The sequence below is a fragment of the Onychomys torridus genome, chromosome 11 (assembly GCF_903995425.1).
Source record: "Onychomys torridus chromosome 11, mOncTor1.1, whole genome shotgun sequence".
Lineage (NCBI taxonomy): Eukaryota > Metazoa > Chordata > Mammalia > Rodentia > Cricetidae > Onychomys > Onychomys torridus.
The window spans coordinates 35877924-36454639 of record NC_050453.1 but is presented as its reverse complement, the minus strand read 5'-3'; the positions used below and the strand labels follow the sequence as shown (position 1 = coordinate 36454639).

At 41.5% G+C, this 576716-nt stretch overlaps 2 protein-coding genes across 5 annotated transcripts; one reads left to right on the top strand and one right to left on the bottom strand.

Moving 5' to 3' along the window:
• Positions 1 to 116280: 116280 nt before the first annotated feature.
• On the bottom strand, positions 116281 to 219166 carry Brinp2 (BMP/retinoic acid inducible neural specific 2). 2 transcript variants are annotated; one of them, XM_036202181.1, is made up of 8 exons: positions 218350 to 219166; positions 164570 to 164914; positions 138455 to 138645; positions 137136 to 137344; positions 125852 to 125957; positions 121972 to 122208; positions 120013 to 120235; positions 116281 to 118366 (listed from the first exon to the last, which is right to left on the bottom strand). In XM_036202181.1, exons 2-8 carry the CDS (start codon positions 164836 to 164838, stop codon positions 117250 to 117252), a joined length of 2352 nt encoding a protein of 783 aa, XP_036058074.1. In that variant the 5' UTR covers positions 164839 to 164914; positions 218350 to 219166; the 3' UTR covers positions 116281 to 117249. The 2 variants fall into 2 exon arrangements, with proteins under 2 accessions (XP_036058074.1, XP_036058076.1); XM_036202183.1 differs by having other exon boundaries at positions 218829 to 219166.
• A 5592-nt stretch (positions 219167 to 224758) lies between these two features.
• On the top strand, positions 224759 to 556033 carry Astn1 (astrotactin 1). Of its 3 annotated transcripts, none has more exons than XM_036202074.1 (23): positions 224759 to 225516; positions 345807 to 345994; positions 375481 to 375874; positions 377769 to 377915; positions 378902 to 379009; positions 383024 to 383173; positions 384359 to 384550; positions 394540 to 394624; positions 452667 to 452741; positions 459852 to 459989; positions 460482 to 460632; positions 469380 to 469546; positions 472547 to 472741; positions 474104 to 474231; positions 480563 to 480667; positions 483302 to 483490; positions 522060 to 522328; positions 528802 to 528935; positions 532187 to 532338; positions 533358 to 533493; positions 538469 to 538569; positions 547457 to 547640; positions 552626 to 556033. In XM_036202074.1, exons 1-23 carry the CDS (start codon positions 225234 to 225236, stop codon positions 552861 to 552863), a joined length of 3909 nt encoding a protein of 1302 aa, XP_036057967.1. In that variant the 5' UTR covers positions 224759 to 225233; the 3' UTR covers positions 552864 to 556033. The 3 variants fall into 3 exon arrangements, with proteins under 3 accessions (XP_036057967.1, XP_036057968.1, XP_036057969.1); XM_036202075.1 differs by having other exon boundaries at positions 224760 to 225516; positions 384359 to 384526; XM_036202076.1 differs by lacking the exon at positions 224759 to 225516 and adding an exon at positions 337710 to 337752.
• Positions 556034 to 576716: the final 20683 nt, after the last annotated feature.

Below are 576716 nucleotides of genomic sequence, written 5' to 3'. Positions count from 1 at the left end.
CTAAAAATAAGTAGAATGTCACCAAAAATAGGTAGTGGGAAAACTGCTTTCAGGCTGGGAGTAACAGCCAACTCCTGCCTTGGTCAGAAGCGTTTTAATGTATTTCAGAACTTAAGGAATCTTAAAAGATTTTCTTTTCCCTTCTAGAGCAAATAGTTCTCCCATGCCTGCCAAGCAATCACCTTAAACATGCACTATTTACTTTCTTGCTTACTACTTCCTGGCTCTGATCTAAGAGATGTGAGCAAGGAAATAGGGATTCTGCGTGTATCTCCAGTACTAGTTTCTCCTCCGAACATCAGATGTATCTATTTTCTTACTCAGTGCCTTCAGACTTAGCTCGTAGTCATCTTAAGCTCAGCACATATCCCAAACTGGCCTTTCTTCATTTTGTCCTCAAGATTCTCATGGTTCCAGTCACTATAAATGATGCATGGTCTATCTGTCTACACAAGCACCAAATCTCCGAGTCATTTTATTTTCCTTCTACTCCAATGATCATTTTGGATCTGTCTCACTCTTCTCTCAGGATGCCCGAACAAGTCCTGGCATTCTACCCTGATGGTTAGACGGATGCTTCCTCTCATGAACTCTTTCTTGTTCACTTGGGAATGGAGTCTTCACAGTCTTAGCACAGGCTTGAAGAGCCTCTATGCTGGAATCTTAAACTGGGATTCTCACTCAATACCTTGTTCCTCTCTAATCCATTCAAGAATGCAGTCATGGTGGCTCATCCTGACTTGTATTGTGCTGAAGGCCAAATCTGGTCTGGTACTTGATGCCTCCAGCACCATCTGTCCTTTCTCGACCCCACTAACACCACTGCCCCCTAGCATGCCACCTAACATCACACACTTTTGTCCTCTGTGTCTTTTCCTTTCTTTCTTCCTGCCTTTTCCTTCACAACTTCCTTCATGGAGCCAGTGTTCACTTTCAAGGCAGTTTCTCGGGGAGGCTTTCTGAACCCACTGCCTAGGCTAAAGAAACCTCATTTCTGCTATGATGGCTCCCTGTGTAAATGCCCAACATCATTTCTTTAAATTGCTTGGCTGCAAGCTTCTAAAAATATCTCTTTATTTTCCCACCGTCTCCTAGCTCTGAGCCAAGAGGGTGGCATGTTTTAGCTATTCCATAAATGTTTGCTAGTCTTCAAGACTCATTATTGAAGCTGAAAGTTCAATCTAGATGTGGTGATAGATTGAATAATATCAAAATATTCCTATGTGACAACATGAAAGTGCCTACACTTTCTTGTCATCAAGTTCCTGAAGTTTTAAATCTTGGGTTGAGAAAAGCCTCTAGCATAATTTCTCATTTGCCCATAGCAATGTGCAGAGGACTTAGTGTGGACTGAACTGCAATTATATGCTATCTCTCAACTGTTTGCTCTGTGGTTAAACAGATTCTAAATAAGATAGATGATAATACAGGTCTCCCAGGCCAAGGTAAACTTCCCCATAGTGTCACACCTATAGTTAGTAAGTAGCAGAGACTCCGTTGTGCTATAGCTACCATAGGGTATCCACTTGGAAGCAAGACTTGGGTCTTATTTATCCTCAAACTGCCAGGGTGGTTTTTTGTTTTTTTTTTTTGCCACAGTGTCCCACATAGCATGTGGCCTCCATAGATGTACACTGGGTGGAATTGAGGCTACAAAGTAGAGAGAAGCTACTTTGCGATGCCACTTTTATTTGTGCTAACCACGAAAAAGTGGGTAATGGCCATTTTTTTTCTCTTTGCCGAAGAACTCTTGTCAAACGCCTCTTTAAGAAGCAAGTGAAGATAATTGCAAGTCAGCTGCAAATGCTGCCAAGATAGGACCTCCAAGAAGAGTGGGAAGACAAATGATATGCAGACTGCTACTGTGCAGCGTCTCCGGGATTCAAAATAAAGATCCAATTTGAAATTAAGATGAGCAAAGCCATCAAACACCTATAGTCACAGCACAAAGTATTGTCATCCACGTCCTGGGAGAGATGGAGACACCTCCTCCTTTTTCAGCCTCCCTGCTTGTCCTGTCAGTCTCCAGCTCCCAAGCTCTGAGCCTTTCCTCGAGGATAGTCCCTAAGCAAAGCACAGTGTCTCCACTACACTTTGTGTTCCGGTGGTGCTAATCTTTTCCAAGTCATTCATTTATTTGGTCAAAAGGTAGCCATCAAATGCAAAGCATAAATGCCAAGTTGAGGAATTTGTGGCCAATAATCCTCATGAACTTTCCCATGGATTGTTGACAAGCACCTGAAGCATACAATGGGGATGTTAATGTAGAAAACAGGACAAGCAATTAAACTGGGGAGAAAGTGATTCTGAGTTTGGAAGTCCTCATTTTCCCATAGTCTCCAGAGCGCTCTTAAAAACCTCTGGAAATTTTATGTGTAGACAGTGAGTTAATTTACTCTCGCTTTTGAGTAGGAGATTCTCTCCATATTTTAGTAGAGATTATTGTGGGAAATACAGCATAGAAGGAATTCTGAAACAACCAAAACCACATTTCTATACATAGCAAAGACAATTGGTGGGCATATGCCTCTGAAGGACTCGGAAACCATGCCCACCATTACAGCCTTGCTATTGAAGGCACAAGGAGTTCTTTTATTCCTGTAGTAAAATGAAAAAGGAGCTTCATATGGAACCAGAAGGCAGATTTCATTGATTACTCTTACCTAAATGCTGACATTAGGAAATACTTAACTTCTCCTAACCGCAGGTTCTAATCTGTAAAATGGGATTCTAAAAATGTATCTCATGAAGGAATGATGAGGATTGAACAAAGTAAAAAGAAATTGTTGGTGTTTAATGCGATAATTTGAGCTTGTTTTTGTCTCCCTAAATTCATGTGCCAGAGACCTAATACCCAGGATACTGCTGCTGAAAAGCAATGAGAACTCTTGGGGTCAATTAGGTCTTTGCAGGTCTACCCTAACAAAAGATGTGGTCTTTGGGTGGCTCTGACCTTCCAGGAGAGCAGGGGGCTATGGGACAGCACCCCCCTTTCCTTACCCCTTCTTCCTCATGTGACAACTGTCACTCTTGTCCACAGTCCTGTCTTCAATCTGATGACAGCATCTAACACTCATAGGATGCAGCCGTCTGCTTGAACTTTCCAGTCTTCAGAACAGCAGCTAAGCTGAGCCTTTCTTCTTTGACCATGCCCACTATGGCAATAAAAGTTAAAGTTGAATTTAAAAAAAAAGAAAAGAAATAATCCAATATCAAATATTCTGTTGTAGCTGTGGAAAATGGACTAAGGCATTTGGTACCTAAAACTCATTTGGTCTGGTTATCAATAAAACTCATTAAGATGCAGTGTTCAGAGATCTTCAGCATTGTTATTGTTGCCAATTACTGATGATTGCATTGTGGAATGGAGGAAAATATCTATATATCTATAGATCTTCAGCACAACTGTTCTCGTGAAAGGCAAGGAAAGACCGGTGCTGCCTAAGCCCGCAGGGCTTCTCATAGCAAACAGCAAAAACACCTACTACCCACAGCAGGCATTCTGGGCCCTGCATTGGAGCATATATATATATTTTTAATCATCATCCTCTTCCCTGCTCTGAAGCATGATCTCTAGAAGACGAGGCTTCCCTACACAGCACCACAGCCCCCAGTAGAGGTTACACATATGGACCCAATAGGCCATGGCAGCCTTCTTTATAAACCTAAGTGTGGTATCCTAAGTCTGGACCCAGAAGAATGCTAATTAACAAGCAATCTGGGTTTCTATATACTTATTTTCCTTTAATTTTTAAAAACTCTCTCTCTCTCTCTTCTCTCTCTCTCTCTCTCTCTCTCTCTCTCTCTCTCTCTCTATCTGCTAAGCATCAAAAGAGGAGCCCCTCTATCTTTCCTGTGGCTCTTTTGCAGTTTTCTTGATAGGTTTCTGAACTCAGGCTTGTTTATCTCAGAAGGTCTCAGGCCCAGGCCTTTGGTTCTGCTATCCTCAGTGCAAACTGCACCAGAGTTGCTCCGTTGCCTCTTCTTTCTGGAGAAGAGCTCTTGGAAGGCAGGGGAATTAGTTCTTCTGTATTCTGCCATGATAACAGCTGCTGCAGGGTGAGGGGTGGGGGCAGTTCCTTCCCCCACTTTCCTTAGGATAGTGATTCCCAGTCCAGGAGTCACCTCTGGAATCCCAGATGCCTTTTCCCAGTCCCTTCCAATGAAATCTGAATTTGTGAGAACAGGAACAAAGCCCTAGTCTGCTAAAATCCCCCAAGTGACCCTAATATATAGATTCACAGCATTTGTGCATATGTCCTCATTCCTCTTCATCACACCCTTGTTCTAATGAATTCTCAGTAGCTGAGTCTTCTTCTCTGTCTCCTGCCTGGCACAGCTGGCCTGCAAAAAGCCTACTAGTCTGCTAGCTAGACCTTAGGAGAAGTGTCTGAGCTCTGTGCCCCATAGTCCTCAAGTGCTCTCTGTCTGGGTAAGGGGACATGTTTAGTGCTAGACTTCATCCTTTAAAAAACATTCTTACTGAAACCAAACCTCATTCTCCAGTAGTTGTTTTCAATAAGCAAGTTGACATTTGTATTTCCATAGACCTGACACCCCTCCAGTTGATTTAGAGTTTGGATAGAGGGAGACTTATTATCTTCCCCAAACTCAACAGCATCCTTCTTGTGTGCCCAGGCCATGAGAGGTGCTCAGGAAAGATTTGCTAAGTAGTGAGTTCCCAGTCCACTTCATAGAACACCTTTTCTCTGCTGCAGCCCCTCTCTCCCTGTCTCTCTCTCTTCCTTCACGGGCTACAGATGGTTTAAGTGTTGCAGTCCTTGTGTAGACCGAAAAAGCAGCCAGACAGATGTGTTGTTCATCGCTCCCTAGCCAGGCATAACTAAACATTTACATTTATTACCAATTAGAGGGGAAACAGACTGTAGTTTTATGCACTGTATGTGGTTGGATATATTTCTTTTTGAGATCTCACTAAAATTTTCAAAATGTATCAATGGATCTCACTCTCTCACCAGCTCAAATCTCATTGGAAATGTCACTTATATGGAAGGCTACCAATGACAGGGTAGATTTTCTTGTTATTCTTCTGCCTAAGCACAGAATACCATGAAAGTGGGGGAAAAAGGTCACAGAAGGGAAGTAGACCAAGTGCAATTGATTTGAACCGACTTCTCTCAGACTTTTAGCACATGAAGGATTGATGGAGTCATGGAGGGCTTTGCTGAAGGCTAGGCACAAAGATCTATGCAATTGTTGATGGAACTAGGTATACGGCAATGCATGTGAACACAGAGCTTTATTGTGTGAGGTCCCCTTTTTCATCCAAAGTAAAGAAGAATGAATAAAGTTAGTTCTAAAGTGACTTTGAAATCACTGGCCCTGTATAGCATCAGATGCATGCTTTTCCTTTTGCTGAGTTTCAATCACTCTTCTGTACATCTGCCATGTAAACACTGACTCAAATTTATCAAAACAATGAAGAAAATGCCTGGCTGAGGTTTAGACAACCTGAGTCCTGGCCCCAGCTCTTGATAACTCTGTATCTTCCCTGGCAGAATCAGACCTCAGCTTTCAGAAACTTTTGACAAAGAACAATGAAATTTAATTAATGATTTATATATTGTATAAGGATTTCATTACATGGTTATTTATAGTTGAAACTATTTCAAAGCAACCTGAATGCTGACAATAGGGTACAGATTGATTAGTACATTGTAGGAAAACTAGATGAATCATACATAACCATTAAAAAACATCACGGCTTGTGGGGCTGGAGAGATTACTCAGTCATTAAGAGCACTTGTTGCTCTTGCAGAGGACCCATGTTTAGTTCCTAATACTCACATGACTGACAGCCATCCATAACTTCAGTTCCAGGGGATCCAATGTCCCCTTCTGACCTTTGTGGTGGCCAAGCACACACATGCAGGTAAAATACTCATATACATAAAAAAAAAAAAAAAAAACTAAGAAGAAAACGTGTTTTAATCACAATGCAGTACCACTTCTCACTCACCACAGTAGAAGAAATGGGCTTCTATAATGGATGAAAACAAACCAAAGTTAACAAGTGCTGGTGAGGATGTGGAGAAATCAGAACCATCACACACTGTTTGTGGGGATGGAAATGACCCAGCAGCCATGGAACAGCTTGGCAGTGCCTCCAAATGTTAAACAGGGAACCACTGCAGGATTCTACAGCACCACTCTGGGTACACACTCAAACAGACTGAAAGCAGGCACTCAAACATGTTCATACTTAAAAAGGAAGAAACAGCCCAAAGTCCACTAATGGATGACTAGAGACAAATGGTGACATACATAAATGATGGAGTGCACTTCAGCCATAAAGAATAAAGTTCTAACACTTGCAACAATGAAGAAGAAGCTCAAAAAGCATGCTAAGAGAATCAGGCACAAGAGATCACATATTCTGTGATTTCATCATATGAAATACCCAGAATAAGTAAATGCAGAGATAGGATACAAATTGATCATTTCTAGCTGCTCAGTGGTGGTGGTGGGTGGAGGTGGAGAATGAGGAAAGTTTGCAAAATGGATTTTGGGTTTTCTCTAAAAGTTACAGAATTGTTTGAAACTGGATAAGAAGGGAGGCTGACAATATCATGAATATATTAAATGCAACTGAATTAGTCACAAAATGATTAATCTGATGCTATGTGAATTTTAATTTACAGTCTTTTTTTTTTCTGTGTGGTTTTTAAAGGCTATTAATCTAAATAAGAAATTTTACAACATGTACCTCTTGTTATAAGCTGAACTTACCTTATAATCTGAATTGTATAAAATAAAAATGTGTGGCATCATATGCCCACGCATTCTTATGCACAAATGTATGAATTATTTATATGCATATTCATCATCCTTCCTTCCAAAAACACTGAACAGAAATTCTGAACTCTTACAATGACATTACAGATTGTAAAATTCCATGTTTTTTTTCAAGGAAACACAGGTTAATTTTATAATATCAGGGGTGAAATAATCCTATTAAATAATAGGCCATAAAGGATCATGAGATACAGATTAAATCCATAGAGCAGGCATGGTAGAAATTATCATTGACATCAGGTGGGCAATACCAGAGCCCAGACACTATGCAGTCAAAGCAGTTGGACAGTCCTCATCACACTGCTCATAGGTGAAACCTGCAGCCAACACAGAGTCATCACCAAACTCCACAGCCAGCTCCGATGGCTCCTGGAAGCATGAGACCTCCACCACACCACTCCTGGTTCTTCTGCAGACTCTGTCCATACCACCTGCATCCCACAATCTAACAAATGCCTCCTTCATCTTAGCTGACTTCCTGTTCGTTAAAAGAAATTGAATTGCTCAGTTTTGCACTTCTTTCTTTTAAATAACAACATTCTTCATTTCATGTAGTCCAGCAGGTAGCTTCCTGAAACAATCATCTCCCGTTTGGCCTAGAGAGGCCTGAAGGTTTTGCTCTCCTTAATGCTACTTCCTTCTCCCACTTTCCAAATCAATGTGACTGACTGAGAAACTGAGAGTTTGGAAGGAGAATTTGAGTTAATGTCCACCTGCCTGATCATCTGAAACTTCAATCACCAATATCTTTTATTTATTTATTTTTTTAACTATTTTATCATCTTTGGGGATTGGTTTGCAACCTCTACCTTCATGGATCAAGAATCCCCAGGCTTTTCCTCATTATTTAGATGAGCAGATATCAAAATGACCTGGATTGTTCAAACATGTGTGCCGAAAGGATCATGGAGGGATTATTTCTACTAGTGGAAAGTCCCTGGAATGTGGAGGGAGCAAGCATGCTTCTGGATCCAAAAGAAGTGCAAAGCCTCATTCAAGGTTTCCAACAAAGAGAAGATTCATAAAGAAAATAAACACAGGGGCTGTTTCAGAAAAACTGTGAGTCAAATGTACAAAGTCACTTTGAGCAGATGATGCAGGAAGGTGAACACCAGAATACATAGACGTGGTAGGCATTAACTGTTCTCACACCCAGGAATGAGGAGGTTCTGAGAAATTCCAGGGACAGAATCCAGGGACATGTGCAAGCTGAGTTTTAAGAGGATGAGAGGTGAGCCATCTTAATCTGAAATAAGCACAAACTCTATAAAGATAAGACAGAGGAGCTGGTCCCCTCTATCACTAAGAAGACTGAGGATCACAGCTCTTACATCTTCCTAAAGAAAAGCATGGAATGAGAAATGGAGACGTTATCACAAGCCTGACTTAGGTTTCAGCTTCCTGGGTACCAAACTCAAACAAATAAACCTACCGTTATTGACCTGGATATAGTTGCACCTCAAATGAGCTCCACACAGAAGGATAGCCTGTGCCCTGCAAATGTCTCAGTATGTGTATTTTCTAAAGCTGGGAGCCAGTGCTTCTGGGTTAAAAGCATGTCTGGGGATTTTAGAAAAGACTGCATCCCTATCTAAGTCCTCCCTTGGGTGAAAGCTTTGTGTTGAATTGTAAAGCCCTGGGCCCTCAATTGATAACCTGACACACTGATTACTGTTTTTCTGTCTCTTTCTTTGAAAGGACACTAATCCAGCCTCAGGGGAAATAAACAGCCCTGGGATTAAAGAACAAAAAGATACTCCCTCCTCCACCTTGACCTAGATGTCCAGAGGAGGTCAGCATGTGTCAGGTTGCTGCTGTGCATCTCAGCCAGCAGGGCAGAGCACTGGCATGATTTGCCTGGTCCCACTCCAAAGCTGTTAGTGCTCACATGCATTGTTTTCTCTGGATTTTTTTTTTTTTGCCCTAAATAACACCTTACAGTTGTCTGCATTAAATTGTGCTTTCCTGTGTCCAGCCTTAAGTCATCAAAAAGGAACATAATAATAATAATCCCTCGGATCCAACACATGGGACCTAATTAGCTGCTCTATTGGCAAGTTTAGTTTACCAAGAGAAAGATTTAATGCATTCTAACTGATGTTCGTCCAGCATCATTTCCATGTGCAGGTTTGTAAGCACCTGTAAGAATGGCGTTTTGAGAGCCATAAGCAACATGGATATGGGCCTGTGTTGTCTCTTGCAGTGTAACAGATGGTCTGCTTTGGTTGCATTACTCAGAAATCTTCACTGATCTATAGAATATCATGATCAGGTAAAGAGATAGGACTCAGCATCAGTCATGACAGTCTGGAATGGACATTGCCTCTGTGTTAACAAAACCTCCCAATTCCCATTATTTCTTTCAGTTAATAATGCCAGGATATTTTCCTGTTTCAAAGAGTGTTGGTATTAGAGGACAAATGGGGCTTCCCCACATAGGAACATGACACTCCACCCCTCTCTTCACACAGTATGTGTTCTGTTCTGTTCTTAGTAGTTAGAATTGGTTTAAGTTAGAGCCAAACACACACTGTCCCATTATGAACACCATGACCAGTGTTCTCAGATGGTTGGCTGGAATAAGAATAATATCACTAGAAGAAATAGCAGCTGTCAAACCCAGTATTATAGAGAACTGAGATCTAATACCGATAGTGTAGGAGCACCAGGGCACATTCCAAAGAATCAGAAGACTTTGAGTCCTGTAAATGATACAGAAGACAAAGTCAATAAACAACATTGCGATACATGGCTGAAGTCAAGGTGCTCCTAGGCTATATCTCAAAAAGAAGAGGAAGAGGGGGAGGAGGACGAAGACAAGGATGAGGAGGAGAAGAAGCAAGCAAGAAATAAAGGAAAGAAGGAAGGAAGGAAGGAAGGAAGGAAGGAAGGAAGGAAGGAAGGAAGGAAGGAAGGAAGGAAGGAAAGAAAGGGGGAAAGGAAATAAGAGGGAAAATAAAAAATATAATTAAATAGTGAATGGGCAGGGCGGGGGGTGGGGGAGCAAGGTGCATTGCAAGTTAAATCAAATCAGTTTCCAGAAATTAATAGGAACAAAATTCGGGAGTGAGAATCAGGAGATAGAATTGGGAGAACAAAGGAAGAAAAACAAGGAGGCCTCTGGCAAACAGGACCAAAGAGCTCCAAATAGTTCTAATCTACCATGTCTTCTTGGTGCAGAGCTGTTTTACATAGGAATGATCCAATCTGGCTACTTCTAAGTTTTAAAATAATTTTTATTTATTCTTTGTTTCCTCCATGTATATAATACATTTTTTAAATCAGAATTATTCCCCACTTCCCCCTCTTATCCCCTACAAAGTCCCTCTGGAAACTTCTTCCCATAATGCCTCATTCCTACTTCCATGCCTTTTACTTTTTAAACCCACTGAGCATTATTAGGGTTGCTGGCATGTGTATGAGTATGGGTTATTTAGTGGATCCTGAGCAACTTACCAGTGGCTACACTTCTGAAGAAAAATAATTTCCCCTTCCTCAGCAGCCATGAGCTGCTAATAAGTCTTCATCCAGGGCTAGAGCTCATGCCCCTCATCCACGTGGAAATGTTGATGGCTGGATCTTTTGTGGGCCATGTGTAGGTAACCATATCTTTTGTGAGTTCATGAATGCAAGGTCTCTAGCATGTCAGAAGACAGCGTTTCATAATACTCCTCTTCTTTCCCCAGCTCATACAATCTTCTCTCCTCTCTTCTGCAGTGTTTCCTGACATGTGGTTGGGGAGGTGATATAGATAGCCTGTTGAGAGCTGAGCACCTATTGTCACTTGGCCTCAGCATTTTAACAAGTTGTGAGTCTCTGCCTTAGCTGATGCCCAGGGCAAAAAGAAGCTTCTATGACAAAGATTGAAAGGAGCACCAATCTATGGGTATGAACATAAATATTTAGAAGGCAGAAGGCAGTTTGACAATATTTAGCAAAACAGCATTAGTAAGTTTCCACCAAGGACCTATGATTTCTCCAGCTCTTGGCTTTGACTGTATTTACAACATGAGGCATGAATTCCCTCCTGTAAGAAGGCTTCAAATCCAACTGGAAAGTAGTCTATTATCCTCTATAACATTCGTGCCATTATCACACCATTGCACACACCTTTCCTATCAGACTGGTATGTAGAATACAACACTGGGTAAGACCATTGACGACTCTTCTCTTTTAGTAGTCTACATAGTATCTTTCCATACTATGAAGCCAGGAGTGAGGAAGTTTTCAGGTCAGTTGCAACTTAATTTCTCTGTGTCCTACAACCATGGTTTGTAGTGGGTTTGATAGTCAAGGTTTTCTAGAGGAAGAAAATTGATTGAATGAACACACACATACACACACACACACACACACACACACACATACTTACTCAATACCTATATGTTATCTATATATTTCTATCTTCTATCTACCTATCTATCTATCTATCTGTCTGTCTGTCTGTCTGTCTGTCTATCTGTCTGTCTATCTATCTACCTATCTATCTGGATTTATTATTTATTAAATATGGAATAGAGTTATAAAGGTCTGACAACAGCTGCCTCCTGTACCCAAAAGTCCAAGAACTCATTAGTTGTTAAATCCATGAGGCTGGATACCAAAACAGTTTCAGTTTGGCACCAAAGGTTTGGAAAGTTCTTGGAGAATCATTGGTGCTTAATACAGATTGAAAATCCAGAAAAGCTGGTTCTAATATCCCCAAAGGTAAATTAACTTGACAAAAAGAGGGTAAGCCACGCAATCTTCCTTCTTCCCTGTCTTTTTTTTTTTTTTTTTAAAATCTGGGATGCTACCATCAAATAATGCTGCAAACATTTGGGATTGCCTTTCTCACAGCAGTTAATGCAATCAGGAGAATCCCCATATACATACCCACAGGCCAATCTACTGTAGAAAATTTCTCAATGAGGCTTCCTGTTAAAAGGATTCTAATCAAGCTGGGGACTCCACAGCCTTTGGTTCATAATTCATGTGCTTCCATTCGTTTGGCTATTTGTCCCTATGCCTCTCCAATCTTGGTCTCAACACTTTGCTCAGCCTGGAAGGAGGGGACTGGACCTGCCTGTACTGAATCCACCAGTTTTAAATGAATCCCCAGGGGTGTCTTGGCCCTGGAGGAGATGGGAATGGAGGGGAGGGGATGGGGGAAGGGGGGGTTAGGGGATGGGAGTGGGAAGGACGGGGAACCCATGGCTGATGTGTAAAATTAAAACACAAATATAATAAATTTTTAAAAAGGAAAAAAAAAAGATTCTAAGTCATAAGAATGGCAACTTCCATCCAAGCAGGGTACCTCCATTCAAACACCATCTTTACATTATATTTTTAATTAGCTTACAAAGTAGTGGGTTTTCATAAGGCTTCCTCTAATCCTTAGTTTTAGTTAATTATCTTCCATACCCCTCTCTTGGCCTATCTGTTATTTATTTATTTGTAATTAGAGGTACTGTGGCTACACTTACTCCTGTGAGCTGTTTGGGAAGGTTGTGGAACCGTTAAGAGCTAGTGTCTTATAGAAGAAATGAGTCACTTGGGGTGGGCCTTGAGGACTTATAGCCTTGCCCACTTCTTTCTCTTCCTGACAGCGGATGCTATGTGACTGGATGGCCCTTTCTCCCACTGCCATCCATGTCTTTCTCAATTGACTGGTCCTTTTGAACTGTAAGCCAGAACAAACCTTCCTTTAACGTGATTTAGTTGTGGTCATTTTGTGGCCATCATGGGGGAAAGTAACTGATAAAGGGGCAACAGTGAAAGTCACAGTAGGAAGTCACCCCTCCATCATGGTCCGTATTGGATACCAGACACCAGCATTCTTTTACAGAGCTGATGAGCATTGTAGAGTGGAAACAGGGAAGAGGAGACATCAACACTCTTGTTACCTGCAGGAACTGAGAGGATTAATTATGTCTTGCACCTATCTAGAGAATCTATGCTCCTATTCCCATCCTAGGTAAAGTGAAAACTGAGCCTGATATTGTAACAGAATTATCCATAAATTCTGCAGGGCCAATGTAGACACAGTAGCACATATCAGGAGATTTCGTCTGCACTGTACAGAGGGAAAGGTTGTAGCCCTCCCAGGCCAGTGTTCAGAAGCTGGAGAGTTCACTCTCTCTGTCAGACCTTCTCCTCTTATCTCTCTTCTGCACAGCCTTGCTCTTTCTGTTGATTCTTCACCCTGTTTCTCAAAAGCTCTAAGTTTACATTCAAGTTTGAGCTTTATCATAATCTTATATCTTTCATCTTCTATGTTTTAATCTTACCTTGATAGCTCTGATCATTTTGTTTTCTAATCAGTTGTATTCCTCTGCCTCCTTTTTCTTTATTCTTACCTTTTTATGAAATGGTACTCAAGATGTTAAGCCCGCATTTTAACCCTTTCCTTGTCCAATTCTTCTTAGTATCTGCAACTCATTTTAATGCTTTCTGGCTGTGTGTTTATTTTCAACTCTGTTATTATTTTTAAAAGTTCTCTTTGATCTCCTGCTGTCTTTTTCTGTTTTAGTTGTCTTGATCTTTGATATGCTATATCCTGACTGAACAGCATGGAACATTGGAGGAATTGATATACAGTCCAGGAAGAACCCATCTCCAAAGGGGAAACAGAGGTCTTCTCACACCCAGCTGCCCTATCTATACATGTTTTCCATTTCTCTCAACGGATTCCTTAGCTGGGCTGAAGATGAGTTTGCAAAGAATCTTGCTCCAGGAGACTTGGGAAATGACTTATGGGTAGAATCTCCCAAGAACCTGCATCCTGCTGTTCAGACAGCCTGGTTTATTTTAGTGAGTGTTAGTTACAGCTCACACATCATACGCATATTTGGAAAAGCTGTGTTTTGAAATATACACTCTCCAAAGTTTACATTGGTCTGTGACCAAATCATCCATCCAGTGTTCTTCCCTGGTCAGGTTGAATAGGGAACAGAGAGGTATATCACAAGAAGTTCTTGGGCCTGTCTGGATAAGGAGTCTGGCAGACAGAGTGGAGAGGGCTGGGGAGGGGGTCTGGTAGCTATATCTCTTTGTTTCTCTCTTTCCTGGAGGGGCTTGTGGGAAGAACCTATCTGAATATGAATATTGCAACCTCTCCTCTTTCCTTGTCATGAGAACCAAGAGATGATGTCTATAGTAGAGATGATTATAGATATAGTTTCTTAATGGGACCAAATATACTCCCACAGAGGTCCTTTTTGTTCAAGCTTTTTTTTTTTTTTCAGGTCTACACTCCCCCAAGAGGCCTGCCAGAAGCTGTTGTCTCTGGGTTCCTTCTTTTTAGGATTTGATAGATTTCACAGCTTTCACTACTTCCCAATCTCCTGAAATCTACAGAGTGTAATAATAGTATGGTTGAGGGTAGAAAGGTTTAATTCTCTGCTTGAGTATTCAAGGACAAACAGGATGATTGAATCCCCTAACAAGTGCACACTAGTACCACCTTCTTGTCACCTGAGTCAGTGGACCAGTGGCATAGCCATCCTGAGGGCTACTATTTTCCTCTTAGTTTGACAACTGCGACACATCAAAATGGGATTCTCTCTAGCAGCAGCTGATGGCATTTTAGTATCCATTATGTGCAGACTTGAGCTATTGAGGTACAAGGAGGCCATACAGTGTGTGAAGTTTAATGTCTATCTTTTGGAAACATTATAATATAGCTAGTAATACAAGAACTATGAGTAAAATAGTAACACAATTCACAAGATCCTTGCCTCCCAAGACACCCCCACTCCTCCTTCATTTCACTGAAGGACCACTCATCCTCAGGTAATGCTTCTAGTTGACTGTATCTCAAGGCAATCTGGCCTTGCTGGATCCGCTGTCCCCTTCACTGAAGTTCCAGCCTTTCTTGGCCATCATTTTTGTCTTTTGCAATTGCTTCTTATTCTACTTCCTTCATTAGGTATCAAGCTATTGAAGAAGAGAAATAAATAAAGGTAAATTCCTTGCTTTATTGTCAGAGAGAAGGCATAGATGCTTAACAAATCTTTAATTAATGGCTCAGTGCACAATAGAGATAACATATGTTACACGCTAAAAGCATAAAAGCTAATTCTGAAGGCATTTAAGAGGAAATAATGAGAATGCTTCCTAACCATGCAGTAGAACTGTGAAACTGGCAAGGTAGGAGTGACCTGGCAACCTTAGGTATCTGGTTCATACACTTCTACATTTCTTTCAGTATCATGTCGTCATGGAAAGTATGGGGTGTCTTAATCATAGGAAATTGATATGGGCTCACTAACATTCCTCTGAAAGAGGCAGTGCTGGAGTTCTCTCTCATCTGTATCTCTGTCTTTCTGTCTCTGTCCCTGTCTCTTTCTCTGCATGTCTGTGTGTCAGTGTGACAGTAGTAGTTGACCAGTTGACTGCTTCCAGCCCGTCTCTGCTGCCATTTCCTAAAAGCAACTTCAGGCAGCTGCCTATGAGCAACAGACAAGAGCTAATTATCACAATTCCCCAGTTTATGTTTGGTGAAAGAGCCCTGACATACCTACATGTGTGTGTGTGTGTGTGTGTGTGTGTGTGTGTGTGTGTGTGTGTGTGTGTAAATATTGAGTGTAAGTGACATGGAGAAATCTTCATAAACAAGCACAGTACAAAAGAGAAACAACACAGTCAGTGGACAGCTAGTTCAGACTGAATAAACAGACCACACTGAAGGGAGTGAGAAAAGTGGTGAGAGGTAGCAGGACTCAGTGAGCCACAGTACTAGTCTATGCATATTACTTTTTCATTATTTTTTGTTTAAGAAAATTTTCCACTCATTCTATGTATCAACCACAGATCACCCTCCCATCCCTTTTCCACTCCCCTGCCCCTCATCCAGGCCAGTCAAAGAGAGGGAAGAGAGAATACATGAGCATGAACAAGGAGGGGGTGGCTCAAGATCATGATGGGGAAATCTACAGAGGCAACTGAATCAAGTTCATAGGAACTCATGAACTTTAGACGGACAGCTGTGGAACCTGCATGGGACCAGAATAGACCCTCTGCATACAGGAGACAGTTCTGTAGCTTGGTCTGTTTGAGGGGCCCCTGACATTGGGATCAGAATCTATCCATGCTGCATGAGCTGGCTTTTTGGAGCCCATTACCTATGATGGGATGCCTTGCTCAGCCTTGATGCAGGGATGAGGGGCTTGGTCCTGCCTCAACTGAATGTACCGGGCTTTGTTGACTCCCTATGGGAGCCCTTACCCTTTTGGAGGAGGGCATATTACTTTTTATGATGAACTATATTGAAACACATACCATGTAGGTCCTTTGGAATCTAAAACAAGCACTGCTGTGGTTTGGGTGTTGGATGTCCCCTAGAAGCCCAGTGTAGAAGGCTCTATCTCCAGGGTGATGGTCCTGGGAAGTGGTTGAATCTTCAAGGCACTGCAGGAGGTCAGTCCTTGTGCCATTGAAGACTTGCCCTTGAAAGCCATTCTCTTCCTCTTTTTAATTTTTTTTTTCAAGCTATGAGGTTACAGATTTGCTTTACAGTATTCTCTCTGCCATTGCTATCAGGCACCCTCTCACTGGCCAGTCATGAACAGGAAACTAAAACCACGGGCCAGCATAAACCTCCTCTCTTGATAAATTAATTCTCTCAAGCATTGCACGATGACAGATATCTGTCTAGCATTGGCACACAATAATATGCTAATCTCTGAAAAGAACCCGTTTGTGAATATTCCACATGGAAAAGGGACAACAGGAGCATCTAGTGGGGCTCATGCTGAAGAAGACCACAGGCACAGTCCCAAGTACAAGGACGTTTTAGTGTGTGTGTGGTGAAAAGGATTGAACGACTGCTTCTTGCATGTCAGGCAGCTGCTCTGACACTGAGCTATCCCTCAGCCCAAGATCTGGGTTTTGAGGAAGGCTGGGGACTGTGATTCTGTGCAAGTATGGAAGAGCTCAGGGGGAAGGCAGCTGAATGGTTTCCATCCCAGACTCATTCCCTAGGGACCTTTAGGAGCCATCAGTAGAAGGAGCACAGAATAAAAGCAGTGCATATGGTCCCACTCCCAGCTGCTGGACCTTGGGAGAAATCACTTTACCTTAGCTTATTCATCTTAAGAGGCTATTCCAGCCCTAATTGGCCTATGATTTTCAATAGTACATTGGTAAGAAAATGTACAATGGAAGACATAAATTAATGATATGCTAAATTATACTATTGATGGCAATAATAGTTGAGATTTGTGCATTGCTTTATACTTCTCGAAATGTTTTTGCATGCATTATTTAATTTGATCCTTACTAAAGCCACTGAGATAAATATAATTAATTTATTCATATTTTATAAATGAGGAAACAGTGACTTAGAGCCTTGTCCTGAAGCCAGCAGGAGAGTATGTGGCACAGCAAATACTCAGCCCTCCCTCAGCATTCTTGGCTTCTTTGCTAAGTGAGGACTTAAGGACTCATTTACTTATTATCAGCTTCAAATTCTTGTTGTATCTGAGACAGGATAGAGTTTCTGTTACTCAGCTATTATTGTTCAGGACATTTCTTTAGTATGTTGTCTGTGGTGATACATTGTGTACCCTAATAAAATTTGCCTGAAGATCACAGAACAGAACAAGATAGTAGATTAAACATAGAGGTCAGGCAATGGTGGCACAAACCTTTAATCTTAGCACTCCAGACAGATATCTGTGAGTTCAAAGCCAGCCACCCTGGACTACATGAGATTGATTCAGTCTAGGAAAGAAAACAGAGCCAGGCAGTGGCTAGTACTGAGAAACACACATGCCTTTAATCCCAGGAAGTGATGGTTGGGTAGAGAAAGGTATATAAGGTGTGAGGAGAGAGGAACTAAAGGCTTTTCAGCCGAAGAACCCCTTTTGGGTAGAGGTCTTTCAGCTAGAAAGCCTTTTCAGACTGAGGAGTTGGTGAGGTAAGAGATGGTGACTGTGACCTGTTTTGTCTCTCAGCATTTACCCCAATATCTGGTGCTGAGATATTTTAAAAGACCTATTAGAATTCATGTAAGAGTGGTCTACTCCTTCATCCTATATTAATGATTGCTCACCCACCATGTGCAAGCATAAGGCCAGGCACAGGGATGAATACCATATGGATTTTACTAAGAATACAGTGTAAAGAAGCAAGAACCACATACAACAGAGTGGCCTGTGATGGTTACTCTCAGCTGTCAGTTTGATGAGATCTAGAATCTCATGGCACCATCCTCTGAGCTGTGGGGTCCGAGACTGAATAAGAAGGAGAAAGTAAACCGAGAACAAACATCATACCTCTTCCTGGTTCCTGAGTGAGATGTGATGTGACCAGGCTCTTCAACACCCCATTGCCTTGAGTCCCTCCCCACCCCCCATCATGGACTATAACTTTGACCTATGAGACAAAATACAGCTGTACCCTTTATCAGGGTTTCTTATCATAGCACCAGGAAAAGAAACTAATACTTGCCAAGTCCTATCTCTGAAGCATAAAGGCAGGAATATTGTGAAATCTTAAGTGTCTGAGGCTGTTTCATCTGGGGCTGGCATCAGCTCTTTCTATTCCCATATCTAACCACTGTTAAGCAGGCCAAAGACAACCCTGAGCCAAAGGCTCCAACTTCATGACACTGTACCCTCAGAATCAGAACACACTCTCCTCCCCATCATCATCTATGGTGACTTAAGTTTCATTTTCTGTTCGTTCACTGATTGTGTACTGCATGCATTTTATATGCGTCTTTCAGCTGAAGCACTGTAATGGATACACAATCTTATCAAGCGAGTACCACAGGCAACATTTGTTATTCATTTGCAGCACTAGATCTCAACATGGTAGGCAGTCAATAAACATTTGTTTGATTGATTAAGATTCCCAGATGGAGAATCCACATGGTTGGGAGGTACCAGAATGAATCTCCTACAAGTTCTCCCATTAAACAAGGAAAGCAAATTCAAGAGCACTGTCACTGCTTCCTTAGTGTGTTTCTATTTGATAAATGCAGCCAGTCTTCAGGCTTACCTTGTGTCCCCTCAGTCACAGGATCTTAGGGCTTTAGCAACTGTGTGCCAAGTGTACCTGCCTACTGTTCTTGGGGTAAACAGAATAATTTGACTCTTCAAAGTTGTTTTGTGCAATGTGTCTAGATCCAGTGGAGAAGATGTTAAGGTACAATTTAAAAAAAAAAAAGATAAACATTAATTGTTGTTATTTTTACCTGCATCCTGTTTCTGGCTGTACGACTTCCTTCTGAAGGGGCCTTGGCACATATGTTGCTTGTGAGTGCCAGTTTTCCCATCTGTAAAATAATCCCATCCTTGATCCTCCACTCACTGGGGTGTTTAGAAGCCCAGGGAGATAATGTCTGTGCTGTGCATGCTGCGTCTGGACAAAAAGCATTGTACAAATAAAGGCAGTACCTCCTATTTATAGTGTACACAGTATCAGAAGTGTGTTTCATGCCCTGTCCCCTTTCTTGTCACTCCTAACCCCAAAGTCTCCCCTCTACTTGGACCCAGAAGAACAATGGTTCAGATCTACCTGTAGTTGGATTAATTGCCCAGACCCCTGTGAAAATCTCATCTAGTTTTGCAGCCTGCCTGTCTTTTAGGGCTTTTGCAAGCTCTTCTCTTTATTGAGAAAAAGACATCACTCAGAATAGCAATTCGTGGGCTCTTTTATTAGGTCAGCCTTTTCCTAAAGGGTCTCCTTGTCCCTTAAGCCATCTCCTCATCTGAAACTCACTTCACACTGTGATAGCTGGATGTAGAGACTCTCTTGCTCAGTTGCCTTGGCAACAATTTCTGTTTGCTTAGAGTGAAGTTTACTGTTTGGTTGTCATTGTTTCCCCCTCTGCCTCGTAGTCTAAGAGAGGCGAATAAACTCTGAGGACGAGGCAAAAGAAAGGCAATGATCCAGAGTGACAGGAGGAGAACGGGAACAGAGCAGAGCATAGGAAACCTCTGAAAAGGCTGCTGTTGGGTCTTTGGGACCTACAAACAATTATATATGCTAAGAAAGCTCTGAAAATCTAGACACAATTCTTCCATAATGATTGACAGGCAAATAAGTAGATGTTGGCATGACAAACCACTCCCTATGAGTGACACAGTACCTGAGGACTACCCAGCCTCCCGGTATCTCCTTAGGTAGGCCAAACAACCACACCCAGCCCAGTAGTCACTGACATTTTCCAAGGACTCACAGCACATTCTGGAACAAACTGTCCCAGGTGTTGTATGTATCATATATATCCTTAAAGAGAAAACATGATTCAGATGACTTTGTGTAATCATAGTATGCTTCTATTTCTGTTCCCCCCCCCTTTGAGTTTGAAAGGTTGAAGTGTTCCATCTCTTTCAACTCCTAGGCCACAACTCCTATACATGTGACTATTTATTCTTTGTGTTGCATTCTAGTATAACTCTCACACCACAGTAAGAGAACTACAGTGGGGATGATTTTGTTGGCACATCAACTGCATTTCTAAAAGATTACATCACAGTTTTTTCCCCTTGCCACTTCATTCATCAAGTCTTTGTTGGACTCTGATTATTTTTGGAGTGTTGCGATAGACACTAGGGTTCACTAGTGAAGAAAGCAATAGGCAATTTCTGCCTCATGGATGCTGGCTTCTCTTTGTCCTGTGGTCAATATAGTGCTTACATGAGTGCTTCTCCTAATAGCAGAAACGAGATGGAGCCTACAATTACCACATCCAAGATTTACTATACATCACCCTACTGTCAGGTAGGGCCTTTAGAAGCCATTATATTTAACCATTCATTTAAAGTGCCAGTTTCTCTCTTAAACTTTCCTTAAGGTAGTCTCTACTTGCCATTGATTCTTCAGCTGTCCCTTGTGATCTAGCAACAGCTTTACTTCCAGAACATTCTTCAAATCTACCCACCCACATCTCTCACCTGTCTTACTCCATAATGGTCTCCTAGCTGTTCTTTCCACTTCCATTCTTTTCCCCTTTGCTAATCCATTCTCCACTCCACTGACAGAGTGATCTTTTAAAAATGCAAATTGGATGATGTCTTCCCCACTTAACACCCTCCAAAGGCTACTCTGCACTTGGATTAAAATCATAACTCTCCACCCTCCCCTATAAATCCCTGACAAGTTTTAGCCCCCTCCCACCTCTCTGGCCTCGCTTCCTTGACATCACAGAGACAAAACGTTTGCTTATTCTGATCAGTGCTCCAACTACTGCAAGCACACTAAGAACTGAGCTCCTTGATAACCATCTTTTGTCCATTTTGTTAGCTTTTTCTTATAAAAGTATCTTGCAGAGTAGGCATGTGTAATCCTTAATTGAATTTTTATAAACTAACAGAGATTGGGGATGTAATGGTAGAGCACTTATGTAGCTTGTACAAAGTCCTGGGTTCAATTCACAGTGCAGACAAAAAAAAAATAGTCATCATCCTATACCTCCTTGAATGAAAATTATCTGTACTATAAAGGCCTCTATTGTACACAGTATTTTAAGCATTTGTTTATAGTCTTTTGATGTTGTGCAAATTTTCCTTTCCCTTCATACTTACTCACTAGATTGGGTTCTGTCTCATGACATTGACCCATCTCCTACTTTGTAAGCTCTTCAATGTTACATGGAGCTCTTACATCTCACCACTTCTGTTTCTAGGCGAGAACACTCACAATTAGTTTAACCATTTGACCTATGCTGGTTTTCAAATACTTTTCTCTCTTGCTTTCTTTTCTCTCAAAAACAAACAAACAAACAAAAACCCAAACACAAAAAAACTACATGTTTATCTAATTTCTTCTTAAAACATAGTGACTGGTTTAGTTATATATCACAGCCAGCTAGGAAAGACAGGATGGGTCAATTAACAGAAAACATTTGGCTGGTGAGGAGAAAACTTGATCCAATGTTATAAAATGTTCATTGACCACTTACATGAAACTAGTTTAATGTCTGACCAATTAAACCTAATTAAAGGCTCTGTTTGGCCAAGCCAAGAACACCTTTCCCTGGATTGTATGGAATGAACCCATGTACATATTAGTGAGAGAAGTTTGCAATGGAGTCTGTATTCCTGACTGTTCCTAGTGTGAGCTAGTGCTCAATAAATATGGCATCAAAAATAATTATAATAAAATTATGCAAAAATATAAGATCAGGTAATTAATGAAGAAGTATTTGAACTGTCAGTCGTGTCTTGAGCCCTAAAGGGAAAAAATAATAACCTGACAATATAAGTGAAATATGAGATCAACCAATTAATTAGCAGAATAATTTAATCTGATGCTCTGAAAGTAGGCCAATTAAAATGCACTGTTGCTATTTAACATTGATTAAGCAAGGTGCTAGATTCGGAACACAGTTTGAAAATAGACCTTATCCCTACCCTCAGGGAACTTAAAGCTAATTTGAGCAGCTGGATATAAAAGGACAAAGGAGCAGAAGGTGTGGTGTTGATTCACTTCTGAAGCTCCTCTCTGAGGGCCCGAAAAGAGTAGGGAAGGGCTGTTCCCACCACTGTTCCATTCCAACCTTCTCAGCTCATTTGTGAGCCTTGTCACCCTCACAACTTTAGTAGAGGAGTATGGGTCAAGTTAGGGCAGAAGAAATGACTACAAAAAGAAAAAAAAAAACTTTCCTGAAATATGAACTTTTCTACATTTGAGCTACTTAATGGGAAGGAAAATCCCCATTATCATTAGTATCATCAATAATTTGTTAGGAATAATTCATCATTTGCAAATGAAACAACAGTAACAATAATAAACACAAAAACAAGCAAAGCTGTCTTGCTTCCTAGCACACTTAAGGGAATGCCTGTACCCACTCTCAAACTTAATGATGATATAAGGATAAATCTCAATGTAGCCCATTAGCTGCTCATTTGGCTTGAAGGAATTCTGACCCTAGACATAAATAATAATAATAATAATTTAAATGTAGTTATAATTTCAAAAAGTGTTCCTTAACCTCTCACCAGCCTTCTCCTTGTGAAATAATTAAGTTTTGTGGTCTCTGTTTCATTACCCATCTTCTCAGTGCTTCCTGGCTTTTTGATCAATGTGCTGATGCCTTTGCTCTGTCCCCGAAAAGAACCCATGTTCACTAGAGTGAAATGCAAGAGAGAGACCTCCCTCTTTCTTCTGGATTTGATGTAAGCTGTTGGGGTGACTTTTGAGCTATGTGGCTAAAAGTTGAGGAGGCTACATAGAGATTTCCTTTCTCTGTTCTTCAAAGGGACCCGTAGAGCTCATGAAGAAGATGCTAGGGAGAGCTGATTATGCTCAAGTCTTAGCACAGATAAACATCATGCTTTCATTAGCACACTTGGTCATATAAAGGGCCAAGTTAAGGATGGAGAGGTGGCTCAGCATTTAAGAGCACTTACTGCTCTTGGTGAGGAACCAGGTTCAGTTCTCAGCACACACATGATGGCTTATAACTGTCTGTAATTCTAGCTCCATGGGATTTGATGTTCTCTTCTGGTCTCTGCCAGCACCAGGGAAGATAAGATGCATGCACATACATGTAAGAAAATACTTGTATACATAAGAGAGAAAATAACTTTTTTTTAAAGGGAAAAATAGATTATCATTTTTAATAAACATATTGTGGGATGTACTGACACATGAAACTAAAGAGCTGGGTGTGGTAGTACACACCTGTAATCACATTAGGGAGGCTGAGGCATGCGGATCCTGAATTTGAGGTTAGTCTGAGCTACATAGTGAGAGCCTGTCTCACAAAACTAAATAGAGTAAAATAAAATACTCTGTTAATAATAAAATAATACATTATTGTATGTAAACTCAAAACAGTGTTAAACTCATCTACCAAAACTATTACTTCCTTCAAAGCAACATACAGCAATATTTGACTTCTACTTGTGTGTCCATTACTCTTAAGTTTAGAAATGTATCTGCCTACACCAACGACCCATCCCGTAGTTTGATTTGATGATGGCACTAATAAAAACTATGAGTGTGGTAGTTCTCCTTCTCCATGAAGGATGCCTTCCTTCTCAACCCCTCACTGGATGCTTTAAACTGCCACTCTAAATATTCTACAGTGCTGTGTTTTGCCTGTTTGCCTTGCAGGGTCACCACATTGTACAGAGGGAGCTCCTCTGTCCTTCCAGGGTTTATGTCCTAATATAACGTTTGCATCTCTATTGTGTTTGATCCTATTCAGTAAAAGAAGAATGAGATGAACATAATCATTCCAATAACCATAGTAATAGATCTGATTACCATAACTGAGGATAAGTGACTAAAGAGTAGGGAACCAATACAGTGTGGACGTGGTAGACAAAGGGATGAATTATTTCCTAGACTGGTAAAGTGGGATGATGTGAGATTTTTATCATATTGGTCATAACAACCCTAAACTGAAAATGTATTGTTTCTTTTACAAATAAATGTTCCATTTGATATTTTCAGACCCTGTTTGACTATGTATACTTAAAACAGTGATTAAAGACTATCTTACAGAGCTAATTTTTTCCCATGTGTATTATTTCCCTTTATTGTTGTGACCAAATCCATGACAAGAGCAACTGAAGAGTGGCAGAATTGGTTTTGGCTTACAGTTGGAGGGGATAAGGTCTATCATGGAGGTAAAGCATGGCAGCAAAAGCATGGAGCAGCTGGTCACATGGCATCTGAAATCAGGAAGCAGAGAGAAATGAATGCTGGTGCTCAGATTGCTTCCTCCTCATTTTTAATTAATAGTGTATAGGCACGGGTGAAGAGATGCACACATGTGTGTACATGTGCATCTGGAGGTGAGAGGTAGATATTGGGAGTCATTATTCACTAACTTATTTGTTGAGATAGGGTCTCTCACTGAACCTGGAGCTCACCAATTCATCAAGACTAGTTTACCTCCGAACCTTAGAAATCCAGCCATCTCTAAATGTCCAGCACTGAGCTTACAGGTACTTTTTGTGTGGATCCCAGATATCCTTAACTCAGCTCTTCATGACTGCACAACAGGTACTTTGCTGGCTTCACCAGACCCCTGTTTCCTGTGTTGTTTTATTCAGTCCTTTACCCTAGCCAGTGAAGGTTGCCACCCACAGTCAAAGTTGATCTCCTTTCCAGAGATGTATTTCCTGGGTGATTCTGATCCAGTTAACTTGACAATGAAAATAGACCATCACACCATGTGTTATTTCACAAATGCTCACAACCTACAGGGTAGGCCTTAAATTTACACTTTATAGCAATAAATTGAACCCTAAAAATTAAGTAACAAAATAATTGGCTCAAGTCTGGTAAAAACTTAATGGCATGGTTCCTTTATCCTCTACTGTCTCCTTGGTGATAATGTCAGGGTATAAAGGTTATTATGCCCAGTGGTTGCTTGGACATCTTCCTAAAGTCACATTAGTTCACATAGCCCTTGTGTGCACTAGCTTTATCTTTCTTTACATGTATTGTATATATTTATGATGTTATAACAATTTTCTGAAACTTGGGGTATTAGTATTTCCATGGTGACCACTCTTCCCTGTCTGTGCTCACATCTGCACTGTTGTAATCACCTAATTAACTGGGTTTATTTATTTACCATTTTGTATTATTTTCCTTGTCAACTCAGTCTTAATAACAGTGTGTGTCCCCCATATCTTCTGGGAAAGAAGAAATATAGGAAAAAATAGAGTAGGGTTCTTTTTTTTTTTTTTTTTTTGACAGTTGCAATGTATCACTTTCTTTGTCCTGAGGGCTGAAACAATATTTGAAATTGCAGCAAATTGGGATCCCTGGGCCAAATCAATCTTTCTCTGTAGAGCCTTCTCCTGTTTCTTAGAATTCCTTGGGGTCTCTCATTATTTAGTGTTGCTAATACAATGCCTGGTTCCTTCAAGTAAAACATATAGCAATCTCTCTTGAACTCAGGTCCCTAGCCCAGCAATTGTGGACCAAACAGCATTAGAGAAACTTATGTTGGTTAAATTTTTATTTACCACTTCTGACTTTAATATTTACTACTTGAATGGGAAGGTCTAAGACACAAATGACAAGGAACATGAATGTAATAATGTTCTGTGTCCCTTGGGGTAGAATGATGACATTGTTTTTGGTGTTAGTGAGGAAGTAGTTTTGCATACATTGATCAAGAACTTTTCTCTTGGTTTTAACCTTGGTTCCTTTGGCCATTTTAACCTGGGATATTTTAGGGATTGAAAAGAAGGCCTGCTTAAATATCATGGCAGAGCTGGTCACCTATAAGAGTCAGGTCAGAAACATGTCCTACTGACTCTTGCTCATCCTCTCTTGTTCTTCTCAGCATACTTACACTCTGAGCTAAATGACTGAGCTCAATAACTTTAAAATTTAATATTCTTTCTAACTCTATCTTTTCCCAACCTAAACAAACACCAGAGGAAGATAGGTGATGATCTAGAACAGCTGGCACGTCTGTCCACAGAGCAGGTGATAGACAACTCAAAAGGAAAGTACACCTGGCTTGAGGAAGAGCCAGGTGCATCATGCTGACTGCCATGGGCACACTCCTCCATGGTCTGTAGAGTTTGATAGTCAATGAAGCAGAGCAACATGGGAATTACTTCAGTTATGCAAATAGATGACCAATTTTAGAACTCCCTTTTGTACACAGAGTCCCAGCATTCACAAGGCAGTTTTACCTGGTCTCATTAACACTGAAATGCATCTTCACCCAACTAATGGAATAGCTTGGTCTCTGCAAATGGAATTTCTTCCAAATGTGTAAGAGCCTCTAAGTTGTTTAAAAAGTTTAAAAACCTTATATATAGACTGTTGATTGGTAATAGAATTTCCAAAAAGTAGATGTCAGCAGAGAGGGCCAATAAAGTACAGATAGGACAATTGATTGCAGCCTGACTCTGTCTTTGATTATGATTGCTGTCCCCTTGTCAAGTTGGAGGTGGTTGGAGAAGGCTGTGCTGTAGTCTAGATTCTTTGGTATGGTAGTAGAGAAGGGGAAGACTCTAAGCCATATCTTTATCACTAGAACAATACATGAAGTTGAATGATGCTATTATTATTATTATTAAGTAAGGCTTCATTATTCAAAAATAATGCTTGACCATATATTTGGGCCTTGATGTGGTCATTTGTCTCTGGCTTTCTCTTCAACTCTTTACTTCTCACCCACCTTCATAGCTTTTGTCCTAAATGTAATTTTATGAATAAAATTTGAAAATAACATGAAGGCTGTTGATTGTCAAGGAAGGCAGTTGCCTCTGCTTCTCTTATCTTAAAGTTATGTTAATAAAACACCAATGAGCTTTTTCATCTTAAATAACCAGTGAGAAATGTGCAGATGTAAAGAAATGGATTACTTGTCAGATAGGGAATATAAAATGATCATACGACTATTATATTAAAATGTATGTAGTTCAAATATATAACATACTTGATGCTTTTTATTTAAATGTATATTATTTGGAAAACAGCTACATACTTTAGAAAATTGGATGGTAACTTTTGAAAGGCCTATAATGATAGTCCCTATGGTATATTTCAGAAGGTTAATTTTCTCCACAGACTATGGTAATTTTAACAAGAGTATCCTAATATTACTCAGATGCTCACAGACAACTTCCATATATTGAAAATTTGGTCTGAAATAGGATTCTGGACTGTCATTTTCATAAATTAGATGAATGCTATGCATGTAGTTCCATTTTTAATAATTTTAAATCTGAATGAATAATAGAACCCCACTGAAATTTTTTTCAGGAAAAAGACATTGCTTATCTTCACCTGCTTGCTTCACCCCAGCCCGCAGGCTTCATCCAGGTACCCTATCTTGGTAGTAGCCATATTGCTGTTCTTCCTTAATGCACTTTTTCTAAAGACAACAAAACGAAGCATAGAGATGGGATTCAGGCTGGATGTGGAAACATGTAACTGTCTGGAAAGTCTCATCTTGTTTTTTGAAACATCATAATTATTTTTTATAAAATGTAGGAAGCTTGCTTTTATACATCTTTATTAATATGTGAATTTTTAAGAGAGGTCAAATACTTGTTTGTGAGGTTTCGGCTGAGATCACAGAACTGCTAAGTGGGGAGATGAATATTCTCCAAGACAGAGCTGCCATCAGTCCCTATGTAAATCAAACAAGGAAGAATATAAAGAAGATAATATATCTTGAAGAAGACATTTATACTAGGTAAACTTTGAAGTCTTTGCTTTAACTTCATAGGCAATTATTTCATTGAATAAAATGGCCAGAGGGCTTATAAAGTATATACATTGTGGCATCACTTCCTTGGGTAGCCTTCCCTGGGGAAAATTGAATTCTTCACACCTTCTGGGTACATGTGCTTTTGGATGCATGGCCTCAAACAAAACAAATTTCTATATTATGTGCATATATAATGTACATACTATACTCATTAAATCAAACTTATACTTCCTTGTAGATGTCACATGATTTCTGCTTGACTATTCAATACAATTACTCTGGTAGATTTTAAATAAGGTGTTTTTTTTTCCCTTTTCTATTTTGGAAGGCCATTTATTTGGTTAACATCTCAAATAGTTTTGAAGCTTGTATAAAGCCTGAGGATCCTGTTAGGTGGCTTGTCAGACATTAGCAGGCTTTGAGGCTGTGTAGGATGGATATCTCCCTCATACTAAGCTTTGGACCTCACCTCCTGTTTCCCTGGTAACACACTAATTTTAAGGAAAGAGGAGGAACCACAATTTCCTCTTTTGAAGTGAAATATGATGATAAAGGATGAAGGAAAGATTGTGTTTTCCCCTCTTTAGCATTTCAAATGCCACATGAAGGGGAGGAGGGTGAAGGTGGCAAAGCTTTGTTGAAAACCATGGAAGAAGGCTGTTGTTTCCTAGTGAATCACAGCTGTTTTATAAGTTAATTTTTTTCTGCAATTCTTTTTAATTTTTTTTAGCTGAGGATCGAACCCAGGGCCTTGTGCTTGCTAGGCAAGCACTCTACCACTGAGCTAAATCCCCAACCCAACAATTCTTTTAATCTATTCTGTTACATGATTTTTGGTTCAAAGAATGGTACCTGAGTTGTAACTCTGGCCCTAGAAAGAGATAGGACATTCTAAACCTCCAAAAATATTGTATAAGTTTACAAAACAAAACAAAAAGCCATTGTCTCTTGCCTTAAGACTTACTCCAAAGGCACCTGTCAATCAAGTGGATCATTAACTGTTCCCTAGCAAAGTTTCCAGTTCCAGAAACATAATACAGGGCTGGAGAGATTGCCTATGGGTAAAGGTGCCACCAAGCCTGACTGAGTTAGATCCCTAGGACCCACACAGTGGAAGGAGAGAACCAACTCACAGAAGTTTTCTTTCCTCTGACCTCCAAGTAAGTACGTATACACACACACACACACACACACACACACACACACACACACACACACACCTACCATCATCACCACTAACAACCAATCAACCAATAATTGTAATTCAAGAAAACCTGGTACATGGTACATCTGATGGTATGTTAAGAAGATGAGAAGAATAATTATTCCCTTAGATGTGTGTGAGATACACATATCTACCAGAAGCCTCTCACTTGACAGTGGCTTTTAGGTCCTTGCTGCCATGCCAGGCTGCCCCCTGATGTAGTAAGAATGACATTTCTTGCCCTGCTTTCTGACTCCTATTTTTTCATATACTGGCCCAGATCCTAAGCCTGCTTCACCTGATAACTCCTAGCACTTTCTCTCTCTTTCTCTGAAGACACTCTCTCTCCCACCACATATAAGCAACTATTACAGACTTCTGTTGCTTAGCCAGCCTGCTTTCTAGACCTCTACCCCAGAAAGCATGACTTTGTCTTCCTCTTATCCATCCTCTTCCTCTGTGAAGCTCTACAGTCTCCAACTTGTTCTGTTGTTTGTTTTTGCTCAAACTCTAATGTAATTGTCTCTGTGTTTTCTTCTGTCTGTTTTAAATTATTCTATCTATAAGATTAAGAACCTATGAAAGAAACCCTGTGTTCTATGGCAACAGATTTTATACACTAAGCCTAAAGGTTTCCATTTCTTTCCTATTGGAGGAGAGAAGTATTATTTATACTGATTGAAGCTGATCACTTCCTTTATGCCTTCAATATTAGCCCTGGGGCCCAGATAATAGGACCGAATCTGGTGAAAATGTAAAGTGAGAATACCATGCTTTGAATACCTCTGAGAAGTCATTTCTCAGAGGCAATCACACTTAAAATGAGCATCACAGGTGAATTGGAATCAACTAGTTGTTAAGAGGAAGGTAGAGTTGGCATCTCCAAGAAGAAAACAGCTTTTGCAAAAACCCAACTTTCTCTAAGATACTGTTCTATGAAATATCCATACTTCCTTCAAAGATATTAGAGACTATGTTATAATTTTTACCTCTTTTAAAATTAGTTTTTAGCTAAAATATAATTACATTACTTCCCCCTTTACTTTCCTTACTCCATCCCATCCCATGTCCCCTTCACCTCATTCCCTTTCAAATTGATAGGACTATTTCACTTTAATATTGTTATATATAAATGTATATACATACAACCTACAGAGTCTATTTAGTATAGCTTCTGTGTATATGATCTCAAAGATGATAACGTTCTATCAGATAACCAATTAGAGGGCTCATCTCTGGACTAGAGCAATTTTCCCTCCCTTTCAGAAGTCACTAGTTGCCTGTAATTCTTTGTCTACTGATGGGATCCCATGAGATTTCCACCTTCTGTGTTAGCATGTCTAAGTCTTCTGTGAGATAGTATTGCCTTCAAATACATTCATGATACCTTGACAGATTGGTTACCTAAACAAGATCTGAACAGTGATAGTATGGTGTTAATTTTAAGTGACAACTGGACTGGGTTAAAGATATGCATGGCTGTGAGGCATCATTTCTGGTTATGGAGGCTGTTTCTGAATGGGATTAGCATTTTAATCCATGGACTGAGTACAAAATATTAACTGTCAGCCAATGCATGTGGGTACTGTCAATTGCCTGAGAACCTGGACAGACCAGGAAGGCATGTAAACGCAGAATCCTTCCTCCATTCTAGAGCTGGGACATTTCCCCTCTGTCCCTTGAGTATTAATACTCCTGCCTTTGAACTCCAGGACTTGCAATAGTGGCCCCCTGTGGTTCTTAGGCCTTTGGACTTGGACAGAGCTAAGTTTGGTTCTCCTATTTCTCTCACCTGTAGGTGACATACTATGGGACTTCCTTGCTTCCATAATTACATAGGCTGATTTTCCTGATGAGTCTTTTCTCATATGTCTATACCTGTATCTATTTCAATTTCTAGTGATATCTATGTCTATCTGCCTATTAATACCTGTTAGTATATCCATATTCTTTCAGTTGGTGAATTTTTTCCATGTGGAGAACTCGAATGACTTTGGAGATGTTGGACCAGTTTTTTCTTCCTCACCTCTTAGTTGTCTCTTTCTCACCTATTATTTATTCTTGTCAGCCACATGAAATTGGATGGCACCCTCCAGGGTCAGTCTTCTCTGATTCTTCTCCTTCTTTTTCTGTTGTTTTCTATAACTCACAGGGCTTTTCAAGGCTTCCTCCCATCACTCTGTGTAGAGCCCTCTCCTTAACCTCTGGAGTCAAACTCTTTTCTAAACTCAATGTTGTTTCCCCCTTTAAATCTACTAAATTAAATATATCAGTTCTTCCAAGAAATTGGCTCTTTGTTCGGCTCTTTATTAAGCTTGATACCAAAAGAGTTTTCTTGAAGCCTTTAGATTTTGACTATAAAGCCATGCTTGAATTTTTTCTCACTTAATGCATCTCACTGATTGTCTCTCCTGTAAATACCTTTGTCTTTCACTTCATTTTCACTGAAATGGCATTAGAGCTCGTCTCTCAACCCCTGTTCTCACCACGACAGACTAAAATTACAGAGTGCTCTTTGCCAACCCCAGGACTCCTCCTCAAAGACATAAAGACACACGTTATCTGACAAATAAGGTTCCCAATGTTCCAGTTTACTGGAGGCCTCTTACCATCCGCTTTTCCAGTGTTAAAACAAATACTTTTATATGCACTTTGCCCCATTACAGTAGACTCCATCATTCTACCTTCAACTCTGCATGTTGTTGAAAAGGAATTTTCCCTCTTATGAATTTACACTTAATTTTTTAATTAGCCAAGTTTTCTGTATTTCTATTTATAATCCCATGTCACTTTATCAATGGCTCTTAGGGCAATTACTGCACTTTGCATTGATTCCAGAGATGTTTCTTCATAAATATCTGGTGGATGAGTGAGCACAGCCTTTATAGATTTTCTTCCTCTAACAAGTGTACTTTCATATCTCAAAGTCAATTGAAAGAATATTACACATGGGCTGAATTTATGTTTGCTTGCAACAAGTTATTTTAAAAGATAATTTGAAAGGGTGCTTATTTTTAGTGTGGAATTGCAATTCATTATATAACTGTAAAAAGATAAATTAAGCTGAAGGATAGGATCATTTTTATGATATCTTCTTGGAGGATATTTGAGTCAAAATTTTGTATAATCAAGCAAAGGATATGCCATAGTCAACTCATAGCAATGACAACAATAATAATTTAATAATTGTCTATTATTAATTTGGGGACCAAAAATATCCCAGACACTATTTCATATAATACATACAGCCATTCTACCCTCACATTTTACAGTTGCAAATTGAGGTTCAGAGAGATTAACTTCAATTATCTAAGCACTCAGGCTTAATATTTGAAAATCATGCTTCAATTTTATTTCTCTAGATCAGAATGTACTTGCCAAAGTATTTCCAGTTATTCACACTTTGTGTGATTCCAGGAGCCTTCATTCTCCCTCTTGAACCTATTTAACTTTTGGACTGCCCACAATTTGACCTGTTTGTACAACTACCATGGAGCCCCAATGGTCCCCTTCCCAGACTTTGTGATATCAGTTTCCAGAAAGCCAAGAGGATGAAGTTATTGGCTTATAACCTACCAGTCAGGGATTTCTGTCATGATGACTCACTATAGGCTGCTGCCTAGCAGTGCCTTCATGGGAAGGTACTGTGTATTTGCACAGCTCTGTCTGAACCCAGTGAACTAGGTGAGGCTTTGTTGTAGTTGTTGTTGTTAATGTTGATTGATACAATTTAGATGAAAGAAAACAGTTGTTAGAAATCTGTCATTGTGTAGGACAAAATGTCTGCATTTATCTGTTGTAATAATGGACATGCCATTAGATCCACTTCTTGAAATTATGGAAGAATGTGAGGTGCTCAGGAGCCATGTGAACACTCAGTGTCACAGTTTCCACATTTGTGTGATGGGTGGGAAGGGCAAGAACTCCTCTTCTAAAGAATAATATGAAGGTTCGAGAATACCCGTGCTCAACAGGGTCCATCATTCTTATAATTAGTATCTCAAGAAATGTCTTTACTAGGTCAGAAAGAAGTCTTGTGACTACTGTAAAACACTAGCACAACCTGGATGGCTTAAAACGACACAACTGGTTCTTATCCAGTACCTGCGTTGACGGTGTCACGCTGCCTCCTGCTCTTCTGTCTGTGTGACTGTCCTCCTTCCTTCTTATAGGACTCTTGTCCTTAGATGTAGGGCCCAGTGGGACAGCTCAGAATGTTCACCTCACCTTAGTGTCCTTCACACAACTACATCTGGAAAGATCTTTCTTTCAAACCAAAGGGCATTGGCAGGCTCTGAAGATTATAGTGTGGACATGTTTGGAGAAGAAGCAAAATTCAGCCCAGAACTGTCCTGAAGAGTTGAATAAGCTTTTGTTTGAGTGGGTAGAAAGTACAAAGCTTCAAGAATTACTGATGGGATTGTGCAGTAATGACACTGACAGCCAGGGGGCAGAATATGAAATGAAAATAGATGCCAAAGTCAAGAGGTAGGCAGACACATTCAGAGAAACTGCCTGAAATAAAAAAGGGAGAGGCAAGAGACACGAATGTGGAAAGAACTAGGTTCTACAGACAGCATTGTCCCAATTCACAGTGCAAGACAGGAAAGGCTACCCCCCCCCCATGGCCTATACAGATAAAATACTGGACCAGCTCATGAGCTTTAAATTGATTCTAAGACAAACACAGCCTATCCAAATGTTTTATTTGTGTTTCTTTTTATTATTACTTTTGTTTGTTTGTTTGTTTTTTGTTTTTCTTGGAACCTGTCCTGGATCTCACTTTGTAGACCAGGCTGACCCTGAACTCATAGAGATCCACCTGCCCCTGCTTCCGGAGTGCTGGGCTTAAAGGCGTGTGTCACCATCGCCCAGCATGTTTCTTTTTTAAAAATGGCAAATATTTAAAAACTGGTAGACATCAGAAGTGAGTATATCTCTCCTTGAATATCAGATGCAGCATGCACTGGGCACCTAGTGTCTTAATGCTAACAGTGGGTTTTAGGGTGAGTGACCAACATTGGTTGGCTACAAATCCCCCCAGGTCACACATTCCCCACATCATCTATTGTGTTGTGGCCTGGAGGCTGGCTGTCAGCAGCCTTTTGTCATCCTCTTCCATTGCAGATTCCCAGTAGAAAGAACAGTTTGTGCCCATGTGTCTGTGAGTAGCATGACCCAGGTAAATGACATTTCCTTCACCTGATTGGGTTTTCTCACTCACATGACTGGCTTGAGCCCTTAGAATTTGACTTTCGTGAACTTGAATCAAAAGTTTAAGATCTCTGACCAGAGATTCGCTGCCAGAAGGAAAGAGTGGGGGAGTGGCATATTGTAGACATAAGTAACCTGTGTCTGCCAAAACTCTTCTTATGCGCATCCCCGCACATGGAGCCATCCAGTTCCTGGATGTGTTATGGGACTCCAGGATTTAGAAGGCAGGGTTGTGGCCACCCTTCTGCCTCTGCTCCCATCTTCTTCAGTCTCCGGGTTTCCACCCACATCTTTGTCTACACAGCTTCAAAGCATTCCACTCTTCGGTTCCCGTCACCAGGGCCCCTTCCTGCAGGTTTTGGCAGCATCCTCTAGTACTGATGCCAGCAGCTTCCTGTTCTCCCAGACTGTCCTGCTCTCTCCTGCATGATGTGATTTAATTCCGCAGAGCCCTTTAAGGAAAGAGAACTGCACAGGAAGAGAACTAGGGAGCTAGCTGTCTTCAATCTGCTTCCTCTCACAAGGGGGTCTATGCTATTATTTTTTTTTTCTGCTGTGATATGACAGCAATGGCCCATCTGAGAAGACAGTCTCTCTCTCAGTGGGAGCTTCCTGTGACATAGGAGAGTGTCATGTGCTCATTGGTCAGGGCCGAATGTGCCTGTATTCTCTTCAGGAAAGCTGCCCACACCAATCCCCACTGGTCTCTGACCTTACTGTGATATATATATTGTATATTCCAGAGTCCCGAAGGGTGCAGAGTGATGCTGCCCATGTCTTCTCCCCAACAATTTTTAAACTACTAAGGACTTAAAGCTCACTTGGGAGATAGATGAGTTGGATGAAAAAAAATGCTAGTAGAGGAATAAGGTCTCTCGGAAGCATAGGCTGCAGCTCTTATTTGTACTTAGGTCTCTATTTATGTTTATTTCTTGGAGTTCCTATTGGGTATCATGCTAAGAGACTTGGTTTGTTTGCTTTTAAATATACCGTCTACTGAAATCAGTCTTCCTTTGTATCTTCAGCTTGTGAAGTTCAAGTCAACAAACGGCTGGTGGTGTCTCCTTGGTGCCTTGGCTGCACTTACATTGTTTAACAACAACAGAGCCTGGACTTACGCCTGTGTTATAGTGAGGTACACAGGAGCAGTGGGGAGTCTTGCAGGGCTCTGAGAGGGGGAGAGAGGGAAGGACAACACCCTTAGAAGAAGGCAGAAGTAGAAGCAGGAAAGCGTGAGGCTGGCAGAAATGACATTCCCCCTGGTGATGATGTCACTCCTAAGGCTTTGAAAGATACTAAGGACGGGGACTTCTGCCCTCCTTACCCACCCCCATCTCTCTTTCCCTCTCTTATTTTTATGACAGTCTCCCTCTGTAGCTGAGGCTGGCCTTAAACCCGTGATCCTCTTGCCTAAGCTTCCAATGGTTGGGAATACAAACACAGGACACAATGCCTAGCTCCAGATTCCTCTTTCAAAAAATGGTCATGTCAAATTAAACCCTGTTGTTCCTGGTTTTCTTTTTTGAGTCTGCATGTTAGTGAGGCCACACTTAACCCAACTGCTTGAACCAGAAGTTCAGATCCCTCCCTGTGACGGCTGTCTTCCTGTCTCCCTTGCTCCTTTAGTCATTCTTAAGTGTCAGCTCTGTCCCCACATCTGCCCTACCCTGGCCTGCTTGCTTTTTCACAGACTCTTCCTGACGCTTCTCTGTCTCTAGTATTTCTCCTTTACAGCTCTCCTTTTTTTTTGTTTCTGCTACAGTTGCCAATCTGATCATATTATGAATCTCTCTGCTATCTTCAAAAGTGACTTCTCAGCTTCCTACCAATCAAAATCCCAGTCTTTAGCTTGCACAATATATATTGTATCCTAACCTCTTCTACTCTGTGACGCATACAGTAGTCCTCTGTCTCCACAGCTTTGCTTTTCATGAGTTCAGTTATCTGCTACAACACATGATCTAAAATGTTAACAAAAATTTCCCTGAAAAAAAAAATCTGTAAGTTCTAAATTATCCTGGTGGTGAAGCCAGGCCCCACCCCATTCAGTCTTACCCACTTACCCTTTGTCCAGAGTATCTACATTGTATATGTAAACTGCCCCATAGCAGTTGAATCACATCATCAACTTCCAAATGCCTGATCTTTATGAAGTCTCACCTAAGTCTTTCAGCTTGGTCCAGTGCAGGGTACTGCCCCTTGCCACAGCATCCCCAGATTTCTGCTAGCTGTCAATTACCTGTGCATTAACTACTTGCATGTAACTGGGGAAATGAAGGACGAGTCAAGAGCTCATTTATTTTATTTTCTCTTGTGTTCAACAGGTTGCCTAGAGCATAGTAGGCTTTCATCAGATGTATTCATTCATCAAGAAAATATTTCCATGTCTTCTGTGGTAGGTAATAATTAAGGCCCTGGAGTGTAGAAGTGAAAAATTATGGGCAAAAATTCTCTCCACTCTTGAAGCTTACATTGTGGCTAAGGAGCCAGAGAACAAATGAGTTAAAATGTAAGGAAATTTACCATGCTACATAGTGATAAATGCCAAGAGAGAGACAGAAGTCCACCCAGAGGAAAGGGTTGCAGAATATGTATGGAATGAATGAGCTGTTTCTTACCCTAGGGGGCATTATAAAATTCTAGGACAAGAAAAAAGAGGCATACCCTTAAGGTGAATAAATTTCAGAGAAATCCAGAGATCTAGACCCTACATATTAAATTTTTAAATTCAGTTTTTATCCATTCAGTGATATGGCATCATAAAGACCTATGGTCTATGAGCAAAAAGTCTAAGCAGATGTTTACCTATAAAAAATAAATGATTTTGCAAACTGATTTCATTGTCAAATTCTTGCATCTTACACCTGACTATTGGCATCTGAATCTGCACGTTGCTCTCTGTCTGCAGGGCTACATGTTTTGTTAGCTTTGTTCTACTCTGTCATGAACCTTTGGAACCTATTCATTATAGAATCTTTCTCCTGCCTCATACAAAATCCTATAATCTGTTCTAGGGCTGAAAAAAGTAACTCAGGACGCAGGTAACGTGGCTTGTGTTGTGACTTTTTCCAGCATCAAACACACAGGATCACATACCCTTATATGTTCTATTCACATGAAAACATACTCCCATTCATTCATACACATACACCACCCTCACTGTATTCACATGCATACACACACTCACTCATACACATTCACATATTCACTTCTCACATACATACTGTGGTGGTTTGAAAGAGAATGGCCCCCAAAGGGAGTGGCACTATTAGGTGGTATGGCCTTGTTGGAGGAAACATGTCACTGTGGGGACGGGCGTTGAGGTCTCTTTTGCTCAAACTTCCCTTGGTGTGACAGTCAGTCGACTTCCTGTTCCCTGCAAGATGTGGCACTCTCAGCCCCAGCACCATATCTGCCCGCACGCTGCCATGCTCCCTGTCATGATGATAATGGACTGAACCTCTGAAACTGTAAGCAAGCCACCCTAATTAAATGTTTGCCTTTATAAGAGTTGCATGGTCATGGTGTCTCTTCACAAAACTAGCAAACTCAACTAAGTCACATACACTCATTTACTTATTCACACTGTCACCCCTTCCCTTCATTCACGTACATATGCACTCTCATTCATTCATACCTTCACATATTCTAGTATTGTACACACACACACACACACACTCACTCACTCACTCACACACTTACATGATCTCACACGTGTATGCTGTCATTCATTCCTTGAGCAATAAACACTCTTGTTTTGACTCATTTATATTCAACAACATACTCAGAATCATCCATACTCCCAATAACATGCTCTTATAAATTTCACCTGCAACTTGCTTGTTCACATACACGATAACACACTCTTCCAATAGTGCCTCACTGATACCTGGCAGACCTTTCAGAAGAACAACTGAGGCATCCCCATCACAAAACCAGCCTTTGCAAGCATACTATCCTTTCTTGGACATTCTAGAAGGTAGTAACTTAAGGACTGATCTTGTCTCAAAGGCCAGTTTATACAAAGTCACTTTTTGGTTGCATCTGCTTTGGTTGCTTAGAAATTCAAGCCTGTGTGAGCGACCGTGATGGGTTAAATTTTGCCAGACACCCCCACAAAACTGACATACTGAAGTCCTAAGCCTGAATACCTCCAAACGTGGCTTTATTTGGAAACAGGGCCCTTAGAGAGATGGTTAGAATGAAATAGCTCATATAGAATCTATAAAAGGACTGTCCCCATAAGAGACCAGATCCTGCATGAGAAGCTACAGACAGCTGATGACTTCTGAACATTGGGGTCAGTTTTCTTTAGGGGTGTAGCTTTAGGGCCATGCCTAAGTAGATAGCCCTATACCCAGAAGTATGAGAGCAACACAGATAGGACTAAATGGGTTATTTCAAAAAAGCAGTTGGGGGGACAAAAGGATGTGAAATGGGATATATGGTGAGTTGGTAGAAGTGGCTCTGAGTGGAGTTGGGAGCAGTGCTTATGGGTTAATATGACCAAAATACATTCTATGACATTCTCAAAAAATTAATAAAAATATATAAGCAAACAAATAAAATAAATGAGAGATGGAGAGAGTTAGGAGGAGGACCAGGGCATAAAAAACATGTAAACTAAAGGACAGGGAAGAGTCCTTAGGAGGAACAAACCTTACTAACTCCTTCCATTTTGATTTCTTTCCCCTCAAATAGGAAGAAAATTAATTTATTTTGTTATCTAGCCCCCCTCCCAACACACATAAGTCTGCAATACCTTGTTATGGCTGCCTGATACAGCTGCCTGATAGCATGGCATTTCTTTCTATTTTCTTAACTGTGGCTATTTGCTCTGTTTCACAGACCCCTTTTTCCTCCTCTCTCAAAGTATCCCTGCATTCTGCAACTATGGTGTCTCACAGTCACAGAACTCCCAGATGAGTGGTTCATAGGACATCTTTCCTGTGACACTATAAAGACTTGACTCTGGAGAACGACTCTGCTCTCTTACCAAGGGATGGTTCTGTTCTTCTTGGGTGGAGTATCCATTTCCTTTCTGCCTCATCTCTGACCCATAGGGAGTGAGCAACTCTCCAAGCCTAAGAGGGCAAGAGCTGTTCTTTACTCCCCCTCCCCTTTTTTGAGGAAGAGTTTTGCTGTGTAACCAAGGATGGCTTGGAACTCACTGTCCTCCTCCCTTCAGCCCTGGAGTGCTGAATCCACTCCTGACAAAAGAGTAGTCTCCTCCTCCTCCTTCTCCTCCTCCTCCTCCTCTTCCTCCTCCTCCTCCTCCTCCTCCTCCTCTTCCTCCTCCTCCTCCTCTTCCTCCTCCTCCTCCTTTAGCCTTCTCTCCTTTTTTTCCCTCCCCTTCTCCTCCCTCTCATTCTTTGATGCTAGAGGTTGAATCCAGAGCCCTGTACATGCTAGACAAGGTGTGAGCCTCACTTCCAACCCAAGAGTTTTCTTGGTCTGACCAAGTGCCCCCCTGTCTTTGATTACCTAGTGAATCTTTGCATTGTTAGAGGTTCTATTGTCTGGTCAACTGTAAAATGAAATTACTCCAAATCAGAGAATTAATTAAAACAATTCTTACTATCATCTCCAGGATCAAAATGGGTTTGATAGGTAAGATTGTTTTGCTCCCTCTGTGTGAAAGAGCCTTTTTTCCCCCTTTCCATTATTTTTAAGCCTCAGTAAGTAGAAAAGTAGCAGGGCATTTCTGAAGAGGGCTGGGAAATTAAAAAAGAATGATAATTCATTATTCAATAATCAACTTCAACTGTGAAAGCAGCACATTCTGCAGAGAACACAGGGCTGTGGGGGAAACACAAAGTCAGGCCCTGCCTAGATCATACCCTCTAGGGTGAATCCTCTCTACAGAGACCTTATTAAGAGGAGAAAGATGGGGAGCCAGCATGGGGTACCACTGTTTGCAGCCTCTCTACCTTTGTACAGCACATTAACATGCAGAGTCCTTGTTTTATAAGCCTGTACTCTCATCTCTCCAAACCCTACTCCCAGATTAAAAATTACTGTATAATCATCTGCCTGAAGGTTCCAGAACGGGGGGCCCTCTCTGCTGGGACCTTCAAGTGCAGAGAAGGATGATGTCTTTGCAAGAGGACAAAGCATGTGGTGTAGCTTCTATGTGACTTGTCCTTCCTCTGTACTCTCCTAGTAGGTAGACTTCTAAGACTGTCCCCTAGAGTCCCAGCCCCTGCTGTACACACACCTCTCCCAGTCAGCCTGGGGACATTAATGAGGGTACAGCTGTGAGGGGATTTTCTGAGCACAGTTGAGAGTCGGCCAAATCAGTTGACTTTAAGGGAATATCCTGACTGAGACTGACCACATCCCGTGAGCCTGTAAGTGAGACTGGACTCTTCCAGAAGATTTCAAAGTGAGAGGGAATTGAGGCCATGCAAAATCTCCATAGCTGGCATAGAAGATAGAGATCTCATGTGACAAGAAATATGAGTGCTTCTAGGGTCTAATAGTCCTAACTATAGCCTGCAAGGGAGCGGGGATCTCAGTCCTTCACTATAAAGAACTGAATTCTGACACAGCCATATGGGCACAGAAAAAATGCCTGCAATCTAGATAAGAATGCAGGCTGCCTTGATTTTGACTTGAGAACCTGAGGAAAAAACCTATCTCTGACATGTCTGGACTTGGGCCTACAAAACTATGAACTGATGACAAGGTTTCTTTTCTGTCAGTTGGAGGTATTTTCTGTCTTGCTATAGTAAGATGGCAAAGCTTTTATGGATCCCTATAGCAGTCTGCAGAAGAGCTGGGCCTTACACGTAATCTGCATGGCAAAGTGTTTCCTGGTATACAGTTTTCCTCTGGTTAACCCATGTTGGAAGCCCCTTGAGGGCATGGACTATGATGCTTGAGCTTTGAAATGGACTACTATGGAGTGGGTAAGGGCACTGGAGTCTAATGGCATACATGCTACCTTGGGCACAGCCATCTATAACTTCAGTTTCTCTATTTCTATGATAAAGCTAACGATATCTATGTCTTGAAATTGTTATGAGCATTAAGTGAAACAATCAATATAAAGAATTTGGTACTGTGTTCTATCACAGAGTACATAATGAAACAATTAGTATTTTCTTCCAGTCCACAAATACAGTGAACTTTGTGTGACTTATGCCTGGCTAGGTTCTTTGTGATCTAAAGGCCAATCATATCTTACAATCTAGTTCTCAACACACCCTGGGTAATATTCTTTTCACAGAAAAGTTTGGGGCCTGAGTGGTGAGAAGCACTAAGAAGTGAACTCTGAGCAGATCTGGGCTGCATCTGGGTTCCCCAAGAGGCACTATTGGAGAATGAAAACTTGTTCTACAGCCCCAAATACATCACAGAAACTCTCTCTACAAGAACAGGACAGAAGGAAGAATCATTCCAGATCTTGTCTGCTAATGTGAACCATGGGAGATGCTAACTAAAATACATGTCCAAGGCAGGTGGAGGAGCTGGTTGCTATATCACTTCATATGCACCCCATATTGTGGCTCTGTAAAATTCTCTGTTGCTTTTCAGCAAAAATATCTCAGAATGAAGAACCTTAGGTCATCAAGACAATCTCTGAAGATTTTATTGTTCAGGAATTGGTGCTGCCATGACTGTTCATTCTGCTGTGCTGTGCTTACTGACCTTAGTGGTCTCCAGACAGCAGATGGTCTGGTCTGGAAATAGCCAAGACAGCTTTACTACACAGTCTGTCAAAAGTCAAGGCTACAGCCCACGGCTCCTAGACACAGCATTCCAGGAGACAAGGAAATAAAAACGGTCAATTTATACCTGGACCCTCAGACTAATTTAATACCAATTCCTCTGTAGTGTATGAGATAAAACAATTATAAAGTCCACACAACCAAGAAGAGGGTTAGCACACCCACTTCCCAATGAGAAGAATGCAGTATCATGTGTAATATTCCCCAGAGGCTAAGCACTGTTGGGAAATATGGTTGTGCTTTGGAGTCTTCAATAGCTAAGTTCTCCAGTCTGGACAGTTTTGGGGTGTCCTAACATAGAGTCCAATGCACCTTTTCTGTAACAGCACCAGTTCACACCTGTCACATATTCTTTCTTGTTTTGCTGGCAGCCCATTAAAAGCTATATTGAGTATTCTTAGCTTGTTGGGAGGTAGTTTGCCAACTCTTGCTCTCAAATAATCTTACATGACACACTGCCTACTCAAACTGTCATTATCTTGACAGTTTCTCAACTCCAACCTGGAAAGGACAAGGAAGTTACCAACTGTAATCTAGCTGTTCGAATAGATGTGAAAACTGAGGATTGGAGAGATTAAGGTAGACCCAAAGAGACCTCTAGGCATCTTTCTTTTAGCCTATCTAGTCTTCCCCAGGGAAGAGCACACCAACTGGTTATTCAATATCAGATGATCAGTCGTGAAAGCATACATATAAGTAGCATTAAACAGATTGAGCATCTTTATATTTATGTATTTATCAATGTGTGTGTGTGTGTGTGTGTGTGTGTGTGTGTGTGTGTGTGTAGGTAACAACAATTAATGAATAAAAGAGGTCATGAATGTGAAATAGGAGAAGAAAGCATATATAGGAGGGTTTTGGAGTTAGGAAAGGGAAGGGAAAAATGCTGGAATTATAATATCAAAAATAAGTAAATAGTTTAAAAAAAAAGACTGCATTTTGAAATGCTGTTTTTCTAGTTAGAAGTACTACCCAATGTTTGGGAGAATGAGTAAGTCACAGCAGGGGTGAAATACGCTTGGCCCCTCAGACCTCAGAGCACACATACCCTAGGCTGGGTGCTATCCATATTGCAGATGGAAACCAATCCTGCTGCAGAGCTCTTTGGTTGGTTCTGTTGCTGGTCCCTGGAAAAATTGAGTACAATCTGTCGCTCCTACTAGGACAGGTTACCAGAGCAGTAAATACACAGACCTTGTAAGGAAGGAAAGGGAGGTGTGGGGGGTTACACGTGGATGTGCACAAGGTGATATGGGATGCCAAAGCTTCCCACTAAAAAAAGCAATCAGAGCAAAGGGCAGTGGGATCACTTGTCATCTTAGCAGGTGGTGTTATTTAAGGAAGATGTTCCCTTCACTGAGGTTCTCAGAGCGCCTCTTGTAGACTAGTAGTTTCTTATATATCCCATGCTTTCTCACGTCTTCATACCATTATGTATGCTATGTATGTTATGCTTCTGTCTGGGGTACCCTCTTCCCTAGAAGCTTTTCTGGAAACTTTAAACATGACCTGCTCTGAGGAGATTGCCCAGGAATACAAAGACACATGGTTCAGGCTTTCTTTTGCTCACTTAAAAAATATTACATTTATTTATTAATTTGTGTACTTTTATTTACATGTGTGTGCCACAGTGTAGGTGTGGAAGTCAGAAGACAACTTGTACAAATCAATTATTTGCTTCTACTGTATGGAATTCAATGGCTGAACTCAGGTCAGTCCTGCTTGGCAGCAAGCATCTTTACCACTGAGTCATCTCATCTGCCTACTCACTTACTCGTTTTTTTTTTTTTTTTTTTATTGTATGTAAACAATATGGCCTCAAACTTCCTAGTGTGCTTGCTATGAGTAGTACCCATTTCTTTTATATACCTCTTTTTAATGTGTATTATCCAACTGTGTTACAATAGTTTATTTTGATGTCAATTCCTTGCTAAATTGAAGGCTACCTGGTGGCTCGGATTCCAAAGCACAACAGTGTAAATGTTTAAATAAATGTTTGAGAAGGAATACATGGATTCATGAAAGGGAATATGCCTGCAGTAATCTATAGTATGTTCCTCCTGAAATGGGTGCAGTTGCTGGATGATTCTAGCTGCAACATTTTCTTTATTACTGGCTCTGGTGAATTGGGACTAATTCAAATAGTAACCAAAATGAACTAAAAATATTTTCTTTGGGGACTTAAGTGGTAACAACATTGCTTTACAGAGTTGGTTAGACATAATGCTGTACACGTTTTCTCCCAAAGCCTTTCTTTTAAACTGTTATTTGAGTTATATTCATACCCACTCTATCCTCAGGGTCCTGACCACATATTCTGGCTCTTTATAAAGGAAAACATATAAAGTCAGCAGTTGGATTTTAATAATTTGGTTCATAAAACATTTGAGAACCTTTGCTTAATATATAATTCACACTTGGGAAAAATATAATTACCAGCTCTGGCCAGGATTCTCTTGGATGTGCCTTGGCAGCCCCAGCTACTGTTCATGTGACAGTTATTTAGTTCATAGTAACTGACACTATCTCATCATAATCTCTTTCCACATATCAAATTTTTCATATTGATTTCTGACTTTGGTCCATGTAATGCAAGCTTTTAGTAAATCCGCTCTGACCTTTTTCCAATTGTGATGCAGAGCAGGACAGCATTGTGGTTTTCCCAGTAGTTCTCCTAGAATTGACCAATTGCTTAATGCTGATATAGATTCTGGTCTCCCAGAGGAATGAGTTTTCTAAGCAAAAGCAGGATGTGCTGCTTGTCTGTCAGCAGGGAGAACGGGTATCTGGAAATGGGTACAGCCCTCCAGAGCTGCCCATCACTGCAGCCATGCTGCTATTATCATGCTGGTATGGTTAAAGATGGCTAGTTATAAGGAGAGTATGGGGTTTGTGTCGGTATCAAAGTGAGACCCTGCAAGGTGTTCAAACTTTAAGCAGAGTTCAGAAACCTCCCGTTTCTGGTTTCTTTGCAGGCTCTTTGGGCAAGGAGCATGGATGATGTGTGGAAGGCCTACAGCAGAGCAGAAAAGGAGACTTTGCATCTCTTATTTGCAGTGCATCCCTTTTGATGGTTCTGTAGTTTTGATTATTTAAGGTCTAGTCTAAGTTCTCCACCTGTTGGATTCAATAGTGGAAGGAGGTTATCCATGGGATATGGCATTCAATTAATAGACAGCTGCAATTTGGCAAGTGTTCTGGCTGTAGAAACCCAAGAATTTCCACTAGAAACAAAGAAGTAGCATGCATTCTCATAGGAGTCCTATAATAAAGACAATAGCCTGAAATAAGGGTAACACACTTAGGTTTTCTGTTATACTTGGACTTCACATCCTGATTTGGGACATATTCCCTCCTGGCTTGAACCTCAGTGTTCCCTGTAAATTAGGGGTAATATGACACTTTTCTTGGCCTCATATATGTCATTTAACTCTGGTAAATGTTACAGCTGACTGAAGTCAGGGTTGACTGGAGGCAAAAATTGGAACCCATGCTATGTTCCTAGTCCACACTCTTGGGAGTCTACTTTCAATGTCATTTCTGTGTTTGTAGGGAAAGCTTGAAAGTAGAGAGCAGCCAGGCTCTGAGCACTTTGCTCAATCTCTATGGTTGGAATGTTCCCCACAATTTGTGTGTTTGAATCCTAAATGCAAAGAGGGAGGTGAGGAGATGTTTAGGCTACAAAGGTTCTAGTCTCCTGAATGAAGTAACACAATTCTACAAAGGATTTGAGGGAGTGGCTTCTCTTCCTTTTCTGCTTCATTGCCATTGTCCCTTCTACTACATGCTGATCCCAGTAAGAAAGTTTTGTCCGGATAGTAACACCTTGATCTGAAGCTCCTCAGCCTCAAGAACTGTAAAGCAAAATTCATTTTTTATTATAAATTGCCTAGTTTCATGCATTCTGTTACAGCAGTGCAAAGACAGGTTAAGAAATCTCCCACTTCAAGTAGATTTTGTGAGATTCTTCAACAGGGAATTGGCATGGGGAGTGGGGTGTGGTGTAAAGCTGATGTCCTAAGTATATAGTTAGAGGTGTGTCTCATAAGGCTAAAACCAGGTCCTAGGAAAAATATTTTAACCCAAAGATGTAGCCTTGGCTATGACATCAAGGTATAAATCTGTTCCAGCTGCTTTATAGGCACCTGCAGGTTCCTGGGGAAAGAGTTCTGCTACTGTATCAAGAAATTTGGCCTGGTGGAAACTAATACCAGTCTCTAGAGCCCCTCTTTAACCCCATCCATCTTTGAGTCCATATTTTACAGGTCCACTCTTCCTGCCAGATATGTGTCAAAGCCAACCTGCAGGGGGCCCTCCAGCCTCTGTTATATCTTAACTCTTGTTGATATCTTTACAGGATGTATGGAGGCACTCCCCACCTCCAGAGAAACAGCAGATGTGATGGCTCAGATAGTCCTGGAACATATCATCCATCGCTTTTGTGTGCTAACCCCCTCCCCCAGCCACCGTTAAGCTCCTGGGACATCAGTGCTAGTACCATCTCTCCAGACTCAAGTGGGCACTTATCCAGAATAAATGGGCATATCTCCATTCCATTCTTACTGGCACTTTCCACTCTCCCCATGGCTAATCCTGTTCATGGGGGCCAGTGATAATAACCTATTTTTTTCTCCTGGCAACTTATCTTTTCTGCTTCCTCAAGAAACAGATCCCAGAGGTCTCCAAAAAGGCAGTTAGCCAAATGCTTCTTCACCCACACTTCCCGCCAAGCATGAACCCACAGACTCCTGACTCCCCTTCCTCATGTCATCCCATTCCAACAAGAAGTAGCCAGACTTGCACCAGTGCCCATATATACAGGAAGGTTGGGATGTTCTGTTGGAAGCTCCACCCCAGCCCCTTCCTCTCTCTCCAAATCCTGGCCCTCAGAAAAACCACCAAGTGGCAGCTTCTCTCCCAGAGCTGCTCAAGACGGTACCTACAGGGTATTTAAACTCTGGTCCATAGACCTGCCATGTGATTCTCCTCCTCCCTTACCCCAAGATCACCCAGGAGTGCTTTGCTGAGATTAAACCTGGTTTTTTACCTTCTAATTCAGCTCGATTTGTCTTACTACATTGGTGGAGAAACCTAGTACAGGGGAATAAATACTTATCATGCTGAGGTAGTGATTAGTACATATGCTTTCTTCAAAAGCTCATGCCTCTACTCTCTCTGTAGATTCCAAAAGGGTGGACTCTGGTCGTATTGTAGGAAAATGCAAAGACGTGTGGCCAGTGACAATAGTTATATGAAGGCTTTTCCCCATCCCTCTCCCTTCACTGGAACTGCATAAACAGAAGACAAGAAGCAGTTTCTTTGATGAGGGTACCCAGAAAGGCATTTTCTCTTAGGCATTTTCAAGGGGAAAGACGAGAGGCCATCACTCTCCATAACAACAAACCTGACAATCATTGGTTGTAGCATTAAGTGGAGGTCAGGCAGGAAAGAATGGAAAGGAAGAAGCTAGAAAAGGCATGTGGGGAGGAACTGATTGACAGTATATGTCTATAGTACTCTAGAAATCAAGGGGAGAGGGGTCTCAGAGTGAAGCACAACTTAAAGTTTATGCCTCTATTGTTTATGATCTGAGAAGTTTTCCATCTTAAATGTATATATATAATGTAGGGCCATGTGAAAATTCATCAGAATTTAAATATCAATGTTCATAAATAAAGTTTTGTGTTTTATCAGATCCATGCCCACTGGTTTTCTCCTGTGGAGCCTTTCATGCTATAGTGGCAGATTGAGCAATTGCAACACAGACCATATGGTCCCCATAGACAAAAATGTTTACTGTGTATCTACCCTTCACAAGCAGATTATCTACTGACCTCTGCTCTAGACAGCATCCCAAACATTGCTGTAAATACCACTTAGCTTCTTAAACTTCTCCCGAGAGAAAGCACTTAGCAACTGTTTAAAACAATTTCTCTTTTCTGATGTCTAGGGCCACAGATACAAAAACAGGTGGAGAAAGACCCTCCCTGTTATTTCCCCAGCTCTGTTTTGCCCCTTAGCCACCTGCACAATCCCTGTGCATCCTATTGCTCCTTTTGGAAGCCAGCCTATGAGTTGAACTCAACATACATGAGCATCGATTTGAGCAATCACATGGGGACTGCATCCAAATTTTTGAAATATCACAGAAAAAAAGTTATATATGGAAATATGTGTGAAATGTGTTACAATGATTTCCATATCTCTTAAACTATAAGCAGAGCACAGCCATGTTTAGATAATTGAATGAGTATTAATCACAGTGTGATAATAACAAATGTCTCATATCACATGGCTTAGATAGACTGGCTGATTAATTATACCAACTGAGTACTTCTATCACTGCATTGAACATTACTGTAGTTAACACAGCACACACCTCAGGAAGCATATACTAGGAATTCATAGATGCATATTTTACTCAATGGTATTTTTTCAATCCCATTAGCACTTGCAAAATAACTGTTGGACAAGAAACTAGCATTAGCCAGACTAGAATTGTTTTTATTCCCACTACTTTCCACAACTAGATCCATTTTAATAAGGATCCTATGTGAGCTGACATGTATACACACACACACACACACACACACACACACACACACACTTTTTTTTTTTTTTTTTGGCAGTTTGCTTACTTCTACATGACTGGCTGAATCCTGATGTATTCCCCAAGGAACTTGTTACATAATCTAAAGCCAGGTTTTAACTCGGGGGAATCTAGTTCTGTTGGGAGGACAGAAATTGAAAAGTGAGACAAAGCAATAAAATAGTTATAAGACTGCCTCAAGAAACTTCCTGCAGGAGGGTGTGGGGGTGAGCATCTGGCCACTGAGAGAGGGAGAGGTGTGAGCATTGTAGAAGGTAGGATCTAGGAAAGGAGAGGCACAAAAAACGCTTTTCTTGCATGAGAAAGGAAGAGCTAGCAGCTTCAAGGTCAGAGAGAAGAAATGGCAAATCAATGCATTTGGAAAGAATGTGCATGGGGCAAAGAAAGGCTGCGGTGTAGCTGTGATTTGACGAACCTGTGATAATTGTGTGACTCTGGTTTCTCTGGCAAGTTGGAGTCTGAGAGTGTGTGCAAGAAGGTGGGTAGGCGTTAGAGAAAGAGCCTGTGAAGGAACATTCAAGCAAAGGCAAGAGATAGAGCTGGGTTTGTATGCATGTGCTGTGTGGGTGTTGTGAAGAGAAGAAAACAGAAGGACAGGGCAACTGGGAAGGCCCTAATTGCTTGCTGCCTGTTTCTGTAACCTGACCATAGCATCGTTTCCCCATCAGGCTTTTTAATGGGCCGTTGAGGTGAGTGCATGGCTCTGTGCCATGTCAGGAGTGATGGTATTGAGGTGGACAGCCCTGGGGCTCCGCTTCTCCCCTGCAGTTCATCATGTCTGAATTAAAAAGGGAATTGTTTGGACAAGCCTGTTAAGTGAATGTTTTCCCAGCATTAGTAGGAGAGCTTAAGGAGCTCCCATTGGATGGAAACGGCATCTAAACACCTCAGGCTGTGCTGGGAGGAAAATTTATGTAACAGCATTCACACAGCATCTCTCCTTTGCTTCTTTGGTTTCCTGCATTCAGATTGGTCCAAGGCATCTGCCCAAACCTCTGCCTTGGTTGGACTCACCCTGCATTCCTCCTAAATTGCCCACTGTGTGCAAAGCCTCCCTGGGCATCTAATCAGGAGGTTCTGAGTGAGCATATGTTCGTGTGTATGTGTGTGTGTGTGTGTGTGTGTGTGTGTGTGTGTGTGTGTGTGTGTGTGTTGTGTACAAATGTTTATGAAAATAGAAAAGGCTAGTTAATGAGATTTCTTAGCAGCAATCACTATGAGAAAGACTTGAAGAAAAAGAATATGTGGTAGGTTTAAAAACGGTTCATTTTTTTCCTAGTGTATTTAGGAACTACACCAAACCACAGGAATCTCAACTTCTGGGCTAGAGATTCCCAGTAATTCCATCTTCAGTCTGTTTCCAGCTGAAAGCACCAGCCAAAAGAGAAGCATGGGGACTTGGCTATGCTTCCGTTTCACAGGAAACAGAAATAAACATTGAAGGTCTGTGAACTAGGAAGGAAAGAAGGAGGCTAGGAAAGGAGGTAAGACTAAGTTTCTCAACTGAATTGGGCAAAATCCTGAGAGTCTTTAATGACCCCAAGCCATCATTTGTGGGTGTGTCTGCACAGCCCAGCACCAGCGAGGCCGCAAGCAGCTGGAGAGGAATCTGCTCCACCAGTAGAGAGTATAGGGCCAAGGAGGAGAGCAGTCATTGTCATGGCCAAAAGCATCCCTGGGTTCTGCCTGCTCCATTAACTCTGCAGAGGGAGGGCTGCTGCCTCAGCCAGTGCAGGTGTGAACACTCAAGTCATTGCTCAGAAAATTGGGCCCTGGAGGCAGGAGTTGCCAGCTGCTCAGTGATAGACTCCAGTGCACTCCAAGTTCAGGCTATGCCCAGCATCTTTACCTGCTCCCCTTTCCAGCAGTGTGCTCAGCACCCCGCTGCTACCCCCTCCTTCCAATGCTTTGCAGTTTCCCACGTAATTTGCTTGTAACAAGCCTCATAAAGTTTCATCGCGCTTGCTAGGACTGCAGACCAGACGGACAACTGGAATGAGCTCTCGTTCGTGTTTCTAGCAGTGAGGCATTAGGGTTCATGTGCATCCCAGAGGGAGCTGCCTTCCTGGGCTTTCTCAGGAATGGGAGGCAATCTGACAACCTTCAGACTTTCAAAGTAAGGTGCTAGCAGTGGGCTATAGTGTCCTGATCTTTGAAATCTTATGGCTCATTCATCACTGGTGTTTCCCAGCTCTCAGTCCTAGTGTTGATGAATCACCAGAAAATAAAACTCCTGTTGTCACCTTATTCCCTTAAACTGTTGGGTCCCACCAGTTTTTCCACACCTCTTCCATCACTCTCTACCCTCCATACCCCCTGCATCTCCCCCTTACCATGTTCACAATCTAGCACCCCTTTCTTCTTTTCCTAGACTCTTATATCTCTTCTCCTACCTTCTCCAGCATCCTTTGCACTTTTCTGTGTCTCTGCCGTATGGCTTATTGACTTGGTATCTCAGTACATAGGCAGATGGACAGAGACCCGAGCAGCTGGGCAGGCAATTTCCCAAGGTGAACTAAAAAGCTTTGCTCTTGATTCTTCCCATCTACCCAAGGTACTTATCAACGTAATAAATATGTGCAGCTCCATTATGTACCAATGTCTCGTTAGCACTGGGGCTATCTCTACTGAATTTCTTGGAATTCCTTACCACAACCATGATATTATCACTTCTTGTTACAAACAGTATGATTGATCACTTCACTTGGTGGCTTATTATGTAATCCCTCATATATTCTTTTGAGAAAATGCCTCTCTATTGCCTAACTTCTCTGTATTGGTCATTATGTTAAGTGTTTGAGCTTTTAAAGCATCTCATAGAGGTGACAAAAACCTCCGAGCTAGCCAGGCCTACATATGCTCATTGGCCAGCCCCAGGTTGTAGAGTTGTGAATGGATAGGAAACTCATATATATATATATATATATATATATATATATATATATATATATATATATATTTTTTTTTAATTGTTAGAACTAAGGCTTTTTCCTTGACATCTGGGACTGTCTCAAAGTTCTCTGAGCTTTGGAATCACCTAAAAAAATCTAGACATAATGAGGTCTGGGTTCCTTTTCTGAAGGTTTTTATTCCACTGATACAGTATGGCTTGGGCTCAAGATATTTTAAAACTTCCCCCAAATCATTCTAAGACACAGCAAAGGAGTACTCTCCAGGGTTCTTAGAAACTGTCTTCTGCTGTTCTGGTGGTTGCTTAAACATAAAGGAACCCCGATTCCCCTGTAATTCTGAACAACTGGGTTGCCTACATTTTCAATATAATTTGTAAAGCTTGACATAATGCTGTAGGCACCAAAACTGGCACCATTATTAGTGCTTACCACTGAATAACCACAAGTAAAATTACTCAGAACACTGTGTCCGTAATTAGTGTCCAAGAAGACTAGGATGGGAATCCCCTTGCCCTCAGCAGTGGGTTTGAGCCATTGTCTTAGACCATTCCTAAAGACCACATGTGGCAGAACATCTCTCCTTTAAGTTTCCAGTGACCTCCTTATAGTATTTTATTTTTAAAGTTTTATTTTCTAGGAGATTCTCTACCCTAGGAAATTTCTCTCTCCATTTTAAAACAGTCTACTTGTAAACTACACATAGGTACTAGTTTGCTCTTCAGAAGTCTTCTGTCCATTCAAAGCCAAAACCTAGAAGTCAGACTGCCAAGCAGTCTGAAACTTCTTTGCCATGCCCGACCTCCCAGTCTGAAGGCTCATACAGCAGCTCTCACAGCTTTCAAAGGACGATGCACAGTCACACTCCCCATCCGTGCAGTGGCTGATATTTGCTCTAATGGATGCAAAGCCTCTATCTTAGTTATTTTTCTATTGCTATGATAAGACACAGTGACCAGAGCCACTTAGAAAATAAAGTGTTTAATTTGGGGGCTTACAGTTTCAGATGGTTAGTCCAAGATAGTGGGGCAAAGGCATGCAGGCAGGAAAAGCTGAGAGCTCACATCTTGTTCCAGAGGTAGGAGGCAGAGAAAGAATACTGGGAATGGTACAAGTCTTTGGTGCTAGCCTTTTGAAAACTCAAAGCCACCCTGATTGACACACCTCCTCCAACAAGACAATACCCACTAATACTTGCCAAACAGTTTTATCAACTGGGGACCAAGTACTCAAACATATGGGCCTACATTGGGGGCCATTTTCATTCAAACCACACAGCATCATTGGTAAGCAAAGCATCTCACTCCAAGTATCTTGGATGTAGGAAAATGTAAAGTATATTAGCTCCACCTTTCAAAATGCAGTTTTGAGAAAAAGAGAATAATTAAGTGTGTGATACATATACTTTAGAAATTGACCATCCATTTAACCACCCATCCAATGAATCAGCCAGTTAATGTCTACCAAGCTCTTTTGTGTATAGGCTGATACCAAGAACAGAAATAAGTAAAGCCTCTGCCTGCAGGAGATTTCAATATAATCGGGAAGAAAAACCAGCTGGATGAATGGGTGGATGGACAGACAGATAGATGGATGGATGGATAGATGGACTGAAGGATGGATGGATGAATGGATAGATAGGTGGATGGAAAACAATTCATACCTGTGTGGGCCATTGTAATGGAGTACAGAGGGGAGGTGTCTGCCCAGTTGAGGAATAAGAAAAGAGATGACTAGGAAGTGTTTTGGAAAGAAACTGAGTTGACAAGTTAGGTTTGAGGCAAGGACTGGCTAAGCAGGTGGGTACAGGAAATGCTATAGTGCTCCTACAGACCTGCAGGGGATGCATTGGCTGCAGAGTGGGAGTCAGAAAAGGCTTCATGGAACACCCAGAGAGGCCTGGGCTTAAGTTTGATGTTTCCCCCAGCCCTTATCTCAGGGAAGCGACTGTCCAGCTTTGCTTGAATGTCTTTTCTACCACTAGCCATTTGGACAATGAGGATGGCTTCAAAACAATGGTCCAGACACTAAGCCAAATGTCAGGTGATATGTGCCTATCCCCGTTAAAAGCATTCCTGTGCGGAGGGTTCAAGGATGCTTCCCCATGTTTTTGAACTTGCCAATAATAATAGTAGTAGTAGTAGTAGTAGTAGTAGTAGTAGTAGTAATAGTAATAATAATAATAATAATAATAATAATAATAATAATATAGGAAGGGGGAGAATATCCAGTTGAATGCTACACACTCTTAGATAGCTGCTATTACAGACCCACAAAAACATTTTTTAAACAAGAAGGACTGCCCAGAAAAAAAGTAGAAAGAAAAGAAAACCTGTGTTCCCAGAGGCACCTGCCACCTGCCAGATTGACTCTCTTTGGATGTCAGAGATGATTATGGATGAAATGCCCCATATGGGTTACTCTTTAAAGTACCAAGTTATTCTTCCACATGCTCCTGCATCTCCAACAGCCATTTATTTTCCCATGTCTCTTTGCCATATGGGTACAAAACCCACACGAGAGGTGGGCTCAGAAAAGACCCCACGGAATATACTCTATTTGCTTTTTTTGACATCATTACAGGCACCTCTGGAATTGCCGAGTTTTGTGTGCTGGGCTCTGGATGCTCACAAAGCTGATTTGCAGAGGCCCGGGGAATGTTGTGGCTCTTACCACCCACCTAGGATTAGACATTGCTGCCTGACTTCAGGATGGTTCTTTATAATGAGCACTCTGTTGAGAATTTTGGCAAGGTAAAAACTTGCTTATTATTCTGTGTAAGTTTTTACTAACGTGCCTTATGCCAAATACAATGGAAACTTAAGCCTCCATCACAATATGGCCATTTCCATGTAGGAGATGGAAAAGGTGACTGAGGAGCTTTAGAGTTTGTGGAAGAGAAGAACTAGGTTCAGGAAAAGTGGCAATGACCTAGAATCCCACTTCTCAGGACAGCAGGTAAAAGCATCCAATTTTCACAGGTGGGATATAGAAAATCAGACGATTTCAATCATTTGCCTAAGAGTACAGAGGTTGGTAATGGCGCTATGGCTTACCACAGGTCTGTGCATGGGGCAGCCTCCTAATTTATATCTGAGGATTTGAAATTCCATGTGAAAACTAGCTGGGAAGAGAGAGGGTCTCTCATGAGTAATTGGGAGAGTGATTGATGAGGGAAGTAAAATTTGATAAAGGGACCATTCAGTCATATTTGCACTGTGCTTTTCTTCCATATGAAGCCTGTGCCATCTCTTATCTCATGGGCTGGAAGGACCAGCGAAGTGAGCAGGGCAGAGTTTTTGTGGATTTTTTTTTTTTGGTTAGGAAGTTGCAGCTAGGCAAGTCTCTTTAATGAATTAGTGATAGACTACCGGAAGAACCTAGGCTCCTGGCATCTCCATCAAAAGCCTTAACACTACATTTGTGCTTTGCAAGAGTCGACATGCTGCAAAAGCAATACAGATTGCCAGATGCCACCCCAGATCTACCATGCCAACATTTCTGAAAATAGGTGATGGGAACTAGATTTTTGTACAAAACTGTCAAGTGATATTTTCACCCGGCAGTGTTTATGACCACTGGTACTAACTCTGTGTATATGGGCACTTTGATTTTGTGGGTTACAGGACCCACTTCCCCCTCCATAAATTTTCTCTAGTAAACTGGTATCTTCCAGTCTAAAATAATGCTCTAGAAGAGAGAATTGAAAACGCTCCCCACTTTTTTCTCAGTTCTTTCAAGCTTCATTGTTAGGGAGTCATTTTGGTATCCATTTATAGCTTTTCTTAACTTTGATTTTTATTTATTTTCTTATTTTAGTTATAAGAACATATCACCAGCACCTTACATGTATTAAAAGGAATTTTATTTTTCTTCAGAATCCTGTAGTCAGAATACTCTGTCCTCTTAGCATCATTGCCAGGAAATTATTTTAGACTACAGCAGTTCAGAGCTATAGACCCCAAGGATAACATCACAGAGAAGTTCCAAAGATTCACTTTTTCCCCAATATGACATATTTTGAGTAAATAGTGGTAAAGATTCACATTGATTTCGCTGAAGAATGGAAGCATCTATTTTCATCTTTCTCCCATTGCCCTACAACACAAATATATCCCCTAACCTGAGAGTCAGCAAGCAAACACACACCAATAGGCTTTTGAAATCACTGGTCAGGATACACTCACTGAGTATGCTAGTCAGTGACATCATCAGCCTCTTTACCCTGAATGGAGACAGCTGCTTGTCCTATGGAGAAAAGTTTGGTAGAAACCTTTTGCTTCCCCCACCTTTAACCCTTGCAGGACAGAGAGCCAGCAATAGGGAAAGAAGCTGCTCTTTTTTCCCTGGTCTTTACCACCTCCCATCAAAACAAATGCACAAACGACCCATGACTTTAGGGATTTTTTCAAATCCCTGAGGATACTTCAGGTTTGGACTCAGGCAATGCTTCATCTGTATATTTTCTCATGAGAAAACATCATAGAAATGTTCTGGAAAAGTCAAAAATGAAACAATTGGGGAGATGTGAGGAGGCTTCAGAGAAAGGGAAGGAAATCTTTGACAGATCTCTCTCCAGGCACCTGGCTGGGCATCTTAAAAAGTCTATAAATACATAGCCAGACTAGATTTAATCTCCAACCAAATTCAGTTTTACAAATGGGCAACAAAATAAATTATGGGTTAGTATTTATTAACTTTTTGTTACTTCTGCCTCTCTCTGTTTCTCTCCTAAAAACCTATACACTTAGAAATGGAAAAATCAAAATCAAAATCCAATCAAATCACTGAGGAAGGAGATAAAGTGAAATCACTTCTTTTCCCAGCCCTATGCAAGACCTTCCACAAGGTAGAAGGACTCAAAATAACCTCAGCCAGAGTACAGACAAGTCCTGCTGTGAGCACTTGGGATTGGCAGACAGAAGAATTATGTATGGGCAAGAAATATGTGCAAGCATGGTGTTTTCTGACTGGTGGAGGACAAGTTTGTCTGGACAAACTGCTGTAGATGTGAATAAGTACTAAACAAAATAGAACATTTTTGTTGTTGCTGCTGTAGATCTTTCTTTTTTTATTATTATGTGTTTTAATTTTATACATCAGCCATGGGTTCCCCTGTCCTCCCCCATCCCTCCCCCACTCCCACCTTCCCCCTAGTCCCTCCCCTCCATTCCCATGTCCTCCAGGACCAAGACACCCCTGGGGACTCATTTAAACCTGGTGGATTCAGGACAGGCAGGTCCAGTCCCCTACTTCCAGGCTGAGTATATGTCCCTGTGTAAGCCCAAGGTTCCAAACAGCCAGCTCATGCACCAAGGACAGGTCCCAGTCCCACAGCTTGGGTGCCTCCCAAGCAGATCAAGCTATTCAATTGTCTCACTTATCCAGAGGGCCTGATCCAGCTGGGGGCTCCACAGCTTTTGGTTCATAATTCATGTGCTTCCATTCGATTGGCTATTTATCCCTGTGCTTTTTGCAATCTTGGATTCAACAATTCACTCTCTTGGAGTCCCTCCTCCTTCTCGACAGTTGGATACCTGGAGCTCCACCTGGGGCCTGGCTGACCATCTCTGCATCCACTTTCATCAGTTATTGGATGAGAGTTCCAAGATGACTGCTAGGGTGTTTAATCATCTGATCACCAGACTAGGTCAGATCAGGCCCTCCCTCAACCACTGGCAGCAGTCTACAGAGGATATATCATTGTGGATTTCTGGGGACCTCTCGAGCACTCTGCCTATTCCTGTTTTCATGTGGTCTTCATTTATCATGGTCTGTTATTCCTCGTTCTCCCTTTCTATTCTTGATCCAGCTGGGATCTCCTGCTCCCCTAAGCTTTCTTTCCCTCAAACCTTGCCCTTCATTACTCCCACTGTCGTCCAGGTTGTTCATGTAGATCTCATCCATCTCTCTTTCATTGGGTGATCCCTGGGTCTTTCTTAGGGTACTGTTTTCTAGATAGCCTCCCTAGAGTTGTGTAGCAGTCTAACCATCTTTGCCTTACATCTAGTATCCTCCTATGAGTGAGTACATACCATGTTTGTCCTTCTGAGTCTGGGTTACCTCACTCAGGATGATTTTTTTCTAGATCCATCCATTTGCCTGCAAACCTCATGATGTCATTATTTTTCACTGCTGAGTAGTACTCCATTGTGTATATGTACCATATTTTCTTTATCCATTCTTCAGTTGAAGGGCATCTTGGTTGTTTCCAGGTTCTGGCTATTACAAACAATGCTGATATGAACACAGCTGAGCAAACACCCTTGTGGTATGATTGAGCATTCCTTGGGTATATACCCAAGAGTGCTATAGCTGGGTCTTGGGGGAGATTGATTCCACTCAATTTTCTAAGGAAGTGCCATATTGATTTCCAAAGTGGCTGTACAAGCTTGCATTCCCACCAGCAGTGGAGGAGAGTTCCCCTTGCTCCACATCCTCTCCAGAATAAGCTGTCTTCTATATTTTTTATCTTACCCACTCTGACAGGTGTAAGGTGGTATCTCAGAGTCGTTTTGGTTCACATTTCCCAGATAATTAGGGATGTTGAGCAATTCCTTAAATGTCTTTCAGCCATTTGAACTTCCTCTGTGGAGAATTCTCTGTTTAGTTCTATAGCCCATTTCTTAATTGGACTGCTGGGCATTTTGATGTCTAATTTCTTGAGTTCTTTATATATTCTGGATATCAGCCCTCTGTCAGATGTGGGGTTGGTGAAGACATTTTCCCATTCTGTAGGCTGTCGCTTTGTCTTGTTGACCGTGTCCTTTGCTCTACAAAAGGTTCTCAGTTTCAACAGGTCCCATTGATTGATTGTTTCTCTCAGTGTCTGTGCTACTGGTGTTATATTTAGAAAGTGATCTCCAGTGCCAATGCGTTCAAGAGTACTTCCTACTTTCTCTCCTATCAGGTTCAGAGTAACTGGATTTATGTTGAGGTCTTTGATCCACTTGGACTTAAGTTTTGTGCACGGTGACAGATATGGATCTATTTGCAGCCTTCTACACATTGACATCCAGTTATGCCAGCATCATTTGTTGAAGATGCTTTCTTTTTTCCATTGTACATTTTTGGCTTTGTTGTCAAAAATTGTATGTTCATAGGTGTGCGGGTTAATGTCAGGGTCTTCAATTCGATTCCATTGGTCCACATGTCGGTTTTTATGCCAGTACCAAGCTGTTTTTATTATGGTAGCTCTATAGTAGAACTTGAGGTCGGGGATTGTGATGCCTCCAGAGGTTGTTTTATTGTACAGGATTATTTTGGCTATCCTGGTTTTTTTTTTTTTTTTCCATATGAAGTTGAGTATTATTCTTTCCAGATCTGTGAGGAATTGTGTTGGTAATTTGATGGGGATTGCGTTGAATCTGTAGATTGCTTTTGGTAAGATCGCCATTTTTACTATGTTAATCCTGCCTGTCCATGAGCATGGGAGATCTTTCCATTTTCTGACATCTTCTTCAATTTCTTTTTCAGGGACTTAAAGTTCCTGTTATATAGGTTCTTCACATGCTTGGTTAGAGTAATCCCAAGGTATTTTATATCATTTGTGGCTATTGTAAAGAGTGATGTATCTCTGATTTCCTTCTCAGCCTGTTTGTCTATTGTATATAGGAGGGCTACTGAGTTTTTTGAGTTGATCTTGTATCCTGCCTTGTTGATGAAGGTTTTTATTAGCTATATCAGTTCCTTGGTTGAATTTTTGGGGTCACTCATGCATACTATCATGTCATCTGCAAATAGGGAAAGCTTGACTTCTTCCTTTCCAATTTGTATCCCCTTAATCTCCTTATGTTGTCTTATAGTTCTGGCTAGAACTTCAAGTACTATATTGAATAAGTATGGGGAGAGGGGACAGCCTTACCTTGTTCCTGATTTTAGTGGTATTGCTTTGAATTTCTCTCCATTTAATTTGATGTTGGCTGTTGGCTTGCTGTAGATTGCCTTTATTATGTTTAGGTATGTTCCCTGTATTCCTGATCGCTCCAAGACCTTTATCATGAAGGGGTGTTGGATTTTGTCAAATGCCTTTTCTGCATCTAGTGAGATGATCATGTGTTTTTTTTTTCTTTGAGTTTGTTTATATGGTGTATTACATTGATGGACTTTCGTATGTTGAACCACCCTTGCATCCCTGGGATGAAGCCTACTTGATCATGGTGGATAATTGTTTTGATGTGTTCTTGGAGTCTGTTCGCCAGAATTTTATTGAGTATTTTTGCATTGATGTTCATGAGGGAGACTGGTCTGTAGTTCTCTTTCTGTGTTGCATCTTTGTTTGGTTTAGGAATCAGGGTAATTGTAGCCTCATAGAAGGAATTTGGTAATATACCTTCTGCTTCTATTGTGTGGAACAATTTAAAGAGTATTGGTATTAAGTCTTCTTTGAAGATATGGTAGAATTCTGCAGTGAAACCATCTGGTCCAGGGCTTTTTTTTGTTGGGAGACTTTTAATGCCTGATTCTATCTCCTTAGGGGTTATTGGACTATTTAAATGGTTTCTCTGGTCTTGATTTAACTTAGGTATGTGGTACCTATCCAGAAAATTATCCATTTCTTTTAGATTTTCCAGTTTTGTGGAGTAGAGGTTTTTGAAGTATGACCTGATGATTCTCTGGATTTCCTCATTGTCTGTTGTTATGTCCCCCTTTTCATTTCTGATTTTGTTAATTTGGATGCTCTCTCTCTGTCTTTTGGTTAGTTTGGATAAGGGCTTGTCTATCTTGTTGATCTTCTCAAAGAACCAACTCTTTGTTTCATTAATCCTTTGTATTGTTCTCTTTGTTTCTATTTTATTGATTTCAGCTCTCAATTTGATAATTTTGTGGCGTCTGTTCCTCCTGGGAGACTTTGCTTCTTCCTGTTCAAGGGCTTTCAGGTGTGCTGTCAAGTCACTAGTGTGAGATTTCTCCAGCTTCTTTATGTGGGCATTCAGTGCTATGAACTGCTTTCATAGTATCCCATAAGTTTGGGTATGTGGTATATTCATTTTCATTGATCTCTAGGAAGTCTTTAATTTCTTTCTTTATGTCTTCCTTAACCCATTGGTGATTCAGTTGAGCATTATTCAGTTTCCATGATATTGTAGGATTTCTGTAGTTTTTCTGTTGTTGAAATCTAACTTTAAACTATGGTGGTCTGATAGAACACAGGAGGTTATTCCAATTGTTTTGTATATGTTGATATTTTTTTTGTGGCCAAGTATGTGGTTGATTTTAGAGAAGGTTCCATGGGGTGCTGAGAAGAAGATATATTCTTTTTGGTTTGGGTGGAATGTTCTGTAGATATCGACTAAGTCCATTTGAGCCATAACATCAGTTAAGTCCATTATGTCTCTGTTAAATTTCAATTTGGCTGATCTGTCCAGAGGTGAAAGTGGGATGTTGAAGTCTCCCACTATGAATATGTGGGGTTTTATATGTGATTTAAATTTTAGTAATGTTTCTTTTACATATGTGGGTGCCCTTGTGTTTGGGGCATAAATGTTCAGAACTGAGACTTCATCTTGTTGGATCTTTCCTGCAATGAGTATGTAATGTCCTTCATCATCTCTTTTGATTGATTTTAGTTTGAAGTCTATTTTGCTGGGTATTAGGATGGCTACACCAGCTTGCTTCTTAAGACCATTTGATTGGAAAGTCTTTCCCCAGCCTTTTATTCTTAGGAGGTGTCTGTCTTTGAATTTGAGGTGTGTTTCTTGTAAGCAGCAGAAAGATGGGTCCTGTTTTCGTGTCCATTCTGTTAGTCTGTGTCTTTTTATAGGTGAATTAAGTCCATTGATGTTAAGGGATATTAATGACCAGTGATTGTTTGTTCCTGTTGTTATTTTTATTTTTTCATGGTAGTGTGTATGTACTTCTCTTCTTTGGGGTTTACTGCTGTGGTATTATCTATTGCCTGTGTTTTCATGGGTGTATCTGACTTCCTTAGGTTGGAATTTTCCTTCTAGTGCTTTCTGTAGGGCTGGGTTTGTGGATAAGTATTGTTTAAATCTGGTTTTGTCTTGGAAGGTCTTGTTCACTCCATCTATGATGTTTGAAAGTTTTGCTGGGTATATTAGTCTAGGCTGGCATCCATGGTCTCTTAGTGTCTGCATTATATCTGTCTAGGTCCTTCTGGCTTTCAAAGTCTCCATTGAGAAATCGGGTGTTATTCTGATGGGTTTGCCTTTATAAGTCACTTGGCCTTTTTCCTTTGCTGCCCTTAACATTCCTTCTTTATTCTGTACATTTAGTTGTTTAATTATTATGTGGCTAGGTGACTTTTTGGGGGGGTCTAGTCTGTTTGGTGTTCTATAGGCTTCTTGTATATTCATAAGCATTTCCTTCTTTAAGTTGGGAAAGTTTTCTTCTATGATCTTGTTAAATATATTTTCTGTGCCTTTGAGTTCGTATTCTTCTCCTTCCTCTATCCCTATTATTTGTAGGTTTGGTCTTTTCATGGTGTCCCAAATTTCTTGGACATTTTGGGTCATGACTTTGTTGGTTTTAGTGTTTTCTTTGACTGATGAATCTATTTCTTCTACCGTATCTTCAACACCAGAGATCCTCTCTTCCATCTCTTGCATTCTGTTGGTTATACTTGCATCTGAAGTTCCTGTTTGTTTACTCAGATTTTCTATTTCCAGCATTCCTTCTGCTAGTGTCTTCTTCATTTTTTCTATTTCCCTCTTCAGGTCTTGGACTGTCTCTCTTGCTTTTTCATGATTTTCTTTCAAGGACTTATTATTTTCTTCTGCTTTAATTGTCCTTTCCTCTAGTTTTTTTTATATCATTCTTCCCATTTTTTGTTTGTCTGTTCCTCTACTTTATTTTTGATTTCTTCTGTATAGGGCTCTAGCCTCTTCATGATGTTACTTATAAGGTTGTTTTCTTCTTCTTCTTCCATTCCGTGATGTTCAGGTCTAGCTGTTGGAGAAGGGCTAGGTTCTGGTATTGCTCTTTATTTTGTTGTATGTACTTCTGCCTTGACGTCTGCCCATCTCCTCTTGGGTTCGTTCTTGGTCTTATCAGTGTACTTGGTCCAGAGAGAGCTGGCAGATTTAGGGAGCCTCTCTCTGGTCCAGATGGAAGCTCTGGGCCAGATGGGGGCGCTGGTCCAGATGAGAATGCTGGCCGGATAGGAGCTGGGGGGCTGGACTCTGAGTCTCAGGAAGTCCCTGGGGTCTCCTTATTTTGTCCAGATGGGAGCTCCTCTTGTCCAGATGGGAGTTCCTCTGGTCTCTTGTGCAGATGGGAGTTCCTCTGGTCTCTGGTCCAGATGGGAATTCCAGAGCAGGATGGAAGCTGGGGGCTGGTTTCTGATTCTTAGGAAGTGGCTGGGGTCTCTGGCAGATGGGTGTGGATGCAAGGTGTGGAGACTGCAGGGTCTGCCTGCAGTCTTGGAAAAGTGTAGCCTTCCCACAGGGCCCGCCAATTGGCTGGAAACTGGGACCAAGTTGGGCAGTTCCTCCAGGGATGGCTTGTGTCCAGTGGTGGGACCCAGGAGCAGTTGCCTCTCTGCTGTTGTTCTTTCTAAAAGATCATTTTCTTACCCCAGGATTGGAGCTGCCAGTGCATAAAATCTACAAAGAAAAACAAGCCATGCCTGGGAAAGATGTCAGTGGCCATACCTTCCTCTGGCCAAGAATATGTGAGCTATAAAGGAAGACAAGGCAAAGGCAGCCAAGACTGTTCTGTCATGGCCAGAAAACAAGTATGGTTTGCAGATGCCTTGGGCAGTGGCAGGCACTGGCTCAGAGCGACCTGTATCTGTTTTGCCCGCACACACTCTGATGGCAATAATCAAATATTTCTTCTTCCATCCTTCCTTGCCTTTGAGCATGTAGACCAGGAGAGGGTTTAAGCACACTTATTGAACAGAGCAGATATTCCACCTACCATAGAAAGCCTCCTGAACTTGAAGATGCCCAAATATACCTCCAACTTCAAAAGTCCTCTTTGCAAACTATGATTAAATTCTCTTGACAGAAAGAGCTGGGTAATTCAAAGGCAGTTTCTTCAAAATAAGATATCAATCAAAATCATCTAATCCACATTGCCTAGACTTTCAAATTGTATCTGGAAAACATAAGGAGAGTTTGTGCATTTCTTATATTGCAATTTGATGAGATATGATTCTCTACATCCCCAATGTATGTGCATATATGCATGTTTTAACAGAAATATGCTCAGGAGGCCTCCCCAAAGGCTGACTTAGGGATGGGACATCTTTCTTGCCTGTCTCATTTCCTTTTGAAGCATTCCTACTTTTCCCTCATCTTTCTTCTTTACCTTCCTTGTTCTTGTTCAGAAACTTACTCCCCCTGCTCAGAACTGACCTTTTCCATTCCCAATTACTGATCTCACAAAGATTAACATTTTACCTGGGTTTCTACACGCCTATCTTGAAATAAAGTGTTGATGGCTGTCAATGGCAGTTTGTGATGTCCTTTCCAGATGGCATTTGCTATCGAGTAGCTTTGCAAATGTTTATAATCTGTAGGGACATCAGTTTGGGGTGCCAAGTGTGGGTCTAAGCTCCAAAGGGCCCAAACTCCAGTCACGGGTAAGAGGTTTTGTTTCTACCACTCCTGAATAACAAGAATGCTTCAGCAGAAAGTGGTCCCCGCTTGTCATCTTTTCTTTCAAACCCAGTTTATCAATTGTGCCATTGGTAATAGAGCTATGAACTCAGCTCATGACTATAGAGAATCTAAAGTTTGTACTCCATTTTGTCTGCTTCCAATGAGGTAAAAGTGGATCTGGACAGTCACAAAACAGGACAGATCTCACTGTATTACTCAGGCCAGAAGAGGCCAGTGTGGATGGCTATTCTGGAAGGCTAAGTCTGAAGTTAGCAAGAGACAGGGAAGGGCATCATGGAAAGTGTGCTGAGCACAAGTAGAAACACGAGCTAATCTAAAGCTGTTGCTGTGAGCCATCTCTAAGCCCTAAATGAAAGGTAACCTTCTGAATGTTGGTTTTGCCCTCTTAGGGTCCTACAATTATGTGAGGGAAATGCAGCTTGCTTAGTCACAGGTCAGTGGACAATGTTAGTGGCATTACAACCTAATCTTGTAGATACTTCACATGTAAATCTGGTCAAAATGGAAAATGACATGTTTTCAAGCACTTGGCATGGCTGTAGTCAGTGCTTAATCCTTGGTGGGTCAGATACGTTTGTGTGGGAGACCTGCTCCCCCTCTTCCCTCCCCCAAGGGTGCTCTTGCATAGGGAGAAGTGGGAAATATTTAGATAGAAATATAGAGAGGAAAGAGACAGAAATATCGAATAACCTCAGGAGGGCCTGAGTCAAAACCCACCAGCCCATTCTGTCTGCTAAAGGGCTTTTAAAGGAATACCAAGGGGAGGAGCCAAAGATCTCCCCCTTGCTAGATCAAAGCATACCACGCACGGCACAGCCAAGTGCAGACCCTTCCAAACACCTGGTGACCATGCACGTGGTCAATCCACCCCCTTAGCCCTGCTGTGTAAAGCAAGTTCCCATCTCATAGGAAACCTCTGTGGACTCGACACCTTTGCCTGTTTTACTCCTGTGTGCACATTCATCTTGGGACAACCATTCTCATCTGGTTATCAGAAGCCTGAGTAAGAACACTAAAGGATTCTGAGGAGCTTGCCACACCACTTTAAACAATGCTGAAGTGGAACAGTGGCCATTGTGGTAACAATCTCAGAGGCTTTGGTACAGTATGGCATTCACCGCTAAGGGTTTGGTACAGTATGGCATTCACAATTAAGGGTTTGGTACAGTATGGCATTCACAATTAAGGGTTTGGTGCAGTATGGCATTCACAGCTAAGGGTTTGGTGCAGTATGGCATTCACAGCTAAGGGCTTTGGTGCAGTATGGTATTCACAGCTAAGGGTTTGGTGCAGTATGGCATTCACAGCTAAGGGTTTGGTGCAGTATGCAGTATGGCATTCATAGCTAAGGGTTTGGTGGAGTATGGCATTCACAGCTAAGGGTTTGGTGGAGTATGGCATTCACAGCTAAGGGTTTGGTGCAGTATGGCATTCACAGCTAAGGGCTTTAGAACAATATGGCGTTCACAGCTGTATGTTAGCAGCAGTGGTGAACTGCCTGGCTGAAACCCTAGATCCAGCCCTTCACCACAGAATTTGGATGAGTTACTACAATATCCTCACTCCTTACTTTTGATTTTTATTTAAAACTAGAGGCGTAGGGCTGGAGAGATGGCTCAGAGGTTAAGAGCACTGGCTGCTCTTCCAGAGGTCCTGAGTTCAATTCCCAGCAACCACATGGTGGCTCACAACCATCTGTAATGGGATCTGGTGCCCTCTCCTGGCCTGCAGCCATGCATGCTGTATACATAACAAATAAATAAATCTTTAAGAAAAAAAAAAAAAAAGGTAGTCTTTAAAAAAAAATACTAGAGGCATTTGTGCTAGAGCAATGGCTTAGTGGTTAAAAGCACTAGCTGCTCGTCCAGAGGACCCAGGTTTAGTTACCAGCATCCAAATGGCAGTTTACACTATCTGTAACTCAGTCCCAGGGGAACCATCACCCCGGCTGGCCTTTGTGGATACTGCATGTATATGGTGCAGATACTATAAACAGGCAAAACACCCATACACATAAGATAAATAAGGAGAAAAAAATAAAAATTAGGGATGATGGTGATGACACTGTTCTCATAGGGCTCTTGTAAGGAATACATGAGATAATGTATGTTTTAAAAGTTCGAAGAGTGTTCAGGTATGTTTAAACATATACTAAATATCAAGCCACGATGATGGTCATGGTCGCTGTTCATCCAGGACAGATCTAAAAGAAAACTAGTTAAGTACCATAATTTTACCAAAAAAAAAAAAAAGGAATCTGAATTCTCAAGGAAAGAAGTCACCTCTTGGAGGTTACTCACTAGTAAGGTGGGTCTTTGTAACTCAGATGTCAACTCACAAAGGAAACATTCATGTTTCTTTTGTTTATTTTTAAGAAAACATCTCCTGTAACCTAGAATGGCTTTACACTCTCAATGTAGGTGAGGCTAGCCTTAAACAGCTGACCTGCCTGTCTCTGCCACCCAACTACTAAGATTACAGTTACTTGCCAGCCCACCCAGCAACATTTACATTCCTGAGTTGTCTTCCCCATTAGCATAGCGCGTTTACTCATACTACCATGGGGAACAATTCTTGTTGAGTCCCGGAAAGAGGTGCTTGTGTAATATGATGAGGAAAGGGCTCACAGAGGGCACTTCCCAACAGCGGGCTGATGAATGGGAGGCCTTCTGTGCTGTGGCAAAGCAACGTTCCATTATTAATTTGATGGTGTGTTAAATTAGCCATTTTTATGAGTAGCAGAGGGAGTTCCTTCAGGGGTAGCCGCACTCACCGTGTTCTAGGAGCCCAGGTCCCCGCAGACTGTAAGAGGATGCCTGTTCCTCTTTGCTGATTGGTAGCTAGTGACTTCAGAGGCCAACACTAGGTTGGCTGCATTTCTCCTCTCCGGAATGATTCAGTCTGGCCTTCAGGAAACAATGTGTCCTTATCTCAAGCGACTCCAAACCTGTGGTTCCTTCTCCCTCTCTCCTTTCTTAATTAGCCCACCTTCTATTTGGAGGTGTCCTCTTGGCTAGTGTGTGTGCCTGTGGGGACATCAGTTCCTTTAGAAATGCTGCTTTCCTGAAGCAAGATGGAGAAAAATATTTCAGTGGAATTCCACTCTGGGAGATCAGTGTGTGCTGTCTGATAAATCATTGAGCCTGGTAGATGGGGTGGGAAATTTATGTTAGACTAAATAAAAGCCTGAGGTTAGGGACAGAAGGGCTTGGGAAAATAGAGAAATGAAAGAATAACTTTAGGGAATTCTCAAGGGGAACCATAGTGGAACTGAGAAGAGTTACAAGTAGCAAGAGCACTTGATGTGCTCTGCTGTGGGGTGTGTGGTGAAAACTTTGTGTGCCTTGTGGCTCTTCAGTAAAATATAATAACAGAACTTTCTTTAAAAAGCAAACAAACAAAAACACTGAATGGTCTAGTACTGACCTATAATCTGGTGAATTCAAAAGGACATTCTGCATGGTTGGGGAGAAAAATAGAAGCAAGATTAGACAAAGATATGTTGAGGTCATTGGACAACGCTACTTCCCTTCAGTATCTACAGCATTTGACCCTTTGTCGGACTGGGTCATCCTTAAGCATCCCTAATTTCAGAAGCATTTTTCTCTTTTCCTTTTGCTACATAGGTGTTATGAACTCAGTCATGCTCACCAAATTCATAGTTGATGCCTTCATCCCTAGTGGGAGGTTGTTTTGAGTTAGAACCCCTTTCGTGGTCATTAAGTTATGTGGGTTCATATGGGCAGAACCATAATCGAACAGGACAAGGAGGAAGGGACAGACAGCAGAGCTCTCGGGTCTTTACTCATACATTGAAAAGCCAAGCAAACAAATCAAAATCCAGTGATGACAACCTGTGAGCTAAGAAGGGAGGCCCCAGTGTAAGCTGCCCTGCGACCCTGCTCTCACTGTAAACTTGGCCTTCCTGACTCCAGAACAGCAAGAGTGCACAAGTCTGTGATCAAGCCCCCCAGTCTGTGGTCTTTCCATTTTGATAGCCCACATAGTAAAGTGTACTGCCTCATTAAAGGAACTCCCTCTTCCTCACAGTCAGGCATATGAATTTTTCTTGAATATTTTTTTAGCATAAGAATTCTGCCCAAGCCAGTGCCCACTAGCATTCAGGAGAGACAATTCCTTATGTAAAAATGCTTGCCTAGTGGAGAGAGCTGGTTTTCAAGGGTACCCCACATTTGCACCTGACAGAGGGCTCTGAGGTGGACAGCAGCCAGAAGAGGACAGATGAATATAGGCCCAGGCAGCCCCAAATCTACAGAGCAGACTGCAGGAAAGGAGGGTGTGGAGAGAAAGGGTAGCAGTTGCTTTCTCATGCTTACGACATGTGATCCTCAGCAGTGGCTGAATTGTCACAGTCTGGGGCTGCTGAGCTGTTTTCCAGTTCTCCTTCTTCTTTGTTACTTGGGATCTTTCACATTCAGAGAAAGAGTGGTCTCTCCTCGAAGACCCTTCACCTGATTAAGCCAGGATAATCCACCCAGGATAATTTTTCTTTTGATTAGCTGAAAATCAACTAATTTGGAACTTAAATTACATCTGTAAAATCCTTCACAGTAGTGCCTTCGCTAGTGTTTGATTGGATAATTGAGAGGTGTACATATATGACAAACGGCCGAAAATCCTCTGGATATTCTAGCGCTCCTAAACTCATCTCCTTCACAGTCCTTTCTAGACAGGAACGTACTAGAAGGGGAATCTGGGGAATATCACTGGGGCTAGTCAACTTGACATACCACAAAGCCATCACACCATCAAATACTTCTGATTTATTGTCATGGTTTTATTCCATAAACTATCTGGTGTTGGCCTGTCAAACACAGAGTAACAATAACAATCAGAAAATCGAATCCTCTTTTTCTTTCTATCTTTGTCCTTCGTGGGCTCAGGTTTATCCAGTCACCCTGTCAGTCTTCGGTTCTGGTCAATGGAATGCCTAGAAAAGTGGGAAGGATCAAACTTATTCTGTGTCTTACTTTGTTTGTTGTGATTCTTTCAAATATACTCTGGGACTGAATCTTTGCTTTACCATCCCTGTGCTGTGGGAAGCTGGGGAAATCTCTTACTTGTCCAAGGCTTGTGGAATAATTTCCTCCAAAGGCTCGCTCTATGGACTCAAGGAGCACATGTAAAACAACCTATGTTACCAGCATGTCACATGCGTTCAGTAAGTGATGGTGCATTCTAAAAAGTAGGATTACTTTTGTTTGTTTTTTTTTTATTTGGGTGTGGACAGGTGTGGATGGAGGTCAGAGGACAGCTTGTGGGAGCCAGTTCTCTCTTTCCACCTGCTGTTCCCTGGAATTGAACTCAGGTCATCAGGCTTGGCAGAAAGCACCTCTGCCCTCTCAGCCATCTCACCAGCCCAGGGATGCTACATCTAGATTGTTAGCAACATCAATATCATTCATAGCACTTTGTCAAGCTCTCTAAAGATAATTCCAGAAATAATTCTTTGCCCAGATCCAGAGTTACCCCAAATTAGAATTTGTATCAACTGATGTGCTCTTCACCCCAAGTTTCCAGCTATTTTAAGACATTTATTGAGGGAGGCTTCTGATGCCTGCTCTTCATCATTTTCTCAGAAGGATTGCCTACAGCATTAGCAGCAGTGATGATAAATATAACAATGGTAAAGAAAAACCCGCAAAACCTCAATGGGTGCTAAAGAAGCCAATGACAATCTGAATGGCAGGAGAGAAAGTGTCTTCTTACCAATTAATGGAAAGCCAAGTCTAATTTGCCACCCGTATGCCACTTTTGAACCTGTCAGGGGAAAAAGAAACCAGTGGTACTTCATCTTGACACTAGTCTTCATGGGGACAGCTCTGTAAAGCAAATGAAAATAGCATTCATTAAAGTAAAAAATAGAAAGCCCGTGTCAGCTCCTATGTTCTTAAATGGAAATAGAGTCCATCACTGCCAGCAAGAGGTGGCTCAAAGGGCCTTAGACCTGTGCACTCTGCAGATGCTGGAGAGTGAATGTTTTCATAAACTCTTCTGAAAAGTTTATACTGGAGTGCATGGGTTCCTCCTGTGACTTATGAGTCAAGAGATATTGAAGACATCAAAAGAGTTTGTCTACTTCAGAGTTTTAAGCCTGAGAGAATGCTCTAAAGTTGCAGGTAAATTCCAAGTAAAGAACATAAAGGTTTCCAAGCAAAATTTTCTTAGATCATCTAGAATAGCAATAAAAATATTTATACAATCCACTGTTAGCACATTCTCTTGTAAATATACACACAGAATCAAAACCAGAACAAAACAACTATATAAACTCCATTTAAATTTTTTTATTATTTTTATTTTTTAAGTGTATGTATGTTTTCTTGTACATCTGTGAACCATGTGTGCCTCTCGCGCCTGCAGAAGCCACAAAAGGGAGTTTAGTCCTCTGCCAGCTGGAGTTACAGAAGGTTATGGGCTGCCATTGAACTGGGAACTATGCTGGGAGTTGAACCTGGAGACTCTGGAAGAGCAGCAAGTGCTCTTAATCGCTGTCTCATCTCTCCAGTCCCCACAAACTCCTGCCTGATAAGGTTTAGTTGAAGTCCTTAATTGTTTCCAGTTTTACTTACTTTGCTACTTTGCTTACAATTAGGGATGTAGTCACTAGATGGCAGTGTGTAGTGGTTAATCACAAAGTTAGAAAACAGGTAGAAGGTAAAGGAAGTGCTATACCTGAGAGCCCAGCACTGGAGAGGCAGGGACAGAGGCAGGAAGCTGACTATGAATTTGAGACCAGCTTTGGCTGTATAGCAAGACCTAGTCTCAAAAACACATAAAATAGACAGACAAACAGAAGATAGCTTATTTATTCAACTTACATTTTGCAGAACTTCTCATGTGTCTAGAACATTCCAAGGTGAAACAACTTGCATACTAGAACTTTTGCCTTAAGTGAAAATAAACATCTTCATTGCCACTTTCATATAGAAACCTTATGCTATCAACTTCTAATTTATTGATGATGCTCCTAATCAGAAAGAACAAGCTCTTATAGATGGTTTCTCACAAATTACGGTAATCTAATTCTCATCTTATCCTCATTCCTTGATTAAAATTACTTCCTTCCTTTGTTGGGAACATTGATCCCCTCAGTGTGTGCTCTCCAGCGTTGGGACATCGCTTCAGCCTGTTTGCCACAGGAGCCCCTCTGGAGACTTTTCTCTACTTCCAGGGACCCAGGGAATTGTTTGTTTTCATCCTACTTATTAGCATTCTATTTGGAATTGTGAGCTGTGGTACTGGACCCACCATATGTCCTCTCTGTCTCTGCCCTCTCTTATTTCACCTTCAGCTCCATCTCAGATGAGCAGATGAGATTAATTAACCAGAGGCAAGGGTAATTCTTGGGCACTGGAGTGCTGAGAAATCCTCTTATCACTGTGGGGATATTTCTTTTGAGGTCCAGTCTTCGTTTCTTTTTCTTGTTGTTTTAAGAGAAGGCGACAGAAGCAATTAAAGAGGAAATGGTTGATTTCAGCTCACAGGATCCATCACTGTGGGGAAGTCAGCATGGTGGGAACTCAATACAGATGATTCCATCCCATTTATAGCAAGGAGCAGAGAGAGGAGAAGGATGCTTGCATGCAGCCTCCTTTCTCCTTTTCTTGCAATCCAGGAGTCAGCCCATGAAATAGTGCCACCCACAGTGGCTGATGTTCCCTCCTCAATTTAAGATAATCAGGATAATCCTCCCCAGGCATGCCCAGAGGCCCTTCTCCCAGGTGACTGTAGATTCTGTCAAGTCAACAACAGTAAGGCAACCTCTCCCAGGATTTCAGTTAAAGAGCATTTCTGCCCTGAGAACACCTGGAGCACGTGATTCAGCAAGTTCTATTCTCATTGAAGAAGTAGTCCCGAGTCTTGCCTACACATCCAGTTCTTTGTTTCTGTAGACCCAACTTGGTTTTGAAATTATAGGTCAGCTTTCATTTGTCATTTAATTCTCTGGGTCCCACTCTGCTCATTCTGAAATCTGTCTTTCTCTGCTGCAGGCTAGGATGACATCAAAAGAGTAACAGTCAGGTGACAGAGCCTTGAGATCACATCCCTGGTATTTACAGAAGTAGTCTCTGCCAGCCTCTTATCTTTGTCCTCAGAAGTCCTTCAAGTTTCTGCCTTTCTGATCAATACTGTATTTGTGATCAGTGAATTGGGTTGCCTCTAGCAACATTGTCTACTGAAGCATACCATCAGGCATGCCTTCTCCTTTTAAGAATTGTTTTCCATAGCCTGTGTCTACTACCACACAACACTCCGTGGTAACATTAATACTAAGAGGCTTAATGGGTACTAATAAATGAGAGACTGAAAGTGATTTTGCCAGGTACAACTGTCCCTAGAGAGACATTTTATTGAATCTAAGCATCTTTTATGGGATTAGTTCTTGTTCTCTCTCTCTCTCTCTCTCTCTCTCTCTCTCTCTCTCCCCCCCCCCGTGTGTGTGTGTGTGTGTGTGTGTGTGTGTGTGTGTGTCTATCTTTGTCTCTCTCTGTGTGTATGTATATATGTGTGTGTGTGCAAATGCATACATCATGGATTTAATACATGAGACAATATTTATATTGTCTTTATCTTTCTGTAATGTATAACATAATTGAACCTGTGCTCAGTTTCTAAGATACAAGAATGAGATTAAAATTAAGACAAAATAAGGGAAGATGGTCTAGTGTATTTGTCTTGCTACATTTTTTTCTTTCTTTAGAAGTGGAGTACATACTAACTCAACAGTAGTTGGGGGTTTTCCTAGTCTACTCTACCTGGGCATCACTAGATATAATATATGGGTCCATTTGTGTAGTAAGTCAGAATATTTCACACTTCCTCCATAAGTCACTGGGCTTCCAAGGTCCATCAAAGAAAGCTAGTGTATGAAGAATACTTTCCTTCAAGTCTAGAAAATGCTACTCAATTCTCTTTAGAAGGAAAGGCCAAAGAAAATATTCTAGAGGAAGTATTTTCTAATTTCAAACACTATTTATATTAGAAAGCTGCTTTATTTTATTTTATTTTCAAAGGCCCTTTACATTTGTCTCTTACATAACACAAATATACATATGAGCATGTATTCACATGTATATAGCCATATCTTTATTGATGAAATTCATCCTTAGAAATGTGTCCAATTTTGTCTCTGTGTAAGTAAAGCAGAGTGTACCCACTCAAGCCTAGGAAGTGTAGGTCAGTCAGTGTGCTCAAGAACTCAGTGAATGTAAGATGCAGGATAAGTTTGCAAACTGTTTACAGAAAATGTTTTCTATAGAAACAGTATGAGCTAAAACAATGATAAAACTGCAGTGCAGTAAGCACATAAACCAATGACATAATCATTTGTTATCATCAGCAAGCATTACATACTGTACACAGCCATATACATGATGTTTTCACATACCTGGAAATGCAATAAGATTCTTATGTGAAAATCATTACAGACACCTAAGTAGTTATGTTACAATGTTATGATGGCTATGATATAACTAGGTGACATATGTTTTTCAGCTCCATTGTAATCTTATGGGTTCATTATAATATATTTGGCCCATTGTTGACTGAAAAGTCATTATACAGTGAATGGCTGGATATGTATGAATGAGGCGTCAAGGCAAATCATCCATGCACTTCAGATACAATTTTAGAAAAGCCGAAGAATGAGCTCCCTTTAGTTTTTGTCTGTTTTGTTTTGTCCAAGAGTAATGTTGAACTACGCAGGGCTCACACAAGGACAGGTGACTTGGACAGAGTGTAAACTCTCATAGCATTTCTAAGGATTTGCCTTGTCTCTTGTACTTGCTAGAACATCTAAGACAGAGTGTCAATGAAATGTATGGCCTCTTGGAAGCCCTTGCTCATTGTGATGTAATTTCATTTATAAAGCTCTGAGAGACAGCATAGAATATCATATGACTGTAGGTAAAAACTCCTGGGTGGCCAACCAGACAGATGAGATTATTTCTAACAAAATATAAATGTAATGTTTTAATAGTTTCATGTAATGTTTTCATGACTTTTAAAGTCCTTCAAGGTATATAGTTTAACTTTTTAATGCAAAATAAAGCCACAAAAGAAAAATGCTAATGAAAAATGATTTCCAGATTGGAGGAGTTTTAGAGACAATGGTATAGATACCCTTGAGACAAAAAGATAGTGAGTTATAAAAACTAAAATTGATTGTAGATTGGAAGTGAAAAGGAAGTAATAAAATGGGAATGACCTGAGATAGATGTGAATGGACAAGACTGGGAATTAAAATGGTCACTGGGTTGTAATAGACACCAGGTTCAGTCTGCACTGAAGGCTATTACAGGGCAGAGAGAGGAGGGAGATGAAGTAAGTGTGCAGGGGGCAAGCACACCTGCTAGCCTGCAAATGGGAAGGCCCAGGGCTGTCAATATACTGTGATCAGAAGCTAACTGGTCAACAAGGAAACTAGGGCAAAATCAGCCTTTAAAGGAATAATATTAATCGAGCCACTAGCAACAAAACCATCCCATGCTTTAAAACCAGAACTAATATCCTTCAGTAGAAAAAAAAATGTTAACTTCATAAGTTGATCAAAATGTTTATCAAAGACTTACTGTGTACAAGATAGTATTTTAGGGGCTGTATAACTATATTATAGTCAGGAAAATGACAAAATCCTTATCTCCAAATGACATTCATTGTAGAGGGAAATACTACCCATGACTATGATACAGTGAACAGAGAACTGTATACAAGGATATATGCCATGAATAGTTGCATAAGGACAACAAATGGAGGATATAATTGAAAAAATGCAGAAGAGATGGGCCTCATCTAGAGGGAGTCATCAGGAAAGACCTCCCTGAGGAGGTCATATATGAATTGGGGATAGAACGGTAAGGAAACATTGCAGAACTTCTAGGCAGGGAATGAGATCCATGAAGGCCCAGTGAAGGCAGATATGGTGGCCCTAGGGTATGAAGCAGTTTGGCATGTTCTAGAAACTGCTCATAGATAGCCTATGTGGACGTGCAAGCCATACTGATGCAGTATAAAAGATAACCTACAGTCAGAGAACAAAATGTCTGCTTTATTTCTGAGAGTCAAAACAAACCACATTAAAGGACATGGCAGAAGTCTTTGGGCAAGTGGGTTTGCCTTCCCAGAGGGAGCTACTGCTAAAGTTTGGCAGCCAAATGGAGAGGCGGTGAATTAATCCTCTCAGTGAGCAAGCTGCCACTCAAAAGGAGATAAAGAAGAGACTGATCCACGTATACTCACCTCCTCACTTACAATCAGACCTGAAATTCCCCCATCATGGGCGTCATTCTACTGCACTAGAAACCTTCATTGGGAAACATGAAGCCAAGACAGAAGGTAACTCCTAAAATAGCTCCTTGGGTCTGTGCCTGGTTATGTGTTAGAAGAGGAAAGATCAGAAAGAAGAGGAAAGATACAGCAGTGGGATGGAAGCCACCTTGACGTTGATGGGAGAAATCTCCTACAATCCTTACCAGTACTTTTCCCCCTTGGATAGTGTTTTCATTAGTTCTATTGCTGTGAGGAGCCATCGTGGACCAAAGCAACCTATAGAGGAAGAATTTAATTGGGGAATTGTTTACACTTTCAGAATGTTTCAGATGTTCATGAACATTGTGGCAAAGAGTGTAGAGGCAGGCAGGCATGGTGCTGGAGCAATAGCTGAGAGATCACATCTAACCTATAGTTTTCAGGCAGGGGTGGGGGGGTGCAGGCTGGGCCTGGAGTGGGCTTTTGAAACCTTAATGCCCATCTCCAGTGACAAACATCCTCATACAAGGCCACGCCTATTCCTGTAACTGGAGTTTTCTTTCCAGGTCCCGACAAGCCCCAGCAGTCTGACAGCCCACTTATAAAATAATCACACAGAGACTTATATTACTTATAAACTGTATGGCTGTGGCAGGCTTCTTGCTAACTGTTCTTATATCTTAAATCAACCCATTTCTATTAATCTATAAGTTGCCATGTGGCTCAAGGCTTACTGGTGTCTTCATCTTCTCATGGCAGTATCTCTCTGCCTCAGCCTTCCACTTCCCAGAATTCTCTTCTCTGCGTGTCCTATCTATACTTCCTGCCTGGCTACTGGCCAGTCAGTGTTTTACTTATTAACCAATCAGAGCATCACATTTGACATACAGAACATCCCACAGCACTTCCCCTTTTCTTTTTTTCAAAAGGAAGATTTTTACTTTCACATAGTAAAATTACTGATAACAAGAGAATTATCAAGCAAGAATTACAATTATATATCTAGTCTATTTATAATAACTGGTCTATTTGGCAAAATTAAAGAAGATATCTATCCTATATTTGTGAGTCTAAGGTTTCATATCTAACTTATCATTTATCATAACTAAGGGCAATTACAACTAGTCTTCAACTACATCAAAGACCTCAGAAGGATATAATATTACCTGAGAAATGGGAAAAAGGATGCAAGTAACTTCTGGGAGTCTTGTGAGAGTGGGCAGAGACAGCTTGCAGCCTGGACAATCATCCAAAGTTCCTTTGTAAAGTTGGAGCATCTGTCTTCAGCCCATAGGACTAAAGTCTCTCAGTTACTTCTCTCTGTGTCCTGTAGAATGTCTGGCAGTTTCCTCTGCGAAGCAGGAACCTGAAGGACCATTTGCCAAGCAAAGTTCAGTGCTCATGTTTCTATGGATCCTGCATGTACAGTTGATACATTTTTTTCAAGCAGTCCAGGCAAGAACAGTTTCTTGCCCAAATGGTTATTTTTGCCAAGAAGAAGATAAACTTCATATAAAGTGTCTTTGATGCCCATCCTCCTCTCTGAAGTAAATTGGTGTTGCCAGGAGCAGACATGTCTCACTGCCGAGAAAGTCTAAATTTTTAAAACATTTTAAATTCCATATTCTGTAGGTCTTTGAAGTGCTTGAAGATTACCTATCTATCTGAAATATCTCTATGTACACCTAGAAGATTTAACTAACATGGCTGTAAGTATTATTATCATAGATGACTAATTATTAATCTATTTTTAAATTTCCATTACAATTTTAAATGAGCTATACAAACATAATACCTTAAACAAGAGTAGAAATATACATACAGTATAACAAAATTAACTTTAAATTTATATCAATAGACTAAAATCCATAGCAATATAAAACATTTTTAAACAAGTTGTTGCTGTTTAAAAGTAGGTTCAACAATCTACCCTTTTATCCTATCATATCTATATCCTATATATCTATATCATATCCCATTTTCTTCTTTATAAAGAGATCACATTTATAATCAACCTTATTTAAATACAAATATTGTTTTTTTTTCTGTCCCACACCAGAGTGCTCTTTTGATATGGGGTACAAGAATCTCTCAACCTTTTCTTTTAGCAATATGCTTTGATTTAGAGAAGGAGTAAGCCAATTTCATCTCCCAAGCCAGCTTGGTATAATTAAGAATTTGGGCGTAGCTTCTCTTTACTATTTCCTGCTCGAGGTGTGGGGGCGCTGTATCTTATGGGGACACAAAGAAAATTTTAGGATTATGGAGTAGTCCATGAGGGTGTATCAACTGTTCTGGATGTTGGATCATCTGGGCCATGGTGTCATCGGAGACCTTTTAGGAGGTCTTGGCTGGTCAAACCTGATGTATCTTAATCTGGAACAAATCCATAGCCTCTGGCTTTCTGTGAAAACAAAACCAGAGCCTCCTTTCCAAAGCAACATATTCTTAGATCCAAATTTTGAAGTCAAGGTATCTTTAAAAATATACATATTGGCTTAACTCAACAGCTTTTACAATCAAATATCTTTCTGCAGTTAAGAATATCAAACACAACCTATCCAGATTCTCTGTGTAAAATCTATCTTTACATGGCTTATTTTTTGTATTAATTTTACTGTCTCTTTAAAGACTTTAAATTTTAAAACTATGTATTTTTTATATAACTGTATATATCACCTTTTTTTGTCTCTTTCAAGCCTATGTATATTTTACACACATTGTAAACCATTTAAAGTCTTGTTCCATCTGAATCTGTCTTATTGTGACACTATTGCTTTAAACTGTAGTATTCTAAGACAGAAACAGCACTGTGGCTGATGGCTCCTCCCCCGTCAGCTTCCCAACATGGCAATGGTACAGTTTACAGCCAGCTCTGGGTCTGGAGCTATCAGAAGCAGTTCTATCAAAGCAGCGTGTAGCCCAGAAATCAACCTCTCTCTCTCTCTCTCTCTCTCTCTCTCTCTCTCTCTCTCTCTCTCTCTCTCTAACTAGCAAAGGCTAAATCCATCACACAGCAGCATAATGTGCCACTTGTAGATGCGTCATTCCCGCCATACTGTAGGTCAAGTGCAAACGCCAGGAACATGCCATAGTAGCTCAAACCTGTAGGCTGCTGCTAACTTGAGAGAGACAACTAGGAAGCTGTTTTTAGCTCCATTTTAGAATCTTCTTTCTCAGGTTTTAGGTGGAAACTCTTGCCCCACGTTGGGCACCATTTGTAGCAGGAGTTTTCTCTCCAGGTCCCTCCAAGCCCCAGCAGTACAACAGCCCACTTATAAAATAATCACACAGAGACTTATATTACTTATAAACTATATGGCCATGGCAGGCTCCTTGCTAACTGTTCTTATATCTTAAACCAACCCATTTCTATTAATCTATAAGTTGCCACATGGCTCATGGCTTACCGGCATCTTCATCTTCTCATGGCAGCAGCTGACAGTATCTCTCCACCTCAGCCTTCCACTTCCCAGAATTCTCTTCTCTGCTTGTCCTGTCTATACTTCCTACCTGGCTATTGGCCAATCAGTGTTTTATTTATTAACCAATCAGAGCATCATATTTGGCATACAGAGCATCCCACAGCATATTTCAGTAAGACTATACTTCCTAATTCTTCCTAGTTTCATTAACTGTGGACCAAGAATTCAAACATATGAGGGCCTTTCTTATTCAGACCACCACAGATGGACACAACAAACCGTATCCACCACTCATCAGTGATTGTGACAGAGATGGATGAAGTAGGGCCTGGGTCACAGTTAGACCAAATTGGATTTACAAGGGGAAACATCATCCACTCGAGGTTTAAACTAGTGTCTCAGCAACTCCCTAGCATTCCTGTCTTCTATGTCAGTATGCAAACCTCAGCAGCTGATTTCTATATCTACACCTCATATCTGTTGTTGACTTCCTGATTCATAAGATTGAGAATAAAGTAGTTGTGCAGTTCAGACCAATGAGAAAAGTTACTTCACTTCCATTTCACTCTGAACCTTCCCTAAATTGTACTGCTGCTGGGAAATAGTCTACACAGGAAAGAAAACAGTCCTGCTTAGGCTGAAAACAGCCCCCTCATTCTTCGGGAAGGCATCTAGGCTCGATCTAGTTCACACACACAGTGAAACTTTGGCTTATCCTGTTGTCTTCACTCCCCCAAGATCTGCTACACTGGCTTTTTTGGGGATTGTGGCCAGCAGAAGTGGGATCACTCAGGCCAGACAAGCTCCAGCCCACTGACAGTTGGGTTTCAGCCCAGGCAGTCTAGGTACCATTCTCTGATAAGTGGTTGGGACTAGATCCTATTCTAAAGGAGCTGAATTTGTTCAGTTACAAATAATTGTTCAGGGGTTGGAAAAACAGCTCAGTGATTAAGAGCACTAAGTGCTTTTCTAGAGGACACACCTTCTATTCCCAACATCCACAGGGGGGTCCGCAACTATCTGTAGTTCTAACCCCAGGGTATCTGGCTTCCCTGGGGGATCTGCTACCCTCTTCTGGGTCTGCCAGCACCAGGCACTCAGAACATCCATACACATAAAGTAAATGAATAACTGATTTTTAAAGTGCTGTTTAGTATACACTAGCTAATGCCTTCAGAAGATAATTATAATTCTTTTAAATTTTATTTCAATTTTGACAGGGTTTGCATAGTTCAAGAGATTCAAAGAGTCCTATGTATTTTGCAATGAAACCCTTAATACTCTATCCCAAACCTAGGTTCATATTCCACAGAGGCAATCATGTTCAATTATTTTAATCTTTCCTTTGGCAGTTACCTCAATAATTTTAAATAACATGCTTGCACAGCTAGTTTTTCAATTTTAGGTATAATCTATTGATTACCCTACTAGCATTTGGCCATCTGATGCACACACACACACACACACACACACACACACACACACACACACATACACACACACACACATTTCCCTAGTCTCATTAATCACAATTTCTTTGGGGGTGACTGTGCCTTGCTTTTGTTATTTTGAGAGTGAATGTAATGCTCGCACTACTGGGTCACAGGGAATACTGTTTTGTTTTTCTAATTCAATTTTTCCACAAAGTTAATTAATAATTTGCCAATTATTATTTTCCTTCAGAGGAGAAACTTTCTCTAAGTCACCTGCTCTATGTTCTTAGCACATCTATGTCTCGTTATTCATTCATAATACTGTACAGATATGAAGTGTTTTCATTCTAGAAACTGGGATCTACCAGGTCCTGGAATTTTTCCACAATATTTTTCCCTCCTTTATATATTTTTTGGTACTTTTTTCTGGGAGTGTGTGTAATGTTCATATATATATATATATATATATATATATATATATATATATATATATATATATTGTAAATATATATTCTTAGTTTCTCTCTGAACTACCTTCTCACTCTCTTTTTTTCAGGAGTATGTCATGTGTAACTGCAGTTTTTACTCTGAATGTTTCCTTTCCTTAGTCTGTTTGTTCTGGAGAAGGAAGATTTGCATGGTGGCTGAGGTACATTCTGAGGGAACAGCTTGCTTTGGTAAGGACTGCAGCATCAATACCTATCTCTCTCTGTGACATTCAACATTATACTTACCCCTCTGGAGCTCAGTTTTCCAACTATGAAATGGGGATAATCGCTGTGCTCAGTTCATGCAGGCTTCTTCTATGGTCTCTAATAATTTGATAGCACTCGGGGCAGACTTGCGTGGAGGAATAGGCAGCCACACTAGCTGTGATTATTATGTAGACAATATCTTCTTTCATCTTTCTGAAGAGGATAATTAGGAGAGTTTCTCTTGAAAATATTTTTCTCTTTTCTTCTTTGTCCCTGTACTTTTGGTTGTCTGTAGTTAGCTGTTTGTTTGGGGCTCTTTGCTCCATGCTAAAGGCTTCCTGAAATAATTCATGCTAGAGTAAACAGTGAAAACTTTGTTGTTCTTGTTGTTTTATTTTGTTGGAGGAAGGTTCTCACTCACATTCCAGGCTACTTTGAACTCCCTGCAGGGCTGAGGCTGACCTTGAACCTGATTCTGCTGCCTATAACTCCCAAGCACCCCTACACTTCTCCCGAGTATAGACCACAATAGGTAACAGTGAGAAGTTAAAATACTGACTGGACGCTCTGTGTTTGCCCCTGGTTTACTGACAAATAGCTCTACTTGGGGTATTTCACTTTGTATTTTGGTGTAGTATCTCAATATTTATTGTAAATTTACTGCCTATGGATATGAACCTAGTCACCAGAGTTCTCAGACAGGGAGGGGTGGGGCATGGGTGGGAGATCCTATGATTTAGAACATCACCCCCCACACACAAACCCTCTGTTCAGCAGATGCTACCACTGCCCAATCTAGAGTTCTTCAGACACTTTCTGTCTGACTTTCTACCAGCGTTGAGGCTGGCAGCCATGCCAGAAGGGCCTGCGGACTTCTATGCTTCATATATAGGTTTAACAGATCTCATTTTCAACTCCACCTGTACTCTCTTATTTAGAGGTATTTGGAGTCTATATTGCTCAGGCTTTTTTTGGCTTCTGAGGTACAGACCTGCTTACTTCTGAACTTTTCCCACTTCAGGCTTTGGTTTGAGCATGCTAAGTTCATTTCAAACATGTTCATCTGCTTCTAGCACCAAAATTCTGTGTCTATATTCCTCTTTCATTTTTAATTTGTTCTTAAAAATTCCTACTCTTTTGTTGTTGTTGTTGTTGTTGTTGTTGTTGTTGGTGGTGGTGGTGGTGGTGGTGGTGGTGGATGTTTTGCTACCCATGGTCTGGGCCAAGTGCTTCTAGATTCATATCCTCTTATTTTAAAAATTGAATTAAAGACTCACATAGATTGCAAAGTAATAAGAAAACTTTATTCAAAGCAAAACAGTAGCACAGATCAGAAACAAATACATCAGTAAGAGAGACAGTGAGCCACATGAGTGAGACTATCCAATGGCCCTGGTTATTGCTTGGGTCTCCCTTTAATGAGGTTCAAGAGAATGAGGAGTTTCGTTCTAAGGATGCACTTCTAGCATGGGTATGCCCACGTAGTGTGGGTAGTTCTCTGTTTTGATTGAAAAGTTGGAATATGTAAGATTTTGCTTACTGTGTTTGTTTCTTCCCATCATTTATCTGGTTTAATCTTATATGTGCTAAATTATGTATAGGTATAAGAAGGCAAATAGGAGATTCTCCCCCATAAATTTGTCAGAGTACACAGTTTGCCTTATTGTTGATAAACACAGAACAATTTCAGTTGGACTGGCACATCTCTTTTCTTTTTAGGATATGTTCTGAGACATGTTTGAATAGAAATAGGGTGTTGTCAAAGAATTGGTAGAGGAGTGATTTGTTTTCTTTGTTGAAACTAGGTATACATACAGCCTAATATGGGGAGGGTCCAAGGTTGCTAACAGGCTACTAGATGCAGTGTTTGGTTGGAGAGAGTTGCATGCACATACTACAAGCAGGTGATGGTTTAGGTTGCTAAGTCATTGTTAGAAGAGAGCATGTATATAGATAATGCCAAGTGGAGTTCCATGTTGCTAATTTATCTTCTATGCTTGTCAGCCTCTTTTTGTTTGCTTGTTTTAGTTTTTGAAGCAGGAGCTTGCTATGCAGCCTAGGCTAGCCTAGATAGAGCTCATTGTGTAGATCACACTAGTCTCAAGCTTATAGTAGGCCTCCTGTGTTAGGATCTCATGTGCAGGGATTCTAGGCATGTGCTACTATACTCAGCTTTTGTTTGCTTTGCAGTGCTGAGGACCCAACTCAAGGCCTCTTGGATGCTAGGTAAGCATGTTACTAAGCTACACCAGCTGCACATTGGTTAGGTTTTGTTTGTTTGTTTGTTTTTGCCAACTTGACACAAACTTTGGGAAGAAGGAACATTAACTGAAAAATTATTATATGCCTGTAGACTCTGTGGGGTATTTTCTATTTTTTATTAAAGACTGATGAGAGAGAGCACCACACACTAGGGGCCCTGCCACTTCTTGTCAGGTGGACTTTGGTAGTATAAAAAAGCAGGCTAAGCAAGCCATGGGGAACAAGCCAGCAAGAACCATCCCTCCATGGCCTCTGCTTCTAGCTGATTCCTGTTTCCTGCTGTGCTTGAGTTCCTGCCCTGACTTCCCTCAATGATGGACTGTGACCTGAAGTGTAAGCCAAAGAAACCCTTTCCTCCCCCAGGTTGCACTTGGTCAGAATGTTTTATGGCAGCCATAGAAAGCAAACTAGGACAGTTGTCTCTTCTGGAGTCTTGGGGAGGTGCAGGATGTGCAGGTGCCTTTAATCTGCCACAGTTTACAGCATACTTCTCTGCATTTCCAATACTTCTGAGTTCTCTGTGTGGTGAACCATAGATAATGGAGACCACAACCTAGATAATTAATAAAGAGAAAATGCTCTGGCAGGGTCGTCAGTCAGGGGCCTGCACTTGGGGCTAGAGGAGTACTTCCTGGATCTACCAGCAGGCTCTTAGTGTGTGACTGACAGCCAGTGAGGCTCAGATGAGCAGTGTATTTTTCCAAGATACCCGTCCATGGGCTGAATTCTTTTGGGAAGTTGAATTTTATTTCATTTTCTCCCAGGTGGAAAATTCACATCTTGATGCTTTGTTTGAAGTCCAGGCATTATAAACTGCAAGGCTCTATTCACACACAGGATATGGTTGTATTTTAGTTACTCTTCCTTTGTGGCTCCCACACATATCTGTGTCCATCTATTTCATAGTATCAAACAGATAAGGGCTGAAGTTTGTATTTTTTTCTGGCCTTCTTCCACAGCTTCTAGGCAGACATATTGCCCATCCTTTGGTACTGAAAGGAATATTGGCAATGGCACATAGTAGGTGTTCACTAAAATGTTAATGAAAGACACAGAACTACCTGGCACTAGGATTGAACCCACTATCTTGACCTCTTTAGTTGTTAATTTTAGCCAGCTACATGCCATGAAGGAAAGCTGCTTTTGTAGTTGTGATGATCCATTCTTTACAGGCTCTACATAGCCGTAAGCTGGCAATTGCTACATATATACATACAATTGCCTTACATATCCACAGGCAGACCTGAGAAATGATGGCCCACTAAGCTAGATTCTAAGTTCTGTTACCATCTCTTGGGTCATATGTTTAGCAACTTATATTTAATAAATAGAGCAGCAGAATCTGATTATACTGGGCCCGGTGATGGTTCAACTCGATTGCCAGGGAAATAGAGTTAAAATCCTGAATTGTTTTTTATGAATTGCAATGGGCAATTGGAATGCTTGTTCCATATGGCACTGACTCTGTCTGTGGGCTACACAGCCCATTCCCCTTCAGATGGTCCCATTTGGGGTCAGTGATGATTGCAGGGAACAATGTGTGGAGGCAGGTGATCCCCAAGGGGGTCCATTAGATTTCAATTCTTTCCCCTCGATTGCTGCCCCACTGCAGACCAATGGGCTCTGGCACTGTTGGGCTAGCATGCTCACATTTTTAATCGGCACACTGGTGTTTACAGGGCTGCCTCTATCTAGCGCCTTTGAAAGGCAGAAACAATGGTTGGAAGAGAATAAATGCCTCATATAAAGGTTAGTGGAGATTGTTTTCATGCTTCCAGAGGCAGAGGTGGGTTCTTTTATCTGCATCGGTTCACCTGCTTCCAGCTGTCATGGTTACGAGGAGCATCCTCAAAGCTACCCTGTGCCCAGCCAGGCGGGAGAGGCAGCCTGCTGCTCAGCTTTCAGAGTGACATTTCCCCTTCTCTGGCCACCCTGTCAACCCCCGAGAACACCTGAGAATACATCCTCTTTCCTCTTCTCTGTTCCCTGGGTAGTGTTTGCCATCCTCTGCTCCAGTGAGAGTAGGAGGTCCCCTCTCCGATCAGTTCATGGAAATTATAGAAACTTACTTAAAGCCGTTCCTTGTGGCTCACAGGTTCAGCCATTAAAAAGCAGCCCCCGGACTCTGGGGAAGAAGGTGGTGGCCTGTGTAAGCCTGAGGTTACTGAAAAAATAGACTCCATTTAGATCCCCAAAACAGACACACACCTCGAGCAATGCCCCTTGCTAAGGCTTTTGTGAATGCTTTTAGAGTCTGTTACGGGGAGCCTGGCTTTGGCACATTATGAATATCAATAGCTTCCCATGGCATTCTTCCTATCATAAAGCAGCGTTCATACAATATTCACCAGTGTGGTGGAGACAATGAGTCGGCTCCCTCTGCGGCCCCTTTCCCTTTCTTGTCATGAGGAATCAGCTCAGTGAGGAGCGTGGGCAGCCTAGCTTGAAGTAATTACTCCAAAGACCCAGACTCCTGAGCCAGCCCTTGGTGTTATGTGGTTTGGGACGTGTGCATCACTGTGCATGTGTATCACGTGTCTTTCATGGGTTCCTTCTCGAAATGTACCTCTATCATAGGGTTGTCTTTCTGTGTCACTTTCTGAGTTTCTTTTCCAAGAATTCATAGCCAGCATAACCTACCAAAGGACTTCTAAAATGTCATTGTGACCTCTTTGTTCAATTACTAGAACATAAGGTCCGTTGCCTTCCAGAGAAAAGCCACACACCACCCAGCTCAGATTGACAAATGCCTAGAAATCACAGAGCCTTCTTATTTAAAGATGAAATTAAACTTCTTTGCTTGAGTGGTAAACTCTTAACAGCCTACATAAGGCAAAGGGCAATAGAGAAGACCAAAAGCTATTCTCTAGCTGCCCATTCACGTGAAAGAGAGGTATACAGCACTGATAATAACCATAACAACAAGTAGATATTAGGGGATATTAGGGAAGAGAGCCTGGAAATGGGGATTGTAATAGTATGTGCCTCTCCCATTACTGTACTTCCATGTATGGCTCCATCAGAACAAGGTGCAATGTTCCCACCCAGATGGGAAGGCTGCTTGGCCCTTGTTCCTCTCCTATGTCATCCTCAATTCTACACAGCTGCATGGTGAAGGTGGATCCTCATGACAGGTCAAAGGAGGGGCAGAAGTCTCCTTACCATCAACTCTACTTGTCTCTTGGACTAATGAATACATTATACCACTACAGGTAAGAGGCCATTGTCCAGGTCTTGGTCATTTTACATGAGCCATCTGACTTCATGTCCAGATGGCTCTTATTCCCTGCAGAGAAGCCTGGAGGCTTTTAGTATGATTTCACATGAAAAGATTTACAGATATATTTGGTAACATGGCAGTGGCTAGGACTAGCTAATGGAATTCCCGTTGATCACCAAACAGTGATGCTACAGCATTGCCAAGATCAGCTTCTGTTTGGTCAGAATGTTATCAGAAAGCATCTTTGTCCCAAAACCAGCATCAGCAGCCCTAAAAATTAGTAAAAAATTTCCCTTAGGCATCCTTTTTCAAAGTGGATACATGTAAGTGAATTCTGTTTTGCTGTTAATAAGTCTTATGAGGGAAATACTGTTGTGGCCAAACAAGTTTGGAGAATATTGTGTTAAACAACTTCATTGTGTCTATTCCTAACCTGACTTCTCAATCTCACTATTTTTCACTTCCTCTGTCTGCTGTAAGAAATATCAACAAGCCTAATGTGGAGCTGGAAATATGGTTAAAAACCTTGCCCAGAATGCACAGAGCCCTAAGTTCAGTCTCCACCACCACATAAGCCAAGCATGGTAACACATGCCTGTAATATCAGTATATGGAGTGATTAGGAGAACCACGAGTTCAAGATCATCCTCAGCTACATGAAACTAGTTTGGGCAACATGAGATCTTGTCTCAAAAAATAATTATTCTCTCACCATCAGGTCAGGAGGTTGAAACCAGCTTCATGGGTTTAAGTCAAGGTGTAGGCAGGGCTGTACTCTTTCTAGGAGCTCCAGGGAACAGTCCGTTCTTTGTTTTGTCCAAAGAAGAGGTAGTTTTGGTAGATGTCAGCATTTTATAACATAGGGCCACATCAAACTGACCTTCAAGGCCAGCATCTTTCCAACCCTTCTCTGCTGCCTCTTTCCATAGCTTCCCTTCTGTCTGTATGCAAGCTCCTTCTGCACATGGTTTGGATCAGAAATGTCCATCAAGTATTGATTCCTTGATGCAGTGGTGTTCTGGGGTGATTGGATCATGAGGGCTCTCACTTCATTGCCATGATAATCCACTGATTAATGTTTGAATGGACCACCTGGAGGTGATGGAAGCTCTAAGGTGGTGGGGTCTAGTTGAAGGAACTAGGTCACTGGGGTCATGCTCCATGATGAGTGGAGTTTGATCAATGCAGCTGCCCTTCTCCACATGGGATCTGGGTTTTATTGCATTAGTAAAAGTGATACTTTACTCTGGAGATGTTACTACCATGCTAAAATATCAATAACTGTTAGAAATCTCATAGGATCATTTACACTACCTTTAATAGGTAAAGTATCTCTAAGGAATAGCAAAAATAGGGTAATATCACGATGTCAAAAGTTGGATTTGCTTTCTGGCTCCCCTACATGAAAGTAAGTAACCCCAGAGAAATAATTTAACTTTTACAAGAATCAGTTTCCCCATTTTTGAAGCAAGGTATCAAGGATGCCTACCTCATTGCATTGTATGAATGGTGCCTGCAAAGTGCTTTATTAAATGGAGAACATTATACAACCTAAGGATTATTTTTATTCTGTGAACCAAAGTTAAAAAAAAAAAAAAAAAAACCTTCTGGTCCACCATGGGTTTGGTGATGGATGGGTGTCTTTCTATTCAAAATCAAGTTGTTCATGCTTGGAATGGCCCAGAGAAACACACTTGAGCTTTCTTCCCCACTGCTATGATGCCAAGTAGAGGTGTAGCACATATCCATGAAGGTACAGTGAGTGAACTCTCCGTGTCCAGCTCTCTGCTCTTCTTCTGATATCTTCCCACAGTCATAAAATCTTGGGCTGGAAGAATCCTGATCATATCATCTAAACCAGTTCTCAAGCATTCATCTAAGGCATAGCAGAGGGTGGCTAACATACAAAGAAGCTGGGTGTTCATCAAACATGGTTGCTGGGCACCACGCTGGGTCTTCAGTGAGTTTAAGGTGGCACTTGGGAGTCTGGGTTGTGTTATATGGCCGGTCCCTATACTGATCTAATTTCTCCTACCATCTTACACAGAGCTACTCACAGTACATCACACCAAATGTTCTTTTTTATTAAAACAAAACAATAAAATTCCCTGGAATTCTTCACTGTAGAAGTGCTAGGTAGGTGCAGGGTGGTTATCCAAGATGGCTGTGGTTTCAAGAAACTTGTTTGACCTTTCTCTCTCTCTCTCTCTCTCTCTCTCTCTCTCTCTCTCTCTGTGTCTCTCTCTCTCCCTTTCTCTCTCCCAATAAAGCTCTAAAAGGTTAAAAAAAATAATCTTGTTTGAATGTCCGCTGCTTATACAAATATTTATGATGCACATACTTCTAATTTGCTAGTGGTCTTTCTCAGGAGATCTCTTGTCTTCACAGACTCTCTCATTTAAAAACTTCTTTTCCTCCTTTTTCCTTGAGTCAGTGGGGATTGGAATGGCTGCCCTTTCTGCCTTCTTGTTGGCTTTTTTTTTTTCCCCAAAGACTATCTCAAAAGCTAGAAGAAAGGTTTTTCTTCCCTTAAACATGAAGCACTGAATGAACATCCCAAAATCATAAACCATGCAGTGGGGAGGGGCCTTAGGGTCCCCAGCACTTGGAAGTCCATAACAGCATCATCTGTCTTCCTCAATTGCAAATAAACAAAACCAGAGTCAAAAAACTCTGAATGTTTTTCTGAATCATAAGGTGCAAGTCTCCATCTCCCATCTCCTTATTCCTTAAGTAATGTTTATTCAGAAAATCTTATTTTGAAATAATAGATGTAGATATATATGAGAGCAATGTTTTCCTACTTCAAAAACACCACCCTTCAAATATTCATCTGGCTAGCCTGAGGAATGGAATGGCTTGTTGTTTTTTGGGTTTTGTTTTCTTTTTTGGCAGAGTCCATAATTACTTATTGACATCTGATATTCACCAGTGTACACTTATAAATGAATATCACAAAGCTCCAAAGGAAGCCAGCCAATATGTACTAAGTGGCAGATGAGTAAAGTGTTTACTCTCCTTTTTCTCTAGCTGCATTAGACCTCACTTTTCTTAGAGCCTCTCGCCTGAGCCCTGCCTCTCCTGTCTGCCTGCAATCCTTTGTCAGTGATGTTCTAGTCCTCTGTCTCCAGAAGTCCCCATCTTGGCTGGATGATAGGTCCCCGGACAGTTCTGAAAGCTACTCTCTGCTCTTCAGGAGCGTGGGTACAGCTGCTAGGCATCCTGCTGCCCCTTGTCCTCTTGATTTCTACTCTTGGTATCCAAGAGTGCTGGTGACCTATAGCAAGTCGCCTGCTGTGTGTGGTGGACTCATATCTCTGATCTGTAGTCAGGAAACAGAACTGAACAGAGTTGAAGTCTTCACTGAAAGCAAAGTTCTACCCTGTCTTTATATGGTCTCCCCCCACCCACCCCTCTCAATAAAGGTCTTGCTTTCTTTAACTCATACTTGTTTGGAAGTCAAAGAAGGGATGCGTGGCATCAGAGAAGGTCTCAGAGAGAGCATATGGGGACTCCTGTTCTCAGAGAGATTATGGGAATAAAATTGACACAGTCTTCGTGAAGGCAAGGAAGAGCCAGAAAGGGCAGGATGGCCTCACTGTGTATATGTGTCATGGGACACTGTGTGTCCCAAGCACGCAGAAAGTACTTTATTTGATGAGGTTGGTGGTCGATTTTATTCTTTCTCTTTTAAATTGCTGATATTTTTGAAACCAATTAATATCATGAATTTTCATTGCTTTGACTAAGAATGTAATCATCTAAACCGGCCCCTTATGCTGTGAGCGGCTGGATGTGGAGCTCAGAGTATCCCAAGATATTAACTGTCTGAGTGGTAATAGGACAATGATGAGATGCAGGACATTCTTATTTTCTCTTTTCTAATCCTTTTCTGCTCTATCATCCAGGTAGTTGAAACAACTTGAAAAGTAGTATAGCTATCTGGTGTACAAATATTCAGTGCCTAGGTCTGTCTCCCTATTAATTTAAAATGCCCTCCTGCCTCTCTTCTCCCCAGCCACTGCCATCCCCTATTGCCTCTCTTACCCCAGGAGACCCTGGATTAGGAAGCTTTGTGCTCTATTTGCAAAACCATGAATGTGGGACTAGCCCAGCAGATCTGACACTTGGTGTTTGTCCCTAGAGCATTCAAAGGACATTTGCATATTTCCTGAGGAGAGTCAGAGGAAGTCTCCAGAGTCAGCCACTACCTCCACCCTTCTAGGATAACTGGAGTGGAAGGACAAGCCTCATTGTGTCTCAGCTTCAGATTTATTCTGAAGCTGGGGAATAGGGGTGGAAGGTACAGGGCAAAGGGAAGACAGATGAATGGCTAATGGAGGCTGAAGCCACAGATTGAGAGAAAGTCCACACTAAACAGACAGACCGATGGATTGATAGATTGAAGCAAAGATGTAAATAGGATAGTTTATTTAAGCTGTTTAGAGTCTCTCCTTGTTATCTATCCATCTATTTATCTATCTGTCTTAAGCAGGGACTGGTAAGAAAGAAGATGGATAACATGATTAGGATGAATAAACCTAAGCTGGGACTGGTAGCCTTCTGGCATGCCAGACTCCAGGACAGTCAAGAACCTTGGGATGAGGACACATGCCAGGCATTTCCCTGGGGGGATTTCCTGCCTTTCCTGTGCTCCAAATAAAAGCCTGACTGGTGTCAAGACAGAGATGATTACTTGGGCATCAGAGAGCCGGTTCACCTGCCTCCCTGCTCCAGACCCCTCCTCTAACCATCTGCAGCTGTGGTTGTTCACCCCCTATACCCCCACCAGGTGGACAGCTGCCAATCTGAGAAGGAAGCCAAGAGAGCAGGGCCTGGTGCTGGCCTATATTTTTATCTCAAAGACTTGTTTTAAATTCTAGTCAGGCTTCCAGTCTTGCAACAACAACAGGAGAAAAGAAAAGAAGGGAGGGAGGGAGGGAGGGAGGAGAGAGAGAGGGAGAGAGAGAGAGAGAGAGAGAGAGAGAGAGAGAGAGAGAGAGAGAGAATGTTCCTGCTGTTCTTGAAGGCTGTCAGCTATCAAGTCTGCTTAACTGACAACCTAGTCTCCAGATCCAGGAAGCCCAAAAGGATATGAGAGGCAGAGAAGAGGGTTGTTTTGGGTTGGGAGGTTGTGGCTGGTTACTACACAGCTATATAGGGGGCTGCCCTCAGGATCCCAGCTGGGTTTAGAGCCTGGAATAATTCAGCACACTTAAGGGGGGCATACAGCGTTTGCTGGGTCATGTCCTCTGGGTAATGAATCATCCATCCTGGGTAAGAAGGGGCAACAGGGTAGAAAGTCTGCCGTGCCATAGGGAGGTCAGAGTGACGTCTCAGATAACCCTCCCCCACTGGAATTGGAGAAACTCCTTATGGTTAGGGGAATGAAGAGAAAGGTTAGGGAGAGGTGAAGAGAGATGTTCAGAGGCTTCCTGAGCTTGGGTCAGGTGCAGTAGAACAAGGGATCCTGGCATTAGCACTTCCACACTAAGACTTTGCAGTAGATGGAGGCTAGCTAGCAGTTCCTTCAAGGAACAGTGAGTCTCACTCCTTCCATTCACACATGTTGACTTCCATGACCCATTCCTTTCACTCTTTCGGCCTTCCTCCTGCTAGTCTGTGATCCCAAGTATGCAATTCTCATGATTTTTAAAATAAAGAACCTTGCAGGCCAATTCTAAGCGCTACTGGGAAGACAGCTGAGCTTCAAAGTCCAGCCGCCACTACTCATCAGGTAACCTTGAATCCAGTCTTCATTCCTTCCTTTCATGTGATCTTGGCTACTCAATCTTATCTCTCAAAAAGGAACATAATCTTGATTCCAGAAACCAAGCAGAGCAGTGCATATGGAACCTAGAACAAATGACCCTTCTTGATTTCTCTTTATGTCTTTAACAGCCAGGACATGAAAGATAACGCTTGAGTAGGTAGTCAGCAATTCTCACACAGAAGGAAGTCCAGGAATGAGGAAGCAGGAAAGTTTCTGTTTGCCCACAGATCACCTGGGCCCCACCACAGAACTACAGAATCGGAACCCCTCCTGTGAGATCTGGGAAGTTTTTACCTAACTAGAAAGATAGAGAGCACATAATGCTTTGTGATATTATCAGATGTAGTTTGTGTATCATTACTGAACTCCTGGTGTATAAGAAAGTGTCTGACAATCCAGGAGCTGAAGCACAGGATAAACTGAGTGCTCCCTTGTGAGTTGCAATATCAGCTTGTAGAGAGGATGTGGGTGCTGAAGACTCACTCATGAATACAGCATCATTTTTACCCCCAAAACAATGGCTCAGAGATCATTTTCAGACATTGCTAAGTGCAGCCACAGATTTCTAGGCAGGATATTTTGTAACATGGAAGACCATCCAAAGAAGCAGAGCCTGAAGAGATAGGGTGAGTGAGATAAGCCAGGCATTTAAGACACATAATTCAAGTTGGTATACTCTCCTCCTTAAGCTTTGCCCCATAGTTCCTGGCCTGCTTCACCTAGAACCTGCTGGGAGAAGACAGATAAGAGAAAGGATTAGAGCAGGTCTGAAGAGGTAGATAGGAGGTGCTTCTGGGTAATTCTCAGGGAGAAAGGCATTTCCATGAGATGGGAAACATAACTGAAGCAGGAGAACTAGAAACGATGTGTACTCCAAGAATCACCCACACTAAGAGATGCCAAGAGCATAAAATTAAAAGGAGAGGATTGGAAGATGTAGGGAGACAAGAAAGGAAATCTGGAAGAGCTTACTAGTCCTGTTAAAGACTCTGGAACTTGTTCAATTGGCTATGGGAAACAGGAAGGTGACATGGACAACCAGTGCTCCAAACAGAACATATTGGTCAATCCCTGGACACCAGAAAATCTAATTCATTAGACATCGTGATTCACAAATGCAAGATCTGTGTGTAATTTTACAATTTGTAGTAGCCCCATTAAAAAAGGAAGAAGGATAAAATAGTTTAATGGTATAATTTTTGTTGAATGCAATATATTTAAAATGCCTGCATTAAAAACATTTTAAATGTAATCAATATAACATGTAGCTTACTTATTGTCTGTCCTAAGTCTTTAAAATCTATTGTGTTATTTATGATTACAACATATTTCAATTGATCTTGTCACACTCACAAGTACCCAGTGGCCACTTGTGGCTAATAGCTATGACATTGAACATTCCATGGGTAAAAGAGAGAATTCAGAGGCTAAAATGGAGGGAGGCTGGTATACATACATACATATAAACGGGTATGGTGTACATGTGAGAGTGAGAGAGAGAGAGAGAGAGAGAGAGAGAGAGAGAGAGAGTATAGGAAAGGTGGTAAATTTCTAATCCAGGGTGTTGGTGATGGGAATAAAGAGAAGAAGCTACAAATGGCCAAGAATTCCTTAGATTCTTCCTGTATGAGATCAATAGACAGCATTTCCCTACTTGGTTGATGTGATGTTTCTTCAAGCTCATGTATAGGACATAGCTAATCTAGGCTGGCTGGGGCTGAGCATTCTGCAACATTCCCTCCATTACCCATGTTGTTTGCTCTCCTTAGACATCACGTCCAGTCAGCTAGGATGAGGTAGTGTTTAAAGTGCTGAGATGGCACAGTGCAAGGCACAGACGATGGGCATTAACTAAAGGGAGTGACGGCACAGCAGCTCCACTGCAGTGCCCGAGTGACTCTTTTGATACCATGCACGTGAGGGGAGATGAGTACCTGACTGCCATAGGGAATGAGGGACAGCGAGGGGAGTCAGTCAGGAGAGGCAGAACAGAAGAATTGCTGACATTACGGGCAGCAGCCACTCTGACTATCAGCAGCCAGCAGTTGGCAGCAGCTCCAGATGATTGAGAATCGAACAGTTTAATTATAGGAGCATGAACATGTTGTGCCAGGCTGGCATGGCTAAGTGCAAGGATGTCTTCCCAGAGCCCACATTCCTTGATGGGCCCCTCCACTTGGGGAGTGCCCCCAGCCAAACTCAGTTCAACAACTTCTGTGTTTCTTGGAAGAAAAAACACCTATGCATTGTCAAGCAGATACAGGATAGAGCTCTTTGCAGAGTGTGTCACTTAGACTGAAGAGAGAGGCTAGGAGCAGATGGGGAGGGTGGATAAGTCACCCTCTGCTCCATGCAAACCCTTGTGGAGGGTGGCCAAAGAGTAACACAGAGGCAACAAATCTTACTTGAGTCAAGGGCCCCTGATCACAAGAAGTCCTGCCCATCTCTTACGCTCACCAAGGTGACTTTCAAACGAAAATTTGTTTATTTTTGAAATGATTATTCTGGATGGCTGAAGTCACTGCATAGGTGCTGAGAAGCTAACAGTATAATCAAGTAATCAGTGCCTGGAGCTGGTGAGAAGCAGAACACTCGCTGGTTCCCTTGGGTTTCCTCTGACTCATTCTTTCACTGCCTCTGTGTTAGTGTAAGCCACATGCTGCACCAGGCTGCACCAGACAATCCTGGCATTCCACAGGAGTGACATTGCAAGTGGTGGTTTACACCCCCACAGCCCGAGTGTTACAAGGATAGCTCTCTTCCAAGCAAAGATCCAAGGACTCTTATGCCTTCTATGTCATGCCTTTGACCTTGACTGATGTTCATTTCTGAGCTCCTTCCTGTCTTCCCCAGGAGAGCAGAGAGGACAGCATGTATGAGCATCCCTGATGTGGGTTTGGAAGGGTCTGGAAAATCACATTTGCTCAATTTCTTTGTCCAGAGTTCAGGCACGTGGTTCTAGCTAATGCCCGAGGAGACCGGCAAATAGAGGTTTAGTGTATGCCAAAGAGAAAGGGAGAATGTTTTGTTGAACCTTTGTCACCATCGTTCTATTATTTTCTTTCTCCCTAGTGAGAAGGGGACAGACTTTCTGTCCTATGACCTGACCCTGGAGGTGAAAGAGTCAGGAGACTACAAGACGGGGCGACATTAATTAGCAGATAATGTCCCGAAGTCCCAAAGTGATTAATCATCAGGACAATGTCATAATCAAACTTGTAATGTCAAGACAAAATTTTTCTTCTCTTTATTACAGACAAAATTTAACCAGTGCGCCTCATCAATAGCAGGTACCACCAACAGAGCAGATTCCAGGTGAATCTTATCAACATTATTTGCCACCAGGTTGTCCCTTAGGGCCCCTACTTGCTAGCTAAGTTTAAGGTGTCATTTAAAGGGGTAACACAGTAGAAGAGTGCCTTGTTTGTGTTTGCAGAAGTGACCATGAGTATCCAGGATAAGCAGTATCATCTGCAAAGTTACAAAGACTCTAGTGTGTGAGGAACAGTGAAGCAAAGGCAGTGACGTTGGTGGGAGGATGACGGAAACGGCTGTCGTAGTCACCACTCTGACAAATACCCAAAAGAAACTTCAAAGGGAGAATCAACTTGTGTCTGGCTTATAGTTTTCCAACGTCAATGCTTAGTCCCTTGGCCCTATCTTTTTAGCAGGAGCAGCTGATGCTTCTTCCCTTGTGGCAACCAGGATGCAGACATGGGGGTGTGTGAGAGACAGAGAGAAAGAGAGGGGGGGGAAGGAGAGACAGGCGAAGAGAGAGAGAGAGAGAGAGAGAGAGAGAGAGAGAGAGAGAGAGGAGAAAAAGGATCCAAAATAAATAAAATACTCTCTTCAAAGCCATTTCTTCCAGTGACCTACTTCAGCCAGGCCCAAACACATTTATGAAGTTAGTGGCTTTATAATGAAAATACCTCTCAATAATGCTACCCATAGGATAGATTTCCATACATGAGCCTGTTGAGAACTACTTCATATCTAAACCATTTAACTCCACCACTGGCTTCCCAAATGCTAATGTTAATCTCATAATACAACAATGTGTTCAGTGTTCAGGCCACATGCTGATTAATTTTTTTGTTTGTTTTGTTTTGTTTTGTTTTGTTTTGCAATTGGAAACAAACTTGTGTCAATCTCAACTGAGGAATTGCCTGCATCAGATTATTCTATAGGCATGTCTGTGGGGCATTTTCTTGATTGCTGATTGATAGAGGAGGGTCTTGGCCACTGTGGGTGGTGCCATCCCTAGGCAAATGGGCCTGGGTTGCTGAGCAAGCTAAGGGTAGGAAACCAGTAAACAGCATTCCTCCAAAGTCTATGTTTCAGGTCTTGCCTTGAGTTCCTGCCTTGGCTTCTCTTGATGACAGGCTAACTTGTAAGCCAAGTAAACCTGTCCTCTCTAACTTGCTTTTGGTCACAGTGTTTTATTACAGTAACAAAGAAGCAAACTAGAACAGTCCATTTCCAAGACTCTGTATTCCTAACAGTTCCAACGTTGTTCAAAATGTCAAGTTCAGAGTCTTTTCTGAGTGTCAATTCAAACCCTTACCTGTAAGCTAAAAAAGGCAGGGGTGTAAAAAAAGAAAAAGACAAAGGAGGAATTGGAACAAAACAAGACTGAACCTAGAGTGATAAGCATTAAATCTTGTAGGTTCTGGAAATTTTGGAGCTTCCAAAGGCTTGGGCAATCTCATCTCTACAGCCTTGCTGGTGGTGCCTGCACACATTTTCTCTTCTGGGCTGGTTCTATTCATTGCTTGTGATTTTCTACGGCAGATGTTCTCTCTTCTTGGTATCTCTAACTTGCCAGGGTCTCTGGTGCAGCATCCACTTCAGCCTTAGATTCATGTACAACCTACTCGGGAGCTGCTCACAGGGAATCTGATCTTAGGATGTGTTAACTGATCACCAAGGTCATCCATTAAAAACTGGGTGTATGCCTCTGCAGCTTTGTAACTCTTGCATTCTCTGTGTTTGAAAACCTAGCAACATGTGTGTGATGGCAGAGTTTGCTAGCAGCTCATGGGGCAGCTGGGCCCATTTTGACTGCTGAAGCAGTAGCCTCTGAACCTGGACAACTGGGTATGGTGAAATAAATTCTGGGAGCACAGGTGTCCCTGTGGTGCTCTCTTCTCAAGGGAAAGTCCTCCAAATTAGTATATGCTTTTACATTCTGGAGCCTGTGATGGCAGAAGGGTCTGGACAGTTTGAGATGCTCTCAAGTAATATTCCCTACTGTCCTATTTTTCCAGGGAACCCCTTATCCCCAAACCACAACAGAGAATATGATCCATGTGTCTGTGGCAGTGTGCCAAAGGGTGCCCTCTCCATGCTTGACCCAGGCATCCCTAGCTTCCTGGAAGATGAGCTGTTTACAGTTCATACTAACTTCTTACTAGAAATTGCCCTCAGTCACAGTGAGCTGGCTCTTCCAAAGGCATGGATGGCTCCATTTAGGGAGGCAGCCCTTACCAAGGATGGCCTGACTGATGATATAAAAGGCCTTCATCTCATTTTGGGGCAGCTCTAAAGAGTCGGCCATTCAGGCTCCATCACTGACCACAGAGTCAGCTTACATTTTAGTTTAAATGCTCTGCACAAGTTAATTTCTCCTTTAACCTAAACCTGTCCTCCACATGAATTTCTTTGCATCCAATTTCCATCTAAGAATTTCTTGATGTAAAAAGTGGTCTTACCAACCTCATTATTAAAGTAGAATTTTGTACATGTGTCTGTAGCTGGCTCTCTAGCATTGCAAACACCATTGCTTCAGTAAGTAGAGGAGAGCAGCCTTTGCATTATATCAGTGCAATTGTTAAATGCTAGGACATTATTGTGCCATCATTAACATTTTATCAATGGTAGACTGATAAGGATTATCCATGTAGATGGTCTGAAACAGTGCTACTTGTGCCTGAAAGGCATATAAGAAGTGGGAGTTATCAATATGGAGTTTGGTGACTTTGTGAGCACCAATGATTTGTAAAAGATAAACAATGGAAGGCTCAGATGATTCATTCCCATTACAAGTAAAAAATGTGAAATCCAAGAGGCCTCCTTAGCAGGATTTAAGGAAACTCTAATCTACTGCAGCCAAGTATCAAAAAAACAGTGAGCTAGGCTCAGGACCTAATCAGTAGAGTAGTGGGCCTTCAAATAGGATTGAATGGTTGGCCTCAGTAAGGCTCTTCTGCCAGGTACAGAATCCTAATAGAAAAAGACAAGACTTGAAATAGGGTTGCAGCTAAGAGCTTTGATTGGCTGGGCTTTTACAAGTCCCTGCCACATTTTGTCTTCATTGTTGGAAGACAGTGGTAAAGCACTTAAAGAGAGTACAGAAGCCACACACTTTCCAAGCCAACTTCTGCCAGTTTCAGAATCTATTTAGACTTAGTTTGCTGATAGTTAGTCAACAAGAAAGGCCAAATCACAGGACAACCAGTCTAGTAGTGTGCTGATTCTGCTGTGGAATGAGCAGTCATACACCAAAGAACCTGCAGGCCAAAGATGTTGCTAGAAGCTGGTAGTATAAGAGACCAACTTGTGGAGTGATGAGCAGGATTGGCAGAACACTAGGTTAGATAGTTAGGAGTTCCTTTATATAAGAGTAATCTCTTTAGATATGATTTGATACCATAATCAAGAGTCAGGAGATGCTACCAACAAGTCACTGGAAGGTATCTCAGAATCTTCAAAATATAAAACCACATGAAGATGTACCAGTACTGCCACAGATGATAGTGACAGCAGAGAGCAAAAGGCTCCAAGAAGTTGAACATATGAAATGTAGGACTAAAAACTTCACCACTAGAGATACTCTATGACAGAGTCTGAGTAAAGGCCATTCCCAGTGTCAAAGCAATGTGGAATGCACTGGGAGAGGGGGACCAGCTCATTGGTGACTGGTCTCTTCAGAACAGAGCTGATGACAGAAGAGACTGATAATAGCAATTAGCCTGATTTGGGAAACCTCAAAATAAAGATGTGAAGATATAGGTGGTGGCACTTGATGCTCAGGATCAACAAGATTGTGGTTGTGGTGATGAAGCACAGTAAGTACAGATATTAGAGTGTGTGAGAGCTCAAAGAGCATTTCAATGGAGCTGGTGCAGTGGTCCCTGACTTTCAGAGGCATCATTGGAGTTTGTTGTTTACAAAGAAGTGTTGGATGAACAGTCAAAGGGAATACTTTACAGTCTGCAGAAGCAAGAGATGTCAAGAGTGTATGAGAAGTCTAAAAGAATCTCTCAAATTAAAGTCCATATAACTTTGTAAGGTGTCCAGAATTGAGTCAGTTCTTACCCCTAGGACCCTCAAGGCAGAAGGAGACACTGATTCCAAATAAAAAGAAATTGTGCAAAGTCTGAAGCAATTGTAGTCAGATGAAAGTCCTCCAGGCCTTCAAAAGGCATAGCCCTTTTCTCAAGTGATAGCATTTGGGAAAAGGAATGCCAAGACTTCTGGAGGGTTGTCAGACATTGTGACAGAACTGATGTTAATACTCAACAAGAGAACCAATCTACATAATGTCCTATAAGAACAGGGCCATGTAGGGCTAAGGCATAAATGTAAACCTAGAATCTTATATCTGCCCCACAGTACATTCACTATAATTATTCTATCTGTTTTTTCCTCACATCTGATTAGCATAATTGAATACTTATTGGAATCTGCTGAAAACCTTCACATTTGTTCTTCACCCTGTATGCTAACATAATATAGAGATGGCATGGAAGTCACTGAGTCTTTGCTCCTACTCAAGCTAAGATAGTAAATAAAAAGTCATACTTGATTTATTTATTTTTTTAATCTAGGGAAATGGTGGAGATTGGTGCTGATTGCAAAGATGTAAGGAATGCAAAGGTGAAGTTCCATTCAAGCTGGACCATACAAAAAGAGAGTGAATCACAACAGAATGACTCACTACTTGAATAAATAGTGGCCCTAATTGCAGCTTTTGTGCCAGATGTTTTCACTAAAACAGATTAATGACAGACTCCAGGACATACCAACAGGTGGGCTGCTGAACAAATCCATGTCCATCTCTATCAGAGAGAAGGACCAGAAGTACTTCACATCTAGGTGAACAGTAGAAGAGTACACAACTGTTATGCGAACTGGAGAAGAGTATGCAACTGTTATGGTAACAGTTTTTCCCTGCCATAACACTGCTGAAAAGGCAATAGAGAGGCTGACTATCCATAGCACATCACATTGGTCCATTACTGTCAATGCCATGCTAAGAAGACCATAATAATAAGTTACAAATGTTATAAGTCTTACCAAAATGCATATTCTCTAGAAGGTGGGCATGGGCTCTTCAGCGTCTCAGCACACTAATGATTTTTTTTCAGGAGTGCTAGAGCACTCCAGTACATCTCTTCCAACATAAAACACACAGGATTATCTCGTATATCTCCCAATATGGATACAATAGCACAAAATAATGGTATTTTCAGATTCTGGGAGCCATGCTGAATATTATATGCTAGACAATACTACTGTAACCATTTTCTAATTAACACAAAAAGCAGGAGGCTGTGAGAATGGGAGGGAAGAGCTCAGCAGAATGACCAGGCTGTGGTGAAGTGGTCGGAAACCTTAAGCCACATAACCCAGGAGGACCAATAGTACTGAAGGCATCTGTGTTCACCGTATGTCTCATTGCTGTGCCAGACAAAGTGACCGAAGGAAGGAAGGACTTATTGTGGCTCACAGTTTGAAGGTTCTGACAAACTTGGCAGGAGTGTGAAGAAGCTAGAAAGTCACATTAAGTCTGCCATCAGGAAGCAGAGAGGTGAATGCTGCCGGCTGCTCTATCTGCTTTCTCCTCTTCATTTAGTACAGAACTCCAGCCTGTGTAACGGTGCCATTCATAACAGGGGCACATTTCCCTGCCTCAATTACAATTGTCTGGAAAAGCTTGCAAAGACACACCTAGAGATTTGCATCTTAGGTGATTCTTAATAGCATCAGGTTTACAACCAACACCTCACAGTATCTATGGTAGGAAAAGATAATTTTTCTAGTTTGTTATTGCTATGATAAATGCCATGGCCCAGAGCAACTTATGGAGGAAAAGGTTTATGTCACCTTATACTTTATAGTCTATCATTGAGCAAAACCAAGGCAGAAATTTAAGGCAAGAACCTGTTGCTTGGAACTAAAATAGAGACCACAATGGAATAGTACAGACTCTCTTGCTTAATTTTCTTATATAACCCAGGACCACCATAGTGCTTAGGTGTGGCATCACCCTCAGTGATCTGAGCCCTCCTCCATCAGTTAGCAATCAAGGAAATGCTCTATAGATAGTTCCACTAGCTAGTCTGCTTGAGGCAATTTCTCAATTGAGTTCTCTCTTTCCAGGTGGTGAAGTTGACAAGCAAGATTAGCCATGACAATAGTGCATAGAGTTTATGTAAAATCCAATAGAAGAATTTTAGTGTAGAGCATTTGTCTTCTGGAGAAACCCCAAGCTAATAACAGAGAATAATGATCCATCAACTCTTAATGTGCTACTGGACCTTGGCAAACACAGAGCTTCTGGATATGAAACCATAAGCAACCTGAGCTGCCCATTATTTGATGAGTTAGGTAAAAGCTACCAAATGATGAAATGCACCAATCCATTCTAACACAGGAATGGTACATCCAAGATTGGGAGCAGTCAGAGCTAGACAAGCAGGTAACACAGAATTCCATGTTATCTGTCACTAAAGTACTAACATTTTCCCCTGTAAATCTAATCAACAACTTAATGAGAAGACTTTAATGCCTAACAGAGAAGTAAAATGGCCAAGCTTTATTTATAAGGTGGTTTTGATGGCTAGTGATAAGTGATAAAACTTCTTTCTATTGGTCAAAGGTCTTATATGGGGTATAATTGGTCATCCACTATGTGTAGAAAGAGCAATGACCAAAGGAAAAAAATATACATGAATTTATCACACTTGTTAATACCCTGGCTTGTTAAGGACCTGGAAGAAGAATGATTCAATGATCAAAACACAAGAAAATCTGGGAAAGAGGCTTGTGGTTGGAACGATGAAGTGCACAGGACATGTCAAGATGTTTGAATTACATGTTAATGCTACCAAAGAACATTTTCATAGAAGAGGCATTAAACCAACAGCCAGTATGACTTGGTCAGGTAAAGAAAGCCAATCCCTTCCACTGGTCACCTTGGTATAAGGAATATGTAGACCAAATAGCCACAAATGCAAGTATGGAAGTTGCAAATGGGTCTTATTTACTAAAATTGATCTAATCACTGCTGCCCTACAGTGCAGTCCTTTGGAGACAGCTAAGAAAATTGAAGCCGTGCAAAACCTTTGAACAAGCACCCTGAATTACTGAGTATTCTCACAATCTTCTACATTAATGCTTGGAAACTTTTTTGTGTGTGTGTTCATGCAATGCTGGAAGTGATTTTTTTTTTTAGATGACAATCTGACTGCATAATAAAATAATTTTCTCCTAGTAAATACTTCTAGTAAAAGCCAAAGAATAAAGAACTCCTGCACTACTCTGATTCAAGGATAAGGGCACATCAGCTAAAAATGGAATACCACAAAATAAAGATGAGGGGAACACTGGCATGTATAAATGTGATACTGAATGTATAAAATTATAGCACATACATTCCTAAAAGAACAAGAAATAGCAACTTCAACAAGGTTGCTGGACATAGATCAGCATACATGAGTCAACTACAGTTCTGTACACAAACAAAATACCTGGACTGCCTTAATATTTTATAGAAACTGATAAACTGAACCTAAAATGTATATTGAAATGTAAATGACTGAGAGAATATCTAAAACATCTTGATAAGGAAAACAAAGTCAGAGCCTCTAAACTTGTGTATTTTAGAATGTACTAGACTGCTACAACAGTAATGAGTATTTTACTGGCCTGAAGATAGACACATAGATCGATGAAGCAGAATTTATCATCCAGAAGTCAAGCCATATATTTATGCTGAGTCACTTTTGACATATGTGCCAGAAAATTCCATAGGAAAATTTTAATAGATGACATTAAGAAAACTGTAAATCTACAAGCAAAATAATGAAGTTGACTCCTAGCTCACACTGTGCACTGAAAGTATCTACAAATAGATCAGAAGGTTAGAATAGACAGTTAAAACTATATTCTTGGGAAAAAAAAACATAGGCACGTATTTTTGTGACCATGGAAAAGCAACACATTTTCAGATATGAAGACAAATAACAATTTGATTGATAGGTAAATGGATTCCATCAAAATTTAAGACGTTTGTTCTCTAAATAGCAGCATTAAGAAAACAAAACTCCAATTCATTTAATGAGGGAAAATATTTGTTAATCATGTGTCTGATAAAGGAATCATATGTGGCGTATATAAGGAGCTCTTACAGCTCACCAAATTAAAATGTACTTAATTGCCTTTTAAAGATGGGAAAAATGTTTGAGTGGAGATATCTTCAAAGAAGAAATACAAATGGTCAGTGAACACATATACACTCAGCATCATTCATCATCAGGGCAATGCAAATTAAACCTACAAAGAGATACCTCTTAACATCCATTGAGATGGCTGTAATTAAGATACAGAAGCATGGGTTAGAAAGGACGTGTTGTGAGACTGTGAAAGGGTACAGCTGCTTCGAAACACAGTCTTACAGTTCCTCAAATTGCTAACTATGGAGTATATACCACAGTATATACTCAGAAGAGCTGAAATTATATGTTGGCACAAGAACGTACACAATGTTCTGGCAGAATTATTTGTTAATAACCCAAAATGCAGAAAGAATCTAAATACCTATAATCTGATGAATGAGTAAACAAAAATTGCCATAACCATTTAATGGACTATTATTTAATCTTACAAAGGAGTGACATTCTGATGTGTGTTACAACATAGATAAACCTTGAAATTACTGCATTAACTGAAAGAAATCAGCCACAAAAGACAACATTTTGTGTGAGTCCATTTACATGAAATTTTCAGAATAGTTAATTCCATTCAGGTAAAAGATAGATTAAAGGTTAATTACCTAGGGTTGAGATTGAGCCGGAATAGTGAGGGGCTGCTTATGTGTGTTGGTTGATCTTGATCAACTTGGTTAAATTAAGAAATTAGATTAGTAAAGCTCGAGTGTGGGTATGTCTATAGGGAGCTTCCAGGAAATATTAATTGAAGGCAAGAGAACTAGCCTTAATTGTAAGGCAAGCCACCTGTCTTGGTGAGTTTTAACTGTCAATTTGACACAACCTAGAAGGATCTGGGAAGAGAATTCTGTAAATCAGACTGGCCTGTGAGACACACCTGTAAGGAGATTGTCTTGATTTGTAATTGATGTGAGAGAGCCAATCTGACTGTGGGTGGTGCCATTCCCTAGGCAGATGGTCCCGAACTATATAAGAGAGGTAGGTAAACATTTGCTTCCATTAAGCAAGCTATATCTTCTGTGGTTCCAGAAGCTATGAACTGAGTTCCTTGGTCAAGTGGTAATGCTGTGTGAAATAGCAAGTGGGTCTGCTTTGAGTTCCTGCCTTAAGAGTTCCTATCTTGACTCCCCTCAAAGATGGACAGCGACCTGAAATTGTAAGTGAAATATGTTTTTTCTCCCTCAAGGCTGCTTTTGGTTGGGGTATTTGTCACAGTATCAGCTATGGAAGTAGAATTAAATCCAGGAAAAATGGAGGAAGGCAATGAATGCAGGCAAAATCTCTGTTAACTCCTTGGCTACCATGGGGCGAGCTACTCTGGCCTGTCATGTTGCCCTTGCCATGATAAACAGAAAACTTTTAAATCTTGAGCCAAAATGAATCTTTCTTCTCAGCTGATTTGCTCATAGTATATGAATAACTGTGAAACATTGCAGTGTTCACAGTTTCTTCCTTGGGTGATAGAAATGTTCTAGAGGTAGCTGGTGATAATCTGTGTAGTGTGAATTGTTAGAGGGTCTTATTAATAAAAACAAACTTGATAGCCAGATGTTGGGGTGAATGCTGAAAGGTCAGAGAAACAGAATAGGCCACAGCTAACCTCATCTTGCCAACTTCTCAGCCATTCCTGTGTCCTCAAATTGGAAGCCTCTGAGTCCTCATCAGAATGGATCTCAGCTGAACTGCTGCTCAAAAGCCTAAAAGCTTAAACAGTTCCTGGTCCCCATGCCTTACATACCTTTCTGCTTTCTGCCATCACTTCCTGGGATTAAAGGTGTGAGTCACCATGCCTGGCTGTTTCCAGTGTGGCTTTAAACTCACAGAGATCCAGATGTATCTCTGCCTCTTAAGTGATAGGATTAAAGGTGTGTGTGCCACCATTTTTTTTTCTGGCCTCTATATCTAGTGGCTGTTCTGTTCTCTGACCCCAGATAAGTTTATTAGGATGTATAATATTTTGGGGAATACAATATCACCACAGATCTGTGCATACCTTTTAAAATAAAAACTACAGTGGAGAAGAGTTCCCCTTGCTCCACATCCTCTCCAGCATAATCTGTCTTCTGTGTTTTTGATCTTAGACATTCTGACAGGTGAAAGGTGGTATCTCAGAGTCATTTTGATTTGCATTTCCAGGATAATCAGGGATGTTGAGCAAATCCTTAAATGTCTTTCAGCCATTTGAACTTCCTCTGTGGAGAATTCTTTGTTTAGTTCTACAGCCCATTTCTTAATTGGACTGTTGGGCATTTTGATGTCTAATTTCTTGAATTCTTTATATATTCTGGATATCAGCCCTCTGTCAGATGTGGGGTTGGTGAAGACATTTTCCCATTCTGTAGGCTGTTGCTTTGTCTTGTTGACCATGTCCTTTGCTCTACAAAAGCTTCTCAGTTTCAACAGGTCCCATTGATTGATTGTTTCTCTCAGTGTCTGTGCTACTGGTGTTATATTTAGAAAGTGCTCTCTGGTGCCAATGTGTTCAAGACTACTTCCTACTTTCTCTTCTAACAGGTTCAGAGTAACTGAATTTATGTTGAGGTCTTTGATCCACTTGGACTTAAGTTTTGTGCATGGTGACAGATATGGATCTATTTGCAGCCTTCTACACATTGACATCCAGTTATGCCAGCACCATTTGTTGAAGATGCTTTTTTTTTTCCCATTGTACATTTTGTCTTCTTTGTCAAAAATTGTATGTTCATAGGTGTGCGGGTTAATGTCAGGGTCTTCAATTTGATTCCATTGGTCCACATGTTGGTTTTTATGCCAGTACCAAGCTGTTTTTATTACAGTAGCTCTATAGTAGAGCTTGAGGTCGGGGATCGTGATGCCTCCAGTGTACAGCCACTTTGGAAATCAATATGGCGCTTCCTTAGAAAATTGGGAATACATCTCCCCCAAGACCCAGCTATAGCACTCTTGGGCATATACCCAATGAATGCTCAATCATACCACAAGGGCATTTGCTCAGCTATGTTCATATCAGCATTGTTTGTAATAGCCAGAAGCTGGAAACAACCTACATGCCCTTCAATTGAAGAATGGATGAAGAAAATATGGTACATATACACAATGGAGTACTACTCAGCAGAGAAAAATAATGACATCATGAGGTTTGCAGGCAAATGGATGGATCTAGAAAAAATCATCCTGAGTGAGGTAACCCAGACTCAGAAGGACAAACATGGTATGTACTCACTCATAGGAGGATACTAGATGTAAAACAAAGATGACTAGACTGCTACACAACTCCAGGGAGGCTACCTAGAAAATGGGACCCTAGGAAAGACACAGGGATCACCCAATGACAGAGAATGGATGAGATCTATATGAACAACCTGGACGACAGTGGGAGTAATGAAGGGCAAGATTTGAGGGAAAGAAAGCTTAGGGGAGCAGGAGATCCCAACTGGATCAAGAACAGAAAGGGAGAACAAGGAATAACAGACCATGATAAATGAAGACCACATGAGAACAGGAATAGGCAGAGTGCTGGAGAGGTCCCCAGAAATCCACAATGATACATCCTCTGTAGACTGCTGGCAATGGTCGAGAGAAAGCCTGATCTGACCTAGTTTGGGGCCAAATACCCTAACAGTCATGCTGGAACTCTCATCTAATAACTGATGGAAGTGGATGCAGAGATCCTTGGCCAGGCCCCAGGCGGAGCTCCAGGAGTCCAATTGTCGAGAAAGAGTAGGGACAGTAAGAGTGTGAATTGTTGAGACCAAGATTGGAAAAGCACAGGGACAAATAGCCAAACGAATGGAAGCACATGAATTATGAACCAAAGGCTGTGGAGCCCCCAGCTGGAGCAGGCCCTCTGGATAAGTGAGACAATTGAATAGCTTGAGCTGTTTGGGAGGCACCCAGGCTGTGGGACTGGGACCTGTCCTTAGTGCATGAGCTGGCTGTTTGGAACCTTGGGCTTACACAGGGACACTTTGCTCAGTCTGGAAGGAGGTGACAGGACCTGCCTGTACTGAATCCACCAGGTTTAAATGAATCCCCAGGGGAGTCTTGGCCCTGGAAGACATGGGAATGGAGGGGAGGGGATGGGGGAAGGTGGGGGTAGGGGATGGGAGTGGGAAGGACGGGGAACCCATGGCTGATGTGTAAAATTAAAACACAAATATAATAAATAACAATAAATAAATAAATAAATAAATAAATAAAACTACAAAACTATACACTGCAAGAGGATGAACTCCATGAGGTACATGTTAATGAAGCTGTCCTTTTAAAAAGAATGAAATGAAGATATGGGTTCAGGAGCTTAGTCATGGAATGTAAATTCTCAACATTTTCATTGTGTTCATGAATATTTTCCAGGGCATATGCTGCCCCCATTGCCTAGTACATTTCTCTCTATCTTTCTGTCTACTGTATCTTCTGCTTCCACTATAACTGGAATATAAACTCTGTCCCTCTCATGTCTGTATCTAGGAACCTTATGGCAGAACTGCACCCTGGTTCCCCATCAAATAATTCAGCCAGGAATTGACTGCAATTTAGTGCTTGTGAAGAGTGCACTTAAGATGCATCATTGGAAGGAGGCAGTCTAATGGACATGTTAATTAGCCATTCTCTTAGGAACTCCAAGCTCCATCATTGAAATAAGTTATATCATCAGAACAATGTCCCTGGGCCACATGACCTAGCTGGGCACAGACATTTTGGTGATGATTTATGTTGTAATAGTATATTCTCTGCTTTTATAGAGAGTCTACACAAGAAATAGCCATTTGAATGGCTAATCTGTGTCTTCTGAAAACTGTAATGAAGAGTTTTTCCATTATATTACCCAATGACCTTTATGTAAAGGCCCAGATGATAAACCCCTCTTTGTTTCCAGGAAGAAGTTTGCTTGGCAAGTGAGTCACATGAGTCTTCCCTCAATTTGTTTTTTTCCTTTCCCTTTCCTTCCCTCCAATAATAGATACCATCTAACCCAATAAAAACAACTCAAATATGTTGGGCCTGTATTGTGAGTCTGTCAATCATGTTTCATGTCAGTTGACTGGCTATCGCCATATCCTATGAATACACAGTCACTGCCCTTCTTTTATTTCTGTACAAACTGAGGCTGGAAGAGAATGAACAATATATCCAGCTTTGCACACCTTGTACAAGGTGCAGCTGGAACTGTCTGACTCTGGAAAGCAAGGTTCGTCCAGCTTCTGCCTTCCCGGAGCTGTGAGTTTCTCCCCACCTCCCCCAGTTTCATTCCCTCAGTCATCTGCAGACCTTTTGAATTAAGGAAGTATACACACTAAATCCATGTTTGCTTTATTTCCCACAGCTCCTAGCTGAAAATGCGCAATAAATAATTTTGATTGATTCATTCTTCCAAGTTCTGAGAGCCTTGAAAGAATGACCCTTCATAAATCTTGGTCGTTGTTTCTATTAATGATGCAAGAGTGGTAATCGTGCAGGTTGGAGCTGAGAAGGACAGAAATGAAAGTAAGAATAATTCATTTCATATTTTAGATTAGGTGTGTAGAAGGCTCTGGGTACATTCTAAGGTCTGAGGGCCTCTGGGTGCTCGCACACTGCTGGTGTGAGTTTAATCATCTCATCTGATATATGTTTCCACATAGTGATGGGTACTCCCTGGCTCCCTCCTCAGCAGATTGACACTGATGGGCTTGGAGGAAAGGCCTTTACTCAGTCACCATGACTCAGCCAGTCCTTGGGGCTGCTTATCTGTAAACACACATTCATAAAGCAAGTCAGCTTGGAGACCTTAGAAGTTCCATTTATTAAAGTTTCCTTTCTTTTTTATCACACCCCTCCACTCTGTCTCTTATTGGTATATATAGGTCAGACATCTAGCTCTTAAATGGAGGAGAAATGAAGGGCCAGGAGAGCACCAAGATTTTCATCTGTAAGCTCTCTGTCTCAGAGCCAGGAGTGATGGATCCTTTTATTAGTCCCTGTATTTCCCCAGAGGCTTCTGTTTTAAATTCCTGAATACAACAGGGAAAGGAGACCTGCTTTCTGATAGCATCCTTGGAAGTGTGGTTCCTGGAGCAGCAGCAGCAGCAGCAGGAGCATTTGCCCTGGGAGTTTGGTAAAAATGCAGTTGGGGGCCCACATCTTATGAATCGGAATTTTCAGATGGTGGTGGTGGGGGGGGGTTTGTTTGTTTGTTTTTTGTTTTGTTTTTGAGACAGGGTTTCTCTGTGTAATAGGCCTAGCTGTACTGGAACTCACTTTGTAGATAGGCTGGCCTTGAACTCACTGAGATCTGCCTTCCAAGTGCTGGGATTAAAGGTGTGCACCACCACTGCCCAACTCACACCACTGCATTCTTGAGGGTACTCCTGTGAAAATCTCTTAAGTGTTCCTTGGTGAATGGACGTGTACCAATGTGGTTCCTTCAGTGGGTGCTCTGCTACTGTATTTTCTGGTTTGTACTTCTAAAATGGGATCAGGTAAGATATCTGGTGATCTGGGGCACTGTTCCTGTAGTTATTAGAAGCATCACAACTACTTTATGAGTATTTCCTTATGGGGGTAGTTTTTACTTTTTCTGTGTTCTCACAGTACTCCATACTCTTCTACTGGAGAGTGAACCATTCTTGTTTGAGTGTCCTATACCGATCCCCCAATGCTCAACCTGACAAACATGTTTGTAGGGTCTTGACATCCTGGCAATTAACACAGGAAGAACCTGTCTGTAATGAGTAGACTAGACAGGATAGTTGAGATTGAGTTTTGGTGACTTGGGGGGACATGTGTATTCTGAAAGTTGAAGAGTGTAGAGCCAAAGAATGTTGGGAGGTGGGGTGATTGGAAAGAAGATGGCCCCCAAAGGGAGTGGCACTATTAGGGGGTGTGGCCTTGTGGGAGGAAGTGTGTCACTGTGGGGGTAGGCTTTGAGGTTTCCTATGCTCAGGATACTACCCAGTGAGTCAGCTGACTTCTTGTTCCCTGCAAGCCAAGATGTAGTCAGCACCATGTCTGCCTGCATGATGTCATGCTCCCGTCCATGATGATAATGGATTGAACCCCTGAAACTGTAATTCAGTGTTTTCTTTATAAGAGTTTCCCTGGTCAGTCCCAGAGAAGCTAGGTAACAAGGAGGACCCTGAGAGGAATGCATGGATCGCCCTGGGAAGGGAAAATAGATGAGATATTCTGGGGAAACTAGGGGGAAGGGATTGGGTAGAGGGGTCTGGGACAAGAACTTGAGGGATTAGGATGGTTGAGTTGGAGGAGGGATAGAGAGGGAGAACAATGAAAGAAATTTCATTGGGAAAAGAGGGGCCCATTATGGGGTTAGGGAGAAACCTGGTGCCAGGGAAACTCCCAGGAATCCACAAGACTGACTCCAGCTAAGGCTCCTGGCAACAGTAGAGAGGGTGCCTGAACTGGCCTTCTCCTGTAATCACATTGGTGACTACCCTAATTGTCATCATACAACCTTTATCCAGTAACTGATGGAAGCAGATGCAGAGATCCACAGCAAGCCCTGGGCCAAGCTCTGGGATTCCTGTTGAAGAGAGGGAGGAGGAATTATATGAGCAAGGGGGGTAAAAGTCATAATGGGGAAACCCACAGAGACAGCTGACCCCAGCTCATAAGAGCTCATTGACTCTAGACTGCCCTAGGGAGCCTGCATAGGATCAACCTAGGCCCTCAGCATGTGGGTAACAGTTACATAGCTTGGTCTGTTTGTGGGTCCCCTAGCAGTGGCACCAGGATCTGTCCCTGGTGCATGAACTGGCTCTTTGAAACCTATTCCCTATGTTGGGGTGCCTCACTCAGCCTTGATGCAGGGTGAGGAACTTGGTCCTGCCTCAACTTGATATGCCATGCTTTGTTGACTCCCTTGGGAGGCCTTACTTTCTTAGCAGTGGATGGGAGAGGGTAGAAAAGAGGTGTGGGGAGGGAATGGGAGACAAGGAAAGAGGGGAAACTGTGGTTGGTATGTAAAATAAATTTAAAATTTTAATAATAGAAGAAAAGAGTTGCTGTAGTCATGGTGTCTATTCTCAGCAATAAAAACCCTAACTAAGGCAGGAGAATGTTCATGTAAAGAAAGTAGAGATGAAGCAGTTGGGTTGTAGACAGAAGATGAAGGTCATTCAGGCTGTAAATGTGGGTCCAAGATGAGAATGCAGGTTGACTTGACTCATCGGCTTCACAGTTGGCTGTGCTCACCGCTCTTCACACTGTCAAAGGATAACTTAGAAGGACCCTCAGAACCCAAGGAGAAAAATCCAACTCCTCTTCCAAGGGGGAACAAACTGAACCCCACAGATGTAGAAAATCTTAGTGTAGTCACAGGACTGACTGGTGGCAGAACCACCATTAAAAGCCAGAATATGTGTAGTCCTAACAGAGTACCAAGAATTTCCAGCCCACCTTTCCTCCTTTGCATGTCTAATGCCTCATCTAGAGAGAAGCAAGCTATCCCAGGAGTGCAGGCTGCTTTGGTGTCATGGATGAGACACACATAAAAACTTGGTGCTTTTTTTTTTTTTGTACTAAAACCAGCCTGCACTAGGGTATCATCACTTCATGACTCTTGGGCTACTGCCCAGATCTAGTCCACAATGACAGCTCAAGGCTTTCAGTGCGAGTGGCAAACCATGCTTCTAGCCTTCAGAGGAAAAATATTATGTAGACACCAGAACACTTTAGTGATATTCAAAATATATAATAGATAATCAAGACTAATAAAACCTCACAGAAACTGAAGCAACAAACATGGAGTGTGTGTGGGTTGGAGCGAGACCCTCTGCATATAACTTATGGTTGTGTAGCTTTGTATTCCTATGGGACTGGGAGTGGGAGAGTCTCTGACTCTTTTGCCTGCACCTGGGACCCTTTTCCTCCTACTGAGTTGCCATGTCCAGCCATGATACCAGTGTTTGTGCGACTTAGTGTATCTTGTCGCTGTGTTTAGTAGATATCCATGAGAGGCCTGCTTTTTTTTTAAAGGAAAACAGAGAAGTTGATCTGGAGGAGGGAGAGTTGTGGGGGCAGAGCCTGGGAGAAGTAGATGGAGGAAAAACTGCTGTCAGGATACAATGTATGAGAGAAGAATAAAAGTTTAAAAAAAATCTGTATTAGATAGTTTACAGAAAATATAACTATTAAGAAATTAGAGGCAAGACATTGTGATTAAACACAGTGAGCTGATACAGCCATTAGGAGACTAGCAAGGCCTTTGCTCTGTCTGTGTCCTTCATAGAAACATGTCTACTCCATGCATAGTGCTTCCTAGGGATATTATTTATTCCTAGACCCAACAACAGGGAATAACACTGGGGTGCTTTCATCTCTTAGGGATCCTCTCCTTAGAATCGTGTTTTCCTTTGTCTGTTTCCACACTCCCAGATCCTGAATTGGGTCTTCCTCACCCCTGAGTCTTGGATGTCATTTACCGGCAGAGAGAAGCCAAGGAGGGAAAGACAAGACAGCTGTGTCTAGCTATGCTGACAGATACAAACCAGGCAGGCTCTTTACTCTCTCCAGTTCCCTTAGCCTCTTTCTTTATGTCAGTAATGAAGATATGAGGCTGTCTAGTCTCTACAAAACTTCCCATTCCAAGAGCACGGTCTTCTATCTTTCCATTGCTTAATTTGTAAGATTTACTTTTCCCATGGGATATTTTAGCTTCCATGCAGAACATAATGACAAAGGAAGACTTCTCTTAAAATTCAGGACAAACCCACCTGATGAAATTAGAGACTTTAGGGCAGAACATCATGGAGGCAAACTATTCTGTCTACTTGAAAGGCAGCTCTGCCTATCATGAACCACTATTTTCATACTTTTGAAAAGAAGCCAAGGACAGGATCTGAACGATATGTGATATGCAATATTGTGAGTTCATTTATGTTTTAGGCAGTTCATCACTGAGTACGTTTAAGGAGTACAGCATTATATTATTAGCAGCAGGTATTAAATATATTATTTAGTATTAGAGGTATTAGTCTCCAGCATTAGGGAAGATTAGCATTTGATGTATGACTTCTTTGAGGTTACCATTAAGACTTGAATTCCTGACTGTTATTACCCAGTGTATGGCAGTAACTGAATTTTGATTTAGCTTTAATTCCACAATGAGTTCATCAACATTGACAACCCAGTACTAATTAATGATAATCCTTTATTTGCAAATGTATCTGAGAATAGGTGGCTCACATGTTTGGTTATCATAGAATTTACAGGTGAAAACTTCAACATGGGCATCCTTTTCTTAATTAATTTCACAACCTAGTTTTATGAAAAACTCTGTTTAACTGAGTTTCAACCTTTTAAAGCTTCCTCATAAACAGTGGTTCTCAAACTTCCAAATGTTGCAACCATTAATACAGTTTCCTTGTGGTGTGGTAACCCCCAACTACAGAATTATTTAATTATTTCATTGCTAGTCCATAACTGTAAATTTGCTACTGTTGTAAATCATAATGTAAATATATGAGATGCCGGATATCTGATGTGTGACTCCCAAAGGAGTTGTGACCCACAGGTTGAGAACCACTGCTCATAGCGACCTTGCCACTAACTATGCCCCTTCCTTATTTCTTTCTGGCTTCTAGGAGCAAAATCTTTGGTCTGCGGCATTAACCCAAGCTCTTCTACACTAGGCACTCATGGTATTCCATCACAGACCTAAAACAAATGTTTAGGTAAAGTATTAAAATGTCTGTTATATTTTGTGTTCATCCAGTCCTCTATCTTTGTTTCTTGCACCTGAGATCAAAGGGGCACATATAGAACTTTTAGGAGCACTTGATACACTCACCTTCACAGTTTAAAGCTTTCAGTAGGCAAGGAATGAAATCTCGGTAATAGGTAAATACGTTCCTAAAACCATAACATCTCACAGTATCAGACTTCTTAGAGATTCCCAAGATGTCCTTCCTCTCTCAAATCAGAACGTCCTTTCTAGCAACAATGTAGCCCATTTTGATCTCTGATTCAGGGGCATAGAGCTGAGGTTATCTAGCACAATGGTGGGATTGATTCAAGGGAAACCCATATCTCCTGTGTGCTGATTCACTTCCTACAGAGGCAATCATGTCCCGCTGCTAGGCTCCACACTGCTAACTTTATGCACAGTAGATTCCCAATTTCTCTCTTACCACTCTGAGTTTTGCTATGCACAGCGGCTGACAATTTGCCACATAAAAAGTGTGCCCGTAATTTATGAGTGGAAGTTTCTGTCCACCCACTCCTACAGCATGTAGACAGGATCATTTGGAGTGCTAAAATCAGACTCCACTGTCTGCCTTACACTTCTCAAAGCCCATCTTCAGCATATATCAAAGTCTTCCTGACATTTGCAACCCTCTTCTCACCCAGAGTACCCTCCTCTGGTACTTCACAGATCTCCCATTGATGAAGATATCATCTGTTCATTCTATTTCCCACAGCTGAGAAGCTTGGTATAAACCCCACTTAGCAAGCAATGGTTTGAACTAGGACTAGCTAGCCAATAGCTGCCTTCATCCTCAATCCTCCCAGCACGCTGGATTTAAAGCCTTCAGGGAGCTTGTGTAGAAGTAACTCGGGGCACTTACCTGCCATGGATTTGTTGTTGTTGTAATTGATTATTAATGTAATTCTTCTATATGCAACAATGAACATAAAAAACTCTTGGGTAGATGGGACCATTCTATCATTGCCTCCCATTTCATTCTTTATGAACCGAGATGTACCGCAGCTATAGATTGAGATATTTAGTATTTCTGTGATTTGCTCTGCATAAAAATAGGGCTGCCATACTTACAAACTGCACTTAGAACACAAAGCACATGGACAGAGAAGTGGTTGTCTACATAATATGCTATTAGGTGATCCCTCACTGCGGTGAGGGCCACTCAGCTGAGAAGCATGTCTTGTCTGTCTAGTACGTGTGGGTTGGGGAAGTGGCAGACAGACTAGAGAAGACAGACCATAATATGTAGGCCATGGGAGAGTCTCCTGCTGCCCATAGGAGCACTGACAACAGAGCCCCTCTCAGGAGGTTTCGGGAGTAAGACTGCAGCTTCTGGTGAGACCTTCCAGTCCTCGGGCACAATAACATGATGATGGGATGTTCTGGTGCAGGGCCTGTGCTGACTCTCTAAGAGTTCAGCTCCATTTACTGTTTCTTCCTTCCTCATCCTCTCTCTCTCTCTCTCTCCCTCTCCTTTTCCCCCCTCTCCCTGTCCCCCCTCTCTCTCATACACACACACACACACACACACACACACACACACAGACGCACACACACACACACACACACACACACACACACACACACACGCATACACGCCCATGCACACGCACACTTCATACCTGAGTTAACACAGGCACAAATTAACGCATACATATACTAATGAACCATGAACCAGCCTCCCGCATCAATGTACATGATCTGTGGACACTCCTCTCAGACACAGGATAATAAATAAATAAATAATAATAATAATAATAATAATAATAATAATATAACAACAACCATTCAGACAACCCAAGGAACTATATTTCTCATTTCTCCCTCATTTTCCCACTAAAAAGGGTCTTTAAAATGCATTAAATCAAGTAAAATTTTACTCAGAGATTCATATGACTGGAGCAGATTGACAAGAAAAAACAATCACAAAATAAATATTTTTTGTTTTGTTGTTTTTTAGAAAAGAACATTTCCATATACATCGTCTCTAACTTGACAAAACTGCTTCCTTGGACAGACAAGTGCTGTGGGAAGAGGGCTCCGCATGAGCTGGGAGGGGCTCTTGGAACAAGTCAAAACTCGGAAACCGGGGAGGCCGAGGAGGTGCGGGGGGTGGGGGGTTGTGGGGGTTGTGGGGTGGGGGGGTGGGGGTGGGGTCTGGCGGGAAGGGGAAGTGAGGAGTGAGCAAAGAGGCTGTGGCCTGCCCTTCCTGTTGGCTCCTCCTCTGCCATAGCACTGCGCACACTTTCTGAGGAAGTGGCACCAAAGGCCATCAGCCCATGGCCTCCAGGGTGCAGGGAGGCAGTGTACAAAAAGTCAGAACCGATGCAGGGAGTCACACACAACAGCAACGTTTTAAGAAATCTGGTTAAAAAGAATACAAAAGTGACTCCACAGAGGGGAGGCTCCCGCCCCTCCCACACGTGTCCCTTCTCGCTATCCTGGATGGCAAGAATCACTTCGAAGCATTTTTACTCCTTTCTTTCCTGACGTAGTTGGTTCTTTCTTCTCTTCCTTGCCTCTTCTTCAAATGCATTCATTTTTGAGAGCACCAACTTTACAGATCTGAGGCTGCTGAGCTGTGGCCTCCCTGTGATTGGGGCGGGGCTGGGGTGGGGTGGGGTGGGTTGTATGCACTTGTGCATGTGTGTAGTGGCTGTTTCATTGTCTCTCGCCTGCTTCAGTCCAAGCCTTGAGCTCCCATCTCCCAGGTGCTGAAAGTCTCAGAGAAGCATCCTGTTGGCACTGAGGTGAGGGCTCCGATTATCTTTGCACCCTGAATGTGTGGATCAACTCTCTGACCAGAGCTGGGGTAGTTCCCCCATTAGCTACAGAGTTTGCCTGTCTCGTACTCCACAGGATTTGGCAGCTTGGAATTGAAAGCTCTCAGGGAGGATTGGATCCTGCCCACCTCATTGTTGGCCAGCTTGAGCCTATGCCGGAGCAAGCAGGAGAAAAGGTCAAGCCGGACTTTGCCAGGTGGAGAGAGTTGGTTCACCCTGTCTCTTAACTCAATGAGTTGTAAGAGTGCAGAGTCCTGGGAACCTTGAGTATACGGGTAGTCCAGCTGTAGAATTAAGTCTCGGATAGCATCTGGATCAAAGGGCAGGCTGTAGCCAAAGACCTGTAAGGTGTTGATTTTCATGTAGCCCAAATTCTTGGAGGGATCAGTCATCTCCAGGGGCTCATAGTAGATTGTCTCGTTGGAGCTGTCATCCAGGGATTTGATGCGGCTCCTTAGGTAAACATGGACTGTCTCAAAAAAAGTCTTCCATCTGTTCCCCAAAGTGATAGTCCAGTTTTGGCACTGGGCAGCTGCATCCACATTAGTCCTTTCCCAGTCAGGAAAGTTGCCCTCATTTACAGGCATGAACCAGCTCTCAGAGTGGCTGCCCCCAAAGGGGTTGACATAGATGGCCATGACAGGCTCCAGGGTGCTGTTCTTAGTGAGGCAGATCTGCAAGGACAGGGCCAACATCACATGCACCAGTCCAGGCTTGTACTTGTTGCTCTTCAGAGTGAGCAGCATCCGCTTCCTCCAGGAAGGGTCAAACCAGCTGCCCAGACGCATGTCATTGCTGATGAAGATAGAGTGCACCTCAATACGGCTATCTCTCTTCTGTAGCAGATACTTCAGCTCCAAGTCCTGCAGGTCTGTCTCCAACCCTAGAAAATTCTCCAGGGACTCAGCTACCTCTGGCCGGCACAGTCCCTGGGCCAACACATAACCAGGGTTACAGCTCCCACAGCGAGTACTATTGTCTGAAGCACAGTGGGCACATGCCGACCCTTCACCCAAGGCACATGGGATGGGGCCCTGGCAGGAAGATTGGTCATAGGGACAGGTGCAGCTGTGGCTCTGTTCTAGGAAGGTCCCAGGGAGGGTGCTTTCTCCACAGTAGAGAAGGGATTGGATTCGGTTCCACCAGAAAGTCAGGGATCTTGAAGAGATCAAACAAAGGAGTGAGAGTCAAAGGAAGCTGCAGGCCACTGTCCTCCCTAAGAGTATCAGGGAACTGGCTAGTCGATGGGGGTTGGGGGGAGAGGCAATAAAAAGATCAAAGCCACATTTGGCTGAGTAGTGAAAACCTTGGTGCTCCACTTTGGACCAACTGAATTAAACCTGGAACTCTATCTAGTGGACCAACCAGAGAGATTTGACAACAGGCTTGTCTTGGAAACAGCCAGGCTAAATTTCTTTCAAGTCATTCCCCTTTTCAAAACTGTAGGCTTTTCAATGTCTTGAATCAAATCCATCTTTTCAGACCTCCCTATAGCATAGCTCTTTAAACAGTTTGTATTCTTGCCAAGTTCATGCCCACCTAAGCGTCTCTCCTTATTTCCTGCTTTATCCTTCTTAGAGGAAGACTTGGAATTTTTTGTGGGTTACTTGAACTTTGGATTTCAACTCTTTGCTACCTCCTCAAATCGGCTGTTTCCAGGGTCTCCTTCAAAGGACAACTCCAGTCACTGTCTCGTCACTATGTTCTGGTTCAATCCATGGCAACTGTATGTGTGTAAAATCACTATTGCTCTATGGAGTACTTATTGATAGCTGGCTTCCCTGGAGGTGCAGTGGAAACATGGGTCCTGGGCTGTCCACTAACACATTCTCAGGGAGTGAGCTTGTGACCTGTTCATGGTGACATTTAATAATTAATTGCTAAAAAAGAAATGCACCATCTTACTAACCCTGCTGGTCTGTCTTCTCCACTCCTGCTTCCTGCCTTCCCTGAGGCCCAGTGAGTGACATGGCTGGGCTGCTGTGAGGGTAGCTACACTTCTCAAGGTATTTGTCTTACCTACACAGTCCAGGCTTTCCTACTTTTTCCTACACAAGCTGTCCAAGACTTCCTTTTCTTAGGAGGTTTTTCTCTCTAACCTCAGCCTCTTGGGAACTATCCTTTTTTTTTTGTTTTTGTTCTTTTTTTAAAAAATTTGTATCCTTTTAATTGGTGTTCTGCCCCCATTAATTTCAGTAGCTAATATAGTCAGGATTTTAAAATTTTTATGTCTTTGCATGTTTGCTAAATCTCTTCTCACCAATGGTGTCCTCTATAGCTAAATAGCAGGGCATGGAATAAAGGTATAATACAATTTTAATGGATGCATGTATGAATGAGTGAATAAATAAGTGGATTCCTATCATAGTACATTTCCACCCTATTAAGAGAGTCTAGGCCTCAGCTTTCTTCCCTCCCATGACTCAGTCAAGTGATAAGAGTCACTTGTTTGAAACAATCTAGTGCATTTATTTATCATCATTGGCAATTTGTAGATGAGCTTGAACTCAACTTTTTCCTCACTAGAAGACTTAGAAAACTGGAAAAGAACAAGTGAGAAATCTGGTGTTACTAGAATAGTATTTGAACCTACTCTAATTTGCATAAAAGTAACACAAGGCTCCCTTAACTTCTTCATACACAATTGATGAGTGAAAGGGATAAGCAAAGAGGCCAAGGTCACAGAACCAGAATGACCGAATATGTCACTACTTTCTCTTCTTCCATGTTGGCCACAGTGTTCTTGGCCTCAGCAGCTATGGCCGGGAAGTGCTGGGCTCTGGATCCGAACCCTGGATGCTCACCTCTCCTTAGGAAGGCGGAAACGAGGCTGCCGATGGCAGCGCTTGCAGAGATTGAAGAGGCGGCGGACAATCCGGTGCATCTTCTTTAACAGGACTTTCAAGCTGCCTCCCAGCTGCTGGTAGCGGTGCTGGACGTTAGTGTCCATGATCCAGTACTGCGAGATGGCTGTGGAGTTCAGGAATCGGTCACTGGGTAGCCTCTTCAGCAGGGCCTGGAATTCTTCTGTGGGCAAAAATACAGTATCTGAGCAGAAGCTATGTAGACTCCTGAGAATACAGATTGCTGGTTCCTTAGTCCCTGGAGCCCCTCACAGTCACTGCATAAGAAAGAGACTTCACATCCGCTATATTAGCTTTTTAAATTACATATGGCTTTATTGAAAATTAATTAACATATCATGAAATGTAGCTGCAGGATTCTTTTTTTAGAATTCATTCATTTTTAGATTTTTACTCATGTGTGTGTGCAAGCACGCACATGCACACTCTACATGTGTAGGTGCCCATAGAGACCAGAAGAAGGGGCAGATCTCCTAGAGCTATAATTAAAGGTTGTTACAAATGACCTAACATGCCAAATTTAGGACCTCTGCAAGAGCAAAACATGCTCTTAACCACTGAGCCATCTCTGCAGCCCCTGCTTCTGAGGTTTTGCTGCTGTTCTTCACTAAATCTTCGATATTTCAAAACTGATCTGTCACTCCTCAAATGCCTAGAAGTCCCGCTTTTACTAATAGCTTTGGGATGTGTCTCTTCCTTTTTCTTCTCCATGTAACTTACTCATAGAACAATCTTTTTTCTCTCATAACATATCCTGATTACTGTTTCCCACATCTGCTACTCCCAGTTCATCTCCTCCCCGCCTCCCCTCCTATCCTGATCCACTCCTTTTCTGTCTCTCTTTGACCAAATTTCTTGTACAATACTCTCCAGTGAAAGAGGTAAACAGGCTCAGCGACAGGCAAATGTGGGCACAGAGAAGGTACTGTACCAAGCTCAGAAATCTTAGAAATATTTAATCCCTGAGCCTCACCTCTTCCTCCACAGCCTACTCTCTGATTCTCTAAGAAATTCTTGCTTTCCTGGCCTCCTGGTCACATAGACATTCTACCCTGTAGCTAATATAGAAGCAACATCATGTCTGTTTCCAAGTTCCCAGTATGAGTTCTTTTGAATGTCCTGGGTATGATATGCTTTCTGAACTCATGCCCAAGTCCTCCTTCTCTGCTTTGCCTTGGAACCTGCCACCACCTAATCACCTGGCAGAGGTCTGTGACATTCTCCTTTATTCACCTGTAGTATCTCATAGTGGTAAAAACTAAAGTTGTATTGTAAAACATATCCTGCTACTTCTAACCCAAAGCATGGGGTTGGGGGCTGGAACTTGATTTTTTTTAAATAGCTCCTTGTACCAACCTGTTGCTATCATACCCCTTTAAAGATGAGGATATCATAGCATTGAGGAACTGAATGGTTTAAGCCAAGGAGGGAAACTTGGTCAGTATAGGGCAAGAAGCAAAACTAACTCCTTAGACTCTAGGACTTAAGATGACATTGATAATTAGCTATGTCAGCAACAAATAACAGTTGATTTAGTTTTCACTGGATACCAATTAGACCATTCTATAAATACTTCATGTATTCAGCAAATATTTATCATGTGCAAACATTATGCTAGACACCATGAAATCAGTAGCCAGCAGGACAGACAATGATATTTATGTTCTCAATGATATTTGTCTCAGCTTATTAAGTCCTTAACACATACATCTAAGTTAGGTCATTTGCATGAAGAAAAACACACTACTTAAGACTCTTGGTGACCATACAATTATTCTTTCCTTAGAAGTTCAAAAACAGTAAGTTGGGCTCCAAGTCAGCTTTCTCATGTTCTGGCCCCTCACAGCCTCTACTCTTCAGCAGGGGGTGGGGGGCACCTGGGCTAGTTGTCTTGCTTACCTGACTCTTCAAACTGCCTGTTGTGAGTGGTCCAAGAGTCTTGGATCTGCAGCAAGCTATCCTCCATGGCCTGGATATCAGCATCAGGACAGTTGCATTCTGGGAAAGTGGGACTGCACTTACACCAGCAGTCATTCTCCCTGCAGACAAGCTCACCCTCCGAGCTGCATGTGATGTAGCTAAGTGCTGCAGCCACAAAACGCTCCCGCAGGTGTTCAGGGAGCAGCACCTGCAGGCCTGGGGAAAGGATGAATCAAAGAATCACTGAGCAGAACCAGTGGGACTCAGTTTCTCACACCCAAGGCTACAAGAATCCAAACAGGGTTTTGCTGACTGGGCCTGAGAATGGTCACCCCAGGGTCTGATCCTGCTGAGCTGGTTGGGAGAGAGGGCTTTCCTAGCCCCTCTGACAGATGGGGGAGGATCTGAATATGCAGAGGAGGAGGAACATCAAAGCCCAAGGCTTAGCCAAACTCCTCACATCAGCCAAATTGAGAGAGCGTGCTTATCATGAGAACTGGATTACTGGCTACACATCAGCATTTCTGGGAGAGAAACAGGAAGTTGTTTCAGATAAAATAAGAGCTTAAGGCCTTCCATGGGGAGACAGCAAGGCTTGATGAGCTTGCTCTGCCTCCACTAGTCATCTTTCTTATAGTTTCACCCAAGTTGGCAGTAGGCATGCTTGGACATTCCCTAAATGCTATCCTTCCTGCCCCCCCCCCCATTCCAGCCTGGATAGCTGAGAATGTTCTGGTTATGAGCTAGGGATAGGCACTACAGGTTGACAGCAGCCAGGTGCTAAATCAAGTATTTTCTAGATATAGTTGGTAGTGACTCTCAGGGTCATCTCCATCCCAGAGGTGGTGATTCTGTTGTTCTATTTTGTTCCCTAAAACAAGCTAGGTTCACATTCCTCATGTTGATGATGATGGGTTCTGATCCTCCTGCATCTGCTCCACCAAGTGCTGGGATTATCAGTGTGTGTCACCACACCTAATTTCATATTGAGATTTTTTTTCTTTTAATGAGAAAATAAAAGCCAAAAGCCACAGTGACCCACTCAAGTCACAGCCCTGGTGTTGATCACTACTACCCTTCTTTCACCAGGTGGTATTGCATACTTGGGAATGGTTGCCTACCTCAGTATAATTTAACTCTTGGTTTTTTTGGTTGTTGTTGTTGTTGATTTTGTTTTTGTTTGGTTTGGGTTGGGTTTTTTGTTTTGTTTTGTTTTGTTTTTTTTGTTTTTTGTTTTTGTTTTTTGTTTTTTGTTTTTTTTTTGAGACTGGGTTTCTGTGTGTAGTCCTATAGTCCTAGCTGTCCTAGAACTTGCTCTGTAGTCCAGCCTGGCCTCTAACTCACAGAAATCCACCTGCCTCTGCCTCCTGAGTGCTGGGATTAGAGGTATGTGCCACCACTGCCCAGCTAATTTAATTCTTAAGAAAATATGAATGTAGGATGGTACACTATGCCTCAAGATGCATCAGACCATCAGGCCTGGATAGGCACTGGCTTTAAGCCACAGGTAGGATGGCTGTTGGAAACTTAGAGATAGATAGGGGTATGGATGGATTGAGTGTGTCTCAGATCTTCAGGAGGCTCTTCCAGGAGGAATATTGCTAGACCTTCTACCAGGAGAGTAAGGCATTGGACTCCTGAATATGAGGATCCTCTTTCCTCAAATATAGGCTTTTCATTTCCACATCCATGACTTTGTCTGTGGCAGAAAACTCAAAGAGTTCACAGTGTGTGTCCCAGGCTCGGCTGACCTCACACTACACCTTAGAGTTGTCAGCATCTTGGATATTTTCTGTTCTCACTACCTCCTACTCTTACTAGCTCCTAAATTTCCTGTTCTTGACGCCATGTTCACCATGGCACTTGAGAGTCCCCCTCAACACACACACCCTTTTAACATGCCTCCTTTGAACCCTTATTCTCAAGTGGTCTCCTTCCCTCTCCCATTGCCCCCCGTCCTCTTCACCAGAACATTTCCCATTGCTATAAAGTAAGTGCCCTGAGCAATGTCTACGTGCGTGTTGGGCTATAAAACTAAATGGCATAAACTATTCCAAATGAACCACCAGACATTCTGAACTTCACTCACTGCTAATTTCCAGACACAAATCCAGCTTGTATAGGGACATAGGAGAAGAGAGATATTAATTGTATTGAGTATCTATTAGTAGGTTTTCTACTTCTCTTACTGTATATTTGTTAATTCCTAAAGCAATGTTGGTTGCCTCTGTATCAGATTGCTTGAGATTTGTAATTTAGATCCTGCATGAGGGCTATTGATTTTCTGATGCTGGAATAGTAATATCTTAAACAGAGGCCGATTCAGTTAGCTCTCAGAAAGAACGGATTTTTCTACTGAATCAGTTTGCATGACTCTTCCCTTAAAACATTTGAGGAACAGATGGGATTAATTATCTCTGCTTGTCCCCCATTCTTTGGGACTACAACAGTGGCTTTTTTCTTTTTCTTTCTCTGCTTTGTCCATTCTGTCTTCAATCCACATGTTCCTGGTCATTCCTCTTGAATGCTGCTCCCAGCTTTGAAGTCATGGAAAACCAGACTGGGAAATGGAAAGCAAGAGCCCTTCTTCTCTTGTGGTTGCAGATCAGTAGACCCAAAGTTTGAGCTAGAGTGAGCCCTATTAGTGAACCCACAATTACTATTCGAAGGCCACTTGTTCCTTAGTGTGCCTTTGGTAACCAAAGCAATCACTGGGCTGAGTCCTGGGTTTACAAGGCTGTACGGTCTGATCCCAACAGCATAATAATACAGGTTTGGAAAAGCAACACAATGGAAGTATTTAGGTGTCAAGTGTCATGGGTGTGGGGCAAATCCTCAGAAGTGCTCCCCCCTACACACACACACACACACACACACACACACATACACACACACACACACACACATACACACACACACAAAAAAAAAAAAAAAAAAAAAAAAAAAAAAAAGCCCTGATGGAAATTTGCTATATGCCGGTCCTAAGGTTTGTGAAGATTCTTGTCTTGGGGACTTAGATGAGGCAGGTAAGCATAAACTTAGTAACCTGGGGCTCTACTTGTTAGGAGCTGTGTACACACTTCTATCCGAAATACAGTTGGCAGCCTAGGTCTTTTACCTGCATGTGCTTTACACACACACCCTACTCCAAGCCATGCACCTGGAACGTGTTAGCACCGTAGAACCTGCGTGCACACCCTGCTCTGAACAAAGGAGCACATTCTCTTCCTCTTTATAACTACTCAAGTTGTATTCTATTCAGTTGTAGTCCACTATGCCTGGGTATAAAGCGGTGGGAACAATGTGGCCTAGACTGGGCTTGAGCATTTGTGCAATAAGGTAAAACTGGGTCCCCAAGTAAACTGTGAGGGAGAATCCATTACTTACTATCCTATGCCTATGCATAATTGTCCCACATCTGGTTAAAATGACACGCATTATGGGAAGGAACTTTCACAGTAGAAAAAATGGTTCTGGAACTGTATCTGTGTGTCAAAGTACAGAACCATCGAAACTGTGCCCCTAGTAACCAGCTTCTCCTCTTGAACACCATAAAAGGAAGGCCTACACAATAATCTGGGTCCTTGAGCACCTTCACTTAGGTAGCCTGCTGCCAGTACTGGTCATTTCTGATCTGTACTATTGATGTGCTTTGAATAAAGTTACTTTGCTCATTTTGTAAAACATGAGTCCTTATTTCAGTACTATAAACAAGAGACCAAGAGCCTGGACACACCTATCCCAGACCCTGATCCCCAATAACATATTCAAATGAGAAAATCAAATCTTTCCTTTCTCTTCAGGGATCCAAGTTTTCCACCAGGCTTGAACAGTATGAAACCACCATGCAGCTCCTTACCCAGTAACTGAACTTTGTTCTCTGGACTCTGAACCAGGACAGAGCTGACAGAGTCCAGATTGTCATAGTTGCTGCAGCCCAGTGGACCAGTCCTGGTCTCTGTGACCTAGAGAAAAATGGATAAGATACAGACTCAGAAAACAAGAGGAAGCTTTCTCTTTGCCTTTTCCTTCTAGGCATCCACTCGGAAACTTTGTGTCCTTTCTCTGAGCAAAGGAACTGCATTTGTCTACCCTGGAAATGCAAAGTGACTTAGTTTGCTTGCTCTGGGTCAGTGAACATCATTTCTATGTGGTTGGTGGTAGAAGTTGCATGTGACCAAGAGAGCCTTTCAGATGGGAACAAACAAAATGTGTAACCAGGATGTTGAATATGGAGTGAGACCTTCAAGTTGGAGTCTGCCAACTTGAAAGAGGCAAAGGGCCAGAGATGGTCCCTGTTAGCCTGTGAATGAGCCAGTTGTATCCACTTGATGAGGTGTTCACAGGTTTTGGAGATCCAGAAGATGAAAAGCACTAGAGAAATACGGGTATTTAGGAGTATTGTTATTAGTATTAAACATTTCAGTCCACCTCAGCGCTGAGATGTCCTTAGAGAAAATCAGCTATGGGATTACTGCATATTTTAGTAAGTATATTAAATATACATAAACTCTTACAGCCACATAATATTCCAAACACTGTATTTTAAAATATTATAAAGTTGGCCCATCAGTTTTCTCTGATGTTTAAAGTATAAGATGAAAAATGGGGAGCTTGAAATTCACTGAAATAATTATGTAATAAGAATGATGGGGACCTGAGGCCCTTTCTTCTCAGGAGCTCCAAAGTCCTTGCCAACAATCAATCAACCAATCAAGGAATATTTATTGAGCAGCCTCTGTTCAATTCCACACAATTCATCAAACATTCATTGAGTGCCTTTCTGGAGTTCTTCTGGGGTTCTACCTGGCACTGCTGACCTTCTCTTGCAGCTCCAGGCACCTGTGCTTTGCAGCAGGTACATGAGCTGCAGTTCTACATCCTTTCCTGCGAGTATTTGATCCTCACCTGGTTCCCATGCTAGAGTCTCTACAGAGGTAAGCTCCTATTTATTTTGTTTGCCGTGATATCAATAGCAGCTAGCACAGAGTCTGGAATATTGTTAAATAAGCAGTGAACCTGAGAATGTCTGAGTGATGTGTTCTAGTCTTTTCAGGGAGATAGGCACAATGATATATGAGCTATATAATGAGTCATTCAAGGAGGCAGGTAGATTACAAATGACTGATAGACATTCTTATGACCAAAGAATATGTCACAAGAAGCACCTCCCTAGGCAGAGGGAAAACAAAAAGAACAGAGGAAATACCACTGACAGTTGTCTTTAAATGTAAGTAGGAAGTAGACAGTAGAGGAGTTATGGTAAATATATTGTAAGAAGAAAATCTCAAAAAGAAAGACATTGGGATCTATAGCACATGCTCCAAAGTACATAGGTACGTGCCTGGCTCCTTAAGGAACCCCAAATGCTGGGAACATCACTGAGGAACTCCTGTTTACCTAGACTTAGAAAATGAATTGAGAATAATGTTGTCAAGTGGGAGATGGGATAATACACAAACCCTGGGAAAGGAGTCAGGGCTAATCCTGGGAGCTTAAAACAGCCTTGAAAAGTGAGTAAGGAGTCAAGGGAACTTGTGAAAGTCTGGTGACTCCAGAGAAGAACAAAGAAGCAGCATCAGACATAGCAGCTGAGAGCCAGCAAGATGCAGTCCAAATGAGGAACAAGACCAGGACCAAACCAGATGAGGGTGATTCTCCAGCTCTCATACCGGTGAAACAAAATGCCATGGGTGCTCTTGGGAACAAATTGCAATCCTCCCATTCTCCCAAAAGGAAAACAGTCCAGAGAGTAGGGTGGCTGGGCTGGTGGTATCTGAGAGACAGAATATTCTTAAAGACTGACTGATGATAGATTAATTTTGAAATAGGGTCTTACTGCCAGGCTGGCCTGTAAGTTATGATATATCTCAGCCTGTATTCAAAACAATCCTCCTGTCTCAGCTTCCTAAGTACAGAGATAACAGGCCTGAACCAAAAATAATTTATTAATTATTAATTATAATTAATTAATCTAGAGCTTTCAGATTCTAGATCTGTGTCATTTCAGTTCCTAGAAAACAGGTCAAAGGGTTGCAGGAAGTAAAGTGAACTTCAGCAACCTTAAAATGTCATCACTTTCTAGACAATATTCTGAAGATTTGCCCTCCTCAGAAGGCTAACAGGGGCGGGGGTGGGGGAGGGATGTAATGATTGGAAGTTAGTATTGCTGTCTGTTAGGTCTCCCGAAGTCTCACTCAGTACCCGTGGCTCCTCCTAGCACTTCTCACCCTGCCCTCTACCCTAAAAATCTCCCTCTATGTAATTCAGCCATTTTGGTTATACGCCCTCTTGGTCCATGCACTCTCTTGGCCTCTTGGTCCTCAGTTTCCCCCTTTCTCTCTTTCCTTTGCTCTCGCCTCCCCATGGCCTGGTTCGGTCTGCTGGTCTGGTTCAATCTGGGCTCTTCCAGATGCCATTAGCTGTTTTTTTTTTACCTCACATCTACAATAAACCTTCTCCTCAAACACCCAGGAGCCATCATGTCCTCAATTTTTCATTCACTATCTTTCTATAAGAGATTAAGAAAACAAGGTCTAGATAAGTGACTAACTCCATATCATATATATTATATCCCAGGGGGCAGGATGAATTCAATATAGTCTTGCATTGCTTTATTCAGTTAGTATCAACTCACAGATGAATTTGGCAGTTCCTGCCTGTATTGCACTTGTAGACTGGTGGAAATATGTTTCTAGAATGCCAGTGTTCTTATGGATCTTCTTGGGCTGGCCTCTCTTCCCATGTGGACACTATGTGCTGAGTACTTCCTACTGAGTGAGTGGTTGGCTAGTGATCACACTAGACTGTGAAGACAGATCCAGGCTTATGTCAAGGCCAAGTCTCTTCTTTTTGTAATACTCTCCATAAGAAGAGCCACAGCTGAGAACTAGTACAATCTAGTGGAACCTGTGAGACTGGGCTGGGCGAATGGCAGGTATAAGGTGGTACACAATAGTATTGAGAAACTAGCTCATTCTTACCTCAGGGTAAGCTGGCCCCCAAAATACTGCTAAGTGTTATTCTGGATTTTTCATCTACCCACTCCTGAGTTGATGACTCACCAACTAGCTTCAGGCAAAGGATGAGATAACAAGTCATGTGTAGGGAAGGGCAGGTCAGGGAATAGCCACAATGGAGGTGTTCTGTTCTTTCTCTGACCCCCAAGCCGTTTTCCACCCAACACTCGTCCATCAACTTCCCACCGTCATTTCTCCATTCTGAGGCTGGCTATAATCTTGTAACTTTCTCTCTCTCTGCTTGTCCAAATGTCAGTTTCACAAGAAGACAATCTATCAGGAAGGTGGCTGAGAAGAGGAGCTCCCCTTTGTTGATTGTGATTCAGGATGAGAATAAAGAGGAAATTCCCTGGTATCGTACCCATGTCCTGATAGAGGGGAGAGTGGCGAGCCAGATCTTCATGAGGAAGGCTTGCTCAGACTTCATTAGACACCAAAGTCTTAATTATTTTTCTTTCTATCTGTTCTGACACTATCTCTCTCCTCCATAGGTAGGTAATGAGATAGGAAGAAGAAAGGTGCCTGGAAAGGGTCACATATAGACACTGTCAGGCACTGACTTGGGTAAACAGTGTAGGCTAATATATAGCCCTGCTCCTACCCATGTGATGAAAGCCCCTGTCTCTGAAGGGCAAGTCAACACAATCTTGTAGCTTTCTCTGTGAAGGGGCAGGCAGCGTGGGAGATTATTAAAAGGGTCCATAGAGGTAACAGAAAGTGCAGTTCACTCAGGCACACACATTTCAAAAAGTGCCTCAGATAAGCTTTCAGAAAGGGAAAATAATTGTGTGCTAATTGGTCTGTTGACAGAGACCATCCTGCCTTCAGAAAGCCCTGATGTATCTCAGGTTCATTAGCGCATCCAATTTTCCATAATACCAGACTGTGCAAACCATCATCCAGTGAGCCTACACTCCTCCCCCTGCTCTCACTTCCAGATTGCTATGCCCTACCTGGAGGGATACCTACAATGCTAACAGCAGGGGAAAATGGGCTTCTAATGGTGAGCGATAGGGCTGAGCATGAAGAGCACAGTGAAGATGTGTGTGCTTAAAAAGGCTTCAAAGTAAATTGCAGGCCACAGGCTGCTGTAGCTTTACCAAGTCTCTTTTAAGGATGGGCTGTGAGAAACTCCCATTTGCCTAGGATCTGGCTGGCTTCTGACTGGCTCTGTTCAGTTAGCTCTTGGGCTATTCAATTCCTCCTTACCAAGTCTTTCCATGTCCTTCTTGAAAGAGGTAAATTATAACTATGAAAATGATCCTATCTCTTCCTTGTGGTGCTGGTTCCTTCTAGGAAAGTACAGGCATATAAGCTTCCATACTTTGCATGGTTTTCCTGTGGATTGTATCATCTGGTGTCACCCTAACACGATAGCAGAGTAAACAGGTGTGGCAATCATCTTTATCAACATGTAGGATCCAAGTTCAGTAACTAATTGGTAGAGATGCCAGCCTTATTGTCCAGAAGGCTTCCAGAGAATTCATGAGGTACATTTGTCCTTTGGTTGCCACAAAGAAAGAGGTCCAGAGGAGCTAGAGGGGAAGAGTATCTGTGGGTAGGGCATAATGGGTGGAAGGATCTGGAAATATTTCCATGTTTTAAAAACAGGAGTAGTCATGTTAGCTGAAAGTCCTGTGTCCAGGTGTGTAAAGTGGTTGGTAGCTCAGATTATGGAGGAGACAAATGGTGTTCAATGACAGCTCAAGGTCATAGACACAGCAAGCTCTGGGGCTGAAGCCAATTCCCAAATATCCTCGATCCACTTGGTTTGCTCTCCTCTAAACTGTGTAGCCCCATTTCACCTCCCAAGCATTTTATTGAACATCCTGCCGCACGCCAGATGCTGTAAAGGGACTTGGAGCTATGTGCACACGGTAGAGTCCCTTCTGCTTTAAGGCCTACTGTCACAGTGGGTGTGGGGAGGAGGGAAACAGGCATGCAAATAGACTGAACAGAAACATGACAAAGCTGTGTGCTGATCAGGGCAAGCCTTACAACACAGAGTAATGTTTACTGGTTCCCAAAGGAACAAACCAGAGGGAGCAGGGTACCCGTTTCTCTACATTAATGCAAAGAAGTTACTAAAGAAGAGTGAAAAGGAGCCACAGGTTTCCTTAGAGAAACAATACAGGCAGATGTGCTAGAAGACTTTTCTTTCATGAAGGAAGAGCAGGTGAGCAGAGCCCTCACCCTCACCCCATTCATCCCCACCCAGTGGTATAGTAATGAATGAGATGGAGCCCAGCAAGGCTACTGCTAAGGCATGCTCAGTAGAAGGAGGCAGATGGTAAGTGCTACTGCACAGAGGATTGTTAGCTCTAAGGATGTGCTGCAGGGTGCATCCTGGTTATTGGACTATCCTATATGGGTCTATGAGTGCTAATCATTTAGAGAGAAGAGGTGGAATCTGTTGACAGCAATACTGATCAAACCTAGTGGGTGAGCAGAGCTGTGGGAAGAGAATACCAACACAGCCCTTTGATCCTTAGTCTAGCAGAATGTCCTTGAAATCCATACACCTCACTAACAACTTGGAAGGGTAGAGAAGGGAGAGAATGTGAAACCATCCCTTTTATGCATGGTTTTCTTGAGTTGAATCCTATGGGGAGACCCCATTGTGCTCCCAGAGAAAACCCCAGGGCCATTGGTGCAGAGGGGACTGGATATTCATTTCGCAGTCAATGTGTCCTTGGAAGAGTTACCAAAGAATGCTTCCAGGGATAGTGGTCCTTCCTCTGAGGAGGCAGACAGTGGCTGTAGCCCTGGGACCATCCACAGGCATTATAAGAGATGTGGCTTTGAATACTTCCTGTCTTTCACTCCTCTGTCATAGACTTAAGGGATATGTCTAGGAACCCATTGTAGCAACTCCAGGAACACTGCTGGGTATATGAGCTGAAAGTCAACTGTAAACCAGTTAGGTTTTCTGAAGATAATAGTTATATGAAGACCCAAACTATAAAAGGATTTGATTGTTGATAATTATAAAATTCAGCTAATTAATACCTAAGGATTAAGCCCATTCTTCTAGATATCAGGAACTAGGATTTGAGCATGAATGGGGCTGTGGTCCTTGCACTGATGGCAGATAAAACAAAGATAACCCCAGTCAAGGCCAGCAGCAGCTCTGCAGCAAAGAGACACTACTTGTAAGCCAAACAACAGGATTCAGAAAAGTCTAATAAACAGAGAACAGGCTAATATTTTTTTAAAGTAGAAACAAGTATCCAAACAAGAATCCAAAGGTGTATGCTGAGAATATGACCAGCCTTTCTCAAGCCACAGACATCTGGAATAAATTTAGTACCTGACCTTACAGAACTCTTAACAAACCATCTTTATACTCAAATGCCTTAAATAGACGGCTGGTTCTTTCAACTAAATGTATTCATAGGTATTTGTATGTGTGTTAGGCAGATTTTTCTAACATGTGCAAAATGGTTCCGAGACAGACAGACAGACTTCATTCATTTGATCATTCCTTCCTTCCCTCATTATATGACATTTGTTTACTCACTACCCACATGTGGCAAGCTTTGTCCTCTTCTAGGAAATGAAGGTTGAGTGAGACAAAATTTCTTCTATAAGGATCTCTTAGTTTTCTGTGTAAATAATTATGTTAGGAGCACCTATAGTTCAAATGACAAGCTCAGTAATGGAGGAATGTGCCTGGAACATTGAGAAGAAGCATTTAAGTATGCTAGGAGTCAGGAAAAGTTTCACAGGAGTCACCTTTCTGAACTGAGCGAAGAAGGCAGGAAGAGCCACTTGGGTCAACAGCTAGGCATTGGGAGTACAATAGAAAACAAGTCCTGGGGAGTGAGATGAGAGGATTAAGTGTTCTAATAACATCTGGTATTTGGGTACGCCTAGCTTACATGATGTGAGTGGAGGGTAAAAGTGGATGGATGGGCAAGGAGAAAACTGAGATGAAACTAGAAAGATAGCAGGGGCAGATGATCGATGATTTTATTTTGTTAAGAACAATCAGCCCTTTCAAGCTCCAACCGTGTTAGGCTCTGGGCAATCTGTACATTTTCTTGTTAAATATCACAGAATTTCCTCAGGGTTGAAAACTCTCCTAGTTATTTAATAATTTTAGAGAGGGGGGAAATGAAGTTTAAAGAAGTTTGGTAACTTGTTCAATACCAATCCACACACGGTGGTAGGACTCGGGTTCTTGGATGGAGCCTTCTTTCTTTCTGTTGCATACCATGGGCACCCTGCTCGGGTACACAGGCTTGCTCTGTGCACAGTCTGGAATTAGGAGATACCGGAGCGGGTGCTCCTGCTCACAGTACCAATGTAGAGTAAATCAGGGAGACGATCTGAGAGAGGAGAGTATGAAAGCATTATGAAAGAAAATCGGGTACACGTTGACAAGGATTTGGATTAGGGGAACAGAATGGGGATAAGGGGAATCCAGGGCAGGGAATAGTGGTAGTGATGGATCAGTGAATCTAAGTTAGGGGGCAAGGGGGATGGACTACTAGAAGATAATGAGATCTTTGAATTGCCTTTCATTTCCTAGTAAGAATTTTGTGCTTCTTCTCCAAGTGTGTCACAGCTCATAGGAGACTCAAGGATGAGGGGAAATTCTACAAAGTTCTAATATCTCGGTAAAACTCTCTCCAGGCTACTTAGGGACCCTTTCCATCACTTTGAGTTGCATTAGATACCAGCTTCATAAATGAAACTTTTCAGTCTGCTAATGGAAACCCATCCTCTTCTCCCAGATGCTCCCTTCAAACACTGTACCTCTGTAATCTGCTGCTTTTTCTTCCATTAATTTCCACGGTGCTCCCTGTATATCATGACTAGTCCTCAGCAATATCTCTATAACCACAAGCTCTTCTTAAGAGCCCACTTCACCTGTTTTGATTTAACCACAGCCTCACTTCCCCAGGGATGTAGTTTCCTCTGCAGCCTTCTCTAGTGGTGGCTGCTTCTTTCTCATATCTCATACACTTGAGCATGAAAATGAGGCAGATCCTTTACTGAAATTCTTCCTTATTGTCCAGCTGTCTCTGGCTCCTGGAAGCCAGAATCATCCGGCAATATGCCCCACTATCCCTGCTTGATATTTATTTTCTTGTTACACTTCTTGGCTCACTGAAGATTTATAGTAGTAGACTTCTTATTGTTACCACCAGAAGCCTGTACCATTCCTACTGACTTCTTCATCCATACACATCATCATTTAACCTTTTCTCCTCTTAGATATTTGGCTGCCTTACCTTGCCTCCTTATAGTTTGATCTCAGCTTAGTCACCACACCCATGCTATGACCTAGACTTTATTGCAAGCTGCATTTCCCCTATAACTGCAATAAAAAAAAAACAATCATATCATACTTCCTTCAGTCTCTTCCATATAACATATCGGGTCTCAACCTGGCCTTCAAACAACCCTTTCGATTGCATATCAGATATCCTGCATATCAGATATTTACAATACAATTCATAGCCATAACAAAACTATAGTTATGAAGTAGTAAGAAAAATGGTTAGATCACCACAATATGAGGGACTCTGTTGATTGTTCACAGCATTAGGAAGGCTGAGAACTACTTATCTGATTTAGACTTTCAGTCTTTGGACTTGACCTACTTTTTATAATCCTTAACTTCTTTTTTTGAATGATTAAATTAGAATACTGAATCTACAGTATATTCCTTGGTAGACAGTCTTAACTCCTCTGCCTTTTTCCTTTGCCTTGTCCACACATACATCTTGGTTAAATCCAACTTTCCATCTAGTGCATGCCTGCTGGTATGTAGAACAATGGATAGAGCTGATAAAATGCACCCAACTAGAGTGTCTCATCTCATGCTGTGCTTATGATGACTATCATGTGGGTCTCTAGTGCTGCCCCAAAGTCTACTAGGTGTTTCCACTCAAGTGACACTCCTTCCTTCCCCTGTCACACATTTTTCCACAACAGTTTCTTCTTCCTGTCAGCCAAGGCCTTTGCTTCTTGTTTAGTTGAGGATACAGAACCCAATCAGATAAAAACAAAACAAAACAAAACAAAAAAACAAAAACATTTCTTCTGACTACCACATTCCACCATTCTTCAACTGGTGTCCTTACACATTCTGCGTTGCCCCAGACACAAAGAAAGGAATGATTCTGTGCAAGGTCCATTTCTTCATTCCCACATGAAATGACAACACTTTCATTTAAAGATCATGCCCCTGAGATTATCTTCTCTCTCTACTGCTTCATCATTCTAGTACTTTCTACCAAATTAGATTTCCTACACACCAGTAAACCATAATAGCTTTCATTATGAAAAAAAACAAAACAAAACACTTTCTGGATCCCACCTCACTCTCCAATAAGTACTTATTCTTCTGATTTCCTTTACAACAAAAACATGGTTCCTAGTCACATGGTTCCTAGTTACAATGCTAACTGCCCATGTGAACACGTGTCTGTGCCATATTATGGCTCCTTTCCTGAAACCTTGGTGTTTATGTCCAATATCCTATTAGATTATTTTCCTTGGATGCCTTTCCTTTCTAACAGGAATGTCACTCCAACATGTCCATATCCAAAACCAAACTCTTCCATTGTCCTCCCTGGCTCTGTTCTTAACTCCCAATGTTATTTCTTTTTCAGTAAGAGGAATCACTATTCATTTGATTGCTCACACCAAATATCTTGCATCTAATTTTTATTTCTTTCTTCTAGTCCATTACCTCATCCTGTAGATTCTACCTCCCTACCATCAAACTGCATGTGCCACCATCTTCATCTGAGACACCATAATGTCCTACTGTACCCACCACACTGCCCTTGGGCACTACACTGGTCTTTAACACCACCCTTTCCCATCTCCATAATCAATAATGTGCTAGTGATCTGGCCCCTCAACTTCCATAGCTTTGTTTCTCATTTTACAACTTTGCTGACTCCATACAGCTACACTTCCTTCCTTAGTGCTTGGGGCCACACTGAGCACAATTCCCCTTTAAGGCATTTGTGCTTGCTCTCTAGAATACTTCTGCTCAAGAAACACAAACCACTCAACTCAAGGAGGCTCCTCCTTAAGAGACATTCCTTCAGCCCCATCACTCCCTGTCCTCTTACTCGGTTTCATATCATTCGCCATCATCTCACATTATCTTTGCATTTATTTGCAGGTCCACTATTTGAACACAAACTTCATGATGGTAGAAATTTTATGTTGTGTTCTGGGCATCTACAATAGTATCTGGTACATGCTGAGTACTCAAGAACTACTGAGTTAACCAATGAGTAAACAAAATTCCCTTGCTGTTTTCAGATGATACAGAAGTAGAAAATAACTTGGATGCCTATAGACCACTTTAACTTTATACTTAGAATTTTAAAACCCCAGAATTCCCAAAAGTGTCATTCGTCATCCATTAATCATAGGACCTTTAGTAGAAATGTTCTGCAGGTTAATTAGAGCAGGGAAGTTGGAGAGTACAGGTATTAAAGTCATAGTAACTATGGATCCCTTAAAGCATGCATGAAATCATGAGATTCTGTCATGATCCTGCTAGAACCTTTTCTCTTGCCTGGTGTTAACATTCCTTTTTGTGACCATGCCAACCAGCTCCAGCCTACTTCAGAACCCCATCTTGTATCATGTCTTCATAGTGTATCTGTTTACCTCTCTGCCCTCACAGGACTCTTCTCTGGCTTCAGCGGGCACTATGCTACTTCCTGACTTGGGGCCTTCGCACTTAGCATTGTTTTTCATTTTTAACTGAAATGGCCTTTCTCTGTTCTACACAATCAGGCTTGGCATCACTCAGGTCTCAGCCTCACAGGATCAACGTTAAAGCACCCTTCTTGACCAATCTAACTAATATTCATTGCTCCCCACCCCTGCCCTAGAAAACGTATACCTTGTCTTTAAATGGCTATCTGGAATCATCATCTCTGACTGAGTAGCTCAACCCTACTGGAATGCAGTCACACCTGTCTTTGACAACAGCAGATCTGCTGCCTAGATGTTCCTTCAGAGGATGGGTGGTGCAACCATTTGTAAGGACAAGCTGAGATGGTAGCAGAAAGCAGCTGTTTCCCTTTGCTCAGGGTGGCCTGGCTGACCTGGAGCTAGCTGAGGATTTGGCTTCCCCTGTACCTTAATAGCCCCTGTGGCTATCTGGATATGGTGCAGTCGGCGCAGTGTGCTTTCTCTGTCAATGAAGTAGGAAGCCGCCAGCTGGTGCAGGATTTCCAGGGACACAGCGGAGCTGTTCCCACTGCCCCCAACTACAGGGGTACCTCCTGATGTTTCTGACTTTCTGCTCAGTTTCCTCTTGTCCACAAAAATGGTCAGGGACTCTTCTCCTACAACAAAAACATGAGCTCATTAGTGAGGTTGTCAGCTCCAGAATCTCAGCCATTAAGAACCTGTTGCCCTCCGGCAGGGCACACCGAGCTAAGAGAGAACACTGCCCCTGCTGTGGGCCTCTCTCCATCATTTCCACTTTGATAGCTCTCTCCTCAGACTGTGCACAGGGTCACAGGCCTCCCTGCCTGGGAGGCCCTCCTTTCTCTAGCTCTTAAAGCTTCCCAAAGCTACCCCTCAGCAGCGGCTCCATTTAACATCCTCTATTGATCTCCAAAGCAGGCAATCTGCCTCCAAGGGGGAGACACAATTCTCCCCTCTCAAGTTGTTTATGAGAAGCCACATGGCTATTATTGCTTCCAGGGAAAGGGCAAAAGCTTTGAGGTTCTGCCTCTTCCCTCACCATCAAACACTTGCCACCTACCACATGCCGGCAGCCAGCCCCAACCCTGGGGGAGCTGCGTTTTGTCCCAGCCACACTTAACTAAATGTTATGATAAACCCTGCTGTCTTCTCTCCATAGCTGGGAGAACTCTGTATCTTCAGGTCTCGTGATTCTGTCCAGAGTTTCCAGCTCCATTGTGCACAGCCCGGTCCCCACCCCCATCCTACTAGAGGGAGATCCACCAAGTTGTTGGAATTGTGGTTTGGCTGGTCACCAATCTTCACAGTGAAGAAGGGGGGTGGTGGTCAGTGACTCAATGAACATCTATCTATTTCTGTGCCTATGGATCTGACATTTGCAGCCACAGTCATAATTAAGTGTAGAAGTCCCTGGGTTAAATGGCTAGTCAAAACAAAAGTAGGAGCGCCCCCTGCTGGTATATGCTTATAGAAACCGGTGTGTTTCCCCACTACCACCACGCCCAACCTCCTTACCCCGCACCCCTCCCCTAATGCTGCCACTTGCAAGAGAATAGAAATGTTCTAGGGTGGTTGTGGGTGCAGAGAGAATACACTGTTCTCTGATGCACCAAGAAGAAAATATTTCTTAAGCAATAATAAGCTAAAAAGGGGAAAAAATGCAGGGAGAATGGTATTCAACAGATCATAAAAGTTATTTTCAGCAATGGAACAACCAGTTGACTGGGGCAGAGAAGGCTGCTTACCTCCGAGAGTGGCAGAAAGTAAGAAATGAGTGCCGTACTTTTTGATGAGGTTTTCAGTAACCTGTTGTAGGTTGGGTCTTCTTCCGAGGAGGCGGATGTTGCGGACAAACTCTGGGGCGAGAGGCAGGGGCAAACTGAAGAAATCTTTCCTTTCTAGGGCCAAGTTGTTCACTTTCCATCGGGCAAACTCCCTGCAGAGAAAGCCACTGTATTTCAGAACAAGAAATATGAAGCCTGAAATAATATAAGGTCATTCCTCTGCTTGAGGCCTCCTTTCTTCAAGTCCCCTTCTCACAGGGTAGAGATTTCCAGTCTGAGAAGCTGACCTCCACCCACCCAGCTTCCCCATTGGACAGCGGTAGTTCAATGTCTTCCCAAGGTAGTCGCCATGCCTCATAGAGAAGCAGAAAAAGCACATGCTGGGCACTGGGCAGTGATTTGCAGAGTACTGATCCAGTCACAACCATCACCATCAGGTGAGTTACATCATCCATTCGAGCTTCAGTAGCTCATTGCTAAAAACCGGAAGGCCGGTCTAGAAAGAACAATGTTTTAACATTTGGGGCTCAGATCCCTTCATACTCTTGTAGATAATTACATCCCCTACTTGTTTATGCGGCTCATATCGATGGATACCACATCAGAAATTAAAACTGGGAAGATAAAAGTTATCTACCCAATACTGCATTTGAAGTTCACAGTAATACACCTAGTACATATAACCAAATCAATGCATTTTATGACAACAATTGTATGTACTGAAACATAACAAATTTGACAAGAAGAGCACACTGCTTTGTGACTTTGTAAATCTTTCATATCTGCTTAACAGGATAGTTTCATTCTCATATTTGTTTCTACATTCAGTGTGTCATCATAATTGTGGACTCTTATGCTTGGGTCCACACTAAAGAAATGGTCATTCCTTAAAAGTTAATTATATAGCATGGCATCTGAAGCCATATCAATAATCTTTGTACTCTACTGCATTGAAATCCAAAGCTTTTTTTTTTTTTTTTTAAGCACATTTTGAACAGATCTTTTATCCCACATAATCAGGTGAGAGTATGCATTGGCCATCCTGGACATATCTGTTTCCACTGAGAAATGCCACTCTTTTAACATCCTGGTACTTCATTGTATAGTACTAGAACATCAGACTAGTAAATACCACCAACAACTGCATCAGAAATACCTTTAGATACCAGGAAGCTGACTACCTCATAATAATGCATATAACTTTCATATGAAAACTGAAATTTTATTTTTGGTAATAAATAACATGTTTTCCTAGTTTTTATTTTTGCTAATAAATACCATCCACTTAAAAGCTAGCTCGCTTTTTTTTTGAGAAAATGTCTGCCAAACACTTAAGTCTAAATAACTATAGGTTGTCTGCTACTCTTGCTTTCAAGAAAAATAGGGTTCTAGGAAAATAGTTGCTTGCTCAGCTTGTAGCACGACCACATATGTATTATCCCCTGAGATCACCATAGTTCTTTAGGAGCCAAAGACATGCTCTGTGTATGCTTCCCATTTCATCACATGGAACATTAAAAAGACATGTATCCAAGGTCAATATTTAAGCCTATTAATAAATTGTAATGTTTTAGGACATTCTTAAGTGAGGCTGGCATATTCTCTTTCTCCCTCTTTCTGTTTGTGTTGTGGGATTGTGTGTTTAGTTCATTTGTATTATGAATAACACATGATTACCAGATTCATTTGGGATGAGTATTTTCATTCCAATTAACTTGTCAGTTCTCTTTGCCTCCCTGCTCCCCACATACACACTTTCAGTGCAAATGTCACATGGGTCCTGGAAGGAAACAGGAGGACCACATTTTAAGCAGCTTGTTTCAAAAGATGTCTGGGTTTCTTTACAGACACATCCAGGATTTCATTCTTCATGATTTGCTCCTCTCTGACACATTTGGATCTCAAAGGGGAAAGATTTCCAGGTGAAATCTTCGTCTTGAGCTGAAATTTAAATAGTTGTAGGAAATGAGTTTTTCACCCTCACCTCCACCCTCTATTACACTGGTAAAAACCGATTTTCCTGTCTTGGGAAGCAGTAAGATGTAAAGTCTCCATATATGCCTAACATCCCAATCCTGCTCATTGCGAAAGTGCATAACCTTGGTCTAACCTTCCCTTCAAAACCAAGGTATGCCAATGATGGAGCTGTAGAAACAAAATGAGTAAAAATAAATAAATGAAAACCCGTGCCTAATCTTAGCCTACAGGAGTCTCCCCCACTGCATTTAATTCAAAAGGCTCAGATATAAAGGAGGAGCATATGTCAAACATCACTAGCCAAACAAAGGAAAACGGTGACTAATAATTCATGGTTTCAACTTAGTCTTTCAAATTTTTCATTGTGTGGCTTTATTTATCGAACTAGGCAAGTTAATAATAATATATCATCAGTTATTTCTTTTGTGCAGGAAATGCTAAACTTTAATTAAAGTACAGGGTATTTGTCAAAAGCATTTGCTACCCCAAATCCCACTGCAGGGTGAAGAACAGTTGCCTGATCTCATTTGTAGATGGCTGGATGGGACTCAGTATCCTCTCATTGGCTAGAGGATACTTACACTGATGAATCATAAAACCAGATTACTAAAAACTGAAACAAAATATAATCAAAAGAAAAGCTCTAGGGTCATCAAACCCAGCCTCTCTGCCTTGGGATGAGCTTCACGTAGACTTCATTAACTAATACTTTCTAACATGTTCTCTTACTGCATTCAAGGATGAAGAGGAGACATTCTTCCATCCTCCATCATTTCTTACAATGGCCAAACATATCACTTTCTTGGCCATCTCATCCAGAAGGTTTCCATCCATCAGTCTCTCTCCCATTCATGCCCTCAGACTTATTACCACCTAATATCATCTATTTTCCCTCCTCCTCCTCCCATTAGAACATAAACTCTGCCAGGGTAAGATTTTCTTCCCTGCTATTTACTATCTCCTGCAGATGAGCCATATTAACCATTCTTAAAACAGAACAACAGTAGATATTTAGCATGGTTTTGTTGAGTAATTGAAGGAGACATTCTCTGTACCCTATAATATCATAGCTTTCCCAATCCACTAGTTTTCAAATTAATGGAAAATTGATTTAAAAATGGTTATAGGAAAATAACCTAAGAAGCAACAACCAATTAGTGATTGATCTGACATGAAATGAAATATTTGAAATGTGTGTATATCAGAAAGTTGTTTTGTTTACAAAAGTATATGAGCATAATTTTGTGCATTTAAAAAATACAAATCAAGCCAGGCATGGTGGCATGTATCTGTGATCTCAATACTCAGGATACAGAGGCAGAGAGAATGCTACATTAGCATGGTCTATGTAGGCCAGTCAGGATTAATGGCTGGACCCTGTCTCCAATAAGTAGTAAAACACCACCAGCAAATTCTTTTGCTTGTTCCTTTTATACTGTCTGGGTCCTCATACACTGTCTGCTGCAGACATGGACAACTTCTCATGCCTGTCTGCTGTCTACAGTCAAAGCCTGGTACCTGACAAAAATCTCTCAGCTGAGACCACTGTGCTTTACACTCATGTGAATGATCAATGGCTCTATTCCTCTACAGCGAGTCTGGTCATTTCTACCACTCAGTGTGTTAAAGATTGACCAAAGAAGCAACAAGCTCATAGTTCTGCACTTTCGCTCAGTGTGACAGTGGCCTTGGAAACTCTGTTTAATGCAAGCCAATAGCTAAAGAACATTGACATAAGTGAAGAGACTCAAGCTCAGAAAGCAAAGTAATTGCCTAATGTCATACTACTGAAAAGCATGTATTCTTTTATGCTGTTAGAAGTGGGGGGAGAGTTTGAGTATCATCTGCCGATCTTCTCCAGATCATGAGATACACTGAGGCAGAAGAATTGCCATGGATTTCAGGGCAGAATAAGCTAAAGCATCAGAGACTGTCTCAAAAAGATGGGGAAAAAGAGAGGAGAAGGAAAGCGGGGAGGGAAGGGAGGAGAGGAGAAGAGAGGAGAGAAAAGGAGAGAGGGAGAAGAAAAGAAGGAAAGAAGTAAGAGGAGGAAATATTCTCTAGAGTTCTGGGTGAGGCTGCTCAGAGCAGGGTAAATCAGAGAAACAAGCCATGCTGCCTTAGCACTTGCCCTGCTGTTCTGAGGACTGAGGAAGCCTTTGACATATCTGTGATCCATTTGTAGCAGACCCGGCTTCCAGCATGCACCTTGGCTGAGAAAACCATGAAACAAAGATGCCATAGTTTACCTAAAGAAATATAATGAGCTGGTAGCAGAACCTGAGCAAAAAGATAGCATGCTGACCTTCCCCAGGGACATTGTGACAATAGCAAGAACTGAAACCCAGAAACGTTAAGGGTCTGACTTGGATGGAGTCACACAATTAGAGGGAGGCCAAACTTAAACCTCAGTGCCAGTGGTTAAGGTCAACACTACACTGCTTTCAACAATCTTGTCTTCCTTTGTGTCCCTGAAGTATGTACTCACGGTACTCCAATCCTTTTAGAAAGTTAGCTGTCTTCTAACAAAAGCAGGTCCTTACTCAGAACATTCCATTTCTTTAATTATCTACACAAAACATGAGTATACTATATATTCAATATAGTGTACCGTTTATAATATGGCAAAAAAAATCTTTTTCGAATTAAAGTGGTTTCATGATGCTCGTTTGTAGGAGAAGAAATTGAGAAGGAAATCAAGTTCCCATGGAAGGCATCATGGGAAAAATCACAAAGACCTGACATGAGTCCAAGTTCCATGGATGCTCAGGAAATCATAACACAGAACAGTACATGACCTAGAAGAATAGTACTATCTTAGAAAGCCTTTATGAGCAAACAATAAAAAATAATGGCTAATATTTAATGAATTCTTACCATGTGCTAAGCATTCGAAGTATCTTACAAGGGTTATCTATAAAATATCCTTATAAGGAGGAAAACAAACTTATTTTCATCCTATGGATAATGAAATGGAGGCAGAATCTTTGGATTTACCCAGCTGGTAACAGCCCAGAGGCGGCAGAATTAGAGTTGAAACATTGCTTGTTTTGACAGGACATCGACCACTGTGATGTAGTACCTCTGCCTGAGAGAAGCGAAAGAGAGGTTCTAAAATTGTGAGGGGAAGTGTGGAGGCTGGAGAAGGAAGAGAGATTTGCTGGAGAAATAATGCATAATGTGGAGCATTTCACCTGAGAAGCCCACTGCATGAAGAATTCATAGAATGGGACCACATTTACAAAACAGGAAAAGCAAACAAAAGCCAAACCTGCTCCTGTCATTGTACTGATGTATTGCTATGTCTTGGGTGTGGCTTAGACCCATAGGTTTTTTTTTTTTTTTTTTAACTTGATAGTCACTGTGACAATGTTAAGAGGTAGTGGGAACTTTAAGATGTTGGTGGGGGGGAGAGAATATTAATTAAAACAATTTTCATGGGACTGTGGATAGTTTTCTGGGAAGTCTATTATACAAAAGAATGTTCTAGTCCCTCCCCTTGATGGTCCGTTCTTGTTTGGTTCAGTGATCTCTCCCTTCTAGATTAAATTACACCATGATGCCATCCATCATGCAATACAGCCACATGATTCCTTAGCGGAGGCAAACTGCCAACAGCACCTTACCCTTTATCGTCCCTAACTGTAAACTCTGTTAGCCTCTTTCCTTTGTAAAGTACCCAGCTGCAGATATTTTGTTATACTAATGGAATACTGAACATTACAGGCATCAGCTTAGAATTAGGTGCTAACTACAGAAAGGTTCATTCCAAGGCTTCAAAAAAACCAAAAAACAAAAAACAAACAAACAAACAAAAAACCCACGCATGTCTACTCCAGTCAGCCTCTTCCCAGACCTTGGGGACCTTCATTGACACAAAATAGTTGGGGAACATCTGTGAAGGGAGTAGGAGCCAGATAGTAGTACTATAGGTTCTATAAGCACACTTAGATGTGGGTTCTTTCCAGCATCTAAAAACCTCAAAAGACAATACTGGAAGGCAGCCTAAGCTACTCAAACAGCAAGTGTTCATTTCCGATTTTTTTATTTAGCAGGGTTTTTTCCCAGTAATAAAATAATCAAGGCTTTTTTCCCCAAGAAAGAAATGTTTTCTATATATCAATTATATTAACACACAGTGCCTCAATTAAGCCATCATCTTTGTTTCAATTAAGCCATCAAGTAAATCTCCATTTCAATTTAGCCATTTCTCCTAAAATCTTCTCCCACTGTGTTTGTTACATAGTAAACAGTCTGAGAAAGCAAACATTTCAAGCAGCACTATAGTCCTATGGAAAGTCCACCCCCCACCCCCCTGAAAAGCAGAGGCCACTGCAGAAAAGGTTCCTACGTTGAGTCAAAGGATGAACGGAGTTCTTGAAGGTAGACTTCATGAAAAAGGCACTCATATGCATTTCAAAAGGGTGCTTCAGTAGATGGCTATCATCAATAGAAGCTCACTGTATTTCCCATCTCCTCCTAGTGCAATCAGGGCTACCTCTAAGTAAACAATGTCTGTCAAAGGGCCAATTAATATAAACACAAAATCAATAACTATAACTAAGATACAAACCTAAGAAAAGTGGATTCCAGACAAGAAGATAGAATCCAGTGTGTCGTAACAGACACACATACCATATACAGCCATGTATTCAGTCTTGTTTAGGTATAAAGAAAAAGAGAGGCATTTGAAAGCTATCGCTATTTTTGTCACAAACTGCATCACACTCGTGACTTAGATTGCCAATAAATGATGGCTGGTTCTTCCAGTTGTACAATGATGATGGTACATGAGGTTAGGGAAAGTTGACTCACACTCATGCCAAACTTCAAACAACATAAGCCTCAGCAGGGATTTAGACTGAGTCAGCTCTGCATTTGAAACCAAAGGCAGTCTCCATTGATAATGTTCAATGGCTACAGGTTGTTCTAATTCAAACATTGTAAATAGAAAGTGGTGTCTCCAAGTCATCACTGCCCTATTGCACTGTGCCCTTTGTGACGCAAGGTCAACAGTAAATCTGCCAGCAAGAGCTTCCCTGCAGGGTCTCACAGCATCTGCAAATGAAAGATTCAGAAAGAGCACAGCTGGGGTCTTCTACCCAGGTGCTGTTTCCACTTAAGCACCACTTTTCAGGCTTGTAAACTGAGAGCATTGATCCAGCCCCATGAAGAGCCATTAATTATGAAGGTTTCCTACCTGTGAAGTCCTAAGGGAGAGACATTTAAAAATAGAATATGCTGGATAGATAGGAGGGTAGTAAGATAGATAGATAGATAGATAGATAGATAGATAGATAGATAGATAGATAAACAGATGTTTACAAGTTGAAATCTAGTAATAATAAATAATAGTTTAAGCTGTGGGTAGCTGAGACTTTATGCTAAGAGTTAGATTTTTCTGCTCCTGATTTTCTAATGGATCTTTGTCTTTCCACCTTTATTGGGAAACCATGTTCATCACATTACCAAAGTCAGCAATCCAGTTGTCACCTGGAAAGCCACATTTCACACATTCTGAGCTTGCGGCTCTCCAAGTGTGCATTCACCATGGCACCCCTGTAGGCTCGGCAGCATCCTATCATCGAGTCAGTGCACCCCTGTGTGCTAGGAGCCATTTCTTCCTTCTGAGTTAGACTCCGGCAATCATTGCTGCTTCCAGCACAGTCAACCAATCATCACCTGCTCACTCAGGCGGCAGTTCTCAGAATAGGGCTGGGACTCCCTGAGAGGTGGGGGAAGTGTTAAAACAGCCATAGAGCTCAGGATGCCTAGCACCAAGCACCATCTTGCAGCTTGAAAATGGCCCACACAAGTGGGCTGATCACAATCAGCACTATTGCATGTTTCCATTTTGGATCCTTCTAGTCTATTTTCAGTAATCTCTCTTTTGGGAGGTATCACCCAGCTTTGGATGCTCAAAGGGACTGCTATGTTGCAAGGGACTGAACTACCATTCTCCAAGTGGTTGCTATGGAATGGACCATGCCCATAAGAAAAAAAAATATGGCTGGATTTCCTTGCAAAATGAAGAAAGACACAGACTAGGTTGCTGAACAAACTATTTAAAAACTTTGGAACAATAAACAGGCCTTAGGCCAAAACCATGAATGATTTTGTCATCTTCCCTGACTTTTCTTACTCTACTTGAAGTGTCAACCAATGACCTTTCAAAGCATTTCTCACATCTCAACCAGTTCTGGATACATGCAAATATTGGGTTCTCTGAGCTCACCTTTTTCTTAAAGAGATGTTTCTCTGGTGGCTCAGCTTAAGGCTTGCTGACTGGACACAAGAGACTCAGTGAGAACCACAGAGTGTTGCATCATTGATGTTCCTTGAGCTTCTGCACAAGGCCTTCTCTTGTTCCCTGTCTCTCCCAATGTCCCACATACCCAGGGTTCAATCTGCCACACAAAAACACTATCATTTTTCTTTCTTTCTTTCTTTTTTTTTTTTTTTTTTTTGTAGGACCACAGTTTTGAGCTAAAAAAAAATCTCACAGGAATGTATAGGGGTTTTTGTTTGTTTTTCTTTCTGTTTGTTTGTTTGTCTCTTTTACTCTCTGGGGGCCCACCATCCAGATCCCAAGCAATCACACACAGGCTTATTCTTTCTAAGAAATGCCTGACTTTAGCTTGGCTTGTTTCTAGCCAACTTTTCTTAACTTAAATTACCCCATCTACCTTTTCCCTCTGGGATTTTATCTTTCTCTAATTTCTGTACCTTTCTTTACTCCTTACTCTGTGGCTAGCTGGATAGCTGAGTGGCTGGCCTCCTCCTTTCTAGCTCCTTCATCTCTCCTCCCAGATTTCTCTTCCTATTTAATCTCTCTTCCTGACAGCCCTGCCTGCTCTTTCTCCTCCCTAGCTATTGGCCATTCAGTTCTTTATTAGATCAATCAGAAATGTTTTAGACAGGCAAAGTAATACAGCTTCACAGAATTAAACAAATGCAACATAAAACAATGCAACACATCTTTGTACCATTAACCAAATATTCCACAGCATAAACAAATGTAGCCATCTTCAGCTAATATTCCACAACACAAATGGTAAAAGCCAACATGTACATTGGGAGACTGCAGCTGTTCACCTCAACTAAAAGAAACTGAGCTAAGAGAGTTTCAGATTCTCAAGCTTGATATTTTAGGGGCATCAAGATCTATAAGTGTTTTGGCTTCTATACCAAATGAAGTATTTCTAGACACATCACATTAGCAAAAGATTTCTATCTCAACAACAGATTACTATAATGTTCTTGGTTATTAGAGTTTCTACTGATATAATGAATGAGACATGATTAATCCAAGTCATAAAAAGAAATGATAATAACAACTATAATTTCTTATGTGGATATAGTGAAATCTTTTAGTATTTTTTTTTAACTGCAAACAATTTTCATGCATGTTTAGCTAATTTATTATAAGGACCTTGGAGGGGATATTATTAATCAACTATTAACCTTTTACAAGTTAACAAGTGAGGACACTGGACACTGAGAGAAATGACTGGCTCCCAGTATCAGTCGATTAGCAGTAGAGTTTGACTAGTTTCCAGGTCATGCTACTAATGATTTTATGTCTTTGTCTGGTGGCTGGGCTCAAACTCAGGTTCCAAAACCCACCTTTATCATAATTCTTAGATAATTCTGCTTTGTTCATTATTTTAGATAGGAGGAATCCCCAGGCAAGAAAGCTTTCATTTTGGCATCATTGGGTTAAATATGATCTCAGCCCCTATAGCCTTCAAGGCACAAAAGCAGACATGAGGGTGGTACTTCCTTGATGTCCTAGTGCCCTGTCCTTCTCACTGTCTGGAAGAACTCAAGAAGCCTGGCGTGGAGGTAATTTAGCAGCCTGCTGTGTTCTCAAACAAGGGCCCGTAAACAATGATTGGCCAATTTCATTCTAATCTTTTCAATTTTGCTCTAATTAAAATCAAGCTGCAGCTTTCAAACAGTTTAATTAAGGCTGATTGGAAGAGGTGGGGAGGGGAGAGTCAAGCTTAGGGGAGGAGGAAGAGATCACTGTTTGGTGACTCACACTGCCCTATTGAGCTTAGGACTGTGAAGAGGGCACCAGAAGTGACGCGTCTATGGAATCAACGCACTGGATTCCTTGCAATAAAGACCAGAAGGAACTGAACAGGATATTGAGTGCTTTCCAGGCACAGAAACCCCATCTTTGCCTTGGCCACTCAGCCTGCTCTTCTGAAGTTCATCTGTTCACCAGTGGAGAAAATGACCCTTCCTCACCATGGTTCACTTCCTGTCCTGCTTGTTTACTCAGCAAGCAGACAGTCCATGCTATCCTTCTCCCCAGTAGACTTCTTCCTAGGCTTCCCATTAGCCATTTTACTTCAAGATAATCCCCACAGGCTGTAGTTCCTTCCAATGCTCTAAAACTTTGCTCATTTTGAAACGAGGTAGGCCATCTGCTATTTAGGTATATTTGCTTTTTATACAGGATACTTTTCTTTGACCAACTATTCTTAGTTCCTATAAGAATATCCACATCTCTAGTCTTTTATGCTTGACTTTCACTTCTTGCAGTCAACCTTATCAACACATTTCTTTCTAAACACCTTTAGGTTGATGTGCAAGACAGTGAGAGAGCATTGGAGACAAGTGACAGCACACTGACCCTGCCGTCATTTTCATCATCATGCTCATGATCTTCATGAAAATTACACGGGTCCAATCCTCATTGACTCTCTATGCCACCAGTAATGGGACTGCAAATTTTATGTATTTTAAAACTTCCACGGAGATCTTATAAATGTCAGTGTGGTAGACTAACTCCTCAATCTTGCCTGTTTTAGGTCCTTGATATATGGCTCAGTAGAATCACTCACTTACCAGGGTAGACCTTGTTTCTCAACCCCATATATTCAGAATGTGGTGATCTTACTGTGCTTTGGACAGAGGAATGAAGGTGGAAGTGACATTATGACAATTCCTAGCATATTCTTCAAGAGCCATCTTTAGAAATGATACAGTCACCTCTCCCCCAGCTGTTCCTCTCTCCTCTCCAGGAAACACATAGCCTCAGGGTATGCTTCTAGTTCTGTTCTTTTAGCTTTGGCCCTAAAATAAATACCCCAATAGACAGACCTAAGGACCCTTTGCCCATCTTCAGCATGAGGCAAAGCTTTTGCAGCCACCCAAACACATGATCTGTACAAATGACCATTTAAACCTACTGAATATTGTTCTATTTTATATATGTAGTTGTGGCAATTGTTAAATAATACATATCAAGTGTTGCAGTTCAATTTCATATCTGAGCTAGCAGATATGAATTTAAGTATCTTTATCAAAGATACACAGTTTACCATGTGGTGAAGTCTGTTCTTTTGGCTCTCCACCTTCCTGTTACTCCTTCACTTGACTATTGTATTTTCTCTAAACATAAAGCATTATTGTCCAACAACATAACTGAGAAATAAGTTCTACTCTTATAAGTGAGTGAATCTACTAGCCATATCATTTGAGTATAGTTTCTAAAGATAAAGCATTATTGTGTAGCTGGTGATTTTGTGATCAGCCAGCACCCTACATCTCTTTAAAGGCCTAGCTTCTCTGTCACAAGACACACTGAAGGAAGGTCACCTATAGCCTATATTTCTGAAGCTGACACTCAACTTAAATTTAGGACTTTGCATTCCACTTTCTTACATTCCACCCTTTGTGGCAGAGATTAGAAAGTTGTTCTGTAGGCTATTTCCATTTTCTGTCTTGGACTCACAGATGGTCAAGCCTCCCTGCTCTCCACACCCACAACACAACATTCTCTTTATGTTTAGCTATGTAACTGAATTTTAGACAATAGAAGATGAGCACAGGCCTAGGGGTGAAACTCCCATCTGATTCTTCATGTGTTCTCTTTCCTCACCTACTAGGATCCAGAAGAGGGCTGGACTTCAGGCCTCAAGGGATGGCAGAGTCATCTGGACTTAGGTCAAGAGAGTCTCAGTCCAGAATGAAGTCCTGAAGCAATCTGTTTTAATCCTTCTCATGAATTATATTATAGCATGCATGAACAGAAAAGGGCAGAACATATTGCCAAGATTTGTGGGACTCTTTGTTTCAGCACTTAGCCTGCTCTAATACTATCTAAATTATATCAGTCCAATGTTCCAACCAGGTGAAATATTATTAGATCATACTGTCAACGTGGTAAGGGTCTGTTTTTATGACTTGTGTTGTGTGTGTGTGTAGTCTGCATGGTCAAACAGCTGTTCCTCTAGTTCTCAGCTCACCTGCTCTCTCTTCTAGCTTTTTGGATATACATGGTATATAGCATTGGTCTTGCGGCACTGATGTGTAGGCTATTGGATCTTGTTAGGGAAAGTCTCCACAGTGAGAGCACCATCTCTGTGAAGGATTTATTTTAAACTGTCCTATAACTATAAAATCAAAAGATTAACTCAGGCTACAGTTAAAGAGAGTAGCACATAGATTTTAAGTGATAAATTTGATTTATACAGGATTTTCATGTAGTAAAACAAGTTTGATAGACTGAGACTACCTCTCCTCTCTTTGCTCTTTCATTTTCTCCACATTTTCTGAGTAAAGCTCACCACATTTTCTCCTTACACATTTATCTAGATTTACCACTCTGATATATTCCATATTTATCTCCTTCACAAAAAATGCTAATCACCTATCTTGAAGTACAACAAATCTATTTTTAGTAATCTACAAGTAATTAAAGGATTGTTGTTCTACCAATCTCGCTGTTGAGGAAATGAAGCTCAGACATGCCAAAGTCACTTACACAATGCTACACATCTATCAGAACCACAGCAGAAATTCAGGCAGCCTGTTTGAGAGTCTAGAGTTTCAACCACTTCTGTAGGCTGCACCTAATTCAGTTCTGCACAAGCCAACTGTTACTGATGGTTTTGTTCTCTTATTCCATCTTTCTATGGTATAGTCATGGTGCTGAGACAGGAAGGTGCTATAAGACATGTTCTTTGCCCAAAAGATCTCACAGAGAATTGACAAGCAAAGATAAGTAGGAACACAAAATAGTAAGTTCTACTACAGAAATAGAGGAAGGAGATGGGGACTCTTGGGAGATGTCACCAACCCTCCGGCAAGAGTCAACGTGGATTTGTTTGGAGGGTGTGTAGGAACTCAGCAGGAAGATATGGAAAGGGCTTTGCAGGCAGAGGACATAAGACACTAAAGACATGCTGTCAAATGAGCCTCCCGTGCCTGGGCAGATCTCAAGCTGTTCATTAAGACTGGAACAATGGGAACAAGACCTCAGTGGCCTGAGTTCAGTACTCATTGACTATTGGTAAAAGTAGGGAACAAATGGATATGGACAGGAATTTTATAAGGAAAGAGATATGAGATTTATCCTTTGGGTCAGAAGGACCAACTGACAAGATAGAGTTCAAATGAAGACAAAAATACAAGTGGTCAATGCTGAATCCAGGAGAAGAGAGAAGGCTGGACTTGAAGTATATAGTTCGGATGGGGATAAGGTTAGAGTAGAGGTGGCAGTCTCGGCAGCAGCATGGCTTCTCCTATCAGGAAGGACCACAGGAGACACAGGAATGTAGTACGACAAATTTTGTTCTGGTTATTGCTTTATCACTGAGATCAAGCCCAGATATACAAAGCCAAAGCAAACTGGAAGTGGCTGGGATTCTTGGAGAAGCTGGAAAACAAAAGTCGGAACATTTTCCCTAAATTTAACTTGGAGGAAAACTATCTAGATTCTTTCCTCATTTCTCTACACATTTCTAACTCTGGCGGCTGTGATGGTTCAGTTCCTAAGATATGACCCCATGTCCTGATGTGTGCCTGTGACCTAGAGCCAGCGCATCACACCATCCGGAACTACAGAGAATGCTTTCAAGAAGAAAGGTCGGTGAGTGGGGGGGTGGGGGTGCAGAAGCTCAAAGATGGGCAACTGATCTGTGACAATTCTTAAGAACTCGGAAAAGTGAGCAAACAAGGGTAGTCCCTGGGAACCAGAATTGGTTTAAGGAGAGGATCTTGTCAAAATAAATTCCATGTGTTTCCTTTAGGTAGAACGATAAAACTCAGAGAGTTGAGGTACATTAAACAAGGACAGCTTAGGATAGGATGCCTGTGGGGAGAGGGCAGAGAAGGCAGGAGCCTCTGGCTGAGTGGTAAGAGCTGTAAGAAGTGGAATGACATAGGCTTATGCCAGAGAAGAGAAGGCAGAGCCAAGAGCAGCCAGTGACATTAAAGGGAGCAAAACAGATTCCATTTCAGAAAAATCTTCATAGTACCCGAGAGCTGAGGCACGGGACCATGAGTTTGAGTTTGAGCCTTGGCTTCACAGTGAGTTCTACTCAGCCTGGGCCGCAGTGTGGGGATCTCTCTGAGAAAGATAAAACAAGGAAGAGACGAGAACAGAAAAAGGAGAGAGGTACGGGGGGGGGGGGCAAAGGAAGAAAGGAAGGGAGGAAAGAAGGATGGGAGGAAGGGAGAGAGATCATCATAGCTTTTTTTAAGCTTCTGCTCAATGGAAATGGGCTTCAGTAAATCCCTGTTCTGGGAACTGCTCCAGCCAAGCCGTTTAAACCACCATTGTGAGACTGTAGAGCTGGTTGTCTGTGCTAGTTGGGAAATGAGTGATTTTGGAGTTTCCTTCTAATTTAGACATCCAAGTATTTCTTGTTTCTTATGATGTGCCATTTCATGTCATCAGACGTCCTTGCACACCCAGATTCTGTCTGTGCACATTTCGCTCCTTGTCTCAGACTCATAAGCCCCATGGTCCTCCGATCTAAGCTTCTGCTCTGGCTGTGACATTCAAGCACCAGAATGCAAATGGTTCTACTTTAGAGCTTGCAGAAACAACAACAACAACAACAAAAAACCATATTGTCAGCTTCCAGTCACATTTTTTTTTTCTATGAAGTCACACACACACACACACGACTTTTTCATGAACCAGGCCGACTTTGAAAGGTTCTCACAGCCTCCTTCCTTGCTGCTCCATGCCCTGCTAATCCAATTCATAATTTAGAACAGACACAGAACCAGCAAGTAAGAGCTTGGCTTCCCTGCTAAAGTTTATCTCTGTTACTAATAAACCGATGATGTAGCCCATGGCGAGGGATCATTAGGTGTTTACATGCCTCTGTGGATCCACAAGAAGTCATTCCCCAAAGAACCTTCTTTCCTGTACTTTCTTCGTCACTAGCACAGTCCCAGGTGAGGTCTAGGCTCTCCTGACACACTAGGAAAATGAGAATTCTCCCAGGCTAGGGGGTTGTAATGAAGGTTCTATCAACATTGTTTTCTTCCCCTCAGAGCCTCCTACCCAGGGGGTGGGACTTTGTGCCCACTCTGATTCACTGGCATGAAAAGCTTGTTTGCTTTTTGTGGGAGATAGAGGTAAATCTCTGGTTTGGAGGAGAGCCTGATAGGGGTAGAGTGACAGAATCATGGTGCATTGGACAAGAAGGAGAGGAAGAAATGGCTGGACAGCCCTGAGAGATTCCTTCTTCCCTAAACATGCCTTGGCTAGGCCAGCTCTAATATCCCACAGCAATGCCTACAGATTATGAAATAGGCACAGGACTCAAAGCCTAGATCCCTTTCGCTCTCTCATCTGACAGCACAGTGTAGTGTGGAAGTGATGTCAAATAGGACTGTCTGAACACATACAGAGAACCTTGTCTGTCCTTATTTAAAAACAACAATAGCCTTTTAAATTCAAATCTGCAAAATTTCCCAAACAAACTTTTACACACTTGCCATATTGTAAGTTTCTTTTGGCTTTATATAGCTAGCCCTTGAAATATGAGATGTTTCCAAATGGACATGTATATTTGTAAATCAGTGTCTACCTGCTCCTAAAAGCTAGGGCCAGGGATTTACTCAAATTTACTTAACATTGAATTTTTATAAGCCATTGCCAGGCAAGAAATAAGATCTTGTATCTGGGAAATGACATTAAATGTCCCTCCAGTAGAGGATCCGGTTTACAGAAATCCAATTTACACTGTATCCCGTGTGGAAAAACATAGTGGTGCAAAGCCCACACATACAGAATTTGCTGTGGATACACTGTTTCAGGAAAACCCAGAGCAGCTTCCTCCTGCACAGGGTTCCTCAGAGCCCGAATGCAGTGGGGAATTCTGGTGGAAAGTTAGGATTGCCGGAGCTCGAGGTAGGACGAGCCACCTTACAGCCCCTTGAGACCTGTCTTCTGTATGTCAGGAATCTACTGGGATGCTAAAAGGAAGAGAAAGTGCATGTGGATATATGGTGGGGGCATCATTTCTCTGGGAATATTAAATATCCCTAGCTCAGATGATTTTATTTTTAACTGAACAATAGTCATTGAATAGTCAGGCTTCCTATGTTGGGGGCTGAGTACTGAATCTTCCTCCTGGTTGTGAAAGGAGCCTTTAAAGTTCAAGATCTTCACCCATTATATGGGTGTACAAAGAGCACACCTTCATAGAATTCTTATTAGAAAATTTCTAAGTAGCCGGGCGGTGGTGGTGTACGCCTTTAATCCCAGCACTTGGGAGGCAGAGCCAGGCAGATCTCTGTGAGTTCGAGGCCAGCCTGGTCTACAAAGTGAGCTCCAGGAAAGGCGCAAAGCTACACAGAGAAAGCCTGTCTTGAAAAAACAAAAATAAATAAATAAATAAATAAATAAATAATTTCTAAGTAATGTAGCATGTTGAATGTTGGACTGGGGAGCTTGCTCGGTGGATAAGAGTGCCTGCTGCACAGTGTGAGGAACTGAATTCAGATCTCAGCACCCACAGAGAAAGTCAGGTGTAGCTGCATGTGGCTGTGACCGCAGGGCTGGAGGGTAATGAAAACAGGAGGATTGTTGAGGGTTATTAACCATCACCATCACCAAAAAACAGTCATTTCCAGGTACAATGGGAGATTGTATCTCAAGGAATGAGGCAGAGAACTGAGAGGATGCTCAATAACTCTGTCCACTGTGCAAGGGCACAAGGGTGTGTAAGCCCACACACAATGTGTACACATACATGTACACCGCACATATGAATGCACAAATGTTGAATGTTTCTATTAGCTCTTATTTATGAATGCCATTATTATTAGTGTAGAGAGGATTCCTTGCTTTCCTTCTCTATGTTAACAAACAGTGCAAAGCTAGAGATAGCTCAGTGATCAAGAGCACTTTCTGCTCTTGCAGAAAGAATAAGTTTGGTTCCCAGCACCCTTGTTGGATGGCATACAACATACAACTACCTGCAACTCCTGTTCTAGGGGATCTATGTCCTCTTACAGCCTCCGCAGGCACACATGTGTACACACATATGCACACACACACACACAGAGAGAGAGAGAGAGAGAGAGAGAGAGAGGGAAATGGAGACAGAGAGACTCATACACATGCCTTTAAATTAAAATAGATCTTTTAAAAATTAGAAATGAAATAATTCAACCAGCTCTGGTTGTCCTTGCAGGACCAGCAGTTTTCCTTGCCCCTCACTCATTTATCCCCACGGTAAGATCAGGAGACTGGAGACATTCTCTTCTTTGGGGTGATTCTTCAGTAGTTCAGGCTATACAGTGAGAACTCTGCTCACCAAAACCTCGTATCTTTGAGACACGCCTGCCTCAGATAGTAGACAACCCTCTGGCTCGCTCCTCCTCCTCACAGTTTACTCACTCACCCTCCTACGTATGTCATCCATGGAGACTGGCTCCCTGTCCCTGAAGACTGGGGTCAACCAGTCAGCTGAATAAGTTAGTTCCAATTGTCTTTGGCTTGGGGCAGGGATGGGAAGGTAGGGTTGATCACGCTAATGTCCAAACCATGATCTGCAAATTTGCCTTCACCATCTTGTTGTATGCTCAACTGTTCCTGATCCTGCAGAGGGAGCTGGGTAACTGACATTGGAGTCAAACGCTTCTCACAGAGCCTTTTACTGCACCGCAGACCTTGGCCACACCAATGACTGTCATTTATTTGCCTTCCCGGAGGGCTGATCTTTCTGTACCTCGACTGTCCTCCAGCATTTGTGGAGTTAGTTCATTGAGATACTAAACAGGCGCCCAATGTTCAAAGGCCTTGTTGTGGGCCACTCACTGTTCCAGGCTCTGTGTACTGAAATAATTTTCTTGTGGGAGATGTGGGAAGCTCTGAGATGGGAGAAATGTAGCAGGTGCTGAATAAAGAAACAAAAAATGAGAATCTCTGACCCAGAAAAAGCTCATCTCTTGAAGAGATGAAAAGAAGAGAAAAGCGCACATGACTAGCCAGTGTCCCTGTCTGCTTGTGTTCTGTGTCGTGACAGTTTCTGGAGGCAGTCTTCCTCACTGTACTAGAGTATCTGTAAGTAACAATTCATTCATGAATAAAATCAATTATTTTTCGAAGCAAAAATTAATCCTCTTTTTCTCTGCCTGACTGACTCAAGATCTTTCTACTAAATCTTGTCTGAAAACATAAGTGGTCTTGCTCTTCCTCCTTGGCCACCTTGGAGGCTTCCCTTACTTCTTATTAATACTTGATTTCCACCTTGTTTGAGACAGGGTCTCTTGTTGATTCCTACCATAGATTCCAGGCTACTTGGTCCAGGAGTTTCTGAGTGTTTTCTTGGAGTCCTGTGGAGGCTTGGGCATGACAGAAACACTCACTGAGCCCGCCCGGCTTTATGTGTGTTCTGGGGATTCAAAGTCAGGAGGTCCTCATGCTTGTATGGCAAGCACTGTACCACAGAGCTCTCCTCCCAAGTCTCCCTTCATTTCTTGCACATTTTGATTTTTATATTTTCTCTCTACCCTTGCAATCTTGACTCCACTTGGATATGACCCTAAAAGGGGTAAGAGTCATTGTGTTCTGGAGGAATTTGGAACTAGCATTCTAACTCAGTATCTATGAACCAAATCTCTCAACTAGACATTTGGTGTTGTCTTCCTCCTAGATTCTGAGGAGCTATGTCTCAATGTGTTTCCAGTGTCTATTCTGTTACTCAAACTGCTCCTGATTCTCTAGAAATCATTAGCATCCTATTTCTCTGTCTTTTGTATCCTGTTATAGTGCCCATGCTTTTGACAAGAAACACGCTGTATGTATTTGGGTGAAGACCTCATGAGCAAATGCATGACGTGATATGATTGCTTTCATCCATGTTTTTAAGTATACATGATGGTGAACTTGCATTTGAACCACTAGCATTCTAGAACTTTAAAGACCTGCTTACTATTTTCTCACCAGGTAAGTACTAAAAGTCCATTTTTTCAAAGTAGAAATAGGAAGAATTTCATTTGGTGTTAACTTCCTTGTGTGCTAAATAATTTAACACTTTCTCCAAATGAACTCACCTAGAAATTCAATCCAGTTGAAAACTGTGTCTCCTTATTTCATGGTTTGTTATTTCATGAAATCTAGTGAAATACCAAGCAGAGATGTCTCTCAAAAAAATGCATGTTGAAAATACCAGTTGCTCTCCTCTGAACTTTAGGGGTTTGTGTCCTTTATAACCTTGCCCCAAGAGAACAGTACACATTTTCATTTAGTCCTTTATAGACCTCAAATACCAGGATTCATATAGGTCTGCTATGCAGGTATGGTAGGTTTCCACAACAGGGGACAGGAGTTTGCATGAGGAGAAGGACATGGCAAGGCTCAACTTCTAGACATTTCTGGAATAAAATTCCTTGATACACCAAAATGCCTTATGTTGGGTCAATAAGCTAGATTAACATTTATGTGGGAGTGGCTATACGGTTAGTCAGGCACCTCACTCTTAGTTAATGCAGCTTCTAAACCATTTTGTTCGGTCTTTCTCATGTCCTCATTCCTCTAATCTGTGACTATGACTGTAAGCTCATTTTTGCCATATGCCTGCAAATGTGATCAGCTTTGGATCACAACACAGTTGATGGATATCTCTCTCCATTTTCTGTCTTAACAAGCTCCATGTAACCACAATGTAAACCCAGTAATGATTTCGGAGATCAACCAGTTTACTTGGGTCCTGGTCTTTCTCCAGAAATTTCTTTCTTGCCTATCAGTGCTCCGAGAACCATGGCTCCTTTGCGGAGTCCTGCAGAGGCATGATAACACAAGCTTTCTCTATCTCAGTTGCTGTTAGGAATGCCTAAGAAATCACTGGGATTTACCTAAGCAGACTGGGGTTGCCTTTGGTTGCCATTTATTTATGTGGATTGTGATCTCTTAATTGGAGATGGTGCCTCTCTCAGGGTTCTCTGTTTATCCAAATCAGTATTTGTTAGTCCGTGCGACGTGGTCTGGATGATAAATCAGCTCTGGTGCCCCCTCCTGTGATTGAATCCACAGCTGCTCTCTGCCTCCTCACCTCCCCATCTCCCAAGAGGCGCCCACAGGCTGCTCTGAGGCCCTGCAGCCTTTTCTGCTTTTAAAGTTTTCTCCGAACTGCTGCAACTATTCTTATGAGTTCATGTGCCTTAGTACTAATAACTCCTAAATTTAACCCCCCTTGACTGCTATTCTCTTCCACTTATTACAGTTTCTGTTCATACTCTCCATTGTGGATGCACTGTGAGGAATGCTGACTGCCCATGGCACCATTTCTCCTCATCCATCCCGAGAGGTCGGTCATCCTTTCGCTGGGTTTTGTTTTGGGTGTGAGGTCTTTGTATGCAGGCCCAAACTGGCTTTAATCTTATGATCCTCCTGCCTCAGCCTTATGATGCTGGGATGACAGGATGTGCCAGCAGGCCAGGCTCTGTCTGCACCATGCTCATTCTTGTTCTCGAAGCTCCACACTCTGAGTATGACCAGTACATTACTCCTCAAACTTCAAGGCCATGGTAGCTCATCAGAGATCTTGTTCAAATGCCAAAGACTCTGACTCTGTGGGTCTGGGGAGAGACGTGAGGGTTTGTCTTTTTAACAAACTGTCAGGAGATGCCAATGGGTCTAATCCACAGACCACAAACTCAGGAATGTACATCAAGTACTTGGTCCTTCCTGTCACCTTCTTTACATGCGACTTACTAGCAGATCTCACTTTGCATCCTGTCCAATTCCAAACAGATTGTGTTTTCTCAGGGTTAGTACCATGCTTCCTGTGGGAACCTTCCTTTGTCTTATGTGGTCAGTCACCACATGCTCAGCCTCTGCCTCTGTGTACCCTGCATGAACTTGGTTTGGAGCTGTTGTCGAGTTTTCCCAGAATACAATGTTCTCATCCGTCAATGCTATTATTTGTTTGATGGCTTGTTTCGTTTTTGGCTCAGACTTCCAATATAACCTCAGACCATTCCTTTGCAAAAAAGAATTAGGTGTGCAACAGAGGTAGTGAGGCCAACATTCTGGGGTCACACCTGGCTTTGCTTTTCTCCCAACCATCAGAGTCCATTTCACTGTTCTGTAGGATTCCCAACTTTTCCAATTTTAATGTATTCCTTCCTAGTTTTAAGTGTTTTATCATAGTGGCTTGAATTTTTTCCAATCCCATGATTATCTCTCTATTAAAACTTTAATACAAAAAGAAATAAAAAAAAAAACCAGACGGCTCATTACTTTGATTTGTAGAAGAGAGAGAATGGAACATTACTGCTAGAGTGTTTCGAGAAACCATATTTACATTTGCATCATCTCAATTTAGGGGCCTGATTAGGTTGTGCATTATGATGAAGATGCACTTAGCAGTCAAAGGGAAGTGGCATGGGCTAGAGTAATGAGCAGGAGACTTCAAGCCCGGAGTCCCGGTGCTATTTCTGGCTGTGACTGGCTACCTCTCTAACCTTGAACAACTCTATCTCAGTGTCCAAGACCCTAATAGGCTCTATCTGACTTGTAGCATGGCTGTGAGAGGTTCTGATAGTGGGTCTATGAAGTGAATCAAGGGTAAGGGCAGTTGAGGGTCACAAATGGAACTGGAGACAGGATCTCCATTCCTACAGCTTCTTCTAAGTAGCCTGTTGAGAGATAGTGTCTAAGAGGTGAGCTGATGGTTCAGATCGTGTTTCTATGGGAGAAACAAATGCTGAGAGGTTAGTCAATGGGATTTTAAAGCTTTTAGGTAAAATGCCAAGACCACCTTATTGTTCGCTGGAGCTTAACCAGACAACAGAAGCTCTATTCCTACCAGCACCACACCCAGGGATCAGGGAGCTTGCAGTGGTCAGCCTCTAGAGGACACGCCCAAGGACTGCCGCTCTGCTACCCCTGACTGCTGCAGGAGCAAGAACTAAGCCTGTGAGCCTTCAAGTTATGGCAAAAGTCACCTTGCTCTCTTTAGTAGTTCTGTGGCTACTAAGAGCATGTGTGAGAAGCATCAGCTGTTCTTCACTGGAGATCCTCTGAGATCTGCACTTGAGCCAGACTGAGGGGAAAAGATCAACGTGCTTTAAAACAACAAACAAAGGAATTCTCCCAGTCTAAATAGGTTTCTGTATGCTAAGCCCTCAGCTGACATTATAACATTCATAGCTATGGTTCCTTTCTCTTCTTACTATTTTTTCCCAGACTAATACTTACTGAAAACAATCTAATATCAATAATTAGTATTTATTAATCACTAGTCCAAGTGCCTTGTATCAACTTACTCATTTAATTATGCACCAGTCTTGAGATGGGCACTGTTATTGTCTTTACAAATTAGGACAATGGGTAATAAGGCCATTAAGTAGTTTACCAAACATTATAAAGCTGGTAAACTTCATTTCCACAACTAGAACCCAGGGCATCTTGCTCTAGCTTCTTAACCCTTAAGCACCTATACCTATAGAAAGCCAATGTAGGGGAATAAGCAGCTTTCTCTGGAAGTCCCTGGATGGAGAGACTGAAATTATTCTGGAATGACTGTCTGTCTCTTCAAATTGAGAGTTCACTCTGGTGATTAACTAAGGATACATGAGATCAGGTGGGTTAACAGGGGGACCTTGTTGTGCAAGCATCTGCAGCTAGGTGAGAAGGAAGGTCTCTTTCTTGTGGTTGAGAGAGTTGTCGAGTAGCTCTGTACTTTGTATTCTAACCCCTCAGGAAAATCTTATCCTTTGCCATCAATTGATTCTCTCTTTATATAGAGAGCACATATGGATACCATCTGATTGCTATGTACCAAAAACCTTCCTTAAAAAATAAAATGAAAGACTCATTCTTCGGGAGACACAATAGTTTTCCACAAAGTCTTTCTGATATTCTCTGTCAGCTTTTTTTTTTTTTTCCAGCCCCTCTGAATAGTAGGGGAGAAATTTGGGTATGACTCAGTGTATCTTTTATCAGTTTCCTGTGACCTGCTTTAGTCAGCATAAGCAAGGTCCTGAATTTGCCAGAGGCAATTGCCATGGGATCCAAAAAGAAAAAGGACATAAAAGAATTCCCAATGGGATAATATAGAGTCCTACCAATATCTATAAAGGCAACATTTTTGCTTAATCACTGAAGGCAAATCTCCCAGAAGGCTCCTGGAGCAGTGGTGTGTGACCATTCTCCTGTATCCCCACCAGAGTCACAAATCAGAATGCTGCCTTCCTTTCGGAATGACTGGTTACTGTTTCCCCAAGTACAGGGTCATGTGCAATAACCGACCCCAGAAAAACTGAACAGCACAGTGTAAGAGCTTGTCACATTAAATGATCAGAAAGCCATTACTACCTGATAGAGGGTGGGTGGTGCAGAGGAGATTCGGGACACCCGCTATGGGCAAGTTCTGAGCTGCCACCCAGGCCTTAACTGGCTGCAAATATATCCAGACTTGGGTCTGGGGCTTAGTGAGGGCCAAAGACTCTATCAAGAAGAGAAAAGGGAAGCAAACAGTGACTTAGCTCCTTTCTTCCCCATGGCTCTTTGAAGTTCATAGTGATATTAGGATTCCTAGCTTGACTTCCATTCCAATATACTTAATACAAATTATTTTCCTGAAGACAGTGCTTCCGTGAGACTTGAATACATCTAATCTAATCATGGAAGGTAAATTAAATCTCATTTTATTGGACTGGAAGAATTCTCTCTTAAAATGGAAGTTTTGGGGGTTTTTTGTAAGATAGATAAAAGGTTGCCCTGAATTTGCCTTATACAAAGTTTGTGGGGACATGTGCCTGGACTCTTATATACTCATTGAAAGTTGAATTAATCCCATGCTCTGGTTGTTCTATTAGTCTGCTTTTGTCTGTGCAGGTGTTAGTTCAGCCAACCTGAGTCTAAGTTATTCACCCTTTCCCTGGGTGATTCGGTATGAATCTCTGCTATGTTCTTAGAAGAAATACAAGGACTAATCCCATTTAAGCAGGGATGTGAGCTATAGTCTCTTCCAGAAGTGGGCTGGGCTAAGCACAATGTATAAATATGGCCAGCAAGGGGGATGGGAAGGTCTTTGGTGTACCAGCCTCTCAACTGTCTGATCTTGTTCTGTCTGTACCCAAGTTTGAGAGTTGTAACCTTGTGATTGGGCTCCATAAGTGTCTGTTCTCTTCTCTTCCTACACCATAATCCTCCTAAACCTTGTTTCTGATACCTCATATTAATGTAAACAGATTGCAAAGTTACTATAAATGTTAAAAATACTAGGAAAATGATATCAAATATCTCTAATTCTATCCTACAAACTCAGACTCTGGCATCTGACTGTTTGGAAGTTAAACCTGTATGTTTGTTGCAAGTTGTATGACTCCTCTGGATCTCAGTTTCCATAGCACTAAAATTTGGAGAAGGCTTAAAAGAGGGAGGTGACCTTCTTAATTTAGGGAAAGGGCTGAGATGAGGGCTGATGAAATGCTTCAGTCAACAGAGATTCTGATGACTTGAGACCCACCCTGGAGCACACAAGGTGGCTGAGTCCTGAGAGCTGTCCTCTATCTGCACATGGCACCATGTGGTATGTGAGGCTAGACACAGACACACAGACACAGACACACACACACACACAGACATACACACACACACACACACACACACACACACACACATATGCAGGCATGCACGCACACACAAAGAGAGAGTCATAAACATATACAAATTCATTAAGTGAAATTTTAAGTGCTAAGTATAGCAAGAGAACCAAAGACTTTATGCTCATAGAACTAGAAATGTGTATGTCCAAAATGTGAACACGTGTCTAGATGCTAAAGAATGAGTGATTTTGTGTTGCTGTTTCCCTTTTTGCTCTTCCACGTTTTCTTCCTACTATTCTGCATTAAAACTGATCTAGAAGCCGAACATGGTGGCACATGCCATTAATCCCAGCCCTCAGGTGGCAGAGTTCGAAGTCAGCCTGATCTACAAAGCGAGTTTTTAGACAGCCAAGGCTGTTAGACAGAGAAACCCTGTCTGGAAAAACCAAATAACAACAACAAACTAATTTAGAAAATAAATGTTTTTAAATAGAGAGGAAAAATCAGTAGAGCTCCCAGATGGCTAATCATGCTTTTAATGCTGATAAGACCAGCAAAGAGAAAATGAGAGAGATGGCGGAGGGGCAAGGATACCAAAGGACAAAGGGAAATTTGAACCCAGAGATGTGCTCATGTGAGCCCCAGCCTTGCCTGGTCAGTGGGATGAGGAGCTTTCCACTTTTGCAGTCTAGCACCCAGGAATAAGTGCTATTCCCACATCTTATAGACCAACTAGACACACCCATTTGCCTCTCATATGAGTTGTCCGAGAGATGAGCCTCTTCCCATGGCCAAAGCTAGCTGAGCATTTGGTACTGTCAAGGGTGAAGGTAGGTGACCCTAACCCTGCAGGCTCTGCAGACCCCGGAGGCAATAGGGAACCGTCCCTTCCTTCATTTGCATGGCTAAGTAATTACAACTCATAAAAATCCCTAACCCATTAGTTAAAACAAGGCCCAGCATTTGACTCTGACCTCCTACTGCAGCCTGGGCCACATGCTGTCTGCATGCCGCCTGATTTGCCCTCAATTTATAAGCAGAACAATCTATAAATAGAAACCCTTTTGCTAAGTCCCCAGGAGGCATCAGGGTTTTCTAGTTTGTATGTGTTTTCTTTCTTTAAAAAAAAAAAAAAAAAAGGCAGACTTATTTTCCTGCCTGATGTTTCCATATTTCACCTCTAGTTCACCTGACATTCTGATCAGTTTGAGCTTCATGCTTATCATACCAGCTGGACATTGCCTACCTAGGCTGTGCTCTGTAGGAGACTCCACTCACCTGTAGATCCTGTACCTGGTGGTGAACCCCTGGCGGTAACGCTCCATGAAATCAGCATACTCCTGGGCACGGTGGAAGGGGCCTCGGTCTGTGAGCAGCCAGTCCAGGGGAGTCTGGCCAGCCGAGGAGGCATGCTGTTCTGGGATCACAGCGGCCACTGTGGCAGAGACAGCCAGCACCCACCCGGGCACGCCTAGTGCCAGCAGGACTGCCCATGGGGCGGCCTCCGGCCAAAGCCCTCTAAACCGAGAGTTGCGCTGCCACCTCATGCTTCTCCCAGGCGGTTAGTGTCTTCATTCTCTCGCCACACTCTCCCGCTCAGTGCTGCTCCTCCAGGGCTCCAAACTAGAAAAGTACAAAGAGAGACTTGAGGTGGGTACCGGATCGTATCCCGTTGGAGAGCATCATACACAACTGGACCGTGAAATCCTCCCTAGTCGTGAGGCAACGCAACTGAGGCCCCAGGATATTGAGCCGAGCATTCAGTATGTATGGTTTTATTTCTTTAAACACAAACATATGAAGAAACACCATCTCAGCATCTTACAAATGAGAAAAGGGGCCTCAGGTTTTAAGACAGTGACTTATGTCCTCACAGCTGTGAAGAAGAAAGAATGAAGTTTAGGCTCAGGGAATATGTATCCCAGCTCCATTCCTACCTGGGCTCACTAAGCATCATCCGTCTCACAAACATGCTCACATATTTCTATGATTGCCTAATAGATCGAGTGCTGCCTTCTGAAGCTTGGCACTGAGCTAGGAGCAGCCTTATGCTTCAAATGGAGAATTGTGTGAGAGAAAAGTGTTTTCACTCCTTTGTTGCTTTATGGCTGAGAAAGCGTGAACAAATCACTCTCCTGTCTGGATGCAAGGTGGGTTCCAGAAATAAACAATTGACTATGCGGTAGCTAATACTTTCCTGAGGTTGAGCAGCCAATCTCTTCTTTTATTAAAGGTGGTACAGGGATGGAGTTGGAATAGGGGATAAGAGGAGATCCCCACACAAGGAGTCCATGGGAATCCTCCTCACCTTACCAGGCAAGAGAGCCCCAAACCAGGTAAGAGAGCCCCACAGGGGCCACGCTGTGTCTCTTTCTTCCATCGGTCTAGCTCAGCTACAGAGAGCATGGAGCATGCCTACAGACATCTTTCTTGAAGGAGTGAATGAGTGCATTCCCTGCTTTCTCTGGGTTGGAGGGAAGGTACCAGCAAAAAGGCTTCTTCTGTCTTTCTCCATTCCTGGCTACCTTGTAACTCATCACAGGCCTCTGATTTCCAGGGCCTGCACTTTTTCTAAGGACAACTAGTCACCTTTATCAACCTCTAGATGTAAGGAGTCATTCCGTACTGTGGGGTTTCCTGGAACTGCTGCTGCTTCTCCGATCTTTAATTTCTAGCGTGTGCTGTTCGAGCTCTGTGCATGTCCCCCGCCAATACCACTTCAGCCTGTGCCAGAACGACTTCCAACGCCCAGCACCTGTAATTCATGGTCTGACAATTGTCTCTGGCTGCCAAAGCCTAGAGATAGGATGCCTGGGGGTGAGGCAGATGTGGTAATTCTCTGAACTTTCATTCCCCTGCAAGGACAGGCAAAGAGGGCTTCAGTCCTTCATGCTTCCTTCCAGAGTCACCCCGGTGGGGGGGGGGGCACTCTGAGATGAGTCAGCTCACTAATCCAGAGAACCTAAAAGGCGTTGCTGAACATAAGTGTGAATCCTGATTATGCTGCACATGAAATACGGAGGCCTCAGCATTGGTATAGGATGCTTTTCAGAGTCCCTGTATGTAAGGATGGAAGGGCAGAAGGAAACCTGAGAATCTGGGCACTCAGACAGCTCTTCTTCTCCCTGGCAGTTACAGATTTGGAGCTGGATGCTGAGAGATCTTTAGAAGCTGCCTCCCATTATTAAAGTTTCTTATGTAGGCATCATAATTATAAAGTTATATTATGGTAGGAACCAGAGGAGTTGGGCTAGACAAACAGGCACAATGTAAACCTCTGTCTTCTGGCCAAAGAATGCTATACTGTTTAGAGAGCCAGAGTAGGGGTGAGAGAGATTGTCCCCATTTAACTAGACAAGTTGAGGTGCTGGAATAATACCGACACACCCATACCTTCAGATTATAAAATATGATAACTTTTCCATAATTAAAATAGTGATGCTAGTTCACAAAATTGGACAGATTGATCAGTGAAGTAAGAGAGTTCAGTATTAACCGGTACACAGCAGTTAGTATATAAAACCAAAGCCATCACAGACTAATTGGATAAAAATGGAATATTTTTATACATTACATTGAGAACTTAGTTCCAGATGGATTAAAAAGTTAACTATAAAAAAGCAGAACTGTAGAAGGAAAATCCCCAAGTGGGTTTTTTTTTTTTTAAATAAGCTTACATTACCAGGAAGAAAAATGATTTAAAACTAAAAAGAGGAATCATCCTTGCATGTGGAGTGAGTAGACAAATTTTATACTGAAACAATCTGATGAGGAGGCCCAAAATATTTCTCATTTAATCATTCACATATTCATCCATTGAAGAAACATAAATGGGAGCTTGTAAGTGCCAGACATTATGCTAAGAACTGACAATGCACGAGCAGGTGTTTATTGCCTTACCTGAAACTCTACCATTAGTGATTTCTTCCTTTTACAAAATATTGCTGTGCTTTTTAAAGACAAATTGATGGAGGAGTAGAAAGTTGGTTCATTTGGGAAACTGTGGTTCCTTGACAGAGGAGGTCAACACAATACACACAGTAAGATAGAAATCCACAACCATGGGTAGAAAGACACATGGAAACCATGGTTCTAAAGTGACTTCCCCAAAGCCCTATGTACTTCTGTGTATGCCTTCTATAATTCTCTTTCCTTGAGTGTGGGCAGGGCCTGTGAGTGAGAGGGTCTATCAGGCTTCATTAGTTGATGTTGAATTAAAAACTGAAGAATGTAGAGGTTGAAAGTCCAGACAGTTGCTTAGATGATGACAGACACAAAGAAAGACTTGTGGATAACTTTGAACAATATCCTAAGTGGGTCCAACCTAGTTGGGTAGCCTTTAAAATAAAATAGTGGTACAAGCTGCCAAAAGCAGAGCAAGCAGACATGTTGTGAGCTGCCCATGACAGCCATATAGTAAGGAACCAAAAGTGGCATTTAGACTTGAAAGCAACCTCCAGCCAGCAGCTAGGAGGAAAGTAGGAACTTCCATCATACAACTGTAAGGACTTTGTGTCCCACAAAGATCTGTTTCCATGTCCAGCACATTGATTTCAGCCTGGTAAAAACTGGAACAAAAGATCAACTACCTTATGCCCAGGCTCTTGAGTCACAAAGGCTATGAGCCAGGACTGTGGAGACAGCCCAGACAGTGAAGAACTTATCTTATAAGTACAAGGACCTGAGTGGTGTCCTTACAACCCACTTAAAACAGCCACACAGAAGCCCCGGATGCAATGGTATATGCTTGTAATCAGAGCACTCAGAGCACTGGTGGGACAGCCTAGCCACTTTATGAATTCCTATGAAAAACCTTGTCTCAAGAGAAAAGAAAAAGAAAGAAAAAAGAGGTGGAGGGTGCCTGACCTCTGTCCTCCACACACGTGCACATACATACAGTGGTGTGAGATAACAAATTTGTGGTACTTTAGATGATGCAAAGTTGGTTACACAGCAACAGGAAGACAAAGCAAGCACAAGAAGCTACTACAACTTCTGCTATGCTGCCGAGGGTCTGGTGCTCCATGCTCCCTGGAGGAAACCAAGATGTTGCTCTGTGGGAGAAGAGGCTACCAAGGCAGTTTCTAGAACAGAGTAATATTGGTCGTCTCCCCCAACTCTGCTCTTACACTATACCCTCCTTTGCCAAGTACACAGATTCAGCTAAGGCCATGTGTAAGTTTTCATCATCCCATTGACTGTATCATTAGTTCTCAAGCATATGTGCTGCATCAAATTTCATGTACTTCATCAAGGAATCACTGTGAGATTGTGATAAGATGTAACCTGGTCTAGCCACATGGCCTCTTGACAAGACTGTCCTCTGAGCATCCTATGCCATGGTAGCCACTACCTCAACACCCCCACCCCCACCTGCCACATGAGGGTTTCCTAAGGACAGGTGGGCAACTACTGGAAAAATTGTTTAAGAATCAGACTATGTTAAGCATGCTTCTTGTCATCACTGTTTGTAATTATGCCTTTTCAGAGCTCACAATGAGTTGGAACCTGCCTGTTACAGGAATATCAGCTTTGGAATCAAATGATTTTGATTGCTGGGCCATGTCTGCTGAGCGCAGCAAGAATGCCTGAATTCAGGGCTTGCCGTTTCTCAGAAAAACCTGGCCTGGGAATTACACACTTTCTGCTTCAGTGGTTTTCCTGGGGGATCTGAAGACATTTTGACTGAAAAGTCTCTTTTTTTAAGAAAGAAGATCCTTAAACAGATTTCAAAACTTCCTAAAAAACAAAACAAATAAAAAAAACAAAAACCCTACAACCTGTTTCTACACACACACACACACACACACACACACACACACACACACACACACACGACAAGATAATCGCTGTGTTGACAGTTGTATGAAAATCGGGCTTTTGAAGGGAAACAGCTTTTTGACCCCTTCCTATTTATTCTTCACAATATATCACTGGAAATTTTGTAACAGTAATCTATCAGGGAAATCTTGACTGTCTAAATTCTCAGTGTCTGAGGCACCATTAATAAATAGTAAAATCTAACCATTAGTGCCTTTCCTATCATGTTTCAAGTTTTTGCCTGTCCCAAAGATGACTGTCTGAGCAGGCCTCCATGTTACCTGTGAGGACAGTGACACAGGGGCCATGCTGGCCCCTTCATGAAAAGTGTTATGTATTTACCTGAGAAAACTGAATAATTTCCTTTGTCTTGCACACTTAAGGCCAATGTCACTCAGACAGATAAATTAGCTTTACTTCAAAGGTACAAGTTGAACAATCTGTAAACTTTTCCTGGCTGAGTACATAAGCTCAAATCTGTCTTTTATGCCATGAATTCGATAGGTCATAGTTCTGTCACTAGAGAAAATCAGATATAAGATGAGGCCATATGAGCAGTGGGCAGGGCAATCTTCAAAATGTAAGAATCATGTCGCCACCATTCAGGTTATTACCCAGTCGAAAAGGTCTGGGTCTCTTTTGAGTTATCTTGTTTTCAGTCACCATATCTGCTTGGCATTTCAGAATAAGGTACAATTGTGATTTGTGGCATATGCTGCTAATGTAAAGTCTTGACAAATGAAGTAGATACAGAAAGTGAATGAAAATTAGGCTGGGGCTGGAGGTATAACTCAGTGGCTGAGCACTCGCCTGGAATGTGTGAGGCTCTGTGTTAAATCCTGAGCACTAAATAGTAAATAGTAAAACAATTGCTGAAGAGGAGGGATTGCATCCTGGAGGGGCCAAGTATACAGCTAAGTCATAGGTAGAAGGGTAGTATTTTGATTAATAAAGCTGTTAATGTTAAATATGTTAATAAATACCATACAAATTAGCTACTATGTATGTGATAACTACTGCTTATGAAGCGTGAATAATAAAATCGCCTCTTTAAACAGAGGAGAGGGAGGCTAAGAGTGGCTCAGTGCAGTGTAAAAGGAGGCACGCTTCAGTTGCAGATCCAAGTCTGCCCAACTGGTAACGGCACCAGCTCCATGACTCACAGCTCCAGAGAGTAAGTTGCTTGTCACTTACAAGATAGTGCCCGTAGGCAAGGCACTTTCCTGGGGGAGCCTCACTTTAGCCATCAGTAAAGTGATTTAGTAGGAAAGACGATCCCCATAATCCTGCTCAATGCTGAAGTTCCCATAATTCTATGTACATGGGGGGGGGGGGGCGGACTCACGCACAAGGGAGCCATGTTGTAGAGAGAGTAAGGCAGAGAGAGATGAGGTATGAAGCAGAAGATTTTGCCAGCCCGAGCAGTGACATTTCATAAAGTGATTAGTCAGTGACATTAAGTAAGTTTTCAAGTCATTTAAGTGGTTAATTGGCCAACTCTATTGAGGAGTTGTTTTCTTGAATAAATCAGAGGGTGTCAGTGCTAAAAAAAAAAAAAAATCACAGAAGTGTTGTTTGTTCTTGTCATCCACAACATGTTGATGCAAAACCTGTTTATCCTAGAAGGGAAGGGTAGACAGAAGTGACAGGACCCTCCTGCAGCCAGGGCTGGAGGTTAGGATGCTATTGGCTCCCATCAAGGACTGGGTCCTCCCCTCTGGCTGACCAGTGCTGTTTTCCACAGAGGTTCAGCACAGCCCATAAAGGACCCTTGGCTGCACTTCATGGCACTCCAGTAGCTAGCTCCCAGCATCCCCTCATTTGAACCCAGGCAGATGTGATGTGTCTGTTGCCTCCTTCCTCCTGGGCTCCATGACACAACCTCCAGCTTCAGCTCCAGGACTGGCATGAACCAGGGAAGCTGCCTACATCCCCCACTAGTCAGACGGCAACTTCCACCATGAGGGTGAAGACATCCTCACTTCACAAAATCGGGTCAACAATATTAATAACTATTTATGCAGAGAGGAGCTAATCATAATTACTGTTTACTAAATGCTCTTACACTAATTTGAGACCTTCAAGAGGGGAGGCTGAGAGAGGCAAAGGGGCTCTCTGGAGGCCACTCCACAAAAGGCAGAATCAAAACTCAAAACTCAGATATTGTGACGCAGAGGCCTCTCACTCACCCCTCCTTAGTCTGCCTCACCCCTGTCTATCAGGCAGCCAATTGGTTATAAGGAACGTCTACACACAAGAACTGTACTTATTAGGGATGGGGAAAATCTGGTAGACACAGTGGCCCAGCCCTTCACTAGCCAGGAACAAAACCCAGGACTTGAGGATTGTGTACTGAGCTTTATGAGTAACCCCACCTTCACAACACTCACATGCACAGATCGTTTCAGTGACAAGTGTCCTTGTAGGCATCATCCTCTTGGGGTCCCGAGTTTATAAACTTCTCTCTGTGATGACTAGCCCTTCGTTTATCAAGGACAGAATCATCTGTCACTTACTAAGGCTTCATACTTGTCTACTGGGAGTCCTTGTCACTTTCCTTGGGCCAGCTTAGCTAACAGACAGGCTGACCTACAGCCTCACACAATAAAACTGGGGTCAGAGAGTGTGGACCAGGAAGGAAGGTTCCTGGGCACCACATCCTCTCCTGAGGTCAGGAAGGCTCACCACAGCAGAGGAAGGCATCACTGCTGATTCAGTGGATCTTCTAATGAAGAGTTGTACGTTTTGAGCCTTTAATCTCTATGCATAACCGTTTTCCTTCCTCCTCATTTAGGAAACCCTAGCACGTTCTATAACCCCCTACAAACCAATCTGCCCTCTTCTTAGGGGCTCTGAGACCCCACTGAGACCATTCCAAAGAGGAGTGGCTCCCAGAGCAGACTTTGAGAAAATAGAAGCTGGTCATGGCTGCACACACCTTTCTCCCTGGCACTTGGGAGGTAGAGGCAGACAGAGCTCTGTGAATCTGAGGCCATTTCTGGTTTACATAGGGAGTTGCAGGCCACCCGGGACTACATAATAAGACCCTGTCTCAAAAGACAAAAAGGATTGTAATATAGCAATGATACTTCATAGGATTATGGAGACTTGGAGCCCTTAAAAATATGGCCTCTCGTGGGATTTGTGGTGATGGGGGGGGGCACTCACTTATTTTTTCTATTGTATCACAAGTTATTAGTGTGAGAAAAAGTCCATATTTACCCCCTTCACTAAATATGGCTTTGTTGTTGTTGTTGTTGTTCATTTGCTACTTTTCTGGTTGTTTATAAGTGAGAAAACAGCACAGACAGGTAATCTAAACTTCGTGTCTGCATGAACAGTTAGCTGTCCCTCCCACAGTGCGTCACAGAGCTTACAGCAGAGGCCTCAAGCCTTCATCCGGGGAAGTATTGTCCTCATTCTGACGTCCCTGGAATCTGAAACTCTGGCTCTGTGCCCTGCCCCTGTGCCACTGCTGCCTGGCTTCCCGGTCAACAAGTGTCCATCATGCCTTTCAGACCTGTTTCCTCCAAGAAGTTTCTCCAGGTGAGACTCAGTGTGGATTATACACATACTTAGCCTTTCTTCTGATCCGCTGACGCTGAGCAGCCATGGATATCTATACTGTGTGTAGAAGGAAGATGTGAAGAGTGTAAGGAGTAGAGTAGAACTGTTGAAGGAAATAATCGTCATTTGTAATACACAGCATTTCAGCATGGGAACCCCTTCACATGGTTCAGCTGATGAAAACCTACGGCTACAGGAGTGGAAGGAGTACCTCAAGGCTGGACTGTTTAGGGAAAGAACCCAGGTCCAATGTTGAAAGCAGAGCTTGTTCTGTTTCTGCCTCAACTATTATTAGACGCAAAGTGACGTCTTCAAAGTCTACAGCCTGTGCATCGCAGAGCTATTACTAGAATCCCTCCATGTATGCTCATGTATTATTACTATGGCCCAGGCATGGATCTAAACATGTGTCCTATATTAACTCATCCAAAGCTCACAAATCCCTGAAGGTTAATGCTGGTTCAGATGATCTCCGACTTAACAAAGGCACAAATGACCATGTTTGACTTTCCCATGGTGCTGAGCAGCTGTAGTGAGGGGCAGCTTCCACTTAGATTTGTGATCAGGAGAGGGAACCATACTCCACCCTGAACTTAGCTGGCAAGTTGTGACATTCCTTCATTAGGTAATAATATATTACATTCATTTCCAACACTTTCAATTTACAGCAGGCTTATCTGAACATAATTCCATCAGAAGTGTTACACACATTTTACAGAGGATAGAATTCAGAAGCCCAGTGATGTTCTCCTTAGAAAACCCTAGTGCTCTCACAGTGCCTACAGACATAAAAGCTACAGACTCCATACAGGTGCTGTAGATGCAGGAGGCCAGTCTAGACATCTGTAGGTCAATGCCACTTAAAACAGTGCTCCAAGCCAAGGGATAATCTAAACTCTGTAAGGACAAAAGCAAAGGAACCTACCACTGCTCTTGCAGCTTGGCTACAAGTCCTCAATACTTCCTGCTTCTTTGAAGCTGCTGACTTCTCTTTAGATTGCCTCTTTGCATGGCCTCTGCGAAGTCAGTGGTAATTCACATAGGCTTTCTCAAAATCAGTGGCTCTCAACCTTCCTATTGCTGAGACCCTTTAACATAGTTCCTCACATTGTGGTGACTCCCAACCTCAAAATTATTTCATTGTGACTTTGTAGCTCTAATTCTGCCACTGTTATGAATTGTTATATAAATATCTGATATGCAATGCAGGATATCTGATAATGTGACCCCTGTGAGGGCCATGATCCATAGGCTGAGAACCACTGTGCAAAAACCTTAAGGTCAGGAGCTGGAGAGATTGGTCAGAGGTTAAGAGCACTTGCTGCTCTTGCAATCTCCAGATCTGGGTCTCAGCACACCATATCAGGTGATTCACAATTGCCTGTAACTCCAGTTTCAAGGAACCCAATGCACTCTAGGCTATATGGGCACTGCATACACATGGTACACAGTAACTCATGCATGTACATACACATATACATATACATTAATAAAAATAATAAACTTGTCTTTCATACTTATTTCCCTAAGCCCAACTGAGCATGTACCCACACTTTCCTGTCTCCCTGTTTCAAGTCCAATCTTAGCAAAGCTGTGCAAGGAATAAGGGGTTTAGAGTTCTTGCTGGGCCCTATGTCTCCAGTTATAAGTTCCTCTACTTCACATGTAGACAGACAGTCCTCCAATAACTACCCACGCCCTGCCTCATTCTGAGCTTCACTGGGGTTTGTCTTTCTGTATTCTGGCCGAGAGTTTAGGCTTCTTGTTACCAAGACTCCAGGAATAATGCCTTTTGACTCCCGCCTCTAGGCATGTCCAACTACCTTCCTAGTATCTGGTATATTTTAGCTACCCCCTCCACACTGCTGCCAACAGCTGATTCCATATTTCAAGGAGAAGCCTTCTCTGCAACTCACTCACTATGATTTCTTCCACAAGTGCAGATCCCATTGCTTAAGCCCAGCTTGATTTTCAGCAGAGCTTCTGTATACACATAGAGTATTTGGAAGTCTGCAAAGCCCAAATCAACTCCAGCCAGGCACAAAGAAACCTCTCATCACTATGCGGGCTGCAGTACTGAGGTGGGGCTGACTATCAACTCTCCCTTCTGACCTTCAGTCCTCCATGCGTCTCTTGCTATTGGCTTTCCGCCAGGCCTGTCATTGACTCTGAACTCTTAGCCCAGGACCTGCCCTACTTGGGCCTTGGCACTGACCAGAATGTAAAATGATAATGCCCTGAGCTGTGCCAAACAACACAGAGCTCTGAGATGTTAGAGATGCAGATGTGACCAGCAAACACATTGTTTCCGGAACTGTGTTTGTAAATATATGAGTTGCCTGACAGCTTGCAGAATTAAATATAGATGCTACATCACAAACTCGAGCTAAAATAAACTATATGCTGCTCAATGAATGTCAATAAGTACACCGAGGAAGAATCATTATCTCTTTTGGTAGCATAGTCCAAGAAACCTATGTCTAAGTCCTTTCCCCCTTTTTCCACCTTTCTCTTTTATTCCCCCACCCACCACCTCCACCATAACTCTTCACGCTCCCCTTCCTGATTGGTGCTGGTGTAAGGGGAGCTGTGGAGTAGGATGAGGAGACAAGGAAAATGCAATCAGTAGGGTTGTTGCAGAAGAAGAAGTGAATGTGCCAACAGGAATGACCTTGGGGATTTTCTAGGAAGGCTGGGACCTTGCAGTTAACCTACTCAAGCTTCTGGCCTTGAGGTACCAAGTCTAAAGCAATGTCTTGGTTACCCCTGGTAATTTGCCAACAGCTATTGATGGGAAGTAGGTCTATCTAAGCAGTGTGAGTCCCATCTTTAGTTCTGGGGCCAAAGGACTCTGCTTCCCTTAGATTAGTATTTACAGACAACCAGATCTTATCTAGGAGCCTACCTGTTAAATTAGTAATGATAAGTTAACCTGAAACTGCTGTCCATACACTAAACTCAATACCCTAGAAGAATTTCCAGGGGATCTCATTCAGTAGTCAGCTGCAAAGGCTTATTGCTGTGTAATCTTGGGTGTGGATGAAAAAACAAAAACAAACAAACAAAAGTTATTTCTTTGCCCAGATCCCAGAAACCATTGGATCAAAATGAAGAGTGTTTTATTTTTAAGACAACTTCTGTACTGTACTGAGGATTTGTGCCAGCCATTTTGAATTTATGTGATTACTGTGTTATTTCTATCTTATTTGTTGTGTTGTCCCTAGGTTTCTTTAAAAAAAAATGTGTGTGTGTGTGTGTGTGTGTATGTGTGTGTGTGTGTGTGTGTGCTCTATGTGCATTTGAGTGTGGATGCACACATGCTATGATGCACGAGTGGTATGTGGAGGTCAAAGGACACCTCTGGCAACTCAGTTCTCTCCTTCTACCATGGGTTTGCAGGATCAGATTCAGGTTACTAGACTTGAACAGCAGGTGGTTTTTTACCAGCTGAGCCATCTCAGTTCTTTACCACCAAATCCTTTCCCCATCAAAATGTGAAACAAAGACGTAGATACACTGCAGTGATTTGGGCACTACCTAGTGGCCCTTGAGCAAAACTGCTAAGAGTCCCCAATGGAGAACTGAAGTAATTCTAAAGAAATTTAACTTGGTTCTGACTCAGACTGCTACAGCTTCCCTAAACTGTTGTGACAAGTGAAACCCTTTGTAAAATGTGGCAGTCATCTTCCAATTTCCTTCCCTTTAGGGAAGTTAAAGAAATATCGACCATCCATCCAACTCATGTTTCTTTATTTATAATTATTTCTTTTATCTTTTGAGATCGTAAGTGCATCATTTCCCCTTTCCCTCTCCTCCCTCCGAGCCCTCCCGTATAATACCTCCTTGCTTTTTTTCAAATTCATGGCCTCTTCGCTCAGCTGTTAAAGGCTAGGCTCAAAACCAAATGAGAATAAATGTTTTTTTAATGAAGAACATTCCACTTAGGGAGAATGTAAACTGAAAGGAGAGAGAGGCAATAAGGACCAGGAGGTAATGCTTCCGGTTCTTTGAAAGAAGGCTGCAAGGCCCTCTCTGTACTTTTCTCCTGTCAAGTCCTATTGCCCTGAATTCTGTCAGGAAGCTTTTACACTGAGGACTTGGACATCTCACAACTCTGTGCTACTCAAGATTATCCATTTCTGAATAAGAACTAAGATTATCTTCAGACTTATTGTAAGTTATTTCTGTGAGTTTTGCCCCAGATCTCTGGAGAACTTTCATGAAGTGAAAGGCCATTGTAAGGGAATCAAGCCTCTCCCCCAGCTCTGCTAATTGTAGATTCAGTGGAAAATACTGCACTCTTCCCCCACGCCCCATACCAGAAAGTTAGCCCATCATGCCGTGCTAACAGGATGCTTGCAGGATAACCACCTGCAGTTGTGCTTGCAAGATAAATTGCTTAAGAAGAATGCTTGCAAAATAACCCCTTGCTAGATAAGCTTGGAATTCATTTACCCACCCAGACTCTGAGAAAGACCGCGGAGACATCTGGCCTCCAGATGTCTGCACTCTGGATGACCCGCTCCCCTGCCCTGATAGAACCGCCTCATAAAAGGCCTGCGAGCCTTAGACTCAGGGTCACCAGTTACTTCTCGCGCTGGTGGCCCATGAGCTCGTGCTAAATAAAGCTTCTTTTGTGACCCGATATCGGAGTGAAGCTCTCTATTTTGGACGCCGACCCTAACAGAAGTAACTGATTAGGAATTTCAAATGTACAGTCAAAGATCACACTTCTCAACTCTGTTGAAAACAGAATTAACGTAAGACAAAGCCAGCCAACCACTTGCTCCAGTGGTTCTCAATTGAGGAGCAGGGTGGGAGTTTCTGTTCCTAGGGGCCTTGGCTTATGCCTGCAGACATTTTGTTGTTGTTGTTAGACTAGGTGGAGAGTGGGGGCCACATGCAGTGGGTTAAAAGTCCTCATTTATCTCAATGAATTCTAATGAGCCTGAACTCTGAAGTATTTCTGAAAAATGCAAGGCCAACTTTTAAAGGAACTTTATTCATGCATGTCCAGGTCCTACTTTTTTTTTCAAGTCCCACTTTCTAATATACATATATAATGGTGTCCATGTCTCCAAATTCCATGTTTCCCCCATTGCTTCCTTAGAGGCCTCTAGTTACCTGCTCAAAGGGTCCTTAATATCAGCAACAAAGATAATGGAAAAATTGTACTTACTGTGCACTTACTGTCTAATAGGAACTGTGTGAAGCAATTTCTTTTCATTAAGGTATGATTAACCCTTGGGGAGAGTGAGTTGCTAAGACAGTGAGACAAGTTTTATTTTTTGTTTATTTATTTATTTTTTTTACAGCTTACTTCCCTCCCTTTATCTTTCTTATTATCTTAAGTCAGTCCATCATCGGGCTTGTGTGAGGACAAAGGACAGCTCATAAAGGATCTATCAAAAGCCACAGGAGTATGCTTGAGTGATGCAGAAGCCCAGTGGAGATAGCAACCTTATTACATATGGTGACAGTGGGCTGGAGCACGAGGCAGGGGTTGGGGGGAGGAAGGTAGGTACATGTTATCTATATGGAAGAATATTGAAGAAGTGAGAGCCAACTTCCTTGACCCAAAGGACAGTGATAATTATGGGATGAATGAGAGCTATATAAGACTTGTGGTTGAGTGTTGGGATTACAAGTATGAGCCATGGCTTTAAATATATATAGGAAATGTGGATAGATTGGCAGATAAACTGATAGATGGATATGTCAAATTGTGCATGTATTTGTTTATGGACAAAATGTAATATGGTACTCTGGATTTGATTCTGGAATAGAAAAAGGATGTTAGTAGAAAAACTTGTGAAATCTAAAACAGCTTGTACCAATGTTAATTTCCTGGTTTTTATTTTGTCTTTGAGACATACTGGTCTCAAATTTGCTATGTAGTTGAGGATAACCTTGAACTTTTGACCCTCTTTGCCTCTGCATCCTGAGTGCTGGGAGTTTCCCAGTTTCGATTGTACCATGGTTGTACAATAGGGGAAGCTGGGGGTGGGGTGGGGCACAGAAGAGCCCTATGCTCTTTCTAACTTTTCAATGAGTGTAAACATTTTCTAAAATAGATTTTTGTTAAGATTAAGGCATATGTATACATATACACACATGCACATTTGTTTCTCCCCCTTAGAGCATCCTACCACACTCACTGGTTCCAAGCTCCTGGTTTCTAAGTGCTGATCTCCACTAAAATGGATTAGAGGTCCTTAGAGAAGTGAACAGTTACAGAACAAGGCAGTTAACATATAAGAGGAACCTACAACATCTTTGTGTGACAGAAATGGTGGTATGCTGGTAAATTTTTAAACAACTAGATCTGGAGGGAAAAAGCTATTATAACATTTGCCAGTTTTCATGAGGTAAATACTCTTCCCATGCTTGATTCCAAGCTACCAACCAGATATGAATGGCTCACACATTTCCTGAAAAATTTACTACAAATTCTCTGAAGCTCCAGCTCCAGCACAGCAGTGAGAAACAAATTCTCAAAGAATAATGAGCACATGTCAAAATAACACAGAACTACCTTGAAAAGTCTGCTCCCATGACCTCTAGGACAAGAAGGGTAGGGTGCACTCCATTAAATGAGGTGTAAAACCAGAAGGCCACTCTATCTCTCAATCATCTATCTTTTCTGCCAGTTTATATGTATAGATACAGATAGGTAGATAGGTGGGAGATAGAAAAAATAGCAGATGAAGAAGAGAAACATTTTCCTTACATAACTTGCCAACTAACAGATGAAGAAAAAGTGACGGATATAGAAAAATCACTTAGCAATCATCCCAGTGACCATCCATTCTAACAAGAAACAGTCCAGTGCTAAGCCAAAGTGATAAAAGTTCATCAGGTTAATGGTGAGATGTCTCATAATTTCAAAGTATCTCCCTCATAATCCATACAGCAGCCATCATCACACTCCAGGGGACAAAGTTAACATTATCAGTAATAAGACAAACACCTTGGGCTTCCGGATAGGAGTCAGTGAGATCATTGAACTACCATGACATATCCTGACTACAATATCTTTATGAGGAATGTTTACACACTGTCCATCTTGCTGCTTTGAGCATAGAGACTTTGAATGGAGGGTGGTTCCACATGAGTGAAGGGATCAAAGGTCCTGACTCCTGACCTTCTACATCCATTTACTAGGTTATCCCATCTCCTTTAAATCATGGTGACCTCTGCTTTAGAACTTAGGTATATAAATGTGGTACACAGCAGGATGTCATCACTAGGAAAAACTTAAGACTGAGAAGCCTCAGACAAATTTTAATTAGTTAGTTATTTTTATTATACAGGTCAGAACCAGGGGACAAGAAATGTTGTTTCACAAATCTCTGCGACTTTAAACAAGTCTGAATTATTATCAGTTCTTTACTGTATTGATAATAAGAAGATGCACAGATCTCTCCCAGCTATCTTCATATATCTGCATGTCAGAATGAACCAAAACATTCCTGCAGAAGGCCAGGCACTCTATAAAGGAAAATATCATAAATGAATTTATGTGAATAATTGTTACTAAATGCTGAACTTATGGTTATTTTCTATGATTTCGTGTATTCACACATTTTCAGGAAAAATGCATTATATTTTGTGATCAGAAACAAAGGGCCTTTTACTAATTAAGAAAATAAAGAAGAGATGAGGATTAGGAATGCTTGCCAATCCTCATTTTGTAGTCTGTAGCACCCTTGGCAAGATGTGAGGCTAGCTGTCACATTGGAGAGCCTCGGCCACCAACCTGAGCAGCTGGTCAGACCCTCTTCCATCTCAACCATCACAGTGGCCTCACACTTGTTTGCTCCGCTTGTGTGAAGCAGATCTGGGTTTAGCGTAAACAAACAGAAACACTCCATCACACTCATTCACAAATGTCTCTCCCTCGGCTATCACTGGGCCCCCACAGCCTTGATGTTCTGCCAACTCTACAGCCCTGTGCTTACTCAGTCCTTGGCCAGGAGGTCCCTGGGGATACCCAGGCAGATCCTGGAAATGACACTGGTGACTCAGCGGGACATGGCTTCTGTTTCCTTCATCCATCCTTACTCTGCCCTAATGAGCTGCCCGGAGGCTGGAACTGCCCTCCTGACATCCCAGCTGGTGTGCTGGGCTTTGGGAGCAATTACACATATGCCTTCTGTGCTTGTTGTCTCCGGAAATTTCAATTAAAGATGCTCTCAATTCTTTATTTTTTTTTAAATGTCTTCACTCAGAATTCTCATTTCTGTGACAGGGACACAGCATAAGGGGGTGTAGCTTCCTTGAATGACACTAAGAGGTATCACTCACTGTAGTCTATGCGAACGGCATTTGGTATTGCTGAGATGAACAGGACCTTTAAGTACATACACGGGGCTCAGCTACTTCCTATCTTTTGTCTCCCAGTCCTGAAAATGGTAACACAGCTGTTTCTTGGTGAAGTGGTGCATTTGCAAAGAAAAGGAAACAAACACATGATAAAGAAATAATAAAGGTAAATTTGTTTGACCATGTACATATCTGGATGCCATTAGTACACCCAATATTAGAGTCCCCTGAAGAAGCAGTTTGCTGGGATTTGAACCTGTGATGGTATAATATAATAGTGGAGGAGGGTCCTGAGTGTAATATAAGGTATCCTGACTTCAGCCATAAGGTGCCATTTCTTTAAAGAGCAGTTATCAACATTTGGTGGGCAAACTGTTAGCCACTGGAGGGACAGAGAATGGGGGGGGGCAGTTGAGTAGACTTCTTCAAATACTTAGCTTTTCTTCCACCTCATTTGTTGGGTTCCCTCCCAATACAAAACCACCCCTCTCTCCCCCTAGTTACCTCTGGATATTGTTCTTGAATTTATACTTATAGAAGTCTCTGCCACCCTTCCTGCAATCCACAAGCATCATGAAGCTTGACTTCAATGAAATCAGCAGCAGCTTTCTCATCACCCAACCCTGGAGCTGTTTTACTACCTGTACATTGTGTTTACTGGGAAATACTACTTACTCACTCAGGAACTGGGGCACTAGGCATCATTCTTATGGCTTTAAATACATTGGATCTTTTGATCTTTAGTACAATCAAAGGCATTGTTTTCTGAAGTTGTTTTCATTTTATGATGAAATTGAGCTGCTCAGTGGGTAGGCTAATTACTGTGGGTATCAGTACTTTATAACCAGGGTGGACAAACCATCTAGATCAAGAATCCAGGTTGTAGCCAATAGGTTTTACTCTCCTCAGACCACTTCTCCCAAGTCACCCTATGTGGCTCTTGGCATGGCTGAACCCTGAAGGCTGAATGTTCTCTCCTCTTACTTCCGTAGTTCTGCTTTCTCTTGCCTCTATCTCCAAATTCAGCATCCTGATCCACTTGATAGCCTTATGTCTGTATTGGAAGTCTGCTCTAAATTAGTCCTGGGATTACCCCTGAGGGAGCAGAGAAAGTGAAGCACCCTAGAAAAAAATTAAATGTTGCAGAGAAACATCCCAGGAACAGAGACATCATATCTACAAGCAACCCCTGAGATTCTAGATGCAAAGACCAGGAAGGTACCTTGTTTTAGAGTCCAGCATATGGTTATAAGAATTCAGTTTCTGTAACCAAATTAACAGTGGATTTGGGATTATATTCTGTGCAAATCTTCTTCACTGTAGCACAAGGACTCTTGCTCAAACACCATTTCCTCAAAAAACAAATTCTGATTTCTAACAAATACTAAAGAGACTTATCACTCACATAGAACTTCCATGTGCCCACACTCATGTACCTATGCCTTACAGCCATGTTTATTTTCAGTAACTTCACTCTTTCCCCTTAAATGTTTCTGCATTTACCCTCCACAATCACCTTCTTTAGGCCCTAGGGTATCTTACAGTCTGTCCACACACAATATTGTTTTCTTCTAAGTCCTTAGCCACTTGGGCTCTCAGTAACATCTCTCTTCTTCTTTAGGGGCTATTTGCAGCAGGATATGAAGGCCATTAGTCAATCAATAACACTTTATTTAGAAAAGGGGTGGGGATGTAGAAACCTGGGGTTTTTAATTCAGATCTAGCAACTCCTGGGGCATGATTGGGAGCAGTCTAAAAATAAGCCTTTGAAAAACATGATGCTGCAACTGTTGGAACTTGATAGCTTCCTACCCATAAACAAGAGCAGCTTGCTGAGGGTGGGAGCGTTCACCAAATTCTCCTTCTCCTGTGCTTGTTGTGTCTTCCTCGAACTCTCTAACATCACAGGTATTAACTATTGCTTTGGGCTCTTTGTTTCTTTTGTTCCTGCCTCTTTTCTCTTTTCTCCACATGTCTCTTAGATATGGATTGAATTTCCAACCCTCTGCGTGTTTCTATCTGTCACACCAAATATATCCATCTGTGTATGAAGCCCTATATTAAGTCAATGCAGGCACACCGGGCACCTGTAATATACTTTTTTTTCTCATCTGTTTATAAAATTGTTCCCTCAGGTGTCAGCATATGCCCAAAGTCCTTTGTGCTTCCTGCCAACTTTGGAGGACTTTATCATTGCTATTTTACTACCCTTGGCCCAGTTGTCTCCACAGAGACAGTAATGACACTGCCCTTCTGGCAAGTATATGAGTGAGGCAAGGGTTGTGACGGCATAGTTTTAAAGCCAATGTTATGGCATCTGAAATAATGTAGGCAAGGTGCGGTCATATGACATCAGGATCTGCTTCTCCTTTCACCTAGCAGGGCTACAATTATTTTGACTATGAACATGAAGATCTGGCTACAAAGATGGTTGCTGACTGGTACTAGGGAAGGAAAAACATCAGTCATATGACTTTGTATTTTCAAAGCATCTACTATTCATCATAACCCACTGCTGTTTAAGAAATCATGCCAAACTCCAACAGCTGGAAGCAATAGGAAAGCCTTACTATCTTTTACACACCATCTTTGGAGTGAGGACTTTAGGAGGTCCTGGCTCTAGGTCTTTCTTGGGATTGTAGTCATGATGGGGTGCAGCCATCTGAAGATTTGATTGGGAAGAAAGGATTCATGGATGAGGTGGCATGGGGTGTGCTGGTGCCATTGGTTGATAGAAGGCCTCTGTTCCTCTTCACGTTGACATATTCCATTGGTCAGCTTGAGAATTCTCAGAAAATGGAATCTGTTTTCCCTCAGAGCAAAGTGTTACCAGAAGCAGCACTGTGGAAGCTGCGGTGATGTTTAGGATCTAGCCTTGAAGTCATACTCCTTTGTTTCTGTTCCATTTATTGTTTACAGAAACAAGTGCTGTTATACGTGAAAGGGAACTACACAATGGTGTGAATACCAGGGAGTAAGCATCACTGAAGGACATCTTGAAAGCTAGCTATCACATATGGGGATGATGTTATCAAGGGAAATATTCCCGTCTCTCTGGTCACCTAGGGATGATTGTACTGAGTCTGAAGGGACAGACCTCACCTGGCCCTGCTCATTCTAGACTTCTTTCTCTTTGATGGCTATCTGTCTGCAAAGGATGGGCATTCTGCTGGATCTCTGTTATCTAACAAACAGCACAGAAAGCTCCACCTCTGCTGTGCTGTGAAAGGTGTGCAGGGTAGCAACAGGAAGCCTCATTTGTCTGGTCCTGATTTTGTTGTGATCTAGGTCACATTCTGTGCTTGTTCTTTTTGGAGATGAAGCTCATCTTTACTTGTGTCTCATTTCTTGGGTGCATCTCCAATGTAGAGATAAAGAAAGGGGTGGTATTTGTTCACTTCCAGCATTACAAAATCTATTTATATTTTCTTAAGTGATCTTTATACTGGGGAAAGTTCAAAATAGCCTAAATGTCAAATAATAGATGACTTGAGCACATTATAATATAGTCATACAATTCAGTGCAATGCAATCATTTAAAGGTATTTTATTCAAGAATAGTCAATGATACAGAAAATCATTGAGGATATATGAATTTAAAGATACAGGTTATAAAACAGCATGTGTGCTATTATTATATTAAAAGTAATGTGTATGTAACAAATCTCTCACCACTAAAAGCTGTAAGTATGTTTAGAAAAGTGCTCTAAAAGAAAAACACACATTATTCACACACACACACACACACACACACACACACACACACATCACTTGCAATTTTTATGATTGGTAAGTATATGAAATAATTAAAATTCCCTTTATCTCAGTTAATCTGTTTCCTCCAAATTTCCAATATTTCACAGTCATTACCTTTGTTATGAGAAAAAAATTCGACATCTTTGTCTGAGGTTAAATTAAAAGTAGCTGGAGCTTCCTAACATGCTTTATTAGGGAGGGAATCACACATTTTAGCAATTGCAGCTCAACTGTATGAGTTCATTTCCCATCATTGACTATCATCTCTATTTTGAAATTTCTTTTCTCTGTTTTCTCTCCCCATACTTGCTGGTGTATGTGGGGAGGGGGTTTGGGGGTGTAGGCAATGTGTCTGGTTTCTCTATGGCTACTTCTTGTAGCCTCATACTATATCAAATCAATAAGTGTTGCTGTTCCTCAAAATTCAGCTCTTGTCTCTCACTATGAACTCTATCCTTAGGAGACATCTCTCATATGGCTTCAGAATGCAGTTAGAGTATATGAACACATGCCTTTAGCCCTGGCTTTTCCTCTGAGCTCAAATGAATTACATGTTACTTGATTGCATGCATGAAGTAGACATCTCAAAAACATCCTCAAATTTACCATATCCCAACTCAGCGTCATGACATCAAATGATTTCTTGTCATGGTGAGGGGCAAAATAATCTTTCTGTTCTTACAGTTCAAAATCTTATGAATAGACTTGATCTATTTAGAAAGATTTTTAAGTATTTTATCTCTTGGACCCTCCCCCCTCAAACATTGTGGGTTTAAACATCCAGGATAAGGGTCTGGAGTAAGTATCTTTTTAAAGCTCCCCAATGTTTCTTAACAACTGACAATATTGAGTGCCACTGGTCCACTTATTCAACAGAAACCCATTAGTATTTCTGATATCTCCCTCTTGCTTGCCCCTTAAGTGCAACTCATCACCAAGGTCCATCAATTTTTAACTCTAAAACATTGCTCACACATGTCTACATTTCTATATACCCTTGTTCTACCTTATGCTGAACTCTCATTTCTCATCAAGACTTTGAGTTGTTCTCTGCTCATTAGATCTGATCATGTCATCCTCCTTGCCCCTTCTGCCATTGATTCACTCTGAGGTGACCGCCACCCGCAAATGGCTTGACCCCATTTTTAATTCCCTATCCTTGAGTAACACATAGGAATTATAACTTGCTTCTAAACAATGCAATATGGCACAGATAACAGATGTCACTTACACTTACATTACATACCATAAGGATCTCTTTTAGCAGAGTGGAGAGACAGTGAATCTCTTATTTGCCTTGAAAAAGACAACAGCTCTGCACTGAGTATCTATGCTGAACGAGATGTAACTTGAAATTGCAAGTGGGCTGCTCTAGGACCCAAGGGAAGCCTCTGGCTGATATTCTGGAAGAAGATGGAACCCTCAAATCTATAACTAAAGGTTATAAATTCTTTCAATAACCTGAAAGAGCTTGGATATGATTCTTCCCAAGCCTTTCAGGAGTGAATGAGACCCAGTCCATACTTTGATTGCAGTCAGCCCTGTGAGTGCCTGAGCAAAGAACTAGTGAAACAATGTGTGGATTCCTGACCCATAGAAACTACAAGATAATTAATGTGTGTTGGTTCAAGTCACTAGAAGTGTGGTGATCTGTTATGCAGCCATAAGAAGTACAATCCCCACACCTATCCGTCATCTAATGACTTCCCACCACTGTATACACATTTATAAAAACCATTACAATGAATCCAGAGTTATGAATGGCCTCCCACTTGCTTACTTCTCCAGCCTTATACACTCTGCCTTGCTCTGCAAACCACCCACACAGATCTTCTTTAAGGGCCTCAGTCCTGACATTATCAATGTTCACTTGTGTCATTTGTCTCTTACTCAACCCACGGCTCTTAGTCCCATCATCACTTATTTAAGAAAGCCTCCCTTGAATCTCTCTGTCAGGGTTAAATTCTCAATTATAACCTTTGACAATATATCTCTTTTACTCATGGAGCTTGTTCGTTGTGATTTTGCATATCTGTTTGGATCATTGTTCTGTCAAAATCTTTCTTCCCTACTAGTCTGTGAGTTTTATAGAGGCTGCAACTTTGTGTGCTATAGCTCATCATTTTATTCTTAGCCCTTTAAGTATTAAATGGTACATAAGAGATGCCCTACATATTCCTTAAGTCAGTGGAAAATCAGTTAGGTGTGGTTCCTACTTCTTAGTACATACAAACTGGATCCCATCCCATCCTAGGACATCCCAATTAGAACAAGGTTGTATGGTTGATCTCCAGTTCAGAATCAAGCATGGAGCACCAGACATAGTCTAGATGTCAGTAAACACTTCTCCCATCAGGCATTCAACACTTCCTGCTCTTCAAGCAAAGCATTGTATAGTGGCAATTAATGAGGCACTTTTATATAGTTTACCTAATAGTAAAAGGGGGGTTATTTTGAGTCATCTTATAGCAAGGGGGTTGGCTGCATGATCCAGGAGAGGTGAGGTGCAGCCCTTCATGGTTCTCTGGAGAACTCTGACTTGGTCTGCAGTCCAGCATCTAGCATTCAGGATCATGAGGTAGCCAAGGATAGGGAGCATGTACACATTTCAGTTCTTAAGGGGTTCCATTCTTGGCCATGCCTGGGTGGGAGCAGGTACCTAGCAGTTACCCACTGCCTACCAGGGATGGTGCTTCAGGGATGAAGCATAGACAACCATCCCTACAGCATTGCTAGTGATTATCAGCTGCATATGAAACAGCACATTACTACTTAGGCTACCAAGAGAACAATGCAAAATCTTTGACTTCCAAAGACAAGTAAATTCATCTCACAGCCTCATGGGGAAACTGGAGAAGCATTCTACCTTCTCTTTTATTAAATAAACAGTCCTTTATAATACAACTGATGAATGTGAAATTGCCTGAAGAATCCTATTCAAGCCTATCCTAATTAAAAGAGACAGTAGGAGAAAATAAACCATAGCCATAGATGTATCATCATGAGTTTAGCTTTCTGTTTCTCTTGGATATCCAAGTTCTAGTCCATGTGGCACTGTAAATATCCTTTTTTATCTCATAGTTATTCCAAAAATGTTGAGTAATTGCTATTTGTTAAGCACTAATTAACTATCTCTTTAATTTTATAGTGCTTAAATTTTAGTGGAGGGTACACAGAGAAAACGTATCAGTAACTGAATTTGAATGCATCCAGTGGGAACAAGTGCCGTGAAAAGTAATGCAGGGCAGGGGGAGAGACGTCAATGGTAGAGGGTGCTGTCATACAGAATACTCAAATACAAGTTGGATTTGAGCAAAGACTTGAAGCAAGTGAGGTAGAGTCCCAAGAGGGCATTTGGAGGATCAGAGCATGGCAACTCAAGGTAGAACGGAATGCAAATGGAGCTGGTTCTGCTTATCTCGAGAATGGCAGAGACTGGAGCACTGAGAAGGGGAGCTGGAGAAGATGAGGTCATTTACGTAGTGGTGACCAGAATCTTTCAAGTGGTGACCCTGTAGGAATTTAAACCTAGTGACTAATCTGACTTTGACATTGTATAATAGAAGGCTGTCTCTGGCTGTTATTTTGAGAGCAGATTCTAAGATGTCTGAGGTGAAAATAGAAACCAGTTGCTGGTTCAGAACACTGGGTCAGCTAAAAGATGATGGTGTCTGGAACTGTCATGGCATCTGGGAAGATGGTAAAAGGGATTCAGTACAGATGTTACACATTGAGCCACTGGTATCTGCTGGCACAGTGCTGGGAGTATAGGCAAAGAAAGTGATGAGGGCATGCTCTAGAGTTAGGTGAATTTTTTTTTTTTTTAAGTAGACAATTTTCTTTCTCACCCTGCTTTTATAGGATATGAAAAACTTCTCAGGACATGCCTGAATCTTAAATTTCTCAACCTAAATACAATTTTAAAATTAGAATGCTAAGAAGTTCTTTACAGCTTGCCAATGTTAGCTGCCTTTTACATCTCTACTGAAGAATTTGGGGCAGGGCTTCATCTGTACCATGCTGGACTCCACCTGAATACAAAGGAGATCCACATCGGATGCTGAGCATTACTAAATATGGGGACAAATCCTTAAAATAGCCTCCATTCCAGTCGGTCCGGGCACTTGGGGGAGAAGGACTCAACCCATCGCATGCCATCTCTGAGGCTTCAGCCTCAGAAGTAGATGATGAAACAGCTGTAGATAAGCTCTCCCTATGCCATCTCGTGCTGGGCAAAGCTGCCCTTAGCAAGTCACACTACAAGTGCTCCATGTAGGTGACCAAAGCTGGAAACCAAACCTACCACTCTGCCGCAAATAGGTTACTGATTTCCCTCAAATCTGACCTACAATTGTCCTCCCTAAGAGAATTAGCATGCTGCCGCGTGTATACGCTTCTGACTACAGCATTGGGAACAATGAAGCAGAATAAGGTGAAAGACCTTCAACTATTGCCCCCTTCCCTCTGTGCATGCATGACGCGCGCGTGCACACACATCTTCTTCCTTCGGTGAGCAAAACATCTCTAAGGATTATTTTTTTCTCTTTCCTAAAATATTACCCCAGGGACAAAAATAGAATGCAACATCTATGTGAAGCCTGTTCATATGTTTGTGTAACTATGAGGCTGTATTTCTTATCAGAATTAGTAGGGAGCTATCAGATAGAAGGCATGCCTCAGAGGACAGAAAGTAAAAATAAAAATAGCCTTTCGTTCTTTTCTCTTTCATAAACCAAGAGTCCCAATTGCCAAATTCAAAGGGCATCTTGCAAGTCAACCCCCATCTTCCAGCAGCATGTGGTGCTGATGCAACTCTTTTTTTTCTGAAACATATTCTTTCACCCAACAACTGTGGAATTGTTAGGGACAGGGAAGAGAGATGCCTCTTCCCATACACCCTCTTGTCCCAGCCACAGCACAAAAATGGTCTTGGTCCTATTGCTCCTGAAGAGGAAGTAAGGCTTGAGCATAGGCAGAGCCAGCAGTCTAGGTTTCCTTTAGTAAGGAAGAAAGCAAAAACAGGAAGCAAATGCACACTCCGTTGTGGAAGGGCAGACAGAGCTGAGAGGCAATGGCAAAGGGCTGCCTCCAGGGCTTTAAACCACTCAATCACTGGTATTTTGGAATGGCGGCCAGAGCAGACCAATGCACATTTCCCCTGATTCTTTTAAGGGCAGCTTTGCCCAGCAGGAGACCGCAGAGAGGATGATTGTTTGACACTGATTGGTCATAACCCAAGGGAAGGAAGAGATGACATGACAGGAAAGAGGAGAGAGAGAACATGGATCTATCAGAACCACCAAGTGACTAGGATGGGGGAGGAGGAGGAAGGACGTGTGAGATGAGAGAGTGAAACATGAACTAAAGCTACCTTTCTGCCATGGCTGTCATCTCCTACCCTGCCCCACTGTCTTGATATTCTCTTCCCTGGAATAGGTAGAAACGTTCTTTACCCCCCAGTTCAGTCTGTTAGAGTGACATTCATTAGATGCAGGGATAATTTTAGAGGTGTAGCTACCCACAAAGTTGAGAAGCTTACCAGTGAGAAGGGCGAGGATTCCTTGCCCTTGATCTTTACTGGAAGCTCTGTGGGAACTGGTCATAACCTGCTGCAACTGACGTGGCTGTTTTTCCCAGACTCGCATCCTTCCTTTTATCCAGTCAGTTTGGCTATTTCACAGGCAGCTGCAACAACTCTTTATTTACCCTCCTCCTAGCCCTAACATTTGTTTTAACCCTGACTCACATGTGTCAGGAAGACCTGGAGAGACCATGAAGGGTCAAGGAAATGCTTCCTTGGGATCCTTCAGTGTCCTTTCTCTGGCTAACTGTTTTCTGCCATTTGCTTTCATCTGTCCATCAATCATTTGGACAGGACTAGACACCAGCCTGGCATATTCAGATTTGCTCCCTTCTTCCCAAGGTTTATGAAATCACACAGTATTCTCTGTGACCTATTCAGCAATTTCTCCCAATTTTACATTTCAGACTAAGGGCTGTGCTCACATCTGAGCTCCAGAGCTGCATGCACATGAACCAGCATTATTGAATTTGCTGAAAAATTAAATAGCACTGCATGCTCATTGCAATAAGTAAAACAATACAGAGGCTTAGGGGAGCTGTAATTATTTCTTCTTTCCGTCTCTGATTTCACTAGTCTGAATAAGGAATGTTAAGCATTTAATAAGTGTCTTTAAGCAACCTGTTCCATGCACAGGAATGCGAATGTCTGCCTACATATAATATGTATGTAAACAAGCCTATGCAAATTTCCATAGGCATCACAGTCCCAATGCATCTTAGATTTAGAACCAGACTTCTGTTACTTTAGTTCATTTTCTTTGCTTTGAACCTGGGATCACACAACAGCTTGGTAACTTATCATTCTATCTTCTCCTAAACAATATCATTGTATTCATACCCAGCTTTTACATTTACAGCTGTTGTTCTAAAATGCAAATATGAACTGTTTAAAGACCTTCATTGGCTTTATTGGCTCTTCATTGTTCATGAAAAACGTTTAGACCCTTTTTCTGTTCATAAAAAGGCTTCAAAATCTGACTTCAATGTCTCTAGCTTTAGTTCCTGTCTGACTCATCTTACACGTCCTTCTGCCTCTTCCCCCATCCTAGTCACTTGGTGGTTCTGATAGATCCATGTTCTCTCTCTCCTCTCTCCTCTTGTGTCCTCTCTTCCTTCCCTTGGGTTATGACCAATCAGTGTCAAACAATGATCCTCTCTGTGGTCTTCTGCTGGGCAAAGCTGCCCTGAAAAGAATCAGGGGAAATGTATATTGTTCTGTTCAGGCTGCCATTCCAAAATACCATAAACTGGGTGGTTTAAACAATAGAAATTAATTTTTTCATGTATCTAATGATGAAGTTCAAGGTCAGGATGCTCTTGGTTTCTGAGAGTTTATTTTTTGCAGAGGGCCATTCATGCTATCTCCTTCATATCACACAGAGGGGATAAAATATATTACTGTTTCTCTGTCTCTCTTCTTCTCTGTCTGTCTGTCTGTCTCTATCTATATACCTATCTATCTATCTACTATCAATCATTTCTGTCTATTTATCATCTATCTATCTATTCTCTATTAGATTATGGCTCCACCTTTCTGATCTCACCATTAATTACCTTCCAAAGATCCTGTCTCCAAATACCTCCTGTGATGGTTATAATGTCAACCTGACAGGATCTAGAATCTTCTAAAAGACAAAAACCTTCAAGCACATCTGTGAAGGAGCTCCTGCACTGGGTTAATTGAGGTTGGAATACCTGCTCTAAACATGAGTGGCATCATTCCACTGCTGGGGTCCCAGACTGTTTGAAAAGGAGAAAGTGGACTATGTGTCAGCATTTATTTCTGCTTCCAGACTGTGGGCATGATGTGACCAGCTGCCTCACCTTTCTGTTGCCATGGTGGGCTGTACCTTCAAAAAGTGAGTCAAAATAGCTTCTTTCCTCATGTTGCTTTCTGACAGATATTGTATCACTTCAACAAGAACAGTAACTAGTACACCTCCCATTGTGGGGTAGAGCTCCAACATATGAACCAGGTAGAGGAGGGGGAGGAAGAAGGTTAATTCAGTTCTTCTTTATCAGGGCTCCTTCTCCTCTCCCAGCACAGACTTTAAGAGTGGATACTCCAAGTCCTGTTACTCTGGTTTGAATCCTCCTTCCACTGTTTAGTCCTTGAGTGATTCTGAGCAGATCACTCTAACAATTTGCTTCAGTTTCACTTTTTGAGGGGATTTGAACCATGTGTACACATCATAAGCAACCTATGGCCTTATTGTAATTCTGAAGCCCACCCAAGGGCTGCCTAGTCAACAAGTCTGGGTTGAGGCCTGAGAATTTGCATTTCAAACAAGTTCCCAGGTGGTGGTGACGCTGTTAGAGTTACCCACATCCAGAGAACATCTTTCCTATAAGTAAATAGGAAAATACTAGCATCTATTTTATATATTTATCATTGGAATGGTTACATGGGTGCTGTGGATATCGCTCTGTATAAATAAAATGCTGTTTGGCCAGTGGCCAGGCAGGAAGTATAGGCGGGACAAGAGAGAAGAGAATTGTGGGAAGCAGAAAGCAGAGGAGAGACTGTGAGACACCACCAGCCGCCGCCATGAGAAAGAACATGTAAAGACACTGGTAAGCCATAAGCCATGTGGCAAAATATAGACTAACAGAAATGGGTTAATTTAAGATAAAAGAAGTAGATATCAAAAGGCCTGCCACGGCCATACAGTTTGTAAGCAATATAAGTTTCTGTGTGTTTACTTGGTTGGTTCTGAGTGTCTATAGGCCTCGCAGATGAGAGAGATTTGTCCTGACTGTGGGCCAGGCAGGAAAACTCTAACTACACATGGGTGTCAGGGCACAGTGATTAGGACAGGGGCTGGCTATGCTATTAATACTTGTATAGTAAGTATTAGGTGTCATTATTAGTCCCTGCTTGCAAAAATGTTGTTCATTTATCACCACTTACCTTAATTTCCAGCTTTCTGGAGCAGGCTTCTGACATTCCCTGGGAGAGTTTTCAGCCTCTCTCTTACTTTACCCTGTAAGTCTTACCAGTATAGCCATAACTTTGCATCTTATGTGCATGCTTGCATGTTCCACTGGATGAGTCATAGGAGGAAATCTTCATTATTTGTATTATATTTATGGGCAGTAGTGAATGGTTGCCCAGTGAAGATATGTTGAATGAATGAATGAGCGTACATGCAGGACTGGCTAGACACATACTGACACCATGACTGTCATTTAGATTTCACCTATATTCTAGCTTAAGATTTTCCCTTTTAAACTATGCCAGTATATAGGCCTGACCTTAGACTAATCAATGAAGAATCCTCATGCCCAGGGCAGGAGCACTAGAAGTATCAAAGTTCCTTCAGTGACTTTAAAACATATGTGTGAGGGAATACTGAGACAGGAAAATGCAGTCCACTAAAATGTGCATCCCATTCTACTTTATCAGTTGTCTGCTCTTGACCATGAATTTGTTTCTCTTATCCCACTATAAATTGCCAGCTTTGAGCAGTTTTGAAAAGGGGTAAATAGAGAAATTAGCATTTGTAGAGCACTCTACAGTTTTCAAAGCACTTTCATACTCAGTGTGTCATCAAAATCTTAAAATAACCCAGTAAGGAAGGTATCATTCTTTACAGATGCTGTGAGGCAGCAGCTCAAAGAGGGGGTCCGCCCAGCCCTTTTAAAAGAAGCATCAAATCAGCAAAATGCCATCTGCCAGGTTTTTTGTGCTCTGGCCTTTCTGTGTTGACAATGCTACCTACGGGTCATGGATGCTCTTCTAGGACATGGTCCCTGGGTGTTTTCCTCCACTCGGCTCTTGGCATGTCTGGCTCCACGGCTGGTCAATGACTTCTGTTTTGCCCTTTGGCATCCAAGATTGGCTTGGCTCTTTGCCAGCTGCTTTTCAGGAACCGATTCCCTCCTGCCTTGTGGGTGTTGGTGTTGCTTTGATTTCATTTTAAGCTTAGAGGAATTAAATTACTTGCTTACAGCCACAAAGCCAGTGAATGGCAGGCCTGGGATTCAGACCCAGATGGAGAAAGAAACAACACAAGGGGACCGAATGATTTGAGACAGAGTGGGTGCAGCAGAGGAAGGAGGACGCTGGAAAGGAAAGGAGAGCAAAGGACTCACATGTCACCCTTCTCAAGTCTGCCTGGGGCCATCGCTGAGTTGTGGGCATAACCAGAAACAGTACTTTAGGGATTGTTCTAGAATTGGAACATCTGAAAGGAAAATTGACTCTCAAAGAAGTCTCACAGGTACACTGTTTTATTCTAGGGCTAAAGCAATGACCCAATAATACTTTTGGAAGTGCCTCTAAAACCAGAAGCATATTCCTGTAAATACAGTTAATGATAGAAAATATTGTCCTTTGAGGGAATAATTTATGTTTAGATAAAAAATCACTTGGGACCAAGCATGATGAGTATAAAAGGGGACAGTGAAGATGAAAAGGGCTTTTTAGGAATGCTCTGGGCTGTAGAGTCCTCAGGGGAGCCAAGTATGCCACTTCAGAATGGTATACCCACAGACCTGTCTATATCTCTTGCCATATAGTGTATTATCACTTGGTGTTTGATGAAACACCTTGTTGAATAAGTAGAAATTGTTTTTATGATGCCCATAAGGTGAATGCTTAAAAACAAACAATAAAAAAGTTCAAAACTACTTTTTGAATGTCTTTTGAGAGAGTGTCAAGTCCTTTGATGGCACTTGAAACTATTGCAAGACCATGTGTTACCAGATAGTGCAAAGCATTGTGTGTATGATTTGCATGTATACACACCTATTCACACCACACAACTACACACACAGCATTGTCACTTTGCACTTCTACATTTCCTGTCCATATGTAAATATGTGTGAAATACTCATACATGTAAGGAAAGAGAATTAAATCTTCCTAGTCATGGGTAGCTGCTCAGGAAAAAGAGAAAAATGAAGGCTTATTGAAATCAAAAGGAGACAGCAAGAGATTAGATACACTGAGTGGTTAGATACAAGTTTTTGCCTGCAAATTGCAAATGCAACTCATCCCCATTACTGACACTAGGCAGATGAGTGATTCTTGTCTTTTTCAGTAATCTCATCCATTAAAATCAAATGTGTCTTTTTGAGGCTGAGTCTAGGACATCACACAGTCCTAGATCTAGACTTGGCTTTTCAGAAACACCTTATTGGAGAGAAGAACATCTTTATCTACCCCCCTTTGAATTGTAGGTGAAAAAATGTGAAAGTGAAATATCCTACTTATGAGAGGAACTGGGACTAATAACATCTCATAGAAAAGCATTTTAGTATTGAATTGAATAGAAAATGTGCTTTCCTACATCATACTTAAAAATGATTTTGGGAAAAACACACATGCAAAAATAAACATTAAACTTCTTCTGCTCTTGTACATTGAATGATGATAAAAGATAGAATCTGTCATTGTTACTACCTTCTGTGTGGTACAAATGATTATATATGTGCAAACATCTTGTAAGCATCATTAGCATCTTCTTCAAGCATCAATACTTTTTCTAGTCTTAATTCCAGCATATCCATGGTAATAGAAACAGGGAGAATTTGAGAGACATGGCCTGGAGCACAAGAGAGATGGGCTCTAGTTGCAACTTTCACCAATAATTAACTGTGTGGCCCTGAACAAAGCATTCCTCTAAGCAAATTGCTCTCTGAACTTCAATTCAATAAAATGAAGCTAAGTGAAAGGAGTAGATGATGGTGTAGTAGAAATAGATGTAGGAGTAGATATCTCTGTCTAACACCCATGAGCTATATACAGTTTCATAATGGGATGGGAAAGACAAGTGTAAAGACACATGATTCTGCAAAAGCTCATGGCAGGTTCTGCTATGAGGATCTCTGGTCTTTGTGAGGGTACCTGTTGGACACAGTAGACTTTGCTCTGTTGAGTTCTAACTAAGGGATACTTTAGTGGGCATGGGTTAGGTTCAGGGAAGGGCACTCATTTATTTCCTTCCTTATGTGAGGAAAGACAAATAAAAATTATGTTGAATCACCCAACAAGGGAAAAGTAAGAATTTCATGCAATTATATGGTTCCTGTGAAGGTTCTCCTAATTGAATTACCACAGACGCCTGTTGGGCATTCCTGGCCATGTCCCCTGTAATTCCATTAGTGTTACCTCTGTGTATACTGTAAATGTCATTAACATAAGGCCGATATTTGTTTTCAATAAGATAACACAGATGATTCTGTCTAATTGCCTTTCTAATCCCTCCCCCTCACAGACTGCGAAATGGCTTGAAATTGCTCAAATCCAGTCATTTATTACTGTTGATCAAAACTGCTTTGGAAACATGACAGTGCTATTGGGGATATTCAGTCACTTCCCCTTCCCCATGCTATGGCTTCAGTCTGAGGTTGGTAAAATGAATCAATGGTATTAAAATCTCCATCACTTAGACAAACAAAGGAATCTAGACAAAAACTCACCCCATTTCTTATGGTCCTGAAGACACAGCATATTATGCTTCAGAGCCCAAGGAATTTTCTACCTACAAGGTCTCTCTGTGTAGGTAGCAGTTTGTTATTGTTGGGCATTTACATCCCATGTAATAGATTCATCCTACATCCCATGCAACCTGGTCCCTATCATTGTCCAAGCCTTAGTTTTCCTTGAGTTATTAAATCTGAGTATTTCTAAATCTAGTTTTGTGTTTTGGTTTGTTTTTCAGGGAATTTCCTGATCTACTTTGTGTTTTCAATTACTTGATAACTCATTCATCCTTGCATGTAGGCTGAGCATGGTAAAACCTGATCTATTTTGCCACTGTTCATTGCTGCAATGAGATATTCATGGGAAGGCATGGGTAAAATAAGTTTTAAGTGTTCCTCAAACTTCATTTACTCATGTTCTCGTACACCACTATAAATAACCCAAAGTTGAACATGAGCTCTGGCCATTGGTTAGTGGTAGTAATATAAGTTGAAATTCAGCTGTGTGAGGGATATGAGTGATGTTATTAATAAGACTAGAGCTAATATTGGTTCTTTTCCTTTCCAGAAACCAATACATACACACAGGAAATGCAGCAATGTGGGTAGGGAGGGATAAGTTAGACTGGGTGTGGGAACAGAAAACTTACAATTGGTTTCTCTAGTGTCACCTTTATTTATGCAAATAATTTCCTTTCAGAACAATACAGAGTTTCAAGGTCCATTCATCCACCACAGAAAAATCCATTCATCCACATAGAAGTGGACCTCCACCTATACACTGAGAAGTAGGAGCTGTCTACTAAAGAGCCAGTGTTTCTTGTCTACACTGTGCAAATCCATCTTCAAGGAATTTCAAATCAGAGCAGTCTTAACTTTGGGAGTTTGGTGAAGATTCTGAGGATTCAAAGACAGGAAGTAATGAGAGGAAATGAAGTTCGCAGGAGACTCCAATTATGTCTGCTCATAGTAGAGCAATTATTGCCATAATCGCTCTATTGTGAATGTGAACTCCACACTCAAAAGTTGTTTCCCATTATTTTCATTACTCCAATTGATTGATGCCACTTTAAAACCTATTTGAAAGAAATATGGTCTTTCACTGTAATCTTTTATTCCTTAATGTAAGGTTAAATCATGATATGTATTAGGGAAAATGTAAGAAGAATGGTATATTTAATTTCTATAACACAGCAAGTAATTTGATATTTGTAGATCGATCTGATCATTGAGCATATGCAGGTAAAAATGTGAGGCTGAGAATTTTCAAAGGTTTACTGTGTCTAGTATGCATGTCTTGTGTGTATATGAGGGGTAAAAGACACATGGGTCATATTATCAAGATTTTGAAAGGGATTGATAGCATGTTGAGTCCTATGGTACTACTGAATTTTTTTCTCATTGTTGTATTTCCAAAGATTGTATGTAGTCTTAAATAATACAGTCCCCTGAAGCCTAGAACTAAGAGGCAGAGTTGGTCACTAAAAGCTTTGTGACCCTTTGAATATTCATCCCAGAAATAATCTTTGGGCAAATTATCACTTATTCCCTCATGACACAAGATTTGATAAGGCCTTTTAGCATTAGGACTTGGGGATTTATGAAGTAATGTTTTGTGAGTGAGAAGCCAATGGACACAGCAATGCTTTCCTGAGCAGGACAATGGTTTCTGGATCCTAATCAATGACACTCCCAGAACCTTATGAAGGTATTGAAGAAATTCTCTTGACTGAAAGGTAAGTTTTAATGCATTAATTTAAGAAGCTATACTAAAAACAACTAGTATTTCTGAGCCAGACAACAATGTGATGTGCAGTATTACTTCATTTAATCCTTACTATAGCACACAAGCAAGACACGATGATTATCTATGTTCTGTACATGAGGAGCTTTCAATCTCTTAAAATGACTCAGCCATGATTACAGAGCTAGTGAAGTTCAGGCCTTAAACCAGGCCATCTGACCTTACAATCTGTTCTTGCTAACTGTAGCTTTTCATCTGTCCCTATGCCTAGGTCAGGTGGCATTCTGAGACCCCAAAGTTTCCTTCCCATTCTGTGGAATGAAGGCCTACCAGAGAAGAGGAATTAACAGAAGGGTTCATTCTGCCTATACTTGCTTCAAATGGGGATCTCCACGACTTACTTTACCAACTCCTGCCAGGGGAGAAAGGGGAGGAGTGTGCCAGAGCCTGCCAACCTTGGCAGATGGGATGTAGGCTGTTTTGGAGACGGGAAGAGAGAGATTTTTGCTGGCTGACAAAGAACAAGAGAGAGAGATGAGAGAGAACTGTGACACAGGCAGAAAGAGCTGCACTTGAAATATATGCGGAAGAGAAAAAGGAAGGACAGAGACTGTTCTCGGCGACAGATGGGTAAATAGACTTGAAAAGACATTTTCTAAATGTCACATCACTTCAGTCTAGTGAGGGAAGACACAACCGGGGAGGAGAGGAACAAGATCTTTTCCATGGCACATTTGCAGCTTGTCAATAGAAAGGTTTGGGTGCTGTTGAAGGGGTGGAGTTAAGGACTATACCTAGTTTCTGAAGGGAACCTGCCTTGGCTGTGCTAATTTGGAGGCAGCCTATTAAAACACAAGGGATGAGGATGTTGTCAGTAGGTTTCAGCTTTACCAAGTCCTATGCATTGTCAACTGAGGTCCAAGAAAGAGGATAATAAGGCATGATGGGATTTCTGTTCAGTGGGATCTCATGTAACACCTGTTACCTGTTACCTCTAAGGACAACCCCAATTCTCATCTGAGAGCACACTGGTGATATGATTAGTGTCCTACATAGTATTCTCTTTTCTTTTCCCTTCTCAAGCCTATCTTAAATTATTTATGCACATGACTTAATGTTAAGATGGTTTATTCATGAGTTTGCCTTAGGAGACAGGAGATAGACAACCTGCTTTTGTGAGGGTCTCTCTAGAGAGTGACAGCTGTACAATGTGTTACTCCATCAGGCTCTTTCAGGACAAAACATCTCAATGTAGAGAGGCCTCTGTTTAAAATAATGATCAATGTTCCCTAGTTCCCAAGTGGAGAAGCATTTATATTGAAGTGATTGCTGGAGGTAAAAGATCAAAAGATTCCTCAGCATCAGACAGGGCAGGTCTGTGTGCAGGAGGAACAATTAGTATCTCTGATTGTTTGGATCCATAACTAGCCTGAAGGCAATTTACCATCCTAGAGATAATTTGCCACTGTTGACCATAGTTCTTCTTTGGAAGAGCATGTCAGCCAAATGAACGATTCTGTCACCTCCCCATGATAGTCAAGGCACATGGGCTTGGCCAGAGGAGAGATGTCCTGGAATCAATGCTGGAACATTGATTACTGACAGATGCAGTGACCTGAAGGGTGTTGTTGATCAATTGAGTTCACATTTCAGTTGACTGACTAGCAAAATGTTTTTGATCATATCATTAAAAAAAAAATCCAAATTTTCCTTCTTAATAGCTTCTTTCCTAATGGTCTTCCATGACTTCTTTGGATTTGAGGTTCAATCTACCTAGAACCATGGTTTCCTTTAAAGCCAAGTTTCAACTGCAATTTAGAACTCCATGAAGACATTTGAAACTTGCTGTGAGTGTTAGGGCTGTCTAAGAAGATCGTTTGTGTGTCTCTCCCTCACCTTCCCACATTTTGCCCTTCTTCATTTCTGCCAGAACCCTCTGGAACTGCAGATTTCTCCACAGTTAGTGTGCACTTTGACTTGGGTTAGCTTCATTGAAAATATCAAGCAAGCACAGCATAAAGGAGGTGAGTGTTCTGTAAAAGCATATGTGAAAGGGTAAGTTTTACTCTAAATGTATATACTGTAGTTGTTACTTTTAAATAATAGTTCCAGGAAATACAGGTGGATTTATTTCCCATAAGCAATGAATGAGTTCTTAACCTGCACACAGCACTAAGTTGGGAACTCTGTGAGCGAACAGAGATGGAAGATACAATGCATGCTTTAAGTTCTCAAGGAGCTTGTAGTGAGATAGAAGGAGAAAATTTCAGATGGTAAGAGGCAACATATGAGAGAAATAGACACCACAGACCATCATGGGACAGTTATTAGACAAAATCCACCAATCTGTGTGGATTTTGGACAGGGCTGTGTGGAATGTGGACAGGGCTGCATTAGAGAATTGCTTGGCTATGTGCATGGTTACTAGATGATTGGAAGGGTCTATACTTGGCTGAGCTAGGGGAAGGTCTTTGCTCCACTCCTTGGCATTCCTATAAATAGTCCTTTAGAAGAGATGGAAGGGGCCTGTTGATAAGATCCAGGACCTCCCAAGGCTATACTGGGTTTGTTTATTTCCCCTCTATCCTTCTATCTAAATATTTCTCACTTCAGCCCTCCTCAAGAGTACTCTGGGTAGTGGAATGTGGGAGCAGGTCTCCCACAGTGGAAATTCAGATCATCACATGATTTTCAAACTTCTAGTCTTTGTACAAATGTCACCGTTTTGAGAACCAACCTGAATATAGTAAAATCTTGCAGTCCTTTTTGGAGCTCCAGGCTTTTCTGTTGCCATACAATCTATTGCCTTCTAACAACAACAACAACAACAACAACAACAACAACAATAACAACAACACTTATGTATTACATGTTCTGTTCATTGCCTGTCTTCCTGCCACCATTAAAATACAAGCTTCAACAGGGCAGGAATTTTATTTTCATCTTTTTTGTTCACTTCTATTTTCCTAGCTCCTGGAACCTCAAAGGAACTCAGTATGTATTTGTTGTTTTCATTATATAAACTTGGATTGAACAATATAGCATGAATATGACTATAGAACTGAATAAGTCATGGTACTTGCTGTAAGGAACTTAGCAAATGATACTAACTACAAAGACAATAATAACTACAAGGGTCATAGTTATTATTAATCAAACATGATCTAATTATGGTGGTGCACTTGCCCCACCATCTGATTTAATTGTCACAATAACCCTCAGAGGAAGATGTTATATCCACTTAATTAATGAGATAATGAAGTCTTAGAATATATATATATTCCAGGATATATATATATAAAATCTATGATGTATATTAATGGTCCCAGGTAACAGAATGATAGTGTTTTGTTGGAACTTCAACTTAAGAGTCTATTACTCCAGGATCCATGGACTGATTTCTAATCTTTTAAAATTATTTAACCAAACATTTATTAAAATAACAAAATGATTCTGCTAATCCCCAAACATCCATCACTCAGCTCCAACCAACAGTGATAAATCCATGGCTAACCCAGCACCTGGAGTCTACAGTCTTCACCACTTAAAATGATGAGTTATGGAGAATTAGAAAATTGACCTCCCACCAGCAGAAAGAAGATAGGACCATGCATGGAAGACGTTGGGGAGCTCTTGTGAGGCTGAAATTTCTTTTTCCCTCTTTGTAACTGATGCTTTATGTTTCACAGGAAGCTAAGAGGAATGGCAAGTTCTATCCTCATTGTTTGACCTTCAGTTCAGCACGTTTAAGTGAGTTTTTATCCAAAGGGAAATATACTGAGAACTCATCTGGGTAAGTGTACCTGTTTAGTTTGAGACAGAAGAAGTTTCTGCTTGGTTTCTTCAATGTCAGAGGGCTCAGGGACCAGAGAAACAAGTTCATAGTGGGAGACAAAGTAGCCAGGACAAGATCACATGTCTCTAGTTGGACTTTAGGAGATGACAGCTGATGGTGAGTCAGCCAAGTGGATGTGCTGTAAACAGTTTCTGTTAAAGTATGGATTCAACATCCTAGAGAGTGAAACTGTTGACACAGAGGATCCACATCACTTGGGTGTAACTGTCGTGTGCTAAAAAGGCTGATTCCCCAGAGACTCAAGTACAACTGTTGAAACCTTTCTCTGAAACCCCATCATTGGAAAGTCATTTCTATTTGCCATGCAGGAAGACCTCCTGAAGTGACTGAGAATGTAGTAGATAACAAAGGCCAGGTTACTGTTGTTTTTTATCAAGGTGTCAGCAGGATGGCCAGATCTTCAACCCAGTTCGGGATTTTATAGGCATAAAATTCTGTACCTAATTGCTCTCCATGAATCATTCTTGTCAGGTTGTTTTACTGAGCATATTTTGTGTTTAAGTGCAGCAAAATCTTTTGGGGGTTTCGATGGTCATTATAATAATTTCTCTGATGAATGAAGGGCCATGATCACAGGTCTTTACCTACAGAAGTCTGTCCAGAAAGACTGAAGCATCATGGTTCCTGGATAAGTTAGGTCTACCAAGACCTGCCACTCTTTGCTGGCCATAATTTCCAGGATCTTGCTCCCAGAAAAGCAGCCTGATAAAGCAGTTAACAGGATAGGCTTTCCAGAGAGAGCTCCCCATGTTCAAGTCCCACTGAGCCATTTGGTAACTTCATGATCATTAGCATACTATTAACCATTCGGGGTCTTAGTCCCCTCTCAGTAAAATGGAGATAACAAAAGAGTCTGACTCATAAGACTGTTCTGAGAATAAAGTGAGTTAATACATAATTAAAAAGAGAGAAAGTGCCTGCAAATATCAAATGCTTAACAAATGATGGCTGCTTTCACAAACACTTCTCCAGACTGTAGGCTATCCTCCATGGCTAGTGAATCTCCCGACACTCCACACTACCTCCTCAAAGTAACTGGAGTAATATAGCTGGCTTGCAATACCACTCTCGTCCTGTAGGGGTTCCCTATTCCCTGTGGGCAATACTTTCCATATCAAATTCCTCAACATTTAAGAGGTGTTCAGCAATAAACTAAATGAAAGTTTTAAGATATACGTATATGTATACATATATGTATGAACTATTTAGTTAAAGATGTTCCTTTCTCATGGACAGCAAACCTCTGAGTGTATTTGGGACAGAATGATCTTCCTCCAACCTTTCTAATCATAGAATCCTTCCCTCTCTATATGACATCTATTAACCCATTGAGGGACACTTAGTCTATTCACCAGAGTCTGGGTACAATTTTATTCAGTTAGTCTAAAACGGTGTTTTTTAATGTGTAGTCTTTACATCATGTACGTGTTAAAATGTAGCTTTCTGCATTTCAGGTAAGACCTAGAGAATCAGAGTCCTTGGGGAAGGCGCTGGAGATACTGCATTTTAATAAGCTCCCTGGGTGCACATTAAAATTTGAGAGCCACTGCCTTACAGGAAAACCTTCCCAAATTTTACACTTCTATAAATTTGAGGTTCTGAATATTGAATACCCTCTGTAGAAAGGACACTTGGTGACTTTTCAGCAAGTCATACTTCCATGAAAATGGGTGTGGTGAGATACATAGTGAGATCTGTGCAGTGTTTGTTTTGTTCTGTTGACTTTGTGAATAACGAAGTCTTCCCAGTGACTGATATGGGGCCAGGAAGGAGGGGCTGAGCTGAGAGACAAGCCTCAACTCCTGCCTTCAGAGTGCTTTGTCTGTGACTGAGAAGGGAGGCAGCACACTGCTTAGCCCCTCCCCTTTATATCACTGTGGGGCATTGACTATGGTCACCTTCATGGTCAGGTCCACCAGAGGACAGGGGACTTATTCTGGAAGGCAAGATGAGTCAGGAAAAAATTCTCTTCTACTTGGTCTAGTCACAAATGAACCATCCAGACACTGACTGGCCTTGTTTGTTTTATGATATCCTGAGGAAGGAGAGAGGGTGGAGTGGAGGACCAGAGTAAAGAGGCACACAAAGCAAAGGATGGGAAATAAGGGCAAAAGGAAAGAAAATGTAATAACTAATGAGTTATGGGAAGAAGGAAATCCGACTGCTGACTCTGTTCAGTTGAAGGTGAGAAATAACAGGATTAGAATGTCAAACTGCTGAGTCCTGAAGACTTGACCATAAACCTCTAAGCTCTCTGCCTTGTTTTTTTTTTTCCTGCACTCACTAATTAAATCATGTCTTGAAATATATAAAATGAAATAAAATAGAATAAATGCTTTGAGTCCAGAAGACCAGACTGCACAGCATCAGCCCATAAGGGGCTGGGCTTCTAACTGAGGCACAGATTTATGAAGAACTACTTACAGGAGGACCTCACAGCACATTTAAAATAGTGTCTAGGAGCCAAACACTTACATGTTTCCAACAAGAGACATGACCAGAAAAGGCTCAGAAACCCAAATCAGGGGTTGTAACCAATTTCAAGCCCCTTGTCCTTCTCATCATGTGTACCCCCCTTTCCAGCTAACAGCTTTAAGAACTGCTCAATATCTGGCACATACAGCTTGCTGTGCAGTAGCTTCCTCTCTCTTCTCACTCAGTTTATGAAAACAGAGTGTCTGTGTTCCACTCTTGGTAGATAGTATTTTTATAGCCCAATGTCTGACTCAAGCACTGGAGGCCACCATGAGTCCATTTTCTTTATCCCTCTTCACTTATATGTTGGGCAGGTTTGCCACAAACTAGGAATTTAACTGATGAAAGTCCCAGCAGATATTCTGGCCCCGTGCTCTTCTGTTGTTTGCCTGAGCAAAATCTATCATTACTCTATATGCATATGGCATGTGTCAACTGTTTTAAAATTAGCCAATTTTCCTAAGCATAAAAATGGATTTTTGTCATATCACATGAACCATATATCACAAAAACAAACCAGGTTTTGTTATGGCTTTTTTTTTCCTTTCCAAAATGCATTAAGTCTTTCTAACTCACTGCCAAATCCATTTCACTCACTGCATTTGTGAGATACATTTAAAGAAATCAAGCAGAGGGGCAAAAAAAAAAAAAAAAAAATCTCATACAGTGCCATCATCTGGAAAGAAATCCAGTTCATTACCAAACCAACCACTCCTAGGAGGCTGGACTGCTGGTGAATCTTCTGAGTGATCAATAAATACAGCATTTGCATGCTGCTCTGCATTGGAAGCTTAAGATAGGGGGGAAATCATAAAAGTAAAAGTAAGATTAGGAACAGAACTGTCACAGAGTGGGCATTCTTCAAACACTAGCCATTATAGGTGGTAATTCTGCAATATTTCATGCCCCCAAGCAATCCTGGGCTGTTAATTTTGCTACATTTGTTTTGTAGTTGCATGCACTGAGGCTTGTGTGGTTGGTAAAGTAAGTGGGCAAGAACACATGATCATCCCCTAACAGGCTGCCAAGGATGTGTACTCCATTCGGTGGTACCTGAGCCTCTCCTCTCAATGACTAAGGTCTTTCCCATGAATGAATGAAAACTCATTAAGCATCTAGGTTTTTTGTTTTTTGTTTTTTATATCGAGACACCACTAGCTTTCTTCTTCTGATGAGGGTTATGTAGATAGGTGTTATCTTTAAGGAGTGTGCATTGGAGAAGGCCTCTGTTAAACAATTCTTTGCAAGCTTCTATACAATGCCTTCTAATGTTGCCAGAAGTGGCTGTTATCCAGGCCACTGTCTATTCTGCACATTGAGGGGCTTGTAATACTTCTGAAAAGGGGGAACCATGGGACTTTCACTTGGACTAAAATCTGTGAATTTCTCTCTTGAAATGCTCCAGTGTTAATTGGGAGGGCAGCACATTAAATCATTATTAGTCATTAATGCTTCAGTACAAATGAGTTGATCAGGATACTGCGAGGTGTGAAGGGGCCCCAGGGAAACTATCTTCTTGATGGAGGTGGTAGGAAGCTGCTGAAAGTGGCAGCCTCTGGGTTGCCAAGGGGCTCAGCAGGGGCTGAGGGAGATGCTGCCTATTGGGCACAAAGAAGCATGGCTCAGGCAGGCTCAGGCAGGCTCAGGCAGGCAGAGAAGGGACCGGACCTAATCAGCTTAGTTCTGGACAGGATTGCTTCTACAAACGTAGCCAGCCTTTCCCACTCCTCTATACCCATGCATCCAAGCGCATGCATTGGTGCCTTGGCTATGCCTTGGGAGCTTACCAGAAGTGTACTTCATGTAAGGCCTGCCACCTCTAGACAAGAACCTTCTCAGCTGGGGGGGGGGGGGGGGATTGTAACACAGGCTTTTGCCTCTAGGGGTCTCCAGAGCCCCGAGGCTTCAGGAGGATGCTGACCTTATTCTGTGATTCCTGAGTCTCAAATCCCAAAGGGCAAAGATTGTGGAAGAGGCACGGAGCTCGGGAAGTCTCTGTGGACCCACAGGAACGCTGCTCATCACCTGCGCCCGTTCCTTGTCTGACAACATATTTATAGTATGCTAAGTGGCCGGATACAGCGAAGGGGAGGCAGAAATGAGCGGACCCTGCAGTTGTTATCTACCGCCTAGGCGTTTCTATACCTTAGGGGAATTGGGAGGACTTCTCTGGATCCACACCCCACACTCTCGAAGTAACTCAACTCTCAAGGCTGAAGAAGCTTCACTGGAGTCCGTGCTCGCAGCCAGACTACCTCCAGCTCAGGATGTTACACCCTGCACGAAGCCCCCAAGTGAGGAATGGAGGTGGATACCCTCAAACCTTGGCTGCCACTGGACCTTGACCCTGATGAACAGGCTGCCCCTGAGCTAGAAGATCAAGAACCGAAGGCCAAGGAAGGGAGGGGGTCCACAGCATGGGTCTGTGAGGATAGGAAAGCCTTGTGAAAACAAAGAGGTGAAGCCCAACCTCACAACTGAAACATGTTGGTTTCCACTAGGAAACTTTGAGGTAGGCTAATATTGTTTCCATCTGATATAGAATCTTCAGGGGGTTAGTCAGACACGCTAATCCACTCTACCCACCCTTAATATCCCAACACTACCAGGCATGGTGGGGGGTGCCAGGCATACCTTTAATCTTAGCACTTAGGGAAGCTGAGACTTGGGAGAATCTCTTTGAGACCCAACCTAGTCTACTTAACAAATTCCAAGTTAGGCCAGCCAGAATTACACACCAAGACCTCGTCTAAAAACAAACAAACAAGCAAAAATTCCCAGTACCATTATTCTCCCACTGGTGAGAGCTCAGATCAGTGTCAAGCAACTCTACTTACTCGATTATTCTCATTTTCAAATTGAAAACAGTGAGATGCACTCCACAGCGGGGAGGGGTTTGGAATAAAAGGAGATTGCGCATATATCGTAGTTAGTGTCTGGTACAGTTACTGGCACACAGCAGGTGTTTATTCATAGACATTGAATTTCATGCATTTTCAAATCATTGAGAATAAGGGAGAGCAGTAATTTGTCCTAGTCTCACTGAATGTCACAGATGTGTCTGAGTTGGCAAAGGTCTTACATTTTATGATCAATTTTAATATGTCACCTATTATTTTAAACAAATGGCAAGTCTTGCCTTTTGAAAGATTTCTATAGTGCATGCTTCTCAGTGTGTTTTTCAAGGAGCCTTTAAAGCTCCAAGGAGGTGCCTTGGGGAGAACTCTTGACTGAGGAAAGAAGCATAGGATGATCCAGCTCCAGGCACCTAGGTCTGTTCCAACTAGAGCCTTCCACATGTATTGGCTGTATTAGGATTCTAGATGAAGGTTTATTTATAAAAAGTCTCTTGCTTTCCCAAAAGGTTAAAAATCTTGTGTAGTTCAGGAAACCTTTCCTCCAAGCCTAAGGATACTCATCTTTAATTTTGTTTTCAAAGCCTTCGTCTTTTGAAAAACTGTCACACACCTGTATTCAGAAATGGTGACACTTGAAATATTCAGCCCGCTGTACTAATTGCACTAGAAGCTCATTGGGGTTTTGTCTGGGTTTCGGTTCTGGTTTGTTTTGCCTGTTTTTGCACCCTCAAGTGTCCCCATTTAGGTTGTATTTTTACCATCCATCAGCCCCGGTGGGCTGCTCCTAGGAATCCTTTCAGAGTCTAAGAATGCTTCTGTCCCACTCATGAGACATCAACTCAGATATTTGAGTAGCCCTTCTTACTGTGACCACTGAGGCACCCTTTTCCTAGGACACAATGTGGGAAAAGGATATATTGCAGAGTCTACTGTTTGAGCAAATGGCTTTTGCATCTGATAGATTTAGGGTCAAGAATTCTGCCTCATCCAAACTGAGAGGCCTTGGATGGGTTATTTAATCTCTGGGAACTTCAATTGCCTTATCAGTAAACAGAAAATAGCCCATTTGAGATGGCTTGTCACATGATTAGAGGAGAAAGTACCTGGAAAGCAATAGCTTGGGAGTTGGTACTAGGGAATGATTCTTAGGGAGTACCTGATTCACAGTCCCCAACAGAAGGTGAAGGTGGTACTGGGGCTCTCATTGGCTATGTCTGGGTCCCAACTTTGCCCTCTGTGGAAGATAGCATTTTGCAAGCACTCATGTTTGGAGACACAGAAATAGCAGTGACCATTTTCTGGATGCCTATTTTGAAGCAAGTACTTTGTGGATATTTTTCATTCATTGTCTTTAATACTCGGGAGATGTTATCATTTCCATTTTGTTAGATGGAGATACTTGTAGCTTCATAAAAGTTATATAAACAAGTTGATGTCACACAGCTGGCCAGTAGCCAAAACAGGACTGAAGCTGATCTGCCCCAGAACTTGGTGGCCTCTCTTCTCCTGATGGCTCTCAGAGCTTCCCAGCATGAAAGTCAGAAAACCTGGTGCAGTAATTAGAACTTGAGTAGGTCCTTTGCACTTTACTGGTTTTGGTCTACAAAATAGGAATGGCACTCACTTCGTAAGTTAAGAATAAAAATTAAGTGAGATATTACAACCCCAAATGAGCCTGGTACTTTTTTTTTTTTTTTTTTTTTTTTTTACCATTTTAAGACGTATCTTAAAATAGTTATGAGCCTGTTCCAGCTAAGTTTTACCTGCTTTCCAAATCATTTCTTAAACTTGTAGTTTAAAAAAATGTCCCAAGGCGGGGAGGGGACAAGCAAATACATAGATATATGGTGTGGATGTACATGAAGATGGAAATCATGACCAGACTGCCACTTGGCAATCTGTGAACATCTCATACGCTGCCTTCCCTCTGTGTGCCCCACCTTGATCAAATTCCCATTTGTCCCTCTAGTCCAATTCACTTTTCATCTTGTTAAAAAATAATTTGCCTTTTCCTTTTGTGCATACCTCTGGGTTGTCTCCTGCTTTTGCTGTGCCTGTCACTTTACTGAGGTTCTGAGTGACACTTGGTTCACAGGAGAGAAGTAAAATAAAGTGGTTTATCAAAGCCATGGTGCATGTGTATGTGTGTGTGTGTGTGTGTGTGTGTGTGTGTGTGTGTGTGTGTTCATGTGTCCTCTCTTTCTACCCTTGTCAAGAGCAGCAAGCTGTACACCTTGTGAGTCATGTCTTCACCCGGAAGAACAAGAGGAAACGATGGGCTGGTGGAGGGGAGGTAGGAAGCATCTGGACTATTCACTACTCCCAAGATTACCTAGACTGAATCTGGCACTTCCAGGGTGAGGGTTAGACCACATCAACAGGAACTTCAGGTACCCTTGTTCCCTCTTTTGATGCCCAGATTCACTCCTAGTCTCCATCCAGATGCATCCCTATCTACCCTTCTTAGGACAAGTCACACCTCAAATTAAATGCTACCTCTTGTAAAAATCTTTCCCTGAACACTACCCCAGGCATGCTCCTCTACAATATCCTATTTTTTCCTATTATCACTATCTGAAATTGTCCCATTTATTTACTTGCTTGTAGGGTTATTTTTTGAAGACCATACTGAAACCTATGGACTCAAGACTGAAACTTTGTGGAATATGACCTCCCAGACATACTAGCTGTATGACCTTGAACTAGTAGTTTCCCTGCCCCCTCTCTTAATCATATTTATTTGTATTTTTTATTTATGTGTATTCATGTGTTTGCCTTTGTACATGTGTGTCATGTGTGTGCAGATGCTTAGAGAGGCCGGAGGCAGTATTAGACTCTCTAGAGCTGGAGTTACAAGCAGTTGTGAACTGCCCAACAAGGGTGCTGGGAACTGAGCTCAGGCCCTCTGGAAGAGCAGCACACACTCTTGACCACAGAGCCCTCTCTCTAACCCTACTTTTTTCATGTCTCTGAAATTCCAATTAATCTTATGAAGATGGAAAGGATGAAGTTAGTGTATAGGATCACTATGATAAGTAAATGAATTGATGCATAGAAAGTCTTCAGTGCAGGCAGGACCAGACACAAAAATGCTATAAAAGTGTTAGTCATTATCAGCAATCCCCATATGAGCCACAGTGCCATATTTTCCCTCTAGAATGGAAGCTGACAAGGCTTTGGTGACTGCTGGCCTCTGCCCAATCTCTTATGCTAGGGAACAGGGCTTGTTTTCCAATAACATGCTCCCTGTATTCAGTACTTCCTAAGAACTGTGTCTTAGAATCCAATCTCAACCCCACTGCCCGAGCCACATAAACAAATCATTACGTTGTTATGAATATAGCGAGGGAGAAGATTTGAACAAGAAGTGTAGGAGTATAAAGGAAGAGACAATTAATTCTGTCCCACAGTCTCTGAGATGCCTTTGCAGAGATCATGTTTACAGAGTCTTGAATCTCAGTCACCCCTCAGGAAGCGAAGACTAGGGCAGCAGAGGGAGGCCGCTGCCAGAAAACACCATGGCACAGCTAAGGGCCAGAGGGCCAGGGCTTCACTGCAGGCTGTGGTGCAGAAGGCTAGAGGATGGGAACACAGAGAGGCTGAGGAGCAGCTCACGAAGGAGCTCTGTTTGTCAGGCTAAGAAATTTGGATTTCATTCTGATGCTCGTGGGGAGCCACAGGAGAATTGCAATGAGAGGAGAGGCGTAATCAAATTTACCATTTTGAAATATCACTCTGGCTGCAAGGAGGAAACAGACCTGGCTAGCCCTCCAGGCAGGAAACGGGGAGAGCCAATGTAGGAAGGTCCAGGCAAGAAGAGAAGGGTGTCTGACTTCAGAAAATGGAAGGAGGGGTGACAAGGAGCACAAGGCTTCTAGAAATTACTAGAAACACCTTTTCCAGGGTTGCTGATTGGTTGGATGAAAGTGGGGAACAGTGGGAGAGAAAGTAAACGGCCAGTATAGTTAATCTTTTTTTATTTTGTTTTGTTTTGGTTATCTGTTGTTGTTGTTGTTGTGTGTGTGGTGTTGTAGGTACATGTAAAGGTAGGAGTATACAGGCTCATGTGTTCAGATGCAGAGGCCCAGAATAGGATGTCTAATATCTTCCTGGATTGCTGCCTGCCTTACTGACTTGAGATAGGGTCTCTTACTCAACCAGAAGCTTGTCACTTCAGATGGGCTGGCCAGTGTATGAGCCCTCCATATCTGCCTGTCTCCATTCCCCAACACTGCATTGACAGAGACACTTGCTGGGTTGGTTTTGGCTGCTTGTTTTTTACATGGGTTCTGGGGATTTGAACTCAGGTCCTCAAGTCTGCAAAGCAAGCTCTCTTACTCAGCAAACATCTCCCTAGCCTTTGTTTTGTGAAGCAGAGTCTTGCTAGTCTTGACTGGCCTGGAGCTCACTGTGTAGAAGAGGTTGGCCTTGGATTTTCATTACCCCTTCTGCTTTCCCCTCCTCCCTAGTGCCAAGATTACAGATGTGTTCCATTAAGTCCAACTTCACATTTCTTTACCATGTCTCTGGAGGTCTGATTGTGTCATTTGCTGAAGCAGGTATTGGGGGAAAGAAATGACTATGAGTCTAGTTTGGGATATTCAAACCATGAGAGTATCAATCTGGAGACCTTTAGCAGGAAATGGGCATAACATTTGCCGAATGTCTACAATGTATTGGAGCTATATTTGGTACTCTGCCCTATTTCTCATTGAGAACTAAGAGAGGGAACACAATTATGTTTAGAGGTGCTGAGACAAGCCTGTGAGAGGTAGTAATGCCTCTTTCTCGTGGTTCATATTTAAGAACTGCAAGCAAGACTGAATAAATAGCATATAAAGAGAAGGATTCTAAAATAGAGTCATAAGGGTAATTTGGAGATAGATCATGGAAAACATAGGAGGGAGATAATAATTGCCCCTCAGGAGTGTAGTGTGAATCAGGTAAAATACAGCTTGGGAAAATATTTTAAAAAAAATGATAGAAGGCTGGGTAAATATCACAAGTTCTAGGCATGTCCAAACCTTATCTTTTTTTTCAAACCTTATCTTAATGACTAACAATAACAGCATAATAATGATGAAGGAGCTGTAGTATTCCAACCTGCAAATAACAAATACAATTTGATCCTCTTGTCTTCCCATTTTAATTGATAATTTGATAAATAATCTTTAAAATATAGTGGTGGCTCTTCTTTCTCACTACCACACTAAAACATACCTGTTTTGAAAATTGAAAAACTCATGGGAAGGGAGGTCATGTGGTAGTAGAGATACGAGAGAAGGGGACGCTTTGGAAGGGACCCTGAAGGTCACTCACTCAATTATTTCTACCAACACCACTTTAAAAGAAAAAAAGGAAGAAAAAGAAAAAAAGGAAAAAGAAAATGGGTGAAACCATGAGGCCTCTCCCCAGCTCACTCTGGGCATGTGAGCTGAGAGCTGCATTGATTTGTAGACGCTTCCAGTGGGCTGAGTCACAGTTAGCTAGGTCCCTCCTCAAATAAATATAGGCCATGCAAGCTATTTGTGTTCCTTCCTTTTAAATTTCAGAAATCCATGTCCAGAGGCTCCCTCTGGGCTGCTCTTGACCTCACCCTCCACATTCTCTTTTTATGTCTCTGGCTCCTCCTGTCTCAAGCTTTGCCCTTTTTTCCCCTCCCATTAACCAGCCACTTCTCTGCAGGGCCTGGCCAGCACAGTCTAAAAGAAAGGCAACGCCTGCCATAGATAAATCTAACTTTCTGGTACCTGTCTTAAAAACTAAAAAAGAAATGAGCAGTACTAATAGGATGTTATTTAACCCAGCATATCATTTTAACCTAAGATAGGTGTAAAACTAGTGATACTTTTACATTGCTTTCATGTGTGCATGTGGGGTGTTTTTTTCTTTGAAACAGGGTCTCCTATATCCCTTGCAGGCCTCTGACTCTCTATACAGTTGAGGATGACCATGAACTTCTCTTCCTCCTGCCTCCACCTCCTAAGTAGTAGGATTACCAGCTGTGTATCACCGTGCCCCGTTTATGTGATGCCAGCGATAAATACCAGGACTTTGGGCATGTTAGGCAAGCACTATTATCAACTGACACACACCTAGACCCTTAGATGTTTTTTTAAAAAGTAAATCTTTCCAATCCAAGGTATATTTTATGATCCCAACACACATTTCAAGAGCTCCTGGGCTACTTGTAGAGTTCGTGGGTAGATTTTGCTTGTAATAGTTCCTCACTTTACCCAGTCCAGCAACCCAGGTGTTTCAGCATTGAAAGTGAGTTTTAGAAAAAATAAATGAGGGGACTGGATTAGCCACTGAAGATTCCTGGCTGTGGTTCTACCTCCCTCTGCCTAACAGAGTGATAATTTAAGGAGGACCAACCTGCACCAGCATGTTCAGAGAAGGCTAGCCCACTGCAGCCTGCATAACTGAGCCTTCTGCCACTTCCCTCTGAAACAGAGCAGGGTTTCCTCCAAAACTATGAACCACACATCATGTGGCCCCAAAATGGCAGTGGATGCCTCTGCAAGTAAAGGGAGAAGATGCCCTGCTCTTAAGCCAGCCTGACCACATAGTCATTAGCACAAGGCTGCTGGTAGACACAAGGATGACAGCATAGCTAAGGGTGGGAGCTTTAAGACAGAGCTAATGTCTTGGAAGATCTGGTCCCCAATTGCACTCCTAGGCCAAAGTCCAAAAAGAGCCTGGGCTCCTAGAGAATTTCCTCCAGACCTCACACCAGTCGTGGTGCGAACTGTGGCAAGCCGTTCTCTTCTCATGCCCAGGGGAGGCTTTCTGTCCTCTAGGAGTGGAGCCATTTGTGCAGTGACATGCAGCCCGCATGATGCTTCAAACCAAGAGGTGACCAAGATGGCTGTGCAGCCAGTCCTTTCACAGGACCCATGCTCCTCTTGATCTTTGCTCTGGGAGAGAGGCTGATTCCTGGAGCAAGTGTGCATAGCTAGCCGGCCGGAGCCTTCTCCTGGTAGAAAGCAGCAGCCTTGGACTTCCCTTGGTGCTGCTCAGGCTGACACTATGCCTCTCCCCTTCCTTGCTCTGCTGAACAATCACAGTACCTTGTGGTACAGCTGCGGGCAGTACCACTCCCCACCCGCTTCTGCTTTTTTTGTGGTCTCCTCCTTTGTGACTGCTACAGCATATGTTTTATTAAAAGAGGAAGAGAAGAGGAGACAAGAGGTTATGTACATGGGCATGCTCAAGAATCTTAAGATTGAAAAATCTTCTGCTCAATGCTAAATGCCTAAGGGCTTTGGCATTTTGCCGGCTCCAAGTAAACCCCAAGAGGAACATTTGGGTGGAGAAATAGGAAATGGAGGAAAATCAAAGCTCTCTCTCTTAAGAGATTCTGATTCTAAAATATAAGAAGATTTTTCTCATGTTCTCTTGAAATTTGCCTGCTTTCCCCACATCCTTATTCAAATTTTTGGATATAAAGTGGTTAGGTTCTCTGACATTGAGTAACGTTTTTCCTGTTGTGTGTAGATTACACCTGAGAGTGGGTAGAAGGCCAGGTAACTTTTTTGATGCTTAATGAGATGCCCAGTATTTCAGAGACCTCTGATTGGGGCTTGGACCAACTTCTTCTGGGCCATACATGTTTAATATAATTAACCCAGATATATAGGATTTCCAGACTGCAAGAGATGTGGCCCCAAAGAATCGTGCAAACCATGACATTTCCAACCTCTTACCTGTGCCACAGTGAGTTTCTCTATCAACTGGAACCCTTCATTTCCTCTGCCTACCCAAAAAGATTCCACCCCAACCCTCAAAGCTCAATTCTAATTCTCCTTTCTTGGAATACTGATAGCTCTTATTATCAGTGCAGATCAATGGCCGATTAATAAGGTCAGCCTTTTGACTTCTCTTGTATTGAGCTTCTGTTTAGAACTTACACCATCCATTTACCTTTGCCCAGAGATAGGCCTATTTTCCCAAGTAGACTACTTGGAGGACAAAATCATGGAGGACAAAGTTTTCTAAGGCTTTTGTCCCTCACTACCCTGACATACTGACAGAGGAGGAACCCCAGGTCACACCACAGCTTGTAAAGTATAAAGTAACCAAGTCATCGCTGAGGTGAAACTATGCCTTTGAAGAAGGCCATAGGGGCTGAGTCTGGTGAAGGAACATTAAGACCCAGACCCATCCATGACATCCCCTACTGCTGTGTGACTGAGGTAAGACAGATCTCCTCCTGAGGGTGCTATGCTCTTCCCTTTCCAAAAAGCATGCTGAAACCATGTAGCTCTACATCTTAGGGTAACCAAAGACAAATGAGACAACAAACCATGTGAGGATTAATTAGAGGATTTCTGTAAATCCTCCCAGCTCTTTAGGAAAGGAGGCCTTTATAAAATGTATGCAAAGACCTAATATTTAAGGGAAAGAATTGAACCTCCAGAAATAACACCACACTGTGTTTGTTCAAACACCAGCCAGAAACCTGAACACTGAACATTCCAGTCAGCACAAAGTGCCCACACAGTATCTCCAGTCCGTTCAGATCACCTCTTGTTTGTGAGTGGAGAGGGATTCTGGAGCACCCTCTCAGAGGGATAGTTCTTAGGTGGTGCTCCCCAGGTGCTAGCCTGTACCTTGGGGAAGGGGATCAGGAGGAGTTGATGACGCAGGGATGTTCTGTGCCCTCTGGCTCTGCTCAGTAAACAACCTGTCAGGAGGCCAGATAGGAACACTCAGAAGGGGATGATCTTGAAGTCCAAGAAGAGAAGATTGTTTCCCATCCTCATAACCAGGGCAACATAAGGAGGGTAGGGTCTGTCTGTCCTCCCCAGCTCTTCCTTCCTCAATCTTTCTTGTTTCCAACTGTAGCAAACAACACTCCATTCTGGGAGAGAAAAACCAGTTCTTTTCTTTTCTTTTCTTTCTTTCTTTTTTTTTTTTTTTTGGTGAGGAGAGAGGAGAGTCAAGAATGCTTCTGTCTTCCCCATGGCTGCAGCCCAGCTGTCAACCCCTTTAAAACCAGCTGCTTCCTAGCAGTGAAGCCTCTGGTCTGATGTTTACACTCTTACCCTCAAACACAGCATCCTGGCTCTGCATCTTTTTAAATCATATCCTTCCTCACAGAAGCAAAGCGTGCACCTTTTCCCAGAGTAGGTGGCAGCTATGGTACTGGTAAGACAGGATCACTGTGGCACCATTGCTTGGTCATGCTCCCAAGGCTGCACAGCAACTCAGGCCAGGTGAGAAGGCACTCCAGAGGGTCATGTCACAAACAAATAATGTGCGTACAGCTGTGTGAAATCAAGAGGGAAAGCACAAACCCCAGCACCACTTTAGCTGCTGCCTGATGTCATCAGACTGCCCCCCAGGGGATTTAGTAGAATCCTTTAGCTGCCTGGTTAATATTGGCATTGCATATCTTTTGAGAGTATGGGCATGGGGTAAGGAAAGGAGAGGTAACAGCATGCACATGTTTAGAAAACAACATGGGGGAGAAATAGTTGACTCATTATACATTTAATTCTTCTGGTTGGCCTAGGCTGACATATCACCATCCCTGGTGAATAAGGTCCAGATTATCTTTTATAATTGTTATTCTCTTAGCACATTTGTTCCTTTTCAGGGCAACCTGCTCCCAGGACAGGGGAAAGCACACATATGGTTCTTTACAAAGAGGTCTTCCCAATCACATTACAGTGCATCCAGCTGATTGTTAGTTAATATTTGGTTTGAGTCTATATACCCTGGATAAATATGTACCACACAGAAGGACTGCTTGGTGAAGAGAGAACTCCTCTGGACTAGCACAGCAGTGCTTAAGTTCATCCTCCTACTGGGCCAGAACACTCCAGGCATCCATGGTGTGGGCAGGGGCTCGGCACGCATGCTTACTGTTTCTGTGAGCACCAGCTCCCCGCATACAGCTGTGAAAATACACACACACACACACACACACACACACACACACACACACACACACCCCACAGGCAACATTCAACTATGTATGAACAAGGAGACATTCTGATAGAGGGTATCAGCAGACCTTTCCCTTCAACACAGCAACATTCCCCTCGTAGTGTCTCCAATCAATTAGGGCTTCTGCTATACCACCCAAGAGAGACTATGGGGTTCACTCTTAGGAATTATTTTTGTCCCTTGTTCCATGTTCATAGAAGAAACAGACTGCCTTCTCAATCATGCCACTGGGCTTTATGTACATGTGAACAGAGATGTATTGTGCAACACAATATCAGGTCTTTAGGGTCCTCCCCAAACACAGTGAACCTTGTGCAGTTCTCTCCAGCATCAGCTAGGCAAGCAAAAGTCCTTGTCATCCTTGGCAATTATGGAGCCCGAACGAATTTTCCAAAGCTAATGGGAGTTGCACTAACTTTGAGGACTTAAACCAGGCAAACACAATATAGGTCAGGCAGAGTGCCCAAGCTCTGTGGCAGCCATGCGACACCAGGAGGCAAAAACCGGAGTCAGCTCAAACCCAAAGTCCACTGCTAAGCTCCACCTGACAGAAACTAGGGGATGGAATGGAGATTATTCCTTTTGCTTGCAATTGCCAGGCACCAGACAAGAGGGTTGAATGAGGACTCATCAAAATTACAGCGAAAGGGGATAGATACAGAAAACCCACGACCCACTGCACCGTTACCTTGAATCCTTGCAAAAGCCCTTCTTGCTGTATCAGCTGCTCCCCAAACCACCAAGGACTGCGAGGAGACTCCTAAAAGATGCCCAATTTCTGTGCAACATCTCCAGTGGCAGCCTTCCAAAGTTTTTACTTCATGATTTCTTGTGGCTCTTTCTCCTTTGGGGAAATGCAAAAGCCTCCCCCTTAGCTGGAGAGAGGGAACGGATGTCTCTTTTCAAATTCTCCCAATTCTAGGCTTTGCTGTTGCCGCCGCCGCGGCGGCAGCGGTCAGACCACTTGCCTGCTGCTGCCTTGCCGCGGAGCAGCGAGCATCCCAGGCACCCACAGCATCTGTGAAGTGGGATCAGCGCTAGGCTGGGTCGCACGCACGGCGTGGGAGAGGTGAGCAAAGTGGGAAGCCAACTGAGGAGTCTCCTGTCCCTCGACCGATGTGAAACCAAGATCTTGCCCCTTTTTTTTCCAACTCTAAAGAGACTCACCCGCCCTGTCATCCGAAATCGGTGCCTTGCACATGGGCAGAAACCGTTCCTCAGGCGTCTGGGCTCCTTTGGCTGCCTGAGGACCTGCCGGTGTCCTCCGAGCGCTCGGCAGGTGCATTTCCTAAGTCCTCCAGAATCCGCCGAGCTCAGAGGAGGAACTGCAGGATGAGTCTCGAGCCGCTCGGCAGGCAGGTGGATTCCATCCTAAGGCTGTAGCTCGGCGCGTCCCCACTCCGACTCCACGCTCTGTACCTAACCAGTGTCACCTGCAGACTCAGCCACCAGATGAGTGTCTTAAGATAACAATGCTGCCCTGCCTGCCTCTCTCGTTCTTTCTTATGCACGTAGGTTGGCAGCCAATAGGACTCTGCGCCACACTCCCCACAGGCGCCCATTGGCTGGGCAGCCTGGCAGGGGGCGGGTTCTGAGGCCTACCGGCAATCTCCTTTGGCTAGTTGGAAGGCTGGGGTACCAGCTCCGTTAACCCTCCCAGCTTTGCAGCAGGGACTTTTTTTTTTCTTTCTCCCTTTTTCCCCTTTTCTTTCTTTCTTTCTCCCTCCCACCCCCACCCCCGGCGAGGATAAGGAAGCATTGGATAAATTCGCGGCTGAGTGTGGGTTTGGGAGTGAGGGTTGGAGAATGTCAAAAGGCTGAGGAACAGGAAGTAGACGGGGAACTAATTACATTTTCTTCAGTCTTCCGAGTTACAATAATCATTTGTCCCAGCCCATTTTGTTTGCTTGCTTAAGCAGAACTCCCAGAGATGGGGACGCATTTGATCCATTTCCCTTCGAATCTGAGGTTTCATTTGGTTCGTCTGTGCTTCTTAAGCCTCCTGAATTACTTAATTAGAAGTGAGCCCCCAAGTGAGAACTAGCGCGCGCGCCTACACACACACACACACACACACACGCACACGCACACACACACACACACACACACACACACGCACACGCACACGCACACGCACACGCACACATCAGAGCTTCATAGGAAAGGGGAAGGCAAAAGACCGCAGGAGCCCATGAGATGGCTCTCGGCAGAGAGTCTTAGAACTGCTGGACAGCTAAATTGAGACACCTCACGCCCCCACACCAGAACTGTTGGGACAACAGCACAGAGGAGAACTTGAGGGTTCTGGGGAGACAGTTAAAATGCTCTGCGCCCCCAAAAAGAGAATTGTTTTGCCTGTGATGTTTTTCTTATGTGCATCTCCTTTCACTCCAGTGAGTGTCAGGAAGAGGGACTCTTTTTAAAGGAAGACTAGAGAACGCAGAACAGGACCAGCCTTGTTTCTGTGAAGCAGGTGCTGTTGCTGAGCTTGTGAATCGCGGGGGGGGGGGGGGGGGGTGGAGGGGGCGATGAGCAAGGGAGAAAGGGAGGGAAAGGAGGAAAGAATCAGGGATAAAAATATTAACTTTGAGTTGAAGGGTGTGAATAATACATTTTTGATATTCTAATAAAAGTGTGAAGCTGAAATACATTCTACTTACTGGTGAACCACACTAAATTTTGGCAAGAGCGGGGTAGAGTCATTGTTGAAGAAACATCCACTTCAATAGAAGAGCTGGAAGTTGAAACTGCGTGGGGGGGGGGACTCCCATGAAGTCATGTGATGAGGAGGGGCTATAGAGAAAATAGTCAGAAGGAGAGAGAAGTGTCTGGATTTAGTTTCCTTGAGTGAAGAGCAACATTAGAGATCACTTTGTAAAGAATTAGAAAAAAGAAGAGTTCAGAGGTTTATTGCATGCTAAAGCAGTATATATCTGGGCTAGCTAAGAGGTGTCCTCTGTTAGCCAGATGTTCTGAAAGCGTGAGGAAAGCGGAGACACTGCATCTTGCCTGCAAACTCTCATTCCTCTCATTCCTGACGTCCACTTGTTTCCTCCTCTGCATCCTATTCAAGTTATCCCTCTCCATGCTGCAGGTGTCTAAGCTATAAAAACAAAAACAGAGAGTGGTGGTCCCGTGGAGTCCCCAGATCTCCAACTAGGATAAAATACCTTGGTAAAACGCTGAGAACTTAACTGCCTCTGCACTGCAGACCCGGTTGTCCCCGGGATTTCTAGAGACAGAGGCCTACTGACCCTGTCCCAAGTAAGAACACATTGGAGGTCCGGATTCTTGTGATGTAACTTGAGGAAGTGAGAAAATGGATGAATGGGTAGAACAGATGTAATTCATGTCAATGGAAAGAACAAAGTGCCAGGATCTCTCAGAAGGATGAGTGTGTGTGAAAGGGGGTGGCTGATCATTGATAACGATAACGTGAAAATAAAGGAACTTTGCTCTGTTTTCTTCTGTAGTGTCTTAAACCACTCAATGGTATTTTAATGATGAAAAACATACATTAAAAACTCGACATGAGTACATTGGATGAATGTGTATGTGTTGATGTAACCACTGTTCACATTTCCAACATGATAAGAAGCAAATGATTGCTCCTTCTTAGCCAAAATCTTATATACACCCAAAGAGAACTGCTATTCCAATACCCATTCCCAAAGAATGTTACTTGCTCTTAAAATTTGAAAATATAGAATATTAATGGTCTGTGCCTTATTTCCTTCCTTCATTATTGTGTCTTTGAGACAGGAAGCTGATGACTATTTGAGTTGGTTCCATGTTTTAATCTATTACTATTAGTGAACCTGCTCATAATGTCCGTATGTTTATCTCTTGGTGCACACATGCTATCATTTCTTCTGGGTAAACATCAAGTAATATAAATCATTAAATTGACTTTTTACACCTACAATGGAGAAATTTATGTGGCAATGATTCAAAAGTCTACTTTCTGTCTGAAGAAGTTATATATATAGTGACAACGGTGGGGGTTATCACCAATGAACAACACAATGTCTGAATGTATAAGATCCTTTGCATATATAATCTCATTTCTTTTTCACAAACGCCATACAAATTATGTTATCATCATTATTATTTGTGTATTAGTGTTATTGTTGTTTAAATACTACAAATAAAAACATTGACTACAAGACAATGAATTCAGTGCCTGTACTGAATACGTATATGCATGCGTGTGTGTGTGTGTGTGTGTGTGTGTGTGTGTGTGTGTGTGTGTATGTGTGTGTGTGTGTGTGTATACATGCTCAGTGAATGAGCTAAGAGAACAGGAAGTGATGGGATTTCTCACTTCCACATGAAGCTGGAGGTTTATCTGAGGACTTTGGACAACCTGAGGAATGAACACTGTATAGCATGTGAACAGAAGGGCATGGGTGGAGTAAAAATGGGAATGAGGCTTTACTTTTATTGGAGTGTATATGTGTGAACACATATTTGGGGGAAATGGTGATCAGGGAATGAGATACAGCACAGTGAACAAGCAATTTAGGGGGATAAATAATGTAAAAAAAATGGCAAATTTGTTAAATTTCCAAGCCACAGAAATTTGTAGAAAAGCTACAATGGAAGGAAGAAAGAGTTCATGAATTTCTGGTAACTGGGGTGCTTGGGTACAGAACTGGCTGATAAGGAAAGCAATCAAAAAGGCATTATAAAAGCCAAGGAAAGAGGCCACTGACATTTAAATAAAGAACAGTGGACCTCAGGAGAAAAGTCAGGCTTACAACTAACAAAACTTGGTATTTTGTAGTTTTAAATAGTACAAATATTTGCTTGTATGCTATCTATGGCATGGGATGTGGATAGAGATGCTTGAGCTTATTCTATTCATAAAAAAAAAAAAAAGAGAGATGACCGTGGTTCAGATTCCCCTCCAAAGGAGCGTATGAAGGCAGGCCTTGAAACACATCTGTTATTTTGCTACAGTACATTCTTTTACACAAAAGTGATGACTGAGACACACCCACATCTCCTTATCCCACTTAACTGTCTGGTTTCTATGAATTGCGATTTCTATCCTCATTGCTATGTGTATGGGAACCAAGTGTTTTGGCAGAATATGTTGTCCTTTTGTTCCCATAGTCTCTATTGTTAAACTCTTCTGTGGAAATTGGCAACATAAAGGGAATCAAGATGTCAACATCTAGCACTCCCAACTATGACATTTTAAGAAGACTCCATAGTGACTTACGGGAAGCCACTCCTACAGTGCTTCACTTGTGCTTTCTAACACAGCACTTGGTCTTTTCAAGATTAGGAAGATTTAAAACTTATAGTAGATTACATGCTGTTCAAAAGTAAGAGGGTTATTCTTTCTGCCCATGCTCTGATGGATGCCCAGGAAAAAGTAAGTGGTTGGTACTTGCTGAATGAATTGCTGTCGTCTATGAACTATTCTTTGTGCTTCAGTTGCACATGTTTTTTTTTTTTGTAGATTGATCTCATCAAGCACTTGACTATTCTGTTGGTTTTAGTTTCTTCATCTGTTAAATTTGGGTAAGAGATGATCTAATAGTTGCATGCCATTTCTCACATTCCAGGGCTACTCTGTTTCATGGCCTCACTTTATTCCATGGCAAATCACTTTGCTTACTTATGTCTTATGATTTTCTCTATACTGGAGAAGAGGAAAAGAGTTCATGAAGTCTTTACATCCTTTAGCACTCTTATGGGAGCAATGAAGATGACTGGAAAGCCCACTAGCTGATGTATCTCTTTTCAGTAGTTGGCAATGATATGTGCTAATATACCTAGGCATTAATTTTCAGATATGTCAAGTTTAAGAACAAAACATTCATCAGTTCTTTTCTTTTTCTTTTTTCCTTCCATTCCTTAAATGTGACCTTAAACATGGATGGTTCAACTAGATTGAGCTATTCAATTAGATTAATCTCATAGAATGCATGACACATATTTTTGTCTCTTAAAGGGCACACATTTGCATTTGTCAATAAGTTACACCAGGTAGATTGGGACAGCAATTGTTTCAAAGCTGGGGTCCTATATGAGAAGGTGGTGAATTCTATTTCTAGAGTAGGAACTGAGGTAAGCACAGTCTTCCAGCCCCTGGTGTTTGAATCAGCACTGAACAGAAGACGTTGGAAGAGCATACTTCTGAAGTAAGTCATTGCTTATCATGTGGAAATTCAGGCAAATATCAGATGCCAGCTTCCCCTAAATTTTGCCTATTTTATACAGTTTATGGCATATAGCATTTAATGGCATCAGCCTGCCCTAGTGGAAGGAGAATTTATATGAACTCTGGGTGGTGGTGCTGTTTTTCCTCAGAATACTTAGTAGGGGTGGGGGTGGGGGACTAAACATTTGCCCTGTTCTTTTCTTGACAGTGTTTGGATTACTCTTGATCACAACCTGTGATATTCTTTTATTACTTTCCCCTAATTAGGACACCTGAAAAACTATAATTCTCACATATCCTTTCTGCTCTATTCTATTTATTACTGGATTTTCTGAAATTAAATGCAATTAATGAATAAAATGAAATTAACTTTTCTTTGAGACAAGTCTGCTTTCCCTACCAATCACAGGATTTTCTTCATCTTTTTGTTGCTTATTGTACATAACATTTGTGACAGAAATGATATGCGTAAGTTGCAAGTGAAAGTTCTGTTTTGCTTAACAGTGTGAGTTACATTGACTTCCCTCTTTGTTGTTCATCTTTTCGTAATTGCTTTATCTATATCAACATTGCAAATGTTATCTTTAAATATTCTGTAGAGTCCATATTGGGTCAAAATGTATACATGTGCATTTTTCTCAACACCTTTTTAATCCAACAGACAAATCCAACTAAGAAGTTGTTTTTTCAAAGAAGAAGAAAAAGAAGAGGAGGAGGAGGTGGTGGAGGAGGAGGAAGAGGAGGAAGAAGAAGAAGGAGGAGGAATAGGAGGAGGAGGAGGAGGAGGAGGAGGAGGAGGAGGAGGAGGAGGAGGAAAAAGAGAAGCCACACTCACAAAACCCAAAAAGACGATGTACATTTTTAACTAGAATGACACCCCTTGCCTCCCTCCACCTGCTTTGAAGTAGAGCTCTTTAAGGTGTGTGCCAGTGTATGCCTTTTCCCGAGCCATTTGGATGATGCTGCCACAGGAGATATTTTTGCATTACAAAGACGCAGTTCTAAAAATGCAGAGCAGGTAGTTAATAACTAAGATCCTGGGGGATGGAAAGGAGGAGAGTGCATCATCAGCCAGCTGGGGGCTGACCTGATTCCCTAGAATCCCCAGCCCTCTTCCTCTTTCCTCCCAACATCCTTCCTTCCCTTTTTCTCGTCCCCCCACCCCCCTTTTCCCTTCCCCAGATAAGCAGCTCCGGGAAACAAAGAGCTGGGCTCTCCAGACCTCAGCACTGGAACCTAGGGCTCTCTGAGAAGCATCTCATTTCGGGGACCAGGGCTCTCGAGCTCTGTGTCCCCTCCCCAACCTCCCCCGCCTCCCTAGCTTGCTCGCTGCTCCCTCCCTGCTCGCTGCCTCCCCCACCATAGCAGCGCTGGGAGGAAGGCGGCCAGGGCTCAAGATGGCTTTAGCCGGGCTCTGCGCCCTGTTCGCCTGCTGCTGGGGGCCAGCTATGGTGCTGGCCACAGCTGCCGGCGACGTGGATCCATCCAAGGAGCTGGAGTGCAAGCTCAAGAGCATCACGGTGTCGGCGCTGCCCTTCCTGCGCGAGAACGACCTGAGCATCATGCATAGTCCCTCGGCCTCCGAACCCAAGCTCCTCTTCTCTGTGCGCAATGACTTCCCGGGAGAAATGGTCGTGGTGGACGACCTAGAGAACACGGAGCTACCCTACTTCGTGCTGGGTGAGTCCCTGGAGAGGTCGAAGAGGCCGGAGGAGGCGCTGGACCGGTGCCCCCACCCCCACTCGGCCACTCCACACATCCACTTGCTGCCGCCACCTCCCCTCCCCCACACTATTTCCCCGGAACCGCCCCACTGCTGGACCTTTCTCCACACCCACTTGCAGGCTGGCACTTTGGCCTTGGTGCACCTGATGTCTCCCCAAATCTGATTAATCTAGGGACCCGACCCCCCTTCTCAGCTGCCTTGCCCCAAAGGAACAGGTTGCTGGAGTGTCTATGAAACCTTCCTCAGCCTTGAGCTGGGAGTTTTCATTCAGGAACACATCTGAACAGCGTCAGTTTCCAGCCCAACTCTTATAGGCCTCTCTTCCTGCTTGCATGCCACATGCTTGGCTCTTTGCTTCACACCTTTGGACACCTATGCCCACCCACCGCCATCCCCAGGCCTTAGGAACAGGAATTCTGTGGTCACCTTGCCAGCATGTGCATGCCTTACTGCAAGAGCTGATCATCACTCATCCAAACCCCTCCGTTTGTCACCAGAGCTCTGACACCCTTCCTTCCAAACAAGTTTCTTAAGTGACTGGAGTTCATCTTGGGAAGTTGTACCTCCATGCCTAAAGCTAACAACCTCCTTATCCCGGTACCTCCACATCCCCATGACGCTCTTGTTTAAGGAAATGGCTCAACTACTGCTATTGCTGTCCTCTGCTAAACTTCCTTGGGTGGGTATAGATATTCATGCACACAGAATGGCCTCCCTGGGCAAGAGGCTTTTCTGCTGCCCTTTGTTTGCATCTCTCTGATCCCTTTCTCATAATTTTCTAACAGTCACAAAATTCCTTCAGATACTGAATTTTATGTCATGTTGACTCTCCCCTTTTTGTTTTCATTACCAGAATCTTGTAACATCTCTCTACATCTCCATCTGAAGCTCCACATCTCTCCATATTGCCCACACCCAACTGTGCAGTCCGTTTCTCCAAAAGAGAATGGGCATAGTTTTACAACATGCTTCACATATTCTGATTTTGTTCAGGAGAGAAGTTAAGGATAACCATAATTCAGCCTCGAAGTGGGGAGAGAGAGAGAGAGAGAGAGAGAGAGAGAGAGAGAGAGAGAGACCAGGATACTGCTACATTTACTTAACATCCTACAAACTCAAGCTCACTTTACATGAATGTAGTTCCCTGCTAGCCATGTGTAGGTTGAAGCCACAGGTGAAATTATAACCTCTTTCCCTGGTCTTCTTTCACAAAGATGCATCTTTATACCAAGAACATTTAGGGAGTAGGTGAGTAAACCACTGTTCCTGAACCACAATGGAAAAGTAATTTTAAAAATTGCCTGGTCCTATGAAAAGTTCATTTACAGTTCCTGGTGTGCAGCTCAGTTAAACCCATTGAAGCCAACTACACACTTGAATGGATTATTTTATTTTTTTTGCAGGAAAAATACCAATAACATAATGAAGACTGGGGACTGGCTAGAAATAGGAACAGTGTGGCTGTGGTACTCATTACAACACACAATTTGTCGAGTTATTCAGTGGATGTAAAGTTCATGTTGAAGTCATGCTGATGTGCAAATACAATCTGTTCGTCATGCTTTGTAAGAATGAATGTGGAGAATTATATGTTTCTAAAGAGGCTGTTTGGGGTTCTGCATGCAGTATTTACTGTGTATAAAGGTGGACATATGTAGATAAAAAGGGGAGTTGGGCTAGCAGGTTCTGAGAACTCCACTTCTCTTTTTGAAGAATCCCAAGGCAGGACCATATACTGTGATATACCTAAATGAGCTACATATCCAAAGCTCAGATGTTCAAGAATGGGTTTTCTATGCCTTTGTACAAAACTGCCCACTGCAGCACCCTGTTGAGGTTGCTATGGTAACCTACTGCACTAAGGCACTTTCACTTCAGAATCAGAAAGTGCATGATTGTTATCCAATCTCTCAGTCACCAAAATATGCTCAGAAGCAGTGATTTGCTAGTGTCTGTCCCTTTTGGCCTGGAATTCTCAAAGGAGCACCATATAAGTGAGCAGAAAGGGAAAGGAGTCCAAGTTCATGGCGGAGAGACTGAAGGATACTTGTTCTTAAAGTTAACTTTTATGGTCCTGAGTGCTATAACTCAAGACTCATAGTGAGGGATGTAATAATCTGTGGTAAATTTCTTCTCACACTTCTCTGGAAGCAAAGCAGCTACCAGTCAGTAGTTCTGGGACTTTATGAAGCTCATATTTCTTAGCTCTCTTTGCTACTATCAGGACACAGAAGTTAACTAAAACATGCCTGGCCCAGGTGCTTTCTAGTCAACAGGAACACAGATACTTGTGTGTTTGGGTATTGACAAACAGGACTGCTGAGGAAAGAGATGCTTCTGTGAGATGAGCAGGCTCCATGGAGCACAGACTTAGCAGCGCCTTGGCCAGAATCAGGTCCTATCACTCCTGGAAAAAACTGAGAATAAATAACATAAACAAATGTTGGCTTTCTTTTGCTCTGAGGATCAAATAAGACTTTTCTCATTCTAAGCAAGGGTCTTCAAAAAGTGATCTTGCTGCCAACTTTTCAAGTTCCTTATCCTTTCAAATCAGCTGCAGTTTTCAGGATTCCCTGAAAGTTTTTCACATGCCTCCTTCTCCCTTGAGGGCTCTTTATCCTTTCCTTGCCCACAGCTGTTCAGTTGTATGAATGTTTCACCCATGTTACCTTTTTGTGAAGCCTTCCCTAACACCTCCACAGACTACAGACCACTGTCATCTGGAACACTTTTGTGTCTATTTGCAAAAACTAGAAAGATTATATATATATATATATATATATATATATAATGTGAAATAAAAGGTTTATTTGACTTGGCTTTGTCTAGGAGAACTGAAGGTATTTGAGGTCTTGTGGAAAGATTAAGATGATAATGGTGACTGTGAATACATGGATATAGGAATGGCCTGGCTATGTATGGAGATTAGACTACCTTGACTAGAGTGGACCCTCAATATGGAAATGGTGGGAATTGCATGTGGTTCTGGAGAGTAGGTCAAGGCTCTCCACATGTCAGGCAGGAGGGCTGACTAGACACAGAGAGCAGTGACAAGTGACATGTGGCTCCAGAGACTATCTCAGCTATCATCCCTGTCCATTTTACTTGTAAGATAGTCTCATGAGGTAGGGTAGAAGCAATCCTTGTCTCCTGTTCTGTGAGGTGGAAGTTGCAGACTGTGGTACAAGGGTAAGATGGCACTTTAAGTTATGTCTTCTTTGGCTATCCAAAGCTTTGAATTGGAAAGTTTATGTTCTGGTCCCGTCACCTCTAGCTTTCCTGCCTTTCCACAAATATGAATTTCATTGTGAATGACTGTCTTCTCTATGGTACTTGTCAGGCAACTCCAAGCCAGATAATCTACACCTCAGCTTTCTGGTGTGTTGTGAAGATTTTTAAAGAATTGCAAAGCAACTGTAATTTCTAACTGAAAATATTTGGGTATATAAGCCATATTATCCTCTTGGGAGAATTCAAAGGTTTACTAAATTAATATCTCAACTGAAATTCTTTTCTCAGCTTTCATAATGGCAGATATTCCTGCTTTGGGGACATATTTCATCTTGGGGTAGAGTTAATGTGAAGAGGGACATCCAGCTCTTCTGTGATATGAATAGGATGTGTTTATCATTCCCAATAGCATCTGAAGAGGGTGTTCTTCTGCTTCAAACATAACTCTTGAGCCCTTGTATATATAGAACTCAGTGAAGAGACAGCTTATCCTCACACCTTGGTGTTTTGCATTAGCTGCTGTGGGTTTAACGGAAGAAAGCACACCTAAGGATAAATTAGTTAGCCTGTAGAGGTATAGCAAGGGCCCATATACAAGATGCTGTCAAAAGTATCTGGAGCAGTCCATTGTGTTGGTTAAAAGAACAGGCTATGAAGGCAGATCCAGTATCAGCGTCTGGCTTGCCACCCTTTCCAACAACAGAGAAGAGTGAAGATCACTGGAGATAATAAATTGCTCAAGGTCTCATTGTTAATAATGGATTGATCTGTCACTTAAACTTAGGACAGGTATGACATTTAAGCTTTTCTCTATGCCTTTTGCTGTATGCTTTAATTTTTTTCAAGATCTATCCTTTTATACAGTTAGATAAAGTCTTTCTGGCAATGAATAGAATAGAGAAAATATACTCACCTGCTTTATACAGAGAATTCCTTTGTGTGAAAATGTCTCTTGAACAGCTTTATTCATTTAGAGTTTCCTCACACAAGCCTTAATGCTGAAGGTGAACTCCATCAAGAAACACCCTAGAAGTTTTATTTGGCTATGAAAGATTTGGGAATTCTTATTCGTATTCCTGTTTTACTACTTGGAGGTATATTTTGGCATCCAGAGGCATGATGAATCCACTGGGTGATGATGATGATAATAATATGTTCAATATTCTGAGTGGTGCCCCCCTAGAAATGCAAACTGAGAATCTGAGGGCGAGGGGACAATGAGGACATGCAGAAACACTGTATGTGGCTCCTGTAGGAACCTTCTGATTTTTGTTTTATGGTCTTTTGCTTAGAATCCATGGTCAGAGCCTAGTGAGCTATCCTGTAGTGAGCAACTGGCTTCATATACAACACTGAACAGCATTTTCTCCTTACAGGTGGGCTTTGAGCTAACATGAAACACTTGAAGTACTTCAACATCCCCAACTTCATTTCACAGATCTCTCCATCTTCCATTAAAAGGGGGTCTTAAAAATGTATTTCCTGTATTTCTCTTGCTCTTCTATATGATGAACTTTAGGTTAACAGTGAACACATTTATACAGAGTGGCGACCTCATCTGAGAAATGGTGGGATGAATAATGGCAATCTTAAGCTCTAGTTTTCAACACTTAAACAACACATACAAGCAGAACGTGCTAATTTATAGTATTGAGAGGGTTATTATTTGCTGTTTCTCCACAGAAATGTAGATTTTTACATCAAAGGGGTTTTGAATGTAGGAATGATGAATTTTACGATGCTTCAAGTATTCTTCAAGATGTGCTGATACAGCTTAAATTCAAGACATTTGAGCTCATGAAAGAAAAATAAATACCAGCTTAATTTCTTTATTCCTCTTTGGAGGGAAGATTGAGCTCTTGTTTTATAGAGCAAAGGCATATGCATCCATATGCATGTGTACACACACACACACACACACACACACACACACACACACACACATCCATATGCATGTACACACCCACATACACATCCATATGCATGTACACACATACCCACATACATCCATATGCATGTACACACACACTCCCTCCCTTACTTCCTCCTGTTTTTGCATTTTCTTTGATTCTGCCCTCCCTTTCCTAGCTTTAAATATAATTAAACTTAAATGGCTAGGAGTTTCTCAGATAAATGCCAGTTTATGAGGACAGAATTTGGTACATTTTCAGCAAAGACATGTCAAATCTTAATTTCTTCACTTTTATACCACATTCAGATAGATGGCCACAGACTGTAGAGAAGATGTATTTTAAGCAAGTTAGTCACCCAGGACAAGTTAGCCTATGACAATTTCTAATGCAATGACATTTACCACCATATTATGTATGGTGGTACAAATATGACGTCCTTTAAAACTTTTATAAGAAAATCAAAATATCTCCATGGACCTTCATGAGGATTCTTTTAAAGGAAGAAACCTCAGAAAAAGTAAGCTGTTGCAGATGGAAATCTGAATTGATACCATGACTTTTGTAAAAGCGGAGTTGAAAATGTGCCGACCCAAAGATCCAGCCATTTCACTTCTAGCTATGTATCACACGACAAAGAAAGTCTTCAGTGTATACACAGGAATATTTGCAACAGTGCTGTTGGTAGTAACAAAACCCGGACACACCATGAGTGGAAGATGGAAAGTAAATACAGTGACACATCCACCTATATGATGTGATCTAGCCATCCTGTGTAGGGACAGGTACAGATGTGGCCACATGTTTATGCCAAGAAAGGACACAAAAGACAAAATAAAGAATGGAGTCACCTCCATTCTTAGAAAACAGAAAATGTCTTAATGAGGAAGAAGAAAGGGGAGTTTGAAGATGATGACAGGACTTGATTGGGGTCTTTGTGGTTGTTGTTTAGTTTTGAAAAACATGCTTCATTATTCAGAACAATTTTAGACTCATCACCACTCAAGCCCTCCTCCCGTTACCTGTTCCATCAGTACGGTGTTCTTGTCACAGTTGAAGAACCAGCTTTTGCCTTTTCGCTCATGGGCCCATCCATGGCATTACACTGCATTTAGTTGTCCGGTTTCCTCAGGCTTCTCTTGCCGGTGATAGGTTCTCAGATTGTTCTTAATGACCTTGACAGCTTGAAGAACATTGCTCAGCTGTTTGTAAAACGTTCTCCCATTGGGACTAGTCTGGTCTTTCCCCAGTAATTAGAAGAGATGTGGGGTTTGAGGATGAAAATATATCTTGTCATTTTTATTATACAACATCAACATGGCTGCTCACAGGTAATGTTGATCGAGACTGTCTAATGAGGTTGTGCTGTGAGGTCTCCTCTGCAGAGGTTCACTTTTCTCCCCAATCCATACTCTGTACCAGCAGAATACATTGCTCACAGACCACACTAAGCTACCCATGGTCCACTTACTTTAAAGGCTCAGTGTCTGTATAAATTATTTAAAACCATCCTATATGAGAGAATTGTATTTATTTATTTAATTATTCACTCATAACAAGTGCACTCATAAATATTTCTTTCATACTCTAGGAAATAAAATTTATTTTATATTTGAGGTTTTTTTTTGAGACAGGGTTTTTCTGTGTAGTTTTGGTGCCTGTCCTGGGTCTCACTCTATATACCAGGCTGGCTTAGAACTCACAGAGATCTACCTGGCTCTGCCTCCCGAGTGCTGGGATTAAAGGCGTGCACCACTGCTGGCCAGCAAATATATTTGGGGTTTTAATTCAATTGCTTGTTCTAGCTTTGCCTAACTCTTTCAGTAGGCTTCTGTATATTTCAAATGCCCCTATTAGTGTGGAGCTGTGTTTTGAAGACTTTCTTACTTTTAGTCTATGTAAGTTCTTCTAGGTTTATTTATCCACATGTTACACACTCCTACCTGAAATAGTTCTGTTTCTAAGGTTCACCGATTCCTTGTTGGAAAACGGTGTTAGAAACCAAGATCTAGGCCCCAGGAGTTATTTTATGCATTGACTAGGTATTGTCGGAACAAAGGAATGGAATGTGTATGCTGACTCACCCACACATGTATTCCTAGTGTTTCTGCATCTGTAGGTATATTAAGCTAAGCATCAGTTAGCACTGAGGACTCTAACTCTATTCCACTCTCTATATTACTAATGCATTAGTGAGCCGTTCCACACTACCCCTCCTGATTATCTCACTTCAACAATGAGAAACCTGGCCCTGATCATCTGCCATCCAGTTATTCAAAATTTCACTTCCAGTGTGCAGTTTATAGTGGTCATTAGAACTTGCCTATCCATGCCCCTGTGGGAATGACTTTAGCAGCTAGAGTACAGCTTTGGATATAGTTTCTTTTGCGTTAGTCATAAACACTACTCATTTTCAAAGTTGCGTGGGTCAGCACTTACCCCTCCCTGCCTTTGTTGAGACTGCTCTCATATCTCTACTGGAGTTAGTGTTTTTGTCACCTTCTTCAGCCTATCTTAGGGTCCTCAAATGTCCTAGATGATTTCTTTTAACTTTCTGCCATTAGAGTTGGCTCTTTGCACTCTAATGTTACATATTTTGTTAAATGTGCTTGTGTTGGTGCCTCTCATGTTTCCCTTATGTGGTAATATATCCATGGTTATGGGGTTATACAGATTAATTTGACTATCCTACAAAATATCTCAACCTTCCTTCTTCCCACCCTTACTTCCTTACTCCTGGACTCTGGGTGGAAAAGGCAGGCTCTTCAGTCAAATCTAGGTGTATTTGTCTTCTGTGTCTTTCTTTGTCTCATAATTTTTCTTTGCATGTTCAGGAAGTTATCTTGACTCCTAGAGGTGTTGATATGTTTGACACACACATTTATTATCCTGGCAGGATTCTCGCCCTGATCCTGTATGCTTACAACAGGGCCAATCAGGCAATATATTGTCTCCCAGTTTTGCCAGGAAACATTTGTGTGCTTTTTTAAATTTATTTATTTTTTATTTTTTTTAATGATACCCATTCCCTTGATGTCTACCAGCAGCATCCTTCTTGTAGATTTATACCTAAGTGGCCAAAGGAACAAGTCCATATTTGCTAGACATCTTAATGAACAGATGTTGAGCATCTCCTTTTTAAAAATTGTCTTCAGTTTGTCGAGAAGGTGGCTCTGGACACATTGTGGGATCAAGGGGTTTGATTCAGCTCCTCAAGTCTGTGTGCAAGCACCTCTATCTGCCAAGTCACTTTGCTGTCCCACAACTGTCACATACATTTTTATTTATTTAGGTATTTATTTATAGAATGAGACCCATGTAGCTTGGGATGGTCTTGAATTTGTTTTTTTTAAATATTTTCACTTTTTATTCCTTTAATTAAATATACATTTAATGTAATAATGTTAATACAAAAGCATACTTGCTTGGCTTTAGAAAGCACATGGTATTTCTTATGTGTCTGATGTAAGTTTAGCTTTGGCTCCAGGAGCAGAGAGCACACACAATCAATAGAGTTGGAGTAACAACTACCCCACAGCTCACTCTCCAGGAGTGACCAGGGGTGGGTGAACAACAGCTTCGGTGCTATAATGAGACACAGACACACAGGTCCATACAGGTGTTCCTTCTCAGTGACTAAAGTCACAGATCACTGTCTTTGCATTTCTCTGAACTTTCACTTGCCTTAATATATCAGTTAATGTTTATGTCACTTTGCTAGGTTGCGTTTATTATTATACAATTCTTGCAAGAGGAAGACGAAATGAAAAGAAGTTAAATGACCTGATATCACAGAGTTACTAAGATTTGCAGGTAGAACTAGACCCACATCTGCAGATCTTCATCCCGCACTTATATTTGAAAGTGGCTGACACTAGCTCTGCCATCAGATAGCACAGAGGTACTTTCTGACTTGTTGTCGGTTTATAATTTATAAGTCACATGTAGAGAGTGTATCTATTGTCACAGGATTATAAGACGAATTAAATAAGCTGACAAAGAAGAGTAATTTGCCCAGACCTAGTCTGTGGTATTGTGTTCCCAAAAATATTGTGCAGGCTAATAAACTTATCTGGGGTCAGAGAACAGGATAGCCACAATATTAAACATGAGGATAGGCAGTGAGTGGTAGCACACACCTTTAATCCTAGCATTCCAGAGACAGAAATACCTCTGCATCTCTGAGTTCAAGGCCACATTAGAAACAGCCAGGCATGGTGACACATGCCTTTAATCCCAGAAATCCAGCCTTTCGTGAAGACCAGAAACTAGAACCATTTGGCTAGTTTAGCATTTGGCTGGTTAAGCTTTTAGGCTTTGGAGCAGCACAGTTCAGCTGAGAGCCATTGAGATAAGGACTCAGAAGCTTGCAGTCTGAGGAAACAAGACCAGCTGAGGAAATGGCAAGGTGAGGAAGCTGTGGCTTGTTCTCTGTCTCTGATCTTCCAGCATTCACCCCAATAACTGGCCTCAGGTTTGTTCTTATTAATAAGACCTGTTAAGATTCCTGCTACACTAGTCACTGACAATAGATCAACATTAGTTCTCCTATCCATTTCTTCTCCCTGAATTGCTTTATGGTTATAGAGCTCCGGGTGGGTATAGGAACATATAGACCAAGTAACCAGATTAATAACGTCTGGTATCAGTTAGGCACTAACTATCAAGGTTCCATGCTAGGTCTTGAACTTCTTATACTCTGGCATCTCCCTCATATGATCTTGAACTGTGGGTGTGCTTGACCACTCCCTTTTCTTTTATGTACTCAGCACTAGATTTATTAAGATTTAGTTGTGTTGTGATGGATGATTATAGACCACTTTGGTCTACTTAGTGACTTCTGAAATAATGTTATTGTTTTATTTATGCCTTATCCAGTTTGGTAATTCCTAATAGCATGTACCTCTGAAGAACTTCAAATATAGGTGGCACAATACAGCGACTAAATTTTAATTTTTAACTTTTAATTAGCTAACTCTCCATCAGGCTAATACATATACAACCTACCATATTTAGCAGTGCATATACAGAACACTGGCACCATCATTCAAAGGATTACAAATGCTGTAGAACACTCCATTGTGGATATTGACCGCATTTTACCAGCTTCTTAAATGGCTGACACCCAGGTTGCCTCCTGCTGCTCACTGCTGGACACAATGTCTCAATTATCATCTTTGTGCATATTTCCTTAAGCACTTTTGGGGAAATTCCCATGTCTGGCATATTTACCAGGAGGAGAATTTCTGGTTGATAAAGATGATAAATATTTAGCAATTTTGCACTTGAGTGGTTTATACCGGTCTGTACTCTTCTCATCAGTATGTGAAGGTTTCTATACATGCCCCCTCTCCAGTTGTCCTTACATAGTTCTGAAATAGTTGTCAGTCCATTAGACTGGCATCCCATTGCTAGTCGGTTTTGTATGTTGTTAGTATTCAGATACTTGGTAGAACATCACTTTGTCTATAATGTGAATTATAAACATTTAACATGATGTTGACTATTTTGCCTTTGATTTTATTCATTTTGTTTTTGTTTTTGTGGAGATCTCATATAGCCTAGGCTAGCCTTTACCTACCAAGTTCTGGATTGATAAATGTGCACCACCATTGCAGATCTTATTTTTATTTGTTCATTTTGTTCCTGGGTTTTCAGAAAGATTTGAAATTTATAAAATTAAAGGCAATAATGATTTATTTTGGAGTCTACTCTTTTTCCATGTCTTAGCCAAGAACGTTTTCTGTATGTTAAGATTATAAAATGATTCATAAGTTTTATTTTAATACACAATTGTTATTCTTTACATTTAAATATTTAGTGGATATTGAACTTATTCTGGTATGTAGTAAGACATATAGCCTTGTTTGGATATGCTATGTGAATTAATCCCTATAGTTACTCAGATGTCTGTACCATTCCTTAAACAACTACAGATTTCCCTCTGATTTGAGATGCCACCTTTACTATGTACTCATTTGATAATATATTTAGGTCTGATTCTGAAATTAGGTTAAATTGAATAAAAATTAGCATATTACAGAAGAGTTGATTGTTTTTCCCTTCATAAATATTGTTTTTATAATTAAATGTTTTTTAGTATTTATAGAGCTAATGATAGGATTTTTCTCCTTGGATTTATTTGAAAAGTGAATTATATACATAGATTTCCTCATTTTGAACTGCTTTTGCATTTCTAAAACAGTCTTTACCTGGTAATAATTAATTGTTCCTTGAATATGAAATTGGATTTTGTTTGATAATATTTCATGGAGAGTACATTGAACCATTATTTCTAAGTGAAGCTATTCTTAGGTTTTCTGACTGTGTAGCCTTTGTCAGAATTAGTATCAATTTTACATTTGCTCCATAAAAGTAATTGCTTCTTTTTCTAGAACAATTTAAACAGCATTGAAATGATCTATGGTACCTAAATCACCGCCTGGTGATAGGATGATTATAATGACCAAATTGTGAATTAGTGACTTTGTTGGTGAGATAATGAACATGAAAGTAAGAGGTCTAAGTCAAAGGATGCTGGGATATATGAATGGGTCATAGCACTTCTTGGTTTGGATGAGAAATTATTAGCTGTAGCTTAAGAAGCAAGTAGTAGAAAGGGCAAGTCCAAAAGTAGGTTAAAGGATGTAAATAGATACTTTGGTGCCCATGTTTAAAGTGACAACACATAGTTAAAGGGACATGAGATTAAACATGTACACCCTAGCAGTACCTAGTGAAATTTCTTTTTAACTGGTTCTAGACTGTGGTATGATTGACACCTTATCTAGTTTCCTAGTGATTCTATTTTTCACTATAATCTCTTTGCACAGAGCATCTTCTGGTACACTGAAAGTCTGCACACTGTCTGTGGTCCTGACTCTGGCTTTGGATTTCCTGCTTTCCCCTGGAGAGCTACTTTCTCTACATACATATTGCCTTTGACTCATTCTTTAACACATTCATTTCCTCTTCTGCTCTTTTCTGTGTTCCCCTTTTTCTCCTTTCTAGTATTTCCTGGTTGCCTAATATGGCGAATCTTGATTTTTAAATTGGCATAGGAAATTAATAAAGCATACCTGAGTGTGTCAGTAAGCGTGTTTTCAAAAGCTCACGGGATCATGGATCTTGAGGGCTATGACTTCATTAATTGCTTTTCTGATGGGTTCAGAATTTAGATAGACTTTCATGAGATCGTGGAACTGTTAAAGGTGCAGTCTAGTTGGAAGAAGTGATTTGGTGGGAATATGCATTTGGAGGCTATATTTTGGCCATTTCTCCTTTGTATTATTTATTCGTCTTTGATTCCTGGCTTACACGAAGTGAACAGCTTTCATCCACCATATTTTCCTCCATGATGTTTCTGCCTTGGCATGGTCCTAAAGCGATGGAGTGAACTTTGTACTTAAACCTCTAAAATTGTGGCTGAAATAAGTCCTTTTTCTACTTGTTTCTCTTGTATATTTGTCACAGGACCAAAACTATGACCAGCACAGTGGCTTTTTTTTTTTTTTTTTATTCTAGCACTGACCTGGGGCATAATCTAATGGAACATCATGCCAAGTGCTGAAATGTGTCTCCTCTGAGATGTATCCCATGCTCATGGGACGGATGGCAACTTCCCTTGCCACTCCATTGCATCTTCCATAGCGTGTATTCTCAGCCATCACAACCATGTATGGGCTCCAGAGTTCACTGAATATAAAGTGAGTATATGAATATAAATTCTAGCCACAGAGTTACTTCTCAAGTGAGATTTTTAAATGGGCATGATAGGCTAGCTTCTGGGGGGGGAAAGGAGTCTGTGTAAAAGTAACTCAGAAGAGAAAAGCAAGCTTATGACCCCTCAGGTGACAGCTTTGGGGTCAGTGGTTAAGTTTGGCAGGATTTTCTGCTTTATTCAATTGTTTAGAAGCCTAAGCTCCTTCTGTCCTATTCTTCTGCTATTGTGCAGGCCAGAACCCTCTTCTATGGCAAGGCAGTTCAAAAGGATGCATGGATTTCCTGAAGGGAAAGGGTACATGTTTTCAGGATAACACTTTTTTTTTTTAATTTAAGGAAATGAGGAAATGCTGCACACATCCTTTATACTTCCATACCACACCTGGAAATGAATGAAATGTTATCTAGGTGGCCACATACTAGACTTAACTCAAGAAAATGAAGGAAAGACATGATGGAAGAAGGGGAAATGGAAAGGAAGGTGTATTTTTTTTTGTAAACACCACATATAAGGATACCTCCAAAATAAAGAAGCATCCCTTGGCACACACACACAATTCTGCTACCCTGCCAAAACAACAGTTATTTTTGGGAGTTCACCCCTGCACTCCTGCCTTCCTCCTGCCTCATTTTTAGCATGCAGGCTGCTCACCAGTGTGTTTGACACTGGTCCTAGTTTGTCTTTCATCTGTCTCTTGCCTTTAGACAAGCTGTATTAGCTTTGTTGACCCAGATTAACAAGTGTTTTCTGAAAGGACAAGGTGGTAAATACTCTCAATCTTAGGCCACTGGGTCTCTACAACTGCTCAATAGACCCTTATAGTGGAAAGGCATCCATAGATACTAGGTAAATATAATAAGTGAATGAATGACTGTGGCTATGTTCCACTATAATTTTATTTAGAGAAGCCAGCAAAAGATGAGCAGCCTTTCATATAGACAGTACATTTAATGTCCCACTTTATAATTCCCTGATACCCCCTGTGCCACAGTCCCCCCTTCAGACTGTACACTGATGACTGTGACCCCACTCTTCTGTTCCCTACATGTGTCTCACTCTGATATTGTCCTACTTGGCACAATTTCTATTCCAACCTTTCTCATGCTCTCCTTCCACTCTGCCCCTCATTTGGTTCTTGGAAATTCACCAGTATATTGACTACCTTGTATTTTCCATGTGCATTAGAGTGCTCTGACACTATCATCTCCTTATAATGTACAGTTCATCATTACATTCAATTGTATTCTTTTTGTAACTATAGAGCATCCAGCGCTCAAATGAGCAGATGAAAATCATCTCCCAAAATCTATGGGAATTTTCTTCTAAGTCCAGAGCAAATGCTGAGGTTTGTATATAAATGTTCTTATTTGTATGGATTCCAGGCGCTATAATTATCTGAGTTCTAATCTTCATTTGTTCATGAAAGTTGCTTATTATTTTTTATTGACCTTGATGAACTTCCTCTCACATTTCCCTAAGTGACTACTTCAGACATTGGAAAAATAATTAAGCTTTCAACTTAGTTCCTACATTTTTATACTTGCCAAGATCTTGTCTCATAACTTACCTAAAGTTCTGAGGCTATTAGGCATAAATGACCTCTGATTTCTCTGTAACTCCAACCTCTAAATGTATACATTCTGCTTTCATTATTAGTTTCCCTCCAATTTCTAATATGTTCTAAGCAGATGTTGAATCCCAGATGTGACTCTTGACTCTGACAATATAATCAGAAATAAAGGAGACATAACCATGTCACAAAAGCAAGAATTCTATCTCTCTAGGCTCTCACTGTTTCTGCCATTCTTCTCTTCTAGATTTCCACTCTTTGCCCCAGTCCCTCCTTTCATCTTACAAATATCCCCAAGTCTCTTTATCCACCAGCCTTTGCGTGTTCCTGGCCAGCACTGGTCCCCGAATGTCAAATCCAGTTCACTCCTTCTACGTTCTCTTATCTTAGTTAGCCCTTCATGCTGTTGCCCTTCCTTGAAGTGAGAGTATGGGTTTCATTGTCAGACTGATAATAAGATAATCAAAACAGCTCCAGGTATCACATCATGTGGGACATTGTTCAGAGGAAGAGTCAAGAATGATTTTGGTTATTCTCTTGAAAGAAAGGAGGCTGCATTTTCCCAGTAGACCCTGGAAGCCACTCCTTGCTACTTTTTGGTATAGTAAATAGAACAGAACTGTGTCTTGCGCGTCCTTGGACCAGTTTCTGTTCAGAATGATACAGTAGTTAGTGGGCTCTGAAGAAAAATCAGGAACCATTCTGGAGCTGAAGTCAAACTATCAGGTAAAGGAGCTACCTCAAGGTCACCCCTCCAACTCTCTGCCTTCTACTGCCAAATAGTGACCTATTGATTACATTTGTGTCTTAATCCTTGAATTTCTTCCATTCTTCTGAATGTGTGTGTGTGTGTGTGTGTGTGTTTATGTTGTGTGTGCACATGTGTTTGTGGTGTGTGAATGCATATGTGTGTTAGTGTGTGTGTGGTGTTTGCACGTGTGTGTGTGTGTGTGTGTGTGTGTGTGTGTGAGTGATGTGTTAGTGCATGTGTATATGTGTTTGTATTGTATATCTTAGGTGCAAACTCTTTCTCAAAAATTTCTGAGGGTTCCTTGCTCTTCATAGCATTCCATGTACATATCTTTAGTAATATTCTAATTCTAAAATTATTGTCTTCTCCATTTGACCACTCCATGAAGCTTCAAGCTCTTTCAAGGAAGATAGTTTCTTAGCCAAGCACAATTGTTCATAACTACGGTGCCAATGCTACTCAGGGGTTGATAGTTCTGGGCTAGCCCTGGTTTCACAGATATTGTTTCAAGACAAACACCCCACCAAACCATTTTTAATAATCTTTGCATCCAGTTCCCAGCGTGGTGCTTGTGTGATCTGAGCTAGGTCGGCAATATGATCTTGGTTCCACTGATAGTCACCAGACTAACTCCAGAGAGGCCCTATGTCTAGCTCACAGATTCTGAAAGGAATGTACCAGCCCCCCAGAGGTCTGTATGACCCTTTTCAAAAACTCTTTGAAGTGAAATTGTTTTATCATGGTGTTAAGATATCACTGGTCTTTTTTTTGCTGGGTTGATATTTACATTGATTGATATTGTTGGAACCCGTGGGAAAAGCTGTAGACACCTTAACAGGAGTAAGAACAATCACATCACCTGTCATAGCAGCCTTTGTGATTTTCACAATACTCACAGGTTATGTTTATAGATCCAGTGCTTACTTAGGGATGATCAAAATGAAGCAGTATAAACAATTTGTTTGTTAAATATTGACCCTTGTGTACATGTCCTCTGCTAGCCTTAAAATGGGAAATGGATATTTGCTACAAGCTGCAGTGTGATTGTCTGAGACACTATCTAAGCTACATGCTTTGGTCTCATCATACAGTTTTTATTTGAAGGAAAAATGGGCAGAAAAATTGTAGCTTTTCAAATGTATTTAGCAAAGTTTTGCTGTGGGATGTTCTGTATGCTGTGAAAATGGGCTGCTGTGATTGATTGATAAATAAAGTGCTGATTGGCCAGTAGCCAGGCAGGAAGTATAGGTGGGACAAAGAGAGAGGAGAAGGCTGGGAAGTGGAAGGCTGAGTCAGGAGACTCTGCCAGCCGCCGCCATGACATGCAACATGTGAAGATGCTGGTGAGCCACAAGCCATGTGGCAAGGTATAGATGAATAGAAATGGATTAATTTAAGATAAAAAAAAAGCAAGAAGCCTGCCGTGGCCATACAGTTTATAAGTAATATAAGTGTCTGAGTGATTATTTTATAAGTGGGCTGTGAGACTGCATGGGCTTGGCAGGATCCAAAGAGAAACTCTCCATCTACCAAGTTTTCCTTAAAAATGGACAAAAAGGAGCTTGGTTAAATAACAAACACTAATAGTTTGGTTACAAGGCTAAGACTCAAGCTTTCAAGTGAACCATTAGAATATTATAAAAACTTGTAAAGGCCACAGTGACATCACAGATTCCCAATGCCAAAAGACTTTCCTGATAAAGCCAGAAATAACAGACTGAGAATTTTTGAAGCTGTAGCATGAAATGGGCTGACATTCAGAAAATCTATGTAATAAGTATGCTCTGCTATTTTCCAAGTATGGCTTCGAAAGCATGCATGAATAAGAAAAAGATCTTCAGGTTTCAAAATCGACAATGGATTTTATAAAGTGTGTATAGAAAGTTCAACTTCCGTTTTCTGCTCCCACATAGCCCCTCACCCCAAAGAAATTATTTTTTGAGCTTTGATGTAGTTATCAATGAAAAATAAACCTAATCATTTATGATTTCATATCTGTTTTAAGCAGGATTATCTTTATAAAATTCAACCAAAATAACTTGGTGCTGTGTTTAGTGTAGAGGTTGAAATAAGAACTCAGCTGACTTCTATTAAGACACCATTTAAAGACTTAAAAACATATATTTTTGTGTCTCTGTGTATGAGCATGTGAATGTGGGTGCCTGTGCAGGGCAGAAAAGGGTACCAGATTCTTAGAGTTGTAGTTGCATGTGGTTTTGAGCTGTTTGGTGTGGGTGCTGAGAACTGAAGTTTAGTTTCCTTCAAGAACATCAGAATTTCCCTCTCCAACTCCTAAGACAGCATTTAAAAGCTTTGCAAAAGTATGTTAGAAACTGATATTTTAAACAGGTTTTGTTTTATAAATGTAATTACTTTTCATAGACTCCATGGGTAATGCTGGCATGTAGCAGGGTTGCTATTATTTTTTAAATTGAGCAGTGAATTTTTTTTAACAGATCTCAGTTTGGGCTTCAGATATGGTACATTTTAGTAGACACAGCCCACATGAACAGACACTCCCTCTGGGCTCTGTAAGATTAGGACTGAAAAGGGTTGTGGAGACCAGGAATGTGAGAACTACTGACCCAGTGCATATTGTTTCTCAACTGGGGCTGACTCTGATGCTTCAAGGAGTCACTGCCTTATGAGAATGCTACTGTCCTTGGTTTACATCTCTAGTGTCATATTTCCTACCAGGACATGACTGTGTGTGTGTTGGTATTTCCTAGCCTCTGAACCTCGTGTTCATGCCTGAATGGTACATAGAATCTGGTCAATTAAAGGAAGAAAGACCGACAGATTGACTGACTGACTGACTGACTGACTGAATGTCCATGACCTCATTCTGCTTCTAGTTCTGATCCTTTTTTAAAAATTACTGAAGTGTAATGTGTTTTCTGTGGTTCCTTTGGGGGAGCAGAGTTTATGTCCACAGTAACTTCTACTGACTAGATTTGCCATGCTTAGCTTAGCCTCCTTCAGCCATGTGAGAATGTCTGCGGGACAGGAAGGAATGGTGATCGGTTAAGAGTCTCAGCATTGGGAACTTAAAGGGGCTTTCCGAGATACTTTTGTTTAGCCACTTTCTTTGGGACTTTGGGCATATAGTGAGCCTGGAAGGCACACTGTTATGTTTACCTAAAGGTCACCAGGGAGACCAATTGAGAGACTGACATTTAAAGCAACCTGGGCTTATTTCCCTGGGGCCCTGATATTAAAAGAGATGGTGATGATTATTGTTCTAGAGCTACTGGAAGAGTCTGAGCTATGCTAGGACAGGCACTCAAAATCCCGGACATTTGTCCCTTCATTGATCACCAGAGAAAGGGTGGGAGAAGAGATTCTTCCAGGGCTGAATGTTAACCAATCTAGAGAGTAATCTGTCTTTAGTGTCAGGCCAGAGCTAGGCAAACCTGAAGACTGGACACTTGAGGATCTAAAGATTTAAAGATATAAGGTGTTCTGAAGACCCTAGCCAAAGATTCTGGAACTTTTCAGTGGTCTACCTTTCGAGGTAAGTGATGAGTAAATGGCAGGCTTCCTTATTCCATCAATTATTCCTAGAGTAGGTGGAGAAGAGATTCCTTGCAAATTCCCAATCTCTAACATCCTCAGATGGTATAGCATAGCCTTTGGGAAATACTTTTCTAGTCGGAATCATTTCTGTGGGAAGAGGCTGAAATCTCCCTGAGCCCTATCCTTTCCATATATGCAGTGAGATGTTACTCTACTTCTCCCAGCATTTGAAGACTATCACTTCTTTACTGGTTCAGATTGTGAGATATGGGGATTGGAGTCTAGTCCAGTGAGCCAGCTCTAAAAAGTATGGAGCTCCATTTCCTCCTAGTCACTAAACTTGTTCCTGAGTTAGGCCTTAGGCATTCAAGTAACTTGGCATAGAGATTACATGCCAGAATTTCCTATGATGTCATCAACACAAGGTAGAAACTGAAAACACAGTGTTGCAATGAGCATGCTTTTCATTGGAACTTGGTAGAGTTCCAGGTAAACCGTATGGTAAATGAATGGAATTTTTTACCTGTTTGAACTTGTTCAATATTAGGATTAGTAACTGTGTCTTATTATTTTGAAGTGATGTTAGGCTTTCAGAAAGCTGCAAAACACCACAGAGCATCTTTATATATACCTATGTGTCCTTCATCCACCTTCTCCTCTAACATGTTGCCTAGTTGTTTTATTATAATAAAACTAAGTTGACACAGGTATGAAAATACTTTAAATGGCACTGGGAGTGTCTTTTAAAAAATATAACATTTAAACATATGTTAGAAAATACATGTCAGAAAAACAATAGGCCCAGTTACTGGTGCACTCTTACATTCTAACACTTGTGAAGCTGAGACATAAGGATGATTTCTTTGAAGCCAGCCTGGACCACATATTAAGGACCCTGACTCCAGTTGAATAACCATATCAAGCCTATCATTTCATTGATTTTGTGTGTGTGCATGTGAGTGAGTGTGATTAGAATTCAGTTTCAGAAAAAATAACTTAAAGTATATTTTAATGGAAATGACTAATACTCTACATGGCTAGATTAAATTATGAAAGTATTATTTGAATGGCTGGTATCTTAGAATCTTGTGTTGAAAGAGATGCATGATTTAAATATTTGAAGAACTTATTTCCTAACCCCTTTCTACCTTGGAAGCAGTTTCTACGATGGATGCTTCCAGCATGATGGCTTCCCAGAACAGGTCTTTTGCTTCAGGCTACCACTTGTAAGTGATTTGCATTCTCCATCCAATAGGTGGATGGTGGTCAGACCTAGAATAATGTCCCTGCACACAGCCATAGCAAATCTGACTTCCCTGTAATTCTCACATTACAATGTAGATTGATGATTATGGTGCTGATGATGGAAGTTAATGTTCTTCCAAAGACTAGACATTGACAACAACTTGGAAATGTTCATACTAGAGGGAGATTTGAGAGGGAAATGTAAATTATCCAGTTAATGGATTTTCCCCAATATAAATGCAAAAACTGCTTTAGTCTCCAGGTCAGCATGTAAATCATGCTGCGGCATGGCAGTTTTACGTCCTCTGAGTTCTGTGCAGAGATGATTACTGAGAACACTGGAGCAGGATAGCTGTGTGAGAGCTGTAGATACTCACAGGGGCAGGCAGAAGGCTGCAGGGAGGACTCCTGGGTAGGTTGGAAGGGAATTTGCTGACATCTGTCTTCTGAAGTTCACTGTTTCTGTTCCCTCAAGGAGTCAAAATCACTTTAAATAATTTGTGGCTCAGCCATGTGAGGTTCCCTGCCTCAGAAATCTTGATTCACTGCATGTGTCCTCACTGAGTGAGTGTGAGCTTGGTGAGACAAAGGCCATCAGTCACTGTCTCCCCAGTTTGATCATCTCTAGAGAAGTCAGGAACTTACTAGGTTAAATAATGACTTAAAGATAGAGAAAAAAAAAAGATTTTGGGTAGTGTGGAGTATGCTATGGGGATTGTTATTTTCTCCTCTTTCCTCAGTGAATTTCCCATATAACACAGCCTCATGGCAATCCTCCTGCCCCACTGCCTCCTAAGTGCTGGGATTACAGGCATGAACCATCACTCCCAGAATGGTTATTATTATTATTATTATTATTATTATTATTATTATTATTATTATTTTGCTTCTTAACCAGTGTTTGTTAATGAAAGTATACTCAGCCCACCCAACTTTCAGATTCTCTTGGAGATTTCCTTTTACTTTTTTATGAGGAATCTTGATTGTGAGGAGTGGCAGTGATATATGAGGGGACCTTTGGCCAGTAGCTGTAATTTGCCAGTCTTCTCACATTTCTTATTTATAATGCCTAGGTATCCAGATCAAGCTACATCATCTGGTATTCTGAATTACTTTGCTTAGGTCTTGAGGTACCCTGGAGTAGCAGGATAAGTACAGTTTGCTTTCTGCATTTGTGGCCTTCACATCTGAGGCTCAATCCTAGATTGAAAACATATTGAACACACGTGTGCATACACATCTGTATCAAACATGTATAGACATTTTTCTTTGTCCTAGTCTTCAAACAATGTGATATAACAGATATTTTAATACCACTTGTACTGTTTTAGGTATTATAACTAATCCAGAATAATTTGAAGCATATAGGAGGGTATGGGCAAGTTATATACAAATGCTATATCACTTTTTTAAGGAACTGAGCAACTTCAGCTTGTTGTCTCTGCCATGGGTTCTGGTACCAACCCCCACAGATGCTGATGGGCAACTATATGCAATTTTATAAACATCAGACCCATAAACTATAGCCAACTCAGTGTTCTGCTCTGGCTTTGACTTGTTTATTTTTTTATTTTTCTTTTATTTGTTGGGTTTGCATATCATGTAACAACTGCTGGTACTATAGGCATAATTTTTAAAGTATGTAATAGCAAAAAATCTGATAGCAATTTGATTACAGAGCTTCATGCCGACCATCTTGTTTAGAATTTGAACATTTCCTGGCAATTTGCAATTATTACTTTTATTGCTTCAAATAACAGTAAGCACAGAATAAATATGGCCAAAGGAGCCATCTTAGAGGATATCTCCATAACCATTACAGCTGGAGTTCATAGTGCAATGGTAATAGCAGTTTTTATATTCTGGTAAAGACCGATGCCCCCTAGATGCGTGAGGGGTACTCATTCCTCCTGAGAGAGAAGGTAGGATATGTAGGAAGTACTTTATTTCATGTGGACTTTAATCTGACACTTAACTGCCCTGTTGGGCAATTTCATATAGTCATATGAGAAAGTGTAGCACATAGCTGTGCCTTGGTTTTTGTGCCAAGGTGGCATTTGCAAAAAATACTTTTTGTTGAGCTCAAGTGTACCTAATGAGTATCACTTTTCTTTTCTAACTGACTTCAGAACTAATGAAAAGGCAGTGCCATGAGCCAGCAGGTGGAAGTGAATACACCACATTTATCTGAGAAAGTTATGCCAGCATACAAGGCTTTGATATGGCCCAAAAGCTTGCTTAACATTTTGTCAAAATAAAATTCACCCCTACAAGTGTCAGGTCTCCTTGGACACAGTGCTAACCCTTTACAGCCTGCAGAGGCAGAACAGAGAAGTATATACTTCAGGAGTATAGACATTAAAACAGAGAGGAGCAGAAGGGATGCTTCTTTCCCATCGCCACCGGTCAGATAGAGTTCTCTTCTTCTCATGATGAGCACAAAGGTACCAAAGTCTGTGGTGATAGTAGGACTTCCAGGATAAGGAAGGCTCCACACAGCCTCACTGCTCCCCGCTCCATACGCAGGGTCCTATGCTAAGTGCACTAGGTCCATTACTTGCAGAACCACTACTACAATATTAGGAAGTAAGTGGGTTTTTTTGTTTTTTGTTTTTTGTTTTTTTTTAAATTGTGTGAACTAAGGCTTATATGGTAAGTAGTTTCACGAAGAACACACAGCTAAGGAAGTAGTGAACAAAACTCAACTTGAGTTTGCCTGACCCCCAAACCTCTGGTGTCCAGAGAACAGTGTGTGATCCTACAGGTCTTTGGCTTATTAGCCTTTATTTCTCTTTTCCACATGATTGGATGTAATGCCCTGTCTTTATTTCACCATCTCCTTAAGAGGAAGACCCATCTTGGCTTAGATGAGCTAAGTCACAAGGAATAGACAGTAAATTACACTTAACCAACACACGGGTAGCATGCCCAAATGAATCCAAATGTGGATGAAGGGATAAACACTTATCATGTAGATAACAAAATGTGCCCAGGGGTTTTTCCAAACTATCCTTATCTGTGAACTGCTAGGTGACAGATTAGCTTTCTTTTCTTTTCTTTCTTTGGTTTTCTGAGACACAGTTTCTCTGTGTAGCTTTGCTATTTTCCTGGAACTCACTCTGTAGTCCAGGCTGGCCTTGAACTCACAGAGATCCGCCAGTTTCTGCCTCTTGAGTGCTGGGATTAAAGGCATGCGCCATCACTGGCCAGCTTTTTTTAGCTTTATTTTTTATAAAGTGGTAAATCAAGTCATACATTTAGAAGATTATTTCACTCATGTATGTATCCATAAAACATTGTATGATGTCTACTGTGTGCCAGGAAAGTCAGAGATAAATTAGGAGGATGTTCTGATGGGACAGGCGATATTGGTCATGTGGTTCAGGCCCACAGGTCCTACACATAACCACAAATTGAAGTCAGCAAGATTTTAATGTTTGGGGAGCCATGGTGGCTTTCAAGAAAATTCAGTTTTCATCACTGTAACATTCTTTTTATAAAAACACATCCACTGTAGCAGTATTATAATGCTAGACTCCACTCATCCATCCATTCATCCGTTGTTGTATACATTTGATTCTCTGGTTCAGCTGCTATGGGGCTGCATTTTAATATTCTCTTTGGTTGGAGCCAATTGGACACATTTTTTTGAGGTCAAAGTGGTGGTGTTTGGGGGATGTTTTCACTCCTTTCATAGTGAGATGACTTACCTTTTAGGTGATAAGTAACCGTGATAAAGTTGTAGACCTGCTACTGGACTTCCACTGTAATCCTCCACTTACAAACTAGGACAGTAATGGCGTCAGATAAATCCTGAAGCTCACCAGCACTTTGCATTTGATCCTAAGAGACTTTGTGACTTCCAATGCTCTCAGTCACTGCCATGGATCTCTGCTGTATTAGAACTATGTGTCACCCAAGACATCTCTGACTTGAGCTTCTGCTCAGGACCTGTAGTCTCTAGTCCTGACCTGCTTCACATCATGTCACTCTTTCTGGATCCTACAAAGGTCACAGTGAGTCCTTCTCTCTCATAAAGTCCCTTCCACCATAACTGCCCAGGCTTATCTAGGTATTTGTTACCCCAAAGCCCACAGTTCTTGTTATTGAATTTGCATAGTTTTATAATACTTATTCATTTTGTCCCAAACTATACACTCATGTACAGTAGATACTATTTCTTAGGTGTCTTTTGTAAGAGAACTTGCTCCTGCTAGAGCCTAGAACAGTATTGTGCTCATCCCAGAAACTCAGTGGATAGTCATAGAATAAATGAATGAGAGTCACGAAATCCTGAGCTCTGTCTTGTTAACTTGTACCAGAAACAGCTTTTCAGTGGACTGTTCTTTCCTTCCTTGCTTTTCTGCATAGCAGGGTGGAAAGAACAAGGGCTTTAGTGTCAGAGAATCTGCAACTTATTTTAAGCAGCCAGAGCCACCTAACTTCCATGCAAAGCGCTCTAACTTGAGTTGCTTTGTCTGCATAGAGAGATAGCACTTTGCCCATAAGACTGCAGGAAATTGTCTTTGCAGGAAGCTGGCACAGAGTTTGGCAGCAAGAACATTCCCCTTCTTGCTCCTCTCTTGGCCTCCACTCAGACTTCCTCCTCTTCTCTGTCTCCTCTCAGGTAGTTCCCAAGTGCCCTTTCCTTTGCAGTTCAGTGATATCCTGATTAATGAAGGCTTTCTAAGGAAGCCCAGCTTGGTGCGAACAAACTCACAAAAACCCCCTCTAAATCTTCTGAAGCAGAGCTGTCCGGGTGCATTAGCATGACAAAACCTCCTCAGGACACAGCTATTTGTCCCAGTCCAGTTGAAGGTGGAGCCATGTTGGCTCAGCAAAATGACCAACTGTTCTAAATATATCTGGGGCTGCAGCCTCTTCTCTCTGCAGCCTTGTCTTTTCATTGCCTTGCCTCAGCAACCAGAGGTTCCTCAATGACTTCTCCTCCACCCTCATCACAAAAACTGGAGGACCTCATCTCATGAATGTTCTTCCACTCACAGACTGTGGTTGAATGTGAATGAGTTTTAGCCTGTGTAATACCCACCCAGCAGTTGTATTTTAAGCCTTTTATTTCTGTGGTGAAATAAGAAGATGTATCCCATGATAAGTGATATCAGCATAGGAAGCAGAGAGATTTTATAGGGCAGGGAAATTCTACAGTCCCAATCTGCTCACTCTAAAGCTGACCTTGAATGGAAGCCAGATTTATTTAGCCGTTTTAAGGTGAGAGGGTATATTAGCTCAGAAGAGCCATCTCTCTCTTTCTTAATAGCTGGATTCCTTCCTGCCCTGGGAATTGTTGACCTGGGCTTTGTTTCTGAAGCTTGTTTTGGTTGCTGAGAGGTGAAATGACACTACCTTATCATCAGTAGCCCCTTGCAGCCTTTGGAGGATTCTATTCTTGTCATTGGTACCTGGAAGGCACTTTCTTCCTCCCTGAGTGCTGCTGGTCTCTTAACCTTGCTCTAACTTTACCCTCATCATTTTCTGTTCTAAGGCCCATAGATACATGCTTTATGTTTTCCAATAGACTAGATGCTGTTTTAGTTAACATTTCATTTATAGGCTTTCTATCCTATGAAAATCACCATCAATCATAGCAAACAGAAAGGTGTATTGGAGAGAACATTAGACGCAGGAGACCCAGGTTGGTTCAGTTTGACTGCACAGAAATCACTGGTCCTAAATGTTTTCTAGACATAACTTTGGGTATTTGTTATCCAAAGGCAAGCCTAAGCCTTCATTGACCTTGATAATTTGTGCTGTTGACAGCCAGGCTTGGTTCAATCTTTACCCACCTCCCCATCTTCCGTACCCCTCCATATTGCTCCATGCTGACTCAGGGTGACTGTGACTTTGGGCAAGTCCATTAGTCTCTATGGACTTTGAATATAATGATGACACTGGAGTGGGTCTATCTCATGCTGGTCATTTATGGATCTATGTTTGACAGTCTTGCCTCTAGGAACAAGTCTTTCAAAGTAACATTTTTGTTCTATAATAACTGTGCCTATCAGGTATCTCTGAACTATTTTTTCTCTTTTGTCTCAAACCATTTCCATCTTAGTTCACAATGTCGATGGCTGAGAAAAAGCCTGTGATTTTTCCATCAGGTGTGACTTTCTGAAAAGGACCTGTACTCTTTAGTAAGAGATGCTGCATATTAGAGGCAGCCTGTGCCACTTGGTGTCTCCTCTTTCTGATCGCAGTTCTTTCAGTCCTGCTTTGAGTCTTCCTTCTTTTTCACCAATCCCTTCGTTTGCATAGACTGTCAACTCATCTTCGTTTATTTCACCAATCCATGCAATTATCAGTGTTTGTTTTGTGAAGCCAAATCCTTGTAGCTCCAGAACCAGAGCTTAGATCAACAATTCCCAGGAATGGAAGAAACCCAGTCTATGCTTTCCAAGTTGCCAATGCCAGTACATTCTAACTTGAGGGCAAGCAGGTTGTCAATGGGGTGATTTTTTTGCCACCCACTCTACAAGCAAAGAGTGTTTAGCTATGGTTAGAGACATATATTGTCACAAGTGTATAATAGCTAGACCAGCAACAAAATGAACATCCTCAAATGCTCAGTGGCCACAATAAAGAATGATTAGGTCCAAATTGTGAAATAGTGCCAAGGTTGGGATATCCTGGTCTAAGCATTTCTGATACCCTCGAAATAAAATCCTAAATGTTCCTTTCCATGCGCACAGGATGTAGCATAGTGTTGCATGCCAAGTGAAGAAAGGCGTTATTCATTATGATTTGACTAACTTCTGGGTAGGTGAAGATAGCAATCATGGTTCAGAACAGAATTCAGTTGTGTTGACATCTCACAGGCAAATCCAGGAAAATGAACGGAGAGGTCTGACCAAATCTACAGTGCTAGTTTATATGATACTTTGATACAGAGAATGTTCTATGGGGCTATTAGTCAAACATCATAAAAAACGTAGGAGCTGGAAGCTCTCTAGTTGAGCTAAGTTCAAAATAGGTCGTTCCACATGAGAAGAGCCACAAAGACTCTAGCGATGACTCCTGAGGCCTTGTATGATGGGGCTGTCTTAGGAGACTGAGCAGGCATAACACTAAAAGAAGATGGAACTGAATTTGGTAGCAAACTTCAGCTATGACACATCTTCTTAATGGCAATAGTGATGCTTTCTTTAGAAGCCACTGAGTCTCATAGTCATTTTGGTTTATTTTATAATTCTCAAGTTAGAGCTGGAAATTCTCCATAAACTTTGGATGAAATATTCTAGAACAATGCTTGTAAAACTTTAATGTGCTATGAGTCACCTGGAGAGACTGTAAAAGAAGTGCAGTCTTTCCTTTGGTACTTATGGGTGGGGTACCGAGATATAACATTTCTGACAAGCTGTAGGTGTTAGCTATGCCCTTGGGCCATGAGCATATCTTGCATGACAAAGTTTTCGAATGTTTAAACTTGAAAGGAATTTTTAAGGTCATTTAACCCAGGCCTGTATTTTATAAAGGGTGAATGGAGACTCAGCTACAGTCACAGACAAAACATGGTAAGTTGACAGCCAGGCTTGGTTCAATCTCTACCACCTCCCCATCTTCTGTACCCCTTCTTATTGCTCCATGGCTTTTGGAAGTTCACACAATGATGATGGCCCTTGACTGTAGTACTTGTGAATTTTGTAGCTGAAGCAGGCCCTTATCTCAAAGCTCCTCTCATTTGAATGTCAATAGCTACTGTGTGTAAGATGGTTCCTGCTGTGTGGTGCCTTTAAGAAATGAACTTGAGTAACACCTGAGGATTGACTGGGTGGACCAAAGGCTGCCAGAAACTGGAGTAGAGCTACTGGTAGGATAATCAGGTGCCATTTTTGTTTGATGAATGCACACCCCTTTGAAAGGGTCTCTAATCTTGGTTACAAATGATCCCAATACCCTCCTATCTGGTTTTGTGCACTCTTGATGGAAGGAGACACACAGAGTTCATGGAAACTCACATTCCTCACTGCTGAGAAACAAAGCAACAAAGCAATAGAGTCCTGTGGCAGGAAGCACATCTACCTGCCTCCCCGCAATCCTGGGTTTAGCAAAGGTTCTTGGAATCCCATGAGCAACACTTCTTCAATATTGCATTTGAAGACTGCAAGGAAAAAGTGGAGGGAAAAAGAGGAGACCTGTGCCTTCATTTCCTCAACCTCTTCATTATTAATCTGCTCCAGTGCCTTCCCGGGCCTCTTGTTCCTCATCAGATTATTGTTATAACTAACTTCTTACAGGATGGTTATTAATGCATTCTTGCCACTTCTTTGCATTCTGTAGCAACTCTCAGCAAGGTTGTTTTTTTAAAACTTAGGGGGGAAAATCAATATTTTAAGCTATAAAGACCCATTGTTTTTCGCTGGAGTTTTCTTTGAAGATTTGTGAAGTCTTGAGACAATAAATTTCCTTCATATCCCTTTAAAGCATTAAATAGGATAGCTCTTCTCATTGTCCTTTGACAATGAGAAGAAAAGCAGTTTAGTGTTTGCCCTAGTCACTCCTGTGTGTGTGTGTGTGTGTGTGTGTGTGTGTGTGTGTGTGTGGCAGAGGGGGTGAGATGCGAGGTGGGGGTGATGTTGGCTCAAAGCAAGAACAAAAATCCTTTGCGATTCTTCACTAACCGAGGTGAAGTTGATTCCTGTAGTATACTAGACAGAGCTCCAGGGGTGGGAGACCAGTGTGCTCTAACAAGATCAGCACTGGAAGAGCTGATTAGGCCCCTGTGATGGAGCAGGAGTGGATAATGAGTGGTGCAGAGGTCAGCTAGGTGCTGCTTCTTTGTGGGCCCGTGTTTCAGAAGCAAGAAGGCACTCAGTGAAATGAAAACGTAACCCACTTAGTGTTGATGAAATGACACTCTTAACGTTTACAATCCATTACTAATCTGCGCATCTCAGACTCCTTGGAAGCACAGAGGCCAGCTGCGTACAAGGCATGATGAATTCTGCAGGTGTTAGCACAACAGATTGCAACTTGGGGATCCAGAGATCTGTGCCCTCTTTCCTGCCACTGTTATGTAAAATAAATAAAGGTATCCAGCACGCACTCCTTGAATGACTAATATATACAATCCATGGTCTTAGGTAAAGAGGTTCTGTTTCCTTGACATCTGATGTAAACATTAGCTAAATAAATCAGAGTGTGAAGGAATATAAGAGTCAAGGCAGATGCAACCTGCTCTTTCTTCTCACAGAGATTTCTTAAGCACAGTCTTAAGCAATATAGATCTGTCCATGGGTGTTGCTCTTTTTCTACTTCGAAAATAAAAATGAGCCAGACTTTTACAAGAATAACCTATGAACTCTCCCATTCCCATCCTTTCTCATCTATTTGTACACAAAGAGAAATGCTTACCTACAAATTAGGTAGATGTTTAAGTGGGAAATCATTCTATTAGCTGGGCGGTAGGTAATATAATAGCTTTAGTTTTTGATCTGATGGCATTAAATGTGCAAACATTACTAATGAAAAATGTATGGCCCCATCCCTGCCCTATCATTATGCTTTGGGCATTTTAATCCATTACTAGATGAAGAGATGGAAGAAACAAAGTGTGGTACTGGAATGCCATTCAAGCCCACCTGGCACAGGGACTTTGCATGTAAAAGAAAATAATTTCAACTTTTTCAAAATAAAAATCTCAAGTTTTCTAAAGCAACACGGTGCTGTGGAAAGAGAAAAGCTTAAGCAGCGTGTGCAGACAGACTTGCTTTGAGCTCCATCACAGGAGATTGGTACCCATTTGCTCTGAGCCCAATTTTTCTTTTGACCACTGGGAATTGACAAAGAACAATCCCACAGTCGTTGCTTAGAATTTCTTCTTATTCTGATTATTCTTAGATTACTGCTTGCTGACATCTTTGCAGAAACCTTAATTGGACAGGATCCACCAGGATAAGTTGCAACATCTAAGAATGATTCTGGGGTGTTAGAACCACTCTAAATGCTGTCTTTGGAAGGCTAGCTGAAACTGATTCTCCTGGAGAATCTTACCTAAGCTAAGCCCTCCAGAAAGGGAGACTGCCGTCATGGGACTATCATCCTTCTCTTTTTATCCCCTTCTCACTCTGAGTATGAATATCCATTAACACTCATGACTCTGCTTGGGAACTGCATGAGCAAATGTGTGATTCCAGGTCTTCAGTGAACAGCTTTGTTAGCTTTACACCTGCTAAACACAGGCACTCTGCTGAGCAAACTGTAGACCATAGATCAAGGGAGGTACTAGGTAGCTTGCAAGGCAGGTACTAGGTGGCTCACAGAGGATTATAGTAGATTCCTTTATATCATGATCTTTAGAGTCATTGCTTGCTAGGGCCTAGCATGCACTCAGGTCTTGGTGGATCCAGGAATACTGTTTCTAGATTACCATCGGGGTGATATGTTGAAACTGTGATCTCAATGTAAATATGAGAGCCTGATGCTGATCTACAAGTATTGTCTCCTGAGGGGTAGGCTTAGAAGATATTGGGGTCAGCATGAAACATGAATGGGTTAACCCAACAATCAAAGTATGAGTGAAGCCACAGAATAGGGGAAGCCAACTACCATCACTCCTATCTGGTAACTTTGTTTGCTTCTCAGCATCTCTTCTTGGTAGTTATTGAGTGCAAATAGAAGATTAGAAGGTACTGGTGGGCAACCTGGAACTGAAAGGTAGGACCACCCCATCCCACCCCAGTGTGTAGTATATGCATGTGTATGTACATGTGTGTGTGTGTGTGTGTGTGTGTGTGTGTGTGTGTGTGTGTTTATTCCCTATTGTATATATATAAATCTCTACATATATGTATCTATGATATAATAATATGTATATATCTTCTCATTGAACTTGGAACTGATAAATTCAGCAAAAGTATCTAGGCAGCAAGCCCTAGGAATCCTGTTGTGTGCTCCCCTGGCACTAGCATTGAAGGCATTGCACACTCGGCTTTTACATGCCTGCTAGTGACCTGAACTCAAGTGCTCATGCTTGTGAGGCTCCAGTTGAGCCATCTCCTCAGCCTGGGTCTTCTTAGCCAAGAGAAGAATAACATTTTCTATTTACAGGAAAATAGTTGATCAGATATGGGTTTGCTTTTATTAGCATGATTTTAGAAATTCAATACTTTCCCACCTCCTAAAACTATAAAGATGATGTGGAGTCACAGTATTTGTACAGAAAATATAGGGGAAATATACATAAACTATCTCTCTTCTTTTACTATCACTTCTAACTACTTAGAGTATTATGGTATACATAGTTTCAAATATTAATGTGGGCAAATCTTCATATTATTAGGACCTGAAAATAATGCCCCTTTGTGAACTCTGGAAAAGTGAAACATGGGTACACACAACTTACTGCTAACTTCTCAGGGCTGCACAGAGTTCGGGAGCAACATAGTCTCCCAGAACTTAGGAAGAATATCTGCTTCACTGTACCTGTCCAGTAGAATGAACAATATTCCTCCAACATGTGAGTGTAATGTACTTAATCCTGCCATTTCGATGTCTTTGCAATTGTATCCAATGCTGTTATGAACATCTTTGGTGAGAACTTTTTTTTCCCTATGAAATATCTGATTGTTTTCTTAGGATAGATTCCCAGAAGTACACTTACATACTCAATTTTAAAAAGTTATGATCATTATTTAAGTTCTTGGAACATATGGCCAAATGGCTTTCCAGAAAGGTAGTATTAATTTATGTTTCCAGAGAATTAGATGAACACATTTGGCTACTACACCAAAGGCAGACAGGGAACAAGTGTGGAATCAAGGACCATTTACACAGCTCCATCCACCTGGGAAGATGGACAAGAAGAGTTTCTGGTGACTTGAGGGGAGGTATTTTTAATAGGGTCTGAAAAGTGAAGTGTGCCATGCACTTTAATTAAAAAATCCAATAAGTGCAAACTGGATCTCAGAATATAGGAAAAAAGCTCTAGGAACCTGAAAAGTAAAGCTTTCTCCTACTCTAGGGACCCAACAGCCAGCAACTGCAAACCTCAGAGAGAATGCTGCATGCCAAGAGCTAACAGTAACCTTGTCTGCCTTCACCACTCAATGTCAAGCACTTTAACATGGACCGGGCTCACACCAAACTCTCTAGGTGACACTAATCCCTGATTTAATTACCCTTGGCAGTATGAGATGGGCCTTAACAAGCTACGGTCCCTAATGAGCTCCATCCCAGAGTTTTTTAGAGCCTTGACTTGAAGGGTGTGGTCCTTAACTTGGCTAACACTGTTAGGTACAGAAACCCTGCTTCCAGTTCAGAGACTGCAGTGTAAATGACAGGGCAGCATCCTGTGGCCTGCAGTGGTATATTTCTGAGTGGGGAGCTGACACTGAAAATTCTGGCACTACATCGTTGTGAAGAAGGAACCATGGAGACAGTTGAAGAGTGCCAGCATGTCCTGCTCCCATCTCTGTACACAGTGATTTATTCTGGGGACATGGACTATTTTTGTTGTGGTAGTTTGAAAGTCTCTATTAGCCTCTCCTATGGCTGGAGTGAGGATGTATCTCCAACTGCTCTGGAGTGAGGGCCTAACCTTTGAATGAAGGTTACAGGGGACTGTGAGAGCAACGTCTGGTTTCACCTCATTTAACTGAGGCAAGATTGCTCCATTGAGAAATCAGCTTGAATGGAAGGAGGAACCACAGAAAAAAAGAAGATGTCAAAGAAATTTGAAAAATCAAGTTTACAAACTAATTTCACCCTGAATGAGATTTTATTCACAAGTTTTGTGACCTTGAGACAAAGCAATTCACTTTTATGAGCCCTGTTTCCTCTTGTGTGAAATTCAATGGTGAGACCACAGGGTCCTTGTTTCCATTCAAAGATGAATGTATAAGGTGTTCCACCATAGGCAATGGGTTCAGTTTTGCTGACTCCCCACGGGAGGCCATACCTTTTCAGAGGAGGGGATGGGGGGAGGCTGAGGGGAGCAAGAGAGGGATGACTGGGGGATCTGTGGTTGGTATGTGGAATGAATAAAAAAATTTCTTAATAAAAAAATCAAAGATAAATTACAAGGAGAGGATGTAGCATAGCTAATGCATCCTTGTGAATCAGGAATGCATGTGCTCATTCTCTCTCTCTCTCTCTCTGTGTGTGTGTGTGTGTGTGTGTGTGTCACTCCCTCTGTCCCTCTCCCTCCCTATCTTGTTGCTGTTTTTCTCTTTCTTTTTTTTTTCTGTTAGATTTTTCTCTGTGGAACAAATAGTTTGACTGCTTCTAGACTTGGAAGGCCCTTAACTACTTTCCATATTTGATGGCACCCTCTAGCCTTGCAAAACCCATTCATTCTCAAGACCTACTTCTATATGTTCCACATCCAAAGTTCTTCAACTGATTTTTAGGTTGACTTTGCAACATTCTTTACCTCTTCATGCCTGACAATGTCTTAGGTTTGGGTTCCTTATTTAGAGGTCACTCCAACTTGTGTGAAAGCAAAGCTTGTACATGTTTAGGACTTATATTCTTGGCTTTTACACATGTTTGTTGGTAATTTTGACACTGCCTAAAACTATTTAGGTTTGTTACTATGTTATGATTAATCCTACTGGGTTTGGGAATGGATGTCATTTGACAGAGTGCATTCCTAGTGTGTATGATGTCCTGAGTTTGGCCCCCAGAATTACATAAACCTGCCATGGTGATATGTGAGAGGCAGCCAGGGACACATGACAGTTGAGAGAGAGAGAGAGAGAGAGAGAGAGAGAGAGAGAGAGAGAGAGAGAGAGATTAATTTCACTATTTCTGAAATGTGGCATGATCCTTGAGTTATCTGAAGATGATATCATCTTTCTTAGAGCTCCCTGATACCTCTGACAACTTTGACAATCAGAGGCTTATTCTGCTTTCTTCTTAGATTAGTCACACTTCCTTTTTGATTATTTGTCATATCCACATTTCATGTCTTGGTCTCATATTATCCCCAGAGCAGAGGAGCATAGTTGCTCTAGCTGGAGGTCCGTGCCCTTCACAGACATCCCTGGCTCCGGCTGCTAGTGCTACCAATTTTCATTCATTCCGTAGAATGAAGTAACTCTACCTTAGGGGCTCCCAAAGGGGACTAGTTTTCTGAACCTTTCAGATTCCCAGGACCACAAACTGTTGAAATTACAGGAAAGAGGGATGGATGTGAGGAGGAGCATCAATGACTCTCAGCTGCTTCTTCTAGATTGTGACTTGGGAGTCATTTACAGAACCTCATATTTGGTGTGTATACCCCTGAAGAGTCATGCACCAACTTCAAAGACCTCAATGGGTGTTAGATCTTCAAACCAAGGAAAAGAATATTTTTAGGACTGTGCACTTGCTTGAAAGTAACTCACTCTTTTTTAAAAACAGTATTATGTGGACAATTTGAGGGTAACAACCTTAACTTTAATGATTTTGGGGTTCCTAGAATGTTGAGTCATTTAAATCAACATTAAATGTGGTTTGCAGTCTTTGAACTTAGCCACTAAAAGCCTACTGCAAGGCATAAGATATGTCAGGGGCATGATGAGAGAGTCTGGGGAGAGCATAGCCTATGGAGCTAAGGCATAATCTCCAAAGAGGCTTATGAAAAATAGAGAAATGGAGACTCTTTTGTTTTAATTTTTATCCAGTTCTTCCAAGTTATGAATCCCCTTTACAAATATGTTATTTGCTAAAATTTATCTAGTAGCAGATAAAATAATAAAATTATAGAAGTAAAAACTTATCTTTTCCACAGGGTTGTAATTAAGAAAAAAATGAATCCCCTGAAAAAATCTGCTATTATATTGAATGAAACCTACATTTGAATTATTATTATTTTATTTTATTAGAATGTGGTGACTGCTATACTAGGGCATTACAAGCTACTATTTGTAGAGAAATCGTATCTCTCTAGTATAAAGGTCATTTTCCCTTGGTGCATAAGTTGACATGAAAAATTGCATCTACAGCTAACATTTATGTTTTGAATCATATGCGTACAGGATGCTGTTGACCTGACAAACTGTTTAAATAAATCATCAAAATGAGATGCCATCCATCCAGCACTTTTGAAGGAACTTGAAGTAGAATTGCAAAACCATAGGCCAAATACATCAGATACCCCAGGCTTGAGAAACTCAGTCATTTGATTGCTTGTGCAAGTGTGCAAGGCAGCCAAGGGTACAGAATGGCTCTCTGGACCTTCAGATCACGGATCAATCTCCAGTCCTTCTGTTTCAGGAGAGAGGTGAAGCATTTACAAAAAGAAGGGCATTTAATGTACGCACATATAAAACCATACCCAGAGTGGACGGCTCAGATAGTGGTTAGAGTCTGGGCTTCATACCCAGGCAGATACAAAGAACAAGGTATGCAAGGACTTCTTGATCATGCAGAAAGCCTGAGTGAGGGGAGAGGGCTGGAAAGCACTATGGCATAGATGATGAACTGGTTTAGATGTTGAAGAGAATAAATGTGTACTTCTTGGAATAAGAATCATTAACCATGAGGTCTTATAGAAATCACCACTTCATATATTTTTAATTTAACATTTTAATATTTCTGTAGGATAGAGAGATCATAATGAAATTTCTTTAGTGTGCAATTGACATTAAACTCTTTTACATACAGTTATATCAAGCCAATAGAAATAAATTTTGTAATTGCTAGAGAAAGTTATACAAGAGTTGAAGGATACCTTTCTTAAAAAAAATAAAATAAAATAAAAGTTCCCTTTTTACAATCAGATAAGCACTAGTTTTTTTCTTGGAATATCTCATGGTTTATGCTCTTTATTTGGCATGAAATATATGATGGCCTGAGACTGTTATTTATCCTTTTCCATGTACTGATATCTTGAATCATTAGTAACATTGACACATTCCTGCTGGGATTGCAAGAACCATCTTCTCAACCACTAGCTTCTTGGTGACATTTTGATGTTTATTTTAGTTCAGATTTCTCAGAAAACAGAACTTGTGACAAGACTTCACTCTCATTGCTACAACCCCAAGAGTGAGGAGAAATGCATCCATAAGGGAAGAGCAGAAGTGTCACAGGAACATAGCTAGCCACAGTGGCCACTGCTTCCGGATAGCATCAAGAAAACTGAGTGGTCACTTGGCATGCACACTTATTCTGAAACACAGGGATCTTTAGAGAGGACTAAGCACTCCTTTGAGCTTTGGAGTAAAGGGAATGACATTGCTGGTCCTCAGCCCCCTCCCTTCTTCCTGTTTCCCTTTGGTCCTTTATTATCTCCTCTGCTCTTCTGGGTCATACCATCTTCCCCTGCAGGACCACTCAACAAGTCAGATCTTAAGCCCTAAAGCACGGTGCCATATCTGTTCTGAAGGTTTCAAGAGATATCGAGATATAAATGTGTTAGACTTGGCAATGTAGAGGGCCCATCACTCCCACGGAAGTGAACATTCCTAGGTAAAAATGCCATGCTGGTTCATGTCAAGAGAATTGGAGCAAATAGTCTCAGAGATGGGTATTAGGCCAAGGGAATGAGATAGGCATATAAGTAAGATGTATCTGAAGAGATAATGTTGACAGTTATGGTGGTGGTGGTAGTGATGATGACAATGATTAGAAACAAGCAAGGAGGTAAACAAACAAACAAACAAATAAAAATTCTACCAGTAAGAAATAGAGCCACAGAGAAAGCCAATAAGAATCCACAAATAGGGGCTGGGGATTTATGTAGATCAGGTGGTATAGTTCTTACCTAGTGTATACTAAGCCCTAGGTTCAATTCCCCAGGACCACATAAACCAAGGTTACCTCTAATTCCAGTGCTTGTGAGGTAGAGAGATGAGAGGATCAGAAGGTCAAGGTCATGTTCATCTACATTGTGAGTTGAGGCCAGCCCAAACCATATGAAACTTTGTCAAATAAAAAAAAAAAATAACAGATGCGAGAAAATTTGAACGTAACAGTTGGATATAGACTTGCTTATAATAGCTTGGGGTATTAGAAATAAAAGGCACACATTAAAGCTTGAAGGAAAGAATTAATTTAGGAGAAATGAAAGGGGTCCTTATTACTAAATACAGCAGGTAATAAACACATGAAAAATTACCCTTATAAGTGATACTGGCAGAAAATACAAGTTGGATGAAGATTAATTTAGGTATATTGTATTTTATGGAGACACTATCAGCTGCCATGAGAAAACTCAGGAGTGTTTTGGGGACCAGTCCTGACCTTTTAAGATTGAGGTCACCAAAGACCATAATGTCTGCCAGGTATGTGCTTGGTGTTATTTCCAGTGACTGAATATTGCTCTGAATTGACCATTGGTCTGAGCCAATCTAGAGTGTTTTTGCATTCCTGTATTTATCATTAACACCCAGCGTTCTTTCAGAGCCACCCCCCTCCCAGAAAGGGAGGAGCTGTGACTGTGTCAGAATTATTGTCACCACTTCCAGGTAAGCGCCCAGCATTCCTAGGAAGGATGATGTTCACATTAAGGACCACTCTGCCTCTGTCAATATTCAGTCTGTTAGCATTTAATTCTCCTCTGCAAACCAGGGAGGAATTAAATGGGCAATCAATCCACTTGATCTCTGCCTAGTCATTTGAAACACAAATATAAAATACATTAGTTTCATCACACTCGTTCTGAACTCTAGTTCGTTGCCTAAATTAATCTCTGTACTTGGATTCTCTTCTCTGTGTTGTTTATTCAATCCATCCTCTGAAAAACTTAGGCCAATTTCCTCTTCTCCATAAAATCTTCTCTACCCACTTCATTCTTTGTGGCCCTATGCTGCTTTAAATCATTTGGCATTTATTGTTTTGCCATAAATATTCATCTGTGTGCTGCCTTGAATTGGTTGCTATCTACTTTGTACATAGATGATGTCATCCTAACTCAATTTAAAACCCTGTTAGGAACAGGAGTGAGATCTCACAGTGTGAGCCTGCTCACACTCTCTCAACATCCAGTACCATGGCAGGCAGGCACTAAGTTGATGCTTGCTGAACACATCCTGAGTAATAAGCTTACATGGGACAGGAGCACATGGGCTGGCATCACCCAGGCAATGGCATAACAGGCAGTACTCTGTAGTTCCAAGTGAAAATGCTTCCTCATTGCTTTTGGATAATGAAAGCAGTCCTTAATTTTCACTGAGAGTAATAAAAGTTATTGCACCTTTTAGTGGTGCTAACTTAACTCCCTCTCCTCCTCCTTCTCCTCCTCCTCCTCCTCCTTTATCTAAACACGCTGGTGAATCCTAAAGACCTCTTAATTGATAATAAAGAAAACTTAATCTCCCACCTGATTTTTAAAAAGGCAATTTGCCAGCCTTATCTTTTTCCTTTGTTCCTCTGGACAGTGGCTTCTATGGTAGCTGTTAGCGAAGCGCTTTAGGCAATTTATATCAGATACAGAAATTCATCATTGCTAAGTTAATCCTGACTAAAACCAAGGTGATACTGTCTTTCCCCAAAGCAATATAGGGGCATGCTCACACCCTCACCAAAGCTCTACTGGAGTTTCAGGGTCCTTCTTTTCTCTGGTGATAAATTTGAGCGAGGAGCTCATGTGTAGTAGGCTAACACAAGCAAGTCTCTGTGGGAGAATAACTGGAGTCTTTTGGTCTCACATACACTGCTGAACGTTTTTCACTATCCTTCCAATACTTCTTGTAAGGATGAAATGAAATGAAAATATTAATGGGTGAAGTATTTGGGCAGATGAGACTAGTGGGTGCTTTGCTGACATGTTTAGAATCCTAGTCAGTATTCTGAACCGGGGCCTTTGCTTCAAGCTCATGTTTTTTGTCTAGCATGGAGAGGATGCTGAATTAGCACTCAGTGCTTCTTAGAAGGAGAACCCTAGTCCTCATGGTAGGAAGAGACAGGGCCGTGTTGGGGAAGCAGTTCCCAAAGCCATTCAATATTCAGATGTGTGCCTGAAAGGCTTCCTCGAAAACCTCTCTGTCGGAGAACAAGATTAAATGTCCTTAAATCAAACCTTTTACACAGCAGACCTGGCCCCTCCTAGGCAAGATGGAAATAGACTTAGCATTCTGGTGTTTCATTCTCTTTGCCTGGGACCACGAGTGATGAACACATTTTAGGCAACAAGCATTGGTTGCCTCGTCCCCTCCCTGAACCTTCACAGAGGGATGTGCTTCTTCCCTCTTCACTTCTGACTGGCAAGTGACACTGTGGTTAAGCCTGCCTGTGGCTACAGAGAGGGAGGCAGAAGCAGCTGTGTTAGGCATTCCCTGGAGGGTTGAGAGATGACCTTGCCTGGGAGCTGGGGACAGGTACTTCAGTCAGAATGATCCCTAGAGAGAAAAAGATTGAGGGCTCCAGAAGGGGCAGCCCAGGAGTGTTTTGATTCCAGCTCACTATCTCAGGGGCTCCTTTCTATCAGTCTTTTCCATAATTTATTGCAAGCAGTTGAGGAGACCTTTTGGATCCTGAACATTTCTGCCTCCAGTTCTTTGAAATAGGGAGGAAAGTTCCTGTCACCTCCCTTTCGGGAAGGCAGTGAATCTGATGAGTTAGGTAATGTCTGGGCAGAGTGCTGTCCACTGTGAGGTAAGGAGTATAGAGTGGCCAGATGGAAAAACAATTGGGCAGTGACATAAGGAGTTGGGCCTCCAGGGTGGGTGTTAGTTCCAGGCTCTGAGCTGGTTTTGGTCTGTGGAGCGATGCTAGGTGGGAGAAGGTGCTGCTGATCTTACTCCTTCACAATGTCTTGCATTGAGCACCTTTGACCTTGCAAGTTCAGACTCTGCCCTGCTGCCACATTCCAGGGGCAATCAAGTACATTGTTTGAGTTATCGCTGCTGCTCAGCTCCAGTGTGCCCAGGTAGTGCAGCTAATCGGGTTGATGGGAAGTGAAGACAGTTCTACTCTCTGCATTTTGTTGAGGGTGGCATCACAGTCTGCCTCTTGAAGAGCAGGAAAGACATGGCTCGTGTCACTTCTGATCCATGTCTCTTGCCTGCTCCCTTCTCTGGTCATCAATGTTAACCTATTGGGCTTTCTCTCAGTCACTCAGTAGCATCGGGTTTACCCTCACTGTTATCTCATTGCATCTCATTTTTTAAACCACTTTGGCAAGAGGAGAATGGGGTTTGGTAACTAACAGTAGGGTTCCCATCGCTCTCTCTTTTAACCCCATCACCCCAAAGCGCTCCAGGTAGCCTTTCTCCACTTTCTCCTTTCAGCATTTATGCCTTCTGCCTGTACCAAGAGACGAAGCTGCCAGTTTTGCACTAAGTGGGTCAGGAGGGCTTCTCTTTTCCTGCGTTTTTTCTCACCCTACCTACCGCAGCCCCTGAATGGCGTAGTGCCGTTAGCTCAGCTGCCGTCAGTGTTCCTGCAGCTTAGGCTCTTGGTCCCGGGAACCTCTGTCCTTGGCTAAATGTCTATCCTGCCACCACAAATCTGAGACACTTGAGAAGAAGAATGTGACGAGGAATGTGACGAAGACCCTCCCTGGAGACCTGTCTTCAGCAAATCATGAAACTTAATGCGAGAGCCCGTGGAAGCGTAGAGGAGGAGAAAAGAGGGGTGATAGGAATGTGACTTTCAGGAGTGACCTCTTGTGTGCACCAGGATGCTTTACCCCTAATGTTTACTCTAAACCTCATAAGGTGCAAAGGGGACACATAGTCATTATCTCTGTCCTTCATTTAAACAGAGGAACCTCGGGTTCTAGGATTGCAACTTCCCTAACAACACACAGTCATCAACAGACAGCTTTTTGCTCTAAGGCCACTTCTTTCCCATGAGATGAGGTTTGTTTTTTTGTTTGTTTGTGTGTGTGTGTGTGTGTGTGTGTGTGTGTGTGTGTGTACCCACTTTTAAGCCACCTTAAAGTTGCTCTGGGCCCATCCATCTATTTTTCCCTTCCGAGAAAACAGAAAATGGACTCTGTGTGTCCCTTGTTCAAGGTCACAGAGGTGGTAAGAGGAGCAAGGCTTTTCTTATTCATTTATGCTATGCCCTTCCTATAAAGCAGCCTACACTCCCTGTCAGCCTTTATAGGATGCTGATGTTTGGTGACACTACCTCTGCGATTTTTAAAATGGGAAGCCTTTAACTGTCATCACAGAGTGCACATGTGCCTCGTATGATGTTTATAACAAGAAACCAGCAATGGAAGCGGCAGCCGACTCAATACAACCAAACCTGACTGGTGGAGCATTTAATTCACGTTGCGATTTCCCTGAGCTGAAAATATTCCACACTGTTGAGAAGCGCCTACTTCCTAGCTCCATCAGCACACAGTCTAAGCCACACACAATGGCATGCACAGAGGGAACAGTGGGGTTGGATGAGCTGAGCTCAATTCAGAAGAGGGGAGGAAAAACATTGATACAGATTCCTACTGGAAGGAAGGGTTGTGGGCCAGAGATGTTTCCATGAGGCATAGCCTGAGTGCCGTAATCTGGTGGGCACCCCCTTGCTTGTGCCTGAACGTGCCACCTCAGTTTTTCCCATAGAATTCCAGCATTAGTAGGATAGGAAAGCTGAGGCAAATATCGGCTTTGTCAGGAAGACTGAAACAGAGGCTGTGTGAGTGAGATAGGAAGTGTGAGAACTCATTACAGAGAAAAGTGCAGTCTGTCTTCAATGGAGGGCCCTCCTTGTGTCTGGGAGTCATGAATATTGCATCAAAAGAATAAGCTTATTTAAGAGAAGGGAAAAGAAACACAGAAGCTGGGAGAATTAAATAACTCCGGGGAACTAGCCTCAGGAAAGGCTTTTCAGTTGATTGTGGAAGTGAGTTACTGTCAGGTTCTGGCCTGGAATTTTAGCTTTGTGTGAATCAAGATCAGGAGAACCCTCTTGGGATGTCTGAGGTCAGGAGAAAGCCTTTAGTGGTGATATGGTAGGCAGGGGTCCCCCAAACCAGTGGGGCTTCTCCATCAACCTCCTTACTTTTAATTTTTTATGGTGTTTTTATGTAAAAGCTTGCCAGTGGAGTCACTCAGGGAAGTAGGGGAATGCTTTCAGGGGAGTATTGTTGCAGCTTAGCATTTTAATATGGGTGCTTTTTGGTCCTGATAAATCCATGCTAAGTTGGAAGTATCATAATTTGAAAATGCATATAATACTCTCTCAGAGCAGTGTAGGCTAGCAACACAATGTACAGTCCTTTTCCCTGTGTGTGGGGAGAATCTACTGTTTTTCTTCACAATCTAAGGGCTCAGTGACAGCTGTGGCTCACTGCTGGAACAGCATCACAGAGTTTTGTGCCATCTATCTCTAGCCTAGGGAAAGATGAGAATTCAAAATCTGAAGTATCATTTCCGTTGACTACATATTGTCTTCACACTATTACAAAATGAAAAAAAAAATCACAAGTTGAGCTTCTGTAAACTGGGGACAATTTGTGTTTGAATGAAACATCAAGCAGTCACTTAACAAGCATGTTTTTAGGGCCTGTCTAATGTGAGTTCATACCCAGGGGCTTCATAGTAGCTGCCGACCATGTGCTGCTACATTGCTGTTGCTTTTTGTGCAGAGTGGAGCAAATAACCACCAACAAAACTTTGCTGCTGAGAATGAGGAAGAAGCAGTTACTTGCATTCTTTATCAGGCCCTGACACAGACCCTTTGGGAATTATGTACCGTGACACTTGTCTTTCATGTGGGGGATATTTGGATGCTTGCAGTCTTCTTCCCGAACCTACTTTTGCCAGACTAAGTAGAGCCTTTGCCCACATGCAGTTATAAAGGAGAGGGAAGATGCTATGATGGTTAATATGGATTGTCATCTTTAAAGGGCTAAGAATCAGCCAGTTGACAAACCTCTAGGCGCAACTCTAAGGGAGTTTCTCCACTGAGTTAGGGTAGGAAGACTCAATCTCACTGTTGGTGGCACCATTACATGGGATGCAGTCCCGGCTTGAATTAAAAAGAGAAAGTAAGGTGAGCACCAGTGTTCCTCACTCCCTTCCTGCTGAATGGAGGCACAATGTAGCTGCCTCATAACTCTACTATCATTATATCCCTGCCACAATGAACAATACCCTAAAACTGTGAGCTAAATAAACCCTTTCTTAAATTGCTTGTGTATATATGTGGGGGGGGTATTGAAGACAGCACCAAAAAAATAAGTAATACATATATAATCAGGATATACTTGGGGCAGTTTGTGTGATGCTGAGAATGAGGTAAAGAGGAAAAAAGACTAATGTCACCAGCAGAACCAAAACCAAACAATAAAATAAAAGGAAAAAATGGGAAGGAAGAGTGGCTTGGGAGGAAAGGAAGAAGGAGGAGGAACCAAAATATACTCTATGTTTCTGCAGCTTCTTTTGAGCTGAGTAAAGGCAGGGCTCTTTAGCCAGAGCCTCCATCCAGAACCTTGTTACCATGGCAACCTGCTTGTAGCCTACAAGGCTGTGACAGCCTACTCTGGAGTTAGTGCTGCTGAACTAGAAAACGTTACAGGAGAAGTTCAGTTTCCTGGATTATTAACATTGAAAATATACACAAAGAGTTCAGGAGTAACCTGTGAATTCACTAGCAAATGTTTCTCTCCCTTGGTATTAAACACAGATTCCGTGCATTTATTAAGTATCTACCAGACATCAGCAATGTGTAGTTTCTGGGGATCCAGGAGTGAATATAACAGAGTCCTTGGCACTCGTGAAGGTATGTCTGCTGTGGAGTTTTGATGAAATAACCCCAGGCAAAGGACCAAGGCTCCATACCCTCAGATCTCACTGCAGTGGATTTGTGCAGTGCTCAGTGAACACAGAGGAGGGTGTAGCTGACTCTCTTAGGGTGTTAGGAGGTCTTCCCAGGAAAGTTGACACTCGAGCACTAACACAGAGGAATGAGTAGGAGTTTTCAAGGTGAAGACTATAGGAGAGAGGATTCCTGCGGGGATAACATCATCAAGCAGAAGAGATACCCAATTATACATTTTGTTCCTGATATGTTTGTGTGTTCTCTACCCAGCATACTTGGCTCTCTTTGCGGCCTTTACACCCAGCTCTTGAAGGCTTTGCCTTAAGTGGTACTCTGTTCACTTGATTTCAGGTTTGTGGACTAATAACACTTGTCAACCCTTAGTAGGCCTTGACCACTACACTTGCTTTGGGGCCAAATGCATTTCTAACATGGAGTGGAAATGTAATTTTTAACATGGTGTTATGGGCACCAGAGAGTGGTCAGAACTGATTTTTAAAGACAGCTTGTAATTAAATATTTTTTAAAAGACTCCTGTTTGGAATACTTCCTCCTTAAAAATTTCACACCACTCATCTGCCTTTCCATGCAATGACTTTTTAAAAGAGAGAGACACTTCCCCTGAACTCCCGGCTTCCATCATGCTCCAAAGGATGCAGTGATTTGCATCCTGACACCAAGAATATAAAGATAAATGACTTCATTGAGAGCACTGGAGAGCAAGGCCCACCTCTGAAATGTTCCACAGAGCCCCCTAGGATCAATGCCAGTCATCTGTAAAATCTCCATGCATATTAATTGGTGATAATTGAAAAATAACACCCATCATCCTTAAAGAAGAAAATCATTGAAATCGATTGAGCACTTTTATGCAGACTATATTTTTATCACTTAGATCCATTAAATACTCAGACTGTCGACATCACAACCAACACCACTACTAATATAGTATTGATAAAGCTATAGATACTTAGTCGTTCATTCATTCATCCATCCATTCATTCATTCGACAGCTATATTGAACTGTGGTAGACATAAAGATAAAGATAAAGAACAAATCCTATTCTTGAGAATCTTATAAATGACTGTATATAGAAGAAAGGTCAGAGATGCATATGATACAAAGCAGAGTGATTGTTAAGTTAAATGAACATATTGTAGGGACACAGAGAAGAAGCTATTCAATTTGATGGGTGCCCACAAAAGAAAAATGGTACAGAAGAAGTAATACATAGAATTAGTATACACAGATGGAATAAATGATGTAGACTTTCAAAGAACAATGAGCTTTCCTTAGGTATAGAGGGAAGGACAAAGCAGACCAAGGCAACTGCCGGAACAAAGGCTGGTGTGGAGGTGGGGTGCCTTGGAGAGGCCTGGGGAATGGTGAAGGTCCACTGAGGGCTAGGCTACAGCAGGCATTTATTCTGGGAGAATCTTAATGCCATGCTAAGCAATCTGCACTTTATTTGGAGCTGGGAGATGTTCAACGTTGTTTAAAGAAGGAGTTGGTATGATTATGGTTATTTGTTGTCTGCATGCTCCCACTAAAGTATAAGTTTTGTAGCTGGGGGCTTTTGCCCACTTCATTCACTTCTGTAGCTCAGCTTACTCCAGTTAACTAGCTCACGGTAGGTTTTAATAGAGAACAACTGAATGGGATTCAGTGGGGCTTTAGAGTCGATTTCTGGTAATGATGTGAGAGTAAGGAATCGGGAAGACTCTCAAGGGAGAAAGCTATCACAGTAGCTCAAGAGATTGCCTGAAGGTGAAGGCAGAGGTGGCTGAAGACAGGAAAGGAAGATGTATGGACAGAAGGACAGCAATGTGCGCTGGGTGCCTTGGTCCCTGAGTGTCCAATATGCTAATTTTTCTCATGAAAGTGACAAGTCCCTGGCTGCCACTGACCTAAGACAGTGCCAAGGTGGAGCTGTCCCTTAGAGGGGGAAATAGAAGGGGTGCCGAGAGGAAGAAGGTGGCTTTGCTTTGAGAAAGTCTAATTTGGGAAATTCACTTGTATACTTACTTAAAGGGGAAATTGAGGAGGTCTCTCCTTCATGTGTCTCATTGTGATAGAAAGCCTGAGTTCAGGATGTGGGAGTTATTAGGATGGAGCTAATCATTAAAATGAGGGGAGTGAGGTGGGGTAAATGGTAAGAGCACAAGGTCAGAAGAGAGAATCTGGGTAAGGTATGCATTTAACGGTAAGCAACACGAAGTTCGAGAAATGATAGGTGAGCTGGCTAGTCTATGTCAGCCATCTTTGGTCATGGTGGTTCAACACAGCAATAGTAACCATAACTAAGACAACAGAAAATCAGGGTTAAAGTCAGGACCTCAGTGAGTCAAAGGAGGAGGTTTTTCATTGAAGATCTTACCGGCAGGATTCAATTCAGTCAGAAGTAAGACAGGGTGAGAGTTGTGAGACCCACGGGGTTGGGAGACATGTCTTCCTAGTAGTTTCAGTGGAATGGCAGAGGCAGAAACCATGAGACGTTACAAGTGTTGGATGAGAGAAAAGAACCGATTGTGGGCGATTTTATTTCTAAAGAAACCTGGGAAAGACAGAGGGAGAATTAACTCAAGGGAGATTACAGTTGAAAGGTATAAACTATTTCACATTTTGTGTGTGTGTGGGGGGGGTATGTTTGTGAGATAACAGGCAGTGATTGCACAAAGACTAATGATAGACTGTTTTTCTGCACTGTAGAAAACAGTGTTTGATGCTGACAAAAGGGTCCTAGCTGAAACTCCTGCTTTTATCTGAATAAGACAATACATCTAGGAACATTTTATACACAGTGTCACACCTGGTCAATCAAGATGGTATCCAGTCTCACTAGCAATGACCATTCTTGCAGCTTCATTTTTGCCTGCTGTAATGCAGCAGGGGTCACAGAGGTAGCAAGAGTAGGGTGTATATGCACCTGTTTCACCATTTGCCCTGGGGATGGCTGTGCAGCCCTAAGCAAGGTGAAGTTGTATCAGAAAGGAGGGGGGAGGGTTCTAAAATTCATGTTTTATGAAAATGTCTGGGATCCTAGATGTTTAGGTCCATTAACAGGTGACTGGAACTTCTACATAGTTCTCCAGAATGTATCCATGAAAATTCATCATATCCACTGTTTAGCATATTAAAAATAAGGTAAGTGCAGTAAAACGTTAAGGGGAAATTGAAGCTACACTCTCTGTGTAGTACAGCACAAGTTTTACAGATTAAAGGCCACACAGAGATACCTACATAGAAGAAAAGAAAAAATGCTGTGCCCCAGGAACTCTGAGAGCAGCTTCCTATGGTGGTAAGATTATAAAATATTGTGATTTGTTCTTTGATTTCCTACGTATTTGCCAAGTGTATATAATAATTTATATTTTCTTCATCATCATAAAACAGTAAAATTGTCCATGTATCTCTCATATTGGTCTTTCTAGTGAGTATGGTTGGGGCCTACTTTTCTAACTCCTTGGCAGGGGGAGGGGGGTGGGCATCTATATTTGCAGCCAAATCCCAGAATTGCCTGTGGGAACCATTTTTTTTTTTTTTTTTTTTTTTTTTTGCACCTCCCCGGGCTGAGGCGGGTAATGGTGTGTCCCTCATCAGTTAGGCAAAGGAGGAGTTGCCCTCTTTCTGCTCCCTCTCCTCTCCTTTCTCTTCTTTCCCTTCTTCCTGTTCTCACTACCTCTGCTCCTGACTCCTGACCCTTTCCTCCTTCTTTCTGTGGCTGGCTCCTGATGCTCTATTGTGCCTTTGATGCATCCTCACGGGAGGAAGGAAAGAAAGCTCTAGAAAAGTTCTGCGAATCATTAATAAACGGCACCAAGAATTAAGACAGGCAAGGCTGTTATTTTTGACTGTTCCAAATCTTGATCTTTTTTTTTTTTTTTTTTGAGCTGAGAATCAAACCCAGGGCCTTGCACTTGCTAGGCAAGCACTCTACCACTGAGCTAAATCCCTAACCCCCCAAATCTTGATCTTAAAATTCATTTGAAAACATTATATCTTTATGGTAATGAAAGTGTTGTGTATCTGTATATCTTGACCAGGGTGGTGCATAAATACACACATACACACACACACACACACACACAGACAGAGAGAGAGAGAGAGAGAGAGAGAGAGAGAGAGAGAGAGAGAGAGAGAGAGAGACATCATTAATAAAAATGGGTGAGCTTTTGGTGTCTGTATCTCAGTTGTAATACTGGACTATAGTTTTGTAAGATGGAAAAAGCAAACTGGGTAAAGGGTACTATATCCAGAAAACTGGTAAAATAATTCATGTTAATAAACTACTTCTGATAAATGCACATGAGTCCACTATACTCTTAAAGTAAATGTTTAACTAAACACACACACACACACACACACACACACACCCCAAAAATCAGAACAAAAACAACAACAAAAAACATGATTCATTCAGGTCATTTAAGAGCAATTGCCTATTTGGCTTTGATAGTAAAACAACAGAGAATTTAGAAACATCTATCTATTAAGAAATTATTATGTATTAGGCACTATGGTAACTAGGTTCTTTGTACTTATTATTCCTTTTTAATCAATTTGTTGTCCTTATGATAGGTATTATCATTATCCTTATTCAATAGATAAGGAAATGGAGGCTCAAAAAGTTAAAAAATTGACTCATAAAAATTTACTCATACCCACCCAACTGATAATTGCAGAATGAAGTCAGGCAGCCTGACTCCAGAACATGCACATGTCAGCACACGATATTCTTCCCATGTGTGGTCACATGCCATGTTTGCCTTGAACATATGTAGCTCTGATGGATACAGGTTTTTTTTTTTTTTTTTTTACTCCTCTCAGTCATCAGTCATCATATTGATCTTTAAAATCGTTTTAAATGTGCTTTCTCTAGTTAATGAAGTTCATATCCTACTGTGTAGAGATGGACACCTTATTTTAGGAGGCCATGAGTACTTCATTAAAATATATTTTGTGATTATAAACATATCATGTAGGTATCTCTTAAGTCTATTCCCATCTCACTAGCTTAATGTTATTATTGTAGATGAACTCACCGTTGTTATTACTATTTCCTTTTCTAAACTGTAATTGTCCCTGCTTACATATTGTGTACATCTTCCTGTGAGTTATCTTTTACCTGGTCCGTATTTACAAGACTTACACTCTTATCATGAGCAGTTGAACTTGCTTTTAGTCCTAGGCTCCTTCCCCACCCATTGTTGGTTGAAGTTAGGTAGGGGCTTGTCTACGTGATCTATTCATCCAGGGCATGTGCTCTACCATCAGTGAATCATGTGACCCAACTGAAACACAGAGATGTCTGAGAACTACCAAGCTTACACAACTCGAGTTCTAGAAGCAGAGGAGCAGGTGCACGGGCATCGTGTAGTGGGAACAGAGGATTTGAACCAGGGGCTATCCTGGAAAGAGGAGACTGAAAAGATGAAGAACAAAACAAATGTGCTCCAGGCCTCCCGTGTCCAAAGGAAGCAAATGTTAACAAAGGAAGGCAATAACAAGAGTGAGGCCAGTGGGAAGACAGCACTGAATGACACGTTCTCCATAGTTCTTGTCATGTATGCTGCCCATGCTGCAGCTCTAAGATATGGACAGCAACAAGTGCCATCCGGTTGGCTTTGATCCCAGGTTGCTGGGAGACTTTAATCACATACCTTTGAATTTCTTAATAGAGGTGATATTTTTGGTTCTGGGCAGCAGTGTGGAAGCTGGAAAACACCTGAGATGTCTGTGTTCTGGATTGAAGCAAACACAGTGGTTATGAGTTGCTGGCTCCCATGGTGAATTGACTGACCTTCTGCTGCTCCAAGCCTGTACTGCTTGAGATACTGACGAAGTTTGAAGGCAAGATGCTGAGCTCCTGCAGAGAGGGCTGGAGGGTCAGCAGGGCTGCTGACCTCGTGCAGGACTGCTAGGCACATGCTAACATGTCTTTTCATGGAGGAATTTGTTCAGGGTTGGGAAAGAATTGGTTGGCTAGTTAAAGTTAGCGCTACAAAGATGATCTTGCCGGCAAAATGAAAGAGAATCTTCACAACCTGTCACAAGGGAGAAAGGTCATTCCAGAGGGAGGAGGAGGAGATGATGTGGAAAGAAAATAATGAGAAGAGCACTGGCCATGATAACAGACTAACTCAAAGGAAGAAAAGAGAAAAAGATTGTTGGCTGCCCTGGGACTGTCTAAGCTGCGTGAAATGTACAGATAAAAGTAGCATGGACATCTTATTAGAATTGGGGAGGTGTCTGCACTGCATGCTTCTCTTCCTTAACTCTCTTCTTAGACTAACCTCTTAAACTTGAGGGCTTTAGGGATATGAGAAGAAGAAAGAGAGAGAGAGAGAGAGAGAGAGAGAGAGAGAGAGAGAGAGAGAGAGAGAGAGAGAGAGAGAGAGAGAGAGAGAGAGACCAGTTTTAGAGGCAGCAAAATCCACACATTGTGGCAATATTGATTGGGAACAGGAAGCTTTATTTGAAATTGTTTCCCCCATCAGACATCGTTATCCACTTCTGCCTTTGCCAGTGTCCCTATCTACTTGCTGCCTCGGTAGCAGCCACCCTACACAATATGGACTAGAATGCAGTGTCCTCTTGGACCTCCTTCCTGGTCTCAACCAGGTGCTTGGAGAAGACATGATAGGCAGGAGAGAGCAGTCCTGCAAACAGCTGGTATATGTGCCATCAATGTACCCCCTCATTCTTTGATGAGGTGAATTCCTTCCACAAAAGCCACTGTCAGCTGCAAAAACATGGTAACGAGTATTTTTTTTTTCTGCTGAAATAAAGCAATTACTGCAGAGTACGCAAACACCTAAGTGACCCCAATGGCAACCAGAGCAATTTTCTTTGAAGCTGGTTTCCACTGAAATAGCACAGCATTCCCCACAGCTGAATTACAGGCCTACAGGCGGGTTTCTTGCCATCTAGAGAAGGATGACTTGGAGCAGGAGTGGAGAGGATCTGTAGGTAGGGAGATGGGGAGGGAGTGAGTCAAAGGCCAGCTAGAGTACTGACACATTACAAAGAAACCCTAAACACCTTTGCTTCAATCTCCTCCAAATGGCCAGCTCCTGCTCTTGCTGAGAGCTGCTGAGCCCTGTAGTCTTCCTGAAAGGTGTGATCATGATCCCTTAAGGACATCTGTGGCCTCTATGGTCATAGGACAAATCACATTTTCACCTTATAGAAAGCAGTCGTTTTGGAGCCCTTTATGTGTCTAGCACTTGTTCAAATGTTTGCAAAACTGAGATGGGGCTTGAGATAATATTCATGTGGTAGGTATACCATGATGGCTAATCTTGACTGTCAACTTCCTTACACTTAGAAATGCCTAGGAGGTCTGGGGTTGTAGCTCAGTGAGTAGGTGCTCACCTACCATGCACAAAGCCCAGGCTTCAAACCTCAACTCTAACTACATCAACTAGACAAGGTGGGACTTGCCTGTAATCTTAGCACTTAGGAAGTTGAGACAGAAAGATCATAGGCTCAAGACCATCCTGTGCTATATAATGACTTTGAGGTCAGCTTGAATTCCATGAGACCATATCTCCAAAGGAAAATCAAAACTAATGCATGGGAGATTAATGAAGCACACCTTTGGGCTATGACTGTGAGGGTATCCTTAGTGACAACTGGGTTCTGAGAATTCTGACTCTTTATGTATTCATAACATGACAGCTTTATTGGAAGTCAGTAAATGTAGAGCATGGGACCTAGTTGGATGAAGTAGATTTCTAGGGCCACATCCTTGGTGGCCATATCATGCCTTGGTCTCTTCCCAGAACTCCTTTTCTGTGATTCTTAGCCATCACAACATAAACTGCCCTGCTCTGTCCTTCCTTTGAAACTCTGAGCCAAAATAGTTGTTCCCTCCAAGTCATTTGTGCCACAATTATGCAAAGGTAGCTAATATATATGTACCTGGATTCCAAGATCAATCTAGATTTAAACCTTAGCTCCATTACTTAGTAATGTCAAGCAAAAATTCTCTTCCCTGAGACTCAGTTTCTCTATTTTGATCTCATAAGACCATTGCTGAAATGAGAATTCCATTAGATAATGGACATCAAGGGCCAGGCAAAAACAGAAGCTTAATAAAGTTTAGTTTCTTTACTGCTAAGTCATCTTGCTAGAGGACCTTTGAATAAAATACTCCACCCTGTCCCAAAAGAGCCAGCTTTTGTAGAAACCAGTGTTTTCAAGGGTTATCGAAGGGTTACACAGAATTCCACTTTGCTCAATCGACCTCACATCTCTTAAACTCAACCAGGCTTTCAGAGCAATCTTTTTTTTAAATCATGTCTAATTAAAATCATTCATAATTAAAGGCAAGATACTGGCTTATTTCTTGGTCTACTGAGCTCGTATTAGGTATCCTGGAATCAGACTGTTTTCACTTTTTTTTTTTTTTTTCATTCAAAACAGAACATGACTAACTATCTGGACTGTGAGTTTGAAGGACCCTGGATCCTGATTCCAGCTCTACTATTTACTAATGTGTGGTTGGAGTGGGGTAGTTGTAACCTCTCTGACCCTTGGTTGTTTACTTGGGAAATGGAACTGATAAATCTGTCTTGCGAGTCACTAGGAATATGAAGTGAAAAGTATGAGGTTTGGCTGCACGTGCTAGGTGCTTCATACATACGTATGCGCTTCTCTCTTGCATCTAGAAAATAACGTCAAGCATTTCTTGGTATAATTAAATTAATATTTATTCTAGAATATCTTTGGATAATTCAGCTTTGCATGGTTAAGACACACACATTATATTTTAGAATTAAGGCTAATGTTATATCAGATACTCCAGCCAAATATTCCAAAGACATAAAGGTTTTAAAAAGCATGTTAATGTGGTAACTGAAATGTTACCTAGCTTTACACTTAGGAAGTCACTCTAACTTACACTTGTTTGATCTTTATGACTTCTTTTAAAGAACTCCTTGTAGATTTTCTTCTCTCTCTATGTCTTATTATGGCCTTTGGCCAAAAGTAATAAAATTCTGACCTAGTCGAATTCCTATTAATAATTTTTCCATATGTCACATGTAGTTAGTTCATATTTATTATACATTACCTCTGAGTTTTCAAAAGAATATGCTTTAGTGAGAAGAGATCAAACACTCCTGAATTTCTTAGAAAAATAAGTTAGGGCAGAATGTAAATGGCAGAGCAAACAATAAGCGGGTGAAAATAAGAAGCAAATATTTAGGTATACAAGAGGAGGAAGGCCTGCAGCCTCGTGGGGGTAGAAAGCCAGGGTGCTGGAGAGACTTTGCGGGGCTCTCTGTTCCAACACATTACGAAAAGAGAGATGAGAGCTCTTCCCATTGCACTAACTCAGCAGAGACAATCTCACACTATTGTGAGAGCCAAGAGAGATTGTGGCACCTGCCCTCTTCATCCTGATGCCTGCACCTCCTTCCACAGATGAGAACAATGTGAGAGAAGGAGACTCTGGTCTCTTGATTCTAGTCATCATTCTAGTGTTTAACAATTTCTAGTCAGAGGACGTGTCTTGAAATCTCATCTCAGTGCCTGCATTTCTCGTTCAACACTTAATTTTACAGATATTACGTTACCAAGGGCTGGATTTTAAATGAACCCTGGGGCATTTATGCAATGGATGTAGTGTGTTGTTTGCCTCGTTGAGTATGTGTGTGGGGTGGTGTGAAAGTGTGATTTCTCTTCTTTAAAACCACTTTTAAGGTTTTATAAGTTATGCCTCAAATATCTAACAATTTGTCACAAATGTAACATCACTTATTTCACAAACCCCTTCCCAGTAAGCACCTATATTCATGTACTATTCCTTGGGCGAAAGTGTTTCCTACATTTACCATCTAATTCCCACTTACTTTATGTTGATTCTTTTTATTTGCCGTATCATGGGTGAAAGACCAATACTAATAATTGAATGTGTTTCAGTTATCTCTATTCTTAATCTTAGTTTTTACCAAGTTGATGGGGCCTGACATCTGAACATGCATGCATGCAGGTGCACACACACACACACACACACACACACACACACACACACACACAAATGCAAACATATTCTTGTATGTATACAGGTATGTGTGTGTATATACAAATACATACATGAATGTGTATATCTATTTTTTTTCTCTTCCAGGTGTTCTGTGGAAATGAGTAACTGCACACTCTATTGAACTCATTTCTACTTTTCTGTATGTTGTTCTGTCTCCTTTTTTGGGGGCTCATTTTCTTCCACAAAATTGGAGTTCTTCAGGTCTTAGATAAAAGCCCCTGCCTTTTATTATGCCTGTTTTCTCTAGTCAATCTTATCCATTCCCTTGATTCCACTACTATCTAAATGCCTGCAACTGCTAAATGTACTTGAAATTCGGATGTTTTGTTGATCTTGCATACATATTTATACATGTGTTTTATATATGTATTGTTCAGTATCACGGTACTATATTGGTTGCCCAGAGTGTGGGGAAGACACTACATCTGGAATGGGATATCTAAGGGGAAAAAAAAATCTATGTACACTATGCTCTTATGTCTGTTAACTTTATTTTTCTAAGACAAAATTTTATCTAATCAGTTACAGCTCCATCAGGCATTCAGGTCATAAATAAATCTAGATACACCAAGCTCTTTGTCTGTCTACTTTATTTCTCTGGGATGAAATCCTGTCTACATAGCTTCAGTGCTGTCCTGACACTCAGTTCCTCTTTGTTCTCTTTTACTGCCCTTTCATAGTCCTGCTAACAACTAAGCTCTTATGCTTCCAGTCTCATCTTCATCCTCTGTTTCTTCATCCTCTATCTCTCCTTGCTCTCTACTCCTGGTTCTGATGAACCCTGCAAGTTCTGCCTTACTGTCTGCAAAACCTCTGCTTTCTTCCCTTCTCCCTGGTCAGAGGAGACAGAAGTCTGTTTCTTCTTCCCCTCACCACATGGGTTCTCTGCCACCACAGGAATGTTGCTCCACCCTACCTTCCACCTTGATATGTAAAAACCTCTGTTGTTCTCAGTCAATTGCTCTGGAGAGCCACTAGGCCTCAAGGAAAGGGCATAGTCTGACATTTTCTTCTCTTTTTGTACCTTGGTTAACTTATTCCAACCATTATTCACAATGACCAAGAGTGAAGGAGCCCAAATTCCCATCTTCTTAAGATGAACAGGCAAACAAAATGTAATTGTTACATACAATGAAATAGTATTCAATCTTAAGAAGAGAGTACTTCTGACACACACTGTGTATATGTCTGTGAAGATATGATGTCAAGTGAAGCAAACAAGTTCCTAAAGAAGACATATTATGAAATTCTATTTATGTAAAGTAGGTTGGGGAGAAAATTCGTAGAATGTTGGTTGTTAGGGGAAGGAGTGTTTAATGGATACAGAGGGTCAGTTTGGGAAGATGAGACATATTCTAGTTGACAATGGTGATGGTTGTACAATGATGTGAATGTCCCGAATGCCACTGAATTGTACATAGTAGAAGTCAGTGGTAAATTTTATGCTATGTGCACTTTACTACAGCAAAAAAGAGAAGCTAGGGAATATGTTAAGAGATTGCACAGAATATAATCTGCCAAACCCAGAAAAGGAAACACTCAATGATAGGAATGCTCTGAAAGGTCAAAAGCCTGGAGCAAGGCTACAGAAACAAACAGAAGAGACTTGAGATGAAAATGAATTTTAGAAAATAAGTGATGGATGCTATTTTCGACCCCAGCTCTCAAGCCAAAAGCTTCAGTGTTGTATGTGAGTCTTTCTACTCTGTATAGTCAGATATGTTTGCATGTGTGCACTGCTAAAGAAACCCCCTGGGTCCTGATTTAGAAGAAGTTGGATAAGGGAGAAGCTGTGTCTTCTGGCTGCAAGGAAGGTTTTACAAAGAAGGTAGGACTTTCTCTGAGGACTTTGAATGCTGACTGGGTAAGGTAGAATACTTGAGAGTTGCTTGTTTGATATAAGACTGTATGAAGGGACCCAGTGGGGTGTGGAGGGAGTGGGCTTGGTGGATGAGTAGTCAGGATGGCTGGGCAGCTGCAGGAAAACAACCTGCTTAGTAGGTCTTGGTCATGCTGGCTACTCACTGCATTGGACCCTCTGGAGAGGCATGTGCCACAGGTCATCTGGTAAAGCCATTTTTTTTTTTCTGTGTAGTTAAACTGATGGGTATACATGAGATTGTGTGAGAAGAGAAAGAGAAATGATCAGACACAATTCTGGAAGTTTCTGGAAATAGGAGTTTGCAAAGAGAAGGGAAAACTGAATGAACTGTTGACCATGAAATGATGAATCTTACAGGGAAACCAGTGACGTTTGATCAACTTACACCTGGTGGGGAAAGGAAGGCAAGCGCAGCTGTGTTCTCTTCTGAGACTGTTTTGTGGATGGAAGCCAGATGAGCATAACTGAGAATTTTGCTTTTAAAAATACAAAGAGCTGCTGAATCAGATAGCACAGGTTGTAATGCCCCTTTTTGGGAAGCCGAGGCAGGAGGATTGCATGCTCAGTGTTAGCCTGGAGTTCTGAATAAATTCAAGACCAGCCTCAACAGTTTGGTGAGCCTCTGCTTCAAAATTTGACAGAAGTCTGGAGATGGAGTTCAATGGTAGGGTGCTTGCCTAGCACTCACAGTCCTGTAGTCGTTTCTCAATATTGCAAGCAAAACAAAACAAGTGATATATGATGATAGATGGATAATCTGGATTGAAATTCAGTAGGGATCCCAGTGTTGGAATTTAGCATCACCTAAGCAATAAAAAGGGAACTTCAGGTTTAGAACATATTACAATATTCCCTTGGTCAAACTTATTCTAACTCGTGTGTGTGTGTGTGTGTGTGTGTGTGTGTGTGTGTGTGTGTGTGTGTGTGTCTTTTTTGCATGTCTCCTCTACAAAAATATGCTATTACATTTCACTCTCCTTTCATTCTTTGAACTTTTTTGTCTAAATTCATCTATCAGCATCTCTGCCAATAGGTAATATACTTCCTATTGTGTGTCATGGAGGAATTTATGGAGGGATTATTAAAAAGGTACAGGAAATGATAGCATAATGTAAGGGATTAGGCAGAAGATACTGCAGCCATCCTTAGGCCTGAGGGAGAAAAGGGGAGTAGTCACTTGAATACACAGGAAGAAGAGGCTGTACCCATCACTATGAGATATACCCAACCAGAGTCCTACCCGCAAGAACTACTCTGTTATTCTGTAGCTCTCCTAAAACCTATTCAGAGTTAGCCGAGTACCCAGGGAGCCATGAAGAATTCATACCAGCTTCCTTGAACACTGAGCAGCAGCATGAGAGAAGTAGATGTTAGATCTGGAGCAGCAAGTAGAATGCCCTTGGGATTCTGTGTGGGTCCCAGCTTGGCTGTTGCCACATTCATCCTGAGTAGAATTTAAACTTTAACTTTCCATTTTCCTGATTTTATACTTAATATGCACTTACTCATTCATTTAAATTTTTAAACATAGTGTATTTCATTGCTGGACATGCCCTGTTTGTCTTAGCCTTAGCTATGGGTCATCTCTTAGAATCTCTCCATGAACAAAGTCCTTCAGAAACAACCCATTCCCAATGCTGATTTGAGATCTGCAGCTCCAGGGAGATGCTTTACTTCTGACATGCTCCCAGGTGATGATGCCTTTGCAGCTGGTCCATGGGCTACACTTGAAGAGCAAGGCCCTGAACTAGTTGAAAATGGTCATTAGATAAACTGCCAGCTGTCCAAAATTAGATAGGTGAGGCCTGGGAGAGCCCTGCTTTCTGCAGCAGGACTGGCCATCTGCTACTTAATTATTTTTGGCTTCACCATGAGATCCTAGGATTCAGGTGTGCTGTGTACTTCTCTGAGCCTCAAAATTTCTGCCTTCTATGTATGATTTCATGCTGCTCTTCTCTCTGAACTTGTGAGGGAACGATGACTGCCAATTAGCACGATTATCTTCTGGGAACAGTGTCCTCTACATCCTGCTATCTGCCTCACTGTTACTGTCATGTGTTTGAACATCATTTAGCTTGATGCTTACCTGAGCCAAACAAGCTGATGATGTTTTGGCAATGAGATCAGTGAACTGCAGAAAGTGGGGAGTCTATAATCTTGGAGTGAGCTTCTCTTAAACAGAGTTGACTCACATTAGAGGAGTTAAATTAATGTATCTGCGTCCCTGTTGTTCAATAACAGAACTCTGGAATAATACAAAGTAAGTGACTATTTGACCAGTAATCAGGCATCTGCAAATCATGGGGGAAGTCTACAGAAGAGAGGAGGAGCTTGCTTGTTCCTTGAAGCTGTGCCAGTCAGCTATGGAAGAACTCTGAAAGCCAGGGCAGGGGGAACTTACAGCTCAGGCTGGGAGAGAGACTGCCTTCGTGATGATCATAAATACCACTGAACATAGGGTCTATGGGCAGAGACCACCATCTGGCCAGTGGAGTTGAGAATATTGGATGATGAAGAAGAGAAGAAGAATGTTGCTGATGAATTTTTGTCTTGAGCAGCTAGAAAGATTAAGATTAGAGGGGTAGGAGGGATGGCTCAGTGGGCAAGAGTGCTTCTTGTACAAGCATGAGGACCTGAGTCAGAATTCCAGTACCGACTTAAACCTGGTGTGGTTATATGTGCTTCTAACTCCAGGACTGCAGGAGACAGGGGCAGGAGGAACATTGGAATTTACTTGCTACCCCTAGCTCCAGGTTCAGTGAGTTGCCCTGTCTCAAGGAATAAGGTAGAGAGCCTTAGAGCAGGATGTAGAACTCCCCCACACAAGTGCAGGCACCAGTAAAGACCTATGTGCACATACCACATAGACACACACACAGACACACACACACAGACACAGACACACACACACACAGACACACACACACACACACACACACACACACACACACACTCAGACACCCCTAAAAAGGAAGATAAAAAAAGAAATAGTCCCTTTAACCTAAATAATACAAAAATCCTATTTATGGAATGCTTACAATATGGCCAGTTCTCTCCACATATCCTTCAGATCATCACACCTTCTGTGAAAAATGGCATAATGATGAAGAGCACTGACTCTAAATAAGACTGTTTGGCTTAAATCTGGGTGTACAGATTCTGGAAACAGGGCCTGGAAGCTCTTGGTTGTACATTCTTTATACAGCGAAGTGCCTCGACAGTCTCATGGGGTGTCTTCACAAATAGAGTTGACAAATGAAAACTGCTGAGAACAATGCTAGAATATGCCACATTTTCAATCACTGCTCACGCTAATTATTATTATCATCCAATCAAGGTCTATTTCCTGCATCAATATGAGATTTACCCTACAAAGCTGTGTTGTCGTTTCCAGCTTGGTGAAAATTTAGTTAACAATAGGATGACCGACTTCCTTATGCTGGGTGTATGTACGTTTCTTAACAGTATTAAAATACGTGCTGGATATTTTCCCATTATGTTCCCAGAATAATAAGCATCTGTCTTGAAAGGCATATGGGAAAAATGATCTAGGACTGTAAGGCAGAGTGATTCTTTCAGTACTCTTAGGGGAAAGAGAAGGCACAGTTAACGAGAAAAAAAATCCATGCTTTTAATGACACACCAAGACACTATGTTTGTGCACAATTCTCCTTAGAGAATGAGAAGAAACTAAGCCTTCTTAGGGAGCCATTTGTCCTTGAATCTGGAAGGCATTTCAGGTGAGTTCCGTGAGTCTCAAAAAGTAATTATTACTGAGTATCCAGTGTTACATCAAGTATTGGCTAAATCCCATACAAGCATATTATTTAATCCTCTCTCAGTCTTTTGTGGTAGCTGAGTGTTGTCACATAATCCCCCATCAGTGAGGAAATGATGGGCCCAGCATTCCTAAGTGACTCACTGTTCAAGGGCAAATGGTGAAGCAGAGAGAGAACCATTGCTCCCCTCCCTAGCCAGTGTGTCTCCATTTTGTCTGTAAGTCTGGGTTCAGCTAAGTAGTCATAGAATTATGCCATTGTGAAGAGAAGCTCATTTCCAAATGATACTTGATGAAAAGTTGTGGTGATCAAGAAGGGATAAAGATAATACCCAGGGAATTCCACCTGCACAGTTATAAAGCTGGCAAGGCCTGGGTATCACCTCATCCAAATCTTTTCATCTGTAATATGAAGGAGGGTTTAGACCTCAAGGTCACCTGCACTTAGTGTCTAAGCTGAGACAAGAACCCCCTTCCAGACTAACATTTCAGTCTATTGCTTTCCCCAAAGTGTCATTACTATAGCTAGACCTCAAAGTCTATGGTAGCCTTTCAATAGGAAATAGTTAAACCTGGGAAAATCATGCTTGATAATTATTGAAATCATTAATGGATGCAGAGACACTGTTTGGTGACCATATGTGGAGAATATTAATTGCCAGCATACATTACTAGAACTCCTCCTTATAGACTTCTGCATCACAACATAAACATGCATAGCCCAAAAGAGCATGGTCTTGCCTTAATAGCATTATGAATACATTATCAAGGCCTTTAATTTTCTGCAGGAATTTTTACTAGTTTTTTTCCCAATCAATCTTTCTGTGGTCCTGTAATTAAAAGAATGTGTAGCAGCTTTTCATCCAGAAACTTAAGGAAATTAATAAAGAATGGTCACAATTTTAGACTAAAGTATATGTTCTGAGGACAGCGGTATAGCTTGGTTGGTAGAGTGTCTGTCTAATAGGCATGATGCCCTAGGTTTGATCTCTTGCCAATATAAAATCCACTGTGGTGGTATAAATCTGCAATCCCAGCACCCGAGAGGTAGAAACAGGAGGATCAAAAGTTTGAGAACATTCTGAGCTACATGTGAGGAATTTGAGGACTGCTTGAGCTATATGTGACCTGCTTTAGAAATAGAGTAAGACAGAGGGACTAAGGGTAGAGAGGGAAGAAGAAAAGAAGGGGGAAAGTTCTGTTTATTGAGAGACTCCTGATTTCTAAGAATGACTTTCAATGGAGCAAACATTTCTATCTGTGTTGCTTCAATATCTAACAAACTGCTGGGGCCACATGTGTTAGAACAAGAGTGGGTACTGTCCATGCTGGGAAGAACCCTCTATCAGCCATATCTAATAGAACTCTGGTGCATGGTAGACCCTCCAAAAAAGCTTGTTGAGTAATGTTACACTCAAGGATATACTCTGCAATTCCAAAGCAGCACCATGGTTTGGATTTCCTACTGACTTGGCCCAAGGATCTGTTCAGAACTAGTATGCACTGTGAATAACTGAAGAGGGACAAGAGAACCCAGTTTAATGATCAAGGGCTCTCATGTCAGCCAGACCTATATTTTAGTGATGCCTTTGTCTCCGGCTGTCTTAGGCAAGTTACTTTGTCACAGTGACCCTTATTTCTTTAAAAAATGATAATATGTGCTTTACAGGGTCTGGTTTGAGCAGTGTGTGATAAATATGTAAAATGACCTAACTCGGGGTCTGAGAGGCTGTCCTTATTATCCATTTCTGCTTGACACCAGATGGAAGCCTTGGAGTGGAGAGTCACAAGATTGTGTGCCAGCTATTAAGTTTGATTTATCTATTGTTTTTCTATATTTGCATAATCATTGGGTATCTTGGTAGCGCAGTGTCTTTGATTCTCCATTCTCTGTTAAATTCAGTTTTAGGTCAGAGAATATCTGGCTGCTCTGTCACCACAGCCTCTCTCGGGTGTGGCTTTCAACAATTCTCCCCATGCTCCACTCTTCAAATCCTGTCAGAGAGACTCTAGAGGACAAATGTCTGTCTTGTCCCTGTGTGCACAAAATCAAGGCTGACTGTAGGTTTCCTTTACTTTGGCAAATTCTCTGTAAGTTTTCCTTTCTTCTTAATTCTAGAGCCATTCAATGCCCAAATATAGCATCACATTATCTGTTTGCCTTTGCATATCATTATGGGTCAGAGAGTTATTCTCAAGCCTTCTCTGATAGGAGCTGTGAACAGGTGAGGCCTGTAAAGACGAAGGCCAGCTTTGTTCAGGATACTGATGAGCACACCGGCCATAGATGTTTCATGGTGTTTTTTTACCAGTAAAGTTTTTAAAGACATAAGTGAGATCTTCTCATGAAGTCTCATGGCAGGTAGGTATTATCTGTATTATGGGGAAACTGAGGGATGGGAAGCCAAATGCTTATTTTTTAATTATTATTTTTATCTTACGTGTAGGCATGTTTTGTCTATATGTATGTATGTGCATCACATGCATGCTTGGTGCCCTTGATGTTGGACCAAAGAGGTAATCAGATTTTCTGGGACTGGACTTAGAGTTGGTTGTGAGCCACCAGGTGTGGGTGCTAGAAATGGAACCCGGGTCCTCTGGATGACTGATGAGCCATCTCTCCAGCCCCTCAAACATTCAAGACACAGCAATAGCCATCATTCTAGGTTCTAGGAATCCTTCCAGTATGAATTCTGACCATCCAAAGTAGCACATGTGCTTTACAGTTTCTTTGATACCTTTTGGGAGCATGGGTTGTTTGTTTTATTTTATTTTCTCCCTAACTAAATGAAGACATGTTACATAGTGTTAATAATGAAGAGTGGGGGCTTGAGAGGTGGCTCGGCTGCTTAGAATTATGCTTGCTCTTTCAGATGACCAGGGTTTGATTCTTCAGGGCTACTCACAACTATCTGTAACTTCAGACCCAGGGCATCTGATGCCTTTCTCTGGCCTCTGTGGACACTACACACATGTGGTGCAGCAAAATACCCATACACATAAAACAGATAATTAGAAAAAGAGAAGAATGAAGAGTTATTCACCCTTGTGTGGTGATATTTCATTGTACCCTAATAAAATTTGCCTGAAGAGCAGAGAACAGAACAAGCCACTAGATTAAACATAGAGGCCAGGCAGTGGTGGTGCACACCTTTAATCCTAGCACTCAGGAGGCAGAGATCCATCTGGATGGATCTCTGTGAGTTCAAAGCCACCCTGGACTATATGAGATTGATTCAGTCTAGGAAAGAAACAGAGCCAGGCAGTGGGAGTCACATGCCTTTAATCCCAGCACTTGAGATCTCATGCCTTTGCTACCAGTATTTGGGAAGCACACAGGCCATTAATCCCAGCACTAGGAAGGTCGAACAGAGAAAGGTACATAGGCATGAAGAGACAGGAACCAGAGACTCTTTGGCTGAGGAGGTACTTTTGGCTGAAGACTCAGAGACTTTCAGTCAGAGGATTCGTGGAGATAGGATCTTGCCTTCCATTCATTCTGAGGATTTGGTAGTGGTGAGAAGTTTCTTTAGTGGCTTGTTCCTTTGTCTCTCTGATCTTTCAGCATTTACCTCAATATCTGGCCCAGTTTTTTTTTTTTAATTATTATTATAAGACCATTTAGGATTCATGCAACACCCTTGGGTCTAAGAGAAGTCAGATATGTTAAAAATAAACAACTATGGCCTGGTTTTGAAGGTCTTCCATAGAGCTCTCCTTAAAATATTGAGCTGAGTTGAGAACATGATCTGATCCATTGATGACAAATCTCATACTTTTATACACACACTGGCTCAGCTGTTGAAAACATTTGTTGTTTGACAAAGATGCTGTTTTGCTTTCTATTGAACACTCATTTACTTATAAAGTTGCAAAGAACTTTAATACCACTAACTTTGACAGGAAAGTGTGTGGCAGAGTTGAATAGCCCCCCAACTCAGATTTCAATACTTCTTCCCTTACCCAGTAACAGTATCACTTACTTAGTATAACTTATCCTGACTTTGTCTCTTATTGTATAAACTGAGGCTACTAGTATATACCCCGGGAAACCATTGTGAAAATTATGTAAATGTTTAACTGAGTATTAACTCTTAAGAGATATTTTCAAAGTCAATTCCCCCTCCTTTCTGCCTTTATTGAATCTCGAGGCAGATTTCTATGTTCTTTCAATAGACCTTACAAAGGACAAATACCAATTAGTCCATGGCCCCAAATGATGTATGTTTCTGAATATCTCTGATTGCTTCTTATAATTAGTGGGACCTGTTTCAGTTACTGAACATTGCTAGCAATCAATTTGAAAATGACAGACATGAACCCACTCATTATCCTAATAGGTCCATTTTTAGTATGTAAAAACTGAGACCCGATCTTGCCTTGGGGCACAAAGAAGTGAGCACCTTGGTTCCTGCATAAGAATGTGACATTTAATACATTCTGTTCCCATTTATGGGTTGGTAACCAGTTTTATAATCAAGGAGGACAGAACACTAGGACAGGAAAGGAAAAGCTGCCTATGGGGTTTTCAGTCTCTTCACCTTGGTGACAGGGTAGCTCTCCTACTAACTGATATCATTCCCTGTTATATTTCTATAGGAAACATTTTTAGGACTTCAATTTTTTTAAATGTCATGTGAAAACATTCATATAAATTCATACTTCATAAGCTTAGAGCTTGGTGGCTTTTACTAAAGGACTCAAGTCAAAAAACCAAATCACTGGATCTAGTCAGATACCTGCCGTCCTGAATTCCATGCCCAGAATGCAAATAAAGGTAGAAAGAGAGATCTAAGCAACTTCACAAAGCTATCCTCCAATCTCTATATACATGCTTTCACATGCATGTCCACATGCACACATTGTGCAAAGGACAATACATTCTCCTCCTCCTCTTCTCCTTCTTCTTATCATTGTTTTAAGAAACAAGGGTATCAGTCCCTTTCCCCAAATCATTCTTGAGATTTCTTCTAGGGACCGCTTCCGAGGCACCCACTGACTAAATTTTACTACCATAGATAATTTGATTAGGTTACAAGCTCATATTCAGTGCGAACTTTAGGGGGGTTGGCTTCTTGGACCTCTGGCTTTCGTAGGACTGTGTTTGCTACTGAGAATAACTGTGCAAGATCACTGTAATGGTATTTCACTCTGTGTACCCTATCGCTGGTGGTCATTGTTTCCAGTCTGGAGCTGTTAGAACCAGTGCTTCTGAGAATCTTTGAAAGTCTTTTGATTTAAAGTCTAAACACAATTAGTTAACCCTATACCAGTAAGTGGTGTGGGGGGCTTGTGTGGAGACAAAGCTTTTCACAGACACTGCCATGAAACTCTCCGATTCTAGGACTTCACCTTTTTAAATGAGGAAGTCCTATTTGTGGTAACAACATGAAAAGACCCCAAACTAAGTTTTCATCAGGAATTGACTCTTAAATTAGACATGGAGGCACCTGTCTCAAGAAGTCCTCTGTGTACCACTCAAATGGAGTTTCAATACCCACCTAGGTTCTACCCCTGCAGTTAGTGTTCCTTAGCCAATGCTAGCACTTTTCTCTCCGAGACTCCTGAAGGCAAAGCAATACTTATGGAAGTGTCAGCCTTTCTCTGGATGTCAAAGCCTCAGATTCTTCATTTTTATGGTAAAAAAAAAAAATCCATTTTTAAAAATTGTCCAGCAGGGGATCAGGGTGGCTGTGGAAGAATTCTGCTTATACACGGTTTCTAAGCTATCTTTATCTTGCTTGTTCTGTTCTCAAAATGTATTACTAGGAGCTGTCACTTGCGTTAACTGTTTTAATGAGTGATATTTAGTTGCCCAAGGCTTATTTTAAACAAAGTACATGGACTAAATTTTTTAATGTAGAGAGAGATAGAAAGGAATGGATGTTCTGTCTTAACAAAGCACCACTGAATGCCAGCTAACTGACCTCATTTTTTTCTGTTTCCAGTACAGTGAAATTTCATTATCATCATCATCTGCCTTAACTAACTTTTATTATCTACCCATAAAGCACTGGAGGAGTCCATACCATAGTGCAGTGTAGTGGAACATGTGTTCAAATTAGAATTAGGTGCTTGGGAATAAGTCCTTCCTGGTGATTAATTACTAACTCTGTGTATTAGTTAGGATTCTTTAGGAGAACAGAACTGATAGTATATATATATATATATATATATATATATATATATCAGAGAGAAAGAGAGAGAGAGAGCTATTCTAATAAATCCCATATTTAGACAAATCTCATATACATTCATTTATTTAAATAGCTTATAGGCTGTGGTCTAGCTAGTCCAACAATGACTGTCTACCAATGGAAGTTCTAAGAATCCAGTCATTGTTCAGTCCACAAGGCTGGATATCTGCCCCAGCTGATCTTCAGTATATGCCAGAATTCCCAAAAAGTAGGCTCTGATACCAGTGAAGGAATGGACTTACCAGTGAGAGTGAGTTCAAGGAGGCAAAGAGAGCAAGCTTCCTTCTTCCATGTCCTTTATATAGGCTGCCAGCAGAAGGTGTGGCCCAGATTAAAGGTGTATCTTCCCACCTCAAAAGATCCAGATTAAAAGTGGGTCTTCCCACTTCAAATGATTTAATCAAGAAAATAGTCCCTCACAGGTGTACCCAGCCTCTTGGGCTTTAGTTAATTTCAGATGTAGTCAAGCTGACAACCAAGAATAGTGATCATGCTCTTTATCCATGATGAGTTCAGTTTAGTTTAGTATTTATAACTTTACAAAGGAAAGGTTAAGTTTCTACTTTGATGTAAAAATCTTTTATTTTAAAATTTAAGCAATTTAGACATGTCAAATAAAATTCATGTAATTAATTTTCCCTATATCTGAACATGTGATTCCCCCTTACAACTAATAAAGACTGATATACATTTCTCTGAGTTTTATGACCTTCTTAAATAAACAAGTGAGAATGTGCCTCCTAAGTGAATTCAGGCAAATGACAAAATGTCTCATACTTCCCTTGAGATTGGCCTTGCTCTATTTGTGAAAGGGAAAAGTGGAGGCATGGTAAGGAAAACCAGCTAGGCCAAAATATTGACTTTTCCAGACCTCAAATATATTCTTAGTTTTTCATTGTTAATATTAATGTTTATTCATTCAGAAAAATGCATTAAGCAACCTCTATGTGTCAGGCACTTATATTAAGTAACATGGTAGCAGAAATCCTCAGAGTGACCGAAAGCCTGCAGTTGTCTCTGTGTCTAAAAGATACAACTGAACCAATATTGTATATGATTTTCCTTTTTCAAGCATCAACAAAAAAGGAAAATAGTATGTGTTCACTGTAGGAAATTTCAGACTTGATTTTTTTAACAACCTGTAAAGATCATAAAATATAAGCTAGAACTTTCAAGAAAGATTACATATTGATTTATTCTTTTGCCTGCCTGTTTTCCCAGGAATATAATTATACTGGAAAAACCCTGGTAAGAAAGATGTTTTCAGAGGAAAAAGAGAGTACATAAAAATCAGCTTTGGAGTTTCTCCAACATAACACTTCTTGTTTAATTTTTAATTATAGAAGCACAAGAGATTTTATCAAATATGCTGAGAATTGATGTTGCTTAATGAGAGTGTATGTTCTTCCACAGTAAGCTGTATGATTCACAGATAAAGAGGGTCTTTTATGAAAGGGCAGTTGGCCCTTCAGAGAGAGAGAAGCCTGAGTTGAAGTGACTGCTACCAGTGGTTTTGATTTGTTGCCCAAAGTGCACTTACAGCCTCATTTCACATTCAGAGAAGTGATCTGGGTTCATTGACCTCTAAGAACCTAAATCAGACCGGGTCACTTAAGTGATCAGGGATGAGCAGATAGGCAGTTAGCAAGTTAGATAGGCAGATAGGTCATGGGAAGAATGCTCACCTTTATTTCCTTCAAGATCTATCCAGGGATGACATTTCCTCATAGTAGGCCACATGGAGTGAAGGAATGGAAAAGAATTCATTACAGGAGATTTGATCTTAAATCACTCCTCTACCTTGTTCTTCTGCTTTTCTTCATCTCCTCTCTGGATCCCAGATTTTCTCCTTACTTCTTTTTTCCCAACCCTCCCTGCCTTATTCTTTAAGAACTGTCTCACACATACTGCCCAGTTTTGAAAAGCCACACATACTGTGGATAGCGACTATGTGACTGACTGCAGGGACTCCCCACAAGTCCCAGAGATGTAAATGTTCATAACTAAGAAGAGCTGATACACATCCTTGATAAGCTATGTCAGGCACTGTGTCATTTAATTTAATCTCCATATCAAACCTTTGCCATATGTATATCTACTACATTGATGATTGTTTTCCTACTCATAGCCTGCTGTCATTAACTATGTGAGGGTTTCCCACTTCATGTTGTAAGTTACATGGTGGAAAGGGGGCAGGGCATCTTGTGTTAACCTTGTTCCCATGTTCCTACTCTTGCGATTAAAATCTCCCATTCGAAGTCCTGATACCATCATTGTTGAGTGAATTTCAGTGTATGAACTTGGGAGACATGAGCACTTATACCATTGCAGCCTGTCTAGAAATGACCTGTAGAGGACCCAAGTGTTGAAGCAGGCTTTAGCTTTCTGGGATTCATTTGTTTACATGGTCTCCAAATTGTCTTTCAAAGATAAACCCCTCAAATAACATCTTAAGAATGTAAAAGGCCCTTTGTGGTGGACTAATCTTCAAGAAGGAAGAAGGTATAAAAGCCCAGAGCTTTGTTCTTCTTCCAGAAGACTTTTTTTTTCCTGGGGGGTGGGATGGGGTGGGGCTATTTAGGATCCCTTGTGATTCTCTACTAACCTCAAGACATACCACTATCCATTATCCTAACACTTCCCTGCCATGAACCTTTTTTTTCCTGCAAAACAACAACAAAATCTTTTGGAATTTTGAAAAGGATCTAATCTACCCTTTGGGGTAGTACAGCCATCTTAACAATGGAAAAATCTTATGCTGCATGTGTCTAGGTTCTTTCTCCATTTTGTCTTCAAAATACTACAACGCTATAGTAATCAAAACAGTATGAGGCAAGAAGATTCGATATAGATCAATAGTTCAGAAAAGGAAGCCCAGAAATACATTCATATTATCTGTTAAAATTTTTTCAACAAAGATGCCAGAAAAGGAATAGGATAGTCGGCAAATGGTGTTAGAAAAACTGGATATCCACTTGTAAATTGATCCTTAAGTTATATACAAAAGTGAACTGAAGGTAAATTGAAGAGCAAATTGTAAGGTTTGCAACAAAATAACCTTCTGGTGGGGGATGGACCAGAGGGGGAAACTTCATGCTAATGACAACTTCTTAGATATAACATCAAAAACTCAAACTAAACAGCTTATGTTCATCAAAGGAAAAATCAACAGTGTGAAGTTTATGGAATTCAGATACTTGTTTATAAGCTACTAACTTGATAAAAGGCTACTGTAAAAATATTTCAGCATATATATGTATATATATAATATGTAAAGATATGTGTTTGTTTGTGTTTGTGTTTGTGTTTGTGTTTGTGTGTGTGTGTGTGTGTGTGTGTGTGTGTGTGTGATAGGATTTTCTTATGTAGCACAAACTAGCCTTGAACTTGTATCTTGAACTTCAGTGCTGAGGAGGTGGGGACAAGGGGATCCTGAGTCTTGCTGGCTGGCCAGTCTATCTGAATTGGTGACTATTAGGTAAGGTACCCTGTCTCAAAAAAAAATAAAAGTGATTGAAAACTACAGCCAACATTGACCTACAGGCTGTGTATACATGAATGTGTGTCTCTTCACACACACACACACACACACACACACAAAGTGAGGAGGAGTTGAAGAAGACACCCTACATTCATATATGGCATCTACCTGCATGAATACTAACACATATGGACCTAAGAACAAGCACACACACATACATAAACACACAAAACTATGATCTAGCAATTCTATTTCTGGGTATTTATTTACTATTTCTTAACGTTAATTTATACTTTATGTTGGGGTGGGGTGTGGAAGTCTTAGGTCAACCTAGGGAACCAGTTATCTTTTTCCACCATGTGAGTTTGGGGACCCAGCTCAGACCCTCAGGCTGGACAAGCTCGTTCACTTGCTGAATCATACTGCTGGCGCACTATTTCTGGATATTTATTTTAAAAACTGTAAATAGTTTCCTGAAAAAAAAACTGCACTCTCTTTTTCATTGTATTGTTGTGTGAAATGGCAGATCCAAGTAAGTGCTCACTGAATGGCAATGGACAAAGAAAAATGTGGTAGATGAATGCAATGTGATATTATTTAGTCATGTGTCATAACATGGAGGAATCTTGAGGATCCTGCTAAAGGACTTTAATTCAATCACAGAGGGCAAGTCCTGCATGAGTCTACTTACATATCTAAAGTAGGTAAGTCACAGAAGCTGAAAGTGGAGTGATAGTTTTCTGAAGCTGGGAGAGAGACAAACAGAAAATTTCTCAGTGAATGCAAAGCCATCGTCATGCAAGATGGAAAGGGTCTGGAGAGTAATCTTCCATACAGCAATTGTCCATGCAGTTAAGAACTCTGTACAATGAGTTGTTAAGAAAGTAGAATACATACTGTGTGGGGGTTTTTGTTACTATAAAAAACTATGCCAGGCATAATGGTTCACACCTATAATCTCAACACTTTGGGAGGCAGAGGCAGGGAGATCATGAGTTCTAGGTCAGCCTTGGCTATAAATCAGGACACCTGTCTCAAAAACAAAACAAAACAAACAAACAAACAGACAAAAAACAAAGAACAAAACAAACCCCCAAATCTGCAGCATTGAGAATTCAAGGAGAAGCAGACATCTTAAAATTGTGTAGATCTGGTCTGGGCAAGCCCCAGGGCTGGCAGCTGGAGAATGAGCAATTGGATTATCTTTGGGGATTGTTTGGGCACACAGGCATCTTCTCCTTATTTAAGATTGCCCTGTGCACATTTTTAGTGTATTGTGTCTCCCTAAGAGGCATCATGACATGGTGATTAAAGCCCTACAGTTTGGTGTCAGATAGAGCTGGGTTTGAGTCCTGGTTCTTCTGATTATGAATTGATAATTTTTTTCTAGCTTTTCCAGGCTTTGATGGTCTCATTTTTGCAGTAAAGGAAAATATCCATCTCAACTGGAAAGATTAAATGGGATAACCTGTGTAGCAATCTTGGACGATAATGGTGATGGTTATTATTTATACATATGAAAGCAGTGCTAGTACTTGGAACTGAAATGATTATGTTACAGGAGTTGCTTGTAATTTCAGGCAAGGATATTTCCATAAGATGACATAGTTTGAGTATCAATGTCAGTGCCAGTATTTGTATGTAGAACTACATTCAAAAGGTAAACCTTAAACTATAAACTTCAACTAAATGCAAAACAACAGTTCCAGGTACCTGTGTCTGTGTGCATGTGTGTGCGCGCGCGCACGTGTGTGTGTGTGTGTGTGTGTGTGTGTGTGTGTGTGTGTGTGTGTATGTGTGTGTGTGTGCTTTCCCCACATAATTCAGAATCATCTGTTTTATACAAATAAGAAAATACTGGACTTATGACAAAAGATTGAACTGTTTCCTTGTCTTGGTTGACTTTTATTTAATCTTCAGATGAAAATGTACTCCTCATGCCATTTGTAACTCTTCCATGCCCTGGTCAAAAGTAGAAGGCCCCTTTGTGGTGCCTGTCAAAAGGTTGGGTACAGGGTCTTTCCTTTGCCTCTATCATTGTTTTCTGGGCTGGCTCTCTGGCAAAGAGCAGTGGCACTTAGGACATTAGATCTTTAGACAGTGGTTCTTTTCCTTCTGATCTACTAAATAAGAACAGTATAATTGCTTCTGAAACTTACAAGTCATAGAAGTTGGTAACAGTAGTTTTGTTGGAAATAATTAATAGATGATTTCATTCTTAAATCATCAGGGAAGCCCTGCCTATGACATGAATGGCATTGTTCTGGTGACCCTAAGGTGACAGATGTCACATATAGTTTCTCGGCACTGAGGGTTAAAATAAAAAACTTTTGGACTTTAGCAAGTTTGACAAGGTCTTTCCTACTAGTGTCCCAGACAGACACAATGGGTGGTGAAAGCAGCAGGTCCAGATAAGTAGATTCATAAAAGATTGAAATTTGAAAATGGATTCTACTTATATTTTTCATTTATTCAATCAGTCAGTGAACAAATACTTCATCATACTTTAAGTGTATGTCAGACCTTGTCTACTAGAAATGTACAAGTAACCAAAGAAGATGAAGCCACTGCCTTCATGAGCTTCATAGGCTGGTGTCACATAGCTCTTTAGTCAGTCCTGCTTCATTCAACATCACTAATGACTGATTTCTGTAACAGTTTATAAAGCCTCAGCAATAATGACAGCGTGCTATTAGCATAAGCACAGACATATACAAATGGACTAGAATTGGAAGTCCAGAAATAAACCTTACATTTATAGACAGTTCGTTTTTGACAGGAGTGCCAAGATTATTCAATGGGAGGAAGAATAGTCTTTTCAACAACTTGTTCTGGGACAGCTACAAAATAGTCTACCATATACTAACCATGAAGTTGGATCCTTGATTCATATCGTGCATAAAAATAAATTTGAACATATCAAATACCTATATGCAAGAAATAAAATTATAAAACTATTAGATGAAAATGTAGGTAAAATTTTCATGAACTTGTATTTGGCTATGAGTCCTGACTATGCCTTCGAAAGTACAAACAAAAACAACAATAAATCCCAAAAGCACAGAGTGCATTTTATGTTGGCCAACTATTCCTGAGCATGCAGCCTGCCTTGGGTTGTGATTGTGCCACTTCATTGAAGAAAACTAATTTTCCTTCCCCAAGCATGAGGAGAATGGGAACTGGGAGGAGTTGGGGGACGTCATCATAGGATGACCAAAATATTATATATTATATGAACGTATTTTAAATCTTGGGACAAAAATACACAAGTAACAGGAAAGGTCTAGACAAGTTTAGATTTCAACATTTGAGACATTTGTGTTTCAAAGACTACCACCAGGAAGTAAACATAACACCCTCCCACAGAATAATAGAAAATATTTGTGAATCTTGTAACTGATCAGGGGTTGGTGATATAAACAAAACATTCTTGCAATTTAATAACAAAAAGACAACTTATCCAATTAAAATTTGGGCAAAGATTTCAGTAATCATGTCTCAGTGGCAGATAGTCAAATAATCAATAAGCACATAAAAAGATACTACAGGGTTAGTCATTGGAAAATGAAAAACCAAATCACTTCCCGGCAACCAGAGTTACTCCAATAAGAAATACAAAAGTCATAGGTTGTGTGGAAAATGAGCTGAACCAAAGCCCTCACACATGGGTAATGGAAAAACTGATTTGGAGAGGTGTCTGTCAGGTTTTCAAAAAGTTAAACAGAATACTCACATGAGAAGCCATTCAGTACAGATATATGCCCCAAAGAACTAAAAACATTTGTTCACATGAAAAACATGTGTATTCATACATCTAGATCTAGACCTCTCAATCTATATATGTGCATTTTACAAGTAGCAGCATTATGCTTCATATAAGAAAGGGACACAATCTAAGCAACCATTAACAGTCAAAATATATTTATAGAGTGTGCCTTTACTACATCAAAAGCCAAGTCCTAGTATATGTGGCAGAATGGATGTTCCTTTAAAAACATACTAACCGAAAAGAAAACCAAGGGGCTATGTGTCATGTGATTATGAATTGTGCATAAAGACAAACATGCACACACAGAAAGGGAGTTAGTAGTTACCCAAGGATGGGTTGAGAGGAATGAAACTGTTAATAGAGATAAAGAAGAGGGGAATGGGAGGTTTACAGTGGGAGATTTGGTACAATCTACAGAGAAACCAGAGCGTTGTTCTGGAATTAGACAGCAGTTTATCACCCAGTTGATTATACATCTTATAACAGGCAATTGATAGCATGTGGTATGTCAATAAAAGGAGTGGGCATCAAAAGCATAGGTGGCATGAAACTGGCAAAGGCAGTGTTTGTGTTGCATGCAAAGATGGAAGTCAGTGCACAGAAGAAATTTGGCAGGTTAGAAAGATGGGCTGAATCAGACAGCATGAAATGTAGTCGGAATAAACATAGACTCCCCAAACTGCATTCAAGGAAAACAATTAATAACTACTCTGTAAAAATAGTTCCTAGCTTTAGTTTCCAGGGAGCCCGAAGAGAGTCCACAGAACATCCCAGTCTGAAAGGTTAATGCAATGTATGCAGCACGGACAGAAGCATAGTTACTCCAATAAGGCATTAACAACAACTTTGGGGGGGAGGGACTTAGTTGAGGGACGCTCGGAATTATGAAGTCAGTTCTGGTTGCTGTGTTGAGAAGCATCTAGATCAGTGGGTGAAAATAGTTCAAATGCATACTATGTTTTTTTTAAAAGTCTATTTTCCCCCTATTTGGGGACATTTTTCTAGGGCACAGCCTTCCTCTCAGCCACCAGTCCTGTTACTCCTCTATGACCTCATTATAGTAGAACCAGTTCACTCATGTGTGTTTTCCATTTGCTGCTTATAAACATTTAGCTTATTCTTGTACCCCCTCCCCCCTGTGCCAACTGCACCCTCTCTAGGAAGTGAAATCATGTAAATGAATTGTTGAGGCCTCCAAAGTGTGTGAAAGGATAAGGAACAATTGAATAAACTAGTTGTGTCTGGTCATAGAAAGGTCTGAAGTCACAAGAGCTAACATCAAGTATTTGAAGGTTGCCCCAAGCCTGGGAAAGGGATAATGAATATGAGATTTGTGCACTGAGAACCCAGAGAAGGAGGTTCTGTGAGTCAATATGGAGAGGATTTCTGTCTTGCTCTTTGTGGCCCATCATCTTCTGCCCAGGATGAAGACCCAGCTGAGTTTCATTAGCAGTGTGCTCATGGCCAGTTCTGTGGAATTTACATAGGTGGATATAGTATATCTATGATCTTTCTAACATTTTCTAGTTTTGAGATTTCATCATGTTCTTAACTATGTCAAGCAGTTCTGGTGGCTCATTTATCCACTAGCTACAGCTACCCTAACAGAGGCTGAACACATAATAACCTCCTAGAGACCTTGCCTTTTAGGATGCTTGCCTCTAAAAATGATACTAAGAATATCAACAGCCAAGTGATATTTTTTAGAATTAATAATAAAAATTAAGGATGCAGTGAATATTAGCTATTACTAGATAGTTGATTAATGTTAGTGATCATTATATTAGAGAAGAGGGCATGTAAATGTATACAACAAACATCCAAAGGAGATTGCCAGAATTCTACTGTATGTGTTTGTATGTGTCTGTGTTTATGTTACTAATTGTTAAATTTGAGCCCTATTGTCTTAGAAGATTATCATATGATGGTTTGAGGATCATAGGCTAGAGGGTAGTTTAAGGCCAGCCTGAGCTACATGAAGAGATCCTGTCCATAAATAAACAAATATTTTTCTATTATTACATTTCTTAAAATAAGCATGTTGAAATTTTAGGAAAAAATATGTAATATAGCTCTTCACAGAATCATATCTCAATAAAGTGTAAGTTTTTTTTCCAAGTAATTAAAGTGGTGTTTCTTTGCTGGTTGATATTACAAAACCACAAATTTATCCCTTCTTACCTTCATGCCTTCTTACCATCATGGACAAGGACAGAGGCCACATTCAAGAAAGCTTATGTCAAATGTCACAACTCTTGAAGCCTCTCCATATTTTTGGTTTATTGATCTGTTTCTCAAGATGAAGAGAAGTGCCTCTGTTTTTACTTTTATGAGATGAAGAACAAGAGAAAATTGTCTTGGGTGATAGAGATATGGCTAAGTTGGTAGAGTGTTTGCCTAGCATGACCTTGGGTTCAATTCCCAGCACCTCATAAAACTGGTTGTAATAGTATGTGCTCATAATCCCATGGGGAGGTATGAGTGTCATAAGTTCAAAGTCACCTATGGCTATATAGTGAGCATGAGGCAAGTCTGGGCTATGTGAGACAGAGAGAGAGAAGGTAGGGGAGAGAGGGAGGGTCACAGAGACAGACGGGGGCAGGCTTGATACTTAGAGGTGAATAGTATTTGACTCTGGCAGCAGAAGTTGACCTTGTTCCTTGTCAGTGGTAGAAGTGGCAGGCAGTCATCTCCATGTGTTTTAGGAAGTAAGAAACCTTCTGTTCTCTTCAGGAACTTAAACAGATTTCCAATCCAACTCTGTCATATCTGAAGGGTTCAGATGCCTTGTCAAAATCCTGGCCTTTAGGCATATACTAAGCTGAAACTCTGAGGCATGTGAGGTTGGCTTCTCTTACCTGAGTAGATAGAGATTAGGTGATGATACTGCCTTAGAGGTACGCAACTTCATTAATCCAGAACTCTTTCCAAACACTCACCAAACCACAGGACCCAGAGTCCCACTCTGCTGGTGCTGAAATGTAACCATCACTTAAGGAAACAATACCCCACATGAGCAAACCACCCTCAGAGACACCTGAAGTCCAAACTGCAGTGTGTGAGGCGAAAATGAAGGCTGCCTCTAACAGCAGCAGCAGGGACATACTTTCGTCCGGAGAAATGTAATTGCCAGAGTAGGAACTGGCCTCACAAGTGGGAATTAACACTCCCCAGTTCCTATAAACACCTTAGGCTCTCCAAATGCTTTCAGCAAGATTTTGAGTTTTATGCTTCCATCCAAAAGTTGGCTCAGTGTGAAGCATGGCTGAGGACTTGCAGACCACAGGGACACTGATTCTTTGCAACAAGGAGAGAGGATTTACTAGCATTTCTGGAAAACCTAGGCAGCCTGAGGGCAGAGGTGGTGATTAGAGGAGATTCACAAAGTATGAAGGTTGTAAAAGAGGCTGTGGTCAACTCTGAATAATAAATAATGTCCGGAGTCTTGCTGAAGGGGCAGAAATCAGCATATGGCTTGCTGAGTGCATTGCTGAGGACAGCTAGCTATTCATAGTCAGCATTGCAGGTACAGACACTACTTTTAGTTCCCAAGAGCGTTACTGAAAGATGAGTTCTTCGTATAGTTATGGCTCTTGTGCAACCGTTATCAGGAGTCTGAAAATGGAGGACAGGGATGCTATGTAAATCACTTCTCCCTCCCTTGGTGCTAGGTTCTTCATAGGTGGCATGATGACACTAGACCAAGTAAAGGTCTTTACACATTATATTAGTCACTTTTCATCACTCTGACCTAATACACAACAAGAAGCAACTTATGGGAATAAGGGTTTATGTTGGCTCTTGGTTCGGGGGCATACAGACAGAGAGACATTGCCATCATGACAGAGTGTGGTGGGCTTGATTGGTCATACTGCATCAGAGGAACAAGGAAAGGTGAATGTTGTTCTTACCAGGCCTTCCCTTTACTCCTTTTATTCACCCTGGATCACAGCCTATGAGATGGTGCCACCCACTTTTAGGGTAGGTCTTCCAATTTAAGTTAAACCTCTCTGGAAATACCTTTCCAGACACACCCAATATGTCCCCTAGGTAAAAATCCAGTCAAATTGATAATAAAGAATAACTTACACAAATTGTGTGCTCCAGGGTCCAAAGGATCCACCAATACTGTCCACTTGCCAGAAGGAATAGGAGAGGGTGGGGAATGATGGGACTTAAGGACCATTATCCTCGCTGGAATCAACACAACTCTTCTTTTGTCTTTATCAACACAGTAAGCATCTCTCTATGGTTTCTCTTGAGAATAGATTGAGGCTAGATTTTCTTAAGGATAGATAAGTCGAGGATAGATGCATTTTAAGTTCTTCTGAACTGTATTTTATGCCCCTGTAACAGCGTTCCAGCTGGATAAATACAACACTCAGAGCATGCATATTAGTTATCATAAAGGCAGCTAACAACCATATTCTCAAAATAATATGCTTTATTCTCATTAAAATATTCTTCTGGAACAATATAAAATATCTAAAATATCTAAATACAATTTTTTTAAAAAATTGAAATCATTCAGAAGTCTACCTTTGAGTGGCATACTATAAGCATCAGCCATACATTCTGCTGTCTTCTATCCACATGATTTTTTTTTTAGTAAACTGAACTCATATTTTACACATTTAAAAGTTTAAAAAATAGTTTTGACTTGACCAACTAAGTGATACATTCCTCTAATTCCAGTACCTCTAATTTCAGGACCTTGGGTTGCAGGCCAGCCTGTAATATATGGTGAGACCCTGTCTGGAAACAAGCAAATGACTTAACTTGGCATTGTAAGTGCTTTGCCATGTTATTAAATGTTCTGTGAAATTATGATGACTAATATCATATACTAACTATTCTATCATCTGCCTACAGAATCAATTATCAATCTGTTCCATGCATCTAAATGAATTCAACTTCAAGAAGTATATTCTTAGAATAATTCATTTCGATAGAATGTATGCGCCTGTGTGTAAAGTTTAGTTGTTAATATTGTTGTTGGATTAATTTGCTTGGTGAATTTTAGGTTGTTGTTGTTTTCCCCTTCTTTTCAAAACTTTGGTTTATGATCAAATCTAGTTGATAAGAGTAGAAAGGTAAGAAGTAGAGATAGGGGCTGACTAGATGGACTCAAAGCTACCAGATGGTGCCCAAAAAGGGACAAGAAAGAAAGACAGATGCAGATAGACACACAGGCATGGAAGAGAGAGGACTCTTGCTGTTATAAAAGTTCAGAACACTTTACAGTCCAATAATATTGAAGAAATCTTGTATAATAACAAAGTATTTAGTTAAAATTTTCATTTCTGAGAGCCATGAAATGCTGAAAATTGGCTCTCTATCTCTATCTAGATAGCTAGCTAGCTGGATGGATAGATAGATATAGATATAGATATAGATATAGATATAGATATAGATATCCTCAAATAGTACCATGAATGGCTTGGATAAGAACTGTATATGTGAAGTGTGGAAGTACATACCTAAGAGAAAGAGAGAGAGAGAGAGAGAGAGAGAGAGAGAGAGAGAGAGAGAGAGAGAAAGAACAACATAGTAAAGAAAATCAGAACCTCATGAATAATAAATCCACATGCTTTCTGAATTTTACCCCATCACTAACTAAACCAATGGATTTGAACAAGTAGGGACACGGATGATGTAAGAAACATTTGAAAATTGTGACTTTGCTGTTGAAGAAGGAGAAGGAGAGAGCCAGGGAAGCTCCCATTTCTTTCATGTCTCCAGTATGTCTAGCACTGAGTGGCGAGGCTCCTTGTCAGCCAGTTCTCACAGCTTTCCTGGGAGGCTGGGGGGTGGGGGTCTTCCTTCCTGCTTTCTCTGCACTTTGAAGGCCGGGAGTCCGAAGCTGAATCAGCTAAGTGATCCATCTAAGGACCATATGGCTATTAAGTGAGAAAGTGGGATTCAGATTCATACTGCATAGGTTTAGAAATTGTGATCTTATCAAAGCCCATGTGCTTCCACTCATCTGAATTTGAGCAAAAAGAGAGAGAAATGAGTTATTACTCAGTAAGTGTGTGGTAAACCAGACAATAAGCAGAATACAAGGACCCCTGTCAGGTTTAAAAAGAGTAATGATGCCTCAGTATCCAAGGCACCATTTCATTTCTAAGGTCTACTCCAACATACATAACCAAGAAATTTTCCTTATTATCTCTGAGATGTCAAGTAGCATGAGAAATTCTTTTGTACAAAAAAAAGGCTCTATGAATAAGAGATGGAGGTCCAGAAATGATAATCAACTTGTTGAATTGTGGTGATATTGTGTCCCCCAATATTGTGCACCCTAATAAACTTATCTGGGGTCAGAGAACAGAACAGCCATTAGATAGACATAGAGGCCAGAAAATGGTGGCACACGTGTTTTTTAATCCTAGCATCCCAGAGGCAGAGATCCATCTGCATCTCTGTGAGTTCAAAACCACACTGGAAACAGCCAGGCCTGGTGACACATCCTTTAATCCCGGAAGTGATGTCAGGAAGCAGAAAGGTATATATGGTGTAAGGACCAGGAACTAGAGTCTCTTTTAAACTTTTAGGCTTTTAGCAGTAGTTCAGCTGCTCTCCATTTGGATGAGGACTCAGAAGCTTCCAGTTTGAGGAAACAGGATTGGTTGAGAAGTTGGTGAGGTGAGGTTGGCTGTGGCTTGTTATGTTTCTCTGATCTTTCAGCGTTCACCCCAATATCTGGCTCCAAGTTTGTTTTTATTAATAAGATTCATGTTATATTGAATATCGTATAGGTAGTTAGGAACAGTTATGCATTAAGAACCAGGATCATCTATACTCAAATAAGACACATATTTATAACTTCTACCACACTCTTTGGCATAAACTCCCACCAGTCATTCAATAAGTGCCATTCCATGTGCTGACTTTCTGTTATTCCTTCACCTCTCTGCATTCAACCCTCTGTTCATTCCCCCATTCATTTTCTGTGCTCAAGACAAATTTTCAAGAAGCTCCCAACCCAACAGTGCTCTTCTGCCCACACACTACATTATCTGGGGCAGAAGCAAAGGCTAGTGGGCTTAGAACTGAATGCCAGGATGACTACAGACACTGAATTCACAGGCTCAAATTTTGAACAAGTGGACAATTAATGAAAGGGGGAAAAAGGGAGAAAGATATAAGAAGAGTTAAAATTGAGGTCAGATGTATTTTTGGAGGAGATGGCAGTGAGACTAACTTTTAGCAGTATTTTATACCAAAGTGGAAGAAGCAGTGGAGAGGCCTGGATTAAAATGCACCATAACAGTACAAATTCTTTGGAGGTGGCAAACAAGGAGAGCATCAAGGGCACAATACACAAGCTAAGTGTGGGCAAGAGCAGAGCCATGTCCTTCCAACACATAAAGGACAGAAAAGGAAAAGCAAAGACTGAAGCATCTTAAAACGCAGATATTAACACAGCTCATCTTTTCTACAGGTAGAATTGGGTTGAGATAATAGATTTGATCCATGAAGACAACATCTAGGAACAGAATGTGCAAACTGGAGATTTTGAAGGAGGGAGAAAGTAGGGCTCACTGTAAGACACCTCTGGCTGAGGATTCCCACAAACCATTGGTACTCTATCTGGTGCAAGATGTAGGGACCAGGATTGTAGGGAAGCATTATCTAGATAGTGCTCTTGCCTTTGTTTAGTATGTCTGTGTGACTTTCTTTCATACCAGCTGGAGCTGGACCCCAAGCATTTACAACCTGATGGGATTTCCTAAAGACAGCCACAATGAGAATTTAAGGTCCAGGCACTGGGGGCTGGAGCAGCATTGTATTTAGAATCAGAGGCAATATATGCAGTGCTCCAGCAGGAGGTGGGACAGGCATTTGCAGGTGTTCTAAGGATTCTCCAAACTCAGCACTTTCCATTTTCACAGAAGGCAACACCAAAGGTATGGGCTTAAATGATGCAAGGGAAAAACTTGATTGTCTGAATGAGTTAGTGTAAGTGTATGCTGGAAAACAATTTAGAGGGGAGCGCAGAGCTTCTGTTCTTAGAGTCCTCCAGTCTTTGTGGTGAGAGACAGAAGTGCTTCCTGAAGGGGTTTGGTCCAGGTGGTGGGAGGATGTGCTTGTGTTCTATATTTAAACTATAGTCTTGGTGTCCTGACCTCAGGTGTTCCTCACTAAGCATAGTTGTCCACTTTGGGGGCTGGGCTGTTAATGCAGGATTTGGGATAGTTTGCTGAATTCCACTGTCTTTCATGGAACAAACAAAGTTCTTGCTTGATTCATAAAGGCTGGAAGGTACTTATTCCAGAGGTTAAAATCCTAATGCCTTGTCTCCATTTGGCACAGAGGATACTCTAGTTGCTACATGGTTTCTTTTAATTTCGAATCCACACTTGGAACCATTGGCTTCTGATACCTAAAACCAGGTGTTTCATTTTGAAAGATAAGATGAAACACTTTTGTCCTGAAAGCTCATGACTTGATTCCTATAGAGAGAAAAGAATGATGCTTTGCAGCTTACAGATTCTCCCCCTTCAATGTTTTGAAAATCCTGAGGGCTGTCACATCCTAATATTGGGTAGTTTTAGGAAGAGGACAATAGCTTGCTAGTGTTGAACTTGTATGTGATGAGCAATACATTTTATAGTCCGCCTAGACAACTAAAACATATGGCCCTGGACTCACATAATAAGGAAAATATACTGATCCACGACTTGCTGCTGTCACCAGGTCACTAAAACTATTTCTCCAGATATAAAATGAGACTATCTTGCCTCTCGGTACAAATGTAATAAAATCTAGTAACGCTGCCATGAAAATAAGCACTGGCCCATAACCCGAGGGCTTAAGAAGTCAAGGCTAATGAGAAACTGGCAGTATACAAAAGCAAATTGAATTTCCTCTCCTTTATCTTGGGTTTAATACAAATTTAGATGTATTTTCACCAGAGACTATCTACATGTGGCTGATTGGAGGACGGATGTAGAAAAGTAGGAAATATGCACTGATCAGTGGCATCCATGTAAAATGATAAAAACGGATAGGGCCAATGAAAATGTTAGGGTCCTAATAACTTCACAGGTCTACCGGCAAGTAATGAGATGCCAATACCATAGGCACATTCTACAGCAGTAGAAGTCCCTTCAGGATGGAAAGGAAGCCAGAAGTATTTAATGCAAAGTCCTGGTGTTATTTTTCAGGTCTGTATCAGAAACATTTCTTCTGAACAACTGAGTTGTGGGAGGGAAGCCCTTGTTATGTGGCTCCTTTGAAGGTGTGAGAAAGGCCACGTCCTGGCACAGAAAGCTGCCCGGTTCTCCTTTGCCTTTTCTTCTCATGTAAAGTCCCCCTGCTGTACTCTTTGTGTGAGTGTCCTTATGACAGAAAGATCAAGGGGCCACTTCAGAGGAACTTAAGCTCCAAACTGCTTTTTCCAAAAATAACAAAGGTGGAAGAAAAGAGCTGTGCAAGTGAAAGCCCATACCAGTTAAAAAAAAAAAAAAAAGCATTGAATGAGACATTTTTAGGTGAATGGAACCATAGAGAAAACAAAGTGCATCCTCTCCTTTAATCAAAGGAGAAAATGAGGACCAGAGAAGCCTGTTCATAAAAGATCCTGTTGGTCCAGCTGTTATTCTTGGCCTCTAAATTTTACATAGTGCACATTTGTGGGCAAATTCATCTAGTCCCTTGGCTTCAACTCACATAACTTATGCACACCTCAAGATAAGAGTGTCACCACACACTCTGATATATCCATTTAGATTCCCAGGGGAGAGTCCACCTTGAGAACCAACATGCAATTCAATATCAGCATATTCAAACTTCTACTTCTGCACCTCAACCTGTGCTTCCTTGGTAGGTGGAAGGTAGAACTTATGCCCTTCCCTTTCAGGTCAGATCCACATGCCTTCCCTTCCTGTCAGCACACACATCTTGACTTAATCTGTTGGTTCATCTATTTCATCACCTACCTTTACCCTCTACTTTCTATAAGCCAACACCATGCTCAATTCTAGCCTGACTCATTTGTACATTCAAAGTCATATTTCGGGATATTTGTCACCGTGTTAAGGTGTGTCGCTGTGATTGGTATAGTAAAAAGCTGGACAACCAATAGCAAGGCAGAACTTCCAGGCAGAGAGAGAGTGAGGAGGAAGAATCTAGGTGTGTGAAGAGACAGAGAGGAAATAAGAGATGCAAGATGAAAGAGAGGTAATGCTACATGGTAAAATATAGATTAATAAAATAAAAATATGGTTTAATTTAAGTTATAAGAGCTAGTGGAACAAGCCTAAGCTAAGGCTGAGCTTTCATAATTAATAATAAGTCTCTATGTCATTATTTGGGAGCTGGGTGGTGGGACAGAAAAAGGCTCATTACACACTCATTCATACCTTTTTCACATACTTTACAAAAAACCATTCCAGCCTCACTTTGAGTTTCCTTTCTTTAGGCACTAAAGTCAAGTTTCTTAGCACACATGGTGTCTTGTGTAATATGGCCTCCAGTGTGTATTCTGTCTTCACACAGCCTACCAAGTACTGTCTTGATGCTTCTAGAGGGTTTTGTTTTAACTTCAGCACACCGGTTATCTCTCAATCTATTGCAATTTCAGCCAGCAATTGCGACTTCTCAGTTACCTGCCTGCTTCTTTGGCAGCAGCCCTGCTGCTCAGGCCACAGTCTGGTGGGAATTCTGTTCCCTCAGGCACTGGCTCTATCGCTGCCATTAAAGATAGCTTTAACTAAATCTCTATCATTCTATTTATAAATAAGACTCAAGATCCAAAGGCTGGGGTGAAAACCTGCTAGCTCAGAGAGGTTGAGTAGCAATTAGCTAACTTTCTGTCTTTGCCGTCATCTCCCCAAAAACATGTCCTTCTGCTCTTCCAAAACCAAAACAGCCACATCACTCAAAACCCCTCCCTACTACTTCTGGTGCATCTCTCTCCCTCTCTTCCAGATGCCCTCTGATGCTCTATGATTACTTTCTGTCAGCCAGTTGTTAACTCAGCCTGCTGATCCAAGGTTAATTTTATAATGCAAATGCAAACTTGGGATTCACAGTGTGGTCAAATATCACCCAATATTTTCCCCTTTTTGTCTAAATAAAACGGAAAGGTTTTAACTCTAACACAATAAAACTATCAAGTAAGGATTACATTCCCAATGTCCAGTCCATGTGTATTTGGCAAACTCAGAAAAACTACTCTATTATCTATACTATTTTGGTGAGTCCAAAGTTTGGTACCTAACTCACTTTCTATCCTGACTTTTATTACCAACCCCAAACCATCATTTTTAGAATTCTAAAACATCTTCTTAAACAATTTAGGCTTTTATGTCCCTCAAACTTATATACTTTATACCTCTTCTGTGAGTTTCTCTTCTAAATTTGGTAACAAGGAAAACTGTAACTGTAACTATCTCATATTCAACTCCATCACAGACCCAAGAAGGATATAATATTACCTGAATAAAAAGGAAACACAGAGCAAACCACTTCCAAAAACTACAAAAATGACAAAAGCAGCTGACTGCCTGGATAGTCACTCAAGGTTCCTCTGAAACATTGGTGCCTATAGGCCTAGAATATCTGACAGAATTTTCTGTGAAGCAGAAATTTTGAAGTACTGTTCTTGTCTTGGCCAACTTCAGCAGTCACCTTCTTTTGTGTCCTCATCCAATTTGGACAGCATGTTGTCAGCTGTTAGCCTGGTGGCTAACTTTACCACAAAAAAAAAGAAAGCTCCAGCCAGGCGGTGATGGTACATGCCTTTAATCCCAGCACTTGGGAGGCATAGCCATGTGGATCTCCATGAGTTCAAGGCCAGCCTGGTCTACAGAGTGAGATTAAGGACAGGCACCAAAACTATACAGAGAAACCCTGTCTCAAAAAACAAAAACAAGGGTTGGGAATTTAGTTAAGTGGTAAAGTGCTTGCCTAGTAAGTGCAAGGCCCTGGGCTTGGTCCTTAGCTCGGGAAAAACAAACAAACAAACAAAAACAAAAACAAAAAAGCTCCATATGGAGGTTCTTTGATGCCCATCATCTTTTTGAAGTTAATTGGTGTTGCTGGTAGCAGACATATCTCACTGTTATGAAAAGCCTTAGATTATTAAAACATGTTAAATTCCATATTCTGTAGGTTTCTGAAATGTTCAAGGACCACCTATCTATCTAAAATACATGTGCTTAACCATAAAGACATACCTAACATGACTACAAGTTTAACTATCATAGATGAGTAACTACTAGTCTATATTTCTTAATTGTATATTACATTTTTATACAAGCTGCATAAGTACAATACCTTAATGAAGAGTAGAAACATATATACAACAAAAAATAACCTTAAATTTGTATCATTATACAAAAGTCCACACCAATGTAAAATATTTGAGATTAATTGCTTTTTAGTTTAAAGTAGATTCAATAATCTACTCCTTTATCCTATCCTTTCCATATCCCTCTTTTTCTGAAAAAACCGAACCTCCCTTGCTTAGTTTCCTCCCTTACTATGACCAGTAACAATTTGCAACCAACCCCCATAAACAATGACAGATATTCATAACCCACTGAATTACCAAAACCACCCACCCCACCTCTTGGGAACATTGGTGTTTTATTCTTAAAATGACTTCCTGTTGTATGGGGGCAACAGCATCTTTAAGGAAGCCTGAGAAAATTGAGATAATGGTCAAGTCCTGGGCAAATGAGCTGTAACATTGACTGTCGTGTGTGTGTGTGTGTGTGTGTGTGTGTGTGTGTGTGTGTGTAATAATAATAAGTTGCAGGGCTTATCTGAAGTCCTGGTTGGAGTATTCTGTGAGGCTGGACCACCTCAGCTAACCACCTCAAAACTGTCCTGAGCACTTTGTAATTCAAAGCTGATCTTTGGGTAGTGTTTGTCAGCTTAATGGCATTACCACAATTCACATGGAATCATTGTGGGGCCCCATCATCCTTTTAAAGACTTTGGTGGTCTCTGTTAGGAATGGTCACAGTTCACTGCAGAAAACTTAAACATTAAATGACATATGCAACAAATCTCAGTGAGGTTAAAGAACCACAGTCTATTAATCATATTTGGGCCACACAAACTTAATTCCTAGTTAATCAAGCTCCAAATCACATACAGGAAGCTAGATGAAGCCTTTTTCTAGAATTAGTTACTACTCTATATGACCATTAATATCACAACAGAAACCTCAATCTTACATATTTGGAGATAATATTTATACCTTAAGAAAAGTTTTAAAGAGTTAAAATAAAACCAAAGGATTATGAGACTAGTGACAATAAAATAGTCTTTTAATTTTGGTTTTTCTTTTATCCCATATCAGGAGGCTTTTCTGACATGAGACAGAGATTTTGGATTTCTCTTTAACAAGCATGCTTGGGTTTAGAGGAGAGAGAGCCATGCTCTAACCCCAAAACCACTTGTGATTTTTAATTGAATTGGGACCACAAATAACCATTTGCATTTTATGTTTGTAGCGAGAAGCAAAAACAAATATTTGGGAAGATTTATGAAATCTTATCCTGTTGGAAATATGCTATACCATTGGGTCAAATTTACTCTTTTTGGGAGAGGGGGGACATTTTTCTTTGGAGGATTTGTCCATCTTCTTCAGATGTCTCATTTGTCTAGTGGTCTTCAGATCCCTTAGTTGGATGCTTTTATTCCCCTGGAAAGACAAAAACAAAAACCTTCTCCTACCCTAACTTTAGGGACTTCCCTTTTTTTTTTTTTTTTTTTTTTTAAATCCGGTTACATCTTTGTTAAAACAAAATGTTTTTTGGCAACAGAAAAAAAAATTATCTTTTAATAAAATTATTTTATTTTTATTATTTTCATACCTGATCACATGAAAGGCATTTGTTAGTCTTAGAGGTTAGTTTAGATTGAATGACCAAACTGTTTGATGAATTACCTAATCAAGAGGTCTCTCCTATTTGAATCTAATCTTTATCAGTCTTGACAGTATCCATAGCTTTTCTTCTCCCATGGAAACAAAAGTAAAACCTCTTCACCAATGTAACACACATCCTGGTTTCTATTCTGAGGTCAACACATCTTTAAAATATATAGGCTGACTTAATTCAGCAGTTTTTTTTTTTCTATATCCAATGCCTCTCCACAGCTGTTGTTCCATTTTCATTAGCATTTAAAAAATTTAAAGTCAATAAAGCACTGTGTAATTTATCTCTGGGGGTCTCTGTTTATTAAGGATATATTTTAAAGTGAGATTTGAAGCATGATCCTAATTTGTCTTATCAAGAAAAACTAGATGTCAGATATTGGGGTAAAAGCTGAAAGATCAGAGAAGCAGAGCAGGATCCAATAGAGTCTTCTTACCTCTATGAATCCTCAGACCAAAAGGGTCCAAGATCCTGTCTCAACCCATCTTGTATTCCTGTCTCCACCTCCCAGTTGTGCTAGGATAAAAAGGTGTGAGCCTCCGGAGTGTAGGAATCACATGTATGAGCATACTAAGTGCTGGGATTAAAGGTGTGAGCCACTACTACCTGGCCTCTATGATTAACTAGTGGCTAGCTCTTCCCTCTGTTCTGCAGGCAAGCTTTATTTGTCAGAACACAAACAAAATATCACATAGCAGTGATTAAATCATTCTATAACTGTTTGTCTTGTAGGATTGTGTGGTATACCTGTAATATGCTTCATGGTGTAATGTGCATCAAAACTGTTTTATTTTACTAGAAACATATGCTGGAGAATTGTCAGTCTTAACTTATACAGGTATCCCCATGATGGCCATCATTTCTATTAAATGTGCAATTACAGAATCAGCCTTTTCTGAAATTAAAACAGTTGTCCCTTGAAATGCTGAATATATCTCTATGGTATCATGAATATATTTTGATTTTCTAAACTCTGAAAAATGAAACACATCCATGTGCCAAATTTCCTTTCTTTGAGTATCTTTTGGGTTACTTCCTGCAGGTTATAGAATTTGATTATACAATGAACAAGTAGGACATTTCCTTATAATTTCTTTGGCTTGGTGTCAAGTGATAGAAAAATCTTTCTTTAGACCTTTGCCGTTAATGTGATGTGTCTTAAGAAATTCTGAGGCATCTAGCACATTTCCTTACCAGTAGCTGATCAATTTCATCATTATTTTGTGGTAGAGGGCCTAGTAGGCCTATATGGGAGCTGATATATGTTATATACAAAGGATGATTTCTATTTCTGATAACTTATTGTAGTTAAACAAATAACAAAGTTAATTATGAATCATCTGGAATAAGTTCAGCAGTTTCAAAACATAAAACAACTCTTTCTGCATATTGAAAGTCAGTAAATATATATTCTGGAAAATTTGATAATAACACGAGAATAGCATATAATTCTGATTTCTGAATTGAATCATAAGGGCTCTGAGCCATTTTACTTAATTTTTCCCAACTTATAACCTGCTTTTCCCAATTTATTTGCATCAGTATAGAATGTAGGGTCTCCAGAAATTGGTGTTCCCTTTATTATAGAATGGAAATCCAATAAATTCTCTTTATAAGCTGAAGTCTCTTGATTTTGAATGTTTGTTGCTAATCTCTCCCAAGAAATTTCTGCAAGCTCTTTGCCAATGTTCATTTTCTGCCCATAATGAGGCAATTTCAGCATTATTAATAGGTACCAGAATTTCTACTAGGTCTACTCCTGCTAATTGATGAAGTCTCTATTTTCCTTTCAGAGTCAATTCAGAAAAGTTTTCTACATAGGTCTTCAATTTTTTACTCTGTTTATGTGGTTAAAAAAAAGTCCATTCCAAGATATTATCTTCTCTCTGCATAAGAATTACTCTGTGAGTAGAAGGTAAAATAACCAGAATGCAATCAAGCTCTATATCTAAATGATTCACATGTGCATCCTATAATTTCTTTTCTTCCAGAACCAATTCTCTCTCAGCCTCAACTGATAGTTTTATTGAACTATTTAAGTCCTTTTCACCTTGTAAAGTTTGAAATAAATTATTTAGTTCTTGAGTTGTTAATCCAGTTGTAGGCCATAGCCAGTTAATATCTCCCAGAAATGTTTGGAAATAATTAAGAATTCATAATTGATCTCTCCTGATTTGTACTTTCTGTGGTCAAATTTTCTGTAAACCTATCTAATATCATAAATAATATAATCTCATCTTTATGTTTTTTCAGGAACAATTTGTAATGCCATACAAGGCAAAATTCTTTTTACTTCATCAAATATTTTTTTCTAAAATAGCTCTGTCTGAATCAGCCAATAAAATATTATCCATATAATGGTAAATTATAGATTGAGGAAAATGTTTATGAATTAATTCAAATTGCCATTGTACAAAATATTGACATAAGGTGGGGCTGTTTAATATTCCTTGTATAAGAATTTTCCAATGGTATGTTTTAACAGGCTGGGAATTTTTTTATATGTAATCACTGTGAAGGAAAAACTTTCTCTATCATGTTATTATAGGGGTATAGTAAAAAAGCAGTCTTTTAAATCAATCACTGTAATAGACCATCCCTTAGGTAATAAAGAAGGCAAGGGAATTCCAGGCTATAAAGACCCCATTGTAGTTAGTGTTTTTTTCTGCCTGACCCAGAGTCAGGACAAATCTCTCTTACCTGCCAGTCCCACAGTCGCTCAGACCCAACCAAGAAAGCACACAGAAACTTACATTGCTTACAAACTGTATGGCCGTGGCAGGCTGCTTGTTATCTACCTTTTTTATCTTAAATTAACCCATTTTTGTTAATCTATACTTTGCCACGTGGCTTGTGGCTTACCGGTGTCTTTATATGTTGCTTCTCATGGCGGCGGCTGGTGGTGTCTCCCTCTCCAACCTTCTACTTCCCAGAATTCTCTACTCGCTTGTCCTGCCTATACTTCCTGCCTGGCCACTGACCAATTAGAACTTTATTTACACAGAGCGATATCCACAGCACCCCATTGGCTGAATCACCCTATTTACAGCTCTCAAATCTGCTACCATTTTCCATTTTCCAGATTTCTTTTAAATAACAAATCTAGGGGAACCCAAGGAGTGGTCAATTCTTCAATATGTTGAACATTTAACTATTCCTGTATCAACTGTTCTAACACCTGTAACTTTTTATGATATCAAAGGCCTTTGTTCTACCCACACAGGCTTGTCAGTTAACCATTTTAAAGATAGGTCTGTTATGACCTTTGAAAGATTAGCAGCTGTTATGCTCTGTACAACCTGAAAAAGCTGTAACTATTCTTGATAATACCTTTTAATATTTTTCTCAGAAGCATACATTAATTGACAGTTTGTTTCTGAGATTGGAGGAATGTTAATCTGTGTTTTCCATTGCTGCAACAAATCATGTCCCCATAAATTCTTTTCTATGTTAGGCACAAAAGGTTTTAATTTTCCCTATTTTTCCTTCTGGACCTATACACTCCACTCATTTCACTGGAGATAAAGTTCCAATCCCTAGAAGCCGGACATTTACCTCCTGAAGGAATCAATCTGGATGCCAAGATTTTGGTGAGATTATTGTTACATCTGTACCTGTGTCTACCAAACCCTTAATTTCAATGCCATTTATTTGTACTTTTAACTTTGGTCTTTGATTACTTATTGAAGTTTCCCAAATGCTTGTTTTATGGTCTCTTCTGAAAATTTGGTTTCATCTACTCAAGTTGTTCCCTCATCCATGTATGGTTTTTAACAACAAGCATTAAGTCCTTTAATTGCTCTGTGTAGAGGTTTCCACAATGCTAACAGGGAATGATTGACCCAAATTTAACATCAGGGCCTGCAAGTGTCCTCCTAAGTCATTTCCCAATGACAAAAGATTGCCATTTCTGTCTTATGTTGAAATGCATTCATTGGTCCAATGCCAGCCTTTGCCATACCTTCTGCATATTCCAGAAGGCTGGGACTGTTTGTTTGGATTATCTCTAAAAAAGAAAAAAGAAATTGTTTATAGGAACACCTTGCTTACAATCCCTTTTCATATGATCCATTTTTCCCAATTAAAATATCTGACCTTTTGATTTTTCTTAAAATTTTTAGAAATTCTCCTATTCAAGTATCATCATTAGTATGAGATCCACTATCAGCTGTATTTCCGATTCATTCATCTTTAGGAGCTTATCTTGTATTTAAAAGGCTAATCACCCTCTTGAATACTGAATTAACATTTTTAAGAGCCAAAGATTCAATTAATATTTGCCTAACTTCTGAATCTGATATTATTCTATTTATAGCAGAATTCAGTCTTTGTAAAAAAAAAAAATCAATGAAGGCTTCTTTGGGGCCTTGCATAATTTTAGTAAATGAGTCAGTCCTCTTTCCTGATTCTTCAAGCCTGTCCCAAGCATTCAAAGCTGCTATATGGAATATAACCAAGATGTAATCATCAAATATAGAATGTCTTTGCAAATCAGCACACTAGCCTTGGGAAATTTCATTACCTCTAGCCCTACTTTATTATTCTATGACACTAGCTTCCTCTTTCCACCATGTTTTCCATTGTAACCAAGGGCCAGATTCCAATATTGCTGTAACTAAATCTTTCCAATTCTATGGAATAATTCTACCCTAGTTGCCCATGAATTTAACATCTGCTTCACAAAGGGTGAATAGATACCATATGAAATTATTGCTTCCTTAAATCTCTTTAAATTTAACATTTCTACAGCATTCCAATGAACATATGCATAGCCTTGGGGTGCCTATCACCTGCTAGTCATTCTTGTATAGTAACTGGATAAATTAATTTGGTTTTCTAATAACCTTAGACCATGCCTCTTCAGTTTCATAATGTAATGGTGTGTTAGGTTCTGCTCTAAATTCTTCTGTCTGTGTCAGAGTAATTTTCTTATTTTCATTAGTAGGTCTTTCTAAAGCTTGAATCTTATCAATGGTAAGTTCTTCTAAGGCTTGTATCTTATCAGTCAAATTATCATATTTGGCACATCAAATCTTTTTTTAAGGAAAAAAATATTAGTTACCAAACTGAAAATAATTACAATTGACTTTATGTCAATCCCAACTAAGTCATTTATCCCCTCATTAAAATTTTCCAATTTCAAATCATTCATAGTAGCACTATACAGGGTCCTAGCACCAAGAATTGTGATGTTCCCCATTCTTAATGTGGGAATTTTTTTCTTTTTAGTATCATTTAACTCTCTTCTAAAGGACTTCCTAAGTATCTCACCAAATCTGCTAACTTCTCTGTTTGTTAGTGGTGTCAGTTTCAAACAAGCCCCTCTTTTGTTGGTTGTTTTTTTTTTTTTAATTTTTACTCTTTGCTCTTTACTATTTGGGGGGCCCACCACCCAGCTCCCAAATAAATCACACAGAGTCTTATTCTTTTCTATAAATGCCCAGTCTTAGCTTGGCATCTTTCTAGCCAGCTATTCTTAATGTAAACTATCCTGTCTATCTTTTGCCTCTGGGCTTTTACCTTTCTCAATTTCTGTATACATTTCATTACTTCTTACTCCATGGCTTGCTGTGTAGCTAAGGGAGGGGCTGGCCCCTGATGTCCTCCTCTCCTTCTCCTCTTTTTGCTTCTTGAATTCTTTTTTCTCTTTTTCTCCTATTTATTCTGCCAGCCTCACCTATTCTTTCTTCTGCCTTGTTATTGGCTATTCAGCTCTTTATTACACCGTCAAGTATTTTGGGCAGGCAAAGTAACACAGCTTCACAGAGTTAAACAAGTGCAACATAAAATAATGCAGTACATCTTTATATCATTAAACAAATGTTCCTCAGGATAAACAAATGTAACACACCTTAAAATAATATTCCACAACACCCCTTCTGCAATTTCCAAGTGCAAGCCTGCTTTCTGGAGTCACAGCAACTGGCAGCCAATTCCTGTGAATGCTCGTGTGGAGAGGCTCAGGTGGCAACTGTGGCAGAGCTGGCTGTAGTGACTTCTCTGTCCATGTGGCCATGCTATGCATTAAAGCACCAAATGTTTTAATTTTGGCACCATGGCTGAGCCTTAATCTATTGTCATTTCAGCCAGCAATTGTGACTCCACAGTTACCTTCTTGCTTCTCTGCCTACTCAGGCTGCAGTCTGGTCTAATTCTTTTCCCTCAACCATGGGCTCTGCAACTAAAAGTAGCTATAACTATATCTCTATCATTCTATTTACAAATAAGACTCAAGATTCAAAGGCTGGGGTGAAAACCTGCTAGCTCAGAGAGGTTATGTAGCAATTAGCTAACCTTCTCTCCTTGCTGGCATCTCCCAAAAAGCACATTCTTCTGCTCCACCAAAACAAAAACAGCCACACCACTCAAAATCTCTCCCTACAACTTCTGGTGCATCTCTCTCTCTCTCTCTCTCTCTCTCTCTCTCTCTTCCAGATGCCCTCTTATGTTCTATGATTAGTTTCTGTCAACTAGTTGCTACCTCAGCCTCCTGATACAAGGTTATATTATTTTAATTAATGTAAATGCAAACCTGGGTTTCATAGTGTGATCAAATATCCCCCAACAGAGGAGTACTACTCTTAATACATGGCTATGTGTCTTAGCCAAGAGTGTGGCTAGAGTGCCTTCACCCATAATATACTGGTATGAACTGATTTTCTCCTTGCTTCTTGCAAATAGCACATCTTTTTAAAGTCTTCTTGATGTCCTTTTCTTAGGAGAAATTGATCACCCTCCCCTTCTACTCTTCCTCTATTCTGCGCATTTATAATGAAGTTTTTTACTTGCTCACTTTTAAATGTAAATTCTTTTTAGACAAACTTATCATGTCTGCAACTGTCAACTTTGGTGTGAAATAGGATTCAAGAAGAAATATTTTTAAAGCAATGAGTGAATGAATGAATGTTCACACAGCACTTCAGTAGCCAAGCAAGAGGTCATCTCTGTTCCATCTCACATTTTTGCATTTTATGCTACCTGAGAAAGTCCATTTATTACTGCCTTTTTTGTTATTTTTTAAAATATATCCTATTATCAGAGTGAAATCATAGCAATCACAAGAATATTAAGAGTTAGACTGGTATCCCAGTATGTAGAATTTATTATTTCTGTATTCTGGCTCAATTACATTTAGTTTTCCAAAGATAAAATACAGAAAAGCAAATACATATTGAATAATTGTTGTGTGCCTCAAACAGGGCCTCATTTTATTCTCAAGAAGTCTTTTGAGGTGTTTGTCATTAACTATAGTTTACAAATGAAGCATCAGAGGCTCTCAGATTAGCTAAGTGGCCTAGACTTACAGGGCCAGCAAGCACCAGGTTTGAGAATCTAACCATGCCTGTCTGACTCTTAAGCTTGTCCTCTTTCCCCTTCACTGAACTTCCTTCCTGGTTTGCCTAGGGACACAGAACAGAATTAGGGGCATAAAACTTCTCAAGAAGTTTCACAAAAGACAGTAGTGACTACTTGGACTAAAAGAGGTAGAACCTATGAACTCTAGCCTGAATCCTAAAGTGTGGTGTGGTTTTGAGAAAGAAAACTAACTTCTTTAATTTTTTCTTTTTATTACCAAATGTGGCATGCTCAGGCTCTTTTCATAAATTAATGAAGAGTCATCATACTCAAGGCTGTGCCATTTGCTATAGAAATTACCATCTCTTATAGTATGGCTATTTCTACAAGAAACAAGTATCAGTCTAAAGGAAATAAGGAAATTGGCCCAATCAAAATCAAACAGTTGGTAAATATTTGATTCTCTTTTTATGTAACTTTAAAAAGTTTTTGCTGATGTGTTTAAGTCTATTTTCATGTTTAGTAGTAGCGAAAAAGCATTGAGGAATGAAGAGATGTTTTGGCGGTCCTAGGGGAGAGAGAGAGAGGAAGCATGAGTACAACATTTAATGAGCCAAATTGATTTTTCCCTTAGTTTAATAACTGAAAAAAAAATGACATCTTTTTGCCTGAGCAATGAATACATAGCTTTCAAGGCATTCGTTGGATTGCAGCAGTTACTGATTGTTGACAGAACTTAAAATTTGATGGTCCTGTATATAGCACAGAGCATCTAAAATTAAATACACTGGACACAGCAATTGAAAAAAATATGCAAGGTAGAATAAAATCCTAGAACATACAAACTATATTGCCAGGGTTGGTTTCTTTTTGTTTGTTTGTTTTGTTTTTGTTGTTTGTTTTTCTTTTTTCTTGCATCTTAAGAAGCATTGCAACAGAAAGATACTTCATTTAGGAATTCTTTCTCTTGATTGCTTCTGAGTGAATGCTTCATGTAACCTTGAAGAAAATATTTGTTACATTTTAAAACATAACAATATTTAAACAGTGGTATGATATCATACTATGGAATATCTGCAAAATGATGAAAGAATATCTAAGTCTTTTGTAGTATATATGTCCTCAAGTTTTATGATGCCTGGGTTATTGGATTTGATCTCCAGGTACCCTGAGACTGTGCTTGATGAAGAAGTAGAAAAAACATAGAGATGGGGGACATTGAAGGACACATGGGAAAGTGGAGATTGAGATTGAGTTTTTTTTTCCTTAAATTTGTAATACTTCTTCTTCCTAAGCAGAGTCCCAGAGTTTTGAATTTTTAAAAAATTATAAAAAGAATGAACTTCAATACCTACTGGCTAAATTCTTAAAGGAGGAAATTTGGTTTAAAAACTTTTATAATAACCCTTAGGATTGAGCAATGAGAAATCTAAGAGACATGTAACATGACCCAGGGCCCAACCTCACTGATGGCTCCACACCCTATGCTTTTTCCTGAGACCTGGAGAAGGGTCACCATTTTCTGTTCTCCAATACTCTCTCAGACATTCAATATAGTCCCTTGTTTTATGTGAAACCTAACCTCTGCACACCTAATATGATTTAGCCCTGCTTTCATTTCCTGCATTTTTGGGTTGCTTTTTCTTCCTGGATCTCATGCTCAATGCTGCCAGCTTCTCTGTCCCTGCAGGTGCAGACAAATTAGCATAAAGAGTAAGTTGCAAAATTGAAGAACAGCAAATTTGATTTCAAAAGCCATTTCAGATTGAGGTCCATTTGGTGGCATTAGGAGCAAAACTAATAAACAAACCAGATTTTTTTTCCCCTACTCAAATTGATTTTTTTTTTTTTACATGACAGTATCCCTTTAGGAATAGAATATTTTATCAAGTTCTGATTTTAGCTGTCAGGTACCATGATTTCTTTTGTCTCTTTTCTCATTATTGCTGACTGTTAAGTTGTATGGGTTGGCAAAGGAAAATCTTTTCTTTAATAATAAAAAAGAATGTTTTGGCTTTCCAGTATCATTACCATCCACTAGCTTTTATGATCTTGCAGATGTGGCATATTGTGGTATGATATTTTCACTGTCATGAGTCCCATTTTACAGGTTGAAAAAATTATAAAGAAACACCAGAGCCATACCTAGACTTTTGAAGATAAAACTGTAAATAGATCTGGAATCTGGCTTTCTGACTAACAATCTAAACAAACTTCTTAAATGACTTCTCTCATATAGAGTGACAAGTATTTATCAGTTATTTGGACTGGGAGTTTCCTCTGCAAACTCTGAGAATTAAGAGGTTTCCCCTGGGCTTGTGTTCAAAGGGCATTTCTCAGCTCTGCCCAGATAGTGCTAGGTAAGTGCTAGGCCTGTGTTAGGCCTATACTGGGCCTGTGTTAGGCCTGTGCTGGGTCTGTGTTAGGACTGTGCTGGACCTATGCTGGACCTGTGCTGGATCTGTGATTGACCTATGCTAGGCCCATGCTGGGCCTGTGCTGGGTCCCTGATAGACCTGTGCTAGGTCTGTGCTGGGTCCCTGATAGACCTGTGCTAGGTCTGTGCTGGGTCCCTGCTGGCTTTATTTGTCCTATATTTGTCCTGTTTTGGGCCTGTCCTGGGTCTCTATTGGGCATATGCTGGGCATATACTGGACCTGTGCTATACCTTTACTAGGCCTATACTGGGTAGGTACTGGGCCTGTGCTGAGCCTGTCCTGGGCCTGTCCTGGGCCTATGCTGGGCCTGTGCTGGGCCTGTACTGGGCCTGTACTGGGCATGTAGTGGAAAATAATGTGCCTGTACTGGGATTATACTAGGCCTGTACTGAGGCTGTGCAGAGCCTGTGCTGGACCTATACTGGACCAATACTGGGCCTGTGCTAGCCCTGTGTAGCAGTCTTTTTCTTTGGAGCAATCAACCAGCTCCCAAGCAATGATACAGAGACTTATTAGTAATTATGAGTGCTCGGCCTTATCTTATGCTTGTCCCAATGGCTCTTATAACATATTTTAACATGTTTCTCTTTATCTACATTTTATTTTCTGGCTTTTTACCTTTATTTCATTCTGTATGTCCTACTCCATGTTGTTTGTCTGGCAGCTGCCTGGCTGGCCCCAGATGCCTCCTTCTCTTTCTCTCTCATTCTCTTCTCCTTCCCTCTTGAGCCTAAATTCTTCCTCTTATTTATTCTTTCTTCCTGCCATCTCTGCCTATTCCCCTCCTGCCTAGATACTGGCCATTCAGCTTTTTATAAGAACAATCAGGTGTCTTAGGCAGACAAAGCAACACATCTTTATATCATTAAACAAAGACAACATAAACAAATGTAACACATGTTTGCCTAGCTAAACAAATATTCCACAACATTTCCCCATTTTTTGTCTAAATAAAAAGACACACTTTAACTTTAATAAAGTAAAACTACATACAATAGAGCAGTTATCAAGTAATAATTACATTTACAATATCCAGTCAAATTGTATTTGGCAAATTCAGAGAAAATACTGCATTATTTCTCCTATCTTAGTGAGTCCAAAGTTTTGTACCTAATTTACCATCAATTATAACTAAGGAAATCTGCCAATGTAACTAGCTGTCTTCAACTCCATAAAGGACCCCAGAAGGATATATTATCTGAGTAAACAGAAAACGTAGAGAAAGCAACTTCCAAAACTATAGAAATGACAGAGACATCTGGCTGCCTGGAAAGTCACCCAAGGTTCCTCTGTGATGTTGGTGCATCCATCTTAAGCCTCAGACATGAAATATCTAGAAGACATTTTACAAAGCAGGAATTTTGAAGGACTGTCTCACCTTACCTTGGCAAAGCTTGGCAGTCTTTTTCCTTTGTGTCCTGATTGTCCAGTTTGTCCAGTATAATTTCAGTAGTCAAGGAAAAGACAGTTTCTTGCCCAAATGGCTAGCTTTTCCACATTGAAAGCAAACTACATATAAAGGTATTTTGATGCTCATCATCCTTTTATGAAATAGATTAGTGCCACCAGGAGCATATATATATCTCATTGTCATGAAAAGACCTGTGTTTCAAAACATTTAATTGCCATATTTTGTAAATCTTCGAAGAATTTGAAGATTACCTATCTATCTAAAATGTATCTGTGTTTAATTTGAAAACATACCTAACATAAATTTGATTATTATAATTGACTAAATACCAACCTGCATTTATTAATTATACTTTACATTTTTAAATGAACTATATAAGCACAATACCCCAAACAACAGTACAAATATACATACAGCACAACAAAAATAACTTTAAATTTGTATCAATATACCAAAATCCACACCAACATAAAATATTTGAAGTAGTTGTCGTTTTACCCTATATTCCTATATCCCTACTTATGACAAAATTTATAATCTACTGAATGACCAAAAAACACCTACCCCACCTCCTGGGAATGCAGGTGGTGTGTTCTAGACTGCTTCTTGTTGTCTGAGGATGACAACATCGTCTTTATGGGACCCTGAGAAAATTGAGATAATGTCCAGTCCCGAGAAAACTAGTTGGAACATTTGTTGTCTAGTCTCAGAACTGTTCCCATGCAGAAGGATCAGTATATACATCACCTGTCTTCTGGTTTTTCTTGTTTTTGGCTGGTCTCTGTATTTCTATAGCCAAAATTTTCAAGATGTCTCCCCCCATTCAAACCTGATCTCTACTAACCTGGAAGAAATCTTGTTTCCTGTAGAAACAAAAGCATAAACTCTTCCCCAAATGCAATACATTTTCTGAATTCCATTTTAAAGTTAAAGCATCTCTAAAGTATCTAGGATTATATAATTCAGCATTTTTTTTTTTATAATCTAATGTCTCTCAGCAGTTATTGTTTGCTTGTCAGCATTCAAAAAATTCAAAGTCAACATACCATACAGAATCCAAACTCCCTAGGTATTTCCTATCTTTATGTGGCTTATGATTTTTATATTACTTTCTTTTCTCTTTAAAGACTTTATTATTTATAAACTATTTACCTTTTTCTATAACTGTTTATACCCATTTTTTTTCTCAAGCCAATGCACATTTTTAAACACAATGTAACCTGATTAGGAAGGGTTTTTTTGTTTGTTTGTTTGTTTGTTTTTGTTTGCTTGTTTTTGTTTTGTTTTTATTTTTTATTTTTTTCTCCCAATCTGGACCTGTTTTTACTTCAGGTCTCTAGCCTTTTCTGACCACATGAGCCAAACCTTAAACTGCTAAGCTACAGCCGTTTGGCTCTGGAAAATGGTTCTGCCCTGTTCAGGTCTGTGAAAGCCAAGCTTTATTCCCCATGACCCTGGCTGAGAGTTGCATTCAACCGGAGGCTGCATCTAATTGCCCCAGCTCCAGGAATCTGGTGCCCTGCACTGTGGCAGGCATTTTTATTTAGCTTACTATTTCTACTTAGTGTACTGGCTATTCAAATGCTCACTGTATTGCAGAGCCTCTTAAAGGAGACACATCCATTTTTTTTTTCTTTTTCTCCCCCCAATCCCCACCTTTTTCTCAGGCCCTATGTGGAAAAACTCAGGCCCCATACTGGGCAATATATGTAGCAGGCTTTTTCTTGTGGGCCACCAACCTGCTCCCAAATAATGACACAGAGACTTATTATTAATTATGAATGCTTGGCCTTAGCTTTTGCTTGTCCCACTAGCTCTTATAATTTATTTTAACCTGTTTCTTTTCATCTACATTTTGCCTTGGAGTATTTTGTCTTTTTTTCATTCTGTATGTCCTACTCCATGTTTATCTGTCTGGCAGATGCCTGGCTGGCCCTGGGTGTTCCCTCTCTTTCTTCCTCAATCTCTTCTCATTCATCTCAAGCCCAGATTCTTCTTACTACTTATTCCTTCTGCCTTCCAGTCCCAGCTATTCCTCTACTGCCTAGATATTGACCATTCAGCTCTTTAACAGACCAAACAGGTGCCTTAGGCAGGCAAAGCAACACATCCTTACATTATTAAACCATAAACAAATGTAACACATCTTTGCCTAGTTAAAGAAATACCCCACAACAGGCCTCTCCTATGCTTGTGTTGGGCCTGTGTTGCACTTGCAGTGGGCCTATTCTAAGCCTTTACCAGGCCTATCTATGCTGGGCCTGTGTTTGGCCTGTTCCTGTGCAGAGCCTGAGATGGTAAAATGTTGGGCCTGTGTCAGGCCTTTGCTAGGCTTGTATTGTGCCTGTACTGGACCTATGGTGGGCCTGTACTGTGCCTGTGCTTGGCCTGTTCTGGGCCTCTGCTGGGTCTATACTGGGCCTGTACTGGGCTTATGCTGTGCCTGTGCTGGACCTGTATTCATTTTTTTTCCTTGATCTGTATGGCCTGGCTGTGGCTGTTATTATCAACCTATCTATTGAGGAGAACATTCCACATATTCTAAAGGGTGTCCATATTGCACTGGGGTGGATCCTATGATTTCAAGGCAGCAACTCGAATGTGTTTCTGGTTGCTTAGAATCTTTGTGCAATGCACATATTCTGTTTGAGATATTGAACACATAGGAATGAAGACACAGGTGCCAAGTGCCTGCTAAGTTTCCTAGCAGTGGGACTGTGAAGTGTAATTGGTAGTTTTTGTTTTTGTCATGACTCTTTGGAGGCCCACCACCCAACTCCAAAATAAATGCTCAAACAGAGTCTTATTTTTATTTATAAATGCCCAGCCTTAGCTTGGCTTGTTTCTAGCCAGATTTTCTTAACTTAATTATCCCATCTTCCTTTTGACTCTAGGCTTTTATTTTTCTCTATTCTAGAGACCTTTCTTTACCTTTATTAGACCAATCAGGTGTTTTATAGGGCAAAGTAACAAATCTTCACAGAGTTAAACAAATGCAACATAAAGGAATACAACATATCTTTGCATCATTTAACAAATATTCCCCAGCACAAAAGAATGTAACACCTCTTGAACTAATATTCTACAATAGTGGAAGCTCTGTAACAGATCTTGGGGTAGTCCCTTGCAGGACTACTGTCCTCCAATCCTCCCAAATACCCACTTCTTCTCTCTCTGCCCTCTTGCTACCACTTCCCTTTATGCCCTGTGATTTTTCTCTACATCAGCACTCTTGCTTACTCATGTTTTTCTATTTCCTCATCTCTCCAGCTTTAAGTGGCCCTTATGGCCCAGACTCCCCATCTGTGCTTTTACTATGCATCTCTGTGAGCTCTGCTTCTGCTGATTTATGCTTGATTTGTTCCATATTCCCTATTTCAAATTCCTAAGAGTGAGAATCTGATTAGCTCATCTTTTTGTGCTCAGACATGTAGCAGGTCACGGCACCATCTGTAGTTGGGTTATCCTTGAGTGAGGCATCCACCACAGAGGGGTCAGAGAAAAGGCTCAGCAAAGATTGACCATCAGAGGAGGGGACATCTCTCACTGCAAAGACAGTGGACATGCATAAGAATAGACTCATCCAGTGCAGGATCCTACTCATCTTTTCCTAAAGCCTGCTAACCCTTCCCCATCCTCAAGTCACCTGGCAGTCTACAAGGAATGACTGGAAATTAATTTCTAGGAACTGAAATGCTTGAAGGTCAGAAAAGGAAAAATCATTAAAGTGACCGTGACTGCAGGATGCTGTGTTCAGAGCTTTGCATTTATTACTTCATTTCCTCCTCACAACCATCTTATAAAACAAATATTGTAATCTTTGTTTGGTTTAAGCACCATAGCATGGCCAAGAAAAAACAGTTTGAAGTAGAAATGTTGGTGTTTAAGGCAGGTCTTTCTTACTCTTATAAAGTATACTCTCCCAGCAACTATTATCTTATACTAACATTGTCTTCACCTGTTTGGAATTTGATTGGAATTAGAGTTGCAGTGGCCTACCACCGCAAGGCAGTGCTGGGATGATAGGAATCATTTTGTGGTTGTAAAGGCTTATCCATGTAGCTGAAGTTTTCCTGTGTCCTGCCCAGTCTGGCAGCCACATAGACCCAAATAAACACATAGGGGATTTTATTAATTATAATTGCTTGGCCATTAGCTCAGACTTATTGCTGAGTAGCTCTTACATTTAAATTAACCCATAATTCTTATTTATGTTTAGCCACATGGCTTGGTACCTTTTCTCAGTTCTGCTTTATCATCTTGTTTCCTCTGTGTCTGGCTGGTGACTCCTGACTCAGCCTTCCTCTTCCCAGAATTCTCCTTGCTGCTAATTTCACTTGTACTTCCTGTCTGGCTACCGGCCAATCAGCATTTTATTTATCAACCCATCAGAACAACACACATTCACAGCATACAGAATGACATTCCACAGCACTTCCCCTTTTCTGTTTAATCAAAAAAGAAGGTTTTAACTTTAACATAGTAAAATTATATATAACAAAAGAGTTATCAAGCAAGAATTACAGTTACAGTATCTAATCTATTTATATTTGGTAAATTCAAAGAAAATATTCCATTTATTCTATATTTGTGAGTCTAAGGTTTTATATCTAACTTATCTTTTATAATAACCAAGGAAAATTATAACTATTTAGTCTTCAACTACATGAAAGACCTGAGAAGGAACATAATAATACCTGAGAAAACAGGAGATAGACATAAGCAACTTTTGGGAATCTTGCGAGAGTAGACAGAGGCAGCTGCCTGCCTGGACAGTCACCTGGAGTTTCTCAGTATTGTTGAGGCATCTTTCTTCAGCCTAGGGTTTTTCAGATACTTCTCCTTGTGTCATTTAGAATATCTCGCTGTCTCTTCTGCAAAGCAGGAACCTGAAGAATCATTTCACTTTGCAAAGTTTAGTGGTCACCTTCCTATGGTTCCTGCATGTCCAGATTATATAACTTACTATCAGCAGTCCAGGCAAGATCAGTTTCGTGCCCAAAATGGCTGTTTTTGCCAAGAAGATAAACTCCATATGGAGTGTCTTCAATGCCCATCTTCTTCTTTGAAGTAAATCAGTGCTGTCAGTGTGTCTCATTGTCTAGGAAAGTCTAAGTTTTTAAAATGTTTTAAATGTCATATTCTGTAGGTCTTTGAAGTGTTCGACGATTACCTACCTAATTGAAATATATCTATGTATACCTAAAAAACTTAACCAATATGACTATAAGTTTGATTATCATAGATGACTAATTAGTAATCTGTATTTTTTAATTATACATTACAATTTTAAATGAATTGCAAAAACAAAATACTTTAAACAAGAGGAGAATATGCATAAAGTATAACAAAATTAGCTTTAAATTTGTATCAATAAACTAAAATCCATGGCAATGTAAAACATCATTAAACATGTTGTTGCTCTTTAAAAGTAGATTCAATAAACTACCCTTTCATCCTATCATATCTATATCCTACATTCCTATATCTATCCACACCCATAGCAAAGGGCACTTTGATGTCAACATTATGGAGGTATGCTGCCTCCATGAAGTGGCTGCATCCTTAGTTGAAGTGAACGATATTCCATGCAGAAGCCTTCCGTGGCTTGTATTAACACAGATCCATCATTAATATGACAGATATGCACACCTGTAGACTTAATTGCTTCAATTTTCTTGAGTCACTGATAGGTTTATGGCCTGCCTCAATTCCAGTAAAACTAAAGCAATCTAGATTGGGCACAGGTGGGGGGGAATCTCACTCCAATCAATCTCCTGAGCAGAGCCAGTCTCCAGTCTGATGGCAGGCTTTCTTTCTAGACAGGATAATTAAAGTAGCAGAGCCAGCTACTTTTAAAATCCCTTCATCTCGGTATTATCATCAGTATCACAACCTCAGGAAACCTGAGACAGGAAATAGCTTCCCTTTCCCAACTGGCCTTCTTCATGGAAAAGGTACACTGATTCTTTCTGGTTGCATCTCTCCAGATGGAAACAATGCAACTTTTGTGGTCTCTCTCTCTCTCTCTCTCTCTCTCTCTCTCTCTCTCTGTGTGTGTGTGTGTGTGTGTGTGTGTGTGTGTGTGTGTGTGTGTTGTGTGTGTGTGTGTGTGTGTGTGTGTGTGTGTGTGTGTGTGTGAGAGAGAGAGAGAGAGAGAGAGAGAGAGAGAGAGAGAGAGAGAGAGAGGTTTTCTATTGCAGCTTGGGGGGTCTATCATTTAAGAAGGAAATTCCCCCCTCCAAAAGAAAAAACTAATACTTATATTAGAAGCTTTATTCTCCCACATCTGGCAAATCCAACAATAACACAGAATGGGCTGCTGGTTTTTTCTAAAATGTCTGAGGAAAGCCCTATCCAAGGAAGCAATGCTTCCTGGGGAATGTTTTGAATGAATGGACTCTTTTAGAACAGCATTTAAAATCACCAAGTACTTAAATCTATTAAGTTACTAGATTACTATGCATGAAACAATGGGCATTAAGTAGAAATTAATTGACAACAGTGTTTATCACCTCTAGGCTTGTAAGAAATATTCTCAAGGTATGAACAAATGATGCCAGTCATAACCTCTAACATTCTTTTATTTTTGTGAATGAGGGAAATGACAAAAGTAACTGGTGGGATAAATCTTCTCAGTTTTTATTGAAGAATCCATGAAATTTCAACAATGGTGTTACCTTCTGACATTGATGGATATATAGAAGTAATCATTAGTCCTAAGAATCTCCCAAATCAAACTATAAAATAAGAATAGTTAAATTACTAGTGCTGCATAAAATCTACTCATGAATCTCAAAGAGTTTCAGAGGTGAATGTGGGAGAGGTAAAGAGTTCATCTTTTACAGCAGATGACCCTGCCTGCCTCTATTGGTAGCAGACCATTGAAATTGATAATGCAGTATGAAATCCATAAACACTTGAAACCCAATCAACAGGGTGTGAGAGGGGTGTTACTGGTGGGAATTTGTGTGTACCACACACACACTCATCAAGGGGGGTCTACTTGAGTTTTCAAAATTATGCCTTTAAAATACATCTTCCTTAAATAATAAATAATAAGTTAGCGACTGTCTTAGTTTCTTTTCTCATTTCTCTGACAAGATACTCGACAGAAGCAACGTAGGGAAGAAGGTTTTACCTGGCTCATTGTTGGAGAATACAGTCCATTGTAGCAAGTCCTTCTTTATACCACCAGCTTCTCAATAATGACACAGAGACTGATTATTAATTATGAAATCTTGGCCTTAGCTTAGGCTTGTTCTCAATTAGCTCTTATAACTTAAATTAACCCATTTATATTAATCTACATTCTGCCACATGACATTACCTCATCTCCACACTGCCCATCCTGCTTCCTCCGTGTCTGGCTTGCCACTCTACCTTTCTTCTTCACAGGGTGCTCTCTGTCCCTGAATGTCCCACCTATCCTCTTCCTGCCTAGCTATTGGCCATTCAGCTCCTTATCAAACTAATCAGAAGGCACCTTGGAAAAGACACATCTTCACAGTATAAAAATATTCCACAACAGTCCATGATGGCCAGTCACATTGCATCTGCTCTGAAGACTTAGAGAGAGCAATGCTGGTACTCAGCTGTCTAAATGTCTTCCCATGTGTTCTGTCTGGGAGCTTAGCCTATTAGGTGTTGCCACCAACTTTCTTTCCTCATGTAAAGTCTTCTGGAAACCAGAGAATATCTCTTAGGTAATGACAAATGCAGTTGGCAGAGGAGACTAACCATCACAATTCTATATCTACTGAGCATGGTACTTCAGTTTTGAAAACAATTTAACTGCTAATCCTTAGCAATGACTTGATGATACTTTGTATATTAAACTGACTGTGAAACTATCAGACACAACTAACTATTCCAGAAGGAAGGGAATAGTAGGTGGTATTTCATGATTCTCTCGTGTGATCATCATTAAGATAACACTCTCATGGTCGAAGGCTTCCTGGAGTTTTGAAGTGAAAAAGATCTTTGCCATACTACTGGTGACTTGGGAACATTATCTAGAGTTCATTAAAACCAAGGTCTGAAAACATCAACTCAGTGGCCAAAAAGGGAAAACAAAATACCAGTATGAAGGATGTGGAAAACACAGTAGTACTCTAAATTTTAGAAAACCACATTGACTGTTTGCTACCCCAGGAATCAAGCAAGTTATTCTTGTCAGCAATTTTAAATGATAATATCACTGACAAATGTGACTAATATTTCTCATATTTGTAAGCCTTTCTGTTAGCATATTCATTTACTAGCACTCCGAAGCATATTATTGCCATTCTTTACAGATAGAGAAACTGAGGCATGATGACTTCAGAGATTCTACATGTAGAAGCCTTACCTCAGACTCTGCTTTTCCATTAGAATCCTTCCTACTTCTGCGGCTTCTTCTTCTGCCTTCTTCTAGTTCAGGGCTACACCTGACAAACAGAAAGTGTGCAAAGCAAGCTGCTGCTGTCATAAGAAGAAGTTTAGCTCAATGGAACTGGAGCCCCAAACATAACTCACACTTCTTCTAACAGCCAAGCATGGGCAAAAGCAATATGAACAAAGTTTAAGAGGAGAATGTGACAGGGTTTATTACAGAAGGTGACCTTGCCCTCCGTGTGGTCAACTGACAGATGTCAAAACTCATTTGGAACCCAAGAAAGGTGGATTTGGGGAAGATGAAAGGAAGTATACCTCCATTCAGCAGGTATTATTCTTTGGGGACTCATTTCCCAAGGTGGAGTATAATCGAGAGAGAGAGAGAGAGAGAGAGAGAGAGAGAGAGAGAGAGAGAGAGAGAGAGAGAGGTGGTAAACAAACCAAAAAGACACAGGGCACTTGATGAATGAAAGAGGCAGTGTTGCTGAGAAGCAGAGCTTGATCTCAGCTTCAAGGCTGAAATGAGGGAAGATAAGCCCATGCAGAGGCAGAGAACTGCTTTCCCATTCTGTGCCTTTTGTTTGTAGACTGGGAAGGAGACGGAGAAGCTGTCAACGCCGTAGAGTTGCCCCTCAGTTCTCATCTCTGTGTCCTGTCTTGAACCTAATGACCCACTCAACTTAGCCGCCTTTCTTTTGTTCACACTCTGTCTCATTTGATGAAATTTGCTGCTGTTTTTCTTTAAAGTATACTCTTCCACCGTAGAAATAGAAAACTCGACACTTTTTGCTTTTAGCCTATCAAACTTAAATGGCATAGTTTTGAGAACAGCCTCAGATGAATGGAGAAGGGCTCTCAGGAAATGTTTATGGAAATGTAAGCATATTCAAACACACATACAGCAGATAGTGACCAGGACTATCTAGGGGTGGAAGAACAAAGTGTGTCTGAGAAACAGAGCCACTGCTGAATGCAGTATGGCACAAAGGCATCTGTGACAATGGGAACCAGTTGAGTGAAGGCAAACTTCCTTTCATGTGCACTAAACTCATTTTTTCTTGGATTTCAAATGGGGCTTTGAGTCTTATCAGGCAAATATTTGGAGAGCAATCTAACATGTACTTTATGCAATCAACAGGGGTCACATTGCTCTCTTGATATCCTTGTATCAGAGGCTCACTCGTATCTTCTCCATTAAAACACATTGTTCTTCTCATAGCCAGCATTTCCCACTGCCAGGCCCATAATGGTTATTTTATTGTGGAGTGCTTGGAGAAAGAGGGTGATGAGATTAGGCTGTACCCACTCTAGGTTACTTCTCACTGAAGAAAACAGTGGCACTCTAGCTGAGCCTTGCCCCAAGAGACTCCATTTAAAAATATATTTATTCTTTATTCACTGTGCGTGTACAAATGAAAGTCAGAGGACAACTTTCAGGGAGTGATGTGCTCACTCCACCATGGTTCTTTCAGGGATAGAACTCAAGTAGCCAAACTTGACACTGGGTTAGTCACTCAGCCTTTTCACCCATTCAAGGCTTTTTACAGGGTGGGAGAAGGCTTTTATTATAGACACCAGAGAGAGGATATTCAGATGCCTTTGGGGGAAGTCCAAAGCAGCCATTGCTACCTCTCTGGGGCAGAGAGGAGAGGGGCAGACTGGCAAGGGCCAGAGCTGTCATCTCCAGGGAGTAGATAGAACAGCAGGAGCAAGTACAAACCTTGTGGATTATAATGAAAAACTGCTAACTGCAGGGTAAGGGAGGAAATCCTGTGAACTGGAACAACCTGGAAGTTTAGGATAGCAGGAGAGGGGACTTGTTGGCCTGTAGCTTTGGTATGCACCATGGGTACCTGTCAGTAAGGAAGCCGATCCTCCTGGCAGACAGGAACCCATTTCATAGGAATGATGGGAGTAAGCAGCAATAGTCTGTCTGCTCTTGGGGCAAGTGCTCCAGCTGGGTTTTAAAGTATCTTATCTAAATACTCCGTGACTCTTCCTGCATCTGCATCCATCTCTTGCCTAGGCCTTGTAGTAAGGCATTGTTAGAACACTTTGGACTCTGCTCCAACCTCTTTAACCTTTGTAGTCATTCTGTAACCTACACATATGCATTTATATATACAGAGAGGTTTGCTGTGTGATATATACTGTGCGATCTGAGAGTTAACTTTAGTAGTTGAGATAGGAATAAAGGAATCTTCCTTGGTCAGCTATGAAGGAACATTGAGACTACTGGTAAACCACAGCCAATTAAAAACATTGTAACGCAAAACTTTATTGTTACTCAATAATTTCTGACTTGGAAATACACAAAAGTGTCTGTGTGTGTGTTTCTGACATAGAGCCTCAGACTTAAAGCAATAAATATGGAAAGGGAACCAATAAGGAGTGACTGTGTGTCTTTGCCAGCTGAGCACCACACCATTCACAGACCAGGTGGCCTTGAGTCCTTCTAAATCACCCCCAGGAAAAACTAGACATCCAGATCAAAGATTTCCATGGGGATATGTCTATCAGGTCATTTAGAGGTCATCTTGACCTTTTTCTCTAAGAGGCACTTACGCAAATCAGCCTGCAGAACTGGGCCAAGACAATGTCAAGAGTCTTTAGAACAGAAACTGGAAGCATGAACCGAGCAGATCTGATCCTCCACAGGGGCCAGGCATGGTGAAATCACATCAGATTGGCATGCCATTTGTATACTAGTTTGAACGGATTAATAGCAAAATTTCTATCCCAGCTCTTGCAGCCTCAACCTTTCAAATGTTTGCCTTTGTCTTTATTATTGATGTATGTGTTCTGGATATCTATTTTTTTTTCTGAAGTCCAAGAACCAAGCATATGGTTTCAAGGGTAAATATGCACTGTTTTGGTAGACAGTCCAATTGAATGGGTAAGGTGCTGTTCTGTGAGCGGGAAGACAAGATTCTAGTTCTGTCATTCCATCTCATTAACTCTCTCCTTTGAAATGGTCGAACCCCCTCTTTGGATTTCTGGTTTCTAGTTCTATGAAGCCCATCCCTCAGAGCTGATCAACTTATAAAGAGGGGCTTATAAGAAGGGCTTTGCCAATTGTAAGACAGGAGCCATGGTTAGGGATTATTCACAGAGCTAAATGTTCATTGCTTTCCCTTGATCCTTCACTCTCTCAATGAATAAATAACACAATGATGGCACCTAATACAATGACAATATTTCATCTTAACTTTGCAGTAGCTTCGGTCCTAGTTGTCAAGACGGCAAGTGGAGATGATAGGAAGGTAACACTGAAGAACTGTGGAGTGAGAAGAGGCTTTCAAGCTAGTTTATCCCCACCTTTCCATAGGAGACAATGGTGCAGAGAGGAGAGCCTAGAGAAGCAAATGTGCCCAAGTTGTGGGTACCAACAGGTGGCACTCATGCTCAGGGAGGGAAGCTCATGTGGCTGTGGGAATGAGATGGAATGCCTCATTTCCAAGGAGAAGATGAGAATGGAATGTTCCATCTGAGTGTAAAGGTTCTTGGGATTTACAGAAGGAGGAGATCAGACCAATAAGTCTATAGAGTAGGACCTAGTGTAACACCGAAGAAGGCTCAACTGTACTTTAATAGAGGCACGTTTTTTTGGTCTCCTCCTACGACTGCCATACTTTATTCATCTGGGTGGACATGCCCTTATTTTTATTTTGTTTTATTTTGAGACAGGGTCTCACCATGTAGCCTTGGCTGGCCTGGATCTCACTATGTAGACCAGGTTAGCTTCAAAGTCACAGAGATCTGCCTGCCTCTGTCTGCTGAGTGCTGGGATTAAAAGTAGGCATGACTATACCCAGAAGGACCTGCACAACTTAATTCAGGACCATGTTGCCAAATCCATGACTTTCAGTTCACTGAAAGCTGATCTTACATACCAGAACATCCCTATGTGAAAGTCCAATCACTAGGTCTTAAAGCAGTGTTAGCATTATTTGACTTCTGTCAGACACACAGAAAAAGTGTTCACTTTGCTAAATAGCACTTCCAGGAATGCATCATTGTGACCCACCCTATGTTCCTTAACTAGAACTAAAGTTATTCATGGACTTAAAGTTTCTGGATTCATTAAGACAGTGAAGACCCTAGGACCATTTGAAGGTACCGCTTGCCTAATTCTGTCAAAGCTTATTGCTCAATTTTAATATTTATGTGAATGGCACCAATAATCACACCGACTATGCTGCTGCTGCTCTTTGTTGTCTGTTAAATGCCAGAAATTGCTAAGCAACCAGTTTCTTGTATCCTGAAACTGGGATTTTTAAAGCAAGGACCAGAAGGTATGATATTGAACAGTGGCCCTTAAGACCAAGAGACCTAGGTTTGACTTTCTCCTCATTCTAGTGTGTACTAACTGAGTAATCCTGTCAAGTAGGTTAGCTTCTCTGGAATGCAAGTTCTTTAAGTGTAAAGTAGGGAGATAACAGTCCTACACTGAAGGGTCATTGAGGTTTAAGCACTCATGAATACTTAGAGAGCTGTTCAGCACAGCCAACACCTGAGAGGCATCACTTGTGGAGTTGAGTCATGGACAATCAGAACAGAACTATAATTGAACGAAAACTAATTAGAAGTGGAAATGAATCAAGACAACTTAGGCAAGCAAGACACCTTTCTACACACTACCTTCAGATAATTTTGACAATTTTGCATTCTCAACTCCTTTTCCATGTACCTTTTTTTTATATACATAAAAAGAGATTTTTTTTCCATTTATTTATTATCCCAGAAGCAGTTTCTCTCCGCCTCTCCTCCCAGTCCCTTCCCCTAATCCCCCTTCTGTCCCCACCCGCAATCCACTCCTCCATTTCCGTTCAGCCTAGGGCAGCCCTCCCATGGACATCCACAAGACATGGCATATCAAGTTGCAGTAAGACTAAGCACCTCTCTATTTATTAAAGCTGGACAAGGCAACCTAGTGTGAGCAGTAGGATCCCTAAAGTCAGCAACAGTGTCAGAGACAGCCCCTGTTCCCACTGTTAGGAGTCCCACAAAAAGACCAAGCTACACAACTGTAACATATATTCAGAGTGCCTAGGTCAATCCCACGCAGGCTCCCTGGTTGTTTCTGGGAGCCCCTATGAGCCCAGGTTAGTTGATTCTTTTAGTGTCCTTGACCCCTCTGGCTCCTACGATCCTTTCTCACCCTTCTCTGCAGGATTCCCCGAACTTCACCTAGTGTTTGGCTGTGGGTCTGCATTTGTTTCCATCAGTTGCTGCATGAAGCCTCTAGAGCAATAGAGACTCACAACCTCGAAACAATCCGTGATAGGAGAATTACAGCAGATACTGAAGCCCTTGTTAGCAGAAGATCAGCAGCATCAGAGAGCGGGCTTCCGGTCCACAGAGCTCTTGGTGGGACTAGTGGGGAGTTTCCTTATAATTATCTTGCAACAAGTGTTCTGGGTTTCTAAAACCCAGGTGTGTCCATATTGCTCCTAGTGCCACACAGCAGAGGAGCAACCCCCTACCCCCAAGACAGCAAAGCTCAAATTAGAATTCCAGTGGAGAAAACTTCAGACTTCAAATGACTTATTCTTCCCACAATGTATGAAACGATCTATAAATACATATTTTAACATCATGGAGTTTAAATATTATTACACATCTTACTTGATGTCAGATTTTGTTAAATGCATGTCGTTATCTCAATTACAAAGGTCAGCCATGTGGCAGTGGAGAATAGAACTAGATGCAAGGTTTTTTAAAACCCTTTTACCAGTACATCTGCAGCCCAGATAACCCGGTTCTTTTCAAAGAGCTTTGGGCTTTTTTTTTTTTTTTCTTTCCCTTTCAAATGAGACTTTAATGAGTATCATGTGGATAAACTCTTTTTCGGAGGTTTGAAAAGATCCAGAGAAACACTGTGGTAGGAACAAGTAAACCATTTTGGATGAAATCACAAGCCATTTAAATGCTTCCCATCTCTCTGGTTGTGTCAGAACCTTTTGGCTGCATCTTTCCCCCCACAGGAATGTTTTCGTCTCCAGGGCTAGGTAAGTAGAACGTGTGTGAGGTTGCTCCATTGCTATTCATGCCAGCACCGAGGAGTAGCATGGAGTGACCTACTTCCAGCAGCATCCATAGAAAGCTCCACTGCTTCCCATGGAGGCTGATTCCACTTCCCACAGCTCCTACCCACAGGCCGCCCTCTGAGTTGCCTCTCTGTGGACTACCCAGGCCCCTATTTTCTTCCTTTTTCATGCTTACTCCCTGTGTTGATTCATTTTATCCCACCTTTGTCCATTCCTGGAGAAGAAATGGGTGGCTGGGCAGCTTTAAAGGAAACTAACATCTCGGACTTTTGGAGTATAGCGTTTTCAGAGAATTCCAGTTAGGGGTGTTAAGACAGGTAAGGTGAAGTTTTAGCTAGACTCTCCTTATACATACCTAATGTACTGAAGGTTAGTAGCTGACTGGAAGCCATTTGGAAGTATTTGTGTGTGAAAGAGTCCCCATAAGGGATCCTACACTGAAATTAGACACTTCAGCCAACCCCTACTCTATAGAAAGATAGACTGAATGACACACAACTATGCCAAAGGCCTAGAAGAAAGCCTAATGTAAAAATCTCTAGAGATTATTGTCCAGCTGACATGCAGAAATACATTTAGTCTGCACCTGATTTGGGGTCTTACGATCATCAAGTGTCATGCTCTATTTTGTGACATCAATGAGAGGTCAGAACTGGAGAGATTTTGGAGACTTCTAACCCGTCCCTTGAGGACAAGGCATATGAGCTCCAGAGAGAGCCTCAGACTTCCTTCCATACCCCTGTTCAGTGCTCTGTATGCCTTGTGATTCCATTTTTCATCACCATGTCAGTGATGTACTGAGATCTTAGTTTATGTCATGCAGGATGAATGCCCCAAAGCCGAGGACATAGGCATTCAATCACCCTTCATCTGTCATGGGTGAATTCTCCTATTCCAAATCTCAGCAAATCAAGAGGGTTCTGGTTACCCGAGAAGAGAAATTCCTGTGCTTCTGTTGGTAACTGTTTGGTGTTTTAAGCTGTCTTGATCTGCAGCTTTGCTCCTGATAGTTCTGTAGCCATCGCTGACGTTTGTTTGGATGAAGAGGACCAAGAACAGGATGTTAGAAAACAGTTCTATTGTGCCAGTGAATTGAATGCAGAAACCACAATAGGAGCCACATTCCTAACTGGTCTATGAATGTCTTCACAAAAGAATTTTCTGGCTCTGGAATCTCACATTTTGTCCACTTAGCTAGGCATTAACAGGCACACACTCCAGGCAATGCATCAGCATTCCTGGCATCGATGCTGGCTGAATTCAGGCCCAGCAGAGCTAGCTGTCTTCTATGGTTCTCACTCCAGGATGTGGGATCATTCCATTTCAGAACTCCAAAGCAGATGGTCCCTGTGGTGAGAGGTACAGTGCCTCAGCCAACTCTGCCCAAGGCTGATGTCTGGCTGGTCTCATTTCCTCATGTCTCTTGACTTTGTCCTTTCTCTCTACTTCCTTCTCCTCTGTCTGCCCATCATCTTCCTTCACAGATGGCCAAGACACTAATGTGCTGCTGTCATTATGTTTATGAAACAAGTTGAGGTCCTTAGAGGCTGCTGTTCCTGAGACATTCAAGACAGGTGTCACGTTTGATAACAGGGTGGAGATTTGCAAGATAATTAGTGATCCCTGGCTGTTATTAACCCCTGACTTAAGCAGGTTATTTTCTTACAAAGGTGTTGAAAGTTAATACCGATGTTAATAGTTTCAGTCAGGAGACCATAATGAAACCATGTGGAAAACTAGACCTACCATCAATATCTTTCAAGCTCTGAAAGTAGGGAATGGAAATGGAAAGTTAAAAAAAAAAAATGAAAGAAGACTAAAATGAAGTAGACTAGTTCTGTCACAGGCCCAGCTTTTGTAACATTTTTGATAGTCACTCCCAGATAGACAAGACACAATTGTTACACTTTGGTTTAGATGATTGGTCTAACCCTATTAATGATCTGAGTTCAATAATTTATATTTTATTTTATTTTGTGTGTGTGTGTGTGTGTGTGTGTGTGTGTACACATATATGGAGGTTAGACATTGGATTTTTTCTTTTCTATCAAACTTTGCCTATTCCCCTGAGACAGTCTTATTGACCTGAAGCTCAGTGGGTTTTTGTTTTTGTTTTGATTTTTGTTGTTGTTTGTTAGTTTTTATGTTTGGCTAGGTTTTTATTTGTTTGTTTTGGGGGCTGCTTTTGGTTGGTTGGTTGACTTGGTTTGTTTGGGTTTTTTTTGGTAGGTTGGTGGTGATTAAGCCTTTGTGATCCTACAGTTTCTATACTACCCTAGTGCCAGGGCTATAGGCCTGTGCCCACACTTAACTTTTTACAGTGGTGCTGGGGATTTGAACTCAGGTGTTGATGCTTAAGCAGCAAGTGCTGTGACCTACTGCATCACCTTCCTCCCAAATCAACCTTTAATACACAGGAAACTCACAATGGCCACTGGGATCGCGTATAGTAGAGGTGGAGCTCAGTTTTATTTTCAGAGATGTTCTCTTTTACATGAAATTATTCCACAAATAATATAAAGCTATTTGTAATGCCACACTTATAATTGAAAATAACCAATAAATCTCAGTATCTCAGAGATTCCCCCATTCTCTACCAGCAAGGACCCTTCTTAGTAGTGCATTTTACTGTCCCTTCAATGGAACTAACTCTTTTCTAACTGGGTTCTTGAGGGAGTCCCTCAGAAAGCATTTTAGATTTGGTTTGGAGAAAAGACTGTGTTCACATGAAAATAAATTTGAAAATCTAAGCAAGGCCTTTCAACAGGAAGAATGGCCACCAGGGGGTGTCAACAACAACCTTGAAAGATCACAGGATCAGTTCTGCAGGTACCCTCAGCATGAGTCCAAACAATGACAAGCAAATGCTACCTCCTGCCTTGACCTGGGCAACCACAGTACCTCATTACCACTCAGCTGAACTCAGCTTGAAACTCAGGCTTGCTAGCAGTGAAAAGGGGTCCCAAGATGCCCAGACTGCTCTAACATACTCTAAGCAATTCACTGAATTAAATGATCCTTGAGAAGTTTCCCAATTAAATCCATACTCCAATTGGAATTGTCTAGTTCACTGAAGGAGGGCATGGTGGATCTGGTGCTTGGAAGGAAAATCTGATATTGACTTGATGTTTCTTAACAACTCAGATCAGATTCTGTCAGTATGAGGATATGCATGTGGATAGTAAGGGCATGTTGTAATTCAGGTAGAACAATTTTTGCAGCAAAGTTTTGAGTGTCCTGAAGTAACCCCACAAAGAGACTACGAACTCCCAGCCCACAAACTATCATTAGAACAATGACTAAGACTAATTAAAAGTGATATCATCTCACTCTGCTTTTCCAACCCAAGCTTTTCTCTCAGATGTTACCTGCCCAATATCCCACCAGTGTGGCTCTCTGAGGCGTGAAACTCCAATGTTCTCTCTTAGAAACCAGATATATGTAGCAGCATGATGAGGATCTTCCTCAATAGACTGGGGTAGAGCATGAAGTTGGGTCTATATCTTGGAGTCTATGCCCATATCTTCTCAACCCAGGGTAGAACATAGGTCAGACCGGAGAAGAAGTCTGACATTATCTGTGATGTCAAACTTATGCTTTCTGGAGACAGACCATATGATTATCAAAGTTACAAAGGAGTCTTAAAGTTCATCCACACGATTTTGTCTTCCCAGAGATGAGGAAGCTCAGAGCAAGGGAGCTTATTGAAAGTTCCTCAGATCATGCCTAGGCCTCCTGAGTCCCACTTCTCTCTTTAGTCACTGAAGAATGCAGAATCAGAGCCATAGTGACACACAGATCTGGTATATCAGCCATTCTCGTTCTGAATCTTGCTGATCATTAACTTGCTTCATGCTTCTGCCTAATAGAATTGTGAATGACTTTCCCCTAGCTGTGAACTCCTTAAGATGGCATTCAAGACTCTTACAAGTGTCATTAATCTGGATTCTGAGAGTAGGTCCTCTGTGGTTCTTCTACATATCCCACACCCCTGCAGCTTAACTAGACCTCCTGTGATTCTGACAATGTGCATCATCCTTCTGTTCCTTTGCACATACTGTGGAGATTGCATCTCCAGAATTTTCCACCATTTTACTACTTCCCATCAGTGTTTACCCAGCCAAGTTTCACCCGACACTCAATGGGGCTGTCACTTAGCCCTGGCCACATCTGAAGTTTCTTGCTCCTTGAGAGTAGATGTGCATAGTTAATTTCCAACTGTGACAAACACAATGTGGTCCTGGAATATTTATTGTATATAAGGAGTGGCACTTTTATTTCTTTGTATTGCAGGGCTTGGGGAGGCACCGAAGATGTGAGGTTTGTAGGAGCAAGAATAGACATGGGAAGATCTGGGATAGCCCTCCCTTTCTGGAGACCTCAGCCCTACTGTGTGCTGAAAGGATCGGTGCTTGTGACACCTGTGGCACCTGTCAGCACCTGTGATATCTGGAAATAACCACAAAGGTCCTACTGGAATTTGTACTTTTTCAGTAAATTGCTGTAAAGGTCCTAAGTGAGCCTCAGTGACAGTCCTCTGTGGCTTTGGATCAAAGTATCAATGTTATCACCTCCCCAATTTGATCCTTGAAGTCTCAGAACTGGCTTGAATTACAGTTCTTCTTCTTGAGACAGTGGCATTCACACTAACGTGTTTACATTAACATTCCCAGCTCAGATCTCAGTTTTTGTTGGTGAAGAAGTTGGCAGGGCATTTACCATGTAGTTTTTCATCTGCTGATCAGGCCAGATATAGCATAAGTATAAATACGTTGCTAGTTTAGCATGTGAGCTCTTTTGTGTCAGATCCTATGAGGAGAGGGAAAAAAGCCAAGGAAGAAGCTATCATTGTGTAATTATCTTGAAACTAAGAATTGATGAATGCCCATGGCAGACATGGTGCCCTCTTTCCTTCACCTCTTGCCCTCTACAGTGAGCCAAGTCTGCAGAATTATGATATCACCAATCACAAGGATGGGAATGAATAACCCACAGAAGGATTGAGAGAGTTAGCCTGGAAGCCACTGCCAGACTCTGTGTGTTAATCCCACCGCTCCGTAGAGCACTTTGTCAGGGTCCTCACAGCACCTCTTCTTTCCTTGGTACCCCCATGCCTAGTGCCATGGAAAGCAACATCTGCCTCCTCATTGAAACATAGTAGCTGCTCATAGATATAAAGTGAGCTGATGAAGATGTTCTAGGATCAGACAGTGGGTGATGGTTATACAACGTAATGAATACGGTGACTTTATGGCATTTAGATTGCATTTTAATTAAAAAAAATAAGTCATGTGATACTAAGATCTGGAACAAAAGATTAGATTATTATAGCCTTTAAGCTCATAAAAGACCACATGGCCTTCTTACTTTAGCTCTCTCTCTACCTCTCTCTGTCTCTGTCTCTCTGTCTCTGTGTCTGTCTCTCTGTGTCTGTCTCTCTGTCTGTCTGTCTGTCTGTCTCTCTCTCTGTCTCTCTCTCTTTCTTTCTCTCTCTCTCCACATTCTGTCTGCTTTTGTGAAAGGAGTAGAGGGCATCTAATGGTTCGCCTGTCCCTGTTCAGGATCAGGTTGGCTGACTTTGGTCCAAGCATTCCCTTGTCTTGCTTGCATGGTTGAAGCAGAGGTAATGAGTCTGATCTGCTTGATGAAGATCTGCTGGGAAACAGAATCTAGTTTGCAAAGTGATTTAAAGGGACAGGTGCTATGTCCTTCTGAATGGTTATAGAAGGGGCTGCATGGTACCCAGACATGCATGGAATAAATCTTACACTGGGTGGAGATGGTTCTGAAAAGAAGCTGGGCTTGATTATGCCATCACATCACTACCAGGAACTGGAATGCTGATGATTTTTATCTCTGCTGAGATGGAGACAGAGTTTAGTTCCTAGTGCAGTGGCGGAACAAGGGCTTAGGAGGATGCATTTTCAGGGGAGGGTGCGTTTTTAGGAGTCTTCTAGTATGTTGATGGATGAGAAGGCATGATGGGTGCCTGCAGGATATACAGCCATGTGCCTGGAAGATCTGGTGATTATTGGGTGTGCACCCAATTTGTTTGACTCCTGCTGCTTTAAATGCTTACCTTCAGAGAGGTATCCAAGGATGTTTCCTCACTTCAGAATGTGGGAGACTCTTTAGAGGAATGGTGGGTATGGGAAGCCAGGGTCACCACTACACAGATGTGGAGGTGCCTTCTGAAAACCAGGCCTGAAATGCAAATCTTCCCTTCTTAGTCTCTTTACTTTCTGAAGCTCCCTGGAGTTTAGGCCAATCACATGTAAGATCACAGATGATATACCAACCTGACAAATGACAGCACCTTTTAGGCAATAGAAAAGAAGGGCTCAGCACGAAAGGGGATGCTTTGTTGGTGGTTCTTCCTCATAATCTCATGTTTACTCCTCTCCCTGGTGAGTGTGATGTTCAGTGAGTGAGGCCACCATACCAATGTCTTCCAGGGTTAGGCCAATGAGTTGTGTTCCATATAGAACCTCAGTGACCTACAGAGAAGACCAATGGATATGTATGTCTTTTCCTCCATCTTATCTTCATTCGTTAGTTGCCTAATCATCCCTTTCCCTTCCCCATTTACTATGAAGCAACTTTTTCCTCAGAGAAGATCACTTTCTTACCATCCTGTATGCTTTCCTGAGGTCAGTTCCTCCTCTCATGGTCCCACAGGATTCATTATGCATATTCGGTCATGGTGGGCTGCTTTAAAACACTGTGTGTGTCCCTGAGTGTCTAGCACAGGGCCTGGTGCCTAGTGCATGCCCAGTGTGTATCCATTAAATGAGTGGCTAAATCAATAAATAATATCAGGTCTTCCATAAATAGTGAAGGATAATTATAAATTCCATAAATATTGAAAATTGCTTTCCTCCTTGTGGCTGTGATGCTTGATGAGAATATATTCTAAATGTGTCTATTAAATCTTTTTTATATCCATGGAATAATCTTGTGGCTAAAGGTGATAAATTTTGAGAGAAAAAGCATGCTTTTTAAAAATGAAATTTTATAAAGTAATGATTTGTTAAAGTATGTATCGCAGAACCCTGGTCCCCCTTTGAGGATGTAATAGTTGTTAAAGGACACATGGTATGAAGGCTAAATAAAGTCCTAGAAAAGATGGATTAATCAGTTTTTTTCTGCTATGGAATGCCCCAGGACTCTGATGTGATTTTGCTTGGGAATAAGAGAAAAGAGGGTATATCCCCAGGGTGTTTCTGCAGCAGCACCATAGCCAGTACTACAGTGCAGAAGGCAAAATTGTTTTTTGGGTATTTTTCTATTGATAATAGTCCAGCTCTTATCTAAATCCCTGAAAAACAAGTGAATCTTTATACCTGTGACCACGGCCCAATTCACACCGATTTCTTCACACAACACATCTGCTTCACAAAACTAAAAGGGTAAAGCAAAAAAGAATTAAAGCATTTCTTTTCCTGCCATAACACGTTGTCAGACCTCTCCGGTGGACTCTGCAGTCCATGAAAACAGCTTCACAAACAAGTTGACAGCCCCCACTGGCTCTTCAGTAACCTCCCAGGACTGCTCCATAAATGCTGGTTCTCTGTACGGTAAATTGCCAACTCTCTCCTTGGTAGATTCCCTGGCATCTAGGAGTAATTGCTGTGGAACTCATACGTCCAGATTTACAAGAGGCAAACAACCTTGTATTTACCCCAGGGGGTTATCAGGTATTCAAACTGTGCCATGTAAAGGGTGCTATTGATCACAGAACAAGGGGAGGAACTTGAATTTTCACCTCAGTATTTTTCTCACTAGGTGAGAGCCTGGCTTACTAGATTTATCTTAGAAAGACCTGTCGGGGGATAATTCTCCTCTTCTCTAGATCTCTTGTCTTTCTTGAGTTTTATAAGCAGAACTTCTGAAACTGTAGCCAGAATCCTTTGTGGTCTGCAGAAAGAATTGGCTTGTTGGTACTAGAAACCAGAAATATGGCATCTTGGTCCAGTCCCAAATCTCACCCTGTGACTTCGGTGGTTTTCCTCTAGAGATCTCAGGGAATACAGAAGACATCCCTCTGGTGCGCTGGAGGCAGCAATGGCTGGAGAATGGTACTTTGCTTTTTCACATCCATCACCAAGATGGCGCTCCAAGTCTCCCTGGGCAAGACCCAACTGAAGAACCCCAACATGAGTCAGCAGAAGAGGAACTGAGGATCCTCCACATCTCAGTCATGGTAAGAGCAGGCTAGCCACAGCCTTCCAGCCTCACATAGTTCATGTTTACCTTGATATTAAGAGTCTTGATGTCAGCACTATATTCATCAGTTTTTTGCTGTGATAACAAAATATCTTAGGTGACTACTTATGAAGAAACCTACAATTCTAGAGGTCAGGGGCACAATATCTGTATCGGTTCCACTCTGGTGAGGACCCCCTCAGGTATATCACATCATGACAGATGGCTAGGCATAGCCAGGTGTGGAAGAGGTCACATCCTAAACAGAAAGCCAGAGAAGTACTACGGTTCCCTCCCAGGGTATTCTAGCTGATCAATCTGAGGACTTCCCAGAGGCTCCACCACTTGAAGGTTCCACACCACCTTCCAGCAGTGCTATTCTAGAGACCATGCTTCCAACCTAAGAGCCTTTCAGGGAGAGTGGACATTTAACCTATTGCAATAGACATAGCTGTATAAAATCCAATGAAGATCACTAAACATGATAATATGTAAACTTCTCACTTGTGGAGAATGCATCCACATGTGCTGTGAAAGTTACAGCTATTTCTATAGCATCATTTCCCAACTGTTCTTCCTAAGAACATACCCGTATTCAGAGTAGCTTTTTCAAATCTGAGGTAGTATCAGAATGTCTTAGAAAGGAATTATTCAATTAATATGTTTGAATATTTTAGAGTACTTATTCTATGAAGATTTTTTGAATGACTGAATTTCCCATCTGCTTGCTACTACCAAATCTTGTGTCTTTTTCTCCCAACCAGGAAAAATCAGAACCCTGGTTTTCTCTTATCTCACAGTAAAGGGTATGCCAATAGATGCTCTGTAGCCCAGTTTCAAAACTTCACCATCATCATCCTATCCATATGGAAATGTGAAGCCTCAAGAACATGATAAAATTCTTCTTAAAGTACTAGGAACCTATATTTAAGAATACCACTGAAAAATGAATGCTATAATGACACCTGTGAGAGGTGAGGGTTTTGGGGTAGTATTTTGTTTACTAGTGAATACTTAGTGATAGAACTATGTATTCACATGGCTAATGCATCATATACATTTGTGGAACAAATGTGTATATTTTCAGTGGAGACAGAAAGTTCCTATTTCATTTGAAATTAATGTGTTTGTGAGTCAATGCATTATCTGTTTATAAGAACTCCTGAGAAGAGGTTGAAACTTCACTGATTGCTCATGGGCTATGTGTTCAGTATATGGCCACCTCACTGCTAATATGTCCACACTGGCCCAGCCTAGGTCTTGGTCTAACTTCAATTCATCTCTTACTCTGGTATCATTATATATTATTTAGTTCTACCCAGCACCTTGTTAGCCTGACACAATGCAGAGAGCAGGGTAACCTCTACATATTCCATTATTGGTGTCAACCAGGAAGAAAACAGTACGTTTTATATAGCATGAAAATCTCCATTATCCGAAAATTAGGATGGAAAATTTCCCCATAAAACACACCTGGCACATCTATATTAACTTGGTCATTCAAACAGGCACTTGCCCAGACCCAGTGTCTCTACATCTGAAAGAATCTTTGTACAAAAGTTAAGGTAGTCATGAAGCTTCACTTTGGAGTTTATACTTTCACCATCAATGACGTTTTTATGCACATACCCACCAGAAAACAAAGAAGAAATCCATGATAGAGTTAAAACTAGAAAAGCAAATATCTTCATATCCTCTTTTTTATAACTCATCAACCTGCATTCTGTCCATCATAAGTTCTTTGCAATAAAGTGATTTTAATTTTTTGAAATATTGGTTTAAATTCTCTCAAAATATAAACCTTTCGTTTCTTCTTCAGTAGGTGTCCTCATAGATAACTGGCATGATAGGTTACCTTCATGGACATAGGCACTTCGTTTAAACTACAGGGGGGAGAATGAGTTTTTGGACAGGAAATGAGAAACTCCCATATCCAAGTAAGGATGTAAATGAAGTGGGAAAAGGAAACTGCTCTACCTCGCAATTAAAATTAATCAGTTGACTCACAGGGGACAGTACTTATGGACCCAGGAGTGGTTACCTTCTTCAGTGTAGGTTATGACTTCAAGAGAGTGGTGAGATCAAGCAGGCAAATCCAGTTAGCTGGGGACTAGCTCACCTTCACATATATTTATAAAACTATTTTCTTCCAACAACTCATCTACCCTGACTTGTGTTCATAAGTGATTTTAGTTCTGTTTTCTATTTGATTCAAGGTAATTACAAAGGACTTGTCTTTGTTTCACCAAAATCTGAAACAAATGCCAAGTAAAGAGAACCATAGAAAACTCCAAGGATAAACATTGGGTGTGATTAAGACAGAACAACAACCCCTGACTACCAGAGATTAAGACAGAAGCTGTATGAAAGGGGTATTTGGCAGGGGGAAAGGATACAGGGTAAAGAACTGGCCCTAGAGGCTGCGTTACATAGTCAGTGCAACAAGGACCTACCATCCATCTTTAAAATGAAGTGTTCTAGCAAGTTCTCCAGAATGCCCACACATGTGTGTGCATGCATGTTTCATCAGTGGCTTTAAAGATAGAAAGATACTGATCAAGAATGCCACAGGAGTTTAGGTAATGCATTGTGCTAGGGCAAAACCTATGAGACACACTACACAGTTAATGTCTCTGCTGAGAGCCCCGAGTTGGGATTCTAGCTGACACTGGAATGAAGAGGCAACAGCATCAGCCTCAGAGCTTCTTTTGGATCTTTTGAATTGTAAGTTTCTAATTACCCAACAATTTTCCAAATAAAATGGGTCTTTCTTTTCAGCTTTCTTTTAGTTTACTATATCTCATTTTTAGCCAGGCTGCAGGAGGTAGAGGTTGAAAAGGTACATGCGAAGGATGAGGATGGCAAGTGATGTGTTGCCTGTACCTCGGCCTTCTGGATGTGGTCAGACCTCATCTCCCTGAACACTTAGAAAGTCATTAACCTCAGCCAGAAAGTGGGTTTTCAGAGCGAACAGACCATAGCTGCCTTCTGGTCCATCCTTGTTGAAAATGGCTCATCAGTGGAGCCTGCAGCACACCTGTCCTGCCTTCTCTTCCCCCATCCCCACTCCACACACCCACACATGCTACCTTGCCATCCTCAGGCTGCTTCTCCAGAAACAGTTTCAAAGCCTGAAGTTGAGGATCTGCCCTCAGCTCAGAAATCAAGCCTGAGGGTATCCTGTTTGAAGATGTCATTCTGAGATTCTCTCATGGCCTCTTCTGAAGAGAATCGGGGATTGGTAGACTGTATTTGATTCACTTTTTACTATATCCTTTAGAGGTAATGTAGGCAGCTTATTTGAGGCATCTGGAGTAGCGGTCTGATAAATGTCAGAAGATAGTAAAAGCCTTTGGCTAGTCATAGTCTTGGGCAGTGATGTGCACATGCATGCTATCACCCCAGCTCTTATAAAATAACAGTAACAGGGCTATTTTTCTGTGAACTCTAATGATCAATAATGATGCACTTTTCAGATGGGTTCAGAATAGAATTGTTTGAAAAAAAACTTAAGGTTATTATCAAAACATGAACATGACCCACTTTTTCTCTCCCACCAAGAAGTTGTATATTTAAAAGCTTGGCAGGTAATCCTAAATATTTCCAGTGTGAGCAGAGGGAATGAACAGTATTGTGAAAACCTGAAGTTTACATTACACAAATTTATTCACACGTTCCTCAGGTGTGCTCCCTTTATGCAGGGACAAGTATTTATTTCATGTTTTGCTTTCACTACATTTCACTTAAACACACCATGTGAGGAATGATAGAATGACTAATAAAGGTACCTTTTTGTATCATTCCAAGATGACAGGAAGAGAATGTGCAAGCTCTCTCTTCCACTGTGCCCTGTACAAATCTGTCATCAGCAAAATCAAGGGCTTATGCAAAACCAATACTCCAGCTGGGTGCTTGGCAATTTCAAACTCTGAAAAAGCTTTCTTTTTTCTTTTTTTTCAATCACATCCTAAAATTTTTGAATTAGTTTTTCAAAAGAGCCACCATTTCTTCCTTGTGTAAAATAATTGGATTTCCCTCCTGAAATCTTACGTTATTGCTTTGAGGGTCAAAGGATATATTTTAACCTCCTGCATGATTCAAACTGGCTGAAGAGATTTATTCCAAAATTTACAGCGTAATTGACACTTAGAACCCTGACAGTACAGAAGCATATTCTTTGGCAAACTCCTGAACAAGTGATAGCAGAATTGATGAATCAAAACTGACTGTGAATCTTAAACCAGGAGTAAAAAAACTTTCAGCAACAAGGCAAATTGTTTATTCCACAGAAGACTAAATTTTGACACGATTTCTATCAGCTAGTCAGAAACTGTGCAAATTTAAATTTCTCCATGGTACTTTTGCTAATTTACCATAGGAAGCACATTTTTCTCCTTAGAGTACGTAGGGAAAATCTAATGGTGCATAATAGAATGTAAATGTATTACCTCTGTATTTCATGGTTGTAATTAAATACCGCAATGTTAATAAGTTTCCTAAATGGACAGCAGCTAGCCTTCAGTTTTGTCTGTCTGTCTGTCTAATTTTTATTATAATAACTCCTACTACTAGAGAATATCTTTTGCTTATCAGCCTTGTTGGGCACAATTTACAATTTTGTGTATGTGTGTGGGGGGGATGTCTTTGAGTTTCTGTGTGTCCTGCTGAGTATTCTGTGGACAAGCCCATCAGTCAGTGCTAAGCGCTGTCTAGGACCACTGACCCCAGGTGTGTGAAGCCAGCATCTCCAGGCACCTGCAGCCTCTGCCTGTCAGAATTCCCATCCTTAAGCTCCCTGCTCCCGGGAGCTTCTTTTAACTTAAGGTGAAAAATATCATAAATATAGAAACTTGAGGACAACAGAGACTACTGGTGCCGCTAGAACGTTCTAGAGTCTATTGAATGGAGAAGGAAATTTAGGGAAGGTCCATTCTGGCAAAGCAACCTGTGGGACCCAGTTAGTCCAAGCCTTCCCCACCCCACTCATGGGTGGGTCCAGTTTACAGGGCTGTACAACAGCATTGTCCTGAAAATCCTCATCCTCTCTCTTACTGTTCTTCTCAAGGTGAGTCCAGTTACTAAACCCTCACTTGTCACTTTGTTTGGAGCTGGATTTCACTCATTCCTAGAGCACAGGCACTTAGGACATAGGAGGGTGGTCTCAAACGTGGAAATCATTGCCATCAGGACCCTCAGGTACTTAATAAGTGGGCATGAGAGACACGACTGTGTGCTTTTTTTCAGAACCTTTCGCCTTCAGCAAATTTACTATAAAAATTCATTAGCACATTCATGAATCAAGGTCATTTCTGCCGGTTTATGGTCAGCCAATATTATTTGTGTCACTCAAATCAGGAGGCCCTAATTTAGCAAAGCCAATCCTTTGGTCTTCCAGAAAGAAATGGAAAAGCTTAGGTATGTGCTATACTGTCAGGAAGGAAAGGACTGGAATAGTACGTCGAAATCACAACGGCCAGATCATGATTCATTTGCTTGCCATTTGAGGCTTTCGTCATGTGACTGGGCTGACTGACTGGCCATATCTGCATCTGTCAATGACATCGCTAGTTGTTTTTCCTTCCGTTAACAAAGTGGCAGGCAGTTTCTAAAGTAATCAACAAGCTCTCTAAAACAAATGTCTTTGCTCTGTTTGTTTGGAAGACGGTTATGCAAAAACCTAGCGGTACCAGGGTTCACAGAGAACGATGGATGCCCAGACTTTAGTAGGGTTTGTCTTACAGACCTCCCTCACCTATCATCGTGGAATGGCTTGTCTGCCTAGAAGCACTGGGCTCAGGTATGTGGAGTTCTTTTGCAGATTCAGTGGCTCATCCTGCCTGTTCTTACGCAGTACTTTTCTATGTCCCTGTACTGTTAGAGCTGGGCTACAGTATAAACCTGTTCTCGATTTAGAGCTGGAGACACATGCTTCTAATGCTGATTTTACCACTTCAGGTAAAATTTACTGACCTTTCTGGAAGTTTCATTATTTCATCTGTAAGATGAATGCATTGGTGAGGCTTTCTAACGTTGGAGAATGGAGCTTCGCTTAGGCTCTGTTACAGAGTTTCACTGCAGGACTTCATATGGAGATGTGAGAGACAACACTTTCCTGATTTTTTTTTAAAAAAGTAGATTTTCAAAAGACAAATTTCCATGGAGGGAGGCTGAAGGTTGCTTTCAGCTTCTGGGGTCACAGCCCGGCTCCTTCACACCCTTTCTACTCTTTTGTTCTATGAGTTAGTGTCTTTGTCAGGTCCACTCTCTGTTTCATTTTTCTACATTCTGATGATTTTATATGTTTGAAGTGTCCTTTACTCTTCAAGTCACCTCATTGGTGACCTCTCCAGTTTTTCCTACTTCGTTTCTACTGTTTCTGTTTTTCTTTTCTCTAATTCTAGCTACTGGGGGTTGGGGGAGGAGGTGGGAGCAGGCAGATCTAACCAGTTATCATAGTTCCTCTTTGTTCAAAGGTTTCATGTCATGTTAACCAATAAGTGAATGTAATCCTGATCTTCCCTGTTGGCTTTGGTTAAGGAGGAGTGGGTTTAGTGACACATTCCTGCTCCTGGCACAGCTTAGAACCGTGTGTGTGTGTGTGTGTGTGTGTGTGTGTGTGTGTGTGTGTGTGTAGAGGCTGAACAACAATGCTTTCACTGTTTATTTATTTGGTGTGATAAGCATACTAAGATCTAACTTGAAGAGGTGTGAAGGGAGGGAGTCAAAAGATAATATAGGCACCATCATCACTACTATCATCATTGCCACCACAGTCTTTAAAATCGGAATTTGCATTTGCTACATGCCAGGTATTATTTTAAGTGCTTTCCATTTGTAAATATTTATTTTCTATTCTTTTCACAACACTACACAACAAAAATTTTAACTGGTTTACCAGAAGAGGTGAGTAAAGAATAGGGCTTGTTAAGTGTCTTAACTGACTTCAACAGCTATTAATTTACTGATCCAGAATTTGAATCTGGGTAGTTGGTAGAATCTAGGCTCTACATGAGCACATGCATGTTTTTGTTGGTGTGTGCATTGGTGTGTGTGGATTAAAGCATATACATAGACAACATGCATGTGGAGGTGAGTAGACGACCTTAGCACCTTGGTTCTCATCATCCTCCTTATTTGAGACAGAGTATATTTCTTTTGCTTTTCTGCAGATATGCAGACTAGCAGGACCACATGCTTCTGGAAAGCCTTTGTCTTGGTCTCACATGATCCACTAGGAGCACAGACATTTGTGCTATGTACCCAACTTCTGCATGGGAACTGGGGATTCCAACTCAGCTCCTCATATTTGTGAGGCAGACACTTTTTACCCAAGGAGCATATCACTAGCCTTGGAGTACATGCTTGTAGAGGTACCCAATTCAGTCCATCCTAACAGAAGTGATCAAGTGATCAACCTGTATTTAGTAATTAAATGTGTTCATTAGCAGCTTGTGTTGTTTTGTGGTCTTTTGTTACTCTAGCATATTGAGTCTATGAGCACTAGGACCCATTGGCACGGGAGAACATAGCTTTCTGAGGCTATACCAGGCAGCTGACCCCAGAAGCTCAGATTCCGTTCAGCTCCACTAAACCCACCTGCTAACCTTGGCTCCCACTGCCCTGCCTCCCAGCTGGCTTTGGGCTTCTTGGCAGGGAAAGAAGAGGCTAGTTGGGGAATTCCAACTCAGAAATTGTTAAAGTTGTGTAGTGATAGACTCAGGCATCTCCATATATATAATTTCATATGTTTGTGGGGAAGTTTGGGGAATCAGAAAGATATCTTCCTACGCATTGCTGACCTGCCATAGGTTTAAACAAATCATTGACTCATTCTCTCATTTCAATACTGATTCTTTCACTTAATAATGTTTTTGAGGCCTCAGACTTTTTTTTAGATACCAAATAGATAGAAATTGAATATGGCAAGGTCCTGCTTTCAAAGAACTGTAATCATTTTATTAATACTTGATGTTTGCAGATGGCCCTTGGCAAAACTGACAGCCAAGTGAACTTTTCATTGTTTGTGTCTTCTTTCAGTTTTGCTATATGCCCTAAACTTTAATGATACCCACCAGCTTTCCCAGCTTTCCAGACACTAAGGAAAACAACAAACAGGCTGAATTATCACAAAGATTTTGATGTCTTTTAACCATCTGATGTGATATTATGTTCAGAAATGTAGCTCACTTGATGTAGAAACTGGCAATATATTTTGGAGTATTTAGTTTCCCCAAATTCCTGAAGATCCTTTTGAGAGTAGAAGTTGTAATCTTCATGGTGTTTAAGTCAATATTCATGGACTGAAGCACTTACTGCTCTTCCAGAGGACCCTGGATTGGTTCATAGCATGCTTATGGATACTCACAACCACCAATAACTTCAGTTCCAGGTGCTCCAATGCCCTCTGCCTTCCTGGGGCACCTGTATACCTATGCTGTACATAAACTCACCCAGGCACACACACATACTCATAAAGTAAGTAAACTTGAAAGCCAATGTTCAAAATAATGAAGTTATTGCTTACTAAGACCTTGTATTCCCATGCGCAGAACTACACAAGATCATTTTTATATTGAACACCAATAATTTTCTGTAGAAATTTTGTGAAATAGGTGAAAATTTCTCCATGTTCCCAATGTGAACACTGAGACTTAGGTAAAAGCCACATACACCACGAGAATTGAAGCCAACATCCAAGGCTCTTACACCCAGAGTCATTGTTGCCGCAAGATTCGTTGGGTGGGTGGCTTCAGGTCACCTGGCATGTCCAGGTTTGCAAAGTGCAAGGTAGTTTTATTTCTTTTGGCTAGCACAGCAGAAATCCTAAACTTGATGAAGATTGGTGTGATACATATGGCACTGAGCAAATTGCCATTGTAGGATGATCTCTGGGTTACTTCAAAAGGTGAAAAGTTGCTTCTGACAGTAAGATTCAGGCTTCAATCCAAGACTGAGATTGGCTATGAGAAAACACTGGTCCTTGAGAAGCCTATTAGGCTTATAAGTTCTATAGCATTGGATTTCAGTGATGTAGTTTACTCCAAGGGCTTCACTATTGGAGAGGCTGATTCAAATCATAATTCTATTACTTGCTAGATTTTCTAGTGACTGTTGAAATTGCTTTATCCCTTTAAACTCTCTTTAGGACAGGGATAGTAATAGATCCATCTCAAGGGGCTGTTGGATGATTACATAGGGGATTCTTATAAAGCACTTCCTACAGTGTCAGGACTATTGGAAGTGCCCAGTACTCAGCTATGTAAACTTGTGGCATACTATGCAAACTGCCTGTAACAATTCTGTGTGCAAGTTGTTACCCAAGAGGCCACTACCTCAGGGAGCCTTAAAAGCAGCTGGGTTCATAGCAACCCCCTCCAGAAGTCCTGGAGTATCTGTGCTTAGGGAAAAGACTGAGGCAATTAGGGCCATGAAAGCAACGGAATTGGTCTATTACAAAGTATGGCATGTGTTCATGAACATCCAGGCCCTGATAGGCCTCCATTTCATTGTTTACAAGGTTTCCTAGCAGGTATCCTATGGTTTAGGCTGATAATCCCATCTCCAACTTCTTGGTAACTACTTCATTAGTGTACTTGATTTTTAATCAAGCCAAGTGATGTCATTATGGGAATTCCTATTCTGCCCAGGTATGCATGCATACAAAGATTGTTATTCCTTCCACTCCTAATCAGGAGAAGAAGACATAGAATGATGGGCAATATTCATGGCTAACATTGTGGAAAAATTCACAGATTTTGATTCTTGGTACTGTTGTCTCTCTCCAGAAAATACTGCTGCTTCATCTTACTTAGCCATCAATCAATCTATTTGAGGATTTTCTTACAGACTTGGAGTAGCCTTTAAATCTAATTGTAAACCCACACCTTTGGGCTCTCACTAAAGATATAATAGACTTGAATATAGAAAATGGAGCCAGCTATAAATCTACAGAAAGAACCCTTGCAGAGACAAATATACCTAACTACGGGTCTGTAGAGGGCAGCAGGTAAGCCTTTTCAGCTTTGCAGGTATGTGAGCTCTGTTTCATCCGCTCAACTCTTGCCAACTACTTCCCAAATATGCAATATATAAATGTATTGGCATAACTGTTTTTCAATTAAACTCTGTTTACAAAAGCAAGCAGTGGGTCACATTAGGACTACAGGCTATACAGTGTGTGAGTTTGATCAAACAAATTCTCATCTTGTCTTTAGAACCTTAAGAGACAAAAATCAAATAACCTGTGGGATAAGTGCTAAAGTCCCATATTAAGTGTGAAAAATGATAACTCACTAGTTTAGTCAGATCCCCATAAATTTATTATAATTATTACTTAAGGAATAGATTATTCTTGGGAGAAATTGATGGCCATGTAGTATTTATAAATTCAGATGAACTCCAAAGCACATTACCTGTTCCTGTGAGGTATTGATGGCTTTAGTCAAGACACATGTTGGTGAGAACAGTACAATAATATAAGCAGGATATTCATTATATGACCAATAAAATAATATAAGCAGGATATTCATTATGTTCTGTTTTTCTTCTCTATAAGGGTAATGGTTCCTGCTTGCTTTCAACTTTGGTGTACTCAGTTGACATTTATGAAATGTCAGGATATGTGAAAACACTCCTTTGCAGCAAAACACCATAAGTGTATAACAATGAAAGTAGAACTATGCTACCAAACACAGTGTAATGATGAAGTTGACTTGTGTGGGGAATGGTACAGGATGCTTTCCAAACCTATTGGCTTCTTGCATCCCCGCTGAGGCTCAGGGTGGACAAAGGCTTTCACACATTGCCTTATAGCATCAACTTTTCAGTATTGGCTGACGTTCACTAGACTTCTTGCTTTTCTGAGAGGATGATGTCAGTAGCCCCTCCTGAAGTCATGGAGGGATCTGGTAAGGGCAGGTACTTTTAGCTGCTGCCATGCTATTTCTGATTCCTTCCATCCTGATACCTCTACCACTGTGGCTGGCATCCTCGAATAGCCAGAGATGAGTCAAGTTGCTGACTAACATGGGATGAATCAGATGTCAATTTGTTGATGTTGTACTGGGACTGACAGAACAAAGTACTTCATTGAATAGTATTTGGAACCTGCTAGTTCTCTTCATCTTGGGGTCCCAATGCCTGCATTTGGGACTTGTATAACTACTTGGGGTTGCCCGTGGTGGAAATTCTGCTACCCAAACATCATAAAGAAGACAGGACTAGATGAGAGGTGTACATGGAAGATGTGGTGCCAGATACAAAAGAATTTAGCATTCATTTTCATCTGTGCTGCATCTTATCTAAGGAAGCTTTGGCATTCAGACATGAATATTTGGGATTTGTAAGAGTAGTCATGTCAGAATCTGGCATTTGCTGGCTTTAGACACATTCTTTTTTATTATTTTGTCTTTTTTTTTTTTTCAGAGCTGAGGACCGAACCCAGGGTCTTGCGCTTGCTAGGCAAGTGCTCTACTACTGAGCTAAATCTCCAACCCCATTAGACACATTCCTACAGAGTGACATAAGCTGTTATATAGAACAAAACTGGAAGGATTCTGTATCCCAACAGTGATGTCAAGGCAGCCATCTTTTATTCACTTTCCTTTTTCTAAATGTCATACAGTTTACATAGCCAAGTCACCAGCCCTGGATTTCAGATGGCTGTGTTTGTCCTAATCCTTCTCAGTGTTCTATGGCTCAGAGCCAAACTTCAGCATTTGAGGCCTTCAACCATGCAAAGCCTGTTCCTTCTCCTTGGACTCCACCTAAGGTGGGGAGAGAGCAACATCACCTCATCCTGAGTGAGGTTGTACTGGCAGCTTCTGTAGCAGGACTGCATGAGTTTAAAAGCAGCTCTCCTGGCATAGCCTGTATGAGACCTGAATGACCTCAGTGATGAGGAGAAGCAGGTAGGTGCGGCAAGCAGCTTGAGGTTAAGATAAAATAATCCAACTCAGGGGCTGGAGTCCTTTTTTTATCACCATCCCCCCAAAACCTTAGACAGGCTCCTCTGATTTTTCACCTGAAAATACAAACTTTGACTGAAATAAACATTCTGAAAACTCAAAGTTTTTTTTTTTAATGCCATAGTTTAATGTACTCTCTATTAGCATTTTCCAAGTATTTTAATTTAAATTAACTGATGTTTCCAGCTTAAGCTTATTTCATTCTTTATCTGAGATGAAAATACCCCCCCCCCAAAAAAAAGCACAGGTTTAATGGTCTAGTTAATAATTTCAATGCGGGTTACAAATAATCTTTTATAACACCACTGATGAAATGAAAATGTTTTTCACTTTTACCAGATATTGCTGTACTAGGAACACACAGGCAGCCTTTGTGCTCTGCCTTGGGAATCTCAGGTTAGGTGACCTTGTTAGTAGCCTTGGGCTATCACATTCTGGTAGTATGAAAGGGAAGGACGTGTGGGACACAGAAGTCCCTGGTTGGCATACTTGAAAGTAATCTATGAAGAAACTTTCATTCCCTGCAGCAACATGGCTCTCTTTTTCTCATTCATGAACATGAAGCAATAGTCTATGAGGGAACTGCAAATGGCAGGGTTGTGTGGCTATGGGTTAGGTGGAGTGGAAAAACCTTCCATCTGGGAGGGAGGTCTTTCTTTCCACTGTCTTGGGGAGAGGCTTGGTGACTGTGATCTTTCCCTATTGCATAGTGGAGTCTCTTGGCAAGTGGCAGCTCCTCACAGTCTCCCAACTGTCTCCCTAGAAGTACCTCCAATTTTTCTGGCAGGAAGTACTCTGGATGGAGCAACCCCAGGACCCCACAAAGAAATGGGCTATAGGGAAAGTTCCCAGTCCCAGCGTTAGGGGACTGGGTAAACATAGGTGATCTTCAGCAGGGAAAGGGGATAATTTGGGAATGTGAACTCAGACTTGTGGAATAATGTACCTGGAGGGAAGCTTCCAGACACCCTATGGGCTGGGCTGGGGGTGGCTCTGATTTTCAGAACAAATTCTGGAGAAGGCAGGCAGAGAAGGTCAGTCATGCATTCTAGGTGGTGTAGTTTACTCTCTGAGCAACAGGACATGGTATCTCTTCTTCCTACTCCCTGTCCCCACTCTGGTCGCCAGACATCGCAAGATTCTTTGCCTCTTTGATCAAACTTGATATTGCTGTTTATTTTCACTTCATGCCATATAATGGGAAAAGCTAGAAGAATAAGTGAACCTTTAAGCTACTCCGTGAGGTACTGTAAGCATGTCCTAATGTCTGATTTCTGCATTCAGAAATTTTTTATAAGGACTACCTTACCAAGTTGTTAGTATCATCCCAGGTGACTAGAGTTAGAGCAAAAGAACAGCCCAAAAGAAAAAGGCAGTTGTTTCATTTGAAAATCATCTACACAAATAAATAGTGCCTTTCCATTATTCAGGGACAGCTTGCCATTTATGCTTTATCAACCAGCATTCCCCTTTCTGTGCTCACTGACTTCCTGACCATGCTCATCATAATGGAGCCTGTGCTGTCCACCTTTTACCTAGCTGATCATATTTCCCAGTTGTCTCTAGAGAGAATCTAGAATCTCTCCCTTCTTTCTCTCTTTACTGTGGGTACGGACCCCTCATCTTCCCCACCCCCCAGGCCAAGGCAAGAGCATCTGTGTCCCTCCTCTGACCTGTTTTTAAAATGTCCTTCTCATCACCATCAGTCCATAAAACCCAGCTCAAACTATATTCTCTCTGCCCAAGCTGCCCAACCTTTCACAGCCTGACAGCATCCTCCATACCCCCTTTTACTCTTTGCCCTAGCCACCCTGAGCAGCTCACCCCTGCTTCTTGGACCCCCTGGCAGTTTAATACTTCCACGTTTTAACCAGCACTGGCCCCTTGGCTCACAATGGTTTTGTTCCTGAGTGGGGTCACCTCTTCCCATTCTTTAAAATTCCTCTTCACCTCTCGATTCACTCTGGGAAGCTGTCCCCAGCTCTCCTTTCCTCTGTGCCATGATCTGTGCATGTGAAGATGTCTCCCATGAGAGGGCACTCCTCCCTGCGAGGCTGCATCCGTTCCTGTATCTTAATTAAGCACCCCGCCTCCTGGCAAGAGCCCACAAAGGACTTTGGTAAAGAACACACAGTTGTGTGAGAAAGGCTGAGCAGGTCTGACAAATAGCTAAAATTCAAAGAAACCGGGTTGCTGAATGCCTTGGAGCTGGTGACCAGCCAGTGACTCCTCCTCCTTTAGGGTATGTGTGGTTCCTTTTCTTCACTACATTCATGGGACTAGAACCTTAAGTAAAGACTTATTCACACCTGAAGTGGGTCGCCACGAGGCCATAGCTCCTCCATATTGTACTTACAATGTATTTCATATGTAAATAAGCATATCGTTATCATCACAATTGAGAACATGAATAATTTGTTTCATATGATAGCTACATGTACATAATTTAGTTGGTACAGAGAAAAGTGACTAAAAGATTTTCAGAGTGAGAACTCCAGTTCTGAGTTTCAGAAGGTATAGTGTAAGTCCTGGGGTGAAACTACATGATGTTATGTATTATAGAGGCTCCCCCAGACTCTGGAAGTCTGGAGCGTTCCTTGCACAGCCTTTGGGAGAAAAGCAGCTGTCCCTTGTTTTCTTGTCCTCTGTGGCTGTTTTCATACTTCTGCAGTCGGCAGCCATGGTGTCATGACACCGGCTATGTCCCCATCGGTTGTTAAGATGTGGGAAGTGCGTTTGATCCTAATAATAAGTAAAGTGCTGGAATTTGTGACTGGCGTCCTTTTCCCATTAGAGCAGAGTCGAAGTTATAAATGACCTATAATAAGGTAGTTCCCACTCAACTCACATTCTGCTATGCTTTCTTGACTGAGAAGGAGAGAAAATATAGTGTTATAGCTGGTCCAGAGTGCATGGAACCTTCAGTGTGGCTGTGAGAGCTACCTAGCTCATGACCCTCATCTGTCACAGTATGGTGGCAGAAAAAACTGCTGGTCCTGATAGCATTCGGTCCTCTGCAAGCCAGATTTACTCCCTCTGACTCCAGAATGGAGCTAGCAAGAATGCTTCTGTCCTCTCTCCAGTCACTGTAGAAACAGAAGCACAAGTGCAAGTAATTTCACAGAAATAAATACACATGATGTACAGATTTGAAAAATGAGAATTAGAGCTTTAGTTTCCAAGAAAAAGGTCCTTTTTTTTTTTTTTTAACATTCTCCATTTTACAAAACATGTGATACAGGCTGCCATGGATAATTAGGTGCTAAATAGATGTTAAAAAATTTGATGACAAATTTCTTTGACCTCCCTGGTGATGAGACTATTCATACAGAGCCCCATGGATTGGGGCAGGAACAGTAAGATCTGACTACAAGTCTATTACTTTTACCAGGAAAAATTGTGTCCGCTGAGCTGGGCCCTCAACCATCTCCCAACTTCTTGCTAAAGGCACCAAATGCATGTGACAGAGTGAGGCTGGAGAAAGATAAGGTATCAGGCTTTCTGAAAACACAGTCCTCCTCCTGAACTGTATGGCAGATCCATGCACCTGCTATTTGAACATCTTGTAGGTGAGAAAACTCTCACCCTCTTCTAGCTGGCTCCTTCCTAGGAGGATGTGTAGTCAAGTCTTGGCCCAGTGAGCCAGCCCAAGGGCCAGCCAGCTCCTAGACACAGAGACAGGTGCCCAGATGAGCTGACAAATGGTGTGAAAGTAAAGCTGCTTGTGTTTTCTCAACCTTGCTGAGCCAGTGGGGATCAGTTATCCAACAGTTGTACTCACGTGGGGCCTGCTCTGTGCTAAGATACTCTTCTAAAACAAGGGCTCTAGAAGGTATTTCAAGTGTGGTTCCTGCATGCCGGTCGAGTCAGCACTGGGATGGGAGGAACCCCAAATTATGGATTCAGGAATGATTACTACCAGAGTACATGTCAGGAGTTGGAAGATAACATTCCAAGGAGGAGAAGGACTTGTGCTTGGTCTTGGAAGAGTGGGAGGCGCTTGGGCAAATAGGGGGGGAAGGTTTGGGTCAAAATCATGCTAGGAAATGTCAGGGCAGAAAAAGAGCAAAGGCCCAGAGATAGGCATATAGATACTGACCCCAGACCCTCTGTCTCTCTGTCTGTCTGTCTGTCTGTCTGTCTGTCTCTGTCTGTTTCTCTGTCTGTCTCTGTCTGTCTGTCTGTCTGTCTCTCTCTCTGTCTCTCTGTCTGTCTCTGTCTGTCTCAGTCTCTCTCTCTCTGTTTTACACACACACACACACACACACACACACACACACACACACACAGAGAGAGAGAGAGAGAGAGAGAGAGAGAGAGAGAGAGAGAGAGAATATAGAGCATATTGTGTTAAGAATTAAAAAGAATAAGCCACAACTATATTTTTTTTTTAAAAGTAAGAAACTGAAGCTTCATGAACAGTGTGATCTAAATTAAAATTAATTCATAATGACCCTACACATTGGCTGGGAATGGTGAGCCCAGGGTCGCCTGCCCCAGACACAGAATTAGACATTAGCCTGGCAGATGAGGTTGGTCTCATCAGTTGCCTTGGAAGCAAGAGTCTCTGCTGTTCTTTCTATCATGTGATCATCTCTGGCTGGATCAGGCTGACCCACAGATTCGCTCTGCATGATTGAGTCACTGATCAGTAAATTAAAATCTGACAAACAATAGCACAGTTGAGCCTTTTGTGGCCTCCCATGAGGGAGAGGGGGAAGAGCCAGGGCTCTGCTTCAAGCTTCCCTTTGCCCTGGCCCATCTTTAGCTGGTAAGCATCAGGCTTGTGCCCAAGTTCCTGATGTATGTAGCAGGCATCTGGCTGGGAACAAAGTGAGCCTCAGTCAGCTGGTGAAGAAAAGAAGCTTCTGTGACAAGCTCTCTACCTCACTCCATCACCATCCCACCCCATCCTAAAAATCCAAGTACAAGAGAGGAAGCCTGAAAAGCAAAAGAACAAAGTTGGCAGCATGTGGCAGGGGTGGGTGGGACACCAGGGAAGGAGGAGGCATGGCAGGGCAATGGGGATTTAGTTTTTGTTGTTATTTTTTCACGTTAATGATGAGAAGGATTTGAAGACTTGGTTAATGACTTTGCCAGCAAAAAAATAAATAAATAAAATGTAATTAGCTGAGGAAAATATGCTGCTGATGCTGGAGCTGGTGGTTTAACGAAGCCTGCCCTAATGAGGGTGTCAGGCTCTCGTTCCGATTGCCTTTACAAACCAGGCCTCTTCTCCAGAGTTTGTACTTGATTAGTTCCAGAGAAAAACTGAACATAACACATTCTTTAAAGAGAGAAAAAAAGAACCATGCCAGTTAGTACATGGCCCTGGAGAGGCAGCTTTTCCTGTCAACCTTACCTCTTGCCTCCTCCTCTCATGCTTAGGACCTTTGGCAAGGAGCGAAGGCTTGGAAGGGATCTTGGCACAAAATTCTGAACGTATCAGCATCTCCCCTGAACCCTAAACTCCCTCTCTCCTACCTTATTTACAGTCTTCAGCTCTATTATGCATCTTTCTTGGAAGCAAGGACTGAGCCACAGCTGGACTGTTGAGAGGTATATGACAGAAAATATTCATTGTTTTCTGTAGGGTTTGGATTAGAACTGGAGGTTCATGATTAAAATTTAGAGTGTTCTGGGTCAAATGACTTACCAGTTAGAAACTCCTCAAAACCAGCAATTATTAGTTTGTGTTGGGAGTGAGCATTGTTACCCACTGGATCTGTACTGGTTAGTTTTTATTGTCAAGTTGATGCAACCCATAGTTACCCAAGAAGAAGGAATTTCCATTGAGGAATTGCCCAGATCAGATTGGCCTGGGCCATGTCTGTGAGAAATCATTGTGATTGCTGATTAAAATGGGAAGGCCCAGCCAACTGTGGGGGAAACTATTTCTCAAGCAGGTGGTCCTGGGCTGAATACACAAAACTAAATAGGATCAAACTGCAGAACAAGCCAGTAAGCATCATTTCTCAATGATATTTGCTCCAGTTCCCACCTGAGCTCTTGGCCTGACTTTTCTCCATGATGGACTGTGATCTGGAAGTATACACCAGGGTGCTTTATAGGTCATGGGCATGGTGCTTATCGTAGCAAATGAAAGTAAACATAAGAGGATCCTAGTGCAAAATGTGACATTGAGGGTTTTGCTTGTATCTTCTGTGTCTTCATCTCTTGATCAGAATTTGGGGGCTGGGGGGTGTCTGACAATAAATGTAATCCCTAGTTTCTATCCATCTCTATTGTGCTATGTAACTGTCTACTGTTTCACGTAGGTCTCTCTACTTGCAGGATAAGAATTTACAGACAATAAAAGAGACTCACGTCTTCGTGCATGTATCTTATGCTCTGAAGGAAGTGGCTATGCCTTTCTATCCTAAGATTTTGAAGAAAGTTAGTGGGAGCCCAGCTGGAAGACCAGCTCCCACATTTTACTCCAGGGTACTCTTGAGGAGTGAGGGATAAGAGATTTAGATAGAAGGATAGAGGGGAGAAAAACAGAAACACAGGACAGCCTTGGGAGGGCCTGGATCCTTATCCACCAGCCCCTCCTGTCTCTTCTAAAGGGCTATTTATAGGAATGCCGAGGGGTGGAGCAAAAGACCTCTCCCTAGCACAGACAAGTGTAGACCCTTCCAATTACCTAGAAACTATGCACATGGTCAAGTAATCCTCTAATGCAGCCTTGCTGGGTAAAGCAAGCTCAGATCTCACCAGGAAACATTTGTGGGCCTCCACAAGAGTTCATCTCTCTCTCTCTCTCTCTCTCTCTCTCTCTCTCTCTCTCTCTCTCCATATGTGTGTGTGTGTGTGTGTGTGTGTGTGTGTGTGTGTGTGTGTGTGTGTGAGAGAGAGAGAGAGAGAGAGAGAGAGAGAGAGAGAGAGAGAGAACATGGATGTGCACAGCATGGATATTGAGATCAGAAGACAACTTTGGGTGTTGATCCTTAAGTACTTCTATCTTGGATTTGAAACAGCAAGTCCATTGGCCTGGAACTTCTCCATGACACCAGGATAGCTTGCATATGGGTTTCTTGGGATCTACCTGTCAGACATGTGGGTTTCCTATGGTCTACCTGACAAACATGTGGGTTTCCAGGGATCCTGCTCTCTCCTTTAGCTGTCTTGCCATATCTGAGACTGTAGACATTACCTACTACATCCAGCTTTTTTGGTGGGTTCTAGGCATCTGAATTCAAGTCCTATTGCTTGGGAAATGAGCACTTTTTTGACTGAGCTATCTCCCCAGACCACTGATCATGCATTGAAAACATCTGTCTCAGAATTCCTGACATCAATCTCCTCCCTCTTTGTAAAGTGACTACTTTGGACACAATTGAATTATTTATATAAGTTATGTATTTATTCAGCCCAATGATCAAGCTTCACTGAAGGATACAGTGACATTTTGTGCAGGTAATATTGATAATACCAAGTATTGACATATGGAAATCCTAGCTTGCATAGCCCCAAAGATTAGATATCAAGACAAGATAGTCAAGGGCTTAATTTAGAGAGGATAAAGAGAGAATTGGATGACCAGGGCACTTGCTATTATGGCAGGCCTTTGCTCTTCTACAAGATCCTATAGCTATATGGCTAAGATCAGTGGTTAGGTATCGATTTGACTTTTTATCTCTAGACAAACTTGTAGAAATTTACCTAACTCTTTTAATCTTCTGTTTCCTCATTTGAAAATAAAAGCAATAATTTTTAGGTATATTTGTGGGCAATATTCAGTGAAATAGTGAGTGTATTAGGCATCATGCCTGGCACATGGTAAGACTTTAACAAATGCTGTAGTTGCTATTAACTCCCCATTTCCATCATCAATAGTATGGGAGACAACAGTATGTTCTTCTAATCACAAAGCAAAACAGAAGCCCAAAGAAGAATGAAGTACACTCAGTAGAGTTGTGATAAAAAAGATGACAAGTATAAGAAAGGGTTTGTCCTTGAGATTGTCAGGAAATAAACCATCAGCTATGTAGACTCATCACTCTTCCATGTAATTGGAGAATCTTTAATGAGAGATTAAAGAATAAGAGCAAAGGGATTTAAATATCTAACTAGGCCCTGGCACAACAGACCTCAAAGATCCATGATGATCAAGTTGTACCCTCCACATGAGTCATGAAAATGATCTAGGCTGTACCTCATGTTAAAGGCCTTCCACCTACACCTTGTCTAGCCTCTCTAAGCAGCACAGTTTTGAAGGGTCTACATGATTTTTCATCTTAGAACAAAACAGATCTTTGAAGTTATAACTGGTTTACATAGTGACACTGAAGATTATAAACCAAATTCAAGGAAATCTTAACTTCCGTTCTCAGCTGATGACGTCAAGGGCTGTTTTCTTCTGAAGCCACTGAGATTCTCAGGTATGCTTCACATATGGTCTGCCTCAATGACTGGGTTTTAAAGCTATTTTTCCTCAGTCCAGTTGTTGCCCATAGAGTCACCAACTTTCTTAAGACTTTCTTCCCCTTGGCCTGAGCTTTTGAAGAGATAGAAGAAAAAAAATCTCAATTCCATCTGCTTTAAAAGAAAGAGAGAAAAATTCCAATGATCATTAGCAAAAAATATCCACTGCCTCTTCTGTTACTTGTTTAATAATTCCTTTAATGTTAGGTACTAATGGAGCAGATTATTATCATGATTTTATTTAATCAAGATCATCTACTGCATGAAAACAAGGAGGAAAGAGGAAAGGAGCATAGCCAATAAAGGCATTGGGCATTAGCCAGCTAGAGATGTTTATTTATTGGCTTCATGCTTGGCTAGTGAAGTTTTGAAGGGCTGGTGCTCATAGCCCAGGGAGAAAGCCTGTCTCACGCTGTTCTGCCCATGGGTTGCTGAGACAGCGACCTGGAGTGCTTTTGCTTCTATGTGGATCCTTTAATCTCCCAGATTGGCTGTCATGCATAATACACACATTTATGCACGGGTGTGCACACATAGCCACATAAATGGGTTCTATGCAGGTCTGTCCTTTTAATACCTGACACTGATTAGGGGTCGCATCCATAATGGCTGCCTCAATTGCATCATTTCTCATAAAATCATTGAGTTTAAATCCAGAGGGATGTAAGGACCTAAGCTCGGCCTGATTCCTCACTGCCTGTCTAGATATCTAGGCCTGACATTGGAATGAGGGAATCCACTGAGGTGGCCTTGGACCTAAAAACAGAGCCATGGTAAACTACTGCTCTGCCATCCTGTTCCGCTCAGCACCACTCCCCTTAGCATTCTCATTAAGGCAAAGACAGGTAACTGGAGCTATTACGGGTCAGAGATCAGTTTCATAAGATATGCATCCCCTGTGTTGAAGTGCAACAGCAGCAAAGTCAGGGGTCTGAGTCAAGAAAATTCAAGAACCAAAAAAACGAATTCTCTAAAAAAAGAATTCAAAGCAGGATACCCCTAAATAGCACCAGCTGATTCCAGCACACTAGCCTCCAGCCACTGTCCCTGTTGACTCCAGAATTTCATTAGATCAAACTCAGGAGTCTCATAGAAGAGCTAAAGACAAACATTCCAGAGTCAAGAGGAAAGATAGTGATCAAAGCTAACTGTCTTGAAACTTTTAGACCTAAGAAAAATAAAATGAAAGAAATAAGTCAGAAGCTATAATGTTGAGTTGCCTTAGAGAAAACCTGCTTATAATCTCACTGGATTGAAGAGGCCCTTAAGGGTCACCTTGCCTACCTAAAAAAGCTCCTCATGTCAGAGTTGGTCTTTTGTTTATGGGTGGTTGCTATTCTCTACCTTGATCAGGCAAATAGCATTTTAATGAGGCAGGATCTTCAGAACATTCCATTTCTTCCCTGAGCACTGGCTACTTGGGACTAGAAGTGTGAGTAAGGGAATCTGGGGTTTCAAGGCAGCCAGCAACAGCAAAAGCATACTCCATTTAGAGACTAGCCAGGTGTGGTGAGGCTTCCTCCTGCCAGTGAGTTGTACAATTCATATCAGAAGACTCAGAACACACACTGAGGCCTCTTAATTAATGGTGGCCCATGGCAACTAGAAAGCATTTCCAGAAGATTAAAAGCCCCAGAAAGGCCCCAAGAGAAGGTAGTGTTCCTAATAACTTATAAATTGAAGTTGCTACTTAATATGTTTAAAGTGTTTCATTTGTCTTCCACTTGGGAAGGAAATAGGCAAGGCATAATGGATTTCTATTCGCCAACCACCACAGGAGAAAAAATCTGTCAGAGAAGATAACCAAGGGGTTTTCTTTCTAGTTTGGGTGGCTTTCTCTTTCAGTAAATGGATTCTCAAGGTCAAGAATATGTTACCACAATCTTAATGGCATAATTTGACTTCAAAGATCTGACTTACCTTTGGGAAGGGAGATGTCTGTTTGTCAGCACTAAATGGAGTTGATGGTTGCATCTGAACCAAATCCATTATGTCCTTGGTCTGTGGTTTTGGCTTAATGGTCAGGAAGTCATTACCATGTTCTTCCTACCTTTCCCCTACCAGCTTGGCATTGTTTCCAGTTTAGCATGGGGCACGATTACAATCGTCAACTATTGATGACAAGAATAGGGGTTGGGGACTTAGCTCAGTGGTTGCCCAGCAAGTACAAGGCCCTGGGTTCGGTCCTCAGCTCTGGAAAAAAAAAAAAGAAAAAAAATTATACATTTCCTTTAGCTATCCCACTCTGTAGAGGGAGGCAAGTACTAGGTTCAACGAGGCCATGAAGTTTGCAGAATGTTGCACAGTTACGTAGAACTGTTATTTTATTGGTAACTATATTAGTTTATTTTCTTGTTTCTGTGGTCAAATGGCTGACAAGAAGCAACTAAAGGAAAGAAGGCTTAATTTTGGCTTAGATTTCAAGGGGTACAGCCTCCTATGGTAGAGAAGCCATGGCAACAGAAGCTTGAAGCAAGTGGTCACATTGTATCTACAAACAGGAAGCAGGGAATGTATGTGTGTGTGGTGGGGGCATGGGGGTAGGGATAGGGAGGGTGGGGAATATCATTGTTAGTGCTTAGCTTGCATCCCCAGACCATAGGGTGGTTGCCATTCACATTTAGGTTTGGTCTTCCTTCCCCAGTTAAACCTTTCTCAAAACACGGGCAAAGACACCCTCAGAGGTGTGTTTCCATGGTGATTCTAAATGCAGTCAAGTTAACAAATTAGTTTCATAATCATACAGATCTTCATGCTAGTAATTTAGACCAGTTTTCTAGTTGACTAACAAATTACAAGACCAGAAGGCCTTGAAGCCATCTATCTATCCATATCTATCTATCTATCACCTAGCTCTATCAATCTATTTCCTATCTATGTATGTATCAATCTATCTGTCATATATCATTTATTTGTATATCTAACTATTCCATCTATTTATTATATGTCTGTGTGTCTGTCCATCATCTATGCCATTCATTCTTTATCCTTGGAAGTCTGATTCTGGACTTGAATGACTAGATGCCCCATGGATTTGCTCAGTTTTTTTCTTCTTTGCCTAGTTCCTAGAAAAGTCAAAGTCAGATATTAGTTATTGTTGTCATATAAGAGTCTTGGCCCTGATCTTCAGGCACTGTTAAGGAAAAGTAGGAGACTAAATGTGCCTATTTAATTCTTAAATTTTTTCGCCACTATTTAATTCCTTTAGGGGTATAATTTGAATTCTGTGTGTCCAGTTGCCTCAAGGGATAATTAATGATGTCTCAGATTCACTCTTCTGTTACTCCTCCACTGAGCTTTGAAATGCTAGCTGATTGATTGGCCACAGTCTCTGGACAGATGGTCACTGGAAACAAAATCTCAGCTTTTCCACCTTTCTGCCAATGGTTCACACAGCCCAGGTGATGCCCTAAAACTTCTGTGACATTTAATAGATCCAGACTCTTTTATTCTATGATTTATTATTGATCACGTGACACTGATCAGGGAGGGGTTTCACCAGCCCCCAGGTTACTAAGAGACTCATTTCTGGTACAACATATCTTCACCTATTGCTGTTCCTTTTGTTCTAAAAAGTACTAGCTGTTTTTTAGCACCAACAATTAGCCTGACTTTCTTTTATGCTTGCATTTACTTTGGTTAGTTTGATTTTGTACCCTGACTAAATGTAAATTCCAATAGATTAGGAGCCCTACCTGTATTATTTCTTTTACAGTAATAATAAAAACCACTAGAAACACACATCCTCAAACCTGGAGCTAATACAATGGCAAACACTCATTGAATAGCTTAATAACAAAAAAATGAGTCTCATAGGTAGTCAGCTTGTATAAATTTAGCTTGTAGCCACATAGATGTCTCTATTGCATTGTACTCAAAGTTGATGAGCTCTGCCTTCCTCTCCTCTCTTCTCTCCCTCTCCCTCTTCCCCCTCACTCACTCTTTCACATGTGTACTCAGCTTGCTCTCCTTCTCTCCACTTGTTCCTTCATTTTACAAGCAGACTTTCTGCTTTATGCCGGGTACTAAAATCAACTTTGGAGCTATAAGAGATATGTCAGACATGACCATGACTTTCATTAAGTCTATACTTTAGAAGAGATGAAAAAACCAGTTAAACTGAAAAATACCTGAGGATAATGTGGAAAGGTCTATGGGCAGAATATTGAGGCTTGAAAGGAGTCTATGGAAGCCAAGATGCTGAACTGACTTTGAAGAGTCAGCTAAGGAGGGAGGCATGACCCAAGACCAAGGGTGAGAACACAGGGTCTTCTAGTTGAAGCATGGGGTTAGGACAAACTCAAAAAGGAGAGCTTACTAAAATTTTTCTGACCCTGGGCAATTACCATCAGTGTTACAGATAACACTGTTATAAAAATTATAAAATATACAAATTATCTGACAAACTTCATGTTTCTCAGGTGAGTACCATAAATGTCAATTTCATAATAAAATAAAGGTTGTTTTCATTTGTTTGATCTCTATTAAATCCAGCAGAAATGATTTATTGATTTTTAAAAGAAAAATGTGTTTTAAAATGCCACTTTTTTTTGCAAGGGATTTGTGAATAGGTGTGGAGTCTTCATATAGTTCCAGTACAATTGTATCTATAAAATGTTAACTATTTTGAGAAAAATCAATAAAGTAGTCAGAAAACTCATACAAAGATGAATACGAGCAAAATAATGGTATACCGTGAAGTTCGTTGTTACTTAATTTTAATGTTCAAACTTGTTGCTCATCACTTGAATATAGATGCATCTTAAAGTTTTGTTTTGGGTTTTCAATGCCATAAAACCTGGAGCTAATACAAACACACTGTGACCAGAGTGATGCAGTCCAGAACACAAAGTTTGCCAACAACTCCTGCGATTGCCCTGAATCCAGGTTGGACAGTGTATTCTTGCCCAGACTGGAGGCAGAAGTCTGTCTGGACTCAGATGCCAGAGGGTGTTTGTTCCTCACAATAAACTTTTGCTTGTACGAAGATAATAACCTTCTTCCTGCCTTTCTTCCTCACTTGGTTAGCAGGAAGTCTCCAGATGCCCTTGACCTAAGATTTGGGCCATTTTCATATGCCACCTCTTTTAGAGTCTTTGAAAGAAATATCCTAAGACATCTGTGACTTTCAGTTATAAACTTTTCTATGAAGGTAGGAGAGCTAAAAATAATAGATAGTCCAATGAACTGGGCTTGTATGAGAATATAATTGTAACTGAATACGCCAGTGGACTTCCAAGTTCTCACTGTAGAATGACAGTTTATTTAGCTTTCTAGACATATGGCTTATTCTAATATAACAATTAGTCTTTTTTATTATGAAGGCGCTTTACACTTCTACTTAGCAACTGACCATAGAATAGAGTATGTATGTACTTCAGAAGAATTTATACATAGTGAGCTTATTATTATCACAAATCTCATTATTAGGTAACAGTTACATACAAATATTGCATAACACCATATCTTGTATATTATTGTTTACATAATAATCCACAACTAAGTGGTAAGTCACAGAAAAGTGTTGTGACATCAATTTGAATTATGAGAGCAAAGAATCCATATAGAAGAACTTGAGGCCTGAGAATCCTCTCCCCTATACTTGGGGCAAATTGCCACTGATGGCTGGAGCTTATTACTGGCAATAGATTACTAGAGAGCTGAGGTCATCAGGAGTCACTGTCTCTCAGCAGAGGAGACATTCTACTGAAGCAAGATTAGAAATACTACATAGACAGGTTTAGACAGATTAATATCTTGTTTTCTAGCATTCTATACATTATATGTTTTAGAGAAACAAACATAAGACATCTTTGGTTGAATGTCTGGCCTCTAGTACATGGTCAGTTAATTGTACACAAACCTAACAAATGGCCTCATGAGAAAAGTATTGAGAAGATCTGGCATCACCCTCTCAGCTCCTCCAATGTTTTGATTCTCTGGATGTTGGCTTTCTCATCAGATGAGGGGGTCAAACCTAGCGATTTTCAGTGGGTCACTAAGCTGAAAGACAACATTTATTTCTATGTTAAAATTCAGCTAAATTTGAGGATCTAACAGCATCTTGCTGGCATGTAGTGATACATGCTATGAATAATCTTATTTAAACATGGAGAAAATAAAATTTGAGAGAGCTGAGGGTTTGTTGTTTGTTTGTGTTTCTACCAACTAATCTTGGGTCTGGGTTCTTAGTAGTTTCTTGGGAAACAGTCATTTGTGACAATGTTCATCTGACCTCTGGCCAGCTAGATGTGGACTTTGGCTACTTTCTTTTTTCAGTTTGTGAAGTAAGGATGGATCTAGGTCCAGGCATCCACATGATCCCATTCTGTCCTTTGGATTTGTGAGGAGTCAGAGAGAGCTTAAGTGTCTATGGTCAAGCTCATGATGACTAAAGAATAATGGTCTATAAACTCGGGGGCTGCAGTCTGGGAAGATGGACTCTATGGATAGCACAGTAGATAAAGAGCTTGATGCATGAGCATGAAGACCTGAGTTCATCCCCAGCACCCACATAAGATTCAGGCACTGTAGTTCTCTATGGTGAAATTCTGTAACCCAACCCAGACAGGACAGGGCAGAGACAGGTGCATCCTGGGGCTTAGCTGGCCAGTCTAGCAGAAACAGGAGCCTCAGGTTCAGTGACAGATCCTATCTCAAAAATAAAATGACTACCAATAAAGGAAGACACCCAACATTGACTTATGGCCTCCACACATGCATGCCCACCATGCATACACCCTGTTCCCACATGCAAAGAACATAGGCTCTGAATTAGTCACTGGGGTTCTATCCCAATTCTTCTAATAACATGTTGTGTGACCTTGAACAAATTACTTGATTTCCATGCCTCATATTTTTTTTTTCAAACAACAGGGGGGAAACTCTGCCTCTTAGAGTTAAAACCGTAGAGTATTTTGAACAACTGTCTGACACATAGCAAACACCCATTAATGAACAGCTGCTATTGTTTTATTTTTGTGTGATATGGGCAATGAATCTATGGGCTGGATTTTACTGTAACCCTGTTGTGACCATCTGTATGCATAATTAGTAAGGAAGGGTGGAGGGGCTCCAGAGGAACCCTGTGTGAGTGAGAAAGATGCTGTTTAAACCATTCCTTGGGGATTGATGTTTATGTCACTCTTATGGCTCTTTAGGGAATAAAATTACCTCTGGCTTTCAGTGGCCTAATTCAATGTCTGACAACTTCTCTCAGTCGGGAAGTTATTCCTTCTGTGTGGCTTAATTACCTATTGTTACAGCTTCAGTTTGGGGTGAGAGAAAGGATAGCCCATCTGACTGTGCCATGAATATGATTGACGGCTCTGCTGAAAGCTGCTGGTTCATACACAGATGCTTATTGTCTGTGGATTACTTCAGGGCTTGGTTCTATATAGTTGAGTGCAGTGTCCTCCAGGCAGGGTTCTGCTGTGTCTGAGAGTCCTTAATATGGACTACAGAGCAGGTAGCAGTTAGAAGGACCTAGAATACTTGGTTTTGTACTTCTACCCTGTGCAGCCAGAATGTGTTTACTCTCTTTGTATTTGCATGAGAGATTGTACCAGAAGAATGTATTCTCAAGATAAAGCAAGAAAAATTTGCAAAGCAGAAAGTGGTGTCCCCAGAAAGCCTCATGTCTTGGTCTGTCACTTTGCAGCCGACTCTATGGCATGTTTCTCTACCTCCTCATGTGGCCTGTTTGAACATGGTAGTGTGTCTGTATGTAAGCCTATATGCGTATATGTGTTCAGATGGAGGGAAATGGAGGACAGCCAAGAAGATTTACTGGGAGACTGTATTCATAAATCCAGAATGTCATCATTGTAAAACTGGAAAAAAAAAGGGGAGCCTTTAATTCGTTTGGGAGGATGTTCTGGAGCAATCTTCACATGGGTGGGCCCAGTGGGAAATGATAGGGACTTTTTAGCTCTACCATATACAGTAGGTTGGCAGTGACTAGAGCCAAGGTCAGGAGGGGAGCCTTTTGACACACCTTGACCTAATGATGTAGATTTGAAGAGATACTAACCAAAGTTAAGGGATGAGCTTGACTGGGTACCCAAAGGTTTATGCCTGTGGAGTGCTGTAGAGGAGAGAGCATGGCAGATTCCCTTGACCTCTCCAAAACCCAGCATTGCCGTGTCATGATCACAAGCTTGTTCAACCACACTGAGCACTGTATGCTCATCTCCAGCAGACAGATAGTGCTGTCCTGACTTGTAAGGACTAGCCTCTGAGGTAGTGGCCTCTGGATTTTTGAAAGTTCATCAGGAAACTCCTCCACCAGCCTCACTCTAGGATATGGTATCAGCCCTTTCCTCCATGAAAGCAAAACAAAACTGTGTTCCTGCCACACAGTCATGTGCTAAACAGTGGGATTTCTTCCCACAGTTGGTGCTCCACTCTGATGAATGTAAATGTGTCGATGGTTTTCCCTGCTGGGCTAGTTATTCTGGTGGAGACAGTTAAGGTCACTCTGAGCAAAGGCTTGATGGTGTGTGATGTATTTGTGTTGCACACATTAACATCATTCCTTAGCCTAATTCTTAGCAACCACCATGAGCAGTTTAGTGGTGACCTCTTCTTTGTACAGACAAGAAATCTGAGTTTTAGAGTCGATAGGACTCATTGATTCATAGATCCAGTGTTAGGATACATCTAAGATTGATTGTTTTGATATGAGATGAAACTTAATGCCATCTCATGCTGGTCACTAAAAAGAAAGCCCCAAATTACCTTTATGTGCAGCACTTCTACCTTAAAAAGGAAACCCTTTCCCCCACTTCTGCAACTGAAAACCCAAAATCAAAATTTTCCCTAGCTTCTATCTCAAATATTTGCTAAGCCAGACGCAACTAGATTCCTTGAAATGATGCGCCAAGAGCACATAGTTTCATTTTTCTCCCTTGTTAAACACCAGTGTCAGCAGAGTGTCCCTTGGTTGCTGAGTGATGCTTACTGCAAGAGCTCAGCACACTGGATTGCATGAATTAATGAATGAGTGATGAGTGGCGTTAGCAGATGAAGCAATGGCACTGTAGAGCACTTACCTTTCTTTGTGCAAATACCTGATATCCTATCTTTCCAGGGAGGCATGATTGCTCTGTTGCTATCCATCTTGTGCCTGGTGATGATCCTGTACACTCGCAGGCGCTGGTGCAAACGCCGCCGGGTCCCCCAACCCCAGAAGAGTGCCAGTGCAGAGGCAGCCAATGAGATTCACTATATTCCATCTGTGCTGATTGGTGGCCATGGGCGAGAAAGCTTGCGCAATGCCCGCGTGCAGGGCCACAACTCCAGTGGCACCCTGAGCATCCGGGAGACACCCATCCTGGATGGCTATGAGTATGACATCACAGACCTGCGCCACCACCTGCAGAGGGAGTGCATGAATGGAGGGGAGGACTTTGCCAGTCAGGTCACCCGCACCTTGGACTCCCTACAGGGCTGCAATGAGAAGTCTGGGATGGACCTCACACCAGGTAGGAATGGGAGAAGGAATGGGCACATTTAGTCCTTGCTCAGATAGGCCAAAGAGTAGCTAGCAAACAGCTGTACTGTAGCAAAATGTGCTGATGCCTTTCCTCAGGTGTGCAAAAATAATCTTTTTTGTGGACTCCATCTCCACTGAGGAGCTATTAACAGTTAATGGCTCCTGGGAGAAAAAGAGCCAGTTTTCTTCATGAGTGTGAGCCCTGGTAGGCTGCTATGTTCCAGTGGACAGTCCTACACCACATAATATAGGCAAGGACCAACTGGACTTGGTCAGATATTAAAATCTCTATTAAGAAGACATTAAGATGACATTAAGTATGTGAGAGGATATAGGCGGAGTAAGGATGGGACATGAGGGGTGGGTTTGATCAAAATACACTGTATACATTTATGAGATTCTCAGACAACCTGTTTTCTTAGATAACTGGTTTTCTAATCCATAAAATAAGAAGCACAGTATTAGTGTAAGTTGGCTTCCCTTCTACTTCCACCCAGCACTGGGAGCAGAGAAATGCCTTTGAATGTGGTAGAAGTGGAGTAGAACATTTTAGTGTACACTGGGCAGCCCCCTAGGAAGTGAGGTAGTGCATGGGAAACCAACCCAGCTTGACTTCTTTGTATATCGCATATTTGCACAGGCAACTCAATTCTTTAGTGACATGGAGGGTCCTCAGCTACTCATATTTTGTTTGGTGGGAGTTTTTGTTTTGTTTTTTACTCTCTGCCTCCTAAGATGTGGGCCTTGTGTCTTCTAATTACATTACTTTGCCCTTGCTTCTGTGGTCTCTACACAGGATGCATTTTTTTCTTTTCAAAGAAAGTGGAAGAATGTAATCAAAGCATCAGCTCTTAGATGCTAGACGTATCTATGATATCTATGGAGACAGTGGATAGAAGAGCCTTGGCTCTAATCCAGCAGCACAAGATCAGAGTCACAAACATGCAGAGAGGGAGGAGCTGCTCTTTTATGATAGCCCACCTCTCTCTCTTTCAAACTGCTATGAATAAGTACATCTTGAAAGGGAGCACCTCAACAGTGATCCTTCAAGGCACTGCCCAGTACCTTCCTCTTTGAGGAAGACACATTTGATACTGCATACTGTTAAAGCTGCACAGACGTTGGGTGAGGCTGCAAAGGTTAAAATCACACAGCGGGAAATGGAAATTCTATTTGGCATCTAGAAGACGACCTTTATCAGTAATCATTTCCTAATACGATTTAAAGTCTGAGAACCTCAATGTCTGAGAACTTTGAAGTCTGAGAATAGGAGGGAGGATTCTCCAACATGTATCATATTCCCCATAGTGCTGGTAATAGTACCAAGGCCATGGAATAGACATAAGGCACTTCGGGGTTTAAACCCAAACTCCTTTTAGGGAGCAGACAGATCACACAAATGTGTGCAGTAGCTAGGGTTCAGTTGACATGAAACGGTAAAGGCTGTTATGAAAGAGAGGCCATCTTCTGTCTGAAGCACATAGATTCTATTTCTGATAGAATCCTGTGCTGGCCAGGAGGAAAACAAAACAAAACAAAACCAACAACAAAACAAAACAAAACAAAACAAAACAAACAAACAAAAAACAACAACAAAAACCTTGCATTTAGCCAAAGGCTGGTAAGCAGTGACATTATCAATACGGAATTAGCAAAATTGGATTTTCAATTGTAATCCTCTTACCTCACTCCTCCCATCCTAACTTTGTAACCCCTAGAAAGCAGAGAGGAGTGCCATAGTTTCTACCAGCTTTTCACTTTATGTGTTCCTCCTTTCAATGCCCTGGACCCAGCACTCAGCTCATGAAGATTTTCTCACTTTCCTTTGTCTGTTCTCTTAAGTGTTCTTTTTTCCCCCTTTGTCTTGACTTTTCCTTATATAGGGAGTGACAATGCCAAGCTGTCCCTGATGAACAAGTATAAAGATAATATCATAGCCACGAGCCCCGTGGATTCCAACCACCAGCAAGCCACTCTGCTCTCCCACACCTCCAGTAGCCAGAGAAAGAGGATCAGCAACAAAGCAAGAGGTAGCCACGTCTAGTTCTAAGTCTCACAGATGGGTTCCAGAATGTGGGTGGAAGCTGGGCCATTAAACCAACTACACATGCCATCATACATAGCTACAAATGCAGTCTTCTGGAGGCCAGATAAAAGCTACTCGCCCTCAAATTTAAGAGTGATTAAGTACCTTTATGGACATGAATAGTTCCTAGGAACTAATTGAACAAGTGTGAAAAGATGTGTGTAAATGGCTGTTTACCACATTTAAACAAGCTAAAAAAAATGGAAATGGTTTAGATGCTCACCAACAGGGAATTGGTTAACTATCTGGCACATCTGCTTAATGTCCAGTGACTTAGCATGAAGTCATTTAAAACGATTGTATAGCTCTTTATTTGTTAATATGGAAGGTTGCCCGCCCATCTATTTGGTGGGGATGATGAGGTTATAATGAAGGTATGGCACAATTCCATTTTAAAGGGAGATTAAAAACCTTTTACCTATTTCAGTGTCAGAAAAGGACAGAGGGTATACACATCAAATGATCAAAGAATTTGTCTATGATTTAGAGGGCTTGAATGACATGTCCCCACACATATAGCTATCTACCTTAGTTGTTCTTTTTGTATATATGTATATATTCTGGAGTCAGTAAAAACTCAGAAGTATGAAGTCTTTCCTGCTCTGATGTAATTCTGGTTTCCTCTTGAATGGAACATTTCTTTTTTTTTTTTTTTTTTTCTTTTCCACGCCTGACTTCTAGAAGTCCTCTCTGACAAGTCCCTCATCATGGAGTCATATTCTGTGTGGAGATCGGAGTGCTATCAAGTGCTCTCATGAATGTTTGCTTCTCCAACAAACCTAGACATTGCAAAGCCCTGGACCCTCAGCTACCTCTCCCAGACTGCCCATCAACCACTCTTATTTTTATTGATTTTCCAATTATGTCTCACCCTATGATTCTGCATCAGGTAAACTGAAAATGTCTACTCTGATTCTTTCTTCATTTCAGCTGGTTCCGCCTTTTTGAACCCTGAAGGGGACTCTGGCACTGAGGCAGAAAATGACCCACAGCTGACCTTTTACACTGACCCCTCTCGGAGCCGGAGGCGTAGTCGAGGTAGGAATGATGGGAAGGAGTTAAGTGTGGTGTTGGTAGGAATGTGGGGGCACAGAGGGCTCTGTGCACTGGAGCCAACTTCACCAGGAAGAATGCTCGGACCACAGCTGGTGCTTCCTCCCAGGAAGAAAGAAGAGCCTAGAGTTCAGTGAGAGCGAGAATCATCTCTCCCAGATAATGGCACTCTCAAACAAGTTTCCAAGTTGTTTGAAAGGCTGTTTCTTGGTCAGAAGACTCTCAATTCCTTCTGGAAGACTCAGCAGTCATATTTTGCTATTCAGACAAAGTGGATGAAGTTTGTTAAATGAATAATATGTATACTCCTCATCAATTCAGCTGCATTGGCTTTGGGACTGAAGTAAGCTGGGATAGGAGGGTGTAGCTGGTAAGGAATTATCTAGGAGTTAAGAATACATAGTTTTCTTTGGCCTTTAAGTCTCTATTCAGTAGAATCTTGAGATCTAAGCCTCCAGATTCCTCATTTTTCATGGCATGGTTTAGGAAACTGATTTGTTCTTCGCATTGACACAGCTGTGCTCTGTGCAGTCTGTGTATGTCCTGCTGCAGGCTCATCCTTAGTGACTTCAGATTCTGGTGCTGTAGGCACCACTATCCACGATTTTCCTGGTGTTGCCATTACCTCTGAGGGAGCTCTCCAGCCAAACACCAATGACCTCCAGCATGGACTTGCTGTGTGGGGTTGCATAAGGACACACAGTTCCTCCTCTGAGTATTGATTCTCACACATGTTGAATCACTTACTAATAACTCAAACATAAGGCTTCCGTGAGGATTACGTCCTTTATTTGTCTTGGCAACTGATAAAGTCTATGAAATCACCATTGCTACTTCCAGATCTTTTCAACTGTAGTCTGCAGTTTTTACAGAACCCCATCTCGGAATATGTTGAACAGACTCCCATTGAGATACTGTGGAGGATATATGAATGGTATTGACTGTGTCATTCTGTACTCCGGTGTCTGTAGGCTTCCCAGTCTTTAGCATTTGATTTTTTCTTGTCATTTTTTTCCCTTAAGAGCCAGTGGAGCTCTTAATTGTCTAAATGTAAATGTTTCATTTTTCCTCAAGTGAGAATGTGGAGATGACAGTATCCAGTATCCCCTTCTCCCTTGATTCTCAAAACATTTTGCAGAACAGATACACAATCTATGTTGTACCAAAGCAGGTTGTGTCTTGCTTTAATAAAGTCTTGGTTGAGAAAACCTCTGGTAGTGAGTTAGTTGCTTTACAGCATAAAATGATTTGTTTCTTTAAATTCCAAGCCCCTGAAATGCATCAACTGTCTACTGCTATTAACTAAACTGTAAATGGCTCAGGGGTGGAACATTCCTAATTATTTTTTCAAAGTACCTACTAAAGGATTTTGCCTATCATGTATGTGAGTAAGTGTCTGCTTAATTTCACTGATACCTCAATCAGATCAGCAAAAACATCTTACAACCTACCTCCTAGGGGTCAGCCTCTATGATAGGTAGTGGGAACATGGAAACATGGCACAATGATAAGGCTTCATCTAATAATATAAATAAATAAAATGAGTACTCAGAAGCGATAATACTTAATTCTACATGGCAGCAATAGGAGGCAATGAAGAAGAATTAGAACTGAAATATAGGCAATGTATAGAATGCCTTGAAAAAGAAGTCTTGGGTAAAAACACTTCAGTAGAGGAATGGAGCACATAAAAAGCTCTGAGGACTCCAAGAAATGTGGTTGTCAAGGAAGTGAGGGAGATGGCAGCTCTAGCCAGGACATAAACATAAATACACAGGGAAGGTAGGGATGAAGCTGGAGAATAAGCTAACTACCAAGGCACAAACCTGCCATGCTGTTGCAATTGCACTTGCTTCTGTAAATAAACAGGAAACCACTGGAAAATTTAAAGGCAGGCAGGGATGCTAGGTTGTGGGTTGATGATGCACACGGAGGAAAGGGACAAAAATATCAAAAATATTGGTTTCAAGTTATTGCAATCCCAGGAGAGCAGTGGCAAGTGCCTGCAAACATTGATGACACTGTGTGATAAGAGCTGTAGCGGCAGGGTGCAGTGAGGGCTTGCAGAGGAAGGGGGAGTGAGAATCTGTTCTGGAAGGTTTCTGGGAAGTATTTTCCAGAAGCTGTTGTTTGAGCTGAATCTTGAAGAGTAGGTGTGGGCCAGGATGACAAGGTGACAAAATGGCCTTCTGTGGGGGGGGGGGGGGGGAGATAATATGTGCAAAGTCACCAGCATAGAAGCGATGGTCCCGATGGTCTTGTGAGAAAGCTGAAAAATAGTTTACTATAGTAAAGTCTGGGGTGCATGTTTGTGGGTTGTATAGGAAGGAAAGCTAAAAGATCAGCAGAATCCAAGAAGTACACAGTTGTGACTAGACAGGTCTTAGATCTATTGTGTTTGCTCCTCACTCAGTTGTGCTATGTGGAGGTCTCCTCTTGAGGCAGTAGAGATGCTTGCTGAGAGCCAGGGGTTGTGTCTATGAGGGTGAGATGGGTATTCCCAGAGTCCTAATGTAAGATGAAAGAATGGAGGTGAAATTTTAACCAAAATGGAAAAAAAAAAGCCCATACAATTAAAGTCCTTGGTGGTAAGAAAGCATGTCTTGTGAACAAGTTGGGAGAGAGCTGGTCATAATGGAATTGTTTAAATTGAGAAGCTGTCCAATGACAGAACTGTATCCTGGACAATGGAAATAGGACGGGAAGCTGGGTTTTGAGAAAGGTGACAGCTGTAGTTTGGGTTATGTGACATTTTAGTGCCAGAAAGTGTTCTGTTGGTGGATCTGCTACAGAGGCTGGGCTGGGTTGATTTCTAAGTGTGAGGAAATGGACTCCATGCTGTAAAGACACTAGTGTGAATAATACCTCTCTCCTACTTGCAAGAACCAGAGGCTACTGGCAGCCTCTGCTTCTCATCCTCCTAACAACCCTCCCTACAGTCCCTCTGGAGACCCCACACACTGATAGATGGGTGGTCATGGGCCGCAAACTCATCATCGCTGTGTTTCCTGAGAGCAGTAGTTCCCAAAGCTCTATCTGTTACAGAGGCTTGGTCCTGGACATACTCTGCAGCCTCCTATAAAAGCTACTTCATGATGCCTCGATTGTTATTCAATGATATGAGCCATGTAGAACTCTGAGCACAGACGCCTGACACATAATGACCATTTTGTAAGTGTTAGCTGTCACAATTAGGGTCATCTCTTTGAGACTTATTTCCCTCTTTTGCAAAGTAGATAGTCACTCTGCAGGCTCACACGTGTATTATGAACAGACAAGTATTTAAAAGGAAATAATGTACAGAGATGCTTCCTGTTTCCTCCTGTAACTGGACTTACATTACTATTAATAATAAATATTAACATAAATAAAATTCCTGGAGAACTATATGTTTTGTTGCCTTGCTTTCTCACCCTCCCGCATGTATCCTGCCTCCATGTGAAAGATCCCTCTGCTTACCACCACTTCATCCAAAATCAATAGGAAATTCAGCCCTCCAATGAGCAAAGCAGGCTCTTCCTTTACCATCCCTTCCCGTGGTGTCTGAACTGAGGGGAGGATTCTGGTGTGACAGCATCATCTACTCATCCATAGAACAAGCCTGGGTTTACATTGTGGGAGCATGGTCTTAGAGCGCCCTCTGTGAACAGCAATGGGACTGCATGATGGGGATTCAACAATTTTGCCTCCAAGAGTTTGGAACTCAGCTAGGGAAGGAGAGGGAGAGATGTCCCCTTTGTGACCTCTTGTGAACCTGACCCAGTCAAATCGTAGAGAATCTCAGCTCACCACTACTGACCTTGAGGGCCCCCAGCTGGCCAAGTTCACTTCTACTTCCACAGGTGATGTCCCCGGTGAAGCTTCCTGAGGTCGCATAGTAGAGATGTTTTCTGTGGGTCAGGTTTGTCAGACACCCCTCTTGTTTGCCAGCAGAAGGCCAAGTCGGACAGTCAGTGCCTGGATTTTTACCACCGTGTCTTTTCTTTGCCTTGCTTTCAGTGGGCTCACCCCGAAGTCCTGTGAATAAGACCACCTTGACCCTGATCAGCATCACCAGCTGTGTGATTGGCCTCGTGTGCTCCTCTCATGTCAGCTGCCCTCTGGTCGTCAAAATCACCCTACATGTCCCCGAGCACCTGATTGCTGATGGTGAGCTCATTCTGCCAAGAATGTGACTGCCTCTTCAGTAATAGGCAGTTTTCAGGCTAGGCAAAAAAACAGAAAAAGCACCGGGCGGTGGTGGTGCACGCCTTTAATCCCAGTACTCAGGATGCACAGGCAGGCAGATCTCTGTGAGTTAGAGGCCAGCCTGGGCTACAGAGTGAGTTCCAGGAAAGGTGCAAAACTACACAGAGAAACCCTGTCTCAAACACACACACACACACACACACACACACACACACACACACACAAACATAAAACAAAACAAAACAAAACAAAACAGAAAAAGGGTCACTATCATGGGGAGGAGAGATGTGCTCAAAAAAGTAGGAAAGAGGTTACAGTTAGATTGTCCTCAGATGATCTAAGAAGTTGAGCAAGCTAATAACAAACTGGATGGATTATCTCCATTTCTCTATGACCATTCTCTGTTTGTAAATAAAGAAATGCAAAGCACACAGGCTACAGGTGGGTGGACATCTTGGTCCTTTAGTATTTGAGGAAGGAAAAGCTAAACGGGACAGCAGAGGTATGTAAGGATCAGCCATGGTTTGCCTTGCTTTGCCCAGGTGGGAGATTGCTAAGTGCATTAACTTGCCATAAACCTAGACCTCAAAAGCAATACTTTACTTTTATCCAGGAGAACCCCAATATGATGAGGGAGTACCAAAAGTACCAAGCACCCATGAATCATTTAAGCCTACAGCACCTAATTGACTTGTTAATGTCTGTTCTCTGGGTAGCTGCAAGGCTGGAAGCAGGTGGGGAATGTTCACAGAATTAGAGGACCTGCTATTTCATGGCAAGCAAAGACAGGCAGTGGGTCCTTGTTACCTGACCCAGTGCCAATGCCTTGTGGCTGGGTTTGTTGAAGCCATGCCATGATCACCACAGAGCTATTCTGTCCCTCTGATCCCTTAGGAACACTCCAGCAATATGGAATGTGGCATGGCAGTAGGGGATGATATAGCTGTAAGGTTTAATGTCCCTGGCCTCACAGCAGTCATTGTGATCACAGAACCTCCATCTGCCGATGCCTTGCACTAGTACTAATGGTAGGCTAGGACTGCACAGTGTAATGATCCTGGATTAGGGTGTGCTCTGTCTCTGGTGGTTTGTGCCAATATATTGTATGTGCATCTGCAGACATGTTTCTTCTCTGTCACCCTGTAGGTAGCCGCTTCATCCTTTTGGAGGGGAGCCAGCTGGATGCCAGTGACTGGCTGAACCCTGCCCAAGTGATTCTCTTCTCTCAGCAGAACTCCAGTGGGCCCTGGGCCATGGACCTCTGTGCCCGGCGGCTCCTGGACCCTTGTGAACACCAATGTGACCCCGAAACTGGTAGGCAGGAGCACCGGGAAGCGGGTAACTGTCAGAGAGAGCATGCCTTTTGCAATCACTCCCTTGAAATTCAGATCATTTCTCCCAATTTCATTGTCTGCTTTCTTTTTCAAACATAGACCACCTATAGATATCACCATGTGGTTGAGCCACTGAGCATAAAAATATGCAATAGTCTGGCAGGAGCCTGGACAAGATCTTAATTGCAGCCTTACTCTGGAAAGGCCAGTTTGGAATAACCTCTATAGCACATTTCATCATTATCTAGCTACTGGGGCTAGCCATTTTATAATTGCAAAATTAATTCATGTTTATTATAAAAATTAGTATATAAGAAAATGATAATCATCCTTATTTCTGTCTCCTAGATAAATCACTCTAAAATTTTTTATGTCCTTTCTTTCCATTGCTAGTCTATGCATATTTTTTTAAAGATTTCCTAGAAGCATAGGAAGTCTAGATGAGTTTTCCTGAATTTGTTTCCTTAATATTCTATATCATAAGAATTTTCCATAATCATAATCCTCAGTAACATTTTAATGGTCATTTGCTGTTGCATTGTACATCTGTATCATAGCTCATTTAAACAGTCTCATTACTTTGAATTTAGAAGGCTCTAAATTTTTTATTTTTATAGTGACTATTAAAACAAACCTCTCCACAAAGAAATGTAGGGCACATGGGAATTTATTTTTCTTCCAGTGAATCTTAGAGATGGACCACTGCACAAAGGCTGTAGACATGTTTAAGTGTATTACTCCATCAAGCAAAACAAAGGTAGTTCTGAGTAAGGCCCAGATCCAGTGGTGTGAAGCGGGGCTGCTGCCTTACCCCTAGAGCATTGAGTGCTCAGAAGCCTGGGTCTCTAGGCCAAATAAATTTATGCCTTTGTGGCAGGAAAGATATTTACTCTTCTTGTTATCATTGCAAATTATCTAACAAAAACAACTTAGAGGAGAAAGGATCTATTTTGGCTCATGGTTGAAGGAAACACAGTCCATCATGACAGGGAAGGCATGGTATATGGGCTTTTACCTATGATGGTGGAAAGTGGTTGCATGCTTTAATTACATAATTATGACCAGGAACCAGAGAGCTCTAGCTGGAAGCAGAGCTAGCCTAGAACCTTTAAACCTTACCTCTACTCCAATGACCCTACACCTGCCAGATAAACCTCATGTCCAAAAGTTTCCACAGCCTTCCACCAGCTGGGGACCAAGTATTCAAACACGTAAGCCTATAGACAAAATTTCACATTCAAGCCATAACAAGAGGTTCATATACAGTAACCTCTACACAAAGACCATTTTCAGGAGCTAGAGTGCACAGGTGGAATATTCCCAGAGAAGTCGAGTAGTACTATAGAATAAAGGAAGGAGTTGTGAACCAAACCTTCAAGATCTTTGTCTATCATGTGTAACTTCACAGAGAGAGGTGGGGTCTCCAGCAAGGCCTTTTTACAGATGCGGCCTTGTGATATACAATGTGCATTTTGTTATAATCCAGTATTAAATCTCTTTAAGAAAGTAGCAGGTAACTGTGACATCTAAAGTTCATGTTCTTAGGTTTTAAACTTATTTTACGTGGGCCTGTGACAGAGATTCTAGGTCCCCATATGGAGGAGAAAGTACAGCGCTTTCAACATCTGATGTCTAAGACGGTGCTTACTTGCTGTCCCTCCTACGCTGTCAGGCAAACACCAAACCAAACAGATGGGCTATGCACCATGCCCAAAAGCTAGTGTGCTGGGAAGAAATTAAAAAGGGCTCATCTCTGAGGTGGGAACTCTCCATGTATCAGAGCTGGTCTTTGATATCCTCGTTCTCCAGCTGGTTAGGATTAGGAGGATTTTGGACAATCTTAGCTGTTAACCTCACTTCTGAGAGCGACAAGATCTCCAGAGGATCTTACATGCTTCCTCTTCGCCTTGAAAGAAAATAACGGGCTTACAATTACACATGGAAAGGAGAGGACTAGGTGTTCTCTGCTTGGGAGGGTTAGAAATGAGCTGCCTTATTACTTTACCTATTGTTTGATTATCTGGGCCTGATTTAACCAAAGTTCCAAGGTTACCTATAAGGAGACTTTGTCTTTAACCTATCATGAAATCAGAGCAGAAATAAGGTTGTCAAAGGTAACATGATTTGTCCAGGTATGCCCAATCCAACACATTTGTCATTCAACTCTTTAGGAGGCAATCTGTACTGAGCATTCCTGTTGAGTGTGCCAAGAAGCTGGCTGTCTCTACGAAAGTCTTCCTGTCTACTCTTCAGCCCCTTCCAGATGTCTAATTTCTAGTCCTTCCTACAAATGACTTTGGGAAGCACCTCCCCTGCAAATGGTTTCCTGGTATCTATGATAACTAATAAATTTCCAACTAGAAAGTCACAAGGGATACCAAAAATAAGAACCCAAGCCCTGCTACAGAACTAAGGTACATCTTCATTTGGTGTGGCAGTTGAGAAATGATGCTGTGGAGCCTTTCATTTTCATTAATGCTGGAATTGGACACCCCCCCCCATGCTGCTTCTCTCTGCACATGGATGATGTGGTCATCCCACACGCTCATCACTAAGAAACTTTATCGCCTCCCACACTCCATCCTAGAGTCTTTCTCCAAAGAGCTGAGTGTGGGAATTGGCTTCAAGTCAAGTCGACGTTATTTTTTGCAATCCTCCAGCTAGCTTACTTGGAAATGTCAGAGTGTTGGGACATGTGCTTTCCCAGTCAAGCTGAGGGGTCTGCCCATATGGATTCATAGGGCTGTGCAATTGCACTTGTGTATTTTTTCACGCAGACACACGTACCCATAAACACACAAGCACACAAACACAGATGCTCAGGCACTGGAAAGGAGCAGCTTTTGGTGCCTCGAGCTCTCCTTAGGCAGCCTTCCTAAAAGTGTCCCAAAGCTATGTGTGTATTTACACATCATCTGCACAGGACTCCATGGTGCCAGGTGTAAGAGACAGAAACATGGACTCACTCTACCAGATGCCCACATCCTCTGTTCCACAATCTATAGATGTGTGATGTTGCATTGCAAAAGAAGGTGAAATGGTTCTAGAGTTGAGGTTGCCTAACAACTATTGTTACAAAAGTAAGATTCTCCTAGATTATCTGGATGTCCCAATTCAATGACAATACTTCTCAAAAGTTGAAGGGAGAACAGGTCAAAATACCATGATGAAAGAATGATTCACCAAGGTATTGTATACTTTGAAAATGAAGGACCAGTCATGAACCAGGCATGCAGGCAGCCTTTAACAGGGGGGAAGTAAGGAAGCAGATTCACACTTATAGCCCCTAGAAAGGAGCATAGCTCTGTAGAGACTTACTCTGTAGGCACTTTGATCCTAGCCCCATAGAATCCATATTGGTCCCCTCTGGCCTATAAAGGCATGACACAATGAATTGATATTGCTTTCGACACTTGAGTTTGAGATGGCTGCAAATACACCAAAGGACCTAAGTGCTAAAGGACAGAAATGTGTTGTATTCCCTCTTCCTATGCCACCATCATAATCTCAGGACTCTGAAAGATGTGTGAGGTCCTATGAAGGAACTATAGGAAACTTGCTGGTTTATTCCAGTTCCAGCCTTCCCTTCTGGTTACATTTGGACACCAAGTTACCTATGAGATGTGGAGCTCAGAGACCAGCCTGGGCAATATTAAATTGTCACTGGTAAAATGTGCTTATATAATCATCTGAACTCTTCAGACCTTCTGGGTATGTGTGGGTATGCTTGAGAAAGGAGAGACAAGACATTTGCATCTGCCACTTGCAGTCTCTGCTGTGATTCTCTTCTATCAGGTATCAACTTGTGACGAGTAGGCCTAGTACCCGGCTATGGGAAGATTTAGGATGGTTTTAAGTTAGGTTCAGACTGCTGATGACTTTGCCCAAGAGACCGTGGTCCATCTCCCCACTGCTTTGTAATGACAGGTGGAAAAGTTTGGCAAAACATTGTGCTGGGTAGTGTTTATCAAGAGCTCATTATGTTATTGTCACCAAGCTTAGACGATCAAAGCTCCCTCATAGCCCTACAGAGTAGACAATATTTTTATCTCCACTTTAGAAAGATGTTGACAAGCTGGCTTAACCACTGCCTAGTTAAAAGCCCAGCTGGACTGTAAACTCAGGATGCATGATATACCAGAATGCACATGTCTGGTCATTCTGTGATGTGTCTCCTCATGTTGCCTTTCCAGAAGGAAACCTAGATGTTGTAAGCTTAAGATTATTCTCTTTCCTCCTGGGTAGCTGTTGAAAGCCTCAGTTTCTGATGAGGCCTCTTGCCAACTGCCAATCTTCTTGTCTACACTGCCAGACTGGCCACTCAGGAGCATGTCTGGTTGAGTTGGGCTAATCACAAAGCATTAAGGCTGTGTAGCTTAGTGTCTACTGGATTCTGCTATAGGCTGACTTTTCCTGTGATTTCTAAGGGGAATGCTTTGTGGTTGTTTGTTTTCATTTGTTTCTGGTGACAGACTACCTAGTTGCATGGGCTTTTTCTCTACTCTTTCCAAGCCTCTGTTCTGTCATATGAGCAGCAGCAGAGCCCTGAGACACCTGCTTCATTTCTCAGCCACAGCAATTCCGGCCACAGCCTCCACTGACTTTTTCAAGCTATACAGCTTTTGTGTGTGTGTGTGTGTGTGTGTGTGTGTGTGTGTATGTGTGTGTGTGTGTGTGCGCGCGCGCGCGCGCGCGCATGCACAAGGACCACAGGCTTCTATGAAAACTCAAACTTGAAAATTTTAGTATCTATCTAGTAAGTTCTTCCCCAAACCCTACTTTCCCAGATCTTTCTATGGCCAACACAAGCAGGTCAAAATGTATTGACCTGCTGAGGGGCATGGACCAGGTTTCCAGACAGTTCAGCCTCAACCTCTTTGCTTGTTCTGAGCCATTGCATGCCTCTCCCTCTGCACTCCATCTCTCTCTGTATCTGTCATTGGGCATTTTTTAACCCAGTTAATCAGGAGACCTCAGTTCCTGTTTTGTTGTTATAACCTAGATTGCATACTCATTCCCAATTCACTTCTGTAATTCCATTAAAGCACCTTCTTCCTTCAGGGTGAACTTTAGCATGTTCCCTGTCTTCTTCCTCGGAGTTTCATGGGGCTCATTCAACCTGGGCCTGCCTCTTTTCTGCTAATTTCCACTGGTGGGGAATTATTAGACAATTTGGTGTTATCTACATCCAGACAAACATTTCTCTTTTTAGCCAAGGGACAGCCAGTCCTCTTTAATAAAAGCCAACCACTACTTGAAGCAGTGTGATGACTCAGGTTTTACAATTAAACAAACTCTTGGTGAGCCCAGTGAAACCCAAGGAACCCTAGCTTCAAGGTCTTTCTTAATCCTTAGATGAGATTTGTGACTCAGTCCTTCAACTGTAGAATGGGAAATGAGCAAAGGCTCTGTCTGTTCACTGTGACAAGTGACTCAAGGTGTTTATTCTTAAGGTACCAAGCATAAGTAGGTATGGAGGTCGCTATCCCTTGTACCAACATCTTGCCATGGGCTTTCTTCCCTGACAGTGCGATCCACAGAATAGCTCCTGTAGTCACTGTGACATGTTACACTTTCCAGGCTGGGCACTTCTCTGTGGCCATGACATGTCTTTCTGTTGGATTCCTATGTACACCACCACAGAGTCAGCGCCTCATGTGTTCCCTGCCATCTGTCACAGCAGATGCGGAGACTGTAACACTTCGGCTTAGGAGGGCATCCAACACCCTTGTGGGGTCTTTAAAATTCACAGCTAACAGTCGGAGTCTGTGCTTACATGAAACCCCTCTTAAAGTCAAGATTTAGCAGTTGGTTTCCATAGTAACTTTCCTCATCAAATCTGAACTCCTTGCAGTATAGATGGCCAAACTGGTTTGAGGGGGAATAAAGAAGAGGGGAGTTTGGTGGATTCCAGAAATGAGGTTCTGTTGAGAGGCAGATTTTAGATATTCCCAAACTCTATCCTGGTATGTTTGAAAATTCCTCATTCTCTGACTTTGGGTGGCATATGCCATTATATGGTGAAAAGCTTTATCTGTTGCCAGCAGTGTGTCCCCACATGGTAATAAGTGATGGAAGCTTCATGTGGAGATAATGACCAGGAAGGCAATTTGAGAAGGTAAATGCATTGTACAAATGGTAGGTATTTACGTCATTAGGAAAATAGGTTTCTCTGCTTGAACTCAGAGTTGTTATTGAATTTATTTTTACATGTTTTGTGGTAACCAGATATCAAATGTACAAGCTACACTTTTATTGTTAATCCTTAGTCCTAGACAAGCTATCCAGATGGGACTATTCTTGTTTTGTGTTTTTTTTGTTTTTGAGTCAGAGTCTCAGATAGCCTAGGCTGGCCTTAAAGTCACTCTGTAGTTGAGGATGGACCTTGAGCTTTTGATCCTTCTGCCTCTAATTCCCCGGTGCTGGGATTACAGGCATTCTCTACCATGTCAAGTTTGTGTGGTGCCAGGGATGGAACATGAGGTCTTGTGCATACTGAGCAAGTACTCTACCAATGAGCTACAGCCCCAGCTCAAGCTAAGACCACTCTAAGAATCAGAATGCTGTGCTTGGCACTCTCCTATGATTACATCTTGTTTCTTAGCATCCTATTCATGTCTAATTGGTAACAAGGACAATCAGAAGAATATATTTCTCACAGGAAAAGATATTCTTGAGCATTTAACTCATTATTTGGCTTAGACATCTTTGTATTTAGGCATATTGCTATCTATAAATTTGCTTTTTTTCCATTTTGTATACTGTGATATATCCTGTGTGTGCACATGTATGCAGGTATGCCTCTGGGTGGTTCATATGGAGTCTGGAGACCCACTTCATCTATCTTCTTTTATTGCTGTCTATACCTATTTTTTCATTGACACAGGGTCTCTAGCTGAATCTGGAGTTCATCCCTTCAGGGAGAGTTCTCTAATCGCACTTGTCTCCACCTCAAGAACTAGTGTTACAAGTACACCCTGCCATTGGTGACTTTTATAGGGATGCTGAGGATTTAAACTCAGGTCCTTATACTTAAATAAACACTGACTGATAAGATTAAAAAAGGGGGTAGAAAGTGAATTAGGTACACTTTAGACTCACCAAAATAGGCTAAATAATGGGATTTTTTAGACTGAATCTGTCAAATATTAATGAACTAGACATTGTTAATGAATGTAATTCTTGACTGTATATATTGTATATCCTTATTGTATGTAGTTTTTTCTTATATTAGTTATAACTTTTTGTTATTTTAGACAAAAACGAGGAAATGTGGTTGATGTACTGTGTACCCTAATAAAGCTTTCCTGGGGATCAGAGAACAGAACAGCCACGAGATTAGACATAGAGGCCAGAAAATGGTGGCACACACACACAACTTTAATCTTATCACTTGGGAGGCAGAGATCCATCTGCATCTCTGTGAGATCAAGACCACACTGGAAACAGAGCCAGGCAGTGGTGGCACACACTTTTAATTCCAGGACTTGTGATCTCATGCCTTTGCTTGGGAAGGACACATGCCTTTAATATCAGAAAGTGATGGCAGGAAGCAGGAACATATAAAAAGAGGGAGTACCAGGAACTAGAGGCTTTTAAGCCATTTAACTGAGAACCTCAGGGGTGAGGACTCAAAAGCTTTCAGTCTGAAGATTCGTGGAAACAGGATTGGCTGAGGAGTTGTCAAAGTGAGGTTGGCTGTGGCATATTCTGCTTCTCTGATCCCAGGAAAGCTTTATCAGGGTGCACAATATATCAACCACAAAACACTTTACCATTGAGCCATATCTTCAGGTTAAACATTTTAATGATTTAGATTTGAACCATAATTTGATAGTTAATGTTGACTGTCAACTTTACAAGATCTAGAATCATGGAAGAAATAAGCCTCTGAGTATGTCTAGAGGGGATCATTTAGATTGGGATTGAGGTGAGGAGACCTGTCCTATAATATAACAGGTACTGTTCCATGGGCTAGAGTCCTGGGCTATATACAAAGGATAAAGCCAGCTGAGTACCAGCATTCATTGTCCTTTGCTTCTTGATTGTAGATGCAAACTTCCTGCCACTGTGATGGACTGTACAGATGAATCAAAATCACCCAAAATTGCTTTGCCTACTATTTGTCACAACACAGGACAAGTCATTAATGCCCACAGTGTCTATGGAAAGCCCACCTGTTTGAGGAGATGAACCTTTTCCTTACCCTGTATACTTTATAGTTTGGGGTTTGTGTTTTCTTTGGAATTCTGAAGACCTAAAGCCTTATTCTCCTTTTATTTTACCCTAGAACCTGCTTTTTAAATCTTATTTATCTTTCCTTTTATCAAAAAGTGGCCATCATTGGCAGATTTTATCCCCAGCCACCTAATTTCAAGCTATATTTTCTGACATTTCACTTTAATCTCCATGGTCATTTCTAGCTACAACCCAGTACCAGTGAAAGTAATAAATTTGGACCTAAAGTGGATCAGTGGGTTCCAATGTAGCTTGTGATAATAAAATCAGAATTTTCCATACATAAAATAATGTACTAATCTCTAATACTTCTTAGATATATCTAATACTAAGAAGCTACCCATTTTTCACTACCCCCACCATTACATTGAGTTGAGTGTTATAGGATGGAGATTAAGTGACTATTATTTGGTACAGAGTCTCTGAGAGACAATAGCATCTAGGCAAATCTTAAAATTCATGAGCTAAATTCTTAAACAAAACTGCCTTGCTCACACTGTTCACACTCTTCTATCAGATGCATTCTCTCCATTTTTATTAAGTTTTATCTTCATAAAGAGGAAATAGCATTTAAAGCTGTTATTCTATTTATATCCATCTTAAGTTTCTCTCCCAAGGGAGAGAAATAAATTGGATGTGTATTGTCTCCTCAGGATTTGGCACCTTTGTAAATTTGTTATTTACTAATTCCAGGAAATCACACTTTGTTATTTAACTGGTTATACATTAAATAACCAGCCATTGAAAGATGAAGAGCAAATGTTTTAGTGCAGAGTGTCACAGTGGCTCAGAGACAAGTAGCATCATATATGAAAGCAGGCACATTAGGAGGCAACAGCTACTGCCTTCAGGATCGGTACTCAACAGAGCAACGGGTGCTGATCCTTTGGAAAGTCTCAAGTTTGAGACTTAACTGGATGGATGCCATGCAACCCTGCCTTGGACAGGGTGAAACCCACAAATAGGTAATCTTGTATGCAATCCCAGAGTATCTCTAAGTATGCAAAAATAAAACTAACAACAACAACAAACTCCCATAAAACTAATGAGGAGGAAGAGCAGGAAGATTCTGAACAATGCAGGGTGTAGGTGATGCTAGTTTACTGGCTTTAAAAGATAATTAGATCTTTTCACTAGAAAATATATTTCCTAAAAAACAGAAGAGAAAGTTGCAACCTCCCTGAAATGCCATGGCAGTTTTGTGGACTCACAGCATGGCATGATGATAGTGTCTCAAGTGACAGAGTCATAGGTTCAAGTACTAACTGTCATTTTTAAGAGACTGACAATTCTCATAACTTGTCCAAGTTTTGACTTCCCTTATCAGCATAATATAGTAATAATACTTATGTTTCAGATTCTTAGAAATGCTTGAATAGTCTGTATGTGCAGACTTTAAACATTTACCCATCACTTGCTAATTGCCATGTTATTGAGAAAATGAACATAAAAATGTCCTCTTCCTCAAAGTCTTGATGGTCTTTGTGCATACAGTGTCTACACACTAAGTGTTTTGCAGATGTTAGGATCTCTCAATGTATAAAATCTTCGTGCATTGGAAAATGGGGAGATACCTTGATGAGGGTAGTGGAGGGCAGTAGAGAGGGCCATGTGTAACAACAGTGGGATGTATTTTATCATTTATGCTATTAATGGAGTCAAAGTTTAATCTATCATTTCACCTTAACTTTCTTAAATACTGACATGATAGTTGATTGACTTGTGTTTCTCTTTTCCCCCTACCCTGATCCTAAGGGGAATGTCTATGCTACGAAGGCTATATGAAGGATCCTGTCCACAAGCACCTTTGCATTCGGAATGAATGGGGAACCAACCAGGGGTAAGTGAGCTAACAAGGTGGCAGTTTCTATGTTACAGCTTTCTCACACAGACATGATGAGAGCAACTGTGCACAAAGGAGTAGAATTCATGGGTGGTTGAATTCTGAACAGTCTGTAGTAAAAATGTCACTGTGCCTTTCCATAGTCATATCATGCCAATGACGTCCATGCTATATTTTCCTCCATTTATGAGTCAGGAGATGATGCCTCTGACTTGCTGCCTTGCAGCCTCCAGTGGGGATCTGAAAATGAAGCTGCCTTTCTTCTCCTTTCCATTCCACCTCCATCCATGAAAATTTCCTAGGTGGTTTTGTTGGAGACGTGTGAAACCACACAGATTCTGCCGTAGCTCTCTTGGAGTTTGATGAGTCCTTTGAGAGACTAATAGGCGTCAAAACATGTTGCCACTAACACTGTCAGAAGGTGTGACATATGAGACTCAGGGAAGTGCTCTATGCTGAGGAAGAGTATTTGTGCCAGATCTCCAGTTACCATTTCTTTGTGTGACTTACTTTCTTGCAACTACATGTGATTGTGGGGAAAGTAGCTGCTTTATCTATTGCTTATTATTATTATGTTCTTACATTTTTTAATGGTTTTATTGTAGCAAAATATACATAACACAAATTTACCATGTGCATAGGTTTTGAGTCTATGATACAATGAAATTAAGTAATCATATATCATTAGGGAAAATTCACCACTGTGTGTCTTGTATTGTGACTTTTAAAAGCAATTTTTGTGTCTTGTTTTGAATTCTGAGAGCTTGCTTCCTTCATTGGGCAAATGGTGGGAAGGATCAATAAATGCTAGCTAATAATAGCAATCAATGGACTAGGGAGAATCAGAAGGAAATCAAAGCAAAACATGTTGGTAAGTGATTTCCTAGACTGCAAAGTTTATCTATGTTTGCCGCCCGACAAAGTAAAAAGAAAAATGTCATTTCTGACACTGACACAGAGACTCTCACTCCTGGGTCCCTCTACGTGATTCTGATGAGACCAAACCTAGACTATTCAGTGTAGTTCTGGACTTTCAAAGCAATAAATATGGTGACAAATGGATGAGAGTTGGGAGACGAGCAATAAAAATGATCGAGGAGCCCGAGGGAGTGATTTATGAAAAGGGGAGAGAAGAACTCAACTCAGGTGACTTAGCCAGCCGATGACTAGTCAAGGTTTGATAGATGCCCATAGAGACGGAAGAGGGCAAATGTTCTGGTACTGGTTGGAGTTGAGGGATAAGAACAAGAGTAAATGAAGTTAGGAAACTGAAATCTGAGTCACAGGTCAGAAGAGTTAGAAAAGTCAAAATATCATGAAATTCTTGTGTTAGTGAGAATGAAGAACGGCTTGATTTGAATGGACTCTGAGCTTTTATCAGATAGGCAGTCCGCAAATGTTAAAGAAAAGTGTTTGGTGAAGGGAGGAGAGGACCAGCTGATAGATGTCAGGTGAGGTGTGAATACAGAGTGATGTTCACTCTTTAAATTCTACATTGTTCCAAGATGCTCCATGCTGCTGAGTTGTTTGCACAGTTGCTGTGGCACCAGCCCTTTAGCTTATGGGATGGCTGAGAGACTCAGCTGACCACAATTCCTATTGAGTACAATGTTGTAAAAGGTGATGGATAACCACCTCTCTATCGCATAGCCTGCAATCTTGCCACTGAAGAAAACAACTACAAAACATCATTTCACGTTTGCTCTAAATGATCCAGCCTAGCCCTCTGTCGTGATTGGATTTGGTGGTTAATCGCTCAAGCCTCCACATCCCTCCTAGCCTTGCAGACATAGCATGTGAGGATGGCCTGACTTCACTTGGTAATTGCAAAGCCTTTGTTATATTCCCTATGGCTGGATGTAGAGACAGTCTTAGGATGCAGACAAGAGCCTCAGGGGGAATGTTAGAGGTCCCAGCACTGGTGTCATTTAGAACAAGATAGACCAAAGCACTGAGCTGCAGACTGAGACCGACGAGAACATTAGCCCCAGGAAATAGACAAAGACACCTAATCTGTCATTTCCATCTCTAATTTCCATTATTCTATGATCGTCACTGTCTATGCGGTCTCATTGTAGACACTAATAAAATCATAGAACAACTATTAGGAGGAGAGAGGGGAGTGAGTATCTTGCGGACATTGGAACAGGAATGATAAGCAGCTTGAGTTCATATTTATAAAACAATGCCAGACAAATGGATGCATTTTTCCTCCTGAAATAAAAAGATAAGTTAAAAGTAGAAGATGCAATGCATCATGATTTAAATCGGGGTACCAAACTAATGCCATGTTTCTTTAGATGATTTTCCAAAAATTAATCGAGATTGGTTTGACTGTAAAGAGTGCCACTTGAATTGAAACCTGACAGATTTCTAAATAATGATACATATTGGAGTGTTATGGAAAATCAATGGTAAACCTTATTTTCCTGGAATTTGTATTTAATGCTCTAGACAGTGAAGGTGAGCAGCCCATATATGGGGTACTGACATTTTCCTCCGAACATTCTGATATGGCCTACATTAAGACTGTAGTAGTTTCATTCCAGGCAGAAAAGCCAAATCCAGGTCTGGTAATAGTTAAGATCTTTTGTGAGAAATTAAGGTTGATATGCCAAGGAAAAGTGGCAAAAAAAAGTATTTGGTGACTTTCAGACAAGAAAATTGATCAAGGACAGTCATACAGAAAGTTACAAATGGATGCATCTGTGAGGCAGAGAAGTTGCATCTGAAATTTAACACAGCTGCTGCCTGCCTCTAACTCATACAGTCGTGTGTGTGTGTGTGTGTGTGTGTGTGTGTGTGTGTGTGTGTGTGGTTTCTGACTGTGTCTGTAATAAATATATAGTGTCTGTATGAGTACAGTGTGTGAGTATGTGTGCATGAATGAGACAGTTTATAGAATGGCTCTCTCACCACTATGTTCTATCATTTACTCTTCAATTCATTCATGTTTTAGGCAAATGTTCACCCCATTACTCTTTGGGTGAAGAACATGCATGGTTGCTATGCCTAAGAACAAGGTGGAGTTTCTGTTCCATATAGGAAGATAATAGTCCACATAGGAAGATGGGTACATAATGAGCAATTACAATGAGTTCCAAGACCCAAAAGAAAGATTTTGAGCAAAGGGCAATACTTATAAGAGCATACTGAAGGGGTGGCTTAGGTAAGGTTGAGGAACTGGAAAAGAGTTTCATGGAGAAGCCAGGTTTTTTTTAGCTGTTCTGTTTGGTAGGTAGAGACATGGGGAGCATGGGTTTCCAGATAAGTAGCTCAGTTTAGTTTAAAAATGTCTTGCACATGGCCAGAAGAAAAAGCTGAAGTGGGTAGAAGCTTGCTCTCAAAGAGGTCTTGCTTATTGAAGCTTTGAGCACTAAAACCCATTTACAGGACTGTAGAACTATTAATAAAGGGCGGGTCCTTAAAGAAGTTTGTGTATCTTTTTCCTCCAGAAGTAATTTGGGAACCCTCTATAACGAACTCAAATAATTGTTCAAACACACACACACACACACACACACACACACACACACACACACACATGCAATGGAGTTGTCTAGATTTTATTTATGTAGATTCTTCAAGTAAAATATATTCCTGAAATTGTCCTGTGGACAAGCAAGAAAGACTATCCAAGAATTAGAAAGCCTAAGTCTAAAGTCTATTAAAGATGTGCATTGCAATAATTCTGGTACCTCAGTCTTGCAGCAATGCCCAGGAAAAAGCAAGCAGGTTGTGACACTCATGCATTGATCTGAACAGTAAAGCCAGATGCTCCAACTCACACAGGTGAAGAGGTACAGGTGAAAGATTAAAAAATAGTAGAATTCATTGCGTAAGAAAAAATTTTCACTAAAAGTAAAAATTAACTTCAGGACCACTACATAAGGAAATTTGCAGATGACAGATTTTAATGGGTCATTCAAAGAACATGGAATGTTTGAGGTTATGTCCTTGGCCTTTGATGCTGGCAACAAAACCAAACATTCCCTATCCCTGACACTCTGTGTCAGCCAACTGCCAGGGAGAGAGTCCAGAGTTGGAGTGTCCTAACCAGTGCACGGCTGCTGTGTCTTCTCTGTCTTTCCAGGTAATTCCTTACCCTCCCATCACTGGGGCTGTGTGGCACAGCCAGTGCCCGTTAGAGCCTGCATTTGATATTTGTTTGCCAGAACAGCAAAGGCAAATTGAAAATGTTTACAGATGAGAAATGAAAACAATAAATGAGGTTGGAAGAAGCAAGGGAGATTGATTTACATGAGAATATCAGAGGAGAAAAGAGACACCGAATTTATTTAGATACTTTGGAGTTATTAAGAAAGACTATAATAATGGCTTTTTGTTAAATTAAAAGTGTACTCAAGGGCCTCTAGATACATCTTTCAGAATACCACAATTAGATTAAATTCATGCTTTTGGAGACTCCTGGTAAATAATAGTCTGATTACTTATTCTGGCATCTCAGCTGCAGAGGGCAACACCAAGGAGATTCTCCAATAGAGAAATATAAACTATAACTGGGCTTCGACGCTGAAGGGTAAAGACAGAGTGATAACTCATAAGATCGGGTGAGGCCTGCTGAGAGAAATGAGCAGGTGTTTTCCTGAGAATTTAAAAGCTGTTGTCAGGAATGACCCTGCTCACAGAGGGCCTCCTCTCCCCATGGCTGCCCAGGGAGATGACGCCTTTCACAGGACATCCTCAAATACTGATTCACTAACTTATACATGGTCCACACTGCCTGAAGATGGCCTTGTCATTGTCCCAGATGCTTAAGTTCTTCTGTTTTTACAATGTCTCCATTCTTAACTACCCAGTAGTTACTGCTTTAGGCAGGGAATCCAATCTGATATGAATCAATGTCCCATATAAATCCATAAAATCCAGTGTGTGTGTGTGTGTGTGTGTGTGTGTGTGTGTGTGTGTGTGTGTGTGTGTGTGTCTGTGTGTGTGTGTGTACTTGTATGGGTACATTGTATGTCCACATATACATTTGTGTACATGCACGTGAAGGCCAAAGATTGACATTAAGTTTCTTCCATAATTGCTTCTCCACATTATTGGTTGACATAAGATTTCTCACTGGACGAAGGTCATCAACTGGCTTGCCACCAAGTCCTAGGGATCCATCCATCTCCACTTCCCCAAAGCTGGGATTACAAATGTGCTCCCTTAAGCTCAGCCTTTTATGTAGATTCAGGGGAGCTGAACTCAGGTCCTCATGCCACCAGTGTGTCATGTCCTAAAGAGTTTGTCCAAACCTCTTCACAGCTATGCTAGAGGCCACTATGTAGCTGTAGGTCTGTCTGGGGCTTGGGGCTAAGTCTGAACTTCTTTGACCAGCTATGAAATTCTTTGGAAATGACTTAGGGAAGAGTTATAGACCTCAGTAACACAACATGTCCTGAATTAGGGGAACCTATTTCTAGCTCAGAGTCTGGCTTTTTTTTTTACCCCACTCCCTTACTTATTTCTGTCACTGAGGTCATTTACTTTCCCCTAACCCTCTGGATAAAACACATGCAAGGCCACCAGCTGCGGCCTTATCTTCAGTAACCCCCTCCCCCCTGTCCAGCCCAGACCTCATCGTCTGTGCCCAGTTCCTGTCACTGCCATGCCGTTCACAAATGCAATTATCTTCCCATTAGCTCCTCACCCCCATCTCTAGTCGTCCCTAATTCCTAACAGATTTCAATGAATTGATTTGCCCATTTATTTGTTTTTCTTTCTTTCCTTCCCTTCTGTTTTTGTTTGTCTTTGTCTTATCACTTCCCTCTCTCTGCCCCTCTTCCTCCAGAATCAAAAGCAATGTTACTGTCATTTTCCTCCTCATTCCAGTGTCAGAACAGCAGAGGGAGGCTCTTGGAATGAAGCCCAAATCTCCTGGTCCTGTCTCTTCAGAAGCTGGCTGCAACCTGATTCTACTGCAAATCCACAGACCACCCCTCCCTGAATGAGCAAGCCAGAACTTGAAACTGGCCCATACATGCCAGGATCTTCTCTAAGGCTTAGTCGGCCTCTTCCCCCCTCCCCCTGCACCCTCCCCCAACAGATGGTTTGGGAAACTCTGGACCTCACTCTTAGGGATTTTCTCAAGTGAAAACACATTTTATTTGACCATGACATTTTATTTTATTTCCATGAAAACTGTATGGCCAGTCACCTGAGTATAGGGAGGCACTTTGTCCTCTGTGGATAGATTCACCTAGCCTATGCTTTCCAAGGCATGACCCCTCTGTGACAAACAGTATGTGTGTCTAACCTGCACAAAGGCCCTTGTTGAGCTACTGCTGATTCTTGGATCATTTGGGGTAAAACCCTTGACTCCCTTCTTAGGAGCAACACTTATAACCCTCTTGGTCACTTGTGGATGACCTAAGAGCAAACTATGCCCAAGTGAGTTGCTCCTGCACACCAGGATTTCTGACTTTGTCATTTGGTGATTTCAATTTCATTGGACTCTCTGTTTTTTGTTTTGTTTTGTTTTTGTTGTTGTTGTTGTTTTTGGTTTTGTTTTTAATAGGGATGTGGTGTGTGTGTGTGTGTGTGTGTGTGTGTGTGTGTGTGTGTGTGTATCTATGTCTGTCTCTGTGTGCATGCTAATGTATAAATATGGGTACACATGGTTTTGTATATGGAGACCAGAGTACAATCTAGGGTGTCATCCTCAAGAATACTGTCCACCTCTTTGAGGCAAGATCTCTCATTGGCCTGGAACTCTCCAATTAGGCTAGACTGACTGGCCAGCAAACCCCAGGGATTCTCTGGTCTCTGTTCTCCAAGTGCTGGAATTACAAGCACGAGCCATCACAGCCAACATTTTCATGTGGCTTGTGGGAATCAAACTCAGATCCTCAAGCTTGCAAGGCTATACTTTATCAACCATGCATTGTCTCCTCAGCCTCTGAGTATGTATCTTTGATATTGTCCCTCAAATGACACAGAAGTACAGCCAAACTTAAGAAAACTTCATAAGCAAATGGCTTCCAGACCCTCTGGTGAATAGGGGCATCCTCTTACCAGTATTTTACTCTCTTCCAGAGAAAATAAGGGTGGGCTTATAGAATGGTGACTATTTTCATTTACTGATTGGGAAATGGAGAGCCACAGAGGTGAAAAAAAAAACTTATCTTAGACTACATAATTGGTGGCCAAGCTGTATAGTAACAACTGACTATTGGAGATAAATCAATTGGATAAATATTTAAGAGAGAGGAATGAAAAGTGTGTAATATTCTGAGAGTCAGTTATTAGCTTTAAGTGAGTGGCAGGCTTGCTTGTATTCATTCCCCTTCCCAGGGCAAGTAAACTAATCTTTATCATAGGCTCTCCCCATTTGAGTGACAGGTGTCTACCTACAGTGCTGCCCACCCTCCACAGGAGAGGTAACACTGTACCAGACTTCTGTCTTTGCCTAGTCCAGTCCAGGCACCATGAGACTTATTTTAAACAGTGCCTGAGGCAGGAATACTCATATTTCCTCCAACATGACCACCAGGGTGAAAAAAAATCAACCTCAATTTACCCTCCCATCTGCTCAAGAATGGAAGATAAATTGTTTCAATTTTATAGAAATGAATGTTTTATGTCTTGCCTATGCTTTCCAGAGAGTGTCCTGAATTCATATATTCTATTGAATGCATGGATGTTTTCCACTAAAAATGCTCCCTGCCCCCTCAGTTTCCTTGGGTTCCAGTTTCAGAATACTGGGCTGGAGAAAGCTGGGATTTTCTACCCTTTGGGGACTTGAGTTATTTATCATTTTTTTTAATCAATAGAAAAAGCAATTCACTCATTATCTTACGCTTAGAGAAAACTGCCATTACCATTTGTGTGTATTTCCTCCAATTTCCTTTTCTGTGCATCGAAAGTTCTTGCTTCCACCTCCTTCCCTCTGCATATATTTTATTTTTTTTCTCATAGTTTAACAACGAATATGCCTAACCTTTACAATCATGAAAAGCAGGGAAGATACACAGCAGATCACTACAAGTATCCCTGCAGTGCATTATTTTTCTCAAAATTTTCCATAAAGTAGTTAGTCTTGATGTCTAATAGAAGATTCTCAGTTTTAACCTGTTATTGTAGGCTAGAAGAAAGAAATGGTTTTTAAGTCTAGCATTCAGGCCAAGCCTTTAGTACACATACACATCAGTGTCTCCAAAGACTGAGCAGTTCTTTATGCAATGCTAATTAAGTTTTATCATTGATTGCATGTAAGACTGAATATCGTGCTTAATAATTCTTAAAATTGTATCACTGTGAGATGCTGGAGAGATGGCTTAGTGGGTAAGAGCACTATCTTAGCAAGCACAAGGACCTGAGTTCAAATTCCAGCACTCACAAGACACCTGGGCATGGCTATGTGTGTCTAGCACTACAGAGAATACAAATTATATTTGGACATTTCTTTTCCCAACTGCCTGGCCCCAAATAACCAACTCAGAGGCTGAATATGAATTATAAATACTAGATCATATCTCAGGCTTGTTATTAGCAAATTCTTACACTTAAATTAACCAACATTTCTATTTACACTTTGGCATGTGGCTCATAGCTTGTTACCTCATTTTCTACACATCCAGCTTGCCTGGAGGCTGGCTGGCTTATGTCTCCTGGACTTTCCAGACTTTTCCTTTCTTCCTCCCATCATTCTCTCTGTGTCAGACTGTCTCGCACAATCTCTTCTTGCCCTACTATTGGCCAATCAGTTTTTTATTAATGATGAGCATAATCCACAGCAACAAACAGGATCTTTGAGGCTTGCTGGCTGTCATACTATCTCCAGGCTCAGTGAGAGTGACAAAGCAGGACACAAACATCATTCTCTGGCCTCCATGAGCACCTGCACACATTTCTGTATATACATCACACACACACACACACACACACACACACACACACACACACACACACACTTCTTCCCAAAATAGAAATAAATAAATAAACTCTCTCTGTGTGTATGTTATGTATCTTAACCAAAATCCTACAAACTGAATGTTTTTTTAAGAGATGGGCAATTAGTGATGTTTAAACACCTCCAATTTCTGTGAAAACAATTTCTATAAAAGTAATCTTAAGGTTTATTCTTCCTAGACAAGTATTTTAGATTTCTGTTCAATCATTCATGCTATAATTTTCCTAAGCTTTAGATGTTATATATAATTTCAAAAATTAGAAAGTAAACATTTTGTCACAGCATGCTGAATCTTTTGTTTTGCTTCGTATAAAAGAAGTGCATATGACAGAAAACAAACTTTAAAAAAAAGAGCAGCAAAAATTAAAAGAATTCATGTCACCTAAAGTTTTATCCCCTGCAGTTAAGCAGTAAATATGCACACATGCACTCATACACACACACACACACACACACACACACACACACACACACACACACCTCAAAACGTATGTGTGAGTATGTATTATGATTTAAAACTTAGTAGTACATTGGTCGGCATCACAGAGGATAAACAGAACTCCTTGAACTCTGATGCCAACATCTAGGTTGTTTTCATTATACCACAGTGGAGTTCACCTTCCCACCTAGTGGCTACTTTTACTGTTTTATTAATAAATAAGAATCAAGATTTAAATTCATTGGTGCTCTCAGAGCAACAATACAAACAAATCTCCTGCAACTCCTAGTTTATTAATCTTTCCACAGGGTTTCCCACACTGAGATTAGTGTGTTGGCTTAGGAGATGCAGCCAGTGCCAAGCTTGCCACTCGTGGCTGGCTTTTGGATTTGAGACCTTTGCGTTCTGGAGTGCCCAGACTTCTGTTGTAGATGACTGTAAAATGACAGCACAAACAGCTGCACAAAACCCCAGCTTACATTAGCCCAATTAGCTCTACAGTTGCAAGTCTCCCATGAGGTTTCCAGGTGCTAGTTCTCAGAATGGCATCATCAGTCCATCTATGCGGATGTACAGCAGAGGCTGTTCTCTCTATAACCATGTGAAAATACTGGCTTTAAGAGGAGTCAGGGTTCACTACTATGAGCTGGTCACCAGATGATCAACTCTGGGAAATGCCTGCCTGAAGTTGAGTTGACATTACCAGTGAACCATAATACTTCATATGCTTGCTATTAAAGCATTCCTGTCCTCTGTCCTCTAGGTCCAGAAGCAACACTTACGATGATCAGATTCATAGTAACAAACTGGCCTCTACATGATCCTTTCAGTCAACCTTCTAAGTGCTTGTATTTGTTACTTTTCTTGTTGGGATGGCAAAATAGCTAACAGAAGCAACTCCAGGAAGGTTTATTTTGGTTCATCATTGCAAGGTATGGCCCATTGTAGTGGGGAACATAAGAGCATAAGGTGGCTGGTCATATTGCATCCGCAGTTGGAAAGCAAAGAGAGATAAATGCTGGTGCTCAGCTAGCTTTCTCTTGTTGAGGCATCTTGGGACCCCAGTCCATGGGATAGGACCACCTTCATCCAAGATGGTCTTCTCACCTCAGTTAACTAGGTCTCAAAACTCCCTCAATTATATGTTCATCTGCTAGGTCATCCTAGATCATGTGAAGTTGGCTGTTAATTTTACTATCACACAAGTAGATGAGATTTAATTCTTACTTCAAAACTTTAAGGTAAGGTTTTTGTCCACATTTTACAGGCAAGAATATAAACTCCCATTCCCTACAGAAGACTTTGTTTGGTCAAGCACTTCAAGGGCAGTTGTTTCCCCAGTGTCTCGAGATGAAAGCAGGGACGAGGCTGAAATTTAGCATTAGATTTCTGAGGACAGAGACTTCAAGAGTTGAGACTAGTTTAAAACAGTAAGTATGTGTGCTGAGTTGAGAATCGTTCAGGATGGCGTAGCATCCTACAGAGGATAACAAGTCACTAGAGGGATATTGCTGGAGGCCTGAGCACAGTAAATGCCATTGGCTTCTGCCCAATTCAGGTAAAATGGCACTTCAGCTAGATATATACTGAGGGCCCCAAGGCTGTGATTGTCTGTGGGGACAGGCATTTATGGCTGAGTATTTTTGTGTTGCTGTTGCTAGTGCAAAACCGTGGCCAGCATTCAGCCACAGTGACTCATCTTAGCAGAGTGCTTGTACCACGTATAGCAGGACTCCACCCCGAGGTCCACGGTTGCCCACGTCCTGACAGAAATAAGAGTGAATAGAACACAGGGATAGGTCTTTGCTGTGGGCAAATTCATAGCCCTTGCCCCAGTGGGTCATGAGCAAGTAATATATTGTTCATATCTGAAAGACAGGTTTACCCATTTTACTCATGTTCCCTGACCTAGGGACCAGGTCATCTGGGACATACTCAGAAGTTTTTTCTCTCAGGCGTAGTCTTGGATGTTCTTAACAGACTCCACTCAGTTTTGCTCCAATTGTTTCCTGTTACCTACCAAACTGCACACCTCCTAACTATTTAGGTTAATATTTACCCACCCATTTTATTATTTTATTTTAGGTGCTGGGCATTGAATTCAGAACCCCTTGCAGGCTAGGCAAGCACCCTACCTCTGAGCCCCATCCACAGCCCTCACTTGTTCACATTTAACCTTTATGAGAGATAGTAGGACATAATGGAAGAGGCAGAGTCTGACAGACATACGCTCAAATCTTTCTTTTACTTAAAAGACTTTTGCTTTTGGCCACTTTTATGGCTTTTACAAGCTTTGATTTCATTGTCATCAACAATAAAATTATAGTATCTATTTAATAAAATTATCATAAGGATTATCGAGAAAACCTAAAGAAGATGTGTTGTACTCAGTGGTATTCCAAACTTGTAAGTTCTGTATCAGTATACAGTGTATGTCCTCACCAACCTTGTTTAGCATTAGTTGTGACCCAATTTGTACTCCTGTAATCTTTCACCAAATGATGCAATTTTCATGTCAGTTTGGTAGGTGAGTCTAGTCAAACCTACCACCAGAATGTAAATTACACCATAGGAGAAACAATGTTCCGAGTGGTCTTTCACTCTCATACCCGCACATACTGTCAGGAACATAGCGGGAACTCAGTCAATATTTGTTAAATAAGTGAAAAGGTGTGCCCATCTTAAGAAATCCTTCATGGGCCAGTGACTGATTGAAGATTATCAAGTTTTCATGTGGTTTGGGAAAGACATAATCAGAACTCTGTTTTCTAAAGGTAGCTACAGGTCTTATATAAAGCCTTATTAAATTTGAGCTTCTCTCATGGAAGTGGTGAGTCACATACCTAATTTTAGGTGCGAGAGCAGGAGTGTATCAGCTGGATCACTGACAAATCTAGAAGCTTAGAGTCAGAAGTCCACCTCAAGGTCACATTATCCAATGTGCCACTCTGTATAGCCATCCCCCCTGCAGTCTTTGGAGCAGATGGGCTTCCAAGCACTGTTTGAACATTGTTAGTGACAGCCACAATGGGATTTGATGAGACAGCTCACTCTACTATTGCAATGTGGATTCTTAAACAGAACTTTGGGCTGAATAAAAATGTGTTTCCATGTGACCTTCACCCGTGGGGTCAGTTCTGTCCTTTAGAATAGGAATGGGCTGCCTTCCTCCTGTGCTCCATTGCTAATTGCTGTAGTAGCTTGGTGCAGATTACAAACCTATGCTGAACTTTTGTACAGGGTAGGGTGGGTATCTGAGAAAAAATAACATCGTCAGGTGTGGGCTGGCTGGATCTTAATTGTTCTGATGTTTCAGATCATTGTGTACAGATAAATGTTTCCAGACTTTTCCCCTCAAAATGCCTGAATCTTCCAACTATTCTCTCTCTTCCTCCCCTCGTGTGTGTGTGTGTGTGTGTGTGTGTGTGTGTGTGTGTGTGTGTGTGTGTGTGTGTGTGTGTGTGTGTGTGTGTGTGTGAGAGAGAGAGAGAGAGAGAGAGAGAGAGAGAGAGAGAGAGAGAGAGATGTGTAATGTTTACATGTGTATATGGAGGCTAGAGTTCTGAATCACATGTTTTCCTCAGTCATTTTTCCACCTTAGTTTTTTGATTCAGAGTCTTTCACTGAGCCTGAAGTTCACTAATTCTGCTAGGATGAGTTGAGCTAGTGAACTTCAGGGATCTGCCTATCTCTACATCACCTGTGATAAGGTTATAGATGTACACTGGCTTTAAAACAAATCAGTTAGATTAGTTGGCAGTATATTTTTTATTTTCTTTTTTAATTATAATTTTTAGTTTTTGAAATTATATTATAATTACAGTGACCCATCTTACCTTTCCTATCCAACCCTTCCTATGTGACACCCTCCACTTTGCTCTCTCTCAAATTAATGAAATTCATGGCTTCTTTTTTCTTCAATTAGCATATATATATATATAGTTTATGTCTATCTATTCCTAAATATGTAAGTACAGCCCATATAATACTACTTATATGCATATATTTTTAAGACTGACAATTGGTATTGGATAACCAATAGAGGGATTCTTCCTAGAAGAAATGATTTCTCAGCATTCCTTCATTGCCTGCAGCTCTTTGTCTAGGCTTGAGGCCCAGCAATTGGGGTTTCCCTGCTAGGTCCTGGGAGTGTTTGGATTGGGGGGAAAATCACATGATGAAAAGGTAGACTTTAACATGGAGAACTAAACTGCTTCAGACATCAACAAAGGACACTTGAAGATATCAATGCAGTGTCCCATGGTCCATACAAGTGAGGAAGAGAGATCACATGTCAGCTACATCCTAAGTGATGAACTATTCTTGTTGTTTATGTCTAACACTTAGTTTAGGCAGTAGCAGGCAATATTTACTAAGTACTTTCCTGGTCACAGGCATTATTTATAAGTGCTTATGCACACCAATTCTTCAGCAAGTTTTGGGAATGAGGAAGCTAGGACACGGCAGGAGCAGAAGGACGTGGGATGACCTCAGAAGTCTGGCCACAGGCTCTCTGTGAGGTCTGGGGATGACTATGACCACCAAAGAAGTATTCAGATAGGTCTCTCGAAGCAGCTCCTCTCAAAGTAGACCCAGCATCCTTTGCAGCCCTGCTGAACCTTGTGTTCATGCCAGACTTCTCCACTTTTCCGGGACATTTTTTTCACTTCTAGTTCCCTTATTCTACCTTTTTTTCCAAGGCCAGCCCAAATAACTGCTCCACCATAAAACCTTCCCAGATCCCCATTTGGAAGCTCCTTCCATCTTTGGTTGATTCAGGCTTGTGACTTTCTTGTGCCACTGTGTGTCTTATACTATCTTGTCTTGACACCTTGTTAGTTAATAAGGCTTTTGGGAATTTTTCTCAGCTATACACAATGGGTGTCCAATAAAAAATTTAAATAGTGGCTTCTAGTGAGTTTTCTAATGTTATGTGATATGGAGTCACAGGATAGATGTTATGTCAGGGTCATGGGTGGGGGACTGTCTTGATTTTGCTTGTAACACATCACTTCAGCTAGGGATTTCTTCTTTGCTATCCACCCTTTAGTGACCCAAAAGCCCTCTGTGATCTAGTTCATTTCAGAGACAGGAAGTTTTAGTTTCTATAGAACTGAGCCAGAGGAACCTAAGAGTTAAGAGTCTACAGATCATCTGGGTCCAATTCCTGGTTCTACCCCTTGTTAACTACTCACTTCCCTTGAGCAAATCCCTGAGCTCTCTGCATCTCCACTTCCTCTCCTATGAATTAGAGTCATTAATAGTAACTATTTCACAGAGGCCCAGTTAGAAGTGAAGTCATCATTCAGTCTTCACAGATGACTGGCTCCAGAAACCCCTCCCACACTCAAAATCCAGGAAGATTTGTGTCCCTGTGACATTTGCATTTGGCCTGTGCACATCTTCCTGTATTCTTTAAATTACCCAAGCTTACTTCTAGTAACCAAATACATTGTAAACACTCAGTAAATAGTTTTGTGCTGTGTTGCTCAGGAAACAATGAGAAGGAAAAGTCTGCACGGGTTCAGTACAGGTGCAATTCTTCTCAGGTTGGAGAACCTGAAGGCTGACTGTAAATGACAGAATCATGGAAGGCAAGGGTGTAAGGCTCCTGGAGATTGTCAGTAACACCAGTGACAATACAATTAGATGGTTCTTGTTTTCAGAATGAAGGACTCTAGCTGGCAACAGACACAACACTTGCTAGGGAAACTGTTTTTAAAAAGAGAGGCCTTACTTCCACTGTTCAAAACCTTTGAACTCCAGCCACTGCTTAGCAGTCCACAGGCAGCCTGGGTTTTATTTAGTTTGGTTTTTGACTTTTTTCCCCCTCTGCTAGCTTCAAAGATACTCCTGTTCTTCAAAAGCCTTGTCTCACTCTTGCTCAAATTGTGCTTTGCACTGGGCAGGGGAGGGTGTTGTTGGACACAATATCCTAAACTTGGGCCTCTTGACTAATTACACTGCAGTCAGATGTGCCATGGAAGCCCCCAGCATGGCAGATGCCCTCTTTGAAGTCATTAGTCTTCACAGCAGGGAGGGCGCATCATCAAAGACTCTGTTTCCCAGCACCCCCTGCTGCACCCTTGTGCACTAGAGGTTTGGGGGAGGGGAAGGAGAGGAGCCTATACATGCATTAAGTCTACTGTTTTCTGGGCCCTGAATCACAAATCCTTTGAACTGAAGCTCAGGGAGAAGATGATGATGTTATCTCAGAATTTCTTCCCATTCTTGCTATCTTCAACCAATTTAGAAATTAAATTTACAATGGCCTGGAATATCAAATGTAGGGCATGATTGGAGTTTGAGTTGGTAACCTAAAGGCACTATGAGATAGGGGTTAACAAGAAAAAGAAATGTTTCTGAGGATATAGATACTGAAAATATAATTGATAATCACTATAAGCTGTAAAGCTAAAAAACAATCCGTGTGTGTGTGTGTGTGTGTGTGTGTGTGTGTGTGTGTGTGTGTGTATAAGAGGATTATAGGACCCTAGTTTGCTTTTTGCTTTTGGCTTTGTTGTTATTGTTGTTTTGTTTGTTCTTGTTCCTGGTGTTTTTCTTTTTTGGTTTGTTTGTTTGCTGAGATGTGTGTGTGTGTGTGTGTGTGTGTGTGTGTGTGTGTGTGTGTGTGTATGACTTTGAGTTTTAGTTTTTATTTATTGAGGACCTCAGGAGCATCATTATTTCTAACCTTCTGTTTCTTGAGCCCCTTTGAAACTATTTAGCTAATGTGAATAAAATAATGTTTAACACAATTATTTTTCCAAGATCCTGTTTTAAATTTCTTCACAGGTTTGGGCATTAGATTTCAGTGCTGATAACTGAGGACTCAAATCAAGCCAACCTACCATGCTCTTTCCTTGGAAGACCCATGGTCACACTCTATCATAAGGAAGGAGACTGGCATGGAGTCCAGGTCTCTGAGATGCTCTCTTGAAGTTTAGCATAGAGCACCCCCGGATCTCCCCTCGTGTTCATTCCGTGGACCTCTCACACATGCGTATAGACTGATCTATATGACCACAACTATCCAGGAAGGAGCTTTATCTCTCCTTGTGTCATTTGACAGGCTAATCTGGCTCCCACATCCTTAATTATTTCCCATGTCCTTCCCCTACAGCCACCAAAAGGATTTATCATTAAGATCTACCCATTTCACACTCTGCCTCAAACTCATCAGTTGTCTTTGTGGCCCTACAGAAAAGCAATGAGAAGCTGTCAAAGATGAGTTACAAGCTTTCTCTGTCCAAGTTTCCGTCAAGCCCTCCATCTCTTTTACTCCAATCACTCTCTGCCTGAGATGAGATGTCAGAGAGGCTTTTGCAGAGGCTGCATATATAACATGTCTCTGCCCATATCTCTATTACTGCTGTCTGCAGATGTGTATTGTTTTGGAAGCATTCTCTTATACTCTTCATCTGGATACCCAAGCATCTTATTAGTGTTTAAGTCTATATTGAAGTGGCTCTTTCTGCCTTGCTCATCAACGCTATCCAGTCTTGAAGAAGCCCTCTGCCTCTCCTGCTATCCTGCTATACACAGTAGCATCTGTGTTATTGGTTTCAAATGATAATTACAATAATCTGGTAACTATAATCATCCATGTGTCTATCTCCTCATGCCCCTGATATATAAAATTGCAAGTTCAGGGTTATGTCATTTTCATTTTTATAACTCTGTGGTGTTTGCTGTCACATTCATTACTACTAAGCACCAAATGAATGTTCATGGAGTGAATAAATGAATGGTTGCACTTAAGGTTAAGCATGCAAATTCTATCAAACCTCTAAATGATACCTAGTATTTAATCTCTTTTGTCTCCTAAGGAGAAATCAGTGCTTTATTATTCAGTCACTTAAAAAACCCTTACTGGTGTCTCAGGTATTGTCTTAGGTACCTGGAAGAAAAAAATGGATAATAATAACTAGCCATCATTCAGGGCTTATGGTATATGGCAGACCTTGCTCAAAGCTCTTAATTCACTTAGTCTCTATAACAAACTTATAAATAGGTACTGTAAAGGTCCATCTGCATTTTGTAACTGGATAAATTATTCTCAATTAATATTGGAGATACATCCTAATAAATTTATCATATGCTAAAAATGCCATAGGTCAAAATGTATTTAGTCTGTTATGGTGGCTCACACATATAAGCCCAATACTTAGGAGAATGAAGTGGGAATGTTTTGCATGCAGAGTAAGCCTGGACTACATAGTTAAATCCTGCAAACCCCTCCCCTTGTCATCCAAACATTCACTTAACAGACATGAACCTATGAACTTAGTAGCTTAGCACTGGACAGTATTACTGAGTCACCTGACAACTGTGTGACAGCTTGACTGGGAGCTGGTCTTTGTCCAACATCACTTAGAGAAAATCATTTTTGGCATTACTAACTAGATAAAAATCCAAAACTCAAAGTACAATTTCTACTAGTTGCATGCAATATCAGGCCCCTCTACATAAACTCATGTGCACTATTAACCATTCTGAAGTGTAAAATTACCTGTGTGAGGCTGTCTTCCTTTAAGAACCCTAGAAACAACTTAGAGATGAAGATGTAATCCAAGGGGGTGAAGGAGCAAGGCAGCTATAATTGGCAAGAAGAAAAATCAAAAGCAAGGTCATCACCTAGTTACCTAGCCAAAGCCTTGTATGAAGACCATTTTGGATCTATGCTATATAATAGATACAGACTCTTAAATGCATTTTTCTTTACAGCAAAAATGGCATAAAACGGGTCAGTTGCAAGCAATAGAAGTTGACTTAGCTCAAGAGGCTGCGAAGTCCAAGATGTTAGCATCGGACAATGGCCACATGTGCCATGACAGGGGAACAAGTAACCACAAATAAGACAGCACAGATAAGACAACTCACTTTTACAGCAATCCTGCTCTAGAGCAGTGGGTCTCAACCTGTGGGTTGTGACACCCTTGGGGAGTCAAACAACCTTTTCATGGGGGTCACCTAAGACCATTAGAAAATATGAATATTTACATTATGATTCATAACAGTAGCAAAATTATAGTTATGAAGTAGCAATGAAAATAATTTTATGGTTACCACAACATGAGAAACTATATTAAAGGAAGGCGGAGAACCAGTGCTCTAGAGATAACATACCCCTTTCTGAGATAACATTCATCCCTAAGTCAAATATGTTTAGGTAGATAGACTCTTAATACTTTTAAGACAGTGATTAAATTTCAGCAGAATTTTAAAAGGGACATTCCAAACCACAGCAAGCCATCATTGGTCCCCCACAAACTTGTATTTTTCTCACATACAAAGTAGATTCATTTCACTGAGAGCCCCAAATTTTCAATTCATCCCAACATAAAGTTTGAAGTCCAAAGTGCAGAGTTTCATCTAAGCTAGATGTAGATAACACATAAGCATGATTCATCCTGAAGCATATTCCTTCCAGCAGAACGCAGTGGCAGAATAGAAACAGGGTGGGCATTTCTGTTCCAAAAGAAAGCAACAGGCAAGAATATAGGGGTAACTGGTCCCAAGGAATCCCAAAACCTAACAGGGAAAACGTTGAGTTTAAAGCAGAAGGGTGCTTTGAACCCCATGTTTTACAACAGGACACACTGGACTTTGCTCCCAACACTCTCACTGTTGTGTCTTTACCTCTAAGACCTATTTCTCTAGGGTTGGAGTCTCATTCCTGTGGCTCTCCTAAGCTGACACTTCATGCTCATAACTCTACCATTCTAGGGTTTGAGTGTGGCCCTATCTCAATAGTTTCACTATGTAGGCGCTCCTTGCAGTCTTTGGCAAGTGTTTGTCTGGATATCCTCCCCGGTAGCATCCTTTGGATCTTACCCAGGATAACTATGCTCTTCTAGCTCTTACATTCTGGAAGCCTGAAGATCTATGAACATGTGGACTTTGCCAAGGTTTGCCAGTTCTACCTTCTAGATCAACAGCCAGAGTAATACAGGTTAGTTTGTACCTGGGATCAGTTAAGATGTGGCTTAGAAACACTGTGCCAGATTGGAGAGCAGAGGCCCCAGGAGACTCCAGGCATTGGGCCCACAGAAGGTCTCCAGATTTCCTCCCCATAAACCTTTGTACTCTTCTAGATCTCTGGTCCTGTTAGATGGCAGGGGTGGGGGACGGCGGGGGAGGGCTCAGTGCTTTAATCTCTTTTTCCTATGGTCATCCTTTATTTGGGGGCAGGTCTGCAGCACAAGTATTTTTTTCCATACGTATTTTTTTTTTACCCATAGAAAGTCAGGTTCCTAATTTCTTAATCTAATTTTAATTGTACATCTTTAAATCATCTCTCTGTTCTTGATCTCATTATATGTGTCTAAAGTAACCATGTTACAGTAGCAGTTTGAATGCCCAGGGAACCACATGTCCTGGTTCATCACTCCTGAGTTTTGCTTTCTGTAGAGCTCCATATGGGACATAGACAGAACTTCATTAAGTTATTTGCAATTGTGTAACAAAGATGGCTTTTACTTCATTTTTTTGATAGCTCACTCCCAGCCCCATGCAAAGACCTTGTTACGTTTGGATGTAGTTAACTCCTCGGAGGCTCATGGGCTTGGAATTTTACCCTATTGTTGCAGTGTTAAGTAGTGAAAACTTTAAGAGGCAGGAACTGTTGGAAGGTAGTCAGGTCATAAGGAAAGGGATCTTGCTGGTGTTACGGACTGACTATGACCTGAAAAGAGTATGTTGTCATAGAGTGAGCCACCCATGCATGTGGTCTCTTCTGGACTAGTGCACATCTCATAAGAATGGCCTTCACTGTCTCTAACAACAATCCAGTCACAACTATTGAGGAACCTCCAAATGACTTTACTGTAGCCTTTACCTTCTGAGTCCTCCTTCATCAGAATCACTTTTAATGCTGCAGTCATGCATCTATAGGGTTGCTCTGTGTAGTCCTTACAATTCATCTATGCTTTTCACATTGTCTGTTTCCAAAGGCATTTATTTCAAATGTTTGCTATATCAACACCTGTTCTAAGTCACTTTTCCCCTGCTTGACAGAATACCATAGACTAGGTCATTTATAAACCAGAGAAGGTTTTTTTTAGTTCTGGAGCTGAGAAGTCTAAAAGCATATGTTAGCATCTGGTGAGGGACTCTATTCTGTGGCATAACACAGAAGAAAGGACAAGTGACCACATATGCTTCAGAAAGAGAAAAACAAAGCAAAATCATTTTTATAAGAAAACTTCTTGTGATAATTTACCCATTCCTATGAGAACATCAATCCCCTTCGTGACCTAAGCCAGTGGTTCTCAACCTATGGGTCAAGACCCCCTTGGCAAACTTCTGTCTCTACAAATAATTACATTACAGTTCATAACAGTAGGCAAATTACAACTATTAAGTAGCAATGAAAATAACGTTATGGTTGGGGGTCATCACAACATGAGGAACTATATTGAAGGTTCACAGCATTATGAAGATTGAGAACCACTGACCTAAGCTCTTCTACAGGCATTACCTCTTATAACCATCACAAAGGTAATTGCATTTCAGTTTGAGTTTTGTGGGGAGTAGGGAAGTCAAGGTACAAGGCTTGTGGAAATCTGGACTTCTGAACAGGCCATGTTTGGTGAAGGGTTGTCAGGAATGGGGATTTATTGGGTTTTTTTGTTTGTTTGTTTGTTTGTTTGTTTTTTCCTTGCCAGTCTCCTAATTTCACAGGAGTTGTTAACTCAATTCCCGTGCACATCAGAGTGGGAGATGTGCTCTCTCTCTCTCTCTCTCTCTCTCTCTCTCTCTCTCTCTTTCTCCCCCTCTCCCTCTTTCTCTTTGTCTCCCTGGCTTTGTTTTTCATCTCTGTGTCTCTTTATCTCTGTATATCTCTCTCTTTCCTACACACTCATATGTAGACCTATACACTCAAACACACACACACACACACACACACACACACACACACACACGTACGCACGCATGCATGCACATACACATCTCACATGTACATGAGTCACTGACAGGGATCAGTCTCAAGTGAGGAATCTTTTCACATCTATGATGAAATCCACAGTTGTCACAGACCCATATGTGACATAAAGTACAAGGTTTATGAAAGTTGGGTACAAGGAGGTTAGAAGCTAGCTTTAAGTATGTGAAACCAAGGAATAGGTGAGTTGAGATGAATAAATTAATATGAGAGAAACACCTGAACAGTGACAAATATATATATGAATAGAATACAGTGTTCTTGCTGCACCCCACATACAGTTAATAGAACCCTAATACAGATGGGACAAAGGCTCACCCTGTAGCAAATGGGCTCTAATAAGGCCCCCTGCAGCTTAGCTTAGGCTGCTTGAGAGTGTATCTGTAGTACAGATACAGCTAAATGTTGTAGAAGATGGATTTCTGGAAAGAGACTGTCCCTGGAATAGCTACAAGAGGCAGGGTGGGGGAAACGGAGCTTTGGATAGAGATCATCCTGTTCCCAGTTACCTCTAACTCATCCCACAGAGCTTTCCCAGAATACTCATTTCTGCTCTCCTGTCGCCACTGTCACAGTTTAAAAGACTCTTCCCAGGAGCACGACAGCACTTACACATGACATGACCACATGAGAGCTCAGGCCAGTATCCTTGTCGGTCTCTCCACAGGACTCTAAACGTCTTACAGACATGGTCTGTTCCTTCTTGGTTCTCTGTTATGCACGTGATATAGGCTTCCTGGTTGGTCACAGAGAACAAGCGCTTGTATTAGTCACCTGCAGTTACTGTAACAAAATGTTAGGCTGGATAGCGTGGCTTATCCTTATAATTTGACACAGGAGGCAGAGGGAGGAGGATTACCCGGAATTACCATGGCCAGCCTGGGCTACAGAGACACCTGCCTAAAAAAAATAACACTCCAAAAGAACAACAACAAACCCATTTTTTGCCCACACATCTTTGCGAACATTGAAGAAGGGAAGAGAGGGTAGAAAGACTGTAAGATCCAAAGGCTGGGGAGGACTGATGTCAAACTGTCCTCTGGACACTGTACTCATGAACTTCCAGCAGCTGTGGTTGTCTGCACAAAATGACAACATCCCATCATGGAGAGAGGTGATCACAATGACCTAGGCCTAGATGAGGATATCTGTCAATTAAAGGTTGCTGGAGTAGAGATTGCCGATTTTCTTCAGAGAAGTGGCCCCTGGTAGGTGGCCCATGCTACAGTGGGTAGCCCTACCCCCATGAGCTTTGAACAGCACTCATTGGATTCAGTGAATTTTTAAAAAGGAGGAAATGAAGGAGACATGGCTGGAGGAGATTTAGAAGAAATCCAAGGAGGAGTGGGTGTAGATATGATCTAAATTCATGATTGAACATACATCAGAAAATTTTTATTCACAGTTGGAGAGGCAACAAGACCCAGGGTGGAGTGCTTTTCAGTTAGAGATGGCTGACTTTCAGGTGGACACACTCTCTTTGTCTTTATACAGTAAAAGGAGCTCTGGGACCTCCCTTCCTCTTCTTATAAGGACACCAGTCCTGCTGAGTAAGAGTTCCACCCTATATTCCTCTTTCATTTCAGCCACCTCTTTAAAAAGCCTTTGCTCTACCATGCCACACAGGGATTTAGGGCTTCAGTATCTGGATTTCAGGTGAGGCACAGTTCTTCCCACATCCGTGCTGAGTAAGCATTAAATCAGAATGAGTGACAGAGCTGACCATCTGTAGTCTCAGGACCTCACTGCATTGCTTCTGAAGGGAAGAGTAGCAGGAGTCTCTTTACCCTTCTGAGACACTCCCCCTTTAGCAGCCCCCACCCAAGTAACACTCAGCAAAGACTGCAGGAGATCTCATCTCAGGAGAGAAGGCAAATCCCATGGGGGAGGAAAGGGAGAAGACAGGTGTTTCTCTTGCTCTCTGAGTCAGTACAAACCAGTGGAGCGCTTTCTAACCTTCATCTAGCCTGCTTCTTCAGGTCAGTAGGCACACTGGACACATGGTGGCAGTCTCTAATGAGATTCAAGGCAGGATTCTCACTCAAAATGGTTATCTTCGCAATTTTTCATATATATAAATAAACACACCCACTATGTATAAACACTATATATCTAGACACACACTACATATAAACACTATATATAAAACACACTATATATAAATATATAAACACATACATCACAAATTAAATATATAAACACACTATATTTATATATATGAAATATACAAATAAAATATACACACTTTACATACACACACATATACACACACATACACACACACACACACACACACACACACACACACACCTTTAAGGCAGGGTGGCAGCCATGACTTGACTTCTAAATTTTTTCCTGTGTCCTTCAGACCCATATTTTTAACACTATAGGGAAGGAAATGAATCTGAATGAGATCAACTTTAATTCTGTTCTTTAGGTCCAGCTCACATGCTAGGAAATATCACCATTAGTAGCTGTCATTTGTTGGAGGCCTACTCTGTTCTTAGATAGAACTTTACCCATACTTTGCTTACATTAGTGGGTCTTAATTTGTGGGTCATGACCCTTTGGGAGATTGAAGGACCCCATCACAGGTGTTACCTATGACCACCAAAAAGCACAGATATTTACATTATGATTCATAACAGCAGCAAAATTACAGTTATGAAGTAGCAATGAAAATAATTTTATGGTTGGGGTCAGCACAACATGAGGAACTGTATTAAAGGGTCACAGCAATAGGAAGGTTGAGAACCACCGTCTTACATCATGCCCTACACATAGGCACAATTGCCATTTTATAGGACCATTGTGAAGTATTTTATATTATCAGGCAAACAGCAGTGTGTGTCCGATGCTATGTAGCCTACTTTGAATTTATGGCTATTGCTTTTTTTCTAATGGCTACTAAGTTGTAGATATAAATACTAAGTCTGTAGTAAATGAAACTTGGAGCTATTTCCTTCAGCCTATGGAAGCTGTGAAAACCTGGGAGTCACCTTGGAGAATCTCTTTTTACTTCTTGAAGCTTCCCTATGAAGGAGAGCATTATCTCCTCCAGAGCTTGCCTCTGGGGACACCACCATCAGAAGGTCAAATAAATTACTACATGGCTCATAAGCACCTGAAGCCAAGACTTGAGCTCAAGGCTGGGAGGCTCTGAAACCCATCCCCCAGTCTGCTGCTCTCCTGCAGACTTAAGGGAGATCAGGTCTTAAGACTGTCAGAGCTAAAAACAGGCTTTTCACTAATCCAGCTGGTCACACAGCTGATTAATGCTGAATTATCTGGGATCAGGTCCCCTGATGCCTGCTTGTGCATTTATTTTCTCTTCAGTGAACTTTTTCTTCCCAGCTTTGGGCAACCACTCATAATGGCGTCTACAGCTTTCACAGTCAGATGTGGAAGGAAGGTATTTTATTATCTGAAGTGCAGAAAAATGAGGGACTTTGGGGAAGAGTAGCAAAACTAATTCAGGGCGGTGGGGGTGGGGAGTGGGGAGACAGGCATCAGTTTACAGGGAGAGATGTAAAGAACAAACGAGTTGTATAATTTGGTGAGCATACTTACATGAGATATGTCCATGTTCTAGTAACATCCATATGATAACAATGCCATCAGCCAGGGCAGAAAAATTATTGAAGTAGATATAACCAGGAAATGGGATGAAAAGAAAGAAAAATGAAGGCTGAGAATGTGATGTTGATGTTTATTAGATGGTGTGGGAAGTATGGATGCCATACACATCTCTGCATTGCCTGAATGATGGACAAGGTCCTGTGTAACATACCTAGGGATGAGGGATGGGAATAGCTGATCTCTGGGCATTTGCCGAAGTCCTGCAGTAGGCAGCTTTTATGGTTCTTTAACCACCCAGTTCTTCTTTCCTTTTCTTTCCTCTTTCTCCTTCGTATTCACTATGACTCCACTCCAACCTCTCCTTTCTATTTTCCCCCTCTGTATTTTTTGCTGCCACCACCTCCTCACACTCACACTCGCCTTTCTTTATCCCTCTGATTATTCTTCCCCATCTTCCTCTTCCTCGGGTCCTTCTTGGTACCTGGTAGATTGCATGCTCTCGCTCCCTCCAAAATAGAAGATGAAATTTGCCACTCTGACAAATAGAACAAAAGCTGAAAGTCCCTGCCAAAGTTACAAGGACAGCACTTTCTCTTTTTAGAGGATTTTAGTTTTAAAATGAAAAAAAAAAAAAAAATCCGGCCTCCTCCTCCTCCTCCTCTGCCCCCTCCTCCCCCTCCCCACAACCCCTGCTGCGCTGCCCTGCTGTGAAGCTCAGGGGCAGGCTGGGAGCACCCGCAGAGGGACAGCAGATAAAAAGCTGCTCCTTGGTTCAGATCATCGCTGCACTCGTGTTCCCTCCCATCTTCGGCTCCTTTTGACTGTGTTTGTCGGAGATCCAGGCAGAAAATGGTAGCATTAGCATTTTTAATAAAGGAAACGGGAGGAAAGAGAGGCAGCTCAAGAAAGCTGAAGGAGGGAAGGAAGCCCAAATCCACGGACAGTCAACACTCCCTTTTAGAGCCAGAGAGAGCTCAAGGTGGGGGCAGGGCGAGGCAAGCAAGAGAAGCAGGAGTTTACAAAAAGTATTCAGGCTGATATAATTGGAGCTTTGAGCACAGGCAGAAACAGTTGGGAGGTGGGAAATTGCTATGCTGGATTGAGTTTGGCTCAACCTGATACTGAGGCCCAGCATTGTGAAATGTTTTCTAATTTAGCCCATTTTCTCTGTCTTCCTGGAATGAGCCATTATTCGTCCATTACTGGCAAAAATCACGGTCCAGGCTAACCCCTTCCTTTCTTTTCTCCTCTTCCTCTTCTCTATACACTCCATAGGAAAGCAGAAGAAATACACTGGAGGCAGGGGGCCACCACGTGTACCCTTCATTTAAAAAGAGAAAGTGACCCCCAGAGACCTGGAGTGACTGACATTCTCTTCCCCTTCCACTTTCCAGAGGGTGCAAATGCAAAACTTTAATGGAGTTGCTGGGTTTACATTTTTGTGTGGTTTGGCCATTGTACCTCTGCAGGATGAAGCTTAATTGGCTCTTTCCCTACCACTGAAAGAAATGGGAAAATATCACCAAGTGGAGGTTACTGTTTTTCAAAAAAAGTGGCAGTGATTAGATCTAATGCCTTTGACAGCTGGATAAAAAGTTGCTAAATAAGAATAAATTGAATGCCTAAGCCTGGAGTCATTCAGAAAGTAACACAAACCATAAACACCAAAATGAACCATCTTGTCACACACAGTATTCTTCTTCCATCACACTTAATAACCCTATGTGAGTCAAAATAGTGGCAGATGTATTTCACTTTCTTAAACTCAGCTCTGTAAAAGATCAGGATAAGTCAAAACTGGGTGAATGGTGAATACTTTTTTTTCCTTTGACCTGGGTTTCAGCCAATTAAATACTTAAGACCTCTCCCCTGGTGCAGTGTCAACTGGGTAATTGCAGACATCTCATACATTTAGACTTGATGCTAATCCCATTGTGCAAAGCCTGCAGCTTTAACGAGAGAGTGGCTGTCACAGCCAGTGTTCCTTACACGTGGAATTGATCATGTTAGCCTCATTTGAACAGACAATGGAATGTGCACCTTTGTACAAATACTTAGTTCCATCTGGCCTATACCTCCTAATACTGAATTTTGATGTCTTTTATCAGAGAGCTACGCTGCCTGCCCTTGCTCTTGCAGTGATGACCTGGTATGGGTACTAGGCACAAAAATGTTTTTAAAAAAAAATTAAATGCAACTTTAAAAAAAATGTAAGATTCTTAAATCAAAGTACTTTAAAAAAAAAAAATAGGGAGCAACAGATACCTCTTAAGGTTCCATCAAGAAATAAATACCACCTCTGAGCTTAGGATCCAAAAGTAGAATTAGTATCAGTTGGATACTTTGAAACACATTTCGGTTTGGATAGGGTGTGGGTTTAGACCCAGAGCCAAGTTTCTTTGAAGGAGTGAGAAATTCATTTGGAAGTTTCTTTGTTACTATATCTAGGGCTACAGATGTATCCCTCCCAAACCCCCCTGCATTCTATTAATTTGCATATATACCTTGACCTCCTTCCATTCTCACAGTAATACAAGTCTACACATTTGAGGATCAGAGAAGTACCTGTTTTCACTGAGATTCTCTGCATTTCCTTTCTCCTCCTGCAGGCTTTGCAGGGTCACTGCTTTACTTCCATTATGAAACTACATCATTTCCCCCATGCTCTCCTCCGTCCCAGAGTCTTGACTCTAGTCCATATGCGTGTTTCCAGAGTGTGATCTGCAACCATCTTCTCTCTTCTTGTTTTTATGCCACCATCTCTAACTGCCTCTGGATAGCTGTTCATCGCTTTGCTATAAGCATCTAAAATTAACCCTGTCCAGAATGGAACATGAAGCCTACTCCCACATGGGTGTCTGCTCTAACTCCCAGATGGGAAATTTGGGGACAAGTCTCTGTATTACCCTACCCACTTTCTCAATCAGGTATCTACAATTAATCACCAGATCCAAGTCATTCATGTTGGAAATGTCTCTGGAAGCCAGTTGCTTCTTTTCTTTGCAAAGCTGGTGCCCCCCTCTCTGCCCCAAGAGAATACTCCAATGTCTTCAGACACTAGTAAAGTCTTTCTAACTACCCTTATGGTCATTGCACACACCTCTGAAAGAAAGGGCAGGAGAAGGAAGCAAGGGGATCCCATCTGGAAGGTGTAGATGGTTATGGCAGGACAGAGTACTGTGCGGAGCTATGGAATGTGCTCGGCTTCTTCAGGGAAGGCGCTATGATCCTGTTGTGGGTTATCACAGGAGAGGAAAGAGGGCAAGGAGAGGAAAAGGAAAAGGTCTTGGATTGTATCAAATGGGAAATGGAAAGCTGCAAAGAGCAGGGTGTGAGGTGGGTGATGATGGGATAGTAGGAATGGCATTAGATAGATATCTGCTCAATATATCTATCTAATGCCATTCCTACTATCTGACCTCCCATCTGTTTTTATAAAGTTTTACTGTTAACACACTGATACCCACTCATTTACGTATTATCTGGAGGCTGCTTCCTTGCTACAGTGTCAAAGTCATATGGTTGCAATGCACATTACAGGACCTACAAAGCTAAATGCATTTATTGTAGAACTTTTAATAGAAAAAGCTTGACAACCCCTGTATCACATGAGAATCTCTAAATCTCAGAACTATTGACATCTGTTGTGGGGCTCTCTTGTCATTGGTAGGATGTATTCTAATGCCCCGACATCCATCAACTATATATATGTAGCAACCAACATTCAAGCTGTGATAGTCAAAAGTGTCTACAGGCTTCCCAAGTCAGGAGAAGCCTGATACTACCTCTTGTATGATCACACACACACACACACACACACACACACACACACACACACACACAGGACTTCTGCATTGTTAGGAATCTGTTGCTACAGGGGATGACAGGCACATGAGAACAGGAAACATGTCCATGGTACTGTCTATATGCCTGCCACTGGGGTTCATATTTCATGCTTTAATGTCTTCAATTTTGTCTGCAATCCTATGAGGTAGACACTGCCCCATCCTCACTTCCCAATGAGGTTAAGATGGTTATAATTGAACACACAAAGGAATGAGACAAATAGGTAAGATTTTTCTCAGGATCAGCTAGCCGATGTGTCAGATCTATGTGCTGAACTCAGTCTGGCTTTCTACCTAACATCTGTGCCCACGAAACTCTTCTGAGTGACAAGAAAAGGGATTTGATGTGCTTTTAATGGCACAGTGGGTATGAAGCTGTAGAAAATAAGACCCTGTGGGCTAACTGCTTCTCCCATTTCAGAACCACGTTTGTTTTACTCTAACCACAGAGAGCGAGAGAATCTCTTTAGATGCTACTTATTAACCCCTTCATCCTTGTCCTCTATCAGTCTTGGGTTGCCAAGATGGCTGCTTGTCTCTGTGCTAATGTTGTTTATTGATTTACCAAAATTTGAAAGTAGTGACTTCTAATGCCCCTCTCCACTATGACATGATTAGAATTCTTCCCTGGCTTGGAGCCAACTTAATTTTCTATCCAGACTTAACATCACTTCTGGCATCTTCCTGGGTAGTTTGTGCCCAGCAAGTGCACATGTTATGAAGAGAATTAGGTACAAGATGAATCTGGAAAACAACCATAAAGGGAGACAATCCTTTAATGGGCAAGAGAGTGAGTTTGGGAATCAACTTCAGGAGCAGCCCTGCCAGGGCTCAGCCACCACCTCAACGCGCCTGTAATCCAGCTTCCTCTGTTCACAGCCTTCTGAACTTACCAGGGTTTTCATGTGAACAGTAGTGATGGCTGGTCACCTCTGCAGCGAGAAAATGCCCCCATTTCTTCCATTTAGAACAGAACCTGGACAGGGGAGAGTGTAACAACAAAATAGTAAGGACTAGAGGTCACGGCTTGAAAGTAAATTTAACCATTTAGTAGAGAGCAAGGATCTAGTGGGGTGAGTGGGGCCAGAAGGACACACTAGAATCTCAACACATGCCCAGGTAGGTGTTCAGCACTGGACACAGGAAGCAGGTGTGGCTGAAGGACTGAAGACTGCACCCCGTTGTGGAATATTATTCAGCTATGCAAAGATGTGTGACATTGGTTTATGCTGCAGAATATTGCTTTAACTGGGTAAAGGTGTGTTACTTTTGTTTATGCTGCATTTATTTAAGGACATAAGGATGTGTGTTTAATTATGTTAAGATGTGTTGTGTTCATTTCACTTTGCCTGCCTAAGGCACCTGATTATTCTAATAAAAACCTGAATGGCCAATAGCTAGGCAGGAGAGGCATAGGTGAGGCTGGCAGGCAGAGAGAATAAATAAGAGGAGGAATCTGGGCTCTAAAGAAGAACAGGAGTGAAGAAGGAGAGAATGAGGGAGAAAGAAAGGGAGATGGTGGGGGCTAGCCAGGCAGCCACTAGGAAGACACTGGAGAGAGCAGGGAAGTAAGATATATATAAAGAAAGAAGGCTATAAAAAAAGCCCTGAGGCCAAAGGTAGATGAAGAGGAACAGGTTATTTTGAGTTAAAAGAGCTAGCCAGAAAACAGCCTAAGCTAGGTCAAGCATTCACAACTAATAAGAAGTCTCCGTGTCATGATTTGGGAGTTGGCCCCAAAGAAAAACCTGGTACAGCTCACCTGTTGCTTTGGCTTTGGGCTAGTATCTAAAGCACCAATACGCTCCCTTTGTAGCAATAAGCCACAAAGGGAGATAATGGAAGCATAGTCCTGTTGTTGAGGCCTTCTGATCTACTCATTCTAGGCCAGAATCCTTGTTTAATCAGCCTGACTTCCTTAAGGGTACAGTGACTGCCAAGAGCAGGGAACAGGGAGAAGGAACACAACACTGTAGTGCCCTTGAGGACTGGAGTCATGGGAAACGAGGGTGGGTGTGGGGAGAGGCACACTGCATAGCAGTGAGTGGGTATGGGGCTAAGGTCGTAGCAGTGCTGAGAGAGACAGATGAGCAGTGGGAAAAGAGCAAAGAGAAGCTGGATTCACATGCTGAGCTGGCACAGGTAAATGGAGATGGATCTGTTCTTCTCTGGCATTTTCTTGTGGCATAGGCTGTACATACTATCTAGACCTTGTTTGGCCAGAGAGAAGAGGACATGAAAGTGTTCTTTTGATATAATCACAACAGGCAAGTCTCCCCTGGGATGGACATGTGTTTGCAGAAAGAAATCCATTGGGTTTGAAGTAGAAGATGAGTCCTTACAGGAAAAAGAGGCAGCAAGCTGTTTCTTTATGTTACCTAAAAGCTGAGTGTGAGGATGGATGAGAGAGGTATGGGTGAAGGTGGTAAGCCAAGTTTCTGGGGCAGACTTGCATAGGAGCAGTTGCTGTGAAGAATTCAATCAAGAGCATGCTCTGTAGGGAGTAAGAGGCACAGATTAGGCACTGAGAAAGAAAAGGCCATATTCGTACCCTGGTGTGTGTGGGCAGGGATGTGCAGAGGAGAGGAGGTGAGATCTTGGAGCTAGGATGGGCCCTTAGAATTGTTTCAAATGGAGCCAAATGATTGGAACTTTTTTTTTCCCATATTGACTTTTCATTGAATGTGAACTTCTCTGATAAGCAGGCCACTGTTAGGCTAAGCAACTCTCTTCTGTTAAATATAAGCCCCAGAGATGGCTTGGTGGCATTCAGTCTACTGTCACACTCCTAGTCTGAGAATACTGAGAACATCGAGGGTGTGTCTGTGTGGTATCCCAGAGTACAAGAACAGAATGGTCTGGGAAGAATTGCTATTTGGCCTAAGTGCCAAACTTTGGAGGCATATGAGTCTCATCTGGCTGCAGCTAAGGACATGTTATACAGACTCAATAGGACCTGCGTGCACAGAAAAAGGCTGAGGAGAAGGTGTCAAAGAGGCTTGTGTGAATCTCACTTGGAATGTCTGATCAAGTCTAGGGAATTCAGTGATAGGCTGGAAAGTACAAAGATAAGAGTGACCAGAGGTTTGTTAGTTATAGGAAAGCACTTGGAGATGTGTAAACTAGAGAAGAAGTAAAAGTAACATATTCAAACAAATGTAGTAAGAGCACAAGGCTTGCTCTGCTCTGCCCCAGAAAGGAAGGCTGAAGCATATGAGAATGGAGCATATTTCAGATGAAGTGTTTTCAAATGAGCCAGGCATAGTGACGCACACTTGTAATCCCAGCTCTGTCTTGAAGAAAAGAAAGAAAGAATGCTAAACACTATAACACTGTCTCAAAATAGAATGCTCTGCACCAGGAGGCAATAAGTGTCCCATTCTTCGGCACTTGAGAAGGAAGCCCACAATAGATGCACGTGGCAGTGGGTTTGTCATGAGAAATGCATGAGATACATTCAACCTGGTGACAGTGAGACATGACATTGTCATCTGTAAAGTTCATGCTGGAGAACCACACATTTGGATTACAGAAAAGATCATGAAAAGTCTTGCAATATTTTAAGCAAGCTTCTGATTTTATGTCAGATTGAATCTGTAGCTATCCTTGGCTGCATGCAGCCCATGGGCTGCATGTTGGACATGCCCATCAGAAGTCTAAGCCTTAGCATTGTCTGATCTCATAGAGAAGTCCAATCTGTCCTTGGAGACTAGAATCATCTCATTATTGCCCACGACCCCAAGTCCAGTCTCTGAACTTTTTCAGTGTGACGGCATCCTGGCTACCTTATAAAGCAATGACTTTGCTTTCCAGTGGTTGTAACAGAGGCAAAGTCTCTCCATCCCCTTATCCTCAGAGTGATGCTTACCATCCCCTGTCACTTTAATCAGAGAGCGAGAAAATCAAAAGCCAAACAGTGCAGAATGGCACTTTGGAACTGTTCCATTCTTGTTACTGTCTGCCCTGAACAATTACAGCCTCTGCTTTTTGTTCCTGGCTACTGCACCAGGTGTGGAGGGAGAGCAGGTCCCTGTGTTGGAGGATGCTAACAACCTGAAGAAATGGCAAAGCACTCACAGTGTGGGGAAGCGGGAGGAGCGGCTCTGCCGCCAACTCTTTCTCTGTCTTGCCTCTGGCTGGGCTGTTACAATTGCTGGACTTCCTGAAGTCTCCACTCTCAGTCAGTCAGCTTGACAGAATGGATTAGGATCCAGCCAGAACATTCTCCAGCAGCACAATCCACCAGTGGCAGTCCCAGCAGCTGCCATTTGTAAGAGTGAAATTGAGACTAGTGGGAGATATGTGAGGGACAGCCACAGGGATCTGAAACCTTTTGTTAGTCTAGAGGCCTGAAGCTGCCCACCACTGTGCCCAAGTCCAAGGTCAGAGTGAATACTTTCTAGGTTTCGGGGGGGGGGGGGCTGTGCACTGCACAGGGACACTGTGGTGTGAAAAGCAGAAAAGAAATTTTGAGCTGATTGCCTTCAAGGGAAAAAAAAGTCTTTACAAGGAAGCATCCCCAAACCCCTAGACAAAAAAGTTGTAGAAGAAAACAACTAAGTAATGGGTTTAATCCATGGAATTTATTCAATGAGCAAAGGAATTTATTTGGGGGTTAACTCACAACCACGGGAGATTTATCATAGGGTCTGGGAAAGTTGAGCTATGTCCCACACTGATCTGCCTAGTCAAAGATCTCAGCATCCAAAACCGTGAGGTAGCAAAGAGAGCTGCTTAAGTGCATCTGAGGTCTTATGAGTCCTCAAGTGGCCATGCCCCAGGGGCATGAACCTCAAGGTCATGGGCAAGTGTAACAGTTACCTGCTACATCACTAACAGCGGTGCTTCAGGGCATGGCTCAAACAGTCGCCCACTACATCCCCCCCTTTTGTCTAAATAAGAAACACAAAACTATATACAATAGGAATGATTATTAAGTATTGTTCAGGAGAAATACAGGTAATGACCCAAGCAAAATGGAGCTACAACCAACAACAACAACATCAAATAAGAAACACATAGTAAAATTCAAAGATGTCCAGAACATAAGTAAATGGTATGTTAGAGAGATTATTTCAAAAGCTGTCCTGTCTTGAAGAATCTGAATCTAGTACTTAGTATGTTCTAGCTAAGATACAAGAAGATTGTAACTGTAGCTATTAGTCTCCAACCCCATCAAAGACCTGAGAAGAAATATTATAACACCTGAGAAAATGTGAAATGTATGCAAGCAACTTTCAGAAATCTTGCGAGAACAGAAAGAGACAGCTGGTAGCCTGCACAGTCATCTAAAGTTTCTCAACACCATTGGAGCATCCAATTTGGCTTCAGGCCTAGAATATCTGACAGACCACGTTTAGAAGTAGGAATTTTGAAAGACCATCTTACCCTGTCTTGGCAGAATTCAGTAGCCATTTTTCCTGTGTCCTCCTTGTTCAGAAAGGACAGCATTGGTACTGTTAGCAATCAATGCAAGGGCAGTTCTTTGTCCAGCAGGCCATTACGCTAAGAAGATGACAAACTTCCAAATGAAATGTCTTAAAAGCCCAACATTCTCTCTGGATCAGATCAGTGCTGTCAGGAGCAATTGAGTCTCACGTCAACAAGATTCTAAGTTATTTAAATGCCATATTCTCTAGGTCTATGAAATGGTTAAAGATTACCTGTCCATCTGACTGATGTATCTGTGAATCTGGACAACCTAACTAACATAACTATAGAGATGACAAGCATGGTGACTATAAATCTGTAAGTCTTATCTACCTAAATAACCTAAGGACTAAGGCTTCATGTAAACAGGGTAAACAGTCTGTAAGCAAACGTACAGTGAAAGGACAATAACTTCAAAATTGTGCCACAAAGTATCTTAAACAGAGGTAGAAGTGTATAGTGCAATATGCAATATGACAACAATATGTATCAATATACAAAATATCCTAAACAGAGGTAGAACACACATACAGTATGAAAAATGTAATTTTACATTTGTATCAATATACAAGATATTTCAAATAGGAGTAGAAACATATGTACAACAAAAGAAATATAGTTTTGTATTTGTATCAATATACAAATTATCTTAAGTAGGAATATAAAGTAGTTTACATTTATATCAATATACAAGAATCCATAGCAGTGCAAATTATCTAAAGCTGATATTTTACTAAATTAGTTTACTAGTATATACAATAATCTACCTTAATATCCTATACCTATCCATTCCACTTTTTCTTTTCTTAAAGAGCATACTGAGTTTAATTTTTGGTTTCACCCCCCAATCCTATAACCACCATCCATAACCCTTAGAAACATGAAACCTTTGGGAGAGGGGATGTAATTTTCTTAGAATTGTTTTCTGCTGTTTACGGGGCAACAGTATCTTTGTGGGGTCCTGTAAGAAAGCTCAGATTGTTGGATCTCGATGGGGCTAGCTGTGGAGTCTGCAGCCAGTCTCAGAGTAATGGGTAAGGTTGTCTGAGATTCTGACTATAAGTGTAGTATGATGGACCATCTCATCTTGGAACTGTCCTGGAGAGTTTTCAGTCCAAAGTTGGTCATTGAGTAATAGTCATAGGTACCATGTCATCATTCTGGACTGTGTAGAGTTGTTGTGGAGCCCCATCTTCCATCTGGAGACTTCAGAGATTGCTATAAGAAAGACTTACTTTCTACTATGGAAAACTTGAACATTTTTAATAACAAAACAAAAAGTTTGGATTTATTCTGGATAGAGAAAGGAACCTCTGAAAGCAAGGACAAGCATAGAAAGAAATAGAATCTTGACAACAATGGTCCCTTTTTAATTGATTTTCTTCTGTCCCACACCAGGCAGCTCTTCTGATATGAGACAGAATCTCTTAACTTTTTCTTTTAGCAACATGCTTGGATTTAGAGAAGGAGAGAGCCACATTCCAACTCCAAAGCCAGCTTGATTTATAATTGAATCAGAATCACAAGTTTTCTAGAGTTAAAGAGATACCGATGTTAGGCAGTGAGATATTACCCTGTGTGTATTGGTACCAATAGGTTCTTTGCTTCTGCTGTAGTCATACGGGTATTGAAGGCCTTATGATTTCTGGAAGATGTGTATTTTTATATTATCCTGTAAAGACAGAAAACAGAACCCTGCCCCAACCATTGTTTAAGTTTTTTTTTTGTTGTTGTTGTTGTTTGCTTTTTATTTTTTTTTTTTACAACTTGTAGAGATGTCACTTTGGTGGATGAGCTTTTACTTCTCTTCATCAAGGGGTTTCTTTTGTTTGAATCAAATTTTTATTAATTTTGTTGGTATCCATAGCTTTTCTTCTCCTGTAGAAACAAAAGCAAAACCCCTTCCCCAACATAAGGTGCATCCTGGTTTCCATTCCAAGGTCAACATACCTTTGAAGTAAACTGGGTGTTTTAGCTCAGGAATTTTTTCTGTTGTCCAATGTCTCTCCACAGCTGTTGTCCCTTTCTCATCAACATTGAGAAAATTCAAGGTTAATAAAGCATTATGCAATATATTTCTAGGAGTCATTGTTGCCTCTTTCTGTTTATTTAGTATATCCTTTAAAGTTTGAATAGATCTTTCTATGACTGCTTGACCTGTAGGATTGTGTGGTATACTTGTAATATGTTTTATATTGTAATACACAAAAAATGTCTCATTTTATTTGAGACATATGCTGAGGTAGGGCATTATCAGTCTTAATTTGTACAGGTATTCCCATGATGGCCATAACTTCTAATAGGTGTGTAATCACAGAATCAGCCTTTTCAGAACTCATAGAAGTTGCCCATTGAAATCCTGGATATGTGTCAATGGTATGATGTACATACTTTAATCTTCCAAATTCTGTGAAATGAAACACATTTATCTGCCAAATTTCAATTCTTTGTATACCTTTTGGGTTGCTTCCTGCAGGTAATGGAGTTTGGTTATAAAAGGAACAAGTAGTACTTTTTTTTTTACATTTCCTTGGCTTGTTACCAAGTGATAGAGAAATCCTTCTCCAAACCCTTGCTATTTACATGATGTTTCTTATGAAATTTTGAGGCTTCTAGCACATTACTTATTAATAACTGATCAATCTCATCATTACCTTGTGCTAGAGGACCTGGCATACCTGTATGGAATTTGATGTGTTATATATGATATTCTGTATTCTGATTATTTCCTGTAATTATATGAATAATGAAGTTAATTATGTATTATCAGGAATAAATTCAGCAGTTTTAATATGTATAACAACTTTCTCTGCATATTGAGAGTCACTGACTATATTGAGGAGTTCTGTGAAGTCCATTAGTATCATAAGAACGGCATACAGTTCTGCTTTTTGTACAGAATTGTAGGAGCTTTGAATCAATTTACTTAAGTCTCCTGATTTATATCCTGTCTTTTCCAATTTATATGCATCAGTATAGAATGTGGACTCCAGAGATTGGCTTTTGCCATGCAATGTGAGAAAGGACCCATTCAATTCTTTTTAGGAATTCTATCCTTTTACTTTTGGGATAACAATTGTTAATCTCTCTCAAAAAATTATTGCAGGCTCTTTGCCAGTATTCATTATCTTTCCATAAAGAGGTAATCTCCTCATTAGCTTAGAGTACTACAGTTTCTGCTGGGTCCATTCCTGTCCTAATTTTCCTTTTAGAATCAAATCAGGGATCTTTTCCACATCAGTTTTTAATTTCTTACTTTGTTTATATGGTAGAAATATAAATTCCAATATAATATCTTCCCTCTGCATCAAAAATCCCTGTGGGGAATTGTATAGAAGGGACTCTGTCTAGAATGAAGTTAAGTTCTGGATTCACATGATCTACATGTGCTTCTCATATTTTATTTTCTTCTAGAGCCAATAACTTCTCAGCTTCAGCTAATAATTCTCTATTTATGTCCTTGTCCCCTTTTAGAGTATTAGCCAAACTTACTAGTCCATCTTTAGATATTGCAATGATAGCTTGTAGTTGCAAATGCTTCCTAATAATTTTTGAAAATCATTAAGAACCCTCAATCAATCTCTCCTGAGTTGTACCTTTTAGGACCTAATTTTTTGGATATCTATCTTATATCCTAAGTAATTAGTAGAATTTCCTTTTTACATTATTTCAGAAGCAATTTGTAGTCCCCAATGAGACAAAACTTTCTTTACTTCTTCAAACATGCTTTATAAGGTACCTAACTTTAGAGCAGATAACAAGCTATCATCCATATAATGATAAATTATAGATTGTGGAAATTTTGCACAAATTGTTTCCAATGGTTTTTGCACAGAATAATGATACAAGGTAGGGCGATTTAACACTCCTTGTGGGAGGATCTCCCATTGATATCTCTTTACTGGCTGGGAATTATTATACTTAGGTATTGTGAAGGCAGATTTTTCTGTATCCATTTAAGTCAATAAGTATAATAGGCCATTCTTTGGGCAACAGAGAGAGCATGGGCATCCTATTCTGTAGGGAGCCCATAGGCTGAATCACTTTATTAATGGCTCTCAGATCAGTCAGCATTCTCCATTTATCAGACTTCTTTTCAATAACAAATATAGAGAATTCCAAGCACTGGTAGATTCTCCAGTGTGTTGAGCATTTAACTGCTCTTGAACCAGCTGTTCTAAAGCTTGTAGTTTCTCATTTGCCAAAGGCTATTGTCCAACCCAGACAAGTTTATCAGTTAGCCATTTTAAAGGTAGGGCCTTTGGTACTTCTGAGAGTTCAACAGCAGATATACTCTGTTTATGTACAGCCAGAATGGTTGGTGGCTATTTTTATACTATCTTATAACATTATTCCTAGAAACATGAATTGCTCTGTATTCTATTTCTGAGATTGGAGGAATTTTAATCTGGATATTCCATTGCTTTAACAGATCTTGGCCCCAAAGATTCACCACTGCACTTGCCACATATGGCTTCAGCGTTCCTCTCTGTCCTTCTGGCCCTTTGCATTCAACTCATCTTGAACTTTGTTTTACCTGAGATATGGTTCCGATGCCTAGAAATTGGACATTTACCTCTTTAAAAGGCCAATTATGATGCCATAATTTTCATGTAATTGTAGTCACAACCACAACTGTGTCTACCAGGCCCTCCAGAACAATGCCATTAATTTATAGTCTAAGCTTTTGTCTTTGTTCATTTATGGAAGTCTGGCAAAATATTCATTTTACAGTGTTTGGGGGAATTTTTGATCCATCTATCAGAGTTATTCTATTATCCAGTGCAGTATTGTTCTTTACTTTATACACTGGATTATTTAATTGTTTTAGAGAGGAATTTCCTCCACAGCAGCTGTAAATGTTTGGGCCATATTCAATAGGGGGGCCTGGGAGAGGCCCCCTGAGGTGTTTCTCACCAGTAAATGGTTACCTCATATATCTATTGTTGATCTGCATTCATTATTGGTCCAATGTCAGCATTTACCACATCTTCTGCATAATCCTGAAGGTTTGTGTCTCCTGTTTGGGTTATTTCTAGAAGGAGTATTGCTTCTAGGAGCACCCTGTGTATAATTTCTTCTTATATGACCTGGTGTACCACAGTTAAAACATTTGATACCTTGAGGCCTCCTTCCACTTTTGGAAATTGCCTCTCATACCCAAGCCTCATTACCATAGTTAAGAGACTCAACACCATTTTCATATTGAATCTATTCCTCCAAAGGTGCTGACTTGACCTTTAAAGGTGTAGGTATTCTTTTGCATTCTGTATTAGTATTGTTAAAAACCAAGGATTCAGTTAATACTTGACTTAGTCCTTGGTATGATACTGCCTTGTTTATAGCCATGGTCAGCCTTTGTTTAAAAAAAAAAAATGGTAAATGGTTCTTGTGACCCTTGGAAAATTTTCATGTATAGCTCAGTTAGTTTCCCTGGTTCTGGAATTTTTCCCCAAGCATTTAAAGGTGTTGTACAGCATAGCGATATAGTATGTTTATCAAAAGTCACTTGTACATTTCTATCAGCAAAATGGCCCTCACCAAGAATTTGATCTTGGGAGATCTCAAAACCTCTGAATTTTGCTGTTCCAGGGTTCTGGCTTCTTCTCTCAACCAGCTTTTTCATTGTAACTGCTGACTATATACTAAAACAGCTAATATTAACTGATTCCAGTAATCTGGTATGATCCCATTTGTAGAAGACCACATATTTAACATCTGTTTTACATATGTTGAGTGTATACCATAGTTGACCACCACTTCCTTAATTTTTTTTAAATCTCTCATATGAATGGGTTGCAAAATATATTCTACATATGTCCCAGGATGTTTGTCATCTGCTGGGTTCTCATGGATGGTGACAGGATAAGTCATTGTATATGAGTCACCTGGAGATGTTATGACTTGTGTGGTCTTGCCCTTCTCCTTATTAGTTTATTTTTCATCTTTACTGAGATTCTTCCAGACTTTGATATCAAGCAATAATGATCTGTTGCAGTGTTTGAAACTCCTCTATTATAAAGGATTTGAGAGATTTCATGGAATCATGTAACTTTTTATGTTCTTGTGAAACGTATGATTCCATATACTTTATGTTATCCATTAGCAATAATCTCTTCTTCTTATAAATTATCTGAATAGCATTAACATTGCTCTGAAGAGTTGTTTTATCCATTAAGTATTCATATTTATAATCAATAGAATTAATTCTAGTTGTTCAGTTATTATTAATGGACTGAAGTTCTTGTGGTAAGGCAGCAAGTTCCAAAGAAAGAATCCTTTTGTGTAAGTCTTCATTACTACCTTGTAAAGCCTGTATCAGTCCTATTAATGCCTCATTTTTGTTGCTATTATTAAGCCAATTTTTCAATGATATGATGTGAATTATTATGCTAAATACCATAATAGTGAATGCTAGATATGTCCTAGGAAGGTCATATATGTGCTGTAAAAATTCATTCATCATACAAGCAAAACATATTTTTAATTCTTCAGATGTAATATTTTCTGTGCTTTTTGAGAAATATTTAAAATTTGTAAAGAAAATGTTATTAATTTGTTTATTTGCTAATCAATTTTTAGGTATAAAATTATCGAGTAATTTTACCTTAGATGAATTTTTGAGAGCTGGTGTCCCAATTCTGTTGATGGTTTTTTGGGTGTAGTAGCACTGTTCAGTCAACAAGTGTAACAGGTATAGCACTGAAGCAGGTCCTGAAGTGTGTTGCAAAGACCTGCCTTGTACTGTACTGGGATTAAAGGAGTTATCAAGCAAATCCTACTGGTGTGTGCCACAACTGGCTGTGCACCTATGGGATAGAGGTTATATAGCTGTGGGCCAGACTCAGCACTCCCTTGCACACTATGAGTGGAGTCATTGGGGGCACACTCAACCTGCCATGGAAGTGCTCAGTGACAGCAGGCCAGACTTAGCTGCTCCCTTGTGTGTGATGAATGGAGCCATGGGAGGCAGGCTTAGCATGTCCTGGAGGTATGCAGTGGCTGCAGTGCACAGGACCTGGGAAGACTGTGCGCCACTAGGGGAGCTGTGGGTGGGCAGGGGGGAGCTTGTGGAGGTGGGTAAAGGGGTGAACACTGATCCTCCTCTCATGCTCACATGCACTAGGTGTACTCAGCGGTATGTATGGGACCTGGCAAGGTGCATGGGAATAGTGATGCAGACCTGAGGCAGCGTGTAAGTGCTGGTACCCATGCAATAGCTCAAAACAAGGAACAGATGAAAGCCTGCCACAGTGTGAGGGACACAGACATGACCACTTGAGAGGGAAAATGGAGGGAGCAGTACTGACTCAGTTACAATGCAGATTCCTGTGTACTGACACTGGTACCAGCAGATTGTACTGTCTGCTCACAGAGCCTCTATGGGCAGGGATCCGTGGAAGCTATCTGTGTGGGTGAACAGCTGCAAATGGCTAACCCACACTCTCACATGGGAGAGTTGGGCACCAGACAATGGGATTAATCCACAGAGTCTATTTAATGAGCAAAGAACTTTATTTGGGGGCTAACTCACAACCACAGGAGATTTATAGTAGGGTCAAGGAAAGTTGAGCTATGTCCCACGCTGGTTTGTCTGGTCAAAGGTCTCAGCATCCAAAACCATGAGGTAGGGAAGAGATAGCTGCCTACATGAATTCCAGATCTTAAGAGTCCCCCGAGTGGTCATGCCCCAGGAGCATGTACCTCAAGGTCATAGGCAGGTGTAACAGTTACAGCTGCCTCACTAGGGGCAGTGCTTCAGGACATGGCTCAAACAGCCACCCACTACAATTAAGTATGTGTTTGCTTTAACTATGTTTGTGAACATCCTTCAAAGGAAAGATAAGGGCAGTGAGTGCAGAATGAGTTAATGCTGCCAAAAGGATTAAGTGGAATAAAAATGTGTTTACAAATATACCAGGGAAAAGGGAGCACTTGGGAAAAATAGGCCCATAAATAAGTAAAAGGGATTGAAATCTGCTGCAAGGCTAACAAGACCAAGAGTCCAAATTATGTTTTCCTATCTGTCTTTTACATGAAAAATAACAAGAAGACGTCAGTTATTTTGAGTTTTAGGAGGAAATTTCCAACTGCAGACAGAGTCCAATGGGAATGACAGGGACAAAGCCTGGAGTCCTCAGGGCTCTCCACAGCTCTCTGGTGGGCGGGGCTGAATCCTGAACTTGGCTTGCATGCTGTCCACTGATCTGCCTCCTGCCAGCCTGTCCAGCCTTTCTCCAGGCCCTGGTTTTCCAGGGCCCTCATGCATCTGTCCTGTTTACCCATATACCTTAGCTAACTTAATCCCATTGTCAATCATTCTTAAACTCTTTCCCTGAGGGGGATGGACACAAGCCCCCCTTTTATCATTAGAACTCACACCTCAGTAGCAGCATTGCTGTCTTCCTTCCCATTGGAAACCCTAGGCAAGTCCATTCTGTTTTCTGATCTAGCCTCCTTTGGGGAACCCCACCTCAGCGATCCTCTCTGGATTTCTTTTGCTTTCTATTTCTTCACCCTCACTGCATGCTCCCCCATTGCTTACTTCCCTGGTGTTGCATAAGTACATGCCTAAACATTCATTCCCATGAACCATGCATTCTTCAAGGCCCAGGCGTCACCTCTCCATGTGTATCTGGTTCCATGCTTTGTTGATTGACTATTCTTAGTTTCACCTTAAAATCTTGGGGAAATGAATATAAGTCTGTGTCCATGCCTCTTCTAGGGCACACTAAGTCAGACATTTCCAGGTATTTCAGCATCCCAGGTAGTTTAGGTAGCCAGTAATTAGTTGTTGAAACCACTAACACCATGATCCTTAAAATACCCTCCTATACCAGCAGGGTCAGCAGTGCTGCAGAACCTTCTAGAAATGCAGGTTCTTCAGCTCTCTTCAAGCCTACTGACTCAGAAGTTCTGAGGTGGGAGACCCAAATTTACATTTTAATAAGCCCTTTGGGTGATCTGGATGCATGCTGAAATTAGAAATCCACTGCTTGACTAGAGACTTGCCAAGAAGCAATCACTGAATTGAAGTATTCGTCCTGATTCCTCTGACCCTTACTGATCAGGGCCTCATTACTTCAAGAATTAGTGTCATTAATAAAGGCACACTTTTGGAATCTTTCTGTCTGTCTTCTTCTAATGTCTTTCTACACAAGCCCCATATAAGTCAGGGCTTTTCCCTGTCTAAGGAAATTCAGAGGCACTGTCACATATATCCTACCACTGAGCCTCAGGGTGTGGCCAGGGTAGAGTTTCTTATCTGACCATAAGGTGCATGCTCAGTCCTCTCACATTGTTCTGCTTATCTGCCCTTTCCAGCCACACCTTTGTTGACTGCTTCTTTTCTTGTTATTATTCCTTTGATTTTTTTTCTAGATCATAATTTAAGACCTTTTTGATTTACCACTGTAGACGAATTTTTAAACAGTCTTATTAAATAAGAAACATAGAGCCAAATACAGGGGTAAAAGCCATAGAGATAAGAGAAACATTGAGAGCCACCAGCTAACCTTAGCTCACCATGCCGCCTTAGCTTCCCAAGAGAACAAATTCTTCCTGTCTAACCTGTGCCTTTATTGCCTTGCTGTTCTGCCCTTTCATTGGCTCTTAGCCCAGCCACCTCACTTCCTCATCACTGCCTGTCTGTACAGACCTCTAGGTCTCTATGGTTGGTACTGGGATTAAAGGCATGTGTCACCACAATTGGCTGTGTTCTTGCCATGTGATCAGATTAAGGGCGTGTGCTACCACTAACTGACTTCTGTTTATGGCTGGCTTTGTCCTCTGATCTCCAGACAAACTTTATTTATTAACATACAAATAAAATATCACCACATTTCAGCACAATTAAATATCATCACATAACTACAACGTAAGCCCAGATGTTCACTTTCTGCCTCTCACTAGCTCTCTGCTACCCAGCTTTAAAAAAAAAAATCCAAGCTCCTGAACTCTTAATTCAAACATGTTGCCCCTTTGGATCCCTCAGCATAGTGAACCAAACCATTACACCCTCAGGCTCCTCCCTCTTACCCACTCCCAAGTGTAATCCATCACCGTCCTATAGATTCTATTTCCTCAACATCAAGCTGAGTTGAACTGCCTCTCTCCTTCATCTCTGCTCCCCTTCTTAAGCCCCCCTGGAGTCTCCCAACAGCCCCTCTCTCTACTTCTCAACCACACTTCTTTTTGCCACTATTTTACAGCTGCTACTTTTCACCAAACAAATCTAACTCCCTATGCTTGAACCACAAGCTCTACTTCCTACCTCTGGCCCCATCTTGAGGGCGAACATCCTGACTGTTGGTGAACAGCAGTACCTGTTGGCTAAATCTTTGTAACTACCTATAATGCTTCCTCCAGGTCTATAGTGCATCCACCCAACACACTTGGGACAAACCAATTGAAAATTACCATTCAATTTTGGAATTCTTATACTTTCTCTGCAAAACATGCTGTGGCCTGTTCCCAGTGATGCTTTTCTTCTTTGTAGCCATAACATCTCAAGTATCTCTCCACTGAGTATACTTTACTATGTATATGAACCCTATGAGGTTTCTGTGATAAAGTGCCACAAACCAAGTATCTTAAAACAACAGAAATATTTTGTAGTTGAAGAGCCATACTACCTCATGAAGGGTGCCTTGCCTCTCCCAGCTTCTTGGGTTCCAGGCACTCTTTGGCCTTGAGGCTTCCTCATTTTAGTCCTTGCATTCATCTTTACATTGCTCGACAAATCTCCCTATGTGTGTCCATGTCTTTATTCATAGAACCAAGTTCTTATATGGAACTAGGACTCATTTTATACTCATCTGGCTATCTCTTGACCAGTCATATCCACAGAGATTTCTTATTTCCAAGTAAGCTCATGTTCTGAGCTCTACTGGGTATACAAACTTCAATACAGTATACCTTTCAGCTGTGAAACCCTAGAAATCTCCATGACTTCCCCAGATTCTGTTTGCTTCATTCCACCCTCCCCAAATTTCATACTTGGGCATTCTTTCTCAATGTCCACCAGCCTCAACACAGAGGCTCTTCTTAACTGACCATGCTCCTTTCAAGCACCTTCCTCTAGAACTATTGGCTTAACTCGTGGCAGAATCATTGAACTGGTCCTTTTTATCTCTGAGCCCAGAGGTCCCCCTAAATTACACCTTATTCTTCAACTACTGCTTTAAGCAATCACCAAGATACTATGCTCTGGGAGGCAATGTCTCTTTCAGAGTCACATGTACCGCCAATTTCATCCATCTTTTACATCTTGGTTGAGGAATGTCAGTTGTTACTTTATCTCAGAATTGTTGTAATCCATGTGTCCTGCTGTCCCAGATGCAAAGTCCTGGTGTTACTATTCTTCTGCTCAGAATCTATCACAGCTTTCTACTTGCCACAAAAGAGATTCACTTTCTGGTACCATCACCATATGCCTCTGTGATTATTTCCCCACCTATGAATGGCCCCTACCTTACATTGCAGATGACCATCCCCTTAGCTGCTTCTGGTGTCCCTTCGTGTCCACCTGTCCCATGCTTTGTCCTCACTGTTCCTTCTGCTACAAGTCTTCTCTCCCATCTGTACCACAAACACCTAGATTCAGCTCATTCTCCAAAGTGTATCTACACTGGCTCTTCCTGCATGCCTTTTTTTCTATGACCTTTGAACTGGATGTAGTCTTTACTTCCTCTGGACCCATTTGTTTCCATTTCACTTGGAGTATCTCATTTTTCCAAGGGTCTAGGTGCTGTTCTAACCTCATTAACTTACCAGTTTCCAAATTTCCTTGGTTCTTTGTTGAACAGGGTGGTGGGAATTCTCAAACATTGCAGAAAGGGTTCTGGCTCCCAAGAGTTGGGACTAGAACCCTGGCTCTATCACATTAGCTGCAAGTTTGGGCTAATGTGATTTAGCTTTCCTCAGCCTTACTTTCACCATATATTAAGTGGGACCAATACAGTAGCTATTCTCTATGGTTCTTAATGATAGTTGATACAATAAGTATAAAGCACTTGCTCAGTGATTATTAGTTAATATACAATAAATCGTGGCTTTTACTTCTTCAATCATAACAATTGACAAACTAAATGCCATGGTTTGTTTACTTGTCATCTTTATCCCATTGGACCATGATCCAGGACAAGGACCCAGCCTTTTATCTGTGTCCCAGACTCTCCACAGTGGCTGTTCATCAGAGGTGCATAATAGATTTTTGGGGAATGATTTAGTACATTAATGAAGTCCTTGATGGCAAAGAACGTCTATTAATCATTTCAATGTCCCTTAACAGTGTTTAGCAAAGTGTTTTTAATGTGGCAATTGGTTAATTAATATTTTCAAGTAAATAAATAAATGAATAAATGGATGAGCAGTTCAATTAAAAGCAAAACTTGCTAAATGTATGTTGAATTGAAATAGATTTGTAGATAGGGGAGGGTCTGGGGAAAATAGTAAAATACAAATTGGGTTTCTTGATGGATATTTTATTCCTCTATGGCTTATTTACATGATTGATCACAGAAACACAGTGATCTGTGCCTCCCACTGTAAATTCTGTGCCCTTATTCATCTGCCTTCTCTTGAGTTAGTACTATTTACTCACCTAACTTCCCACAGGGACTTAATGTGTGCATCTGTACTGAAGTAGAAAGCCCCAGGTCTGTGGCTTCTCTTGTACTAGGAGGTCACATTCTGCCATGGTAGATGTTGAACCATTTTACTTGGATGGCGGTGAATTTATGCAGATCCATTGCCAAGTTCTTATCTTGTTCATTTGTGATTAAAGTTGGATGTCAGGGACACACAGCAGGCTATGTAGAGAAAGCGAGACTAACAAGCTTTTAGGAAGATTGAACTTGAGACCCTGGTTGCATTAGCTCAGAGTACAAACCTATTAAGCCTCTAGATGCAGAATCCATGGAGAAAAGGTGGGAAAATTTTAATTCAGAAAATGACAACTCTACTTCAGTTATTGTCCTGAAATTTCTACTTATTCATTCATTTAATCTTCTTATAGTTCCATGAGAAATAGTCTTTGATTATTATCATCTTTCCACAAAAAAACAGGAGTCCTGGAAGGGTTAAGTATATTACTTGTGTCAGCTTTGTGTGGCTGGCAAACTGTGACTGGCAAGGTACTCAAACCTAGACCTTGGGCTTAAATAGAGATTGTCTGACTCCAGAGCTCCAGACAACACAGGGACTATGGCAAGACCTTTTAGGGTTGGCTTGTCTGAATGACTGCAGGCCTAGTGGAGAACTTCAAGGGGCCTGCATTCAGTTGGCTGTGCTCTGTCTTAATGCTTTCTTACCTGCACTTGTGGGGGTGGGATGGGGGTGGAGAGGGGTAAGATAGAACAGTACAGCACTTCCAAGTCCCACCAGTTATCTGGCTTCCATACCCCATAAGGAATGTTGTATCTGTTCAATATAGTAATATGACTTCTTTGATTGTGCACGTGGCTTGAGTCAAATCTGTATGGCCATATGTAAACACCTGTACTTGTGGATGTATTCATACATGTAGAACAACATTAATTTTGTGTAATGCTGTGTGGTTTGGACAAGAATGATCCCCATAGGCTCATCCATTTGAATGCTTGGTCATTAGGGAGTGACATTATTTGACAGGGATTACGAGGTGTGGTCTTGTTAGAGAAAGTGTGTCACTAGAGGGTAGCTTTGAGGTTTCAAATTTTCAAGCCAGGCCCAGTGTCTCTCTCCTTCATGCTTCCTTCTGATCTGGGTGTAGAACTCTCAGCTCTTCCAGCACTATGTCTGCCTGCATGCCGCTATGCTCCCTGTCATGCGATAATGGGTCTCTGCAACTATAAGCCAGCCCCAATTAAATGCTTTCCTTATTAAGAGTTGCTGTGATCATGGTGTCTCTTCACAGCAATAGAATATTAACTAAGACATACTATATTGATGGGAATGTTGATCTACAGAAATCAAAATGACTGACAGGTTTTATAAAAATAAATCTACATCACATATGACAGCAATGAGATTTGAGATATCTTAGTTTATCAATAAAGAACTCAATATGCTCTATTCCTCAATATCATTCATCATTCAACATCATATAAATGGATTTCATTGAATTCTTGGGATGCATTACAATTTCTGCTTTATTGGCAGTCATATTTTATAAAACACCAAATTCATCTATGAAGGTAGGCTTGGCTAATAGATCAGTAATTCTCTGAAGTTTATGTTTCAGAATCATCTACTTCACTTTCCAAAAATATCTATATCTGGCCCAACCCTAGATGTGTAGAATGAGAGAACCCAAATTTAAAATCATTATGGTCATATCAGGGGTAAATCTGACACACCCCAAAGTTTGTGAAATATTTTGCTAAGTGTCACTTTTGAGTTTTGTAGAGATAAAGGAGACTCAGTGTCCATGTGGGGGACAGAATATTTCAAGAGGAACAGAGAAACAAGTGATTCTAATACTATGTGTGCCATCTGAACTTGCCCTAGAAAATACAGGCCAAGGAAAAGGGGAGTCTCTCTGTGGACTGAAGACAACTTCTGTTCCAATGGATGGTCTCCACATAGAAATCCAGGCCAATGGTTATCCAGAATTCCTGTATTTCGATCCAAGACCCATATTTATACATTTTCTCCAATAGCTTTCATTCCATGGTGATGAATAAAGTGAGCGGGCCATGACAGAAAGTGGAGCCTGTGGTATGTGATATCTCTCACCTTGGCCACTTACTAACCATATAACCTTAGGCAACTGACTGAATCTTACCATATCTGCTTGCCTCTGCAGCTTGAGCATAATGGCTACATAGCTGAGGTGCTTGCTTTGTAGGAGGCTATGAGATTTACATGGATGCCTCTGAGTGCAGTGCTTGCCTGACACATGATAAGTGTTCAATAAATAGCAGCTACTATTACCAGCCTCTTCTGACTCATTCAAGATTTTTTTTCTCCTTTTGCTTTAAAAAATCCTGAATCCCAAAATATTCAGGAGAACTTCAAGGCCAACTTTCCCCATCTGAGGACACATGAACTCTGCCTCTGCCTTCTCTGATGCTTCTTAACTCAAAGACCATGTAGCGTCTCTACCTACAAGGCAGGTGCTAGGAATCAAATTGGCAATGTCTTCTGTGTTGTTGGAGTTCACTTCCTATATTCTCCAACTTGCTTTTTTTCCACAAAATAAAAAAAGAAACCAAGTGTGAATTTTATAAAGGAAAGTAAGAGAAGGCTCAGAGGTTAAGAGCGCTGACTCATGTTCCAGAGGACCCAGGTTCAATTCCCAGGCTGTCTGGCATCTGATCATGCCAGGATAAAATTGAAAAAAATAAAATAAAAGGAAGGTATCACATGACCCCTCTCTCCTCTCTTTTAAGAGATCATGTACAACCGCAAGAAGCAGTGCCTCCTTCAAGCCGTATAGCCCAAGGTCATACGCGGGAGCAAATACCGCTACATATATTTTTGTTTATTGTTGCTTTGGTGATGGGGGGTACGAGGGTGTGTGTGTGTCAAAGTTGTGTCCTAGGATTCCAAAATCTAAGGGGAACAAGTACATTTTCTTCACTGTTGCATTTTCAGAATCCTTTCATATACTTGTAAAAATTTCCACATGTAAAACCTCATTTTAAGGGGTGGAAGACAGCTCAGTGGGCAAGGTGTTTGCTGTGTGAGGTTGAGGATCTGAGATCAAATCCCCAGAACCCACAAGAAAGCCTGAAGCATAGCAGGAGCATCTGTGATCTCAGTGCTTCTGTAGGGACATGGGGACAGCCTTCCAGAAGCTTCTGGGTGGACTAACCTTGTGCATTCAGCAGTGGACAGGTGAACAAGAGGCACCTTGTCTCAAACAAGGTGGAAGATGAGGACTGACTTCTGGGAATGTCCTCTTATTCCTATATTAGTGTTGTGACATGTGTGCCCGTGCACACATGCACACACAACATTCACACAGTACAAAGATTAAAATTTTCATTTTAACATTTAGAACCACCATTTTAACACAATTTTAACCATAATAGTTAAAATTTATTTATCCCAGGGTTATGGGACATTAGTTACACATCTTTGAAAGAAAGCATTTCACTGTGTGCAGTTGATGACATTGGTGCTATTACAGAGGAGACAATCAAATCACACACAGGCAGGAATGTGGCAATTTCTCACTGCTCTATCTTTAAATAAAATAATTTATGTAAAGCATATTCATATTCACACATAAAATATAGAATGAAAACTACTGCAAAAAGTTGAATTAAAATTAAACCTAAGATTCTTAATGATTTGAAATTTACTTATGCATACTTCATTCAACAATATCAAGGGTACATATAAAGAAAGTGGGGGCTCTGTGGTGCTCTTTTTTTTTTCTGGATGCCATAAGATCTGCAGAGATTTAGAGTATAGGTTCCATGTAGGTCTTCTGCCTTACAGTCCATTGCCTGTACAATGCCAAGGGTGGTCGGATGTGCCTTGTAGTCGGGAACATAAGCTTCCCATGCCTCATTATCATCAGGAGGCCAAGCAATAGTCACAGAACAGGCAATGGGCAGATGTGATGGGGGAAGTTTTAAATTGGATTGCTTTTTTTTCTCGGTTGTGTAGAAAGAAGATATTAGCTAAAGGATAAAGGGGCAGTGTCAGAGGTCCCAGGAGAAAGAAGTATTAAATAGTGGTCTAGGGAGAGGGAGAGTGAATGGACAAAAGAAATGTAACTTGACCAGCAGCAAGTATTCAAAGAACACTTGAAGTTAGTAGGCAGGAATTTACAGTGAGACCAACAGTATGGTTGCCAGTTGCCTTATCTTGTGTGACACTGAATGGAGCCACATGGTCATGGGTTTTAACCAGTGTTGAAGTATTCCAGAAAAGTATGTGTAAGCAGTGCAGGGATGTGGGGACTGAGGTCAACATGATAAAGAATTATTATAGTAATTAATGACAGAAATTAATCTTAATTTATGAAAAGAGAGTATATGAGGTGGGGGAAGCTCAAGGAAATGGTGGCATCACCAACCATAGGCTGGGGTCTCTTCAGCAATTACTAATTAAGAAAATCCTCTACAGACTTGCCTCTATCCTAGTCTTGTGGAAGTATTGCCTCAGCTGAGACTCCTTACTCTCTGATGACTCTAGTTTGTGTCAAGTTCACATAAAGCTAGCCAGGACGAGCACTGAAAGGACCATTTTAGTGGATACTGAAGTAACTAAAAGTGATGGACACCTTGGCAAGGACAAAGATCCAGACTGTGAAGGGTGATGGAGGGAGGTGGTGTGGCTGTGGCATGACAATAGAAAGGTGGAGAAATGGTAGAATGGCCTAATGATTTGAAGTAATGGACTCTCTAAAGTCACAGAGTTAATAGTTGGAGAAACCTGGCTATAAGACTGCTCAGTCTAGCTCCTGAGCCCAATTCCTAACTACTTGGCTAGTTACTGATAACCATGTTATTTTACATATCAAAACTACTAATCAATGTGTTTAACCATGAATAAATATTGAACAATGGCTGTAATCTCATGAACATTTAATTTTACAGCCCATGAGATTTACATGTTATAAGATAACAAGGTTATAAAATATACCATCATCACAATTTATTTTTATATATGACATTAGAAATGCATTCTGTATTCTCTTAAAGGAAATGTGAATTATAATGGATAGCAAATAGTATTATTAAGTTTATTCTATGTGTCATAGGCTGTACTAAAGATGTGTTCCTTGGCAATCAAGCACTAATGTGTCCCACACAACTGGATTTCTTGCTAATACAGTAAGTAAGGTTTTATCCACATACTTTATTTTATCCATCAAAATATTCTAACACTCACTAAATTCAGCAGCCATTGTATTTGCCTAGTACTATAAATCCATGACTACTAGCCTCAAATGGGCTCTGAAATTGTCCATTGATTGACATTTGCACATTTCATAGATGGTTATATTAGGTTGTGAAAATCAAGTGACTTACTGAAGTCATACAGTTCAATGATTCTCTCATCTAGGGCTAAAGCCAGGTCTGTCCAACCCTCAACCATTTTTATGATGTAGTGACTACAAAAGAAATACCAGCTATCATGACCTTTACAGATGGTGAGGGGGATATGTTACCTGAATACTTAATATATTTATTGTTGTTCTAGATTCTGGAAGAAAAGAGCTTGAATTTTAGGATGGAGTTTTTAATCTAAACTTAAATGGTATACAATATGCTGCATAGTGTTAGTTATCTACAACATACAATAATGACAGTGGGAAATGTACTATTTATTAGTTCAAGCATTATTAGTACTACCTATTGGTATAAATTAAGAGTAATATAAATTGGGGGAAGGCAGAATTCTAGGTAGAAAAGTATCTGCAAAGACCCTGAGGCCATAAGGTATCACATATATACTTTGGTCACTGTTAACCATTATTATGCTTATTACTTTGGATAAAATCACTCATTTACCCACCATTCACTTTTGATGCCCTCTACAATAAAGTTCATCACCTGATATTCTGGCCAAAGGCTTTGATCTCTGTTTCCAGTGCCCTATTCAGTAGGAAATCTGAGTTAGCACTTGGGCATATAAAGGATCTTTGTGTAGAACACAGCAGTCCCTTTTTGCAAAGAAAGAGCCTGTAGGAAGAGAATTTTCAGCACCACACATAGCAGGCTGGTCATACAGGTTTTTTCTTATTCATTGAGATCCTCGTTGCACAGTGGAAGAAATATCAAAGTAACCAGAAGTTAGGCCAAACAGCCAGTCAAGTCCACAGCTGACTCATCTATGGCCCAATGCATCCTTAGGACTGAGGGTAAAATCCTTAGGGATAGAAGGATAGAGAGAGTTGTGGAAAGAAGCTGAAAGCTGAGAAATTGTCGGTGCATAGAGAAGAGTGAATAGGTGTGGCTATTACCTAATACATAACCAGAAAAAGAAAGACAATGATGGGTTGCTAATGTTTTCTGATTGTGTAGTTCCATGTGGACCCTTCTGGCTGCCATGCCACCATTCCAGGGAGTTCTGTGGTGGCTCACATGCTGCTTCTGTCTGAAACAATGGCTCCAAGACAGTTGCTGAGTTGGCCTGGGTGAGACTACATGGAGGTCATTTGAGGCTGCTCATATGGAAGGGGAAGGTTTCACGGCCTTGATTTATCAGAATAAAAATCATGTAACAAGTGAAAACAAACAAGCAAACAGAAACTATTTTCTGACTTTGGATTCTGCCTATTTTCCTGACCTAAGACAGTGCAGGGGTATTGCCCAGTACAGCACAGAGAATAATAGAGGCTACATATCCAAGAGGAGACAAGAGATTGAGAGATCCTTCTGTGGCAGATCCCTGCACCATGTGTGGCCTGACCCTGCCTGTAAGTTCCAAGATGGTCCAGTGCCCTCTCCATACAGCTAGCCCTGGTCTAGTCTACCCTACTCAGCAGTGATGGCCAGTCCTGCTGGAGGCATCAGAATAGTAAAAGCTGAGGTAAAAATCTCTGGTTTGATTAACAGTGCCTGACATCTCCCAGCTTTACCCTTGAAGAACCAGTGTGACTTGTAACCTGCTTAGATGCTTCTGTGTCCTGGCCTACAATCTGATTGAGAGACCTAAGATATATCAAGCAATTATTCCATAGTTATTGCTTTGCTACTGATGGAGAGGACATAGTCTCTTGTAAGGTCTGGGCCTGTGGAGACTTGAGCTGGGGCTGCTGAAGGCATCCATCCTATCCTCTAGCCATGTGGAGAAGACAAAGGTCATGGTGTGAGCAGCAAAGAAAGGAGCAGGACATTTCTAAGAGCCTGTAGACCTGGCTTCTAACCTCAAGAGAAAGCTCCGCTCTCAGCGGGAATGGTTTCCTTGTGTTGAGGCCAGAGCATTTTTCTTTCTTAACTTGATTCAAGGAGTTCTAATAACAGAAACCTTTCCATTTGGGGTTGGTCCCAGCTCTTCGGCTTCAGAGTATTTTTGGTGCTTTCATATCTACTTCCACATTACTTCCTGCTATTCCTGAATCACAATGTAGCCACCCCAGTGCTGTAAGCCAAGTTCCCCACCATTTTTCCAGGCCTTGCCAAACACACAGCCTTCTCTTCTCTAGATGTCCCAGCCAGCGTGAAGCCTGCTTCCTGTAGCCCCACCCTTCTTCCCTGTTAACACTCTCTACTATTTATCTAAGCGAATATGTGTTTCTTCAGAAAGACTGCAGAGTCCTTGGAGGGCAAAAATCTTCTTATCCCAATTCCTGTTGCTTAGTACTGCAGTTAACACACAATAGACCTCCAGAAATATTTGGTAAATGAATCAAATTAGAATTCCCATCTTTGGCAGATCATCCCTGACTAACACGGAGAAAATAAATGTTTCTTTTTATTCCTTTGCTAGTATGATCAGCAACTCCCTGAATTCTCTAGTGATTTTATGATGTTCTCTTCCCTGTGTCTTGGCAATGAGTGTCAATACTAAATAGTTAGCTCCCTGGGAATTGGGGGGTTGGTTTTCCCATGCTCACAATTGTCTCCTCTCCTGCAAACTCAAATGTGTCTAAGTTATATAGCCTATGCCTGCATTGCATTGTACCTTGGGGCAAGACACACCTTCCTATATGACAGTGGTTTCCAATCTTCCTAAGGCTGCGACTCTTTCATACAGTTCCTCATGTTATTTTGTTGCTACTTCATAACTGTAATTTTGAGACTGTTATAAATCATAATGTAAATATCTGATATACAGAATATCTGAAATGTGACTCGATGGGGTCATGACCCACATGTTGAGAACCATTGCTCTGTCGACATTGAGAAATCACTCATTATAAGATATATATTTGATCCAGGCAGTTAGCAAATTTAACATATTTAATAACAGATTCTATGACATTCATTAAATGCTAGGCACTTCTCTGAGCATATAATTATATGAACTAGTTCCTCCTCATAACAACCTTACTAGGCAGACACAGTTACTGCCATTGGCCTGATTTCATAGATGAGGACATAAAGATACAGAATGGTTAAGGAACTTGCCTAAGGTCATTATAGGTATTGTTGGTGTCTTGGAATTCAAATCAAGCAGACTCACTCTGGAATCTATGTTACAACTGCATGAATTGGTTTTGCTTTTAAGTGAATCAAGAGCTGGAGGTCTCTTCTGCTTTCACAGAGATGCATGCAGATGTCTGCGTACGTGTCTCCAAGCTCACTGATTCATTGACTGTGTCTTGAGGACAGAAGTGTGTATATCTAAGTCATCCTATGCAATTTGTATTCACATTGTAATCAATCCAGTCCTGCCATTTGCCTCCTCAAAATGTATTTTCAAACAAACTAGGAACCATGCCAAAAATTTACTCCAGTTCCACATTGTACCAGTTTTGAGCCTAGAGATGACTTGAAGGCAAAATGTATGTTATTTAAAATTATTAAACAATATTAAGTGAATATAATACTGTTCCCAAAGAAAAAATGCAATAGCATGTCTCTTTATTTTTAATTGACTAGTTTAGGATCAGCTGGGTCATTTTCTCCTCATAAATTTGGTATTTTATCAATTTAGTTCATATTTTGTAGTGCTCAGGAGACACCACTTACTATTCAGCCAAACAGAAGCAAATTCAAATGCTATTCTGCAACCATCTATGATGAAAGGAACAAACACATAGATAAAATCTGGTGGGGGGAGCTGTTGCTTTGATGTGGGGGCTATTCATTTTGCAGTGTTTGGATACTTTTGAAGCCTTGGGTATTTCTAAATTGAATCCTAGGAAGAAAGTATTTATAAATAGTAAGTATAAAAATGAGTATATTTGTACTGTCTTATCCCTTATACGGTCCTAATAGTCCACATCTCCTCTTGCTGCAAAGCACGGGCTCTCCAACAGCTTTAATAGTTTAGCTGGTTAGGTTAAGTTGATGGTTCTCAACTTGATTTAGCCCAACACCCCATCTGATAACAACCATTTAAAAATCTCTTATACTGTTCATAAATAATATGAGCTGTGCATACAAAATTTCTGCAAGTAAATAGAATGCTTTAGTAGTAATTAAGTGAGAAATAGCAAAGTAATTTATAGTGCCATAATGACTGTTTTTAACATGTAAATATTGTATTACAGCACAAAAAAGTGCCACTACAGACATTTGTACATAATGCAATTTACTTAATGGAAGGCATAATGGATATGTGATATATAATAAGAGCAATGGAGTCTGATGAAGATATGCTATATTGCATCTGGTGTAATGGTACCCTGCAGTAATCCTAATGTTTTAGAGGCATAGGCAAGAGGATCAAGATGTTGAAGCTACTCTCAGCTATGAAGTGAGTTTGAGACCAGCCTGTGCCTCATTAGATCCTATCTTGAAAAATAACAAAACAAAATAAACTCAAACCAGTATATGTTGTGTTGATGAATCAATGATTATACAATGTATAATTTCCCCTCAGTCTGCATAGTAGCTACATGTCTGAAATGGATCTCATATTAATACTGTACTGGCTACTTTGTGTTTATGTGTGAATGGAGTTAGCATTTGAGCTCAGATTTATAAACAGTTTTTAAACAGTTGAGCAAATGGCCATAGGACATTCAAAAACTTGCAGCACATGGGCACATTTTATGTTGTGCAACACAATCTTGGGCACTGCAGTAGTCCAGCCATTCTATCCCTAACATTTAAATGCCAGTGCTGTTAAACTATCAATGTGCCATTCAAGAACAGTCCTTTATATTTCCCTCCCCAATTCTGTCTCCTGGTTGACAAGCCTTTCACTGGCAACCATAGAGTTAATGATTAGGATTATATTTAGCACCAAATAATAATTATAACATATTCTCTGACTTTTTGTAGCCCCCAGGAAACAAATGAATAGCCAAAGTAAATGCTCAGTAATTGGATTAATTATGAGACTATTCCATAATTATGCTCCATAATCGAAAGAGTAAGTCCACCCAGTGTACACAAGAGCTCAGTACTTAACCCAAGTTCTAGGCTTGACTAAGACTTGTTGGAATGAGTAGGTCATTTGGGATTTCCATGGCTGAGCTATTGAAAAGATACACATTGTTTAAAAGAGACATTTTTCTACTTTCTAGAATGCTTGCCACTACCTAGATGTTTGCTAGCAGGGCAGAATTGATAATGACTGGAAAAGAACTAATTGCTTCTGTTTGTATGAGGGTCATTAAAGATGCTTGGATACATCTGGAATGTCTCAAACACTAAGGACCCCCACATCATTTTGAGTAGGGAGAAGAAACAGTGAAAATTCTGACCTATGAGCCTTGACCTAACATTTGCTTAATCTTCATGAGGGTCTGTAAAAGTTGCTGTTATTAACTCATTACTTTATCTATCTATCTATCTGTCTATCTATCTATTTATTTATTTATTTTGCAATGAAGAGGTGGAGTCAGCAAGGCAAATTATCCATCTCACTCAGACAACTGGCTCAGTAGCAGAACAGGCTTTGAATATGGAAATATCTAGTTTCAAAGAACTTGGCTTTTTAAATATATCATGCCCCCTATCTTTCTTAAGTAAGGCAAATACAGATTTCTGTGAATGTACAACAGAAAGATTGTAAACTGTGCCTGAGTCCTATCTTACTATATAAAGCAAAAATGTCATGTTTTACAGTTTCTGCTTTCTTGGTACTTCAGTGATTTGTTTTGTGGATTTTTGGTTTTTGGTTTTTGGTATTTTTACACTAACTTTGTTCTTGGTCCCTTTCCTGGGTTCAAAGTTCTACGTGAGCTCACATTTTTGAGCTTCTTGAGGGCAAGGAATATGTCCTCTTCTTCTTTGGGTCCTTAGGACCTAGCACAGTATCTGACATGAAGAGTGTTTGTTGAGTGAACTTTAATTGAACAATGTTTCTCATTTTAGGCCTTGGCCTTACACAATATTTCAACGAGGCTTTGACCTGGTTTTGGGAGAGCAGCCCTCCGATAAAATATTCAGGTAAGTTCATATCCAAGGATGTGCTTGTGTATGTCTATAAGCTCAGTGTTCTACCTCCCATTGAACATTTCCATTGTTAAACACGGGAAACATTTGGACTCGGTCTGTACTTAGAACAAAAGTACTTGACCCAAATCATACCTGGTGGCAGCATGGAGGGCTGTGAAGTAAGAGAGATTCTGTTTGGGTCCAATTTCATTCTTTGCCAGCTCAGTGAGCTTCAGTAATGTGCTTAAACTCTGAGAGCCTCCAGTTTTCCCATTTGTTAAATGGGGCTGTATTGCATGCCTGGCTGGATTATTGTGAGGGTTATATGAGATAATACAGGGAAAGTCCCCAGCACAAAATCTGGCACAGAACAGGCAATTAATGTCAGTTTCTGCCTCTCCACTTTACATCTAATTTGCACCTTCCTCATAGAGTCTTGAGTTGTTCAAAATTAATCTCTCCCACCCCTGCCTTCCTCCATTCTAAACTCTACCTTATTATTATTTTCTTTTATCTATTACCCTCCTGATCAAATCTGATGATCTAGTCCCTCCCAATTTCTACCTGCATATCTGGTAATAGCACATATTACAAAGACTCACAAGCAAAGGGAGAATTTGGGTGCCAGCCATGAACTATTGAATTTTCATAAAATTTAATTCACACCAGGCCTTTTTCTGGAACACAAGCTTATTTCCAATCTAAGATCTTATTGTTCATTCCTGTAGTCAGTTTGTTCTTCACTTAACATACATTTATCACGTACCTACTTAAAGCCAGAGGTTGTGCTTGGCCTGGCAGTATGGTCTTTGTCTTCTTCCATGAGCAAGCCCACTTTTGGAGGAAGTGAACAGACCTTCACAGGTGGATATTGTCAAAGAGTGAGCTCAATTACTACATGCCATTGCTGGAAAGATGGTGAGTGGTGGATGTAGCACAAATCTTAATTGGTCTTAATAATACAAACCTGGAGCCAGATATTGGAGTAAATGCAGAAAGATCAGAGAGACAAAGGAGCAAGCCATAGCTATATCTCTTACCTCGCCAACTCTCAGCCAGAAAGAGGCTAAGCCCCTGTCTCAGCCTGCCCTATATTCCTCTCTCCACCCAACCATATCACTTCCTGTCTCCACTTCCCTAGTGCTGTAATTAAAGGTGTGAGATCCCAAGTGCTGGGATCAAAGGTGTATAGCACTGCTGCCTGGCTCTGTTTCTCTTTTAGACTGGATCAATCTTGTGTAGCCCAGTGTGGCTTGAACTCACAAAGATGCGTCTGCCTCTGCCTGCCTCCCGAGTGCTGTGCCGCCACTGCCTGGCCTCTATGGCTAACTAGTGGCTTAGCTCCACACTCTGATCTTCAGGCAAGCCTTATTTGTTATTCACAAACAAAATATCACCACAGGTGGAGGACAGGTGGAGAGCTTGCTTCCTTGTTACTCTAGTCACAACGCTGGCCTCTGTTCACTTATTTCTACCTTCTCTGACCCTTTCTCTGTCAGTCACACCTAGCTTTGGTGTTGATTTTTGCCTCTGTTTTCACCCTCGTAAGCCCACTGCCACATGCGACTTGTGCTATCCCTCCTCGTGACTTAGGATGGGCACAGCTACAGTTCACACTTACATGACCACTTCTTCAAATGGCCTCTATTGGCCCTTCAGTCTCCTGAGTGTCTCTCCCAGGGCAGGATGGGTCAAGTTAATGATGCCAGCTACTGGCTGCACTTGAATACTTCCATTGAAAGAGAAATCAGCAATATTCCTTATACTTAAATTTTCTAACCATGTTTTTTCATTTGGACGACTTTTTCCAATTTTCTCTTTGTTCAGCTGCCAGGACCATTGAAGGTTGAAAAAAAACAAAAAAAAGGTGATGGGAAATAATGAGAAGTTTCATTGATTAACATAAATAAGGTCTCTGTTTCCTACAAATTGTAAATTAATAGCAAAAACAAAGGTTTTAGTCAAATCTCTATAAGAGCAGAACTTGCAAATGAAAATATGTTTCATCATTTTTTTTCAAACCTGTTGGCTGCCAAATGGATGTGACAGCCACACACTACTAGAAAGGGGAGCAGGTGTGTGGTTTAATCCATGACTTCACTGCCTCAGGAGCCAGTGGGATGATCAATATGTTATTAGCAAGTTTGGTTCCTAACACAGCAATAACTCTTTTCTCAAATGAATACAATGGGTTGTGCTTCACTTATCTGGGGCACTTTTAAATTAAAACCATTTTGGCATATAAGTCAACCGTTTTCTGATGGAAACTCTGAGAAAAGTGTGATCTGGTCAGTGACGAAAATTGGTTATTATTTGTTGTTGTACTGATTCATGATTTTTATCATAATCAATTCCAAGTCACTACGTATTTCTCTAACCTATGAAATAGAGTTTAAATTCTGGCATTCAAATCTTTCCACCACTGAATGTTGACATTCCACTATTAAATAAGTTGCTATTCTCCTATAGAGTTTTCCATTCTTATTCTAATCTATCTTCTACTCTCTCCAATTCAATGTAGCTACTATTTTCTCATCCTCTATCAATTCTATCTTTTAGCAAGATTGCATCTTTCACTCCTAATATAAACATTGAACATTTCCATGGTTCAGACCAGATCCCCAAATCTGTCATCTCTTGAACATCCATTATTACAAAGCGCTGTTTCAGATGCTGTAGGTATGACCTTGATAGGCTTGACAAAGAGAGTGTTTTAGACTTGCCCAAGAGGTGGTCTTTTATCCCTGGCCCTATGTGCTAATCCCTAGGTGTTATAAGGACCAATGCACCTGGCATAAACCAATTTATTCAAAAGTACTGGGAGTTGTACTCAGGGAATGAATACTTTCTAAAGACATCATGGTAAATTTCATCTACAGCCATGATTGATAAACACTGATATACAGCTTCTGTACTGTTTCACAATAAATGACTATAGTAGTTAATTGTCAATTAATTTACCTAAGGCTTATTTTTAATTTGGCTATTTGCTTCTGAATAAGATGGTTACTTACTTGAAGAAAGGGCTTTATGGATTTGGCACAGTTTTGAACATGTAGTAGCCTTTGGTAGGGATATGTAGGCAGTTACTTTAAGTATCTCCCAAGCTCTTGAAATCAGACAAGGAAAGGCTATGAATGGTGAACCCAACTTTGAAACTCATCAATCCCAAGCTAGATGCAAGAGGGTCCTGGTTCACAAAGCTGTGTTTTTACGCCAAAGACATTCTCATGTTGCCTCATTGTGAAGATCCATCCATTCCACTGGACTCTCTGGAGTAAAGAACTAGGTTAGAGTCTCTATAACCTTCCCTTCAAGTGTGTTCCTTCATCCCTCAGAATAATATCTTGTCCTAAAAGAAACTGGCCCGGGGAAGGGTGAAGATGCCAGGTCAAGAGCTATTATGTTTTCCTACATTCTATTTTGCAGCAAATGAGGGAGTCCATAGGCGTGTTCTGTCCAATACTGGCTAATGAGTGTTTGCCTCTGGATGGAAATTTCTATCTGGGTTTCAATAGCATAAAACTGAGTCCTCAAAAGAAGTGGTCAGCACCAGCTGTCTCTAGAGAAGGCCCAATGTGGGAGAGCATTCCAGATGCTCACTCAGCTTCCTTTGGGTGGTGTTTTTAAAGTCATCCCTGCCAAATTTGCTTGAATGAGGGACAGATGAGATTTCAGGACACAGCCTTTTTTCTAACAGCTTAGACTATATTTGGTTTTTGGAGTTGTTCAGTAGATTTTGCAGATGAAAGAAAGTTTTAGAATTCCATAGGCACCAACCACCATGGGCTGTCAAGCTGCTGGGATACATATCTGACCAACTCCATCTTTCTTTTCTACAAAGAGTTGACCTTTGGGAGGTATGGTATTAGATGGTGTGTTTGTAAAATAGAACCAAAGAACTCACTAGAGAAGGCCATCATGATAAATGAGTAGCTCTGCCAAGTTTCTGCCTTTTTGAGAGTTCTCAGTAAGTGTTAGTTTCATTCCACTTCTAACTTGGCTTCCTTTATGGGGTTTCACCTTGACTCTACCACAGACTTGAGGAGACTACATTGCTTTGCTTGTTAACTAATAGAGCAGTTCATCTTCTGCTTCTCATGGAAACTATGTCTTGGTCTTCCGACTCAGAGGTTAGCTTACATCCTGTTTACCATGAAGCATTAGCTTCATCAATGTATTCCTTAAATTTGAACCTCATGGGTTTGTCACCCAGATGTCATTGAAAATGAAGGAAACAAAATATTATATTAATTAATAGCTACTTATTGAGTGACATCCTTAGTCTCTTGTGTTAAGAGTTACTACCCAAGAATGCACATTCTCCTTAGTATGATAAACCCATGAAAAAGACACATACAATTCAATGCATGAATTGCAACAGAGATTATGTAATGTGGAAAGCAAAGAGTCACTTGCTTGGCCTGAGTGTTGAAAACCAAGCTTCTAGGGGAACTTTCTGGAAGGGTCTGTGACTGTAAGTGAGTGTTGAAGTGAGTCAGTTGAGGTGAATAAAAAAGGAGATAAATCCAGAGAGAAGTATTAGTAGAAGCAAGAGTGAAGTGATTAAAGGTGTAGAAGGATGTTAGGAACTACAGTCATGTGATATGGAAGGAAGAGAAGTATGAAGCAGAGCTGGGGTCAGAAGAAACTAAAGATGTCATCAGAGTGACACCTTCAGAACTTCAAACTTTTCATTCACAGGAATATGTCAAAGAGTTTCAGCTAGGGTGAGTTATAGATGGCTTTTTCTTAGGAACACTGTGAGATTGTTGGTCAGGAACCCCACTTTTCCATAAAAATAATTAACCATCACATATATACTAAAACTACCAACTATTTCCTAAAACCTGTTAGATTATCCAAGTAAAAGTATAATTTTAAGCAAAATAGAAGGCAAAGGTCAACGTCCAATGAACCACAGAATCCTGATGCCATTCAAACTTGTGGTTGTTCTGAAATGGTACATGTTAATGTTGCCTTTGTTCAAGTTGACTAGTATGAGTGACTACCTCAAGAATGTCCTTTATGACATCATACAAATGCCTGAAGGTTATTGTTGTACACTGTGTGAAGATACATTGTTATAATTGGTTTAATAAAGAGCTGAACGGTCAATAGTTAGGCAGGAAGAAGTTAGGTGGGATTTTCAGGGACAGAGAGGACTTTGGGAGAAGAGAGGTGAGGAGATGTCAGGAGATGCAAAGAAAGCAGGATGTGCAGGAGGAGAAGAAACAGCCACAAGACATGTGGCAGAATGCAGATTAACATAAATGAGTTAATTTAAGTTTTAAGAGGTAGTTAGGAACAAGCCTAAGCTAAGGCTGAACTTTCATAATTAATAAAAAGTCTCTATATCATTATTTGGGAACTGACAGGACAGAGAAAGACTCATTACGTATTTTTCTTATACCCAGTATTAGTTGTTCAAGTGCTTGTCTGTATAGCAGGACCTCTTAAAAAAAATCCATGATTCTGTATGCTGAGCCTACTTGAAAGACTACTTACTTTCTCAGATCCTGTGTGGATATTTGAGCCCCATGTTTGACATCATATGTAATGATTTTTATACACCTCCACTCCACCAAGTCATAGGCTTGCCTACTACCTCACATTCCTAGATGCAGGAAGATCTGAAAGCCTTTTACAGAATGAGAGACACCTCAGAGCATCTCCAGAAGTTCAGAGGATTCAGAACAGGAGAGGACTAAGAAACAGAGGAAAAAAAAAATGGGAGGAGAAATATCTACCAAGCCAGGCCATATCCCACTTCCACAGAGATATACCCTTCTCCTAGAATCTCTTGTGGTGATGCTGGAACCTGCCTTCTCTTTCAGCAACTCTAAAGCAAGGACTGTCATTCAGGTCATGGGAAGAAATCACAAAGCTGGGCATCCCCAGTCTGTAGATCTCTTTTGTGGCCAGCCTTGTGGAGCTGGCTACACACTTCATAGACAAATTATAAGGCACCAGTCTGGTTTCCTAACATCTCAGGCAACCCAGAGAGGAGAGAAGACTGTATGGGCAGGAGGAGAGAGGAGCAAGGCTTGAAACGCGGCTGTGACCAGCATGCTGATGGCGCCGGTGCAACGTTCTGTTTAATCACCCATATCCTTCAATTGGGAGGAGACACTAGGCTGCCACTGCCTTGTGCTGTCCCACCCAATGTTTGCTTTTATTATCCCTTAGACTATTTTTTTTTAGCTGTGAATACAGAGCATTTTAATGTCTCTGAGATGAAATGAATGAATAAATAAACAAATAATCTCTCCTGGTTCCCTTAAGCTCTCCCTTGAAATGCTGATTGATTCTTTTATTCCTTTTAGCTCTTGTTATAAGAATAAATAAATAAATGAAAAGTCTTCCCTGCATCCCATGGGTTATCATTGTCAGTTCAGGGTGTGGGCAGGAGTTCAGAAAATAAATCTGGGCCTGTTTTGTTCATTTGTTCTCATTTGTCCATTTCTCTCTTCTCACCCCTGGAGGCCCCTGACTTCAGTCACTTCTATTCCTGTTATACAGAAACAAGAAAAGGAAACCTTCCTGTCTTTTCTTTTTCTGGGCTCCCCCAGGCAGGGAGAAACCCTGGCTTCCACTGCAGTGTACAGCCACAGGATGAGGATGGGGCTGGCCAGTATCCCTTCTCAACTAAACTGCTCCCAATTTTCATATGACTTAACACAAAGGAGACCCAGCTTTAAACCTGCAAAATCTGAAGCTCACTTTTTATGACTTGATAAAAGCCACTTCTGATATCTAGTGAATGACCACCATTTAATCAGATCTTCTGTTCTCTGGTTCCATGAGTGGGCCGAGGCCCCTCTGTCTTCCTCTGACTCAGTCCTGCTGCCCATGCCAGACAATTTCAACTGTTTTACCTATCTGAAGAGCACTGCAAGGGATGGGGAGGCTGAGACGGGAGCAAGTCATGACTGCATCCCAGATGTTCTGGTATAATTCCTGTGTTCCATCATAACTCCTTGGTGTGGTGTCCCTGTAGTCACCTGGTGTGTGGGAACCAGCAGAGTTTTCAGGAAGCCTGGAGGGGACACAGCTAGTGACAGAATGCTAGTGGGCAGTTATGCTCAGCCATAAGCACCTGGTGTGTGTGTGTCCACACAGATTTACCTACACTCTTGGGGAAGGCATGTGGTTGCCCCTCAGCAAGAGCTTCGTGATTCCACCAGCTGAACTGGCCATCAATCCGTCCGCAAAGTGTAAGACCGACATGACCGTGATGGAAGATGCTGTAGAGGTCAGGTGAGGCTCCTCGCTTCAGGGTAGCTGGGGAGGTAGAGTGACAAAGTACCCGAAGGTACCAGACCCAGGGGGAGAGGGCATACAGCAAGTTCAAGTTGACAAGCTGCCTTCAAGTTCCCCATATACACACACAGCGAGGATCTGATATTTATCTGGGTAAATATTGCATAACCCCAGACTCATTCACTGGAAGAGGACATAAAATTAGAGTTTGTAAGCACTTCCCACAAACCTCAAGGACTGGCAGGCAATAAAATGTTAATATCCTTGCCTACATTCGCATCTCCTTCTTTGACCAGGTATTATAACATTGGCTCATTTCCCAGATATGGTGAATGCCCATGATTTCTGAGCTTGGGGCTTTGAATAGGGCTAATCTTCAATTTTTATAGAAGAGGGAGACCAGAAAAAGCAGACCAGGTTGGGACATGGAATGTAAGGACACTTGTTGCTTTTGGAATCCCTTGATTCCTCCATTGCTTCTTCATACAGAGAGGAGCTGATGACGTCATCATCCTTCGACAGCCTGGAAGTCCTCTTAGACTCCTTTGGGCCAGTGCGTGATTGCAGCAAGGATAACGGAGGCTGCAGTAAGAATTTCCGCTGCATTTCAGATCGCAAGTTGGACTCTACTGGTTGTGTGGTATGTCAGTTATTCTCTCCTATAGGTTACTGTATGGGGTGGGGGGGGGGTGACGTGTGATATAATCATACAGAAGAAGATATGTATGGTAGCTAGCTGTGACCACCATCTAGTCTAAATTAAGAATTTTTCTCTTGATAGGAATGAGGAGTTAATCAGGCCATCAAGAAGTACCCACAGAGCACTACTAGGGTTTCTAGACCTTCCCAGACAAACTTCCATAGATTTGAATAATGGAGTCTTTCCAGTCTTACAAGATAGTTGGTAGGAGCTCTTTGAAAGCTAATGAATTGCTCCGACAAATGACGTTGGCTCCAAGCCTAATAGGAAATTTTAGGAGAAACCCACCCATAGCTAGGAAAATGAAAAGAATAAGTTATGCTTGAAATGGTAGAGAAAAACATGAACAAAAATGGCATCGGGGATGAGAGAGATGGCTCAGTGGTTAAAGACAAAGGCTGACAGCAAAAGCATGGGGTTCTCAGCACCCATGCTTAGCTCTCCAGCTTCCTCTCTGAGAGTTGGAGGTAGATTTTGTCTACATAATGAGTTCTAGGCCAGCCAGGGCTACATAGACCCTATTTATTGTGATCAGTTGGTGCTTAGATCAAGGAAATCACGCTTTTCTAAGAAGTGGGTTTCTGCTTTGTTTTGCTTTTTATTTTCAGATCTATAGACTTAGCTAGTTTAAAAACAGGTGATATTGTTAACCAGTAAGACTTTGGGGGCTAGGTTGTCCTATGCTAGCTTACCCAGCTTATAGAAATGAAGATGGTTCTGGACCAGGAAGGTACATGGAGGCAGGAGGTGATGGGGCCATTAGGTCTGGTTCCTTTATGTTTGCCATTGCTGTTTCCACTCACACAACCATCTGTTTTTAATCCTACGTTCTTTAGAAGTTTAGAGGGGAGAATCATGAAATATTTAGGAGGTTGAGGGGCTTGGTCAGGGAAGGATGGCAGGGAAGATGTTCAAAGTGAGAACAGAGGAGGTAGGGAACATTCATTGAGACACAGTCTGCACTATTGGCTTGGAGGAAAGGACTGGGAACTTCCAGCCCTAGCGGGGAGTATGGTGCCCCATTTAACTTCCCATTCTGACAGCCGTGATGTAGGAGGGGACCCAGAGCATGGGAAAGCTGTGAGGATGCTGAGCCAACCCCATCTTTCGCCCTCCTTCTTGCCCAACTCTGAGCATCTGTTCCATTCAGGGATCTGTTAGGTGTCAATGATGAATGTCTATCTGGTGTCCAGGGTGCAGTCTCCAAGCTGGTACCAATGAAGCTGCAGCTGGGAGGGGTCTGGTTTACATCATAAACAAGTGGACATGAAGAAAGGCAAAAGAAAGATAAAGCTGCATGGCAGATAGGAGGATCTGGCAGATACCCAAAGAGGACAAAAAGAACAGGGGGAATCTTGGGGGAATACAAAGGGAAGCACTTGTTAGTGCATGGCTTCCACAGGCAGCCAGGAGGTGAGTTGGTGCCCTTCAGTGCTCTCCTCCTTTGGCCAGTTCCATACACCTGAGTTTCCCAGGAGCTCCAAGATGAGGTACTTTGTTTTTCTCTTTTACTATCCAGCGTGCTTCTCTTTACCCCGATTTCAACCTATCATTCCTTATTATTTTCTGGGGTCATTTTAAGTACTGGAACCTGGGCGTGCATCTAAGTGATCCTCCCTTGCCCACCCTTATTAGCCACCGACACATGGTTTGAATATTTATATGCAAGAATTGACTCCCTCATTCTTGCTACTTTGTCTTATGAGGACCCTTCCTCCAGGGCAGGAGTTGCCTGTCAGGTGCCTTCTCTTGGCCATCCTTGACCTTTCACTTGGCATGTAGCTGTGCTGATGGAGTCCTACAGTTTCCACATTGTAATCTGTGAGACGGAGCTAGCAGGAATAGCTCTGATGAATATGCATTTGCAGAACTGGAGCCACTGCCGAAGTCACCCAATTATACCAGCACTGTATTAGCATAATTCTTTGAAGTCACTACTCCACGTGGCTCCTACAGGGAAAGGGGCCAGGCCGATTGGCAGACATATCTCATTCACTGTTTCTCATTGGCTATGAAGCAGATAATCCCTAAGCAGAAGGGTAGAGTATGTGAGAGCTCATACATGGCATTACAAGGCTTGTGATCCTACCGAAAAGATGACTAGGGATCTGACTTTGAACCTGACCTGCCTCTACTGGGCATTTGTATTATCTCAAGGTTCTGGTGTGTTAGCAGAGTGGTCCTTCATCTGGAGATGGGCTAGAGGCAAAGATAATCCATAGACACTGCAATTTGAGAATTGACCCACCTCTGCATATAGACCTTGTTTTCAGTCTTTTGTGTGTTGAAAGGAAAGACTTCCCATAAAAGACATATGCTTATGAAAAGAGAAAAGCATGAGAAATGAGAGCATGCTGGACCTTCAAGAACCCAGAAGGAGTCAGAGATAGGGACTTTGAAGAAGCTGCATCTACATGTTTTCTAATTTAACCCAAGTCAGACAGGTAGGATTCATGTTATGTCCATACCCTCTGCTCAAAGAATTCTAGAATGAATTCTTTCTAGGAAGGCTCTTTCAATCATGCATCAACTCCTGGGGGTTTATTGCCTCCAGTTAATTACCCTGTTGTTTATACAGTCTCCAAGGACAGGAAACAAATACCTGTGAAAGCCAGAACGTTGTGCCAACCTGAACACACCATTACAAAAATGCAACTACTCTCTAACAACCAAGGACTGGGAAAAGCTTCCAGAGGATTCCCAGAGCTTATGGCTACCACCCACTACTAATGGCCAGACCTTACTCACTGTCCTCAAAGTCTCCTCCATAAGACACCTTCATATTGTTGCTGGAACAAATCACACTGATTTTAGTGGCCTAAAGCTATACAAATGAATTATATTGCAATTCTACATGCAAATCCAGGATGGGCTTCTCACTGGGTTGAAATTCAGGAATGGTCAGTGCTATATTCCTTTCTGGAGGTCCTGGAGAGAACCAATTCCTTTACCTTTTTCAGCTTCTGGATTCTGTACACTTTTCTCTTTTCAGGGCTCTATTGGTACACCTCTAACTAAAACCAGAGACAATTCTTTTTTTCTAACTATTATTCTGTAGCTTATTTCTTTTCCATTCTGTGTCTCTCTTCCACTTTTAACACTCCTGTGGTTACATCAAGCCAATCTAAATAATTCCAGATAATCCTCTCATCTAAAGATCCTTGATTTAATCTTATCTGTAAAGTCTTTTTGGCCATGTAGGGTTAGATAGGCTCTTACATTTCTATGCATGTCTTACAGACAAATTTGGATGAACCATCCATGAGTAATGAGTAATGGCAGTGGGAATTGAATAGACTTAGCAAATAGAACACCACACCCCCATCCAAACCCAGTTTTCATGAAGGCTTCCTTATCAACTATTATAATGAGTGTGTGTGTGTGTGTGTGTGTGTGTGTGTGTGTGTGTGTGTATGCGCACATGCGCACACATCATGTGGAGGCCAGAGGAAAACATCAATTGCCTTCCTTAATCACTTTTTACCTTATTCTTTACGATGAGATCTCTCACTAAACCTAGATCTGAAGAATTCAATGAGACAACCTTGCTAAAAGCCACAAAGCCCCAGAGATCCTTATATGTGTACCTCCTTGGTGCTGAGATTACAGGCATTCATACAGACCAGGTTTATATTTCTATGGGTGTAGGGAATGTAAACTCACATCCTCATGCTTGGGCAACAATCACTTTACTGACGGATCCATCTTGCCAACCCCCTTCACTCTTATCAAGCTCACCTACTAAGGTTCAACATAAAATGTGTCCTGAAAATTGGAAAACTACTACCACTGCTATACCAAAAGTAAAGAAAATAGGAAACCCTATGTGTCTTCCTCAGCTACACACTCACACTCATGCTGAAAATGGCCAACAAATGCTTTTGCTTTGTAAGAGATTAAAATACACTAGATAAGTAGACGGTGGCCATGAAAGGAGCAGGATCAACAGCCCTGCATCTTGTGAATGAAACACATGACCTTCTCTGCATGGCCTTCTCAGTGACCCTGATTCCCTTCATCCACCTGCTGTCTACTGTGGTTTCCCATAACATGTGTCATTTTACCTCTACTAGAGCACAGATGTGCAGGGACCATTAGAGATGAGCATCTCTCCTCTCTGTAGGACAATAAGTAAATTAATACACTTCAGAGATTTCTAGAGAAATTGGGGCAGGCAACCACAACAGCCTGAAATATAAATTTAACTCTATCACACTCTTCCCCTTGGGAGAATTCCTGCATATCTTGGACCAATATGTCAAAGCCCATCAAGAAATTGTGGAAATCATCACTTGAAAAATGAATGAGATTGCCACGTAGTAAAAAAGAACCTATTTCCAGTAGAAAGTGTGGTCACATGCCTTATGAATCATCCAAGTAAGGTGAGGCAAGCTCAGCTGCTGAAATCTGTCCCTCTTCTCCCAGGGGACGCAAATAAGCTCATGTGTCCATCACTCATACCCATCTGCCAACAGAGTATCTGCTTCGTAATCTGGAACTGAGATATGTGGTCTCCAATTTAGTCTCCTAAGTAATTAATCAACCAAAACTCATTGGTAGAAAAAGAGGGGGAAAGATGGCAAAGAAAGGGATTTGAATGGGAAAATCATTTTAATCTCATTAGCAAATTATGCCTTAGACTAGTAATGAGTCAAGAAGCCATGAACATCTCATGAAAGATGATTAACCTTGTGTATTTTAGGGGTCACTGAAATATGAGCTCATTTATTAGATCTTCCTGGTTGGGGAGGGCTATGGTTATAATAAATGGAGTTTTCTTTTTAAGTCTGTAGTTCATAAAGTCCCTGGGACTGCTGAGTATAACCTATGCAAAGTGGGGTTAATATATGACCTTGGGGCTCTCTCCTGGGCAAATGGTTCTCATTCAATGACCAAATGGAAGGATTACCCACAGCTAGGAGGAGAGAATATCCAAGTCTTGCCAGCAGAAAATGCAACTTCTATCGACAAGGACTTCTCAGACCCCGTGGCTAGGGCTGCACTTACTTCCAAAAGCAGGACCACAGCTGATTGTATCCTCGCTTTATAGTCAAGTCAAAAATGTGAGGAAACCTGAAATTTGAATGTATTAACCGAGGGAAGACACATGAAAAACCAAATTTATTCCATGGATGACTGAATGATTAGCTCCCTAGGGAATAGATGCACCGTATACCAAGAGCTATAAAAAAAATTTCAGTTTTTCATTTCAACATATTTTTCCTGGAAATATTTCTAAAATGCTCTGAACTGCTGCCCAAGTTAGTTACAGTACAATAAAGATAATTGCATCTTTCTCAGTGACTGAGGATCTTGTTTTGCCTTCAAGGTCATCACTCTAGACAGCTTGCAGTGTTTTGTTCTAAAATAGTTCCACTAATAACATGGTGTGTGTGTGTGTGTGTGTGTGTGTGTAAAGAGGGACACACAAAAAATATTAGGCTAAATCTATAAGTCCGTAATTTATCTAAGAATATGCTTCAGAAATGGCTCAAAATAGTCAAATAGCAAATCTACAGGGTGGTTTACACTGTTGATGCATTGCCTTTCTTTCTTCCAAGAAATCCAGATTTGATCACAGTTGCAAAATGACATGTCAGAAACACACGCAAGCTTTGGAGTCAGACAGATCTAGGCCCAACATTTGTTTCTGCCATTTCCTACCATAGTGACCTTAAACAAGTTTGTTTTTTTGAGTTACCTAAAAATGGAGAAGATACAGTGTACCTGTGTTGTTGGAACTACAGAAAATACACATAGATAAAAATGGACTATAAAAAGAATTGCCTAATTCATTATAGCTATGGTTATTAATTTAGCTTTACCTATAAGAAAAAATCCAATGTGGACAAAATAGCTAATGTAGTCTTCTCTCCAAATCTTTTAAGAGAATCTAAACATCAAGTGGTCCACTTAGGAGCAGCCGTGGTCATCTAGGCATTACGGCCAGGCAAGATGGAAATATGCTAGGACATGGAATTCCAGAACAAAGCCTGCTCCTGTTTTATTCAGCAAAGTCTTTGTCAAAAGTTGTGCATAATGGAGCGCTCTGAAAAAAAAGCAGGTGGCTGAGAAGCTAGGGAGTCCTGGCTTGGGACTGATAGAGCTATCTGGTGTGAGGGTTGAAATTATGCTAAGCAGTATTGGCAGGACAACTGGCTTTATCTCTGCTTGATGGCTTCTAACAAGCTTTATAAAGGTGGTGGTGGTAGGGACAACTCCTGGCCACTAATACAAGACATTTAATTCCAATAACACTTTGTGTTTCCATATCCAAATCATGCCTTGGCAGCCACATGGTGCCTAAGCCAGCCTCCTCTGGTGACACATCTGGCCTAACAGCTGGGTGGCCGAGGAACTTGGTGGGGGTAGGCAATAAATTGTGGGGTGCAATCCTCAGCTTCTTCATTTGCTTGTTTGCCATCATAACCATTATGGGGAACATCTGGGTGTACACAGCAGGGGGTAGCCCTTGGAATTGGCTTTAAACACTGCCACCTTCCAGCTTTCCATCTGCCTTCTTGGGAAGAGGAGATGGACCAAGCTGGGGGCCTGGCAGGTCTTAGGGGGCATTTGTTTAGGAAATCGCAGAATTAGTGTCAGTAAACAGTGCATTTCCTGCTGTGATAGTTGACTGGGGAAGGAGGAGGGAGGAGAGGTGGTTTTTCAGAGACACATCTGCCAAGCCCAAAGCTCTGTGCTAAGCTAAGGTGCCTGGCAGAAGAGAGAGAGGACAAGCCAGATAGTGGAGAGTGAAAGGAGACAGGATAGATGATAGATAAACTGATAGATGATATATATATATATATATATATATATATATATATATATATATATATATGATTGATAGATGATAGATTGATAAGTAGGTAGGTAGGTAGATAGATAGATAGATAGATGATATAAAAATAAAATAAAATATATTTATTAAAATCCTGAGTTTTGGAATCAAATCTAGACATAATCTCAGCTCTGCCCCACTCCAGCAGCTCAAGCCTGGCCTTCATGTATGCCTTCCACCCAGCCTGTTAGAATTAGTGTTGATATTAATGCACTACATCTTCACACAGGGGGCTGGGGAATTTAGCTCAGTGGCAGAGCATTTGCTAAGCAAGCACAAGGCCCTGGGTTCAGTCCTCAGCTCTGAAAAAAAACAAACAAACAAACAAAAAAAAAACAAAAACAAAAAAAGAAAACAAAACAAAACATCTTCACACAGGCACAAGGATCCAGGTGGCAAAACTTAAAATACAATTTAAAAAATCAAAAATAGGATTTTAGAGATTCTAGTGCAATATCAGGGGTTCCTTTGTCTTTGAACGAGGATACCAGAGGAAACTATGAGAGGAAATAGTACAGGCTCAGTGTTTAGTAAATAGGTCTGTCACGCAGAGTCTGAGTGTGATGTAGGAGATGATGGAGCCACTGAATCGGGACGATCTGCCAGTGAGTCAAATGTGGACCTGCTTGAAACAGCTACGACGCTAGGACTCTGTGCCTTGTTTCCTCATATGGGTCACACTTCTCATCTCATGGGCTGCTTGGAGGGTTGGCATCTTAGGGATTTTTGTTACTATGAAGAGACACCATGACCATGGCAACACTTACAAAGAAACATTTACTGGGGTGCAGGGCTCACAGTTTCAGAGGTTCAGTCCATTAGCATCATGGCATGGAACATGGCAGTAAGCAGGCAGATGTAGTGCTAGAGCTGAGAGCCCTACATCTTGACTGAGAGGCAACAGGAAGTCGACTGTCACACTGAAGCTTGAGAAAAGAGACCTCAAAGCCCGTCCCCACAGAGACACCCTTCCTCCAACAAGGCCACACCTCCTAATAGTGCCACTCCATTTGGGGGGCATTCTCTTTCAAACAACCACAGATGGATTAGACAATGAGGTAGGCTACTTGCTGGGGTCTGTGAAAGCATTGCTGGGGCTCCCCTTGCTCCATGATCTTTCCCGAGATCCGCGGGTGCAATGATTTCCTCCTTTGCCATTACCCTTGGGAAGTTGACTGAGGACAATTGGGGCAGAAGAATGAATGTTTCACATTAAACTAGCTGGCCAAACCAAAGCAGAGCACCCATGGGTGTTCATGTAGTAGGTGCTGTTGGCTGTGTCTTTGAGACAGCAAGTTGTTGAGCCCAGGATTTCCCACTGTGAGGGGCATCACACTCCTCTCCAAGGCTACAGGAGAAGTCTCTTTCCACCCTCAGACTGGCAGACCTGGCTCACTCCATTTCTCCAATGCTGCCAACAGGTACCAGCATTGATAACGTGCCCTTTTAATGTGGAGTTCAAACAGCACCATGGCTCTGCCTAGTCCCCAGGAATCCCTGCTTAATACATTTTATTTCTGGCCCATCACTTCCCCTCTTCTGCCAGCCTGAGGTCCAATTAGGAAGCAGCATTCTTCTTTTGCTCTGTCTTGCCATATAGCTCCATGCCAGCCTGCTCAGAGCCAGAGGCTTAATGCAAATGTGTGTGAGTTGTTCCCAGAGAGAAGCAGAAAGATGTCAAAAAAAAAAAAAAAAAAGAAGGTTCTTTGCTTTTAAAAGGTTGCAAAAAGGCAAAAGGAAATCCATGGATTATTTGCCAGGGGTAATAGTTTCACATGGAGTGTGTCAGGGCTGCACTTTGGTCTTCTTTTTACCCACTGGTGTGGATGCTTTCTGGTTGTGCCAGTGCCCTTCAGGACTCAGCCCTATGAAGGACAGCTCAGGCTGCTATGACCGCCACATTGGAGTGGACTGCTCAGATGGTTTCAACGGCGGCTGCGAACAGCTGTGCCTCCAGCAGATGGCGCCTTTTCCAGATGACCCCACCTTGTACAATATCCTCATGTTTTGCGGGTGAGTGAGCAGGCATGAGGTTGCTGGGCCAAGGGACTTTGAGTGCTGAAACCCTAGTAGGTCCTTGTTAATGGATTGGTCATTCCCTAGGCTCTAAGGAGAGAGCTGGTAGAACAGGATGAGCACATTGATAATCTAACATAGAGGAACCTTATGGCAAGTCTAATCTGGAGGCTATAGTAATGCAGCCTCGGGCTTACCTGAAAGGAAAAAATTAACGGCATGGTTTACATAAATCATTGCCCAATTAAGGCAGGGTGTTCCAAGTGTTGCCTTGGAGGAGCTATGTTAATGATGTGTTTGGGGACAGAAACTATTCCCATGGTCCAAAACTTGAGATAGACTATGTGAAACTACCAGAGTATCAAAGGAGGGAAGGAGAAGTGGTTTTAAAAAAGTGCAAACTTCAAATTCTGCTCCCAGAGTCCCTGTAGTTTGCCCAGCCTGCCCTCCTTCCGCAAAGTTATTAGTTACCCCCAGTCTAATGCTCTTCCTGTGATCAGCTCTCTCCCCCATCCATGTGAGCGAACAGGGTGGGCAATGCCACCCCATTTCACAGGTGAGAAAAGGAATGTCCAGGGAAATGAACGATCTCCCTCAAGACTGGAAAGTTAGTAAATGAGAAAATTAGGAGCAGAATTCAGGCCCTTCTGACTTTTTTAAAAGCTCTGCAGTTTTCTCAAAATTTAAATTTGTATCGCTGAGTGAAATTATATTTAAAGCCATTTTCATGCTATATTTATCAAGTAAATAAAGATTTAGCCAATTCTGCTATGCCCATAGATTGCTTATCTATCCTTTGCTCTCTTCCCACCCTCCCTGCTTCTGTCCCCCACTTTCCCACCCCACTCTGTTACTGCAAGTCAGTTGGGGTGCACACACACCACACTGACCACTGGGCTGCTGAAGAAAGTAGCATTTAGGTTTGTGTCTTCAAGAATCTCACCATCTAATAAGCTTGCAATGGAAATCAATGTTTAAAGTCATAAAACTATGTTAGGGGCTTGCTAAAAGCCGGTGCCTGCTGAGTAACCATGAAAAGATTTCCAGTGCACTTCTACTGTTAGTTTATTGTATTTTATCTCATTTCTTTGCAATTGAGCAATTTTCATATTTAGTTTCTTGTAAAATCCCATTCCATAAATAGAAGCTTGCTCTAAATTTTAATGTTCTCTGTAATGTGACCATTAAGGTTGACCCACTTCAATTAATGGAAGCAGATTCAGCCAAAGTTACATTCCTTTTTATTTACTGTATGTACATTTCATCACCTGCTTGTGCAGAGAACCTTGTTAGGTGGTAGATACAACAGGAACAGCAGGGTGACCAGCCTGGTCTCCCCTCTCAAAAAGTTTGCTGTGCAATACTTGGACAGAAGAATGAGAAATGGAGCCATATGGAAGAGACAGGCAGGTGTCAAGTGGACTGAAATGGAACCAGTCAGCTTTAACCCCCTATCATCCAAACTCTAGTTTATATGGCTAGAGGAAGGAGCCATTTCAAGGTCTTGTCCCAGACCTCCTCTGAGTCATGGAGTCAGTTCTCTGTGGGCCTTGAATCATGCCAGTTCCCTGAACAAAAGCCATGATTTCTCACTGGACTTTCTTTCGGGTTTCAGTTGGAAATAGGCACATGTTGATTAGTCTTTTCCAAGGCACTATATATAGTCTTTCAGATATGTCCTGATTTGAGGTTCTTATACACAGAGCAAACAGCATGCACTTATAATTAAAATGCTCTATTCACGCCTGTTCACACAACCATATAAATGGGAAATGGGGAGAATTAGCAGTTCAGGTTGTTTGCCCATGGTCCTCATTTGCACCTCTGCTAATAATAATAGCAGCGTTTAGCCAGCACTAGCTGTACTTTCAGCATGGTGTACATTTTATATGTTGAATATATAAATTAATTTCCTCAACACTCTAGTGCAACAGCTACTCCTCCCACCCTTCCTGCAGTTTGGGAATTGAAACCTCACAAGAGTTGAAGCAGCTGGCCCAGAGTTACAGTTAAGGACAGCATTAATGTTGTTACAGTATTATGTCTACTTTTAAAAACTATGATCCTTTGGGCCTCTATAAAGGACTGAAGCTTTTAACCTATTACAGTTACTACAGATAGTGATCATTGATGTGTTCAGTATCTAATCATCTTAAAATTTTAAATTTGTTCTATTTCTAAGGAGGGGAAGAAATCTTTATTTTTTTAAAAAAACAATGGCAGCCTTATTAAAGAATTAAGTCTTACTTGAGTTAACAAGTGTATATTACTCATAAAATAACTACAAATAAAGTCCAATTGATGACTTATGAGTCACTGACCCATGGTTATCAAATTAGTATTACTTTCCCATTAGAGCAGCGCAACGCGGAAAGCAGTGAGGAGGCAATTGTTGGTTTACGGAGCACACAGGACTCACACTGTGCCCTGGCATCTATTTAGTTCTGGATGTCAGCGCTGAGTGGAGGGGAGTTTGTATGAGCTGCTGGTTTGTTTGTATGTCCTCAAACAGAGCGCAGCTAGAAGATCACAGATCTTCCTCATTTCTTAGTTGACTTACCACAGGACCAGATTTGAGAGTTATTAATTTCTTGAGCACACTGTTACTCTTTTGCTGCCTGATTACCCTGCAAACAAATGCAGAGGCTCCACAGAATATTCTTGAGAAAAATGCTGGCATACCTTACATTTGAGTATGTTAACTCACTTATAAGCTGATCTCCTCTAATCCTCAACTTTAGAAATCAGAGAGCTAGAACAGGTGGAGTCCGAAAAGGCTTACCATCTAAGGAAACATAAACATTTGATGTGGCCATGATGAAAAGTGCCTTACTTTATAGATGTATGAAGCTGCGTTTTAAGAGACCTAAATCAAAAGGTTTATTCCTAGTTTGAGATCATCCAACATTTCTCCACAAGCATTGATCCCAATTTATTGTGTTGATTTGCCCTGATGACTCATCGACGAATAACTTCTTGAGTTCTCTATCCTGTTAGGTGTATCGAAGACTACAAGCTTGGGGTGGATGGACGGTCTTGTCAACTTGTCACAGAGACCTGCCCAGAGGGAGGTGACTGTGCAGAAAGCAGAGAGGTCCCTATGAACCAGACTCTCTTTGGGGAAATGTTCTTTGGTTACAACAACCAGTCCAAAGAAGTAGCTGCTGGACAGGTGCTAAAAGGAACATTCAGGTGAACTTCATATGCATAGAGCTGACTTTTCAGGGGTGTTGTGTACCTTCCACTCTGAAGAGCCTTATTCTCAGCATGATGTTGTATATCTTAGATCAGGGTGAATGTGATATACCTACAGGGACAGATTGTGTTCTTGCCCATAATCCTGTTCAAATCTACACTCTTCATTCAAGAATCTAAGAAGCATGCTGGGTGTATGGTAAAACCTTAAACAAAATCTTCCCTTCAAGATTTCACATTGAAGCCACACCAAAATGTTCAAGTTCCATTTTACCTCCAAATCTTAAGACCTCGCTTGTGAGTGAGTCTAGAACAGCAGCCCTCAGAGTGTGCTCAAAGGATTCTTGGACATCACTAGACCTCTTTGGGGAGTACTTAGGTTCTACATATTCGAAAGCTAAATTTCTTTCATATATTTCAAGTAAAATAACATGTTGTAATAAGTTGGATTCAGTTGTGAGAATCCAATTGTCTTCTATTAAATCAGATATTAAAATATATAAAATAATGCCATTGCCCTTTTTCCCATAATACAGGTTGATATTGAATGTGTTTATTGGTAATTTAATAGTAATTTTTAAATTTCCTCATTTAATTTCTAACATGTAAATATTGACATTTATGATCATGGCCAAATATTTGGGACATTTAATTATTTTGAAGATTAAAAAGCACCTCTGTGGACAAAACATTTTGAACCATTTATTAAGAAACTCTGCAAGAGATTCCCCATTTGACCCTCATACCTGTTCTTCCTTGGGCTATTTGAATTTACTTAGAAGCCATGGGAATATGCTTTCCATGAGATGATGATAAGGATTATGACAGTGGAGATAACAGTATTCTAACATAAAACACAACTAGATAGCAATCTAATCTATGCTTGTAGGAACAAATTGGAGGCAAATTTTTAAGGTAGTTCTTGTATTCAGCTCCTGTTTCTGTCATGGACAAGAAACTTTGCAAGTATTTTCCATTTTCAACATGGAATTGGTTTTCCAGGGTGGTAAGTATGGTATCATAATTGGTCTTGTGATAGCCAGAGTATTCTCTGTATTTTACAAATATAACTGAGAGCATTGGCATCTTGTAGAGAGGGAGTCAGAGGGGTCACCTGGGGTGGAGGGAAGCATTCTCTACTCTGCTCATAGACTTTTTCAGCTGACTCACCTCTCATCTCTATGCCCCCTTTACCTCCCTTATTCACATGACTAACTCATGTCATGTGCACCAAATGTGTCTCAAGGTGAGGCACGACTTTTGGACCAGAAAGACGTTTTACACTGTGTGTTGAAATATGGGCTGCATGCTGAGGAGTACCGTGGACAGGCAGAAAATGAAGGTCTGCTTTGTTTCTAGACAAAACAACTTTGTTCGTGGTTTAGACCAGCAACTGCCGGATGGTCTTGTGGTTGCCACTGTCCCACTGGAGAATCAGTGTCTAGAGGAAATCTCAGAGCCTACCCCTGACCCTGACTTTCTGACTGGTAAGAATGCCTTCACCTTTATACAGCCAAACCCAGGCAGATATCCAAAATTTCTTAAAATCATGGCAGTCGCTTGACCATGCTCATTTTTGTTCCCAAGTCAGTCATTTCATTCAAATATGATAAACGATCTGTTATAAAAATCAAATATTATTAGGATTAATTATCAGTAAAATTGTCAATATTCTCATATAATTGCTACAAAATGGCTGTGATAATTTATTTTTCTTGCTAAATTTTATAGAAATTCTTCAAGGAGGTGGGGGAAAATGCCACAGTGGATGCATATACATTCAGAGGTTTTGGTTGGGTTTGAGGTATGTAGGTCATGGAGGCAGAGAGAAAATGGAGTACATCTATCCCCTGAACATGCATTGATAGTGTGGACCCTGCAGAGAACTTCTGGAGCAGTGAGATAAGACAGAGAGAGACTGACAGAGTTTTGTTAGCCAGTGACCCTGTATTTGAACCTAGCTCTATTGTGTGAAGGCCTCTTGATCCCTCATGATGTGAAGGGGACATTAAATCCTGTCCCCCTGTTCCCCAATCCCACAGTTCCTTCTCTTGGTCTCTATGGGACAGAGATGTGACTTCATTAGTGGAGGCAGGGCCCATAGGGTGGGCTGTTTCTTTCTGGCCTTGGCTTCTAGGTAGATCCTCTTTGAGCTAAGAAGGAGCTTGAGGTGCCCCATGAGCTCTAGAAATCGGTAACTTGGGATTTGGCATCGTTTGCTAGAACAATATGCTTGAGCTCAATTTCATTGGTTATGCTTGTTTCTTCATTATTCTTCTACCTTATTCATTCTGTCTTCCTTATTCTATACTTTCTGCCTCCTTTCCTCCATTTTTTAATGAATGGCTAAGCATAAGCCTTCAACAGATACCAGGGATTAGAAGTGGTTCTTCCTGAGGCAATGAAGCATAGTAATTATTAGCGTGGGCTCCAGAGCCTGGCAGCTGGGATCTGCTCCTTACTCGTCTAAGTTCAGGACAAGTCATTTAACTTCTCTGTACTGCTGTGTCTTTTGCCTTTAAAAATGTGTATTATAACACCGTCTTCCCCATAGAATTGATATGAGAGACTAACACTAATGGAAGTGATTCCTAACACATCGTGGCATGTGTGTTTGTTAACTAAATAAATGGACCAATGAGAAGTACTGTTCAGCATGTACAGCCTGCAAATGCATGTGGTGGGAAGTGTAGCCTAGCACAAAATGGTAAACTTACTTCTAACCCAATGAGATATTTTGGTGATTTGTTGCTTTCTTTCTTTCTTTTTGGTACTCCATTTCTTGAGCATGAGTTTTGTGGATGATGACGTTGTTTCTCAACAATATCATGTCTCAATATTAAAAAAGGTGCCCATGCCTCCTTTGTGTCTTTTCTGTAGCATGGAAAGAAGCAGCATAAAGTAATAATAAAAAAATAGATACATTCTAGGCCTTCCAGGAATCTCTTCAAGATCAAAAATAGGTTTTCTGAGGAAAACTGACTACACACACACGCACACACACAATTAACATGTAGACTCAGAAGTGCTTCCTAAAAACATAGGTCTCTAGCATCACTTCCATTTTGTTTACTGAGAAACACTCCACTCTCTTTCTCTGTCTGTCTCTGTCTCCCTCTGTCTCTGTCTCTGTCTCTGTCTCTCTCTTTCTCTCTCTCTGTCTGTGTGTGTGTGTGTGTGTGTGTGTGTGTGTGTGTGTGTACTTATAAAGGAGGCTTGGGAGCTGGCACCTACAAACAAGGCAAGTTCCGTGCTTCTAATGATCTGCTTGTTTAAACACCCACTAGTTCCCCCCCCCACACACACCGCATTTATGGTACATATTGGAAAGGAATATTGTCCTGCAATTACCAGGCTAAGAGGATGCCTAGTGCAGCCTAGGATGATGCCAGCAGCTTTTCAGAAGGAGTAAGTGGGATAGAACTGAGATGTCAGAAGCACCTATACTTGAATTCACATCTTTGAGATAAGGAAATGCTTCAAATTACATTCTTAACCACAACAGAATTATATTTACCCCAGTGTTCCTGGACTTCTCTTTATGGGACTTAATGTTAAAAATGACAAGCTGAGTCCCTTCTGATGTGCATGGCTCCCAGTCAACGTGAATGCTTCCTGACCTGGTGGCTTTTCTATCTGCTTTTAACCTGTTTTGGTTAAGCAGAGCTTGTTAGTCCAAGGGCATGTCTCTCTAAGATATAAACAAAGAGTAAACTCTCATGTTTTTAACACAAAATAACTAGAAGGATTGAAAAAGACATGACTGACCAAATCCCTTCCATATTCTCTGGCCAGTTCTGGTAACACTTTCATGATCACTTTCCATGCAGTGACACAGTGACTCTGGCCTACTGTCACACTGTGTTGTTATGGGCCATAATCCTCACAAACCTATAAGCTTGGAGGGTTTTAGAGCTAAAGTGATCTTCAGAATCTTCTGTCTCAGCACTTCTAAGCATGTTTTGTGCTTTGTTTTTTTCACGGAAAATCAAAGTTCTATTCATAAACAGGTTCTGACCTCAAATATGTTCAGGAGAACTGCATGTAGAATCCTTCTCTCAGTAACTCACATCACCTTAGTATTAGAAAGCCTGCAGGCAAGGAATCGCTTTTACTTTATTTAACCCAGCAATTCCCAACCCTATTTAACTAGAGAATCCTTTGCACACCGACCATCTGGCAGAATTATTAAATAACACTCTGGAAATACTGATTTATAAGTCTTCATTGGTTTCTTCAGAATAACAGTTAAACTCCGAGCTTCTCGGTTCTCCCACTGTTACGGGTTGCATGGAAATAGAGGAAGGCCAGCCAGATACAAACAGGTAATAGCCATTTATTCTGGGCTGATGATAGAAAGGAACACAACAGCTGTCATTTGTGGTCTGGCACAGTCTCAAAGGTAGAGAGAAAAGTGGAAAATCTTCATGAGAAAGGAGAAGGTTACAGGTATGACTGCCAGCTCTTGACATGGGGATACTGTAGGTAAGCTAACTGGAACCTCTACCATTGGCTAGGGGTATGTATTAGACACTCAGTCATGAATAAGATCCCAGGTGTTTGGATGAAATTGTTATGGGGACAGTTCTTAGGCTTCTTGGGCAGTATGCTAGGGAGGGTCTGGCTTTCCACGCACTGACTTTTGGGTTTTAGGTTGGCTTCTTGGATGGGTTAGTAGAGACAATGGGATGGGATAGTTTTCCAAGCAGTTGGTATAGATTTGGGGTAGAATTCTGCTTCTGGATTGTTCTGTCTTCTGTCCATTTGTACATGCTTTCATTTCCCCTCCCCTCCCTTCATCTTTTTCTTCTAGTCCCTTCTCTCTCCTCCCCTTCTCTTTTCAGATTATACTCAGGCATGTTCATGAACTATGTTCTCAAGCATGGGCTAAAAATATAAAATAAAAAAACAATATCTATTCTCAAAGAAACATAGCCAGAGACATTTTGTTTGGGAAAAATTCATTTGGTTGTAAATGTGTTCTAAAATGATAACAAAATAAACCTGAGTGCCTGTCAAGGACATGCTGAGAAAGAAACATGACTCAGCTAGAAATTATGTACTTTATCCTTCCTTTGTAACTAAGGGAAGAATTATCTGTAAGTAGGTACAGGCAGACACTTTCCAAGCACTAACAGTTACATAACCACTTTTTGGCCTGCCATGGAGTCCAAGCATAGCCACTTGGAAGTGTGTTTGATTATTAAATACCCAAGTCTAGATAATTCATCCTGGGTAGAGGTGAGATAGCATCATGCTTATCTCCAAACATGCATACCTGTTACTTACTCTTACGTTCTCCATGTTGTTCTGGAATTAAGTCTACAGAGTCACAGCAATGTATCAGTTAATAAATGTCAAGTTTGCACATGTATGGGTGATGAGAGAGAGAGAGAGAGAGAGAGAGAGAGAGAGAGAGAGAGAGAGAGAGAAGGTGATAATGTCATAGGGACATGCATACACATGTTGCTTTGTTTTCTCCCCAAAGGGTTTTATGCTTCTAATTTTCTTTGGCTTTCACCCCCTGTCTGTGTAGTAACTGGGATAAATGCCTTCAGCCCCACTTTTCAGGTATGAAAACAGAAACCCGGCATTGCTTGCCTGAAGTCATATGTACACCTATTTGAAGTCACAGAAGTGAAAAGGAAACCAAAAGATATTTCAGCCAAGCCTCTGGTTTTGCAGATTAAACATCCAGGAACCACAATGTCCCAAAGCTAGGTAGCCAGCAAGAACATACTTGGGTTGTGAGAAGGAAAAGTGACAGATGTTAAAGTACTTTTCATTCTGAAACTTCCAGCTGTAGCAACCCTAGCCTTGGAGCCCAGGTCTCCTGGTTTCTTGTCTACTTTTTGTCCTGCTAAGACACCGTTCAATTAAAGGGATCCACCCCATGTGTTGACGATTTTTATTACTTAGACTTGGTGTGTTTTATAAATAGACATTTTCAGATAGCAACAGAGTGGATGTGACACTGTATTGGCATGGCTCTGCACTGCACACAGGTTTTCTGTGCTAGTGAATAGTTTCTTTAAGATAATTAAGTCTTACATTTGTGCAGTCTGAATTTCGTTTGTGTGCCTCTGAAGTCAACATAAAGGTGAAAAGCCAAAGTATGCAGTCATGTGACTGTCATCACAAAGCCTCATACCTTGAAAGATGAACATTTGAATGAAAACACCAAAAACCTTTCCTTCATTTCATGAAACTTCTCTTTGATTACCTGAGATAAAATTTAAGCAATTGCTTCACTTTTGCCGCTTTTCTTGACCTTTCTTATTTTTACCTTCCCAATAATTATTCCCATATGATTCACACGGAAATGTAAGTTTGGTAATTACTCACCTAATTTGATCAGAGATGACAAGTAGATAATTAATCCTGCCCACTCATCATTCAGTTTAGGTATTAAGTTAGTTGATTTAGATGGAAGAAGCAAAAGCCAAAAGGGCTGAAGAATTGATGGTGTACGACGTCTGTTTCACTGCCATATTTGTGCACACATAGTCTATACATCCTGTACAATATACATACACTTCCTGTGTGTACTTGTGTATATGTACATATATGCACATGAGTAAGTGCACATATACATTTCTGTGGCATATACACACATAGATAGATAGATAGATGGATAGATAGATGGATGGATGGATGGATGGATGGATGGATGGATGGATGGATAGATAGATAGATGGATAGATAGATAGATAGATAGATAGATGATAGATAGACAGACAGATAGACTCTTGGCACAGAAATGAAGCTAAAGTTGTGTTTTTTAACAGACTTGGGAAATCTTTATTTTATTTCCTATGGACTAATTATTTATATATTTAATAAATGACAGTTTATTAAAAGCCTACTTTAAAAAAATACTCTGATCACACTGGATAACCCCAGGGAAAAATTGATATTTTCATTGATCTCAGCCTTACCTCTTCTAGAGTATAAGATACACCTTACACTTTATTCTATGTTTAGAAAAGCATTAAATATTTATAGAATTGGCTGGAATTCAAATAGGGGAGCTCTTTCAGCTCTTAAGGAAGAGCAGGCCATTGATACTGTGTAAATGTCCAAAGGAGGCATATATTGAGAGAACCTTGGGCAACAGACTTAGCTTCTCACAACCTGGATTTTCTCATAGGTAAAGGGGCACTTTAAATGCATATCCTATTGCCTGGCACATAGGTGACACTCAATATTTGGCTGTCACTACCTTTTAATAACTTAGTTACCCTGACAGTGTCCCTTCTGGTAAAGGAGAAATAAGCATTATCAGCCTCAGAATAATTAAAGTGTAAATACCAAATATAAATCAGTTAAATGAGACAGAAAAATCAATGTTACAGATACGTGAGCTGAGTCAATTACTGCAAATATTAGAGACTGAATGAACTAGAGTTGAATATGAATTTATTGTCTGAATATTACAATAGCATGAGTAAGGAGCCTGGTTCTGGGTTCAGGCACATCTGGAACCCCACCCTATCTTACCTAGTCTCTTGGGGACTTTGTAGAAACACTCGGGGGTCTCCAAGTCTTCACTTGGCAGGTGCAGATGATAACACCTATAGCACATGGATCAAATGGCTTAACATATGCAAAGTGCTTAGCAAAATGCCAGGCAGAGAGCAAGAGTTCAATAGACATGGTTGTTAAGACTATACTTCTACAGAGTCTCTTCATCAAAGAGCACTTCCTAATTCCTCACCAATACATCCATCCTTACCTTAATTGAACTGGGTCATGCTTTTCAACTTGGGACTTGTGAGTCAGCCTCACAAGCTGACCTTTCGTCTCCTCTGTCCCCAGGGATGGTGAACTTCAGTGAAGTGTCTGGATACCCCGTGCTGCAGCACTGGAAGGTTCGGTCTGTGATGTTCCACATCAAACTCAACCAAGCAGCTGTCTCTCAAGGTAAGCATCCACTACCGCAAGCCCCCACCTCTGTCTTTCCCTAGGCCTGGGAATTCTTTTCCAAAGGGATCATTCAGCTCAGTATTGCAGAAGCAGTGTAGCACACAGCCACTGCATGAGACATGTAGCCAAGGCACTCAGCTTCACTCTTCAGGGCAAATGGATAGGATGAGATTCTTTTCTAAGCGTAGAATGAATTGTAAGGGGTACCTTATACTCTAGAAGAGGCAAGGCTGGGATCAGTGAAAATATTATTCTTCCCCTGGGATTATCCAGTGTGATCAGAGTATTTTTTTAAGTAGGCTTTTAATAAATTGTCAGAATAAACATGTGAAAGAACAAAAACATGATTAAAAGATTTTGTGTGATGACCTGAAGAAAAGGGAGCTAGAAGGAGAGAAGAAGGGGGGAAAAAAGAAACAACATATTTCCTAAACAGCAAATGAAATAGAGAGCAACAGGGAAATATGTCTTTAACTATATGTAATAATGTATGTTATATGGAATGCAAAGATATGTAGAAATACATTTATATTTTAATAATTTAAGGAGTGGTGACTTGTAAGTTCATTTAGGGTCTTAGAGTCAGCAAACAGGAAGTGGAGTCTCAGGATCAAAGAAGGAAGATAATTGGCCATAAGAATTATGATGAAAAATAAAGCCTATACTAAAAACAAAAAAATATACTGCTTCATGAATTGGAAAATATTAGAAATCTAGAATGTTCTTATTGCAGACAACATTACAACAAACCAGTTAGAACATTTCAACAGGGTACTACAGATCTCAAAACTTTGACTTTTTTATTTTATGGATTTCTTGGGAAGAAGGGTTTGGAATGAGGGTTGTACTAAAGGAAACCTCAAATGCAGATTATGTAGAAAGTGAAGTCACTCTTCACGCTCAAAAACCATGGCAACAGAAACTACTCAGCCCACATACTCAGTTTGTACCTAATACAGATGTTGAGCATTACATGGGTTTCTGCTGCCAGAGGCCCCTCAAAGTGACATGAAGTTTTCCCTAGTGATGACCTTGGTACTTAACATCTCATGGCTGGGTTAGACTCCACCTTGCCCCTATGGGACACAGATGTTTAGGAAGGAGGGCTGAATAGAGCTGGCCAGATAAAGTATTAGAGTCTGAAAGTTTACTACAGACCATTTTCTCCCTCGAGTCTTAAAGAACAACAGAAACCATGAAGAGATTTGGCTCAGACAAAGAGTGAGGAGACATACAGGGTCCTTCCACTCATCATTTCCCTGTTCCTTTACCTTTGGTTTTTCTAAAATAAAACACAAGCATTGTTTCCATGACATTTCTTACACCTTTTCTTCCATTATCTTTTCATTACCCATTTCTTAGTTAAAATCTTCTGTAAATAGTTTTGGTTCTTGTATTCCTTAGTTTCCTTAGAGTTAGGAAAGAGTATCTGACACTTAAGGAAGGAAGTATTTATTTTGGCTCACTGCCATGTTAGAGAAAGCATGGTGGCAGGATTAGGAAGCAGAGAGAGATGAATGCTGGTGTTCAACTTGCTTTCTTTGTGTATTCTGTCCAGCACTCCAGCCCATGGAATGGTACCACCCAGAATTAGGATGTGTCTTCCCACCTTGTTTCAGTTTATTTTTCTATTGCTGTGATAAAACACCATGACTAAAAGCAACTCCAGGAGGAAAGAGTTTATTTTATTTTATATTATACTTCCTCATTAACAGTCCATCACTGAAGGAAGTTGAAGCAGGAACTCCAGGGAGGAACGGAAGCTGAAGCCATAGAGGAATGCTACTTACTAGCTTGCTCCTTGATGGCTTTCTCATACTGCTTTCTCATAAAACTCAAGCCCACCTGCTAGACTTGGCACTACCCACAGTGGGATAGGTAATTCCAAATCAATCATTAATCAAGAAAATGCCCAATAGACTTGCCTCTAGCCACATCTTATGGAGACATTTGTTCTATTAATATTCTTTCTTCTTCAGTATATCTAGGTTTGTGTCAAGTTGACAGAAACCAACCAGGACGTACCTCAACTAACCTAATCTAGAAACTTCTTCACAGACATGCTCAGAAGTTCATTACCTAGATGACTCTAGATGCTATCAAGTTGACAATCAGTATTAGCCATCACAGTCTCTACCCACAGAATTCTTTTTATTCTATGACCCTGTGCTTCATACATACCCACATTCACACAACACACACACTATAAAATAATACTTTATTTTATGGTGTGGAATGTCCCTTGCTGGTATTTATGTTTCTATTTTAGACTATGCTATTCTCTTTCTATTTTTAAAATGCTATTAATTAAACTGACTAAATTGATATAATGTCATGAACTGCAGTTTTATGGGACACAAAACCATTTACCTAATGGTTGCAGGAGTGAGGATTTGTACTCCTCTGCTTAACTTGAGTAAAATTAAGAAAATAAACAACATCCTTGAAAAGATACCTATTTAGGAACAGGAACATTTACTTCAGTTAAACAGAATTGCACGATATTCCTAGCTGGTTCTCAAACATCACATCAGGTCACACAGTCACATTTGGGACTAGGTTGCCTAGGAATCTGTGTATCTAACTGGTGAGTTCCCATCCTTACTTACTCTTGGGTGACATCCTCTATAGCCTTCAGCAACGCTCTCCACTCCTTGGACGGGGCTACATCTCGGGCAGATTTTGTGGCCTTGTTGGATCAGTTTGGTAACCATTACATCCAGGAAGCTATCTACGGCTTTGAGGAATCCTGTTCTATATGGTACCCAAACAAACAAGTCCAGCGGCGGCTCTGGCTGGAATATGAAGACATCAGTAAAGGTGAGTGGCTTGCTCCGTGGCAAGTACTATCTGCCCACCAGCAATGTATATGGCCAAACACAAAGGCTCCATAGGAAAAGGATTAATTCAGATTTCCCCTAATTCTGTGTGCTTATATATAAATTTTCTAAGGTGAGGTTGCTAAAATCAAATCTGGGTATTAGACGATGCAGGATGGGATCACAACTATATGTTCATTGTATTAGTTACTATAGAGAGTCCACTAAAGGTTGACAGCCACCATCCATTCTGCTGCTACAAAACAGGAGGAAAGGAGAATGTTCTAGTCCATTTACCCACAGCAACACCAACATACTGCCTCTTAATCCCTCACAGGAATGAGAGGATAACATACTAAGTCCCTTCTCATTCCATCTTGTACTAATTATATTTAGGTTTATTTTCTATTTTCCTGATTGATTTGTGTTTTGAAAAACTATCTTAAGTGTTGGGTGACAGGCTTAAAAATAAGTCTTTGTCCCCACTATCTGAACAGAAAGTGGCTGACCAAGTACACTATCCTGAAAACTTTAAAAACCTTCTGAAGTCACTTCGTTGTATAGTAGTGGTGCAGTCCTAAGTAGTTATAATCATATCAAGCCTGATTTAGCATTGCCAATCTTGGACTTCCTCCTGAGCTGATCTGCATGGTATTCTAATGAGAGCTAGTTGTGGATGTGTGAGCTGCTAACAGGAAGTCTTGAATTGACACAACAAAATTCAAGAAATGGGACATCTTATCAGTCATGAATCAAAACTTCCTTTGAGACTAGAGCCCCTCTTCTATCAACAGTATTACCAAAGGGGTAATTAAGTCTGTGGCCTGACTCTTCTTGTTTCTGTGAGCTCCATATAAACTCACACTTGCCTTGTTCAATGGGATTCAGAAGTAGAATGGCTTCTCTTCTGGCTGGCTTCTTTTTCCCAGGACCAAGAGATTAATTCCTGGGCCCCAGTGGCTGTAGGAATATTCCCCTAAGCCAGAGTTCTCCAAAGTCATAAAGACAACCTCAGGCTTCTCAAACTTTGGAATCTGAACAATATTCTGAATCCATTTTGCCAAGGGAACAGTGTAATCTAAGTGAATGTAGATAAGATCAGTTCCAGCTGGCAAAGTTCCCTGAAGTCTCTTTTTCAGAGCTCAGGGACTGAATCACAAGGCTGAATCCTCTGCTCTTCCTGCTTGCAAGGGGCTCAGTGATTGCCAAGACCTGGGACTTCTGGGAGATGAACATCTGACCTTTCTCCAAGTTCATGACTCTACATGATGCTTCTCTCCTGGCACTATACTGTCCTCAAAGAGAAACACTGAGCCCCATAGAGAAATTGTTCAAAGCTTTGGCCTTGCACCCCATTTCCCTTGATAGGGAAGCCTCTCTTGCCACTCAGGACCCAGCTTCACCACAATCCAACTGTTGACTTGAGTTCTCAGAAATATTATATATGCAACTTCCTGCTTGCTATTTACATGAAAAAAATATTTGATTATTTTAGTTTACTCCAGCTATGCCTGACTTGTAAGAAGTCACAAGTGACTACTGCCCATGTTCACCCTGCAGCCCTCATTCTTGAGACTTCTGGATTTATCTGTTTTGTTGTTAATCTGGTTTCTTAATTTTAAATATGGGCATTGATCTCCCTTTACTCTAAAACACTATCATTTGTGGCCATTCCTGTTACTACTGCTCCTGTTTCTTGCAGTTGTTGCCAGTGGTGATAGTGGTGGTGGTAACTGGTGTAAAAGTCCTTCTGGTATGGGCTTTTATGTGGCTATCATTGTAGGCATGCAGCATTAGATACATAGGAATGATGAAAACTTAGAGATGCATGTTTTAGGCCAGATCTCTAGAGGGCAGCTTTCCATACAGTAGTTTTTACTTCTCATGATAACATTTTGGAATAAATATCTCTGCACAAATCCTTTGAAAACCTGTGGGGGAAAAATACTTCCATTTCTTATATCTAAAATGAGACTTGATCACTTTCTTTTTCTTTCTCCTTTTTTCACAAAAAGAACACAATTATAAATAGAGTTTTCCAGTAGCCTTTGTCCCTGTATATAAATCTCTAAAGATAACTTGTGTCTCCTTTCATCATCCTTTGCCCTTGAAGCCAGAAAATAAGTTCTCCCCCTTCAGACCAACCTCTCCGACTACGCTTTGGCTCTTAACTGCCTTGGTTTACCTTACCTCTTGCTTATGTCCATTTGAATCTTAACAGTCTCTTCAACCACTGGATTCTCTCTTTCCTAATGCTGAATCCTCAAAAACTCATCTTTTCATTAATATGAGCCTTTTTTTTTTTTTACCACTGTTTACTTTAAACACATTTTCAATAAATTTCTTAGGAGTTTTTATGTCATTTCTCTGCTTCCTCTCATTGGCTTCATTTCACTCTTCCAATTACTTTTTAGCGGCACTAGAGGAAGAGAAAATCAAGGACTTTTTAGTCAGAGTGTCACTAGCATTTATTCTATGACCACTCTCTCTATCCTATCTATAGACTTTTCTATCATCATGTCACTTCTTAAAAACCATCTCTTCCCATGATATTCCCATTGCTGTTATGTTCCTAGTCTCTTCCTATGTCCTTATCCTTTATTTTTATCCACTTTGCCCTTACCCCTTTAAATACATCATTTACATATAGAATAATGATGCAAAGCTTTCATTTGGGGGAAGATTTATTTTAATCTCTCTCTCTCTCCTGTGTGCGTGTGTGTGTGTGTGTGTGTGTGTGTGTGTGTGTGTGTGTGTGTGTTGGGAGGACACAGGAGTGACAATGCTCAAAGAGACAGAGAGGGCATCAGATCCTCTAAAGCTGGAGTTACTGGTGGTTGTGAGCCATCAGATTTGCATGCTAAGCACTGAACTCTAGTCTTCTGGAAGAGCAACAAATATTCTTAACCACTGAGCCATCTTTATAGCCTCCTTTCTTCTTTAGTATTCCTTCCATTTTCACCAATGTTGGATGGTATCCATCTGAATCCTTAACTACCTCCCCATAAGTTTACCTTTCCTCCCAGAATCAGGACTTCATTGCCACCAAGTATTCAAGATTTCTACATTCATCTTCTCCAGACTCTCCAGGGATCAACACTTGGCTTCCCTGTAGCCATTAGATTCTGAAGCCATGTATGGCACAAAATTTAAAATGGAGAGTCTTGGTACTTCTCATCCCTTGCATTGAACCACTATGAAGTTCTGAGCTCTTCCCCACTTAGACATTTTCTCAACATGTGCCACCTCTTTCTCATTTTCTCAAGGCTGAGTTTACAATATCAATTGCTATTGCAATGATTCTAATCAGAGAAAGTAAAGGGGAAAATGAGAGAGAGTGAGAGGCTGGTATATAGTGTGCTGTGATAGATAGCAGGAGTTAAGTCCTGATATATGCTGCACAGTAGGGTGAATATAGTTAACTATAATGTTATCATATTCTAAACAGCTAGAACTGAACATTTGGGTGTATTTATCATGAATAAGTGATCAAAATTTAAGGTGATGGATATACTAATCACCTTGCTTTGATTATTACATTAAACATACATCATGCATCTATATAACATACATCAGTCAACATATCACGCCGTGCCCATAAATCTGAATAGTTATTATATCAATAAGAACACCATTTAAATGGTTTCCTCCCATAACTCCTTTGCTTCTGTTTCCTTCTATTTCACTGCATTCTAAAATTCACCATCTGTTACCTTTTAAAAATGCAATTTAATGGCATTGCTCCTCAGCTTGAAGCCGTATGCTTGTTCGTTCCTGCTGTCTCAGCATGAAAAATGCAGCTTCACCCTCTGTATCAGTTTCCTGTGGCTGCTGTAACAAATTGCAGTCTTGAAATCTTAAAATAAATTCACATCCTTCTAGTTCTAGAAGCCAGCAGTCTAGACCAGCCTTGGTGGGCTGAAGCCCTCAAGGTTGACTTCTGGAAGAGAGAGTAAGAGCTTCCCAGGATCCAGGCTCTCTCTGGATTGGCACTGAAGCTCTTCAGACTTCTGAGCCTTGAATCTTGTAGCTATCCATCTACCCAACCTTGACCACCATTTTGGATCTTCCTTCTCCTCAGCAAGAATTAGCTAGAGTGATACCGTTTTCCCAAGACCTTCTGACTCCAGGTACAGTTCTTGGCAGCCTGCTTTCCACTTCCATCATGCTTTGTGGATTCTTTACAGTGTTCTTCACATTCCCCTGTGTTGTCATTTCCATGCAGGATTATCTCTCACAACAATGGCCTTGGCAGCACTAACCATATTTCTATTTCTAATTTCAAATGTCTTTGTTTAAAATATTCAAAGTGCATAAAACAGTATAAAATGGAAAGCAAATCCTTTCCCTGACTCTTCTTCCTAGTGCTCTACTCAGCAGAGGCAAGAAGACAGTCATTACTACTGGTTTACTGTCTGTAGCAGGCTTTCTTTTAGGCCACCAACCAGCTCCCAAAGCATGACATGGAGACTTATTATTAGTTGTGAATGCTCAGCCTCATCTTATGCTTGTCCACTAGCTCTTATAGCTTAATTTAACCTGTTTCTCTTCATCTACATGTTTGCCCTTGGGGCTTTTTAACTTTTCTTTCATTCTGTAGGTACTCCTCCGTGTCTTGCTGGCTGGCAGTGGCCAGGCTGGCTGGCCCCAGCTGTCTCCTTCTCTTTCTCCCTTATTCTCTTCTCCTTTCTCTAGATTCTTCCTCCTACTTATTCTCTCTGTCTGCCAGCCTCACCTATCCCTCTACTGTCTAGCCATTGGCCATTCAGCTTTTTATTAGACCAATCAGGTGCCTTAGGCAGGCAAGTTGAAACAGTGACACTCTTTACATAATTAAACAAATGCAACCTAAACAATGTAATACATCTTTGACTAGTTAAAGTAATATTCTGTAGCATGAATCTTAAAAGGTCTTATTAATAAAAACAAACCTAGAGCCAGGTATTGGGGTGAATGCTGGAAGATCAGAGAAGCAGAACAAACCACAACTTCCTCACCTCACCAGTTCCTCAGCTGATCCTGATTCCTCAGGCTGGAAGCTTCTGAGTCCTCATCCAAAAGGATCTCAGCTGAACTGCTGCTCAAAAGCTTAAAAGCTTAACCAGCTCTAGTTCCTGGTCCTCACACCCTATATACCTTTCTGCTTTCTGCCATCACTTCCTGGGATTAAAGGCGTGTGTCATCATGCCTGGCTGTTTCCAGTGTGGCTTTGAACTCAGAGATCCAGATGGATCTCTGCCTTCAGAAGGCTAGGATTAAACCATTTTCTGGCCTCCATATCTAGTGGCTGTTCTGTTCTCTGACCCCAGATAAGTTTATTAGGGTGAATGATGTATTGGGGAACACAATATTACCACAATATTCCACAACTGCTTATACATCTGGAGTTTCTATTCCTCAGCATTATAAATGGACAAATTGTGGAAGAAATAAAGGATCTAGTTTATATATGTGTGTCTTTATGTAATGTATATATCCAAAGACACATATACATAAATATACGTATAATGTCCTTTAACTCTTTTCTCTATCTATATACATATGTATCCATATGTACATATATCTATATATATGTACATATGGGTACATATACAGAAGAATATATATATATATATATGTTCACACACGTGTACATGGAAATAATATATAGAGAAAATATGTATGTAATCTCAAAATAACTTTAAGTAGAAGAACAAATTGTCTGGCTGTTTGTTCCAAAATTGATTAGCGATGAGTATAAAATAATTTTGTTGTTTTATACTGAGAACTTCCATATTTCTTTTCCATACTTCTTCTATAATAAATTCTTCTAAAGATTTAAACATATTTTCTGAAAAGTTTATGTTCTCTTGAGTGAAAACTCATAAAATAAACCTACCAAAACAAAAAACGATGTTTCTATGCATAGCTCAGCTTTGGCATGGCTGTAATCTCAGCATATGGGAAGTGGAAATGGGAGGATTAGAGGTTCAAGGTCATCCTCAGCTACACAGCAAGTTTAAAGCCAGCCTGAATTATGTGAAACTCTGAATGAAAAACATAAAATAATGCCCCCCAAAATATAAAAAGGATAAGAAAAAAGAACCCTGAACATTGGCCAGAAGTCTGGAAGAAATACAAAGCATTATAAGCACATTTTATTAGTTTCTAAGCCCTCATCTCCAAGATAGTGTCTGGTATACAATTATCTCCCACAGATTGATTAAAGAATGAGCCTTTTACCTTCCCTCACTTTAGAAGAAAGAGAACAACAAAAAGAGCTATAGATCTGTAAACCCCAGAAAAGTGATCAAGAAACAGTGATCCTTCCTCAAATAAGTCTTGCACAGACTTAGCCTTAATCTCCCACTCACACACTAAGCACAGCTCCTTCCTTTCTTTTATTTTTTAATGCTCCATTCAGGAGCGGGTTCTTAAAGGCCTTTCATTCCTCCCTTTTCCAATATCACTTGCATTGTGACTTGAGACCCAACCTTTGGCCATTGCCTTCCTGACCAATGCTTTTGCTGCATATCAGCTGGGGCAGCTAGGCTGGTGAATCAAAATAAGCAAGGCTTTCCTCCCTGCTGTGACTGCTAGTCCACAATGCACATTGCTGTCTCTTCAGTTGCTTCTTTCCCCGGGGTAGAAGCTGAGCAAGGCACCTATCTTCATTTTCCTCTGAGAGTTTTTTCCATCCTGTGATCTCTAGTTCTGAGCCATCAGCAGTGAGATCAGAGACAAAGAAGGGAGTGATCCACCTATGTGGCATCATAGTCTCCACCACTCAGAATCCAGCTTTTCCATATTCCTCTGTTTTGCTTTTGTGTGGACTCTTGGTCTTGGACAGATTTAGCTGGTCCCTTTCCCAGTAGAGTAGACAGACCTCTGCTACAATTGTCACAAAAACAACCACTGCATCAGCAATTAGCCTTTAGTACTGGTCAGCTGAGATCTAGGCTCATGTATTTTAGCCTGTTATGGTGTTCAGGCTAACTTCCCAGATTACAATTCATGCCTTAAAAATGTGACCAAGTTAAAGAGACACAAACTGACAGAAATCCGATGAAAAGTCATCATTAAATTTTCTGCAATTTTTTTTTTTTTTTTTTTTTTTTTTTTTTTTTTTTTTTAATGACCCTTGGGTTGTAAACCAGCTCCAAAGGCTCTTTATGTATTTGCGACAACAAAGTTAGCACTCAAGTAGCAAAGCAATTATGGCATATGGTTGTTTTCTCTAAATGATTCATTTAGTCATTCAGCAAACATTTGCTAAGGGTCTGCTACATGTAAAGCCCTATAGTAAGCTGAGAAGGGACCAGAAGAATTATGCTCTTCTGTGGCATCCAAAGGTTTGAGGAAGGAGCTGCCAGAGCTAAGCATGGCTATGCCATAGGCAGAGGAAGAGGCTCTATGATTTCCTAAACATATGTGTGAGTATTTAGTATGAAGCTTCGGGTTCCTAGGTTCTGATGCAACCTGAGTCCAGAGTAAACTGGATCTATAGGTTAAAGGAGGGAGTTAGCAAGAATAATATTCCCAATAGTGATTATTTTGAATTCTTGTTCTACGAAGGTAATGTGCTATGCAGATAATGTAGCTTTTCTCATTTAATTTTCTAGCAGATGGGTCACTTAAGCCCCACCATCCCCAGTATGTAGGAAGAACACCTTGCAGAGCTTCAGTAATTTGCGTGTGTGCCCAGAACCAATGAGTAGCAAGTCAGCATTAGAAGGAATGCCTACAGGGTTAGGGAAATAGTTGAGCTAGTAAAGCCCTTTCAAACAAGCATGAGGACCAGAGTTCAATCCCCAGAACTCTCATTAAAAATATAAAAAATAAATAAATAAAAAACATCAAGTTGGGTTGCACAGTGGTGGTGTATGCCTTTAATCCCAGCCCTTTGGAGGCAGAGCCAGGTGGATTTCTGTAAGTTTGAGGCCAGCCTGGTCTACAGAGCGAGATCCAGTACCAGCACCAAAATGACACTGAGAAACCCTGTCTTGAAAAACCAAAGAAAGAGAGAGCAAGTTGTGATGGCACGTGCTTGTAATCTCAGTGCTGAAGAGGATGAACGACAGCTCTAGAGCTGTTGGCCAACTAGCCTAACCTACCTCAGAAGACAAGGAAAGTGACACTTGAGGAGTGACATCCAAAGTTGACCTCTGGCTCCAAGACACACATATATTTGTACACACATGACACATCACACACACACACACACACACACACACGCACACACACACACACACGCACACACGGAGTCACACAGAATCCTTTACTCACTGACATACACTGGAAATGGCTTCATGCATGTCGCCGAAGCGTACACAACACAGAAACAGTTTAAGGTGAGATCAGGAGATCACTGAAGCCAGAACATTGTTCTAAGATCAGCCCACCAGGGTGGGATGTGCAGCACTGTTCGACGCATGGTAGATGCAGCCATTCCCTTCCAATTTTCTGGATTTGGGTAGTTTGTTGCAGACTTTGTTTGTTTTTGTTTGTTTGTTTTCACATCATGAGCTCTAGTACCAGCAGCCCCCCAACCCCAGCAATGATTCTCAAAATTTAATGTGCACGTGCATTGCATAGGATCTCACTAAAATGGAAAGTGACTCTGTAAGTCTAGGTGGGACCTCAGATGCAGCATTTCCAGCACACTCCCAGATGTTACCAAAGCTGTTCGTCCCAGGAACACACTGTGTATAGTTTCTCAAAGATCAACAGGCAGAATGTTCTCTCACCATCCTATGCAGCAAACTTTCAACACTGCTACCCTCCAGGCTTCTCTCCTGGTGTCCTTTCTACAAAGGATTGGTGCGAGCTAGAGGGCTAGCCTTGGACAGAGAGTTTGCCCTGACTAAGCCATTGGCTATTGGACATGTGTGCAGAAACAGCTGGTATACCACATTGGACTGTATTCATGGAAGGGAACTAGAAATACACAACAGGAAGGATAAAAGGTGTTCAGTTTTGTACTCTAGGCAACACCATCTTCATCCTACTATCTCAAGAAAACTATGTAGATTACTTGAAATAATACTTAAGAGAGGTGGTCTTTTTTCCCCTCTGGGAACCACAAACTGTCAAAGAGTTTCACATTTTAACCTGGGTATTATTTTGGTTGATAGGATAACTCTGGTGTCTAGATGTGGCAACAGAAAAGCAGCATATCTCTCATACAGCCTTGTAGATGATTTGCTGTCACATTAGTTACTAATCTTACAATGGGACTGAGTATGTGACAAAGACAGCTTAAGGAAGGGTTTATTTTGTCTCCAAGTTTCAGACGATGCGATCTGCCATGGTAGGGGAGATGTAGTGGAAGCGCCAGTCACACAGTGTCCATAGTCAGGAAGCAGAAGAGGGATCAATGCTGGTGCCCAACTCACTCTCTCTTTATTATATTTGCTACCCCAGCCAATGAAATGGTACCACACACATTTAGAGTGAGCTTTTCTATCCTGGCTGACCTAATCTAGATGACTCCTCACAGACACACCCAGTGTTTATTTATTTTTTGTAATAACTTCAAACTGACAATCAAGATTACTTACTAGAGTTGTATTCTGGGTTATTTTCAGTTTCTACAAATACGTAAACTTTGCTTTTGCAGCTTGATTGATTAGTCCTTAAGAATGGGTTCTGGGTTTAGCATTTTATTTCTTCAGTAGCTCCCCTCTCTTTAGACATTTAGGTCTAGGTGTTGTGTATACGATGAAGATGCAGAAAAAAAAAATAATCTACCATTTTGGAATTTGTGTCCTAGAAAGGAGAGAAAATGAGCAAGCAGTGACTAAATGAAAACAATGGTTTCACACAGAAATATACACTATGAAGAAACTATAAGTAACTGATATAGTAGAGGTTGGTTAGAAAATTGGTGCTAGATGAAGTTGGCAGGTACCAAGAATCACCCAGTGATGACGATGAGGGGTGATTCTAAGTTGAAACCTGACAGATAAGACAGAGCTGGCCCTGTAACGACTCACGTGCAAGAGCTGGAGAGATGGTTGAGTGGTTAGAAAAACTTGCTCCTCCTGCAGGGGAACAGTTTCCTTCCCACCAGTGACATGGGGCCTCAACCATCTGCAACTCCAGTTCCAGGGAATCCATTGCTCTCCTCTGGCTTCTGGGGCCACTGCAGGCACATGGTGCACAGACCTATGTGCAGGAAAGGCATTCATGCACATAAAGAATTTAAAAGATTTTTAAAGACTTGAGGGCAAAATAATCTAGGCAGATGAAACCACAGTCACATATAGCCTTCCTCCTTTATTCCCATAGTTCCTAGAATAATGTAGTGCATATAGGAGAGTAAATCATTAATATTAATTGCTGATATGACAAGAACTAAAGTCCTCCAGAAGCAAACCTCTAGGCATATATCAATGAAGTAATTTCTAGATTAGATTAATCGAGATAGGAAGACCCACTTTAACTGTGTGTGTGGGGGGGGTGCATTTCTACTGGTCGGGGTTCTAGATTGACTAGAAAGTGAGAAGCAAGCTGAGCATCCGCTTCTATTTCTCTCTGCTTTCTGACTATGAGGCAGCGATCAGTCACCTCCAGGTCCCGCCTCCATGACCTCTCTACTGCAATGTACTGTACCCTCAGACTGTGAGCCAAGTAGAACTTCCTTTATGAAGTTGCTTTTGTCATGTGTTTTTGTCTCAGTAGCACGTAAAGCAGCTGACACAAGGAGGTAACTGAACAGTATCGGGCTGTGAAACAGCAAAACTATGAAGAGGAGAGAGGGCTGGGTTCTGGAATGCAATATAAAGAGAAGAAACTCTGCTTCTGGCCAAGCTTATTCTTTTCACTAGATTCAGCAATATAAAGTGTGGAAAATTTGTTTGCTCCATTTAATATTATCCAACATATTCCACTGGGCTGGAAATATAGACTCAGGAGAAAAATGCATATGGCTAGAAACTTAACAATACAAGGCACTGATTTACCTGGCTTTTTGTCTTGAAAAGTTTTGGGATGGATTCTTTAATTAATTACCTCTACAGGGATTATGTGAGAGGAAAAAAGACATCACGAGAGAAAATGTGATTTAGGAGGAGATGGCATCAAATGGCAGAACCCAAACTTGGCATCTGGGTTTTTCACATCTCTGTGAGATGAGCACCGTTTCTTCAGCCTGACATGCTCATCTTCCTCTACAGCAACATGTGGTGGTGAGGAGCACCGGAACGGGACACAGAACCAGGTTCTTTTGTCTTGGCTGAGCTATTAGCCAGCCAGCTTGACCTTGAGGAAATTACCTAACCCTCTTCAAAATAATTTTCTTGTCTCTGTAATAACAAACTTGAAATTAGATTACACTTAAGAGTTTCTTCTACTTCTAATGTTCTGTGACTCTATAAACTCGGCAAATGATTTCTATTTCTGATAACATAATGCAACATTTAATAATGCCTGACTCAAGGCTAAATAGGTTAATTCAACAGATACTGCAATAGGAGTTTAATGGAGTTGCTTGCAGCAAAGGTTTAGTGTCTGACAGAATTACATCAGATATTTTATTACATGTGGCTGTTGCGATGTTGGCTTACTGGTGGCAGGACTCAGTCTCCGTGTCTGTGAGATAGGGGTATTAAGATATGTTACAAGGTCGTAGAAGGAATGAATTTACATTCCATATGTAAAGCAAAATATCTGGTGTTTTGTGTTTGCTGCACCAAGGCTTAGATTATTACTATTCCTTCTGTTGTTCTTATCATCGTTTTCCTGAAACATGACGTTTGGCTCCCTGCTTTTGAACAAAATAGCCACTGATAAAAACCGCTTAAAGGGACTTCAGAAAAACCCCCCCTCTCTTCCCCCAAACAGATGATGTGTATTTCACAAGTGACACATCCCTATGAACCAGACTCCTGGGAAGGAGGATCAAACCTGTATCTCACAGGAGAAGGTCTTTTCAGAGGAAGGGGTGTGAACACTGGCTCCTTGTGGAAAAGGATGCCCAGGGAAGCCCTGTGAGGAGCAGCAGGGGGTGCCGCCGCCTTTTAAGTGCTTGGGAACTGTGGTGCGTCCTCCTAGCAGAAACAGCTGGGGGATGTTCAGAGGCAGGAACCATCCCTTTTGAAAAACAAACAAACAAACAAACTTTGTATTTGTTGTTTTTAATTAGCGTACAAAGTAATGGATTTCGTTCTGGCATTTTTATCCATTCTTTGTTCTTTAGTCTTTTCTTCTTACTTCCTCTTCTGTGCCCCTCCCCACATCCTTCTGGTCCCCTTCCTCCCTGTCTTCTGGGCATTTATCATGTCACGTATTTTCTGTTACCTTCCCCTCCTTAAGGTTTCTCTTTCCCCTTCCAAGGTCCCATTTCCAGCATTATGGCACACTCCCCCATATATACATATACACAAACTAAAACCTAGGGTGCACATGAGAGAAAACACATAGTATTCATCTTTCTTAGTCAAGCTTATTTTTCTTGACATAATGATTTCTAGTTCCATTTGTTTCCTTGCCCATGTAGTGACTACATTTTTTTTTCTAGATGAATAAACTTCCATTGTTTATATGTACCCAGTTTTCTTCATTCAGCTGTTTGTTGATAGGCATCTAGGTCGGTTCTATTTCTTGGCTATTGTGAAGGAAGCAATAAACGTGGATATAGAAGTACCTCTGTGGTAGGACACAAAGTCCTTCGGGGATATAACCAAGAGAAGTAGAGCTGGATTATACAGTGGGGTTCTGCTTTAAAATGTTTGAGAGATTCCCATACTGGTGGCTGCACAGTTTCCATTCCCAATATCAGTGGAGGATGCTTCTCTCCCCACATCCTCACCAGTACTAACTGCCCCTTGCTGTCTTGACAGTTGCCATTTTGATGGGATTGTGATGGAATCTCAGTGTAGTGTTTTTTCTTCCCTGCTGACTAAGGATCCTCCTCTTTTTTCCCCTTGGGATTCACAGTGTATTTGGCTGGTTCCACAGAATGCACACAGATACAAGACAAGGTTTTGCTGTGTTCCAGAGGTGAGACCCCAGCCCTGTTACCATCCCAGTTGAAGCATCCATAGATACTGGCAGTTAAAAGATCACTTATTAGTCATGGTCTAGTTTTGTTCAGCTTGTATATTTTTCGCATTCCATTTAAAATCCTATTTTAGAGGAACATTTCTGTATTCTGAAAAGCATCTGGAAGTCCACGCTTGCTAGAAGGTGGGGCCTGTCTCTACATCTCTAAATTCTCCCCTCCTCAACCCCATGTATTGCAGTGTGCCACTGTATGAGCAGTGTTTAGCAAGCACTCAAGTAGTCATTTTCTTTGAATGAATACATGTATAAATTGTCTCCTCCTCCTCCTCATTCTTTCTTTTCTAAGAATACTGGCAGAATGTTAAAAGATCCTCTCCAAATACCTCCCCAGGCCTAGTCCTACCCTTCCACACTCCTGAGACAGCTTGATCCAAGATTCCACCCTCCTCTCAGACCTCTATTTCTCATCATTACATATGGGAGTTGGTGTGGTGATGGTAGGGCTGGGTGGATAACATCCTGTGTAAAATTGGCATTGAAAGAGCAGGCTGGATGTCAAAATGGACTCATCTAATATGATTCAAGATTCGAAGTATTCCTCAAAGACAGGTCAGATTCACTTTTGGCCCTCAAATTGTGATTGCTGTTTGGGGCTGCCAGTCAGTATTGTAGGATATTGGCAGTAGGTTTTTCTTTTGCCGTTCTCCACGTCTTTTTTTTTTTTTTTTTTTTTTTGTAATTACTTTTTAATTTTGTGCTTTGAGACAGGCTTTCTCTGTGTAACCCAGACTGGCTCCTGTCTTACTCTAGTCTGACTTACGATGTCAAGGTCACATGTTATAATGCCCAGACCATATAGCTTTTCTTTTGTAAAGTGAATGTAAAAATTTGCTCCATAGGGGGAAAGGGGATAAGTGTTAGGTGCAATATGGTACAACTTGTAATTAAACAGAAACATGTCAGACATGAAAATGCATTGAGGAAAGTCAACATATAACTGATCCTCTTCCCTGTAAGCTCACATTAGTGGGGTCACCTGCCATTTCTGATAAACTCTTAGTTTATGTTCTTTGGCTAACAGAGACAGAATTATCTTTAATCTTTTTTATTATTAATGAGTTTATTTTACATCCCAACTGAAGCCCCCTCCCTCCTTTCCTCCCACTCCACCCCCTCTTCCCTTTCACTCCTCCCAATTCATCCCTCCTCCATAAACCCTCAGAAAGGGGCAGGCCTCCCATGAGCTTCAAGACAGCATGGCATATCAATCTGCCATTAGACCAAGCACCTCCCCCTGTATTCAGGCTGGACAAGGCAATCCAGCCTGAGGAATAGGTTCCCAAGAGCCAGCCAAAGCCCCAGGGACAGCCCTGCTTCCATTGCCAGGAACAGACCAATCTACACAACTGTCACATACATGGAGGGCTAGGTTGGTCCCATGCAGGCTCCCTGGTTGTTGGTTCAGAGTCTGTGAGTTCCCATGAGCCAGGCTGGTGGTTTCTGTGGGTTTTCCTGTGATGTCCCTGAGCCCCCTGTTTCCTACAACCCCCTCCTCCCTCTCCTTAGCAGGGCTCCCCAGGGTTTTCTTTAATCTTATAGAACACTTTGAAAATAGGTTCCATTAACAGCAGAGGGCTGGGAGTTGGCACAGAACACACCCAGACACCAAATTCTTAGGACTAAGGAAATTTATTACCCTGGAGGGGCAAGTGGAGAGGAGGGTGCCTCTGGATCAGGCAAAGATAGGAGCAGGTGTTTCTGCAGGAGTGGTTTTTAAGGAGAAAAAGTCTGTGCGAGGATGGGTTGATAAGTCCTGACTGGACGTTTTAGCCAATGTAGCAAAATAAATGATTTTGACTGTTGGACCTTGGTATTTTGATAGCTGGGCCTTGGAGTTTTAGTCAAGCATAACAAAGTAGCCAAATAAGGGACTAGACCTTAGGGGCTAACTTTAGGGATGTAATCTAAAGTTTTAGCAAAGGAGAGGGCAAGACCTGTCGGCCATGTTTGCCATGCTTGGGCCTGTTAGAGAACCCTTCAAACAGAAAATACAATTTAAAATAAAGGAACTAAAAACACATAAAAATAGTGTTTAGGAAATTATTTAAAAAGAAAAACACAAGTAAGTGATTTTTATTAAAAAAAAAAAAACCAAAACAAAACAAAAGGAAGTTAGGGACATCATTGTCAAACCTGGTCCCAGTAGCCAGTCAGTAACTGAAATATAGATTGTTCATGTTATAGCAGCCGAAGGTTCCTGACACCCCTCTTTCATCTCTGTTTCTGGTAGGGGTGGTTTTCTAATCACATCCACTTCCCTCCTTAAACTCTCCCTACATTGAAAGTAAACTTAACAGCTGTCTAGTCACTATCTCCAGGAAGGAGCCTGTGGTTCTGTCCAAGGATCCCACAGAAAAAGCCAGGAGAGCTGACAGAAGGTTTGGAACACACTCCCTGCTGAGTGGGTACCTTGTCAGCCAGCCGGTTTGCCACACACATGCCTTAATGAACTTGGCTGGCCTTGGCAAGACAAACAAAGAAAGAACATGGGTGCTTGTGTGGAAGGTTTGAGTGAAGGAAATTAACAAGCATTTTAAGAGAGAGTACCTGCTGGAGCAGCTTTGGCCATCCTCAGATGTATAGACACATCAGGCTGCCCTCTGGCTCAAGTTAGGATTCAACAGAGCTCAAACCTCAGAACACTGAGGGCAGTTTCTTTGGTACCCTGTTAATGCATGATGTAATTAAAAAGGAGCAGACATATCCACTAAGTCAAATTACCATGCAAAACCTTCTAGGGTGCTTGGCCCAGGCAGGGCAAATATTCATCCCATTGACTTAGAATTCATGAGTCTTAAATTTTAGAGCAACTGGAAAAAAAAAGTAGTTGGGGAGCTGATTCTTTATTCTTTTTTTTAAGGCAAGGCAAACACACAAAGGAAAAGAAAGGCAGAAACATGTAGCTCTCCAGCTCAAGTTTTCAAAAGTTCTGTCCGTCAAAGCGTGTGTTTTGGAGGTTAAATGTGAGTGCCCACTGCAGAGGAAAACAGTGTGAGTGGGTAAGCTGACAGTGACACTCCCTTAGCATTTTCCTCTTTCTATGGGTTCTTACGGTCTCATGCCACAGAAGGGGCTTATACTGTCACTATCGTCACTCCGAATGTGCCTCCATTGCCCAAGCTGGCGGCCATGCTCCCGCCTGTCAGTCTGTCGATGACTGTGGTAATTGGCTCTGTGGATGTTGATGTGTTGAGGGCCTTTAGGCTTTATGCATTTTTGTTCAGTATGTTTTGCTCCTTTTCTTAGAGAACAGGTATTGTCCCTCTCCCGGCATTCCCCCCTCCAGGTGTTACCATAGATCCCGCTCACAGTGGGTTCACGCTGGGTATTGGCCACAATAGATGAGGATAATCAGGAAACAGCTCTCTGAATCCTTCTGCAGAGCTATGCTGAAAGAAAGGGGTAGATCCTTTAAAATGTCTTCAATAGCTTCCCCAAGGGTCATCGGTGTATTTGCGTTCGTATAGATTATGCACCCTGTACTTCTCGGGCTGGCATAGGCCACTGGTGATCCACAGATAAACAAAACAAAACAAGACAATAAATAAAAGTAAAAAAAAAAATGGAATTGGCCTTTCTTGTCATATTTTATTTTGAAGTCCTTGAGTGAACAGTTACCGAGTGTCTAATCTTTCATTGACTAGTTGCTGAATCTGTAACTTATGACTACTGAGCAAACAGCATTGCATAAGAGAAGTCATCATTACTAGATGCCCTGGAAGAAACACATTACCAAGAAGTAAATAAACAGCAGAAGATCATGAGTTTTGAATGAGCTGTGGGGGTAATGAATAAGGTGAGGCTGCCCACATGAGAAAATATCAGGCAAGGCCCAGTTGAATAATTAATTGCACATGCCAACTGTGTAGGATAAGCTAAGTAGGGGAAAGACACCCATGGGGGTGGGGGTGGGGGTGGTGGTTTACAAAGATCAGTGGGAATTCTTGAGGTAGGGAAAGGTGAGCAATGGAATAGTGGCCTGGCTTGGGAGGGTGGAATGGTTGAGGATGGACAGACAGACCTAGTCCCAACTGGAACATTAGGTAGGAGGTCATATGGATATCTCCAGATCTCCACTGCATTGGATAAAATGGTTTACAAGATGCCGCGCTGGCACACAGGGACAATGTGAGTGGCTCACAGTCGTACCCGGCTGTGGACAGAGACAGCAAAACAGAGATCTAGGTTTACTTTTAAGACAGTAGTTGTTAGAGAAACTTGGTGATACGATGATTTGGGGAGAAAAGGGCAAGAGGAAAGGGACCAAAAATAGTCTCTGGATATTTGTGTAAGTAACTGATATCAGGAGGAACCACTTCCTAATTGGGAACGATGAGAGCCAGCAGGAGGAGAGGACTAGAATGAAAGAGCCCAGGTAAATCTGTCAGTCTTGAGTGGCTACAGAGATATCCAAATGCAGAGGTACAACAAACAAACAATAGAGAGGCAAGTTTGGAACTCAGAGGGGAAGTCAGAGCTACAAATACAAACCTGTGTTGTCTGAAGCCTTGGGGATAGATGACCCAGCCAGAGAAAAAGAGAGTAGAGCCAGGACTCAACTCTAGGGTGCCCCTGGCTAGAGGTCAAGTGGAAAAAGTGGGTGGGCAGCGAAGGGGATTGTAGATGGGAGGCCAGGAAGCAGAGGTGTGTGGGTGACTGTGTTAACGAAGGGTGTATGCAGCTACGTCCTGTCCTACTGAAAGTGGTAATAAAACTGCCAGGGCAGACTGGACTGCCTGTCATAAGAGAACCATAAATTTAGTACCATAACTGTGAAAGCCCTAAGATGTAATTATAATGAAATACAAATGTAGAAAATTGAAATTATTAGTGTTTTTCACATCTCCTGCATGTCTTACCACTTTGTGATGTGAGGAAGCAAGTTGCATCTTAAGATCCTGCTTGGGGAAGAGCTTGTATAAATGGAATTCACTCACAAAGGTACAATTTTGATTAGAACTCCTAAAGGGCAGAAGAGCAGACAGAGCTCTTGAGATGGGTTATCCCCCATCCTATGCATACTGGCAGAGGAGCCACTTCCCAGGCAGAACTAGTGTGTTGGTGCTGACTCTGCCCTCTTTTTCCACCAGCAGCCTAGCATCCCCAGCTGTAGAAAGGCACCAAGGCCCATGGGGGGAGACTCCAACTGGTGGTTGCACACAGAGTAGAGTTGAAACTGGACTCAAGTTTGGATTACCATCCTAGTCTCAAAGGACCACACATTTGTTTCCACCTCTGCCCCTAACATGCCTATTGCCTGGGCATTTCTCTGCATTTCGGGATCTGCCCGGATGCTGCTCCCCTCTCATGAGGATGCCAGGTCAGTCAGGACCATTTGCTTGGCAGCCGTATTATTGCTAGGTAATAAGTAGTAAGATGATAACAGAATGAAAGACAATCTTTACTCTGCTCACGTCTCACCTTGTCATCTCACTCTTGCATTCCAAAAACACCTATACTAAGTGTGGTGGGGGCCCAGACCTGCGTGAAATGCTGGGGTTCGGGTGCATTGATAAATCAAAGATAGGCAACTGCCTTCAAGTTGTTCACAATAGCTAGAACAAGAAGTGACAGTGATGTGAAAGGGTTACTAACAGCGTGAAAACAGAAAACTCAAGAAGCAGGACATGATCTAGACTGGGTCAAGATGGAGAAAACCAGACATTGCCTGAACTGAGTGATGGGGATGAAGGAACGTTAATGTTACCAGAACCAAGAAAGACATCTAAACTGAATCCAGGTCTGGGCTGGCTTGTGAAACCAGATGTGAAGATGCCTAGTCTACATGGAACACCCAGACCAGAAGTGAAGTACAGGGGCTGGGTAGGAACTACTGAGGGTTAGGATAGGCAAAGGGCAAAGAAATGGAGTGTGGTTGTGACAGTAGTGGAGGGAATTCTACCAGGTTGTGAGGCTCTCTGGGTCTGGAGGGCAGTGATGTGGGGAACCATAGCAGAGCATAACATAGGGAATTACCCAGGAAGACATAAATGAAACCCACCATAAGCCCTGCAAAACTTCCCAAACTGTCATTTGGTAAGACTGCAAAGACATTAAGCTGACTGACATGATTTTCTGGTAGCCGAATTGTATTCTGTGACAGCTTCCTTCATTCTGGATGCAGAAGAGGCTGGTAATGATGAAGGCAGTGGACTTGTTAGCTTTCTCAACTGACCCAGAAATAGAGTTGTCTGAGAGGAAATCCTAATTTACTTGAGGATCAGAGGACAGAGCCAACCACTAGAATAGATGTAGAGGTCAGGCATCGGTGGCACACACCCTTAATCCCACCATTCAGGAGGCAGAGATCCATCTGGATCTCTGTAAATTCAAGGCCATACTGGAAACAGAGCCAGGGAGTGGTGTCACACACTTTTAATCCCAGTACTGGGAAGCACACTCCTTTAATTCCAGGAAGTGATGTCTGTGCAGGGAAAGGTACATAAGGCATAAGGAAACAGAAACTCACTCTCTCTAGGCTGAGGATTTTATAGAGATAAGAACTAGTGTCTGGCTGTTCTGCTTCTCTGATCTTTCAGCTTTCACCCTGATATCTGGCTATAGGTTTTTTATTAAAACACCATTTAAGACATTTGATTGGAAAAACAAGATTGGCCTATAGGTATGTCCTGATTATTGATTTATCTAGGAAAATCTAGACCACTGTGGGTATACCACATCCTTAAACAGGGTGTCCTGGACTGTATAAGAAGCTAGATAAGCATGAGCCTGGCCAGTGAGCCAGAGACACAGATGGAGAGAGAGAGAGAGAGAGAGAGAGAGAGAGAAAACCAGCAAGCAGTTTTGCCATGTGATTTCTGACTCCAGGTTCCTGCCTTGACTTCCTTCAATGATGGATTGTGACCTTGAATTTTAAGCCAAATCAAACCTATATCCCCAAGTTGCTTTTGATTGGTGTTTTATCATAGCAACAGAGAAGGACCTAGAACAGACAGCAATCTCACCATCTGGGTTGGGGAGGGCAGGGGAAGGTCATCTTTCCTGGTCTCTTGAGCTTCAGGCACATCTTCTTGAGGTAGGTGGAAGAAACAGGAAGCTGGTGTACTCACCTATATCCTAATCTCATTAGTTACCAGTGCTGTGGCAATAATCTGAAGCAGAAATACCTTAAACCTAGCCCGTGTCTCTATTCTAACACACCATTGAACCCTAGCCAGACTCATCTGATCTAGGGCATGGGAAAAGATCAGCAGGAATGTTTTGAAAACTCTGGTTTCCAGTATCAGTTTACGCATCCACTGTAGTAAAAATTCTAGTGCCCCTCCCCACATCATTTGGGTAGAGATGAATCGGGGTGTGGGTGAGACATTGAGAAGGAGTAAGGGAAAATCCAAGTTTGTAAAGTGTACCAACTCTTCCCTGCAGTAGCCAGCAGTCATGTGTCTTGCTATTCTGAGCATATGTTTCCTTGTTATCTTTTAATTGGTTTTTATTCTAAATTTAACACTAAACGGTTCTTGATGGTAGCAACTGTTGAGAACTAGCCTGGCGCATGTCAATTCCTGGGATGTATAAGACATCAGGACCTTTTCCATGCCCCCCTTCTCCTCCCCACACCACACCAGCCTGCATTAGGAAGCAGGAGATTGCTCATGGTACCCTTTCCTGCCTGTGGTGTCATGTTTATAGATGTCAGATTGTAGGGAACAAAGGGAGGGGAGTAATCTAAAATCCGAATGATACCACTGGAAGCCATGTAGAACCACAGGTGAATGCCAATAGATTGGAAGCTAGTATCAGCAGGCTCGCAGTATGTGAAATCCAGCATCCCAGGCAAGGAATTCAGAAAGTGGTGAAAACAACTCAGAAAAATTGAGTAATCAGATGTTCTGGAATCAGCTGTGAAAGTCTGATACATCTATAATGTGGGGAGAAGTGGTAAGCTGGGGCGCAGGAACTATAGTTAGATTCTTAATGTCTGCATAATCTTCAAACAAAGGGTCAACCCCCCATCCTCAGAATATTCATCTACAAAATGGAATAATGAAACTAATGTATCTGGAATGGTCATGAGGCCAGTAAAGCCCTGGGCCATGGTAGGTTCTGAACAATGAGACTATTGGGACTTTTCTGAATTGGGTTTCATAGTACACTGGTTCCACAAGATGTTTTTCAGGAGTTGAGTTCAATGTCTAAATTATTTTTACCTAACACCAACTGCATGCTATATTTTCTCCTATGAGATTTTAATAATATTAGGATTTTAAAGGCTTTTAAAAGATTTATAAGATTCGAAGATTTACAAGCTTAACTTTGACACAAGCTGCCTCACCATCCTAAAGCAGGGAAACCTTGTTTGCCTGTTTCTTGTTTTAAATAATGCTTTTAAGGTATTCTAGACAAAAGAACCTTCTGACATCGTGTAAACAAAAGTTCTGTAAACCTACTTCAAAACATTCTGAGGCTTTGTTGTTATTTAGCCTCTAAGTAAGTGGCATCTATCACTCTTCAACTATGGCATGGAATCCTCTTGTTTCCCCTGAAACAGGTCCTTGGTTTGCCTTTCATCTGTTGCCCACAGCCACTAGGCTAGTCCAGCCTCCAGAACTCTCAGCCTGGTGGCTGCCCTTGTCTGCTGACTGGGTTCTCATTCACCCATACCTTCATGGGCTGGCATCACTGTGCTGCACCTCTTAGCTTCTCCAGCCTTCTTGCCCAGCTTGCTTAGCTTCCAGCAAGTGCTTTTTCCCCAAACTGTAGCTTCAAGCCCTGTATTACCGGGCTGGTTCTTCAACAGCCTGGCTTATGGTTCATCATACAACTTCAATGTTTGTTCTTTTTTAGGTAGCACTCCTTTGTCACAGACTTACACTAATAACTTCTGTGGCATTGCTTCTTGTTGTGGTGGGTTTTTTTGTTGTTGTTCTTGTTGTTTTGTTTTTTGAGCTGAGCATCGAACCCAGGGCTTTGCACTTGCTAGGCAAGTGCTCTACCACTGAGCTAAATCCCCAACCTGTGTTGTGTTTTCATTTTACTTCCCTCTGTGAGGAAACACTCTGCACTAACAACCTAGGGAGACCCCACTCATTCTACAAAACATGATCCTCCATTAATCCCTGAGGGCCCTCCAGCCCTCACTCACTCTCTTCTTCCTTACAACTTCAGTTGCTACCATATAATTTAGCACTGATTACATACTCTGGGGTCACACCTGGGCACAAGTTTGACTATTTCAACATAGTTGAAGGTTCAAGTAGGGAATTGACAGTGATGTATTTTGTGGGGGAGAGTACAAAATCCCTATACCCCTCTATGCTCTTGAAGGGATACCCTTCTCTCTGATACTTAGATGGACTCAGCTAGGACACCCATATTTGCTTCTGATAAGGTTTTGAGGCCAGTTACCAAATTCTTGTTCTTTGTTTCATAAATGATTCGCTGTACTGCTTGTATTGTCAACCAGTAGGAATGAAATGATTGTTAATTAAAATTTGGTTTAGCTTCTCTTCATCCTCTAGGCTCTGGCCTATTCTCCGGATGAGCTATACCAAAGAGCAAGCTGGCCTCAGACCTTCTATCCAATCATAACATTTCCAAATATCATATGGTTTCTAGCTTTTACTTCTCTCTATAAAAGAAAAACATCTTTCCATATCACTTGAGCAACTTGCAAATCCCATCTCACTATGGAAATGGTTCTTTTTCCCATATAATAACAATACCCCTACCACTTTACCTTGGCAATAATCCTTTTGAATAAATCTCTGATTATTAGTCCAAAACTGTTTTTTATTTGATAGAATACACACTGGGACACAGAAAATATTTAATAAAGAGAAGCTGGCATTGTTTTGTTATTATGTGTTTGTTGGTCTTGTATCCTAAGTAGATTATGAATTATTTGAGGAGAGGTAACTTCCTGTCTGTACTCCCCACAGGGTCTAGTGCAGAGCTGGACACCGGGTTGATCTTGAATAGCTCTGTACGAACTGATGAGTCTGTCGGTATCATCAAAAAGCTGAGGGCTCAAGGTGAGCCTACATTTGTGAGAAGCTCACAGACAGCTGAAAGGATAGTTCAGCTCTGTTCAGAGAAAGAAAATGATCCAAGAAGGCTGGAGACCACCACTGGGTAATCATACCAGATGATGGAGAGAACATGGCAATTTCTGGTTTTCGTGTATCTCCCTTAGTACATGAGATTGATTTTAAACAAGAGAAAGTAAAGAAGCCACACAAGAGGGAATTGTGGCTCAGAGGAGAGACAAAGAAATAGTCAAGTTAGAAACATAGACGATCCTATCTCTGAGCATACTCGTCACCTGCAGGGTCAGACAACCTTCCACGTACGGTTTCGCACCTCCCACAGGAGACGGAATAATCTGGAACATATACTGGAAACCTAGTTTCCCCTTCAAATGTGGGGAAATGTAATATTCTGGAAATAAAAGTTATTGAGTGTTATAGCCATCCCTAGCATGACTTGTTAAAGAGAGAACATGATGAACACAGGATTCCCAAATGACTCTAGTAGGTGAGAACTACCACAGCAAAACTCCTATTCTTAGTTAGAAGAACTTCTAGATTTCAAAATGCCTCTGGGGGGGGGAAAACATTTATCATACCATCTTCATGTGTCCCTGACCATCCAAAGGAGGCAATGTGGCCCAGTGGTTTGTGCGAGGCCTTTGAAACCTGCATGGCCTAAGATCTCTAAGCTCTACCTGGAAGTCTGAAAAATGGAAATGATAACACCTGTCTCATAGAGGAAGTCTAAGAATTGAGTGAGATTAGGTATAATAAAACCTTCCTTTGTAGTAAAACATCAGCAGAAGAGAGGGCGGTGGCAAACTATGACCCATGGGCAGTTCTGGCCTGCCGTTTCTTTATAAATGGCCATGGGCTAAGAACAGAATCTGCATTTTTTGAAAGTTGTAAAATAAAAATTAAAAAGGAAACAAACTTGGCAATGTGGAAACTACGAGGTTATAGTATCTGTAAGGATTTATTGGAACAAACACGGTCTTTCGAATAATGTCTGTACCTGGTTTTGTAGTACATGGATACTGTGGAGTTGTTACCACCCAGACCAAGCATCCCACAAAGCCTAAAACATTTTCAGAATAGTCCTTTACAGAAAGTCTGTCACCTCATGCCACAGATGGCAAGAAGTCTGTCCTAAAGAATGATAATATCCCTTGAAGCCTGTCCCAGAAACCGTTCCTCAGGGGTCCTCTCTCACTCTCACCGCTCTGATGGAATCTGCCCCTTACACAATCATTTTTAAAAATGGCATTTATATTTTGTATGTATGTCTTAGCTCTTCTGGGAGATAAGACATCCTTTGAATGCAAGGATTACATATAATTCATTTTGGGGATATTCAAAAGAGCCACATAGCACCTTGTAAATAGACATTCAATAACTTTGTATTTGCTCTATTGAATTGAGTTGAGTTCCATTTTGGGTCTTGTGACTTTTGCCTGATGTCACGAAACTTTTTGATAGAAAGCAAGTCCTAGGAGGCTGACAAAAGAATCACAAGAAGGACATAAGTGATGGATGCATTGGGGGGAAAAGACTGTGGTTTAGAGATGGAGTCTTAACTGGAAAGCCCTAGCAACATTTAAGTTCTTCCTGTCTGATGTGCCTCTGGAACTTGGAAATATTATGAGTTTTCTCAGCAACCCTTTGAAGAGTACCCAGTTCTTCTAGCTCTCTTAACACCATTTAATTTGCCGGCACTGGGGTATGTTGCTGGGGACATGTGTATACACCACCCACAACCAGGCATTTCATTGTGTATGTTTGTTTGACACCACAGCATGGTAAAGACAGTATCTGAAGAGTTCTGCAGTAGGTTTGTTACTGTAAGACTGAAAGTTAAATACAAGATCCTATGGCTGAAAGCTTTCATGACTTATGACATTTGAGTGTACTTCTCTGAGGATTTCTGATTCAGTTGTAGGCAGGATCAAGATACCTCTCAGGTTTTACTAATACCTCGAATGGCAGGCTTTTTTTTTTTTTGTTTGTTTTCATTTTTTCTGTGAAAACAAAAGATAATCTAAAAATCTGAACAGTCCTGTAGTACTGACAGGTAAGTATTATGAATAGTTATTTAAGATACAGAATGGATGTCCTTAAAGGCTGCCATTTATACACCATCCACCTTGAGTACACATCATCTAACCATGGTTACATTTCAGGGAGAATCCTTTGTAACTGAGAAGAATGGGTTTGAGGATCAGGGCTTAATCTCATTCTACTAGTATAGTATTTTTATTTGAGATAAAGTTCAGCATGGCCAATAGTCTCTTTTCTCCACACTTCTTCACTTTAATGTTGATTAATAGACAGTCTCTAGAGATATTGGTTGCCAGTTTTGCAGGTTCCCTGGGGAACAAAAGCCCCTTGTCATTCGAAACAAACACACCCACAATAGGGCTGCCTGAGAGGACACTATTAGTCAGGTCAGCAATGCCTTGATTGTAGTTTTCTCCTCCTCCTCTTCCTCCTCCTCTTTCTTTGCTTTCTCCTCCTCTTTCTTTGCTTCCTCCTCCTCCTCCTCCTCCTCCTCCTCCTCCTCCTCCTCCTCTTTCTTTGCTTCCTCCTCCTTCTCCCCTTCCTCCCCTCTTCTTCCTCCTCCTTCCTCCTCTGCCTCCTCCTTGTCCTCCTCCTCTCTCTCTGTCTCTTTCTATATCTCTCTCTGTCTCTGTTGTGGTGTGTGGTATATGAACATATGTGTGGGCAGGTACACATGTCTGTGTTCATGCCTGCTGAGGCCACATGAAAATACCACAGCCATATTCATTTGAGACAGGGTATTCTCACTGAGCCTGACCTGACTGGTGGCCAGCAAGCCCTAGAGATCCCTTGGTCTCTTTCCCCTATGATGCTTGTGTTATAGGTGAACATATGTGGCCATACTCTGTTTTATATGTGGTTGCTGAAATTTGAACTCAAGCCGTCAGGCTTGTTCAGCAAATACTCTGATGCACTGATCCATATTTATTTTATGTTATGTATTCAAATTTGCCTGGAAGCCCATAATCACAACATCCCACTTTCCACACCATCCTTCCCTTCCTTTGTCCCCATCCTATGTGGATACAGGGGTTCTCTGTCTCTGGTAGGGAAGCCAGGAATAGCTGGGCCCATAGTCTAGCTCTAATACCTCCTGTCATTACAGGCACACAGCTGGATTCTCCAACTACATATTTGAGGTCAGATTGTAAAGTCTTTACCCAATTCTAGTTTCACTCTGTGGCTCCACCTTTGTTTCCTCTCAGTGTGGGGACTTTTTTTTTTTTTTTTTCACAACATTATTATATCAGAATGGACATCAGAGACACCCTCTCAATCCTACCTGGAGATAAAGTTCAAAGATCCCAGAATGTCTGTCTGGCCTCCTTAGAGACCATAGTCTTTCATGTTTATTGTTCCTGGGAGCTTCTGCTGAAGGACAGAGCTATGTGTCTTTCTGTCTGTCTGACTCCATGTACATTTGCTGCCTTGGTTATTGGTGCTCCTTGGTCAACCTTCATTCAAGGGAATTAGATGTGAAAGGAAAAGCATTGGTTCTTTTTTTTCATCACCATAATAAAACCATCTTGTTGGACCTAATGGTAATTTTTTCTTCAGACATCTGAGTGAGAAGAGCTAATACTGCACTCTGTTAACATGTGCTCACACTGGAGCCAAGTTAGGAAGAGAACCTATGTCATCATATGCCCCTCCTTTTTTGTCTGTGTTCATCTTATTGGATGGCTGTATGTGGGGGTGCTGCCTTCTCTCATTTCTCCATTAGAACTCTTCCCTCTTAGCTCTCTCTCTCTCTCTCTCTCTCTCTCTCTCTCTCTCTCTCTCCATTCCCTTACTTCAGACAAGATATCATTATGTAGCCCAGATTCTTTATCACACTCCATATATTGCCGAGACTGTCCTTGAACCTGAGATCCTTCTGACTCAACCTCTGAGTGCTTGGATTGCAGGTATGCACTCTATACCTGGCACCAGTGTGCCTTTTTCATGAGAAGATGAATTTATGTCATTGAGTGAGTGGATTTCTTCTTTGGTCAGGAATCTAGAACACTTCTGACTTAATTTGTAAATAATTGGGACAGACAGCACAGCATTCATCTTGTAAAATCCAAGAAGCAAATTAACTATGGTATATGACACAGTGGCACAGCCTGCTGCTTGTGACAGTAACCTGTTCTGATATTCAGATCCAGCACAACCTCCTGGTTGGGGAAAACATTTGGTTACTTCTGGAACAGTTCAGGCCAAGGTCATCAGAGCTGAGATGAGTAGCTCTGAAACTTGCCCTCTTTACATATTGGGGTTCTGCCTAAATGCTTAAAGAACAGCTCCATAAACAGTGGAATTTTTTTATTTTCATCAAACAATAATCTGCTGAAATTCTAAAATCTCTATCCAATAATTATCCTTTTTATTTATTATAAATGTTTATAAGAATTTTTAAAGGTATTCTGGCAATATTTAATAAAATACTGCCCTTGTCTGGAGTGATCAATCTCAATGTGTTACTTGAAGCCTGCCTCAGTCATCACCCAAGAGGTGCCTGATAAAGTGCAGGTTCCCAACTCCACTAATTTGCAAAACATGAGCTTAATTTTAGCTTTAAAAGAGACCTGGAACACATTCTGAAATGCCCACAGTACTCTGACACCCCTGACAAGTAGTTCACCATCTTCTACATGAATACTATGTCTGCTTAAGAGTTTGCAGTCTCCAAGGCTGTCCATCCCACTTTGTACAAACTGAACTATTATTATGAAAGTCATTCTTAAAGGAGTTTGGTATCTTCCTTTAGTCCATCTCCCCCAGTAAAACTGGTTTCAGTTCCCTCTGTATACACCAAAGTGCCTCCTGCTACTCTTCTGCAAGCTCTCACATCACTGTCATGTTCCTGTCCACTCTAGAGACACTCTAAAATGAGCTTTATTTCCTTAAGCATCTGGCATTTTTTTCTCACAAGCCCCGAGAACCATTTCTGGCACCAAGCAAGCACTCAGTGAAATCCAAAGCACAATAAACTCACCTCACTCTGGTTTCCTGCCTCAGGACTGAATTCTGTTCTCTGGAAATACACAGAAAACATGTAGTCTCGTTTCTAGGAGACAACCCATCAGATGCCTAGAGAAAGGGATGCTAAGCTTCCCTGTATCCGCTAAACCTATCTCCTTCAGCTATTGTTCCTGGGACCATATCTCACAGTGTCTTACAATTCTATCTCCCCCAGGGTAAATGTGACTCTGCCCTCAGCCCAATAAAAGCTGAGCTAACTCCTAATGTATATTTGTCATGGCACCATGGCCCTCCATCATCTCCATCACCACATCTTCTTAATAAGCTATCATACCCATCTGCTGGCTTAGCATCCATGCAGTCTGCATAATTAACCTCCTTGTCTCATACCATTTGGCTGCTTCAACCATTTACATGTGGTACTGCAGACCAGTACGAGGCTCTTGAGTCTCTCTGCTGGTTCGGCTATAGCCCTGCCTGAGTAAAGCTGCATCTTATAACAAGAACTTTGTTAATGCTGAGAGGCAGACACAGGGACTAGAGGACCTGAGAACAGAGGGCGCAGGTCACCCAGAGGTGAAAAGAGCCTGGTCCACTCAGCACTTTTTAGAACTCAAGAGATGAGGACCAAGAGGTGAGAGGATTGTGTGGAATCCCAAATCACCGCCAAGAGTCACAGTGTATTGGAGCTCCTGGCTCCAGCAGGCAAGGGAGTAGCATAAATTTCAGCGAAGCAAAGCTAACTGGTAACGGACTTTAAGTTCTGTCGTATATAGTTAATTTGCAGAATAAATTGGTCAGGGCAGCAAAAGGATTTAACATCCAAATTCATTTGAAAAACAGAAGCTAGATGAGTATCCAGAGGAAAATGGAGACCGTTACAACATTCCCTTGCCAGTTGGAGTAGTATTATTATTGAATAATATTTTTATTAAAAATTTCTAGACCATTTGGTAGTTAAGGATATTTATAACCAGCCTTTGCAGCATCTTGGTGAAGCTTTGAATATCACACCATAGACCTGAGTTCACTCCAGAGACCCCCACCTGCACATAACTCATAATAGCTGTCCTCACCCAGCCATACTCCACATACACCATGTGCAGCCACATTCTTAGAATGTGGAGCTAGAGCAATCCATGCTACTGCATCAGGATTGTCCTCTTTCAGAGCTCTCCAAAAGTTCCCTGCCCTGTGTTCCTGTCCAGGTTTAAAGACAGACAGAGAGGCAGATGCACACAGAGGAGGAGTCAGGGAGGGATCAAGAGGCAGGGATCCTCCAAAGTGCAGCCAGCATCGTGAAGAAGCAGGCACTGGACTGCTGAGCTGGAGCCAAAGGCACATGCAGGTCCCCTGCCTGAGAATAATGCTGTGGTGCGGGTAAAGGAAAGCATCATTAATTCCATTCTGTCAATGGATGGAGCCTCAACATTGGCTGAGGTGGAAGCTGAGACTGGAGGCTCCCTTCAGTGGCAGGATTCTGATTCTTTCTGCTTCTCTGGGTCTTGTTTTTTCTCCCATCCTCTGCTCTGGGCTATTCTTCTGACAGTTTTCTTGGCTCTGCCTTGAGGAGGACCCAGAAATTGGCAAAGAGCTTTCCCTGGGAGTGTTACAGGGGTGTGTCCTTGTTTTCTCAGCTCATCCTCCCATATGAGAAAGACAGGGATGGACAGCCTACGTCTGCACCTCCAGACAAGTGCATGGGAGGCTCTCTCCCGGTATCCTGCTGAACATGCCTGCCCATTCGCTTGTCTTCCTGCTAATGGAGATTTGAAAATAGCAAATCCTGCAGGTGTTCCTTATTTTCGCCTCTCTCTGAGTCCTATCTCTCTCCCCCTCTCTCTCACCCATGTCACTTTGCCTGTGGTGGAACAGCAGGGGTAATCCAGCCCAGCTCTGCACATCCTGAAGGCTGTGACTCTGAATTTCTATGTCAGGTTTATTTTGACACTGACAAGGAGCTGTATGCAGCTGCTGCTGGGCAGTGGGAGGCTAAGGGAGTCACAAAGGTGTTGTTTCCTTTTTCCAATGCTTGTGAGCCCAGAGAGAGGAAGCCAAGGGGAGGCCACTGCCCAAACAGCCAGCAAATGAAACCTCACTAGCTCTTCATTATAGGACTCACCTTACAGTGTTAAAAGCGGAACACAGTGGTGGGTTGACTAGAATCCATGCCTACCTGGGACCTCATCATGCTAACTGATTTGGAAGTAGTCTTTGCAAGAGGGATTACACTAAGGTGACAGGATCATAATAAACTCAATATTGATCCTACATCCAATGGCTAGTACATAAGAGGAAGAAGCAGATTTGGTCACAGACTCACAGAGAAAAGAGTCACATGACAACCAAGGAAGGCTAAGACTGGAGTGACAACTTTGTAAGTCAGGGACTGCCAACAAGCGCTGGGATCTTCTGGGAGTTAGGAAGAAGCAGTGGTGGCCATTTCTCTAGAACCTTCGGAGGGAGCATGACTCTGACTGTACCTTCAGTCTTGACCTTTCTCCCCCAGAACTCAAGTGGCAGTTTGTAAACACAGCTGACAAAACTGAGAGTCAAAACCTGGTGAGAGCAAACCTGGGTGATCAGCTCTGACTTGCATGAAAGGCACTTAGAAATGAAAGAAATGAGAGGCAACTGAAAAGCAGCATCATATAACCCTGAAGTTTCCATTTCTAGCATCTCACAGTGCGCAGGTGAAAGTCCTAGAATCCAGCCAAGACCAAGATATTTCTCTCTGACTGGACTCTGTGGACACGCACTTGGTGTGTCCCTTCTTCTGTGGAAGTGAGACTGAGCCACAAAACCAAGTGCAGTTGAGCATCTCTCCTGTGTCTGCCTGTACAAGCTTCCAGTAGAGCTACTTCCAGGAGGGAGGGATGAGTGGAGGAAAGTGGGAAGGGAATGAAAGAGAGGAAGAAAGAAACACTGTTTCAGGGAGCTCTGGGTCTGAGTGACTGTGGTTTCAGCCCAATCTCCCCAATTCCCATCCCCACATGGACATTTAGCAAACCCTTTTGGATGATCTGGTTAAGGCTCAGATTCTCTGGCGTTGCTCTTGCGGTCAATCTTAGTGAAAGTTTAGACTATCATTTGAGGGTTTTAGACAGAGGGTAGACATAATTCCTGTTGCTTCTTTCTATTCCTGTGCATTTGCTGACTGGAACACTTTCAAGTGTGGGGCACTGGTCATGCGCCATGACAATGCAACACAGCATCCGGCAGCTCCTTGCACACTGGGGACTAACAGTGCAGCTGAGTTGGGGAGTTTATCTTTGCAGCAAAATCTTTAGGGCTTCCCAGCGATTCTGGAATTTGAGTCTTCCTCCTCCTGAGCTGCACTGGCTGTGCAGAGATGATCTCCAGGAATTCTCAAAGACTTGCTGACGGCAGCTGAGTTTGCTTCACTTTTATTTCTTAAAACAAAGATTGCAATTTGAAATGGAGGGTGCAGATGGGTCAAAGATTCCTTTGAAAGGCCGCTTTGGTGTTTGTATTAGAGTTCTTTGGTAGATTCAGATTCCATAAAATTTCATTGACTGAACTTTGAACCCAATGTCATTGTCATTGACCAAATGAGGTATATGGAGTGCTTGATGAATTTAGACCAATGATTATTGAATTCGCTGTTCCCATACCAAGGCTGATGAACAGCTTTGGCAAAGAATAAGTACTGTACCTACACCAAATCTCCATTTAACGTGAACCTAATTAGCCAGGGACCTCAAGCAGACACTTATTTGCTAGGAAACAAGCCTATGGGGAGGGGATTTTTTAAAGAAAGTATAACATTGTGTTATCTATCAATTTTTAAAAGCCATTGGGGCATCGATGCCATTTTATTTCTGTCTCTTCCAACATTCAAATCTGCATAGTCATAATTGATGAACAAAATCATCACCTGGAGGCACCTCGGGGAAAGGTTTAATTCTGTTTGGTAGGCAATGCTTTATGAGGCAGGCAGGAAATTGGAACACTGCATTTTTAGAAAAGAAAAATGTCAACAAGGACTGCAGAAAAAGTAAGCATTTTTCTGGTTAAGTGTCAATTAAACAAAAATCCACCATTCCAGAAGATATTTTCCCTTGGGTAGCCCATCTGTTGGCATTTTTCAAGGTGGTCAGTGGGAATCTAATGACAGCCACTCAACCACGCCCTTGGGTGCTGCTCTCCAGGGACTGGCTGCATGATCCAATTATAGTAAAGACCTGCTATTTCTAGAAATTTCCTAAAGAAATACCAAAGGACAAAGTCTAAAATGTTCAATGATGTTAATGTTAGAACAAAAGAAAGCATATGCCCTGAAGACAGGATCTTTTTAGGATTCGTTTGTAGGAAAGGGCAAGAATATAAACTCTTCTTGTTGGGATTGTTTTCTGAATACATTGGTCATATGGGAACCAATGCTCTCCATTATTTAATTCCACAACAAGAAGAAGACGATTGCTTACTTGGAGCTACTGGGTGTTGATGGATGTGAGGCTGAGAACCCGGAGTGGCCTCTGTGTGCAGGCTGAGACTGGGACGGCTGTAGAAAGTACAGGTTTCCAGGTAGCTCCCTTCCTTATGATGGCTCTTGGAGTCCAGCTCTCCCTCTTTGCAGGAGAAGCACATGTGAGGCCCAAGGCCCAGTCTGACTGGAATGACTCTGTTCCCCAGATCTATCCAGAACTCCTCCCCTCCCCCATTGGCATTTTCCTTCCCTTCTAGTCCTTGGGTACATTCTGCTAGCCTAGGCCATCAGTCCCGTTCTTTTTGCTACTTTAAGGCATTATTTGAAATTACTTCCCCAGATTTTCTAACCACAGAGAACCACTGTCCTTCAGCACTAGAGCTGGCTGTTCTGGATATTCCCTTTCTCTAGTCAAAATCCTCACCACCACCACCCCAGTAATTAATTGCTCAACAACCACATGGATGTGTATGCATACAGGTTGAAATTTTGCAGAGTGAAATTTCTGCACCATTTACCCAAGTCTTTGCAACCAAGTTGTCTCTTAACAATTCTTTATACTGGAAAGTAGTGGCAACCACTCTATTTCAGACAAATCTAGAACATTTCAAAAGAACTTAGGACAGTAGTGCTCCAAATTAAGACTCAGCTGTCTAGTTAGCACTTGAAGAAGACTGGATATAACCACTTTATATATAATCCATCATGAAAGTTTATTATTCAACAAACACTCTTGTCATTCAATAAACACTTTTTGTAATGAATTGTTGAGCGGGTTACATATTGAATATTATGGTATATTGTACTGGAGAGTAAGGCATAACTTTGCCCTTCATGGCACTCAGCATGTGACGCTGATATAGCAGGCAGAGCAAGGTAAGTGGACAAGTGTGGTCAGAGTAAGTAAATGGAGAATGTATTCGCTGTGTCCTAAGGATGGCTCAAGATGGACCTTGTGACTTGCAGATTTGTTTGTTTTGTTTGTGTTTTGGAACAGATTCTTGAAATCATCACACAGCCAAGGATGACTCTGAACTTCCAATCTTCCTGCCTCTGACTCCTAAGTGCTGGTATTACAGGCAAGGTTCACTGTACTCAGTTGCATTGTAGGTTTATTGGTGAGGAATCAATCATTCTGGACATTTCTACTTTATACACAAGGAATTCTAGACTCTAGAAGGCTATGAAACCTGCCCTAAACCATACAGCTGATAAGAGGTAAAGTAAAAACCCAACCCAGGCAATTGAAGGAGTAGATTTTTAAAATGCTAATTTCCTTATGTGGCATTGAACATGGAAAAGAGGATATGGGCTGGGAAGAGAGTATAAACAAATGTTTGGGACGATTGAGAGGGAGCAAGGGAGGGCAGGGGGGGACCAGTGAAGTATAGGTAATTTGAGTCAGGCTGTTTGAGCAGCTGGGGAATCAACTGTCCCCTCTGCTGAGCTGGGGTGTTCAAGATAAGGAAGAGGCTGCAGAGAGAGTATGAAGGAGATGGTGACCACAATTAGGAGAACCCAGTCATGTAATGTGTATAAGTCAATGTCCTGACAGGTATGTAAGGCTTTGCTACTTATGGGAGAGACCTTGGCTAGAGTGACAGGGTCAGCTGCAACCTCAGTTATGCCTTGAATTTTTTACTTGATTCTTGGAGAACTTAGTAGGATACAAGAGAGCTATTTGGCAAATGCTTTGCTTTTATTCTTTAAGCTTGACATTTTGTAATCATTCACACCTATGCTTGGAGCTTAGGATAACTACCACAGGATACAAAAAGAATCTAGATACAGATAGATAGACAAATATAGATGATAAAAACATAACTAGGAACTTCAAAGGTGAGAAAGAAATGGTTGCTGACTACAGGCAACTATTATCTCCTATCTGGCACAGTAGTAAGTGCTTGATGTATGTACTCTACCTCCTTTCACCAAGTTAGAATTTGAGTCTCAGAGAATATGAGATCATGGTGTGACTATAGGGTTCAGTTCAAGTCCCAATTGACTTCAGACTCTTTCCAAAGATACTCAACACTTGAGAAGACTTACTGGAACCTATTTTAGGGTTGTAACTGGCATTGCCAGTTGGATTCCTATACGTGGAAGACATGAGATGAGGGAGATATGGATTAGATAACCTGGAATCACAGCTCACCCACTAGGTAGGGGTAAAGGTTGGAATGCGTCCTTGCATCCTGACTGTGGGCGGGCAGACTTCTAGTGCATCTTGATGAGCTGTGCGTCCTTTGCCCATGTCGACATTCCTTTTGCGCATCCCAAGCTATCCCCCAAAGCTGTGATCTGATTAGTTTGCATTTGATTTCTTTGCTGCCTAATGAACTGCCTGTGTAGTTCTAGCTGTGATGTCATTAGCATCTCATTGCCTGGGGCACCAACTCAGGAGAGAGATTTTTAAGCAGTCCTCAGAATCCTACAGGAATTGTACCAATTTACCTCATAACAAGCAATTCACCTTTGCGACCTGTCACCTCACACAAGCAGAGCAGAGCCTGCATGAGAATGGATTGGTCATTTTCATCAACCTAATGTGTCTCTGAATTTAGGTGGGTCAATATGTACATGCCTAAGGCCATGGGCACATACACAGTGAGATTCTGAGCATTAAGGATGCCAATATTCTCATACCATGATATTCTATTGGGGAAACTCATCCACTGTTGTGCTGGAGGATACAGATTTAGCCCAAAGCAAATGGCACTTATTTATAGCAAACTGTATTTGCAAAATGCTTTGCAGTTTTAGGGTTGTTAACTACATTCCAGGTTGACTATCCCTCTACTTGTAAGAAAGCTAAGTGTGACAGCCAAACATGAGGACCTTCCTGGGAGCAGGTGGTGAGGGGCAACACAGGTACGCTTTGTCAGAGGACACATTTGCCAATCAGCATCTTCCAAGACCTTAATTGTAGATTGTATCTTTTGTTTAAATACTGTGTGTTTACTGAAATATATATTTCTTTTCCTAAGAAGCATTACAGTGCTTCAGATTCCAGGAGTGCCTCTACCTAGGTGCTAGAGGATAGAGACAATTGCCAAGGACTGTAATAGGAGCAGCCAATAGAAAGAGGAGATCACTGGGCCATAGGAAATAAAGTGGTTTTCCCTCTTCCCACTTTTCTACCAACAAAGAGAAGACTCTCCTGAAGAGTTTGGGATCTGAACTATTCATATACTTGCAGTCAATGGTGGCACCGTCTTTGGGGTAAGGGAGATTTATGTGGGCTTTCACCAATGGACTCCATCATTTTAAGGAGTATTTCCCAATTGTATCTTTAACTGCACATAGAAAATGCATTTTCTCTTTGAAAAATCTCTCTCACACACATGTCTATTCTGGGCTGCAGACTGAATAGATGGCTTTTGAGAACTCACTGTTCATTGCTGCTGTATAAATCCAGCCCCTCTCTCTAGACAGCTCCATCTCATATGAGCATCGGGCCAGCAAGATGCATTGGCCTTGACTTCCAGCGGGGACCTTGTATGTGGACCTGCTTTGAGGGTGAGGAGGATGGAGAATAAGGTCTTGAATTTAAAAAAGCAAAGAACGAGAGCGTTTGAGGGTACCTCTCCTCTTTTCCTACATCCTTGTCTCAGCCATCCTCTGTAATCTCTAATCCTGCCAAGTACGGAGAGTGGATAGGTATTGACAGGGATTCACCGCGTCTTGATTTTAATTGGCATTGCCAGAAGACATCAGCAAGGGGAGCAGCCCCTCATGTTTACAGCAATTAGGAGCTTTAATGATGGCGAGCTGGAGGGCAGGGAAGTTAACTCCGTAACAGGGCACGCGCGTTACAGTGCCCCCTGGTGGTTATATTGGTACAATTCCTCTAGATAGTGACCTAGGAAAGTTCTCTTAAAGGGGAAAAGAAATGTCTTGGTATATTACTTCCCTTCTAAAGTAACTTTTACTCAAAATTAAGGATATTTGGGGAAGTTTCTTTTAAATTTTTCTCTTGTGAGTTTTCTTTCAATTATCCTGTCATTATCGCCTGTTTCTCCTTAAGCTATAAGGTATATAATTTGTAATTGTTTTGCTTCTTAGTTTTTTTTTTAATTGTGTGTTAGGGAAAAGGAGCCATACAATTGTTGATATACCTACACCATTCTTAGGGTTCTGAAATTTTATTTTCCGTGGTGCAGTCCCACAGCGCAGGTAATCATTTTAGATCCGCTACCGCCATCTAGTGGTAGATTTCCAAGCTTACAAAAGGATTCTCAACAAAGGAGAGTTGTGGCTTGCTACGGAAATGCCTCTGAGGATAATGTGATTAAAAGCCACAAAGGAAAAGGCTCTCAGCCTCATAAAGACTTTTCACAGACATCAGATACTGCCCAAAGACCCTACTTCACCTCCATTGACTTTGACCTGGTCATTCTCCAGTCTGAAGAAGACAGGGGGTCAGATCTTGTCTAGTCTGTGGTCCTTCAAATACTCCTAGTCACCCTTTCTCGGCCTAAGACAAAGTGCAGAACCATGACTGAGCTTCAGAAGCTGAAGTATGTATAAAGGTGAGCTTGTGGGTGAAGCGATTTGGGGTTGGTTAGTCCCAGCTCTGGTTGATGTCGTTGTCCTTGACTTTTGATGTGTGTGCAGTTGTCCAGGTCTACAATCTAGGAGGCACTGGAGCTCAATCCTGGTTCTGTGATTAAAGAGAATGCAAATGTTAAATAGACTGTTGCCCATAGTTGCTGAGTATGTCCTTTGCCTTCACATACAGGAGTCAAGAGTGGTCCTGGGTCAAGAGTGGTGGGTAAAAGTGTCTCATCCACACAATGACGTAATTCATTGGTGAATCAACAGCATTGGGAACCCCACCATGTCCCCACATGGGCCCATGCTACACAGCAAATAAGAGAGGGAATGGAGGAGCTCCCTACACCCCAGAAGGGAGAACATTTATTTTTCTAAGTCAGTGAGTCATATCTCCAAATCACCTCCTGGAACCATTTTGCAAAGCTTTTCAACCAGTTCACTGTGTGTCCCATCAAGTACAACATTCTTAATGTATGCATCCACAGGAGGCCAGAACATTCTATGTGTCCCTACCATCTCCAAAGGCACAGCAGTCTCTCCAAAATCATTTCCTGCTTGGGACACCAACGTTCAGAAATAGCTTAAGAAAACTGGAGGGTTCTGTCCACAGACTCCTCTATAGATAATGAGTTAAATGGGTAATCATGAGGACTGAAGGAAGAAAGGACACACAGGGCTTTCATGTTTAGGGAACAAACAATTATTCTCTAGTAGGCATTTCTCATGTTTGTCCCCCAAAATAGATCAAGAGAGTTTGTGTAGCTAATCTCTATGCAGCAAACAACAGTGAAAATCTTTTTGAAAAAGCCAAACTTTCCTCTGCATGCTCAACACATGAGCTAATTAGACAGCTGAGAAATGCTGATTTTGCTCTATGACCTAAATACTTTGGATTGAGATATTACTGGGTTCAAATACAAAAGCTCACAAAGGTATTTGTGACCTTGATGATATTGTCCTTTCCCAATATGTAGAAATGGGTATAATGGTAGGCTCTCTGTAATGGAAAAAGGAGACCTTGAATCAACCCCAGTGTCATAGGAGGACTCCATAAGTCTCAGCTGGAATTATGACTGGTGATGAGTGCTTTGTGTATGTTAGAAATTGTACATGTATTTTCAAAACATTTTGTCATTCATTCATATAATAATGCTAGAGGTAGGTGGTAGGAAGAAGCCAAGTTAAAGAACGTTCACTATTGCTATCATCTGAATTCTTGGCAATGGACACACCGCAGACACATCTCTCTGAGTGAATCAGTGGAGCCAACGATTCTCAGAAAAGAAACAACCCATTCTCATACTCGAAAGGCCATTTCCAACTCTGTATGTCACCGGGAAGATGTGTGCCCCTAATTAAGTGGAATGACAAAAATCCCAATTTTACTCCCTCGGTGGCACTCTTAACTTCTCAGTGTTAGACCTCAGAATTCGGGAGCCACCGAGTCATGGGAGTCCTTGCTCTCCGGCCCCCCTCACTGTTTCTTTTTCCTTTGTGTCTGGCAGGCAACTCCCCATCTGATGAGTCGGAGGAGCGGGAAAGAGATCCCAAGGTGCTGACATTCCCAGAATACATCGCTAGCCTGTCAGACTCTGGCACCAAGCGTATGGCAGCAGGAGTCCGAATGGAGTGCCAGAGCAAGGGACGATGTCCCTCATCTTGTCCTTTATGTCACGTGACATCCAGCCCTGAAACCCCTGCTGAGCCAGTTCTGCTTGAAGTGACCAGAGCATCCCCCGTCTATGAACTGGTGACCAATAATCAGACCCAGAGGGTAAGAGGGCTGAGATACTTGGCTCCGGAAGGTACCAAAAAAGAGAACTTGTTCCACACTGCCATCGAGAGTGGAGAATCTTTTTGTTCAGCTAAGATCAGCACCTAGTGTGTTTAGATTTGCATGTCTGTATATTAAGTCGCATCAAATCAATGCATTCCATAATACCCACAGCAGTGTGATTCAGGAAGCACAAAAGAGCACTTGTAGAGTCTGAGCAAAGAAGACTGGAAGGATATAGGTAGAGAGGCACATGGTTTGCAATCACCAAAGTCATTGTCATACCCTTTCCAAAGGGAGCATGGTTGTAAGGAGGACAATCATCTCTATCTCCCACCTGAGGAGATGGGCTGGCTCCCCTGTAACACATATGTTAAATGGTCTTTAAATTAAAAAAAAAAAATGGTACCAAAGATTGGGGTGAAAGCTGTAAGATCAGAGAAGCAGAGCAAGCCACAGCCAACCTCTTACCTTACCAACTCCTCAGCCTGAAAGGCTTCAGCTGATAGGCCTCTAGCCCAATGAGCTTCCTCAGCCAAAGAGGCTTTAGTTCCTGTCTCCTCACACCTTATATACCTTTCTCCACCCACCATATTACTTACTTCCTAGTGCTGGGGTTAATGGCATGTGTGCTTCCCATATACTGGGATTAAAGATGTGAGATCTCAAGTGCTGGGATTAAAGGTGTGTGTCATTGCTCTGGCTCTGTTTCTCCCTTAGACTGAGTCAATCGCATATAGTTCAGGGTGGCTTTGAACTTGTAGAGATCCAGACAGGGTAGGAGGAGCATAGACAGGGACAGCTAATTTTCTAGCCCCCTTACCTCCTCCAATGTAGAGAATAGAGTAAGCAAACACACACACACAAAGACACCGGCCATTCCAAACTTGAACTAGAGAAGCTCTAAGTGTGAGATTCCTGAGAGTATCTACAAGGCAGCTGGGAGTGAGCTGCAGCAGTGAACTGCTTGCCTGACTGCCAGGGATGCCCATCCAGGTGGGGTGATAATTGCTTCCTTTTTTCTCTTTGAAGAGACACCTGGTGTGTCGCAGTTGGTTTCATAGGTGTTGCTCAGACCCACAGGAGGGATTTTGCATGTGTGTTTCTCTCATCTACCCACCTCTTCCATAGATATTTCAAGGAGTGTTTGAAAATACAGGGTTTTTTCACAGGAACAAAATGACAAATGGTTCCTGCTGGCCTACAGATTCATCCTGAATCTGAAAGAGAGGGTTATGGCATTGTGGCAAGAGGATTGGGAGAGAGGGACTTGAAGAAAAAAGGAACGGCCTGATTCACGGGACACCAAAGGTGTGCTGATGTCAAGGACACCCAAAGGTGTGCTGCTGTCACTGGACACCAAAGGTGTGCTGCTGTCACTGGACACCAAAGGTGTGCTGCTGTCACTGGACACCCAAAGGTGTGCTGGTGTTAACACAGTGGCTGCCCTACCCTTGTCCACCTAACATGGTACTCCCTCAGGGTGCTGTGGACGATGACCTTCCTGTGTCATCTGTCTGGGTACAGTGGGGTCTGGGCTCAGCAGGAGAGTCCTATGAATTAGGTGCCCAAAGCTACAGAAGAGAGAAGAGCTCACTGGGAGACAAAAGACTTGGGGGTCTATCAATCAAAACCAGGATGCCTAAGGAAGTTCAACTTCAGTAACCCCATTTTCCCTGCACCAGGTTTCACAGAGGGGTGGGAAGACACTGTGTAGCTAGCCCTGTGTTAAACACTTTAGTTTCTAAATGCTGACAAGCTGGTCTAAAATGGAGTTGTCTCACCACTATCAGGAGAGTCTCCTCTTTCCTTTGTGTGACACATTGTACCTTTGTCATCCCCTTTGTAACTCTTGTTTTCACTTTCCACCAGAGAATATAGACAGGGGAGATGTTGAGCAGGGGCTCAGCATGATACCAGTGACCCTGTGTCGGTTTTCACCTTCCCCTCCAATGTGTGGGCTCATTTTCTATCGATTCTCTTTGGTCTATTGTTCTTTTGTTGGACTAGATAATCTCTGATGCCGTACTTAAGTGAAACCTTTGATTATGATAAACAAACAGGTTAAACTATTTAAACAACCCAGCAAACTTTAGGCCATTACTTTATATCTCAAATCCATACTACTTATGTCCCCATCTCATGAAATGACACCAGTGTCCTTGTCATCCTCTGAACTCTTCCATCATCAAAAGAAACAGGTATATCCTGTATCTGTTCTCTTATCTGGAACCCCTGTCACAACCTAACTCTTGACTGTTACTTCAAACAATTTATTTCAGCCATTTTCTTGTTGGTCCTTTTATTAAAACACCTGAAATTACTGTACAATATGGACTTCTGGCCATATTGCATCAAGGTAATTTAACAGTTCTTCAGATTGAGTACAATTTAGAGTTCTTAGCACATCATTACAAAGCAGCTCATGTTCCAATCTGTCTTCACTTAAATGGTTAGGTTGTTAGTAGTATATACCAAAATTTAACTTTTGTGCCTCCTCAAACACAGTACATTTTTTTCCCATGAATTCAGCCTTTCAGACTCCCAAGTCTCTGCACCAAGAATGCACTCCATTTAGGCCACTGGAAAACTCCTGCTATCATGCCATGGTTCAGATCAAACATCACTAGCTCCTAAGGTCCCCTCCTTCGTGTTCCCGGTCCAACTCAGAGTCCTTCATGGAACCCCCACTGTATGTGTATACATCTTAAAGCATGCATCTCTTGTGGTTGTAGTTGTTGTTTGGTTATTTACTTCACTCTAGACTACGCTTTGTCTTCTACAGAATGCCTGGGTTGGTGCATAGTTGATGCTTTGCTAAATAAACAAATGAACAGATGGACAAATGAACGAAATATTCTGTTGATAAACCTGAATTGAAAATGCACATTTTTCTTCTTTAATAAAAACAACAGGCAGCATTGGATTTTTTCTAGACTCTATTAAACATATTAACAAGTATGGATTCCCCAGGAAGTGCATGGAATGGCAAACTGAAGGTATCTAGAAAAATGGGATTTCGATTTCTCTTCCTTTTCAAGGAAGCTCAAGGGGTTTCATTTTGGGTCTTCTTTTCTATTGTATATTAGTCAGCTTTCTTCACTGTGACAAAATACTGGATATACTCAACTGAAAAGAAAGGAATATCTTTCAGTTCTTCAGGGGTTAATCCACAGTTGCCCTGTTGCTATGGGCCTGTGGTGAGGTAGACAGTGATAGTACAGGTGTGTGGCATAGGAACCTTCTCACCTCATGGCAGCTGGAAAGCAAAGAGAATTCAAGAAGACTTCTCCAAGACTAATATATAACCTCCAAAAGCAAGTCCTGGTGACCTAAGTCTTCCTTCTAGAGCTTACTTGCTGATGCCATTAAGTTATGTATCAACCAGTATACTAATATATGGATGAAATCAGTGTCTTCTTCACTTCTCAGTGCTATCAATACATTGGAGCAAGCCTCTAGGACAGGACATTTCATATCCAAACCACAACATACACTCATCCAACCTATTGCAGTTAGATGCAGCCCAGGATTCGGAGAGTAGGAACTCTCTCGTGGAATGATGTGGATCAAAGGTGGAGAGTTAAAACTTTTGAAGAAATGACATTTAAAATAATTATATCATGTGTATCTTGCCATACTTTCTATATTAAAAATCTGATCATGTTCCATGTTTAAAACATTATACTGGTTTATTATTGTTCTTGAGATGGAACCTCTCCTTACAGACCGTCTGTAATCAAGTCCTATCTCCCTGGCACTTGCAAAGAACTTTTTTGCCCCCAATTGTGTCTCTTATAGACAGATTGGTATTTCTAGTTGGTTTTAGATATCCAGTATCAGCAAGGGTCCAGTCTCCTTAATGCTAGATTTTCTATTTATACTACTACAATTTTTGTGGCCAGATAACTTTAAAAAAATAAAATCATTGATATGTATAAATACAGTTTCATGTGTCTCACTGTGACATTTCCATACAAGCTTACATTGTACTTAATTACATGCTGCCTCATTTCCCTCCCACCCCAACCCCCGTTGCCCCTTTCCCTTTGCTTAACATTTCCTCTTGTGTTTTCAGGTCACTTCTCTCGGCCTTTCCATGTATGAGAGAAGCCCTACACCTGTGTCTTCATCTCATTTATTTAACATCACATGTTCTCCTCCAGTTCCATCCATTTTCCCCCAGATGAAGGATTCCACTTGTTTGCAGCTGTCTGCTGCTCTGTGCATCCGCAGGGTCCCACCTTTTTATTCAGATCCCTCAACACAATTGTGTAATTCGGATATTTACATGAATCCAGTTTGCTTGTTTATTAGCTGGCTCCAGCATTTATGCAGACCGGGGCCATATGTCTCTTCTTCTGCGTCATTTCATCCTTCATGCTTAGCACAGGAAATGGCCCCTTGTAGATGGTTATCAAACAGTTGTTGACTGAAGACACCATCAATCAGAAGGCACTTTTATTCTGTCCATCTTAAAGAGTTTGTTTTCCTAGTTTTAAAATGTTCACCTTTTGATTTGAATTTCAGTCAGAAAAGCATAAAGTGAGTGACTTGCTGGTGGATTCAATGTTAACTAAGTATACACATTGGGAGGAGCCTGGGATATCCAGTGAGCCATGCTGAGCTCAGTCCCTGGCACTGCCTCAGTGACTACCCATGACCCTGAGCAAGTACCTAATTATCACTCCCAGAATCCTTCACTGTAATTTATCTATCCAAGAGTTAGTATCCAAAGGGGCCTTATCAATTAGAAACTATATACCTCATAACTATGATTGGGAATCAGTTCTTGCTTCTTTAAGACTCTCAGTCTGGAGAGGAAGTCAGTTGACCCTTGTTCCAGCTCATAACCTTAAGTAACTAATGCTAAACTCTCAAAGAATGAGACGCGGATAACTGACTCTTTGTATAGATGTTTGTGGAGTCATATCCTTTTCTTTCTTCCCTCCCTTTATTCTCCTCTCCATCCATTTCCTTTCCTTGTGATTTTTTAGTCTGATTTTTTAGTCTACAGTGTAGACCCTTCCCCCCTCCCCACAACTTACCAGTGTAGACAAGAGGCACTGGAACGGAGATGAGAAAATCATAAGAAAGCCAGCCGAGACTGAAGCTGTGGAGTGCCTTAGATATGCAGCTCTGAGCTCAGCTGACCTGGAAACGTCACCCTTGGATTATCTGAGTTGAGGGAGCAAGAACCCTCTGAGAGGCCATCATTAGCTCAGGGTCTGCTCTCTCTCCAGAGAATTGCCCTGTCATAAGTGCTGTTGCCTCTTTGGTCTGATTTTAACTTTGGTTTTTTGGTTGATTTTTTTTTTGGTGGTTGTTGTTTTTTATCCCACAACAAACATCTCCATGAACTTACTTTACATAAAGAACTATGCAAGACTGTAGTTTTTATGAGGTTTCATGTAAGACTCAACCCTGTCATTCAAAAACAATAATGTGTATCAGGTGTGAAGCATATATCATGTCACTTGGCATAGATTGTTTCATTTAATTGTCACAACATCCCTACTAGGAAAGTGATATTTTTATCAGTGAGGAAACTGAGTTTATGTAACTTGTCCAAGGTCACAGACAATGATTGACAAAGCTAAGGTTCTCATCCACAGAAGACTGATATAGACTCAGAATTTAGCCTTTGTATTACACGCTTCTCCTATTCATAGTCTAAAGAAGATACTTAATGCCTAACTAACTACAGCCCAAAGCAGAAACACATATATATTCAAAGTGGATCACAAAGCAGGCTGAGGGGCCATGAAGAACTAGAGCAGGATGAACAGGGCAGGTATGGATGCACAGAGAGGCATTGAAGAAGGACAAAGCACCTCTGGGTAGAGGGAAGTATAGCAAAGACAGGCAACCCAGAGATGTGTGGTAAGATGTCACTGTTAGAGTCCACAGTCTGAGGTGTGATAGAGTGCAATGAGCGGGAGACAGAGGGTGGAAACTGACTTTCTTTCAAAGTTAGGGCTATTTATGTATCTATCTATCTATCTATCTATCTATCATCTATTTATTTATTTATTTATTTATTTACCTATCTATCTATCTATCTATCTATCTATCTATCATCTATTTATTTATTTATTTTGAGACAGGATTTCTTGCCAGGACAGGCCTCAAACTCATATCTAATTGGCCTCTAACTTCTGATCCTCCTGCCTCCAAGTGCTGGGATTAGAGGCATGTGTCACCACACTTGGTTTTAAGGTGACAACTCTTAACTATAGAGATGAATGATTACACTAACAAGAGAGGGACACCCCAGGTGTCCTACAAGGCTGTGGTTATCCTAGATTCCATCTTCTGTGACACAGTTTCAAACTAAATAATGGTGATATTATGTTCATACAGCCTTTTCTCTGAAAGCGATCTAAGATCAGATAGAACCCTGATGCTAGGTCTCTTGCTAATGGCCAGCCAGCCATGGTTCCCTAATACTTTCCCTTTGCTTTTTCATTCAGCTCTTACAGGAAGCCACCATGAGCTCTCTCTGGTGTTCGGGGACTGGAGATGTCATCGAGGACTGGTGTCGATGTGACTCTACTGCTTTTGGAGCTGACGGACTCCCTACCTGTGCGCCCCTCCCACAGCCTGTGTATGGTTCCCTTTCCATGCCCCTCTCCTGCATGTATGCCTCGGCACCATTATGCGAAAATAGAATCGAGTAGATACCAGTCTCAAAGTAATAGCCTGAGAGCTGGGGATTGGAAAGAAGAATGTGGCTCAGTTCCTGCCACTGGGAATTTTCAGTATAATAGAAGGAGCAGGCACACAAGCTGTTTAATGGAAGTAGTTTGACAAATCTTCACATTTTTAAAATGTGAAGAGCTGCTCATTGAGCTTGCGTTTGGGTGACAATAAAGACTTTATGGAGCAAATAGCAATTAAACATCTTCCATATGGAGGACAAAGCCAGACAGTATGGTTAGAAGGTCATACAAGTAGCAGTATTGTTGCTATGGGGGAACTTAGAGGTCTATAGTGAGGACTTAATAAGACTCACAACACTACCATGTCTCAAAGACTTCCTGGGTGCCAGACACTACATGGAGTAGGTAAACACTCTTTTTGCCACACCATTAATGGACAAGGAGATGACTTCAAGAGGATTGAATTTTTCCAAAGTTAAAGAGCAAGAAGCTGAGAGCAATGGTAATACCAGAGAGCATGAAATTGAAGTGATTTGGGGTAGAACCAACAGGGCAAGATGACTGCGAACTGTGAGGGTGAGAGACCTTACAGGAGGTGTGCAAAGCTGAAGACAGCCAATCCCATTTGCGCTTGTCCTTGAGCTACCGAGGGATAATCCTGAAAATAATTCATTAGGCAGAGAGACAGGTAGAGCTCTGTGAAAGAAATAAAACCCAGAGACAGCAAGATTCCAATCAATCTCAGAAAAATGGTAGATAAAGTCACAGCTTTGAGGATGGGTGCTCTGTAAGTGACACATACTGTGAAGGGCAGAGGCCCGGGATGGACAGAAGGGAATGTCTATATTGAAGGGATAGCATGAGGAGGTGTTTCAGAGGTGGCTAAGAATGAGCACATCCAAATTCCTAATCCTTCATGGGAAGCTTAAATAGAACTGGCCAAGATGAGGAGCCAGGGACCAATGTGGGGATTCAGGTTGTCCTATAATAAGGCGTCTTCCTCAGTGGCTAAGGCACAAGATGTTATTTCTGTGAAACGGTACTACGAGTAGGACTAGGTGGTGGGTGTCACACGGCCCCATAGGTTCATAAGGCCAGGAAAGCCCAAAGTGAGTCAAGACCTGCAGTAGCTCGAGGACTAGTTACAAAGAACCCTGGACTGTAGGCAGGAATCTCCTGGTGGAGGCTGCCCTCTGACCTGTCCACAAGGTGGGGTAGATGTTAGAGAGACAGAACTGAGAAAGGGGGTAATGCTTACCAACAGATCATCAGTGGAAGCCAGTTTAGTCTCTATGCAGGTAGATACTTTAAATACTCCAGCCATTGGCTTCTTGCTCCTTGTAGTCAATACTTGGATATTTGAATCAAAATAAAAACAAGTTCCTAATTAGTAAAAGCCATTTCATGTGGTAGAAAAGGAACCACTACAAGAATCTAGTGCTATTAGACCAGACTCAGCAGGTAAGAAAGCTACCCAGCAACATGGAAATCACGGAATGGAGGGCGACAAGATCGAGCCATGATGTCCTGAGGCTTATTTTGTCTCTAAATATGCATTAACTAAATGTGATAATTAAAGATCAAGCTGAGCTGGGTATCGTACATGGGAAATGTCTATTAAAACTGCCCTTTTCTTGTCAGTAACAGATCTTAATTTTTGTGCTTTAATTGGTAGGTGAAAATAGTAAAGTACTGTACTTTTCCATAAGTCCACGTAAATCATACACACTTCTGTTTCTCAATAGGGGCTGGCCTTGGTTCCTATTTTCACAGAATCTGAGTTCTCAGAAAGCTTCATTACTAACTTAAGTCTCCTAATGTTTTTTTTTTTTTCCTTTCAAAATAGCATTCTGCATATGACTCTAATTAATGAATTTGTCAATATCCACACTGTTCTGGATCTCTTCCATCCTAATGTCATATGCAAACTATGCACTCCTTCATAGTAGCCACTAGCAGATGACCATGTGTTTCCTATTACTTTCCTACCAGCTGAACTGCTTCCTGTTCCCCAAACAGCATCCCGTGATTTCATGCTGAAGTTTTATCCCATTCATAACTGTGTGTTTCTGATACTTACTAAATTGCAGAAAAGAAGGACTGGGATGGGTTTGTATACCACTGCACAATCTTGTAACCAACAAACACCATGAACAGATTTGTTGAGTTGAAAATGGACGTTTTGGGTTGTTTGATGTGATCCAGCTCTGCTCTTTCATCCTTTGGTCTTGAGACCATGAGAGGCACCTTGTGAGCTGGGTAGAAGGTGGGAAGACCAGGGTTGCAGACAGTTCTGAGGTGGAGGGACCAAGGACAAGGACATGGGTGAATGCTAGGGATATTGTGAGGGAGGGAGGCTACAATAAGCACAACTTGGGAAACCCTCACAGTTTAGTGGTCTGGAGAGAAATGAGTAATTGGAAGCAGAAAGGCAACATGAGCTGCATACAAGAAGTTAGAACAAGGAAGCAAACTGACAGCATTTGAGCAGTCAGGAGAGGCACACCGTTGAGCATCAGCACTGGTTACCGACTCTCTCCAATGTGCAGAGAGGTGTGAGATAGCAGGGCAAAGCAGTGGTCAAAAGACAACTTGCAAAGAATGAAGGAGCTGTGAACTGAAAATCGAGACAAATTGGGACTGAAACAGGAGCCAGAGTTCAGAGGCACCCAAAAGGATACACAGAAACTGACGTCAGGTCCTAAGCAGGAGACTCAGGACATCACCCCAAAGAGAATAGCACGTGGCCAATTTTCTCCTTTCAGCTTTTCTTCTAAGATGAGCCTGCTCTGAGGTTCAGTCAGCAGATGGACTGAAGAAGGACATGTATCAGAATGAGGAGGGGGTCAGGTGGACGCCACGTCCAATGGGCTTTGAAGTGCACATTGTACAATATTTGCTTAGTATTCCCCAAGAGAAAAGCCAGAAATTATATTTCAAACTATATAAAAGAGACCCATTAGTAAAGCCCAACTCCCAAACACATGTACTAGGTAGACAACCATTGATCTTCACTCCTTTCCTTATTTATTCATGCACAAGATTCAAATGAAAACTGCTGAAGTCCTTGGGAACTTTAGCATCTGCGAGACGAATACTCCGAGAGAGTTTGTACTGTGGCACCTGAGATGGTAACTAAAGAATGATTCCGGTTCCACTGGGTCTCCATTTCATGTTCCTTCTTTTCTGCTCTCAGGCTGAGACTTTCCACAGTACATGAACCCAGCAGCACCCTGGTGGTCCTGGAGTGGGAGCATTCAGAGCCTCCAATTGGAGTGCAGATTGTAGATTACCTGATCCGCCAAGAGAAAGTCACTGACCGGATGGACCACTCCAAAGTAGAAACAGGTGAGCACGGTCTCCATCCCCTGGGCTAGTCTTGTTCCAAGGTAGTAAAAGGAAAAGAGGAAAAGATTGTTCTTCCTTGTGCCATTGCTTCAGGCTCCCAGTGTTTTAGGGCAGCACATGGAAGCATGGAAAAGGAACAGCTAGTGTTCTTCTGGCAGCAGCCATCTTGTCCATTTAGAGTTTATGCATGGTGAGCATCTGACAGTCTTGTTTTGATTTTGCTTTTCTTTTATTTATAAAAGAGGTGTCCATTTCATTGCCTCTAGGCACTGTCACAAGCAACAACAACACAGTACACTAGTTATCCTAGCCCACAATTAAGAAACAATTCTCTGCTAACCACGGCCATGATTACAGAAAAAAAAAAATTCCTTTGCTAATGACCCCCTCTAGGCAAAGGCATGTGCAAACAGATGCTCTTGATCCATGCCTTCTTGTCCTAAAGCAAACTGACTTTTGTCAAGTCCTGAGAGAAAAGGGAAGCCTCACACAAGTAGAAATAACCCACAGAAATAGAAGTCCCATGCCTTACTATTCTACTTCCTACCCATAGAGAAAAGCCAGCATAAACAAATCCCAGACTTTCACACAAATAAGATACCCATAATCTAAGAGCATCTAGTGAACTTGGTGATGAGGTTTGGAGAAACATCTTTGGGGGCATGGAAAGCTCTCCATTGTTGTTTCTGAGGCTCTTCCCTTGGTATGTACAGGTATTGCTAAGGTATGTTAGGGCCCAGGGACCTGCACATCTGTTCTCTCAATGCCAAAGTGTTTCATGGAAAAGTTCACAGATGTGGCCTGCACACGTTGCCTTAGTAGTCCTTGAGCTAACTCTGGACAAATGATTCTCGGCTGATTGGCTAACCATGAAACGGTCAGAAAAAAAAAAATTCCTCCAAGATCTCCTTCATCCATCCACTAGGAACTTAAGGAGTTTCAGCAAGTTCTCATAGCATTGCTCCTTGCTTGGGCATCACTGTGTTGCATATTTTCCCCATTCTCTTTCATTTATGCAGAAACAGTGCTGAGCTTTGTAGACGACATCATCTCTGGAGCAAAGGCTCCATGTGCCATGCCATCTCAGGTGCCAGACAAGCAGTTCACCACCATTTCTCTCATCATCCGATGCCTGGAACCTGACACCATTTACATGTAAGTAGCACAGACCTTAATGACTCCTTACCCAGAAAGTCCTGGGGTCTTTGCTGGCTCCCCTTGTTACCTGAGTTCCTTCAGAGACTTGGCAAGAGATGTTTTAGTCTCTGTAGTCATATCTCAATAGGCATTATGGAGAAACTTCCTGAAGAAGTCTTGCCATCAAAGGGTTTACAGTCTACAGAGACATAGATAACCAGATAATTATAAACCAAGGCAGAGTGGAATATGTGTTACTTACAAAGGCCAGGGACATGCTGGAAAGGAAGAAGGCAGTGGTTTTTCTAAGTAGAGCTGGTGTCTAGATTCTAAATTTGGTTGTATAGAATCCATCCAATAACTACTGTGAAGTGGGAAAGGCAGGTTAGAAAGCCCCAGAGCAAAGGTAGAGAGGCATGAAGGGAGGCAGTGGGTGGTCTGACAGGTCTGAAGCAGATGGTGAGTGAAAAGAAGTGGGAGAAAATGAGCCTGGGAGACTGGAATGAATGCTGTGTGTCAGAGAAAAGCATTTTTTTAAGGAAAGGAGGACAATGCCAAGAACTATGTGTTAGAAAGCTATCTCTAGTGGCTCTGAAATAATTTATTGAGTTTAGATGCTGGTCAGCATTTTTCTTCAAAGAAAATATAGTGAATTATATCACCATGCTTGGAACATTCCTATGTTCTTTGTGAACTCTTCCCATCTCTTCCTGTGCTCTGGGAACAACTGTAAAATATTTGTGAGCAGAAACGTAAAAGATGCCAAAAGAGGAGATTCAGTGATAGAATCCAAGTCATGATGGAAAAATTCAGGGTCTAACGCAGAATTCATAGCGATACAGTTTGGAAGCTTTTTGACCCCCTCAGTATGAAAAACATCTAACAGTTTACAGATGAGGTCACAGGCATAGAGTCAAGGTTTCCAGAATAAATCATCTCCACTTCCACTCTTAAAGGAGTTAGTTCAAAGATGGGAAGAACTAGAAATCTGAGTGCCATTGATTGTGATAAACTTAGATAAACCGTGCATCTTTCAAATAGAAAGAAGAGATGTAACTCAGGGCTGTGCAGGATGAAAGTAAAACACATAAAGACAAATGATACCTGAGAATCTGGAATGGATGCACACACAAGCATGACAATGCCAATACCAAAGACTATCTGTCTGCTCTGGACAAGGATGCCATGATCCATACCAGCTCTCTTGATATCGGCCCTTCAGAGTAAGGGCTCATGACAAAGGACCACAGATCTGGGACTGAAGGCCAGCAACCTGCTTTTAAAGGTCTTGGGTGTGACTCATATGACCATTTATAATGAGGACGTACTAACACCTATTGGTACATCCTACCTGTTAATTAGGAAGTTAGAAGTTCTAGTGGAGCAAGAGGCGAGCAAGGCTCTCCTTCAGAAAGACCCTTACCAAGTCTAGGCCCTTCCTCAAGTTGGCCTGATTTGGCTTTGTTTCCTGGTCAAGGACCTAAGGGCTAAGCTCCTCTCCCACATTCAGCATCCCTTGTGATCTAGTGTCCACTTCCTCTGTTTTGTAAATCCCCTACTTCTGGTCAGTGTTGATTACAGGAGAGAAACACACGAGGCTAAATGGCAGCCCGTTTCCACTAGGTGGCAGTGCAGATCGCTGGAAAAGCTAGCTGAAACTCAGCTGTACCTTCATAACCCCCAGTGGGACCTGCTTTTGCTCTAGCAAGATGGTGATCCTAGACCCTAGCAAAATAACCTGGAGTGGCCTGAACACAAGACCCAGTGTGTGGGGGAAAGAGTGATGTGGGCTAGAAGCCACAATATTCCTCTTTGTTGAGGAGCAAGGAATAATTGTACTTCCATCCCTGGAAAGCCTGGGTTTGCGCCTAACCATAAAGCGATTTCAAATAGGACCCTTAGCTTCTCTGCACTTGATTTTTCTTACCTACAAATTAAGGGGAAGGTACCCATCATTTATGGAGAGCTGGCCCTGTGTAATTAGCCTTATTCCTATTTTATAGATGAAAAACTGAAGCTTAGTAGAACTGAGTAACGTCCCCGAGAACGACGCAGTAGGGATGCAAATAATGGTTAGGAATTGATGCGGGCTTTGTTCGTTTGTCCAGGCCACCCCCCTTTATTCTGCCAGGATCTAGGAACATTATCCTGCATGCGAGGGATTATGAAGCTGCATCTGAACTTCAGCTTTCTCTGTCATATATTTCATTTAATGCCACTTGAGAAGCATTCTGACAACGGACCGTGTGGCACAAACACAGTTAAGAACCCCTTAAAGTGTCTAGGAGCCAACATCTTCACTTTAGCGTGGGGAGGGGACCACCGCCCCCTCCCACTCCCTTCTCACACGCCACCAGCTGGCAGGAGAGCCCTGTATTTCTGAGCACTTTTACAGCAGCTGGTAGAGAAGAGTGTCTGAAGCAGAGGATCAGCAAAGCCACCGCTTGGCGGCAGGAGGAAAGCGAGAAGCAGCAGGCGATGTAGCTAGTCCCTGACAGGCTTATGGTCTTCCTTAGCATTAGGCTCCAGACCTTTAAGGCCCCAGGCTTGGGCCCTGAGCCAGGCTGTGTCAGTTCCCACGCACACATGCCTCCACCCGTGTCATCACCGCGTCGCTAACTACGCACTGAAAGGTCCCAGCCTGCGACTGGGGAGAGAGCCCAGAAGCGTTGGAAGCAGCAGTAAACGGACTTACACATGAGCCCTCTGGATCTGGAGCGAGGCTTATCTCCTCTGTCAGTAATTCCAGCTAACCCCTCTTGCTGTCTTACGAGAGTGCTTCGGCGGACGGGATGAAAATGCTAACAACAAACAGGGAAGGCCTTCCCGAAATGGTAGCACGTGACATTTCCACATGAAAATGTGGAAGTGCTCCCCAGCCTTCAGTAGTCAAATACCCTAGCTTCTCCCTCACCCCGACCCCTGTGAGGGAGGGGAGGTGGAAGGGAGGGGCTGGGAGTGTGGGACTTAGGGGAAGGGCTGGGCCAGCTGAGGAGTAGTTCTTAAGGTCAAGTTGTGTCTGTACTTGGAAGGTTGTGTGAAGCATTTCCTTTCCTAATATCTGCCTTATATTAAAAAATAGAATGTGCTACTAAATAATCAGAGCTTAGCAGCTTGCATTTCATACTAACTGCCCTTCAAAGTATTCGAGACTGAATGCAAACCTGTATCAGGTCCCAGCTCAGGATCTGATACAATGTAGTTGGAACTTAGGGCAAGACAAGAGAGGAAGGAGAGCTGCTGGAGTGTAGACTAGCGGGAGGTTGGTGACTGGCTCCATCTGGCCGTCAGTTTGGTACTGAAGGAATAGGCTATCATAGTCCAGAGAAACTTAAGAATTAAGGGTCCAGGATTAAATTATAATGGACTGCAAATAGTTGCTCCAGCCATAGAGTTGCGGTGGGCGCCTTCAGTTTACTGGCAGTGGGAGCCACGCTGGAGCCCAAGCTGGAGTTGTAGGGCTGAAGGAAGAAGATCCGCTGCTACCTGTGAGCACTAGAGCAACAGGGCTCCACCTGTAAGCTAAGACCATGCCCAGGCCAGCCTGGAGCGTCAGCCTGCAAAGCCCCGATCTTTGCATCTGCTGGCTCCCCCGAGTACAGCTGCTAGAAGTGACAGACTCCGTAGCAGCGAGCAAACCTTGGAGCCCCAGAAGAAGAAAAGAGACCCCACTCCCTGCAAAGGGGTCTCAGATCCTCAACGTATAGATTGGCTCTATACTGAATCCCAGGCATTTCTAGCTTAACACACTATTAGGGGTCACAGAGACCACGACTTGGCATGGGAATCACACACCATGAGGTGTAAGTTTGCATGGGGCTAGCCCACGGTACCTCTAGGTCTGCCCCTCAGGACCTTAGCTGAATGTGCTCTGAGACTGGGTTAACTTTGTTGCACTCAGAAATGGATCTGGTTCCAAAAAGCTCGGGTGTACTAGATACAGGTTCTGGGGGTCTGGGGAACCATTTTAGAAACAGGGCCAAGAAGCTAATGAGGAACACAGAGCCAAATGAGAGAAAATATGGCTGCCAGGGCTAGGGTGGGGATAAGGAGTGTCAGTGCAGCCCCTTGCCCTCCCCGGGAAGGCATGGCAGGAGAAGGGTGGCAAGATGTTTGGTTTGGAATCAGGGTGCACATGGTAGGGGAGGGCTGTTGGCGGTGGTGCTACTGGGGAAGGCCATTGAGCAGGGCTTAGGAGCAGGGTGTAAGGTAAACATGGTGGAGTGATCTGAACCTTCTCTCTTGATAAGAAAGAAAGCTGAATGCTTGACCCTGAGAAGCCCTTAGGCACCCAACATCTATGATCTACCCTGTGCCTTTTGGATTTAAGCAGGCTGTCACATTTTAGGTATTATTAGACCATGGATCTTGATAGGGTGAAGCCTGCCTATGTGAGGCCCCATGACATTGGCATGAAGTTAAGGAAGGAAGAGAAGGGCACATGGCCTCTCTGGGCATTCAGGTCCTCACTCTGACGATCCTCTGTGCTTCTGTGTGAGGAAGGAAGAGTGGGCATGAGATCATCTCTCTTTTGAATGCCATTTTTTGGAAGAATGATTAAGTAGTATAATAAATAAATAATTTGAAATGAAAGAAAAGAAAAAAATAACAGGAGTGACCTGGAAGTCTCAAGGCTTGGGAAAGCACAGGTTTCTAGTCCCCATATCAGATTGAGTAGGTCTGAAAATTTTCAGCAATGGTGCTAAGGTTTCCTGTGGATTGAAGGGGCCTGGGGATTCTACATGGAGATGAAGTGTCCTTCACTATGATGCTTTCCATCAGACAGCACTCAAGACAGCATATCCCAGCCGCTGACCACAGGAAGCAGTCAGAGGCTTCATGCCACTGATTTTCAACAAGAGTGCTAGATGGGAGCCTTAAGTGTCCTGACATGCTAGTCAGACAAAGCTGGGCCTCCAGATAGAGCACTCAGCCCCACCCAACCCCCAGCCATGTCCTCTCTAGTAATACTACCTTCCTACCTTTCTGCCAGGTTCACTCTCTGGGGAGTCGACAACACAGGACGACGCTCCAGGCCAAGTGATGTGATCGTGAAGACCCCGTGTCCTGTGGTGGATGATGGCAAAGCCCAAGGTAAGGGATGCTGAAGTTAGCAATGCCTACATATGGTTGCCCAACCATCTACCCTTGCCATGCTAAGGAACCAGTAACCAAAGGAGAGGACAGCATGACCTGGAGTTTGACAGAAAGGAAGAATCCGGGCTCAAACTTGAGCTTTCTGTCAGTACCATTGGGCCTGTGCACTCTGGCAGAAGGTTTCACTGTATTCTGTTATCCCATACAATTATCTCATAAGTCAGGAGTCAGCAACAGACATTGATAAAGTCCCCAGGAGTGTAGGAGCTTAGTTCCATGCAAAAGCACCTGTCATCTCTGGCCTCACGGATGGATCACTTGCTCTTTGTGCAATTTGTACACCTGAAAGTTTGTTCTGAGCTAAAGCATACAAAGCTGCAGACATGGAATTGATCAGTTCTCAGCCCCTCCCTCAATGCACCCAAGTCTCTAACTCCATACTCTGAAGCTATTATGTATCAGTTCTTCACTGTAAGCTCCCTCACTGGCACTGGTCCACTAGGAAAGTTTTCTTCAGCCATCATTCAGCACACATGAGATTTTCCCTGCATGGTCTTGGCATCATCTAAAGTGTTCACATCTCTGAAGCCGGAATTCTTAAGTTATGCTTCCCACTTCTACAGAGCTCCAGCACCAATGAAGGTGGTACTATAAGGCCCTAACATCTATTAGGCAGAACTGAAATTGAAGTATTTTTACCAGCAGAGACATTGAACAGTTTGGTTACGCAGATTTCAGTCATGGACAGAACATGGCTAAGCTAATTTTCCGATGCCCTTCATTATCTTACATATAGTTCTTGGTTATGTACATATCATTTTAACCAAGAGGGACATAGTTCCAGAATGCTGCAGGGTGACGCCATGATGAAAATTATTGGAGAAAAGTGATCTAGATCTACTTTACTTCATCTGTTTTTTTTGAAGATCAAGCAAGCAGGATTTTATTGGAAAGTAAAAGGACAGTTCCTTGCAGCAGGGATGGGGTCCCTAAAATGGGCTGCCCACCTAGCTCTGCTTTAATTAAGACCATCGATCTTTTAGTACTGTACAACTTTGGAAATTATTTTCATAGTTAATCATATTGGCATGTAATAGGCACAGTATTTTCAAAGACATCTGACTGTAATAAAATACGCTCTAATAACAATCCCTTAATGGACTGCCATTCTTCTTATGACATGAATATTTCAAAGGTCTGTTGGGACCTAAGTGGGTGACCCTGTCTATTTCTTCAGCACTTACTTTCCAACTCTCCAGTACCCTATCAATCTCTTCATTCTGGCCATACTGCCTTCCTCAGTTCCCCTTATACAGGTCTCTCTCACTTCTATTATAGGGTCATTGCATATGTTAGGCCCTATTACTTCAAATGCTCTGCACCTTTCCAAATGAGTAACTCATCTCAGCATGAAAACGTAGATCAAGTGTCCCTTCCTTACAGGAGAAGAGTTTAAGAACCACTGTTACGTGCCCTCACAGTACTATGTTTCTGACTTTTAGAATATTTCTTTAAGTTTTTATAATGATGTGCACAGTGTCTTTTGACCTCACTAGCCAGTGAAGTGTCATGAAGGCCCGAGTCAAGTCTCCTTTTCTGACCTGTGTGTCCTTAATATCTAGAAGGCAGTATGCTTGACTGACAGCTCACATAAGAACTTAGCTGGGAACCAAGAGTCTAAATTCAAATTCCTGATCCACCATCTACTTACTTGATCTTGAACAGGTTACTTTATCCCATGCCTCAGTTTACTCATGTATGGAATGAGGAAAACAGTAACCCCAATATGAAGGGTCTAGTGAAATCATTAACTTAAACTAGTAAAAGCAAAATGGTGCTTGGTACTTAGTAAATATTAAGTAGATGTTAATATTAACTCAATATTCCATGTATGAGGCAATGAACACAACACTGCCCTCATTTTACATATGATGAAATTGAAATTCAGAGTAAAGTAAATAAGGGGCCTGAGGTTAAAAAGAACCCAATGGAAATCACACACAGAGCCCATATTTGACCCCAATGCCCATTTATTTTTATAGTGTTTCTGGGACAAATGGGGAGTGTTTCTGGGTGAAAGACTCAATAGGACATTGCCTCTGCAAATTGGTGATGAAAGGGGCTACTGTAAAAGAGACAGCAAGAATTCTCCCTCTTAGGGCTATGTGCAGTGGCATACAATGGGAGAACAGAGACCCACACATATGAGGCAGGTGTACTGCTCCTTAGTGGAAGAGGCTGGCTTACAGTATCTGAACCTTGAAGGTCTCTTAAGCTCCATGAAGGTAAAAAAAGACAGGGTCTGGATCACACACCTCAAATGTGAGTCTGTCTGGGTGGGGGGATCTGTAGCACCTCCAGGCACTGTTGGTGCAAGTTCCTTTCTATCTGGTGTTCACTGGTGTCTTTGGAGAGACGACAGCTACTGTGCAGCTGCTGGCTGAGTAGAAAGCAGCAAGGAGGAGATTAGCAGATGGAATGATGTCTTGATAATCTCTACAGGACACATTGTAGAGAGCAGCTCTTTCTCTGGAGAGTTCTAGTACAGGAGGTCTGAATGGGTTCTCTACCTGCTTTTGCTTCCTGACAAAAGAAATGGAGACACAAGAAGATAATTTAGTGCAGAGAGGATAAACCAACAATCTCAGGTCCTTTATCCTTCAGCCAGGAAGAGGTCCTGCACAGAGCAAGTCTGGAGATGAATGAGTTAGACTAATTGAGGGCATCTTTGCAAATTAATACAGTTCTACCAAAGAAAAACCCTGTATGCTTTGTCTCCATCAAACCCAGATGGTGATCATAAATATAACCCATTTGGGTCTGAGCTTAGATGTAAGGACAAATAGGAATTTGACTCAGAATGTGATGTCAGCTCTCAGATAATAAATACCACTCATGTGAGCATTTATCTAAAGCTAGCTCAATACATTCTAAGAAGAATTTTACCATGTCATAACACTCTATCCACTGTGTAAGTATGTTTCTGCTGCCTTTTTTTACTGAAACCAGCCTCCTGGAGCTGCAGAAAGCATGTATTATTAATAAGATAAACCTTGTCATCTAGAAGGTTGAGTCATGACATCCTGCAAGTTAACCGTGGACTCTCACCAAGGAAAGGCTAGTTCTTATCCTTCCTTCCTTCAGCAGCTATGCACCTTTCTTGATGTGACCCAAATACATCCATTCCTTTATTTGATTCTCCCACGGGTGTGTTTGGATCCAATATTAGTCACTGAATAGACATTTATCAGATGCCAGCATTGGACTCAGAATCAATTTTCAAGAATTTTGTAATCAATTTCATGGATTTATTAGCTCATCCAACAAATATTTAGTACTTACTGAATGTCTGTCCTAGGCATCAGGAGCAAAAATACTGTACCTTTATAACTATATCAGCAGGGGCCAAAGATAACAGCAACAAAATAATAAAATGCGTATTTCAAATTATGATGCCTGTCATGGAGATAATAAATGGGACATGGTAGAAAATAGGCAGAGGCCAGAATTTGGGAAAGTAAGGGAAGGAGGAAGCCACATGAATATCTTTGCAAAGGTCATTTCAGAAAGTGTCAGGGTAGGACTTGATGATGTTTGAAGACAAAGGCTTATGATTCCACATGCTTGGGAAAAAAGTGGAGGGTACTGATAGGTAGGAGTTCCCAGGGGCTCTGGGCATATTTAGTTAAGTCTAATCATTGGTAGGAAAGGACTGTATCTGGTATTGTGATAGGATGCCCTAGAGGACTTGGGACAGAAGAGTGACATCATTCTCACTGCTGTGGTGAGAAAAGACCCAGAACATTCTAAAGTAGAGGCTGTGGCAATTGATAGGCGATGGGCTGCTATTTCTACCAGGACAGCTAGCTATTGCACAGTTGCGAAGAGGTGATCTGAGCCTCAGTATGCTGACAGAAGAACCAAACGCATTCATTTCTCAATAGGTTAGATGTGGAGCATCTGGTTGAATGGTATGTCATTTGTCCAGGAAAATTCCAGAAGCACAGGCATGCAAAGATATGGCAGAAGAAGAGGAACTAAGAGAAGAAGAAAACTAACTTGAGGTGGTTTGGATCTCAGGTAGAGAAGGAAATGGGTTGAGGAGATGCCTGTAGTGAATGGAAGAGGCAAAGCACTCAGGTGTTGTTTGTTTTCTCCATCAAAGAATAGGTTGAGTACCAACATGAAATACAGAAATTGTGAAATGAGGTTGTGTTGTGTTCATAGTATGTGCTTTTAAGATTTGCTCTTTCAAAAGTGGGACATTTCTCAGGGACAATGATTGGTAGCTGGATGTCTTAAGGGTACCTCTTCTATGAGGGGCAAAGCCACCCTTCATGGAAGTGGCATAGAGGTGAACCAGAAACAAGGTTCTTCAAGCGATATAAGGGAGTGAATGGGAGGAAATTTAAACTAGAAGAGTTTTGAAAATGAAGGCTTCTCAATATATGTGTGAGAGAGAAAGGATTGCTTCAGTTGGCTGTGAGGGACGGTAGGGCCATTCTCTTCAAGGACATGGAAGAAGAATCGATATGTCCTGGAGAAATCATAAAATAAGAAAACACAAAACTAAGGAGGGAAGGAGGAGTATGTGCCCAAGTTGGGGACAAAGTGAGAGTTGTTGCTTTGTGATAACTCTGGCCCCAGAGTAACATAAGGAAAGGTTCAAGAGAATGGGTTAGTGTACAGCATTGGTCTTCAAAATGTGGTACCTAGATTAACTGCATTGACATTACCATGGAGCTTGTCAGAAATGAGTGTTCTCAGGCTCCAAATCGGACACTCCAGTGGGAAGCAGCAGCCATGACTGGGGTAATGATGCTTCCCATGTGAGGATCACTGATATAGTGGTAGCTCAGGGCAGTTTGAGTGGAGAACTGGAGAGAGAAGAAGGGACCTTGCAATATGGGTAGTGCTAAGGACAAAGATACCAGACCACTTGAGATTGTTTATCTTGTGTTTCCATGTGGAATTACATTATTCATTATTTCAGTGTGAGGCTGGGGTAGTAGGTGGCTCCTGAGAAATGCTAAGTGATGTGTTAGGATCTCTTCTCTGGGGGGACCTTTTCTATGAAGCCAAGGAGACCATCAATCAAAGCTACAGATGTTTCCCACTGTCCCTAATTCAGATAAAAGAGCAGCTATTACTAGAAAACTCACTTGTGCCTCTGAAGTTACTACGTCATTTTAATCATACTGTTTTCCCCAGACTCCTGGGCTGCCGTGTTTCGTGTCTTCTTTCTTTGCGTCAAGAAAAACATGATTTATTCCTCAATCAGCAGTAGAAACAAAAACACTCTTTCCCTCTTGTCCCTTCATTCACCTGTTTCCATATGCACCTGCCCATTTCATGCCCACTGTAATCTGAGGACTTCTGGTCCCTGTGAATTCTTCAAAAGATGTTACACAGCTCATGCCCGCTCCTCCTCAGTGTCTAACCACAGTGCCCATCATGTCATTGAGATCTGGTACAGACATCCCACTTAAGATAGCAAAGTCCTTCTCAATACTTCCATCCTTCCCATTCATGCTTTATTTCCTCACCTCCCAACACACTGCATTCCCCTTATTTTTGTTCCATCGCTCACTTGACTATCTCCGATCACAACACTGCAAATACAGAGTGAGGATTTTTGTCAGATTCTCTCAGTGATGTGGTTCTCAAGCACAGAAACATTTCAGGAATTACTAAGCATTCACTGATAATTTTATAAAATCAATGAATAAGTACAAAGTTACTGTGAGTAGATATTGTACTAAATCGAAGTTTTGCATTCAGTAAAATTTTTATTCTCATGATAATCTTGGGAAGTATATATCACTATCCATTATCGGAAAGACAGGAAAACTAAGGCCCAAAGTGGTTAAAAAAATGTATCCAAGGCCAATTCACAGGAACCCAAATCTATTCAAAACTCCAATGGCTGCTCTTAGCCACACCTTTGAGTCTAACGGCTGTAGTCCAGCCCTGTTATTTTATCCCACTGTCCAAAAGATCTCAGATCCCTCCTAGTAACTCAGCATCCCTTTTTTTGCAATGAGGCTGTGCTGACAGTCTCCTTGCCATCTTTTCACCTGCAATGTACTAGTTTCTAACTCATGTATACTAAAGAGAGGAGGACTTGAATTTGTCATAGATAACTGAAAACTTCTGTGAAGCTCAAAGCTAATAAAATAATAATTTAAAACACCTGGCATTCTTTGAGTTGGTGAATTCTTGCAATCTATAACAACTAATTGAAGTAAAAAATGTCTCAAAAAATTTACTTAATAATAAAAAAAATGAATTGTTAAAGGAAAAGAAAAGTCTCCGTCCCCTCAGTGGAGAGAGGAGGAGCCAGGTGTGGTCATGCTCTGGGCACTGAAGCATAGGTCTTTCTGAGTATAAGATCCTGTTTACAGACAGGCTTGTAATCTTACCCTTTGGGTAGATTATCTTGGTTTTAGCAGATTTGTGGTGGAATTTGGTTTTGCCCACAGGATGCAGATATTGGCTTGTTCAACTAAAAATGACTAACTATTATGTTATGAGATTGATTGCATGCACCAAGAATCACCACCTCTGTCATGGCCATTTCTCAGCAGTAAACAAGTAGAACCTGGAATCTGACACATTATCTCCCACCGCAAGAAACATTATTTGGCATCCACGCATCAGTCAGAGAGGAATTCCAAATCACCCCATCTAAGCTGCAATCTGAGTGCCAATGGTTTTCCTTTCCTAGCCATTCTTGTCTCAGCAAAACACCCCCTGCCTTCCAACCAATCCAAACCATCATCAGAACTAGCCCTCTGTTTCCTTCCCTCCTAACTCCAGAAAAGACAGCCCCCACTCCCCAGCACACCGATAAGGACTCCTTGCCCACATGTGCTCTATTGGAGACAGTTATCCCAAGATTCTGCCTCTTCCAACTTAAACTAAGCGTTTATATGCTACTGATGACTGAGCATTGATGAAAAGTAGCAACAGGAAACACAGTTTAGAAGCTTCACTGCAGCCCACAACATCAATGTGACCTCAAATTGGTAACCTCTAGCCTTGTCTCATTTGTTGTGGGGCAGATATGCATAAATCTGCAGTGAGGGGTGTGAAGTTCTTAAACTCTGACATGCTTAAACCTTTAATAATAATGAGATATCATGAGACTTTAGTTTCTAAATTGTTGTCTTCTTTATCTAAAAATCCCATTACAGCTGCATGAGATTTTTGTTTTGTTTTGTTTTGTTTTTTGTTTTTTGAGACAAGGTTTCTTTATGTAGCTTTGTGCCTTTCCTGGAACGCGCTTTGTAGACAAACCAGGCTGGCCTCGAACTCACAGAGATCCGCCTGCCTCTGCCTCCTGAGTCCTAGGATTAAAGGAGTGTGCCACCACCACCCAGCTTGCCTGAGAATTTTAAAATCACAGATATAAATTTTACTGAATGATTACTCATTTGGGATTATGTAATGATCTAGTTTGAGTTTCTGGATGTATACAGATCCCCATGTTACCTTTAGGTCGGGACTGCATGGTTCCAGCAAATGTTCTGCGTTCCAAACTCAGTGCCTCTCCAAATTCTTCTCATGGCTCAGAAATATTACCTGGTGATGCCTCACTTTATCTGTGAGCCAAAGCCTGCCACCTGTGGCCTAGGCTTCTCTGATGCTTTTTAGAGAACTACTTGGTACCCAGATAAATGCAACCTACAGGTGTAAGTTTGTCATGTTGGTGTCTCATGAGAGCAAACTTGAGCCAGTGTCATATGGAAGCAAACTTGGACCAGTCTCTAGTGAGAGCTCAACATAAACTCTATTTCTCCCACTGTATGGCCCAGTAGTGATTCAGGAATTTCATACATCCTTTACTGCAAAATACAGCATTCAGGTTCACAGGAAGGCATTACCAGCTTCCTAATATAATCCTTTATATTTTCTCTCATTTCTTGCCTCATTGGCCTTTATTCCCAGCCTTACTTCTCTGGGATTGCACTTCCCAATGAAGCATGAATACATGAGCTTTTTGCCTCAGGTTATGTATTTTTTTTAGTAAACCTTGGTAAGACAAAGAGTACTGCAGCTGAAATTGACCTTAGAGGTGTAGTCAAAGGCATCTAATTTATTAAAGAGAAAACTGAAACCCAGTGGCACAGAGTGGAGTGAATGACACACATCAGTCTCACACCTTAGGGGAAGTGTTTTAAAATACCAACATGCACACATAAATAAAAATGCATGTTTTTATTTACTGGCACACATAAATACGTGCATGCACATTGCATATAATTATACATATATAATTAATGGCTGAATGTTGTGTAATATTTTCATCAGTAATGGACCACATATGCCACAGTGGTCCCATGAGACTATAATGGAGCCACAAATTTCCTATACACAGTAATGTTATAGCAGTTATGATGTAAGAGCAGAGTGTGTTCACAGAGGCTTGTAGTGCTGATGGAAACAAATCTGCTGTGTTGCCAGCCACATAACACACATGACTGTGTGCACCAAGCAATATTGATCATGATAATAAACAACTATCACTGGTTTGTGTATTTACTATTCTACACATATAGTTATTTCAGACTCTACTCTACTTATAAAATACATTATTGTAAATAGTACTCTATTTCACAGCAGCAGCAGCTGTGCAGAAATCTGTGTCTACTATGTCTCCTTATTGAGTCCTTTCTCTTGTTCCTGTTTTAATCTTGTAGTGTTCATCACGATTCTAGGAACAACAGGTTATGCCTTGAGTATATCACATATCCTATATATAAGTAGACTGTGCCATCTAGATTTGTGTTGGTGTACTCTTTGTAATCTCTGCATGGAGTTGAAATCACCTAATGATACATTTCTCCAAGCACAACTCGATTTTCCCTTTCTTCCCCCTCAGAAATAGCAGACAAGATCTACAATCTCTTCAATGGCTACACCAGTGGCAAGGAGCAACAGACTGCCTACAACACCCTTCTGGATCTGGGTTCCCCCACTTTGCATCGAGTCCTCTACCACTATAACCAGCACTATGAGAGTTTTGGGGAGTTCACCTGGCGGTGTGAGGATGAATTAGGACCCAGGTACTCAACTTAAATACGCTGTGGTGTCTTGTGTCTCTTGTGCTGTGTTACTGTTTCATAGATGTTGCAGAGACTCCCTGAGAGATCTTTGATGCTCAGAGAACTAAGTGCCATGCTGTACACAGCCCAGGTCATGCAGAAGATTTGGAATAAGCTCTTTTAAAGCAGTTGAGACATGAATTCACATCCTGAACTCTGAAAATAAGCCTTTGCTCCTGATCTTGAGCTCACTAATACAGAATACCAAATGCTAAATTTATAAGGAATGAAACCTCAGTCTTGTGAAAGGAAAGTAATTTTATTAAAGGGGTCATCAGGAAACATCTAGTGCACATGAATGTTACCTATATCATTCAGACTATGGCATGAAACATCTAGTGCACATGAATGTTACCTATATCATTCAGACTATGGCATGAAACATCTAGTGCACATGAATGTTACCGATATCATTCAGACTATGGCATGAAACATCTAGTGCACATGAATGTTACCGATATCATTCAGACTATGGCATGTTCTTTCAAGATGGTATCAGAGAAGATGAGGCCTCCATGAAGGTGACATGATATGTGCCTACTTACTCCTGACCCAATCCTGTCACTTCTTAATACACAATCTATCCTGTTTTCAGGTTGTAGTGCTCAGATAGAATTCCTGGAAAGTAGACAATGAGAAATGTAGAGAGATATCACTTCCTGTTTTAGATTATTTATTATGACCATATATTGAGATAGCAGGCTTTCCTGGAAATTCTGGAATTCTTAGACATAATAAAGAGATGCATTGCATAAAATTTAGAACCACAAATTATTCAAGAACTCATAAAAAAATAGGGCAAGGAAGGGCTGTGAGAATGGGAAAAGAGAGTGGAAGCCAAAGAGAAGGAAGGACAGGGTGTGGTGGAAGGCGGAGGACAGAAGGAGACTCAGGGAGGGGGCAAGAAAAGGAGGGTGGAAGGGAGTCGGGGAGAGGAGGCAAAATGAGGGAAATTGGTTCTGTAGAATTGAAAGGACCAAGCAGACGCCATAACAGGCTGTCAATCTCCCCTCAGAAACCAGGCCTTAATTTCAGTTTCCTGAGACTTGAGTAAGCAGTTGCTGGGAGGGCCATGAACAAAAGGGAGCAGTAGCTCCCTTTCTGCATGTACTCTGACAGCTCAAGGTTCAGCCAGTTGTTTACTGTCTGGGACCCCTCACCAACTTAGAGCTCCATGCATGAGTCAATGACAGAAGCTGGGTCACTGAGTCAGCCCCCACAGTCAATAGGAGCTAGGCCAGCCAGCCTCTATGGGAGCTCAAGGACGGAGCCTGGGACTTATCCATACCTGCTTAAAAATGATAACTGTAACCCCCAACCAGTAAATTCAAATCTTACATACCCTCACCCAATCATATGACACAAAGGCTTGTACCACCCTTGTGGTTTTTCTCTTTAAAAACTCCTCATGGCGTTGGGGATTTAGCTCAGTGGTAGAGCGCTTGCCTAGCAAGCGCAAGGCCCTGGGTTCGATCTTCAGCTCCAAAAAAATCTCCTCATTCTGAGAGCTCAGGGCCATCGTCCTCTACCTGCTGTGTCAGAGTGTTAGACACGGATTAAGCCTGGCTTGCTTGTAATCAATAAACCCCTGTGTGTTTTGCATTGGATATCGGCTCTGTGGCGGTCTTGCTCGGGGGTCTTGCAACAGGGCACAACAGTATCCCTGCCCAACCCCTGTCTCAGCTCTTAAGCAGTTCTTATACTTTAGTCAAGAGGTGAAGCATAGTGTTCCCCAGAAGTCATGCCATCCCATGCACCTAACATCTGAGGACACTTATCTCAGTAGTTACAAATTTTCCCAGAAGACCATTGTTCAGGATATTTCCCCTGTATTTCCTTCTCGTGTGTGTGTGTGTGTGTGTGTGTGTGTGTGTGTGTGTGTGTGTGTGTGTTTGTGTGTAATGTATGTATGTATGTGTGTGTGTACATGTATGCAGATACACTCATGTGTGGATGTAGTTGGAGGCCAAAGGTCAACTTGGGCATTGCCAGCCTGTCTCTACTTCTGTGGGTCTGGGATTGCAATCTCAGCCTGGCCCAGCACACTGGTCTCTGAGGATTGCACTCACATCTGCATGGCAAGCACTTTTTTTCACAGAACCATGCTTCCAAGCTCGACTTTATTATTTTTGGAGGAAGTAGAAAATTCATAGTATTCTTTCTGGAATAAAATGATTATTTGTATAAAGTCAGGCAGGATCTTGCTACACTCTGTAAGTTTTACCTGTTACTTACAAGGAATGATAGACTTTGAACAAACAAAGCCACTGCTGTGGATTTAAGGAAAATACATAGGGGGCAGTTAATCTGTCTTGTCTTAGTATTTTTAAGAAATAAATCCTGGCTTAGGATGTAGATAAATATTAAGGAATGTCCTTTCTACTCCACACCCTATCTCTACCCCTGACCAGATTATTGCTCACACTTGATAGACTCTTCTCTAACCACCTCCTCTCCTTCTACTCTTTCCTTTTCCTTCTGCTCCTAGCACCCCCTTTTCCTCCCTTCCCTTCTTTTATCTGAGATTTATTGAGTACACACACACAGTTCTTTGCGAGGGAGCATAAATGCCACAATTTGAATAGCACCAACATTGCCTATTTCATTGTTACTTCTGAGGGCATTTGAATCTTTAACATTTCTCTTTTGTGACTCAAGACTCAGAAGGAAAATTGGTTAATGCAGAAAGTGAGCAGGGGAGGAAATGGGGATGCCACTGTGAAGCAAAGCCTGCTGTTGACAGTGCACCCTCTTCTCCACACTCTCCTCCCAGGGGCTCTCGTGAATAATACGGGTCTTTCACAAATACATAGTAGAAATCTTTGTGTTATTCCATTAGTCCATGGAAACAAAGTCTTGGTTTTTAATGTCATGAATCTCAGGGAGACCCACAGGAAAGAAAAAGTCCACCGCCTTGAGGGACATCAACTCACTCCGGGTTTAATTGTGAGAATGAATAAAAATGGGTCTGTGGGTACACACTTCCTGTTAGCAAACAGAAAGGATTCCCACAGTTCTGTTAGACCCAATTCTATTAAAACCTGAGGCTTCCAGACTGAGCTGAGGTTGCAAACACTCCAAGGACAACAGTGTTGCACCATTGCTAACAAAGAAGGCTGTTGACTCTGAGATGGTCAAGGGCAGACCCCAAGTAATTATTATTTAAAGAACAATCAGTGAGCAATGAAAACAGCAACAAAGACTCCATAGACTAATTCAATTCTCTCTTTTGAAAGGCTACTGGGTTGTGCTCTGTCTGTTTCTGGAAGATGATGAAATGTTGTCCTCATTCCTTCTTCTGACCCTCCCCCCTGCCCCCCAGCTTCTTCAACTCCTCAGAAGGCTAGCTTATGACAGGACACAATGGAAGGATTAAGAGGAGAGGGCCACCAAAGCCCAGAATGGTGATGACTGTCAGGAAACCTGCCTGGCCAGACTACAGTAGCTGATAAAGAAAGTACAAATCAACCTTCTGAGAGACTGTTCAGTCAGCTGGTAGAGCGTTCCTTTGAGTTCCTCCAACCGGCTATCATTGGAGAAAATCCAACTTCTTTCCAATGAGGTCTCACTGCTCTCAGCCCCTTGACTTTGCTGCTTGAAGCTTGACATCTTTATTCCAAAGTCAGCTTCAGCCTCCTTTTCCCTGTAATTCCAGGAGTGAAGTAATATCACTACCCCCCAACAACACACTCACTGCCCAGATGAAGAAGAATTGAATGTAGTTATTCTTCTTTGAAATGCTTATTATAAATGAGATGCAGAAACATTCCCATTTACGTAAGGACTTGTTTGTTAAAGCAGAAAAGATAATTCTTTGAAAGAGTTTTCCAGCTTAGCAGTTAGCTAATCTTGCAAGGAGCTCTGTTCTGCAAGCTTTCTGGACAGCATTCTGAGCCTTCCTTCCATGAGCTTGCTCTAATAGAAGAATCATCTTCATGGCTTCCTGGCCACTTATATCTTTGAATAGAAAAGAAACACAACCAAGTGAGGGACTCCCTTGTCCTAGATGCTTAGAGAGAGAGCCAACACAGCCTAAGAACTGGCTTCCAGGTGTCCTTTATCTCTGACACTGGAAAAAGGACCCAGTAGTTGTCCCAGCACTAACCATTTCAGCAGGCTGTGTGCCAGAGTCTCCCACATGCTAAGGAATCAGTGTTTTCAAATGTGTATAATTCTGGGCAACCTTGCTCTCCTCCCCCAGGGATCCTCAATGGCTCAATTTCCCCCTCATCTGCTCCCTTCTCCTTGCTAGCCTTTTCAACCTGTGTTTAGTAGCAACAGCCTTGTGGAGACATGAAGGAGACAAAGAAGTGGAGCATGAGCTCCCCTGAAAGTTAATTAGGTGTTGTATGCACCTGGGAGTCTGCTCTGTCCAAAATATGCTCCTGTGTCAATGTAAGCCAGAGCCCCATTGTCCTCAGGCTTATTGTACTATAATTACCTCAGCATAGGCATACCTGGTTACACCAGGTACCCCTTTCATTCCATTATATTGACTGTTTTTTTTTTTTTTTTTATCAATTCAAATATAGCCTTGAAAGGCAAAACACTCAGGCAAGTACATTACTTGTCATTTAGTGATGACAAATTACTGGCTTTATAGAACATTGATTTGATTACTTTCAATACTACAGACCCCATGATTTAAAAAGTTACATGTGCCCACTAAAATATTATTTATTTTCTCAGTTTATTTTTTTCTGGCTACATTTGTTACTTCCAGTTCCTATTTGTGCCTGCACCACTTTGCATGCCCCTGCCATGTACTCATTCATTGGACAGACAAGCATAAAGGATCTGCTGTGCTAAATAGAAAAGATAGTATGGTCAGCTCTACCCTCTTAAAATCAGGAGTCTCTCTCTGGTAGTAATTTTTTTCTGGCCTTCTCTTTTTGGTTTGTTTGTTTGTTTTCTGACAAAAGTGTCCTTTTCTGTTTGATCTATAGGAAAGCAGGCCTCATCCTTTCCCAGCTTGGAGATCTGAGCGGCTGGTGCAATGGACTACTTCAGGAGCCCAAAATAAGCTTGAGGCGTGGTACCCTCAAGTACCTGGGCTGCCGCTACAGTGAGATCAAGCCCTATGGACTGGACTGGTCAGAGCTCAGTCGGGACCTCAGGAAGACATGTGAGGAACAGACCTTGAGCGTCCCCTACAATGACTATGGGGACAGCAAAGACATCTAGCACCATGGGGCAAGGGAGTAGCTGCTGAAATAAAGCAGGAGAGAAGAGGGGAACATCTGGGTTGGTTTGTGGATTTTTAGACATTTTTTTTAAATGGGACATCCAAAGCTCCACAGGTACCTTCTAAACCAGGAAGAGAGTGACCCTTGCTCCCTGTAGGCCTTGTCCAGTGTCATAATCTCAATCTGCATGAACAGTCAACCCGACAGCCAGTAGCCTCATGCAGCACCATTTTATTTCCTTAGAAGATTACCTTGAAACTCACTCTGGTATTCATTTACTTCATTCACTTTTTTTTCTTCAAGAAATATACCAGGATGCTCAAGAACTCCATCCTGCTTCCTATGAAAGGTCGAAGGTGGAGGTGCTCCTGTTAATGGGTTTCCATTGGCACCTGGGTACAGAAGTGAACTCGTAAATCTTTACCTGCCTCATGCCCCAGCTCTGGCATTTCTTAGGAAGCATCAGCATGCTGGGAGTCAAGGCATGTTCTGAAGATGATGATGAGGTTGCCCATGTCTGTTTCTCTTGGGTTTTCTCCCAGACTCCCTTGTTGCTATCTCCACACCTCACAGGTGAACCCAGGTTCTGTTATGGGTCCAGTGGGCCTATAGAGTTTTAGGTCTTCCCTCCTCCATGTTAAACCAGGACTAGAATTTCTGGTAGATCTGTCCTTTCTTCTAAATACCATGATCTTTGAGAGGCAGTGAAATACCCAAATATAGCTAGAGAGAGGGCTACCTACAAGACTACTTACCAGACCCCATTGCAGGAAATAAGTGGAATTTGTTTTAAAATATTTATATACTCCTAGACTACTAACAGAGATCTAGGAGCCTTGATTCTGTTGGTCCTGGGTCCCTTACTCTGGACAGAAAGGACTTGGTTTGATGTTTGATCTAATCCACAAATGAGATTCTTTCTTGTCAGTGTTTCAGTGAACTAAAGCTATTATCAATCAAGCACTTCTCTCCCCCTACTGAATTTTCTTAATTATATTGTAAATTTTGACAGTCCTTTTTCTGAGGTCAGTCATCAGGATTCTGCCATTGTTACTGCCTGCCCACCCAGTTCTCCCAGCTACTGAGAGTAGCAGAGACTCTGGATAGACCAGAACAACTGTCAACCAGCTATCACACATAAGGACTGAGGCTCCATTTGCACTCACTGCCCAAGAATGGCATGTTGACCCAGCAAACAGGAAGGCTAGCCTTTCAGAAACAACCTCATGGGCCCAGGTTGACTAGCAATCACCCAAGGAACTTTCAGCCAGCTTGCCTTGACTGGCACTCTTCATATGGAAACACATAACACAGGTCTGGAAGGCTCTATAGCATAGTCACTGAGCCTTATTTATGCTTCCCAAAAGTTTTTTTTTTTTTTTTTTTGCTGTGTGATGGGCACTACTGTAAACACTTGACTGAATTCTCAACCCCCCCACCAGAAGAAAGTTCTGTTCTTATCTATCTTTTAGTGATGAGCAAAAAAAGGCAGGGAGGTGACTCAATGTTCCCCAGGTCCCTCATATACTATATGCCCTGAGCTACAGGATGAGCTCAGTATCTCCAGAGCACAGGACTTTACCCACTCTGTGTTGCCTAAAGCAAGCACTAAGCTCCACAAGGAACCTGTCCAGAGCTTCACCTTCCTAAGGAACCATGTACAGAATGCCTACCATGCAATGGAAAGGGAAAGAGCCAAAGTACACCCATAGCCTTTTGAGTCAGGGCACATTTGGTACCCTCCATACTGCAGCACACCAGCTTCCCCAGGGATGAGTGGGGGAGAATATTGAAGTGCAGGCTGGTCTTATTCCTCCTTTGCTTCTTTCCAGAGAAGGATTGGAAGACTTATCTTGCACATTTTGCCTCACATATTCCCTAATTTTCAGAACAAAACACAGCTGCAAACTTGACTGTCTCATCTATGGCTCGTGTAGGTGCTTCAGTGAAAGGACATCCAAGGGCATGTTGTTCACCACTGCCAGATAAGAGAATGCTAGGGGCCAGCATGGCAGGGTGTGTACATCTCCTTACTGCTATCTTTTTCTTTCCATCCTTCTATTCAACTCTATGAAGAATGGTGTCTTGGTTTTGGGCAGAAGGATATTGAGACTGCTGATGCCTTCCAGCCCTGTTGGAGATAGGAGATTACAGGCTCAGGAGGGAAGACAAGGGGTAGTGTTAGGATCACTGCTCCGTTACCTCCTGTTCTGTTTTACACCTGGCACACTCTCCTCCTCTCTTCTATCCTTATGCCCTGCTCTCCAAAGTCCTTCCACCTCCCACATATCTCCTTTGTCATCCATCTTTTTCTCTCCCCTCACTTACCCTTGACTGCCGTATTCTTTCAGTATGCCCTTGTGTTCTCCTCTCTTCAGATGTGTGTCCATGTGTGCACACCCTCACTCCCACATACTCCATGTACAACTCCTATAACTGGTGCAATGTAATTTTGAGTTTAAAAGTCCAATATGCATGGGCGAGGGGTAGTCTTGAAGTGGTTGTACACATGGCTGGAGGACTTTTACCCTTAGAGAGAAGGATCACACCCTGCCAATGATTCTAAGTTCTTGGATGGAAGAACTGTCTAGAAAGGCTAATGCAATTGAGCCAGTATTAAACCTCATTTCCAAGCTGCCAAACAGGTCTTAAGGGAGCCACTTCAGTCCACCTAAACACCTCCAGTTCTGTGTCAAACTGAGACCTCTAATGTTTCCTCTTGAACATACACAAACCACTGTATAGCATCAGACCCTTAACTGAATGTGCAATTATTTCTCTTGAAGTTTGGTCCATTCGTTATTTTTAATTAATTTCACTCCTTGATATTCAAATGTTCTATTAAAAAATTAAGTGTGGAAAAACACTCCACTACTGTAGAAGGAAGAGATGGTATAATGTGACCAACTTCAACTATAACAGTGTTGTTTAAGAGAATTATTGTACGATTATGAGAAATTAAGTAATCGAGTAAATAATAAACAAAGCTGTCAGGAAGTGTCAAGTGTGTGGATATTGCCTCGTGTCATCCCATAAACTGAGTGATCACGGTGATCTACTGGTGAGTTAAAAATTTAAATGTTACAGTTGATATTCCAAATACCTAGGCTTTGAAGCCATCATCTTAGCTAGAAAATAAAATGGTTTCCACGGCCAATTGTAAACTTACTTTTATGTGGTAGTGATTTTCATCTTCTTTTCCCTCCTCCAAGTAAGCAGTGAGTGGAATGCCTTTGTAGAATATTTGCTGTATTCCAGACATAGTCATACACTTTCTCTCTGTCAAAAGGCAGCCCTCCACATTGGACCTATCCCTACAAGGGGAAAGTAGACTGACATAAAGCGTTAAGAAGAGAGGAGAGGCACTGGAGGTTAAACTTTGTACATCTAAGAGAAAACGTTGCAAAAGGCTATCCCAAATCCATTCTTGTGTTTAGTAAAGTCATTTGGGATTTGCTGGATGTTATGAAACACCTCTTGGGTGGGTAGGCTCAAATGCTTCATCTCTTTTTTCCACTCTACAGTGTGACTTTAGTTGTTTCTCATCTGCCACCCAAACATACGATTCACTTTAAATTTGTCAATAATCAGAGGTTAAGAATCTGGGCTTAATATATCCTCTGAAAAGCAATGATCAAAGTCCTAGGCCCTGCCTGGGCAGGGATGATTGTAAGAAGACACAGACTGGAGCAGTGTTATATTTTGGCCACAAACTCTTCCACACCCCTTCCATCTAAAAGTACGTTCTTCGGCCTCTTCCCTCGAGTCCAGGCAGGTTTGTGACTGTTTTGATCAAGAGGTTATAATGGAAGTGACAGTTTGTGACTTCTAACATCAGAGTCATAAGACTTTGGGAGTTCGGCCTCCTCTGGAACTCTTGCTCCTGGAGCAGTCAACAACCACACAAGAAATCCAAGACTTGGAGCTGGAGTGATGGCTCAGCAGCTAAGAGAACTTTCTCTTCTCACAGAGGACCTTGGCTCAGGTTCCAGCACCCACCTAGCAGCTCTTAACCATCCATGACTGCAGTTCCAGGGGACCTGAAACCCTGTTCTGTCCTGTGCAGGTATCAGGCACACATATAAATATATTCAGACAAAGCCTTGTTACACACATAGTAAAGATAAATAAATTACTTGTAAAAGTGAAAGAAGTCCAAGGCTGCCAAGCTTCCCTCTGCCTTGTGATGAGGAGGTTGTATGCTAATTCTTTGGCCCACGGTACCTACTAGGACAACTCTGTTGAGGACACACAAGTGAGGTAGCCTGGTACCTTGGAGACTAGCACTCCCACCAATTGCACAGGACCACTAACCTCTGTCAAAGTGATAAGGAAAGTAAGAATCCCCTTACCAAACCTGCCTAGATTTCTTGACACTCATCCCAATTATATAAGAAAGACAAATGGTTGTATCTTGTGACTAAAAGGAGTCAAATGAGCACTACTAACATGTCTATTCCATCTGCTCAGTGACCAGCATACAGGTAAGACTACCCTGGCTGTAAATTCATCTCAGAAAGGAGAGGAAGCCAAAGCACGTAACACGAATTCTAATTGGTCTTAATAATAAAAATCCAAAGTCAGATATCAAGGTAAATGCTGAGAGACTAAAGAAGCAGAGCAGCCAGCCACTTAAGAGACTGCTTACCTTTCAGAATCTTCAGACTGAAAGGGCCGAGTTGAGCTCCTGTCTCCACCTCACCTTATCACTTCCTCTGTCCACCCAGCCACATCACTTCCTGTTTCCATCTCCCAAGTGCTGGGATCAAAGGCATGTGCCTCCCAAGTACTGAGATCAAAGACATGTGCCACAACTGCCTGGCCTCTAGTGGTTAGCTCCTCACTCAGATCTCCAGGCAAGTTTTATCTGTTAGAGCACAGACAAAATATCACCACACAGGCATGACTGTGTAAGGAGGATGCTCTTCTCACTGATGAACAGTCTGTGGTCCATGGAAGGACTACTAAAAGAAAGATGGATACTGTTACCCCAGGGCTTCCAAGAGAGCAAACCTCAAAGCACACATGGTAACACTGGAAGAGAGGAGACATTATTATAGGGCCAGAAAATGAGGGACAAGACTCCAGCAAGGAGTGAGAAAAAGTGCTAGATGGAAAGGGTTCTTTAAGTTACTTATGTTTGTATGTCCTTTTGCATTTGGAACTTCGTGAAAATGGACGTGCCAGCCCACACTTCCTAGGTGCCCAGTCCTATGCTAATACCCTTCAATCTTCATTGCAAGTCTGAAATTAACACTTAAGAAAGAGAAAGCAAGCAGCTACATAGATCTATAACCATCTCTACCAATGCCTACATGACCCTGATTTTGATATTGTACTGCTTCTATAGATTACATATGTATTTCATTAATTTCTCCTGCCATTGAAATCATTGCCTGCCTGCCTGCTTGCCCTATGCCAGGAAAGATGAGTGGTTGTAGCTGATCCCATGAAAACCAGTCATTTCCATTAGAAAAACAGTTCAGTTGCAAATAAATGATGCTTTATTCTGTTAGACCTGTCTATCATCTGCTTCCAAGGCTCAGAGAACACTGTGGAAGAGGAGACAGGAAGAATGTGAGAGCCAAAGAGTGGGGAGATGTGCAGCAAAACATTCTCTGTATATAACATAGGAATTCACTTGTGAACTCCGTGCAGTGGTGGTTCTCTGTGGCGTAGGACTTGGACAAGACTGGACCCATCAACATTTCATTACAGATGGGGCAGGGCCCCCCACACAGCCTCACTCTTCTGTGAGATCCTGGTGACAGCTTCATTGATGATTGCTGTGGAATCATTTTCTTCAGTGATGTAGTACTGAGAAGTTTCCTGTGGTCTAGTATATAATCGCACGAACACCTACACATGTGCAAGCAACTCTTATTAAAGCCCCTGGCTCACACATTAAATGAGGACATGAAGGTAGGAGAGGACTCTTGTTGGTGAGAAGAAAGGTAGGAGATGCAGGGTGATAAGAGAGGAATGACTAAAATTCAGTGTGTGTGTGTGTGTGTGTGTGTGTGTGTAAGTGTCAAGATTTCAAAAGAAAAAAAAAGAATTTCAGGGGTTATAGTCTATTTTCACAATCTGACTACTTCCTGTTTGGTTTCTTTTTAGTTGTTTTGTTTTGTTTTGTTTTCACATGAGGGTAATACAAAGCTACAGGATTTTTATTCTAAGTCTGTGTGTATCTTTCTGGGTCTTGTGGCTCTATTTCCTTCCCATGCATCCAGAGTCCTGTCAATACTTAAGAGAGATCTCAAAGGATAAAAGCCTTCAGGATAGCAGGGGTTGGGACACAGATCCAAAATCCAGCCATGATGTTAATAAACTCAACTACCAAACCTGTTTCCACCATGAACTCCTATAATATTACCATTCCATATGGACCAATTAGTTAGTAGTTCCATTTCAAATAAAGCCTCAGCATTGTATGGCAATTACTCTCAGTTCATGTGGGAATCTGGGACTTGGTTCACATCTGTACTAATGCAAACTGAGAAAATAAATAGCTGTCTTGTCTGGAGTTTTGCAATGTGGAGGCTGCAATTAGCTGCTTTCTTTACAGATGGACAGGTTTTGACATCACATTTCTTCACCAACACTGACTTTTGTTAGTGTCTATGATAAACTGGCCCACATGGGGTAGAAATTAGTGTAATTCATTCCTTACTACCTTTCCTCGGAAGAGAACCTCAGCTGTACTCTGTGCCTAATAAGTAAGGGCAAGTACCTTTGTTTCGAATGATTAAAATGTCAAGAGACCCTGAGGCTGTTGTCCAGTCACACTGTTCTCTGACTTGTTCTCTAGACAGGAAACATCCTCAAACCAAGCCATTGTGGTATCTCAGGACTTAGCTTCACATGGATGAAACTAAGGTCAGACAAGTCTTATTTGGACTCCATGGCTAGACCTTCTCTGCTCAATTCTTCATCCACAGTGGACTCTTAGTAATGACATTGCTAGACTCTCTTATCTGCAGGCCTCCACTGGAACCTGGGATGTATTGTAGAAGCTTAGAGGACAGGCAGAAGCACACACCTCAGATGCTTCTCCTCACTCTACCCTGGATGGTGTCTCCAGAACCTCTTCAGTGGTCTCCATCTCCTCCATGTGTTCCCTGTGTTTGCAAAGTTGGAGCTTCTCTGGATGTTGCCATACCTAAGGTTGTCTTACCATTCCTTACATTCCCTTTCCACTAGTTCCATCTTTCTAGTTGATATCATAGTTCAAACTTCCTCTCTGAAACTACCTAACACAATTTCTGTTTCCTTGTCTGGGTCTTAACTATTGCATACTTTATTGAAAGATAATTATTTACATAGTATTTGACATAAGACTTTTGAAAGTCCTTGAGTTCTTGGAGACAATCTTGAAGATTGAGTTTGAATAACAAAAGAATTTAGATTTATGTAAACTCTAAAACAGATTGCAGGGATGACAAAGAAGTTTGCAGTTCAGTGCTGAATCTGATCAAGAATTTGATTGGACATACGAATTGCTTCCTGAACAGTGAACATGAAGAGCATGCAGATTGCTAATCAATACCTGGTCAGGAAAAGTGAAGTCTGTTAGTGTCTAGGAAGAGCATAGAGATGATAACTCAGGGGGTGTGTATCATGCAATTGCCTATCCCAGTAGCCTAGTTATAGGAATGGAATAGGCAAAGATTAGGTGAAATTGTAAATACACAGGGAAATCGATGAATTATGAATCATATTTTGTGAATGTCTTATGACAAAACTCAAGTGAACACAAGTTCATTGCTCATTAATAATGGAAACACAATGACAGCAAATACCTCACTTCTGACATCTTTTGGTCTCATTGATACATGATTAAAGTCCCCAAATTCTACTTAGGTTTTCTGTTGGTTTGTCTTTGTTTCTTTGTTTTGAAGCAGGGTCGTAATCTGTAGCTATGACTGTAGTAGAACTCATTATGTGGACCAGGCTAGCCTCAAACTTACAGAGATCTGCCTGCCTCTGCCCCTTGAGTGCTAGGAATAAAGGTGTGTACCACCATGCCTGGCTTACTTAGGTTTTTCTAAACTGACACTTTCATTTCGAAAACTGAACTTTAAGGCATATGGATAGTGTGATTTTACTATCATAAATATCACAAAACAAAGCATTTCAAAGCCTCCATTTTTGATTAGTGAGCAATGCATCAGTTAAAATTAGGTTTAGGTCTCAATAGTAAGAATTTGGTGTAAGAAATTAGTTCCAATATATTACATAGAGAAAAGCAAAGAGAGAGACCCTGAGAGAGTACATGAGTGTTCATAATAAGTACAGGAACCAGCATTATCCCTTAGTCTGGAAACCAGGGGATGGTGTGGACATCTCAGAAAACAGAGCACCTAAGGAAGAAAGATAATTTGTTAGTGCTGGAACTCCTCTAGGGAATGATGAGGCTGATTCATTAAGAATGCAAATACTAGGGACCAAATATATTGCTGCTGCCATGGTAAAGAGCCCTTTGTGAGGTAAGCTGACTGATCAGTCCCTTCCCCTCCCCTTCCTTCCAGTGTCCCTCTGGCATACCTACTGACAGAAACCTAACCTGGGACTGACTAACACAAAGGTATTAAAGCTTGTAGCATTTCAACAGTAGCGGCATGGAGAGAGCAAGAGGATGAATCCAGACACCATAGCTTACCAACGTCTATAAGCAACTTGCAGATTGCACAAGACAACACCTTTGAAAGTACTTGGCACAAAGCCTGCCAAGTGCTCAACAGTGTTGGTGCTTTGGGGCCCCTTTCAACATTTCTCAGACTTCAAAATGGTTCATAATTTCCTGGGTGTCTTCCCTTGACAACACAGCAAGAAAACATGTTCCAATTTCACATTATGTATCCGTCCCTTTTATGTGCCAAAGGTCCTGTTCAAATTTTGACACTGAACATCCTTGATGAGGTTTTTACCATGTTACACAAAGCATCTTTTTAAAAAAGAATTTTTGAGATTATAATATAATTACATCATTTCTTCCTTCCCTCCAAAACTTCCCATTTTCCCCACTCTGGCTCTCTTTCAATTTTATGACCTCTTTTCCTTTAACTGTTGTTACATGTGTATGTGCATGTATGTTGTGTGTGTGTGTGGGGTGTATAAATATAACCCTAAATATAAAAAGTATCTTCTCATCTTTTGTTGCTGAAGATTCTATTGTGCTTAATTACAGCTGATATTCATTGATCATCCATCAATTATCAGTACCATAGGAGCACTTTTCATGGCTACTCTTGTCTCACTACCAACATGCAACCACAACTATCTATATTTTACATACGAGATCACTTGGAATTGGTAAGTTACTCTTCCAGGGTAACAGAGTTGTTAACTACATCACTGCAGTGCTGCCTTGGGTTCACTTATATGTATCCTTCCCTTCTGTACTTGTTCAATGTGATGAGATAGGGTCAAATTAACAGTGAACTTGGATTGAACTGAGTTTTTTGTTTGTTTGGTTTTGTTTAGGAAGTGTGAGAGACACATAGTTTTTTATGCAGCAAAACTTATAGTCTTCCAAAAGATGAACTAAATGTAATGTAATCATCTTTCTAACTTTCTGTCTTCCTGTTTCCCTAGGCCTTCAGCACAGTGCATTACTGCCATGGAGAAGGGTTAATAGTGAGGCATTGGCAAGGCTCTTGGTAATAGTGTTTATTGAAAATAGAGAACTCCAGAACCCCTCTTGTCTCTGATCTCACTGAGTTTGGACCTGCTCTAACCTAAGAGTTGAGGTAAATGCACCATCAGCCCTCTCCAACCTGGCCATATTTGCACACAGATCATCTAGCTGTTGGAGGTCTGTTCACTAATAGAGCAAAAATAGTCTAGCACATCCATTTTGATATCTTACACGTACATCACAATGATCTTTGACTACAGCCCAGTTGCACTGCAGACCTCCAACCTTCTAAAAAGTTTTGCTCTCAGGCATTGGACCAGGAAAGATGCTTTGATCCTCATCCTGTACCCTCTGTGTCCCTTGGCAACTAATAAGGGATTGGAGGACGCCTACAACAGAGGTGTTGGTGATGGAGCTGACTGGGGTGAGGCAAGGAGGGGGAACATAAAGGAAGGGTATTTGGTTGCTATGGAAAAGCAGCAAACATTGGAGGAAGAGGGTGTGGCCCAGGACTTAATGAAGTGCCATTGGGTTTGAGCAGTGACTGGAATGTCTGAGCTGAGCTGTACTCCTCGCCACAGAGCTCGGGGCCAGGCCACCAGCAGGAACTGCCTGTACTTCTCTGGAATGCTCAAGATGAAGGACAAGAGTGGAAAAGGCAAGCAGGCCTCCCAGGTGTGGATTTCTCTACTGCTTGCCACAGAAGGGAGGCCTCCCCAAAGAAATCTGGAAAACTCTTCAAAGAGCCAGTATAGAATTGATGGATAAGTTATTTCTTTCCCCAAAAAACTCTGAATCTGACGTTCTTCAGATTATGAGAAGACAATTTGAAAATCTTTCCCTGCACAAATCCACCTCCATTAATAGCTTTGCTTCCTGCCCTCTGGGAAACTGTATTCCCACAGTGGGAACAGAGCTGACATCTCAAGGCCCTCATTGTTTGATTGAAAAGATGTGTATTATCAGTGGGAACATAGATGGTACTGGTTTGAAATATTCAGAAAAGGCAAAGCTACAAATACAGTGAATGGCTGGCATGATGTAGAGAACTTGAAGAATAGAAAGAAGACTCGCAGTCAAGGTCAGGAAATGTATCAGAAGTCCAGTGGTCAGATGAAGCATTTGCCAGCTAGGAGATGCATGGAAAACCTAAGGAGAATGAAACAGTGAAGTTGCCGTGTACATATATGCACATGCGTGCATAAGTCTGAGAATAGCTATGAGCAGAATCCAACCTCTTTTCAGTTCTTGCTACCTCCTGTTCCTTTTCTACACTCACTCCTTCCCCATTCAGTTTCATCTCACCCTAAGCCTTAAGATCTTGTAAAAGCTACAGCATGAATGGTAACTCAAAATCAAGATGACATCTTGAATACATCTGAAATGCTCTTCAGAGGGTGTAGGACACTTCCTTAAAACAAAGTACAGAAATCACTTCTTTAAAAAGTATGAACAAACATCTATTGTCAATAAGAATTTATTGAATTCCAGATAATAGCAAGGGAAAGGAACTTATACAGATACTTTGTGTGCCAGATGCAATTCAGAGTTATTTTTATATAACCTATTTGATTGTCCACAACAGACCAAGAAACTTGCATTCATCCTTCACTTGGTGCATGAGCACTAGAAGAGTCAGTCACCCTGCTTAAGGCCTCCCCTAGCTAGGACAAACAAGGTCTTCATTCTGAAGTCTCTCCTGTATGAATGAGCACACTTGAATTCAGGATGCCTGCTGAATATTTGCTTTTATGGAGTCAAGGACTAAAAAGTACAGATACCTTGGGCAACAGTGGAGACATTTATACATAGAGAAATCTCTGCTGCTCTTTCTGCCCTCCTTGCTTCTCTTCACTTCCCAATGTCAGTTGTTTAACATCAAAAGTATCCATGAGCAAGGGTTGTTCACTAATGGATCCTGTCTAGAGAAAGTGATGGAGCAGGCTCTGACACTGAAGTGCCCCTCTGAGATACCTTGTCAATTACATTGTCTTCCTGACATTTTTTTTAAATAAAAATTGTTCCTCATGTGATACTTGGACTTAAGATAACATTCTAATGATTTAATCTGGGACCTCAAACTGGAGCATGCCACAGATTTCAGATGGAGTCAAACTTAAAACACAGCCCCAAACTCATAGAACACCGAATTGTATGCCATTTACATGTACATTAAAGAGGCAAAGATAATCTCAATTAGTTTATTAGAATAACATACACTGTAGGAAAATTTAGTACACAGAAAGTCAAAATCTAGCTACTCACCACACCTACCACTCTACTAGTGTGCTTCTGTTTGTACTGGGGACATTTCTGTTCACCTACGGTGATACACTCATACATGGCTACAATTTGTGAAGCTGTCAGGGTGCTTCTTAGGCCATGAATCTTGCCAGATCAACAGTTGCTGATTCTTTCTCCCATGTCCTGTGGGCTACACATTTGTATCTGTGTTTAACACGTATTTGTGTTACCTGGGCCAAAGCATGCCTTTGTGTTATAACAAATGATGACCGCCCCCTCAACTCAAAGGTAATTGAGTTACTGACCGGTGAGTCATCTCCATACTATGTGGTTAAGGCACACAGTGTTCTGTGTTCGCCTCGTGCTAACATCACTGTTTGAGCTATTGTTAAAGAGCCAGTCATGCATATGGCTCAAATTTACTCTGCCCTGCTCATGCCAATCCCAAATATGCAAACAACATATCTGATTTTCCTTTGGTCTCACATCCATAAAATGAGGGTTGATGATAGATTCAGCACTGGGCAGGACACCACAGAAGGCAAATCCAGAGATCCTAAAATGAATGAGATAGTATTTCGAGAGCTGCTAGGTAGAGGTGTGAGATTCATGCTACTCAAGACTGCCCGGTCCAGGAGGTAAATATATTTGGAAATTTACTGTTGCTAACTGAAATTTGAAGAAGAGGTCTCTGACACTGGTTTGCTTTTACTCTAATGGAGAGATTTATATTTCAAATTCTCATGAAGACATTAAAAAGCTTAGTGAATCTCTAACTTCACCAGCCACCAAAGAGTTCACAGTTGAGTACTGGGGAAAAACCAAGAGCACATCTAAAACGACAACAACAACAACAAAACCAGTATCAGAAGGGACCATGGAAACAAAAATCTCATCAAATGGGGGTGTGCTGATTATCTTGTGGTTGCCACCAATTTAGCACACACAAGAGTCATCTAGAAAAAAGGAATCTCAGTTGAGAAAAATGCCTCCATCCATCTGTAGGCAAAATGCCCTTGTAGGCCACTTTTTGATTAATTGTTGACATAGGGGTTATCATTCCTAGGCAGGTAGGCCTTGGTTGTATAAAAAATCAAGTTGAGTGTGCCATGGCAAGCAGGCCAGTAAGCAGAATTTGTCCACGGTCTCTGCTTCAGTGATTGCCTCCAGTTTCCTCCTGTGAGTTCCTGCCCTGACTGCCTTCATGACAGACTGTAAACTTTAAGATAAAATAAGCCCTGTCCTCCTCAAGTTGCTTCTGGGCCAGGTTTTTTTTCTTTTCTTTTCTTTTTTCTTTATAATGATGTGGAAAGCACCCAGGACAAGGGAGATGAGGCAAGGCTTCATGGTCCAAGGCTTGTGAGAAACAGCCAATAAAGGAGACACAAGGAAAAGAGGCAAGTGAGTCTGGCTGAGGGAAGGCCTGGGCACTGCAGTGGAAGGTCCAGGCACTGAAGCAGTGGGAGCTCGGGGTGAAAGGTTGGCTGTGATGTGAGACTAATTTAGTATTGCAGAGAGATGGTCTGAGGCAACGGACCAGTTTCCCTGAGCCACAGTGACTCCCTGTGGGCATATTTTAGGAGTACTAATATGGACTGGGGTGTGTACCTGAATAAAATGTCTGGAGAAGGAGCAGGAGAATGGAACTTGCTTGCAGATGTCACCATGTCCGTTCAAGAGGTAATGCCAAGTGCAAAGCCAGCTTGGGAGAGGCTCAGGTGAAAAGAAAGATGACAGATGTGAAAGGGAGTAGAGACACTTTATTATGTATAGGCATGGCTTGTGTCTAAGTATAGGGAAAATATTATAGGAAGGAAATTCACTCTGAGTAAAATCCAGATTCATTCTCACAGCTGAAAGGATGCTCTGGACCCACTTCCACCTTTCTACACCTCTTACTTCTCTAACCTTATCTTCATCCCTCCTTGTGCTCCAACCTGGCTGACTTCAGTTTTCTTTACACAGAGGAAGTTCTCTCCCACCGCACGCCTGCTGTTTCCTGTGCTCAGCTGGCTCATTGTCCCTTTAGTATTCATTTGGCCTGATCATTCACTTCTTTTACATCTTCAAGAGGCATTAATGTACTCTAGTCCTAGCCCTGGTCACTCATTACCCTCTTGCCACACTTTACTGTCTTCACGGTGTTCTTCCTCTGAATGGAATGGCTGCTCTTTGGTGATGAGTTCCCACAGCTTCTGGCCAAATACTCCATGCTTCTGTTGACAGGATACCTCATCAGTGCCTGGAACTTCAACTTTTGTGCTCAGTCTATTGCCTCATCTAAACTCTGTTCTCTCTGCCTCCATATACTCATCTCCCCAACTGCTTCTCATAAGTTCCATTTCAGGAAAATGTCTCATCCTCTTATTTGATGGAGATGTATTGTTTCAATGATCCTTTCCTGTTATCTCTCTCAATAATGCTGTTTCCTTCAGCTGCTTGATAATTTCCTTGAGGACTGAAACTTGATCCCTGTGTGTTTTTCTTTTCCTCACCCATTTATCCTAGTGCCCAGCACATCACAGGTATTCAACAAAAACACACTGTGGTGGTTTGAAAGAAAATGGCCTCCAAAGGGAGTGGCACTATTAGGAGGTGTGGCCTTGTTGCATTAGGTGTGTTCTTGTTGGAGGAAGTATGCCACTGTGGAGGCTGGCTTTGAAGTCTCATATATGGTCAAGCCATGCCCAGTATCTTCGGTTCACTTCCTGTTACCTGCAAGAACTCTCAGCTACCTGTCCAGTACCATGTTTGCCTACATGCTGCCATGTCCCACCATAATGATAATGGACTGAACATCTGAACTGCAAGCAAGATACCAAAATTAATTTTTTTAAAAAAATCTTTATAAGAATTGCCATGGTCATGGTGTCTCTTCACAGCAATAGAAAAAACCCTAACTAAGACATAAGATGGTACCAGGAGTGGAGTATTGCTATAATAGGCCTGACCATGTTTTTGTTTGGAGTAATGTGGACTTTGGTACTTTGGGTTAGGAAAAGAAAGTGGAATGCTCTAAGTACTACTTAATGGACCATACTAGTAGTAGGAACATGGAAGACAATGGTGCTGAGAATTATTTGAACTGTTGGGGGCTGGCTCAAGAGAGATTTTAGTATGTTACCTAGAGATTGTTCTTGTGATATTTTCGTGAAGAAAGTGGTTGCCTTTTGTCCTTATCTAAAGAGTCTGCCTGAGGCTAAAGTGAAGAGTTTTAGATTAATTCTGTTGGCAGAGGAAACCTCAAAACAGTCTAGTTTGGACTCTGATATACGCTTATTAGTAGTAACTCTACTAAAGATTTATAATGAGAAGGAGCAAGCTGAGCAGGGTAAATTATAAAATGTAAAATTTAAGGAGAAAAGGAGTATCAGGAAATGGAGGGAAGCTAAATTCTGTGTTCAGGGAGATAAACAGATTAAGAAATGGAATAAAGGGGGTGGTGACCTCAGGGCAAGATCCCATCTGGCTAAATTTTCAACTTGTAAAGAGGAAAAAAGAAAAGCTTAGAGCCAGGTGTGGTGGTGCACACCTTTAATCTCACCACTCCAAACGGCAGAGGCTGGAGGATCTCTGAGTTTGAGGCCAACTTGGTCTATAGAGCAAGTTCAAGGACAGCCAAGCTCAGTCAGTGAAGGTAACCATGAAAATTAGAAAGTTGGTGATGATGTAATTAAACAAGGGGGCCATGTTCCAGCCCCAGCAAATAGCAGAACTTGGAAGCTTCAGCCACATACATGGTTTTGACTTTTGAGTCAAGGATTGACCAAGGAAAGCTGCTGAGGCCAGGCATGTATCAGAAGTGACCTTGAATGGAGGCCTAGAGAGGCCATTGTGTGAAACTGTGATGTTGAAACCTGGATTGTCTTGGAGAACCCAAGATGTTGGAGATGCCAGGATCATGGGATACTTGCTGAGGAAAGCTGCTAGCAGGGAGTAGAACCAGCCCTGCAATAAACAAAGCTGAAAGAAGTTGGAGATCTGAAGAGTGCTTTGACATCAGACATGGAGATGCAGAGTTTGGCATTTGCTCTACTGGTTTTCAGTCTTGCTTTGCTCCAGTATTTTCTCCCTAAGCTCCCTTCCCTAAGTTTTGGAATGGTAATGTATATCCTGTGCCATTATATGTTGGAAGTATGTGATCTGCTTTTTTGATTTTATAAGAAATTACAGTTAAGAGATTGAAAGAATCTCAGAAGAGACTTTGAACTTTAGACTTTTAAATAAGTTTGAGACTGATATAGACTATGGGGTTTTTGAAGTGGGACTGAATGCATTTTTGCACTATGATATCATTCAAGCCTTTGGGGGTCAGGGAGTAGAACATGGTGCTTTGAATGAAAATGACCCCCAAAGGGAGTAGCACTAATGGGAGGTGTGGCCTTGTGGAAGTAGGTGTGGTCTTGTTGGAAGAAGTATGTCACTGTGGTGGTGGGATTTGAAGACACCTGTATGCTCAAGCCATACCCAGTAAGTCAGTCTATTTCCTGTTGCCTGCATATAAATATATGAAACTCTCAGCTTCTTCTCTAGCACCTTGTCTGCCTGCATGCTGCCATGTTTCACCATGATGATAATGGACTGAACCTCTGAACTGTAAGTGAGCCACCAGAACTAAATGTTTTCTTTTATAAGAATTGCCCTGGTCATGGTTTCTCATCACAGCAATAGAAACCCTAAGTAAGACATACACTGCATACAACAATGATATTCTCATCAATGTTGTATGCACTGATTCCTGTAAGTCAGAGAAGGCTATAATATGAAATGCATAGTACTGGTAGTAGCTTTCTAATACTTATAATGAGGCAGGACAAACTCTGAAGGGAATGCCATAGTGAAGAGTACAGTCTTTGGGGTTATTTTGGGTATGAGAAGCCACAAAACTGAACACTACTTTATCAGTGTGGTTTCTAAGGAAATGGAATGTTCTAGAATAGCAAGGTTTGTTCATATACATACCATAGAAACAGACTACTGGGGCCAGTTCTGGTTCTGCCAATTGCTAGTTGGGCAACATTGGTCTTTCTGTATTTCTCTGAGTAGTTCTCATATCTTATTTATGTTAAGTGTTTTCATTACTTATCTGATGCTTCTGTCTCTTATCTAGTAAAAATTGTATAAAGGTGTTACAGAAAGGATAGCTTAACATAGGATCTGTTTTTTCTTTTTAGTTTATCATTGGAGGCTTCTTGTAGTTGATATATTTCATTTTTCCAAAACTATAAGTATACACACACACACACACACACACACACACACACACACATATATATTTTAAAACTTATCTGTGTTCAAAAGTCCTTACATCTGCCATGAGATATAAGTAACATGATTTAAAATCTCATGCCCAGGGCTTGGATGTGACTCAGTGACATTCGCCTAACAGATATGAGGTGTTGAGTTCAATCTCTAGGACCGTGCTGGATAGTTTTATGTCAATTTAACACATGCTAAAGTCATCTGAGATGAAGAAATCTCAATTAAGAAAATGCCTCCACAAGATCAGGTTGTAGGCAAGCCTATAAGGTATTTTCTTAATTAGTGATACTGACTGGGGAGGGCCCAGCTCATAGTGGGTGGTGCTATCCCTGGTCCTGAGTTCTATAAGAAAGCAGTCTGAGCACACCATGGAAGCAAGCCAGTAAGTTGCACTCCTCCGTGGCCTCTGCATCAGCTCCTGCCTCCAAGTTCCAACCCTGTTTGAATTCCTGTCCTGATTTCAGTAATGGACTATGATGTGGAAATGTAAGCCAAATAAGCCCTTCCTTCCTAACCTGCTTTTGGTCATGATCCTTCATCTTAGCAATAAAAACTCTAACCAACAGAGGTATTGTCAAAAATAAAACAAAACAGCACACAAGCAATATATTTAAAAAGCAAATGAAATAATATGTGTAACATTCTACAACTGTATATTCCTGCAATGTATCCAGTAGGTACATACTTAGCTGTTCACATTTAGATGATTGGTGTAAAGTAACACACAAGATGAATTTCTTCTGTCTCATTAGTTACATTTCATACACTAGATAGCAAGATGTATATGGTGGCTAATGCACTGAGCAACTCAAATATAGAACATTGTGAAAGTCCACACTGGACAGGGTAATTTTATAAAATACATATAATTAAATGATTCAATCACTTGCCTTTTGAAGAAAATTACGAGCATTTTGCATAACTAATGCAATTTTCTAGGTAGATTCCATTTGCATTTATAAATAGAGTTTTCTGACTCCTAAGAATTTCCCCTTAGCCTGTTTTCTTATTCTCAGTGCTGAGCTTCACCACGATTACCCTACAAATCCAATTTGCTTCTCTCTGGATCAGTGAGCTAGAACATCTCCTGGCCCAACTATTTGGGAGTCACCATATGCTCTCACTCTCCTAAGCATATAACTAATGATGCCACATATCCCAGCAGCCCTCTAATGTCAGACTCACAGGGTGCTTGAGGATTTGAAGGTCTTTAGAACCACACAGAGCCAGTTTCCTGAGCTTCTGTGCATTCCAAATTCTGAAACAGTAGACTACACTCATCATCTCTGACACACACTCCTTAATCCCTGCCTGCCTGGTGCTGAAACTATTGGGCATTTAGCAAACTGATGCTCCAAAAGAGTCAGTAACTAGATGTTTATCTAGTGAGTGTCAGAGCTAGAATTCATGTTACTGTTTTCCAGGCCTTCCGTCTTTGCAGGACATAAGAAAAGCATCCTTGTCCCCAGCATCTCAAGGACGGAATCCCAGTAAAATGGAGAAGATATAAGCAATGTTCCCCAGTGAAGACCACTTGGATATTTTGCATGGCTATTGATTGATCTCCAACAGAGTCAATACTTTGAAGTCATGTATGTAATCACAATTTGGCTTGGCCTTTAGAAAATACTCAGCCTTATATAAATTGTGGTATCAGGGAATTTTTAGTTTTGACAGAATTTCTGTGAGATTTAAATGTTACTTGTATGTTTATAAACACTTAAAGGCAATTAGATGTAGATAACAGGTTACCTAGTGGAGATGAAAGAAAAGGCAGATTGACATATGGTGGGTAGTGATTACAATGTTAACACTCTCTATTTGTATTCAAATAAATGACTTTTATGTGGACAAGGACAAAAAAGGAAGCTCGACTATATTAAATTATCCTTAGAAGAAAATTTGATTGGAAAAACATTAGCAGATTGCAGTTCCTCAGAACTACCTTGCAGAGCTTAGAAGTTTTTAAAAATATTCGTTGGAAACATTCCACAGATTAGAATGGAAAATTTTTTTTCAAGAATGTGCTCCACCATTGTCACACCAGTTCCTATTAGCATTTAGCAATGTTACCTGAAGATGGCAGAACAGGCTCAGAAAAAAACAAAACCAAAAATGATCATCAGTGAGGAAGTTAATGAAGCAGACCAGTGTACTGATCACCAGACTGGATCCTACAGGTAAAATGTAAACTTGACAGACTGGAGAATAAAGATCTACTCTCTAAATCAAGCTTGTCTTTGTGCAGTAGAAATATACAAGACACATATAGAAAGTTTATTGGTACAGATCCTTATGAATACATGATCCTTTAAAAATTATCAGGGAGTGGGAATCAGTAGTATTCTTTAAAATTTCTTTTTCATACACTATATTGTGGTCATATTCTTTCCCACCCCCAACTCTTCCCAGATGCTCTCCTCATCCCTACCCACCCAATGTGGTGCTCCTTCTCTCCTTTCTCTGTTTCCCTTGGTCTGTCGCTGTTTCTCAAATAAAATATGAAAATCAATGAAGTGACCTAAAAATAAATGTGTTTCAGGCAATGGGAAGACAACTCGGTCTATTAAATGCTTCTATTGCAAGCACAAGGGCCTGAGATCCATCCTCCAGGAATGGTGGTGCACATTTGTAATCCCAGCCCTGGGGAAATGGAGATAAGTGGATCCCTGGGACTCACTGAGCAGAAAGTAGCCTAACCCATTGGCAAGTTCCAGGCTGGTGAGAGACACCACCTTAAAAGAAAAAGGTGGATAGTGCTGGATGAATAGTATCCAAGGCTGACCTCTGGTTTCCACATGTACATACATACATATATACCAACATATATATGTGTATATATGTGTACTCACATACATGAAGATGTGTGTGTTTCTGGGAAAACACACACACACACACACACACACACACACACACACACACACACACACAGTGACTCAATACCAGGTCCAGAGACTCACTGGAGCAATTTCGAAGTGTAAAGCATTCTGCTCACCTTCTTCCACCCCTAGAGCGTTCATCACCTGCATGGCCTGAATGGAAAAGCAGGTCTCTTAGCTCAGGGCTCAGGGTTCTCAGCTTACGGATGGATGACTCATTATGTCATTTCAATTTGTCAGTCAATGAAAACCAGAGCTCTAAAATTTCTGTCCAGGACTTTCCTTAGGGAAACTATTAAGAAGAATGTGGCCTTGCCAGATGTTTCTGTCCAGCTATCCAAACTGGCATGTTCAATGGCATCTGCTTACACTCAGGGCCTGGCATGAGGAGAGGGTCCAGGGAGGGTACTCAAGGAGGATTTCCTACCATTTGACATGGACAGCAGCAGGAGAGAAAAAGACTAGGAAAACCACAGTGAGTACCTTCAAACACAAACAGATGAAAAGCTGTGAACTTTCCTATTGCAGTAGGGTCTGGGCTCATTCTTGGGTCTACTGAATTACATGTAGTATAACAGAAAACACATTACATTTGAAAGCAAAAACCAAAACAAAACAAAAATTTAAGTCTTAGTTCCAATGTGCATCTTGGTATACATACTTCATGTTTCTAATAATCTCTCCATCATGCAGTTCCCTCACTTGTAAAATAGCAAAAGCAAAAGTGATCTCACCCCTCACCTATGATTAGCTAAAAATTACACGAAGGCACTTTGCAAGTCATTACAGAAAATGCCAGGCAATAATTCCTTTGATTATGAAATACTTATTTCTAACCACAAACCTTTTCTCCACAATCCAAGTTCATGCTTCCAGCTATCTTTTCCTCCTGTCTTCCCAAATGTCCGGTAGGTGGGACAAGCTATCCATCTGACCTTCCCAGCTGTGCCTGGGTATGACCAGAGAATTAAGTCTGCTGGTCCCAGGTGCAGAAGTCTCTTCCAGGTTGCTGATCACAGGCTTTATGTGAAATTTCTGACTAAACTATCTCTCTGGCCATCAAGCAAAGTTCATAAAAAAAGCAAATTAAAATTCTTGTTCCCAAACTTGCTCTCCTAATTCCCCTTTTCTCTCAGAGATAGTAGTGTCACGGGAGGTCACTGAGACACCTCTGACCTTTCATCACCCCCTTTTCTTTATTAATTGCTATTTATTTCCTTCTTACACCTCAGTATCCCCCAAACCAGGCTTGAAGCTAGTTTAGACATGGAATCTAGGAGAACTTTCTTCTCTAGACTGGTGTCTGGTGTTCTCATCTGCAAAGTGAAAATATGTGATTTCCAGACTTCTCCCCCATGAGAATTAAATAAGATTGTGTTTACCAAGTGCCTAGTAAGTATTAATTTAGTTCTATCTTTCAGCTAAGCCAGATGTCTCACTGATGTCCAATAATGGACAGTCCTTCCCATCACTATCCCCACATCTTCACCTCTGTTCTCTACTCACTCCCCTGCTTCTGCCTATCAAATCACGTGCAACCTTTACCAACCATCCTTCAAAGGCCACCTCCTGTTAGTATCCAGAGGCGATGGTTATCACTTCTGAAATGTAAATGATTCTTGAGCAGTGTTTCACAGCTCACAAGGCACTTGGCACTGTCGCACACTCCACCTTTGTAAATGTCATCTCTTCTGTGGGCTTTCGTGTTTATCTCTCTTTCATAACCTATTTATATAACAAATAGTTTTCAAGTGACTGAAGGGTATGATCAGCCAATAAGGGAAATGTAGATCTGGTACAGGCCAATGAAAAGTGACTCAGAAATAATGAAATCATTTAAACAAAGAATAAGACACCAAACACACTTCATATTTTGTGTGCTGATTTTTTAATGAACATTTTATAATCATAAAATAACTGGTTGTAGCTGTTTTACATTACAATACAGTAGATCAGCTCCTTTCACTGTGTTTCAAACAAACTAGCCCCTTGGGTACTAACTGACACACTCAATGGAGATCACACAGAATAGATGAAGTGTCAAGACCAATGCCTACTAATGTTGGAAAAGGAAGGGAAGAACCAAGAAGACTCTTTACTCACTGCTTTCTTTGCCGGTATCTGCACATTGTCCTTGCTGACCTCTTTTCTGTATCTGTGATTAAAGGCTGCCATGCTAACCATTGAAGTCAGCCACCCCTGGGCCATGTGGACCTCAGAACTCTAGTTACTAGGAACAAGAAGAAACAGAGAAGTGACTCTGGAACAAAGAAACAGACAGAGGAGCCTCTGTGAAGGGCCGTGGATGACATTATGGATGTGTAAGAGAGACAAAAATGCAGACAATCTCATGGGGACAAAAGTGAGTTGTCCCTGGGATCTATAATCATTTTCTTTTATTAGGGACTTGAGTTACTCCAAACACTGGGGCCCGGGGACAAAGTCTAGACAAGACTGCTGCTGCTGTCTCTAGCTGATTATGGCTAAGTGGCCTTCAGGCTGAGGAGCTTTTTATACTCCACAGAAACTGTCCTCTTGCCTTCCCAGGGCAAAGTGAATGTTGCCAAGAAGGAACAAAGTATCTTAAAATGAAGTATGGGATGGAAATGTCCTCTCTGTTACTCTTAATGGACTTAACAAAGAAGCTGAGCATGGACATTGGGGAGCACTGTGTGCTTGTGAGTACTCATGGGGGACACAGCCTCTCTGCACTGAGTTGTGCCCAAGATAACTATTACCCTGTCTCTGTCTCTGTCTGCTCTGTCACGATTGCCCAAGGCATCCTAGAATTTGGATGTTTTTCCAAGAAAAGAATTTTATAGTGTGTGTGTGTGTGTGTGTGTGTGTGTGTGTGTGTGTGTGTGTGTTTAGTAGAGAATCTAAACTTTTCTATTGTTCTTTCTATTTTAAACTTATCAGAATCCAGAAATATATATGAATTGTCTTTCTTTACTGAGGGCACAAGTGTGCCTCGGACAGTCAACAGTATTTAAGCAATTGTTTACCTTATAGCTAAGAACAGAGGCAACAACAGAATTTTGGATGGACAAACTCTGTTGTTCCATTTCTCAGTGACTTCCTTGTCCTTATTCCACTTGCCCATAGGTAAGGATGTGTATATTGCCATATCCACAGTCACTACATAATATTGCTCTTAACATGTACAGTAGGGGTGGTATGCTGATGATGGTCAATAATGTTTTCTTTCTCCTTTGATAGATTAGTTGCTTCATGGATAATGAAGAATAGGGAGAACAAAAGGAGAGGCTATGGAGATACCCGAAGTGGCTCCAAGTTTTGCCTGGTCTCAGTTTCCACTGAAGAAAAAAACAGGAGAGACAGAGCTCAGAGCCTTCATAAGAGGACAAGACCCTTGCTAAACAGGGGAAACTAATCACTTACTGTCTTTTTAGGTCTGATCCAGAAACTGTTGTGAGAAAACACTCTTAGAACAGACTCCCTGGGAAAGTGTGAGCCTAAGATGGATGGAAACAGAAGAGTTAATGCGACTGTTTTATGTGTAGTCCATATTGAACTATTGAACAAGAAATAGCAAAGACAAAATGGACCCAAAATTGCTGAAATTCTTCTTTCTCTCCACAGAGTGTCACCCTCGCTCCACATGTTTCTCCAGCTTGCTTGCTGGGTCACAAACTTTATGCGAAGCCACTTGAGTAAGTTTTATCTCATTGCTCACAGGATCACCAGGCCCTCCTTTGGAGACTTGGAACAGGTCACTCATTTCATCCTCTTATCCTCAAACCTGTTTTAATCTTGACCTCTCACTTCTCTGACAGTCTTTGGCTCTTCATCCCTCTCTGTTCTT

Excerpts from the sequence above, each read along its gene's own strand:
- Brinp2 (XM_036202181.1), bottom strand. The coding sequence starts at position 164,838 with ATGAGGTGGCAGCGCAACTCTCGGTTTAGAGGGCTTTGGCCGGAGGCC. Across the intron at positions 122,209-125,851 it reads GAACAAAGTTCAGTTACTGG|GCCTGCAGGTGCTGCTCCCT; the intron begins GTAAGGAGCTGC and ends TCCTTTCCCCAG. Across the intron at positions 118,367-120,012 it reads TTCCGCCTTCCTAAGGAGAG|ATCCCTGACTTTCTGGTGGA; the intron begins GTGAGCATCCAG and ends GATCTCTTCAAG.
- Astn1 (XM_036202074.1), top strand. The coding sequence starts at position 225,234 with ATGGCTTTAGCCGGGCTCTGCGCCCTGTTCGCCTGCTGCTGGGGGCCA. Across the intron at positions 459,990-460,481 it reads GAAGATGCTGTAGAGGTCAG|AGAGGAGCTGATGACGTCAT; the intron begins GTGAGGCTCCTC and ends TTCTTCATACAG. Across the intron at positions 533,494-538,468 it reads GAACCTGACACCATTTACAT|GTTCACTCTCTGGGGAGTCG; the intron begins GTAAGTAGCACA and ends CCTTTCTGCCAG.